This window comes from Giraffa tippelskirchi, chromosome 5 (assembly GCF_054371585.1).
Source record: "Giraffa tippelskirchi isolate mGirTip1 chromosome 5, T2T-mGirTip1v1.2.pri, whole genome shotgun sequence".
NCBI classification, from domain to species: Eukaryota; Metazoa; Chordata; class Mammalia; order Artiodactyla; family Giraffidae; genus Giraffa; species Giraffa tippelskirchi.
The window spans coordinates 62,548,141-63,124,856 of record NC_137279.1 but is presented as its reverse complement, the minus strand read 5'-3'; the positions used below and the strand labels follow the sequence as shown (position 1 = coordinate 63,124,856).

General features: G+C 36.3%; 1 protein-coding gene and 1 pseudogene across 4 annotated transcripts; one reads left to right on the top strand and one right to left on the bottom strand.

Moving 5' to 3' along the window:
• Positions 1 to 96,114: 96,114 nt before the first annotated feature.
• BRINP3 (BMP/retinoic acid inducible neural specific 3) lies at positions 96,115 to 541,294 on the top strand. 2 transcript variants are annotated; one of them, XM_081485193.1, is made up of 7 exons: positions 96,115 to 96,350; positions 308,736 to 308,926; positions 324,221 to 324,411; positions 375,528 to 375,633; positions 385,564 to 385,800; positions 445,837 to 446,059; positions 539,818 to 541,294. In XM_081485193.1, the coding sequence occupies exons 1-7, from the start codon at positions 96,115 to 96,117 to the stop codon at positions 540,932 to 540,934; spliced, it is 2,301 nt and encodes a 766-aa protein (XP_081341319.1). In that variant the 3' UTR covers positions 540,935 to 541,294. The 2 variants fall into 2 exon arrangements, with proteins under 2 accessions (XP_081341319.1, XP_081341320.1); XM_081485194.1 differs by lacking the exon at positions 308,736 to 308,926 and having other exon boundaries at positions 96,230 to 96,350.
• Positions 534,017 to 538,723, bottom strand: LOC145504427 (protein CFDP2 pseudogene; annotated as a pseudogene). Of its 2 annotated transcripts, none has more exons than XR_014052199.1 (2): positions 535,571 to 538,723; positions 534,017 to 535,269 (listed from the first exon to the last, which is right to left on the bottom strand). The product of XR_014052199.1 is annotated as a protein CFDP2 pseudogene, transcript variant X2 (transcript). The 2 variants fall into 2 exon arrangements; XR_014052198.1 differs by having other exon boundaries at positions 534,017 to 535,275; positions 535,580 to 538,723.
• Positions 541,295 to 576,716: the final 35,422 nt, after the last annotated feature.

The window sequence follows — 576,716 nt, the reverse complement described above, 5'->3', positions numbered from 1 at the left end:
ATTGAACATCCATTATCCCCCAAACAAGCCTTGGCTCTAATTCTTATACCTTTCAGCTGGGGCTGGGACTGTGTTGACTACACCTTGGGACTACCTGCAGGTTTTCACCACACTGACTAGCAAAGCCCCAATCTTCAGTGGACGGCACTGTACTCCTTGCGTGCATGCATGCTGTCGCTTCAGTCATGTCTGACTCTTTGCGACCCTAGGACTGTAACCTGCTAGGCTCTTCTGTCCATGGGATTCTCCAGGCAAGAATACTGGAGTGAGTTGCCATTTTCTCCTAGTGTCTTTTACATCTCCTGTCTTGACAGTCAGTTTCTTTACCACTAGCGCCATCTGGGAAGCCCCTGCCCTCTGTGATTCCTTGCTTATTTCTCAGTCTTCTATACTGAGGTGTTGCTATGTTTAGGTTCCTTACTTTTTGGAACCCTTCTTTGTCATGGTGCTACATAATCTCATGAGATACTATTTCAGATGGTAGCAAGGAGTGACTCTGACTTTGAATGATGCCTCTTGGGGTTGTGGAAAGTGGTGCCTTACCTGACACTAGAAATTTATGATTCTTGGTCTTCTTCTGTCACTTTCTTTAGTGTTTCATTTCTTTCCCAATTTTTCAATCCATTATTAGACATTGCCTATTGTTGTCCCTGCCAATTTCATCTTCATTTAATTGCCTTTCTCTCATTACTCATTTTGCTATGGTAGTGACAAATCATTGGTGTGTTTTAACTGTTAAGATAATTTCTTTGGAAATTATCTTTAAATAAGCCATTTCTTAGAGGGTAACTTAAAATGCTTTTGAAGTCTTAACGATATAATGAAGGCTTTGTATTGCCCAGTCACTCTTTCACCACCTCATGCGAAGAGTGGCTCTCATGTGACTCATGGAGAAGACCCTAATGCTGGGGAGGATTGGGGGCAGGAGGAGAAGGGGACGACAGAGGAGATGGCTGGATGGCATCACCGACTCGATGGACATGGGTTTGTGTAGACTCCAGGAGTCGATTATGGACAGCGAGGCCTGGCGTGCTGTGATTCACGGGGTCGCAAAGAGTCGAACATGACTGAGCAACTGAACTGAACTGAGTCACTCTTTCAGGAAGAAAAAGTGTATATTGTCCTAATTCTTAAAATCCTACTCTAACTCTTAAAATTATAAAACACAATTTTGCATTTAATTTATATTGAACCAAATTATTTTCACATTAATTAAAGCATTCACCTTTGCCTTTCAAATGAGTCATAAGTTCCTTGAGACCAGGGATATCTCATCCATTTTTTGTAATAATCTTTTACGACTACCTACCACCTCAGTTCCTAACACTGAACTAGATTGTTTAGCTCAAACTAAAATAAAATTGTCTTCAGTGAACACAAAAGTAGGTGACAGATTCATCATGTTTATCAAGTTACAATTTCATTGGCATTTTCTCTTTTCCCTCAAAGAAATTTTGGACTTTGGTATCAGTGTTGCTAATTTCAGAGACAAAGACGTGGTCTTCAAACATTCATTCTGTCTTTTGATGTGATGGGGTTTCACTAACTTTTTAATCAAAGAAATACTATGAATGAACTGGAACTTTCTAAGAGGCCAAGACTTTTAGTAGGTTATAGTTTCTCTGAAGCATGAAACCAATAAATAGTTACCTATCACTGCCATTTAATACCCCTGTCCCAGTTTATTTCTCACTAAGGAAAGATTCTGTTTTTCAAGATCCCCTCAGATAAATAGCATTTGGACAGTGAAGCTTTAGTGCTGCTGCTCACCCACGGATTTTCTCTACATGTAAAAGGTGAAAAGAAGTACACACTATGGTTACACTCCTTGATTACAATTAGATACAAACATAACAGCAATAAAAATTTTGCTTCTAATTCCTAATGGGCTTTAAAGTAAAGGTCATCCAAAAATTTATGTAGTATAACTCAGGATGTATTCAGACAGATAATATAAATTGTAAAGCCTAATTGTTAAGGAAAGATACTTACCTGAATTAGTCCTCTTTGAAGATCATTATCTATATGTAACCAACAATTGATGTTTCATAATACTTTGAGGTTCTCAGGACCCCAAACCCAGAACTCAGAACTATGTGAAAATGACAACAGAATTCCCTGAAAACCCTATAATGTGGAAAAATTGTTTCCCCATTTTTATTGTCAACAGTGAAATTCAGCATAACAAGGAGTACTACTATGATCAGCTATGTGAATAGCTATAAATGATGCAACGGACATTGTTAGTGCTTCACCCAGAACTTCTCAAACATTCTTACATTTGTGACACCTCTTCCTCTGCTTTGATGTGCTTTTTTTCCACTGGCTGTTATCTGAGCATCTTCAGAGGTCTTTCCTTGGACTCCAACATGCCTGGGAATTTCAGTTTTCCTGGGGCACCATTTCTTACATTTAAGAATTCCTCTACAAGATAAGGGGACTTGACTTAAAATCAGACACCTGTGTGACTATGGCTTCTTCCTCTTTCTTTCCCAGCTTTTCCCACACCTTTACCAGTTTTTTCCTAGGAACACTTCTTTGTAAATTACATGCACAGTCATCTCTTTGTCGAGTTTATTTTTGAGACCCTGCCAATGATATATAAACATTTATAACATATACACATAAACACCAATTCATCCTCACCTAACATCTATGGATCAACCAAAAGGCACTTCAAGGGCATAAACTCCATCTTTTCCTATAAACCTGACTTTGCCTATGCTTACAAGCTGAGTGTCTGCATCTCTCTTCAGGTATTTATTTACTTAATCATAGAGAATCTTAGATCTTGGCTTATCCACTTGTTCCAAGTATTGTATTTGAGTGCATTCGGTCTGTTGATTTCTGGCAAGGCTTTTTTTCTCTCACATCTCACCAAGCATTTTCTGTCTGCTTGTGTATTGCAAATGACTCAGTTCAGTAGCTCAGTCGTGTCCGACTCTTTGCGACCCCATGAATCACTGCAGGCCAGGCCTCCCTGTCCATCACCAACTCCAGGAGTTTACCCAAACCCATGTCCATCGAATCGGTGACACCATTCAACCATCTCATCCTCTGTCGTCCCCTTCTCCTCCTGCCCCCAATCCTTCCCAGCATCAGGGTCTTTTCCAATCAGTCAGCTCTTCGTATGAGGTAGTCAAAGTATTGGAGTTTCAGCTTCAACATCAGTCCTTCCAATGAACACCCAGGATTGATCTCCTTTAGGATGGACAGGTTTGATCTCCTTGCAGTCCAAGGGACTCTCAAGAGTCTTCTCCAACACCACAGTTCAAAAGCATCAATTCTTCGGCACTCAGCTTTCTTCACCATCCAAATCTCACATCCATACATGACCACTGGAAAAACCATAGCCTTGATTAGATGGACCTTCGTTGGCAAAGTAATGTCTCTGCTTTAATTATGCTATCTAGGTTGGTCATAACCGTCCTTCCAAGGAGCAAGTGTCTTTTAATTTCATGGCTGCAATCACCATCAGCAGTGATTTTGGGCCCCCCAAAAATAAAGTCTGACACTGCTTCCACTGTTTCTCCATCTATTTCCCATGAAGTGATGGGACCAAATGCATTGGTCTTAGTTTTCTGAATGTTGAGCTTTAAGCTAACTTTTTCACTCTCCTCTTTCACTTTCACCAAGAAGCTATTTAGTTCTTCTTCACTTTCTGCCATAAGGGTGGTGTCATCTGCATATCTGAGGTTATTGATATTTCTCCCAGCAATCTTGATTCCAGCTTGTGTTTCTTCCAGCCCAGCGTTTCTCATGATGTACTCTGCATAGAAGTTAAATAAGCAGGGTGACAATATACAGCCTTGACGTACTCCTTTTCCTATTTGGAACCAGTCTGTTGTTCCAAGTCCAGTTCTAACTGCTGCTTCCTGACCTGCATACAGGTTTCTCAAGAGACATGTCACATAGTCTGGTATTCCCATCTCTTTCAGAATTTTCCACAGTTTATTGTGATCCACACAGTCAAAGGCTTTGGCATAGTAAATAAAGCAGAAGTAGAAGTTTTTTGGAACTCTCTTGCTTTTTCAATAATCCAGCGGATGTTGGCAATTTGATCTCTGGTTCCCCTGCCTTTTCTAAAACCAGCTTGAACATCTGGAAGTTCACGGTTCACGTATTGCTGAAGCCTGGCTTGGGGAATTTTAAGCATTACTTTCCTAGCATGTGAGATGAGTGCAATTGTGCAGTAGTTTGAGCATTCTTTGGCTTTGCCTTTCTTTGGGATTGGAACAAAGACTGACCTCTTCCAGTCCTGTGGCCACTGCTGAGTTTTCCAAATTTGCTGGCATATCGAGTGCAGCACTTCCACAGCATCATCTTTGAGTGATTTGAAATAGCCCAACTGGAATTCCATCACCTCCACTAGCTTTGTTCGTAGTGTTGCTTTCTAAGGCCCACTTGACTTCACATTCCAGGATGTCTGGCTCTAGGTGAGTGATCACACCATTGTGATTATCTGGGTCATGAAGATCTTCAGATTGTAGACCAGCATTCATATTTTAGAAAACAAAATCCTAAACTAAAACATTTGGAAAAATTGGCAAAGGATTAAAATTTACAGAAAAATCATGTTGGGATACATGTGTGAAATAATCTCCAATTTATCAGTGTCAATGACATAAAACAACAAATGAAATATAAAGTTTGAAAAATAGCTATACTAATTAATTGGTCAATATTAATAAGAACATGGTTAAAGATAATAGGTCAACAAATATTATCTATCATTTTTTGTAAGTGGTAAGATGAAGGGTAAATCACAATAAGGAGTGTTTTTCAGTTCACTAAGTCCTGTGCAACCCTTTGAGACCCCATGGACTGCAACACACCAGGCTTCCCTGTCCGGCATCATGTTCATTGAGTCAGTGATGCCATCCAACCATCTCATCCTCTGCTGCCCACTTCTTTTGTCTTCAATCTTTCCCAGCATCAGGGTCTTTTCCAATCAGTCAACTCTTTGCATTAAGTGGCCAAGGTATTTAGCTTTTAGATGAGGTGATCAGAAAGAGCCTCTCCAAGTAAGAAGGAGGAAATGGGGTAGTGGCAATGACATCCTGCATTGTGGGGCTGTGTCCACTCATGGTAAACCACTAAGAAGAGTAGGAATAAACCCAAGGACTTTGCCATCTTTGATAAAAATGTTACTAGCTACTGAAAAGTTTCATTGTGTTTAATAGCACTTCTTCAGTAAAAGGTTAAATGGGTCTTGTTTTGCCAAGAAAGAGATGTGATTATTTGTTTTTTTGGAGGCCAAATACATCCTCATTATATAATTTAAGTTGCTAAAAATAATATAATAAGGCAAACAGTTACCTGAGAAGACTGTAAATATAAAACCTGAAGGCCTAGAGGTGGCAGCAAGCTTGGTAATTTCCAAGAAGACTAGTTTGACAGGAGCAGATCATGAAGCTGAGAAAGACGCGAGCACTGAGATCAGAGGAGACAGAGGCAGACATGGTCTTGGAGAACTCAGGAAGGAGTTTAGTATTTAGCCCTTGGAGGATTGGAGTTAAGTAATGGCAAAGAGATCAAACCAGTCCGTCCTAAAAGGTATCAACACTGAATATTCATTGGAAAGACTGGTGCTGAAGCTGAAGCTCCAATACTTTGGCCACTTGACGCCAAGAGCTGATTCACTGGACTAGACCCTGGTGGTAGGAAAGACTGAGGGCAAAAGGAGAAGAGAGCAGCAGAGGATGAGATGGTGAGATAGCATTACTGACTCATTGCAGATGAATGTGAGCAAACTCTGGGCAATAGTGGAGGACAGAGGACCCTGGCATACTACAATCATCACAGAGTTGGACATGACTTAGCAACTGAACAACAATGACAAGTGGCAAAGTCAGCTTAGCTTTACTGTTAAGTGAAAGAAGCAAGTGACAAAGAGCAAAGTATATTACTATTTCTTTATGAAAAATGTTCAAGAAAATAAATGGAATCTCTCCAAATGTGTATAATGTGAGCAAGGAGAAAGTTGTGGAAGATATAACCTTCCAGGCTGCTGGTCTTGCTGTCCCAGGTCTATGAGTGTGATAGGTTTGGGATGAAAAAAAACCTTTCATCTGTAGTTTACACAGTGTCATTGGTTACAGTGCAATTGCATTCTTTTTGTAATTTTAAAATTATCAGAAACAAAAGAGAGATATGAGTATGAAGAAAGTTTAAGTATTATCAACCATAATTATTTGAACAAGAAATACAGTAAATCACAGGATATTAAAAGAATAATTAATTCAGAATCTTGGCTGTAATTTGAAAGAATAATATAGTAAAATGGTTTATATAACTAAATGATAAACAATTAAATTTGTATGTAAAGTGCATGATATATTAATACAACCTTTCAAGAATCATATACTTAACCTCGAAAAATCAACTTAAATCATGTACGGAGCCTCAGATTTACCATTAGTTTAAATATCTTGAGTTTCTGAGACTGGTGGTACAAAACCAGAATTTTGTATCCTCTGACTTGGCATTTGCAAATAGTATTCTACAATCAGTAAAATGAAAATGATATTCATCTGTCTCATGGGATTGATGTACAGATTGATTAGATAATGTTTATAAAATGTTTTGAAGATTAAAAGTGCTAAGTATTATTATGCTTATTACTTCACCACTGACTCATCTGTGTTCCTAAAGACTTAATCTATTACTTGGCTAGCAATCAACATTTCACATCATCCAGCCACTGGAAATAGCTTCACTTCTTAGCAGACTGAGCTTAAAATAGTTTCCTTTGAAACTGTTTCATTAAATAACAGGCCCTTTTACCCAATCTAATACTTTCACCTTAGAATATTATTTACTCAGATTTCAAACACCTTAAATTATTTCTTCAGTGACTAGCTTATTTTGTCTAATAAATAGTAGTTTTGCATAAAGCCTATGGAAGCATAATCAGAAAATTTTAAAGAATTTTCAAGGAAACCTCTGAATTTTAAAGCTATAATTTAATAAAAGAATGCCTTTATCCACTATCTTATAATGGAACTATCACATATAAGTTCTTCAAATTTTAACTGAAATATTAATCCTGTCTTTATTCCCAAAGATAACTATGTTGCCAACAAATCTCCCTCATTTATTCCTAAATTCATTCAAATATATGTAATATCTTAACTCTATATCAGGCATTGTTAAGTTGGCTTTAGATAATATTTTAGGGTCTATATTAATTGACAAGAAAGTTCACAAGATTTGGAAAGAATATTATGAAACTGTAAAAACAATGATATATACAATATTCAGCACTCTCTCAGGTTGCACAAGAAAGTGGGGTCAAATTTTTAATGATTTTATATCATTTAAAAGTAAAATTGTATGAATGTCAAAAATAAATCCAGATTGAAGAAACTTGGGATTTTATCCTAAAATGAAAAAGATTTAATATAAGCCCACATTAGTTAAAATCCACAACATTTCTGCCATCCCTTTAACATACCATCTATTTTTAGTGCATCCATATCAATTTTAAATAATACATATAATTTACTCTATTATTTCCATTTGGTTTACACTTTGAAAATATTATTTAAGAAGAAAACATAGATACTTATGATCTTTTCAATATTACCATATTTTGATTAATGCAGACAGCTTTTTTATACATTTGATTTAAAACTATACTGAATTTGTGAGTACCGAGCAGCTTGTATATCTGTTAAGGAATATGTGCTCATTAGTAAATACCATTTCTCCTCTCAAGTTTGGTTGCACTATCAGATTTGTTTAGTAACGTTTATAAAACTACTTTTAATATGTTTGGAATACAACATACTTTACTTTGACAGAAATAAATATACAGTCAATAAATATAAATATATATTTAGACAGTAAATAAATATACAGTCTATTTTTTACAAAGACAGTATCTGTTAATAGAATCTCGATCTACAATGGCATATAAAGTAGAAAGCAAGAATTCACATCTATTTTTATGTAAATTGAAAGTTTTATGGATATTGATTGCTAAATTTCTTAAAGGAAAGCAAAAGTGAGTAGCATATAAGATTAGAAAATATTTGGATATCTGTGTTAGGATATGCAATACAAAGATGTGCAAACAAAACAAGACATGTTATTTAGGGTATTGTTGTAATAGGCTTTTATAGATTTTAATAAGTTCTCCAGTTATATTTTATGATTTTTTTCCTTTCAATGAGATTGCAGCATTAGAAACCCTTGTGAATATTGTCAGGATAGCAGAAAGTTCAGGGAATGGTGGTAGGCTATAAAGATTTCAATTAAGGATTCACTTCAAATACATACAGGATAAAAGACAGAGTTTGGAAAAACATCAACATTTAAGGGAAAAGAATAGTAGAGAAACTAATTAAAGAGAATGAGAAATAAAGGCCAGTAAGATGATGTTGAATTAGTTACCACAAAGATGCAAGAAAGAAAAGTAATTTGAGGAAGTGGGTAGTGGTTAACAGTGTCTAATGGTCCAGAAAAAGCCAGTCATATAATCTACAAATGGATTCTTAAATGAAACATAATTGGTGACTTTGCAGTAAACATTTACTTTTTTTTTTTTACACACAAAACAACAGATTTTATTGCAATTATTGGCAACACCATTTGATAATGATAATAATCACAATAGATACTCTTTAATGAGTACCTCTAAGAGGCCAGCCTCTGGCTATACAATCCTTTCAATAACCTGAAGAGGTAGGTAATGTCACCCTATTTCACAGGTAAGATAACTGAGGCTCATATGAACTTTCTGTTTCCCCTCTATTCCTGCTTGGTCAGCAGATCAAATAATATAAATTTAGATTCTTGTCCTTCTCCCCTTCATATTGATCAAATCTGACCAGTGCATTACCTTTATGCTTTTCTTCCTGGGGACAACCTTTCTGCAACACTGAAATAAACTGAGGCTCAAAGCTGTCAAACCAACACAGGAACTCAAAAGCATCTCAGGGAAAGAGTGATGGAGTCAGCTGAACTTGTTTTACCACACCAACTCCCTCCCACCGTAAAGATGCAGAAAGAACAAAATGGCTGTGCTTAAATATCTAACAAACTGGCAATGGAAATGATATTACACATTCTACTGAGTGCCAAATGGTAGAGCTATGACCTTAGGGTATATGTTACAGAAAGACAGTTCGACATATGAAATTGTTTTAGGCCTTCCCTTCTAATGATCAGTTAGTTCTCTATTACTGGTGCATAGTTTAAAACAGAGACTAAAATATATAAAGAGAAAACAACCAATCAACCACTCCAGTGGTATAAGATTTGAATATCTGCTAGTTGGTTCTATTAAACCACTTTTCAAGTACCTGCTGACACTGAAACTGTATAATCCTTTCTGCTGTACATTAGGGGAAGGAGGCGTCTAATGTGATATTACATGATACGCCAACAGGTACCTGGTTTCCTCTGTTAGTTTATTCAAATCCCTTCAAAAGTTATCCAAGATTTAAGAAATCGGAGTAGCTTGCCATGAGCAAGCCCGGGACCACCTGTAATTCACAGGTTCCCAAAATTTATCTCAGTGATGCTCAGTGATTCCATCTAGCCCCTTACTCACTTAGAGCAAGGGTCCCCAACACCCAAGCCACACTGGTACTAGTCTGTGGCTATTTGGAACCAGGCCACACAGCAGGAGGTGAGCAGCCAGCAAGGGAGCAAAGCTTCTATTTACAGCCACTCCCCATTGTTCTCCCATCACCTTCAGATAGGACCATGTAGTTGTAGGAAAACAAGCTCAAGATTCCCACTAATTCTGCATTATGGTGAGTTATATAACTGTTTCATTATATATCACTATGTAATAATAATAGAAATAAAGTGGACGATACATGTAATGCACTTCAATCATCCCAAAACCATCACTCCAACCTCTCAGTTCGTGAAAAAATTGTTTTCCACAAAATCAGTCACTGGTGCCAAAATGGTTGGGAACCACTGACTTAGAGCACATGATCAACTGTGTCAAAGGTCTTCATTCCCTGACTTTACCTCAATGCCTTCACTGGCGATGATGTTTTTACCAGAAGCTCTACAGAGAATACCACCCATGCTGTCCCCACTGATAATAAGTAATGATTATGAGCAACTACTGCTCTAAGTTTTAACTCATTTAATCCTTACTCCAACTCCATAAGTATTGTCAGTATCTCTATTTGAAGGGAGACTTAGAAAGGAGACAAGGTTTAGTGTGGTCAAGTGACATATACAATATAATGTCTCAAAGTTAGAGGAAAAGTTAGAGTCTGGTCCCACGGACAGCTCTCATAAGCACTACGCTATGTGTGTCACACTGAGCGCCTTCAACCTCCCCTCATACACCTAAAATCTCTGTCTTAATTGTCCCTCTCATTTCTTTCTGCTCTCTGTTCTCTCTTCCAGGGCTATCTCTCATTGTGTTCTTGACAACATGTCTCATTTCTGTGTTTTCTCTCTTCACCCATCATTGATTCTTTCCATCTTCAGTCTCAGCCCTCTCCGTGCCTTAACTTATTGCAATCTAGAATCTGTTTACCTCCTTCACTTTAAAAGTAGTGCTAAATCTACTCTTAATTCACCTGCTTTACTTAAGTTGTCTTCTTTCTTACTGTCTCAATCCCGTCAATGATGTTCACACAACTCCACTGGCAACTCTCTACTTTCTTCCATACCATTATGTTATTTGTCCCTGGTTCTGCTCCTATTTTTCTGATCAGTCCTTTCTCCTTCTCAGACTCTTTGTCTTTCTCTCAACATCTAAAAATAAACATTCCCCACGGCTCTGTCCTTGATTTTCTTTTCTCCTCTGTTTGCATTCTCTCCTTGACAGTCACCCACTAAAATAGTTTCAAATCTTTCCTCTATGCCATGAAATCTCTCTTATGAATGTTAGAATCATCCAGGGCTATTTCCTTATTGTGTCTTCTACTCAAATATGAGGTCTTTGAATAGGATCAGTTCAGTTCAGTTCAGTTGTTCAGTTGTGTCCAACTCTTTGCAATCCCGTGGACTGCAGCACACCAGGCTTCCCTGTCCATCACCAACTCCCGAAGCTTACTCAAACTCATGTCCATTGAGTCAGTGATGCCATCCAACCATCTCATCTTCTGTCATCCCCTTATCCTCCCACCTTCAATCTTTTCCAGCATCAGGGTCTTTTCCAATAAGTCAGTTCTTGACATCAAGTGGCCAAAGTGTTGGAGTTTCAGCTTCAACATCCGTCCTTCCAATGAATATTCAGGACTGATTTCCTTTAGGATTGACTGGCTGGATCTCCTTGCAGTCCAAGGGACTCTCAAGAGTCTTCTCCAACACCACAGTTCAAAAGCATCAATTCTTTGGCACTCAGCTTTCTTTATGGTCCAACTCTCACATCCATCGAATAGGGTAGGCACAGAGAAATAAGAAAGGACAGATTCTCTGACAGTAGATCTTGCTTAAAGTGAGATGATTCCTTGATCTCTTCCAAATCCATCCTCATTGGCTAGCAGCTTCTCCTCTCCAATGGGCCTCTCCATGAAGTCTCTGCAAATGATACCTTCAAGGTCACAGGACTTCTTTCACAGCAGTTCATGACTCCAAAGGTATATGTCCCGTTCTGAGTGTGGAAGCATGACTCTGCCTCACCAACGACCGCAAGACGGACAAGCAACTTCAGAGAAGCCAGGTGAGGTCAGGAGCCGGCGTCACCCGCATGGGAAGGAGATCTTCTCTGCCAAGCCCGCCTGTGCCACAGCCTGGAGCGAGTCCACAGCCCAACATTTACTTTTGAAGTGAGGAAAGAAAGGAAAAATAGTCTGCTTATAACAGAGGAATGGGAAGAAAATAAAATGGACAAGAGAGTGAATTAGAGGTGAAGAAGTGGAGGCAATGATAGACCACTTCTAAAAAGTATGTCAAAATAAAATAAAAATAAAAAGTATGTCAGTGAACAAGACAGTTAACGTAGTGTGGTCATGGCTGTGAAGGACTGACTATAATGGTTAATTCTGTATGTCAACCTGACTGGGCCCCCAGTGCCCAGATATCTTGTTAAGCATTATTTCTGGGTGTCTGTGAGAGGATGTTTGTAGAAGAAATTAGCAACTGAACTGGCCAACTGAGTAAAACAGATGGCCCTCCCCAAAGAGAATAGGCATCATCTAATCCACTGAAAGCCTGACTGGAACAAAAATGAATTCACTCTGCCTGACTCCATGGCTGAAAAATTGACCTTCTCCTGACACCAGCACTCCTGTCTCTCAGGCCTTTATACTCTGACTAAAATCTCTACCACCTGCTCTCTGCTCTCAGGACTTCAAATTATATCCCTGTTCTTCATGAGCTTTCAGCTTGCAGATGGTGGACCTTGGGATTTTGCCTCCATAATTGTGTGAGCCAATACTTTGATAGATACTAAAAGTATTATAAGGTATTGTTTCTGTTTTCTAGAGAACCCTGACAAATACAGATTTGGGTACTAACAGTAGTTCTAGAAGAACACAATTTTAAAATGAATTTTCCAAACTGATTCTCTAGATTTGGCCTTCTAACCTGATGTGAAGACACAAATGACTTTATTTAGAGCAATTAAGAGAACTCTGGTAGTCCATGACATTCATGGCATGATTTGGCAGTACCAGTATGCAATCATTTTTAAGAAGGAAATGCCAACTGGTTCCAGTATCCTTGCCTGGAAATTCTCATGGACAGAGGAGGCTGGAGGGCTATAGTCCATGGGGTCACAAAGAGTTGGATATGACTTAGTGACTAAACAGCAATAACATACAAATATCTGCATTTATTATTCCTAATCAACTACTTACAGGAAGCAAAAATTGGGTGAAAGTATGTATGATACTTTAAAACATTTTTTAAATCTAGAAAATATATTAAAAAGAAGTTTGACTGGTTGGCGCCAAATGTCACTGGACAAAGTAATGAGGGCAAAGGACAGCCTCAGGGAATATTAATAAAATTCTCAGCTCAAGTGCTGAATGCACTACCTGAAGACTTCTATGTAGCCCTGAAGTAGATACTTGTGTAGATGTAGACCTGAAATTGCTGAAAATCACACATAGCTCCACGCTGCAGAACTGTCATAATTTATTTCATAGGGATTTTGATTGTCTTCCTCTTCTACAAGATACCATACTAGTCCATTACATTGATAACATTATGCTGATTTGACTTACTGAGCAAGAAGTAGCAACTACTCTAGATCTGTTGGTGAGACATCTGTGTGAAGAAAGGTAGAGGAAGGGAGAATCCTCTCTCTGCTTGACTGATTGAGCTTGAACATTGATCTTTTGTGCTAAGAACTCTTCTGTGCTAATGCTCAGGCCATCAAAATACACCACTGACTTTCCTGGGTCTCCACCTTGCAGATGCCATGTTATAGGACTTCTCAGCCTCCAGAATCACATAATTACAGTAAGTCCCCTACATCTGAACAAATTCTGTTCCAAGAGCATGTTTGTAAGTCCAGTTTGTTTGTTAAATCCAAAGAAGTTACCCTAGGTACCCAACTAACACAACTGACTATATAATACTGTACTGTAATAGGTGTATAATACGTTTTACACAAATAATACATTTAAAAAACACAAAAAATAAATAAAACATTTTAATCTCACAGTACAGTACCTTGAAAAATATAGTAGTACCAGTACATCACAATTGCTTTAACACTTGCTTCTGGACATCCTGGACTTGAAATAAAGATACTCGGCCACTGTACTCTCTACAGTACTGTACAGTAAAGTGCACAAAAACATGACCACTTGTAGAGGATGCACACACGTGACGATGTACCCCAAACACATGAACCTACTTATGTGATTCGACATGTGAATGCACATTCACATCTTTGAAAGTTCACAACTTGAAGGTTGGTAAATAGGGGATATCCCGTATAGAGCAATGGCTCTATTTCTCTGATAAAACATTTCAGAATTGAGAGTGGTTCTAGAAAAGGAGAATTTTTAAGGATATTTTCCAAATAGGTTCTGGGTTTTCTGGAGTTGTTTCTTTAGCATGTTCCTTTTGGCTCTGTTTCTCTGTAGAACCCTGACTATTACGTGGAAAGTTGGTATGAGGTGAGACCAGTGCTTTGGCCAAGAGCCAGAGGAAAGACTTACGGGAAGAAGGTGAAGAAGCAAAGAAAGGAAATTATTTTTGGCCAAAACTTGAAGCCTAGTTGGCTGTTTGTGATTCGTTGTCCATAGTGGTTTGATTTCATAAACTTGAGGCATTTATAGGCTTAGATTTTCCTTTGCTTATGTAGGCTCTCATGGCATTAGTCGCCTCATTCTGATTGCTTTCTTGTTTATTTAATATAACAAGGGGCAGAGTAAGTTCTCCACCAACAACTCTGGGTCAAAGGCATATGAGAACTTCCCTGGTGGTTCAGTGTTAAAGAATCCACATACCAATGCAGGAGACACGGGTTGGATACCTGGTCCAGGAAGATCCTACATACTGCAACAATTGACCCTGTACTCTAGGGGGCAGGAGCTACAACTGCTGCTGCTGTTGCTGCTGCTAAGTCGCTTCAGTCGTGTCCGACTCTGTGCGACCCCATAGACGGCAGCCCACCAGGCTCTGCCGTCCCTGGGATTCTCCAGGCAAGAATACTGGAATGGGTTGCCATTTCCTTCTCCAGTGCATGAAAGCGAAAAGTGAAAGTGAAGTCGCTCAGTCGTGTCCGACTCTTAGCGACCCCATGGACTGTAGTCTACCAGGCTCCTCCGTCCATGGGATTTTCCAGGCAAGAGTACTGGAGTGGGGTGCCATTGCCTTCTAAGGGAGCTACAACTAGTGATCCCAAATGCCACAATTACTGAAACCCACACATTCTAGACCTGTGCCTTGCAACAAGAGAAGCCACAGCAATGAGAAGCTGCTGCTGCTGCTAAGTCCCTTCAGTCGTGTCCAACTGTGCGATCCCATAGACGGCAGCCCACCAGGCTCCTCTGTTCCTGGGATTCTTCAGGCAAGAACATTGGAGTGGGCTGCCATTTCCTTCTCCAATGAGAAGCTGGTGCACCGCAGTTATAGAAAAACCCATGCAGAAACGAAGACCCATTACAACAAAAAATAAATACATTTAAAATAACAGCATATGAGAGAACAGTCCACTCCACAGTGTCCAAAAGATAATGTGGCAAAGTTGGCAGAGAGAAAGCTGGTAGACCTGTGGCAATATTTGCAAGCTGAAACAGTGTCCACACAGCAAAAGATATAGTGTGAACTATCTTGCTGGCTTTAAAGGAAGCAAGACTGTGTTTTAGAACAGTATAGCAATGATGAGAAAATGCCCAAGGATCAGAGGAAAGTGATTACATCTCAAATGCTGTTAATATAGCATCAAGAAAATCAATAATGAATCTTCTCTATTCCCCTCCCCACAAATATTAGCAGTATTTTTATAAATGACTAGATGCTTAGCATGAAATTCAGAAGAGCAGAAAATATAAAATGGAACTATTACTAAATACAGTTGAGTAATAATATGATATGACTGTGAAATAACTGAAAATAACACAACTTCACTGAAAATGACTATGTTTTTGTGTCATTGTGCAGTAGAGAGAATCAGATGCAGAAGATATAAGGTGTATTCAATTAAGGAAAACTTAAAGTTATGATTTTTAAGGCTGCTGAGTTTCTCAATGCAAAACATTTATTTCACAGCTCCACCAAAATTCTTGTGGAAAGGAAGCATTCATAAAATTGATAAGGAATTAGAGGAAGGGTAAGTGCAAACCAGAAATGGTAAAACAGCCCTATTTCAGTACTTAAAGAAAGGAAATCAATCTGAAATTTAAACCTTGATCACAGACGATCTCAACTCATGAAGTTTTACTTTTTACCTTTTGTCATAGTAAATTCTAATAAACAAAAGAATCAGATTCAAAAAGGAACTGATAGAAACAAATGTATGGGTATCACAGGGGATGTGAGGGGTGTAGGAAGAATTGGGAGACTGGGGTTGACATGTATATACTATTGATGGGATTCCCAGGTGGCTCAGTTAGGTAAAGAATCAACCTGCCTATGCAGAAAAAATAAGAGATATAAGTTCAGTCCTTGGGTTGGGAAGATTCCCTGCAGGAGGAAATGGCAACCCATTCCAGTGTTCTTGCCTGGAAAACCCCATGGACAGAGGAACCTGGTGGGCTATAGTCTATAGGGTCGCAAAAGTCAGACACGACTGAATATGCATGCATCAATCCAACACTGTTGATACTATGTATAAAATATATAACTAAGGAGAACATACTGCGTAGCACAGCGAACTGTACTTAATACACTGTGGTGACCTGAATTGGAAGGAAGTCCAAAAGGGAGGGTTATATATGTATGTATACATGCTGATTCATTTGGCTGTACAGTGCAAACTAGCACAATATTGTAAAGCAACTATACTCCAATAATAGTCAATTTTAAAAAATGCCCTGATGAAGAACAGAGGTTGTGATTGAGCAACACCAAGGCAGTACGACACTTAGCAATTCAAAAAAGTGCAGCAACCCAAGAACTTGTATTTAGGTTCTTTATAATTATGTAAAACAAATTTATAATAAGGTGTAATCCTCCATTGATGATTCATCTACAGTAACAAAGAAGCAAATTACCTGAGCTCTTAATCGGTCCCTATGAAAGTTCACAATAATACATGAACAGCTTCTTTTAGCTTTTCTCTTTCCTCTGTGTTTACTACTTGAACACATGGAGTAAGGCTTCCTGTTTGACTGCAGCCAGTCATTTTTAGAAGCACTGAGTACCTCTCCCTGGGTTCCTTACTTCTCTGTATTTTGTTCTGCTCTATGTTATACAGTTCACAATTGTCATCACTTCTCATCTCCCTGTTGTTTAAAATATAATATGATGGCTGCATTTTACTCTAATAAAGACCTACTTATATTAATGTAAACTCACTTGTACTTTAAATTGCCTATGATCTCCTCTAGTTGTGTGCTATTATCAAACACATATTACTGTAAAATTTAAGTCCCTACCAGGCACACAATTACTGCTATGACATTTACAATAATTCATTTATTTACTCTCCAATTTCTTAAGTATCAAAATAGCCCTACGATTTATGAGTAAAGGAAATCAATTTGGGTTATTTTCCCTTATGTTTCCCAGAGGAATGAAAAACTAACCACTTAAAAATAGCATATATGGTAGCTTGTCATGTAGCACACAATTTGTGCAATTTTTTTTTAAACACTGATTCAAGCGATCATTATTTCCATAGATTTCAAATAGTAAGTGACCAAAATCTCCAGGTTATGTTTTTTGAATGGCCCTTAACCAGACAGTAATACAGATTATTGATAAAGAATGGGAAGTCAGAAAAGTCACTAAAATTTGACAGACCAGTTCATACTTTTAGAATTCATGTTTGAAACTCTAGTCTGAATCAGATCCCTGTATCTCTTTCCTGAAACATTCATCATTTTTCAGAGAACTGGGGAAGAGGGGGTTATTTTAATTTGTGCTTCTCTTTCTTTAAATTTTTTTAATAACACCAGGTATCACTACAGTTCTGTATTTAAATGACTTGAAGCAAGTATTGAGAAGCAAGGAACTTCTGGGCAAATTTCTAGAAAACCTCAACTAACACATTCAGCACCCTGGGATGTTTGTTCCTCTACATAGTGGCCTGAATCTGTTATACCCAAGAAATATAGATGTCAAAGTCTAAAAGCCAGTAACTGTGCTTTGACAGTGGAAACACAGACAATGGAAAAAAAAAAAAACATGGTGGGGGGAGGTGTATGGAGTATAATCTTGGAATTTTAACAACTTTCTCCCTCAGTCACATGTCAAAAAGCCAGCAGTTGTATGGTTAGAGACTAGTATTTTCACAACCAATCCAGTTACTGCTGCTGCAACCCGATTGAAAACAGTGGCTGTGGTGCAGGCTTAATAGCCATTACGATATGATAGTTACATTATGGATCTGAAAGATGTCATTTAAAATGTATTTGTTGAAGTTGAACTGCAAGCACTGCATTTTCTAACAAAATGTGTACATACGCTTTATTTACAAATATTTGTAGGTGGTATTTAGATTTAGGTCCTGAATTTTTCTTTTCTTTTTTTGGTAGGAGGAGTCCAAAACACCAACACCAGTGTAAGAACTATTATTCCTGCAGTGACAGGAAGCTACCTATTTTCTAGATATAAACTAAAATGTATGTCTTATCACAGTGCTATGAGGGAACCATCCCTGAAAATTATGGGAAAAGAGGAGGCAAAAGGAGTTTGGAATCCACAAACTGTTATTGTTGTTGTTGCTGTTCAGTCACTCAGGGTGTCTAATTTTTTGCAACCCCGTGGACTGCAGCAAGTCAGGCTTCCTTATCCTTCACCATCTCCCAGAGCTTGTTCAAATTCAAGTCCATTGAGTCAGTGATGTCATCCAACCATCTCATCCTCTGTCATCTCTTTCTCCTTCCTTCAATCGTTCCCAGCATCAGGGTCTTTTCTAATGACTCAACTCTTCTCATTAGGTGGCCAAAGTATTGGAGCTTCAGCTTCAGCATCAGTCCTTATAATGAATAATCAGGACTAATTTCCTCTAGGATTGAGTGGTTTGATCTCTTTGCAGTCCAAGGGGCTCTAGAGTCTTCTCCAACACCACAGTTCAAAAGCATAAATTCTTCAGAGTTCAGCCTTCTTTATGGTCCAACTCTCATATCTATGCACGACGACTGGAAAAACCATAGCCTTGAAGATGGACTTTTGTTGGCAAAGTAATACGTCTGCTTTTTAACACTCTGTCTGGGTTTGTCTGGGTTGAAGTGATGAGGCATCTGGTCCCATCACTTCATGGCAAACAGATGGGGAAACAGTGGAAGACTTTGTTTTGAGGGGCTCCAAAATCACTGCAGATAGTGACTGCAGCCATGAAATTAAAAGACACTTACTCCTTGGGAGAAAAGTTAAGACAAACCTAGACAGCATATTAAAAAGCAGACATTACTTTATCGACAAAGTCTGTCTAGCCAAGGCTATGGTTTTTCCAGTGGTCATGTATGGACGTGAGAGCTGGACTATAAAGGAAGCTGAGCGCCAAAGAATAGATGCTTTTGAACTGTGGTGTTGGAGAAGACTCTTGAGAGTCCCGTGAACTGCAAGGAGATCTAACCAGACCATTCTCAAGCAAATCAAGCCAGCCCAAATATTCATTGGAAGGACTGATGTTGAAGCTGAAACTCCAATACTTTGGTCATCTGATGTGAAAAACTGACTCATTGGAAAAGACCCTGATGTTGGGAAAGATCGAAGGCGGGATGAGAATGGGACAACAGAGGATGAGATAGTTGGATGGCATCACTGACTCAATGGACATGAGTTTGAGTAAACTCCAGAAGTTGGTGATGGACAGGGAGGCCTGGCATGCTGCAGTCCATTGGGTCGCAAAGAGTCAGACATGAATGAGTGACTGAACTGAGCTGAACTGAACTAGGTTTGTCACAGCTTTTCTTCTAAGGAGCAAGTGTCTTTTAATTTCATGGCGCAGTCACAATCTGCAGTAATTTTGGAGCCCAAGAAAATAAAGTCTGTCACGGTTTCCATTGTTTCCCTATCTATTTGCCATAAAGTGATGAAACTGGATGCCATGATCTTAGTTTTCTGAACGTTGAGCTTTAAGCCAACTTTTTCACTCTCCTCTTTCACTTTCATCAAGAGGCTCTTTAGTTCTTCTTCACTTTCTGCCATAAGGGTGGTGTCATCTACATAGCTGAGGTTATTGATATTTCTCCCGGCAATCTTGATTCCAGCTTGTGCTTCCTCCAGCCCAGCGTTTCTCATGATGTACTCTGCATAGAAGTTAAATAAGCAGGGTGACAATATACAGCCTTGACGTACTCCTTTTCCTATTTGGAACCAGTCTGTTGTTCCATGTCCAGTTCTAACTGCTGCTTCCTGACCTGCATACAGGTTTCTCAGGAGGCAGGTCAGGTGGTCTGGTATTCCCATCTCTTTCAGAAGTTTCCACAGTTTATGGTGATCCACACAGTCAAAGGCTTTGGCATAGTCACTAAAGCATGAGTAGATGATTTTTCTGGAACTCTCTTGCTTTTTTGATGATCCAGTCATGTCCAAATCTTTGAGGCCCCATGGACTGCAGCACGCCAGGCTTCCCTGTTCATCATCAACTCCCAGAGCTTGCTCAAACTCATGTCAATCGAGTTGCTGATGACCTCCAACCATCTCATCCTCTGTCGTCCCCTTCTCCTCTTACCTCAATCATCTTACATTTGGTCTTTCTTAATTTTAATTTTGTCATAATTTCAAATTCAGAGAATGGCAAGAATATTACTAAGAACATTCATGCATTCTTCACTCAGATTTATCCATTGTTAACATTTTGCAACATTTACTTTAATACTCATTATCACTCTTTCTATCAAACACACTCACACACACACACACCCTTGAACATTTTTGACCAAGTTTCACATGATCACACATTGTATTTCTAAGTGGGTTGAGTAAGACAAAATTGCTTATGTTATTCTTGGCTTTGCCCACTTGAGGCTTGAAACAAGAGTTTCCCATTAGTGAGTGTATCCACTCTTTTACAAAAATCTTAAATTCAGGAATCTCCCATGCCACACCTCATTTCATAAACACACAATATATTAATTACGTAAGTAAGCTACACATTGAATTATGTATAGGTACCTATTGGTATAATGTGGATAAAATTTTGAAATCATGAGTTTATACTGATATTCTTGATGGTAATCTAAGACCACAGAATCCTTTCTTGCCTTTCTAATTCCATATTTTTCACTCACTTTTATAGTGAGATCATGACCCCCAATAACATCAATACATTCACTCATTTGCTCAGTCCTACAGTACTGCCCAAATGGTGACAGAACTTCCATATCCAAAATACCATGGTAAACAAGCTATTAAATAGAAATGAAGATTGTTTACTGTTATATTTTTTTCTTTCCAGTGAGAATAGAGAATCAAAATATTGGGTTCAAATTTACTTAGATTAGTCATTCATTTTTTAAATATTTTTTAGTTGAAATAATTACAGATTCACAGGAAGTTGCATAAACAGTACACAGATTCTTCTATGCTCTTCTCTCCAAAGTGTTATCTACATATAGCCAGAAAAATCACTATTGGAGCAGCACTATGAACCAGACAACAGGCCTTAATCAGCTTTCATCAGCTTTTATGTGCATTCATTTTACACATTTCCTTTTCCTTTTTTTTCTTTCAACCACTCTGCACAGCATTTGGGATCTTATTTCCTTGACCAGAGATTGAACCCACATCCCCTGGTTTGAGAGTGTAGAGTCTTAACCACTGCACCACCAGAGAAGTCCCATGCACATTTACTTTGAAGACACTAGCAATCTGACATCTATCTATACATGCAATTAATTTCTCCAGAGGTCATACCTAACTTGCTGGGTAGGGACAAATGAAATAGATGGATACTTTTCGGTCTATATTAATTGATGTTTATGTGATATTTGATACTCTTAAATCCTCCTTTCGATCCTGCTTTTCTTTAGTTTCTGAGACATTGCTTCTCTTTTCCAGATTCTCTTTTTCAGTTTTTTCCTAAGCTTCTCTGCCTTAACCCCTTAAATATCAGGATCTCTTCAAACTTTTATTTATTTATCTACTTATTTATTTATTTTTTGCTCTACTGGCACAGAGTAGAAGCTCAATACATGATTACTGAATAAGTGAGTTGAAGAACATGTTTTAAAGAGACACTATTTTAGCATATTTACAGTTATAGTTTAAGTTTTTTAATAAATGTTTCAAACACCAGTAACTGACTATCCTAATATTAAAATATAATTCTCAAAATTAGAGATTATGGGATGAACAGACACTAGAAGAAATTTTTTCATGCAATACTTTCTCTAATTTTGAGCTTTCTTCATAGAAACGATTATACAGCCATCTGAAATGGTTTTGATTCCCTCAACATCACTGTATTAAGGTTTCTGTTATTCTGGTTTATTTAGCCATTGGCTTTTAAGCATCATTTATCTGAATTTTGTCTGATTTCATTTGTACTGTAATGGAAAAGAGAATGAATAACAAAGAAAAGCAAAGTGAAAAGCTAGGAGAGACCAGAAACCATCTTTGTGATTAGTTCAGAGTCAGGATCATTTTATAATCTTAAAACTAACAATTCTCTCTTGAAATATGTGGTAAACTGTATGATCATGAAAGTACTTAGAGCAGGTGCCATGTATACTCTTATCTACTTCACCTAACAATATCATTACATTTTAAGTATTAGAATGTTATTTATATAAAATTTTGGAGAGGGAAATGGCAATCCACTCTGGTGTTCTTGCCTGGAGAATCCCAGGGACAGGGGAGCCTGATGGGCTGCCGTCTATGGGGTCGCACAGAGTCGGACACTACTGAAGCAACTTAGCAGCAGCAGCAGTAGCTACTGATTTGAAATAAAGTGTTCATGCTGATTTGCTACAGTGATGAAATGAAGCCCCATGGTTCTTACAGAATATTGTATTTTAATAAAAAGAACTGATTTAGTAAAGTACATAGTTTGCTATACAAATATAAAAGAAAACAATTTCATATAGCCATTCAAGGGGAAATAAAATCTACATATCAAAATTAATGTATTTATTTCTTCTCCACAATAGAAAACAATGGAATAGAACTTGGAATACCACCTACACAACTCTGCACAAGTGAAGCAAAGGTACTAATTGTAAGTTCCTTTTCAGTTGTAGGGTTAAAAAAGTGAAAAATGAAAGTAGGTATATGAAACAATATAAGCAAACATTTATTTTGATTATTTTAAAAATGAAAGTATGTTAGAAAAAGACATAAGTAACTTAATATTAGAAGGCTTATTAGCTCAAAATGTCCAAATACAAAGAGCTTTGTAAAAGCGTACAAGAAAAATTTTGATAAAGCTTTACTGTGGAAATGGAGTTGTTGACAGGCACTCTGTTCTGAACATACATGTTTTTTCAATGTGAATTGGATTATATACATTGGATAAATAAGAGAATGATATCAGCAAATACATGCTCATTAATACACAATTTTTCCCAGCTAATGTTTTGAAGCAACCCTTCAAAATACTGAAAATCCCACAGAGGTACCTACCTTTGGTGTAAGAAGTAGATACTTGACAGGCTTTGAAACTGCTAAACTCTCCAAAGTATCTTGGGAGTGTTCATGTGTAGAGAGAAGCTTCAGAGCATATTGCCCTTTATTTTAAAATAATGGTTAATAAAAATGTCTTCTCCAAAAATTATTTATTAACTTTGATAAAATCATTCCCTCTGTAGGGAAAAAAGACATTTTCTGGAATTCTCAATTACCATGAAGCACAAATCTCATGTTTAAAGCTACAAAAGATTGTCATTCCAAGTGCAAATTCCAGTGGAGATTTAATTATGCTAAATAAATTTGTATTGGGACTGTTATTGCTTTTTTTAAGGCTCTTATCACCGGGCACTGAGTTTTGAGTTATTGGCACCAAATTTATTATTCCCACAGTCCTATTATTTTTAGTGAATGATTTGTACAAAGGTTTTCAGGAACCCATACATAGTACAAAATCATCTGTTTTATGATTGTCATATGTCTTAAACTGTAACAGGTGAAGATAGGAGTCAAAAAATATCTGCAGTGTCAAAACGTAAGTATTCCAAGAAACATGTTAAACAAAATTAAAAAGTTTAATAACAAGTAGATAATGGCATGGATTTCCTGAACTTAGACAAAAGTGAAAAGTTGTTCTTTCTTCAAGTTGTAATGTTCTAGCCTGTGAAATCATTTATAATTACTTCAATGGCAGTAACCCTGTTTTTTCCTTTCTAACCTCTGTGTATTTTTCTCTTATTCTACACACTAAGTACTCAATAAGTGCTTGAGGATATTCAATTAAGTTTCATGTTACTTATGAAAGAATATATTGTCTCTTTTGGAAAGTTATACTATAATCAGAATCATGTTTTTACTCAGTATTTAACCCAATTTTCCCATTCCTATGGCTCTGGTAACAACAACAACAACAACAACAAAAATTACCAGAGGAAAAAGTTGTGTATAAAATATATTAGTTGAAACACTATTTGAAAATATATTCAAATATGCAACCACTACAATAAAAATGTTAAAAATGTTTAGCAAGTTACTATATGTCAAAATAATAAAATACTTGTTTGTTAAAATGATTATTATAATATACCAAAATACTAAATATTTTCAGAAATAATATCAAGGGGGCAAAGCAGTACCCTGAGTGATATTATAATGATAAATAGTATTATTATGTACTTAGAAAAGATGCAAAGAAAATATGCCAAAATCAGAATGTCTTTATGTGTTAAAATTTTTAAATGATTTTAATTTATTTCACATTTCAATTTTTCTACACTGTACCTTGAATAACTTTAAAATAAAGTGCTAAAATAATTTTAAGTTGCAAAGTTGGTATTTTGCTAACTTTGACAAGAACTTATTAGTTTTTAAACTTTTTTTTAAAATTCAAAATAAAATGCTGTAATGAACTACATTTGGCTTTATGGTAGCTACTAGAAAAGTAAACAAACAATAGATCTAGATAGATGAGAGATAATTCTCCATAAATCATGCTTTCTTAGTTCTCTACAGATAATGTACTCTCTAAATTTTGAAAATTTGTGTTTACTACATAAAATTATAATTATCAATACAGATAATGTTCTCATGAGTTTTGCCTTTTTATGCATTTTAATGAATAGTTATTTTGTAAGGTATCATATGACTAAAGGCTTATTTTAATTATTGTAACAACATACCATGTAAAACAGTCTCAAATGATGCATTTTTAAGTTTATAAGAACTACAATTATTTCTTTTTTTAATTCATTTTTTAATTAATTTATTTATTTCATTGGAGGCTAATTACTTTACAATCTTGTAGTGGTTTTTGCCATACATTGACATGAATCAGCCATGAGTGTACATGTGTTCCCCATCCTGAACCCCCCTCCCACCCCCCTCCCCATCCCATCCCTCTGGGTCATCCCACTGCACCAGCCCTGAGCACTTGTCTCATGTATTGAACCTGGACTGGCGTTCTGTTTCACGTATGATAATATACATGTTTCAGTGCTATTCTCTCAGATCGTCCCACCCTCACCTTCTCCCACAGAGTCGGTAATGATAATCTTATATGTGAGACAGAAAAAGAGACACAGATGCATAGAACAATTATTTCTTCATATTGAACATTTTAGAAATTCCATTTTTGACCTCATTTCTATTACTCATTTTTTTGGTATAATTTAACCAATCTTTGTCATTTGTCCTCATTCATTGTATAGAGCATGTTGTTGTTCAGTCATTAAGTCATGTCCAACTCTCTATGACCCCATGGACAGCAGCATGCCAGGCTCCCCTGCCCTTCACTATCTCCTGGAATTTGCTCAAACTCATATCCATTGAGTTGATGATGCCATCCAACAATCTCATCCTCTTCTGCCCCCTTCTCCTTTTGTCTTCAATCTTTCCCAGCATCAAAGTCTTTTCCAATAGTCTGCTCTCCACATCAGGTGGCCAAATTATTGGAGATTCTTCAGCTTTAGCATCAGTCCTTCCAATGAATATTCAGGGTTGATTTTCTTTAGGATTGACTAGTTTGATCTCTCTGCAGCACTAGGGACTCTCAAGAATCCTCCAGCAGCACAATTTGAAAAGCATCCATTCTTCAGCGCTTAGTCTTCTCCATGGTCCAGTTCTCATATCTGTACATGACTACTGGAAAAAATATAGCTTTGACTACACAGACCTTTCTTTGCAAAGTGATGTCTCTGCCTTTTAATATGCTGTTTAGGTTTGTCATAGCTTTCCTTCCAAGGAGAAAGCATCTTTTAATTTCATGACTGCAGTGACAATCCACAGTGATTTAGGAGCCTAGGATAATAAAAACTGTCTCTGCTTTCACATTTTCCTCTTCTATTTGTTGTGAAGTGATGGGATGGAATGCCATGATCTTAGTTTTTTGAATGTTGAGTTTTAAGCCAGCTTTTTCACTCTCATCAAGAGGATTTTAAGTCCTCTTCATTTTCTACCATTAGGGTGGTGTCATCTACATATCTGAGATTGTTGATATTTCTCCCAGCAATCTTGATTCCAGCTTGTGATTCATCCAGCCCAGCATTTTTCATGATGTACACTGTATATAACTTAAACAAGCAGGGTAACAATATACAGCCTTGATGTACTCTTTTCCCAATTTTGAACCATTCCATTTTTCCATGTCTAGTTCTAACTGTTGCTTCTTGGCCCACATACAGATTTCTCAGTAGACATATAAGGTGGTCTGGTACTCCCAACTGTAAGAATTTTCCACAGTTTTTTGTGATCCAAACAGTCAAAGGCTTTAGTGTAGTTAAAAAAGCAGAAGTCGATGTTCTTCCGCAATTCTCTTGCTTTCTCTATGAACCAATGAATTTTGGCAATTTGATTTCTGGTTTCACTACCTTTTCTAAACTCAACTTCTATATCTGGAAGTCCTCAGTTCACATATTGCTGATGCCTAGCTGGAATGATTTTAGGTGTAACCTCACTAGTATGTGAAATAGCATAATTGCACGGTAGTTTGAATATTCGTTGACATTGTCCTACTTTGGGATTGGAATTAAAACTGAATTTTTCCAGTCCTGTGGCCATTGCTAAATTTTCCAGACTTGCTGACATACTGAGTGTAGCACTTTAACAGAATCATCATTTAGGATTTGTAATAGCTCAGGTGGAAATTCATTACCTGCACTAACTTTGCTTGTAGTAATGCTTTTTAAGGCCCACTTGACTTCACACTCCAGGATGTCTGGCTCTGGGTGAGTGCCAACACCATCATGGTTATCTGGGTCATTAAGATATTTTTGTATAGTTCTTCTGTGTATTCTGCTATCTCTTCTTAATCTCTTATGATTCTGTTAGGTCCTTACTATTTCTGTCTTTTATCATGACCATCTTTGCATGAAATGTTCCCTTGATATCTCCAATTTTCTTGCTGAGATTTCTAGTCTTTCCTATTCTACTGTTTTCCTCTATTTCTTTGCATTCTTCATTTAAGAAGGCCTTCTTGTCTCTCCTTGCTCTTCTCTGGAACTCTGTATTTACTTGGGTATGCATATGTGCATGCTAAGTCACTTCAGTTGTGTACGACTCTTGGCTACCCTATGGACTGAACACTGCCAGGCTCCTCTGTCCATGGGATTCTCCAGGCAAGAATACTGGAGTGGGTTGCCATGCCCTCCTTCAGATCTTCTTGACCCAGGGATTGAACCTGTCTCTTAAGTCTCCTGCATTGGTAGACACATTCTTTAACACTAGTGTCACATAGGAAGCCCTCAGTTGGGTATATCTTTCCCTTTCTCCTTTATCTTTTGCTTCTCTTCTTTTCTCAGCTATTTGTAAAGCCTCCTCATACAATCACTATGCCTTAGTGCATTTATTTTTTGGTGGTGGATGATTTTGGTCACCACCTCCTATACAATGTTACCAACCTCTGTCCATAGTTCTTCAGGCACTCTTTCTAACACATTGAATGTCTTGAATCTATTCATCACCTCCACTGTATAATCATAAGGGATTTGATTTAGGTCATATCTGAATGGCCTGGTGGTTTTCCCTACTTTCTTCAATTTAAGCCAGACTTGTGCAGTAAGAAGCTCATGATCTGAGTCACAGTCAGTTACAGGTCTTGATTTTGCTGACTGTATAGAGCTTCTCCATCTTTGGCTGCAAAAAATATAATCAGCCTGATTTTGGTATTGACCATCTGGTGATGTTGATGTGTAGAGTCTTTTCTTGTGTGGTCTTTTCAGAGTGTGTTTGCTATGACCAATGTGTTCTCTTGATAAAACTTTGTTAACCTTTGCACTGCTTCATTTTGTACTCTAAGACCAAACCTAGCATTAATCTAGGTAAGTCCTTTGACTTCCTACTTTTGCATTCGAATCTCCTATGATGCAAAAGACATCTTTTTTGGTGTTACTTCTAGAAGGATTTGGAAGTCTTCATAGAACTGGTCAACTTCAGCTTCTTGGGCGTCAGTAGGGGGACATTGCTTCAGTTCAATCACTCAGTCGTGTCCGACTCTTTGTGACCTCATTGACTGCAGCATGCCAGGCTTCCCTGTCCCATCATCAACTTCTGCAGCTTGATCATGTCCATCAACTCAATGATGGCATCCAACCATCTCATCCTCTGTCATCCCCTTCTCCTCCTGCTTTCAATCTTTCCCAGCATTGGGGTCTTTTCCAATGAGTGAGTTATTCGCATCAGGTGGCCAAAGTATTGGAGTTTCAGCTTCAGCATCAGTCCTTTCAGTGAATTTTCAGGACTGATTTCCTTTAGGATAGACATTTGATCTCCTTGCAGTCCAAGGGACTCTCAAGAGTCTTCTCCAACACCACAGTTAAAAAGCATCAGTTCTTCAGTGCTCAGCTTTCTTTATGGTCCACCTCTCACATCAATACATGACAACTGGAAAAACCATAGTTTTCACTAGATGGACCTTGGCAAAGTAATGTCTCTGCTTTTTAATATGCTGTCTAGGTTGGTCATAGCTTTTCTTCTAAGGAACAAGTGTCTTTTAATTTACAGACTTTGATAACTGTGTTGTTGAATGGTTTGCCCTGGAAACAAACTGAGATCATTCTGTTACTTTGAGATTGCACCCAAGTACTGCATTTCAGACTCTTTTGTTGACTATGAGGGTTACTCCATTTCTTCTAAGGGATTCTTGTTCACAGTAGTAGATATAATGGCCTTCTGAATGAAATTTCCCCTTTTGACATTCATTTTAGTTCACTGATTCCTAAGATATTAATGTTCACTCTTGCCATCTTCTGCTTCACCACATCCAATTTGCCTTGATTCATGGACCTAACATACCAGATTCCTATACAATACTGTTCTTTACAGCACTGGATATATTTTCACCAGCAGACACATTCACAACTGAACACCATTTCCACTTTGGTCCAGCTAGTCATCCTTTCTGCAGCTATTAACATTTTCCCTCCACTCCTCTCCAGTAGTATATTGGACACCATGGCTCTTAGCTTCATTAAGTTATGCAATCCCCTTCACCACAACAAGGCTGTGATCCTTGAAGGGGTGTATAGAGCATACAAATTTATAATTCTTATATAAAACTGGTAAACTAAATTATTTCTCTGTAAATTATCATTTTATTCCTTAAAATGTTTTTTATTGATTTAAATTCTAATTTGTTAGACATTAACATAGTTATGTGAGCCTTCCTTTGGCTCATATCCTGTATGGTATATATATATATTTTCATTTCAACCTTTTGAACCTTTTTGAAGTTGTATTTCAGCTGTCTCTTGCAAGCAGCTTATATTTAAGACTGCCTGCTTTAGATGATTTGAGTGTTTTCTACTTCCTAAAAAGTTATGATGGCTATCACTCTTCCACACTCTCCTTATTGGTCATCCTAGAAATATATACATACAAGAACATACATAGTTGACTTATGAAAAATCTTCTTTCTCAGTTTTCCCCTGGCTAATGAAAATATCTTAGAATGTGTTAACTACTCATTCCCCTCACAGTTTACATGCTCTTATTGTTTTTATTATACACACACACATTCAGAGTAAGACAACATATACATTGCTTCACACACTCATTTAGAGTCACCCACAAACTTCTATTTTCCATTGCTTTTCATTTCTATCTGCATCTTCATACTTCCATGTTGTTGTTTTCCTTATGCTTATAGAACACATCTGATGTCTCTACAGGTCAAACATTCATTTAATTTTTGTCTCAAGGATATTTTCATGTAAGCATATATTTGTTAGTTAGCACATATTCCTATGTTTTGAGTGACCATCTATTCTGTTTCAGGGATTTTACCAGATTGCTTCTCACTGTTCAGTCATGTCTGTCTATCTCTCTGTCTCTTTCTCTCTTTTTCCTTCACTCACTCTCTTTCTGTCTCCCCTTCTCTCCTATTTCTAGACTCCAGTTTTATTCCCCTCAAGAATTTGAAGGAAACAAGCTCTCTGAGTGGTTCCTCATTGTCCAGCATCCTATTCCAGAACTGGCAGCTGCTCTTCTAAAAAAAGGTGACCCCAAATGCTAGGCTGACCTCTCTTGTTTATTTTGCATTTTAGTGGATGTTATCCTTATTATTTTTACTGCTTGTTAGCTCTCAGATGTCTTCAAAAAAATGATTATTGCTTTATACACAGCTTTTCAAGTTTTTCTAAGAGGGAACATTGGCTTGACTATTGGTTTGACCAAGAAGTCTTCCCTTCTTGAATGAAATACTTTGCTACTTGTAATATAACATTGGTAAGATCCAGCTGTCTTGCTGAATATAGATGTTGCTGTTGTTCATTTGCTAAGTCATGTCTGACTCTTTGTGACCCCATGCATTGTAGCATGCCAGGCTTCTCTGTTCTCCACAGTCTCCTGGAGCTTGCTCAGATTCATGTCTATTGAGTCTGTGATGTTATGGAGCCCATTAATTTTTAGTGCTGTATTGTTTTCCAGTGTTTATTTTTCAAATTTCCTGGCAAAGGATTTTAAAGAGAGGTTTTTCTGTTATAAAGTGTGTTACTCTAAATATTTTCATAGATATCTACTGGTGTATATGGCCAGATTTGGAGAAGGCAATGGCAACCCACTCCAGTACTCTTGCCTGGAAAATCCCATGGATGGAGGAGCCTGGTAGGCTACAGTCCATGGGGTCGCTAAGAGTTGGAAACGACTGAGCGACTTCACTTTCACTTTTCACTTTCATGCACTGGAGAAGGAAATGGCAACCCACTCCAGTGTTCTCCCCTGGAGAATCCCAGGGACAGGAGAGCCTGTTGGGCTGCCATCTATGTGATCACACAGAGTCGGACACGACTGAAGCGACTTAGCAGCAGCAGCATGGGCAGATTGGTTTTTTTTACATTAAAAAAATTGGAGTATAATTGCTTTATAATGCTGTATTAGTTTCTTCTGTACAGAGAGGTGAATCAGCTATAAGGGTACATATATCCCCTCTCTTGGAAGAATTATTCTTGTATATAAAGCTTAGTCTGTGGGGGCAAGTCTGATTCTTTCCCATAGAAAGGGTTTGCTTCAGCTACTTATAGTAGCCAGATGGGCTCCCAACCAAGAGTCATGAAAGTTCTTGTGTAAGAGTTTCAGGCTGATTACCACATTAGTTTTCAAACTCTAAAATCTCATAGCAGTTTTCCATGTCCCGAGGACTATCAGCCCATTTGGATTCTTGCAGTTTCAGAATGCTTTCTTGTACTCTGACCCTCTGCTGCTCCAACTCCTCACCACAGGCTTCTTTTTCCATTTTTCAAGCCCAGACTTTCAAGTATTTAATTATCCTCCACCCACTTGCCTCTGCCACTGCTTCTAGCCACTAAAACTTTATCCTTTGATCATGAAGACCTGATTCTGACCCTCCAGGGTACAGATCATGTTTACTTGTTTGTTTGTAGGAAAGTTTTTGAGATATCTCCTACATTCATTCTGACCTGACAATTATGTGCAGTTCAGGTCTGGTTGTTGAAAGATTGGAAAATTTCTTAGACTTCAAAGAACTTTCCCAATTAATCACACAAAAGCTTTTCAAACATTCATCCTATATGTATCATCAGCACCTGGCACACTGCCGTGGCCAATGACTTTACTCCAGGAGACCTAGAGAACCCAAATACTGCTAGATCACAGCAGACCCACATTGGGTGCCAAAAACTGTTACCAGAAGTGGGGTCCTCCTGCTGCTCACTGCTCTAAAGCCAATAAAGAGCCAAGGTTGGTGGAAAGAGAAGTTTGCTTATTTTCAGAGGCTGTCAAAAGAGGAGTTGGGGGAGAACTCATGTTCAAAGGCCAGCTCCCCACCCCCTCAATCAGTGGGTAAGAGCTTCTTTGGCAGAGAGAGGGGGTGGGTACATGCAGAAACAGCACAGTCAGCTTTGACAGTCATCTTGAAATTGGTCATGTGGTGGTCTGATCAGCGTCATCTTGATTGTTTAAAGAACAGTTAATCTGCAGTTCCAGGATCAGTTTGTTCCCATTTCTCTGAGGCCAGTTCTTGGAATTGCGGCAGCTTATGTCATGGCTACAGGCTGGCCATCATGTAATTAACTTTTTCCACCTGGCGGAGGTTTCACTATCTGTAAGACAGCTCATAGGATATGGCTGAGAATATTATCTATAGCTCTTGAGGAAGAACTAAATTTCCCTGACTTTGCTTATTGACTAAACCATTATCATTTTGTCTTGTTTGATGGTTTTCCTTTGCTTCTGTATTTTCTCACTTCTCTGATTAAACTTATTCTTTGGTTACAGTTTTCCACAGACAGAAGTTAGGTTGAGGACATGGGGGAAGGACCATAGTGTCCTGCTCTGTTTTAGTTTCCCCTTTTCTTTCACACTCCTCACGCTTGAGAAAAGAACAAGTTCAGGAAAAGGGGGAGTAAAGTTTTGGAGAGAGAGATTATCAATTTGGCAGAGGAATGCAGTTGCAGTTTGCATTTCTGCTTCAATTTTCCCCAATTTTTTGAGAGAATGAGACAATGACCATTTGGATATTTTTTGCTGAGATGGGGTGTAGGCCTACCTAACTTCGGGAATGGACATAAAGTTGGGAAAAAAAATATCAAGTTCCAGACTTATAATCAGTATTTTGTATTATAAAGATATTACCTCTCTCTTTAATTGCTTTGTCATAGCACCTGAACAAACATTCAAACAAACATTAGCAGATTACAATGAGGATGACAATCAAAATCCATTTTTGTACTATTCTCTGAATGTATTTTTTCTTGTTGGTTAAAGCAGGTGTGCAGTATATGTTTAATAGGCTGTTGGTTAGCCTAAAGTCCAAATTAAATAATGTATAATCCAAAATGACTTCCCATACTTTAATATGTAAGCATTTTTAAAAATCATGTTCATTTTTTAATTGCAAATCTTTCCATAGATATCATTGATAGTCAGTATATTTTTCCAACACTGCCAGAGTGGTTCAGTTGCCTGATCTGGGTCCATTCATGTCTCTTCATAATAGGTCAATTTTTTTGTTTATATATTTGCCTTCCTATACATATTCTGGAAAACTAATCAGACATGACAAACAAGTACAGACAGGTTTATGTTGATGGGGAAATATTTTATAGGTACGTATTTTATCAGCTATACCCAATTGCTTCACAAACATTGTACATGTGCTTCAAGCAATAAACTTAAAGCCAGCAGTGATACACATCATAAGCAGTTATATACTCTGTGACAACTTCACTAGAAAATTATTTCCATCCTGAACATTGGGTCAAAAATATGGTTAGGAGCAAAACAATAACATTCTATTAGAATTCTCTGTTATCAAAAGCAGCTCAATATTCCAGGAGAACTTTGTTCTCATAACAGAAAAAAAAAAAAGATCAGTGTTGCATCAGTTTGCTGGTAATAAGAAAATTCATTTACCTAATTAAATTCAGTCTAAGCTTAATCATTCCTGACAAGAGACAAAATTCTTTTCTCAAAGTTCCTCTTTTACAAACCATCTATCCCACATTCTATATCAAGATTATTCAACCCCCATCCAGAAATAATCAAATGAAAAACAAAATTTTAATTTTTTCTCAATAAAAATATCTCCATTGTATATACTTCCTCTCACCAACAATACATATGCTATTTGCTTTGCATACTGAAGTGTTTCCCGTATCATTTTTATATATTGAAATTTCTAACCCTTAAAAACCTTAACAAAAACGAGAAACATGTAATTGAACTATTATACTAGCATTTTCTGATCGAAAAACTTATAATCTCCAAGAAAATACATTTTTCTTATAGCACAATTTCTCTTTAAGATGGTACAAGATGTGTGTTTTATACACCCAAACCCTCTTTTCTTCAGCTAAGGCTGAAGTCTCAGGAAAAGTGGACTGTGTTTGTATTTCAAGGATGAGATGAGTTAACTTCAAACTTTCTCCTAGGTATATTTTTAGTCTCTTGAGATCAGAATTTTGAAGAAAGTACTTTATCAAGCTAGCTTTCTCTAACTGCATAGACAAAAAGGTCCAGTTTTGGAGTTTCAAGAGTTTCATCTTAACCAATCTTCTCTGGAATCTAAAGAGCACTGTTAGCTACACAATGTTAAAAAAATTAAAAATCCTTTCTTTAATAATAGTTTCGTAGCTTAAATTTTTCTAATGAAATGAACCTGAGTTTCCCACTTTACAAAAGACAACAGGGATACCATTATACAAATGGAATACATATTCACATACCAGAAGACAGAATTGTCTCAATCCTTCAAGATGTGACTCATACAAAGTCCAAACAAATACGTTCCTAACACAAATGGTCCTCAATAGAAGACACACATCAGAACCAACTGGCAAAATGCCAAAATAAAACTTCATGCTCAAAAGAGAAATTTTCTCTGGAGCGGGGGCGGGGGGATAGGGAACTGCTGGACTTACCAGGTCTTATAGCTCATCGACTCATCCAGATGCATCTTTCTGTTTCACCAGGGAAAATTCTAAGTTGGCAGAAGTGCTGAGCAAAGAAGAAACAGGAAGGATCCTCAAAACAAATCGTTTCTGCATCTGCTAGGAGTATCCCGCCAAACCTCTCTCTCAGGGCCAGCTAGTCATCACAGAGCAGTAGGTTCATGGCCACCATCCCTGCGCAAATCCGGGACCAGCTGCTTTGCTCTGGAAATACCGGAAGTCAAATGTCATGAGAGCACAGCAACCCCCACATTGGGAGCCCCAAACTGTTCTCATAACCATCCTGGCACATTTGCTGCAGCCGGTGGCTTTACTGTGGAGAACCTAGAGGACCCAGACACTACTAGAACACAGCTGTCCCACTTTGGGTGCCAAAAGTCTGTTACCAGAATTGGGGTTTGTCTGCTCGCTGCTCTAAAGTCAATAAAAAGGCAAGGTTGGTGGAAAGGAAAGTTTGCTCTTTTTCAGAGGGTGGCAAAAGAGAGGTTGATGGGTGAACTCATTTCCAAAGGGTGACTCCCCACACTGACAATCAGGGAGTAAGAACTTTTATAGGCAGAGGGAGGGGGCTACATGCAGAAACAGCACCCTCAGCTCTGACAGTTATCTTGAAACTGGTAAAATTAACTGATCAGTGGTGGGCTGATCAGCATCATCTTGATTGTTTTAAGAGCAGTAAATCTTCACTTCCAAGGTCAGTTTGTTCCCTTTTCTCTGAGGCCAGTTCTTGGAATTGTGGCACCATATGTCATGGCTGCAATCTCGTCATCATGTAGTTAAAGTCTTTCATTTGGTGGGAGTTTCAGTATCTATAAGATAGCTCACAGGATATGGCTCAGAATATTATCTGTAGCCCTAAAGAAGAAACTAAGCTCCTTGACTTTGTTTAATGACCAAATTATTAATTTTTGTCCTGTTTGATTGTTTTCCTTTGCATCTATATTTTCTCACTTCTATGATTAAACTTATTCTTTGGCTAGTTTTTCTACAGAAAAAAAGGCAGGCTGAGGACACAGGGAGAGGGGCCATGGGGTCCTGCTCCACTCTACACACACACACACACACACACACACACACACACACACACACACACACACACATCTACTGTTCACTTTTCAACACTGAGCACATGGTTCCATATTTGGGACTAGGTCACAGCAATATGGAAGAACTATTTTTCAAACCTGATTCTTCTGATGTTTGTATTCTGTACTTTCTGCTTCATAAATGCTGTGCTTCCAAAATAATTTTCACATATTAAATTCTTCAAATCTACTTGGGATGTCAATAAACTCAATACCTTAGGATTGCTGATTGAATTGATAAGGGAACTTAGGAAATGAAAATGAAGAAATTTCATTATCACTCTATTTCATTCTTTAATATCTTTGCAACCTTGGTAAATCCAAATATCTCAAGGAGCTTAGCTGATTGATTAAAAAGTTATATGTATTGTACCATTTGAATCATTTAACAGATTTAATTTGTCTGTGCAAACTCTTAGAAATTAGATGATTAAATTGAGCTACTCATTGTGGTGTATATATCATATTACAGTTGAAAGGCCAACTTGGAAATTGGAGAGTATATGAATATATAATATTTATTAAAGAAGAAAAAATATATAATATCTGATAATTGACTTTTTCTTGTCCAGCATGCTTTGATTCTGAGTGCACTTTTTTTTTTGCCATCTTAAATATATCATATAAGCACTGTCTTGTTGTACATGAGACCAAAGCATTAACTTCATTAAATTGGTTAATATATGACACGTATGTATTCTAAAATCTTCACCAGTTGAGGGAAAAATCTAGTCTTTTTCTCTTATAATATAAAACCTATCCTGAAATAGAAACCACTATCTACTTCAGGAACAAAAAATCAGAATTCTGAACGTGGAATATTTATGAGGAAATTCATTATGATCAAATGACACATTCTTTCTTTATCTAATGCTCCCTGTTCATCTATTACTATTAAGTCCTGTATAGACAGTGAGTTCGAGGGACACAGCAATGACTGAGGAGCTCCCATGGTGCTTCAACCAGCCCTTGCCATTAATTATATACTCTAAGTGGCATATTATGAATCCTAGGAAGTGTCTTTGCTACACAAGCAAAAAAGGATGATTGGAAAGATAAGATGCAAGATGCGAAGTCACTGCTACCCCGTGAAGTCAAGTGATAAGAACATTGTGACTGACTGTATGCAAGGCCACTGTTAAATTGAGCAGAATCAAGACTGACAGAAAACACTGGAGTTGGCAATCAGTAAGACATATTTTGTTACATGCACTAGCATCAGAATATATTTTATGAAACATATAGCAAAACAATCATGCAAAAACTAAGAGACACTGTGGGAAGAAAAGAAAAATATTTTAAAAGTATTTTGTAGTTAAGTTTCCTATGGTTTTAATCAGACACATGGAAAATATATTAATGCCAATAACAGGAAAATCTTTTAGGATTGTAACCAAAATAAAAAGAACAATATCCTCAAAACATTCCATGAGGTACAGAAATACACTGGAATCCTCAACTCAGTTTTTGAATAATGAAATCACCAACAGATTTTGAATAATTATGATCTTTTAAAAGGTGAAAAAAAGGTGAATAAAAACAATAATGTCACAGTTCAGGTCAGTTCAGTTGCTCAGTTGTGTCCAACTCTTTGCGACCCCATGAACCGCAGCACGCCAGACCTCCCTGTCCATCACCAACTCCCGGAGTTTACCTAAACTCATGTCGATTGAGTCGGTGATGCCATCCAACCGTCTCATCCTCTGTCGTCTCCTCCTCCTGCCCTGAATCTTTCCCAGCATCAGGGTCTTTTCAAATGAGTCAACTCTTCACATCAGGTGGTCAAAGTATTGGAGTTTCAGCTTCAGCATCAGTCCTTCCAATGAATACCCAGGACTGATCTCCTTTAGGATAGACTGGTTGGATATCCTTGCAGTCCAAGGGACTCTCAAGAGTCTTCTCCAACACCACAGTTCAAAAGCATCAATTCTTCGGTGCTCAGCTTTCTTTACAGTCCAACTCTCTCACATCCATATCTAACTACTGGAAAAACCATAGCCTTGACTAGATGGACCTTTGTTGGCAAAGTAATGTCTCTGCTTTTTAATATGCTGTCTAGGTTGGTCATAACTTTCCTTCCAAGGAGTAAGTGTCTTTTAATTTCATGGCTGCAATCACCATGTGCAATGTCACAAGTATATCTTTAAAAATATTGTGCTTCAAAATAGGTATATTAAAATTTTCTAGATATAGAAACCTATAGTTTGTAATAACAGAAAAATATTTTAGATGCAGAAATTTCAACAGGAATTTGTTGCTCCAACAAGCATTTCACAAACATATAGATCAAGTCAATTTAATGTATCATTTTACATTTATGTGAAATTCAGAAATAATTTATATTAGAATCATTTAATGTCCTTAAGCCATATTAATGTGATTTCCACATTTTTCTGCCAAACAAATTTTGATTTTCTTTATAATTAAAATTGTTCTTAGCAATTTTTTGCATTACACGAATTTAAATTATCTTTCCACTCCCCAAGAAATAGCATGTCCAAGTCATTTATTCTTTAATATATTCATTTTTAATTAATATCACCTTCTGCTGCTTTTTCAACAGTGGGTAGATTTTGTTCCATTCTCTCAGGGATATCACATTCTAGCAAATGAGTGTGTTGAGTGTCAGTCACTCAGTTGTATCTGACTCTTTTCTATCCCCTGAACTGTAGCCCACCAGGCTCCTCTGTCCATGGAATTCTCCAGGCAAGAATACTGAAATAGGTAGCTTTTCCCTTCCCCAGGGAATCTTCCTGACCCAGGGATTGAACCCAGGCCTCCTGTATTGCAGGCAGATTCTTTACCATAAGAGGCATCAGTGAATGAGAGAGGGACATAAGCAATCAACTGGACACCATTAGAGATAGATTAAAGGTAAGAAGAAATACATGTCATTGGATAATCTAGCCTGGGACGGAAGTTTTAAAGAACGCAGAATTCAGCCAAGAGGACACAGATGAGACTTTCAGCAGAAAGAATACTGTGAGGTAAGGAATAGAAATTAGAAATAGGATATGAGGTTCAAGGGACCACAAGGAACTTCCTGTTAGTGGAATGCAAAGTACTGAAGAGTAAGTAGCCAAACCAGATGGTGTTACTCTGATACTGGGAATCAGAAATTAACATATTTTATGAACAGAGATGCAAAACCATCAATAGATTGTTAGCAATCTAAATCCAATAATGCATAAAATTGTTCATGAACCATCTATCAAGGCTTGTTTGTGAAATACAAAATTAAATACTTAAAAATCAATCAATGCAAATCACTGTATAGACAGAATAAATGAGAAAACTGTATGAACATATGATAAATGTAGTAAGACCTTTGAACAAATACAATTATCAATTGTGATATGATTTCCTAGTATTCTAGAAATAGAATAAAATAAAATTGTCTTCAACTTGATTTCTATCATTATGAAAAGCCTATATATAACATCAAATAATATTTCTTCTCAGACTGACAACAAGCCAAGGACAGCTGAACTCTACTTTCATGTAACTAAGTAGAGTTAGTTCTAACTACTACAGTATGACACACACACAAAATAACTAAAAGGTATACAAATAGCAAAGGAAGAAGTAAAACTATCTATAAAGAAATGACATGATTGTACATATAGAAAATGCTGAGAATTCTACAAAAACAATTTAAAATTAATAATTCAGTAAGATCACAGGATTCAAGGTCAAAGTACAAAAATCAGTTGTAAATCTATATACAAACAATGAAAAATGGGAAACTTAAAAAATTCAATGCGATTTTTAAGGTGGCCCAGTTCAGTTGCTCAGTCATGTCTGACACTTTGCAACCCCTTGGGTGCCAGCATAGACCCCATGGACTCCAGGCCTCTCTGTCCATCACCAACTCCCGGAGTCTACCCAAACCCATGTCCATCGAGTCGGCGATGCCATCCAACCATCTCATCCTCTGTCGTCCCCTTCTCCTCCTGCCCCCAATCCTTCCCAGCATTAGGGTCTTTTCTAATGAGTCAACCCTTCGCATGAGGTGGCCAAAGTATTGGAGTTTCAGCTTCAACATCAGACCTTCCAATGAACACCCAGGATTGATCTCTTTTAGGATGGATTGATTGGATCTCCTTGCAGTCCAAGGGACTCTCAAGAGTCTTCTCCAACACCACAGTTCAAAAGCATCAATTCTTCTGCTCCCAGCTTTCTTTGTAGTCCAACTCTCACACCCATACATGACCACTGGAAAAACTATAGGCTTGACTAGACAGACCTTTGTTGGCAAAGTAATGTCTCTGCTTTTTAATATGTTGTCTAGGTTGGTCATAACTTTCCTTCCAAGGAGTAAGTGTCTTTTAATTCCATGGCTGCAATCACCATCTGCAGTGATTTTGGAGCCCCCAAAATTAAAGTCTGACACTGTTTCCACTGTTTCCCCATCTATTTCCCATGAAGTGATGGGACCAGATGTCATGATCTTAGTTTTCTGAATGTTGAGTTTTAAGCCAACTTTTTTACTCTCCTCTTTCACTTTCATCAAGAGGCTCTTTAGTTCTTCTTCACTTTCTGCTGTAAGGGTGGTGTCATCTGCATATCTGAGGTTACTGATATTTCTTTTATAACAAACCATAAAATATTTTGAAATAAATTTGACATCAGATTAATGTAAAGCTAGAGAATTCAAGACAAGTTTGTACTGGTAAAAGGACAGACATGTAGAGGAAGGGACTAGAATAGGGTCCAGAAATAAAGCTACACATATATGGTCGACCTATTTTCAATAAATGTACCACCATCAATGGATCAGTAAATGTAATACTTTCAATAAACAATACTGAAAAATTAGACATTCATATAAAAAAAAAAACACTAGACTCTAACCGTGCACCATATACTACAAGAAGTTAAATATAAATGGATCCTAGACCAAAATAAAAGAGCTGAATGTATAAAACACCTGGAAATGACACATACATTCAAGGGATTAGATCTGATAGAGTCCCTGACGAACTATGGATGCAGGTTCATGACATTGTACAAGAGGCAGGGATCAAGCCCATCCCCAAGAAAAAGAAATGCAAAAAGGCAAAATGATTGTCTGAGGAGGCCTTACAAATAGCTGAGAAAAGAAGAGAAGCTAAAGGCAAAGAAGAAAAGGAAAGATATACCCATCTGAATGCAGAGTTCCAAAGAATAGCAAGGGGCAATAAGAAAGCCTTCCTCAGTGATCAATGCAAAGAAATAGAGGAAAACAATAGAATGGGAAAGACTAGAGATCTCTTCAAGAAAATTAGAGATACCAAGGAAACATTTCATGCAAAGATGGCCACAATGAAGGACAGAAATAGTATGGACCTAAGAGAAGCAGGAGATATTAAGAAGAGGTGGCAAGAATACACAGAAAAACTATATAAAAAAGATCTTCATGACCCAGATAACCATGGCGTTCTGTACATCCACCTAGAGCCAGACATCCTGGAATGCAAAGTCAAGTGGGCCTTAGGAAACATCACTACAAAGAAAGTTAGTGGAGGTGATGGAATTCCAGCTGAGCTATTTCAAATCCTAAAAGATGATTCTGTGAAAGTGTGGTACTCAATATGTCAGCAAATTTGGAAAACTCAGCAGTGGCCACAGGACTGGAAAAGGTCAGATTTCATTCCAATCCCAAAGAAAGGCATTGTCAAAGATTTTCAAATTACCGCACAATTGCACTCATCTCACACGCCTGCATACAGATTTCTCAAGAGACAGGTATGATGGTCTGGTATTCCCATATCTTTAAGAATTTTCCACAGTTTGTTGTGATCCACAGTCAAAGGCTTTGACATAGTCAATAAAGCAGAAATAGATGTTTTTTCTGGAACTCTTTTGCATTTTCAAAAGAGATCCAATGGATGTTGGCAATTTGATTTCTGGTTCCTCTGCTTTTCCTAAATCCAGCTTTAAAATCTGGAAGTTCATGTTTCATGTACTGCTGAAGCCTGGCTTGGAGAATTTTGAGCATTACTTTGCTAGTGTGTGTGGCTGCTGCTGCTAAGTCGCTTCAGTCGTGTCTGACTATGTGCGACCCCATAGATGGCAGCCCACCAGGCTCCTCCATCCCTGGGATTCTCCAGGCAAGAACACTGGAGTGGGTTGCCAATTCCTTCTCCAATGCATGAAAGTGAAAAGTGAAAGTGAAGTCACTACTGTGTGAGATGAGTGCAATTGTGCAGTAGTTTGAACATTCTTTGGTATTGCCTTTCTTTGGGATTGGAATGAAAACTGGCCTTTTCCAGTCCTGTGGCCACTGCTGAGTTTTCCAAATTTGCTGGCATATTGAGTGCAACACTTTCACATCATCATCTTTTAGGATTTGGAATAGCTCAGCTGGAATTCCATCACCTCCACTAGGTTTGTTCCACAAAGGGTCAGAAAAGTACAAAAAAGTGAGGAAGGGAGGAATCCATTCCTTTTTCTGTGTATCACTGTTTGACCAGGGACATTTCATCTCATCTTCTCTGGCCCTCAGACTAGAATTTACATCATTGACTTCTCTGGTTTTCAGGTCCTTGGACTCAGGCTGACATATACTACATGTGTTTCTGGGTCTCCAGCTTACGGAAGGCAGCTTGTCTGACATCTAAGCTTCTGTAATTGAAAGAACCAATTTCTTGTAATAAATTTCTCTCTCTCTCTCCATATATAATATTGATTCTGTTCCTCTGGAGAAATCTGACTAGTATAGAAAGTGTTCCTTCCTTTGCTATTTCTGAAAGAGTTGTGAAAGATAGGGATAAATTCTTGAGATATTGAGAATTCTCCAATGAAGCCACCTGGACCTGTAGTGGTGTTTTATTCGGGGGGAGTTTTTGAATTACTAATTTTATCTCTACACTTAATATAAGTCTATTCATTTTTTTTTCTTTTTGTATGTCAGGGTTGCTAATTTGTACCTTTCCAGCAATGTTTCATTTCATCGAGATTATTTAATGTATGTTAGCACACAGTTGCTCATGGTATTCCCTTATAAATATTTTTGTCTCTGTAAATTCAATTGTGTAATCTCCTTTTCCATTTGTGATTTTAATACTTTGTTCTTTTCTCTTGGTCAATATACCTTAAAGGTTTTCAATTTTGTCAGTATTTTTTAAAACCAAATAGAGTTTTATTGATTTTCTCTATTTATCTTATTTTTTTTTAAATTTTCTCTCTACTCCTTATTATTGATATTTTCTCTTTAATGCTTGATTCAATTCAGATTGTTCTTTTTATTGTTCAATTTTTCAAGATGTAAATTTATATTATCAATTTCAGATCTTTTTTCTCTCTTTTTTTTAAATAGGCATTTATAACCATTTATTACTTTCTAAGAGATTCTTTAACTGCATTCATCTCAGAGTATTGTCTAGCTTCCCTTGTTTCTTCTTTATTTGTTATTTAGGAATATGCTAATTTTCACATATTTGTGAATATCCTATATTTTATCCTGTAATTAAAAAAATTAATTACAGTAGATTGGATAACATTCTTTGTATGATTTTGTATTAGACATACATATGCATATGCATTGGGCTTTCCTGGTGGCTCAGAAGATAAAGAATCTGCCTGCAATGCAGGAGACCTGTGTTAGATCTGTGGGTCAGTATGAGCCCATGGAAAAGAGAATGACTACCTATTCCAGTATTATTGCCTGGAGAATATCATGGACAGAGGAGCCTGGTGGGCTACAGTCCATGAGGTTGCAAAGAGTCAGACACGACTGAGTGATTAATATACACCTACACATGTATATGTATTAGGCCACCAGACAATTTGGTGGTCTTTGCAATTATGTAACCAAAAAATTTCAACTTTGAATGTACATCTTTGGTAGAGATATAATTGTCATGTTATCCTGATAAACTGAGCATTTTCTCATTAAAAAAAAAAACAGATTTCTCTTTTTTCCTTCATTGACAGTTTCTTCTTATGGGATGTTTTGTCTGATATTGCTGTAACCATCCAGATCTGTTGGTTATTTATTTTGTGATAAACCATTGATAGTTCAGATTTTCTTTCCTTCCCTTTCTACTTCCAATATTGTGTCCTAGTAAATGGAGAAGTTTACTGTGGTAGCAGGGAATGCAATGTTAGATTTATGTAGTATTATGTGAATCCGTATGAGTCTTAATGACAATAATGCCCCTTGTCTGGCATTATACATGTTTTGTGGGCTTCTGTTGTGCATCTACAGAACTCAAGATACTTTCACTTTCAATTAACTCTTGAGATGGTCTCCTCTTTGCTGATGGACTCCCATCTCAAGTCACATTGTTATTTCCCCTTGAGGTCTGTCTGTGACACTCTTATTCAATTCTTCACCTTATAACTCAGTCCTTTAGTAGTTTTCTACAGGTGTGCTTTTCTCCATTACAGTGAACCATCTCATGTTCACTAACTGCCTTCTAGGCTACCCACTCTAGTATTCTTGAGTTTCTCTTGTGGCTCAGCTGGTAAAGAATCTGACTGCAATGCGGGAGACCTGGGTTCTATCCCTGGGTTGGGAAGATCCCCTGGAGAAGGGAAAGGCTACCCACCCCAATATTCTGTCCAGGAGAATTCCATGTACTATAGTCCATGGGGTCGCAAAGAGTTGGACACCACTGAGTGACTTTCACTTTCATAGCTTTGTAACCTGTCACTTGAAATAGAACACTGACACTTTGTGTCTTGGAAACCATGCCCAAACACCAATTTTCTTTTTCCTTTTTTTCTGTAAAAAATTTATTTATTTTAGTTGGGGGCTAATTACTTTACAATATTGTAGTGGTTTTTGCCATACATTGACATGAATCAGCCATGGGTTTACATGTGTTCCCCATCCTGAAACCCCCTCCCACCCACCTCCCCATCCCATCCTTCTGGGCCATCCCATTGTCCCAGTCCTGAGCATTTGTCTCATGCATCGAACCTGGAATGGTGTTCTGTTTCACATATGATAATATACAAGTTTCAATGCTATTCTCTCAGAATGTCCCACTCTCACCTTCTCCCTCAGAGTCCATAAGACTGTTCTATGCATCTGTGTCTCTTATTCTGTCTCACATATAAGGTTATCATTACCATCTTTCAAATTCCATATATATGCATTAGTATACTGTATTGGTGTTTTTCTTTCTGGCTTACTTCACTCTGTATAATGGGCTCCAGTTTCATCCATCTCAATAGAACTGATTCAAATGTACTCTTTTTAATGGCTGAGTAATATTCCATTGTGTATATGTACCACAGCTTCCTTATGCATTCGTCTGATGATGGACATCTAGGTTGCTTCCATGTCCTGGCTATTATAAACAGTGCTGTGATGAACATTGGGGTACATGTGTCTCTTTCAATTCTGGTTTCCTCGGTGTATATGCCCAGCAGTGGGATTGCTGGGTCATATGGCAGTTCTATTCCCAGTTTTTTAAGGAATCTCCACACTGTTCTCCATAGTGGCTGTACTAGTTTGCATTCCCACCAACAGTGTAAGAGGGTTCCCTTTTCTCCACATCCTCTCCAGCATTTATTTCTTGTAGACTTTTGTATAGCAGCCATTCTGACTGGCATGAAATGGTACCTCATTGTGGTTTTGATTTGCATTTCTCTAATAATGAGTGATGTTGAGCATCTTTTCATGTGTTTGTTAGCCATCTGTATGTCTTCTTTGGAGAAATGTCTGTTTAGTTCTTTGGCCCATGTTTTGATTGGGTCATTTATTTTTCTGGAATTGAGCTGCAGGAGTTGCTTGTATACTTTTGAGATTGTTTGTCTGTTGCTTCGTTTGCTATTATTTTCTCCCATTCTGAAGGCTGTCTTTTCACCTTGCTTATAGTTTCCTTTGTTGTGCAAAAGCATTTAATTTTAATTAGGTCCATTTGTTTATTTTTGCTTTTATTTCCAATATTCTGGGAGGTGGGTCATGGAGGATCCTGCTGTGATTTATGTCAGAGAGTGCCAAACACCAATTTTATTTTGATATTCTGCAATGTTAGGGGAAAAGAAGGTTATATGTAAAGAAAATGAGAATGAGGGGAGAAGGAAAGAAGGAAGTAAGGAAGGGGAGAAAGGAAAGAATTGGGGGTGGGAGTTAGGGAGGGACAGAAGGAGAAGGGGAGGGAGAAGAAAGAAAAATCAATTTGTTCTCAGCTTCTTCAGGTTCCCTCCTTAGGTACTTCGGCTCAGAATTAGAAAGTCTTAAATAACCATAGGTTCTCACTGCCTGTTTTATCTACTTGGATCATTTTCTTATTCCCAAGTTTGGGCTTTTTCCTCTTTTTCAACTGTTCAAAAACTTCAGTATGTCATATTCTCCTTCATCTCAGTCATTACCTATCATTCCTTCCTTAAGATTCTATAGAAATAGCTTTTGGAGCTAGTAATGAAGGGATGTTAATAATAAAACAAGTGAGGTTTCAGACATTATTGACATTTTAATAAATTAGATCACAAATTATCACTGCAGATTTTTAACTGTACTTTTAAAATAATTCATTTTTCATTAACTCTTGTCCAAAATGTCACTGACACACTGAAGTATTTAAGAAGATAGATAAGCAATATAAATTTGCACACCAAATAACTGGATATTAATAAAATTAATAAATAAATGATTATATATTTTAAACAATTTTTATATTTATTTTTGATGTCCAGGCAAATTGACAGTTATTGAGATGATGTTTATTCAGATTTTAATCATTACATATATGGTCTCTATCTTGTTTTCATTTATTTTTCTATTGTTCAACCTATTATGAAGCACGCTCTTAATTTTATATAAATAAAAAGTAATTTTTAATTTGGTAAAATATTTTATATAATGTCTTATATAGGATTATGTAATATCTAATCTATATATTCAGATAATATTTATATATGATATAGTGTTTCAGTTTATATAACAATTCCAGCTTTTTTTTATTATAAACTACATTATTCTTAATTACTAAATGATTTTGTTCACATATGGGAAGGATTTGACATTTTCATTTTTCTCAGAAAACTTTTTACTTAAAAAGTAGATTATATTCCATATGGAATTTGAAAGATGGTAACAATAACCCTATGTGCGAGACAGAATAGGAGACACAGATGCATGGGACAGTTTTATGGACTCTGAGGGAGAAGGTGAGGGTGGGACGTTCTGGGAGAATGGCATTGAAACATGTATATTATCATATGTGAAACAGAACACCATTCCATGTTCGATGCATGTGACAAGGGCTCAGGGCCGGGGCAATGGGATGATCCAGAGGGATGGGATGGGGAGGGAGGTGGCTGGGGGGTCCAGGAAGGGGAACACATGTAAACCCATGGCTGATTCATGTCAATGTATGGCAAAAACTATTACAATATTGTAAAGTAATTAGCCCCCAACTAAAATAAATAAATTTATTAAAAAAAAAAAAGTAGATTATAATTATTTGAAGACAATCTACTCAGAATCCGTACCAAAGAATGACTTTTATTTTGCAGTTTAAAATTGCAACTAGCTTCTAATTAAAATTTGAACAGTAATAACAGTAATAAGAATAGAAAATTTGAGTTCAAAATTTTAAACCACGATGGAAATCTGTAATATCGCTCCCAAATTTAATCAAGTAACATTTAAAATTTTAAGTTTTTACTGTATTTTCTACTTGTGATTTAGTATGACTACAGTATTATGCACCAAGAGGTTGAGGATTATGCAGGTAAATACTATTACTTTATTTATGATACTTGAAAGGAAAATGTAAATATTATTGAAAAAATATATAATATACAAATGTCTATAACTGGAGTAAGACCTTACTTTTTAAAGTTTAGAACTTAATAAAAATCAAGATCTTTATATATTTAAAAAGCTCACAGTCCACAGGGAAATATATATATTTCTCTATTGTTCTTTAGTCGCTAAGTTGTGTTCAAACCTTTTGCAACAGCATGGACTGTAGCCTGCCAGGTTCCTCTGTCCGTGGGATTCCCCAGCCAAGTGTACTGGAGTGGGTTGCCATATCCTTCTCCAGGGGATCTTCCCCATCCACGGCTTGAATTTGTGTCTCCTGCATTGGCAGGCTGTTTCTTTACCACTGAGCAACCAGGGAAGCTCACATATTTCATTAGACAAATGATAACGAAATCTTCACATTCCCAGGGCAGATGTGAAGACACACAATTGATATATCCAAAATGTCTAATTCCTAAGAAAACAAATAAAGTTAAAATCTCTTTGAAAAATAGGCTGGTGAGAAATTTAAACTGAATTCCAACTCAGATCTTTTATACAAGAATATATAATAAAAGGAAAGGAAATCTGGGAAAATACTAAGATGTGAAGAAGGAATTAAAGGACTGAAACAGAACTATTACTACATTAGCTCTATTAAAATTATAAATAGTATTGAAATTACTTAGATTCAGTTCAGTTCAGTCGCTCAGTCATGTCCGTCTCTTTGCGACCCCACAAACTGCAGCATGCCAGGCCTCCCTGTCCATCACCAACTCCCGGAGTCCATCCAAACCCATGTGCATTGAGTTGGTGATGCCATCCAACCGTCTCATCCTTTGTCATCCCCTTCTTCTCCTGCCCTCAATCTTCCCCAGCATCAGGGTCTTTTCAAATGAGTCAGCTTTTTGCATCAGTTGGCCAAAGTACTGGAGTTTCAGCTTCAACATCAGTCCTTCCAATGAACACCCAGGAATGATCTCCTTTAGGATGGACTGGTTGGATCTCCTTGCAGTCCAAGGGACTCTCAAGAGTCTTCTCCAACACCACAGTTCAAAACCATCAATTCTTCGGTGCTCAGCTTTCTTTGCAGTCCAACTCTCATATCCATTCATGACTACTGGAAAAACCATAACCTTGACTAGATGGACCTTTGTTGGCAAAGTAATGTCTCTGCTTTTTAATATGCTGTCTAGGTTGGTCATAACTTTCCTTCCAAGGAGTAAGCGTCTTTTAATTTCATGGCTGCAGTCACCATGTGCAGTGATTTTGGAGCCCTGAAAAATAAACTCTGTCACTGCTTCCACTGTTCCCCCATCTATTTGCCATGAAGTGATGGGACTGGATGCCATGATCTTAGTTTTCTGAATGTTGAGCTTTAAGCCAACTTTTTCACTCTCCTCTTTCACTTTCATCAAGAGTCTCTTTAGTTCTTATACTTGGATTACCACAATAATTAGAATTACTTCAAACTTTATCATTTTAATTATTTCAGTGAGAAGTTAATGTTTACTTGACCAAAACTGATCTCCAAAAAGCTGACCTCCAGAGAAAGACGTTGGCTTGGGCAGAGCCCTGGAGAAAGAAGTCACAGTCTAGTGTTCAGGCAATTGCTTCTGGTCCAGAGGAAGAGCTGGACTAAGGCTCCTGATTCTGCTAAGGAGAGGTTTGTGCTTTTCCATTTAAAATATCGGACCAGCAGGATAGGACTAGAGTTATGATTTTTCTCTATCGCATTGCTATTATGTCTTGACCCAGATCCCACAAAGAAGGGGCACTTTACTGCTCTTGCCACTTCAAGAATCTTGTGGAGGAAGGATGAGCATCCCTCACCTAGATTGTGACATCATGCTTTGCTATCTGGGTGTGCGCTAGGTGATCACAGACCCACACACCTGCTCCTGCTTATATCCCTGTGAGTTTTCCAATGAGCACTCTTTCCACAGGTCTGGTATTTAGCTCTTGACCATTGTTTTTCTTTTTGGGAAAGTCAGATCCACAGTAAAGAAAAGTTATATCCTGTCCTTTGGGGAAGTGTTCCCCAGGTGGCTCAGGGGTAAAGAAACCACCTGCCAATGCAACAGACAGGGGTTTTAGCCTTGGGTCAGGAAGATCCCCTGGAGAAGGAAATGGCGACCTACTCCATTATTCTTGCTTGAAAAATCCCATGGACAGAGGAACTTGGTGTCGCAAAGCTCCATGGGGTCGCAAAGTCCATGGAGTTGCAAAGAGTTGGTCATGATTTAGTGATTAAACAACAACAAAACAGCAATTCTTTAAGAAAACAAGAATTTTTTTCTTTTTGTTTGTCTAGGTCAATTTGGCAACTTATAACTGACACCAATGTTATATTGTTATTTTTTCTTTTCCATATATATATATATATATATATATAAATTGTATATATATAAGGGCATTTAATTCTTATAACAAAATATTTTATTAAAATAACAAAAGCTGCAAAGTTTACCTAATAGTATTATTCTTGACCATGGCAAACCAATCTTTGATATTCTAGTATCAATGTCTAAGGGCAGCTAACTCAACTGTAGGTTTACACTGAGTTGAAAAACTATCTCAGTTTCTTATACAATAATTACTGATTGCTATACGCAGCATGATCACATACCTACAGATGTTAAGCCTATAGTAAAGATATTATTTAATTAGAGATGTTCAAGGCCCACTGGACAATTGCACCTGACCTTAGATAATACAACATAGTAGAAATCAAGCAAGTTTAGATGAAAAGGAGTCTTATTCCCAACAGACAAATAGCAAATATAAAGGAAGCGTATGGAAACATGACAGGCAGAAGAGAATGAAATAAGGCAGTACCTTGATTAAAGAAGGTAAAGAGAATTTTTGTACAACTTGAAGCTGGAGAATTTGATTGGGGTCAGGTCAGGTGGCTTATAAGTCAAATTGGGGAACTGTGAATCCACCTGACAGTTGAAACCATTCTAAGGAGCAAATAATTATAATTAGGGGGATGACACGGTTTATATGACATTGAAAATATCTCTCGGACGAGGTTGTAGAGAATTCGGGTTAGATGCAGTTACGTGTTGCATTCAGTGGTCCAAATGACAGATAATAGCTTGGGCAAGGGTTATAATAATATAGCCAGTGAGGATTGATCAGAATAGGGTTATTTGTGGTGTTGTATGTACCTGCTGATAATTGAATATAGAGGAAGAGTAGGAAAGTAATTCAAGAAGGACTCACACAGTTGGATGGGTGATGGGACCACTCACTGAGATCAAGGATACTGGAAAAGGTATAGGATTTCAGGGGAAAAGATGATGAGACCAGTTTTGAGTTTATTAATTTGTAGTGTTTTGTGACATGCATGGTCAGTTTTATGCATCTATCAGGAGCACAGAAGAGTCATCTAAACTGGTGGCACACATGTTGCAGTTACTTGCAAAGTTTTCTATAAATAGGCATTAGAAGTAACTATGGATTATGTAAGCAGAAGTGTGGTTTTATTGGGAGGATTTTTATTAACTCACATTTTCTCAAATATGTCCACAGAAACAGGTGTAGAAAACAATCAAGAGCAAAGAATGCAAGGTGGCCAAATGAAAGCAAAAATCTCACCCCAGAGCCCATCTAGTGAGACTGTTTATACTTTCACCCCATTCACCTCCAACCCCTCTGTGCCACAGGAAATTGCATGCGTGTATGCTAAGTCTTTAATCATGTGACCCTATGACTGGAGCCCACCAGGCTCCTCTGTCCATGGGATTCTCCAGGCAAGGATACCAGAGAGGGTCATCATTTCCTCTTCCAGGGGATCTTCCTGACCCTGGGATTGAAAGCACATCCCCTGCATTGCAGGCAGATTCTTTATCTCTGAGCCACCAGGAAACCTGCCACAGGATATTAGATGCAGCTAAGGGTGTTGCCAGCACTGCTCCTGCTGTTAGAACCACAAAGAGGGGCCTGCAGCTGATCCAACTGCTACCAGGAAAATGAATCTTGACTGTGCGAGATGATTTGTCTTCCTAGTTGGAGATTTAAACTCTGCTAGGCATGAGCATCTGATTATACAGCTGACAACATATGCTTGAGCTGGAAAAGTGCATCTCTGTAGCTTCTCTGAGTCCAACCCCATCTCACGCTGTGAAGAATTCCTCACTTGTAGGAATGAGTTTCAGACAATGAGCAACCAACAGTATGACAAGTGTCTAGATCAATCCAGTCATTACATTAACCATGTAATAGATTTTAAGAAATCTCTTAGAGAGGGCTTATAGATTGAGAAAATGAAAAGAATTCTACTTAAAATCTTGGAACTACTTGAATCTATTTAATTATTATTTCCATATGGCAAAAAAAAAGTGTCTCAGAAATTTCAGTTGTGAGCCTTCCTAATTTTTACCCCTATGCATGCTTGTGGTGTTTGTTTAACTTGATATCCTGGGTCTACCTTGCCATGGTCATTTTCTTGCTGGAGTATAGTAAGAAATCATGAGAATTTCTGGAGCTCCAATGATTAGAACTCTGTCTTCTAGTGTGGGATTCATGGGTTCAATCCCTGGACTGGGAACTAAAATCCCACCTACTGTAGGGTGATATCAAAAACTAAAAAAAAATTTATGCATACCCACAGTTTCCCTCATGAGCACTCTTTTTGGAGAATACTCTGAGTGAAAGCATTATTGTATTTGGTAAGACAGAAATTAAGTGGTGAACTACTCTTGCTCTAGAACAAGGGTTAAAAAAAATATTGAGTAAATTAAAAGTAAATGCAAAATATTATTGGAGTGAATTGCATTTTTGGCATGGTCTAGCTGCTATGGATTAAATTGAGTCTCCTCAAATTCAGACATTGGAACCCTAACCTCTCAGCCCATGTGATGCATTGGACAGAGGCCTTTAAAATGTTATTAAGGCCAAATGAGGTCCTCAAGGCCATCTCCAATCCAATAAAATAGGTACCCATATAAGAAGAGGAAGAGGGGCACTCCTGGTGGCTCAGTGGTAAAGAATTCGCCTGCCAGTGCAGGGGACATGGATTCAATCCCTGGTCCAGGAAGATCTCACAGGCCGTAGAGCAACTAAGCTCATGTACCACAACAACTGAGTCTGTGCTCTAGAGCCCAGCATCCACAACTACTGAGCCCTCACACCACAACTACTGAAGCCTGAATGCCTAGAGCCTGTGCTCCACAACAAGAGAAGCCACTGTAATGAGACACCCCCATACCACAACTAGACAGTAGCCCCCCACTCTCTGCAACTAGAGAAAAGCCTGCAGAGTAGCAGACTTAGAGCATCCAAAAATAAATAAATAAAATATTTAAAAAAGGAAAAGGAGACACCAAAGCTTTCTCTCTCTACCATGTGAGAACACAGTCGTCTACAAGCCAAGGAGAGTGCTTACCAGAAACCGATCATGTGGACACCTTGATCTTTGACTTCAGACTCCAGAACTGCAAGAAATAAATTTCTATTGCTTAAATGATCCAGTCTATCGTATTTTCTTATGGCAGCCTGAGCATGCTAATACATTATCTGCCTTTTACTGGTTTTGTACTGTCCACAGTTTTAGGAATACACAAGAAGACTGAAGCATATTCCAACTCTGAGTGAATAAAGGAGAGCTACCAAGATCATTGGGCTTCCCAGGTGGCTCATTGGTAAAGAATCCTTCTGCCAATGCAGGAGACGTGGGTTTGATCCGTGGGTGGGGACATATGCTGGAGAAGGAAATGACAACTCTCTCCAGTATTCTTGCCTGAAAAATTCCGTGAACAGAGGAGCCTGGTGGGCTACAGTCTGTGGGGTCACAAAAGAGTAGGACATGACTTAATGACTGAGAGCGAGTGTACCAAGATCATAAGCTACCAAGTTTATCATTACTGTGGTGATGATACTTGAAGAATTACTTATGAGTGCATAGAATAAAAATGACCTGTATTAAACAAAGAAAAACATTTTACTTACAACATTGATAGATATGTATGTACAGTTTTTTTGACTTATACTGCAACAGTGAATTTTATACACTATTAGAAATAAATCAGCTATTTATGTTAGCCAGAATTTATTACTTAGAATATTTAGTAAGAACTTAGTTATATATTGCCAAGATCCACTGGATCATTGAAAAAGCAAGAGAGTTCCAGAAAAAAAATCTGTTTCTGCTTTATTAAATATGCCAAAGGCTTTGACTGTGTGGATCACAATAAACTGTGGAAAATTCTGAAAGAGATGGGAATACCAGACCACCTGACCTGTCCCGTGAGAAATCTATATGCAAGACAGGAAGCAACAGTTAGACCTGGACATGGAACAACAGACTGGTTCCAAATAGGAAAACGAGTATGTCAAGGCTGTATATTGTCACCCTGCTTATTTAACTTATATGCAGAGTACACCATGAGAAATGCTGCGCTGGATGAAGCACAAGCTGGAATGAAGATTGCTGGGAGAAATATCAATAACCTCAGATATACAGATGACACCACCCTTATGGCAGAAAGTGAAGAACTAAAGAGCCTCTTGATGAAAGTGAAAGAGGAAAGTGAAAAAGTTGGCTTAAAGCTCAACATTCAGAAAACTAAGATCATGGCATCCAGTTCCATCACTTCATGGCAAATAGATGGTAAAGTAATGGAAACAATTTAGTTCAGTTCAGCTGCTCAGTCATGTCCGACTATTTTGACCCCATGAATGGCAGCATGCCAGGCCTCCCTGTCCATCACCAACTCCCGGAGTTTCCCCAAACCCACGTCCATCGAGTTAGTGATGACATCCAACCATCTCATCCTATGTTGTCCCCTTCTCCTTCTGCCCTCTATCCTTCCCAGCATTAGGGTCTTTTCCAATGAGGCAACTCTTCGCATGAGGTGGCCAAAGTATTGGAGTTTCAGCTTCAACATCAGTCCTTCCAATGAACTCCCAGGACTGATCTCCTTTAGGATGGACTGGTTGGATCTCCTTGCAGTCCAAGGGACTCTCAAGAGTCTTCTCCAACACCACAGTTCAAAAACATCAGTTCCTCGGTGCTCAGCTTTCTTCACCATCCAACTCTCACATTCATACATGACCACTGGAAAAACCATAGCCTTGACTAGATGGATCTTTGTTGGCAAAGTAATGTCTCCACTTTTAAATATGCTATCTAGGTTTTAAACCAACTTTTTCACTCTCCTCTTTCACTTTCATCAAGAGGCTCTTGAGTTCTTCCTGACTTTCTGCCATAAGGGTGGTGTCATCTTCATATCTGAGGTTATTGATATTTCTCCAAGCAATCTTGATTCCAGCTTGTGCTTCATCCAGCCCAGCGTTTCTCATAATGTACTCTGCAAAAAAGTTAAATAAGCAGGGTGACAATATACAGCCTTGACGTACTCCTTTTCCTATTTGGAACAAGTGTGTTGTTCCATGTCCAGTTCTAACTGTTGCTTCCTGACCTGCATACAGGTTTCTCAAGAGGCAGGTCAGGTGATCTGGTATTCCCATCTCTTTCAGAATTTTCCACAGTTTATTGTGATCCACACAGTCAAAGGCTTTGGCATAGTCAATAAAGCAGAAATAGATGTTTTTCTGGAACTCTCTTGCTTTTTTGATGATCCAGCGGATGTTGGCAATTTGATCTCTGGTTCCTCTGCCTTTTCTAAAATCAGCTTGAACATCTGGAAGTTCATAGTTCACATATTGCGGAAACCTGGCTTGGAGAATTTTAAGCATTACTTTAGTAGCGTGTGAGATGAGTGCAATTGTACGGCAGTTTGAGAATTCTTTGGCATTCCCTTTTTTTGGGATTGGAATGAAAACTAACCTTTTCCAGTCCTGTGGCCACTGCTGGGTTTTCCAAATTTGCTGACATATTGAGTGCAGCACTTTCACGGCATCATCTTTCAGCATTTGAAATAGCTCAACTGGAATTCCATCACCTCCACTAGCTTTGTTCATAGTGGTGCTTCCTAAGGCCCACTTGACTTCACATTCCAGGATGTCTGGCTCTAGGTGAGTGATCATGCCATCATGATTGTCTGGGTTGTGAAGATCTTTTTTGTACAGTTCTTGAGTGTATTCTTGCCACCTCTTCTTAATATCTTCTGCTTCTCTTAGGTCCATACCATTTCCGTCCTTTATTGCGCCCACCTTTGCATAAAATGCTCCCTTGGTCTCTAATTTTCTGTAAGAGATCTCTAGTCTTTCCTATTCTATTGTTGTCCTCTATTTCTTTGCTTTGATGTCTGAGGAAGGCTTTCTTATCTCTCCTTGCTATTCTTTGGAACTCTGCATTCAAATGGGTATATCTTTCCTTTTCTCCTTTGCTTTTCACTTCCCTTCTATTCACAACTATTTGCAAGACCTCCCCAGACATCCATTTTGGTTTTTTTGCATTTCTTTTTCTTGAGGATGATATTGATTCCTGTCTCCTGTACAGGGTCACGAACCTCCGTCCATAATTCCTCAGGCACTCTGTCTGTCAGATCTAGCCCCTTAAATCTATTTCTCACTTCCACTCTATAATCATAAGGAATTTGATTTAGGTCATACCTGAATGGTCTAGTGGTTTTCTCTACTTTCTTCAAATTTAGTCTGAATTTGGCAATAAGGAGTTCATTATCTGAGCCACAGTCCACTCCCGGTCTTGTTTTTGCTGACTGTATAGACCTTCTCCATCTTTGGCTGCAAAGAATATAATCAATCTGATTTTGGTGTCGACCATCTGGTGATGTCCATGTGTAGAGTCTTCTCTTGTCATGTTGGAAGAGGGTGTTTGCTTTGACCAGTGCGTTCTCTTGGCAGGATTCTTTTAGCCTTTGCCTTGCTTCATTCTGTACTCCAAGGCCAGATTTGCCTGTTACTCCACGTGTTTCTTGACTTCCTACTTTTGCATTCCAGTCCCCTATAATGAAAAGGTCATCTTTTTGGGGTGTTAGTTCTAGAAGGTCTTTTAAGTCTTCATAGAACTGTTCAACTTCAGCTTCTTCAGCATTACTGGTCAGGGCATAGACTTGGATTACCGTGATACAGAATGGTTTGTCTTGGACATGAACAGAGATCATTCTGTCGTTTTGGAGATTGCATCCAAGTACTGCATTTTGGACTCTTTTGCTGACTATGATGACTACTCCATTTCTTCTGTGGGATTCCTGCCCACAGTAGTAGATATAATGGTCATCTGAGTTAAATTCACCCATTCCAGTCCATCTTAGTTCACTGATTTCTAGAATGTCGATGTTCACTCTTGTCATCTCCTGTTTGACCACTTCCAATTTTCCTTGATTCATGGACCTAACATTCCAATTTCTTATGCATTATTTCTCTTTACAGCATCGAAACTGGCTAATATCACCAGTCCCATCCACAACTGGGTGTTGTTTTTGTTTTGACTCCATCCCTTCATTTTTTCTGGAGTTGTTTCTCCACTGACCTCCAGTAGCATATTTGGCACCTACCAACCTGGGGAGTTCATCTTTCAGTGTCCTATCTTTTTGCCTTTTCATACTGTTCATGGGGTTCTCAAGGCAAGAATACTGAAGTGGTTTGCCATTCCCTTCTCTAGTGGACCACATTCTGTCAGACATTTCCACCATGACCCATCCATCTTGGGTGGCTACACATGGCATGGCTTAGTTTCATTGAGTTAGATAAGGCTGTGTTCCATGTAATCAGATTGGATAGTTGTCTGTGATTGTGGTTTCAGTCTGTCTGTCCTCTGATGCCCTCTCTCAGTGCCTACTGTCTTACTTGGTTTTCTCTTACCTTGGATGTGGGATATCTCTTCATGGCTGCTCCAGCAAAGCACAGCCGCTGCTCCTTACCTTGGACATGGGATAGCTCCTCTCGGCCGCTGCCCCTAATTTAACTTTAGGCAGTCACTATTTTGTTTTAATTCTTGTTATTGACTATGAAGTCCATTACATTTAACTGTAGAAGATAAATACAGATTTATTTTTATCCTTTGCCTTTTTTTTTTTCAGTAGCCCAAACATGTGACCTAGATCCCACAATTCAATATTTGACAGAATCTATATTGTGGAAAAAACAGAAGTGATGGCATCTGACTTTTGAGGGCAGAAATTATTCTGAGTCGAATATTCAGGATCTACTAGGGTATGTTGATAACCTCCTAGAAAATGTCATAGAGAAGACCACAGAGGAATATTTGCACCAAAATAGAAGTATGTCCTTGCATGTTGATGAATTCAAACTCATCACCTCATATTATTCTTGTGAAAGTTTTGCATAAATCCATTTTGTTCTAATGCAATGGGGTAGTATTTTAATATTTTAACTCAGAAGTTGTTTGTTCTTTCCTCCCTTAAGGGAAAAACAATATCAGTTAATGTCCTGAATGTATTTCTTTAGTCTCAGCTGGGTGTATGGTATGAAACCAAAGTGTTTTTTGTTTGTAAGAGCTAAACGTTAAAGAAACCAAATTTTTAACACTTCCCTTTAAGAGCCAGATCTCAGTGGATTCACAGAAGAATCGTTTTACTCTAGCAGAGAATTTTTAATCTAGAGAATTTTTACTTTAATGTGAAGAACATTAGAAGTAATGAGATTTTTCTCACTTATAGGAAATTGACAAAAGTCCTCTTGACCATAGGAAAAAAAGGAGAGGAAGCAAAGAGCAAGATGGAGTCTGGATGTGAATAGAGACAGTTAGAAATATCAGAGGAGAGACATTTCTGCTCACTTTTCTCCTGGAATTTTAGAAGAGAGCAACTTTCAATGGTCCTGTCCACAATACATGAAGGATTTCACTGTGGCATTCTGGAAAGAAAAGAGACCTGAAGTAGTTGTTGTTTGTTGTTTAGTCACAAAATTGTATCTGACTCTTTGTGACCCCATGGATTGCAGCATGCCAGGCTTCCCTGTCCTACACTGTCTCTTGGAGTTTGCTCAAACTCATGTCCATTGAATTGGTGATGCTATCTAACCAACTCATCCTCTGCTGTCCCCGTCTCATTTTGCCTTCAAACTTTCCCAGCATCAGCTTCTTTTCCAGTAAGTCAGCTCTTCACATCAGGTGGCCAAAGTATTGGAGCATTAGCTTCAACATTAGTCTTACCAATGTATATTCCATATTGATTTCCTTTGGGATTGACTGGTTTGATCTCTTTGCTGTTTGAGGGACTCTCAAGAGTCTTCTCCAGCACAATTTGAAAGCATTGATTCTTCAGCTCTCAGCCTTCTTTATGGTCCAACTCTCACATCCATACATGACTACTGGAAAAACTGTAGCTTTGGCTATAACAGACCTTTGTTGGCAAAATGATGTCTCTGCTTTATAATACATTGTCTAAATTTTTCATAGGTTTCTTTCCAAGGAGCAAACATCTTTTAATTTCATGGCTGCAGTTACAGTCCACAGTGATTTTGGAACCCAAAAAGAGAAAATATGTCACTGTTTTCACTTTTCCCCAATTGTTTGCCATGAAGTGATGGGACTGGATGTCATGATCTTTGTCTTTTGAATTTTGAGTTTTAAGTCAACTATTTCTCTCTCCTCTTTCACCCTCATCAAGAGATTTTTTTAGTTCCTCTTCTCTTTTTGCCATTGGAGTGCTTTCATCTGAATATCTCTGGTTGTTGATATTTCTCCTGAAATCTTGATTCCTGATTGTGGTTCATCCAGCCTGGGATTTAGCATGATGTACTCTGCATAGAAGTTAAATAAGCAGGGTGACAATTTACAGCCTTGATGTACTTGTTTCCCAATTTTAAACCAGTCTGTTGTTCCATGTCTGGTTCTAACTGTTGAATCTTGACCTGAATACAGGTTTCTCAAGGGACAGATAAAATGGTCTGGTATTTCACGTTATTTCTCATGAATTATGTATGCCATGGAGAATATCCAGCTTTTCCAAAGGGAGATCATACTTAACAGCTGCTTTGGAACCCAGTGAGGCCTGGAATTGGGATCAGACAAGTACAATATATGAATTCTTTTCAATATGATGGCCAAAGGAAGGAACATGTCTTGCAAATTCTGCAAAGAAGACAAGATGGCTGGAAGACTGTGCTAAGGGTACAGCCATAACACACTAGAGGATAAAGAAAGATTCAATGTTTTAGTGTCTTTGGATCCATGGTAATTATTTTAATATTTGTTCTAGATAAATAAGAACTTAATGCATATTTTTAGCCGAGAAGTTACATGATTAATTTTTATTTTAACAGAATTATAGTATTTGTCGTGTTAAGTATAGAAAGAAATGGTAATGGGGAAACAGAGTAAAGAAGATATTCTTGCAGTAAATCAGGTTAGAAATGGTTGGTGGTTTGGGCTAGAATGTTAGCAAGGAACGAGATCAGAAGTAGTTGATCGCTGGTTGTATTTTTAGGTAGGGTCAAGATGGTTTTTGATTCTTGAATAGGAGCTCTGTGAGAAAGAGAGAAGTCAAAGATCTCTCTCTCTCTTTTTCCTATCTGCAAAGATGGATTGTTGTTCATTGAGTTGGAGAAGAACTTAGGTAGAATCAGTTTGAGGAAATGTTAGAGTCCAGGAGGAGAATTTTGGACATGTTAAATTTAGGATGATAACTCTACTCCCAAGTGAAGTTGTTAAATAGGAATTTGTATAGACTCTGGAAAGTCTAAGGCAAAGGATCATTGTGAAAATATCAACCTGAGAGTGTTCAGTAGACAGATGATACTGGATGCCATGGAAATGAGTGAATTCTCCAAGAGACTGAGTGTAGACATAAATGTGAAAAAGTTCAAGGACTGTATCTTGGGGAATTTCGACTTTAAAAGTTCAAGAAGATGAGAATAAACTAAAAAAAAAAAACAGTGGCTGAAATGCAGCAACCAGAGATATTGAAGGAAGGTCAGTTATTGTTTTGTCTTGGAAGCTTTGACCATTGATTTTATTTTTTTTTATTATATTATATTTTATTTATTTATTTATTTATTTTCTTTTTTTTATTATTTCTTTTTTTTTTTTTTTAATTTTAGTTGGGAGCTAATTACTTTACAATATTGTAGTAGTTTTTGCCATACATTGACATGAATCAGCCATGGGTTTACATGTGTTCCCTTTCCTTGACCCCCCTCCCACCTCTCTCCCCATCCCATCCCTCTGGGTCATCCCATTGCCCCAGTCCTCAGCATTTGTCTCATGCATCAAACATGGAATGGTGTTCTGTTTCACATATGATAATATACATGTTTCAATGCTATTCTCCCAGAACGTCCCACCCTCACCTTCTCCCTCAGAGTCCATAAGACTGTTCTATGCATCTGTGTCTCTTATTCTGTCTCGCATATAGGGTTATCGTTACCATCTTTCAAATTCCATATATATGCATTAGTATACTGTATTGGTGTTTTTCTTTCTGGCTTACTTCACTCTGTATAATGGGCTCCAGTTTCATCCATCTCAATAGAACCAATTCAAATGTATTTTTTTAATTGATTTTAGATCAACATCCCATGTGCTCCATTGATTCATCCCTCCCTCCCCAACACCTCTACCAATAAAAATCAGCACTTATAAATCACTAATTATTTTACTGTCTCTGTAGTTTTACTTTGTCGAAAATGTCATATAGTTCAAGTCATACAGTTCATAGCCTTTTCAGATTGGCTTTTTTCACTAAGCAATATGAATTTAAGGTCCCTCTATGTCCTTTTATGGCTTGGTAGTGCACTTATTTTAATCACTGGATAATAGTGCACTGTGCAGATGTTCCACAGCTTATTTATCCATTTTCCTTTTGAAGGATGACTTGGTTGCTTCCAATTTGGGGCAATTAAAAATAAAACTGCAGGTATTTCTGTGGACATATTTTCTACCTTATTTGGGTAAATAGCAAGGAGTTCTGTTGATGAATCAGATAATAATATGTTTAGCTTTATAAAAACCTGCCAAACTTTCTTCCATAATAGTAATAAATAAGAATTCCTGTTGTTCCACATCATCTGACCATTTGCTATTATTAGTTTTTCTCTTTTTTTGGATTTTAGTCATTCTAGTAAGTGTGCAGTGTCATTTTATTGCTTTTTAAATTTGCAATGTCCTAGGGTTGAGCATCTTTTCTTTTACTTATTTGTCATGTGTAAATTTTTAATGAGGTCTCTGTTTAGATCTTTTCCCAAAACTTTTAATATTTTCTTACTATTGAGTTCTTTGTCTATTTTCAATACCAATCCTTTATCAGATATGTCTTTTGCAAATATTTTCTCTGAGTCCATACTATGTCTTTCCAATATTTTAATAGTGTGTTTTAAAGAGCAAAAGTTTTTAGTTTTAATGAAGTACAACTTATCATTTTTTTTTCTTTCATAAGTTGTGCTTTTGGTGCTGTAGATAAAGCATCATTTTTAAAGTCAAGGTCACCTAGATTTCTCCTATATTATTTCCTAGGATCCTTTGGTTTTACATTTTAGATTTAGGCCTGTGATCTATTTTGAGTTTACTTTTGTAAAGAGTCTAAATCTGTGTTTAGATTCACAGTTGAATGCCAAATTTGGGCACAGGAGTATTTTATGGGAACCTCAAAGACCATAGGCAAGCATTAGTAATTTATTAGTAAACATTTATTAAGCACAAACCATGTGCAGATCCCATTCTAGATGCTGACAAGGACTGGAATTCCTCCTGTTACCCAGTAGGGTATCACTCACAAAACTCCTTTGTCTAATTCCATCCTACAAAGTGAAAGTGAAAATGTTAGTCGTTCAGTCCTGTCCAACTCTTTGTGACCCCTTGGACTGTAGCCCACCAGGCTCTTCTGCCCATGGAATTCTCCAGTCAAGAATAATGGAGTGGGGTGCTATTTCCTTCTCCATGGGATCTTCTCTGATCCAGGGATTGAACTCGAGTCTCCTGCATTGCAGGCAGATTCTTTACCACAAGGAGGTTGAAATCTCTGCTCTGCAGAGATGAGGGATGGTGTGATGCTATAGCCACATATCAAAATGCTGTGGTTTGAAAATATCAATGCAGCAGATAGTTATCCATGGTCTTTTCTTCTTCCTAGACACAAAGTTTGACTTCACTTTACCATTTCCTTTGCAGTTAGACATGGTCATAAGAACTGTTTTGGTCAATGGGGTGTAAATATAAGTGACATGAGCCACTTCTAAGTCTGGCCCATGAAATCTCCTAAGTGATCTTTCATAATTCTCTTTCCCACATATTCCGAGTGAATAAAGAGTATCTAAGGACCTAGAAGGATACTGAGTTAGAGATGGAAGGCATCTGTGTTCCTGAGTTACTGTGTATCAGATCACCACACTCATCCTGCTGACTCAACTGAATGATGCATGAGCAAAAAATTCAAATTTAATTGAACAACAGAATACCGAAATTGTTAACTCCCAATTTAAATTTATAGTATAAAAAACATCCATCCTCCTGAAACTGTTGACTCAAACTCTAAGGAAACTCTTCCTCCCAACAAGTACAGGCAGTAGGTAACAAACTTCAGTAGGTAACAAACTTACATGCTTCCAGAAGCTATTAAATAATATAAATGAATGAAGCACATATTGCTGAAGGCATCTCATTCATGCCTAAGCTAAAGACACCAGCAATTATTCAGTTCTAGGTTTGTTATTTTCTTTTGTTGTTGCTGTTGTGATAATGTCAATATTTGTAAGATACTTGGGGTCCATGACTTTGGTCATTTTATTCCATACATTATTTTCAGAAGTGCTTGGCTTTTGGATGGCAATCAATATATATTTTTGTCTCTTGATAAAAGGATGATTGATTATGTGAATAGAGTATAGAATGGAGTAAAAAAAAGATCTTTTATATTTATCATTTCACTCCCCTTATCCTCCTCCTAGGACATAAAAGCTATAACTTACTTATTTTTATATTGTTATAATGTTTAGAAACTTGCTACTTGTATACAATACCACCAGTAAATGAGTGTTGAATAAATACTTGATAGATACTTGTTGAATTGACTTTTAGGCTTTGTCTCCTTCCATAGATGTGAAATGAATTCATTTTATATACATTTTGAAATTGCTTTTGTCTGTAAATTCGTATATTCTCCACAGAGACAAAACTCCATGATCAATGTGAGGGATTGTTTTTCATCCTCCTACAAGGTATGTATTTTTGTCAGAATAGGAAGTACAAGCATTAGAAAGATAAATACCAAGAGAATTGACAATAAAGTAGTTTAGTTTCTTTCTATGTTCATTAAAACGTGATAGGCCTTAGGAGTTCATGAGACAGTAAAATTAATGATGCATCCTAATTAAGTAAATGTTCAGTTTCTTTTCTTGATTGCAGTACTGCACAAAATAAAAGAAGACAAAATGATCAGATTGCTTCATATCAATCTTTTCATGAAAATAAAAATCCTCCCACTCCCTGTCAGTCATTCTCTTGTGATCTCATTTTAGATCTCAAATTTCTTCTAATATTTTGCTAATTTCCACTGGCTTCTGCACTTAATCTTCTTGTGCTTTTTCCTTTTATCATACATTTTTCAGATAATCTTCAATTACACCTATATCTGCATTTTAAAAAACAAATCAGAATGAATTGAGTAAAACTATACCAAGTAATAGATTCTAAATGAACAAAACTATGTAATGTTATAAGCTTTTAAATTGTTAGTTAGTTTATTCATGGAAACTAGTACTTTGTCTAGTCCTCAACATCCTGGTTTCTATCCATTCCTTACATAACCAAGTTGGAAGAATCAACTTGGCTCTTCAAATAATTCAGTACCTGGAGGAATGGAATGGCCACAAAGCAAGAATTTTCTGTGAAATCATAAAGGTCCTCTAAAGGAAACAACTTGCTGCTTATTTTTGAACTCTTTGCTGACTGACTCAGAATCTTATTGCTGCTGTTGTAAATTGTCACAAATACATAGGGTCTTCAGTTCAGTTCAGTTCAGTTGCTCAGTCGTGTCCGACTCTTTGCGACTCTATGAATTGCAGCACGCCAGGCCTCTCTGTCCATCACCAACTCCCGGAGTCTACCCAAACCCATGTCCATCGAGTCGGTGATGCCATCCAACCATCTCATCCTCTGTCGTCCCCTTCTCCTCCTGCCCTCAATCCTACCCAGCATTAGGGTCTTTTCCAATGAGTCAACTCTTCGCATGAGGTGGCCAAAGTATTGGAGTTTCAGCTTCAACATCAGTCCTTCCAATGAACACCCAGGATTGATCTCCTTTAGGATGGATTGATAGGATCACCTTGCAGTCCAAGGGACTCTCAAGAGTCTTCTCCAACACCACAGTTCAAAAGCATCAATTCCTCGGTGCTCAGCTTTCTTCACCGACCAACTCTCACATCCATACATGACCGCTGGAAACATCATAGCCTTGACTAGATGGACTTCTGTTGGCAAAGAAATGTCTCTGCTTTTAAATATGCTATCTAGGTTGGCCATAACCTTCCTTCCAAGGAGTAAGCATGTTTTAATTTCATGGCTGCAATCACCATCAGCAGTGATTTTGGAGCCCCAAAAAATAAAGTCTGACACTGTTTCCACTGTTTCCCCATCTATTTCCAATGAAGTGTTGGGACCAGATGCCATGATCTTAGTTTTCTACATAGTGTCTTAAAACAACACAAATTCATTCTAGGAGTTCTGAGGACAGAACTCTAAAATGGGTCAGCAAGACTTCATTTCCTCTGGAAGGTCTAGGGCAGAGTCTGTGTCTTCCCCTTTTCCAGCTTCTAGAGGGTACTTTGCCTGAATTCCTTAGCTATGGTAGCCCCCGTCACTCCATTTGCTTCTGGATCACATCTCTTTCTCTGGCTCCATCCTTCTGTCTTTCTCTTGTAAAGATGCTTGTGGTTGCATTAGGCAGACCCAGCTCATCTAGGCTTCTCTCTGCTTCTCAAGCTCCTTAACCTTTTGACATTGGCAGTTTCTTTTCACCATATTAGATAACCTAGTTACACATTCTAGAAATTAGAATATGGACATTCATGGGAGTGGCTATTATTATTATTTTTGCCATACTGAATAGCTACTGAAATCTAGATGCAAGGAAGGATTATAAGAAAGTTGTATATGATTACTTCCTTGATTGTTTTCAAAATTGTTATTTTTGTAAATTACTTCAAAAATTACACAAGTTTATATGAGTTAGTTGACATTGCATTAATCCATAGGATCACTATGTCAATGAAGATATTTTGATCACTACATTCACGAATAAATTTTGATAGTACAAAGAATTTAGTGATTGTCATTATTAATTATTTTGGTTGATTTCAAAATTTTAACAAAATGTTATATAAACTGATAGCTTTGTAATGCAGCTCATAATTTCAGAAACATTTCTTCCATAAGCATATTAAACTTGCAAAAGTTGACAAATGTAGTATCTACACTTACATAAATAATTTATTAAAAAATTAACACATATATTGATGCATTGTTATATTTATTTTCTCCAGCAAATTAGAAAATGCAATATGGTTAAAAAATAACTCAAGCATTTCTTTTATTAATTAATAATGATGCTTCAAATTTCATTTTCCTCATTTTCAAATAAAATGTTTTAATTCATAACATGGTGAGAGGATTAAATTAGTATGGTGGCTAGTAAGGTATCTATAAAAACATAAAGTGCCATGTGAAAGGCAAGAGTCATCATTGTCAATATGGTTTACTAGGCCTAATATATGTTGAATATTTGGAAAATATTTTGAAGAGTGCTGTCACTTGGTAACAATATTTCTAAGTGTTGGATAAAAATTAAATATAGTAAGCCTTTATATGAATGTTAAATAGGGAAAGTTTGGTGAGGTACTTAAATTCATCTACTAACTAAATACTTAGCTTCTTTTCTTTTTACAATGCTATACTAGTTAGCGGAGATACAAAGTAAGTGAGTTAAGAATAAATAATGGAAAAATACAATAACTGTTTCCTCTTCATGGAACTGATAGTAGGCAGTATGTGATTGAAATAGGTTAGGCTCTTAATTCTATTATGTGCATATGAAGATGTTATCAATCACACAAAAACACATACAATACAAACACTACTTAACAAGCCTTCCCAGAGTGCTTCTATATCCTGGTATTATATATATGTGATTGAAAAGTACAATGTAGATCAAATGAATCCATGAAGTCATAAAAATTGACTTAATTTTTTTTTTTTTTTTAAGGAGAAAAGGATAGCTTTACTACTTTGCCAGGCAAAGGGGGCCACAGTAGGCTAATGGCTCAAAACTGTGTGTCCCCCTGACTTTCACTTCTGGTTCTTCTCCTTACTTTGCCAAATTAATTAAGCTCTTTGAGACTGTTACACTATATATGGAATGTTTATAAGAAAATTACACAACTTGATATTGAGATGATTTATGTAAAGAGGTCTATAGAAGGCTTTCAAAAGAATTCTATGAACTTATGTTTTCCTTTCACAATTGCACATTTTTATTTATCAACACATAGGTTTTGAATTAGTGTGGATTTTTTCAGGATTTAAAACATAAAATAACTGATACACATTCTTCTTAACATGTGTTTCATCATTTGGAATATTCTAAGTTAGTGTAAAATTTTGACTTTATACTAGAGAGCACATCATAATGTTTAAATTTGGTTCTATTCCTGTCTTATTTAATCCAGAAATGATACCTCTTCTGAAGTAAAAATAACTCCCATGGATTTTCATGTTGATGTTTGTCATTACCAAAACTCACGGCTTATGTGTAATCCTCAAATATTGACATATATGAAAGAATGAAGAAGATTGATATGGCTTCAACCACTGCAGAAAACTGAACACCCTCTAAATGGCTAAAGTCTTGCAGCTTTTCTCCTAATAAGGATAGAACTTTTTAAATGGAACTTTTTTTTTTTAACATAATGTCTTCATCACAATGCACTGTCTTAACTTCTGCATTTATTTCATAGTGCCTGTGTGTGTGTGTGTGTGTCTGTGTGTGTGTGTGTGTGTGTGTGTGAGTTTTTTATTTCTGAGGTAAGTCAGGGTCTAATTTTGAGATCCTGGCTTTCTTCTTCATACAATCCCATTTTTTATATTGGCAGGAAATTTAAAATGTAGAAAATAGAAGTGACATGACAGAAAATAATGTTGCAGGTGACTGAAATTATCTACATTTTATGGTTGTATTGTGTAGTTGAACATAGTCTAGTGAACAACCCAATGCACATACAAACAGAACACTGAGACTCTTTTCTGAGGAAGTAAAATTACATCATGAAACATTCCCTAATCTTTGAGGACAAGGATGGAAGGGAAAGGGGAGGATAAAACACAGCAGAAAAAGAAAAAAAATCTACAATAAAGAGTGTTAGCAACAAAATAAACTTGGAGAAGGCTGCAATTTATTCATCTTTACACTACTTTCTCTCTCTTTCATTTATTATTTAGCCCAATTTCAAAAACACTACTTGTTTAGCAAGTAGTAATAGAATTTAATTGATTTAGAATAATACTAGCTAAGAAGTTAGGAAAGCTGCATTTAAAATTCCCTGGGTTAGTAGCTAGTGTATGATTACACTAATGGCTTAATTTCTCTGGTTCTCAATTTTTTCATCATAATGAAAGTGACTAAGCTATCTTTAATATTCCTTCAAGTTCCAATATACTTTTTCTGAGATGTGAATATACTGGTCAGTTTATTTAGCAGCATATTGACCTTGTTTCTGAAATTTGGCCTCTGCACAATGGTGCTAGAGTAAATCACACAGAGTTTTGGATGAAATAGAAATAACTTTATTTCTTTGCTAAGCACAGAGGGCCACAGAGGGCTAATGCCCTTGAGATCATGTGTCCTACCATGGAGGGGATGGTGAGGAGTCTTATTTAAGTGTTCAAGGAGCAGGGCACGATCAGCTTGTGTACATCCTACGGATTGGTTGATAGTGAGGTGATTGGGGGTCAATATCATCAGCCTTCGGGTTCCAACTGGTCTGAAGTTCTCCTGCCTATGGGCAGACAACAGTAACTACTTCCATGTGGTGGGGGTTTCAGTATCTGTAAAACAGCTCACAGGATACAGTTCAGAATATTATCTATAGCCTTTGAGGAGGAACTAAGGTCCCTGACTTTGTTTAATGGCTGAAGTATTAGTTTGTCGTGCTTGACCGTTTTCCTTTCTTTATGCATCTTCTCACTTCTCTGATGAAATTTATTTCTTGACTAAAGTCTTTCCACAGACAAAGGCAGGTGGAGGACATGCGTGTGGGTCTGTTCTGGGAAAGCCTCCTAGGGTCCTGCTCCATTACAATCTCATGAAAGAAGACGTGAAGATGCTTTCACACTTAGTTATTTAAGAAGTTTTAGACATTTTCAAAGAGAAAACTCTGACATCAAAATATGCATATAGCAAAGACTAAAATGAATAAATTTAAGCATTGTAATGAGGGTAACTCTCGCTCTCTCTCTCTCTCTCTCTCTCTCTATATATATATATATATATATAAATGTGAGTGGTACGTATGTATACAAGGAGCAGTTTGACTGTACTTATCTCATCATAACCCATTTTTGTTACACATTTATTTCAGGTTAAAATAATCTGAAGTATATTGACACTTTTCTTCACAAGCAAATTACTTCATAATTTTTTCTAATTAAACATGTCTTGAATGTTGCTTTGTGTTAGAAATTTTAGTGGATTAATAGGTAAGAAATATATTAGGTGACACCCATGTACTCAAAAAGATGGAGCCAGAATAATAGACAAAAACATTACCAGTAACAAAAATTGGCTAAAATACCAACTGCAGATGTGCGTTAAAATTACCCAGGAAAAGACAAGCTCAACATAAAAATAAAATGCATAACTTCTGAGTAAAGTCTAAGCTCAAAGTTTCTTGCACTTAGGTAAAAACCAGTTAGGAGACAGCTCTATTTGGGGGTTGATCAAATATAATGATATGATCTAATATAATGTTAAAATACTCACATTATTTATTGATCTCTAAGTGCTGTAAATTCTTTTAAAGAACCATGAGTCACACTATTTTTTCATCCTGTCCTATTTTTTTCTCTAAATATTTAAAAGAATATCAATCTCACATTTATGTCACGTATGTGCTAAAAATGTTAATATTGCTTTTCTAATTTAAGTTGGGTTCTCAATAAATAATTCTATTTCCTTGAGTAACAACTTAAATAGGTTTGAACATCATATTGCAATTTTTATAGAAAAAGTATATTCTCTCAAACCACAACAGCTAGGTTTGTGTTTGTAATAAATGTAATTCAGGATAGTCATCCTCCTTGGGTGGACCTCTGATCTCCCTTGCCACATGTGTCTAAAACACAGGAACATGCACAGAAATCATCCTTTTGGTAAAATGAGATCACTGAAGGAAACCTTCTGCTCTAGGACATCATTAGTAATGGAATACAGCCTGAGGAGAGAAAGAAAAAGAGTTATACAAATGTGTCCTTAGTGAAATTTTTTTTCCCTTGCCTATTTTGATAGTAATGACAGCTATGGATTTGCACATGTGCACACCCACTTGGTTCTTCTGGGATTTTACCCTAGCAATTTCTAGAAAATTGATGATCAGAAGTAAAGTCTATTTTTTACTCTCTCATCCATGGAGTTTTTAAGATCTTATTTCAGATGAGGTTAAGGGCAGGCTGTTTGTATCAGGACTACATTGTGTGACAGTTAAATAATCCATTATCATTAAAACTGGGCATAAGGAGTTTAGAGTGGAAAGAATGATAACAATGGAGGAAAGATGAATATGAATAGTTCACCAATAAATCATGTTCTTGAACTCAAAATTGCAACAATTTCTTTTAGAGCAGGTCTTCTTTGAGTATTCAGAAATACTGACCCCCAAAGTGGTCAGTTTGCACTAGCAAAACAGAGTTCATACAATTTGCAAGCTTTGTGATTCTGAGCACCTAGTGACACATGATGTCAACACAATCAACCCTTTGGCTCCTCCCACTCCTCCACCCACCCGTTCTCCACGCAGAAGTCTGTGCAGGCTGGGGGTGCTGTAAACTCAGGAAAGCCAGAGGGCTGGATGAATTTACAGGTATCACCAGGACATGCAAAAGCGTACTCTGGACCTTAAAAGTTTATATCCGGTGCAAGAATTGGAAGGAAGGTGCACACATTTGTAAAACGTTTCTATGACTTCATCCTTCCTGCCCCTCCCCCCCAAAAGGGGGAGGATTCACATTATTTCTGAAACTGAGAAAATATTATATTTTAGAACATGGACAAGGTATATGAAAAGCATAGACACAGACCTCACACTATTTTCTTTATTTTCAGAAAGGAAAATTTCAGTAAGAAATCAGGGAGATGTTTAACTACTCATTTAGCAAGCAAGCAGGCATCAGCTTTATCTGAGTTTGTATTTTGAATGCAGGAAATTTAGGACCTTAAAGCGTTCACACTGCCTTCTTCAAGCCCCTTTACTTCAAATTCACCCTTACAAGCTCCTACTCTCCTAGGAAGAAGGAAAAGAAAAATTCCACTGACCCGGCTCGTGATTTACATACAGAGAGCAAATAAATGAATGGAGTGGGGGATGGGGCAGTGAGAAGCAATGTGTTTCCTTTTCAACCGCAGAAAATAAGATTACTTACCAAGAACATTTTTATCCAAGGCAAATGTTTATTCCCTCTTTCATTTGGCGCCTCAGTCTCTGCAAGAAATCAATTTCCACTCTACCTTTCCCTCTTATTTCTAAAAAAAGAAAAAAAAAGAAAGAAAAGAGAGGCGAATAATGCTTAAGCTTCGGGGTCCGGAGGAAGATAGAGGGCAAAAGACTCCCACGGCGCTCTTTACCCAGACCCTAGCGCTGAGTGAACCCCTGGGGCACGGAGGGAACTCTCTAAGGAGGATGTGTGTGTGTTTGGGGGGGGGGGAATGGCACGGGGGTATTTCACTGGCAAAATCTAAATCATCTGCAAAGAGAATCACCAGCCCCTCAGTCACACAAGCAATTCCCTAGGGAAAGTAGGTTTCAAATAGAAAAGGGAAGTTCCTGCATGAGAGAGAGAGAGAGAGAAGCTGGGATTTGGGTTCGGGGTTTGGGTTTGGAGAAGCGATGGGGCGGTAGAGGAAAAGGGAAGAGGAGTCAAGCTTGTCTTACCCGATCGATCAGGCGATCGTTTGTGCGGTACCGGGCTATGAACATGGCCAGATAATGCATTCGGCAGCAAAGCCATTTCTGACTCACTCTCCCTTCGTTAACAGTGCGGGAAATCAGAGGGGGCGCGGGAGACTCGCAGCCTGCCACCTGCTCCCCCCAGGGACAGGGACGATCCTCAGAACCTCCAAAGCTCCAGCGGCTAAAGTGAGGCATTTGGAGCTGAGGTTCCCGATGGAAGTCCATTGCCTGGAGTCCCGGGGAAGCAGGATTCGCCGAGGAAGCAGGACCTGGGAGGGCTCCTGCCGCCGCCGCCGCCGCTTCCAGCCGCGGTTCCCCGGTCCCCTGCCTACGCCTCCCGGCCCTGCGCCCCCGAAAGCGCCCGGGAGACCCGGCCTCCTCCGCATCTTTAGCCCCCCAGGCCAATCCTCGAGGAGCCGACCATCCTAAAGTGAACACAGGGGTTTATCTGGGGGGCTCGGTGGAGTTGCGCTTCCTTACTACGCCTCCCTACGTTGCTGCGAGGGAAGGAAAGGGAGATCCTAGTGGAAGGCACTGATGGAATACTGTTAATCCTAATAATAATGTTCCCAGCGAGGGTAACTCTTAAAGAACTGAGAGAGGGAAGATCTGAGCAGGATTTCCGAAGCGGTGCCCTCTTGAATTCTCATTGGATCCTCCTCAGCCGACTAAATCACTCTTGCTGCTCTATCTATCAGGACGACTACAGCTTCGCTCACTAGTTCTCTCTTTATCTCGCTGTCTTCAACACATCTTTTTACTTCTCTTCGCAGATTTATCTGTAGTCCACCTTCTGGTCTCCGGGGTTACACAGCTTCTATTTTCCCCCACTGTCTGGGGCTGTACAGTCCGTAAATTTTCACTTTGCCTGCCTAAGGATCACCACAAATAAGCCTCCCCCCTCCCGCTTCTCACCAGCCCTCCCCCCCCCCAATAAAAGGCACCTCTTTCACATTTTGCCTCCTTTCCTTGGGGCTTCCTGGCTTTCCGTGTAACTGCTTTTTACTTGGTTACATGCCACCAGGAACTGCTGATTATTTCAAAGTTCCAACAGCCTGAAGCTCATCACTGTACCTTGCTTTGGAAGATCATGGAATATCTGTTGGAATCCTGGATGTATTTTTCTCACAGTCATCTTGCTTCCTGAAATTTCTTCTGGTAAGTTCTTCTCTTCAAATGTGGTTAGAAACTTATTGCTAGTGTTATTTTTAATAAGCCTGTGTGTTTAAAAAATGTCTCATGTCTGACATTTTTGTCACTTTCAGAACTCAAAGATCTATGTGACCCTGTTGATTAATTAGTATTTTCGTTGCAATTGTGCTACTATGATATAGTCCATGTAATGAATCACCACATCCCCTTTTACATTCTTTATTTCTTTCTGCCCTCATTTATGTTCAGGTTATAGGAAACATTAACCATCCCTCCCTCCACCCCTCCACCCCCCACCGCCCACCCCCCACAATGCTTCTTGGCACATATTCTTGTGCCATTTGAAAGATCAAATTTTATATGTTTATCTAAGAGTGAGCTTAAAACAGACCTGCTGACAATCGCAGCATCTGAGAAAGTTCACTAGTTCCTGATCTTTAGAAGGTTGTTCAGGTCACTATTTGCTCATTGTAAGCAATTACATGACTAGGGAGGACTTTCCTAAAGTGTATTTTTATGGGTTCAGCAGGATATCAAGCACTAAAATCCACTGTATGGAACAGTGTGAGTTTTGAGTGCACCATTTTTTTTTTTTAACAACATCCCAAATCACACATGAACACATTATTTTGGGTGTTGTATTTAAATTCGGGCATCACACTTGAGAGTACATTTTCGATTTTGTGAATTTAGCCGGTGAACAGCTAATTGGACACAGTGCTCATTTCAGAAGAAGAGAACTATCAGAAGAAAGCACCGATTATATTGGTTCTAATCACTGAAATTCAGGGACAGGCTTTATACGAAAAAATTAATTGCCTCACTCTTCACACTTGTTCAACCCCTAGACTCATTTTTAATAAGGATGTTAATGTCAGTGTTTTATTTTTTTTTCACTTTTATGAGCATTTTTATGGGCTTAACTGACAGTTACTATTACCACTTCCCTTTTAAGTATAGCTGTGTTGAGAAACATTTAAATCTCAGCTTTTACCTCACACATTGACAAGGACACAGTATTTATTTAATTCCAAACCTGAATGTATCATCAGTCATCTCTAATGCACAGAAATTTTTCTCTCCCTCTGTGAATCCTCCCCCCCCCCAACAAAAACAAGTTGCTGGTTTCTACATTTCTGATGGGTAGAGGTGAAAACCCATTGTTCAAGCCCTTTTTTCCACCTTCTTTCTTTTCTTTCTCCCTAAAAAAAAAAAAAAAATTCTCAGAAAGAACTGTTTCTGTCGTCATTGATGACTGACTCGACAACCTAAGTAATGTGTTGTTTTTTTTTTTTTAATTCAAGAGCCCTTTTAGCTTCCAGACAGAAAAGTACTCCAGCTGCGGCGACACGCCATCCCCCAGTCTCGGAATTCAAGGGCTTTTCCCCACTGTTTCCCAGTGAGAAAACTGGGCTGCCTGTGGTCCGCACCACTTGGGGCCCCTCACCCGTCACTAGTTTCTACATGGTCTCCTTCCCAGCCTGGTCGTCATGCCAGACAAGTACCATCAGCGTCCGAGACTTCAGCTGTAGAAACGAGGGCTTAGCATAATTCACCAATTCAAACATCCTCTTTGGAGGACTGCTGCTGTTGCGCAGGAGTGGAGGGAGGGAAGGAGAAAAAAAAAAATCCAACTTTCAGTGCAGTCAGATCTTTGCTTCTTAACCTAGTCTACTACAGTAAGGCACAGACATAAGGTATCTAGGTAAGTGCGTTTTCCTGTATCATAACCTGAAACTCAAGTTGGTGGAGGGGAGGTGTGCGTTTAGCAGGCTCGCACCGCCAAAGGCGCTTTCGCCGGGTGGGGTAGCAACAGGCGAGTCGCCTGGAGGTTTCTCCGCAGCTCGTGGCAACGCCTAAGCTACCTGGGCTCCGGGTGCGCGGAGGACAGGGGGCTGGGTGGACCAGGCTGCCCGGGCTGGGCGCCGGGAGTGGGATTGACTCTCCCGGGTGGGGACGGTACCCCGCGCCCCGCCCGCCCCGCAGGCGCAGCCTAGGCTCTCGACCCCTGCGGCGAACGTGCGCCCGGTGTGGGCATCGCAGCCCCGGAGCGGGGCGCGCGCCAGGGGTGCCTCCTTACTTCCCGCTCCATTTCCAGCCTTCCTCCCGCAGATTTTGAGCAAAACCGCTTTTCTGTGCGAGAGGCCAGATTTGGCATGAGAATTCCTCATCCGCTCCCATCTGGGTTTCTATTTATTTATTATTATTATTTTTGATGAGCTGTGACTAAGATTAAGACTTGACGGCTCTCCAGCATGCCTGCCTCAAAAGAAAAAAAAAAAAAAAAAAAAGGCACCGTCTGCATCCGTCCGCTTAGCTGGGTTTAGAAGAGCTAGCTGACTTCTCGGGCTCTGTGGGAAAGTGTGGCTGACCGTCACACCATCTCCCGCTTCACCAACTCGCTGGGATCTGGCGGGCGGTGGGGTGGAGGAAAGGAGTTGGATGTCAACTTGGAGCCAGAGGTTGGAATGAAAGTGCAAAGCAAACCGTAGGGATTGGGAGTCTTTCAGCTTCTATTACCCCCACTTGCGAGTTACGATTTTCTGTTTCTGTCCCCCTTTCCTGGAGGTGGGGCGCGAGTTGGGGAGGGTCCAGGCTGGGCGTGCTCCCCTCCGGCGTCCACCCGAGAGGGGGTGGTGCTTCCCGGCCGCTGGAGAAGCTGGTTCTGCAGCCGAACGGTGGCTGAGAGTTGAAGTCTCCGGTGGCTGTTTTCCTAGTCCCCAAGAGTTGAGCCCAGAGAGCCTTCTCCTTTGCACCAGGTCAGGAACGTGAGCAGCCCTTTAGGGCAGGGACCTCCCTCGGACGGGAATCCGACTAGGAAAAGCTGAGGAGGCTGTTACCTCCGAGCATAAGATACATGTTTCCAGCTGTGTGAGATGCCCACCCGAGGCTTGAAAAGGCGAAGAGGTGACAGGGGTTGCGAAATAACTCTACTATTGCTTACAAATAGTCTAGCCAGTCAAATATAAGCAAAGAAGAAAGCACCAGTATCTAAAACTGTCACAGCAGCTTCGAAGACAGATGATTCAGATTTGGGGGACTTTTTTTCTTTTGCGTGCCATTTAGATTTATCATCATGCAGTTAAGCAGGTAAGAACTGAATGTCTATATTTTATTGACAATGAGATAACCTGTGTTTGACCCTTCCCGTGACAATTTTTTCCCTCTGTTTGAAGCGATGGGTTATATGTATTTTCAAATGGGTCTGCTATGATGCATAACTTCGTAATATTTGCATTCATGAGCCGTTTAAATCCATTTAAATGTTTAACATGCATTTATTTGAGTGTTCAAGGTACATTTACTTAAATGTCTAACAATGTTACAGAAATCATAAACTGGGCCAAGGTGAGAGGAACAAACGGAGAGGGTAGACGTTAGAGGAAGGAATGTAGAATCCAAATGCAGGAAGTAAGGAAGTAGTTGCAGAAATGCCTTAAAATTGCTTCTTGTTAAGGTCACAGACCTGAATACATAAAGGACAGCTGGAGAACTATTCAGGGCATCTTCAAACAGCAATTTAATTCTGACTACTTGAGAGAAATTTTTTGGGGGTATTTTCATGTAATTTTCTTAATTAAAAAAATCTTTAGAGTAGAAATGGGTTGGGTTGTCAAATACGGTGAGAAAAGAGCTTGCCCTAAGGTAAGTTATATTTGACCCCAGTACAGAAATCTTTGGGCTTAGGAGACCAGTTGGAAACAGAAAAATACAATATAAATAATTTTTTCCATTATGAAAAATCTCCCATAAATAAGACTTTTAAAATTCCAAGTTTTGTAGATGTATAATGTTACCAGCCAATAGATTTTTTCCACTCTCAGATTTAAAAACACCCCCCCCCAAAAAACCCTCAATTAAAATGCTAAAACTCTATTTGAAAAAGTTCTGTTATTATTATTGATATTGTTTGTTATATTATGCTAATATGTTTAAGAAGTATGGAGTCCCCACAAAGTGAAGCAAAAAGAAATATTAATAAGGTACAATCCTAAAACTGTTCCATTTATTTCTAACAGTTTTTCTTCTCTAAGAAATTGTATTCTTTAAGATTTTTCTCTGGAAATATTTTAAGTACTTACATTTATTGATGTAGATCTCTGATCAATAGTTTTCTGCTTGTAAGGCTCACTGATAACATATTGAAGATATATGAAAGATAATTGCAACTTTGGGTCATAAAATTGCAAAGTTATAGTGCTTTTCTTAGTTTGATGCAAGAGGTAGTTTTTACTCTACTGGAAAAAGTAATTCATCAATGAATTCCACTTCCTTAGTTCTTTTGCATTTTAACCTCTAGAGTTCTATTGTAGTGAACATGACATTATTATATTATATTACATATGTATGCCCACTTTTGGGTGAGTGAAGAGGCATTTATTTTAAATTACATTGCTCTAATAGTGTTTTAAAATAAAATAAGCATGATACCATATGATTGATTTCACTTTTCATTTAATCAGATAATATGTCATTTCAGTTTCTTATGAGATATTTTCTCTTAATAAACTCAACATTGTAATGAAAATGTACATTTTTATAAAATATAATACATTTTGATTTTAATCATGCTGAATGACTGGTATATGATGAAGTAAATCAAACCTAAGTAGGATGAAACCACTGGGATTCTAAGTGTCTGTGTGCATCTGTGTGTATATCATATATATACATGCATATATGAAATTAGCCTTACTCCTAGGTTTGTGTGTTCTTTAGATAATATAGACTTTCTTTTCAAGATAGTGCCTTTGTGTTTTTCTCTCTACAAGTGCAAAGAGCTCAACTGATAGAACTTCAAAACTTTGATGCTTTCTAATCAACCTATGCTTCAGTTTCCTATGTTACTTGTTACTTTGATTTTTTTTTCATATTATCTACAAAATAAGTAATTACTGACCAGAGTAAGTGTCTAAAATTTAAATCATTTAGAAAATTGGGTATTAGTATCAGAAGCTCAAAGTTCAGACACAAAGAGAAATGTAAAGATTATCTGTGTCAACTTTTGAACAAACATCTTGTATTAAAAAATATCCCAAAGGTAGTTTGTATATTATGACTATGACTTATGACTAATGAAGTCTTCCAACATTTTTCTTTTTACCTCTAGTAGTGGGTCATTGTGAAAAGTAGAGAGAGATAGATTTGAGATTCCTTCCTCAATTTTATTTTTAGTTCCACCTCACTAATGGGATGGTAGTAAGATTTCTGTCTACTCTTTGTACTCCTTATCTCTCACATAATTGAAAACACCAGAGTGGTGTTGTAGAAAAAAAATGACCCTAAATAAAGATGCTTTAAAAAAATAAATGTTGTGGAGACCATATATATTTTGAAAAAGGTATCATTTACATTTGATTTTTTTGGTTTGTTTCCTGGATAAAACTCTCCATGAAAGAAGTAATGTTGAGTCAACTTTAAATATATATATATATATATATATATATAATTACCAAATATTCTTGGCTTGTTTTTATGGTGTCTAATGAGTTTACATAATGTTTCTTTTATTTTGATATCATATAGCTTAGAAAGAGAAAAGCTTATTCCTTAAGACATGTTAGTTCTTACTTACATTATATTTACCATGACTTTAATCCTGACTGTCCTGGGAGAAGAGTCACTTCTACAAAAATAGTTGTTTTCGACTGGCTTTTCACTGTCATTTAGTGAAAGTCTGATTTCTTAGCAGGTTTATATTATTAACTTGTTGATTTCTCCCAGTTTAATTGAAAGCAAGATCAAAATATTCTCATATAACAACTTTCATAATGAATAAACTTGAGAAAGTCAGACTGGCAATTTCTATCATTTATCAACTCATATTCAGCTTACCAGAATTAATTAGGTGACATCTAGCATTGTTGGTGTTTTAATTTAGCGATTACTTAGAAAATTTCATTTACACATTTAGTAGTGTAACTCTGACCAGAGTTACATATGCTGTTATTTAGTTTTATGATTTTAATGTTTACAATTCATGAGTTCTAAAGGAGAGGAAAAGAAAAAAAAAAAAGTGTGCTTAATATCATTGATTGCTAATGTATGGTCTTGATTCTTAAAAGAAAAGGTGTATTGTTTATTCCACTCTATAAAAGAGTAAAAGATGCTCTGAAGATGAAATTTAATCATGAACACTAATGGCCTTTTTACTGAAAATATATCTAGAAGTTCTGATCCACCTTTTTTTCCTTTGTTAGCAATATCAAATAGCCACTCTAAGTGTTTTATACTGGTCATCAAATATCCTCATCAATAACATTTTAAAGCTTTTATCGCTATCATTTCAAGGATATTTGATGGGTTATTAAGAATATTTATATCCAATTACTTATTTGCAGACCTATCCAGTTACAAAGTTTCCATAGATAACTATTTCATAAGCTATGAATTAGCTCTTCTATACTAATGTTTGAAATAAAGTATTCATGCAAACAGTTCTGGGATATTTCTCAATTTCATACTCAAAGTAGCAAATCGTGAATAACTAGTAGATGCTCTAATTGAAATAAACACAGTGATAACTTTCTAACCAGTTTCTTTTCCCCCAAAGGTTAAAAGATATAACTAATATACTTTTAGTGAGCTGAGTGGATTGCTGGTATTTTATCTTAACCTAAATAATTGTGTTAATTTTTAATTGTTTAATTTTAACCAAGAAAGCATAAGTTCAGCTGTGAAAATATGCCATGCAATCTAATAAAGTAAGAAATCTTACAGAGTCTTTTTCTTCCATATTCACTGTTATTTCTTATAATTTATAATTTCTCACATTTTTAATTTTTTAAGTTTAGAGTTACAAATGGCAGTTTTCCTCAATGTAACCTATATTAACTTATATTTTAGGAGCATTTTTATTACTGAACAAACCCTAATTTTCTCAGATGTGGATGACTTTAAAAGCACCCAAGGCATAACAAATTTGTTTTAATAGCTAATAAAGAAACTACCATGTTATAGTTTCAGCAAATTAAATCTATAAAATACACATTTATTGATTAAATTAATAAATATGTTAACATTACATTCAAAAGTATTGTAGTTCTCTCCTACTTAAGAATTATTGTCTCATAATGATGTGTTTCATTTAAATTCCATTACAGATTTATTGTGAAAGAATACTTATAGTTAGACTTTTTCTTCCTGATTTCTGTGAGCATCAGCCAACCTCATCAAGATTGAGCTGTTTTTTATTAACTTTTCTGGAGTCTTGCATTTTGTTAATTTTAAAAGCTATCTCTAGAATATTGCACCATTAAAAAACAATCTAGCCTTGGGAAGACCAGAAATGAGTAAACATGCATTTTAGCTTTTCAGTGTCAAATAGTGACCCACTACTTCATAGTCTCATTAAACACTCTCACAACTTAAATATATGATCTTTAAAACATTTCAAATGATGTTCTCAAAAAGAAGCCAGTTTGGGAAAGTGATTAAATCAAATCAAGGAGTAAATTTAATGGCATTCACTCAAGTATCAAAATACAAAATCGCATATTTATCCAAGTTGCTTATCATAAGTTCTTTGTAATTTGTAATATCTTTGATATGCATGCACCTTTAAGATACAAGTATTTGTAACTGCTTTTAGATATGCAATTTAATACTGTGTGTAGAAGCTCCTTCTGAGTTAGCCAAAGTAAATATAGAACAAAAGTCAACTCAATCACTGAGTTTCCAAAATAGATAATATATTTAACTGGCTTTCCTATCTTTGTGTGGCAATATTTCTAATGGTTTTAAAAAATCAGCCCTGTAAATGTATGTACAGAGATGGTGGAATAGTCTTTTTCAGAAGTGAACACCTCAAATAGTAATGAACAAAATCTATAATTATTCAGAAGATCATTAAAGATTGAATAAATCACACAATAGAGTTGTAAAAAATTGCTCCTTTAAGATAATTAACCCATACTTTTCTCAACATTTTCTTATATAACACCAAATATACAGACCAAGTCTAGCTTACTCAAAACATTTAAATTGAGTGGCTTTACTTGAATTTACAATGAGAATTCTGATTATTCACTCAGTCCTGTCACCAGAATATGAAGTTTCAATACATTATATACATTGATAAAAATATTTTCAAGATTATACTATCGAATAATGTAGAATAAGACTAGAGTTTCCAAAATTGAATAATCTAGAATAAAAATGAATTGCCAATGATAGTTTGACAACAGTGGCAGATTAGAAAGTATGTTTTCTGTTTTTATTGCTAATTTCACTCCAAATGAGGTTTTTAACCAACTTGTTAATTTGAGTTCAAAACCTGTCTTGAGTAAGCAATTTTTGATAGGATATGCATTTTTCTGATTTGTAAGTTATACTCTGTTCCACTTTTGAAATTTTCCCAATCACTCAAAAACAACACTTTTTTTTTTGAAATGTGAACAAGAGAAATGAATCCAGTCTTCCCTGTGAATTGAAACCTAAAATTCATAGCTAAGAAAAACAACTCTGAGCACTTTCTTAAGAAGCACAAAGTTATTCTTGAATCCTCTTTTTTGACTAAAGTACTTATTTTCAGCATCTTCTCACCTCTGAGTGGAACTTCTAGTCTTACATCGCTCCTCCCCAACATACACATTTTTGCAACACCTTGTCTGCTTATTTGAGAACTTGTAGATCAAGGACAGATTATTTTAAACGCATAGTTTTCTTTATATTTCAGCTAAAAGAGTAACACCAATTATGTTTGAATAATGACATAACTGTGGAGAAAAATAACTTGCAGGGTCCATGTTTCCTCTTAGAGTGAACTCTAACAGGTTTTCATGTGTCTCTTCCATCCATCCATGAAATGTGGACATTCAAACACATCTCTTATTTGACCAATTTAAAAGACAAAACAACAAATTACAATCTATGAAGGTAGGCCAGGAAGATATGAAAGATCACTCATGTCATTAGAACTTTTTCAACCTATCCTTGACAGTGTCTCTTTAAGGAAATCGCTTCTGATTTAGAGTTAAAATAGCAACTCCAACATAAACTGTGATTAACTATTAAATATATTTCTTTCTCATCAATAACATTGAATCAGTAAGGTAAACCAAAGTTTAGTCTAGAGTCACATGATTCTTTCATCACAAAAATGATAACAATTTGACTTACTTTACTGTCTTTTAGATATAGATTTTCAAAGATCTGAGCTGAAGATAACAATTTATTTGCTCAGCATTGAAACTGGACAGTTATTAACTATTTATTAATTTTTTTTTCCTATTACCAGATTTTGGTTTCAGATAAGTCCTGCAATATTGATTCCTGTGTTTATTATTTAGAAGATATTCCTGGCCAGTTCAGACAGTATGATTTTAAAAATTACTGGGACTTCCTTAGTGGTCCAGTGGTTAAGACTTTACCTTCCAGTGCAGTGGATGTGGGTTCCATCTCTGGTCAGGGAGCTAGTATCCCGCATGCCTGGTGGCCAAAAAAACAAAACATAAAAAAAGAGGCAATATTTCAACAAATTCAATAAAGACTAAAATTGCCTCTAGTATGTACATGATATGCTAGGTATTAGCTTGTATTCAACAGTTTCTCTGTATCAGATACAGTAATGCCCCATTTATTCTTTCTTATAAAATTCTTCAAAACCTGGCTGGCTCTTTTTATATAAAAACTCTTTTTAATAATATAGATTTCTTTTAAAAATAGATTTACTTTACTTTTCATTTTAAACTTAGTATCTTAAGTTCTTTATATCTCCCTGAAAGTGGAGACAGTTTGAGCTATTTTAGCAGTTAAAGTAATTTATTGCCAAGAGTGGTCCTTGAAAAAACCAAATGTTTTCACAATTCTGTGTTGGGCAATGACGGGGAAAGCAGGTGTTCATATTTAGAAAAAAGTTTAGTTACACAAGCTAGGATATATTGCTAACACCAGGCACTGTAAGGATAGTTACCATATGCAAACATTGACCATCCCAGCATCTCTGGCAAACTGGGTAAGCAAAAGTCCATTGCTGAAGACTCATTCTTTAATTAGAAATACCCAGAGTTCTGAACTGGCAAATGGACTGGCAACCCTCTTCAGTATTCTTGCCTGGGAAATCCCATGGACAGAGGAGCCTGGCAGGCTATAGTTCACAGAGTCACAAAAGTGCTGAACACAACTTAGTGACTAAACAACAGCAACACAAATGTTCTGACACTATTTATTAGATGATGGTTCAGAAGAAATTGGAGACGGCAGACAAAGATTTAATTGCTTGCTGCTAGATTGGTTTGTTTGCTGTAGATCACGTCTTTTTGTTAGTTTTGGTTTTTTTTAAAGAAATATTTATTGGATGTCTGATTAATTGAGTACACTAGGGTAAAGCTTGGGAATATAGCAATGAAAAGATTAAGGCTTTTTTTTTTAAAGTTTTATTTTTTTGCTATTTGAAGTATGCTTTGAATTAATCCACAAGGCAAATTTAATGCTTGATCACTTATTGTATTTTCACACATGTCCAATTTTGATATTGTAAATATAATTCTTTTTAAGAGAAAAAGATGGTTGTCAAATTCCTCAGTATACAGATAGGTCAGTAAAAAATGTATTCTCTATCTGGAGTATTAAAGGATAACTATTAAAGTGGTATGTAAGAACAAGGACAGTTCTGCAAATAAAGTCATAATGATTTAGTTGACATTTGATTCTCTGGTAATTCTTTTGTTTGTTTCAATGTTAGTTTTTTTTAAAGGAAACATTTTCAATGGCTTATGCCTTTTGATTTTTAGGACTTACAATGAATGGAAAATCATATTAACATTACAAAGATTCACTTTACAAATTTAATATTCTTATTTTCATCTTGTATTTATTGAGGGCTTTCCCTGTTTCTGGTTCTTTTTTTGGTGGTATAGATGCATCCCTGGTGGCTCAGATGATAAAGAATCCAGCTGAATATGGGAGACCTGGTTTGATCCCTGGGTTGGGAAGATCCCCTGGAGGACGGCATGGCAACCCACTCCAGTATTCTTGCCTGGAGAATCCCCATGGACAGAGGAGCCTGGTGGGCTACTGTCCATGGTGTCTCAAAGAGTCGGACACGGCTGAGCAACTAAGCACAGCACAGCACACAGCATAGATGCATTAGAGAATCAAATAACACAAATCGTTGCCTCACATTGTTTATACTGGAATTACTTGTTACATTATTACAGGCATTTCAGGAATTATTGCGCTATTATAGGAATTATTATCCTGTAAGTTGAATGATCCCTATAACTAGAATTAGAAGATAAGTTTAGGAGTTCACTGACAGTATTTATAACCACAGTCTCTTAGGTTGGTGCTGGTGGTTTTATTGCTAAGTCGTGTCCAACTCTTGGGACCCCATGGACTATAACCTGCCAGGCTCCTCTGTCCATGGAATTCTCCAGGCAAGAATACTGGAGTGTGTTGCCGTTTCCTTCCCCAAAGGATCTTCCCAACCCAGGAATCAAACCCGGGTCTCTTGCACTGCAGGAAGATTCTTTACCAACTGAGCAACAAGGGAAGCCCTCTCTTATGTTGGAAGTTCGAATATTTTCATTTCCTTACAAATGAATAAAAAGAAACTGAATATTATTATTTTGAAATTTAAAAAGATTTTTGTATGACTGAAATAATCAGGTTCTTTGAATAAACTTTTTAATAATTTTATTAAACTTTCTTTGGAACTTCCTTACATGTACTATTTTTGTGTGTGTGTGACTTCAGATTATACACTTCTATCTGTGTTTCTCAGTATAGAGACTTCTAATTCATTTCACCTTCTAGGCCTGGTTAACTTCAAAGCAAGTTTTAGTCTTATTAAAGAGCAAGAGATTTATTGTCCATTTGGTTACCAAACTCCAAGATTTCTGAACTTCATCCCAGTTATTATGTTTTAGTCTTAGGATATATCATTGAGCCTTTATCAGCAGTAGTACAGATACCTTAGCTAAGCAATAAGTTAGTATTATACTTTCAATTTTTACTCAGAATCACCATAAATATATATTTTTTATAAAGCATTTCTAAAGCTTTGCAAACCTGTAACTGAGGCCGTTGTCCATAAAGGCAGGAGCAAAAGGTTTATTATCTTTGCACGTGCATGAATTTGCACAGAGTATGTTTTTTTCAATTAACTTTTTTCATCAGATTCCCTATAAATTTGCATTTTTGTGGCAGAATTCTTTTACTGACAAGAAGCACTTTGTCCTCCTCACAAACCAGAATGCTTTTTATTATTGGAGCTTATCAGAAAAAGCAGAACCATGTTTCCAGGTATAGTAACCATATTAAATCCAGATGTCTGGTACCATTATTTCCACTCCATTCCTGTACATAGATTATTTTAATCTTTATTTTAGACTGTCTTCTGTTTCTCAGTTTTGGTAGTAAAAGATACTAATGATAATAAGGTTTCTGAAGCATCCTTCATATTTTACTTTAAAATAGATTTTTAACCTAAAAATATCTTCCATTTGAACTTTGTTCTTCAGTCTCTGACCACTTTCCTTTTGCATGAAAATTGAGTACAATCTGAATCTTACCAAGATTTTTTTTCTATGATCACTTATATCAAAACACAAAAATATTTTATATTTAAAGTGTAAAGATAAAGCAAGTGACTCTTGAACTTTGGGCTTTTAAGAATAATGTCTCCTATATTCTGGACAGAATTAGAGAATGGAACTCACTTTCTATTCATTTTTTCTAATCAGTTCTACCATTAGGTAGTAGCATTTAACTTCCTCTTTATTGGTAGGACAAGATTGTATTGACAGAATCAAGGAGGAGATTAGTTCCCTCTGCAATATAACCTCCTCAGAGGAATACTAACCCTCATTAAGATGGAAAACACTTAAAGCTGTAATTCAGAGGCACTGTATTGCTCCATCAGCTAAATAAAATAAAGACAAGTGCCCTCTAGAATACAGGTTTAGCAGAGTTAAATGATTAAGAAGATTCACTTCTAAGTCCAGTCTTAACAATGTGATTTAAAACAAGAAAACTCAAAATTTTTAGAATAAGAATAGTGAGAAAGTACAATAATAATGCATTATAGAATATTAATATAATGACAATCTCTTGCTAGTGTAAGCAGTACCTAATGAAGCAGCATATATATTTTCAATAAAATAAAAAGGAATTCAGTTTAGCACATGTTCCAAAACCTTACAATGTGCATGACAGGGTGTTAGACATGAGGGGCTCCACGGGTTCCTATGCCAGCAGATCCTTCATCATTTGGTCATAAACTAAGGTGTTTAAGAGTATAATATTAGTACATTGTAAAATTTTAGAAGACGAATGAATGAAAATCCATCCAGTATGCAGTTATTTTAATAATTTCCAACAAACATATTGAAAAGAATTTAAAGCAGTTATTAACCCACCAAAACAATTGTCTTTAAAATTCAAAAATAATTGCTAATTCAAATCAGTGCATGACATTATTTCTGTCGTCTCTGAGTGGAGAACCTCAGATTTTTGTGATGTCTGGAATTGAATGGCTTTTTTTTTTTCTTTTGCTTCAAGGATCAGTGTTACTTTTTATAAATTTGTTTAAGGGAAAAAATGCAAGAATTAGCAATTCATAAGGAAGAGAAAAACTTAATTTTTGGTTTAATTCCTATATAAACCCAGTAATAAATTGCATAGCTAAGAGTCAGAATGACTTTCTTTCCATTTCAACATATTACTTTTTACTTCAACAGATGCACTAAGATAAAGCAAAGACTTCTCTATACACCTGGTGAAGTATGGAAAAGAGAGTGGCAAAATCCTACCTATGTATATTGGATTCCTTAAAATCCTACCTACTCCACTGGGTTATTTAAAAACTCAATACCTTTAGGGATTTCCCTGGTGGTTCAGTGGCTAAGGCTGTGCTTTCAATGCAGAAACCCCAAGTTTGATCTGTAGTAAGGCAACTAGAAGATCTCACATGCTGCAGCTAAGACTTGGCATCAGTTCACTTCAGTTCAGTTCAGTTGCTCAGTCATATCCGACTCTTTGAGACCTCATGGACTGCAGCACGCCAGGATTCCCTGTCCGTCACCAACTCCTGGAGCTTGCTCAAACTCATGTCCATTGAGTCAGTGATGCAATCCAACCATCTTATTCTCTGTTGTCCCCTTCTCCTCCCGCCTTCAATCATTCCCAGCATCAAGGTCTTTTCTAATGAGTCAGTACTTCGCGTTAGGTGGCCAAAGTGTTGGAGTTTGAGCTTCAGCATCAGTCCTTCCAATGAATATTCAGGACTGATTTCCTTTAGGATGGACTGGTTGGATCTCCTTGAAGTCCAAGGGACTCTCAAGAGTCTTCTCCAACACCACAGTTCAAAAGCATCAGTTCTTCATTGCTCAACTTTATAGTCCAGCTCTCATATCCATACATGACCACTGGAAAAAACAAAGCTTTGTCTAGATGGACTTTTGTTGGCAAAGTAATGTCTCTGTTTTTTAATATGCTGTCTATGTTGGTCATAACTTTTCTTCCAAGGAGTAAGCATCTTTTAATTTCATGGCTGCAGTCACCATGTGCAGTGATTTTGGAGCCCCCAAAAATAAAGTCTGTCACTAAATAAATATTAAAAAAAAGCAATACCTTTAAATAAACAATGTCTAGATTAAGGAAGAACAATTTTAGGCCATTTGAAATCTAAAATTATAAATCATAACTAGAATTGAATTAAAGTCATAAATTAATGCATCATTATGAAAGAGATGATGTAAATCACTGAATAATGATACTCTCATTCTTTTATTAAATATGACTATTTACTACATATAGTTCATGAACATTCAAAGATGGTAATTTGTATGTTCATGCATATAAAAAGATGATGTGTCATATTATGCATGCATGTTTGAATATGTCAAATTTAATACTTGGGTTTAATTGATGTTCCTTTAAAGCTATATCTTTAAAATTATTTTTGTTATATTCAGGAATCTTCCTTGCCAAATGTAACTATAATATATAAATATATGCATATTTTTAGCTGTAGTCTTGAGTTTTCACACTATTGTTCTTTCAAATAATACTTCTTAGAAATGATCCTCATATTCTTGTCATTATCTGGTATGTTTGAGAACATAAGAAAACTGACCTTATATAAAAATTTATGACTGCATTTCAACAAAATATTAAAGTCATCTCATTCCACTGAAATGATATTATGTCTCCCATTTTGAGACACCAGTTCTGTTTTATGTATGTTGGATAGTGTTTTTTTTCTCTTTTTGTTATACTATAAAGCAATTTATAATCAGATTGAGTAATCAAGACTATTGGATTAATCTTTATCTCTGAAGATCAGATAGGTAAATTAAATCAATCTGACCATGATTATACTTTTAACTCAGTAAATAACACATACATACATACCTTAGTTTTCTGACTTTTGTTTTTTAGTTTATAGTACGTCTGAAAAGATATTAAACTGAGTAACATTTAGTTGATTAAGCTATAATCTTTATTGAAAACATTAAAGTATATGGAGCAGACATGCTTTGAAAAGCCGTCATATGAAAACCTATATTATGAAAATTCATAATATGTAGTTACTCAGGTCACTTGCTTATAATTGCCTGAGATAAAATGATCCCATTTTCATTTTATTTTCTATTTTTATTATTTATATTGTCCGTTTAAAGATTTTATTTTGTTCAAAAGCATTTCACTAAGTGGCAATGAAAATCCTAATAAATAACTTCCAATATGCAATTAGTTTTAATTTAGTTGTGGTGTGGTCTAACAGAGAGAGCATAGTTTTCGGTTTAAGTTCAAGAGAAGTGCTTGAACGCTTGCACTGCTGCATGTTCTTTCACCTTGGACTTCAGACATTTAAATAAGTGAATGGTGATAATAAAACATGCCACACTGTGCAACTAGGAGGCAAAAGAGGAAATGCATGGCATATCAAAAGAGCTTAATATATGTTTATTTTGTTGGGAAGAAATTAAATATATTTTCATGATCAGTGTTCTCCCCATCCCCCACCAAAGCAGGGAGCAACCCATTCCACTGTTGTATCTATATTATTATTCTTTAAATTCAGCAGTTACAATGTGGTGTGACACATTGCGCTCATTAGTGAGAAGAGGATTTGTGTTGGACTTTACCCATGAACTCTCATTCATTTGGTCTATCTTTTGAAACCTTGAATAAATGAAAAGTTTCCTAGCTTCCACTATTGTGTGTGTGATCATGAGAATACCTTATATTTCTACCTACAGCTAATAATTAATAATGGTGCTTTCAGATCCTTGTTTTTAACAATTTTTGAACATTGAGAATGCTTTGCTTTGGTACTGCTTGAACATGTCATTTATAATTATGATTTGGACACAGAAACTATGACCTCAGAACTCCATTTCTCTCTTCTTAACTATCAAAGCCAGTGCCATCCTGAGGCATAGGTCAGTTGCAAACTCCATAAAACATTCTTTTTTTTTCCACATTAAAGAAGTTTTCTTAACCTTGCCATCTGTATCACATTAATTACACCTCAATTTAGTACTTAATTAATCATCATTTATTCATTCATTCAAACAATACTTATTAAACAGTTTTATTTCAGACACTTTGCTAACTGCACTCAGTTGCCATTAAACTAGGAACAATTATTGTCCTCCTAAAATGAAGTCTAATTGGGGGCAGGGGAGATATGCAGGCAAATAGACATTACACAGATAAATATGCAGTGTAAATGTGCTATAATAGATGAAGTAATAGCTTCATAAACCATGACTGATTAACCTGGAAGGGTCACACAGAGGCCTTGTGGAGGAAGTCACAACCTAGTCTGAAGTTGAGAGATAGGGTTGGGTTTGGGCAAGTGAAGAGGTCTAGGTCGAAATCATGGTTCAGGTGAAATAAAGTGCATAAGCAAAGGTGCTGAGGATAGGGAGAAAGTGAGGAAAATTTGTGGAATAAAATTGCGACTGGAACAGAGTTGATGTTTGGTTGATAAAGGCAGTGGCATATACACGGAATGGGGTTTGAATGAAGTTAAACAAGGGAAGACACTTAAAAAATTATTTATTTGGCTGTGCTAGATATTTGTTGCTACAATGGGTTTCTCTAGTTGCAGTGAGTAGGGGCTACTCTCTAGTTGTGATTTGTGAGCCTCTCATTGTGGTGGCTTCTCGTTGCAGAGCATAGGTTCTAGGGCACACAAGCTTCAGTAGTTGGGGTGCATGGGCTTTGTTGTTCAGAGGCTTGTGGGTTCTTACGGAATCAGGGATCGAACCCTTGTCTCCTGCATTGGCAGGTGAATTCTTTACCATTGAGACACCGGGGAAACCAAGGAAGACAGTTTTAAAAATTTTCTTAGAGTTTGGATATTATCTAGAGGGCAACATCATGATTACAGGCGTGTGTGTGTGCTAAGTTGCTTCAGTCTTGTTCAAATCTTGGCAACCCTATGGTCTGTAGTCCTCCAGGCTCCTCTGTCCATGGGGATTCTCCAGAAACCTGGAGCGGGTTGCCATGCCCTCTTCCAAGGGATCTTTCCCACCCAGGGATCCAATCTGTATCTCCTGTTGCTTCTGCATTGCAGTCGGATTCTTTACCGCCTAATCACCGGGAAAGCCCTCATGATTACAGAGTGGGAGTAAAAGTGTTGCAAGCTCAAATTTATTTATTTATTTATTTTGGAGTAAAGTAGCTCTGCAGTTAAAAAGACAGATTGGAGAGAGTCACATCAGTGTTAGGATGACCATTTATGAAGCTATTGTAGTAATTCATAAAGATTCTCGGAGGTTAGTAAGACCTATGGTTTCCTCCCTCCTCCTTTAAACCCGTCTCAAGTATTCCCCTGCGTGAGTTTTATGAGACCTACTTGTGGGCTGGAGCGGCCCCTCCTTTCAGCTCCTCGGAAATTCTTCTGATTAGTTTTCAGCCCTTGTTTTCCTTTTGAGAGACAGGCTCAGGCTGGTGGTTATCACTGTGCTTGGCAGAGGCAGCTAGTTTTGGTTATCAACCTTCCCCTCACAACAGGAGGAAGAACTCTTAGAATTCTGGAACTGGAAGGTAAGGAAAAGTTGATCTGAGTGAATGGAAATATCATTTGTAAGATAATACACCAGAATAATAAGAATGTTGATTTTCAGTTGACAGAGATGACTATGGGCAGTGTGTCCTGCCTTACTTATCACTTTCCTCAGTTAATTCTAAATTTCTGAGGACAGAAGTCGTATTTTTCATGGCCACTAGGATTTACATCCATCTCAAAACATATCAGATTGTTTTGTATATTGTAAATGATGGATAAGAGTTACTCTTTTATCCTTATTCTCTATATTAAGTAGAAATATAAACAATGAATAAATGTGGAGAAACTATTAGAAATTTACAGTTATAATATGTTTTAACTTTTCCATCACTTATTTACTTATACAATGATATATTCAACAGTTATTTAGTGCTAGCATGTATTTCATTCAGAGCTAATGTTTATTTCAATATGTAATAAAATAATTACCATATATTATATAACATATGATAAGATAATAATGAGGCTTTGAATGTGGCACTAGTGGTAGAGAACCCATCTGCGAATGCAGAGACATAAGAGATGAGGGTTCAATCCCTGATCGGGAAGAACTTCTGGAGGAGGACATGGCAACCCACTCCAGTATTCTTGCCCAGAGGCTCCCATGGACAGAGGAGGCTGGCAGGCTACAGTCCATAGGGTCACAAAGAGTGAAACACGACTGAAGTGACTTGGCACGCACACACATAAGATAATAGTATGTTATATACTAATAGAATTTGGAACTATTTTATACAAATATGCTTATTTTATAATAAAATTATTCTTTTTATACCTGATAGATTTTTAAAATATTTGATATATAAATATAAATGTTTATAGTTGATAGGATAATATATTACATTTCATTATTTGGAAGAATGTGGCTTTTTAAATGAATGCTATCACCTTGGGAATTGGAGACTTTATTTAGGTGATTCAAATATTTATATTTACAAACTTTAATATTAGTGATTATGCATGTTAAGAAGCTACTTTATAGAGCAATGCAGTAGTTGCTCATACTGAGAAATTAAAAGAATGGGCCTATGACCTTGGCAAATTAGGCAATTTTCTTTAGATTTTTGTTCCATACAAAACAATCTATAAAGGATTGAGATAGAGAGAAAAAGAGAGAAATACGGACTAGAATATGTGGTAAAACATAAACAATTGGTTAATCTAGTTGAGGGATATATGTGTTTACTAGTTTCTTAGCTTTTTTGTGCATTTTACATTTTTCAAAATAAAAAAAGAAAGATCTTTGACACAATTATTTATGAAACTTCTTTGCATTCACAAGGTCCCAAGTGGGTTTTATTCCCTCAGAAAATACTTTAGACATTTAGTCAAAACCGGTCCAAATGCAGATGTAAAAGCAATCATATAGCATGAAATGTTAATTCTTTAATAAATAGGAATCATTAGCATTGGAATACCAACCAGATATTGGATAATGAATTAATATGATTTAAAGGATGACCTTCAATGATTTGACTAATGATTCTAAAGGGTAATAAGTCTGTATCAGTGATTCCTAATCTGCTTTTCATCTTTGTAGAAATTCACCTGTCATATGATAGAACATATTTTATTTTACACATTTCAGTATTCTATAAATTTAAAATATGCATACGATGTCAACATTTTAGGTAAAAGTAGTGCACTGCTACCCTGGAATAAGATTATGGAGAATTAGTGAGGAAGGCTACATATACTAGAATATATACATATGTCATATTTTGTGTATTTATTATGTATTACATGTATTAGTATATATTACTAAGTATGTAACATATTCTCAGTGTGTTTTTTTCTGAGTAGATTCTCAAGGCCATTAGGTATTTACAAGTAATAATAATGTTGTGTGAATTGATAATGTTCTCACTAAATTTTATTTTATGAGAAATAATTTGTTACAAGTAGACCATGTAGTAAATACATATTTTTAAATAGTATGATATTTCAATAGTCTTACTTTCTTTTATTTTACAAAAAGGGAATCTAGATCAATACTACTTTTTAGTATAAATTCATGTTTTTGTTTTTAATACATTTTTTATCCTAAATCCCTTTTATTATTCATAAAATATACCCTTACATGTTCCGTAAAGTATTGTGCATTGACATTGTTATTTCCTTAATTGTTCTCTTAGGCGCCTATACATGGGGGGGCAGAAAAGTTGGAAATGACTTAGTGACTAAACAACAAGAAAAAGAGAACGAAAATCTGCTTGGTTTTCCCTGGTGGCTCAGCTGGTAAAGAATACACCTGCAATACAGGAGGCCTGGATTCGATCCCTGGATTGGGAAGCTTCCCTGGAAAAGGGAACGGTTACCCACTCCAGTATTTTGGCCTGGAGAATTCCGTGGACTTTATAGTCCATGGGGTCACAAAGTGTCAGACACAACTGAGCGACTTTCACTCATAAGGTGTTTATTCAGGAATAGTAAACTTAAGATCATTTTGTACTATCCCTGCATTCCAGGGAATGGAATTGATAAATTATTTATAATTTTCACTTTCATAGTACCTCATGATTTCTTTTCCTAGTAGTACCTCTGAGTTTAGCTGTTTACTTGTGACTTCCAAATATCCCCAAAGGAATTCTACTCATTACTTTTACCATTGATAATATAGCTCACAAAGTTATACTATAATAAAGACAATTCAGTAATAATTTTAAAATTAGTACTCATGTACAAGGGTAATTCACATGTGCATTTACCTGCTTTTGTGAAAAATCAGGTTAATGATGTCCTTTTGTTCATGAATATGGAGCCTAATGGTCACTTGTTCTAAGGATTTTTGAAAGCCTAAAGATAATAATGAGTTAATGTGTTTTAACTCTACTTTTGTAACTCTTCAAAGTTATTCTTAAAGAAGACTTCAGTAGAACTGTTAGGTATCATATTTGGGTCATTGTTGTTGCTGTTGTTTAGTTGCTGAGTTGTGTCCGACTCTGTGACCTCATGGACTCTAGCAAGCCAGGCTTCTCTGTCCATGGGGATTTCCCGGGCAAGAATGCTGGTGTGGGTTCCCATTTCCTTCTCCAGGGGATCTTTCTGACCAGGGATTGAACCTGTGTTTCCTGCATTGGCAGGTGGACTCTGTACTGCTGAGCCACCAAAAACCTTATAATATAATGATTTCTATAGATTCTCCAAATTACTTAAATTTGGGCAGGATTCTTATTCCCATGTGCTAATAAACTGTTTTGGCAGAAAAACTCATTTCTAAAGAGAAGTGGGGAACATGTACACATATCAGAAGTTGAGGAAACACAAATAAATCTAGCACTAACATTTTTAGGCGATTTCCCTGTACACAATTTAAGAAAATCTTTCCATCTTCCTATGTATTAAAAGTAAGAATTATGAAGATCTTGACACATCTTCAACCTATTTGTAAAGAGAATATTAAAAGCAGTCGTTCTGGGTAATTATATACTAAAAAATTACAGAATTTTAGCATAGCACCTTAAGTGCCATCTGGGTCAATCATATCCTACTTTTATGTTAATAAACATGCTGTATCTTAACAAAATCATGTGCTTGACCTTAAAGAATTGGATTTAATTTGATGGTATATAATTATATGATTTTGTACCAGTATAAAATATGCTTTAAAACACTCCTAATGTCCTTGCTACATGCTAGGTGCTATTGTAGGTACTTTAGGTAAGAAAATACAACTTTTTGTAGCAATGTATGTGTTGTTTATTTGAATATATTTGACCAACAAAATAAAAATGTGTTTCACAAAGATAAGAAATATTTGTTAGTCATTGATGTGTTATACTTTATCATTATACATAATAATAATTCTTAGTTTATGATTAAAAGTGAAGTATATTGTTTTTAAGGTAAATGGTAAGCTTCCACATAAGAAAAACAATATTGAAAAAAAATCTATTTTCTTCATCAGAACTGGAAGTTATGACCTGACTCATTTGACAGTGATAACACTGTTTCTACAAATAATTAATGAGGATTCAGGGTCTTTTAACTCCTATTCCAAAATCTATTTATTATATGATATTGTCCTTTCTTATGATAATCATTTTTAAAACATCGTCATTTGTAAGGTGTCCCACACTGCTTACAGACAAGGTCATTATGACTAAATAATTTTAAATTTTAAATTTTAAATTTTAAACATTTTAAATTCACTACAAAAACAACTCATAATATTGGGGTGAATTAGATAGTGTATGGATATTGGACGTTATAATTGTATAGAGGGTGAAAGTGAATCTGATGACCTAGGTCAATCATATCATATAATTGTTTTGAGATATTTTTTGGTTGCAAAATTGCTGTATATCTTTCATATTGAAATAGTTGAGGATTAAATTATGAATTAAAGGTTTATAACTAAAAGCAAATTAAGCTTATCAATCAATTTAACCTAACACCAAGGAAATATGGCAACCATTATAGTTAAAATATTTTACTTAATACTGTGCATTTTGATTGTTCCCTAAAAGAGATTTTACTGACCAAAAATGCTCACAATAAAACTTTCTTGCTAGTCATAATTTATCTACTGCAGAGTTTTATGTGCTATAAATAATAATATTGAAAAGGTTTGGTGAGATGGAAAGTAAAATTGAATTCAGATATTTGTAGAATATTTTGCATAACATATAGATATTGTATCAGTTGTTTTGTGTAAAGTCATTACACTGTACCACACTGGGATGACACCTCTTGTTACTTTAGTTTTGAATGCCTATAAAGTTAGTGTATGTATTTTCATAGTTTATATATAATCTGCATCGTTTTGCATGTATATGAATTTTATTGATATACCTACTTATCTTTTGAATACGACACAGATGTACATTTAAATCTTTCAGAGTCCTAGAAATTATTTAATTATGATTCTGTTTAAATAATCAGGAAAGTTTTTCCCTATCAGAATAATAGAAAAATATCTGAATAAACATGCTTACCCCCACTCCTACCCACCCTCACACCCATCTATTTATCTAAATATGGAGATAGATAAATGGAAGATGCATAAACACACACACACAATTATCTATGTATTCTAAGACCCACAGTTCCATTCCGTCTTAGTTTATCTATATTATGGAAATAACTACCTGCATAATTTTAATTCCTTTAAAGCCTTTCTCTAAAAGAAGTAAAGGATAAAATACATGTAGTGTTAAAATTTATAACAGAATTTATTAAATAAACATATTCAGTGTTTCTTTTGATACTGTTTGGTGTTATAAAACATTTATGCTGAAAAAGTAATAATGAGTGAAAATTTCTGATGATCGTTGCTCAGAGTGGGCTTTAGTGATGCACTGTATGATGTTGCCCTGACAAGGCTCGTTGAAACTCAGTGACTTATTTTCCAACAAATGAAGAAACAGCCTAAGTATGAAAGAGCTCTGGAAAAAAAGAAATCATTTTTGTGTACTACTTGTGATTGACTTTTGCTATCATCTAATTTAAGACAATGGTATTAGACTTTTAAAAAAGGATTTTCCACCTAGCACCTTAACTGCTAGAAAAGAACCTCCCAGGGGCTAACTAATTGCCTGTGTATTTTGTCTAGGTGTTGAGGGAAAGCTAAGAGAATGAAGGCTCTAAGTCCCCAGTGGAAGCATGATATGGCGAAGCAGAGCTGGTGCTGAATTGTTCTCTCTGATGGCTCCATGGGAGTGGATAGCACTGAGTCTTCATTGCTGGGTTTTAGCGGTTGCTGCTGTTTCGGATCAGCATGCCACAAGCCCCTTCGACTGGCTCCTCTCTGATAAGGGACCCTTCCATCGTTCACAGGAATACACAGATTTTGTGGACAGAAGCCGGCAGGGATTTAGCACAAGATACAAGATATACAGGTATGAAGCAAAGGGAAAGCAATGGCAGAGATATCTTCCTTAAAGGTGGTGGATAAGTAAGTTGCTCTAAGGGCAAGTTTCAGATGGGAAAGGGTCTTATATGACGAGGTTATTATTTGCCATTCACCACGGTAAGGATTTCTGGTTATTGCAAAGTATTTCTTGTAGATGTAACTTCTTCCAGAAAAACTGGATAATGGTGACCACTTGTGTACCACTCCCAAATTCTAGACTGCTACCCTGCTGTAAATTTCAGTTAACTGTGAGGCTAGGTTTATCGCTTTAAATACTCAAAATTTTAAATCAGAATTTCTTGAATGGCATTTCCTTTCCACCTTGTACCATGCTTTGTTACCTTTTTTAGCTTAAATGGAAATGGTATCTTCTACGAATCACTGAGAAGTTGAGTCACCTCATCATTTTTTACCTTCAAGGTAATTGCACATTCAGAAGCTGGAGGAAATGGCCATGGGATAAAAAGGAAATGCACATAAATAGGATCTGGGAGCAAGGGCCAAGAAAAAGGAAGAGATTGAGATATATGGCCTTTAACTTTCACTGCTCTTCTAAGCTTGAATCTAAATAAGTTACACAAAAGGAGTCATACATTAAATCTGTCAGACTGCTTGCTTCCCACAAGTGCAATGAATCCATTAAGTAGAGGGGTATACAAGTGGTTGCCTGAATGGGTTAGATTGCATTGATCTATGCCATAAAGAACATTTTATGAAGGTTATCGGTTCGGTTTGCTTTTTCATGATAGAAGTTTACAATTCCCAGTGATTGGTTTAGCATGCATGCAAAGCAACATTTCGTTTTGTATTGGTGTCTGTATCTGTGTAGTTCCTGTTATATAAATATTTTATTTTATGTTATATGTGCACCAGAGGGCACTGTGCTTCTGGTCTGTATGTAGTCTTTCATATAGCATTCTGAGAAATGTATAAATCCAATTAGCCATGCATATTACAGAAGAGACTGAGGGTACTGAACATGTTCTGCAAAGCATCTCGCAATTCTCACTCTATGTGAGTGTGTGTGCCTTTATTCCAGGCAGCCAGAGCACTGTCACAAGCCTACAAAAAAGAATTATTCTACTTTAGTAAATGAAATGACAAATATTAAAGATTTCCTTTCTGAAATGCACCAGGAAGCAGTCAATATATTATGATTCCAGCTATAATCATTTTTACATGTTTTTGTGGGTTTAGTAGCTTTCTTTCACAAACTGAGTGAAGCTATTAAATTTCAGAGAGTGAGATTGTCTTCTATTTCAACATTCTGCAGAAAAAATTTTAACAGTCTCTCAAACAGACTTATGTCAGAACATGTCTCCACGATCTATTGCATCTCTGTTGGGAGGTCTGAGGTGTTGTCTTGTGTGTGATTGTTGAGCTTTGGATTATTGATTGATTGGCTATGAGTTGCAAACATGGCTTGACATGTGTACAGAGGTTCTTGGCTGAATGAAAGAGGCAATTTTTGGATCACCACAGTGAAAGGTAATGAAAAAACAATGCCTTGGGATTAGTTTGTAGGGTTCACGCATTCCCTGTTGTCTTCATGATTCTCTATTCATAAAGACCTTCAGTAACTCTCTACTCCTCACCCTTATGTTTTTACTGTCATGGTTTGAATAAACGTAAATGGGAATTGTTTATTTATAAACAATGGAATAAAATGTCCCTGTCCTTCTGCCTGGACCAAACTACAACTTATATAACCTTTGACACATTGGATGATGATGCTATGATCAGTGATGGTTGCTATAAAATGAATGGTATAGTGTACTCACGAGGATTCCATTTGCCTTGGCACTGTGAGATATTTCATCTGTCCAACGAGTATTTCCTCACATTTCAGAGAATGCTGTCTACTTATCTGTTTGATATAATAGATGGGTTATATGGACATGAGTTTTTCCTAGTGAAGTTGACCTTATATTTGAGAATTTTGAGAATCTAAATTCAAAGATTAGAATGGCTTTCTGGCTTTGTTTAGTTCTTACCTCTGTTTTTAATATTTGTCTTAATAGTTTTTAGAGATTTATGTTTCATAAATGATTAATTACAGAATTAGTGAATATCTAAGACATATAAGTAGAAAATTAGTATTTTTCACTACTAAGCACTAAATTTATCATTTTGAGAGACCACATCATTTTGAAAAGTGATCAAATTCTACAAGTGCTTATTACTGTCATAATCTTCTTTTTATAAGTTATTGCATTGACATAATATCTGAAATGCTTTAGTTATAAATGCACAACATATGAAGCCTGAATAATTAGGTCAAATTTCTTTCAGTTGTCAGTGTTCATTTTATCTTATTTTCCAGTAACATATTTTTCTTTTCACCTCAAATATAGAACAACAAGATCATAACAACTGAACATTGCTAGAATCGTAGTCAGGACCTAAAGTAAAAGGAACCACCATTTTTTTCTTGATAGTGTGCATTTGTGTCAACTATCAAGTCTTATTTTTAAATTGAAGTGTATCATATTTTTAGGTTTTATTCTGAAGCTACGTTAAAAATATGAAGTGATTACTTTATGAGCAGATCATTGAACTGAAAACCTAGAATGAGGTTGCTAACATTTAAACTGTTATTTGGTTAAATATTAAAGATTGAATTTTCCACTATATTTTTGCTAAAGATTGATAATGGAACTTAGGGTAAGCATTTTAAGTAAGTGTTCTCACTTTTAGAAAGTGGACTATGCCTGGAGAAATTTTGCCCATTTGAAGCACAGAATAGGAGTACACTTGGCCCCTTAATAAGTGGAAGCCTTGTGATGGCAGTTATTATGGTCTAGAAACACCCTCAGGCAGTAGGCCCACCAAAAAACATATAATTTCTTCCAGACCATAGAAATCCTCATCCTTTTAATAAATTACCGGGGCTATGAACAAGGGACACACTTTTTAGTATTTCTGACACCATTATCTTGAACTAGGGATATGAATTCTAAGATAAAATAGATGGTGATTTTTATCCCACAAAAAAGATATTTCACATGTGTAAATCTTCATATACGTTGCTAGAAAATAAGTCTCCCCCCCCCAACTTCTACCATTCTTTATTTAACCACATGTGTAAGAAAATCATGGGGGGAAGAAATGATGCTTTTCTTATAACTTTAAAGAATAATATTACTATGTGTCATTTTACTACAACTTAGCTTGCTTCCTCAGAGCAATATTTCAAAGCAAAATTTGAGTGAGAACAAGAGACAATAGGGATAAATATGATGACTTATTGGTCTTCTTGGTAATGTTCCCTGAGAAAAAATTATATTTAAAGAATGAGTTGGAAGGGATAAGATAGTCTAGAAAAAAGTAAGTGTATGGACACTTCATGACAGGGGTATAATGAAATAGTGTGTTGGGGAGGGGAGAGTTTTGAATAAATGGTTCTGCAGTTTGGGTAGCCATATGTGAAAAGCAGAGCTTCCCAGGTGGCTCGGTGGTAACAAATCCAACTGCAGTGCAGGAGATGCAAGAGACGCCAGTTCAGTTCCTGGGTTGGGAAGATCCCCTGGAGGAGGAAATGACAACCCACTCCAGTATTCTTGCCTGGAAAATCCTGTGGACAGAGGAGCTTGGTGAGCTATAGTCCACGGGGTCACAGAGTCTGACATGACCGAGTGGCTGAGAGCACAGACATGAGAAAAACAGAAATGAGATCTCTTTCCAGTACCATATTCACAAATCTACTTCATAGGGAATAAAAATCTAAATAAGAAAGGCAAAAATATTAAATTTCTAGGAGAAAAACAGGGGAAAACACTTTCAGTTATGTAAGTATTTCTTAGAATTCAAAGCATTAAACAACCAAAATCCTGATCAATTCAGATATATTAACATTAACAAGAGTGTAGCCACCAGCAGGATCCTGGATGAATCTCCCAAGCAGAATGTTAAGTTTGAGAAGCACAACACAGGAAACATTTGCACATAGTCTGATTCTACTACACGAAGTTCACAAAACAGGTAAAACTAAATTATATTTAGATATGCATACCTAAAGATGTTTGGTAAAACCTAAAAAAAAAAAAAAGCAAGGAAATGACTATAATGAAAGTCAAGATAGCAGTTATCTCAATGAGGATGGGAGAAGGATGGGATTTTTAAGGAAAAACATGAGTGATTTGTAAAATAATGACAATACTTACTTTTTTAAACTGCTTGGTTGTTACACTCATGTATAGACTCTAAACATTTTAGACAAGTATTCACATCGATTTTACATTTTATAATCATTTAATAAGTAAATACATATTGTGTCAGCTTTGAATTAAAAAACTGGAGTCCTCAGATTAAGTAGATTAATTTTTTTTCTCTGAGTTATTTGCAAATTCAATATTAAAGTTTATTAAGCCCTTTTGTATTCTATAGAAATGTTCAATTATACGAGTAATATATGCTCTGATACTAAATTATATTTTGGTACATATACATGCATTTCTGTACAAAAATCAAAGTTTTCCTTGTTGCTTATAAAGACCTTCCATTTTTTTTTAATATGTGATTTTTATTGTAGCTTTTTATTTATGATACTGTATCAATTACAAAAAACTACCATCCATTGATTTTAAATAGTATGTCTGTAAAGAGCAGACATGTTAAAAAAAATAATTAAAACCCATACTTTTGAAATTAAATTCATTAATCATTTTACCACAATTAAGTAAAAACAAAAGTTTCCAATTATCTAATTGGCCAAATCTTTGGGATTAAATCTTCTAATATATAAAAACAAATCCTTTCCACAACTTACGTCTTTCTATGTTCACATTTTTTAGTCAGGTTTGTTCAGTAAATATACCCTTGATTTATTTGCCAGAGAGCTAATAAAATTGTGTTAGATTGTTGTCACATCTCCTGGTGACTCAGATCTCCCCATCTCTACAACTTTGCATGTTTTCCCCACTATTGGCTTTGGGCTTGGCCTTCGCCTTCTTTTGTCAGTGTGGCATCAGCAAATATGATGCAAGTATAAAGGCAATGGCACCCCACTCCAGTACTCTTGCTTGGAAAATCCCATGGACGGTGGAGCCTGGTAGGCTACAGTCCATGGGGTCAATAAGAGTCGGACACGACTGAGCGACTTCACTTTCACTTTTCCCTTTCATGCACTGGAGAAGGAAATGGCAACCCACTCCAGTGTTCTTGCCTGGAGAATCCTAGGGACGGCGGAGCCTGGTGGGCTGCCGTCTATGGGGTCGCACAGAGTCGAACACGACTGAAGCGACTTAGCAGCAGCAGCAGAAGCTTATAAAAGTGCCTGTGCAATTGCCTTGCAATGAATCAGATCTGAAAAGAACCTTTGAAGAAGTTCAGTCTAGGCTGGTAGAGCAGAAGAAACCACATAGAGGAGAGGGGAGCCAGGCCAGATAATGTCCTTTGGACCTGACAGCCACCAGACAGAAACAATCACCACATGAGGCAGTGGGGCCATCCTAGGATATCCAGACCTAGGCGATCTGGTAGAAAACTGAAAACCATGTTAGTGATTAGGCATCCTGGAAGAACTACACAGCTGAGCCCAGCTCATAATGCTCATTCATTCACGGAATCATTAATAAGAAAATACCAAATCTTTCTCTAAGCCTCTAAGTTTTGGGAAGGTTTTCTATGTACCTCATATAATTGATATAAGTATTTTTTCATCAGGAATATAAATTGGCCAGGTATTTATTAGTGATATAAATAATATGGTAATCATGATATCATTTACAAAAGAACATTAAGAATGCATATGTTTTTTAAAGAAAAAAGATTCTGGCTTAAAATGTCTTCTAAATAGCAATTCTTTATAGCGTCACTTTAAATTTTCTATTTAAACTAGTATAAATTCATCAGTTCAGTCGCTCAGTCGTTTCCGACTCTTTGCCACCCCATGGACTGATGCTGAAGCTGAAACTCCAATCCTTTGGCCACCTGATGTGAAGAGCTGACTCACTGGAAAAGACCCTGATGTTGGAAAAGATTGAAGGCGGGAAGAGAAGGGGACAACAGAGGATGAGATGGTTGGATGCCATCACCAACTCAATGGATATGAGTTTGAGTAAACTCCAGGAGTTGGCGATGGACAGGGAGGCCTGGCATGCTGCGGTCCATGGGGTGGCAAAGAGTCGGAGACTCTTTGCAGTTGTCTTATCTCCTGAAGAACTCTGCCTTGTGATGTAACCAGAGTATAAATATTCAATTTCTCTCTTTTCCATGATATTTGGAGATGGTAGTTCCCAAGAATAGTGTGGTAGGTAGAGATTTTGGCAGATAAGCATGACCCAATATCCCCTGGAGAAGCAATTGGCTACCCACTCCAGTATTTTTGGACTTTCCTGGTGGCTCAGATGGTAAAGAATCCCTCTGCAATGCAAGAGATGTGGGTTCAATCCCTGGGTTGGGACAATCCCCTGTGAGGAGGGCATGGCAATCTTGCCTGGAGAATCCCCATGGACAGATGAGCCTGGTGAGCTACAGTCCATGTGGTGGCAAAGAATTGGACACAACTCTTTGCACAGCACAGCATGCAATATTTGGGACATACTTATACTAAAAATAATTTGTTTATTTACACTCTACTTTTACTAGTTGCTATGTTTTATTTGCAAAATCTGGCCAGTCTAGGGGGAAATAAGTGATTACTGACATTAATGATTATGTATCAGCGACAAAGATGCCCAGAAGTAAATTTGGAACAGGAAAGGGAAGAGCCCAGAATGCAGTGAAATCTATCTTTGTGGCATTTAAGTGGAGTGGTAAAATTTATATTTATTTAAATTCTAAAAATAGGAACTGGGAAAAATAAGTTTAAATATTATTGCAAACCTTAAGGGTAGATATAAAAATCAACATTACATCTTAAATTTCCTTGCTACATATAAAAACAAACATATAAAAATTTAAAGGTTAAATAAAAATGATAAACATAACTTAAAACAAGGTGGCTACAGAAAAATATAGTTAATGTAATGAATGTAAATATTTCAAGCTCCAAAAATAATTGGAGTAAAACATTTACTTAAATATGCTGCTTATAGCAAAGTTACCTAAAACAAAATTGCACCTAACAGAAAAGACCATAAAATGTAAAAAAGATGATCTAATATATTAAAATCCATATGATACTGTCTAGTGGATAATAGTGTTTTATGGAGCATGTATATCTTCCCTGATGGCTCAGTGGTAAAAAACCCGCTTACCAATTCAGGAGACATTGGTTCAATCCCTGGGTTGGGAAGATTCCCTGGAGAAGGAATTAGAAACCCTCACCAGTATTCTTGCCTGAAAATTTCCATGGAACAGAGGAGTCTGGTGGGCTACAATCCATGGGGTTGCAAAAGAATTGGATGCAACTTAGCTACTAAACAACAACAACAAATGGAGCATTCATATAGTATAGACTAAGAAAGGAGTAAAGATGGAACTAAATACTGTGATTTTATTAAGTGGTTATGCTTTCACATGTTATGTCATTTAATCATCCAAAGAACCCTCTTAAAATAATTCCCATTTACAGGTTAGCAAAATAAAAACTTAAACCCTTTTCCCTTTTGTTTACTCCTCTTATGCCTGAATATCTGTCCTTGTACCTATGATACTGCTCTAAAATCACCTGTTGTCTCCTCTGAGGTATGAGTGCCTTGGAGGCAGGACCTTTCTAGTTTCTATTTTATTTTTTAAATTTTATATACCTCATCTTATTTCTTTATTTCTATTTGCCTTTAAATTCATAGAATAAGAAGTTGCTCACTTTACATTTAGGCTGCTTGGTTTCAAAATCAAGCTCATCTCATTGAACATATACCCTCTTGAATGTAAGCAAGGAGACTTGAATTGATTCTCTGTCACTAACCAAACTGTTTAACCTCAGGTTTGTAAGTTAATTTCTCAGGCTTCAGTATCCTCTTTTGTAAAATTAAGGATGTTCTAGATTTCTAAAGATCCTTTGAGTTATAAACTTCAATGTTAGCAATCCCAAAAGCAAAATGGGAAAATATCAGAACAAATTGTTAAGCATGAAAACGAAAATCAGTTGTGGTTAATTCTCCTATCTGCAGGCTTTTGTCTTTTGCAAAAGTCACTTATAAATACTTTTTAAAAATAATATCTAAAAATCACTCAGATTACTCTGTGTTCATGGGTATCTAAACCTAAATTTTGTAATAACTTCCATTCTCCTCATTACTTCAATTCTTTTCTGTTTTGTGTATGTTATACTGTAGAGGCTATCGCGAGGAAGCTATTTTTCCTAGTTGGTTGATTTTCCATAAATCCTTCCATTAGTTCAGTTAGCACAGTACTGTTCAGTGATAAATTAAGGAGACTATTCTGGGTAGTGAGTTTATATATAGGTAACTTAAATTAATTAAATATATCTACTCAACAACTCTAATTACATCTCCAATTTTGAGATTAAACCATAAAATAAATCTAAATTTTGGTATTCAATTCTAATTCACAATTGAATCTGCACAATGAGTTCATACTTTGTATCCTTTAGTTGACACTGGGAGAATTTCTGTGAGGAAGAAAATAGAAATATTAATTCAAGGCTTTAGGAGTTATAATGGAATTTCAGAAAAGCTAGTTCTGAATCGAGATTGTATATAGCCTCATGATAAGTAAAATACATGCTTTGCAACAATTAATAGCATTTATAAATAATAATATTTAGCCTAAAGTACGTTCACGTTTATTTCTGTTGTATTGAAAAAAAAAAAATGAACAGAATTCCTAGTTCATACAATTACTTATAGAGGAGAAAATAACAATTATGATTTTTTGGCATTCAGACAAATACGTTATTTGATTATTTGTTTCTCTAGTTTCATCTTACCAAGCACTCTAACTCTTTACTACCCTTATCTCTGTGATCTTCTTATAAATTTAATTGCCAACATTATCAGTATTGTTTTCTCTTGTTATCATTGCTCTGTGGGTTTTGAATTGCTAACATGAATTTTTTTTCTTTTTTTATAAACTGGGAACTATTCCAAAAATGCAAAGTTTAAAACTCAAGCGAAAAAGCTGAGTAATAATAGTTTTTAAAGGGTTTCCTTGGTTTTTTTCTTGAAAGTGTGTGTGTGTGTGTATTTAAAAGGACTGTTATGAATAAAAAGTCATTAGCATTAGATTTCTCATTGTAAGTAAGAAAAGGTCCTAAAATGGCATTTATTATGTCTTCTTTGTTTTAATATAAAAGTAATGGCACTAGCGGTAAAGAATCTGCCTGCCAATGCAGGAGACCTAAGAGATGCAGGTTTGATCCGTGGGTCGAGAAGATCCACCTGGAGGAGGGCATGGCAATGCACTCCTGTATCCTTGCCTGGAGAGTCCCATGGATAGAGGAGCCTCATGGGCTAGTCCATAGGTCCGCAAAGAGTCAGCCATGACTGAAATGACCTAGCGTACATGGATGCAATTGCTTTTTAATTACAGTATTTTAAAAAATTTCCAACTTTTAAAATATTAGTTATAAAATTAAGATTAGATTACTATTGTTTTTATTTTAACAAGCATATAACATGAATAGCAGTAAAAGAATCCTCACCTTCATATTATAACTTCCAAAGTTAAAGCTGTAATTTATAGTGAATATTTATGATTTTTGGTAGAATACGTTTATTCAGTTTCTATTTTCAAACCATTCTTTTATAGAAGTAACAACTTTTAGTTATTTTTGAGATTATTTTTTCTATAAATTGCTTATTTTCTCTATTATTTTCAACTGGAATTATAATTCCATAATTAGACTTAGGATGTAAACATTATACACTGAAGTTCATTTGGCCTGGAGAAGAGTTTTATATCAATTAATTAGTAAATTTATCCTTGGAATTTGCCTCAGACTGAAGTGATGTATGAAATACATAGATGTCCAGCAAGTGTTGGTTGAAAAAGATTACTCAAAGAGTGACCATGCAGTGTTTATTTTCCTTTCATCTATCTCTCTAAATATTCCAGTAAACAAATGCCATGTAAATGTAAAAAGTGTACTATTTATTGTATCAACAAATTCAGGAAATACATTAATAAACCATTTTAGTTTAAGAGTAAAAGCCTGTAACCTTGATTATAGGTGTCGGAGACAGTCTCATTCTCTTTGGTTACTATCAGAGAATTACCAAAGCTTTTCGGGATGATTTACCCATGGTCAAGGCAGAGTTTGCACAATATGTGGAAGTAGTTCACTTATGTACAAGTCTGTACAAGTCTGTACCAGTATCTCTAAACTACAATATATATTTGCAGATATACGGTTATTTTTGTGTCTGTCTCTACTTTTTTTTTTAGTAGTCTTCTCTTTTCCAAATAAATGCAGGCTCTTTGTTCTCTTCCTTTTTGACACAATTGAAAAGAGGCATCGAGAATGGCCTTGCCTTTCATTTGCAAGTCCTTTTTCTAACAGACGTTTCCTTGGCTGCTCACTTAAACAGATATTAGCAGCTAGCTCACTAATTAAACTACCTCCCTGTCAGTCTGAAATTAGCAAAGGCTGGACTGGGCTGTGGGCTTGTGCGTGGCTGTCTTATCTTAAAGACACATACTACTATTGCTACAAAAGAGAATAGAATATTAGATTTAAATAAACACACCCATTTAAAGTTATAAAGCAATTCCTCACAAAACGCAATCTTTAAAAGATTATTCGTTGTAAAAAGGTGTTTTTTACAGCAATCATTAAATTCATTACACATAAGAATACTTTTTCATACTTATGAAAAGCAAAGGGATAACAACTTTCTTTGCATTTATCATTTCAGAAGATAGACTTTTTAAAACATTAAGTCAAAGATTCTAATGATTAAAAATGTCCTTGGCATTCATCTATTCAAATCAATGATATTTAATTCCTGCTGTGCAATCCCTATGTATAATACTACTGTCAAATGGTCATCAACCCTTTCTTTCAATGTTTCAGTGGATTGAGAACTCACTCTTTCCCAAGATAACAGAATCAGTGGATGAAACATGACACTTGGGAATGCCTTCCTAGTCAACAGTCACAATTTGTGAGCTTGCATCTTCTAACCATTGTACCAAATCTATCTCTTCATTGTTTATTCACATCATAGTACCCTGGTATCCTATTCATCTTCAGTTTTGTAGAAATCATACCTCTCTGTATATGGCAGTCTAACTCTTTCTTCTATTTGGAGAGCACTGCATGTGTGCCCATATCTCATTGAATGTAATATAAAAGCATTTTGGGCCTGTTTGACAAATTTATCAAGAAAATCTGTTCTTGATTATTATAATCCAATATCCTCCTTATTTCAAATCTGCACATTTGAAACGAATATCTTCTATATAAATGAAATTATTTAAAAAAAAAACCTTTAAAAAGCCTATGGATGTAAAAATATTTTTAAAAAATATAGCAGAATAAGAGTGAAAACAGATCTTTGAACCACATCGTGAGAAACCTTCCAGCTAGAAACATTTCAGTTCTTGCAGAGTTTAAAGCACTGTATCAGAAATTTCAAAATCCCAGCATTCTGAAATTGAGCCATTTTTCTCTTAGCACTTTAGGTTTCAAAACTTGTCCTGCCCTGGACAGACATGAGGCTCTAGTTTTTATTTTTGTATTTAATGGGAACATTCATATGTTGCATTTCAAGGGCACTGATGTGTTTGATTATGAGTTGATGACTTAGACTCCACCGAGGATATAACATAAGGCACACTGTATATATTAATACCTCATTTTCCCTCTAAAATCAGAAAAACCGAACTCGGATACATTTCACTGAAGGGCTTCAAATAAAGCCCTGTGACTCTGTATTAACCTTCAGGCTTTTCTCTAGTGTCCTCATAAAGGATATTATTTCTGACCGTGTTAAATGCAAACAAGGTACAGTTGGATCCCACAGGGTGTGCTTTATGGCTTCATGTGCTGGACAGGGAGGGAGTAAGGGCAGGTCTAGTGGAGGGGCTGGGCAAGGAGGGCCTGGGACGTGCTGAGTGTTAGGGGAGGCTCAGAGGATGGGGAATGGGGCCTGAGGTGCTGCTGCTGAGACCACTCTTCCCGGAGAGAGCCTGACTGTGGGATCTCAGAAGTTACACCAAGTGACGGGGAGATGAGAAACACTCACGTGCCCTGGGTGCCAGAGGCCCCTGGCCCCGAGCTCATGTGTAAGCAACCTGGGTCACAGCATCTATCTAGTAAACCCCAATCTCTCGCAGATATTTGACAGAATACAGACTTTGTTGATCTGTTAGATTAACTATGCAATTTATGGAGGAAATGAAATGAATTTTCTAATTCTTCATTTTCTTTCCTAACATTTTAAACATGTATAGACTACAATCTAGAACACTCTTTTTCCTTTTCAAATGTTGAAATAATGTTCGCAAATCCTAATTTTTAGGTGTGACCATGTAATCCTTATACTGTATTGAAAAGGTTTTAAATCATTTTTTTCATTTGACCTTTAGCTTAAAGAGTTAAACTACTTATTTTTGGCATTATATTAATTTAATCCTGCTCATAGAATAGAGAGGTGAATGGAACTAAGAGTAGGATAGAGAGAAGACAAAGAACTAAGAATTACAGAACTAAGGTTTATAGAACTTGGAACTGGAATTATAGAATCAAGGTTTCAGGCCTGTATCTATCATTTAGTTTTTGTATAAACGTATAAAATTGTATCACCTCTCGTTGTCTCTGAGTCCCTATTTATTAAATGAGAATGACAGGAAATTCTATAACTTTATTTCTAACCATGAGATTCCACTGAAGCATAGTCCTTGCTGGCCTCTTTTTGACAGAAAGTGTTAGTTGTTCAGTCATGTCTGATTCTTTTGATCCTGTGGACTGTAGCCCACCAGGTTCCTCTGTCCATGGAATTCTCCAGGCAAGAATACTCGAGTGGTTAGCCATTCCCCTCTCCAGGAGATCTTCCTGACCCAGGAATCATACCTGGGTCTCCTGCACTGCAGGCAGATTTTTTACCACCGAGCCGCCAAGAAAGCTTCCAAATTATTTATTCACTTGGCTGGACCAGATTTTAGTTGCAGTACATGGGATCTAGTTTTCTGACCAGGTGTTGAACCCAGGCCCACTGCATTAACAGCCTTGAGTCTTAGTCACTGGACCACCAAGGAAGTCCCATAGAGAAATTGTGTTTGTAAACGTGCCATAGAACTGACTGCATTGTTTTTATTTAGGGTCATTATTTGAATTTGTTTTGAACATAGTTTTGTAATTTAAAGACTTTTACTTAGTGAACATGGTATCTGAAAATAAAGATCTTAGATTTTTCTAGAATTTATAAAGTTCATGTGTAATTTTTCAAGATAAACAATCTTAGTTGCTTCTAAAAACAGAATGATATTGAAACAATGTAAGTACGTGAGGGCTTCCCTTGTGGCTCAGCTGGTAAAGAATCCACCTGCAGTGCAGGAGACCTGGGTTCAATCCCTGGGTTGGGAAGATCCTCTGGAGAAGGGAAAAGCTACTCACTCCAGTATTCTGGCCTGGAGAATTCCATGGACTGTATGGTCCATGGGGTCACAAAGAGTGGGACATGACTGAGTGACTTTCACTTAATGTAACTTTATATACATGAATTAAAATATTAAATCTGTTGGAAGGGAAAGAACTCTCCATTGTTGATACTGCCATGATAATTTAGTCATTATTTAGTTTTAGAAAGTCATGTGAATAGCTTTTTTTATTTTATAAAGAATCAATATAAAAATTCAGTGACTGCATTTTATATTATATTTTAGCTTTTAAAAATGATTTTTGGTATCTGCCTGAGGAGGTATAGTCTAGTATGCTTCTTAAATACATGTTGTGTTAACATATTTTAGATTAAAGCAGTTTTATTCAAAGTATTTTCCTGAAAAAAGTAAGACATTGTGAGTATTCCTTTCCTTTACTAATGGAAAAAAAAAAAAAGAAACTTCAAATTAGAATAAAAAAATTAGCCTGTCACACAGAAACTTAATATCAAGAGTCCTGTTTTTGCCCCCTTCTTATGGATTCAGATGCTTTATTAGAGGAAATTGGACTTATTGTTGATATGATATGAGGTTATTTCATGAGACTGAGATTCCCTACCTCTGTTTCTGGCATCATAACTATTAAAATTCGGCTCATACTTCAGCTTTTCCTTGGCACTCTTCACATTTTGAGATTTACTGTTCAGGCTTTACATTCAAATTATCTTCTTTCTGTTCCTGGCCTCAGTAATACTTCTAAATTAGATCATCATAGAGTTAAACATTTTTCTACCATTAATTCATTCAAAATACACACACACACATACACACACACTATTATGGAAAATAGTGAACTGGGACTTCTGTCTTAGAACAAACTATTTTTTTTTTAAATTGAGTTATTAATCAACATATATAATTGATTATATACATTTGATTGCATTCATTTCAGATGTACAACATAGTGATTTGATATTTGTACACATTGCAAAATGACCATTATAATAATTCTAGCCAATATTTATCACAATACATAGTCACAAAAATGTTTTTCTTGTGATGAGGACTCTCAAGATCCACCCTCTCAGCAAATATAAAATATAATATTATAAACTATAGTTACCATGCTGTGTGTTAGTCGTGATCTAGTTTTTGACATATTAGTCATGATCTGGTTTTTGACGTATGTCTTCTATTTGGTTAAATATAAAGGAGTTTTTTGCCATACTTTTGCTATTTTAAACTTAAAAATAAATTAAAACTGGAAACTCAAACCATATTAGGGTACTAGGATTATATAAAAACAGTTTATATTAATATAGCCAATTTCAGCTGAAATAGTCTTTATTCCATCTTTATTATACTATTCATATGAACATCATGCCTGCTTATGAGCAACACATGTTTCTCTTCTCAGAAGTGTGGAAGGTGAAGAGTACAGCAAATTACTTTCACCTTTACATCTGCTACTCTGAATCATTGCAGAGTCAAAAGAGAAGAAACATGTTCACTTTTAAGCCTCTCCCATTATGTGTCTTCACACACACACATACACACACACACACACACACACAGACATCCCTCTGAAGATGACATCATTAAGCAGACTAGATAGAAGGTATGATATCAAATCAGAAAAGACTTGGCCACATCCTAATTTGCAACAGGCAACCAGGGCAAAAATGAAAATAAGTAAATCTCATAATGGTGATGAAATTGTTCTCTGGAAGCTAAGATTGGTGGAAATTGTAAAGAAAAAGGAACTCCCCCAACAAGGCTGGCATTAACCGGTCCTTTACTCCTGCAGTCACTTAACTTGAATTGAGAGCTGGGAGTGCATTGCTTTTAGGCTGTCTTGGGGAAGAAACATCTACTCTAGGTGAATGCCCTGCTTCTGAATGGCAGGAGTAATGACCTACCTGCATCTGTGCTGGACCCAACATGTATCTCAGACAAAATTACAGTTCACTAATCATTGTGGGATTGGATTCATATATAACAGCATTTTCTAAATGTGAATGGGATCTTTATGAAAATTATTCCAGTGGCTTTGAATATAAAAATTCTCAGGGTATATGCCAAGTAGTGGGATTGGTGGATCATATGGCATATTTAGCCCTAGTTCGATGAATCTAGAGCCTGCTTAGAAAAGCAGAGGAACCAGAGATCAAATTGCCAACATCTGCTGGATCATAGAAAAAGCAAGAGATCCAGAAAACATCTACTTCTGCTTTATTGACTATGCCAAACCCTTGGACTGTGTGGATCAAAACAAACTGTGGAAATTTCTTCAAGAGATGGGAATACTAGACCACCTTATACCTCTCTCCTGAGAGATCTGTAAGCATGGCAAGAGGCAACAGTTTGAAATGGACATGGAACAACAGACTGGTTCCAAATTGGGCAAGGAGGACATCAAGGCTGTATATTGTCACCTTGCTTATTTAACTTATATGCAGAGTACATCATGAGAAATGCCAGGCTGGATGAAGCACAAGCTGGAATCAAGATTGCTGGGAGAAATATCAATAACCTCAGATATGCAGATGACACCACCCTTATGGCAGAAAGCAAAGAGGAAAGGAACTAAAGAGCCTCTTGATGAAAGTGAAAGAGGAGAGTGAAAAAGTTGGCTTAAAACTCAACATTCAAAAAACTAAGATCATGGCAACTGGTCCCATCACTTCATGGCAAAAAGATGAGAAACAATGGAAACAGTGATAGATTTTCTTTTCTTGGGCTCCAAAATCACTGCAGATGGCGACTGCAGTCATGAAATTAAAAGACACTCGCTCATTGGAAGAAAACCTATGACCAACCTAGACAGCATATTAAAAACCAGAGACATTACTTTGCCAACAAAATTCAGTCTAGTCAAAGCTATGATTTTTCCAGTAGTCATATGTGGATGTGAGAGTTGGACTATAGAGAAAACTGAGCACTGAAGAATTTATGCTTTTGAACTGTGGTGTTGGAGAAGATTCTTGAGAGTTCTTGGACTGTAAGGAGATCCAACCAGTCCATCCTAAAGGAAATCAATCCTGAAAATTCATTGAAAGGACTGATGCTGAAGCTGAAACTCCAATACTTTGGCCACCGGATGCTAAGAACTGACTCATTTGAAAAGACCCTGATGCTGGGAAAGATTGAAGGCAGGAGGAGAAGGGGACAACAGAGGATGAGATGGCTGGATGGCATCACTGACTCACTGGAGATGAGTTTGAACAAGGTCTGGGAGTTGGTGATGGACAGAGAACTCTGGCGTGCTACAGTCCATGGGGTCACAAAGAGTGGGACACAACTGATTGACTGAATTGAGTGAACTGAGAGCTTGTTATACAGAGTGAATTAAGTCAAAAAGAGAAACAATTATCGCATATCAACCATATTTATGGAATCTAGAAAAATGGTATAGATGAATATTTTGTAGGGAAGGAGTGGAGACGCAGATGTAGAGAATAGACTTGTGGGCACAGTGGAGGAGGGAGTGAGTAGGATGAATGGAAAAAGTACCATTAACGTATATACACTATCGTGTGTAGAATGAATAGTTGATGAGAAGTTGCTGTATAATGCAGGGAGCCCAGGCTGGTGTTCTGTGTTGACCTAGAGGAGCAGGGTGGGGGGTGGGGAGGAGGCTCAAGAGGGAAGGGATATATGCATAATTATGACTGATTCTTGTTTTTGTATGGTGGAAACCAACATAACATTGTAACAATTAAAAAAAAACAAACAAACATGAGGTTTCATAAGAGATTTCTCATAAAAAGTCCTGTAGGTAAAAACACCTGTAGGTGAAAAACCTAAACTCAGCATAGGTTACTAGTTTAACCTAACAGTAAAGTTCTACTGGTAAACTGTAAGTTTCCCCAAAGTAAGGAAATATGTCTTTTTGACAATGTAATTCTGAAAATATTGTCAATAAGTATTTCTGTGGCTTTGATTTTAGTACAGTTTATACACAGAGAGGAGTGATAAGACAATGCTAGAGAAGAAGAGAGAGAGAGAACCATTACTGGGTCATCTAGTATTTAAACAAATGAATAATGGCTTAAAAATTATACTTAGGGTTTTCTTCTATGTTGTTTTGTAATAAAATTACATTATTTTAGTTATTGTTGTAATTTTTGTAGCAGCAACTAAGGCTTGTGTTTAATATTATATAATGATCAAAAAATGATTCTAAAAGAACTCTTGGACAAAAAGATCTTAGGGACTATTAATTTGGAATCTCCTCATCTTACTTTTGATTTTACTGGAGTATCTTGAGGACTGAGCATATACTGTTGCAAAATACCTCTACATAAGTGAGACGTCGCCCCCCCTCCAGTATTCTTTTTAGCATTACTTCTGGTGTTCCACTATGTATCTTAACAGAAAAAAAAATTATAACAGAATCTTGTAGAACGTTATTTTTAAAAAATATTTACTCCTCTTGTTCCTAAGTTTATTAATATAAAATTAGCTGAATTAGTTATATTTTGAGTGTCAGACTTTATTTTTTTGGGCTCCAAAATCACTGCTGATGGTGATTGCAGCCATGAAATTAAAACATGCTTACTCCTTGGAAGGAAGGTTATGGCCAACCTAGATAGCATATTGAAAAGCAGAGACATTTCTTTGCCAACAGAAGTCCATCTAGTCAAGGCTATGATGTTTCCAGCGGTCATGTATGGATGTGAGAGTTGGTCGGTGAAGAAAGCTGAGCACCGAGGAATTGATGCTTTTGAACTGTGGTGTTGGAGAAGACTCTTGAGAGTCCCTTGGACTGCAAGGAGATCCAGTCAATCCATCCTAAAGGAGATCAGTACTGGTTGTTCATTGGAAGGACTGATGTTGAAGCTGAAACTCCAATACTTTGGCCACCTCATGGGAAGAGTTGACTCATTGGAAAAGACGCTAATGCTGGGAAGGATTGGGGGCAGGAGGAGAAGGGGATGACAGAGGATGAGATGGTTGGATGGCATCACTGACTCGATGGACATGGGTTTGAGTAAACTCCGGGAGTTGGTGATGGACAGGGAGGCCTGGTGTGCTGCAATTCATGGGGTCGCAAAGAGTCGGACACGACTGAGCGACTGAACTGAACTGAACTGATATAATTTTTAAATAGCTAAATTGTATACCAAAAAGCCATTAGACATTTTCAAATATAAGCATAAAATTACTTAAAAGCATAATAAAATTTTTGAATGTTCATTTCCCAAAGTATTAGCAAAATATCTGTTGATACAACAAAGCTGATTTTATTCCTACATCATAAATGAATGTTTTCCTTTGTAATAGAGATTTAATAGTATCTCAGAGTAGAGAAGTTAAAGTTGAAGTATTATTGAGATTTTCCAATTTTGGTTAATTTTTATATATGATGGGCATCTTGGCATTTTGCTGAAGAAAACAAAAGGGGTCATCTAAATTTTTAATAAAAATTTAATAGTAGGAAAAACACTGTAAAAATAAGCATCTACCTTAAACAACGCTGGTTATATACACAGAATGCTTTGAGCAGTTCTCAGGTGAAGATCTGTCTTCATTAAAAGGGTAGAATTTATAAGACATTTATTGTACTTGTGTAGTTATCTTACAGAGTTATCTGAGACTCTCAGCTTTCTGAGAGCAAATCCTGTTTCGCATAGTTCCAGCATTTACCAGTCTTGGACACACTATATGCTTAATAAGTACAATAATAATACAATAATAGCTTCCACCAGATGGCATTGTCTGTACTTCACACCATGTCATTTGATTGTTTGCAGCCACAGACAATTGAGCCCAACAAGTCTCGTAATTCTATTTGTTTTATATCACTTTCAATCAAACATATTTTCTATATTCATTATATTGCATGGGATGAATTATTCAGATGATCTTTTAGGAACAATTTGATTTAAGAACAAAAGCTTTTTAAATGAATTATTAAGCACTATTATTGGTATTTGTATCATGTATTTGCCATTTATAATTCAAAGATGTTAAGAGATGCAAATCTGAATCTCCTTGTGCTCTTCTTTTGGGAATGATCATTTATCCTGGATAAATTTATCTATTCTGTACTATTTATCTAAGAATGTCATGGAATTATAGCCTTCTAGGAAAGATTATTGGCCATATAAATTTTGAAATCTTTAGCTCTGGAATTGTCCACTCAAAAATTGGTGTAAGTCAAAACCAAAACAAAAGTTTCATGCTTCTTCTAATTGAATAGTACTTTAATTACTGCTTATCTACATCTAACTAAGGCAAATTAGTTCCCTCAAGCCATGCATGTGTTAAAAGGTTATTTTATAAAAAGGGTGTGACTTTCATAGATAAAGAAAATAAATGTGTGCAAAAATTTTATTTAACTCACTGATTAATGGGGAACTAGTACGAAGTTATACTGTTTCAAAGAAGAATTCAATCAGAGATACAGATGTGAATTTACAAATAGATGTGTAGCTAGTTTATTCCATGGAGGAGAGGATAATTAATTGTCTCTCTATCTTACAAAAGCTATTTGCATGTCTATGAGCAAGAGTCATTTGCATTACTGTCAGTTATCTAAAACTTGCAGAGCTGTAAATAGCTCAAAGGGGATGGAAACTTCAGAATCCTCATAGAATAAAATAACCCTGAAAGGTGTGTTTGGACTCTGCCACATTTTTCACTGAAGACACCCATTGTATTTAAAAGCCAGTGTATTTAAAAGTCACTTGCATTTTGTTCCTACACTCTCCCCATACTCACTTGGCAATGATAAAAATCTAAATGTGAGATTCTAGACTGCAAAGAAGGCTGCATGGTTAGATTTGGCCTAATTGTTTATATAGGTGCAGCATGGATGTTAATTCTCCAAAGACCTTGAATTTACTTGTGTTACTAGAAGTGTGCAATACCAACCAATCGTTAAGACCACAAGTTGAATTTCTGCCTGGAATTTTTAAATCATTTTGGATTGGACTTTTAAAAGCTTTTACTGTTTGTTATCCCAATAATAGAACACCAAGTCCATGAGAGTTTCTCTAACAGATTTCACCTGTCTTTCCCAGCCTGGCAAGAAAAAACGTTCCTCACCCCTGATAAACTTTGGAAACCAAGCAGCAGGCTAATTTTCTTGGAATAGCTTTGTGAGAATTGGTTCCATAAGTATAGCCACCATTTGTTTCTTAAATAAGAAACCTTATTATACTACACATATGACACTTCAATGAGACTTCTGTTATATAATTGATTTGCTGAACTATATACTGGTTAGAAAGAGGGCAGGTTTTTACTGACCTAAGCAAATAAATATATTGCTGTGAAAAGTTAGGAGACAGCTAGAAAGATTCTTAATTCTGAAAGTTCAGTGAGAATCAGATGTCATTTTTAAAAGTTTCAAAAGTATACTGTACTGCAAAAGTATAGATTATGATATTGGTATGGATTAGATTGTTCAGAAAATAGACTTTCTTCTGTATACAGAGGGTTGAGCATTAAATAAAAAACAAATTGTTGTTGTTCAGTCGCCAAGTCATGTCCGACTCTTTGCAACCCCATGAACTGTAGCATGCCAGGCTCCCCTGTCCTTCACTATCTCCTGGAGTTTGCTCAAATTCATGTCCACTGAGTCAGTGAATCTATCTAACCATCTCATCCTCTGTTGCTCCGATCTCCTTTTGTCTTCAATCTTTCCCAGCATCAGGGTCTTTTCCATTGAGTATTCAAGATTTACTTCCTTTAGGATTGGCTGGTTTGATCTCCTTGCAGCCCAAGGGACTCTCAAGAGTCTTCTGTTGTGCCTGACTCTTTGCAACCCATGAACTTTAGCCTGTTAGACTTCTCTGTCCATGGAATTCTCCAGGCAAGAATACTGGAGCGGGTAGCCATTTCCTACTCTACTCAACAAAAGAAGTGTTCTAAAAATTCTGACATAGTCCACTGATAAGATCTGAAATTTGTCTAAGTGATGTCTATTTAGAACCCTTTCCAAATGTTTAAAGTGTCAAATGTTTTTTCTAGGCTTGAGGTGTTATAAACCAAGGCTAGTAAAATTCACTTTCCAAGTTTTGTCCTTCCTTATGCTTGTTTATATTCTGGGATTTGACACTTTCCTTTAAGACAAGTCTCAGGGCTTCAGGAGGTCAAAGCTAATTACATTAATATAAATGCATTCATCTTTCTATATTTAATGAATCAATAGATATGTATTTTAAAGATTTTTCAGTTTCAGTGTATAGTATCTGAATCATTACACCCACAGGGACAAAAAGCTCTTTAGGCTACCCAATAAGTCCCACCAGCGGGCAGGAATGTCATGTCAAAAGAAATGATCAACACACACACACAGAGCCAACAACTCCTACTTTAGGACAAAACCAAGTTTTTCCTTGAAAAACAAAAGCACAGACAAAGTTATATTTCTCTGCCACTATTGCTCCTAGTGTGGTCTGCACTTCTCACATGAATTATAACTCTTAACCAAAGTAGCTTCTGTTTCATAGAAATCTGGAATGTGGATAATTGAGAATTTTTTTGTCATGCACAAACATTTGAACAGACTAGCAAAGCACATGACTGCACATAATTCTGCTTCTTAGAGTACACATATCCTGATACTTTTTAAAAAGTGGCTAGAATTAACATTTCCATTAACATGACCAAAACGTACAGCCTGATGTAGTAAACATAAATAAAGAGCACAAGTATATAACAAAGCAATTACAAGAATGATGTCTAGCTACTCACTAGAAAATTGGAGGACAGAAGACAATGGAATGTGGTAGATTGACAGACAGGATTAATGGTTTCAGACTGTGACCTTTGCGGTAGGAGAAAGAAACAGGAAGATTTGAGGGAAGACAGCTGCAGAGGGAGGTAGTAGCAATGATAATAATAAGAAGTAATAGTTGTAACGTGATATTTGAGCTGAGATCTGAAAAGTGAGCATGCGCCATACACAGGTTGCAAGGAAAAAGAATATCCCAGGCAGAGAGAATCGCAGTCAGTCATTAGAGAAAGGGCTTGAAGACTTTGGAAGATTAAGTATGTGCTGTTAGATGAGGTTAGAGAAAGACCCAGAAGTTCAATCTTGGGGGTTTTGAATGTCGGGAGTTGAGATCAGGTGATTTTCTACTTGCTAAGAGAAATTGTTGATAGTTTATTGATTGTTGATATTTTAACCAGAGGATAATGGTTGATCTGATTTCCTTTTTTTCCTTTTTATTTTTTTAGTTTACATTTTACAAAGAGCTTCATTTTTTGTCGGAGTATAGTTGCTTTACAATATTTTGTTTCTGTTGTACAGCAGTGAATCAGCTATATGTTTACATATATCTCCTCCCTCTTGGACCTCCCATCCTCTCCCTTCATCCCGCTCATCTAGGTCATCACAGAGTACTGACCTGAGCTCTCTGTGGTTTCCCACTGCTGCTGCTGCTGCTGCTGCTAAGTCGCTTCAGTCGTGTCTGACTCTGTGTGACCCCATAGATGGAAGCCCACCATGCTCCCCTGTCCCTGGGATTCTCCAGGCAAGAATACTGGAGTGGGTTGCCATTTCCTTCTCCAATGCATGAAAGAGAAAAGTGAAAGTGAAGTCGCTCAGTCATGTCTGACTCCTAGCGACCCCATGGACTGCAGCCTACCAGGCTCCTCTGTCCATGGGATTTTCCAGGCAAGAATAGTGGAGTGGGGTGCCATTGCCTTCTCAGGGTTTCCCACTAGCTATCTGTTTTATACATGGTAGTGTATATGTGTCAATTGGATTTACTTTCTAAGAGATTATTTGACACCATGAAGATAGTGGACTAGAGAGTCAATATTAGTCAAAACAAGGACAGCAGCTGTGAGATTTACAGTAATATAACAAAGAACAGATGAAGACATGGATCCAGGGTAGTGATAGAATACATGTAAATTTCTCCATTTCTTTAGTTACAATTTGGAACAATATTCTTAACTTCTCAACCCATTAGAAGTGATCCTGTTAATGAAACAGCATTTTCTAAAATGTTTGTTTGTCTATATCTCTTTCTTTTAATGAATTTCATGTATTTATTCATGTTTATAAATACACATGTCATAAATATACTAAAATATAAATAAACTAAGTATGTGTTTATAGGAAGAAATTAAAAGCAAACTATGTTTGAAATTAACACAAATCAGTCATCTTTTGCTCCTGTCCCAAATGTCAGGTATGACCATAATCTGTGAGTTGATAAGGTTCAACATCTGGAAGGTTAATGATAAACTAAGCCAGGTCTGTTCCTAATTCTCATGGCAAATGGAGGATTTTTCACAGATGAATTAAAGTAGACTTTGCTGAGAAGCAGGAAAATAGGTGCATGCCTCTATTAAGTCCTGTGGAGACAGAACCTTCAAGAATCATTTTAGGCCCACCTCTTAAAACAGACAGTAGAATTGCAAGTAAAAACAGATAGTTATGGTTACTAAAAGGGAAAGATGGTTGTCATGGGGGGGGGTGGATAAATTCAGAGGTTGGGAATAAGATATACAAACTGTTATATATAATATGTATAATCAACAAGGACCTACTATATATCACAGGGAACTATATTCAATACTCTCTAATGACCTATATGGACAAAGAATCTGGAAAAGAATAGATGCATGTATGTGCATAACTGAATCACTTTGAAACTAATGCAACATTATATATACCTGAAACATACAACAATAGAAATACCTAAAACTATATACACTACAATATAAATACCTGAAATTAATACAACCTTGTAACTCAACTATACAACCAACATACAACATACAACTATACACCAACATACAACGTGTTTCAATACAACATTGTAAATCAATTATATACCAACATAAAATAAAAAAAAAAATAAAAAGTGCTCCAAAGCTCCAAGCTCCTTCATTGTAAAATCATATTTTCAACTCTAACATTAATGACAGTTGTCGTTAAGCAAAGATGAGTTTGTTAAAGAATAGCAGAGGAATTGCAAACCACGGCACATCACATGCAAGTTCATGGAGATGGAAGGGAGGCTAGTTTTTATTAGGTCCTGAGAGGAAGTTGTTATGAACAAAAGTTCTTTGGAGGAGGAAGAATGCTCTGGGTTGTAGCAGTTTCACATTGGTTGTAAGTGTTGAGGGTTTGCTCTCTCTGAGCACTGAGAAGGTCTTTCTTTGATTGACTGGATAAGCTGAGACCAGGAGTACGTGCAGGAAAACTCTCTTTCCCAGCTTCCCAGCTCCATTTTAAACCAGATTTCCATTATCCATTTTCACGGTCCTAAAACTCTTATGGAGCCCTGGAAGATGGGAGTTTCTGATGGATAATTGGTCAAAGCATGACCAATTAAAATTATATTTTCCATCATTTTTGTGTGTGATATAGATTCTGAATATCATCAGTTTTGAATGACCCAGAAAAATGAGAAGTCTGTTTCGAATTCATAAATTGTCAGCAGCATGTTATGGTTCTTAAAGTATCTTATTTTGGAAATAGAAGAAATATATCTCTAAATGGCAGCTGAGCATTTCATTGTTTCCATTATGTAGAATTCTATGACTTTAATGTTTAAGATTTGTGATATCTGTACTTTTAACAGTGAAAGCTCTGTTTACAGGAACAGAATTTGACTTCTGTGTGAATGAGAGCAGTAATAAAGTGTGGATAGAAGGGTTTTGTTTCATAGAAAACTACTGGGATTTACATATTTGTGATTTGCAGTTTTGATTATTTCCAGTGCATCACTCTTTCCGTTTGTGTGTGTATTTGTGTATGGATGAGTGTGCTTTGTTACTGTATTCTCCTATTCCCTTCAATGTGTTCTTTTTAATGGCATTGTTTACTTCATATTTTATACTAAAAATGAATGCCCATTAGATCTCATGGGTTTATGCGCAAATTATTTTTTATTTTTGTTTTTTTTTCAATTCTTTCAGCAATGCAGATAAATGTTTGAATGACATTTCAGAAAAAAAAACCACATAAAATGTAGATTAATATTCATATAATTTGCATTAACTGACAGAAAAAGAAATATAATTATGCAGTAGAAAATTCTTGAAGGAAACAGTGGATTACTTGCAAAGTTTATGGGTGTGAGTGCATTCATTTTCCCATGAGCAGGTTTTTATTGAAGACAAAATACTAATCACTTTTAGCTTAATATTTTATTAAAATAGTTATTTTTAAGTAAGAAGTGATAAAATTTAAAAATTAAAGTTTCTATATGAAATATTATCTTTTTAAATTTGAATATAAATATTTGAGTGTGACCTATATAACATAAAACATTAAATTCATTTAAAGATCAATTAATCAAGCAATAGTGAAAGTCGCTCAGTGGTGTCCAACTCTTTGTGACCCCATGGACTATACAGTGCTTGGAGAATTCTCCAGGCCAGAATACTGGAGTGGGTAGCCTTTCCCTTCTCCAGGGGATCTTTCCAACCCAGGGATAGAACCCAGGTCTCTGCCATTGCAGGCAGATTCTTTACCAGCTGAGCCACAAGGGAAGCCCAAGAATATTGGAGTGGGTAGCCTACGCCTTCTCCAGCGAATCTTCACCGACTCAAGAATCGAACCAAGATCTCCTGCATTGCAGGTGGATTCTTTATCAACTGAGCTATCAGGGAACAATTAAGCAATAACTCTACTTATTTTATTATTCAGATAAAATATCCATTATAATTCCAGAAACATTTTATTTAAAAATAATAATGTTATGCAGATTCGGGAATACCATACTTTTAGACACGGCGATTCAAACTAACATTCTAGATAGATAGATAACACATAATATGTCATAAATTATCTCTTCTTTCTGAGACCTTTCAGTAACTAAGCATTATCCTGTTGACATATTACTCAGGCATAAATTTTCTGAGAAAAAAAAAAAAAAACTTGTAAGGCCATCATTTGAACAGGACAAACAGACTTGAGTAATTTACAGCACCATTAATTTGACATAAATTGTACAGGGGGGTTGAAGAGTTTCATTTTATGGATTGACTTCAACAGCAAGAACCACAGCAATTGAACTTCTTGCTTCATAAAGCTAAATTATGGCTTTTTGTCAATACTTCAGCATTCCACACCAAGAAGAAAATGTGGTATGCCACGACTGCTTTTGTATCTGATGACCTTTCAATGTTGCTGAGAATTGGAAATTATCCCTTATGATGGATGAAATTGCAAAGTTTAGATATGAGCGCATATAGTAAAACTGCATTTTAATTATACAACATAGCTATGAGGTTCTGACCTATTCCCTATACCTGCTAGTCCTTCTTTCCCCTCAAGTTGGAACCTTTTGATTTTTGTCCTCTGAAATAGGCATATTGAGCCCCTTGTATACATCTGAGCTCAGTGGAAAGAAATGTGGATGGAGGCTGTAACCCTGTATTGCAGGACTGAGCCTTCCCCCTGCTGTATTTTTCTATGGCAACTTGAACTCCATAGACTCAGTTCTGATAACGGGGATTCTGTCTTGTTTCTAAGAATGAGTAATAACCTTTACTGCTATAGTGGCAGTTAGCTTACTCCAGTGGTTTTAGTAACGGCATTGATATCTGCGCACTGACCTGCCCCCCTCATTTATAAATCCTACTGCTGGAAAAGTGGCAAACAAGGACCCTCTCTCTCATTTTTAAATCCTACCACTGGCAAAGTGGCAAATGATGACCAAAACTGACTTCAGGTATTTGAAAATATTTTCTTTCTGTGATTCACCTAACCTCTGTCTGATAAAAGCCAAATTTGAAGTAAACATCTGTATTTGATGATCAATTTTTACAAGGGAAAGCAGGAGATGTCAGGTTAAAGTGAAGTCAAGTTTTATTGGAAATGTCTTTAAACCTTCCAAACTACAGGAAAGTACCTGTAGACAGGAAAGATCTAGAATCATATGTTAACAGCTATGTTGCAGTTATGTTCATTAACTATATCCTTAAAGTTATGAAAATATACTACTAAATAGCCTTTTTAAAAACAGGTAGATATCATTAAAATTAATTTTTAGTTATTATTTAAATCTGTGCTGTACTTAGTCGCTCAGTCGTGTCTGACTCTTTGTGATCCCGTGGACTGCAGCCCACCAGGCTCCTCTGTCCTTGGGGATTCTGCAGGCAAGAATATCTGAATGGGTTGTCATTCCCTTTGGCAGAAGATCTTCTCAACCAAGGGATTGAACGCGGGTCTCCTGCACTGCAGGTGGATTCTTTGCCAACTGAGCCACCAGAGAAGCTAGCATATTTAGTACAAATTAAAACAGTGCAAATTGATTTGCAGTATAAAGTAAGTCCCCATCCCAGCTTTGAACCTCAGTACCCTGATTCTCAAGTTTGCCTCAGAGAAAACTATGGTTTCAGTTTATATAAGCCTACCATTTGTTTCAGTGGTTGCATGGTTTCCATTACATGTCAAAACACAACTTATTAAACCATTCCTCTGATGTTGGCATTCAAATTCTTTGTAGTCTATATTGATACATCTAGCAAAATATCTTTGTCCAATATATCTGTAAAATAAATGTTTATATATGGCATTGTTGGTGAAAAATTATATACCTTTAAAATTTTAAAATGGCTTTCAGTGACCTTATCCGTTAAATTGATACCTTGGTATTTAAATGCATTTGTCTTTCTTACGAGTGAGCTTACAAATCTTGTATTTTCTTTGGCTAAAAAACATAGTTTCATGACTTCTCACTCTTTTCACTACCTTTGAGCAACTTCCATGTTTAAAAAAGGGAAAGTGATGTTATGAAATGGAAGGTAATGTTTCAAAAAAAGGATAAACTCATAGATTAATATATAAGCTAAGAATGTAAAAATAAGTATTTTAATGAAAATGTCTAGAGAGAAAAATAGATTTGGTCTTTAATCTGCTCACTCTTGACACAATCTACTGTCTTTAATTCAAAAGTGATCATCTAATTACCAAATCCAGGGGCTTCTCCTCAATTTTGTGACATGGTGGGAGTAGCTAAATGGCATAGTAATTAAAAAGCATGGACTATATTTGAATTATGGTCTGGCCTCTTCAATATCTCATAACCTTGAACAAGTCACTTAAACTCTCTATCTGTATTATTATCTGTAAAATGAAGATAATGATGGTATTTACCATATATATTTTATGTGCTAATTCAACCGAATGATGTGTCAAGAAAGCACTTAGTCTAGAGGTTGACACTAAGTAAGCTATGTTTCTATCAATATGATTATTATTGGCATCTTGTCAGGGCATCATAGGGTACTCTTGACCACACCTCATGGTCCAAATTCATTTTGCCTTTGCGTTTATAGTTAAAGGTACTCGGCTTGGCTCTTTCTTCTCTAATGACTCTTACAACTTCTGTCCTGATCCTTTTTCATCTTTTTAATGGATATTTCTATTTTTGAAGGTTATCATATTAGATATAAGATGAATGTTTCCAAGTCACAGTTCTGACCATGCTGTCACTCTGATTACAATTAATTACCAGTAATTAAGAACTGATTTGGAAAGTATTTTTAGTCTTTTTTTTTTGGCCATGACACGGGGCTAGTGGGATCTTAGTTCCCTGACCAGGGATGGAATTCAGGCCTTTGGCAGCAAAAGTGTGGAGTTCTAATTACTGGACCAGCAGGGAATTCCTTGATTTCTGAAACTTTTCTATGAGCTATCCAAGAGTTAATGTCCAGGGATATGCTGTGCAGAAAGAACTCCAAAATAGAACTGAGATGTAGCTTTGAACTGTGGCAACAAAAATATGTATGAATATGTTACAGGCTAGTTTATTTCTCTAGAAAGCAATTTTTCCAAAGAAGCTGGAATAGATCAAGGTACATCAACTGGAACTCTCCAAATATGTTGTAGGAGTCAGTTTTTTACTATTCTATGGACATTTGATGGTAACTTGAAGAGATCTATATACCCATACTTATGTAAATTACTCATTGTAACTGTGTGCTTATGTTGACAACTATTAAAAAGCAAAGATATCACTTTGCCAAAAAGGTCCATATAGTCAAGGCCATGGTATTTCCAATAGTCATGTATGAATATGAGAACTAGACTGTAAAGAGGGCAAATCGCCAAAGAATTGATGCTTTCAAACTGTGGTGCTGGAGAAGAATCTTCAGAATCCCTTGGAAAGTTCAGTTCAGTTCAGTCACTCAGTCATGTCCGACTCTTTGCAACCCCATGGACTGCAGGGCACCAGGCCTCCCTGTCCATCACCAACTCCTGGAGTTTACTCAAACTCTTGTCCATTGAGTCGGTGATATCATCCAACCATCTCATCTTCTGTAGTCCCCTTCTCCTCCTGCCTTCAATCTTTCCCAGAATTAGGGTCTTTTCAAATGAGTCAATTCTTTGCATCAGGTGGCCAAATTATTGGAGTTTTAGCTTCAGCATCAGTCCTTCCAATTAATATTCAGGACTGATTTCCTTTAGGATGGACTGGTTGGATCTCCTTGCAGTCCAAGGGACTCTCAGTGTCTTCTCCAATACAACAGTTCCAAAGCTTCAATTCTTTGACACTCAGCCGTCTTTATAGTCCACATCTCACATCCATACATGACTACTGGAAAAATCATAGCTTTGACTAGACAGACTTTTGTTGACAAAAAAATGTCTCTACTTTTTAATAAATTGTTTAGGTTGATCATACCTTTTCTTCCAAGGAGGAAGCGTCTTTTAATTTCATGGCTGCAGTCACCATCTACAGTGATTTTGGAGCCCCCCAAAATAAGTCTGTCACTCTTTCCACTATTTCCCAATCTATTTACCATGAAGTAATGGGACCATATACCACGATCTTAGTTTTCTGAATGTTGAGTTTTAAGCCAGTTTTTTCACTCTCCTCTTTCACTTTCATCAAGAGGCTCTTTAGTTCTTTGCTTTCTGCCATAAGGGTGGTGTCATCTGCATATCTGAAGTTATTGAGATTTCTCCTGGCAATCTTGATTCCAGCTTGTGCTTCATCCAGTGCTGCATTGCTCATGATGTACTCTGCTTATAAGTTATATAAGTAGAGTTACAATAACAGCCTTGACGTACTCCTTTCACAATTTGGAACCAGTCTGTTGTTCCATGTCCAGTTCTAACTGTTGCTTCCTGACCTGCGTACAGATTTCTCAGAAGGCTGGTCAGGTGGTATGGTATTCTCATCTCTTCCAGAATTTTCCACAGTTTGTTGTGATTCACACAGTCAAAGGCTTTGGCATAGTCACCAAAGCAGAACTGGATGTTTTTCTGGAAATCTGTTGCTTTTTTGATGATCCAGCAGATGTTGGCAATTTGATCTCTGGTTTTTCTGCCTTTTCTAAATTCAACTTGAACATCTGGAAGTTCTCGGTTCACGTACTGTTGAAGCCAGGCTTGGAGAACTTTGAGCATTACTTTGCTAGTGTGTGAGATGAGTGCAACTGTGTGGTAGTTTGAGCATTCTTTGGTATTGTCTTTCTTTGGGATTGGAAAGAAAACTGTCCTTTTCCAGTCCTGTGGCCACTGCTGAGTTTTCCAAATTTACTGGCATGTTGAGTGCAGAATTTTCACAGCATCATCTTTTAGGATTTGAAATAATTCAACTGGAATTCCATCACCTCCACTAGCTTTTTTCCTAGTGATGTTTCCTAAGGCCCACTTGACTTCTCATTCCGGGATGTCTGACTCTAGGTGAGTGATCACACCATCAGGATTATTTGGGTCTTGAAGATCTTTTTTGTACAGTTCTTCTGTGTATTCTTGCCACCTCTTCTTAATATCTTCTGCTCCTGTTAGGTCAGGTCCATACTATTTGTTTCCTTTATTGTGCCCTTCTTTGCATGAATTGTTCCTTTGGTGTTTCCAATTTTTTTGAAGAAATTTCTAGTCTTTCGCATTCTGTTGTTTTCCTCTATTTCTTTGCATTGATCCCTGAGAAAGGCTTTCTTATCTCTCCTCACTATTCTTTGGAACTCTGCCTTCAAATAGATATATCTTTCCTTTTCTCCTTTACCTTTCACTTCTCTTCTTTTCATAGCTGTTTGTAAGGACTCCTCAGACAACCATGTTGCCTTTTTGCATTTCTTTTTCTTAGGGATGGTCTTGATCACTGCATCCTGTACAGTATCACTAACCTCTGTGCATAGTTCCCCAGGCACTCTGTCTCTAAGATCTAATCCCTTGAATCTGTTTGCCACTTCCACTGTATAAGGGTTTTGATTTAGGTCATACCTGAATGGTCTAGTGGTTTTCCCTGCTTTTTTGGACAGAAAGGAGATCAAACCAGTGAATCCTAAAGGCAATCAGCATTGAATACTCATTGGAAGGACTGATGCTAAAGTTTCAATAATTTGGCCACCTGATGTGAACAGCAGACTTTTTGGAAAAGACTCTGATGCTGAGAAAGATTGAAAGCAGAAGGAGAAGAGGGTGACAGAGGATGAGATGGTTGAATGGCATCATTGATTCAATGGACATGAAACGGGAAAATTCCAGGAAATGGTGAAGGACAGGAAGGCCTGGCATACTGCAGTCCATGGGGTCACAAAGGGTCAGACATGATGGTAACTGAACAACAATAATTTGATTGACAGCTGTTTTGATGTATTGATGATGAAAATAGTAACAGATTTGATAATATATAGAGAAAAGAAAATGATAGTAAGCAATGAAATAGGAGATATGATATTTTAAAGTTATGTGAAAATGGAATTTAGGATGCCTGTTATCAACAAATCTGGGCTTTTCTACTATTTCTCTCTCAGTGTGGTAGTGAAACACCTGCATTGTCTAATGGCTCCTTACTTGTTCCTTTTTCTACTGTTGTCCCTTTTCAGTGTACTCTTGAATTAGCATAGAAAGATTCTGTTAACATAGAAGGGAATTTAAGTCATTCATCGGCTACAGTGCCTCCAAAATTTTCCCATCTTACTCAAATTAGAATTTAAAACTGGTTCATTGATGTATGAGAATTAAGATGGTCACAAATCACTTTTCCTACTGTTCCCCACTTACTGAGCTCCAGTTCTCTTTGCCTTCTTGCTTTTCCTAGGACCGTGTCAGGTAAATTGCTTCAGGGTCTTTCCATATTCTGTTTCTTTCCTGGAATACTCTTTACCAGATGCTCACATAGCTCATTTTCCTACTTTTTCCTGTGAAGTTTTTTCACTGAAAACCTTTTCAAAGTCTTCCTTATTAGTTTACTTACATTTGGTACCATTTCAAACCTCTGTACCACTCTTCCATGGCTCATTTTTCTCAATAGCTTATTACCTGTCTGTCTTTCCCCTTGGTAATACAAGGTCCCATGTTTGAGTTAAAACTTTGTGAATGGTAGGTATTCTTTTCTAGTTTTTTACTGCTATAATATGTCAGAAACTTAGTATACTATGCCCCATGTGGTAGCCTTTTAATACTAAGTGAATGGGTATATGTAAAGTAGCTAAAGAAATGTTTAATCTACAGAAAGTAGTTAATATGTTTTTTCTTATTATTTTTAGGATAAGATTAAAAAGTTGACATTGAATAGACTTTGTGATCTTGAATCTATGGTCTGAGTCTTTATTTAGCAAGTATCCATTGGGAACCCACTGGAATGTTTTAAACTGCGCTTTCAAGAGTTTTATTTGGAAAAGATTGAGCTTTAGAATTGAGTGCATATACTTAGGGAGAATACAATGTATAGTATGGTAAAATATTAAGGTACACAGCTTTAAGGTAGTGGCAAAAGTAAAGAAAATATACCAGGGATGGTATCTTTCAGAGGAAGGATTGATATATTTGAGAGCAAGGAAAAGAAGTATACAACTTAGCCAAAGTTATTATGATGATAATGATGTAATTAAAAGCAATAGAGACTGAAAGGGAAAGTATATTTAATACTTTGGGTAATGAATTTAATATAAAAAGACATCAAGTAGACTGCTGGCTAATGTTTTAAAAAGAGATAAGCACTGGGGAGATTGTGGAGAAATCAGAACCCTTTGTATACTGTCAGTGGGAATGTAAAATGGTAGAGCAGCTATGTAAAACTGTATGGACATTTGTCAAAAAATCAAAAATAGAACTACCAACTGATCCAACAATCCCACTTCTGAGTATATATCCAAAAGAATCAGAATCACAATCTCTAAGAGTTATGTACATGCTCATGTTCATTGCAGCATTATTCTCAAAAGCCAAGCTAGAGAAAACCCAAAGTACCCGTTGACAAGTGGACAAATAAAAAAAAATATGCACAATGGATATGACTCAGCCTTAAAAAAAGAAGCAAATCCTACCACTTGTGACAACACAGAGGATGTTGTCATCCTTATGCTAAGTAAAAGAAGTCAGTTACTGAAGGAGAAATTGCAAGTGAATTCACTTACATGAGTCATCTAAAACAGTCAAATTCATGGAAGCAGAGAACACTATAGTGATTGTCAAGGGGTCAGAGTAGGGGAAATGAGATATTGTTATTCAGTGGGTGTCAAGTTTTGATTATGCAAGATGAACAAGTTCTAGAAATCTGCTGTACAACATAGGGCTTGTAGTTAACAATACAGTGATGTCATTTCAGAGTTTATTAAGAGGGGCTAATTTCATGGTAAGTGTTCTTACCACAAAACACAGAAGCAACGCATGTATATGGAATCTAGAGTGATGATGCAGATGAATCTATTTGCAAAGTAGAAATAGAGATGCAGGCAAAGAGAATGGACATGTGGACACAGGGCAGGAAGGGAAGGGTGGGACAAATCAAGAGTAGCATTGGCATATATACACTGCCATGTGTAAAATAGATTAACGGGAAGCTGCTGTATATCACAGGGAGCTCAGCTTGGTGCTTTATGATGACCTTGGGGGGTGAGAGGGAGGCTCAAGAAGGAGGGGATATATGTATACATAGAATTGATTCACTTTGTTGTATATCAGAAACTAACACAACATTGTAAAGCAATTATACTCCAATAATTAACAACAACAACATGCTGTACACCTTAAATAAAAACACAGAAACAAAATCACAAACCAAAGGACACAATAGGTTCTGGGAGGTGTTGGATACATCTGCTTATATTGACTGTGGAGATGATATCATGGGTATATGTTTAATGTTCAAACTCATCAAATTGTAAAGATTAAATATGTGCAGTTCTTTTTATAAATCATACTTCAATATAGCTCTTCTAAAAAATTAATGAACAGAAGACATATTTCAGACATGTGCAAGAAGCACTGCAGAGCCAAGAAGAGAAAGTGGGATAAAGTTAACTGAGACTTTTTTTTTTAGCAGGGGACAGCATGAGTATGTTTTTTGACTGTGAGGTATTAACAGTGGAGAGGATGTGATAGAATTAGAAGGCATCCTTTTCCTGAATGAAAAACCCCCAAATTCCCATTCATAATATTTTTTAGTATCAATAGACATATTGACTTTCTATTGCAGCTGTAACAAACTACCACAAATTCAGTGGCTTAAAACCACACGGTTGATTACCTTATAGTTCTGGAGTCAGACATCTAAGATGGGTTAGAATGTTACATTTTTGCTTAAGGCTCGAAGGGAAAAGCTTTCACTTACTGCTCCTTTTTATAATGATATGCAAATATTTTTTCACACTCATTAATTTGCAAATAATCATTAGCTTTAACAAAGTAATCTACCTGCTTTGTTAATGAAACTATTTTATAAATGCTATTTAAATTCGACTATTCATTATAATATATCATAGAGAGTGCTTCTTGTTGAAAGGAGGGCTGCAAATTAATTTTGCTTGTATGATTTATTTCTTCATATGTACAATAGGTTTTATTTTTAGTATTCTGTGTTAATACAAAATGGGGGCACACAAACAGAGTAATTTAAATAACTTGAAATTTAGAAGACTTTACTATTCTTATAAGCATTTCTAATTACTTGAATTTTTTTTTTCTCTCCATATAATGTCAAAAGACAAAAAGCACACTGCTAAACCAGTAGAGAACACATTAGTTTGGCTAATAGCATTTAAAAGCATGTCTAGTTGTTCACATCCATGGTTGAAAGGTAGAGATGTGTTTTCTAAGCTCATCTGAAAATGTATTCTGTGTAATAATTTCTTTGACTTTAAGAGTCTAACATTTTAAAGCTAGAAACAAAAGAGTAAGCAAACACATAGATCAAATGTAGAGACAAGGGAACACAATGTTAGGAAATTGACCATTTACATGATACTCTCTTAGGTTGCAAGCAGTATCGTGGATATTTTATATTTTCTTTTAATTTTCACACTAATCCCTGAAATAACTTTTTAGATCTCCCACCACAAAATAGGTATTAGAGAAAGTTAATAACCTGTTTATAACATAATACTCTAAATATTCATTCAAAACTCAACATTATGTGGCCCTTAGCACAATATTCTATGTTTTATTAGTAAATTAATTACTATATGGATAATTTTAAGCTAATGAAAACATTAAAGAAAGCAAAGTGATTTGACTGTCTGGAACTAGGCTAGGTATAAATATTTAAATTATAATAATTCTATAAAGTTACCACAGAGAGACAACCAAATTTAACTTTTGATGTGTTTTCATCTAGTGTTTTTACTGGGCATATATTGCACAATTGATATTATGTGTTTCTAAAAACTCTTACTTTTTAAAAATTTTATATTTTAAACACTTCTATTATTATTACATTTTTATAGATATGTGTTTCTAAAAACTCTTACTTTTTAAAAATTTTATATTTTAAACACTTCTATTATTATTACATTTTTATAGTAATTGTATCTAATAAATATATTCAATTTAATCAGGTCACATGCTCTCTCATAAAGTATAAGAAGGTAAAAATGATAGAAAGGGGCTTCCCTGGTAACTCAGTGAGTCAAGAATCTGCCTGCAATGCAGGAAACACAGGAGACACGGGTTCAATCCCTGGTTGGGGAAGACCTTCTACAGAAGGAAATGGTGACCCACTCCAGTATTCTTGCCTGGGAAATCTCATAGACAGAGGATCCTGGCGGGCTACAGTCCATAGGGTTGCAAAGACACAGACATGACTGAGAGAGAGAGAGATGAAAATGATAGAAACTATACTCTATGAAATAAAATTATACACAAATTATATATTAATGTTGCTATAGCAACACTTTTATTAATATAACTTTATGAGTTACATGGTGTTAAGTTGAGACTGAGAATGTTTTACTTCTTCCTTCAAAAATAATCCTGAAAATTATCCTCTGGATAATTTTCAATCTAAAGGATACTAATAAACATTTATAATCTTCAGATTATGTTTTAATAGTAATGGCATGTGTGCTTCATTTTTGAAACTTCATGCTGTACATATCAAAATATAACTGCACAGCTTTTTTGCAATAATGACATTGCATATGCCAATGCATTTAAATTTTTGCTGATTAAAAATAAAATGCTGGGCTTTTAATTATTTATTGGCTTATCATGAAAGTCAAATTTATTGGCTTCCTGTTGAAATGAATACTGTTAGAGAGGAAGATTTTATTGCAATAATTTTGTTTGAGCCATTTACCTTTCAGAAAGGCACAAATCAACATTGTTGGAGCTAATGGTTATTGATTTGGAAATAATTCTAACAAGTATGGTTCTTTGAATTCAAGTAAGGTTTTGCCAACTTAGCTGTTGTACAGCATTGCACATCTCCTGAACCTCTTTTAGTAATTTATTTGGTTTATAGTTCATATTTCCAGTACAAAGGTGAAATGTTAAAATGTTAATCTTTTGCATACTGTGCACTTATGCCTTATTAAGTATGTTGTTGCTGACTCATGATAGAGAAGTTGCTGTTATTTGTAAGTTAAAGATACAAACTTCTTTGATAAAAGTAATTTGGCCCTCACTTTCTTAGCTCTATCTAACACACTGTCATATTTCTCAGTTGTTTAAATAAATTGGTTATTGGAAACTGATTGAAGATGTAAAAGCCTTATTCAATTATTTTTAGGACCTGTTTTAGGCTTATTTTGAGATAATATCTATTTATTTGCTAACATCTATTAAATTTTTAAGTCATTGTTATTGCCTTGATACTGTTAAGTCATTGACGTTCACAAACTTTTCATGCCATTAAGAATTTCTTCCAAGTTTTTAATTATTATCTGTGTGTGAAAATTGTTCTACAGCACATCTAATTCATAGAACTCATATTCTTTTTCTGACCTTCAAGCTATCACCTTGCTGCTCCTTATTTCAAACTTTTTCTTTTCCATTCTAAGATATTTTTCTCAATATTTCCCTCCATGTCCTGATACAGTTATGTGAACTGTCAGTTCTGTTTGTGTTTCCTTTTCATCTGATTTTTATTTTATTATTGCAATTCTAGTCCCCTTGAAATCCTCCTTTCTCCCATCCATCTTCCCCTTAATCACACCTGTTTCTCTCTCTGGCTTCTTTTCTCCCAGGGGTGCTCTTTTAAAGAGTCCGTGTCATCTTGCATACTTCTTTGATATTACTGGCACAGTACTGAAATTTCCTTCTTATGTTAGAAAGAAACATCCTCTCTAAAGATGACTTTCTAAAGCTAACATCCTTGAAGCTTCTGGTTTTAGTTTTCCTTGATCTGTGGTATTTTATACAGCTCCTCTATCATTTTCGCATGGCTAATCTTTAAGTTCTAAAAATACTGGATGCTTACAGATATTTCTACCATACATGCTATTGCCACTCCTTTCTCATATGTACAGCAAGATGGTAGTCTATTTTTCAGATTTTCTAGAACAAATTTTCTATCAGTCATTACTTAGTGGTGCAGAGTTGGCATGTTACCATAAGCCATTAAATGGTTCCTTGACAATCTGAATTAAAAATATGTGTGACTCTCTAAAGTCCCTATAATAAAGTATTTTTACTGAGGTATAATTAACATATAACATTATATTAACTTCAGGTATACAAAAGCATGATTCACCAGGATAAGTCCAGTTAATACCCATTGCCATACATAATTGCAAATTTTTTTTCTTGTGTTGAAGACTTTTAAGATGTACTCTCTTTCAAATATATGATACAGGTGGCATTAGTGGTAAAGAAACTGCCTGTCAATTCAGGAGACTTAAGAGATGTGAGTTTGATTCCTGGGTCGGGAAGATCCACTGGAGGAGGAAATGGCAACCTACTCCATAATTCTTGCCTGGAGAATCCCATGGACAGAGGGGGGCTACAGCCCAGGGGGTGGCCAAGATTTGGGCACAACTGAAGTGACTTCGCATGTATGAACACATTCTAAATTATAGTCACCATGTTCTGCATTACATCCTCCTAACTTATTTATTTTATAATTGGAAATTTGTACCTTTTGACCTCCTTCTCTCATTTTGCTCCCATCATCCAGCCCTCTAGAAATTATCAGCCTATTTTCTGTATCTATGAGTTTGTCTTTGTTTGTCTTTTATATTCCACATATAAGTGAAATCACATATGACACTTGTCTTCCTCTGCCTTCAAAGGTATCCATGTTGTTTCAAATGACAAGATTTTATTCTTTTTATGGCTGAATAATATCCCATTGCATGTCTGTCTCATGTCTTCTTTATCCAGTCATCTATTGATGGATACTTAGAACAACAGGGAAAGGACTGTGTCTTAAATATGTGGGGTTGGGAAAATTAGATATTCATATACAAAAGAATGTCATACTGTACATAAAAATTAACTCAAATGGAGTAACGACTTGAATATAAGACCTCTAATAATACAATTCTGACAATATTGATCCACTACTCTCCCTGACTGTATTGTTCTTCATACAAAAACTCTGCCTCCCATTTTAAAATGCTCTTCTGCCAACATCAGGTTGTTTTCTAAGCTATGATATCTCTGAACGGATATAGAAAGACTAGGAAATGGCAGTACTTATGATTTTGAGTGACTAGAAAATAATAACCATCAATGTATTTTGTGCTAGCCTCAGTATTTTGGCTGTGTGACAGCACATTCCAGAATACAGTGAATATCTACAGCACAATTTAAGATCAAGTTTAAGACTCGAGTATGTTATATGTACGCTAGTTGTCTTTCATGGATAAAGGCAGGAGACACATATTGTAAAATCTGTAATAAACTGGATTTGTTTATCTGGATTTATAATCCAAACAATAGATTTCACTATACCTACTTAAAAAATGAAAATGCTGTATATGGAATGCTCACCAACTAAGAAGCTAAATATAACAATATTCAGGATGTAGATATATAAAAGGACAGGCTGTGAGCAACACCAAAACTAGGTTAATCCAAACTGACTCTGCATGGTTCAAAGTTGGATGACAGTAATATAAATTTATAAAATTATTTTTAGAGACAAATGAAAACTGCCATAACAATAATAATAATAAATAAAACCTTTATGTCTGGCACAAGTGGCAGGAGCTGTATATGCATATGCTTTGCTTCTTGGTTGGAAAAGTTGAGAGTAATACATGAAGTCAAAAGTTTGACAAATTCATTTATAAGTAGGAAGATATCAAAAGACAATATTTCATCCTTTTTTAATGATTTAATCTTTAAAATGTTTTAAGTTATATTGTATTGGATGCATAAATATAAAGTATAGATAAAACTTAAGTTAAAAGAATTGGCAATATTTTTCTTGTCAACTTAGCAAATATGTAAAGGTACAATAATTTTTTGCATGGTAGGAGTCACTGATCTATCTGATGCCAGTTCATAATATTTACGGTGGGAAAACTTTACACTATTATATAGATAGATTTAAATATTTATAATGTTTGGTCAATAGTCTTTGTCTGACTTTAGGCTAAATGAATAAACAGAGAACTCAAGTCAAGGCAGTGAATTTAGATGCCTTAGCAAAATGCTAGTCTTACTACAGAAATCTGGAATAATTTGTTGTTTTTGTTGATGATGATGAGTTGAAACAAACATTCCCATTGTAAAAGGGAATATTCAGCCTTCAGAAATGAAGAGGTCAATCCTCATACAAGAGTATGAAGCAACATTTAACCCGTTGTGACTAGATTTGGTGCTCTAAGGACACCCCATACACGGTCATGATGCCTCAGATCCTACCCTTCAGGGAGCTGGAACTGATCAAAGCATAAAGAGTTGCTCATCTGAAATACCAATATGATGGCCTAGTGGTGTAGAAAATCTTCTCTCCCTTCCAAAGAGAAGACAATAGAAATTTGCTGCCTACCTGAGCCACAGCTGAAAATTGGTCACTTTTCCAAAACCAGATTAAAAATCTCTAACGAATGTTTCAAAATGCGAAGTAATACATTGAAACAGTGTAATGCTCTAGTATTTTAAGTTTTCCTATAAAAGTTATTAGTTTTTACAAATGATGATGTATGTCAAAAAGATTTTTAATATCAAAAGCTATTTGTCAAAAATTGCAAACCTAAAATACAAGCTTAACTAAAAATACTCAAAAAGCTCTTTAGTTTTTGAATGAGTTTCAAGAATTTAAATTCATTCTTTCCCGCATCCCACTCCCCCAGCACTGGACTTCAGCTCTTATTTCTGAAGACTAGACTTAGAATATGTGATATTTATGGTGGGCTTTAAATCACTCATAAATTCTAGAAATCCTACAGCAGCTCTGATTTTCACTGTGTTTCTAGTCACCGATGATATCGGGGAATGTTTATAATGAATTTGCAGCATGTGTTCTGAATGTGTCATTTTTCATGTTGACTCCTCTACAGCAGGTGTCATTTTTCAGTGACAGTTACTTTTATGGTTTCTGAAGGCTTAACTAATTTAATAATATAGGATCTAATTTTCTGGTGCCTTTTCTGAGATTCATAGAGAATCTGAGCAATATGATCTTCCCAGCTAGAGATTATTTAATATATTCAAAATGTATCCATCTCTATACTGACAATCACTTGTTAACTTGATTCAGAGAAGAGCAAAAGCATACATTCACTTATATCACCCTGGTCACAGTTAAGGTTTGCACACATAGTTCTAAATGCTTCACACATTGTCTTAGTTAATTCACAGATTACACCATGGGTTAAGTACCACTGTGATTTTCACTGTGCAGATTAGAAGGCTCAGATGTAAAAATGTTAACTAACTCACCCCAGGCCACAGGAATTATCAGGGCTGGGACATAAATCCAGTCATCTGATAAGATGTCAGGGCTACCTTGGGAAATGTGGACAGGAAAATGGGTGCTAGATAGATAATTAGTTGAGTAGTCAGAAAGAGATAAAGGGCAAAATGATTTTTAAAACTGGGAAGAATAAGGAAATCATGTAGAAAACATTCATGAAAAAAACTCAAATGAGTAACAAAAGTAGGAACTGGGACTTTATGGAACTTAACATTGGAGACGTTACGTTAAACACTGCATTATCGTGACCATTTTTGACTCTTTCACAAACTGTACCTTGTGCATTTTTCAGATGAGGAAACTGAAGCTCAGTGAAATTAAACAATTTGTCTGAGGACTCTGAATGTATCAATACTACTGCCAGGATTAAACCTGCATACTGTGGGACTGACATATACACACTGCTATATATAAAATAGATAGCTAATAAGAACCCACTGTATAGCACAGGAAACTCTACTCAACATTCTGTAATGACCTATATGGGAATAGAATGTTAAAAAGAGTGGATATATGTGTGTATATATATATATATATATATACACATATACATATGTACATATTTATATATACATATATAAAACTGATTCACTTTTCTGTAGATAAGAAACTAACACAGCATTGTAAATCAACTATTTCAAATAAAAAGTAATTACAAATCCCTACATATTGTGTTAGCCACTATATGTGTATAAAAAGTTCTCAAAAATTATACATTTTTTAAAAAGATTGTAACAGCTATTGTTTGCAAGTCTGAGTAACATATCTTGTAGTTGATTCTTACTTTTTAAAAACTTCACTACTTTGGACTCAGTATTGGTGATTTTAATGGTAGTACTTTCTTTTCTTGAAACTAATTTAATTCTGTGTGTGTTTGAAGATTCATTTTAATTACCATTGTGTGGAATTTTGGATTAACTTGATACTTTATGCTCAGAAATGACATCTAAATGTTAGCTCAAGTTTTAGAAACAACTTTTTTAAATTATTAAATCTTTTGTCTTTTAAAGAATCAATATTTTTTCCTGAATGACTTTAGCATTTGCCTTGTAATGAAATTCTATATTTTATTATATTTAAGCAAGCTAGAAACATCTCTCATTTTGATTATTGGAAAACTGAATTTTTTCTATTATTGTAAATCTTGCAGTATTTAAGATGCTAAAGCTGACATTACTTAAAAAATGTTCTGCATATTTATATCAGTACCTTAGATTTTACTCTCTTTAACACTTTACATGGTTCAAAACTAAAAGTCAAAATATCATTGAATAAATAAGAAGCTAAATGTTTAGGTAGTTTGTTTCTCCGATTATGAAATCTAAAGTTATCTGAATTATTTTTGTCATAAAAGCCAAAACAAGGAGACAAATTAGGCATATATTCTGAAAATTTATGATCTCCAAATTCACACAAACCACATACACACACACAAACTTTTGTTCTGGGTCTTCATATGTTTATTAAATCATAAAGGCAAGGACATAAAAACTTACAAAATTTAGACAAATGCTATCATAAGCAATTTATATTTTTCATAAATGCAGTAATGTGCATATTCTGATTTAAATGAAGAACAAGTTGTTTTTGAGGTTATACAAGTGAAGACATAATAAAAATGTGTATATTTAAAAAAATGTCTTGGAACCGTTTTATTATTATTCAAAAGTTTTATGTGACTATTCTAAGAAATATTACCTTTAACAGTTTAGTATATAAAATGATAGCCAAATTGCACAGTAAGAAAATTATTGTTGAGACAATTTTTAAAAATAATACTCGTAGGATGCAGGGCTAAGATGGCGGAGGAGTAGGACGGGGAGACCACTCTCTCCCCCACAAATTTATCGAAAGAACATTTGAACGCTGAGCAAACTTCACAAAACAACTTCTGAACGCTGGCAGAGGACATCAGGCATCCAGAAAAACAGCCTATTATCTTTGAAAGGAGGTAGGACAAAATATAAAAGGTAAAAAGAGAGACAAAAGAGTTAGGGATGGAGACCTGTCCCGGGGAGGGAGTCGTAAAAGAGGAGAAGTTTCTAAACACCAGGAAACCCTCTCACCGGCGGGTTTGGGGGAAGATTTTGAATCTCGGAGGGCAACATAACTGGGAGAAAAAATAAATAAAACCCACAGATTACGTGTCTAAAGGCAGTTCCCAGCAAAGAACCCCAGATGCTGGCATCTGCCACCAGCAAGTGGGGGCTGAACGGAGAGGAGCGGGCGGCACTGCTTAGGGTAAGCACTGGGTCCCAATGCCCTGAGGGCAATCTGAGGGAGCTAACGTGAGATAGCAACCTGAACTGTGGGACAGCCAGAGAGAGAGAACTATCCCGCGAAAAGCCCAAATCTAAGGCACTGCCGGCCCGCTCACAGAACAAAGGACTGAGCAATACCAGAGAAGAGCTAGCCAGGTGCGGAACGCCCCATCCCCCGCCTGCCGCAGCAGGCAGGCGGGGCCACGCAGAGCCAGAAAGGGGCAAACTCGGCCCCAAAGAGGGTACCCCCTACCAAACTGCAAACAGGCTTCCAGTTTCTAAGCAAAGACTGCCTGAGTACCTGGAGGGTCGACAGCCGCCGGGAGGGTCACAGCCAGAGACCAGCTCCCCAGAACTGATACAAAGCACACCGGAGCCGGGCGCGCCCGTAAACCGAGGCGGGGATCAGGGAGGTGATAAGCCGCACCGCCCCAACAGGGGAGAGTGCGCTCACCAAACTCCTGGCTGCCTGAGCTGCTCCAACCGGGGATCGGCACAAACCGTGGGCCCAACCGAGTCTGTGCCTTTGTGGAGTACCTGGGAACCTGAACCTGAGTGGCTTAGACCTGGGAAGTGCACGCATCTCAGGACCCACTCCCCCACAGAGTAACTTGAAGCCTGAGCAGGGTAGACTGGGAAAGCTCACACGCCGTGAGCGGGGGCAAACCCAGTGCGGCCAAGACACTGCGAGCTCGCCACACACACGCCAGTGATATTGGTTTGCAGTGTTCCTCCCTCCCCACAGCATGACTGAACAAACGAACCCAAAGAGACCACTTCCGCCCCTTTGTGGCAGGGCGGAAATTAGACACTGAAGAGACCTGCAAACAGAAGCCAAATAAACGGAGGGAAGCGCTTTGGAAGTGACAGGCCAACAGATTAAAATCCCTGTGGTTAACACCGACTGCATTGAAAGGGGCCTATAGATCTTGAAAAGTATAAGCAGGAACAAGGATCTATCTGATACTGAACAGACCCCATACTGCTCACAACAGCTCCAGAGAAAGTCCTGGATATATTTTTAATATTATCATTTTTTTTTAATTAAAAAAATTTTTTTTGTTTTTTCTTTAAGTCCTCTATTACACCTTTGATTTTCATTTTTATAACCCACTATTACCTTGCAAAAAAAAAAAGAAACCCTATTTTTAAAACAAACTGCATACGTATATCTTATACTTTTTTGTGATTTTGTTTTCTTTTTTCTTTTTTTTATATTGTATTTTTTTAAGAGTCTAACCTCTACTCTAGATTTTTAATCTTTGTTTTACATATTTTATGTCAATTTTGCACATTTAAGAACCCAATCTTTAGTACCCATTTTTACTCGGGAGTGTGATTACTGGCTTGATTACTCTCTCCCCCTATTGACGCTCTTTCTTCTCCCCCAGGGAACCTCTATCTCCTACCCTCCTCCTCTTCTCAACCCAATTCTGTGAATCTCTGAGGGTGTTCTGGGCACCGGAGAACACTTCGGGAACAGAATACTGCCCAGATCTCTCTCTCCCCTCTTGATTGCTCCCTTTCTACTCATGCTCACCTCTATTACCTTCCTCCCCCCTTTCTATGTATCTCCGTGAACCTCTCAGAGGGTTCCAGACTGTGGAGGGCATAGAGGGAAGTGCTTACTGGCTAGACTGCTCTCTCCATGTTTGAGTCCCCCTCTTCTCCTCCTGGTCACCTCAACCCCCACCCCCTTCACCTCTCCATGTAACTCAGTGAACCTCTCTGAGCATCCCTCACTGTGGAGAATCTTTTCACCATTAACCTAAAAGTTTTATTATCGATGCTGTATGGATGGAGAAGTCTTGAGGCTACTGCAAGAATAAGACTGAAAGCCAGAGGAAACATTAATCAATAAGAGATCATCCAAAAGCCTCCGTATATACACTGAAACCAAGCTCCACCCAAGAGCCGATAAGTTCCAGAGCAAGACATACCACGCAAATTCTCCAGGAACGTAGGAACACAGCCCTGAACATCAATATACAGGCTTCCCAGAGGCACACCAAATCCACAGACATCTCAAAACTCAATACTGGACACTCTATTGCACTCTAGAGAGAAGAAATCCAGTTCCACCCACCAGAACACCGACACAAGCTCCCCCAACCAGGAAACCTTGACAAACCACCCGTCCAACCCCACCCACAGTGAGGAACCTCCACAATAAAGAGGAACTTCAAACTACCAGAATACAGAAAGGCCATGCCAAACACAGCAATCTAAACAAGATGAAAAAGCAGAGAAATACTCAGCAAGTAAAGGAAAATGATAAATGCCCACCAAACCAAACAAAAGAGGAGGAGCTAGGGAATCTATCTGACAAAGAATTTAGAATAATGATAATAAAAATGATCCAAAATCTTGAAAACAAAATGGAGTTACAGATGAATAGCCTGGAGACAAGGATTGAGAAGATGCAAGAAATGTTTATCAAGGACCTAGAAGAAATAAAAAGTAGTCAATATATAATGAATAATGAAATAAAGGAGATAAAAGACACTCTGGAGGGAACCAACAGTAGAATAACGGAGGCAGAAGATAGGATAAGTGAGGTAGAAGATAGAATGGTGGAAATAAATGAAGCAGAGAGGAAAAAAGAAAGAAGAATCAAAAGAAATGAGGAAAACCTCAGGGACCTCTGGGACAATATGAAACGCCCCAACATTCAAATCATAGGAGTCCCAGAAGAAGATAAAAGGAAAGGCCATGAAAAAATACTTGAGGAGATAATAGTTGAAAATTTCCCCATTTTAGGGGAAAGTGAAGGGATGGAAAAACATATTTCATGCAAACGGAGATCAAAAGAAAGCAGGAGTTGCAATACTCATTTCAGATAAAATAGACTTTAAAATAAAGGCTGTGAAAAGAGACAAAGAAGGACACTACATAATGATCAAAGGATCAATCCAAGAAGAAGATATAACAATTATAAATATACATGCACCCAACATAGGAGCACCACAATATGTAAGGCAAATACTAACAAGTATGAAAGGGGAAATTAACAATAACACAATAATGGTGGGAGACTTTAATACTCCACTCACACATATGGATAGATCAACTAAACAGAAAATTAACAAGGAAACACAAAGTTTAAATGATACAATACACAAGTTAGATTTAATTGATATTTACAGGACATTCCATCCCAAAACAATCAATTTCACCTTTTTCTCAAGTGCACGCGAAACTTTCTCCAGGATGGATCACATCCTGGGCCATAAATCTAGCCTTGGTAAATTCAAGAAAATTGAAATCATCCCAGTCATCTTCTCTGACCACAATGCAGTAAGATTAGACCTCAATTACAGGAAAAAAACTATTAAAAATTCCAACATATGGAGGCTAAACAACACGCTTCTGAATAACCAACAAAACACAGAAGAAATCAAAAAAGAAATCAAAATATGCACAGAAACGAGTGAAAATGAAAACACAAAACCCAAAACCTATGGGACACTGTAAAAGCAATACTAAGGGGAAGGTTCATAGCAATACAGGTGTACCTCAAGAAACAAGAAAAAAATCAAATAAATAACCTGACTCTACACCTAAAGTAACTAGAGAAGGAAGAAATGCAGAACCCTAGGGTTAGTAGAAGGAAAGAAATCTTAAAAATTAAGGCAGAAATAAATGCAAAAGAAACAAAAGAGACTATAGCAAAAATCAACAAAACTAAAAGTTGGTTTTTTGAGAAGATAAACAAAATTGACAAACCATTAGCCAGACTCATCAAGAAACAAAGGGAGAAGAATCAGATCAACAAAATTAGAAATGAAAATGGAGAGATCACAACAGACTCCACAGAAATACAAAGGATCATAAGAGACTACTACCAACAGCTATATGCCAATAAAATGGACAACTTGGAAGAAATGGACAAATTCTTAGAAAAGTATAACTTTCCAAAACTGAACCAGGAAGAAATAGAAGATCTTAACAGACCCATCACAAGCACGGAAATCGAAACTGTAATCAGAAATCTTCCAGCAAACAAAAGCCCAGGACCAGACGGCTTCACAGCGGAATTCTACCAAAAATTTAGAGAAGAGCTAACACCTATCCTACTCAAATTCTTCCATAAAGTTGCAGAAGATGGTAAACTTCCAAACTCATTCTATGAGGCCACCATCACCCTAATTCCAAAACCAAAGATGTCACAAGAAAAGAAAACTACAGGCCAATATCACTGATGAACATAGATGCAAAAAGCCTTAATAAAATTCTAGCAAACAGAATCCAACATCATATTAAAAAGATCATACATCATGACCAAGTGGGCTTTATCCCAGGAATGCAAGGTTTCTTTAACATCCGCAAATAAATCAATGTAATACACCACATTAACACATTGAAAGATAAAAACCATATGATTATTTCAATAGATGCAGAAAAAGCCTTTGACAAAATTCAACATCCATTTATGATAAAAACCCTCCAGAAAGCAGGAATAGAAGGAACATACCTCAACATAATAAAAGCTATATATGACAAACCCACAGCAAACATTATCCTCAATGGTGAAAAATTGAAAGCATTTCCCCTAAAGTCAGGAACAAGGCAAGGGTGCCCACTTTCACCACTACTATTCAACACAGTTTTGGAAGTTTTGGCCATAGCAACCAGAGCTGAAAAAGAAATAAAAGGAATACAGATAGGAAAAGAAGAAGTAAAACTCTCACTGTTTGCAGATGACATGATCCTCTACATAGAAAACCCTAAAGATTCTACCAGAAAATTACTAGAGCTAATCGATGAATATAGTAAAGTTGCAGGATATAAAATTAACACACAGAAATCCCTTGCATTCCTATACACCAATAATGAGAAAACAGAAAGAGAAATTAAGGAAACAATACCATTCACCATTGCAACAAAAAGAATAAAATACTTAGGAATATATCTACCTAATAAACAAAAGACTTATTTATAGAAAACTATAAAGCACTGATGAAAGAAATCAAAGAGGACACAAACAGATGGAGAAATATACTGTGTCCATTGATTGGAAGAATTAATATAGTGAAAATGAGTATACTACCCAAAGCAATCTATAGATTCAATGCAATCCCTATCAAGCTACCAACGGTATTTTTCACAGAACTAGAACAAATCATTTCACAATTTGTGTGGAATATAAGAAACCTCGAATAGCCAAAGCAATCTTGAGAAAGAAGAATGGAACAGGAGGAATCAACCTGCCTGACTTCAGGATCTACTACAAAGCCACAGTCATCAAGACAGTGTGGTACTGGTGCGAAGATAGAAATATAGATCAATGGAACAAAATAGAAAGCTCAGAGATAAATCCACGCACCTATGGACACCTTATCTTCGACAAAGGAGGCAAGAATACACAATGGAGAAAAGACAATCTCTTTAACAAGTGGTGCTGGGAAAACTGGTCAACCACTTGTAAAAGAATGAAACTAGAACACTTCCTAACACCACACACAAAAATAAACTCAAAATGGATTAAAGATCTAAATGTAAGACCAGAAACTATAAAACTCCTAGAGGAAAACATAGGCAAAACACTCTCCGACATAAATCACAGCAGGATCCTCCTTGACCCACCTCCCAGAATATTGGAAATAAAAGCAAAAATAAACAAATGGGACCTAATTAAAATTAAAAGCTTTTGCACAACAAAGGAAACTATAAGCAAGGTGAAAAGACAGCCTTCAGAATGGGAGAAAATAATAGCAAACGAAGCAACAGACAATTAATCTCAAAAATATACAAGCAACTCCTGCAGCTCAATTCCAGAAAAATAAACGACCCAATCAAAAAATTGGCCGAAGAAGTAAACAGACATTTCTCCAAAGAAGATATACAGATGGCTAACAAACACATGAAAAGATGCTCAACATCACTCATTATTAGAGAAATGCAAATCAAACCACAATGAGGTACCATTTCACGCCCGTCAGAATGGCTGCTATCCAAAAGTCTACAAGCAATAAATGCTGGAGAGGGTGTGGAGAAAAGGGAACCCTCTAGCACTGTTGGTGGGAATGCAAACTAGTACAGCCACTATGGAGAACAGTGTGGAGATTCCTTAAAAAACTGGGAATAGAACTGCCATATGACCCAGCAATCCCACTGCTGGGCATACACACCAAGGAAACCAGAATTGAAAGAGATGCGTGTACTCCAATGTTCATCGCAGCACTGTTTACAATAGCCAGGACATGGAAGCAACCTAGATGTCCATCAGCAGATGAATGGATAAGGAAGCTCTGATACATATACACAATGGAATATTACTCAGCCATTAAAAAGAATACATTTGAATCAGTTCTATTGAGATGGATGAAACTGGAGCCCATTATACAGAGTGAAGTAAGCCAGAAAGAAAAACACCAATACAGTATACTAATGCATATATATGGAATTTGAAAGATGGTAACAATAACCTTATATGCGAGACAGAATAAGAGACACAGATGCATAGAACAATCTTAGGGACTCTGAGGGAGAAGGTGAGGGTGGGACGTTCTGAGAGAATAGCATTGAAACATGTATATTATCATATGTGTAACAGAACACCATTCCAGGTTCGATGCATGAGACAAATGCTCAGTGCTGGGGCAATGGGATGACCCAGAGGGATGGGATGGGGAGAGAGGTGGGAGGGGGGGTTCAGGATGGGGAACACATGTAAGCCCATGGCTGATTCATGTCAATGTATGGCAAAAACTACTAAAATATAGTAAAATAATTAGCCCTCAACTAAAATTAATAAATTTATTAAAAAAATAATATTAATACTCGTGTTTAAAAAGTATTTTCATGACACTTACCATGAAAGTGATAGTTGCTCAGTCCTGTCCAACTCTTTGCGACCCCATGGACTATACAGTGCTTGGAGAATTCTCCAGGCCAGAATACTGGAGTGGGTAGCCTTTCCCTTCTCCAGGGGATCTTTCCAACCCAGCGACTAAACCCAGGTCTCCTGTATTGCAGGCGGATTCTTTACCGGCTGAGCCACAAGGAAAGCCCAAGAATACTGGAGTGGGTAGCCTATCCCTTCTCCAGTGGGTCTTCCAACCCAGGAAGCAAACCAGGGTCTTCTGCATTGCAGGTGGATTCATTACCAACTGAGCTATCAGGGGAGTCCCCAGTTGCCATGACTTTCCATTCTTTCTAATATTTTCCAGATCTAATATTTAAATAAATGTTATTTAAAGTGCCAGTATTCACATAACCACATCGCCATACTTTATTCTTAAGTTCTTAAATAAAAAACAATATATTAAGATAAATTTATAGACCACTATAAATAAGTATATATGTATATTGAAAGCCTCTTTATTTACCCTTATTATGTGGCTCGGTTGGTAAAGAATCCGCCTGCAATATGGCAGACCTGGGTTCAACCCTGGGTTGGGAACATCCCCTGGAGAAGGAAAGGCTACCCTCTCCAGTATTCTGGCCTAGAGATTTCCATGGACTGTATAGTCCATGGGGTCAAAAAGAGTCAGACATGACTGAGCAACTTTCACTTTTCACATGGAATCTATAGAGCTTCCCAGGTGGTGCTAGTGGTAAAGAACCCACCTGCCAATGCAGGAGACATAAGAGACTGGGTCGGGAAGACCCTCTAGAGGAGGAAATGGCAACCCACTCCAGTATTCTTGTCTGGAGAATCCCGTGGACAGAGGAGCCTGCCGGGCTATAGTCCACAGGATCACAAAGAGTCTGACATGATTGAGCACATATGAAATCTTTGCCACTTACTCCGGTCCCCCAGTTATGCTCTCGTAGTGCTATCTCCGCCCTCTGTAGAAATAACTGTAGTCTGTCTTTCATTGTTTGATGTTGGCCCCTTTCCTTAAGAAAACTTGCTCCATGTGGGCAAGGCATAGCTGTTTCTGTTCAGTTATGTAACCTCAATATACTGTCTGACACATAGTAGGAGCTCAAAAAGTATTTTCCAGAACATTGACTTAATGGGTAACTTTAAGAAACCTTAAGATAACCTCAAAAGTACCAACATTAAAGACAAGTCACATTTAATGACAATATAAAGAACATGATTAAATAGAAATGCTGAGTTTTTAGTAATCTTTGAAATGCTAATGATACAGTATTAAGAAAAAAACAACTACAGTAACATTGCCAGTGTTGTTGAATTGCAGCCATATATTCAAGGATTATTTTTATTTTTATTTTTATTTTTTTTAAGGATTATTTTTAAAACCTGAATAGAAAGATTCATGCACCAAAATGTTCAGTGGTTCAGTTTAATTGGTAGAGTAATGTGGGATTATTTTTCTGTTTATTATACTTTTGGAGTTTCCAACACTATTAGTATTAATATTACTCATCAGGTGAAAACAAGTGTAAATACTAAATTTTATTTTTCACTTACAATTAATTAGAATGTCACTTTTTTCTCAAAGTCCCAAGTTTATTCCGTATAAATAAGGAGTTTTATGATGGTACATATACATAGTAAAACAGTTAAAAATCCCTCTGATTACAAACATTTTATATTTTTGAATGCAATTATAGGTTTCTTTAGATTGTATTTGGGACAGTCTTATAAATTCTTTTATAATGTAGCATTTAATATTTCAATAGTAAACTAACCATTAATTCATACTTGTAGTTATTTGTCTGTATTAATTATGTTTTACTATAAGCTAGAAGAAAGTATGGGCTTCCCAGGTAGCTCAATGGTAAAGAATCCACCTGCAATGCCAGAGACTCTCAAGAGTCTTGTACAACACCACAGTTCAAAAGCACCAATTCTTCAACGCTTAGCTTTCTTTATGGTCCAACTCTCACATCCATACATGACTACTGAAAATACCATAGCTTTGACTAGATGGACTTTTGTTGAGAAAGTAATGTCTCTGCTTTTTAATACTCTGTCTAGGTTTGTCATAGCTTTTCTTCCATGTAGTAAGTGTCTTTTTTTTCATGACTGCAGTCACCACCTGCAGTGATTTTGGAGCCCAAGTAAGTAAAGAGTGTCATTTTTTCCATCGTTTTCCCATCTATTTGCCATGAAATAATGGGGCCAGATGCCATGATCTTAGTTTTTTGAATGTTGAGTTTTAAGCCAGCTTTTTCACTCTCCTCTTTCACTTTTATCAAGAGGATCTTTAGTTTCTCTTCACTTTCTGCCATAAGGGTGGTGTCGTCTGAGGTTACTGATATTTCTTCTGGAAACCTTGATTCCAACTTGTACTTCATCCAGCCTGGTATTTCACATGATGTACTCTGCATATAAGTTAGATAAGCAGGGTGCTAACATTCAGCCTTGATGTACATCTTTCTCTATTTTGGACCAATCTGTTTTTACATGTATGGTTCTAACTGTTGTTTCTTGACCTGCATACAAGGAGGCAGGTAAGGTGGTTGTATTCTTATATCTTTAAGAATATTCCCAAGTTTGTTGTGAACCACACAGTCAAAGGCTTTGGCATAGTCAATAAAGCAGAAGTAGATGTTTTTCTGAAACTTTCTTGCTTTTTCAATGATCCAGTGGATGTTGGCAATTTGATCTCTGGACCCTCTGCCTTTTCTAAATCCAGCCTAAATATCTGGAAGTTCTTGTTTCACCTACTGTTGTAGCCTAGCTTGGAGAATTTTTAGCATTAATTTACTAGTGTGTGAGATGAGTGCAATTGTGTGGTAGTTTGAACATTTTTGGCATTGCCTTTCGTTGGGATTGGAATGAAAACTGACCCTTTCCAGTCCTGTGGCTGCTGCTGAGTTTTCCAAATTTGCTGGCATATTGAATGCAGCACTTTCACAGCATCATCTTTCAGGATTTGAAATAGCTCACCTGGAATTCTATCACCTCCTTTAGCTTTGTTCGTAGTAATGCTTCCTAAGGCCCACTTGACTTCGCAGTCCAAGATGTCTGTCTGTAGGTGAGTGATCACATCATAGTGGTTATCTGGGTCATTAAGATCTTTTTTTGTAGAGTTCTTCTGTGATTCTTGCCACCTCTTCTTAATATCTTCTGCTTCTGTTAGGTCCATTCCATTTCTGTCTTTTATTGTGCCCATTTTTGCATGAAATATTTTCTTGAAGAGATCTCTAGTCTTCCCCATTCAGTTGTTTTCCTCTATTTCTTTGCATTGATAATTTAGGAAGACTTTCTTATCTCTCCTTGATATTCTTTGGAACTCTACATTCATATAGATATATCTTCCTTGATCAGGGGTCAAACCCAGGCCACCTGCATTGGGAATGCAGAATCTTAGGCGTGAGACCACCAGTGAGTAAATGAGTATGTTCATATTATTTTATGGTGACAGGTATTGTAGAGGAAAAACATGGCAGGTAAAGTGGATGTATGTATGTATGTATGCATGTGTGTGTTGGAGTCAGGTTTTGAAATTTAACTGGATGGTCAGAAAATAATCGATTAAGAAATCATATAGAAATTGAAGTTTTTTATCATACCTCCAATTTGTTCTTAGTGATACATTAGTTAACTTACTGAAAACTATATTCATTAATCTAGCCACAGATGAAAGTCTACCGAAAGTAAGTAATACTTGTATATACATTTATATATTGATGAATGTCAATTATTTCTCAATAAAAATGGAGAAAAAAAGTGGAGAGAATTTTGGGATATATATCAATTGCTTATTATTTTCAAGAAATATATATTTGTTTTCATCTCACAGTTTGAATGTACAAGTGTTTTGTGGGGTTGGGTGTTTTTAGAAAATGTGTGTTGTCCCCAATATGGCATTAAAATTCAGTGTATCATCAAAAGAAATAAATTCTTATCTCAATACCCTATATATTGTGCTTGTGTTACGTCTCCAAGCATCTTTCTGATGCGATTCATCTTTTAGGTCCTGCCAAGCTTGACCCTCAGATGTCTTATTCTCATTCTAAATATCAATGTTCTGCTCAGAAATTTCTTTGTGACCCACAATTTTATATGAATAGAAATGTCATGAAAACATTAAAATTCTAGTCATTTATCATAAGAATTTTGAAAATAAAATATAACCATTACTCAACAATATTTAAAACATTGTGAAAAACTTGTAGACTGTTGTGATAGTCACAATGCACAGAAACATCAAATGGGGCAGATCAGTCTTTAAGAATCCTAAAGAGACTGTAGAAAGCTTTCTGTGAGTATCAGTTGAGAGTATGAGAACTTTTGCAGAAAGTTCAAAGACTTTCTGCAAAATACAAAGACTACAGAATATGGGCATAGTGATTTTAGGCATCATGATATCTTAATGATTAGAACATGCCCTTTATGGTGTGGGGAGTATAAACAGAACAAAATGATATCTATTTATGTAATCACATATGCAACTAATTTCAAGAAATAGAGGTCAAATTTATACCATAGAGAATCAGTTAGTTTTTCATAAACATCACATATTATTATGGTCATATGATCGCCTCTAGTCTGACGTATATACATACACACATATATATGTATATATATATATGAGTGAATATGAATCCTCAGTCACTCAGTCATATATGATTCTTTGTGACCCCATTAGAATGTAGACTCTTCTGTCCATGGAATTTTCCAGACAAGAATACTAGAGTCAGTTGCCATTTCCTCCTCTAGGGGATCTTCCCTACCCAGGGGTTGAGCCTGTGTCCCTTGTGTCTCCTGCACTGGCAGGCAGATTATTTACCACTGTGCCCACTGGAAAGCCCGGTATATATACAGTCACGATATGTTTCTACGCAAGATTGAATCAAATCATGTATAGGTTCATTTTCAGTATCACCTAAAACATACATCTTCAACAGTACACCCATCTTAGATGGTTGAAAAAATCTGCTAAAAATCAGGGTTTCCCTAAAAGCCTCGTTTCCCTTCATACCACTTCAAATAGCAATAAGGAAAAAAAATCTTGTTCAAGTACCCTTTACTATAGACTGCTCAGCACTGTAATATTTCAATTGCATCCAGTCCACAAAATAAGACATGTTTGATGTAAAAATTCACAACTGTTGAGAGTGCATATGAAAGAAATCTAGTAATTAGCAGTTTATTGAATTGCAGTATAAATCTTTTTATTTTTAATTGCAGTTAGCCTTAGGTGAAAGGTTCATGCAGTTTTCAGTAGAATAGCTGGTACCAAGATGATATTTGTGTCATCCTTTTCATACTAAGTGATAATCATGCAACTATCCTATTTGCTAACGCCACAAGGGCAGGACACTATCCCCTTTTCACTCAAGAGGTTGCACCAAAAAGCTTGTTCTGACCTCTTTCTGGTAACTAAAATTGAAACCTTTAGATGGTGGAAGAACTAAAGTTCCTCTGCAAATACGTCTTTTGCTAAAAATCATTGTTCTAGCTTGACAGTCTATAAAATCTCAACTGTCTTTACTGGACCTTTGAATGAGACCGCTGCTGTTACCTGGGTGGCAGGACTTATGATGTTTCACTGTTAAAGAATAACAAGATTTTTGCTACCAAAATGATGGTTTGATGACCTTTTCTACAACTGGGGGGCAAAAGTGGATATTTTTCTAAACAGAAATTTGTCAAAACCTAACACTTCATTGAAATTGTGTGGGTAATTCATTTGTTGCTTCCCAGTGGCTCAGTGGTAAAGAATCCTCCTGCCAATTCAGGAGACACAGGTTGGATCCCTGGGTTGGGAAGATCCCCTAGAGAAGGAAATGACAGTCCACTCCAGTATTCTTGCCTGGGAAATCCCACGGACAGAGGAGACTGGTGGGCTATAGTCCATGGTGTCACAAAAGAGTTGGACATGACTTAGTGACTAAACACCAATAACAATTCATTTGTTAATTAGAAATAGTTTATCAATTTGCTTAATCTAGAATTACAAATAGATAACACCATTTGATTTTAGCCTGCTTTCATGTGGAAGGGCTTCCCTGTGTCTCAGATGATCATCTGCCTGCATTACAGGAGATGGGAGTTCAATCACTGGATTGAAAAGATCCCTTGGAAAAGGAAATGGCAACTCTCTCCAGCGTTCTTGCTTGGAGAATCTCATGGATAGAGGAGTCTGGCCAGCCACAGTCCATGGGGTTGCAAAGAGTCAGACATGACAGAGTGACTAACAATTCCACTTTCATGTAGAAGGTGAAAAGTCTGATCTAACTGCATGTGCTACTAAAGCTTTTCTTTTCTCTTTGAGAAGTCAGTTACTGTATCCTTCCAAGCTCTGACAATCTCTAACCTTTTTCACACATGTCTTACACACCTGTTCAGGATGTACAGTTAGGGCTGGTAACACAAAGACTATTGAGAGAGTGTGACATGTTGAGACAATTGAAAACATCATGGTGGCCAAATTATTGACAGAAGAGGTCAACTCCATGGACTGGAGAATTCTTAGAGCTCTCTTGTGTGTCCATCATTACTTCAAGACACTGACATGTGCCTCTTCTTGAAAAGCTTTAGTTGTTAAGACATTACCACCTGCAAAGCCATCTGTGTGCTTATTGAAGCTTATTTAAGATTCATATATAGATTCATTATAAAAATTTACTTTGGCCCCCAAATTTGGTTTGCTTGCAAACACATTATACAAACACAGCTGATATTTGTAAAACCTCTCAAGAGAAGCAGCTTATTTCAAAAGTCAGAATGCTTTCAAGTGACATTTGCATATTGACCTGGAAAATTTTTTTCTAAATAGGCATTTTTTTTTTCTTGTGGCTCACAATTGGCCTATATGTCAGTACTTTGCATTATCTTTCTGTTTTTTTGTGACCATTGTTCTCTTTTCTACTTTCTTTGGAATCTAAAATGTGTGTGTGTGTAAATGTATGTATACACATACTTTTTAAGATTTAAGGCTCATACAGAGAAAGCATGAAAATCTGTGTTTGTGTATATGTGTATGTATGCGTGTGTAGGGTTTGGCATCTTTGTTCACTTAGCAACAGCTATCAAAATTTCATAAAAGTTATTTCTACATACAGTTTTATTTCAAATATCCATTCATTATGATAAAATATTTTTGAAGCTAGGTTTGGATGAAATGGTCACAAATACTTGTATTACTAATCTTCAAACTCAATTATAAATATTGGTAAACACATTGTTATAAGTAAAACCAATGATTTAAACTTAAAATTCATATAAATGTTATATCTTGTCTCTTTGGAACAAAAATAATCAAAAGCAACCTACTAGGTTATTTGTGTCTATTAATTCAGTAAGAAATTGGTGAGTATGTAACAACTGAATTTTTATTTCTGAAAATTAGTTTTAGTTTTGAGATGAATTTTAACTTTTTAAATGTAATGCTGTCAAAATATGGTTTTATTCCTTTTTTCCTTTGATCATAAAAGAACTCAAGTAATTAGAATTTTCTAATTTTTGAAGTTTCACTAAAGGATGGATGTTGATTTTAAAATTTGCTTTTTTTCTTAGATAAGCTAAATAGCCCACAGCTTACAGATGGGTACTGCCATGGAAAATATAGAATAATTCTAATTTTTTCATGAGAATTCTTTAATACCAGAGTCTCAGATATTTTATAAAGAATGAAATGATTTGCATTTTCAAAAATTTAATATGATTTAATTTTCACAGAAAGTGAACTATCAGAGGTACCTTTTGAATAAGGATACATTATGCCTTGGCTTGAGATTGACAGCGATATAATGAGTATGTTAGAGGTACCATTTTCTCCTTGTCAAGCCATAGCCGAGTTGTGAAACTATAGGATGTACAAAAACACAAGGAGGCTGATCTCACCCTAGGTTTGAAGCCTCAAGTTAAAGTAGCACAAGTATTGAATGGAAGGTGGAAAGGCAGATGAGAACCTCACAAGGACTCACACTGGGTCTTGATCATTCTTGCCCCTGTCTGTTCAGTTAGCCTCAAGTACTATTCATCCCATACCTACCACAGTCCTTCTCAAAAGAATTCCAGACAAAGCACTTAGGTTAAAAAATTGGGTAACCAATAAATTGTTCACTTGCAAAGTCGTGCCCGAGTCTCTGTGACCCCGTGGACTGCAGCATGCTAGGCTCCTGTGTCCTTTACTATCTCCCTGATTTGCTCAAATTCATGTACACTGAATTGGTGATGCTATATAATCATCTTATCTTCTGCCAGTCCCTTCTCCTTTCGCCTTCCATCCTTCCCAGCATCAGAGTCTTTTCAAATGTATTGGATAAGTTCAGTTCTTTTTGTTGTTGTTATTACTTATTTTTTATTTTGTAGATTTTGGGTAAAAAAAACCAAAACTGAGCTATATTTAATTTTAGGATGAGTTATACCTAAGGCTTTATTTTTTAAAGTTTTAAAGGTGACTAGTTTCATTCTAAGGTATATATGAAAACATGCTGAACAATATTTTCAGGGAAATGCAATTCAAAACTGCAATGACTTATTAGGATGACTCATCAAAAAGGAAAAGATAACAAATGGTGAGGATGTGGAGAAATTGGAGGATTTGTATACTGTTGGTGAAAATGATGCAGCAGTTAGAGCAAAGTATGAAGAGTCCTCAGAAAAATTAAAAATATAACTGCCATTGGATCCAGCAATCCCAATTTAGTTGTATGTCCAAAGGAAATGAAGTCAGGATTTCAAGGATCCCATGGTCATTTCAACATTGTTTACAATAGCTGAGATATCAAAACAATTTACGTGTCCATCAACAGATGAATGGATAAAGAAAATGCAGTATTTATATACAGATGATGGAATATTATTCAATCTTAAAAAGCAAGAAGATCCTGTCATCTGGACAACATAGACAAAATTGGAAGATATGCTACATGAAAGGACAAATACTGAATTTCTAGGTTGTTTTGTTATGAAGAACAGAGCAGAATATTTAGGAAGTGTTCAGATAAATGTGCAAGGAAAAGGAAAATAAAAATTCACTTAAGAAAGAATGAATGTAAGATATGGGGAACAGAATTTATATAGGGCATAAAATGTGTAACTATACTAGGTGGCAAAAGCAGTGTGATGTTGAGTGATACTTTAATTTTAGAAAAGAATGAGAAAATAATTGTGTATAAGAACATGATAAAATATAATATTTTGTAATCAATTTTTTATCATCATCAACCAGATTTTGTTTAGATATTTTTTATAATAAATAGGTATAATATTTAAAAGAGGTGCTGTTTTACATGAAAAAAGATTGTTATTGATAAGAGTTGTCTACTGCAGCTCCCATTCAAGTCATGCTGTAAGAAATGTGCAGTATAATAAACAATATTATATACACTAATACCTAAAGTCCATAAGCAGTAAGTGTCAGGGGAAGGGGCTGAGTACTTAGAAAACTTTGATATATTTGTTAATATGATGTTTTAGGACTGTGCAGTGTATGTGTGCCTAGTCGCTCAGTGGTGTCTGACTCTCTTCGGCCCCATGGACTGTAGCCCGCCAGACTCCTCTGTCTGTGGAATTTTCCAGCAAGAATACTGGAGTGGGTTCCATTTCTGTCTCCAGGGTATTTTCCTGACCCAGGGATCAAACCCGCATCTCTTGAGTCTCCTGCATTGGCAGGCAGATTCATTACCAATAGCGCCATCTGGGAAGCCCCCAGATAATGTATAGGGAGGATTGAAAGTCCTTAGCCTAGGAACTAGACACCCAATGGAGGGAATGATTGCAATTCTGTCTTATTCCAAAGGTGTTGCACTTACTACTTAGTTCTCTAAATTCAGAGAAGAAACTTCTGTTTTTACACTATATATTTCATCCAGGTATCTTTTAATTGGGGGCTTCCTAGGTGGCTCAGTATGAAGATGAGCAGCGCAGAATGCCAATGAAGAAGACGTCAGTTTGACTCCTGAATGGGAAAGATATACTGGAGAAGGAAATGGCAACCCACTCCAGTATTCTTGCCTGGAGCATCCCACGGACAGAGGAGCCTGGTGGGCTACAGTCCACAGGGTTGCAAAAGAATCAGACGTAATTTAGCAACTAAACAACAATAGATCTTTCAGTGAGTAAGAACATAGTTGAATAACAGCCATCATCTTACTTTCTAAAAGGAGGAGTTTATTTTTGTAAGTTATTATAAAGAATGGTCCACCTAGAATTCTCAATATTTCTCCAACCTTACGTTATCTTCTTATTATCAAATATTCCATATTTTTATAGTCAACGAGTATATGGTGCCTTATCTCATATTAGAATAACTTTTGCATTTATAATGAGAACAATTTATCTTTTTCAATATTCTGTGTTTCTGTATTGCTTGCTACTCAAATCCTTCTTCTTTAACTTTAGGAAAAGGCCAATTATATAGCACTAAAAAGAAAACCAAAAGATTAAAATACAGACTACAGGAAGGACTGAATACATTTTTATAAAAAATAATAAAACTTAGGTAAATTTTTGACAGATAACTTCTAGAAACTACTATGACACAAATATTATATCAGTAATAAGTTGAATTAATAAATATTTGTATGTTGCTGAAAAGGGTTTTAAAGTAAATATCAGTAGACAATTAAGCATATTGTGTTGATCAGGTATACTTGAGCTAAAGAAGAGTTCTGCCAAAGTCCTTAATATATATTTATAATAAAACAAATGCACAGAATGTGGAATTCTATACTCAATCTTTTAAAGGAAAATGAAACTCAATGATGTAATTTCACTGTACAGCCACATCTCATAACAAATTATCTTTTTAAAAAGTCAATAAATATGTATATCTAATAATATAAACATTGAGGGCAAAAGGAGAAGAGAGTGGCAAAGGATGAGACGGTTAGATAGCATTACTGGCTCAATGGACATGAATTTGAACAAATCCAGGAAAACAGTAGAAGACAGAGGAGCCTGGCATGTTGCAGTCCATGGATTTGCAACGAGTCAGACATGACTTACCAACCAAACAACAGCAACAACCATGTTAGAAAAACCACCTTTCGAGTGAGTTTTGTTTACTTTAACTTGTGATTCCATTTTAATAGATTTTCACTCTATTTCAGAAAGTTGTTTCTGTTCACTTGAATTTAATGGCATTTTACACAATTCTGAATTGTCAATTTATTAGCTACAAGAAAAGATAGGGGTTATTGTGAGACTAATTTTAGTTTCTGAAATAAGCATATCAATAAACCTTCTATTTAATCTCCTACATGCCCTTCCCTCTGGCCTAGTTACAACTGTGAATCTAGAGAAAAAGATAATCCAGACTGGTTTTTCTTTGGAAGGAAACAGGTGTCTATACTCAGTAAGGTTCTTCATGTTCACAAATACAGGTCCTTAATGTGTGGCTAAACACCTCAGTTCTGGAGTAAGCCTGTTGACAGCTGTAAGATCTCAGTCAAAACTAATTTATACTCTCTAAGCTTTAGCTTCCTTATTGGTAATTGATGACATATAATAATAATTATTATAATAATGTTTGGATCATGTGGGATAATGAGCATAAGGTACATCACAGTGACTGGAGTATATGTTGGTGCTGAATTCATGTTTGCGTCCTTATAGCCTATCTCAAATTCACATTAGAGACATCCAACAGGCCATGGCTGTCAGGAACATCTATGGATACCTGCTCCACAACAAGAGTTTTCAAATATTATGCTCATGTGTCTACATTCTATTTCTGTTTTGAAACTTAGTTCAAATGAACTCCAGATCATTTCTTAAGCACACACAGTGAACCAGCAGAAGTTATGCAGGGAATAAATATTATAGGGGCAACGGTTATGCTTGGAATAAATCACAGAGTTCCTTCTTTTATGGTGCTCCTGGGCAAGGGGGAGCTAGGAGCATATAGGCAGGATTAGCAACCAGTGGATGTTTAGTAGATAACAGATTGAAAACTGAGCAACTTAAAAATAGGGAGAAAGTAATTTGTGAATGTTTATAGCAGAGATAAGATCTTGTATATAAAACTAATATATTTATATAAATATTTACATATTACAGATGTGGATGAAATATAAACAAACATACACACATATATACATACAGAGAGAATAAATCTTTGAAGAGGTTCATAGTTCTTGAAACCACCTAATAGCTTTGTGTACTGAACTGATAATTCTTTAATCAAGATTTTATTTTGTCTTCTACGAAAGTTAATTTAAAAGACAATCAAAGGGGAAAAAAATTAGGTTTAACTCTAGGAACATACTGAATGTGACTGAGACACACTAGAATAAAATATGTAATATAAACATAGAAATATACAAAAGAGAACATTGTTTGAAGATAATTTTGACATTGAATTATATTTAGATTCTTATTCATTTTATACTAATATTAATTTGTTGAGTAATCTTTTAATTAAAAAAGTAACAATTATATTTATATCAAAATGCTTACTAGTATGCCTATTTAATATTCATTTATGCTTTGTTTCCCTTGCTTTGTTTTCTGTTAATGATTCACAAGTGCTGAAGCAACTGAATATTCTGTGTCCCTCAGTTGTGTCTGACTCTTTGTGACTCCATGGACTATAGCCCATCAGGCTCCTCTGTTCATGGAATTTTCCAGACAAGAATACTGGAGTGAGTTGCTATTTCCTACTCCAGAGGTTCTTCCTGACCCAGGAATCAAACTCTTGTCTCTTGCGTCACTTGCATTGGCAGGTGGATTCTTTACCACTGTGCCACCTGGGAAGCCCATTAAATATTAATCATTTATTTATATAATCTACAAATTGAAGATTTGCAAGTCTTACTTTTAGGTGGAATAAACTGAATGCTTTTTGAACCAAGCACTTAAGATAGGAACTTAGTCTAGTTACAGTCTATAGTAGGCAAGGAAGGAGTAATAGACATAGTCAGTCTTTAGTCTTAAGGCAGAGCAATCTTAATCATTGATTTGTTCTTTCCAGAGTAATATGACTGGTAACAAGTATCACAGCAGTGACTCCTCCTGGATGGTGATTTGAATACTTCTCAGTAACATCTTTAATTGTTGGTTCTGTGGGTATGATAATTACTGCCTGCTGCCAAACCAATATCCATTCTCCCTTCTACCTTAGTAATTGTGCCCATCAATAAGACTACACAGTGCTGCCTCACTGCAAATTGGGATGGCCGATCATATATGAGTGGATATTAGTAGGTAAAGCTCCTAAGAGGTTTGGTTGGAAGTATCTTCTCCTTTGCCCCTTTCCATTCTCCTAAAATATTGGACCAACATCTACCTTATGACAACTGAATGCCCTTGAGAAGGAAGCAGTGCCCTAAAGTGAACGAATAAAGACAGAAGACATAGTGCCTCTGGTCACTTCCAGAGCTGCTATACCAGCCCTCACTAATCCTAACTTCAGATTAATTTTACATGAGAGGAGATAAACCTATCATACACTGAAGTCAGTGAACCCGGGTTTCTGATGTATGTATGTATGTGCTCAGTTGCTCTGTCATGTTCGACTTTTTAAGGTCCCATGGACAATAGCCCACCAGGCTCCTCTGCCCATGGAATTTTACAGGCAAGAATACTGGAGTGGGCTGCCATTTCCTCCTCCAGGGTATCCTCCCAACCCAAGGACCTACCTGTGTCCCTTGCATCTCCTTCATTGGCAGGAGGATTCTTTACCACTGATGTCACCTGGGAAGCCTCAGGGTCTATGATATTAGCAGCCAAATATAATTCCTAACTGACACAAAGAAAAACACAAAAATTCCTTGAACCTCAAACAATTTCTAATAAGATATATTAGAAAACTGCATCAGGTAATCATGCCACTTCTTAGGACTCAATACCATCAGGTACAGAAAACTTCAACTATGTCATTTTAGCCTACTTGGTTAGAAATGGGGATATTTTGCAGTAAATATACACATAAATGCATTTTGTTGAAAAATTATTATTTTTCTTTAAAAATTAAAATAACATTTTTTAACCAGAAAAATAATATATGGTTATTGTCAAAATTAAAACAAAAAATCACAAACTACCAATGATCTTAATATTCATGTGTAAGTCCTTTCAGTATATTTTCTAGGTATTTTTCATGTAATTTTGGATATGTATGATTCATGAACTGACAATCTTAATTAAAATATAGACATTTTCCTTATTGATGAATATAAGTAGAATATTAGCTTCCTATGGCTTCTGTAGCATGTTACCATAATCTTGATGTTTTAAAGCAATATAAATGTATTTTCTCATAGTACTGGATGCCATACCTCCAAAATTTAATATCACTGGGCTGAAAGTAATGGCAGAGTCATGCTGCTTCTGGAGACTTTGGCAGAATATGTTCCCAGCTGCATCCAGTATCTGGTGACTGTCAGCCTCCCTTGATTGTAGCCACATTACTCCCTCATCTGCCTTGGTCCTTGGTGGGCACATTGCCTTCTCTTCTTTCACCTGTGTCTCTTATAAGGACAACCTACTGGGATAATTCAGTGAAATCTGTTCATGTTAAGATTCTCAACTTAATTATATGCACAAAGGAATTTTTTTCTTATGAGGTAACATTTACAGGTTCCAGAGATTAGAGTCTGATGTCTTTGAAAAGTCTCATTATTGGCATCATCCTTTTAAATATTTACACAATACTGCATGTATGTACACACGATGCCTAATTTTATCAATTCCCAAGGATAAGTATTTTAGTAACTCAAAATCTTCAATTTTTTAGTTAATAGAAACAAAAACAACACAAAACACTCAAGCACATACTTCTCTTTTTTTTCTAAATCAAAGGATCTGAAAATTGCTTTATCAAAGGATTTGACCTTTGAAGTAACAAATTTATCAAAAAGCTCTTCAAAAAGTTATTACTACATATTCAACAATGGGTAGAGTTAAAATTCAATTTTAATTCTGCTGAAACAAAATATCCCATTAATGATTTTTTAATTGATGGTAAAGTTCAATGTAGTTCTTACTTTGTTTAAATAGTTTATATATTCTTTGCTCATTTCACTGTGGAGTTGTCCAAATTCCTCTAACTTAATTGCAGGAACACTTGTAACAGAAAGTGTAACCCTCTCTTCGTTAGGCATATCATAAGCATCTTTTCCAAGTTTGTTGTTTAACATTGTTAATTGTGTTGTTATTTACAGTAGATGATTTTCTCAACTTCTTTGCCACAAGGTTATATAAATGATCATCTATATTTCACATGACAGCTATTCTCTACAACATGTTTAGATATTTAATTACCAAGTAATGTGATAAAATCCTTCAGTTCTTTCCTAATTCTTGTGAAATTTTTCTTGTTCTTGGTTTGCTTTTTTGTCTTTGAAGCCTGTTGTTTCAGGTATCATACAGACATGAACCCTGTGAAAGCTGTTTCTGAGAATCTGTGTCAGATTTCCTGGACACAGAGGGGTAGGAGGGGAGTATGCGAGGCATGGGGTAGGGGAGGTGGTGACCTGGGGCTTTATGGTAGGTAAGAAAGGGTCTGAGGTGTAAACAAATTTGCAGCCATATACCTTCTCCCAGCTCCATTTCTCATGTAACTAGGATTCTATGAGCAAACTGATTTGCTTTCTCTGCATTTAACCCTTCAAGCATCCTCCTGCTTATCGCTTCCTCCTGCTTCTAAACTGATTTCCAAATTCCAAAATGTGTTTTAATATCTGGTCTGCTATTATTTTACTCTTTGTCTTTGATTTTCCACCTTGTAAATGCATGCCATTGAAAAGGTCTTAATGCCATTTTAGCAATATTTTAGTAGGAAGAAAAATAAGCACTTGTTCAAAAGGCCGTATTTGCAAGTCTCCATTTTTGTAATCACTCCTATCAGATTTTTGACCCAGACACTTCACTGAAATAACTCTTGTTAAAGTCATCAAACTTGTCTCTCACTATTGGCTTCTCTGATAGCTCAGTTAGTAAAGAATCCAACTGCAATGCAGGAGATCCCGGTTCAATTCCTGGGTCAGGAAGATCCATTGGAGAAGGGATAGGCTACCCACTCCAGTATTCTTGGGCTTCCCTTGTGGCTCAGCTGGTAAAGAATCTGCCTGCAATGTGGGAGATCTGGGTTTGATACCTGGGATGGGAAGATCCTCTGGAGAAGTGAAAGGCTACCCACTCCAGTATTCTGGCTTGGAGAATTCCATGGACCATAAAGAGTCCATAGGGTCACAAAGAGTTAAACACAACTGAGTAAATTCCATGGTCAAGCCTCTGTTCTCTCCTGACTTTACCCACAGCAGGATTACCCTCTGTTTTCAGACCTTCATTTTGAACTCTTACTTTACTTGTCTTTAGGGGGGTCATTTTCTGTTGGCTTCCCTCTTAAAACTCGCTGATCTTCTCTTTCCCTTTTTCTGATTCCATGTCATCCCCTTGACCTCTAAGCTTTCTAATGTGTTAGCCTCTGTTCTATTTCTTTTTCTCTTTTCTTTCTTTATATTCTCTATAGGTAATTTCACCTAATACCATTTGTGTGCTCTTATGTACTGATGACACCAAATTTGTAATCCAAACTCTAATCTTCCCATGAGTCCCCAATATTTTCTTTTATCTCTATATGTGCAATGGAGATCTTAAACTTAATGAGTTCAAAATAGAAGACTTACTTTTCTCCATAAAACAAGCAAGCAAGCAAAAAATATAATGAAGAAAAGAAAACCTGCTCAAAGAAACAAACCTGCTCCTTTGGTTTCCATTTCTTAGTGATGGCCAGTACCATGAATCCAAATATTTAAGCCAAAAAGCCTGGAAGCATACACTCCCTTGACCCACACATCTGATATGCTAGCAGATCTTAGGATATTAAGCTTTATACTGTATTCACTTTTTCTTCCTTTCTCAGCACTACTAACCTGGACCAGGGCATTCCCCATTTATGATATTTTCAGCTTATACTCTTCTAAACAGCTAGTGACATCTGAAAGGAAAAAAATAATAATAATGAAAGAAGGAAGGAAAGAAGGAACAAGTAAAGAAAAATGAAAAGAAATTGATTCTGACATTTTCCTTTGTAAAATATTCTACTGGTTTCCATTAATGGCTCTCCATGCCTTATGTGATTTTTGCTCTTGTCTACATCTCTGGATTAATTTTCTATCGTCTCCTCTCACTCATGACTCTTCATCCCCCAAAGGCTAGATTTATTTTTCCTTTGAATATGTCCCATTTATCCTTCCTTGGGTTTTCATAGAAACATTTCCCTTTGTGTTTCTCCAATTTGTCATGGGGTCTCCTCCTTCAGGTCATGCTGGCATGCATCAGGTGCTCAGGAAATGTAGGCTGTGAAAATAATAATCAGTGTAATTCTTAGTTTCTATTTTTCCACATGAGATGTTCAGGTCAACTTTTAAAGTTAAACAGAAATTACTTGAAACTTCTGCCAAAGAATGATCAGCTTGTAAGATAGAATGGCAGTTTAAACAGAGTAAAAAATAAATAATTTTGCTCTGTTTTTAATGTGTAAGATATGCAAAATATCTTTACAAGATTAAGAAAAAAGAAGCTAAGATAGGATATTAGACTGTAGTTTTGAATGTGATACAGATCTAGAAATTAAAAGGCTGAGTTTTTGCTTTTTTTCCTGAAGTATGCTATGGTCATCATAATGTTATTTAATATATAGGCATTTGTATTTCTCTTATAAGAGTAGGCTAAAGACAGAAAGGTGTTTTTCCTACCTGGTGCAGGGTTTTTCAAGCTCAGCACTATTGACCTTTTGGGCTAATTCTTTGTCCTAGTTGTTATCCTGTGCATTCTCAGGTGCTTAGAAGCATTGCAGGCTTCTACTCACTAGAGGCAGTAGCAATACCCACCCCCCACCCCACCCCAAGTTCTTACAACTAAAAATGTCTTTACACACTGCCACATCTCCCCTGGGGGTGAAATTGCCCCACTCTTCAGAAAGATTGCCTTAATTTAAACAATTTCTTCAGGCCTCCTCCAGCAAGGATATTTTGCCTTACTTACTCATGTGGCTGACCCTTGGAGGTTGATAGCTTAAAAAGACTGTTCAATGCTGTTGACAACCAAGTGTCTCCAGACACTGATAAATACCCCCAGGAGAAAAAAAACACCCTCACTGGAGAACCAATGATCTACTAACCGTGATAGTAAGTTTGAGTATATTGGTCTTCAGGTAAAATGAAAAGGTACTAGTAAATGAACTTCATTGACCCATGTGCTTGGAATTCATCAGTAATCAATCTTTTCTACTAACTAATATTTCAGATCTTTAAATCAAGACTTTTAGAGCTGAAAGGGGCCCTAAGCAGAGTGTAGTCCAATACTCATTTTATAGGTTAAAACATTGAAACAACAACAATAAAATGTGTGTACTTTGTTCGAGATCACATACAAAATCTCCTGTAAATAATCTATATCTAATCTAATTTAAAGAAGTGAATTGTATCTATTAAAATAACAAAAATGTAAAAAAAATAATTAAGCATCGAACAAACATTCTAAGGAGGAGGAATGGAAATATATCAAGAAGTAACATAGTTGTTTGATTAAATTTTTAATTTGGTTTAGAAATTCCTCTAAGTCAAAGCAGCAAATTCTCATCTAATAAAAGAACATTAGCTGTTTAAATGATACCAAATTTGTTATTTTTTAACCAATTTTAAGAGAAATTTGCTTCATGTATCATATTTTTATTATGCACATTTTTTCTCAGTAAAAACCATAGTCATAACATTAAAATATCTGTTTTGTTAAAAAGTAAATTAACAATGAAAATATATTCTTGTTTCCATGTGCAAAACCTTCTATAAATGAAAGAGTTTACATGCTTTAAATGAATATACTGCATGGAGCATATATCTCTTTTCTCCAGTATCACTTCTTTTTACCAGGATTTACTAAAGAATTTGGAGAAGGAAATGGCAGCCCACTCCAGTATTCTTGCCTGGAGAATTTCATGGATGGAGGAGCCTGTGGGCTGCAGTCCATGGGGTAGCAAAGAGTCAGACACGACTGAGCAACTAACACACATCGAAGAACCAAAGAATAGCAGTGCCCTCAATTTTAAACTGTCTGGAGAGAATTTGATGTGCCAATATCAGTTATTGACTATAGAAGGGTTAAATAGTTTAGATTCCAATTATACTGTTAGGGGGTTGGTAATCTATTGTGTTAGGTAGCAAACCAAAACTGTGTGGATATCCAATTGGAAGGACGCGCATCTTCTGTAGACATGGCTCTCACAGTTGCTGGCAAAATTCAAGCAATTTGTAGTTTTCCCCCTCAATAAATTGCTTTGCTGCTACTACAAAACTTGCTCTATAATGATCAAAGGGATTCTGATCAAGGAACGTCACTAATATCTCAGACTGATATATTTTCAGATCGCTTGTAATCTGGCATCTAATTTGATCAATGAAGAACTTCAGTGACGTCTGTGTGAAACCTTTGACTTTGTACTGATCTCTTCCTTCACTTTCAATGCTTTAATTAAAAGTGAATTAGGTACAAAAGATAACTAAATTGATTACTAACTGGCACTCTTCTGTAATTTTAATTTGAACTTTAGGAAGCATCTGCCAGAGTCAAGAGAACCCAAAGTTTTGTTTTTGTTTTTTTTTTTGAGGGAACTCCTTTTTTGTAATGATAAAACTGTTTTCAGCATACAGGATGCTTGCCTATTTTAAATTAACTGGATGTATATCACAGCAGGACATTATGCATCTGGGTTCACCTCAAAGCTGGAATAAGTTTGTGAAAAATAAGTGAAGGAAAAGCCAAACTAAAATGTATTCTATTTTATATCACTTGAGACTGAAATCTGATCTGTCAGGAAACTCATCCAGATAGTTCTGACTCTTGTAGTGATATGAACATACAAACTTAGCAGGAACAGTAGTATAATGTGATGTGTGTTAAACTTATAAAACATGGTCCATAGCATATTAAAGGATGGCGATGGATAGATGATTACTATGAAATCTTTGCCATATTCTTGTTGGTTTCTCAGTAAGATGAAAGAAAGTAGCCAGTGGAGCAGTTGTGTGTGAGGTCTGGTAACACAAAGAATTAGTGATGGAGTTGAATTTAATACCAATTATCCTATAACCATGTATACATTTTTACTTCTTCAATTATACATACTAACAATTTTATAATGCTTAAGAGTTTATAACTTACAAAATTCTGGTGAAATTGCATAGGGTTGGCCTGAAGAAATTGTTGGCTCTCTCAAAAGCAAACAGTAACTTGGAAGTCACATTTGAAATGTACAAATGAAAAAATAGGCAAAAGCAGGATGCCTCAACACCTCAAAAGTCATAAGGTATTGTTCAATGTTACTAGGCATCCTGAACCACCTAAGTAATGAGATGAAAAGGACACGTTGATCTGGCTGACTGGTCTTCAGTCTAATTACTTGAATATATTTGGAATAATTTTGTTACTTGTCTGCCCTAATATAGTTACTGCAGCATATCTGCATGGTAAAGGATGATTGCAAACGAAATCCTCAAATCCATCTTCAGAATTCAGAAAGATTAAATTGAAGAGTAAAGCGGTATTATTGCACATTTTTGCTTTATTTCAATATATGGCAATTCCTTTCCTTCGGTTTGAATTCACTTCTCTGATTGTGCCTTGCTTGCTAATGCGATACTGCACTAATTTATATGGTAAGCCTCCTAGCTGCAAACTCTGTGATCCCGCAGCATCATTAGAGCTCAAACCTGCCCATCATTATTCGTGCTAAAAAATGATGTGACATGTCGCTGATTCTTTGAAAATAATTCACATTACTCTAAACTAAGAAAATGAGGTATTATTAATCCAAAAATTCAGGAACTGCTGATGCAAGGCATGGATGTCCTTTTTAACCACTTCTATAAATTGAAGAACAATTTCTGCCTTTTTGGTTCATTTATTTACATATTTGGCTTTCTGCATTAAAAATATACTAATTTCTGTAAATGATTTTTGTAAGCCTTTTTGGGGCTTTATAGTTGTTATTTCACGGCATTCATTCAGTTCTACTCTTTAGATTAAAACCATTTTGAAAACTAGGGAACCATTTGTAAAACTTGATCTCAAATAGTAAAATCACTGCTGTGGAAGGACGCCAGAAAACCTAGAAAGAAACTTGACTTTGATAATATATAAATGGCACCATAAAAGCTACGTGTATTATTATGTAAGACACTTAATCTTTCTGAGCCTTAATTTGCTCGCCCATAAAATTGGCTTACTAATTTATCTTTCCTCACAATCTCTTAGGGCTTTTGAAGGGGTACATACTATGTGGCAAAGAGCCTTGAAAACTATAAAATGCTTTATAAATTTAAGGTAACATTGTTTACTTTTTTTTAAACTAAAGATATTGCTTTCCACATTGGCTAACCATATTCTGTCTTTGTTGCTATGCACATACAAGAACATTTTAGTACTTGCTATTCATCTCTAAGCAAAATAAGTAAATACAGTAATAAGTAGCAACATGCTTTATGGCATTGAGAGCATCTGTAACTTTATTAAGAAGAACACCCACATCTTTTTAGCATGGTTCCACTTTTACATCTAAAGGAATTCTTCTGAAAATAAAATATATCTTTTCTTTGAATTTTGGCCATGGGCTATAGTACTTATTTAGTGGATTCATTTTCCTTCCTTCATTCAGTAGTAACTTTCAAAATGTGTCAGGATGTTCTGTTGCATAATACTGCTATTAATTTTGGTTTGCAACAGACTGAAATTTTTTTCATTAAAATTTTTATTTGCGAATAACAAAGCCATAGAGAGACTATGCAGAATAAACAGTAATAGTATTTAAAGAGCATGAAATATGAGATGAGAATTAAGGGTTCAATTTTAATTTGTATAGTTTTTTTTTGTTTATTTTAATGATCAGATTTGGCCATTTGTAAAATTATCTGGAGTAATTATCTCTGTCTCTTAGGGCTGTTTTGAAGAATCAAATGGAATAAGGTAGGTTCATTGGCACATAGATTCCAAATGAATTCAGATCCATTTCAAGCATTCTCTTAAGAAGCTCTATTTAAAATATGCATTACTCTCTGGGCCAAGGAATTATTCACTTACTTTTCACTTTGGCATGGGTGTATTTATCATATTACCTATTGAGATGTAAACATTGATTCAAAATCAGTAAATAAAGCAATGGAAGGGTTACATTAAAGAGAATTAGATTAACTCCAAAATGTGGAAGAAGCTCACTACTTTTTAGTTTATTTAAAGAATCATCCTTTAGTTCTCAGTTTCCTTTAGAAAGTACATTCCTTAGTCATATTCTGATTTATTAACATGTTGATTTGTTATTCACAGAATCATCAAATCATTCATGTACTCAAGGTGATATTCAGTTTAAATCCCTACAAGTTTTGTTCTGTGTTAGGCAGTGAAGATAGAATGAAATCATTTGGCTCCTATGTTTGTATTTGATTTAGAGTAACATGATATTGGCATCTCTTCTCTCCATGCATAGTTTTGTCAGGCATTTTGATTAAATTCATTCTGTTTTCACCTTGTTAGAAAAATTGGAGCCAGACTTGGGATATGCAGCTTCTAAGGCTTTGCCTTTTGAGTTCAAGTGATTCACTCAGCAGAATTTAATGGATTAACAGAATATAAATCTAATAAAACTTTTCTATTTAGCCAAAGTATCACAGTTTGACACATTCCAAGTTAGATTATAGGCTGTTCATTCTTCATGCTCATATTTCCCTAGACCTATTCAACATTGAATAAGTTTATAGTAATTTAAATGTATCATTTGTTGGTTCATATAATCATGTTTTGAGAACATTATGAAAAATAGTTTGAACAGGCAAGAAATATAATTTTTAAAAAATTAAATGTAAGCGCACTTGAAAGAAGTCATGGCAGAAAAGTTCAACTTATCACTTTATGAATATAGTGCCTTTTTTGTTAGAGGTTTCAAATTTTATTATTTAACTTTTATTTATACTGAATGGTCAAGCTTGAGCATTAAGCACTAAATATGTTTGAATGGGTATAAAACTTGATTCTAATTTTCTTATAAGTTCAGCATTAGTATGTGAACTTAAGAGTTTCATTTGTTCTATGAATAGACTGGGTGATTTTAATGGCAAAACATTCTTCTCTGGAGACACTTTCAAAGATATTTTAACATAGAGTTTAAAAGGATTTTTTAAAAGTAAATTGGATTTCTAAAATTGATAGTTGCTGTTAAGTATAGAGATGATGTAACTAATTTTAATTTACAATAAGAAGGAGCTATTAAAGACCATTAACATCTGAATGTTCATGTGTCTAAAGTTCTTCCAGTTGATGAATATATGAATATATTAATCACATATATTTATATAATTTTAAATGGCCTATAATTTCACAAGTGAAACTATAATCAACTGTGTAATTTTTAAATATAGGAATATATTACTTTAATTTCTTTAAGTTAAACTCCCTTTTGAGGAAAAAAAATACCATAAAAATGAACTTTGTTATACATACAAATATGTATACCTACATGATATGACATCAGTTTTCATTTAAGAATGGTTCATGTGGATTTATTCTCAAAACTGTTATTCTCCTAAGGATGATGTGTACTAACTATTGATTTATATTTACATATTAGACTAATAAGAAATAAACCTGCCTCTTAGAAGTAGGCTATTGGTTCTCTTTTCCCTGTTCATGCCCCAGCACTTGTGACACCAAATATGTAGGTTTTATTTTTTCCCCCACCCACCAGTTCTCTAACTTTCCAGGCACCAGTTGTGGTTCTACAATGCAATTATGATACTAACTACCTGGAGTTTTTCAGACCCCGTAGGTTAAGGGCTCAGTCCCACAAGTCTGTCTCATTTTGGATGCCAGACACAGGTGGTGGATCCCCAAGTTATCCACACTGTGTCTACTTGGCTCAAAATCGGGGGTGGGGGGATTACTGCAGTTCTTTCCTCAGATTGGATACTTTGCTACAGTGGCTTTTCAGAACTCAGGGAAATAGTTTCTTATGTTTGTGTGTGTGTGCTAAGTTGTGTCCCCGACTCTTTGTGACCCTATGGTTTGTAGTCCACCGGGTTCCTCTGCCCATGGGATTTTCCAGGCAAGAATACTGGAGTGGGTTGCCATGCCCTCCTCCGGGGATCTTCCCAGCCCAGGGATCAAATCTGTGTCCCTTATGTCTTCTGCACTGGCAGGCAGGTTCTTTGCTACTAGTGCCACCTGGGAAGCTCTACTTATATTTACTAGGTTATTATAAAGGATGTGATTAAAGAATATACAGATAAATGTCCAGAACAGGGCAAGGTCTAGTAGAGTCCCAAACCTAGGAGTTTCTGTACTCATGGAGCCAGGGTTCCCCACCCTCTCCACATACAGGTATGTTCACAAACCCAGAAACTCTCTGAAGCTCCTAGTTTATTGATTTTTAAGGAAGTTTGAATAATTATTAACTTCCTTCTTGGAGGATGGGGATGGGGTTAAACTGTACAGGTTTCTAATCATGGCTTTATTTTTCTGACTCTTTGAATCCAGGAACACACACATTTACTTCCATAGGACCAAAGATACTCCTATTACTCAGGAAATTCCAAAGGATTTAGAAGCTCTGTGTCTGGATTGGGGTCAAAGACCAAATATTAGAATAAAAACAGCTCTTAGGCACCCTTTTCACTCAGGAGATTACAAGGATTTTAGAAGCTCTCTGTTAGGTAATTGCTGTTGCTGCTGTTTAGTGGCTAAGTCATGTCTGACTCTTTTGCAACTCCATGGACTGTAGCCTACTAGGCTCCTCTGTCCATGGGATTTCCCAGGCAAGAATACTAGAGTGGGTTGCCAATTTCTCCTCCAGGGAATCTTCCCCACCTAGGGATTGAAACTGCATTGGCAGGCAGATTCTTTACCACTGAGCCTCCTGGGAAACTCCATGTTGGGTAATATGGGCATGTGTATATATATACACACACACACACACACACACACATAGGTATATACATTTCTTCAAACCAGTCCATCCTAAAGGAAATCAATCCTGAATATTAACTGGAAGGACTGATGCTGAAGCTGAAGCTCCAATACTTTGGCCACCTGATGTGAAGAACTGACTCATTTGAATAGATCCTGATGCTGGGAAAGATTGAAGGCAGGAGGAGAAGGAGATGACAGAGGGTGAGAAGGTTAGATGGCATCACTGACTCAATGGACATGAGTTTGAGCAAGCTCTGGGAGTTGGTGATAGACAGGGAAGCCTGGCATGCTGCAGTCCATGGGGTCACAAATGTTGGATACGACTGAGAAACTGAACTGATTTGATGTATAGATACACACACACACACACACACACACACACATATATGTGTGTATATATATATATATATATATATATATACACATATATACATATATATATATAAGGCAGGCTACAGTCCTTAGGGTCACAAAGAGTTGGACATGACTGAAACAACTTAGCACACACACATGTTTGCATATGTATATATATATATGTACATATGCATTTCCAATATATGTATATTTAAAAGTAGATAAAATACATACACATTCATATATATATATATATATTTCTTTTGTTCAGTGGAGAAAGTGAATTTTTATGAATTAAAAATAGAGATGAATAACATAACTTCAAATTGCAATTTTAAAGAGATTTACATTAAATTTAATGCAAAATTTTAAAAGTTAAATTTTATTTTTAAATATAGCTGCTGCTGCTGCTGCAAAATCGCTTCACTTGTGTCCGTCTCTGGACGACCCCATAGACGGCAGCCCACCAGGCTCCCCCGTCCCTAGGATTTTCCAGGCAAGAACACTGGAGTGGGTTGCCATTTCCTTCTCCAATGCATGAAAAGTGAAAGTGAAGACGCTAAGTCGTGTCTGACTCTTTGCGACCCCATGGACTGTAGCCTACCAGGCTCCTCCATCCATGAGATTTTCCAGGCAAGAGTACTGGAGTGGGGTGCCATTGCCTTCTCCATTAAATATAGCATTATTTGGCAACTCTGTATGTATATGTGACACACTTGGTTTGATAGAGGGGATTGCTTTTTTTTATTACTTTGAGTACATTTGACTATAATTAATAGAAATTTTGACTTAAAGTAGCTCACATTAAAGCCTCTCAAACTTTGGTGTACCTGAGAATGTCATGGAGACCTGACTCGGCCACACAGATCTGCAATAAACACTCCAAGTTTCTGATTTATTTGATCTGGGCTGAAGCCTAGAATTTGCATCAGTATCCATCTCCCCAGTGATGCTGATCTTGCAAACCCATGCACCATGCTCACAAAAACTGGCTTAAACAAAAAGACAAGTAAAACTGTCCGAAGATTGGACCCACTCCAAGAGACTATTGAGCCCCAGGTTTTTTTCCTTGTGTTTCTCTTCTCCATGCTCCTCCAACACCTCCTGGATTTGTCCTCAGGCACCTTTCCCTCAAGGACATGATATGACTGAAGGCCTGAGGACTGAAAGCTTCCTGTTCATGTTCAGCAAAAAATAATGAAAGCTTTCTCTGAATTGTGAAACACAAGATCTTTTGTAAGACCTGATGTGACCATCATAGATCACACACCTCACTATGAGCAAATAACAATTGCAAAGGAATTGAATTATCTGCTTGGCTTAAGCCACTGATCTTGCCCCAGTAGTACTGGCAAGGAGATTTGTTGTTTCTCAATTGCCAAGTTGTGTTTGACTCTTTGTGACCCCATGGACTCTAGCACATCAGGCTCCTCTGTCTTCCACTGTCTTTTGGAATTTGCTCAAATTCACGTCCGTTTAGTTGGTGATGCTGTCTAACCATCTTATCCTCTGCTGCCCTCATCTTCTTTTGCCTTCAATCTTTCCCAGCATCAGGATCTTTTCCAATGAGTCGGCTCTTCGCATCAGTTGGCCAAAGTATTGAGCTTCAGCTTCTGCATCAGTCCTTCTAATGAATATTCAAGGTTGATTTCTTTTAGGATTGACTGGTTTGATTTCCTCCCTATGCAAGGAACTCTCAAGAGTCTCCTCCAGGCAAGGATGTTAGGATACTTTAACTGGTTTATACAAATCAGGATTAATTTATGAAGTTATGAAGAAGAGCTGCTTTTCTGAGTCATTTGGGCTACACCAGATAGGATGACAATTCACCAAGATCAATGTTCGGTTATGATAGTAGGAGAAAGTGAATGGTACTGGCAAACAATACTACCACTTTTGAATACTGGCTAAAGTTTATTTAAACACAAAGTGATCCATAAACAATGGAAGAAAAGAGATGTGACTTATCACATCTATATGATTAGTCAAAGAGCCCTTTCAGTAGATATAATGGGTTGTTGTTGTTGTTCAATTGCTAAATAGTGTCTGACTCTTTGCGACCCCGTGGGCTGCAGTACACCAGGCTTCCCTGTACTTCACTATCTCCCAGAATTTTCTCAAGCTCGTGTTCATGGAGTTGGTGATGCCATCCAACCATTCCATTCTCTGTCACCCCTTTCTCCACCTACCCTCAATCTTTCCCAGCATCAGGGTTTTTTTCAATGAGTTGGCCCTTCACATCATGTGACCAGAGTATTGGAGCTTCGGCTTCAGTGTCAGTCCTTCCGATGAATATTCAGGGTTGATATAGTGGGTATTTTTTAAATATCTAGAATTTTCATTGAATTAAATTCTTTTTCTTGAAAAAATATTGTAATATAGTTGCTTTACAATGTTGTGTTATTTTCTGCTGTAGAATAAAGTGAGTCAGTTATACACATACATACATATATCCATTCTTTTTTAGATTTCTTTTCCATTTAGATCACCACAGATCATTGAATGGAGCTCCCTGTGCTAAACAATAGGTTGTCATTAGTTATCTGTTTTATACACAGTAGTATGTATATGTCACTCTCAGTTTCACGGTTTGTCTGACTTCCCCCGCCCTTCCCTCCTTGGTAACCATAAGTTTTTTCTCTACATCTGTGACTCTATTTCTCCTTTGCCAGTAAATTTATCTATACCTTTTTTTTTCTAAGTTCCACATATAAGTGATATTATATATTCATTTGTCTCTTTCTGTATGACAGTCTCTAGGTCCATCCACATCATTTCAAGTAGCATTATTTTGTTTCATTATATGGCTGAGTAGTATTCCATTGTATACATGTACTACATCTTCTTTATCCATTCATCTGTTTTTGGACATTTAGTTTGCTTCCATATCCTGGCTATTGTAAATAGTGCTGCAATGAACATCAAGTGCATGCAGCCTTTTGTATTATTGTTTCCTCCAGAGATATGCCTAGGAGTGGAATCGTTCTGTCAGATATAGCTCTGTTTTTAGTTTTCTAAGGAATCTCCATACTGTTCTCCATAGTGACTGTACCAATTTACTTTCCCACCAACAGTGTAGGAAGGTTGCCTTCTCTCCATACCCTCTCTGGAATTTATTGTTTGTAGACTTTTTGATAATGGTCATTCTGACAGATGTGAAGTGTTACCTCCTTGTAGTTTTGATTTGCGTTTCTCTAATAATTAATGATGTTGAGTATCTTATCATGTACCTTTTGGCTGTCAAACTCCCTCTTTTGTTCACAGTTATTGTGTAATACACAGTACTCAGTAACATTTTTTTTAATTTACTACATTAACTAATTAGAATAATTGATTTTGCTTCTCAACCATTTTAGAAAATCTAAAATATTTTGAGCTTGTCCTATGCTCTTTCAAAATTAAATTATATGACTTATCTATATTCCTATTTTTAAGTTGAGATATAATGGACATAAAATATTTGCTTCTGGTGTACAGTGTAATTAATATTTGTATATATTGCAAAATGATCACTATAATAATTCTAGTTAATATCCATTGCCATGTATAGTTACAAATTATTTTTCTTATGATGAGAACTTTAAATGAGAACTACTCCTTTAATGATTTTCAAATATATATTATTATTAACTGTAGCCACCATGTTAAATATCACACCCTCTGAATTTATTTCTTTTATAACTGGAATTTTGTACTTTTGACTCCTTCACACATTTCACTTATCCTCTCCACCACCTGCCACTGGCAACCACCAATCTGTTCTCTGTGTCTGTCTTGTTTTTCTGTTTGCTTTTTGTTGTCAGATTCTGCATACAAGTGAAATTATACAGTATTTGTATTTCATGACTGACTTATTTCACTTAGCATAGTGCCCTCAAGGTCCATCTGTGTTGTTGCAAATGGTAGGATTTTTTTATCCATTCATCAATCATGGACACTTAGATTGTTTCCATGTCTTAGCTATTGTAAGTAGTTCTTCATGAACACGCAGGTGCATACATCTTTTTAAATTAGTATTTTCATTTTCTTCAGATAAATATACAGAAGTGGAATTGTGACATCACCTGGTAGTTCTTTTTTTAGTCATTTGAGAAACCTCATATTGTTTTTGATAGTGTTTGTACAAATTTATAGTTTTACCAACTGTGCACAAGGGTTTCCTTTTCTCCACATCTTCACTCATGGTTTCTTGTCTTTTTGATTAGTCATTTTAATTGGTGTGAGGTGATATATCTCATTGCAATTCTGATTCACATTTCCCTGATGACTAGTGACACTGAGCATCTTTTCATATACTCGTTGGCCCTCTGAGTGTTTTATCTGGAAAAGAAAAAGGTTTGTTGTGTTCTTCCACTCATTTTCTAATTGGATTTTCTGTTTGTTTGTTATTGGGGTGTATGAGTTCCTTATATATTTTGTATTATAGTCTCTTATCAGATATAAAATTTGCAAGCATTTTCTTTCATTCAATAAGTTTGATTTTCATTTTACTGATAATTTCCTTTGTTGTTTAGATGAAGTTTAATGTAGCCCCACTTGCTTATTTTCACTTTTGTTCCCTTAGCTTGTTGTGTCAAATCCAAAAACTTCTCTAAGACCAATGTCAAGGAACTTATTGCCTATGTTCTCTCCTAGGAGTTTTATGATTTCATACATTATACATGTATTACATTTATATCTTTAATCTCTTTAATTTTTATGTATGTGTAAGATAGTGATCCAGGTTCATTTTTTTGCCTGTGGCTGTCCAGTTTTCCCAACACTGTTTGTTGCAGACACCGTCTTTTCCCATTGTATATTCTTGGTTCACTTGTCTTAATTTTTCCTTCTTAATATATATATTTTATTGAAGTTTAATTTAGTGGACTTACAATATTTCAGTGCACAGCAAGATGATTCAGTTATAAATATACACGTGTTATTTTTGAAATTACTTTCCATTATAGGTTATTACAATATATTGACTATTGTTTCCCATGCTATACAGTAAAATTTTGTTACTTGTTGCATGTCTATTGTTTTTTAAAAACTAAAGATCTAACATTCTATTCATACTAGCTCATTGATGACCTTTTATCTAGTTTGTTTTACTCTTTCTATTTCATATTCAGTGCTCCCATTTCATTTAGTTTATGTTTTCCAGTTTCTCCATCTCTTCTTTTTTTGGGTATTCTTTCTCAAGTGTTTATCAAGCATAGTGTAAAAGCTTTTGTATACATACATATAAATGATATGTATAATATATATTTTTTAGAAAACTTACAAATTTTTGCCTAACTAAAACGTTTATGACACTTTGATGTCTTAAATTAATTGACTCTATGTGAATAGGTTTGTTTCTGAGCTCTCTATTCTGTTCCACTGACCTATGGGTCTGTTTTTATGCCAATATCATTCAGTTTTAATTAGTATAGCTGTGTAACATAGTTTGAAATAAGAGTGTGAGATGTCTCTAGCTTTGCTCTTTATTCTCAAGATTACTTTGGTTATTTGAGGTCTTTTGTGTCTCCACAAAATTTTAAGATTATTTATTCTATTTCTGTGAAGAATTCTGTTGGAATTTTGATATTTTGTTGAATCTGTAGACTTTTGGGTGCCATGGACATTTTACCAATATTAATTCTTCCAGTACATGAACATGGGATATCTTTCCACTTATTTGTGTTTTATTATGTCTCTTTCATCTGTATCTTATAGTTTTTAAGGTACCATCTTTTACCTTTTTGGTTAATTTTTTTCCCTAGATATTTTATTCTTTGTGATGCAATTGTAAAAGGGATTATTTTCTTATAGTCTGTTATTGATGTATTCTTTGTTATTTATCTTCTGATAGTTTGTTATTAATGTATAGAAATGCAATAGTTTTTTGTATATTGATGTGAATTCTAAGAGTTTTTGAAGATGAATAGTGATACTTTGAGGTTGTTCTGTGTTCTTTGAAAATTAGATTATATGACTAATTTACATGTATAATTAACCTACGTGAGTTATAATTATTAAGTTTTTGTGATAATCTTCAAGATCCTTTTCAAATCTGAAATTCTGGAAATCTCCAATGCCTAATAGATTTGAGATCTGTTATAAATTCAGAATGACAAAATATTCTTTCAATTCTCTCTTCTATGCTGTATTAGATGTTTTTTAGTCAAACCCTTCCATGGATTTGAGATGTCTTCACATAATAAGATGTCTTCACTATCTTACATGTCAACCTTCTGAGCATTTATATGTCAACAGTGCTGGAAAGTCAATAAATGCTTGTTATCTGAGTCAATGACTAGAGTGGGTGAAGGATGAAGAGACAAAGAATGATGTGGTACAAAGAACAAGAATTCCAAGTGGACAGACTTCTCTTTGATCATTAGGGAATTAGAATACAAGTATCAATGTTCTTTACTTGAAAAATATTGAGACTCAGTATGTTGATCTGTAAGACAGGGAACAACTGAAAATATATGACCTTAGACATGCTTTACATTGTTAAAAATGAATGATTCAGTTGTGGCTTTTGTTCTTTATTGCAGACAATCTAATACAGTGAATTTCAGATTAGATAGATTTTGTTGTTGTCCAGTCATTAAGTTGTGTCTGATTCTTTGTGACCCCATTGAATACAGCATGCCAGGCTTCCTTGTCCTTCACTCTCTCCTGTAGTTTGCTCAAACTCATGTTCACTGAGTTCTTTCCAGGGGCTCAGAAGGTAAAGAATTTGCCTGAAATGCAGGAGACCCATGTTTGATACCTGGATTGAGAAGATCCCCTGGAGAAGAGAATGACGATCCACTCCGGTATTCTTGCCTGGAAAATGCCATGGACAGAGGAGCCTGGTAGGCTACAGTCCACGGGATCACAAAGAGTGACACAACTAAATGACTAACACCTTCACTTTCATGTTCATTGAGTCGGTGATGCTATCTGACTATCTCATCCTTTCTCTATCAGGTCCTTCTCCTCCTGACCAAACTGGGGGGAAGTGGGATGGTGGGTTGTTGTCATTGTTGTGGTTTTTTTACAGTCAGAAAATCTTTATCTTATACAGAGGTAGAAGACCATCTCTATGCTAGTTTCAGTACATGATACTCAACATAGGGAAATACCATATAATATGTGCTGTGCTTTCTTTTTCCTGTTTCATTTGTGTGTGTATATATATATATATATCTCCAGAGATTGGTTATGAATAGCCGAGCACTACATACATATTTGAATTTTTTTTAATCTATAAAACCCCTGGGAAATCCTAAATGAAAACTATGTATTGTACTTTATAAGGATATTCTTCAATTTCATACTCAGGTAGTGTTACTTTTATTTTTAGCTTGAAGTCATTGTAACTTGATGAAGAGGCACATAGGAAAAGAAATTAGCTCCCCTGGGAAGATTTTCTATCTTTAATCAGAGATTTTAGTAACTGAAAGATAAAAAAAACAAAACTGTCAGGATTGTTTGAAACTACTTTCTATCTTTGTTTTCTAAGGGCATTCCTGGTGCGTTTAGTTTATTGTGTTTGGAGGAGTGAATATGTTTTCCATGTTAGTGTGTGTTGTTTTTTTTTAATAAATTTATTTATTTTAGTTGGGGGCTGATTACTTTACAATATTGTAGTGGTTTTTGTGTTTTTAATTAAAAAAATAAGTGAATCATCTTGAGTCACACATATCTGGTATGTCTTAAGATGTTTCCGAATTTAGTTTGTAGAAGAAGTGTTCTCTCTGTTAGGCTCAGAAGACACCAACAATGTAAATTAAGACAAATTCTTATCCACAAAGAATTCATAGTCACTGGCGAGAACAGACATTAAAAACAGACAATACTGCAGCTTTCCCAGTGATGGCATGGGACTACTATTAATGTTATAAGAGACATATATAAGGAGAAGTACTGGGCAGAGGTTGATCATGAAGCCTTCTTAGAAGAGTTTAGCTTTGAAGTAGGTAAATTTTTAGCTGAGTGAGAATGGGGGAGGCTTTCACAGCAGAGGAACACCAGAAAGGAGACAACATTCTGTTTATGAGATCATCTTAATTTCCTCATCTATTAAAACATAAATAACACCTAACTCATAACTGTTGTGAAATTAAACTGAAATATAAATGTAAGACACTATGCTTAACATGTGATAGGCACTTAAGAAATGTGTACTATTTTTCTTTTTATACTTAACTGTATTTCAGGAAATTAATGGACGAAATGTTCTTTTAACTAAAATTGTGCTGTTTAGGTAACTTCCTTATTAACATAAATTGGATTACTCTCTCTCCATATATATATATACATGAAAGAAAAGTGAAAATGTTAGTTGCTCAGTCGTGTCCAACTCTTTGCAACCCCATGGACTGTAGTCCACCAGGCTCTTCTGTCCATGGAATTTTACAAGTAAGAATACTGGAGTGAGTTGCCATTTCCTTCTCTTGTAAGATTCCTAGGGGATGTTCCTAGGAATCGAGCCCAGGTCTCCTGCATTGTTGGCAGATTGTTTACCATTTGAGCAACCAGGGAAGCCCTCATTTATATATGTGTATGTGTGTGTATGTGTTCCAAAAAGAGTTAAATCCTTAACTCAAGGAATTGATGAGCCATCCATCAAGTTAATTCTCTCACATAAAAATGTTTATATGATATACAAATCGGAGAAGGCAATGGCACCCCACTCCAGTACTCTTGCCTGGAAAATCCCATGGACGGAGGAGCCTGGTAGGCTACAGTCCATGGGGTCGCTAAAAGTCGGACACGACTGAGCGACTTCACTTTCACTTTTCCCTTTCATGCACTGGAGAAAGAAATGGCAACCCACTCCAGTATTCTTGCCTGGAGAATCCTAGGGACGGCAGAGCCTGGTGAGCTGCCGTCTATGGGGTCGCACAGAGTCGGACACGACTGAAGCGACTTAGCATTAGCATGATATACAAATGAGCTTATTTACAAAACAGAAATAGACCTGCAGACATAGAAAACAAACCTGTGGTTACCAAAGGGAAAAAAGATAAATTAGGAGTTTTAGATAAACAGATATAAACTACTATATATCATATAGATTAAAGAAAAAAACAAGGACCTACTGTACAGCACACGGAACTATACCCTATATTTTATAATGACCTATAAGGGAAAATAATCTGAAAAATAATATATATATATATATAACTTTTTTGTTTTATATATATGTAAAACAATATTATCTATTATCTATTATATATACATATATATAATATATATAGTGCTGGATTACTTTGCTGTACAACCAAAACTAACATAATTTTGTAAATCAACTATGAAGAAGTGAAATTGCTCAGTTGTGTCCGACTCTTTGCGACCCCATGGACTGTAGCTTACCAGGCTCTTCAGTCCATGGGATTTTCCAGGCAAGAGTACTGGAGTGGGTTGCTATTTCCTTCTCCAGGGGATCTTCCCCACCCAAGGATCACACCCGGGTCTCCCACATTGTAGGTAGACGCTTTTACCTTCTGAGTCACCAGGGAAGTCAACTATATATACAATTAAATTACAAAAAATTTATATGAGAATGAACTTCTCAGACTCCAGTTTGCCCAAAACTTGCTTGTGTGAGCTTCCCTGTTAGCTCAGTTGGTGAAGAATCCGCCTGCATTGCAGGAGGCCCTGGTTTGATTTCTGAGTCAGGAAGATCCGCTGGAGAAGGGATAGGCTACCCACTTCAGTATTCTTGGGATTCCCTTGTGGCTCGGTTGGTAAAGAATCCACCTGCAACATGGCAGACCTGGGTTGGGAAGATCTGATTCCCTGCAGAAGGAAAAGGCTATCCACTCTAGCATCCTGGCCTGGAGAATTCCCAGGGACTGTATAGTCCATGCGGTCAAAAGAGTTGAACACGACTGAGCGACTTTCACTTTCACTTTGCTTGTGTTTATGATAATGCAAACTCCTAGACTCGGAGAAGTCTGATGTTGCAGGCCTCATCCCCAATCTGGAAATGTGAATTCTTATTAAATACCTCAGGGAATTCTGATGCAGATGTTCAGTGGGCAATACTTTGAAAAATACTTGCACTAAATGGATTTTGTCTCATTTCAGCCCAATGTACTACATCCATCTGAAAAGTGAACCATCATATATTTAGCATAGAGTGTTTCATGAATGACATTCAATACAATAATAGGCTATAAACTAGACTTTCTTGATTCACTTGATCCAAACTTGAAGAATGTGCATTTATAATTTTTTCAGCATGATATTTAATATATAAGACATAGTCACCTGTAAGAAGAAAACTCCCTGTTAAATATAAATTGAGTTATATTTTCTGCTGTCCATCACTTTCTATCATCACTTCTATTAACTCAAATTTCCACGTAGGCTATACTAAAACTGTCTACATCCTGTTAGTCAGGTGTGGATATCAACGATGTTTAAGAACTAATAGTTTATCACCTTTATAAGGATACATATGAGCCTTCACCCTATTCATCTCTAAAGGAATTATACAGTCTCTTTGTACTCAAGGGCATGAATATTGTTAATGGTTAAGTGGAATGTTAATTATATGAAAATTCATCCTCTAAAACTGTATTGTGCATCACTGAGAAAAAAAACTTATGACTTTTAAATTGTTTTGAATTTATGTGATTTTTTAAAACTGCAGTTTGGTTGATTGGGATATTTCAAAATAACTCAATTTCTATTTTTGTAGCTTAAAAAATGCTTCCTTTAACATATGTTCAAGGTAAGTTTATTTAATGAAAATAAAATCCACACTGAACAGGATATTAATACAATAGTACAGTATCATTTCAGCAAAACATGACAGATTCGTATATTTATTTTCTTTTCCTAGACAAAGATTGTAAAAATTATCTCATAGATTAAATAATGATTCAAAAAAAGGTTTAATTATTCATATATTGTGCAAAGATTAAAATATTATTTACCTTTTCTTTTTCATGAGATAGTTTTCCTAGTATATTGTAGAGAATATTTTAATAATTAAATTCACTTAATTAAATTACTCCCAAAGATAATTAATTGTAGCTTTAATTCAATCTCTATATTTAAACTCCAAAAGGGAATTTGGTTTTGTCCCAAACTTTCTGACTCAGGGAATACCAAATTTAGGTTATAATTATATCAGAGAGTTTCACTGTATTCTCAGTGTAGAAAGAATTGGGATATGACATAAGGGAAGCAAAATGTCCAAGACTTATTTTTTCTAGCCTAGGATGTGAAGGTTATTAATAATTAAGTAGGAAGTGGGTAAAATAACTCAAATGCCTGAGTGTAAATGTATAGGGAGGTGGGGAGAGAAAGGGTTAACAATATCGATAATTATGGAAAGACCGAGAGCAGCAGCCATAGTGATACACTTCACTGGTAACTGGGGCAGCCTGAAAGCCTGTCCCAAGTCACTTGTACATGAACAATTTCAACATGACATGGGTGGCCTGGTGACAGTAGAATATGTTTAGGTGGGTGAAACTAGAGTGTATTTCTTAAATGCCCATGGCTTGCAAGTGGTATACAAAGGGCCATAAGTACCATACTTGTTACGGTAAGGGACTGCAGACAGATGGGAAGAGGATGGCAGAAGCTCAGAATCAAATGAAAAGGCCAAAGTGGACCTAAAGTGTTGAGTCTAGAGGTAGAAGGTAGGAATGAGTTTCTCCAGTGAGAAGTCATAAGATGAACTGAACTTTAGTTCACCATGACAAGCACAACAGCCTCTACATATTGGACCCATATTCAGCCTCCATCTCCCTGTGGTTACAATAGTCACACATTTCCTTTGTGTTGCAGAAGGTTTAGAAAAAGGAATGTCAAAGCTTTGTGCCTACAGAGTCAGGACATATACCACCAGGGACGTCCAAGAATGCTGGAGAGGGTATACTCTCCTTCTCTATGGGAACTTCCTGACCCAGGAATCGAACCGGGATCTCCTGCATTGAAGCCGATTCTTCACCAGCTGAGTAAAGCATACCTAAAGGGACATATTTAAATATTTAAAAGAACTGAATTCACATAATTTTAGTTTATATTTTCCTCCCTACTCATACCCCCTCCCCATATCCATCTTGGCAGATGGGGACAGTTAAGAACACATGCTCTATTAGAAAAGAATATAGACATTAACTAGCTTTTCTCTCTCTCTCCTCACACACACACACAATTGACCCTTGAACAAAAAGATTAGGGGCACTGAAATTCTCTGCACAATTGGAAATCTGTGTATAGCTTGTAGTGGGCCTTCCATACACTGGCTCCTCGTATCTGAGGTTCTGCATTCATAGCTTCAACCAACCCAGGATTGTGTAGTGCTGTATCATCTACTATTGAAGAAAATTCATGTATAAGTTGGACCCAGCCAGTTCAAGCTCATATTGTTCAAGGATTAAATGTATATGTGTAAGTATATATATACATACACATATGTGTGTGTATTCATTTAGCTATCCTGTGTTTGCCATTCTTCTGCAAGTATTCTTAAAGTTATAGTCTAGTATTCTTGAAATTATAACATAAAAAATGGAATGCAACTCATTGAGAAAGTCATTAGATTTAGTTGGAGAGTATCTATAGTTGATAATTGGTGAGATCACTATTTTTCAGTAAATAAATAGATACTTAGTCTTTGAAGGGGCTTACAAGGTGGCTCAGTGGTAAAGAACCTGTCTGCCAAAGCAGGAGACCCATGTTCAAACCCAGCTCAGGAAGATCCCCTGGAGGAAGAAATGATGATCCAGTCCAGTATTCTTGCATGGGAAACCTCATGGACATAGGAGCCTGGTGGGCTACAGTCCATGGAGTTGCAAAGAATTAGAAGTGACTTAGCAACTAAACAGCAGCAGCAGCAGCAGTCTTTGAAGACTAGTAAGAAGGAGGCATTCAAACCTAAACTTGCTTTTGATACAGGGAATAGGATAAGGAACTATGCCAGGAAGTACCTCTTCGGCCACTGTGGTTGAGGTCCACAATGTTTTGCTTTGTGCGGCATACATATGTCTTATATATCGTATAACTTCCTAATGAAAATATCACTAATTTGGTTTAAAAATGCTTAAAGCTGGTAATGGTTACTTGGTGGACACATTGCTTTCTTTATATGTAAGGCTGCCTGTAAGTTTCAATCCTAGCATTGCCCATGTACTAGCTTTGTGATGTTGAGCAGTTCATTTAATCATCTTCTGGATTCTTCGTCTATAAAATGGCAATGATATTACTTGCCTTCTAAGTTAGTCAACAGGATGACATAATGAATATTAAGAATGCTGCATCTTAACCAGGTACATTTGCAGTACTGCAAATGTCCTTATTTTTACCATTTCCCATGTATTGTAATAAAGAGAATCTGCAAATGTTTTAGAAATGATGGCATGTGAATTTGAGAAAATATTAGAAAAGAAAACAAATGATGTTCCTTTCGTTATTACCAACAACCTAAAGAGTCGATCAGTACTTCAGGGCTTCTAGAGTGGAATTCCTCACACTGAATAAGAACCTTTATGACAAATTGATTTGAACGGTCCAGGTAACATCTTGCTCTAGGGGCAAAGATTGAATTTGAATGAAAGTAGTTTTGTAAACAAATCTTGAGTTATCAATAACAGTAGTGAGTTGTTGTTGTTGTTTAGTCACTCAGTGGTGTCTGACTATTTGCGACCCCATAGTCTTCAGCACGCCAGACTTCCCTATCCATCACCAGCTCCCAGAGCTTGCTTGAACTCATGTCCATTGAGTTGATGATGCCGTCCAACCATCTCGTCCTCTGTCACCCCTTCTCCTCCTGCCTTCAATCTTTCCCAGCATTAGGGTCTTTTCAAATGAATCAGCATTAGGAGGCCAAAGTATTGGAGCTTCATCTTCAGCATCAGTCCTTCTGATGAATAGTCAGAGTTGATTTCCTTTAGGACTGACTGGTTTGATCTCCTTGCAGTCCAAGGGACTCTCAAGAGTCTTCTCCAACACCATGGTTCAAAAGCATCAATTCTTCGGCACTCAGCTTTCTTTATAGTCCATCCCTCATATCCATACATGACTACTGGAAAAACCATAGCTTTGGACCTTTGTTGGCAAAGTAATGTCTCTGCTTTCAAGGAACAAATGTCTTTTAATTTCATGGCTGAAATGAAATTTCAAATCTGCAGTGATTTTGGAGCTCAAAAAAATAAAGTCTGTCACTGTTTCCATCGTTTCCCCATCTGTTTGTCATGAAGTGATGGGACTGGATGCCATGATCTTAGTTTTTGGAATGTTGAGTTTTAAGCCAGCTTTTTCACTCTCCTCTTTCATCTTCATCAAGATGCTCTTTAGATCCTCTTCGCTTTCTGCCATAAGGATGGTATCATCTGCATATCTGAGGTTTTTGATATTTATCTTGACAATCTTGATTCCAGCTTGTGCTTTATCCAGCAATGGTTTGGTTACTTGTAATATACCAGGAAAACTGGATAAGCTGCTGAATAGTTTTAATAAAAAATTGAATTGTGTCAAAAACATAGTTAGAAAGTAAAAGTGAAAGTTGCTAAGTCGTGTCCGACTCTTTGCAACCTCATAGACTATACAAAGAGTCCATGGAATTCTTCAGGCCAGAATACTGGAGTGAGTAGCCTTTCCCTTCTCCGGGGGATCTTCCTAACCCAGGGATCAAACCCAGGTCTCCCTGATTGCAGGTGGATTCTTTACAAGCTGAGCCACAAAGGAAGCCCAAAACATAGCTAAATGAAAGATATTTTTCTTTAATTAAAATCATGGTTTCTCCTCTTACTAATGCTTAATAACTTTGTAATGCATTTGGAATTCTAAAAATTATACAGAGATAAGGTCACATCTCCTTTTACTCTATTCTCCATTATTGCTTAGTAAAACCATGTATTTAGAGGAGAAATTAAATATATAATTTTGGTCTATTTTTACATATAGTGGCATACAAAAGTTTTTGACAAAATGATAGGAAAAATAAATAAATGCTTGAGTACAAGTCCTTGATATACAAGATTACCACAAACATTGTAACATGCTTTGATTTTGCAAGAAGTTTTCCATTAAAGGAATTATGTATGAGAATTACTTAGTGGTTTTACTAATCTCCATTCTAAACACAACACATTCTAAACATGCTACAAAAGCCATCTCTTTGAAATGGTACAATTTTTTATACATTCAGGAGTCATTCCCTTTCCAGGAGACAAAAGATTTTTCAAGGATAGGCTGTATATTATCTTGTCCACTTAATCCTATGATTTAGGTGAATGTTCATAGGGTATATTTTATAAGTATGTTAACTTTTGTTTAAAAAAATATTTAAATAAACATAGTTTTCATGAAAACATTAAAAGGAGCATTAATATTGAACATAGAACACATTTGACAAAAGAAGTGTGAATAGAAAAATACAGTTTATTCTTACCTCTAATTAAATTGTGTTTTTTAAACTTTGGTGCTATATTTTAGTTTTAATGTCTAAGACTTATGATGTTTTAACTGCCTGATTTAAGAGAATAATAGAAGCCTTGAGATTCTTATTTAAAATATGTTGATTAAAGAAACCAGTACAGTTTGTAATGATATAATTTTAGGTATTTTACTTTTTTGGCCTATGCATATGAATATTCTCTATAGAAAGGAAAATTCATAATTAGAAAAAGAGTACAAGGAATCCATTGACGGCTGAAATCAGTGTTATTGGGAATAATGACAATTTAATTGTACTACTCTGTTTAATAATTCCATTTTTATTAAAAACGGAAATTACATTTTATTCTGAGAACTCATTAAATGCCCCATGATAATAAGACTAAATAATCATAAGTAAAGAATGAGGGAAATGTTACAGCAGTGAAAGACTTGAGATTTTAAAATCATGTGAGTGTTCTCTGATTTGTTTCTTTGAATTGAGCTTAAAACTAATTATGATGAGCAATTTACCTAGCATACTTCACTTACCTAATTGATAAGAAATTCAAAATACAACAGAATTGATGTTAAATATTTTGCATGGATTAAGATTGAGTTTAAAAGAATGAAAGACTTACTGATCAGTAATTTCTCAAGTAAAATAATAGTTTTAATGCAGGGAGAAATTTTAAAATAAAATACTTAAACTGTGTTTCATCAACTTCTTCCCTTTTCCTTTGGCTTAGCTTTAGGGCATGTGGATACATTAAAACATTTCTTAAAAATGAAATTTTGCAGTAAGTGCACAAAAGTAGCCATAACATCCATTTTAGCATAATCAAATGCAAATCTTAGCAACCATTTTCAGTGTAGTACACGCACTCAAGGTTTTTCAGCATGCTTTTAAAATTTAGTAATTCTGAGATGTGAGCTTTATATAAGAAAATTAATCTAAAATATATTTTGAACTCTTTTAAGTAAATGATTTTACTAGATAATTAGAAGGGAGTGTAGAAGAGTATGATTTTGTATGTCTAAAGTTTTCTAATGTAGGTTGCTATATTAAAAAAATATATATATGTATTTTAAGAATCTGCAGCTTTCCTTGTATTGTCCTTATTGCAGAAATGGATTCCATGTCTACTTTATATCATAAGTTTTCTTCAGGTATATGTTGAAAAATACATTGGTATGCCAACTTCCTGCTTATCAATATGTGCTACTATCTCTTTTCTGTCCCCCCTCCCACAGAGGGCTTTCTTTCCTATCAGAGGTGATCTCACCATAGTGTCTCTCTTAGAAGTGTACACAAAAGCCATTATCAATCAGGAAATTAATTTGGTGTAAGTAATACCTGATTGTTATCCTGAGCTAAGCGAATTCTGTAATCATCCTAGGCAAACTCATTGGTCCTTTGGCACACACAAAACTATATACATATATATATATGTATATATACACAATATATATTTATTGTATATATAGCATATATATATATACATATGTATATATATACACACAATTGCACGCATACATATGAAAACATATAAATATGTTTCACATATTTAAATGCATATATAATGTTTTCCAGAATCCCACAATTAATGTTCAAGTGCACATTACAAAAACGACAACATTGGAATCATGTATTAGATGTAAAATTCTCCTAATACTATTTTTAAACGGGTCTCATGTATTGAAAATGTTTTTGAGGTCCTTGACAAAACACTATTTATATGGATAGCTTTTAATTCAGACATGATTTATTCCCAACCTTGTGATTTCAGCTTGATCATAACTACGTAGAAAATACAGTAAATACGAATATAGAAAGAGTGAGTGAAGTGAGTGAAGTCGCTCAGTTGTGTCCGACTGTTGCAATCCCTTGGCCATAGCCCACCAGGCTCCTCTGTCCATGGAATTTTCCAGGCAAGAATACTGGAGGGGGTTCCCATTTCCTTCTCCAAAAGAAAATACAGTAAATATGTATATAGAAAGAAGCTCAACATAATTAAATCATTTCCTTACATGAATAACATTTCTAAGACTTTACCAGCAATAATTCACAAAATTTAGATTAAAGGAAGCCTGAAATTATTTTTTCCTGATCCCCAAGTTATTAATACTTTCCTTTTATTTTATTTTACTTGCATTGAAAGTAGAAATGTATTGTTTTATAGTGAACCCAGGTATTTAGAGTATGGTATTGGCATCAGGTATGGGTCTATTGGGATGAAGGTTTTAATTTTTCACTCTTACCCTTTCTGAAAAAACATAAAAAATGTGAAAATGGAAAGGAAATGTGAGCTGTATAGTTTAGGGGTATCTTAATTTTCCTTTCAGGAAATTTTTATATTGGGAAGGATCAAAAATGACATTTTCAGATAATCCTTGTAAATTTGTGCTATCCTCATCTACACTGGAGTGTCATGTATCATGGGTGAGAAATGCAGATTTCTTGGGAATTCCACTTCCACCACATTTGGACTGGATAACCTTTTAGTCAAGTTACATCACTTTTCTTATCCTTAGTTTTTTATCTATCAGTAAATCAGGAATAATAATATCTACTTTGCAGATTTGTTGCAAGAATTAAATGGCGTGAACTCTGCATATACCACTTAGTTTCTGGTTCATAGTAAAGGAACTGAAAATTTTAGATGATCTTATTGTATTTATCTATATTATTGCCATTATTAGAGCTGTACTAGTCCAGCTCAGCAAGATTTATTAAGAGTTTTATTACCATAATCTCATATTTATTCTATGAGAGTATGCAGATACAATATAATTTTAAAGCCATTTTAAAGAGGAGTATTAATAATTTGTACCAAAACATTTTTGAAGTTAATCTCCAGAAAGCCTTTCTAATTACAGAGTTTAGGGTGTTTGACCAATCTAATCCCTTGTTCCATTTTAAACTTCATAAAATATGCTGTGCTAACCAAGTAAAATTGCAATGCAGCAGAGATTAGGGTTATGCACACATTACCATTCCCTGTAAAGTATTGCAGAACTGAAGAGAATGGCTTCTGAAAACTAATTAGTATTGTCTGTCCTCCTCCAGGTATTGAGTGTAAAGTGATAAAGTTAACTGTCTTCAGTACTTAAAGAAGCGATGAAGACAGACATGTGTGATCTCTCTCATTGACCCTAATAATCTGACAAAATAGATTCAATCTAATTTACAGTGTGGTTACAACTCAATCATTTCCTACCTGAAGATCACCAGGGGAAGCCTTAATTCTTGGAGAAAAAGTGACTGAAAAGAACATTTCTGCATCTTATACTCCATAAAAAACCTCTCAGGTTTTAAAAGCTTCAATTGGATCTTTTCAAGTTTCTATTTAAAAAGATCTATTTTAAAATCTGTTGGTTTCTATGAATATATTTTTTGTTTTTTAATAGTTCATCAAAGACTAGATACCCATCATGATGACAAGTTGCTATTGTAGTACTGTTGGCATAATATAAATGCTCTTTATAATTCAAATGCTAATCATGCTGAGTTTTTATTCCCTGTTCAGTTGCTTAGTCATGTCTGACTCTTTGCGACCCAATGGATTGCAGCATGACAGGCCCCACTGTCCTTCAACATCGCCTGGAGCCTGCTCAAACTCATGTCAATTAGTCAGTGCTGCCATCCAGCCATCTCAGCCTCTGTTGTCCCCTTTTCTTGTGCCTTCAATCTTTACCAGCATCAAGGGCTTTTCCAATGAGTCAGTTCTTTGCATCAGGTAACAAAAGTATTGGAGCTTCAGCTTCAGTATCAGTCCTTTCAATTAATATTCAGGGTTGATCTCCTTTAGGATTCACTGGTTTCATCTCCTTGCAGTCCAAGGGACTCTCAAGAGTTTTCTCCAGCACCATAGTTCAAAAGCATCAGTTCTTTGATGCTCAGTCTTCTTTATAGTCCAACTCCCACATCCATACATGACTATAGAAAAAACCATAGCTTTGACTAGATGGACCTTTGCTGGCAAAATAATACCTCTGCTTTTTAATATGCTGTCAAGGTTTATCAAGGAGAAGGCAATGGCACCCCACTCCAGTACTCTTGCCTGGAAAATCCCACGGATGGAGGAGCCTGGTAGGCTACAGTCCATGGGGTCGCTAAGAGTCGGACACGACTGAGCGACTTCACTTTCACTTTTCCCTTTCACGCACTGGAGAAGGAAATGGCAACCCACTCCAGTATTCTTGCCTGGAGAATCCTAGGGATGGCGGAGCCTGGTGAGCTGCCATCTATGGGGTCACACAGAGTCGGACACTACTGAAGTGACTTAGCAGCAGCAGTAAGGTTTATCATAACTTTGTTTCCAAGGAGCAAGTGTCTTTTAACTTCATGGCTGCAGTCACCATCTGCAGTAATTTTGGAGCCCAAGAAAAGAAAGTCGTCACTGTTTCCATTGTTTCCCCATCTAACTGCCATGAAGTTATGAGACAGAATGCCATGGTCTTCAGTTTTTGAATGTTGAATTTTAAGCCAGCTTTTTCACTCTCCTCTTTTACCTTCATCAAGAGACTCCTTAGTTCCTCTTTGCTTTCTGCCATAAGGGTGGTGTCATCTGCATATCTGAGGTTATTGATATTTCTCCCCACAATCTTGATTCCAGCCTATGTTTCCTCCAGCCTGGCATTTCACATGATGTACTCTGAGTATAAGTTAAATAAGCAGGGAGACAATATACAACCTTGAATTACTCCTTTCCCAATTATGAACCGGTCTATTGTTCCATGTCCAATTCTAACTGTTGCTTCTTGACCTGCATACAGGTTTCTCAGGAGGCGGGTAAGATGGTCTGGTATTCTCAATATCTTGAAGAATTTTCCACAGTTTGTTGTGATCCACACAGTCTAAGACTATATATAATCAATGAAGTAGAAGTAGATGGTTTTCTAGAATTCTCTTGCTTTTTCTGTGATCCAACAGATGTTGGCAATTTGATCTCTGATTCCTCTGCTTTTTTCTAAATCCAGCTTGAACATCTGGAAGTTCTCAGTTCACATACTAGTTGAAGTCTAGCTTGGAGAATTTTGAACATTACTTTGCTAGCATGTGAAATGAGTGCAATTGTGAGGTAGTTTGAATAATCTTGCCACTGTCTTTCTTTGAGATTAGAATGAAAACTGAGCTTTTCCAGTCCTGTGGCTACTGCTGAGTTTTTCAAATTTGCTGGCATATTGAGTGCACTACTTTTGCAGCATTATCTTTTAGGATTTGAAATAGCTTAGCTGGAATTCCATCACCTCCACTGGCTTTGTTCGCTGTAATGCTTCTTAAGGCCCACTTGACTTTGCACTCCAAGATGTCTGTCTGTAGGTGAGTGATTACACCATGATGGTTATCTGGGTCATTAAGATCTTTTTGTATAATTCTGTGTATTCTTGCCACCTCTTCTTAATATCTTCTGCTTCTGCTAGGTCCATACTATCTCTGTCCTTTATTGTGCCCATCTTTGCATGAAATGTTCCTTTGGTGTCTCTAATTTTCTTGAAGAGTTCTTTGAGTATAGACTAGCAATTATATATCAACAAATGAAATTCAACGTATTTTTTTTTTCGGGTGTCTACTATGAAGCACTTCTGTGAGGTAGTATGAAGTTTTAGAGATGAATAATCCATGTCCTCTTCCTCCCAAAAGCTGGTTTGGGAAGTTTATTTCATCTGTACAGAAACATCTTTATAAGACTGCTGCTACAACTCCTACAAATTATCAATATGAACATCAAAATGCTCTCTTGACCCACGACTGCATATTTCTCCTCACTCAGGGACAATAAAACTCATTCATCAAAAGAAATATATATACATTTATTTCCAATTCTTCTCCTTCCATTTTTCTTAAGTGAAACCCAATTAAGATCAAAATAATAACACTTGATTAATAATAATAATAATAATGTCAAGATGCCCAAGAATTCTCATATTCCTAAAATCAATCATCAGCTGGCTCATTTCAGTTCCAATAACATCTATATTCATTTATTGAGGTCTTGTTAATTCTTCAAAGGAAATAATATGCTCGAAAGTGCCAAATGATATGACTTAAGCTTATGATTTTATTTTCCCAGAAAAGAGGAATGTACCTCTCTCAATTCATGAAAGAGTCCTTTATGTCAATATAATTATGCTAAATTAGGTCCTATGAAACTGCTTTTTATAAACAGTCATTTGCGCCTTTTGTTCACCAATTAGCTGAACCTTGGTCCCTAAACCAGTTATTTGCAAAGGCATGCAATGCTGTCAGTTCATCAAAATCTATTTTTGGAAATATGAAAATATTCTTTTTTTTTTTGGATTCATGAACCATAAAACATATAGTTAAATAGTTGATCAAAAGTAAGATTCCATTAGGAAGAAGAAGGGCTTCCCTGGTGGCTCAGACAATAAAAAACTCTGCCTGCAGTGTGAGTAATAGAAGAATAGAGGGAATGGATAGTATGGTGTGGTTACCACAGTTTTAGATGCATTTTCCCTTGTTGGTGAGGATTTTATCACATACAAGCTTATCAAATCTTGGTGAAGTGAAGTGAAAATGTTAGTTGCTCAGTCATGTTCAAGTCTATGTGACTCCATGGACTATAGCCCACCAGGCTCCTCTGTCTGTGAAATTCTCCAGGCAAGAATATTGAAGTGGATAGTCATTACCTACTCAGCAGATCTTCCTGACCCAGGGATCGAACCCAGGTCTCCTGCTTTGTAGGCAGATTCTTTACTATCTGAACCACCAGGGAAGCCTATTTATTATAGTACTTTACGTGCATTTTTATTATTAATTAGTTCATTTTTTCAACTTTATTTTATGATAAAATTTTACCAAGTACACAGTGTTCTTCTGAATAGGATATTATTCTGGCCTCAGTTTGCCTTATTTCTACTCCAGACATTAAACCAGTAATTTCTTTCTCATTCAAGCAATCATTAAGCACCGACTTCTTTTACCCAGTACCCTTAAAGCCAAATAAATAAGCTAGAACTTTCCCAGTGCCTCACTTCAGTAAAATTTTTCTTGCTGTCCCTTGCTAAATAATCTCATGGCATCCTGTGTATATTCATAACACAGTGTGCATGATGGTGATTATTCATCTTTGATGGCTTTTCCCACTGGTCACCAAGTATAGTGACTGTGACTTCTTACCACTCTATCATTACTACCCACTTGTATTAGTTTCCTAGGGCTCTTGTAATAAGTGATCACAAACTGGGTGGCATAAAGCAATAGAAGTTTATTAACTAACATTTCTGGAGCCTAAAATTCCAAAATCAAGGTGTCATGCTGTCTCTGAAAGATACAAAGAACACATAGCTGATCTTATAGATTCTGGTGGTTACTGGAAATCCTTGGTATTCCTTGACTTGTTAGATGAATTACTTCAGTTTCTGCCTTTGTCAGGGCTTCCCTGGTTGCTCAGAAGGTAAAGAATCTGCCTGCAATGAGGAGACTTAGGTTCGATCCCTGGGTCAGGAAGATCCCCTGGAGAAGGGCATGATAACCCACTCCAGTATTCTTGCCTAGAAAATCCCATGGACAGAGGAGCCTGGTGGGCTATAATCCATAGGGTCATAAAGAGTTGGACATGACTGAATGACTAACACACGCTGCCTTTGTCATCACATGGTATTTTCCTCATATGTCCTTGTCTCCAAATGTCTCTCTTGTTATAGGAATACCAGCCACTGGAATCATAATAATCCATTTGAACCTCATTTCCAAAACTCTTCCAAAATAAGATCGCATTCATGGGTACCAGAGGTTAAGACCTGGATATATATTCTTAGAGCGCATTATTCAATCCAGCACCCAATAGTGTCTGGAACATAGGAGGAGCTTAGAAAATGGTATTGACTACAGACTGAATGACTTTTTATTCCTATGGATACTGAAATACATTCCATATAACCAGAAATAATCTAATAAATGAATATAATGAGCTATATACTTTAATTTCAACTCACATAGAGAAGGGATTCCTTCATGATTTATGCTAAGATATGTCAATTCCATCTCTATTTGCACTTGTGTTATGAAGGAACATTTGTACCTGAGAATGGTTTATTTTTACTAGTCAACTCTTAATAATTATATATACTTAAATATGTGCATATAATTAATGTACACTCATATATGGGTAAACAGACTTTTTTAAAAAAGTACTACTCTGAACTTTGAGTTCAGAATTGACATAGTGAAGTAAAGGCCAAAGCAAGAACTCTAGTCTGCTGCCTTTTTCTAGGTGAGAGTTGGTGTGTTAGACCAAATTAATAGTCTTGAATTTGGTGAAAACTGGACAGTTTGTGCATACAGTACAAGATATTGATAAATTTGAAGGTAATACGAGAAAGAGAATTGCCAAAGATGGCTCTGGATGCTTTAAGTAAGAACAATGATGAAGTCATTTACTTAGAAAAGGAGGAATTTAGAATAATGTTTTTGGGGGTAAAAAAATCAAGATTTTAAATGTTCATTTATTGAATTTAAGATTTGTAAGATTTCTAAGTAGAGATATTCAGAAGATATTTAAGTATTACAGCATAAAGTCCAGCAAAGAAATCCAAGCTGAAAATACAAACTTGTAAGTCATCATTATAAAGATGGCATTTTAAGGCCATGATGCTAGAGAAGGTCATCAGAAAGGTTAATGTCAACAGAGCAAAAAAGAGGTCAAGACCCAGCCTTGTATCACATCAATGCTTAGGACCAGAGATGAGGATAAGCAAACAAACAAGACTGAGAAAAAACAGTCATTAAATGAAATAGAGAGTATGGTATCCTACAATGCAAGTTCATTCTAAGCATTCCTAATCTCTTCAAGAATTTTCATATAGTTTGCTAATATTTTTTGAGGACTTTTGCAACTATATTCAGTATGTTATCTTTGGGTTTTTGTGGTATATTTTTCTGGTCTTGATATCAACTCAATAGAAGTCTTGTAGAATTAATCTGGAAGTGGTCCCTCCTCTTCAAATTTTCAGAATAATTTAAGAGCAAGTATTAACTCTTCTTTATATGTTTGGTAGAATTCCACTGTCTGGTCCTGGACTTTTGCTTGCTGGGAGTATGTTATATAAAAATATTGAATCAATATGTTGTATACTTGAAACTAATATAATATTGTAAATCAACTATGCTTTAATTAAAAAAGAAAAAATAATTCTCATACATCTCAAATTACAGACCTGTCCTCATTTTTAACAAAGAATGATAGCCTCTCATTTTCATTGCCTTTCCGAAATTTTAGTGTCCAGAATTAAACAGAGTTCAAAATTCATTTTGACAGTGCAGAGTATAGTGAGGTTATAAATTCCCATGATAAGCACACTATAACTCTATTAATGCTGCCTAGGATTAAATTAGCTTCTGCTAGTTTGTCATATTATTTACTTTGGTTAACTGAAAATCCCCAGATATTTGGCAGATGAACTGTTTTCAAGCCAAGGTTCCTCCATTTGTTAATTTTTACTATTGATTTCTAGAAATTATATCCAGAAATTTGTATTTATCCTTATTAAATACCACCGTTTGGTTTTAGCCAATTGTGCCTTTTAAATGACTCCTGATTCTTGATTCGGTCATCAAATAAAACAGCTATCATTTAACTAGATGTTGTATACAAATAGGCTTCCCAGGTGGTGCAGTGGTAAAGACTCTGCCTATCAGTGCAGGAGACACAGATTCCATCCCTGGGTCAGGAAGATCCCCTTTAGTAGGAAATAGCACCCGACTCTAGTATTCTTGCCTGGAAAATTCCATGGACAGAGGACCCTTGCAGACTACAGTCTATGGGGGCCACAAAGAGTCAAGACATGACTGAGTGAGCATACAAACACACACACACACACACAAGTTTGGTGATGATGCATTATTTTCTTCTCCAATTCACTGATAACAATGATCAGAAGAGATGAGGTCTGTGGATGTTAGAAACCTTGATACAGAAATACACTAATTTTTCATGCCATTGTTAAGAAGTGATATTTCTTAATGATGGTATGGGTATTTGTAAAGCATTTTTAAAATCAAAATAGTAAGTCCCAATTTTATTCTTTCTTTAAGAAATAAGAATGTTTATGATGGCATGAATAAGAAAAATAAAGACCTAATGAAATCATTGCCTCCACGTAGCATAGTTCAGAAATATCTAGCCATTATTGACTGATATCAGCTGTATGCTTCTTACATAGATAGTCATTTAATCCTTAGTGAAACTCTAGACCAGGGGCTTCCTTGATGGCTCAGCAGGTAAAAAATCCACCTGAAATGCAGGAAACACAGGAAACTGTATTCAATCCCTGGAGGAGGACCTGGCAACCCAATTCAATATTCTTTCCTGGAAAATGCCATGGATAGAGGAGCTTGGCGGGCTACAGGCCTTGGGGTCACAAGATCCCCATATTACTGAAGTGATTAAATATGCACACATGAAAGTCTAGGCTAGGTACTATTAACATCTTCATGCTACAGAAAAGGACTGTGAGATTTAGGGAAGTCAGTATCATACCTCTTCAACTAGTCATCAACACTCAGAATGTGAAGTTGATGTACCACCCTGGTATCCAACTCCAAAGCTCCAGTGCTAATCCAGTAGGCCATCTTAACATCCATACAAATCAGTCTTTCTAAAGAGGTCAGTGTAAAATTAAAGCCATAAGGAATCTCTTCCCTGATACAATTACTGTAAAAATTTTCAACTGTATACTATCACATTTTGAATATATATCTTTATTTAGACATTAAAAATAATTCTTGCTCTAGAATTGATTTTAAAATATTTTTTTCATTACTGAAAAACATACCTTGAGCACATTTCCATGTCAGAGAGTATAGAACTATATCATTTGTTGTAACAGCTGCATAACTTATATTGATTTTGATGGTATTGACCATCTGTGATGTCCATGTGTAGAGTCTTCTCTTGTGTTTTTGGAAGAGGGTGTTTGTTATGACCAGTGCATTCTCTTGGCAAAACTATTAGCCTTTGCCCTGGTTCATTCTGTGCTCCAGGGCCAAATCTGCCTGTTACTCCAGGTGTTTCTTGACTTCCTACTTTTTCATTCCAGTCTCCTATAATGAAAAGCACATCTTTTTTGGGTGTTAGTTCTAGAAGGTCTTGTAGGTCTTCATAAAACTGTTCAACTTCAGCTTCTTCAGCATTACTGGTCAGGGCATAGACTTGGATTACTGTGATATTGAATGGTGCCTTGGAAACTAACGGAGATCATTCTGTCATTTTTGAGATTGCATCCAAGTACTGCTTGGGCTTCCCAAGTGGCTCAGATGGTAAAGTGTCTGCCTGCAATGTGGGAGACCAGGATTTGATTTCTGGGTTGGGAAGATCCCCTGGAGAAGAAAATGGCAACCCACTCCAGTACTCTTGCCTAGAAAATTCCATGGATGGACGCTCCTGGTAGGCTCCAGTCCATGGAGTTGCAAAGAGTTGGACACGACTAAGCGACCTCACATTTACTTTCCAAGTACTGCATTTCAGACTCTTTTGTTGACTATGGTGGCCACTCCATTTCTTCTAAGGGATTTTTGGTAGATATAATGGTCATCTGAGTTAAATATATAATGATTATCTGAGTTAAATTCACCCATTCCAGTTCATTTTAGTTCGCTGATTCTTAAAGACTCTACACATAGACATCACCAGATGGTCAATACCAAAATCAGATTGATTATATTCTTTGCACCCAAAAATGGAGAAGTTCTATACAGTAAGCAAAAACAAGACCGGGAGCTGACTGTGGCTCAGATCATGAACTGCATATTGCCAAATTCAGACTTAAATTGAAGAAAGTTGGGAAAACCACTAGACCATACAGTTATGATCTAAGTCAAACCCCTTATGATTGTACAATGGAAGTGAGAAATAGAATCAAGGGATTAGATCTGATAGACAGAGTGCCTGAAGAACTGTGGTTTGAGGTTCGTGACATTGTACAGGAGACAGGAATCAAGACCATCCCCAAGAAAAAGAAATGCAAAAAAGCAAACTAGTTGTCTGAAGAGGCCTTACAAACAGCTGTGAAAAGAAGTGAAAAGCAAAGGAGAAAAGGAAAGATATACTCATTTGAATGTAGAGTTCCAGAGAATAGCAAGAGGAGATAAGAAAGCCTTCCTCAGCAATCAGTGCAAAGAAATAGAGGAAGACAATAGAATGGGAAAGACTAGAAATCTCTTCAAGAAAATTAGAGATACCAAGGGAATATTTCATGCAAAGATGGGCTCAATAAAGGATAGAAATGATATGGACCTAACAGAAGCAGAAGATATTAAGAAGAGGTGGCAAGAATGCACAGAAGAACTATGTATAAAAGATCTTTATTACCCAGATAATCACAATGGTATGATCACTCACCTAGAGCCAGACATCCTGGAATGCAAAGTTAAGTGGGCCTTAGGAAGCATTACTACAAGCAAAGCTAGCGGAGGTGATGGAATTCCAGTTGAGCTATATCAAATCCTAAAATATGATGCTGTGAAAGTGCTGCACTCAATATGGCAGCAAATTTGGAAAACTCAGCAGTGGCCACAGGACTGGAAAAGGTTAGTTTTCATTCCATCCCGAAGAAAGGCAATGCGAAAGAATGTTCAAACTACTTCACAATTGCACTCATCTCACATGCTAGTAATGTAATACTCAAAATTCTCCAAGCCAGGCTTCAACAGTACATGAACTGAGAACTTGCAGAAGTTCAAGCTGGATTTAGAAAATGCAGAGGAACCAGAAGTCAAATTGTCAACATCTGTTGGATCATCGAAAAAGCAAGAGAGTTCCAGAAAAACACCTATTTCTGCCTTATTGACTATGCCAAAGCCTTTGACTGGATGGATCAAAACAAACTGTGGAAAATTCTTAAAAGAGATGGGAATACCAGGCCACCTGACCTTCCTCTTGAGAAATCAGTATTCAGGTCAGGAAGCAATGGCTAGAACCGGACATGGAATAACAGACTAGTTCCAAATAGGCAAAGGAGTGTTTCAAGGCTGTATATTGTCACCCTGCTTATTTAACTTATATGCACAGTATATCATGAGAAACCCTGGGCTGGATGAAGCACAAGCTGGAATCAAGATTGTCGGGAGAAATATCAATAACCTCAGATATGCAGATGACACCACCCTTAAGGCAGAAAGTGAAGAAGAACTAACGAGCCTCTTGATTAAAGTGAAAGAGGAGAGTGAAAAAGTTGGCTTAAAGCTCAACATTCAGAAAACTAAGATCATGGCATCTGGTCCCATCACTTCATGGCAAATAAATAGGGAAACAGTGTAAACAATGACAGTCTTTATTTTTGGGGCTCCAAAATCCCTGCAGATGGTGACTGCAGCCATGAAATTAAAAGATGTTTACTCACTGGAAGAAAAGTTATGACCAACCTAGACAGCAAGTTAAAAAGCAGAGACATTACTTTGCCAACAAAGGTCGATCTAGTCAAGGCTATGGTTTTTCCAGTGGTCATGTATGGTAGTGAGGGTTGCACTATAAAGAAAGCTGAGCACAGAAGAATTAATCCTTTTGTACTGTGGTGTTGGAGAGTCCCTTGGAGTCTCTTGAGGGTCCCTTGGACTGCAAAGAGATCCACCCAGTCTATCCTAAAGGAAATCAGTCCTGAATGTTCATTGGAATGACTCATGCTGAAGCTGAAATTCCAATATTTTGGCCACTTGATGTGAAGACCTGACTCATTGGAAAAGACCCTGATGATGGGAAAGATTGAGGGTAGGAGGAGAAGGGGATGACAGAGGATGAGATATTTGGATGGCATCACCGACTCAATGGACATGAGTTTGAGTAAACTCTGGGATTTAGTGATGGACAGGGAAGCCTGGTTTGCTGCAGTCCATGGGGTTGCAAAGAGTCAGAAACAACTGAGCAACAGAACTAAAGTGAACTTATACTGAAAGGATGAGTCATTATTTTGGCAATCTTTTATCACCTGTGTTTCTAATTTCTAAAAATTTTAAAGATGATAAAAAAAAGTCCGTTACAAAATTATAGCTATCATGATATAGTGGTTTGAAATCACATTGCTTAAATTTTAATTCAATGTGCTCCATGAATTACTTAGATTCTGTTAAACTTCGTGTTCTTATGATAAAAGAATATGGTAAAAAGTACCCATTTCATAGAGTTGATGTGTGGATAAATTAAGAGAGTACCAAAAGAAGCTTAGAGTAGTGCCTGAATGACTAAGAACTATTATTTTTACACTTAGGTATGTGCAAATTTTCTCATTATTTTTGTAGACTAAGTCCCTGAAGGTGAACTTTTGGGAATATGAAATATTTATGTTAAAATCAAAGAATATTTGGTATATATGTGAAATTTCTCTCCAGAAAAATTTTACTAGAATCCATTAAAACTTTACAATGGGGAAACACATTTAATAACATTGATATAGATCAGAGTTTTCAGTTTTCAATCCTTAAAATAAGAAATGACATTTAATGATTGATTTTCCTAGAACTGATTTGTAATTCATTTGTCCCTGCATTTCCTCTTGCAAAAATTAAGCTTTCTATTTCCTATTTCACGTAAAACTAAAAGCAGCAGTCTTCTATTTTTTAAGATCCAGTTTTCATGGCTACTTTTTTGTGACCCTCTTCTGATAGCATAAAAATAAAAATTCCAGATAAAGAAAGTAATGTTAAGCAATATGCAAGGAATTTGAGGTCAAGAGCATTTTATCAATAATGCGGAATGATATGATCTTTTCATACTAATGAAGTGACTACTTCAGAGCTGACTACATGTGTTTCAGGAGTCTCTGATCCCTGTACTTCCAAAAGCCAGTTAAATATGCTAATAATAATACTTTTCGACCCTCCCACCAAGAAAATTCTAAGACTGAGTATATAAGAACCAAGAGTTTAATTTATCAGAAAGTTATAAGCCGTCAAAGTGGTCCTGAATCACAGTATAGCAGTTTAAAGGGAAGAGCAGGTATAATGTACATAAGCTAATATTTCACTATTAACCTAAAGGAAATTTATGCCTTTGTAAATTTATGCTTAACTCAATCATCTTTGTTTTCCCACATATGGAAGAGTAGCTATATACAAATGTATTTCATTATCTGAGAATTATATGTTTATCAAAAATGACATATTCGTATTGATGTTCCTCAGTGATGTCAATGATTTATATTGTACTTCCTTTTCTGTCAGATAAACCTCCCTTTGAACATTGTTTAATTATCAGTACACAAATATTTTAAACATTTTCTGTGTGAAATGTATACTTTTACTCCAAACATCACAATCGTACTTTACCAGAAAAATGAACTTCTTTATCCTCATAGTAACAATGATTCTATGCTGAAATTCCAATTGTAATTGCAATACTTCCTGGAGCCTTGGAGTTACTAAGTAACAGAGGACCTCCATCTTAGGCTTTGTATTATTTTTATCTTATAAAATATATAAGAGCAGCAATGACAATACAGTTTTATTTTTAGGAAATGTAATTTTGTTTTGAAAATTAATATATAATGGAAATGCATTGAAGTGTAGTGACTAAGTTAAAACAAAGATTCTGGATATTGGTACCTGAGATTTGAGTCTTAGCCTCATTATTTACTATGTGTGTGATGTTACTTAATTGTTCTGTGCTTTAATTTCCTCATTTGCAAAATTGGGATAACTATAACTACTTCATGAGCTTATTGTAAGGACTGAATGAATCCATAAATGTAAAATAGTTATAATAACAACTCGCACCTAGTAATGAATTAATAACTCATAGTATTATTTTATTAATGTATACAATTTAGGAGAGTTTAGTGATTACCTATAAGAATCAATAATACTTAATATCTATTTATTAACAATTTAAGAAGAACCTCTTCACAAATATTAGATATCACATTATCCTTTGAACTCAGTGTTGTTATTTTCACTATACAGAAATCAAGGGAAATAAAGTTTGGAAATTGTGAGTAATTATTTCATGCTAAATAGATGTATAATGGAAAAGCTAGGGCATGTTCCCAGGGCTATATGATTTAAATTTATTTCAGTATTCATGCTTTGTTTTGCTCACTAACAAACAGTGATTTACTCTCTAATACTATAAAATATATACTAAAATTGTTAACAGATACAAATCTCACATAACTGATACAGAGTTCATTGTCCTCTAGAAATTTGTAGAGAGTCAGTGAAAACATTTAGAACTTACTAGCTCATCCTAAGAGGTTTATAGTTCAAAGGTAACTGCAATTTTATAAGGAATATATCATGTCAGAACTTATTCAAAATAATTTCTTCTTTCTGGGTATCCTCATAATTATCAATGCCATATTATTGCAATCCTAAGTTAAGGAATAATGTCTTCAATTGATCAGAAGTCAGGTTTTACTGTTATTTTTACACTTAACAAGAAACTGAGACTCTCCTGAATCTCATGGCCCACTAAAAATATAAAAACAAAACAAAACCACCAAGGGACTTACTTTGTGAAGGGCCTCATACAAAGCACCCAGTTAGATATTTTCCTGGTCAAAATGAGATGAATAGGGAAAAAAATAGGATCCATCCCAGGGATGGATGCGTGCCAATCTACTAATTTCAAGAGCCTCCTTTCATTTCCCTGTTCCACCTGCACCACTGAGAAGACACAAATCAATACTGTATCTATTCTGAGCTGTCAGTTTGCCAAACCCAAGTGATGAAAGCACTTGAGGAAATTCAGAATGAGGCTGGGTCCACATGACTACAGTGAATTGGAATGGCTGCAGTATTCGCTCTGCCTGGATTGGGGTGGGGTGACTCACTGATACAGCTTGAACCTCAAGATCCAGAATAAGGATCCAATGCATTTGGACTTCACAGCCTGGACAGACGTGCTGGAACTGTTCTGTGGCCAAGTCAGTGGCCGCTGATTTTGTCAAAGGAAATATATAGTACTAGGACATTTTTAATATGTGAAAGTCAGTGAAATTCATTAGAAGGGCTTTTGAACTGTTAAATAAAGGACAACTTTGAAGGGCATATTTTAAAAGGACAAAAAAATTGAATAAACATGTACTTGGCTTCAGCATTTGCCAAAAGTAGGCTGTTCTTTTCTCAGGAAGATTTACAAAAAAAAAAAAAAATGTTAGTGCCACACTCCCTGTTTTTTTAAGTGAATAAATCCTGGCTTAGGGCGATCTTTTGCAGAAATCTGTAGTTAGTTTTTTAAAAATATTACACTACTAAGCTGAAGTATGAGTTAGTTAGGACTCCTGAAGTGAGTACACATTTCACATTTTCTCAGTAGTTGAATATGCACTGGGAACCCAAAACAATGTTTTCATTGATGATGGTGTATTGGGAGGGAGAATGTAAATCCCAGTTTGTAGACAGGGAAAGATGTGACAGGATTCCTAAGTACAAAGTAATTAGGAAAATTTGGGAGGATTGAAAATTTTAGAAACAACAACTCAAGATTTTTTAGAAGTATGTACATCCATCTTTTTTTTTGTTTGTTTTAGTCTTTCTGATTTTAAATTCATGTCAATGAAAATGGTGAATGAAACTGGAAAGTTCATTGTAAGGCAAATTTTAGGCTACCTGAAGTGCGAAATATTTTAAAACAAAACAGTTCATATTGAAAGAGAAAACGTGTTGTCACACATAATCTCTGCAAGATGCAAATGGTCTTAGGCAATACCTGTATCTATGTTTTGTATGTGAACACATAAATTTCTGTCACTAGTGATTATCTCTTCCTTTGTATTTTCAAATTTGCACACCATAAGCTTTACCCAGAGGATTTAAACTTATTATAGAACTTTTTAACGTGAAAATTTCCACATAAAATCTGAAGAAGTTAATTTCCCCACATTATCTGTAAGAAAATGAAAAGAATATTGAAATTGTCTTGCAAATAAGTACAATCCATATGCCTAGGAACCTACAAGATATCAGTGTGTGTTGAATGAAATTGGGTTGGAAGTTGAATGAGAATTAGCTGATGGGTTTAATGAAAAATATGCTATTCACTGCCACTCATTTCCATTATTATTATTTGATATTTAATGGTTCTCTGATTGAAGGCTATGAGTATTTTCATATAATTGAGGCTAAAAGGGAAGGTTGTTAAAAAGAAAACTCAAGGTAATTGGTATACCTGACCAATTAAAATTTTAAAGATCCAATAAACTTAGAGCGTTTTTGTGGTTTTTTAGTTACTCAGTTGTGCCTGATTCTTTTGTGACCCCATGGACTATAGCTCACCACATTCCTCTGTCCATGGAATTCTCCAGGCAAGAACACTGGAGTGGGTTGTCATTTCCTTCTCCAGGGCATCTACCTGATCCAGGGATTGAACCTACATCTCCTGCACTGGCAGGTGGATTTTTTTTTACTGCTGAGTCACCAGGAAAGCAAAATTTTAAAGATCCAGTGAAGTTATAGATATTAATATATAAAAACAGAAATAAGACATAAATACATGTTTATGTTTTTTTCATCTTTATTTCCCTTTAAATTAGTTAATGATAGTCATGTCCTACAATAAAAATAATACAAGTGCTGTTCTTGAAGCTCAGGGCTGGCTTGGCCTGTAATTGAAATTAATGGTTTGTGGTCCTTAAAAGCTTGTACTGATCCAGGTGCTGAGAAGGTTGCGTGTGTCATCAGTGTGTTTTTGGTGAAGGAAAAGGTCAAGGAAACAGAGTACTGCCAAAAGGAAAAGCTAGGACCGACACATAAAGTTTTTTAAATAGTATATTTAAGTTAACAGATAATGGAAGAAATATAAAGCTTCTTTTATAATGGGAGCATGGCTGGGCAAGCCGCCTGACTTAGGCGGGACTTGAGACTTGAACCCCAGTCATGACTGTAAACCCTGAACAGATCATCAGATATGTTTGAAGTTCATACTTCTCATTGATTAAAAAAAATGGGGATAATTAGATTTACTATCCTAATTTCATAGATTTATGATATTATAATGAGAAATATTAAATATTTATTTTTATAAGAGAAGATGATAGAAATAAGTCTAGACTTTAATGCCATGCCTCTTTATTTACTAATTATGTAAACTTGAGCAAGTTATTGGTTTTTTTCCTGTGATGGAAGGTTTTGTTATCTGTAAAGTAGGTAAACCATAAGCAACAACTCCCTTTAGAGGTTGTCAGTATCATTGCGGTGGTCAATCTATAGACTCCAAAACTCATCATATCTCTAGATTTACTTGTATATTACTTGATAAATTTCCTTCTTAATTCACATTCAGAATTGATCTAATGCTTCTCATTTAAATGTTTTCTTGCCTTGAATCTCTGTCCTGGTACATCTTTTCTTTGAAACTGAAATATCTTTCTAAGAAATATTATCCAATCCCATCCATAGTGTTAAATACAAGTATTTACTAATATAGACACCAAATAGGTTTCTTCAGTTTAGATCTCTCTTCAGAAGGCTATCCTGATTCTAGTAACTGTCTACTTTTTTTGCATCTTCTTTTAGATATTAAATGTCTGGCTCAAAATTAATATGTTGAAAATAGAGCTCTTGATGTGCTTCCAACAATCCTACCTTGTCCCCTTTATTATCAGTCAGCGGCTTGCTGAGTTTTAAAACCTATGGATTATTCCCAATACCCTCCTTCCCTTCATTAGCCGTATGCAGTCCATTAACAAACCCTTTAGATCTCTAATACATCCATTTTGCTCCATCCCATACCTCAGCCCGAGTCTAGGATATCACATTATTTGACTGGACTATTGTTACAGGCATCCAGCAGGACTCAATAAATGAACCTCAGAGAAGCCAGAGCGACATCTCAGGATTGTAAATTAGATCACGTCAATTCTTGGAATAAAAATGTCTAGTGATATTTTTCTGTGTCTCTTGGAACCAATTCTAAATCCTTTCCCATAATCCACATTTTTTTTTTCTTTCCATCTCTTTGTTGCTGTTGTTGCTTAGTTGCTCAGGTGAGTCTGACTCTGTGCCCCATGGACTGTAGCCCTCCAGGCTCCTCTGTCCATGGAATTTTCCAGGCAAGAATACTGGAGTTGGTTGCCATTTCCTCCTCTAGGGGATCTTCCCAACTCAGGGATCTTGAAACCTTAGACAAAGAATTTTAATTTTATTTTTAAAATGATGATCATCTATTGGAGGGCATTAGGTGATAAATGATGATTTGAGAGTTTCTTTTAAATATGACTTAGAGTTTTATTGTTACCCTACCCTTTTTTCAGTTGTGGAGAAATAAATATGCATAATGAAATTTACCACTTTAACAATGTTTAAGTATAAAAATCAGTGGCATTAATTAAATTTACAATGCTGTACAACCTTCTCCACTACTACCTGGTTTGAAAACATTTACTCAATTCAAACAGAAACTCTGTACCCATTAAGCAATAATTCCCAATTCCATCTCCCTCCCAGGCTGTGGCAACTTCTAATACACTTCCATCTCTTTAAGTGTGCCTTTGTTAGATCTTTAATATATACACTTTCATATGAATCATACTGTATTTTTCTTTTTGTGTCAGACTTATTTCACTCAGCATACTGTTTTTAAGGTTTACCTATGTTGCAACTTGCAGCAAAACTTCATTGTTTTGTAAGGTTGAAAAATATGCATTACATGTATATACCACATTTTGTTTATATATTCATCTGTTGATAGATACTTGGGTTGTTTCCATCTTTTGTGAATAATGTTGTAATAAACATTGGTATACAATCATCTGTTTGAGTTCCTATTTCCAATGTTTTAGGTATGTAGGAGTTGAAATGCTGTATCATGTGGTTCAGTTCAGTTCAATTCCGTCGCTCAGTCATCTCCAACTCTTTGTGACCCCATGGACTGCTGCAGGCCAGTCCTCCCTGTCCATCACAAACTCCCGGAGTTTACTCAGACTCATGTCCATTGAGTCGGTGATGCCATCCAACCATCTCATCCTCTGTGGACTCCTTCTCCTCCTGACTTCAATCTTTCCCAGCATCAGGGTCTTTTCAAATGAGTCAGCTCTTCGCATCAGGTGGCCAAAGTTTTGGAGTTTCAGCTTCAACATCAGTCCTTCCAATGAACATTCAGGACTGATTTCCTTTAGGATGGACTGGTTTGATCTCCTTGCAGTCCAGTGACTCTTAAGAGTCTTCTCCAACAGCACATTTCAAAAGCATCGATTCTTCAGCGCTCAGCTTTCTTTATAGTCCAACTCTCACATGCATACATGACTACTGGAAAAACTATAGCCTTGACTACATGGACCTTTATTGGCAAAGTAATGTCTCTGCTTTTTAATATGCTGTCTAGATTGATCATAACTTTTCTTTCAAAGAGTAAGTGTCTTTTTATTCCACAGCTGCATTTACCATATGCAGTGATTTTGGAGCCCCCCAAAATAAAAGTCTGCCACTGTTTCTATTGTTTCCCCATCTATTTGCCATGAAGTGATGGGACCAGATGCCATGATCTATGTTTTCTGAATGTTGAGCTTTAAGCCAACTTTTTCACTCTCCTTTTTCACTTTCATCAGGAGGATCTTTAGTTCTTCACTTTCTGCCATAAGGGTGGTGTCATCTGCATATCTGAGGTTATTGATATTTCTCCCAGCGGATCATATGGTAAATCTATGTGTACAGTTTCGAGGAACTGCCAAGCTCTCTTCTGTAGCAGTTGCAATATTTTGCATTTCCACCAGCAATTTACAAGGGTTCATTTCTCTGCATCTTGGTAATCCTTCCTTCTTTCTTTACTCCCTTCCTTTATGCTTCCCGCCCACCTTTCTTTTTTTCTCACTTTCTCTCTCTTTTTTTTCATTATAACCATCCTGATATTAATTTGTCCTTTGGTTTACATTTCCCAATAGTCTGTTCATTGGCTATTTTGTAAATCCTCTTTGGAGAAATGTCTGTTCACATCCTTGGCCCATTTAAAAGTTAAGTTGTTTTTCATTTTACTGGTGAGTTGTAAACTTTAAAAATGTTTTTTAATATGAAACCCTTTTCAGACATATGATTTGCAAATATGTTTTCCTATCTGTTTGTTTGTTTTTTACTCCCTTGATAGCTTTCTTATATCCACACTTTTTTAGTTTTGACGAAGTCTAACGTATCTATTTTTGGTTGTTTTTGCTCTGCTTTTTGAGTCACATTTAAGAAACCATTGCCAAGGCCAGGATCATGCAGATTTGCCCCTGTGTTTTCTTCCAAGTGTTTTATAGTGTTAGGTCTACTCTTTTGATCTTTGATCCATTTTGAATTAATTTATAAATCTGGTGTGTATAAGATAGTTCCAGCATCTCTCTTTTGCATGAGGATATACAGTTTCCCAAGCATTGATACTGTTCTTTTCCACTGAGTCGTCTTGGCATCGGTATCAAAATTTAATGGAGTATAGTTGTGAGAGCTTTACCCTACGCGCTATATGTTATTCCATGGGTCTATACATCTGTTCCATGTACTATTTTAATTGTTGTGGCTTTGTGGTAAATTTTGAAATCAGGAAGTGTGAGACCTCCAACTCCGTTGTTCTTTTTTAAGATTGCTTTGGCTATTCAGCTCCCTTGAGATTTCATATGAATTTAAAATGGATTTTTACATTTCTTCAAATATGCTGTGAAATATTGATGGAGATACATTGAATCTCTAAACTGCTCTGGGTAGTATTCTCATCTTAACAATATTAAGTCTTCCATTTCATGGACCTGAGGTGTCTTTCTATTTATTAGATCTTCAATTTCTTTAAAAATGTTTTGCACTTTTCAGCGTACAAATCTTGTACCTCTTTGGCTAAATTTATTTCTAAGAAATTTTATTCCTTGTAATATTGTTGTAAATAGAATTGTTCTTTTAATATAGTTTTTGGCTTGCTCATTGCTAGTGTATAGATATGCAACTAATTTTTGTGCGTTAATTTTGAGTTCTGTACTTTACTGAGCTTGTTTACTAGCTTTATGGGTTTATGTGTGTATGTATGTATTCATTAGACTTTTATCTATGTAAGATTATTTTATCTGAAAATCAATAAAATACTTCTTATTTTCTAGTTTGAAAACCATTTATTTCCTTTTCAAGACCACATACTCTGGCTAGAAATTCCAATGCTGTGTTAAACAGAAATGGTGAAGATTGGCATCCTTGACTTGTACCTGTTCTTAGGGAAAAAAACTCTCAGTCTTTCACTGTTAAGAATTTTCTTATGTTAGTTAGATTTTTTAAATATTTACTTTTATTGCTGTCTGGAGAATGGACTGCAGGGAGTAGAACAGGTGTATTAGTTAGAAAGCAATTGTAACCTTTGTTGATATAATGGTTTGAAAGATGAAAAAAATGGGCACATTAGAGACATATTGGGATGTAGGTTGACAGGATTTCTACCATGAATGAGGTGCTAGTTTGGCATGAACTTTAGAGGTGAAATGCATCATCCATTGCTCGTTTGTGGCTAGTAAAAATTAAAGTTAGTTAAAATTATAAATTCCGTTCGCTTACATTAGTTTATTTTTAAAAATCAAAGCAATAGCATAATATTTAACACATTTGTCCAGGTTTACTAAGATATGATTGATAAATAACATTGTGTAAGTTTAATGTTTACAACATGATGATTTAGTGAAATGATTACCAAAATAAGGTTAGGCTTCGCTGGTGGCTCAGCAGTAAAGAATCTGCCTGCCAATGCAGGAGAACTGGTTTGATCCCTGGGTCAGGAAGATCGCCTGGGGAAGGAAATGGCAACCCACTCCAGCATCCTTGCCTGGGAAACCCATGGACAGAGGAGACTGTTGGACTACAGTCCATAGGGTCGCAAAGAGTTGGACATGACTGAGCGACTAAACAGTGACAACCAAAATAAGGTTAGTTAACACATCTGTCACTTTACATTGTTAGCTTGTGTGTGTGGTGAGAATATTTAAGATCTGTTCTCATAGCAGCTTTCAAGTATACAATACATTATCGTTAGCTGTGGTCACTATGCTTACATTACTTCCTCGGAATTTATTTACTGAACCCCTTGACCACCTTCACCCAATCTTCCCATGTGGCTAGTGGCTATCAGATCAGAAGGCAGAGATATAGAACAATTTGATAATTAGAGAAAATTCTATTGGATAGCACTACCCTAAATCCTGCCTGTGAATTGATCTCTGCCTTTTTCCACTTCTCATAGCTCAGAAAGAGAAAAATGAGTTGAAAAGAAAAACAAATATAAATATTAGCCTTTAAAGAGGTAAAATTGTTTTAATAATGCAACATATCAATTAACTGGTTCAAGACTGATGCATTTGTTTATGTAAGAAGTTCAGCAAAATACATTTGTTATAAATGCATATATATATGAGTATTTTTCAGGAGAATATATAATCAGCTGTTTAAGAAATTATGCTGTGATGTCAGACATTATTATTCCACATTAAAACAGATTAATGAATATTTGTAATCCTGTTTTTCATAGCTATTATGAAGATAATATTTTTGACTAGTGTTGTTGTGAGAATAAAAAAAAAACTTATAGCACAATTTCTAGCACATTTAAAAATGCTTACTGAAACACAAAATTCCAAATATCTACGAAAAGTATCTATGAAAACAAGTTATAAATAGATGGGCCGATAGATGATAACATGGTTTCATTACACAACTCTAATTTAGTTATGCCTGCTTCAAATTCTGAGTAAAGTTTACAGATTTAATATGAGATTTAATAATGTGCATTCCTTTAAGTATACTGAATATTATAGATTTGATGCTGCTTCTATGTATCATTTAATCAAAACAATGACTGAATTAAAAAGCCTCAGAACATCCAAAGATAAGCCATTGCTTAACTTGTTTGTTTTTCTCTCAGTGAGCTGCTTCTATATTAAAATAAAATGATATTCATAAATTATTACACATATTAAACACTGCAGAGATAGGATTTCAATCCTCTTGGTCTTCATTGATGCAATAAGGATATGATATTTTTACTACCTGGATTGTTATGAGATTAAAAAAAAATAGTGTGGTTATACTTCTTTGTGGCTTGGAAAATCGTGTCCCTGAATATTTAAAAATGTCCACAGTCAGTTACTGCTTCTTTGTTTAAATTGCTAAGATATTTTTCTCATCAAAAAAAAAAAGAAAATGTGCAAGATGAAACTTGTTTTTATTATGATGAAGAGTATATTTTATTTAAAATGAAGAGTGTCATAAGGAGAAATTAAAAATTCTCATTATTTTAAATATAAAAAAAAATCATTAACATTTTGTCTAGTCTGTATCTTTAAATTTGTATCTGTATCTGGCAATTTTTTTTTAGATATCAGTTATTTCAGATTGCCTTTTTGAAATTATTTTCTTATCATTGTGGAAATGAAATTTGAGTCTTTTCCAAGTGGATTTTCCATACGTTCATATGAACAAAGGTAATTACATTAGGAACAAAGAGCATTTTTAGGAATCCAGCTATATGATGTGGTGAACTTATTACTTAGCATATTTAACTACCTATTCATTTGTTTTACCCATTTTCTTTTGAACTGATTTTTTTCTTATTAATGTACAGAGCTTTTGACAAGTTAGGTATGTTAGACTTTTCATCTGTACTGCTGCTGCTGCTAAGTCGCTTCAGTCGTGTCTGACTCTGTGCGACCCCATGGACGGCAGCCCACCAGGCTCCACCGTCCCTGGGATTCTCCAGGCAAGAACACTGGAGTGGGTTGCCATTTCCTTCTCCAGTGCATGAAAATGAAAAGTGAAAGTGAAGTCGGTCAGTCGTGTCTGACTCTTCGCGACCCCATGGACTGCAGCCTACCAGGATCCTCTGTCCATGGGATTTTCCAGGCAAGAGTACTGGAGTGGGTTGTCATTGCCTTCTCCTTCATTTGTACTATGAATTCTAATATTTTCACAGTTTGTTATACTTTTTGTCTTTATGATGGAAGAGTCTGTGGACAGAGGAGCCTGGCAGGCTACAGTCCATGGGGTAACAAAAAGATGGACACAGCTGAGAGACTGAACACATAGTGATGTGGGGTATCTAGCTATACATTCTTATTTATATTAATATAAAGTAGAATTAAATGTTTCTTTTATAACTTCTAGATTTTGAAACAGCTAGAATAGCTTTTTCCAGTCTATGGTTATAGATTAATTAGTCATACCTTCTACACCATTGTTGGAGATAAATATAAAAATTATATGAATTTACATATGTGTATGTCTTTAACCAGTTTTGATTCATTTTAGTGTGTGATGAGGTATCAATACAACTCCATTATTTCACAAATAACTACTGAATTTATCACAATACCTTGGTTTAAAAGTCCAATCCTACCTGTTTTAACTGAAGTGCTACTTTCATGGTATAGTAAATTTCTATATGTATATGAGTTTATTATCTGAAACATCAGCTTATTTTGTTGGTCTGTTAATACAGAAATCAATAACTTAGATTTTAATTTTGTTTGTTTTCTGATAGTGCTAATCTCCCCATGTCACTCTTTTTGTCAACATTTTCCTGGACATTTATGCCTATTTATTTTTCCATATGCCCTGCACATGACCCCTTTATGAGGCTGAGTCTTCGTATGGTATATAATTCCATTTGTTTCATTCTACTTTTGTGATTGTTAAGAATGCTTAAAATTTTTTCTCAAGTAGATTTTTCCCATTTTTAATTGATTTTTTTCTGCATGCTTTTAATTTTCCTTTTGCTGCTAATATAAATAAGGTCTTCTTTTACCTTATATCTTCAATTGGTCATTACTTGTATACATGAAGGCTATTGATTTCTGTGTTTTAATTTCACGCCTCACTACCTGAATGAATTATTTATTGTGTGTAGAAGTTTTCCGGTTGAGTCTTGTGGAATTTCAGGTTTAAATCATATCATCTGCAAATATTAATATTAATATTTTAGTGTTCCCTCCTTTTCAGCTTCTAATTTTTCTGTTTTGACCAATTACATTGGTAAGAGCATCTAATGCTGTACTAGATAGTAAAGCTGATTATGGGATTCCCATGTGCTTAACTGAGCAGTGAAGCCTTCAGCATTATTAGCCCTGTATACCACTCTTACTTTTCACACATATGTGATACATATGCATATACACAGGGTGCATATATATTCACATGGGCTTCCCTGGTGGCTCAGATGGTAAAGAATCTGCCTGCAGTGCAGGAGACCTGGGTTTCATCCCTGGGTCAGGAAGATCCCCTGGCAACCCACTCCAGAAGGAAATGATAACCCACTTCAGTATTCTTGCCTGGAGAATCACATGGACAGAGGAACCTGACTGTCCATGGGGTCGCCAAGAGCAGGACACAACTAAGCAACTAACACTTACACTTTTTTTCATATATATACTCACATATGTATGTATTATATATACATATGTAATATATATTTGCACACTTGGTTCTCATTCTTCATGATAATCATGTTCTATAAAGTCACCACAGACTCATAGCAAGTACAGAAATACTGTGGCAATACTGTGAGTGTGGTTCGAGACCATTGCAATAAATCAAATACCACAATAATGCAAGTCATTTGACTTTTTTGGTTTCCTAGTGCATATAAAAGTTATGTTTACAGCGTGAATTGTGTATTAGCATTATGTTTAAGAAAACAACATACATACCTTAATTAAAAAGCCGGGGAGGGAGGTAAGGGGGGTTCAGAATGGGGAACACATGTAAACCTATGGCTGATTCATGTCAATGTATGGCAAAAACCACTACAATATTGTAAAGTAACTAGCCCCCAACTAAAATAAATAAATTTAAAAAAAAAAGTCCTTTTTTTGCTAAAAATGCTGACCATCATCTGAGCCTTCAGTGAGTTGTAGTCTTTTGGTGATTGGTAATATCAAAGTTCACTCTGTGTGTGTGTGTGTTTGTGTATACATATATATATAATATTGCATTTTAAATTCATTTGTCTGTCAGTGGACACGTGCTGTTTTCTTGCCGTGTCTTGTTTCTTTATATTTAAATACTTCCTTGTTTTTATTTCTTAGTCCAGTCTGACATATTCTTGCTTTGTAATCAGGATTTCAACAACTTAACATGTGATATTATTATTAAATATATATATTTAGCATCTGCCATCCTGTTATTTGTCTTCTATTTTTCCCGATCTTCTTGGTTCATTTTTCCTCTTTTTTTTTTTCTGTTTTCTTTTGCATTGAGTACATTTTATTACTCAACTTTTCATCTCTTTTGCTGGTTTATTCACTGTAATTGTTTGCTTTGTTATTATAGTAGTTAATTTAGTATTTGTAGTCTGTATGTCTAACTTATCACAGTCTATAATCATATTATGTTACACTGCTTTACATAAAATAAAAAAAATGAATCAATTTTATTTTAAATATATTTAAATAATAATAAAATATGTATTGGAGGTTTGCCTTGTGGCTCAGCTGGTGAAGAATCTGTGTGCAATGCAGGAGACCTGGGTTCAATCCCTGGGTTGGGAAGATCCCCTCGTAGCTCACTTGCTTAAGAATCGGCCTGCAATGCAGGAGACCTGGGTTTGATCCCTGGCGCGGAAAGATCCCTGGAGAAGGAAATGGCAACCTACTCTAGTATTCTTGCCTGGAGAATCCCATGGACAGAGGAGCCTGGCAGGCTACAGCCCACGGGGTCACAAGAATGGGACACGACGTAGTGACTAAACCACCACCACCAAATATGTATACATTTCCTCCCTTAAATAAAAATGAAAATGTTTGAACTATTTTGAGTTCCCAAAATGTGACAGAAATACAGAAATTGAACAAATGTAAAAATAGCACTGTTAGACTTGCTGGACTCAGGTTAACCAGAAATCTTCAATCAGTAAAACAACACAATATCTGCGAAGCACATCAAAGCAAAATGCAACTAAATGAGGTATGCTTTTAATGAACCACTGCTCCTAGGGTAGTATGTATGTATGTGTGAATTTTTGAGGGGTACAGATGTATCCCACATAATTTTAAACCCTAAAACAACTCGTTCTGCTATTTCCTTTCTTCTACAAAAGTGGAAATAAGATTCAGTGGATTTAAGTGACTTGCCTGAGACTGTCCCACTAATGGTGGTAGAGTTGGCACAGGGCTGGGCTCGTGGCCCACACTGCACTATCCTCTGCTGTCTCTATCCTATGATGGGCTCTGTAGTTGTCCTGGACCTCAGCAAATCTGGACAACTCAAAATTTTCTCTGCCCTGCTCATGTGTGTGTTCCACAATAACTGCAGCAAGTCCACAAGTATTGATTTTAGGATTACAAATAAATTTTCGCCAGTAGGTGGATCAACGGAGAAGGCAATGGCATCCCACTCCAGTACTCTTGCCTGGAAACTCCCATGGACAGAGGAGCCTGGTAGGCTGCATTCCATGGGGTCGCACAGAGTCGGACATGACCGAAGCAACTTAGCAGCAGCAGCAGCAGCAGCAGGTGGATCAAGGATACAGAAACAGCAAGTAATGAAGATCATTGGTAAATGCTTTTGTTAGTCATTAAGGGATTGTCCATCAATTTCATTTTTGTTCAGTGTTTCTGTTTTTATGAATAATTACTGTTGAGTCTGACAACCCCTTTTTCAGTGTCCAAGAAGGAGGTAATTTGAATTTTTTCTCAGATATATTAATATCATGGGTTATATTAATACACTTCCTAATAATGTGTATTGAATGGTTTACAATCACAGAAAACTGACCAAACTGATCACATGGATCACAGTCTTGTCTGACTCAGTGAAACTATGAATCACACCATGTAGGGCCACCCAAGATGGAAATATCATGGTGGAGAGTTCTGACAAAACGTGGTCCACTGGAGAACTTTTCACAATAAACTAGAAAATTCTTAAAGAGATGGAAATACCAGACCACCTTACCTGTCTCCTGAGAAATCTATAAGCAGGTTAAGAAGCAACAGAAGAACTGGACATGGAACAACAGACTGGTTCCAAGTTGGGAAAGGAGTATGTCAAGGCTGTATATCGTCACCCTGCTTATTTAACTACTATGCAGAGTACATCATGCAAAATGCTGGGGAGGGGCGGGGATGAAGCACAAACTTCAATCAAGATTGTGGGAAGGTATATCAATAACCTCAGATATGCAGATGACACCACCCTTATAGCAGAAAGTAAAGAGGAACTAAATAGCTTCTTGAAGAAAGTGAAAGAGGAGAGTGAAAAACCTGGCTTAAAACTCAACATTCAGAAAACTAAGATCATGACATCTAGTCCCATCACTTCATGGCAAACATGAAGATGAAGGATGGGGAAACAGTGATAACCTTTATTTTCTCTGGCTCCAAAATCACTGCAGATGGTGACTGCAGCCATGAATTAAAAGACACTTGCTCCTTGGAAGAAAAGTTATGACCAACGTAGACAGCATATTAAAAAGCAGAGACATTACTTTGTTAACAAAGGTCCATCTAGTTAAAGCTATGGTTTTTCCATTAGTCATGTATGGATGTGAGAGTTGGACCATAAAGAAAGCTGAGCTCCAAAGAACTGATGCTTCTCAACTGTGTTGCTGGAGAAGATTCTTGGGAGTCCTTTGGACTGCAAGGAGATCAAATCAATCAATCCTAAAGAAATCAGTCCTGTATATCATTGGAAGGACTGATGCTGAAGCTGAAACCCCAATACTTTGTCCACCTGATGTGAAGAACTGACTCATTGGAAAAGACCCTGCTGCTGGGAAAGAATGATAGCAGAAGGAGAAGGGGACAACTGAGGATGAGATTGTTAGCTGGCATCACCGACCCAACTGATGTGAGTTTGAGCAAGCTCCAGGAGTTGGTGATGGACAGGGAAGCCTGGCATGCTGCAGTCCATGGATTCTCAAAGAGTTGAACACAACTGAAAGATTGAACTGAACTGAACTGAATAATCTGTGTACCTCCCTGTCTCTTACTTGCAATATTCTTTAAATGAGATCCTCCGATTTATTTTCTAATATTTTGTTTAGATTTTTAATTATATCACATAGAGATTGATCTGTGAACTATCTGTGCAGTATTTGTTGTTTTATTCTATTGATTTATATTTGCTTCATCAAAAAACTGTTTGGATCAAATTAATGCTCTGGAGTAGTTTAAATGGCATGTAGAATTATCGGCTCTTTCCAACAGTCTGTTTTAGTGTAATTCATGTTTTAGAAACTGAAATTACCTCATAAACAATGAGTAAATAAGGAAGTTGTGACAGTATAATGCAGTCGTCACTTTGGTTCACGCATACTCTTTCTGTGCATCTGGGGCAACAACAGTAAATAACAACAGCTGAAGGATAAGTTCATTGACACACAAGCCCGCATTCACCCTTTGTTCCAGGGGTACTTTCTTGCTTGCTTTTCAGCTGGTATGGGATTTGATCCTGTGTCAGACAGAACCCTATCAGAATGATATGGGGTTATGGCTTGAGCATCACACAGCTTCCTTTTCTGTCTCTAAGCAGCCAGTTGATGTATATTATGTCAGGGCTTGAGCTCCCTGGGGGAAGACATGGAGGCTCACTGCAGGAGGCAGTTTGCCTTGGTGGAAATGGTCACTCCTTTGAACTCGGTCAGATGCTACAGAAACTGTGCAGGCAGAGCGCAGGACACCAGGCTTAGTGGCATCTGAGTCCCTGCAAGGTTTGGACTCCTGGGGTTTCCTCTCTTAGCCTCCCAGGATGAAAGTCGTTCACTTCTCCCCTCAGTGTGTCTGAAACCAAACACCTCTAGTCATAAGCCTGTTAGGACCAGCAGTGATCAGAGCACCAGCCATGTCTCCAATCTGTGGCAAGGTCATGGGAGTAGTGGGGGACAGTACAGAAGTCACTGCAGGTCCCTGAAGTGGAATACCAGGCGTGCGTGGTCTTTATTCCAAAGTTGTCTTGCCTGAGGCCACATGGCCCTCCAGAAGCATTCAGGAGCTGGGTCCTGATGCCTGATCCTCTGGGCTTGAGTGTTGCTGTCAAGGTCAATGTAGCTGTGAAAGTCAGCGGTTGATCCAGGTCTGTGCCAGGGTGCAGAGGCCTCACCACTTAGGCTTCTACCCTGCCTCTGGCAGGGCTGCCCTGCCCTTTACCCTCCAGCATCCGCTAACCTATTTTCCCCACAAGCCTTATTATTTCTAGACATAACATTGTGTTGTGAGGGCTTTCTAAAAATGCAAATGCTGGAATATTTGTATCTGATGGTAATACCATCTGAATCCAGTACTGTGTGTTTTTTCAGAGTAGTTTTTTTATTTTCTCTCTAAAATGTTTCTGCTATCTCTATAACTTGTTTAGAATTCTATTAGCCAGTAGGATTGGTTTTGGTAAAGTTCTAGAAAAGTTCATTTTTCTAAAAAAAAATATCAATTTTATGTACGATTTCAAATTTATTTGCATAGAGTTGTGTGAACAGAGGAGCCTGGAGGGCTACAGCCCATAGAGTCGCAAAGAATTGTACATGGACTGAAGCTACTTTGCACACATATGAACACACACACACATATATCTATGCTTATGATTATTTCTTTCCTGCTTTTTCCCTTTTTTGTTGATTATATTAACTGATGGTTTATCTAATTTAGTTATTTTCAAAGAATCATCATAGGAAAGCAATGTGTATGTGTATGAGGATATTAATTATTTTGACTTGTGAAAATGTTAAGGGTATGGGAATGGCTTGGAATCATTCTTGCAGCATCTTCCTTTTTCCCATCCTCCCTTCTTTTAAATTTCTCTATTCTCTTCACTAAGACAGTTAAGAGGATGTTGTGCATGTTGGCAGGGTGAGGAGTATGGCACGGGAAATGAATCAAGCCAAGAAACCTTTGGGAACAATATCTGGGATGAGTTTAAAATATTTCTAATTCAGATTATTCACAAAGATACAAATGTATGTCCACTCAGGTCCTTTTTTGTGATGATAAGTGACAATTATTAGTTCAAAGATTGTCATCAAATGTAACATTTAATAATTTGAAGCATTACATTGAAATTCAAACCTCAAAGTTTATAAATATTCTATTCAGTAATTTCATAGTTCATGTAAAGCTTGTCTTGGACTCAACATTTTTCAAGCAAACTAGTTATAGAAAGAATAAAAATGGCTTTTGGAACCATAGCACATACTTGGATGGACCTGGAAGATATTATGCTAAGTGAAATAGGTCATACAGAGGCTGACAAATATTGTATGATTTCATGTATATGTGGATTCATAAAATAAATTAAGAAACACAACAGACCAGAAAGAATCATAGATACAGAGAGCAAACAAGTGGCTCTGAGTGAAAAGAGTAGTGGGTTGATGAGAGAAATAGATGAGAGAGATGGAAAGGTAAAAACTTCCAGTTACAAAATAAATGTGTCACAGGTATGAAGTGCAGAGTGTGGGGAATATTGTCAGCTACTACATCATATCTTTGTATAGTGAGAAATATTAACTAAACTTATCTTAGTGATCATTTGAGACCTGGGACAAGTATCAACCAACAGAAAATTTCCACTTCTATCTCCTCCTTTCTCATCCTACAGCTTCTCCGTATGAGCTTTGTGTGTAGGTGTTGAAAGATATACTGTCTATGATCTTTCATGCCTCATTTGTTGGAAAGCCTCTATCCCTTTTTTTCTAGTTATTTTCCTTCTGTATTTCACAGTCAACTTAAATTTTTTCAAAGAAGTTTCCCTTCACCTTTTAAAATTTGACACTGAGCTTCCCTGGGGGCTCAGACAGTAAAGAATATGCCTGTAATGCAGGAGACCCAGGTTTGATCCCTGGAGAAGGGAACAGTTACCCACTCCAGTATTCCTGCCTGGAGAATTCCAAAGACAGAGGATCCTGGGGGCCTACAGTCCGTTGGGTCGCAAAGAGTCAGATATGAATGAGAGACTAACACTTTTCACTTTTTTTTCATATATTCTCTCTCTTTTTCTCTGATCTCTTTGTGGTTTTGATATTTTACTAAAAATATTGATTTAATTTTCTTTTAAAATTTTTATTGAAGTCTAGTTATTTTATAATGTTATGTTAGTTTCAAATATACAGCAAAGTGATTCAGTCATATATATATATGTGTGTGTGTGTGTGTGCATATACATATATATAAATATATATAGTCATTCTTTTTCAGATTCTTTAACTATCTAGATTACTACAGATTGAGTAGTGTTCCCTGTGCTATACAGTAGGTCCTTGTTAGTTATCTATTTTATATAGAATAGCATGTGTATATTAATCCCAAGCTCCTAATTTGTCCCTCCCTCCTCAAAATACTGACTTAATAATATTTGTTTAACACTCATCTTCCCTGAAGCTAACACAAAAGCAGGGATTCTGTCTAGTTAGTTAATCATTGCATCCTTAGCACCTTGCAAAGTGAAAACAGAGAAGGCAATTGAATTAATGTGTACAAGTGGATGTGTGAATGAATGGATGGATAGATGATCACAAAGCCTTTATCAGACAGTCACCAATACCTCATACTGAGCAGTCACCTCTGATTTCATGGAGGGGGAGGCAGCCTTGGCTTCTGTTGTGGGGCTAAGTTCATTCTCAGGAATCAGGCAGAAGTCCGGTTTGCTTGAGTTTTTAAATAAATTAATATCCACTGAATTGATAACTAGCACAATCAAAAATGGTTGGATTTTAAATTAGGATCTTTTAGTGATTTAATGTCTCATGGGACAGCTTTGATTTTGATGAAGTAAATAAGCCATTCTCCCATGTCACCTATGACTGTAATTGAGGTGAATATGCAGCTGGCCAAATGACTGTGGGCCAAATTTGATTCTTATCAATCCATGGATTCTTCAGCCAACTCTTTTAGAGCAATTCCATCTGCAGGAAAATTAATGGTGTAGACGATCTCTTTATCACTCAGTCATTTCTTCCTTTCACTCTCTTTTCAATTCATTTCTTTAGACTCAGGTACTGGTAGTAAAATCAGTTTTTAAGCTTTACTACAAAAGGTATTTTCAAAGGCAGTTTTGCAAGTATTATAATATATATTTAGTACATGTTAGAATTTACCATTACAACTGTCACAAAGCATCATAGTCATATTTTGATCCATATTTTTACAGAGGAAGGTTATTCTCTGTTCTCCTAGTTCTTAGTTTTTTGATTGTCACATTTCTGTCTCCTCCTTGGGCTCCACTATCTCTTTCTCATAGTCTGATCTGTACAGTGATATGAAGACTGATATAACTAACTTTATTTTCTAAAATTAAATGTTCAGAATGTTGATATGTGAGCATACAGTCAAGCATTACTTTGAAGCTAATACAAAGGCAGATTTCTGAATCAGACCAGTTCAGATGCTTGTTAGAGACATCTATAAAGAAAAAAGAGAGGATGCATCCTTGCAAACTTAAAAAAGAAAAAAAAGGTCTGATTATTAGACTCTTGATTGACAGCTGAGTGGGAGGGGGATTCATTTCCAAGAATTAATCTGAATACCATTGAAAGTTTATCTTGTAATTGATTGAACATTTTATCAGAAATGCTAATTTCTTCCAAGAAGGGAGTTGTGAATTATATTTCACACAAAAACATGCCACAGATGTTAGATATCATTTTCCCTTCACATTCTGTTCTATATAGACACCCAAACATTGTATTTCCAAAATTTAATTCTGTATTTCTTCCAATCTGCCATCTTCCATTGTATTCCCACATTAGACTGTGGCCCACCATTCACTTGGACATTCATGGTAGAGATTTGGGAGTCATTCCAGGCTGTTTTCTTCCTTCATTCTCCACATGCTAAAATCTCCGTGTCTGTCCTTTTACCTCTTAATCTCTTTTAATGCATTCACTTTACTCCATTCTCGCTGCTGCTGCTGTAGACAAACTCTCCTTTTCTATTTGCCAGAGGATCACTATAGTGTTGTATGACTAGCAGTAGTGCCCTCTTATTTACCCTCTGTACTACAGCTTTGCACAAGGAAATCTGACATGTGTCCCTGCTACAGTCACTCAGGGGGTCTTCACAATCCACATCACGAAGCCCAAGGTCCTCTATCTTGCCTCTTCTAGTTTCACAAATTAAGGTCTCTTTCATTGGAAAGATTGATGCTGCCTGACTGAAACTGAAGCTTCAAAAGTTTGGCCACCTGATGCAAAGAGCAGACTCATTAGAAAAGACTCTGATGCTGGGACAGATTGAAGGCAAAAGGAGAAGGGAATGGCAGAGGATGAGATGGTCAGATAGCATCACCAGTTCAATGGCCATGAATCTGAGCAAACACTGGTTGATGGTGGAAGACAGAGGATCCTGGCATGCTACAGTCCACGGGGTCACAAACAGTCAGTTATGCCTTAACAATTGAACAACAGAATAATATATTAGGTTTCATTGGGTTGGCCAAAACGTTCATTCAGGTTTTTCTATAAGATGTTATAGAAAAACCTGAATGGGCATTTTGGCCAACCCAATATTTCTGCCTAACTAGGTACCACAAAATTACTCATTCATGACAACTCCAACTTATCATTTCTGTGGGTCAGGATGCAGGACTTGGGAGCCTCTCTGATCAGTTTATTTTGAGATCAAAATCAAGGCATTGGGTGGGCTATGCATTCTCTTTCTGGAGTTCAGAGTCATGTTTCAAACTCACAGTGTTGCTGATAGTATTCAGATTTCTGTGGTTGTAGGATTGAAGTCTTTGTTCTTTGCTGGCTGTTGGCCCAGGGCTTCTCTCAGCAACTTCATGTCCTGCACAGTTCTCCACCATGTGCCTTGTCCACATGTCCTCTCACACCTCAATATCTCTTTCTGCATAAAAGCTCCAAATCCTGATAAGAGTTTCCCTGGTTAACTCCGGTATACTCAGATCCTTTCCCTTTTGCTGAACTCAGTGTTGACCAATTAATAACTTAATCAAAGCAGAGATATTCCATCATGTTCACAGTTCTTTCTGGAATCAAGAGAAAAAAGAGAAAATCTTATAGTTTTTCTCAGAATTCTGCTTTTCACAAGAACCAACTAGTTAAGATTTTCTGTAAACATTCATGTTTCAACTTATGCTATTTCTTCTAATGAGAAATCCATTCACAATTTTTGGCATGAATTATGGTTAATTCTTACACATTTTTTTTTTTTTTTTTGCTTAAGCATAATATCTTTCAGAAAATAAGATTTCCCTGAATTCCCAGGACTTGCTGGTTCTCCCTCTGATATACTGTTATATTATGCTACTAGCAAGAACTTTATTAAATGAAGTCTCTGTTTACTACTTTATATCCCAAGGGTAGAGTATTAGTCGCCTCATGCATTGGTAACAAAATACCACAAACTGAGTAGTTTAAGTTTATATTTTCACAGTTCAGAAAGATGGAATTCTGATATCTGGGTACCAGGATGGACAGTTTCTGATGAAATCTCTCTTCCTAGCTGGTAGGATCCCACTGTCTTGCTGTGTGCTCACATGACTACTTTGCTCTGGAAAGAAGAGGGAGGGAGCAAGCTCTCTGATGCCTCTTCCTACAAGGGCACAAATGCCATTATGAGGGCCTCACCCTCATGACTTCATCTAATCCTAATTGCTTTCACAAAGACCCTATCTTCAAGTCACATTGAGCTTAGGGTTTCAACACATAAATTTGGTGGACACAAATATTTAGTCCATAACAAGTAGGGATGGTGATTTCTTTCTCTTTTGTCATGTTGATACTTAGTAGCCTTTGACACATAGTATCCTCCCAGTATTATTTGTAACTGCACTAGCCTTGCAGGTCAAAACTCATCACACTTGATGTCTTTCCCTTCTAAGCTCTATGATCCAATCACTTACCACTTCTTATTGATCTAAATTAATGTTATTTTTTTTTTTGGTCATATTCACCTTTTCTTTAGTCTTTGTGCTCTAATATTGTTTTAAATTCCCTTTTAAGTTATTTAATTCACCAACTTTAGCCTTGATTATATCATTTCATTACCTAGTTTTTGAGTACAAATAAAGCTTATATTGCCTAACGTGTTCTAACTACAGAAGTCCAGAGAAATAGAGAGATACTGAGATAAGTATATTTATTGAATTGAAACATTATAGAGTAACATATGGGTTTCCCTTGTGGCTCAGCTGGTAAAGCATCTACCCGCAATACAGGAAACCTGGGTTCGCTTCCTGGGCTGGGAACATCCCCTGGAGAAGGGAAAGGCTACCTACTCCAGTATTCTGGCCTGGAGAAGTCCATGGACTATACAGTCCATGGGGTCACAAAGAGTCGGACACGACTGAGTGACTTTCACTTTAAAACATACAGATAGAAATAAATGTTCTATTATGCATCTGGTCATAGTAATTGCACATTTACAATGGAAAATAATGTATCCCTTGAGATTATAAGCTAGAAAATAATAATATTGTATAATAGTCATGATGGAATAAGTTAAAATTGATCTAAAGAAATGATATATTTTGTTGCATCATTTATTTTCCTATCTAATCCCCCCTGTGAAGTGAAGTCACTCAGTCGTGTCTGACTCTTTGCAACTCTATGGACTGTAGCCTACCATGCTCCTCCGTCCATGGGATTGTCCAGGCAAGAGTACTGGAGTGGGTTGCCATTTTCTTCTCCAGGGGATCTTCCCAACCCAGGGATCGAACCCAGGTCTCCTGCATTGTAGGCAGAGGCTTTACCACCTGAGCCACCAGGGAAATCCCCCCTACCCTCTCACATACACACTGTGATCTTTGAGGAGAGGGCCTATATTTTATTTTATCTTTATGTTATTGGAAACTAACAGATTGTTGAAAGATTGTAAACAGTGAAAAATGTTTTGGCTGAAACTCAGTGGGAAAAATATAATCATGAAAATATTTTTAGTAACACAAAGATACACATACTGCCAGTGTATAATCATAAATACTAAATAAATGAATTTTAAAGCAAGACTAAAACTATCAGTGGAATTATAAAAATAAATCTACATTTTGAAATGGAAGTAATTCAACTGTTTCCTGTACTACTTCTTAGTACAAGCACTTTTCTCCTTTCAGAATATTTTTCTACCTATGTGGTTGTGATATTTTTCCAGTTTTATGGAAAGGGCCAAAATGATTGCTTTTTAAGTTTTTTGACCCTTTCTCTTACTCATGATTTATATAGATTTTATAGACCATAAATATGTTATGATAGACTTCTATCACATCTGCAGGTGAGAAATCCTTTGAAAGCCTGTAACTCTAAAAGAAGTAGCTGGAGAAACAGTTCACTTAATAAGAACAAATTACTGCAGTCCTGAAATTGTTTATTTTTTAGTTGTGGATTTTATCACTTGTATATATATATGTTCTTTTTCCCAACTAAAGAGGCTACTTATTATTATTATTATTATTATTTTTGCTGTGGGCCCCATGGATTTATTTAAACCACTATCTTTTGACTCTAAGGTTAATCTCTTATTTAAATTATGTCACCAGGACCTGCAACAAGAACAGAAATAAAAAGTTATTATATGTGTATTTACTTATTTTTCCCAAGCTTAAATGTGTGTAAGTGTGCAATTATATATGTCTGTGTATATCTATATATTCTAGATAATAAGAATTTTTATAAGGTGAACAAACATGCATAGCATCTTGCTTTATTTTCAGATCGAAATAAAAACTACTATGCATAAACCGTCATTTATCAATTTAGCAAATATTTGTCAAATGCCATATAGATCATATTGTACCAGACAGTAAGTTTAAAGTGGTAAGCCAAAAAGACAGATACTCTGTTCTCCAAGGCTTAATCTTGTGTGTGTGTATGTGTGTGTGTGTGTGTGTGTGTGTTTGTGTGTGGTTTAGGTGTGGGGGAGAAAACTTATTCACCAAAAGATATTTTACTCACTTAAGCCTAATTAAAGGAAAAAAAAAAACATATTACAATATGCCATAAGAGAACTGCATAGGGTGAAGTGTGAAGTCTGAGGAAGTGTCAAACATGTCAAACATGGAACTTCTCTTGTCTTCTCCCTATATAGTTGGCTTATGCTGCTGTCCCAGCTTCACTGTATGCAATAATAATCATGAGGTATAGACAGGATATTAAAAAGCAGAGACTTCACTTTGCTGACAAAGGTCATATAGTCAGAGGTATGTTTTTCCAGTAGTCATGTATGAATGTGAAAGTTGGATCATAAAGAAGGCTGAGAACCAAAGAATTGACACTTTCAAATTGTGGTGCTGGAGAAAACTTGAGAGTCCCTTGCAATGCAAGGAGGTCAAACCAGTCCATCCTAAAGGAAATCAACCCTGAATATTCATTGGAAGGACTGATGCTGAAGCAGTAACTCCAATACTTTGACCACCTGATGCAAAGAACCAACTCATTGGAAAAGACCCTGATGCTGGGCAAGATTGCGGGCAGGAGTAGAAGGGGACAGAAGAGGATGAGATGGTTAGATAGCATCACTAACTCAATGGACATGAATTTGAGCAAACTCTGGGAGATAGTGGAGGACAGAGGGGCAGTGCTCCAGTCCATGGGTTTGCAAAGAATCAGACACAACTTAATGACTGAACAACAACAAAATTGCTAAGCTCACACAAATATATGTTGGGAGTTTTTATTGGTGCCCGTCATGTAGACATGATTGATTGCTTGCCCACATGGTTCTCAGTCTCCATGTGTACTGATACTGCATGACCAAAAGCTCCTACCCTAAATCACATAGTTATTCTTTTGATTTTTTTTAAAGTGACCTATCTTCACTCTGAATCACAATGTGAATATCTGGCTGACCCAAGGGAAGCAAAGATAACCTTCCAGGAACTAAGGGAACTAGACCTCTTTTGGGACAAGGTTAAATTCTTTACTAAACAAAGAGCTCTTCAAAGATATCCTTAAAGGATACAGATTCAGCATCACACTGAATACAGATTCAGCATCACAACTGTGGAAATTTGAAACTAAAAGGACCCCAGTTCTCTATTAAACATAGAGAGTTGAAGTGAAATGTTAGTGAAATGATTCTACAGTCAAATTCTTCTGGAAATTTGTTTAAAAAAATCTCATGTATTTAAAAATATAACCTTTTTAAACATAGTCATCTATCAGATAAAAATTTAGATCAAGCTGTTGACTGGGTGAGGTCAGTTTCAAAATGTCTTTAAAAAACCTGTGCAGGACCCTTTCTTTCTGCCACTAATTTATTGTTCCATAAAACTTACAGCAATCTTAATTATCAGTACTAACCATTTGAATATACAATATAAGTTTGATAAAGTAAATTATGATCCTTGGGCTAAAAAAAGGGGGGGAGGGAAGAGAAGGAAATGAGGGAGAGTCTCTGTAAATACTAGTAGAAGTGATGCTGACTTTTCCCACAGCCCTCTCCTTTCCTCTGGGAAAGCATTTATCACTCTCTCATTCTGTATGGTAATTGTTAACCTAGTGGGTTGACCTTCTCCTTCCAATGCCTTAAGGGCATCTTTCCTAGTGCAGTTCCTGGAGTGAACTGCATATTAATTAAATGAATGAATAAATGAATGAGTAATCACTTTCCATTCATTATTATTTGATGTGGTAGTCAGGATAATGGCTCAACCCCAATTCCTTAATCCCTTAAATCTGGGAATACATACATGTGTGCTCAGTTGCTAAGTCATATCAGATTCTTTGTGACCCGGTGGACTGTAGCCTGCCCGGTTCCTCTGTCCATGGCATTTTCCAGGCAAGAATGACGGAGTGGGTTGGCATTTCCTTTTCCTGGGGGTCTTCCTGACCCAGACATAGAACCTGCATCAAATGGCAAGGGGGATATTGCAGATGTGATCATTAAGGACCTTGTAATGAAGAGATTTTTCTGGATGATCTAAATGGAACCAATCTAATTACAAATATCTTTATGTGAAAGACAAGATGGTCAGATTCAGAGAACAAGATGTAACAACAGCATTAGAGGTAACAGAGGGACTGACATTTGAAGATGCCTACATTCATGGATTTGAGGACAGAAAAAGGGGCCATGAAAAGGGATGTGGTCAGTCTCTAGAAGCTGGAAAATGCAAGGTGTTTAAAATATTGCCCACAGTGAGCCCCCAGAAAGAACACAACCATGCCAAACCATTTTAAACTTTTGATCCCCAGAATATTAAGATAACACATTTGTGTTGTTTTAAGCCACTAGGTTTCTGGGAATTTGTTACAGAATTGTTATAGGAAACTAACAATCTTGGGATCTGCTGTTGTCCTTTCAAATACCTTCAGCCTGAATGAAAGAACTATTAGTTAAAATTTGATAAAACTTGAACTCTGTATCAGGCCACAAGCATGAAAAGACAATACTGGACAAATGATGTATGATATTACTTATATGTGGAATCTGAAACAAATAATACAAGTGAACTTGTGTACAAAACAGAAAAGACCCACAGACATAGAAACCAAACTTACAGTTACCAAAGGAAAAAGATGGTGGTGGGGATAAATTAAAAGTTTCGGATTAACATATATACACTACTACTATATAAAGTAAATAACCAACAGAGACCTACTTATTACACAGGGAACTATACTCAGTATTTTATCATAACCTATAAGGGAAAAGAATCTTAAAAAGAATAGATATATATCTATACATATCTCTATCTATCTATATCACTTTGCTCTACACTTGAAACTAACACATCATTGTAAATCAGCTATACTTCAATTTAAAAAATGATACTAGATTTTCTCTCTTTTATTAAAGCTAAATTGCAGAAGAGGATGTATACGTATTCAGCTTTCATTCATTTAAGAAATACTTATATACTGCCCTCCCAAGTTCCAGGAACTCTTCTTCTCAAATGTAAATTAACTCTGCTAAGCCTTAATTCTAAAGATAGAATTGAACAAAATAATCCTGGTGTGTGTCCCTCACGAAGGCATTTCAGTTAACATTTCAATGGTTCAGCAAAACAGTAGAAAAGGTTTTTGTTTATGGAAATGAAAGCTTTCTCAGCCTCCTCACTGTGACATTTTGGGCTGAATAATTCTGTGTCATGGGGCTGACTGTGCATTTTAGGATGATTAGCAGCATCTCTGTTCTCTACCCATGGAAGCCAGGGGCACCTCCTTCCAGTTGTAATAATCAAATATTAATGTTATTAAAGGTCCTCTATAGAAATAAGGCTGGATCAGTAGGTCAGCATCTGTATGTTAAATAAATCTGGATTTGGTTTGAAGGCAGTGAGGAGCCATTGAAGGAAGGAGTGACGTGGGTAGATTTGTGTTCTAGAAGGCACAACTAAGAGCAATAAGGTACAATCTTAGGTACATAGAAAATAATACTGTTTAGAAGACATTCAGGTTGAGAGATTTGACCGCATGAAGCTAAGGTAGTATCAATGGTGTTGGAGAAATGGGAACAAATTTGAGAGACAGTCATACAGGATGGAATAAAGAGATTATGGGAACAAATTAGACATGATGGGCACTGAGAAAAAGTTGAAGTTTCTGAATAGAATGATGAAGTGATTGGTGGCTTGTAATTCACTTTATTTCTAAAGAGAGGAAAATGAATTATATGCAGCCAAACACATGCATATAAGTCTATAAGCATCAAACAAGGAGAATAGAACATTTCTGATACCAAATTTCCTTTGCATTATTTTTGTAATATTCATGTTCAGTTATAGCTGTTTAAAATCAGAGTTTAATCTTGCATAAGTCTCCATGATCATTCTCCATACCAGAAATAGTCAAGTTTTAATCAAACCAAATTGTATCATTTAATGTGAAGTGATGCTGTTGTCACACTTCCAGCATCATCTCTCTTTCAAAAACTAGTTTTACTTAGTCTCTAATCAACTGGCATTAGTGATGAAGTTTTGGCTTACCATGTTATTATGGCCATATTTTACATCGTGCCAAGGAATACTAAAATATAGTCACCTTTTGCCTCTTCACTTTGTGAATTTTGTATTACTAATTAGAGGCAATTTTCATTCTTATATTTCTCTACTTTTCCCTAGCCTTATAAGCAATGAACCTTATTATAAAACGTCCAGCAATATGTAAAATGTTGAATAGATTATAAACAAAGCATGTCCTCTGATGAGAGCCTGCATATGTCATTTCAGTTAAAATGCTTAGTAAATGAAGGTTTGTTTTTTGTGTTTTGTTTTTTAGTTTGGTTGTTCATAGATGGCAAAGATAATGCATCCTTCTTGAGTAACAACCATCCACGTGTCTGCTCTAAGTCTTGGATGTCCCAGAAAATGTTCTATATGCAGAGTTCTAAATTTCCTGGTTTCAAATTGCAATAGAAAGAGAGAGAAAGAAAGATATTAGAATATCTGTAACAAGTGTAATTATCCTTGAGAGAATGCCATGATAATATTTATATCTTAGCATGAACATAATGAAGGACTAGATTTTGTTGCTGGACAGTACAGAAAGATTTTTGAAATAAATAAGATAAAAGGGTGGTGTGTTAAGTGGGACAAGGAGTATAAATTAGTTAAGAAGCTTTGAGAAATTGCATATAAACATATTTTGAGATTAAAAAAATGTCTGGACTATCTTTCCTTTTAATAGTAAGAGGGCAGATTTAGGGGATCTTTTTTTAAAAAGTAAAAGCATATATATATACACTTATAAGCTTGTATATATATATGTATTAATATATATTAATATTATATATAACCACTGAATTTAACTGTTTCCAGTATATGTAATACCCAGATCAATCACTGTTTTCTCAGGAAGTAAATTGTGGATAGTTTACAAGACAATCTTTTTTTGAGACACTATCCTTTTCATTGGGCTTCCCTGGTGGTTCAGCAGTAAAGAATCTGCTTGCCAATGCAGGAGACAGGGATTTGATCTCTGAGGCCAGAAGATCCCTTGGAGAAGAAAATGGCACTCCACTCCAAAATTCTTGCCTGGGAAATCCCACAGACAGAGGAGCCTGGCAGGCTTCAGTCGATAGGGTCACTAAGAGTCGGACATGACTGAACAACTGAAAAACAAATACCTCCTATTGCAGGATATTTAGCATCCATAAGCCTCTAGTATTCACTTTTTCTTCCACATTTGACACTCAGAAAACATGCTTCCACAAATTCTGAAGCTTCTCCTAGTAAACTAGAATCATCCAGAGAAAAGTTTATTGAATCCTGAGAATGGTGTTTAAATATATTTTTGAAGGTCTAAATCAAATTTTCTTTAGCCAAAATGATATATGAGCCATATTATGTCAATGCTTTGATTGTCTGAATTTTTTTGTTTTCTGAAGGGGACACCTTTGTTCTACATACATATTTATTTTCAATTTTTTCAGTTAGTCTGATAAATCATCCCTGAAATTTGGAGTGAGGTACAATGATTTTTATTATAGACCACATATTATTGATTGATTGCAAAGAAGTAAAGATCTATATTTAACATGTAAAAAGAAAGGAATTTTCCTATGAAAAATGTAAAATGTTCAAAAACTTTTATATCAAGATGATTCAGAGTAGAATCAAATTACTCTCTAGAGAACTTTCAATTGCATTAACATATGAAATATAATTTTGATTTTTTGCCAGATAATACACTTACACTGATATGTTCATCTGAGAAATGGTGAAAGTTAGAAGAGTGTAGTAAGTGCATATCTGAAAGAATATTTTTTCTAAGTTTTCATTCCAATCCCAAAGAAAGGCAATGCAAAAAAATGTTCAAACTACCACACAATTGTACTCATGTCAAATGCTAGCAAAGCAATGCTCAAAATTCTTCAAACTAGGCTTCAACGGTAGGTGAAATGAGAACTTCCAGATGTTCAGGCTGGATTTAGAAAAGGCAGAGAAACCACACATCAAATTGCCAACATCCGTTGAATCAGAGAAAAAGCAAGAGAGTTCCAGAAGAATATCTATTTCTGCTTTATTGAATACGCCAAAGCCTTTGACAGTGTGGATCACAAAAAACTGTGGAAATTTCTTAAAGAGATGGGAATACCAGATGACCTGACCTGCCTCCTGAGAAATCTGTATGCAGGTCAAGAAGCAACAGTTAGAATGGGACATGGGACAACATACTGGTTCCAAGCTGGGAAAGGAGTGCATCAAGGCTGTGTATTTTCACCCTGCTTATTTAACTTATATGCAGAGTACATCATGCAAAATGCCAGAACGGATGAAGCATAAGCTGGAATCAATATTGTCAGGAGTAATATCAATAACCTCAGATACACAGATGATACCACCCTTATAGCAGAATGCAAAGAAAAACTAAAGAGCCTCTTAATAAAGGTGAGAGATGTTTTTCTCCTCTTTCACCTTCATCGAGCCAGGCTTCAACAGTATGTGAACCGAGTGTGTGAAGCCTGGCTTGATGAAGGTGAAAGAGGAGAGTGAAAGAGCTGGCTTAAACTCAACATTCAAAAATTGAAGATCATGGCATCCAGTCCCGTCACTTCATGGCAAGGAGATGGGGGAACAATGGAAACAGTGAGAGACTTTATTTTCTTGGGCTCCAAAATCACTGCAGATGGTGACTGTAGTCATGAAATTAAAAGTTGCTTGCTCATTGAAGAAAATCGGTGACCAACCTAAACAGCATCTTAAAAAGCAGAGACATTACTTTGCCGACAAAGGTCTGTCTAGTCAAAACTATTGTTTTTCCAGTAGTCATGTATGGATGTGAGAGTTGGACTATAAAGAAAGCTGAGCACCAAAGAATTGATGCTTTTGAACTGTGGTGTTGGAGAAGACTCTTGAGATTCCCTTGGACTGCAAGGAGATCCAACCAGTCCATCCTAAAGGAAATCAGTCCTGAATATTCATTAGAAGGACTGACGCTGAAGCTGAAACTCCAATACTTTGGCCACCTGATGTGAAGAACTAACTCATTGGAAAAGACCCTGAAACTGGGAAAGATTGAAGGCAGGAGGAGAAGGGGATGACAGAGAATAAAGTTAGATAACATCACTAACTCAATGGACATGAGTTTGAACCAGCGCTGGGAATTGGTGATGGAGAGGGAAGCCTGTGGTGCTTCAGTCCTTGGGGTCATGAAAAATTGGACACAACTGAGAAACTGACCTGAACTGAATCCATAAGAAACTCCTGATTCATCTTCAAACTCCTCAAGCTACATGAATCTATGATAACCTACAATTAGCTAGAAATTAACAGAAAACATTTCTGTGACATTTTTTGAGAACAAACTTAGGTTAAAAAGCCTGAAATGATTATATTATTTTCAACAAGACACGGGGCATATTTTTTTTCAAATTGCACATTTTTACAGACAGTAGCATATCTTACAAGTGTTCGATATGTGTCAGAAAGATACTTTACATTATAAATTTACTTCTCTTCCAAATACCACTTTGTCAGTATTTCTTTCTTATGAATCTATGAATATTCATAAACACTTGATAATATCAATTTGTAAACTAAAGTATTATAGAAATGTTAAGTATTTATGAATCTTAAGCAAAATGTTAATAACTATCAGGATGATTTGTCATATATTTGCAATGTTTCCAGGGTAAATTGCTCTGCCTGGTGTGTCCAGTCTCTTGGACTAAAAATCTGAAATATGATGAGAAACAGAAATTTAAAACAATTTCTCTCTCACCTCTCTCTCTGTTTCTATCCCAAATAAGAAAAAGGTTTTATTCTTTATGTAGCATCAGTTGTCTGCTTTGGAGCTATAGTGCAAATCAAAATACCGCCCTCCCCCCGCCAAAAAAAAGCTGTGCTCATGTGTCCCACCCATTGCAACCTCATGGACTGCAGCACACCTGTCCATCCCTGTCCTTCACTGTCTCTAAGAGGTTCCTCAAACTCATGTCCATTGAGTTACCATCCAACCATCTCATCCTCTGTTACCCCCTTCTCCTCCTGCCATCAATCTCTCCCAGCATCAGGATCTTTTCCAGTGAATCATCTCTTCACATCAGGTGGCCAAAGTATTGGAACTTCACCTTCAGCATCAGGCCTTTCAATGAATATTCAGGATTGATTTCCTTTAGGATTGACTTGTTTTGATCTACTTGTTGTCCAAGGAACTCTCAAGAGCCTTCCCTAGCACCTAATTTGAAAGCATCAGCTCTTCAGAACCACACTGTTATGTATTCTAATGATAATGAACTTAGTAAGAAATAGAATTAGTCCATGGGCCTGTAGCCTCTGTATCTTCTTAATGACACCAATAGGAATTACATTCTCAACCAGGGAAGAAATAGATTGATATCTTTAAGTCTAACCCTTCCTCTCTCTCTAAGTCTCCTTCTATCCTGTGGGTTTCAAGTTCTTCACCTAAACACATTCTAGAAAATTGTCTTTTTTAATCCTAGTGTTTCCCCTTCCTCACGTCTGAGCTGACCCACACCCTAATCTTATCCTATCTGCAATCTGTGCTAATTATTCTACAACTAAGAAATTAAAAACTGATGAAATGAAGTGACTCATGAGATAAATAAGGGAAAATCCTATTTGGTTTACTTTTTAAAATTGGAGAAATTTAATCCAGCTCAAAATCTAGGCTAAGATTGCTATCATTTTGTGGAATGAGTTATCCTTCAACTACCAAGCCTATCTCTTAGTAGGTAGCTTAAAGTGTTAAGTTTATAATTAATCTTGGACTGGACTATCAGCATTTCACTTAGAAAATTGTACGTACATAAGCTCAGCTATTACATTTTATGGACCGAATCTGTAAATTCCTCATTATTTGTTTAATGTTCCTTACCATGTAACGAAGTGAAGTGAAGTGAAAGTCACTCAGTTGTGTCTGACTCTTTGCAACCCTCTGGACTATACAATGCATGGAATTCTCCAGGCCAGAATACTGGAGTGGGTAGCCTTTCCCTTCTCCAGGGGATATTCTCAACCCAGGGATTGAACCCAGCCTCCCGCATTGTGGACAGATTCTTACCAGCTGAGCCACAAGGGAACCCCTACCATGTAATAGTAATTAACAAAAAATAATAACATAATGTCATATTTCCTGAAAAACTAGGTATTATATATATTTTAAATAAGTGTTTATCTTCTGCTGGAGTCAGGGGTGAATGAATCCTGAGCCTAGACTGAAGCATATTTCATCCTAAGTAACTGTTAGATACTAATCATTAGTTAGTTCTAATCATTTCAGTTAAAAAGGAACTCCAAAGGGATATGTCTCCTATTTTTGACTAAACGTAAGTATGATTTAAAGGTAGAAGCTAAACATGGACCCAAACTCTGATAGTACACTTGTGTGTACAGGTTAAAATGGTGGACACTTTGGGAGATGAATGACTTCTTAGTGTATGAGCAGGGTCATTTCAGTCATAAAATATGGAGCAATAAGTGAAACACTGTTCACAGAGCATTAATCTGTGGGCAAACTCGGAAAGCAGTGTCCAGGACTCTTCATGCAATTATTCTGGAAGCGTCAGGAGAATTTTGGACACACAGTCATTGACACAGAGAGCCTGGAATTAAGGACTAGACAGGCTTTTGCTTATCTCATGTTAAAAATTCTGACCACAGAGCTTAATTTTTTGAAGATTCCTGGCTTTCCCTCTAGTTTTTCTAGTTCCTAGGAGGATGTTTTGAGATGGCTCAAATAGTATTTACTGCGTGAAGTCACATAGAGAGAGCACTCTTCTCAATTTACAGAGCTGGAATGCATGTGACCTAAACATTTATAAAGTCTTGAGTTCAAAAAGAACTAAGGCAGTAATGTCACAATTCAAAGTAAAAACCCTGAATTTTCTTCCATTTCCTAAATTCTGGGTCTAATAAGAGGCCATTTCCTTCCTCTGTGAGTTTAGTCTTTTCTGACTGGCTCCTTGTACTTTCTTTGCCTATTGTGATTTACAGTAAGTTTGCCTTCCGTATTTGAATTTTATTGAAAGTTATGTAAAAAGCAGACTGACAGCAGTAATATCCTGGATGTGCTCCTTAGGTTAAATTTCCAATTTGGTCTACTTCATTTTTTTATTAAATTATTACTGCTTCAACTCATCTTCCTTCTTGTGATTGCATTGCTAGCTTCTATAAAAAATCATCAATTCATGACCTCATTCTTTGCTTTGTTTGTGATCTAGCTACTTGTACATATAGTGTAAACAGTAAAGGAACATTTTTCCTCAGAAATGTAGTTCTGGAATTGTAACTGAGAAACTCTAAGCAAAAGAAAAGAAATGAAGCAAGCTCTATTTCAGGTATTTGGTGGCCACCTTATGATGGGTTGTAAGTAGAACCTTTTTATGATCCTAAGATCACTAGGGAGAAAGAAGAAAAATCATTCTGGCATTGTCAAGTAGAATGAGAAATTCACCCTTCTTTATACCAATTTCTGGAAATTGTTATTTTAGGGAAAAGTAAGCATTTGACAGTTATTTTTCAGCACATATATACTCAGTGCCTATTGTGTGTCAAAACATGGTAACTTGAAATGAAAGAGGTACAGGCATGATTCTTTCTTTCCTGAAATCCATGGACTAGTAGGAGATGCAGACATGAATATGTTTTATTCTTATCATTAATGGTAAATTATCAACCAGTCTTATCTGGAGACATTTTCAGTATTCTGTCTTCTAAAAACTATTTTGTTCACTTTGATTTGTTCCCTCATTAATGTTAGGGGTTGGTTTTAAGGTTAGACACACACATACATACATGCACACACATATGCATGCACACAAACACCTTAAAATTGTATAGCACAGGCTGAAATTGACTAAATGGAAAGTTCTGCTTCTTTTTGCTAATTGCATTTTAACGGAGATATTTGCTAATGCAGTAAAGAGGATGCTGCTTTAATGTTCTTCTATCTACAGCCTCCTGTGCTATTCAAAGCACTGAAATTAAACCTGGACTTCATTAGAAGTTTTTCAAGAAGTTGGAAGAATTTCTAGCCAATGTATGAATTAAGAAAACTTATAAAAATTGGAAAATTATGTTTTCTCTATTTTGGGAAAGCTGTTGTGCTATATATCATTTCATATTTTTTGAAAATATAGCATTTATTCCGGCCTCCTCAGAATTATGGTATAGATGCTTTCAATGTTGGCCTCCATTTCTGCTACATGCCATCTCTTCATCCTTGTTTGTATATTTTCCCTTCCCATGCTTGTGTGGCCTGGGAAAACTGATCATTTTAATATGTGTTGTATACCCATAATGGATATTCCATCTTTATTTTTAAATAAGTGAACAAATGAAAGTACTGAGTACATAAGGGAAAGAAAGTGAAAGTAAGTCATTCAGTCCTGTCCGACTCTTTGCAAGCCCTTAGATTGTAGCCTGCCAGGCTCCTCCTTTCATGGGATTTTCCAGGAAAGAATGCTGGAGTGGGTTGCCATTTCCTTCTCCAGGGTATCTTCCCGACCCAAGGATTGATCCTGGGTCTCCCACATTGTGGGCAGACGCTTTTGCTGTCTGAGCCACCACAGAGTACATATGAAGGGAAAGAACTATAGCATAATAACTAAAGATGGAATCAGGCAACCAGATTCAAGATCCTGAACAAGTTGCTTACTACCATAAAGCCTCAGTCTCCTCAGATATAAAATTCTGACTTTCATGATGGGCGTAAGAATTAAAAACTACAGTGTCCGTAAAGCTTTGACATATAGAAAGTCCACAAAGGATTATTATGTTGATAAATTTTACTGTCTTTCTGTGTGTGTGTGTGTGTGTGTGTGTGTGTGTGTGTGTTTTGTCTGTAGGGGAGATTGATGACTTGCATACAATAAGTGTTTTCCTGCCTTCCATGTGCTATTTTTATTCTTGATTAACTGTAAAAATCTTTCAATAAATCATATTTATTTATCTGTTTCTTAAAAATTTTATTGGAGTATAGTTTCTTTACAAAGAGGTTTCCAAGGTGGCTCTAGTGGTAAAGAATCTGCCTGCCAGTGCTGGAGATGCGAGTTCAATCCCTGGGTCAGGAGATCCCCCTGTGAAGGAAATGGCAACCCACTCCAGTATGCTTGCCTGGAGAATCTCATGGACCAGGAAGTCTGGTGGGCTGCAGTCCATGGGGGTCGCAAAAGAGTTAGACATGACTAGTGACAAAACCAATAACAAAGTCACTTAGGTCACTATCTAGCACTGTGTAGCGTTCCTTGTGTTATACCATAGGTTCTCATTATTTTCTATTTTATACATAGTATCAGTAGTATATATGTGTCAATCCCAATCACTTAAAAGCCCTCTGTGTGCTTGTTACTGAGAATACAACATTAAAAATATGAGATGGTTTCTATCCCAGGCTATGTACATTCTTCTGGGGAAGATTTTCAAGTTAATAATACTGTGTGATAAAATTTGGGGCTAACCAAGGAACAATAAAAACCTAGTCTTTGGCATTTCAGAGATTGCTGCTAGGGAGAGGAAACTCTAAACTGAGTTCTCAACAATGAAGATAAGTTCGTCAGGAAGAACAAAGGAAAAAAATTAATAGGGGCCTTCTAGGGAGAAGCAGCCTACAAAAATGTCCAGATTAAGAGAGATTGGCTAAGATTTTCAGTTTCAAACCTATCATTTATTTTAGATAGAAATTGGAAGGTGATTTGTATTCTTTGCTATTAAGTATAGGGACGTCTGTGACTTAAGATTTTAATCTATGATATTTGGGGATCATAAATGATAGTACAGAGATATCAAAGATGTAAAGAAATACCTTATTATGTAAAAGGAAAAAATGTTTCATGATTTCTTGCTTGTAACCAACATCTTCAGTTCAGTTCAGTTTAGTTCAGTTCACTCAGTCGTGTCCAACTGTTAGTGACCGCATGAGCTGCAGCACGCCAGGCCTCCTTGTCCAACACCAACTCCTGGAGCCCACCCAAACTCATGCCCATTGAGTCAGTGATGCCATCAAACCATCTTATCCCCTGTAGTCCCCTTTTCCTCCTGCCCTCAATCTTACCCAGCATTAGAGTCTTTTCAAATGAGTCAGCTCTTCACATCAGGTGGCCAAAGTATTGGAGTTTCAGCTTCAACAACAGTCCTTCCAATGAACACCCAGGACTGATCTCCTTTAGGATGGACTGGCTGGATCTCCTTGCAGTCTTTAAGGAACTCTCAAGAGTTTTCTCCAACACCAGAGTTAAAAACTATCAATTCTTCAGTGCTCAGCTTTCTTTATAGTCCAACTCTCACATCCATACATGACTACTGGAAAAACCATAGCCTTGACTAGACGGACTTTTGTTGGCAAAGTAATGTCTCTGCTTTTAAATATGCTGTCTAGATTGGTCATAACTTTCCTTCCAAGGAGTAAGCGTCTTTTAATTTCTTGGCTGTAATCAACATCCACAGTGATTTTGGAGCCCCCAAAAATAAAGTCAGTCACTGTTTCCACTGTTTCCCCATCTATTTCCCATGAAGTGATGGGACCAGATGCCATGATCTTAGTTTTCTGAACGTTGAGCTTTAAGCCAACTTTTTAACTCTCCTCTTTCACTTTCATCAAGTGGCTCTTTAGTTCTTCTTCACTTTCTGCCATAAGGGTGGTGTCATCTGCATATCTTAGGTTATTGATATTTCTCCCGGCAATCTTGAATCCAGCTTGTCCTTCCTCCAGCCCATTTTTTCTCATAATGTACATTGCATATAAGTTAAATAAGCAGGGTGACAATATACAGCCTTGACGTACTCCTTTTCCTATTTGGAACCAGTCTGTTGTTTCATGTCCAGTTCTGACTGTTGCTTCCTGACCTGCATACAGGGTTTTCAGAGGCAGGTCAGGTGGTCTGGTATTCCCATCTCTTTCAGAATTTTCCACAGTTTATTGTGATCCACACAGTCAAAGGCTTTGACATAGTCAATAAAGCAGAAATAGATATTTTTCTGGAACTCTCTTGCTTTTTTGATGATCCAGCAGATGTTGGCAATTTGATCTCTGGTTCTTCTGCCTTTTCTAAAACCACCTTGAACATCTGGAAGTTCACAGTTCACGTATTGCTGAAGCCTGGCTTGGAGAATTTTGAGCATTTCTTTACTAGCGTGTGAGATGAGTGCAATTGTGTGGTAGTTTGAGCATTCTTTGGCATTTCCTTTCGTTGGGATGGAATGAAAACTGACCTTTTCCAGTCCTGTGGCCATTGCTGAGTTTTCCAAATTTGCTGACATATTGAGTGTAGCACTTTCACAGCATCATCTTTTAGGATTTTAAATATCTCAACTGGAATTCCATCACCTCCTCTAGCTTTGTTTGTAGTGATGCTTCCTAAGGCCCTCTTGACTTGACATTCCAGGATGTCTGGCTCTATGTGAGTGATCACACCATCGTGATTAACTGGGTCGTGAAGATCTTTTTTGTACGTTCTTCTGTGTATTATTCCACCTCTTTTTAATGTCTTCTGCTTCTGTCAGGTCCGTACCATTTCTGTCCTTTATCGAGCCCATCTTTGCATGAAATGTTCCCTTGGTGTCTCTAATTTTCTTGAAGAGATCTCTAGTCTTTCCCATTCTATTGTTTTCCTCTATCTCTTTGCATTGACTGCTGAGAAAGGCTTTCTTATCACTCTGCTATTCTTTGGAACTCTGAATTCAAATGGGTATATCTTTCCTTTTCTCCTTTGCTTTTCGCTTCTCTTCTATGCACAGTTATTTGCAACATCTTAGAGCCCTGTAATCAATTAGATTAGCATTCTACAGTCATTGCTTTGAGGTTCCTCCTAGTATTTTTACAGTTGTTAATTTTACATATGGATAAATAGGAACATTTTTCTCATTATATATTTTGACAGTATACTCTTACCTCAGTTGAAATACTACTTCTGCAGTTTGTTTTTTCTTTTTTTTTCCTCCCTAGATAACCGCTAGAGTGGCCTATACAAAAACTGTTTTCTATTAATCATTTCAGTACAATTGATTGTTATTCTCACCAATGTGTGAATAACTGTTCTTGCTTTTGAAAGTATGTTAAAGCTGCTAGAAAGGCCACATTTTCATAACTATTTTATGGTTTTAATGTCTAATACTCTTCAATATTATCATTTTCTATTTTATCTATTCTTTCTTTTATGTAGGTCATGGTTATTGTTGTTTGTTGTTCAGTCGCTAAGTTGTGACTAACACTGTGATTCCCATGAACTGCAGCACACCATTACAATGTACATAAATACAGACATTCTCAAATAAATTGGATATTTCTTCTCTTATTGATGTTGATCATTTCTGGAATTGCATATGTTTCCACATTTAGGATTAATTTTAGAACTGGAAGATACTTGGAAATGATTTCCAATGAATGTTAGAGGAAAAAAAAGTGTTACTTCATTTAAATTAATAGATCATCCTTTCATTTTCTTGCTACTTTGAAGGGACGGATGAGAAATTGTTCCACATATTTTAAAGATTATTGTTTTTCTAAGGGTAAATGGATATTCTGTGCTTGAATTAGTAACTTGATTCATTCCATGACAGTTTTTCCAAGTTAGTTGCCTTCTTTTGTCTATAATCTTCTGAAATTGAAAAATTTGCATAATTTTTCATATTTTCCAATTGTAAATTAATACTTTCTGCTTTAATCCCTATGCAATATAAATGAAGAAAACTATATATAAATAACTCAGTTAATAATATTGAATCTCCACCTAAAAAGGAATTAAAAGACTGAAAATGAAGGAAGGAGGAAGAAATAATTTAAAATTTCCTAAGTACACCCTCCTGACTCCAATTCTTGATTTTACTTCCATTCTGGGCTATACACTATTGCTTTGTTTCATAGGTATACTGGCATTTTGAATTTTTTAAGTATAAGTAATCTGAACTTAGACTGCTTGAATCCCTTCTCCAGAGAGGATCTAAGTGTCTGTTTCTGGAATGATTGATGTACACAGCTGGTCAGTGAGTGATGGAGAGACAAGCAAGCTTACTGAGGGCGCTTACAGATCTGTGAGTCCAAATGTTTATAATTTTCAAAGTGAATATGACTTTGGATATTCATAAAAAGGAACAATGATCATGACTAAAATACTTTGTGGTTTAATAGACTTTATAAAATGATCTGAAACTCATACCATGATTTAGAGAGGCATTAATCATTTGTGACAATTTTTATGATCATGTGTGTAATGTATATTCAATACAATTATATTAAAGTCAATTATATAACTCATACAGTGTTCTCTGCTTCTACTTCAAATGAGTGTTCTTTATCACCCTGTCATAACAGTTTCTTCTGAATTTCTACTCCCATAAGGTCACTGATGGCATATAGGTTAAAATAATACTAAATTGTTCAAATATTTGAACTATATCCTATACCTAGTAATAATTTATCACAGTGCCTATTACCATCATTAATGAGCTAGGTTATTTATTATGCTAATCTTTTCAACTACTTCATAGCTAAGAGATTCATATATGATTGATCATCAGTGAACATTTGATTTTTATACACATTCTTTTTTTGTGGTTCAATTCTCATTAAATTTTTTAAGATGAATGGGAGAAGAAATTGAGATTACCAGAAAAAGTGTTGTCTGAGAATGTCATGATGATTGAATTTGTTTTTCTATGATTTTATTTTTTTTTAGAGAGGGTTTAGACTTACAACAAAATTGAGAGGGAGATACAGAGGTTTTCGATAAACTATCTGCCCCCATATATGTATACCCTTCCCATTATTAACATCACTCACCAGAATGGTCATTTGTTCCAAGGGTGAATCTACATTGATATATCATAATCTCCCAAAGTTCATAGTTTTCCATAGGAGTCACTATTGATATAATCAATTTTATGGGTTTGGATGAATATATAATGATATATATCCATCATTATAGTATCAAACAAAGTACTTTTACCCTCCTAAAATTTTCTGTGTTCTACCTGTTTTTGTCTCTTTCCACTCCCACTCCCACTACTAGTAAATTTGATCTTTGTATTGTCTCCATAGTTTTCCTTTTTCCAGAATGTCATATAGTTGGAATCATACGTTATGTAGTCTTTATAGTTTCGTTTCTTTCACTCAGTAATATGTGTTATGTTTCCCATGGCTTTTAACATGTTTCCGTGTTATGTTTCCCATGTTATGTCTTTTCATGGCTTGATAGCTCATTTATTTTTAGCACTTAATAGCATTCCATCATCTGGATGTACCACTGTTTATTTATCCATTCATCTACTAAAGGATATCTTGGTTGCCTCCAAGTCTTGAAAATTATGAACAAAACTGGTATAAATGTCTGTGTGCAGGTTTTTGTGAGCACGTATTTTGTCAACTCCTTTGGGGAAATAGCAAGGAGTGTGATTACTCAATTTTATTTTGAAAGACTATATTTTCCTGGGATCCAAAATCACTGCAGATAGTGATTTCAGCCATGAAATTAAAGCACACTTGCTCCTTGGAAGAAAAGCTATGACAAACCTAGATAGCATATTAAAAAGCAGAGACATTACTTTGCCAGCAAAGGTCCATCTTGTCAAGGCTATGGTTTTTCCAGTAGTCATGTATGGATATGATAGTTGGACTATAAAGAAAGAATTGATGCTTTTGAACTGTGGTGTTGGAGAAGACTCTTGAGAGTCCCCTGGACTGCAAGAAGATCCAATCAGTCCATCCTAAGGGAAATCAGTCCTGGGTGTTCATTGGAAGGACTGATGCTGAAGCTGAAACTCTAATACTTTGGCCACCTGATGTGAAGAACTGACTCATTAGAAAAGACTGTGATGCTAGGATAGATTGAAGGTGGGAGGAGAAGGGTATGACAGATGATGAGATGGTTGGATGGCGTCACCGACTCAGTGGACAAGAGAAGGCTCTGGGAGATGGTGATGGACAGGGAGGCCTGGCATGCTTCAGTCTATGGGGTCGCAGAGTCGGGCAGGACTGAGTGACTGAACAAAAACAATAACTTTTTTTTTTTAAATGAGTGAAAAAAACAAACAAACAAAAAACTACTGAAAATAAACCATGTACTGAAGATAGCAGTTGTCTTAGTCTGTTCAATCTGCTCCAAAGAAATACTACAGACTGAGTGGCTTATAAGCAAGAGATATTTATTTCTAACCATTCTGGAGGCTAGAAATCTGAGATCAGAGTGTCAGCCTGCTGCATGAGGGCCCTCTTCCAGGTTTTAGACTTCTCCTTGTCTCTGACATTGCAGAAGGGGAATCTTTTAAAAGGACATTGGTCTCATTCATGAGAGCTAAGACATCATGACCTAACCACCACCCAGTGTCATCACCCTGGACATTTGGTTTCAACATATAAATTTTGTGGGAGACACAAATATTCAGACCATAGCAGCCGTAGACAAGCAAATCTTTGCTATTTATATTTGTGCTCAAAGATTCTGAGATGGTCGTATTGGAGGTCAATTTGGCAATAGTAATTGATGTATTCCTTTTTTAATATCAAGCTTCCTGTATAATAGTCACATTTAATAACTTATATGTGGTCTCAGATGTTTGTGTGCCTTCTACGTTTACTCACTTTGCTAATCTCAGTTTTCTCAACTAAAATTGGAAATATTAAGGTGACAAGTTTATAGGAGAAATAAATTAATGCACATAAAACATTTGGCATAATGCCTAACAGAGAATTCTAAAATAAAATAGTCTCTAGTTATGTTTTCAAAAAGTGTTTCTCCTTATTCAATAATACCTGAAGGATCTTCACAGTTGAGATGGAAGTACCACATTTGACCTTGCTGAACACCATGTGCTTTACCCTGTATTTGGTAATCTCTTTTCCACTGCTGTTTATTATCAATGTATTTGTTTATGAGCATGAGGTCTATTCATAACATGGTATACCATGCTACAGTACTCTTTGTCCTCATGCTATGATTGAATTATTACACTAAAATCCTTAAGAAGATAATCCTATATGCAATATGGATTTATGAGCAAGTCTAGGTGAAAAACTTTTGTCTGTGGATGTTTATAACGAAAAATCTGCTCTCCAGTACTGTATCTGAGAATTATTCTTCCCTTTTCATTTTTGAGTGGAAATAATGGCATCAGTGACTCAATGGACATGAGTTTGAGCAAACTCCGGGAGATAATGAAGAACAGGGAATCCTGGAGTGTTGCAGTCCATGGGGTCCCAGAGTCAGATGCCACTGAACAACAGCAAAGAGATTTTTGCACCAATCAAATATGACAAATATTAGGAGGGATTCATTATCACTTCTACTAAATTTTTAGTTTGTGTGTAAGCTCTCTGAAGTCCAAGGGACTCTCAAGAATCTTCTCCAACACCACAGTTCAAAAAACATCAATTTTTTGGCACTCGGCTTTCCTTAAAGCCTATCCTTTTCCTATTTCTCACATCCATACATGACTACTGGAAAAATCATAGCTTTGACTAGATGGACCTTTGTTGGCAAAGTAATGTCTCTGCATTTTAATTTGCTGTCTAGGTTGGCCATAGCTTTTCTTCCAAGGAGCAAGTGTCTTTTAATTTCATGGCTGCAGTCACCATCTGCAGGGATTTTGGAGCCCCCAAAATTAAAGTCTGCCACTGTTTCCCCATCTATTTGCAATGAAGTGATGGGACCGGACGCTAGGATCTTAGTTTTCTGAATGTTGAGCTTTAAGCCAACTTTTTCACTCTCCTCTTTCACTTTCATCAAGAGGGTCTTTAGTTCTTCTTCACTTTCTGCCATAAGGGTAGTGTCATCTGCATATCTGAGGTTATTTATATTTCTCCCAGCAATCTTGATTCCAGTTTGTGTTTCCTCCGGCCCAGCAGTTCTCATAATGTACTCTGCATATAAGTTAAATAAGCAGGGGGGCAATATACAGCCTTGACGTACTCCTTTCCCTATTTGGAACCAGTCTATTGTTTAATGTCCAGTTCTAACTGTTGCTTCTTCACCTGCATACAGATTTCTCAAGAGGCAGGTCAGGTGTTCTGGTAGTCCCATCTCTTTAAGAATTTTCCAGAGTTTGCTGTGATCCACATAGTCAAAGGCTTTGGCATAGTGAGTAAAGTAGAAATAGATGTTTTTCTGGAACTCTCTTGCTTTTTCGATGATCCAGCAGATGTTAGCAAATTGATCTCTGGTTCCTCTGCCTTTTCTAAATCCAGCTTGAACATCTGCAAGTTCACAGTTAATGTACTGTTGTAGCCTGGCTTGGAGAATTTTGAGCGTTACTTTGCTAGCATGTGAGATGAGTGCAATTGTGCAGTAGTTTGAGCATTCTTTGACATTTCCTTTCTTTGGGATTGGAATGAAAACTGATCTTTTCCAGTCCTGTCACCACTGCTGAGTTTTCCAGATTTGTTGGCATATTGAGTGTAGCACTTTAACACCATCATCTTTCAGGATTTGAAATAGCTCAACTGGAATTCCATCACCTCCACTAGCTTTGTTTGTAGTGATGCTTCCTAAGGCTCACTTTGACTTCTCATTCTAGGATGTCTGCCTCTAGTTGAGTGATCACACCCTCGTGATTATCTGGATCATGAAGATCTTTTTTGTATAGTTCTGTGTATTCTCGCCACCTCTTCTTATTATCTTCAGCTTTTGTGAGATCTATACATTTTCTGTCCTTTATTGTGTCCATCTTTGCATGAAATGTTCCCTTGGTGTCTCTAATTTTCTTGAAGAAATCTCTAGTCTTTCCCATTCTATTGTTTTCCTCTATTTCTTTGCATTGATTGCTGAGGAAGGCTTTCTTATCTCTCCTTGCTATTCTTTGAAACTCTGCATTCAAATGGGTATATATTTCCTTTTCTCCTTTGCCTTTCACTTCTCTTATATTCACAGGTATTTGTAAGGCCTCCTCAGGCAACCAATTTGCCTTTTTGCACTTCTTTTGGGGGGGATGGTCTTGATCCCTGTCTCCTGTACAATGTCATGAACCTCCATCTATAGTACATCAGGCACTCTGTCTATCAGATCTAATCCCTTAAATCTATTTCTTACTTCCACTGTATAATCATAAGGGATTTGATTTAGTTCATACCTGAATGGTCTAGTGGTTTTCCCTACTTTCTTCAATTTAAGTCTGAATTTGGCAATAATGGGTTCATGGTCTGTGGCACAGTCAGCCCCCGGTCTTGTTTTTGCTGATTGTTTAGAACTTCTCCATATTTGGCTGCAAAGAATATAATCAATCTGATTTCAGTGTTCTGCTCACTTGGAACCTCAGGACAAAGTGTGTTCAGCCTTCTCTTAACTTTCGGACGTGAGCGCAGGATTAAGTATCTGGCACTGACAGGAGCATCTGCCATTGCATTTCGGGTTAGTGTTTTTGAAAGGGCTCAAAAGAATTGGTTATCTCATTACAAGGAGGGTTCCATTCTAATATTCATGTGTGAAAAAGGGAATAAGAACTTGAATGATGGTATCCGGTCTTAACGCTAAATCTCAACTTTCTGTTTTTGGAACATGACTGTCATGAATGCTTAGTCTTGATTGACCAATCTATTAAGACGTTTAGCCTAAGTTGTTCATACTTCAAAACTGTTAGGCTATTTCCTGTTAATTTCTAGGGATGAGTATTAAGTCCATGGAGAGGATCACCCAGTCAACATAAAGGCAGAGTAAAGATCTGTGTTTTGAGCGATGACAAAAAGCAGTGTCCTCAAAGACTTTATTCAGTGGCAGAATGCTCAAATACTTGATTTTAGAATGGAGAACCTTGGCTCTCAGGTGGACAGCACAGTTTCCCTAATACCCCATGTGGTTGGACAGATGTCTCCTGAGGAAGGTCCTCCAATTTGCCAATCCTTTCTTATATAAGCTTTTCAAGTCAGTAAGACCTCTCCCTCTCTGCTATCAGAATACACACAGCTTAACTCAGCAGAAAGTCGGTACTCCCATAATAGATTGAACTGAAAGCTTTTCTTATCTAAATATTTTATTTACCTTTGATTTCCTCATAGGATACAGAATTGATGTATAAAATAATACATTGAGTCACTTTTAAATGCGATTATAGAAATAGACATTTCTAATTTTCTCTCTTTTCTTCTTTTTTGGTTCTCAATAACAGCTAGTAAGTCCAGTCAGTCAAATTTCATTAGATTTTTGTTGTTAGACCCTTATCTAATAAGTTAGACCAATGGAAATGGAAGCCTAGTTTGAATGATATATTTTTGCACAGAAGAATAACTCAATGCTATCATAAATTATAGCTAAAATTTATGATATCATAAATTATAATTATCACAAATTATAAATCACACACACATAAAATATCCAGGTAGTATATGTTAAGTATGGCTCTAAAATGTACCTCAGTTCAAAAAACATAGTTATTTCTGAAGACAAGAAATGAGGAAATCAAAGTGCATCTATGGACTGATAAATATGGCCTCACTGAATTGGATTATTAGAAAAAGGATTTGATTGATTTTCACATTTTTTTCCAAATTTGGGGAGAAGATTAGTTGACAGGCAATTAGACAGGATCAATGTGAATATCAGTAATACTGGATGAACCGCTCTGAATGAAATCATTACACAAGGCACGTTTCCATCATTTCTGTTGTTGGGACTGAAAAAGAGGAGCTACTCCTCACAAATTTGCATTACTCCTTTTAAATTATCCATTTCTTTGCCTGACCTTCTGTTTCACTGTAGAGTAGATTTCCAAGCTACCTTCTTATTTTCTCATAGGTCACAAGCACAATGAATTGAGATGTGATTTTGGGACAAGTTGTACAAATATTGAAAGTTAGGTTTAAGAGTCCTCTGTGTTCTCAGGGGTTCTACCACACAGAAAGGGAAAATTTTGATTTTGTCTTTTTTTCAGTCTAGGATTACAGTCCTTCTCCAGAGACACTTTCCATTTTAATGACAGTGTCAGACTCACTGCAGTGCAGATGTGCTGCACAGAGTTCTCTGGGAAGCTTTGAGAGCAACAGAGACAAAGCAGATTAACCATTTCTGGGAAGTTTTTGAAAGGCCACTGTCCTAAGGCGCGTAGGCAAATTGATATGTTGCTGAGTATTCTCTCAAGATTATAGGCATGCTGCCTCATTTAAGCACTGAAAGCAAAAGAATCAGCTTCCTTTTTCTTTTTGCTCAAGATCAGCTATACTCAATGGGAAAAACTGACATGCCCGTGTTGGGTACATTCTTGCACAAATAATTTGCTTGCTTTCATCTGCTATCACACATTGAAAATATACATAAGGAATGTTCCCTTATTTACTTTTTTTTTTAATTGGAGGTATAGTTACTTTACAAAGTTGTGTTAATTTCTGCTGTCCAATAAAGGGAATAAGGTAAATATGTTCCCTTTTTATAGGCCAGAATATATTGCTAATTATTCTTTGTGCCTGTGTGCTCACTCAGTCATGTCAGACTCTTTGCAACTCCATGGACTGTAGCCTGCCAGGCTCCTCTGTCCATGGAATTTTCCAGGCAAGACTAGTGATGTGAGTTGCCATTTCCTCCTCCAGGGGATCTTCCCGACCCAGGGATCAAACCCTTGTCTCCTGTGTCTCCTGCATTGCGGGCAAATTCTTTATCCCTGAGCCACCTGGGAATCCCTAATTATCTGTTAGCCTTTGTGAAATGGCAGTTGCTCTACACAGTCCTCCTTCTTAGTTAAATCTCCTTACTAACCGTTTCTAAGTCTAAATTATATTACATTGCATTAAAAATTGAGTAACTGTCATTATTTCCACAGAGATCTTAAATAATATCTATAAGATAGTACAGGTAAGTAAGACACAGCTTATCAAGAAAAGATACTATTACTGCAAGTGTACTACAAACTGATAAATACAAACAAGTGTGTGTTTAAAATTTGCTCAGTTTATTTCAATTGCACATCTCATGTTATGATATACATCTTTTGTCTTTCTATATATTCTGGTCCTGAAAATATGTTAATAAAAATGCATGTGCCTAATATTACAACCAGTAGCAGTGCTAGTATCAGTGCATTATTCCTTCTTCTGGACCTTGAGAACTGAAAGAACAAGTCAGCCTTAACATTCCACATACTTCAGATTTGCTTTCTCAATCATATAGTCAGCAAACAGAAAATATACATTTCTCTCAATATCCAAGATGTAAAATCTGTAACTTTCTCTCATAAACATTTTGTTGTTGTTCTTGTTGTTGTTTTCATTTTTATTGGAGTATAGTTGATTTACAATGTTGTATTAGTTTCTACTGTACAGAAAAATGAATCAACTATACATACACATACATTCCCTCCTTTTTTGGATATCCATCCCATTTAGGTCACCATAGAGCATTGGTTAAGTTCCCTGTGCTATACAGTAGGTTCTTGTTAGTTATCTATTTTATGCATAGTATAAATAGTATATCTGTGTCAATCTCAACCTCCCAATTCATCTCAACACTCTTTCCCCCATGGTTTCCATATGTTTGTTCTCATTGTCTGGGTCTTTATTTCTGTTTTGCAAATAAGATCATCTATACCATTTTTATATATTCTATATATATGTTAGAATGTGATATTTATTTTCTCTTTCTAACTTACTTCCCTCTGTATGTCAGTTTCCACATCCATCTACATCTCTACAAATGACACAGTTTTGTTCCTTTTTATGGCTGAGTAATATTCCATTATATATGTGTACTCTATCTTTTTTACCCATTCCTCTGTTGATGAACTTTTAGATTGTTTCCATGCTCTAATCTTTTTTTATTAAAATTTTTATTGGATTATAGTTCATTTACAATATTGTGTTATTTTCTTGTGTATAACAAAGTGATTCAGTTCCTTTTTTCAGATTACATTGCATTATATGATATTACAAGGCATTCAATGTAATTCCTTGTGCTTTACAGTAAATCTTTTGCTTCTCTATTTTATATATAGTAGTTCATATATGTTAATCCCACACTGCTAATTTGTCCCTTGTTCCTTCCTTCATCCCTTTGGTAACCATAAATTTGTTTTCTATGTCTGTGAGGCCATTTCTGTTTTATATGTAAATTCATTATTTTTAGATTCCAGATAGAAATGATGTCATATACTATTTGTCTTTCTGTGTCTGATTTGCTTCACTAAGTATAATATTCTCTAGGTTCATGTTTTGGTGACCCTCTAGGAACATTTAACTTTTGAAAACTAAACAAAACATCACATTTTAGTGCTAGCTTTAGACATTCTCTTCTTTCCTTGTTTTTGACTCACATCACATACTGCAGCAAAATAAGAGAAGTTGTTCCTTAGTAGGAATATAGATATTCTACTATTATTTTGACTTCTTAGAGTTGTCTCAATTGCTCAAATCACTAATACTGCAAACTTAAATTTATATTAGTTGCCCCTAGACATAAGACCATGTTTCTCAGAGTTTGTTATCTTTGAATTCTTGGATGAAGGGCTTACTTATTAGATGGACAAAATTCAGAGGTTCCATTTAGAGTATTTAAGACAGAACTGAAGAAATGAAGTCAAATTTAGGCAGTTTTTTTTTATGAGGCAGAATCTATTTCCTGTGGAATTATGACCAGAAGTAGATACTATAATAATTAAAAACACATAATAAAAAAGGTTTGAACATGGCCTTTGATAGTGTCCTAGTCTGTGTCTGTATCCAGGATCAATAGAAGGTAGACAAGAGCTAGCATGTTGACAGGCATAGGAAATGGGAAGCTACTACTGAGTTTAGTTCAATTCCTTTCTTTAGGATAGAGTGGGCATGGATAACAGAGGGACTCTTAGCTTCTTTTGATTATCTAGAAATCTACCACACAGGCTTCCCTGGTGGCTCAGAGGTTAAAGCGTCTGCCTCCAATGTGGGAGACCCGGGTTCAATCCCTGGGTCAGGGAAGATCCCCTGGAGAAGGAAATGGCAAACCATTCCAGTATTCTTGCCTAGAGAATCCCACGGACGGAGAAGCCTGGTGGGCTACAGTCCACGGGGTTGCAAAGAGTCGGACACGACTGAGTGACTTCCCCTTCCCCCTTCAGAGAAGTCTTGACTACCACACAGGCATTGTTGTTGTTCTTCAGTCATTAAGTCGTGTCTGACTCTTTGCGACCCCATGGACTGCAGCTCACCAGGCTCCTCTGTCCTTCACCATCACCTGGAGTTGTGCTCAAATCCATTTCCATTGAGTCAGTGATGCCATCAAACCATCACATCCTCTGCTGCCCCCTTCTCCTTTTACCTTCAATCTTTTCCTGCATCAGGGTTGTTTTCAGTGAGTCAGCTCTTCAATAAGGTGGCCAAAGTAGCAGAGCTTCAACTTCAGCGTCAGTAGTTCCAAAGAATATTCAGGGTTGATTTCCTCTGGGATTGACAGATCTGACCTTCTTGCTGTCTAAGGGACTCTGAAGAGTCTTCTCCAACACCACAGTTCAAAAGCATCATTTCTTAGGCATTCAGCCTTCTCTGTGGTCCAACTCTCACATTCATACATAACTACTGGAAAAACCATAGCTTTGCCTGTATGGACTTTGGTCAGCAAAGTGATGCCTCTGCTTTTTAACATGCTGTCTAGAATTGTCATAGCTTCTCTTCCAAGGAGCAAGCATCTTTTAATTTCACCACATAGGCATGGAATCTTCACCATTAAGCAGATGCTCTGTAGAGACTGATTTCTTACTTAGATATTTCTCTTCTTCCAAGATATATGCTGTTATTATTAGCATAATTTAATATTATATGTAATTCCTGCTTTTTTGCTGACATTCTTGAAATTCTAAAGTTATTCCTTCAAATATTCATCATGTTTCTTTGCGGATATATTTCTAGGTAAAAATATTTACAGAATAAAACATTTACAAAAAAATAAAAGATTGAGGTGAAGTGTAACAGAATGGAGGAAGAAAGAAATGGAGGAAGGGAGGGAGGAAGGGAAAGGAGAATATTTTTCACCTTAGTATAATTTTATTTATTATTCACTTTGTGACTGTGCTATGGGAAAAGTACATTTTGTTAGAATTTATACTTATATTTTCAGGAAACTATCTTTTCTACAAACTAAGTTACAATTGTAAATAACATATTCAGTGATATTTATCTTAAGCTAACATTTTCATTAAATATGCATAGACCTTAATAAGATTTACATTTTCTTGAGTGGAGAACAGTCACTTTCATGCTAATGTCATAGCTTGAGCTTTGGGTTTTTCCTTGCGATATTTTAATTCCTTTGATGTCAATCTATGTGGCTTTCTTCAAGGACCCATGCAAGTATTCAACCCATAATATAGTTTATACTAAATGAGTAAACAAAGATAGAATAACTATTTTAAGTTTATTGCTTAAAGAAAGGAGATGTATAATTCTTGCTTGAAGCCCCTTCATAACATCGGGGCTATGTGATATATATGTGATATATATATATCACACAGCTGGATTCTAAAATGCCAAACTTCCCACAGTGATGGGCTTACTTTTTTGTTATATAGTCCTTGTTCTCCTGGGGATCACCATGTAGTTCTATAAATTACCAATACCACATCTGAGAGGAAAGGAAGAGTTCCATTCCCATTTTCCCTAGAGTTTGCCACTGAAATATCAAAGGAGAAAACCTTCAACTGTCACAGAACATGATACAGATAAGGTAGACAAGTTTAGGGACACTGGCTCTGTACTGATTTTTAAATCTTGCTCATAAGGAAGGTCCCCATTAATAATATTATGTTTTTTATCTCTTCAAATTATTTTCTGAGAATATCTTGAAGTTAATTTGAAAACATTTAATAATTTCAACTCAGATTTATAATAAATTGTAAACAAGTCACATATTCTTTGACATTTCCTAACATTTGGGGCTAATAAGATTTTATGCGAGCTTCAGAACACGAGAAGCACATTTATATCATGTGCTTTATATATATATACATATATATAAGTATTATATATTGTATATGTATTTATATTTTTATTATGCTAAATATCCATCTAACCTAAAATATCTTATTTAGCAATGTGTACTTCAAACCATACTATACATAAATATTTATGCATTAGTTAAAAGCTATCACGTTATATAATTTTCAATTAATCAAGTTTTAATATACAGTAAATTCCTCATAAGGTAAAGACATTAGCATATTATTTGTGCATCTCCAATAAACAAGAAAAATATACTCTGACTTCCTTCCCTCCCCCACCCCCAAAAAACCTATATATAAAATACTATAAAACTCACAAACTATGATGTAATTAGAAAATTTCACAATGGCATATCTTTTCTCTCAATATCTCTCAATTGTAATAGGGGGAACGAAAAGAAAAAAATATATTTTATGTAAAAAGACTATAGGTTTCAGTGGAGAAGAGTCCAACTCTTTAAAACAACTTGGCCAGCAGCCTTTGAAGCTAAGAAATTAAGTGAAACCCCAAAGAAAGAATCAAGTTACTTGTTAATAGCCACTCCACTCTATTTGTAGAGTGATCTTATACTAACTTGGAATTTGTATTATAGAATTTCACTTGTTAAATTAAAGACCTAGATATTCTTATGAGTTGCACGTGGCAGGGAGTGGGATAGGGGGAGGAAAGATGTCCCCTTATAATACTGTGCTTATTATAATACAGTGCATTTAAATTAAACTAAGGAGATATTCTGAAAGTGAGAAACTCATTGGGGTCATTATGGAGATCTGTTAAGTATTTGAAAGCTGCCAGGTAGAATCTGTAAGTCAATTAATTATGCATTCCTCAAAGGATAGAACTGGGATCAATGAGTTGAAGTTAGGAAGAAGTGGAATAGATTTCAGAAAGATCACACAGTATAGATTGGGCTCTGTTATGCAGAATTTATCTCCTCTTTCCAGGAAACATTTTATGTAGACTTGGCTGCCCAATTGCTCTGGATGTTGTTAAGGTGTTTCCTACATTAGAAAATACTCTTGAATTTAGAATTTTATATTCATTTTCAACACTATACGCATTTCATAAACAGAGGAGTAATAGTTTAAAACATTGCTTTAAATTGCAATGTTATAATTGGATCATTAGAAATGGATATTTGGTTCAATTTATTAAAATGTGCATATGCTAGCCATCCTATTGTTTTTGTATTTATTTTGATTCTGTCACTCTTTTGATAGCATAAAAATTTAAGATTTTATCACTTACTATACGTATGTCCACTGACCTTAGGGACATTAATGAATTTGATCACTGTACCTATATTGACAATGAATTTACCTTTGGAGAAAGGCTTCAGAAAACAATATGTTCTTGAAACATAGGTTCACCACTTAATTGCCTCTGCATTTAGGGATATGTTAGTTTTTTTTTTTTTTTTTACTTTGGTTTTCTCATGAAAATATTATAGAGGTAAAAGGTCTACCTTAGCTGTTGTAAGTATTAAATGAGATAAACTACGCAGATCACTTAGCGTGGCTTCAAGCTTATAAGAAACATCCAGAAATGTTGGTAATAATGCTTGATAACAGCTCTTGTTTGCTAATAATTGATATTATCAATAAATATACCTAAAAATGTTAAGGATAAGAACAGATTTGTTTTCACCTTTGTGTCCAAAACTTTTGCAGTTTTATTTGCAAAAAAGGTCTGATAAATTTTGTTTAACATGATGAATGTGTGGGTATATGGATGGATGAAAAGGAAAAATGGGACAAATCATTGGAGAACCCTTCACAATGAAACACAAAGAGTGTAATTGTTTTGATAAATCAAGAAATATATTCTCTTATTTTTTTTAGAAAAAATATTTATTAAAAAGGAATCAGCTGGTTTATTGTTTCCCCTTAGAGAAATCATAGTAGGCTAACTAAATCACTGGGAAGGCTTGCCTTGTCTTTGATGCACATAGAAATGTGATTTTATTTCCAGTCAATTGGGGATTGCAGAAAAGTAAATGTAAAAGATGTAAACAAGGCAAAACAAATAGAAGGGGTCTATTGTTTCCAGAAGGGTCCTGGTAGCTTTCTACCTACTGGAAGACATTACTGAATTCTGATAACTACAAATTCAAGCTTGACTATTCTTCCCACTGATGAGTACAGGCTGCTAAAGGAGAGCAGGCATATTTAAATCCACACTGCGAGCATACAAGTGGGAGGCAGTCAGAATGGATAGATGTAGTAGTCAACATGAAATAAGAATGGTTAGTAATTGGTTACCATACAGTATATCAGTTCAGTCAACTGTAAGTTCTTTGGCAACAATCTTCAAGTCCTCTTGATTATGGACCCTTTAGCTAGGGCAGTTTGCTCTTTGATTCTTATCTACCATACTTACTCCCACCTTAGTTCTTAGAAGAACTAAGAGCTAAAGAACAGATGGCATTGTGCAAATTAACATAGAGACACGCACCACACACACACACATACATGCACATCCGTGTAATTCTTCTTTGACATATATGCTTATTTTATCAATATATAATATATAAGCAACTTAGCAACTGAAGAACAACATAAAACTACCAAAATGTCTATGTAACAGAAGCAGCTTGGTAATGTTGCTAAACTTTGTGTATTAGTTATGGAGCAGCTCACTGCTGTTAACAAGTAGACTCAAGAATTCATATATAGGATTTACTTCTTGCTCATATGAAAGAGATGAGTAATCTACTATCTTCAACATGTGGTTTTCATGTTTGCACTGGGGGTTAACCTCATTTTATTTAGCTGAAAGAGGTAAAGAAGATACCAAAGTTTAGATGGTGGATTTTCACAAGCTTGACCTGAAAGGGAACACACATCATGTCTGCTTGTAATTGACAGCAGAAGTCAGTCACATGGTCACTTCTGGATGTCTGTGGGTATGCCCAGGAGTACCAGAACACTTTTTCTGTTGTGTGAGTGTTTAACAGGCTCCACTATACACTACATAATAATTAGTCTTCCTAAAATAACAATAAAGAGTCCTTAGGAAACTATTATTCTAACAAACTCACTTTAATTTATAAAATCTAGATATATTAGTTTTCATAGCTAAATTAAGATGCTTTCAAGTGGTTGCAATGTATAGGCAAAATTTTATAAAGTCCATTAAGTTTATATAATTCAATCAAGAACTCATTTTTCATTGAGATATAATCGACATATAACACTGTGTAAGTTTAAGGTCAATTATGTGTTGGTTTGATACATTTATATGTTGCCATATAACTAGAGTAGTGTTAGTTAACACCTTTATAATGTCATGTAGTTGTCATTTGTTTTGTGTTGAGGACAGTTAAGATTTTGTCTCAGAAATTTTGAAGTTTCTAATACAATATTGTTGACTATACTCACTACATTGCACATTAGATCTCCAGAACTTAATTTATCAACTGCCTATAAGTTTGCACTCTTAAATAGCATCTTCTTCATTCCCCTTCAACCCCCAGCCCGTGATAACCACCATTCTGTTCTCTGTGTTTATAGGTTAACTTTTTTAGATTCTGCATCTAAGTGATGCCATACAGTATGGGTCTTTCTAACATTTTACTTAACATAATGCTTTCAAGATTTGTTCATATTTTCACAAATGGCAGGATTTCCTTCTTTTTGTGGATGAATAATATTGCATTGTGTGTATATATATCACAACTTCTTTATCTATTCATCTGTTGACAGATACTTAGGTTGTTTCCTTGTCTTGCCTATTTTGAATGGTTAATGAACCATTCATGGTTCAGTGAACATGGGAGTGCAGATATCACTTTGAGATACTGATTTCAGTTCTTTCAGATTTTTAGCCAGGAGTCAGATTGCTGAATTGTTTGTATGGTAGTCCAATTTTAAATTTTTTGAGAAACCACCAAACCATTTTCCATAGTGGCTATACCAGTTTATATTCCCACTAACAGTATATAAGGGGGTCCCTTTTATCCCTATTCTCAACACCATTTGTGTCTCTTGTCTTTTTCATAAAGTCATCCTAACAAGGGTGAGGTGATATCTCATTGTGGTTTTGATTCAAATTTCCCCGATGATTAGTGATGTTGAAAAAGAGTTCATTGTTTTTAACGAGTTGACCTCAGAGAACTCAAACAAGGGTGAGTTTTTTATAAAATAGTTTAGAATATACATATATTTGAAATTTTGTGATAATAGGATCAATTTTAGTTTTATATTGAGATACAATAAAAGTACGTTGGGAAATAAAAGTACGTTGGGAAAGGGGCTGAACAAGTAACAAACACTACATCGAAGGGATTAACCTTTTTGGGTCTGTGGTTACATAGGCATATTAAAAACTGGTTTTTGAATAGATACATGTCTAATTATTTGAGTATTATCAGATCACAGGATAGCTTTTTTCAGTGGCCTTGTCTTTACATCAACATGTAAGGAGTGCTCCTTTCTTACATCCAGACTATTAGTTTACAATTCTGATTTAACATTTGCATGGACTTAATATCAAATCCTTCAGCACAAAGTTTGAATATCTACTTCCTATACATGCCCAACCTTTAGAAGTCCATGTCAGTTTCTTCTTAACCCTTTTGGGTACATTATTTCTCAGCGTTTGATGATTATGGTTTTATTATTCTGTGATCCCATTTATTGGCATAGTAGGCGATAATATTTCAGATCTGGAATTTGAAGAAGATAAATCTTTGTTTGCCAGACTTTTGCTTTAGTGGACTGTATTCCCTCCAAAGCCAACAAATATTTCATTTCAATATTATTTTTTAAGGAATTTGTGAGCAAATCAAGGATTTTGCTGTTTAAAGTGATAACTATCTCTTTGTTATTCAAAATGACTTTAAAATTTATTTTTATTCCCTTTTGTATTTGGTGTAAACTTTTCTCTGGGTACAAGTCTTCCACATGAACATGCTGGATGTTTATGACTTTCGTGTATTTGTCCTACTGATACTCCTTTTATTTAATTTGGAAACTTTTTTATTTTAAATTCATGCCCACTGAAAAAATCATAAATTTGTTAATGTTATAACTTTTGTTTTCATCCTCTAAAAGCAGTTTCTCATCAGATTTTTGTTTATTAAGCTCCCAATTTTTTTGAAGTCTAATTCCATCTGGCTAAACTAGTGATTGTAAAATACTACAGTTTTTAAAAAGCCATCAATATTGTTATTTTTAACGCTTCCTTGCATATCTTCTACTTCCAATTAGTTGGAGGTAATTTATTTCACTGAACTTATGACAAAAAATACCATCAAAATAATTGCTTTGTGGTTACAGAGTATTTTTAGTAGCTAATTACATAAACGCTGATATCTATTATTCAAACTATTACAAATGATATCTTAATAATATTTGATAATTAGTAACAGTAAATGTTATTGATGAAACAGTTTAAACAAGCTGTTTTCTTCCCAAAAATTAATCAAGAGGAACACATCAAACTTTGGTAAATGTTTCAATAGCAATATTTGTCATCATATTCTGGAAACAGAGTGAAGTACAGAGTGAATATAATTCAGTGATTTATCAAAGCTAAGATTCTCCCCTAAATAGCTCCTTGTTTCTTACTGATAACATTTAATACTTTGTTAGAGAAAATGTTCATATGCAATGGCTTGTGGTGAAATTATTGGCTCTGGAATATAGCTTCATTATGTATTGGAGACAGTGTGATCTCAATCTCCAAAAATTATAATGGAACATAATTTTTGAAATTTCTACATTAGTTTTGGCCCTATTCATGTTTAACCCCTCTTTTTAAGTCTTTCTCCTCTGCCTCCTAGTTTTAAGACATTACTCAAATTTTATAACTATAGATCATAGGGAATAATTTCTTTTCATTGCTGCTTACCCAACCAAGTTAGTAGCTTTCATTACAATAAAAAGCACAGCATGACTGTATCTAGCATTTTCTTCCACATGTTCCTCCCACTTTTTGCATTGTGAGCACACTGAAAACAATTTCAGCTGCTATTAACCTGTGAATGATCATGGAAACAGTCATTTGTATCTGTTTATGGTTTTTCTCAGCTTCCTATCTTTAATTTCAGAAGCATGCTCTTCCAGTGGTGTATTTGTCCTCCATTCAGGTGGTTTAGACCTTAAAGAATCTGCCTGCAGTGTAGGAGACCTGGGTTTGATCCCTGGGTCAGAAACATTCCCTGGAGAAGGAAATAGCAATCCACTCCAGTATTCTTGCCTGGGGAATTGCATCGACAGAGGAGCCTGGTGGGCTACAGTCCATGGTATCTCAGAATTGGACATGACTGAGCAACTAACACACAAACACAAGCATGCTATATTCATTTATTTATATAGAGTTCAGGTTGTAAAACTGTCGATATTTTTTTCCAAAAAAGCCCAAGAATTTATTACTCAGCACTTCTGTGTACTCAAGCTGTGAAACTGCAGGGGATTTTCTCTCACGATTTCTTACATGTAACTGAAGGCTTTCATTTGCAGTAATTATGCAGCTGTCTCGTGATTCTCCCATGCTTGTCATGTCTGTTGCTTTTTTGTGTAATCTCAGTGACATGAGTTATAATATTCAACCACAAAGAACAGTTAAATAACCAGTCACAATGCAGATTAGAAAAAAAAATTCTTGTGTAAACTTTCTATATCCTTTTAAACATTTCTCTGAAAAACATGCAATTTTGTTATCTGTTAAATATTAAAACATTTATTATTATTTTATTCACTCAGCTGAGCAAATATCATCAGATTAAAAATATTAAACTACTGCAACACACTGTATCCCTCTAACTAAGACTGCAGTAGTCACAAGTTTTTTTTCTCCTTGTGTAAATGTTACGGCTTTAGTGAGCATATCCACTGCTCCCATTTGATCACTAAACATGTCAATTACATTTTAAAATCAAGTCATCATTTTGATACTCAATATTCCTTTAGACTGTGAAAACAAAGGGACCTAAAGAGATGTTATTATCATATGGCAGTCTCTCTATGTATCTATTTACTTCTATAGGCAGCTTATCTAACTACCTAGAATTAATTAATATTTTAAATAAGAAACTATCAATACTTTGCATTAATACAATCCTAGTAAAGATCCTGGGTCCTTAAAGTATGATTTGGTCAAGTTACTTAGTCCTAATCTTTGTTATGTAAAAAGATGTGAATAACATCACCTACTCTTTAAAGGTGTTCAGCAGATTAAATGAGATGGTTAACGTGAAGTAATTTATCACTACTTGAAACAAAATGAACACTTAGGGCACGGTGATGGTGATGATGGTGATGATGATAATTTTACAACTAACAATCACATAATTGCAGATGTAAGAGGACTGTAACTTTATTTTTATCAGGAGATTTACATTTCAACACGAGTTTTCTTTTGTCGTGTGTGTGTGTGTGTGTGTGTGTGTGTATGTGTGTGTGTTCTTGTCCCCTAGCGCCACCTGGAGGGTGAGCCGAAATTTAAACTTGATCAATTCAAGGTTCCTTCTTCCTTTCTCTGAAATTGTTTGGAAAGATTGACTTAGCACTTGGTAATAGATGATTATTTCTGGTCTGTGAGATCATCATTTATTCCACCAGTGGAATAAATGGAAAATAAATGGTGGAAAAATGTCTTATCACCACCCTTTGTTGATAAAATTCACTCTATGTATTCCCCTTTTTCAACCTTTAAAAGCCATTCCTTTTTCCTCAGGCCTGTCTGCTTAGTCACATCTATGCTGTTATAGCATGAATGAGAAATATGCAAATCCCTACGGAGGTCTCTTAGGTGTATCCGCTTAAACGTTGGGTACAGACTAGTATTTTGTTCCCAGGCAGAGCACTTCTTTCACCTGCATTTTTTCTGGACTATATTTAGGGACAAAGGACCATTTTCTTCTCAGATGACCAACCTCTCAGGACTTTATTTCACACCTATCACCCCTAGAACTGGGTAAGGCACAGAGCAAATTTTCAAATTTTCAAATTTTCAGAAATTTGAAATAATTTTATATTTTGATTATATACAGTAGATGATAATTTCAAATTCTCCAGTTTCTAGATGTATTAATGTGAAATCTCTTGGTATATTTGCTTTGAAAGGTATCTGATTTATATGTATGTAATATGTATATACGGAGAAGGCGATGGCACCCCACTCCAGTACTCTTGCCTGGAAAATCGCATGGATGGAGGAGACTTGTAGGCTGCAGTCCATGGGGTCTCGAAGAATCGGACACGACTGAGTGACTTCATTGTCACTTTTCACTTTCATGCATTGGAGGAAGAAATGGAAACCCACTCTAGAGTTCTTGCCTGGAGAATCCCAAGGACGGGGGAGCCTGTGGTCTGCTGTCTATGGGGTCGCACAGAGTCGGACGCGACTGAAGCGACTTAGCAGCAGCAGCAGCAATATGTATATGTATGTATATATATGTATACACATATGCATATATGTATATATACATTAAAGTTTTTAAAAATATCATTTTACTAATTTCAGAAAAAAAATCCATCCAATCATTGTAAGTCTTATATTTTTCCTGCAGGTAACATGAAAAACAAGATAAATTTTGAAATCAAAATCTACTGAATGCTATGGCAAGCAACATTTTTTTCCAAATGGTGTGAATTTTTCATACCAGCATGGAAAAATCAACTGTTTAGATGTCAATAGTTCTATAAACTTTGGGTGAAAATAAGTGTCATGATTATTTTCAAATAAAATGCATTGAGGACATTTTTTTGATATAGTGTTTCCAAAGATAATCAAAAAACAATTCATAAAAATGATGATGACTAAATGATACGTTTAGTCAGTTAAAATATAAAACTAGTGGAACTGAAGAAATCTTATTTCTTAATCAAGAGATAGCATTCATTGCACAAACCACTGATTCTATCCTTTTGTAGGATTTTCAAATACAGGAGTCTAATTTTTATTTTAAAATATCAGATTGTTGAGATTTATAATGTTTTTTTCAACTATTTCTCCCTTGGAATTTTGTTTTATATATGATTTATAAATAGTTAATTTAAAAGTATTGAGAATATAAATGAAAGATATTTTTAAGCTTCACTTCAGTTCAGTTCAGTCGCTCAGTTGTGTCCGACTCTTTACGACCCCATGAACTGCAGCACGCCAGGCCTCCCTGTCCATCACTAACTCTCTAAGTCCACCCAAACTCACGTCCATCGAGTCGGTGATGCCATCCAGCCATCTCATCCTCTGTTATCCCCTTCTCCTCCTGCCCTCAATCTTTCCCAGCATCAGGGTCTTTTCCAATGAGTCAGCTCTTCGCATCAGGTGGCCAAAGTATTGGAGTTTCAGTTTCAACATCAGTCCTTCCAATGAACACCCAGGACTGATCTCCTTTATGATGGACTGGTTGGATCTCTTTGCAGTCCAAGGGACTCTCAAGAGTCTTCTTCAGTACTACAGTTCAAAAGCATCAATTCTTTGGCACTCAGCTTTCTTTATAGTTTAACTCTCACACCCATACATGACCACTGGAAGAACCATAGCCTAGACTAGATGGACCTTTGCTGGCAAAGTAATGTCTCTGCTTTTCAATATGCTATCTAGGTTGGTCATAACTTTCCTTCCAAGGAGTAAACGTCTTTTAATTTTATGGCTGCAGTCACCATCTGCAGGGATTTTGGAGCCCAGAAAACTAAAGCCAGCCACTGTTTCCCCATCTATCTGCCGTGAAGTGATGGGACCAGATGCCATGATCTTGGTTTTCTGAATGTTGAGCTTTAAGCTAACTTTTTCACTCTCCTCTTTCACTTTCATCAAGAGGGTCTTTAGTTCTTCTTCACTTTCTGCCATAAGGGTGGTGTCATTTGCATATCTGAGGTTATTGATATTTCTCCCGGCAATCTTGATTCCAGCTTGTGCTTCCTCTAGCCCAGCATTTTTCATGATGTACTCTTAACTCAAAGCATTGTTATTTTGTTCAAATTAAGGGTAATAAATATAAAGGTAATCACTTCCTTCCACCTCTGATATTTGTAATGGGTTGTTGAGTTTATGGTGGAGATTCAGTTTAGTTCACTTGCTCAGTCATGTCCAACTCTTTGCGAATCCGTGGACTGCAGCATGCCAGCCTTCCCTGTCCATCACCAACTCCCAGAGCTTGCTCAAACTCATGTCCATTGAGTCAGTGATGCCATCCAGCCATCTAATCCTCTGTTGTCCCCTTCTCCTCCTACCTTCAATCTTTTCCAGCATCAGGGTCTTTTCCAGTGAGTCAGTTCTTTGTATCAGATGGCCAAAGTATTGGAGTTTCAGCTTCAGCATCAGTCCTTCCAATGAACATTCAGGACTGATTTCCCTTAGGATTGACTGAGTTGATCTCCTTGCGGTCTAATGGTGGATATTCACTTTGATTCATTCTTTTGCATTTGTTGACATAACCTTATTCTTCAATACTTTGATGCAAAGGATGGTAGGGTCTTTTTTTTTTTTTTTTTTTTTAGGGTCATGTTTTTTAATGAAGAAGTCTACCCTTGGTCTCAATACATCTTGGAAAAACTAAGATAGTTCATTATTTTTCTAAACATTTCCTACTCCAGGGGAACTTCCCAAATCAGTGATTGAACCAGGTCTCCTGTATTGCAGGCAGATTCTTTACCTACTGAGCCACCAGGGAAACACTCATTCAATCAGATAAATTAGCTAAAACTCGTCACCTAGTTAAATGAGTGAAGGATATAAGGAAACATAAGACTGTCTGATGTAATCATTTTAGGGAAGAGGAACAAGTCAGAATGTGATCCAGCTTCATAATTTAAGGATCAGTTTGGGTGAACTATCTCTGAAGCAAAAGAGATAATAAATAAAAAAGATAAATAAAAAAGATAATCCTGATATACTCTTTATTCTTTTATACAAGAGAATAGAGATGGAAGGAAGAGATTATAATTAAAAATTTTTTCTCTACCCCCACATTTATCACTGGTCACAAGGAGAACCATAAGTCCAAGGGTTCATTGCCTTGAGAAGCATGTTGGAAGATTGGGTTTCATGGACAGTTGGTCACAGAATATAAACACTCATTTAAAAAATACTTTATGGGGTAAAAAAAAGACTTGAGATATTTTATACAGCCCCACTTCTCTAAGTAAATAAAAGGCAGATTGGATCAAGTCAAAACATTTTGAGTTAAGCTCTTTATAGAAATGAAACAAAGTATAGAATTAGCATTCTCATTATGTATACAAAAGTACTGATAATATTAGATAAAGGTAAATGAAATAAGAATGGAAATGAGAGCTCAGGTGAAAATGAAAAAAGATTCTTGGGAAGAGATGTAATGACAGGTATTACAATATTGATTTTATCATCCAAGAAGTCTAGTTTTAAGGTCCATCTTAAAGCAGTCAGTTTGAGCAAATCTTCCTTTGTCCAAAGTTTTTATCAATATAAAGAAAGAGGGAATGTGTATATTCTTTGTTTTCTTTCTTTGAATAGTATTTTCCTTCACTGTGACAAATACATATTGAGCTTTGAAATGCCAGTCTTTGTGCTCAGGACTGATTATGCTTACACATGAACTCTGCTTTCAGCCTAGGAGGGAGATCGACATGTAACAGATAAACTATTTTATAAAACAGCTAATATAAATAAAGATATCAATCAATCGTGGCCAGAAAGTAACCCAGCTGAATAATTCTGTCCACTGAAACTGGTAAAGGTTTTACTAAGAAGGAGAAGTTAAGGTCAAAATATTACAGGATGAATGTGATTGAAACAGGCAAAGGTAAGGAAGAGGGCTATCTGACAGGGGAAAAAATGGGGGGAGGCATGGATGTATGTATGAGGAAATAGGCACTATATTTGGAAAATGACAATAGTTCAATGTGATTTTTTTTTTCCAAAATGACTTTCTAAAGAACTGAGACACTAATATATGGCAGAGATAGCATGATTGAAAATGCAAGAGAAAGGTAGTCATTGATGGAACAAAGGGCTTGAAGCTGGGATGAGGAGTTAGAGCTCATACCCAGGGTACAAAATAAAAGGACATTACCACCTTCCCTGTGGCAGATGGGCAGAGGGGGTGGGCGGGAGCTTTGAAAGACAACTCAAGAAATAGAGATGAGGGATTTGAAGTGCTTTCTCCTTATTAGCCTCAATTTCTACTATAAAATTGGAGGCAAGGCAGTGGGTGGACAATGTGGGAGCACTGTTGAGGTTTGAGACAAGAGAGAAAAGCTTTGAATAGCTGCCCTTAGATATGTTTGAGGTTGTGATAGGGTAATGCCAGACATATCCATATTTAAGCCTAAAACTTAGCAGCAATTACTACGTGTCCTGTTTCTTCTAAAATAAAGGTCCTTAGATAGGCGGCTGTTGACAGCAATTGCTTTTTGAATGGCAAGATATTTCAGAGATATTTTTAGCATAATGAAAGATGAAAATCCATTACAAAAATTAACGATTTTTCTATATTGACCCTTTTATTTGCTTACATTGACTACAAAGAATGTTAAGTTGGTAAATTTAAAATGTATTTAGCACAAGCCCAGCAAGTCTTTTATATTCAGGGTGAATATAATCATTGATATGTTTTTGCCTAGAAATACAATGGTGTTCAGATTTTAGAAGTCTCATAGGTATCTGTAAGCTTTATAAGGCTGAGTTTCTCAAGATTTATCAAAATGATTGATCTTGGATAAGAGATTCACTAAAATAGTTTATATCCACTCTCTTTAAATCTTCTATACACAATCATACCTTATCTTCATTACTACTCTAAAATAATTATTCCCAGAATTGTCAATGTTTATTCTTGTTCAATCTCAAAGACTTTGTGTCATAGGATAAAACACCTGTAAGACATGTAAGCAAACTGGCTGGGTTCAGCTCTGTCTCTGCTACATACTAACTAGTGTAACCTTGGGCGAGTAACCTGAATTTTCAGTGTCTCCATTTCCTTATCTCTAAAAGTTAATAATTGAACCTGCCTAAGAGTTATAGGAAAGTCTCTTGAAGTTCAGTTAGCTACTGTGACAAACTCCCAAGTTTCAGTGACTAAACATTTTTTTCCATTCATAGAACATTTCAATGTTCATATACCTGGTCTGCAGAGGTAAGAGTGCTGAGACTTTTTTTTTTCTTTCAGAGCATTTATTTTTATCTGAAATTATCTTGTTTAGGGACTTTGTCTTTTTTTCTCACCTGTGCCCATATTGCTTAGAACTTTTCCTGAAACTTAAGTGTTCAACAAATGCTTAAAATATCTGTGTATGTGAATATCCTTGGAGATCAATCTACTATATGGTTGCTCTAGTGAGTTGTGTGCTCTTGTCCTTTGCTTTGTATTTGAGAGGATGACTCAAGCTGACATTTTGCTTGTTCTTTTTTCTACCCTGTTAATAGAAATCATTCAGGGGCCCCACATTACTGACAGCTCTATCATCTTCCACTCCATCCGTGTGAAGTTGTTGGTTGGAATGGATCATGGAGGACCTGTCATGAGATGTTTTCTTGCAGCAGGTTTAGAAATGGATCTCATCATTTCTGTCTGCCATCTTTTTACTAGAATTCAATCATATGGCTCCTTCTATCAACACAGAATATAGTATAGGAAACTGGAAATTGTGGTTTTAGCTTTGTGTTCAGGAAGAACTGAGAGTGGTGATCAACTAGCAATCTCCGTAAAATTCCACACTTCTGGATCACAAATATCTATTCAACCTTCTTCTTTTATATATAAAATATACTTATACCCACCCCAAGGAAGACAAATCAAAGTTTTATCAAGTTATTGCATGAATGTAGCAGAGTTCTTTCAGCTAATGAACTAGAGACTTATTCTATGGACTGGAGACTGGACAAACATAATACAATCTCATTCAGAAGAGGGAAGAATAGAAGACATCCAACAATCATTGACCAATAGGTAGTATGCAATTCTGGTGTTAGACATGCTGAAGATTCCCTACCCTAGAAATAGATAGATTAATTAAACTTAGGTTCCACTGTCTGTGAGAAAATTAGTTGTGTGTGTCCTCCTCTGGTCCTCAACTCTTCCATCTTTAAGATTCTTCCTTGTCCATTGCTTTTCATGGCTACCTCTGCAACAGGCATTAGGTAGAGTTTCATCTTTGGGGCCCCCACTGTTTTTGCAGTCTGCTTCTTATTCTAGGGTGGGCATATAAGGCTGTTTAAGGCTCAAGCAGTTAATTATTTTCAAGGTTTAAACAGGCAAATAATTTTTTCATTATTTTGTGTTTAATCAAGGTTTATGGTTTATGGATTCAAATACTTAATGAATCTCTTATTTTTTATTTATTCCTTCTGTGACTTTATTTTACTTATTATCTTGTATTTTGTCTATTAAAATAGACCCTAGCAAGTTTTCCATCCTATGACTTCTAGATGCTACATTCATTCTACATATATACATCACAGCCTAGTGTTTCATATAGAAGCTGCTCATTACAGCTGTCCCTCAGTACAGCTGTACTATACAGGCCCTAAGGGGCTGGTTCCAGGGCCCCCCTGTGGATGCCCAAATCTGTGTATATTCACGTCCCTTATATAAAATGGCACAGTATCTGCATCTAACCTATATATACCAATATACTTTAAGTTAGGCTCCCAGGTGGCTCAGTGGTAAAGAATCCACCTGCTAATGCAGGAGACACAGGAGATGCTGGTTGGATCCATGGGGTGGGAAGATCTCCTCGAGAAGGAAATAGCAGCCCACTCTAGTATTCTTGCCTAGGAAATACCATGGACAGAAAAGACTGGCAGGCTACAGTCCATAGGATTGCAAAGAGTTGAACACTCCTGAGCAACTGAGCATGCATGCACATACTTCAAATCATCTCTAGTACTTATAATACTTAATGTAAATGTTTGTAAATGGAACTAAATACAAAATAAATACTATGTAAATAGTTTCTGGGTGTACAGCAAATTCAAGGTTTGCTTTTAGGATCTTTCTAGAATTTTTTCCAGTATTTTTAATCTGTGGTTGGTTGAATCCATGAAAGCAAAATCCCTGGATACAGAGTGTCCCCATGATCTCTGTCCTCTGCTAGTGTCTCAGCTGTCAGTGTGTTACTTCTCTGTTGAAGCAACTTCCCTTTAATCTGACCCCTACCTGGCATTTTCCCCATACCTCTGGAACATCTGATTTCATAGTAAATAAGCATCCCACATAGTAAGCTTCTTTACCTCCTAGTGATATAATTGACACCTAGCACTGCACTGAAGCTATTTCCCCTGCAGCCAAATCAAGAAGGAGAATTTTATTTTCACACACCCTTCCTTACCTTAAATTCACTCCCTTGCACCACTACCATGTTATTACTTTCTAACTGTCCGTATCTCCTCTGCACTTTAATATAATCTTCTGCTGTTTAAAAGCTCCAGCTGTCAGACCTTTCCCCCCCTGCTCCCTCCTCACCATTATAAAATATTGACAAATAGGTCATTTCATGACATTACCTGAAGACTGTTATCAAAATGCTCTATACATTCCTCTTAAACTAAGTCTTGACTCTTCAGTTCAGTTCAGTAGCTCACTCATGTCCAACTCTTTGTGATCCCACGGACTGCAGCATGCCAGGCTTCCCTGTCTATCATCAACTCCCAGAACTTGCTCAAACTCATGTCCGTCGAGTCAGTGATGCCATCCAACCTTCTTATCCTCTGTCGTCCCCTTCTTCTCTGACCTTCAATCTTTCCCAGCATCAGGGTCTTTTCTAGTGAGTCAGTTCTTCGCATCAGATAGCCAAAGTATTGGAGTTTCATCTTCAGGATCAGACCTTCCACTGAATATTCAGGACTGATTTCCTTTAGGATGGAATGGTTGGGTCTCATTGTTGTCCAAGGGACTCTCAAGAGTCTTCTCCAACACCACAGTTCAAAAGCATCCATTCTTTGGTGCTCAGCTTTCTTTACAGTCCAACTTTCACATCCACACATGACTACTGGAAAAACCATAGCTTTGACTAGACAGACTTTTGTTGGCAAAGTAATGTCTCTGCTTTTTAACATGCTGTCTAAGTTGGTCATCACTTTTCTTTCAAAGAGGAAGCATCTTTTAATTTCATGGATGCAGTCACCATCTGCAGGGATTTTGGAGCCCCCCCAAAAATAGTCTCTCACTGCTTCCATTGTTTTCCCATCTATTTGCCATGAAGAGTTGGGACCAGATGTCATGATCTTAGTTTTCTGAATGTTGAGTTTTAAGCCAACTTTTCCCCTCTCCTCTTTCACTTTCAACATGAGGCTCTTTAGTTCTTCTTCGCTTTCTGCCATAAGGGTGTTGTCATCTTCATATTTGAGGTCATTGGTATCTCTCCCAGCAATCTTGATTCCAGCTTGTGCTTCATCCAGCCCAGCATTTCTCATGATGTATTCTGCATATAAGTTAAATAAGCAGGGTGACAATATACAGCCTTGAGGTACTCCTTTCCCAATTTGGAACCAGTCTGTTGTTCCATGTCCAGTTCTTCCTGTTGCTTCTTGACCTGCATACAGGTTTCTCAGGAGCAGGTCAGATGGTCTGGTATTCCCGTCTCTTTAAGAAGTTTTCACAGTTTGCTGTGATCCACATAGTCAAAGGCTTTGGCATAGTCAATAAAACAGAAGTAGATGTTTTTCTGGAACTCTCTTGCTACTTTGATGATCCAAAGGATGTTGGCAATTTTATCTCTGGTTCCTCAACTATTAATGTGGAGTTAATTTTTACATCCATTTGGGCCACACACTCACTTTGTTTGTCTTTTAGTTCCTCTACATTTTCATGGTTAGTGCCTTTCACCTTCGGTTTACTTGAACAACCATTTTCTTGGTCACAGTCCTGACTTTGTCATGACCTAGAGCTTTTTTATATTGGAAACACTAACTTTTGTTGCTTAGCCACAAAGTTGTGTCCAACTCTTTTGTGACCCCGTGGACTGTAGGCCACCAGGCTCCTCTGTGGGAGAGGATTTTCCAGGAGAGAATACTGAGTTGATTGCCACTTCCTTCTCCAGGGGATCTTCCCAAGCCAGGGATCGAAACTGTGTCTTCTGCTTGGCAGGTGGATTCTTTATCACTGTGCCACCAGGGAAGCCTAATACAAATTTTAGTCACCTGCTTATTTGTCAACAAATCAATCTTATATTAAGCTGCACACGCAGGCTCTTTTTTACTATAGACTATTTATTTTTCAGTTTCACACTTCTCCTGAAGAATGTTGGCTCCTCTTACACTCTTTTACCTCAAATATCACTTTTTCTAGGGCTTTCCTTTGAATCTTTCTGGCATCTTACCTTGAGTTCAGTTCTCTCTCTGGTTTTGGCATAGTGGTGCTCCTTCAAATTTTATTGTAATTATATGTGATTGTTTTAGTTCTAGAATATCTTTTGGACTGGAGGCAAGGGCCCTGTTTTTCATTTCCTTACTGTCTTTAGCACCTTTCTTCATGGTTAACTTACTGGTAATATGTGTCTTCAGTCTTGATTACCTTCTTTCACTTTCAACTCCTAAATCTTGTGTAACACTAGTGTTACTTTCTATAACACAAACTTTTTGCTACTTTTCTGCTTATAAATTGTAAATGATTCATCATGGAAATGCCACACTCCTTATTAGTACATTGAGGATCCCAGTATAGAAATCTGTATTAGTTTTGGTTGCTGTTGTAACAAATAATCACAAACTTGATAGCTTAACACAACACAAATTTATTTTCTTTTAGTTCTGGGGGCCAGGAATTCAACATGGGTTTTTTACTAAAAAGATGTCAGTAGTTCTAAACTTATTTTAAAAGCTCTGGGGGTAAATGAATTCCTTTGTCAACCCCCCTCCCCCCTGCCTTTATTTTAAAGAGGTCACCAGCATTCCTTAGCCTGTGGCCATGTCAAGCCAGCATCGTCATACCAAATCTTTCTTATGCTGCCGTTTCTCTGATTCTCTCCTCCGTTTTTTTTTTTTTTTTGATGTGGGCCAATTTTGAAAGTTTTTGTTTATTTATTATATTGTTTCTGTTTTCTGTTTTTGTTTTTTGGCTGAGAGGCACCTGGGATCTTAGGTCTCCAGCCAGGGATTGAACCCACATCCCGTCACTGGAAAGCAAAGTCTTAACCACAGGACTCCCATGGACATCCTTCTCTTCTTCATTTTCAGTGGTCCCCCTGATTACATTGTATCCACCTAGTTAATCCAAAATAATCCCTCTATTTTAAATTTATCTGACTAGCAATCTTCTTTCCCTTTTTCATATAACTTAAGATAATCACAGGTTCTTTGGAGTAGCATGTGGACATTTGGAGGTAGGGGCATTATTCTGCCTAACTCAGAATTTGTTTCTCTGGGAAACCTTCCCTTACTCCCCAATCTGGTTGGTTATTCCTTATCTGTGTTTCTAAATTTCTCTCTCTAAATTTTAAATATCACTTGTTATACTATAAGTCACAGAATAAATATTTTTGTTTCTACTACTGGGCTGTAAACTGCATGATGGCAGGTGTTGTGTCTGTATTAATCACTGTTGTAATACTCATACACACAGTAGTTCCTCTAAAAATAAACTAAATGGATAAATGAATATATTGTGCAGGAAGATTAGATTTGAATTTAGAGGACTGTGTTAAGTCTTGGCTCTACAGCACTAGTGGTAAAGAACACGCCTTTCAATGTAGGAAATGTAAGAGACATGGGTTCAATCCCTGGTTTGGGAAGATTCCCTGGAAGAGGACATGGCAACCCACTCCAGTATTCTTGACTGGAGAATCCCCATGGACTGAGGAGCCTGGTGGGCTATAGCCCATTGTTCACAAAGTGTCAGGCATGAGTGAAGCAACTTAGCGTGCACACTACCACCTATAAGCTAATGATATGGAAACGAGCTAATGTCTGAAGTCTCCATTTCTTTATCTACAAATTATACAAAATACTATGTGCTTATAAAGTTATAAAATTAATAGTATTAGTTAAAATGCATGAGCATGTTAATTGATAAGCATATTAATATATATATAATGTATTATTAAAACACAAATTGAATCTATTTACTTTCTTTCTTAAAGACCTAATCATAAGAATTAGTCTAGAAATAAATTTCAAATTTCTTTGCATTAATATTTTCTATTTTCTGGCCTAAATTTATGTTTTTAAGACTGTGTCAGATTATATCTCTTAGTCATATCTTTTTTTTTTCAGTCAATTTTCATTTTACTCTGTCCCTAAATCATATTTTATCATTCTCAATAAAATGGCATAATATTATATTTCATTGTAAAATGTATTTTCCAAGAATATGCACAGCAGCTGCCCACTCTATTCTCTAACTATAGCAACAACATTGATGATTGTAGTAACAGTTACATTATTTCAAATATTACATTAACTTTGTATCCATTAACTTTCTCAATATTAATGATACTTTTTTGAGCTTTATTCCCATTAAGCAAGTTAGAAAAACTTGTGAGACAAAATTTCCAGTGTCTATGCTGTTCCCTCCTTCCCAGAATAATATTTTCTCATTTTTCATTTACTGAAATTTTAATAATCCTTTAATATCTTCAAATGTAACCTACTTTCTTAAGATTTAATTTGCTTGGTTGCTACTAATTAGACCTTTCTCTGCATTTCCACCGGAGAAGGCACCCCACTCCAGTACTCTTGCCTGGAAAATCCCATGGACGGAGGAACCTGGTAGGCTGCAGTCCATGGGGTCGCTAGGAGTCGGACACGACTGAGCGACTTCACTTTCACTTTTCACTTTCATGCATTAGAGAAGGAAATGACAAGCCACTCCAGTGTTCTTGCCTGGAGAATCCCAGGGACGGGGGAGCCTGGTGGGCTGCCGTCCATGGGGTCGCACGGAGTCAGACATGACTGAAACCACTTAGCAGCAGCAGCAGCTCCATTTCCACAGCATGTTATTTGCATGTGTATTTCTCAGATATTTTATTCTCCATTAAAAAGCATGCTTTTGATGTAGTTTGACCTCTGATGGAGATCAAGGTTTTAAACTATTCTTTTTACATATCAAAATGTCTAGCCCAGTGACTTGTATATAACATCACCCATTATAGGTTGAAAATAGATCTTTTAGGGGGAAAAAAAAAATCACAAAGCCGGTAAGTGGACTAGAGGGCTCTTAACACTTCTTCCAGCTATATTTGATTTTTATATATTTATTAAAATTTCATCTGATAGAAGAAAGGTCAGCTCAGAGATTCAAGTACCTAGCCGCTGTTTTTCTGAATTTGATAATATGACTTGAAAAGTGTTTTAATATTTAGTTCACAAAGTGCCTATATAATAGAGGTGTAAAACTCAAACAATTAGAGGCCATCAAGGTCAGATGAATCTGGACTAGAATCACACTTTTGTTACTGTGCATCTGTGCAATTGATTTATTTCCTTAAACCTCCGCTTTCTAATTTGTCATTTAGAGAGAGTCCAAGTGGCTAACTCAAAGGTTATTATGAGAGTTAAATAAGAAACAACTTGGAAAACACTTATCTGGAACACATTTTTACTGATTTTATTCTATGAATAAAGTTGCACGTGTAAAAGTGGATATACTTATATCATATGTGATTACTGTTCACACATATATGACATAGTTTGTAGAGGGTTCCTTTGTAGTTATCTCTGCTTAAATAGCCTTCCCTACTGAACAAAATGTGTCAAGTTCCCATTATTGTTTTGGTGCATCTTATTTTACCACTTTCATCACTTTCAATTTGCCCTCCTCATCTCTCCTTACCCTGACTTCTGCCTTTTTTCATTCTCCTGCTTCATCTGTTATCTGTTTTTTCTACTTTCATTTTACTATTGGCTTGACGTAAATGCATCAGAATAAGACCTGATTAAATTTTGTTGTACTGATTTACTAAGCAGATTACAAACTCCTCTTGAGATAGTTAAAAAAAAAACAAACAAAACCTGGAAGTACTAATTCCCTTTACTTAATTAACTGGACAGCCAATTTTTCCCATTGTATTTAATGACAGTGAAATAATCACAACCAATTATACTCTTAATTCGCTTCTATTTTCAGTGTGTTGTAAATCATTTGTAATCTGCAGTCCCCATCTTAACATGATGATATGTGTTAAAAGTTATTTGTAAATTAAAATCATTATGCAATGTAAAGTTTGTAATTGATAGTATTAGTTTCTGCAAGAATACATTGGTGAATTTGAAATGAATGTTTGAAACTCAAATTGAACAGAATGACACCGTTGTTCAAGCAATAAGCCACAAATTCCCAGAATGGGTTATTATATCCACAAGTTGGCAAAGATTTCCAATTAAATGTTAGAGACCATGAAGGAAATAACCCTTCACGTATGATGTGACATTTCTACAAAATATCACTCATATCCTTAGCTATCTCTTATTATCTGATGATACAAAATGAGATTTAATTTAAGATTTGCAGTCAGTATTTTAGTACTTTCATTTAAGAAATTTTATCTTGCTCTGCTTTCTAAACACTTATACCTCTCACATTTGAAATCTCTCAGTAACTTTAGGAAGAATCTTTTTAGTAGAAAACCTGAGAATATAGAAAATACTCCTTAAGGTCTATTTCTTTCCTGTTTAGAGACACAGAGACAACTTAATTATAACTGGTTTTATAACTCTTGGCAAAAGCTTCTTTATTTATTTCAACACTCTAGGGTGTGAGGGTAGATAAATTTGGGAGATCACTAGTGAGATGCATACATTTTATGTCAAATACCTCTGGGGAGCATATAAATGTATTGTCAGAAATTCTCTATTTTGACTTGTCTCCTGGCTTTTACACCCTTCCAAGGTTTATTTACCTCTTTGGAATGCATATATATTCCTTTTTATAATATCTCTAACTTCTGGTTCATTTTCAACTACGTAGGAACTCTTTGGACTATTATTACCTTCAACTTTACAATAACACAATTTATAAATGACCATCATTTTCTATTAAATCTTGGCACCACTTCAAATGTGTTTAGTTACTTAAACATAAAAATGCTTTCATTATTAAGTGTTTTCATCTACAAGGTGACCTGGGAAATAGTTACTGTGACTGAGGTTTTCTGGACAGTCTTTATTTTAAATATTCTATCCAATTAAAAGACCATATGCCTTGAATTTATATTCAGAAAATGTGATCCAATCCCTTCAGGCATGTGAGTGTTCATTCCACTGGCACTATCCTTATAAGTTTTGATGTTTCAGTCTTTATAAATGCTTTTTGATCTGTGGGAATACACTTTACATTTGTTTTATCACTCTACTCTCTTTAGTTTCAAATTCTTCGTCTCTCATCTATTCTGTCACCAGTTGTTTTTTGTAATTTCATTTTACCTAAAAAAGATCAAATAAACTTTTTATACAAGGAAAGCTTTTTTGTTTCTTTATTAAAAAATAAAACTATGATGATTTAAGCTTTTTCAAAGAATAAAGCAATCTTTATTCTATAGATACTCAAGATAACAGGAAAATGAATAGTGGCATTTGGTTAATACTTTTTCTAGATTCTGTGATTAACTCATTAACATTCCTCTGTGAATTCTCAAAACAACTTATCATTATTAGCTTCATTTTATTCCTATTCTTTCTGGTTTCAAACCTCAAACTCTTAATGGTCATACTCTGTTGCCAACCTCTGTGTTTGTGTGTGTGAATGTGTGTGGGTGAATGTGTGTGTGTGTGTGTTTTCTTCCCAAAGTTTATTATTTACATCCTTATGGTCTGCCTTTCAGTCTCCTGGGATTAATCTTTGCTCTGCCAGTGTTCAGTGTACTTTTCATTATCTATGTCTGTGTATATAGTCTTTCCTTTAACCTTGAATGCTTTACTCACATTTCTCATATATGAACAATCTTGTCAGTTTTCAAGGCAAAGTTTAAACATTGTGTCTTCTATGAAACCTTCCCCAACAATCAATATTAAAATAAATGGCTTACCTTTTCAAACCACAAAAATGTATGATACTAAATACTATCATGTGAGCTTGGAGCTTACTGTTTGAATTCACTGGCACTCTTTCTAGAAGCCTAGCTCCTAGAGCAAGATGAAAACACATGATGACAGAAGATGCTTGGGTTTGGAAATGAAAGATATAAGGGTTTTAGGTCAGGCTCTGGCATGAAGATCTGATTTACCCAGGTACTTAAAAAGATGAGAAGGAAATGGAGACACCTTAGTTCCTTTCTGAAACTATTGAATCCTGCCTGTGGTTAAGGAAATTATTAATACTTACATTAGCAGGTATTCGTTCAATGTTTATTGACTTGAATTATGCCCTTTGTGTTGAAAATTAAATAGCCATTTTGTAGTGTATCATGGGCTAATCAATTAATTTATTCTCACCTTGTATATTTTGAATGACCTGGAGAGGGATGAGTAATGTTGATTATGATTGAGGATGAATGATAAGAAGTCTTGGATTAGAAGGTGGTAGTTTCAGGTATTTTCAAAGAGGGCTGTTCTATGCTTATACAGTTAATGAGGTAGAGAATTTGGGGAAGGGAAGAATGCTGAGGAAATAGTAACAAAGGGAAAGAGATATGAAGATTCATTATGAAAAACTCATGATGCTGATTTAAATGCTGTTATGGATGATGGTCTTAGTTTTTAGAAGAGTTCTTTTAGTAAATAATTAAATATCAGAAACTGTGCTAGGCATTTGACATATCTTACCATATTTCTTCCAAAATTTTTTTGTTTGATAAAACATGTCAGAATAGTACTGAAATCATTTTAAGCATGTATAAAAGCATATTACCATTGAAAACATAGAAATATACTTTTATGTTATCTTAGTGGACTAGCACTTGAATTACTATTTGAATTACAAATTAATGATCTCAGAAAGCCTGTATACTTCTATAAACATGAATCGGTTCAGTTCAATTCACTCAGTCGTGTCTGACTCTTTGCGACCCCATGGACTGCAGCATGCCAGGCCTCCCTGTCCATCACCAACTCCTGGAGTTTACCCAAACTCATGTCCATTGAGTCGGTGATGCCATCCAACCATCTCATCCTCTGTCATCCCCTTCTCCTCCCACCTTCAATCTTTCCCAGCATCGGGGTCTTTACAAATGAGTCAGTTCTTGGCATCAGTATATAAATGTGAATATAAGCTGTCAAAGTTTTTCTTGATAAACTAAAAGTCAAGAGATAATAAAAAAATTTTCATGCAATCAACTATAAATTCTTTGGGTTTAATACATCATCCTCTTCATTATCAACCCCTCCTTACTTTGATTTCTTAGCCTTGTTTTCTATTACAGGGCTTTTTTCTTTGTGTTATTTTAAATAATATTCATTTAGAATAGCTGCTGCTGCTAAGTCGCTTCAGTCTTGTCCAACTCTGTGCGACCCCATAGACTGCAGCCCACTAGGCTCCCCCGTCCCTGGGATTCTCCAGGCAAGAGTACTGGAGTAGCAGTTTCCTAAAAAACGATACAAGCAAACAAAAAATGTGTGTCCCAATATACTAAAAATCCCAAGTAACAAATAAGAGAGTGTATAAAAACAAGTAGGGATTGGGTGGTAACCTTTTGGCTATTACTGCTGTGAACATGAGTGTACAGATATTTCTTTGAGATCAGGCTTTCAAATTTTTTTTGGAGAGTGTATACCTAGAAGTAAAATTGCTGCATCACATCGTAATTCTATTTTTAGTTTTTAAAGATACTACTGTATTACTTTCCACAGTGGCTGCTGGCTGCACATTCCCACTAACAGTGCACAAAGGTCAAAGGTCTGTATTTTTCACATCCTCGCTGATGTCAGTATTTATTTCCCTCCTTCTTTTCTGACTTCCTTCACTCCTCTCACTTTTTTCTTTCTTTCTCTCTCTCTTCCTCCCCCTTCCTTCCTTCCTTTCTTTCATTCATAGTAGCCACCTTAATAAACACCTTCATTGTGTTTATTTTTAAATTTTATTTTTAATTTGAAGATATTGCTTTATCATATTGCATTGGCTTCTACCATACAACAAATGAGTCACCTACAAGGACACATATGACCCCTCCCTCCTGAACCCCTTCCCCACCCCATCCCATCCCACCCTTCTGGAATGTCACAGACCACAGCACTGAGTCAGGCTCCCAGAGCCCATTATACAGAGTGAAGTAACTCATTGTAATTTTGATTTATATTTCCCTAATGATTAGTGATATCAAGTATCTCTTTATATGTTCCTTGCCTATTGTGTATCTTCTTAGGAGAAATGTCTGTTCAACTCCCTTGCCCATTTGATACCTGGGTTATTTGCTTTTTTTGAGATAAAAGAGTTCTTTACATATGTTGGATATTAACTCTTCACAAGATACATGATTTGAAAATATTATCTCCCATTCTACAGTTGTCTATTCACTTAGTCGATTGTATCCTGTTATGAAGTTTTTTTTTTATGTAGTCCAATTTATCTATTAAACTATCATGTATCATCCATCTATCTACCTATCACTGCCTGTGTCAAAGACAACTTTTGTCTTTATTGGTTCTCCCTGTTGTATTTTTCTGTTATTACTCTGTTCTCTATTTTGTCTCCTTTTTTCTTTATTACTTTGATTTATTATCTGTATTTTCTATTACAAGTGTATATCTAACTACTTGTCAATATTTTGGGGATTTCTAATGTAAGCATTTGAGTTTATAAATGTCATGCTTAGAACTACTTTAACTGTGTCCGGTAGATGTTGGCATATAGCGTTGTTCAGCTTTGAGTACTTTCTTATTTCTATGTTTTTGCTTGTTCTGATTTTTGCTTCTAGAGAACTCTAATTTTACTCTCAGTTCAGCAATTTTAAAAGATTTAGTTTAATCTAGAGTGTTTAATGATTTTCATGATCAAGACAATCTACCATTCCGTTGTAAATGGAAACTTTGTTCCTTGTTTTTAATTGCCTTTCTGTTACTATTTCAAAGCACAGATGTGAGGCAGAAGGAAAAATGAAGTTATTTCTATTTCTAAATACAGAAGTTATTTTTGGGCAGAGATTAGCCATGCTTAGCATTATTGATGACTAAAATCTACCCTTGAACATATTTTAATTATAAGGAGAAAATTAGACTTTGGATTTCAGGAGTAAGTAAATACCATCATACTATGATAATAACTAGTCTAAATTAATATATGATATGTTTATTTATGTGCTCACATCTTAGGTGCCTGTGTTATTTGAATATACAGATGTATATTTGAGTATACAGAGGGACATGGGAGCATACTGTACTCACATTGGGACAGTCCAGACCTCTCTGAAATTTGACTAATAATATTATTCTTGTTTTTAGAGATGATTTAAATATGTGGTTAATACAAGTTTCAGTTCACCACAATGCATTAAATTTATAAAAAAATGAAAAATGTTTTTATACCAATTATGTTCTAATTTTTTAATCTATGTTCTTTATTATTCCTTGACCTTGGCAATGACATTTAATCAAGCCTAGTTAAGATTTGATTTCCAACTCTGTAAAGTGATAAGACAAGACATAAAGTATTTTGCACTAGACATAGAACACTAGACAAGACATAGAGTATTTTGCACTTTGAGGTACTCAATACTGTACAATTTTCAACAAACTAGTGAATATATCAAAAGAGAAGCAGACTCAGAGATATAAGAACAAACTAGAGGTCACCAGGGACAGAGGGGCAATATAGGTGTGGGGAGCCTAGGGAACATAAACTACTGGATGTAAGATAGGCTTAAGGACCTATTGTACAACTCAGGGGCTATAGCTAAAATTTTGTAACTGTAAATGGAAAGTACCATTTAAAATTATATAAAAATTTAAAAAATAAATGACATAATGATAATGTAAGAACAGTACCAATAAAAAATACAAATACCCCCTTCTAGTCTAAGTGTCACCACAATAACCTTCTGTTCATTTGCCTTGAAATTATGTCACCCTCCTGCTCAGATAGTATTAACAGCATTCATGAGTCACAGAACTTCTGTTGGGCAGTCCTGACTTGAACACTATTTTAGACAGGTCAAGTACTTTATTTTTTGGGGCTTCAAAATCGCTGCAGATGGTGACTGCAGACATGAAATTAAAAGATGCTTGCTCCTTGGAAGAAAAGTTATGACCAATATAGACAGCATATTAAAAAGCAGAGACATTACTTTGCCCACAAAGGTCCATCTAGTCAAGGCTATGGTTTTTCCAGTAGTCTTGTATGGATGTGATAGTTGGACTATAAAAAAAGCTGAGTGCTGAAGAATTGTTGCTTTTGAACTGTGGTATTGGAGAAGACTCTTGAGAGTCCCTTTGACTGCAAGGAGATTGAACCAGTCCATCCTAATGGAAATCAGTCCTGAATATTCATTGGAAGGACTGATGCTGAAGCTGAAACTCCAAGTTTGGCCACCTGATGCGAAGAGCTGACTCATTTGAAAAGACTCTGATGCTGGGAAAGATTGAAGGCAGGAGGAGAAGAGGATGACAGAGGATGAGATGGTTGGATGGCATCACCAACTCAAATGGGCATGAGTTTGTGTAAACTCCAGGAGTTGGTGATGGACAGGGATGCCTGGGTCCATGGGGTCGCAAAGAGTCGAACACGACTGAGTGACTGAACTGAACTGAACTAAAGTATTTTAACTTTACTGTGCCTTATTTTTATGATCTACAAATAATAAAAATAATTATTTATGCCTTATAGGATAATTGTGAGTCTTCAGTGAGAAAATAGATACAAAGTTTTCTATATTTTTGATTGCCATTATCAGTTTTCACAGAGTATTAGTTGAATATTGCCAAAACAAACAAACAACAGAAAATGCAGACAAACAAATAGCATTTTGTTCTTAAAGTATATACATAAGATGTGATGGCATAAACTAATTTTCAGTATTTAAGTCCTTGTAAAATAATATGAATCACATACTAGCTATCTAGAGATACATTTAATCTTGAGAAGTTTAAGCATGCAAATTTTCTTCTACAGAATTATTTAAATTTAAAGCAGGAAATCAGAAACATGAAAAAAGGACACTAAGTGTGATTTTATAGCCGAGAAAATTACGAATCTGAGTGATATAATATGATTTACTCAAGGTCATAACACACTGTAGAACAAAAATGTATGACTATAAAATTCTCCCCTGCGCAAGTTTCCACTTCTTAAAGTTTTTTTCATTTTGTTCAATAGAAAATGTTTCTTTTCTGTACACAACTACTTGTTAACTTTTATACAAATGGTTATTTTTGTTACTAACCTGTGGAAAAAATTTAATTACTTGTGATTTTCTTTTGATTGTTCATTTTTTCTGTTATATATACAGTTGCTTTTAAATACATTTTAGGGTAAAGAAGACACTTGTGTTTAAATCAGTGATTAGGAGAACTGAGTCATCTTCCACTGATGGACCAAATTAATGGCGATTTTCCAATTTGCCAGATTTTCACATATATCACATGAATAACTGAATGAGAATAAGCCAAATTCAGCAGAGTTAATTTTAGTTGGGTGAATTCAATACCATCTGGACTTCTGGCTTTACTAACTTTTAATTGACCTAATTCTTTCAGAAGAGCCCTAATACCTAATTTATAAAATAGTTATTTAAGCTCAATCCAGAATAAGGAAGGTCAATTGTTCAAATACTTAGTTTTAGTTTTACTCTAAATTTTATAAATGAAATAAGTGTCTGATTTGTGACATTAAAAATTCATTCCTTTTCATTGTCAATTTAATAACTATGTAATAATTTAGCCTGATATCTTAACATTTAGCTTAAATTTTCTTACCACCTCCCTTTTCAGCTTTATTTACTATTAATTTTGTATTACTCAGTTGCTGTCTCTGATTAGACTATATCAGTTTCCCCAAAACTTGATCACTTTCAACATCACAGGAACCTTGACCATCTGCATTATTTCTTTCCTATGAAACATTTTCAGTAATTATCATCAGAAGAGTCATCATATAATTTGACTTAGATTTCACTGGACCTCAAAATATTAATGCTTCTACAATATTTCATTTTAATTATTCTCTTGGGATTTTCTTGGCGTGATCTTCCTGTTAAATTTAACAAAAACTTAATTTCCATCTGCTGCTAATGCTTAAACTTCATAAATTAAAATATGTTATCTAATTATTGAAGTTATCATTATGTCCTTCACCAGCATTAATACATAGTAAATCTTTGGAATACCCCTACCCCATATGATGGTTATGAAACATTTCCTTTAATGTTAAAATTAAATTTATATTTCTCTGAAGCTGATTCATTGAAGCAAACACTATTAAACCCTACACAGTCAAAAAATATTTATTGGTCATCATTAATTTTACTTTCTAATAAGTACTTTAAATAATATTCAGTAGAAAGAAGCTGAATATTTTCTGCATTCTAAAAATATATTTGCATTATATTTGCATATGTGCAGCATTTATTATTAAAAGTATTCTTGTTTGGAGGAACTCTGTGGTCCTGAGATTCTTGCTTTTTTTTTCACATTTACGGCCTCAGTAGTCAACAAGAGTAATTCTATTTCTTGGATGCATAGGGGATATTTAAAATGTGAGAAGATAGTAGCTAAATCACATATTATATGTTATTGCAGGTTCGGCAATTTTTTGTTGTTGTTGTTCTTGCTCCTATAACTAGTTTTAGATTGTTTTTGCTATTTATTTAATTATTTTTATTTACAATGTGAGTTATTTTTTTTTTCCTTATAGACTGTGTTTGCTAATCTCAACAACTTCCCATCATTAAAAAAAAAAAACAAAACCAAACTTCAGTCTATCATATTTGTCATCGAAAACACTTTCAACATAGGAATCGACGGAAATGTAAATATGTTAACCATTACTATACATACATAGAGAAATGTGATTTTATATCAGTATTATACATAATTAGATTATACATTTTGTTAGAAAATGTTTGGTTATGTGCTCCCATTTTATTTATTTTTATTTTTTGTTGAAGTGCAGTTGATTTGCAATGTTAATTTCTGGTGTACAACAAAGTTATATAACTGAATTACTTTGTTGTACACCAGAAATTAACACTGTAAATTATATGTATATTATATAATATTATATATTGTATGATATTATATATAACATATTGTATAATTATGGATTGCATCAATTAAATATATATATTCTTTTTCATATCCTTTTCTATCATGATTTATTATAAAACATTGAAGATAGTTCCTGGTGCTATACAATAGTACCTTGATGTTTATCTGTTCTGTTCATAGTAGTTTGTATCTGCTAATCCCAGTCCTTTTTGCCAAATTGATCCTTTCCCCTTTTGCTTCCACCTTAGGTGACTATGAGTTTGTTTTCCATGTGTGTAAGTCTAAGTCTGTTTCTGTTCCACAAATAAGTTCATTTGTGGCATATTTTAGATTTCACATATAAATGATATAGTTTGGTATTTGTCTTTCTGATACATTTCATTAGTATGATAATCTCTAGGTCCATACATGTTGTTGCAGATGGCATTATTTCATTCTTTTCTTTGTGACTGATTAGTTTTCTGTTGTATATATGTTCCACATCTTTATCCACTAATCTCTCAATGGACTTTTAGGTTGCTTCCAAGTCTTGACTATTGTAAATAGTGCTGCTGTGAAAATTGGGTGCAAGTATCTTTTCAAATTGGAGTTTTTTCCAGATATATGCTCTCGAGTGGGATTGCTAGATTGTATGGGAACTTGAGGTTTTAATATTTTTATGAACTGCTATACTGCTTTCCACATTGATGCACCAAAATAGATTCCCACCGACAGTGTAGGAGGGCTCCCTTTTCTCCATACCCTCTCTAGCAATTTTATTTGTAGACTTTTCAGTGATGGCCATTCTAACTGGTGTGAGATGGTACTTCACTGTAGTTTTGATTTGCATTTATCTAATAATTAGCAATGTTAAGTATCTTTTCACGTGCCTGTTGGTCACCTGCATGTCTTCTTTGGAGAAATGATGTTTAGGTTTTCTACCCATGTTTTGATTGGGTTGTTTGTTTTTCTGTTATTGAGTTGTATAAGCTGTTTGCATATTTTAGAAAAAAGGCCCTTGTTGGGTGCATCATTTGCAAATACTTCCTCCCAGTCTGTTGCTGTCTTTTTGTTTTGTTTATTGTTTCCTTTGCAATGCAAAAGCTGAGAAGTTTGATTAGGTCCCATTGTTGTTGTTGTTTAGTCACTGAGTCCTGTCTGACTCTTTTTTGACCCCGTGGACTGTAGTCCAACAGGCTACTCCATTCCTGGGATTCTCCAGGCAAGCACACTGGAGCAGGTTCCTTCTTCAGGGCATCTCCCCAAACGAGGGATCAAATCCATGTCTCCTGCATTGGCAGACAGACTCTTTACCACTGAATCACCTAGATCACTACTACAAAAAAGAATAATTAAAAAAAAAAAAAGATTACCACAAAAACTCTACCTTTAAATGAGCACATAACTCTCCCTCAAGTTACTCATTATACACTTCTACTAAACTAAATTGCTTATATGATTACAAAGGGATAGTTTTTCCACTGGACATTTTTTTTCCTAATTTACCACTTTTACATATTCCAAAAACTCTAAAAGTTTAAAAAAAATATTGTATACACTTTTGTCTTTTCTTTTCAGAGATCTTCAGAAATGTGCATAAACTTGGTAGAAAGAATTTTCCTTTTCTTAAGTGGATTTTTAAAAATTGGGGTATAGTTGCTTGACAATGTTGTGTTAGTTTCTGTGTACAATGATGTACACAGAAATGTATACATACACAGAAATGTACACAGAATGTATCAGCCATACATAAACATATATTCCCCTCTATTGGACCTCCCTGCTCATTCCAACCCTATCCCATCCATCTAGGTCATCACAGAGCACTGAGCTAAATTCCCTGTGCTATACAGCAGGTTTCCATTAACTATTGGCTTCACATAAGGTAGTGCATATGTATCAATCCCAGTCTCCCAATTCATCCCATCTCCCCTATCCCATAACATCCAGGCATCTATTCATTACTGCAGCATCTCTATTCCTGCCCTGCAAATAAGCTTTGTCTCTACAATTTTTCTAGATTCTATTTGGAGCTCATCATTTTTAACAGACATCTGTATTAAACGTTTAGTAACTCTTTCTTAGCATTTACTAAGATTGCTAGTCTCTTAGCAGTATTTTGTATTTAATAATGCAATTATATTTAATACCTATTAAAAAACAAATGAAAAGTAATTTTGAAATATTTGCATTGTTATAGCAATCCTGCTTTAAGGAGTATGTCTATATATAGTTTTCTTGATTTTTCCCAATAAGCACAACTAAAAAAATATATTAGATATAAAACAAAATTAAGGAGACTTTGAAAGTTGTAGGGAAGAAGGTGAACTGGCTAGGGACATTGGAATCCAAGCACTGACAGTTGATGAGTTCCTAGATTTGCTTTTTGCCTCATATATCCCAGACTTGGAGTAAAAAAGTCAGTTAACCAGAAATGCCAAAAAAAAGATTTTGGCATTTCGTCTATAGACCAAAAACAAAACAAAACAAACTAACAAACAAAACTCAGTAAGAGACTGCTCTAAAGGGTCGTTTGGACTGCAAGGTTAAACCAGTCAATTGTAAAGGAAATCAACCCTGAATATGCATTGGAAGGACTGCTGCTGAAGCTGAAGCTGAAGCTCCAATACTTTGGCCACCTGATGCAAAGAGATGAGTCTTTGGAAAAGACCCTGATGCTGGGAAAGACTGAAGGCAGAAGGAGAAGGGGGTGGCAGAGGATGAGATGGTTAGAGAGCATCACTGACTCAATGGACATGAATTTGAGCAAACTCCGGGAGATGGTGGAAGACAGAGGGGCATGGTGTGCTGCAGTCCATGGGGTCAAGAAAAGTCAGACATGACTTAGTAACTGAACAACAACAACTGTAGTTATTCAACCACCAAAGAAGTTGACAAGTATGATAAAAAAAAAAATTAAATGATAATGTCTCTACCCTAGCCAAATACTTAGAGACAAACAGTTTCTCCTCTCTGTTTCTGTGCCAACAAATACCAAATGGCTCCCTTGCCAAGCTGCAATAAGCAACCACCACCCCACCCGCCGCCCGCCCAGAGCAAGATGTGCCAGGGAAATCCAGGTGAGTGGAAGACTCAACTTTTCATCCCTGCTGGGTGGTAGCAAGACCCTTTTCTCACAATGTCAGTGCAGTCTACATGTGGAGCACACACATTAACCCCCACCAAGGATTAATTGGAATTGTCTTCCTCTCTCCACTGGTATGGTGCCAGCAGTAGTGTCAAAGATATGAAGACTTTTTACACAACTCAACAGAAATCAATCAACCCCCCCCAACTGTAGTACCAGTAGAAGCCAGGTGGGGTACAGTAGAGCTACTAGTAGTACTAGTAGTATTAGTACCTTTATGACTAATACTACTGCTTCTCAAAGCTGGCCTTGGTGTAGCAGAAGCCTAGTTCAGAACTGAAACTCTGACCCCACATATCCTCTAGGAGCCACTCATACCCTGGGGTGTCAAAGAGGCTGAATAGGGAAACTGAATGTCTATGTGCATAGGACACAATGTAACAGTGCTCCCCCCTTTCACTATAAGTGGTATCAGGGGAATCCAACTATAAGAGAAGATTTAAATGAGACCCAGTGTCTTGTAACACAATATATAAGATACCTAGGTTTTTAGTAAAAATGGATTGTCATACCAAAAACTAGAAAAATTTCAAATGGAATAAAAAAATATGAACAGATGAAATCTCCGAGTTGTCAGAAACATTAGAACTATTTGAGAACTGTTTGAAAATACCCATAATAAAATTGTGTGATTGCACAATTTAAACAGCAGAAGAAGGAAAAAAAAACATCAAAAAACAACAAAAGTTGCAGCTCTTATTTCAACTTTTTTTTTCACCAATACAATATTGTAAAGTAAATAAATAAATAAATAAAAATTAAAAAGCTGCAGCAGTATTTATTCAAAACACAATGGTGAGGAAATCTGATCATTTTCATTTCTCCCCAGAGAGGGTACAACTTGAAGAGTAATAGAGTGGAAATCTCTTAAACTCTAAGTTAAACTCATTAAACTTAGTGAGTTCAGTTCAGCCACTCAGTCATGTTCAACTCTTTGCGACCCCATGTACTGCAGCACACCAGGCTTCCCTGTCCATCACCAACACTGGGAGCTTGCTTAAACTCAGGTCCATCAAATCGGTGGTTTAGACTTACAGAGTAATTACTTAACAAAGTAATGCTCAAAATCCTTCAAGCTAGGCTTCAACAGTATGTGAACTGAGAGCTCCCAAATGTTTAAGCTGAATTTAGAAAAGGCAGAGGGACAAGAGATCATATAGCCAACATCTACTGGATCACAGGAAAGCAAGAGAATTCCAGAAAAAACATCTACTTCTGCTTCATTGACTGTGCTAAAACCTTTGATTATAGATCATAATAAACTGGAACATTCTTAAACAGATAGGAATATCAGACCACCTTACCTGCAGGCAGGTCAAGAAGCAATAGTTAGAACTGGACATGGAACAACAGACTGGTTCCAAATTGAGAAAGAAGTACATCAAGGCTGTATATTGTCACCTTATTATTTAACTTACATGTAGAGTACATCATGTGAAATGTCGGGCTGCATGAAGCACAAGCTGGAATCAAGATTGCTGGGAGAAATTTCAGTAACCTCAGATATGCAGATGACACCACCCTTAGACAGAAAGTGAAGAGGAATTAAAGAGTCTCTTGCTGAAGATGAAAGAGGACAGTGAAAAAGTTGGCTTAAAACTCAACATTCAAAAAACGAAGATCATGGCATCTGGTCCCATCACTTCATGGCAAATAGATGGGAAAACAATGGTAACAATGACTGACTTTATTTTCCTGGGCTCCAAAATCACCGTGGATGGTGACTGCAGCCATGAAGTTAAAAGGTGCTTGCTCCTTGGAAGAAAAACTATGATAAACCTAGGACAGTGTATTAAAAAGCAGAGACATTATTTTGCCTACAAAGGTCCATCTAGTCAAAGCTACGGTTTTCCAGTAGTCATGTACAGATGTTAGAGCTGGACAATAAAAAAGGCTGGTGCTGGATAAGACTCTTGGGAGTACCTTGGACTGCAAGGAGATCAAACCAGTCAATCCTAAAGGAAATCAACCCTGAATATTCATTGGAAGGACTGATGCTGACGGTGAAGCTCTGATACTTTGGCCCCCTGATGTGAAGAGCTGACTTGTTGGAAAAGACCCCGATTCTGGAAAAGAATGAAGCCGGAAGGAGAAGGGGATGACAGAGGACAAGATCGTTGGATGGCATCACTGACTCAATGGATGTGAGTCTCGAGCAAACTCTGGGAAATAGTGAACGACAGAGGCCTTCAATGTTTATAGAGAGCCTGGCCTGCTGCAGTCCATGGGGTGGCAAAGGGTCAGACAGGACTGAGCGACTGAAAAGGACAACAAAATTCATTAAAATCACTTCCTTCTCCTTACCAGGCCATTGCTTTGTGATGGATTAGTTTTGGTGCCCTCTGGTGGCAGTGTGAAAAACTACAATATGAGGCCAGCCTTCAGTCTGGATATTGGAGGTTTGTGGCCTAAGAAGGGTAGGGGTATGGAGGTGGGGTAGGAGTATGGGGGGTGGCAAGATATAGGGGGGTGGTGGGGGGTGGGGAAGCTCAGAATTGTTTGTGCAATTTGGACTTTTGCTAATGATGTTGTCTCTTAAAAGATGGCCCACTTACTCTTGAAGAAGATTATGTAAAAATAAGAAAAAATATTTTAAAATAATGGAAAAATACAAAAATTGATTTCAGAAACTCAGTAGAAGATTTTAACATTTTTCTATCAGAAATGGGCAGATCAAGCCGGCAGAAAAATCACACAAGAAAATACAGAAAACTGAATAGGCCTATATCTATTAAATAAATGGAAACAATCCTTAATAACCTTTGAAGGCTGAAAGCACAAAGTCCAGATGGATTCATTGGTGAATTATACTAAACATTTGAGGAAGAAATCATATCAGTTCTCCACAATACCTATCTTTCTGCGAACAGAAGCACAGAAGCAGAAGAAATGCTTCCTAGTTTATTCTAAGATGCCAATATTACTCTAATACCAAAACCAGACACATAATATAAGTAAAGATAATTAGAGAACAATACTTCTCACAAGCATAGATGCAAAAATCTTCAACTAAAAATATTAACAAATTAAATCCATCCAAGTATAAGAAAGATTTATACACCACAATAAGTGGAACCAACACCTATTCATGATAAAAACTCTCAGTAAATTAGGAATATTTGGGAACTCCTCAACTTGATAAAGAATATCTACATAAAAGCTACAGCTAACATCACGTTTAATGGGGAGAAATGAAGTTTTCTCCCTTGGGCAAGGATGTCCTTTATCACCACTCTTTTTCAACATTGTGTGGGAAATCCTTGTTAATTCAATAAGACAAGAAAAGGAAATAACAGTTATACAAATTAGGAAGGAAGATATAAAACTGCCTTTGCTCTCAAATAACATGAAAATCTATGTTACAACTTCTGAAAGAATCAACAAAAAAACACTTCTGAAATTCATATGATTACAGTGAGATTTCAGGATACAAGTCCATTTCTTTCCAGTATATCAGCGATGAACAAGTGGAATTTGTGTTTAACGACTTGATACAAAAAATAAATACCTATGTATAAATACAACAGAATATGTAAATGATCTATATAAGTAAAACTGACAACCTCTGAAGAACAAAATCAAAGAAGTAAATAAAATAGAGATATTCCATGTTCATGGAGAGAAATACACAATATTCTCAAGATGTCAGTTCTTTCCAACATGGTATGTAAATTCAATGGCATATCAATTAAAATCCTGAGAAGTCATCTTGTGGATATTAACAAACTGATTTTAAAATTTTTATGGGGAGGATAAAACTCAGACGAGCTAACATGATAATTAAGAATAAATTTGGAGGACTAACATTAACAACTTTAAGATTTATTGCAAAGAAGTAGTTTCAAGGTAGTGTGGTATTGTCAAAAGAATATATAAAGAGATCAATGGAACAGAATAGATGGCCTAAAAAAAAGACCCACATAAATATGTTCAAAGGCAATAATGTGAGGTAAAGGTAGTCTTTGCAACAGATAGTGCTAGAATAACTAGATATCCACTTGCAAAAAAATAAAGAGGAATATAGACAGAGACTTCATCCTTTTCACAAAAGCTAGTTTAAAATGGATCTCAGACTTAAATGTAAAGGCAAAATTATAAAACTTCTAAAAGATATCATAGGAGAAAACTTAGCTGTTCTTGGGTTTGGCAATGACTTTTAGATACTACAGCAAAAGCATGATTCATTAAAGCAATAATGACAAGGTGAACTTTATTAAAATTAAAAACCTATGCCATGCAAAAGACAATGTCAAAAGAATAAGACAAGTCTCATACTGGAGAAAATTACAAAAGACCCATCTGATAAAGGACTCTGATCTGAAATATGCAAGTGTTGTGTTAATCGCTCAGTCAGGTCCGACTCTTTGCGACCCCACAAACTGTAGCCCTATAGGCTTCTGTGTCTATGGGATTCTCCAAGCAAGAATACTGGAGTACCAGTCCCTTCTTCAGAGAACCTTCCCGACCTAGGAATCGAACCCTGGTCTCCTGCAGTGAAGGCAGATTCTTTACCGTTTGAGCTACAGGAAGTCCTTAAAATAAGCAGAGAACTCTTAAAATTCAACAATAAAACTGAACAGAGTTCCTTGTGCTATACACTAGGTCCTTGTTGGTTACCCATTTTAAAAATAGCAGTGTGTACATATCACATGTAATATTAAAGGAAAATTTGGTAACACTTAAAGAAACCAACAATAAGAAAACAATCTAATCAATAAATTAGTAAACATCTATCTTGCCAAAGAAGACATACAGATGGTAAATAAGCATGTGAAAAGATGCTCCACATCACCTGTCATCAGGGAAATGCAAATTAAAACAGCAATGAGATGCTCCTACATAGCTATTAGAATAGCCAAAATCCAGAGTAATGGCAACATTAAATGCTAGCAAGGAGGTAAAACAACAGGCGCTCTCATATATTGCTTGTGGGAATGAAAAATGGTTCAGACATTTTGAAAGTCAGTTTGGCAGTTTCTTTAGAAAACTAAACCAGCCGTGTGTGTGTGTGTGTGTGTGTGCGTGTGTGTGCGTGCGTGCTCAGTCACTCAGTCATATCCTACTCTTTGCAACTCCGTAGACTATAGCCACCAGACTCCTCTCGCCATGAAATTTCCTAGGCAAGAATACTGGAGCGAGTTGCCATTTCCTCCTCCAGGGGATCTTCCTGACTCAGGGATCTCTTATGTCTCCTGCATTGACAGGCAGGTTATTTACCACTAGCACCAGTGGGAAGCCCCTAGGAAGCCATATGGTTTAGCAATTGTACCAGGTATTTATCCAAAGGATTTGAAAAGCAGTGCCCACAGCAAAACCTATACAAATATTTATACAATATATACAAATATTTATAGCAAGTTTCTTCATAACTGCCAAAACTTGGAGGTAACTAAGATGCCCTTTGGTAGGTATGGATATCCAGACAATGGAATACTTTTCAGTGCTAAAAGTAAATGAGCTATCAAACCATGAAAAAATATGGAGCAAATTTATGGGCATATAATTAAGGGGAAGAAGTCAATCTATAAAGTCTGCATCCTATAATTTTCAAAGATATGGAATTCTGGAAAAGACAAAACTATGGAGACAGTAAAAAGATCTATGTTGCCAGGGGTTGTTGTGGACAGAAATGAATATGCAAATCTGTGAGTATTTTCAAGAAAGTGAAAATACTATTGTGGCGAATACATGTCATTATACATTTTTCCAACACATAGAATGCACCCAAAGTGAACCTTACATGAACTATGGACTTTGGGTGACTTTGAGTGATTATAATGTATCAATGTAGGTTAATAAATTGCAACAGATGTACCACTCTGGTAAGTGATGTTGATAATGGGGGAGGCAATTTGTGTGTGGGGTTAGGGAATATATAGGAAATCTCTGTACCTTTCCACAATTTTGCTGTGAACTTAAAACTGTCCTAAAATATGATACATTCTTAAGCAAAATCTCAATGGATTGGGTAACAGTAAATGATAGGGAAAGGGAAAAAATTGTTAACTTAAAGACAAAAGACATTGTGTAATCTGAATAGCTATATATATATATATATATATATATATATATATATATATATATATCACCTCCTCCAAACAAAAATAAATAAATTCAGCCAACACAAACTATAATAAAACACAGTGAACAGAGCCTCAGAGCTCAGAGATCCTTGGAGCTTTAACAAATTATCTAATATTTATGTCACTGAAATCCCAGATGGTGGATGGCAAGGCTGAAAAAGAACTCAAAGAAATAACACCTTTTCAAGTTTGTCAAAAGACATAATCCCCCTGATTCAAGTAGCTGAACAAATCCTAAATAGGGAACTGTGGAGAGATACACACTAAGCCACATCATATCAAACTTTTGAAGGCAAAAGAGAGAAAAAAAAAAATCTCGAAATCAACAAGAGAATAACACCATCCTGGGGAAATTTAATTTAAATGCAGGAAATTTCACATCAGAAAAAAATGGAAGCAGAATATTTTTTTTCAAATGTTGGAAGAAAAGAAGTATCGATCCAGGATTTAATATCTACTCGAAACCTATGCAATTGTTAGGAATAAAAGAAAAATAAAAACATTATCAGATTGAGGGAAATGGAAAGATTTTTATCACCATAAAATGTACTTTAGAAGAGAGTTCTCTAAACAGGAATGAGATAATAAGTGAAGGAACTTTGAAACATTAAGAAGGGGGAAAAAAAAGAGTTAAAATGGGTAAGCCCAAAGCATTTTCCTTCCCATTTTTTTTTTGTTGGAATATAATTGCTTTATAATGTTGTGTTAGTTTCTGTTGTACAACATCACGCATCAGCCATATGTATAAATATATCCCCTCCCTCTTGAGCCTCCCTCTCCTCCGCCCCCCCTCCCCGGCCATTCCACCCCTTAGGTCAACACAGAACTCTGAGCTTGCCTCCCTGTGCTATACAGTAGCTTCTCACTAGCTAGCTATTTTACACATGGAAGTGTATATATGTCAATGTTACTCTCTCAATTCATCCTCCCCTCTCCTTCCCCTCTTGTCTACAGGTCTGTTCTTTATGTATGTGTCTCTATTCCTGCCCTGCAAATAAATTCATCGGTACCATCTTTCTAGATTCCATATATATGCGTTCAGTTCAGTTCAGTCACTCAGTCATGTCCCACTTTTGCAACCCTATGGTCTTTGTGATGCCATGGATATATGCATTAAAATATGATACTTGTTTTACTCTTTCTGACTTACTTTACTCTGTATGACAGACTCTAAGTTCATCCACATCACTTCAACTGACTCAACCTCATTCTTTTTTTATGGCTGATTAATGTACCACTGTATATATGTACCACATCTTCTTTATCCATTCATCTGTTAATGGACATCTAGGCTGCTCACACGTCCTGGGTAGTATAGTTAGTGCTGCAGTGAACACTGAGGTGCCTATGTCTTTTTGAGTTGTGATTTTCTCAAGGTATATGCTGAGTAGTAGGATTGTTGGGTCATATGGTAGTTCTGAGCTTCCCTGATAGCTCAGTGGTAAAGAATCCGCTTGCCAGTTCAGCAGACATGGGTCCGATACCTGGTTTAGGAAGAGCCCCTGGAGAAGGAAATGGCAACCCACTTCAGTATTCTTGCCTGGGAAGTCCCAGGGACAGAGGAGCTTGGGGGGGCTACAGTCCATGGAGTTGCAAAGAGTTGGACATGACTTAGCAACTGAGTACATGTGCATGGTAGTTCTGTGTTTAGCTTTTTCAGGAACTGCCATATTGTTCTCCACAGTGGCTGTATCAATTTACATTCCCACCAACAGTGTAGGAGGGTTGCCTTTTCTCTACACCCTCCCCAGCATTTATTGTTCGTAGATTTTTATTTTTATGATGGCCATTCTGACCAGTTTGAGGTGATATCTCATTGTAGTTTTGATTTGCATTTCTCTAATAATTAGTGATCTTGTGCATCTTTACACGTGTCTTTCGGTCATCTGTATGCTTTCTTTGGAGGGATACCTATTTAGATCTTCCACCTATTTTTTGATTGGATTGTTTGCTTTTTTGATATTGAGCGCCATAAGCTGTTTGTATATTTTGGAGATAAATCCTTTGTCTTTTGTTTCATCTGCAAATATTTTCTTCCATTCTGAGGGTTGTCTTTTAATTTTGTTTATGGTTTCCCTTGCTGTGCAAAAGTTTTTAAGTTTAATTAGGTCCTGGTTGTTTATTTTTCTGTTTATTTTCATTATTTTAAGAAGTGGGGTATGTCAAAGAGCATTTTTCCTGTTTTCCTTTACAAGGCTTCTAGTGTTTGGCATTTCTCTTGATCCTCTATTGTTGAGATGAAATTTAAGAATATTGTTTTTTTTGTTTTCTCTTTTTAAGATCATGTAAATCTTTTTCTTTGTTTCCTTTTTTTCTCTATAATATTCTCATTTTTATCCCACCCACACTCATCTATCATTCTCCTTCATTCTGGGAAATTTTCATTAGGTACTCCCTAGATTATATTACACCTTTTTATTTTCTTTGCTCACATAGAGTGACTCTCCATGATAGGCTTTTAGATTCACTGGTATTTTAGACCTACTGATTCCCTTCCTTTTGAAGTCAATAATGAAGTAATAATGTGTGTTCAAGATGTTTTCAGTGGTTGTTATAGTTCCCCAAATACTTTCACTGGTATATCCTTCATCCTGGCCTTTCATTTTTTTTAAAGTCTTTTGTTTTGTTTCTAGCAGTTTTCCCCCTGAATCCTACTCAGTTGTTCTTCCTCTAGGTGTGTTAGCACTTTAATTGAATGCAGCTTGTTCATTTACTTTGCCTATTAATTAAGTGCACACCTGGTTGGTTCTTTCTGATGTGAATACCTTTCTTTCCAAATATTTTCCACATTTGGATAGGTTTTCTCAAATGTAATTGTCCTGTACTACTCAGTAGTCCAACATTCTGTTTTTTAAAGCAAACTTTCAGGTGGTGGTGGTGGTTTAGTTGCTAAGTTGTGTCCGACTCTTTGCGAGCTCATGGACTGTAGCCCTCCAGGCTCCTCCAAAATTTTGAGGAAGAGACATCATTTATTTTTCTTAAGTATCAGTAGATTATATTTATGGACTTATTTTTTCTACATGCATACTTTTCAGTGCAAGCAGTTCCGATAAAGTGATGAGACATAGTATCCCCGTTGTAGAATAAGTTTATTTCTTATGATGGGGTATCTCCGTTTGTGTTCAGTGATGTTAACCTTTCATCATGGTATCTAAGTTTCCCTGTGGATTTACAGGAGTTTATCCTACTCTGGAAACCTTCTTATGCATTAGGTACATATTGATAGACTTCAGCTTATTGGTTGTTTGATGTAACAGATTTTTTCCATATCTTCCCAATTTCATCCTTGAATTCCTTCATCATTGCTGGGTGAGCCCATCAAAGGATCTCTTTTCTTTCTCCTTATCTATGTTTCTCACTCTGAGGCTTTTACTCTCTGTACCCTGAGGCTGGATTTTGGGCTTTACTATATGATTTATGAAAGCAATTGAGCATAAACCTCTTTAATCATTCAGTCCCTACAACTCTACCATCCTCTTCTGAGAAATGTGAATTAGTCTCAAGGGTTTTTTAAGTTCCTTCTACCAAATAGATATTTACATTTTTTTTGTTTCTTGGATCAATGTTTAGTCAGGACAAAATATGATTAATCTATAGTTAGCATTTTGCTTCTATTACAATAATTTATATTAATATTTCTTATTTCCTCCCCATTTGATTGATAATCTTCTCCCAATTTCCTTCCTTCCCACCTCTCTCTCTCTACATATATATATTTTTCTATCTCTCCTCCTCTCTTTCACCATATAATCCCTTTTATGATCCCCATACACATAAATACAAACATACACTCAAACACAAAAACATTATTATTATTAAAATCCATCTTTCAAACAAAGTAGCTATTAATCTATAAAGAATTTAAGGTCAATACTTTTGGTGTCAAGTTCCCTGGATTCAAACTATTATTAGGTATACATCCCTAGAAAAATAATTCACACAAAAAATCCTCTCATTTATCAAAGGAAGATAAGAAAAGCATACATATCTCACAGTACAAGAGTTTAAACCTCATGGCTTAGTCACTTTAAACACAAGTCTAATTAAGTATCATTTCTTATTCCATCTTGAGGTAAATGTTATTTAACAATAAAAATTTCAAGTATATCATTAATATGAAAATTTTACTTCTTACTGATCAACCTTTAAATTTATTGCCTTTTAATGAGTAAAAGCAACTTATACTTTATTACTAGTCAAAATGTGTTTTATATATTTATCTATCCCCTAGCAAGATGGAAATTGATCTTGTACAATCAGTGTCTTTTCCTTACCTTTAAGCTGACAGCAGATTGAAAATCCTGTTATAACTGATACCAGGACTCCTATTGCACTCATGGACAGTGGTAGCATCTTTCTCAACATTCAGATATGTGTTTTGACTTTTAGTAGGAGTACATCTTTACCTAGTCCTTAGTGATGCTCAATTTAAAGTACATAGTTAACTGCTAACCTCCCACCATCATTTGAACACTCAAAGAGTTCAACTGAGAAATGCATTCTTCCAGTGAGCTTGGTTTTCTATAAACTTGAGCCAGGTTATGTGCTCATAAGTCAGAAACTTATCTTTTTTCTTACTTTAGGTGTTTATTTCATCTTAGCTCACATGATAACGTTCACTCCTTTGTTGATTCAGTATGTATTTATTGAGCAATTAGGATGGATCATGGATATGAGGCTTAAGAATACATAATTATAGAAACAAGGTATAATCCACATCTATGTGGAGCTTATTGTATAATGGAAGAGGCGGATGTGAACTGAATAACCATAAAGATAAATATATTTAGTACTATGAAGGAAAAGAATACTTTGCTATTAATAAAAATACACAGAGCAAGAGGACTTGAATTAACAGAAGACAGGGTTGGAAGAGCAGATAAGACAGCAGTCTTCTCATGTGTTATTGATGTTTTTGAAGGGTGTACATAGTGGGTGATATTACAATTATTTCTCTTTTTTTCTAAAATTTTTATTTTACATTGGAGTATAGTTGATTAACATTGTTGTGTTCATTTCAGGTGTATAGCAAAATGATTCAGTTATTCATACACATATAGCTAGTCTTTTTCATGTTCTTTTACCATTTAGGTTATTACAGAATATTGAGCAGAGAACCCTGCATATACAGGGTACTCTGTATAGTGTTATTTGGTTATCTATTTTAAATATAACAAATTTATTTTATATGAATCCAAAGCATAGAAGACAGGAGAACTGAGTGTCTGTTAGATAATGTTTCAGTTTGTAATCTTTAGATGATGATGATAATATCCAGGGAAGGGTAACATTATAGTTTATATTTCACAAGCTTTTTGTATGTAAAGCAGCATTCTGACAACTCAAGTCTGATTCAAGCTGAAAGGTTATAATTTGGGGAAATGAGTAATTTTTACCTTGTAAAATTAAGATTACACATTTTCTGAAAATTTATTTTGTCATAAAACACCATATCCAGCCTCACATGTGGATGTGAAAGACATAAAGTTAATAGCAAATTGAAATAAATTATATGTATGTTAAAACCTGTGACCTACTACAACACACTTATATTTTCCTTTACTATGTGGGAAAAATCACAACATTTAAAAAAGTTTTCCTTAAGGCATTTTAACGTTATAGGAAAAACATTCTATTAAATTGAGTTACTACTTAAAAATAATTTTTATTATGGAAAATTTTCATGAAAAGATTAGCAATTTGTATTCACTGTCTCTAAATATTTAGTTACTAAAAAAAAAGTCCCTGATCTTGCATTTTTGAAGACAATTTGTAGGTTATTTGAAATGAAGAAGTATATGTAGTTTTAACCTATTGCAAGTTCAGGTATTTGATTTGTTACTCACCTTGTCATAATTCATGGCCTATAATTGTTTGATCCAATGTTTAAGGTAGAGTTTGTACCATCTTGAACAAATCTCAATGAAATTCTTAAATGTTTAAATAAATTATCAAACCACAAATTGATTTTTCATTAGCAGGTAACTATTCTTTTCACATGTATTCTTTCTAAGGAGCATTTATTAATCTGTGTTTGGACCAAGAAAAATAATCTGCAGATTCTTTGAGTGTAGGCAGAGGATGAGATGGTTGGATGGGATCACCAACTCAGTGGGCATGAGTTTGGGTAGACTCCAGGAGTTGGTGATGGGCAGGGAGGCCTGGAGTGCTGCAGTCCATGGGGTCGCAAAGAGTCTGACACAACTGAGCGATTAAACTGAACTGAACTGAGAACACCATTCCAGGTTCGATGCATGAGACAAATGCTCAGGGCTGGGGCAATGGGATGACCCAGAGGGATGGGGTGGGGAGGGAGGTGGGAGGGGGGTTCAGGATGGGGAACACATGTAAACCCATGGCTGATTCATGTCCATGTATGGCAAAAACCACTACAATATTGTAAAATAATTAGCCCCCAACTAAAATAAATAAATTTATTAAAAAAAAAACTGAACTGAACTGAGTGTAGTCTTATTTTAAAACTCTTTTATTAATTTTACTTATTGCATACATGTTCAGTTGCTTCAGTCATGTCTGCCAGACCTCTCTGTTCATAGAATTTCCCAGGAAAGAATACTAGAGTGGATTGCCATTTCCTCTTCTGGGGTATCTTCCCAACCCAAGGTTTGAAGCCACTTCTCCTGTGGCTCTTGAGTTGGCAGGAGGATTCTTTACCACTGAGCCACCTGGCAAGCCCTAAGTTTTTCTCATTAACTTTACTAAAGCACATTACTTTCATATTTATGTTTTTGTTCTTTAGTTGCTAAGTCATGTCCTACTCTTTTAGGACCCCATGGACTGTAGCCCAGCAGGCTCCACTGTCCATGGGATTTCCCAAACAAGAATACTGGAATGGGTTGCCAGTTCCTTCTTCAGGTGATCTTCTTGACCCAGGGATCGAACCCACCCCTCCTGCATTGCCAGGCATATTCTTTACCACTGAGCCACCAGGGGCTGGCTAGGACAAAAATCTGTGCCTTCACAAGGGTGCACACGACAAAATTTACTAAGCAGTAAACTCTGCTCCTTGCACCATCTAAGTTAATTGTTACAAATTTTACTTCTGTAAAAACTCTACAGAGGCAGTATTATCAAACATAGACTTATAAATTAAATGACTTTACATCACTGAGGTTGAGAACTTGCCAAAATGTACATACCTTTGAAAATTGTGAACTAAATTGGTGAACTTTCAATTTGAAACTTTAGCTGACTCCTAAATCTATTATCCTTTGAAAGACTAATATTAGTTCCTAAAATATTTAAATTTATGTAAGAAATGTAAATCTTGACTCATTATTCAAAATAAATAATTAATTTTGTAATTATAAATTTCAAAGAAAGACATTTGTATTTGTTTGTTGCTTATTTTCACAGAAAATCAAGTAGACATTTTATTTTAGCTCAGTTGTGTTTGTCTCTTATCTACACTGATCAATAATTATGAAATCTGTGTAATTACATGAATGTGATTGAGGAATAATTGTGATGAGATGTAACAGATGTTAAACTGTATTTCCAAAATTTAGAAAGAAAGCTTTTGCTTGTTAAATCATTCCTTCTCTCAACTTAGAAAGTCATTCACTGGCATCATGTATGTTTATTTTTTACATCAAAACTTTTGCTAACATCTCATCAAAAGAGTGGTTTAATTTAAAAATGAATAAATCCATATATATATATACATATATATATATATGTATACACACACACACACACACACACACACACACACACACACATTTGGGCTTCCCTGTTAGCTCAGCTAGTAAAGAATTCACCTGTAAAGCAGGAGACCCCGGTTCAATTCCTGGGTTGGAAATATCCCCTGGAGAAGGGATAGACTACTCACTTCAGTATTCTTGGGCTTCCCTGGTGGCTCAGATGGTAAAGAATCTGCCTACAATGTGGGAGACCTGGGTTGGGAAGATACCCTGGAGGAGGACATGGCAACCCACTCCAGTATTCTTGCCTGGAGAATCCTCGTGGACAGAGAAGCCTGATGGGTTACAGTCCATGGGATCACAGAGTTGGACATGACTAAGCACACAGCTGTATATATATCTACATCAGTATATAAGCATGTAGTCCCATTATAGTCCTATGAAATGAATTACTTTTGGGGACACCTGTGGTATTTCCCTTAAATTTTGATTCAAATCTCTATTAAACTACTGAAAATAACTGAAAACTGTGGCTTCCCTGGTGGCTCAGATGGTAAAGTGTCTGCCTGCATTGTGGGAGACCCGGGTTCTATCCCTGGGTTGGGAAGATCCCCTGAAGGAAAGGGCAACCCACTTCAGTCCCCTTGCATGGAAAATCCCATGGACAGAGAAATAGGGTAGGCTACAGTCCATGGGATCGCAAAGAGTCGGACACAACTGAGTGACTTCACTTTCTTTTCACTTTCAAGATAAAATTAAATCATTTTCAGTATTTCATAGCCCTAAAAATGTAACCTATTTTAAGAATTAGAAATATACATCAGCAGCCACAAACCAGGCCATTCTTTAAAATTTCTCAGTAACCCCATCCAAGTCTTATATACTCAATAATATAGTCAAGAGCCTACAGCTATGAATACAATGAATTCTTACTGTTTTACTGGGATGGGTAATGCTCTGTTGCAGTCATGATAATTGGTCTTCATTCTACTCTGAGGGCTTCCCAGGTGGTGCTAGTGGTAAAGAATCTGCCTGCCAATGCAGAAGATTTAAATGACATGGTTCAAGCCTTGGATCAGGAAGATCCCCTGGAGGAGGGAATGGCAACCCACTCCAGTATTCTTGCCTAAAGAATCCCATCTACAGAGGAGCCTAGTGGACTACAGTCCATGGGGTCACAAAGAGTCAGACACAACTGAAGCAACTTAGCACAGCACAAACATTCTACTCTGCATTTGGCAGCTTATTCAAAATACAGTAGTCATTAATGATGTTTCTCAAAAATCCTGCATGTAAACATTTCACATAAGTCGTATTTGTGATTATGCCTTTCTTCCAGCATTTTTTAAATAGATTCATTCTTCTAAATTCCTAGCTTCATGTTAAAATATCTCCCAAGCTTTAAAAACCCTGCTACTGTTAAAAAAAAAAAAAAGAGAAAGTATCAGTGTATTAAGGGGCAGGAGGGTGAAAGAGAATGGATTCTCTATCCTGCCAACTGCTCAACATTCAGTTGCTTTTAGAAAACTGGCCTCAGAGCTACTGTTATTCAGGCCATTAGCAACATTTCCCTTGTTCTGGCCAAATGAAAAACAGCATCATTTGTGAGATATGGAAACTCCTCTGAAAGAACTTTAAAAAAGCCAGTTTTATATATAACAATTACACATAATAGAATTATGAGAGACCAGTATTGATTATTAGTGGCCTTTCTTAAGATCAGTATGATTTTACAGATGCAATTAGAAGGTTATTGCTGCTAAAGATTGGCAAGTTAATTTATAATTCTTAGGCTAGATTTGTCCACACATTAGTGCTTGGGTAATATATTTTGTTTTAATATTCTGTTGTGTCTGCAAGTTTTAATGAATATTGACAGAATTAAAATTTCAAGCCAACAAATGTAGTATCATGAAAAGTAATGTAATAATAGGTTTTAGGACTTCACAAAGCAACTTTATTTAGTGTAAATTAGCAGCTAAAGATAAACCTTTTCAGCAAATGTATAAACTCATTTCATCAATATTTTTATTTTGCCCTTCCTTTGGTAGAGAGTACAAAATATCTAATATCAACCGTCGTGGATTCTGTATTTTTCAGGAACCAAATATACATGTGTAATTTTAAAGAAAGCATGGTAGTTAACTGCAAGTCAAGTGTAAGTGCAAGTCCAGTGTACTGAGTACATTTACGTATTCACACAGAATGTAAATACAAATAAGAAATGTCAATGGCAATGTGGCAATGATGTAACCACTGTTTAAATGGAATTTGTTGATGTCATTCAGGTTTTCCAATCTTTTTTATGAGATGGGTAGGGATAAAATTATAATAACTATGGTTGTAGAAAAGTAAACATTACAGGGACACACATAATAAATAATAATTGCAAATCAGAATTTTTAGCAGCAAACATGCAACTCTAATCAACTAATGGAGGCCTCTTAGAGCCAAATAAAACAATTTCAAAGTAATGTTCTGGCTGAACTGATTATAATCCATTTGTGTGTTCTACAAAATAGTGGTGCTTATAAAGAAAGGGGCCTAGTTACACTAAACAATGATGATTGTGCTGATGTCACTTAAAGACTTCCAAGAGTTATAATGAGATGACATTTATGTTCTATGGAGGCTCCAGGTAGAATACAGTGTTTAGTTAGATAAAACAATGTTCTTATTTAATATAAACATAATGCATCTGGATAGAATCCTGAGCTGCCTTTAGGTAAAATGCTCTTACTATGATAATCTTATCAGACAGCATGTTTTCAATTCAGCACTCTATTGCTTTGTTTTTTCAAAATTTAATGAATGCATGGTCTAGTTCCAATTGAAGTGAATCTATTCTTCAGGAAGGAAAAGAGAAAAAAAAACTGTGCCATAAATTTCTAATTCATGTACAACTATTAGTTCCTTCTTGTCTTCTCAAGTTACCCCAAATTTAAAATACTTGATTTCAGCCATGATATTGCTAGAAAGCAAGCAAACAAACGACCAGCTCTGTAATCTTGGTAGCTTACATGACAAGCTCTCTTTTCACTTCATACTCATGTTCGTCCTAAGAAGGTGCAGGACCAATAGTTGAAGGATAGGGATTCAAATCATCTTTCTTGATCAGGGTTCCAAGCTGATTGTCCAGGCTAACCTACATGCTCACACTTTTTTGATCACAGTAAGCTACATGGCCACATTTACTTTGAAAAACACCAATAAATGCGATCATACTTGTGCTCAGGTGAAAGAGACACATTATTTGAATTCATATGTGTCTACTGCTCACAGTATGGTACTTAACGTCCAGAGATTATTTCCTTTACATGAAGTGCTCTTATCACCACTTCTGAGGATTATTTCAATATGTTCTAAGTAGGTTTTAACCAAAAAATTTATACAGATTATAGCAGTGATCATATATCATTACAACACAAACAAAATGTGAGTAGCAATGAGAGATCTCAGATCTCACACCAATATTTGTGTTTTCTATGCAAATAATAGAAAGTATAATATTTCATTTTTATATGAAAAATACAAAAAAAACTAGGAGAAGAATTTAAATAAAGCTTTGAAAATTAAAACAATTTACTGCAGTTACTAACAATTCTGTTTTTTTTTTTAATTCATTTATTTATTCATTTAGTTAGTTAGTTGACTGGTTAATTAGATTAGTTTTAGTATTTGGTGACACTCTCAAAGGGTTTGTCCTTTACTCTTGGTGTTGTATGACAGAAAGAATAAATTAACCAGGTGGTATGGCAAAGTGTTTTGTCCCACTGAAATGTCAGAAGGTGAATTGAGGCCATAAACATAATCGGTGTTAACAGATTGAGGTAATAAAAAGCACCCGATAGTTGAAGAAAGCTGCCTGGAAGATTGTCCATAGTCTTTGGCTCTTAATAGCCATGTGAGGTGTGCATATATAAGGGAAGACAAAACATATTCAAATTGAGTTAAGTTAGTAGAATTTATATCAAGCAATTGGGCTGAGGGGTTATGTTCATTAAGTTATTGTCCCACTTGTATTTTTGCACACTGTGAAGGCTTTGCAATTTATTCATTCATGTTATACTTCACTTAGTATAATTTTGGAACCCTTGAGGTCAGAGGTTTTCTTCTATTCATTTACATCACTAGCAAGATTTCTGGTAGCTATGACAATAAGTAGCAAACCATTAGGAAATTTTCTTGTTAAATTAATGTCATAAGCTGAGTTCAGAAAATGACTTAAATTTAAGAAGAATAAACTAAAGAAATTTGCAAATATTTCAAGTCAGAATAGATCATGGATTGGTACTGATCATGGGTTGGTGGTATACATTGACTAATCGTCAAAAAAATAATGGAGGCTGGGATTGCACTCTTCCACTCTGTTATTTACCTACAGTCACCTAGCAAGACACAGCAATTTAGAAAGAGTTTGTACAAGTTGTAAAAAAATCACCATCAAAAAATTGTCTCGGTTATTTAAAGTCCAATTACTTCACTTAGCAATTTGTATCTTAACTATGAGTATTTGTCAATGCATATGAGTTTATAAATCTGTTCATTTAAACCATTGAAAAAGATATACCACAACTTTAGGTTCAAGCTATGTTACTCTCCCTTGATAAAATTATAAATTTTTTTCAGCAAATAAAAAAGTAACTGTTGGGGAGTAAAGCTTTGAAATTAATAAGCAACTATTATTTAGATCATGGTTTAATAAATAATTTTTAGAAGCACTGTATTATTGTATACCTTATGTCACAAAACACTAAAACCTTAATATTTTATTTTAAATGCTCTCCTTCACAATTTTGAATATATATTTCCATTTGTATATTCTACATGTATATCAAACACACACATGCACAAATAAATTCAGGTAAATCTCTTATAAGATGAAAAGAAATAGGAAATTACTGTTATCAATCAGGTTTGGGAAGATAATAACAACAGTCTTACTCTCTTCTGAGGAAACATGAAGTAATAAATCCAGTAATAAACTCGAAATTTACTGAACAAAGGTTTTAAAATTTACTCAAAGTAAATTTTACTCAAAGCAACACACCAAATGATCTAATCAGTAGTTTTCTTCAAAATATGATCCCAGGAATACTGCTAGTTGAAAATGCAAACTCTTGACCCCATCTGAGGCCTAGTGAATCAGAAACTCCGGGATGGAGTCTCCAGGTGATTCTAATAGGTCCTGATATTTGAGAACCGTTGCTATGATCATACTATTTAAGGTTGTTGGGATCTGCTGATTTACAGAGGTGCTAGCAGGTGTGTCTCAATGAAGGCAACATTTTCAGGCTGGTCTTACCTAGATTCCTTAGTGAATCTTTTCTTGTAATTAGTTACAAAAGGCTGGATGAATTGTTTGGCTGCCAAATGTGTGTCACAGGAACAAATGATTCATGGTTAGAGACTCTATCAGGGACATGGTTCTTGGTCCTGGAAGTATTTACTGTTCTTCATTATTCTGGGTGAATCTTTTCTGTGCTTCCCCAAAACTAGTCTCTTGTATTTTTCCTTTAAAGATTGCCTAAGTATCAAATAGCAGCTCTCTGGAGTTGCCCTCTCTGGTCACTTATGATAAAATAGAGCCATCTTGCCTATAGGCCATCACAATAGGCTACCTGTGGTAGCTTTCAGCACTTGTCACAATCTGAATGTGTCTACAATTTAACATCTTTATTTGTTCTTAAAACTGTCTCTAGAATGTGAACTCCATTTAGAGTCTGGTTCACAGATGTATCTTTATCATGTACTTTTTTGTAGGGCATTACAGGTATTTTTTGTAAGCAAAAATGTAAATAAATATGGCATATATTTATACAGTGTTTAATCAATGTTTTATTTGCCAAGTAGTAACAGGGTCAAATTACACAAGTAGGTGAGTTTAATTCTAGTAGCAGGGAGTCTCTGTGGAAGCTACTTGAGATTTATCAGATCATTCCTGAAGGGGGAAAAAAATCTGTATAATTGATAACAGGCAATCTAGTTCAGCATAGTCATTTTCTAAAATATTATTAGGTTGGCTTTAACTCAATATAAATGTATACATTTTTTATATAAATCTTCTATATTCATATTTGCTATTTCTCTGATTTATCCAAATCTAGCTTAAAAGTCATTTTGCATCTTGAGTAATTGCTGGTTAAGTTGAATCGGGGTTTCAAAATATACTGTAAACAATTTTTAAAAGAACTAGTTCCTTTTTTGATCATATTTTTAAAAATTCTTCTACAGCTCCTTAATATTCTTGAAGTTTTACAAGTTTCCAATCTAAACTGAATAGAAAAAGAATCATTAATGATAAAAACGAATTTAATCTTTTTTCAACTTCCATTGGAAAATAATAAAATATTGCTTTAGTTTCCCTTTTAAAAATAACTCTACATTAATATTCTATACATAAGGAAATTGTTTTTATAAGTACAGAATTCCTTAGGAAAAACATCAGTAGAAGCTGTTTACTTTAAGTGGTTTATTTTTCCTCTACATGACTTGGTTTCAGAATAGTCACTCTCAGCTACATAAATTATAAATATTGCTTCTCCTACCCATAGCACATGCAGTATTGTTACAAGCAAAAATCATTGTAATGTAGTGACTCCAGCAAAACTACCAAGTGAACTTTTCAAATGAAAACATTCAGATAGATTATGTATTTATGAATAAAAATAAATTTGCTTTTCAGGGAGTTTGGCCGCTGGAAAGTAAATAACCTTGCAGTTGAGAGAAGAAATTTCCTTGGCTCCCCTCTGCCTCTTGCCCCTGAATTCTTCCGCAACATAAGACTTTTGGGACGTCGACCTACCCTTCAGCAAATCACAGAAAATCTTATCAAGAAATATGGGACACATTTCTTGCTCTCTGCTACTCTGGGAGGTATGACTCTTTGAAATATTTGTGCCTGTGTGTGCTTGTGCATAAAACTGTATATGTCAAGGAAAAGTGTTGGTTCATCCAAATTGCTGCAGTTTGAATAATCTTAGATTTCATTCATTAACTTAATCAACACATTTATTGAATTACTGCTAAATATCTTGCATGGTGTTCACAAGGGTGAGGTAGAGGATTGTCACTTAGTTTCTGCCTGAAAGTAATTTACAATCTAATAACATAGACTAAATATAGGCATAGCTATGATACTCTATAATGGAAAGTGATGTGCCAAATTTTGTTTAAATTTGAATAATAAGCAATCTAGTCACAGATGGGACTCTGTTTACAGAGAGCAGGAAAGGTCCTGAAGTAAAAAATAAGATTCCAAAATTACATTTTTAGAGCTATTTTAACATTTCTGATTGTGGTTGATATATGATATGGAGAGTATCATATGATATATGATATGAAGAGAGTATTTATTTCATTGAAATAAGTATCAATGAAGATGCATAACATGAAAGTAGAGATTAATAATGTTACTTCTTCCTCCATGTGATTAAATATCATTACATGTGTTTTATCATGGATATATATAATTCAATATTTTGAATACATGTAAATGATTTGGGGGGAGATAATGTATAATAGGAAGAAAATGACACTTTTCTAAAATTTAAAAGTATACCAGAATTCCATATATTTAATGTTTTATAGGACTTTAAATAATGTCCAAATATTCCATTTAAAATGGATGTTACTCTTTCCTTAAAGAGGACCATTGGACAAAATTGGGTAGGAATCACCATGGAAACAGTGATTCCCTGCCCGCTTGTTAATTTCTCAGGTAGCGTATGGAAGACAGACAGACTGATTCACACTAACAGTGAGGTGGTGTGAAAGACCACCTGCTCTTTATTTTTCCTGTCTTAGAGCATGTATATTTTTCCCCTCTTCCTGCCAGTCCAGACTGTCACCAAGTCACATCAGGTTATTCCTCCAAAATATATCCTGTATCAAATTCTTTTCTGACTCCCACCCCAGTGTCCCTAGACAAGTGACCACAATGTTTCTTCTAGAATACTCCTAAGGTTCGTCCTTTGCACACATCTTCTTAAAACAAATTGTTTTAACTCAGCCTACAACTAGCCACTTGATATGAAATCCAAATGCCTTTCTGTGGTTTCTTACGGCACCATGTGAATGATCTGCCATTGGCTTTCATCTGAAACCTCATCTGACCACTCTCCTGATTGTGCTTGATTTTTCAGCCACAAGGAAACTTCACATTTTTCTGCTCAAATGTTACTCTCAGAGGGGAGTAACTTAACTCTACTGATGTTTCCAACAGCAGTAGTGCCTATAGACCACCAAGAGTCTCTACTATTTCATGATCTCATTTTACATTCTTCATAGTATTTATTATTATGTGAAAACATTATTTATGTGTTTCCTGGTTTATCATCTGTCATTCCTGCATATTTTCGTAAAGACAGGAATCTTGCCTGTATTTGTTACCAATTTACCCCCCGCAGTTATTGTGGATGGAAAATATCAATGTCTAAACAAAGCATGTTGCAGCCATCAAGCCAGCAGCCGCTGCAGCCACCCCAGCTGTTCCCCCTGGTGGGATTCATAACAGAGAAAGGCGGGTACTGGCCCTAGATGGTTAAAGTGCCTATCAGAGGAATGATTTCAATGAGCACAGACTCTTGCATCTTCCCATACATAGAAAAGTGCTAAATCCATTAACCTGAATTTCTTTTTTTCAATTTTTTAAAACTTTTCTTTAATTTAATAGTAATTTTTTGATGTTCCACTATCAGGTGTTTGTTGCAAAATTCCTATGTATCCTGACTCCTCCCTTCTCTTTTCAGAGCAGTCCCTCAGAGTGACCTCAGAGACTATCTTCTGGGCCTAGGTCCTTAATTTTGTCCACCAAATAAAACTTAATTTTCAACTTCTGAATTGTGCAGTTTTTTCAATCAACATTATAGTAGTACTGGGCACACAATAAGTTCTCTTTAAATATTTGTTAAATTTTTAAATGAATAAGTGAAACTACACTTTGTTAGGAAGCTGAGACTGCCCAGTCCACTAGATAAATGTCAAAATGATGAAATATATGATAGAGGATAATTGAGGTCTAAATCAGGAAGAAAACTAAATGAAAGAAGCAAATCCATGGAGCCAGAATGGGTCAGTTAAACCAGTAGATTCAGAACTGGTGAGAATCAGGTAAGAGGGAGAGCAGGTGAACCAGGCATGGGGAGGGTGAAAAAGGAGAGATCCCTGGACACATGAAAGAAGCAAGTCTGCCATGGAACCCTGAGGAATTAAATGTAGAAGAGAGAGGTAGTCCAGGCAGGCAGAAAAGTTAAGCTGTAATGCACATTCTCTCTCTATTACCTTCCTCCATAAATAAATAATACTAAAATAATGAGATAAAGAGATCAGACAAGCCTAGTGTTGAATCCTGACTCCTTTTTTATTTTAAACCAATTATGAGATGTTAAAAACAAGTAACTGCACTGCTTTTTAGTTTTCTTTAGTCTTTTTTTTTAAGGAAAAATGGGGGAGAGTAACACCTGTGTGGCAGGGTCATGGGAAGATTAGTGTAAGTGCCATAAACAAGCAATGCATTTATGTAATTGCTGCTAACAGCAGTGTAGATGGCAAAACGATGACCAAAAAATATCCCCATAATTGTGAAAACTGATTCTTTGAAAGTTATGTCTATTTGGCTTTGTAATGACAATGGTTATTAATACAATAAAATCTGAAGTGAAGGTCAAAGTTAAATGATTTCTATAACACCTCCTTTTAAATAGTTCAGTGTTCTTGCAACATATACCATACTAGGTTTCATTACATCAACAATACAGAGTTCCCAGAAGAATTTCAGAACATAAAATATTTTCTTCAAATAAGAAAGGAAGGAAGTGACAAGGCAGGAGACAGAAGAGATCACAAGTAGAGATGATTCTCAGGGATATTTTTGTTCCTTAGCAACAAAACTATGGTGACTTTTTGATTTATTTCATTGTTTTGGCATTATGGGTATCGCATTGTTACCTTAAGATAGTTTTTGCTTTATATGTTTTTGGCTTGTTTTTATAAACATGGTTGATGAAAACCTTTGTGGTAAATTACTTTTTAAGGTTGATTACTTGATAATGACAATCTACTTTCTCAAAATTGATTTGCTTCAATTACTTAAGTTTTATTCAAGCATTGTCTTCCATGGTGGGTTGGGGGAAAGAATAGAATCATCACCCTCATTTGCCTTCTAATCTGTGACTATTCTTTGGATTTAGTATTCCTGGTATTTTCTGTTGAAATTATTTTTTCATCTTTAAATGTTACTTATATTTTCCTTCAGAAATCTCTCTGTTGGATGATGTTAATAATTTAGCTAAAATGCATGAAATTAGTTTAGTAGCTTAAGGATATAAACTATTACCAATTAAAATGTATATTAGGTTGATTTCAGCCATTTTTAAAATTATTGCTTTTGTAATGACACTCTTTTTTGTTGCTATAAAGTGAAAAGTGAAAGTGAAGTCGTTCAGTCGTGTCCGACTCTTAGCGACCCCATGGACTGTAGCCTACCAGGCTCCTCCGTCCATGGGATTTTCCAGGCAAGAGTACTGGAGTAGGGTGCCATTGCCTTCTCCCTTTGTTGCTATAAGTGTATTTTAACTTCATATGTTTTACCTGACTGAACATGAAATTGTATTACTCCATTTCTTAAAAATTGAGACTGGTGGTATTTAACTTGAGTAAATTCTCTTTCTCTCTCATTAAATGACCAAGACTGAAGAACAACTCTAATATTAACATCGAGGATGTCAGGTATACAAGCAAGATATTTTAAATAAAAAGCTAGGTTTTACAATTTTATCTTTATGGTTTAATTGAAATATAGTTGATTTGCAATGTTGTGTTAATTTCTTCTTTACAGTAAAATGATTCAGTTATACATACATATATATATATATATACATTCTTTTTAATGTTTTTCATTATGGTTTATCATAGAATATTAAATACAGTTCTCTATGCTATAGAGTAGGACCCTGTTGTTTATCCAGTCTATATATACTACTTTGCATCTGAAAACTCATTACTTTATAAGTAGATGCTTTCTAAGTAACTAGATCTTCAGCTAAATTTAAACATTTTTCAAAACAAGTTGAGTGTAAAATATTCTCTACCAGCATTAATGTGATGAAAAGGAAATAAATGAAAAATGTCTTTTTTCCCCAAGAGTTATTTAGTACATCATATTATTGACTTAGACATAAAACTTGGGATAGGATATTTGAAGCTTTTAATGGGATATTTTATGATAGAAAAGTCAGTGATTAAATTATCTTCCTATAGGGGAAAATAAATTATAAAAGCCTTCTTCAATATATATCATTTTCTATGTTTGTTTCATCTTATAGCTTCCAAAGTATTTTTCAGTATAGTTATTTAGCTTGCTTCTATTTGGGATAATGATATCTAAACTCCATCACAGTTTAAAAATCTAAAATAAGCTACTAAATTTAAAGAATCAATCTTGGAAAAGATTGCACTCCTGGGATATATTGATTTCTAGCTATGGAATATATTTCAGGACTGTTTTTATAATATATTTCATTATAATACAATCTATGACAAACACTGAAATAAGGTGCATCTGTGTACTGAATACAGAAATACCGAAAAGGGAAAAAAAAATGAGTGAATGGAAGCAAAAAGACCTTAACTTTGTTGGGCTTACTGAGCAGACAGAGGGTGTTCACTAATAAAAGGTCAGGATTCTCAATCAATAGAAAAGGACAAAGAATTAAGGGAGATGGTGAAAATCAAAAATTAATTAAAAATTGATTTAAAATATTATATCAAAATATTTATAGTAATTTTAAATATGACCCAAGCCTCACCTACAGAATTGCAAAGACTTGCCCAAGAAGTCATAGGTAAAGCTCTGAGCCATCCATAGTCACTGGAGAATGTGAACACCTCCTGGCGAAATGGCTCTTTAAAACTTAAGGAGGTGAGAAGCCCACCACAGAAGGTGTTCTGTGCTCTGGAAAGCATATCCTAAAGAGGAAGATGAGGAAAAGGTGGGGTTACTGATTCCCAGGTCCCTTCCCAACACCCACCTGTCTGTCAACCCACACCTCTATGGGCAGGGTCTGGAATGTGGACTCAGTGAGGACAGTTTAGGCAAAATAACTTCCCTCCTAAGTGCTCTTTTTCTCAGAGATGTTTTTCTTATTGGACCAAAATTCATCCTAGAAGCAAATAGATTATATATTGAGATCTGTTCACTTACAACTTTAAAGATTTTATTTTTTATTCTCAGCAACATAAAAACAGTTCTATTTTGATTTTGAATGCACAGAGTTTTGAAAGCCATCATTAATTTCTTAGCAGAAAGAGTTAACATTTTTTTTTTCTTGCAAGTTTGCTTTTGAAATTTTTTTTCTGAAAGTACTTCTTATGAGAATATATCAGGGATTACCATATGACCCAACTTAAAGCAACTGTGTCAGATATTTAATTTTATTAGCTATAGAAAACATTTTCTTCATTGTTAGAGTGAAAAAAATGCATGACTGAAGTGCACAGTAACATTAACTTACTAAGGTAATTATGTAAAATAAATACTACCTCAGTGACTATATAGTATATAATTAGCTATACCTGCAAGGTAGTTTATTTAGCTCAAAAATTTTTTGATATATTTTTTTATGTGTGTGTATATTTGTCAAAGAAAAAACAGAGGTCAGTAAGCTGGGATATGATAGACTATTAGTTTGATTTTTTTTTCCTATTTTCTTGCATCCCTATAAGTATGGAAATCCAAATATCCTCATTTAATTACAGAAATGCTCAATTCTCACTTTTCTGTATGTAAATTACATTTTGTAGAAAACATTTAAAGAAAGTTTTTAATTCTATATCATGCACCATCTTCTTTCAAAATAGATTAACAACTGTCTTTCTCATTTTCACTCTCTCTTCTTAGGAGGCATAAATTCCTTTTATTTTAGTTTATCTGTGATGTAATTTAAATAAGTTAATCTGCCAATGTATGTATTAATACATATAATTTATTATTTAACCAAATAGGAATTATTACTTGAAAATACATGGAACTATTTCTATGTATTTTCAAGTAATTAGAAATGCACAGTCAGTTGCATTTCTAGTTAGAATGCATATTCTGTTCAAGAAAAAGTATTGAAAGAAAGAAAAGAACAATTTTCCGAAGCTTTATATTCCAAGGAATTATTAAAACAATGACACTTCCATATTTGTATTTAAGACTGAATATTTACTTAGATGCATACTACTTAAGATTATTTATATCAGTTCATCTCTCTGTCATCTCTCTGTGTCTCTGTCTCTCTCTTATTCTTTCATTTCTATCCCTGTTTCTCACATTTCTCTGGTAAAGTGAATGAAAACTTTGAAATTAAAGTAATATTGTTAATTCACATGTAATGGTTATAACACAGTTGCCTACTAAAATGATTTGGGCCCATTTATAAAAATAATAATAAAGATAACAAAGAAGAAAATGAAATTAAATTTGCTATGTCAGTTGATCTTAATAATGGCATTCCTGGCAACTAAGTCAAAAGATAAATGCTGAGTTTTAGAACTTCATAAATACAATTATATTTATTCTTGTTTTTCTGTATAGCCCTTTAATAGGACAGATAAATCACTTGTCCATTTATTTGACAAATATGTACTGAGTTACCTATAAAAGCACAAAGATTCAGGACCTTCCTTAAAGGAACACATAGGTCACTGATAAAGGCAGACATTTAAACTGGTAATAAATTTTACTGTGGTTTAGAGCCTCATTACATGAGGCTGGTCCATGATCCAAGAGCATCAGCATCACCTTGGAACTTGTTAGAAATGGAGAATCTCAGATTCCATCCCAGATTAATGAATCAGAATCTACATGCTAACAAGATCTCCAGGTGATTTATATGCACATTAAGTTTGAACAGCACTATTTAGAGTATCTATATAAATTTCAAGTGCACTTAACTGCTCTAGAAATCTCACTTCTGAGAATCAATCTTACCAAAATAATAGCAAGAGTCTGCAACTATACATAACAGAAATGTCCATTATAGCATTGTTTGTAAACTGCTCCAGGTAACTTAATTGTATTTCACTCAGGGTATATTCTGTTCCATCTCTCCTTGGAACTATATGTTTCCAGTTACTTTTTTATTCATGTCGTTATTGTATAGAGACTATTGTTTCTGGGCAATTTTGTCTAGAAATTTTTCTGACAACTTGTGGGGGATAACTGTTGATAAGCATAAGGTCAGTTGCTTTCTTTGAGTGTTTTGCAAAACATATTATGTTTCTTTGTCAAATCTGTATAAGGCTAGCTATTTTCTTCGCAAAATATCTTGCTCATGCCAACTGGTATTAAGCCAACATGTCTATTTTTTACTGTCTTTATATATTTGACTTTGTTCCTTATCAGAAGCCTGTTTTTTCTAGATTTTCCCCCTTCTGTTTGTATCTACAACCCTGACTTTTTTCTGTAACACTACGTTAGTGGAAAGATACATGTCTTCAGGGGATATACCTTTTAACACAAAAAGCTAGGAAACAATGATCATTAGCAGTGAGAGTAAACACTAAAAAGTGAAGTAAAATTTAAAAAGACAGAGATACTTAAAATATAGTAAAATTAGAGAATTTTTTAAGGAATGAAAGACACGAGGAATAATATGATCTGTTATTACCAAAAATAGGATAACAATTTTGAACAAAAATGATACATCAAAAGAAAACCTACAATTACATTTAAACTGTATTTGCACTGGTTATTCCTGTTATTATGCTCTTATAGCAGTTTTTGATAAATGAAACTCACACAAAAGCAAAATAGACATTCACAGTAAGATTTTCAAGGATAAGAAAGTTGAATGACTGGGAAGATATTTGCCATAAATGCACTTGTTTTTTTCCACCTGGGTGGAATGATATATATTGGAGTCAGTATACTAGTCCATGGGTAGTAACAGTGTTAAAATAAAATAAAATCCAGCCAACATCCAAGAGTTACCTTCATTGCAGTTAAAAAAGAAATAACTTCAAAACTCAGTGCACTGCAACTACACAACACAATACTGGTTTTGTCTCCCCAGTATTATGTCTCCAGTATATATGGATCCCATACTCTTAAGTGTCTGCTCATTCTGGGAATCAAGTTGAGAGAGGCTCTCATTGGAGCATGCTATCTTACTGGCAGAAGGCAAAGGCATAAAAAGAAAAAAAATGAGCATAATAACTTTCTGATGTGTTTCAAAGTGAAAGTGAAAGTGAAGTCGCTCAGTTGTGTCTGACTCTTTGCAACCCCATGGACTGTAGCAAGGATGTCAAAACTTGTACTAAATCATGACACATTTGGCTCTTGTGAATTCTGCTGACCTCATCATTTTCTATTTTCGATACCAAGTTAAAGGTCATCACTCACTGTTCTTTACAATGGACCATTAATACATGCATGGGCTTCCTTGGAGGCTCAGTGGTGAAGAATACCCTTGCCAATGAAGTAGAGGCAGGTTGGATTCCTGAGTCAGGAAGATCCCTTGGATAAGGAAATGGCAACCCACTCCAATATTCTTGCTTGGAGAACCCCATGGACAGAGGAACCTGATGGGCTACAGTCCATCGGGTCACAAGGAGTTGGACATAGCAACTGAACAACAACAATACATGTGTGCATGTTTGCATCCATGACACAATTAAAATTGCAAATAATAAGCTACTGCATTTTATTGATTTATCTGTAGGATTCTTTTACTCACTCTCTTTTCCATTGCTTTTTGTTGTGAAATTTTGAAAGCATTACCTCCATCCCTAAAATCTATATATGTGAGAATGCAAGTTGAGAAGATCCAAGTGAAAACGTAATAGAATGAAAGTTCTTTCATTTCTGTTTCTCCTGGACCCAAAATCAACTCTTGAAAACCAGGACAGAAAAATACATAATGTGAGGTCCACAATATGTGGAATATACCTAATCTTACCCTATGAACTAACCCTAGGATAACATTACAGTCATGAATTTTTCTGTGGTTTTACAGTCTTCTGTTTTGCATTCTCTATGAAAGCAATCTTCAGTATGTGCTTTTAATGTCCATAAACCTCCACAGCATTTTAGTTGTAAAAGGCACAGCTGCATGATTTCTATGTGAAATAATCACATCTTTTTATATCTACAATCATTAATCCTTTTCACTTTCTAACGGACTCAGAATGTTGAATCACTTGAAAATCACATTTAGTTTTTACAAAATGGGTGGTGTCCTTTGGCACTCATGTCATGCTTATGAGCTACAGCTGGCTTTAAAAATGTGAATGAAAATTACTTTTGAACACAAAATTGTAGTTGATTGAATAATATCTCAGTTTTCAAATATGAATATTTTTACATAGAATTGTGATGAAATTATGTATCAGTTCAGTTCAGTTCAGTCACTCAGTCATGTCTGACTCTTTGCGATCCCATGGACTACAGCATGCCAGGCCTCCCTGTCCACCATCTCTCGGAGTTTACTAAAACTCATGTCCATTGAATCAGTGATGCCATCCAACCATGTCATCCTCTGCCATCCCCTTCTCCTCCCACCTTCAATCTTTCCCAGCATCAGGGTCTTTTCAAATGAGTCAGTTCTGTGCATCAGGTGGCCAAAGTATTGGAGCTTCAACTTCAATATCAGTCCTTCAGTGAACATTCAGGACTGATTTCCTTTAGGATGGACTGGTTGGATCTCCTTGCAGTCCAAGGGAATCTCAAGAGTCTTCTCCAACAACACTGTTCAAAACCATCAGGTTTCTTTATAATCCAACTCTCATATCCACACATGACTACTGGAAAAATCATAGCCTTGACTAGATGGACCTTTGTTGGCGAAATAATGTCTCTGCTTTTTAATATGCTAAGTTGGTTATAACTTTTCTTCTAAGGAGTAAGCATCTTTTAATTTCATGGCTGCAGTCACCATCTACAGTGATTTTGGAGCCCCCCAAAGTAAAGTCTGCCACTGTTTCCACTGTTTCCCCATCTATTTGCCATGAAGTGATGGGACTGGATGTCATGATCTTAGTTTTCTGAATGATGAGCTTTAAGGCAACTTTTTCACTCTCCTCTTTCACTTTCATCAAGAGGCTCTTTAGTTCTTCTTCACTTTCTGCCATAAGGGTGGTGTCATCTGCATATCTGAGGTTATTGATATTTCTCAAAGCAATCTTGATTCCAGCTTGTGCTTCCTCCAGCCCAGAGTTTCTCATAATGTACTCTGCTTGTAAGTTAAATAAGCAGGGTGACAATGTACAGCCTTGAATTACTCCTTTTCCTATTTGGAACCAGTCTGTTGTTCCATGTCCAGTTCTAACTGTTGCTTCCTGACCTACACACAGATTTCTCCAGAGGCAGGTCAGGTGGTCTGGTATTCCCATCTCTTTCAGAATTTCCCACAGTTTATTGTGGTCCACACAGTCAAAGGTTTTGACGTAGTCAATAAAGCAGAAATACATATTTTTTTGTAACTCTTTTGCTTTTTGGATGATCCAGAGGATGTTGGCAATTTGATCTCTGGTTCCTCTGCCTTTGCTAAAACCATCTTGAACAGCTGGAAGTTCACGGTTCTAATATTGCTGAAGCCTGGCTTGGAGAATTTTGAGCATCCCTTTGCTAGCATGTGAGATCAGTGCAATTGTGCAGTAGTTTGAACATTCTTTGGCATTGCCTTTCATAGAGATTGGAATGAAAACTGACCTTTTCCAGTCCTGTCGCCACTGCTGAGTTTTCCAGATTTGCTGGCATATTGAGTGCAGCACTTTCACAAGCATCATCTTTGACGATTTGAAATAGTTCAACTGGAATTCCATCACCTCCACTAGCTTTGTTTGTAGTGATGCTTTCTAAGGCCCACTTGACTTCACATTCCAGGATGTCTGGCTCTAGGTGAGTGATCACACCATTGTGATTATCTGGGTCATGAAGATCTTTTTTGTACAGTTCTTCTGTGTATTCTTGCCACCTCTTCTTAATATCTTTTCCTTTTGTTAGGTCCATGACCACTTCTGTCCTTAATTGAGCCCATTTGTGCTTGGTTGTATAATATAATATTTTCCTCAGTTTTTCTTAGGATATTTGTTATTTTCCTTTCATTTATGGTATTACAAAAGAATTATATAATAGAATATCTATCCATAGGAAATTCAAAAAATATTTCTATCAGTTTTTAATTTTACTATATTGTAATCAGTAAGTGTGTTAAAGAAACAAGTATCTGGACATTTGATAAAGAACAGTAAGGCAGACTTTATGCATGGGGCCTCTTACAATAAAGTTGTATAGCAGGGGAGATTGTGCTTATTTATGAGCAGAGCCAGGAAAATGGTGCCTTTAGTCTATGAGCAGAGTAGAAGGGTTGGTAGACAGATTACAGAGAAGGCAGAGTAATTCTTTTTAAAGAGACCCAACAGGAATCTTGCTGAAGCCAGACCAGGGTTATCAAATGTCACCATGGAGATGGTATGGGATGAGGAATTTGGTCAGCTATTAAAGATGATCAGATGTTCAGGGTAGGGGATTCTTGCGAAAGTGACTTGACAGATTTCTTCCTAAAATTGGATTCGCACTTGCCCATAGAAAGAGTCTAGTCAAAACAAGCTCATAGGAGCTTACCTAGAGTCATCAAGGAGAAAAACTTTCTCAACTGGTTTCTTTTTTCAAACTTTCGGAATTTGCTAAGGATTTTTTAATGGACTATATGGCCAATATATTCTATGTACTCTTGAGAAGAAATTTTCTTTTCCTCTTTATTATTATAAGCTTTCATGTTTCACTAGATGATCTATCTTATTAAGTAGGTTGTATAGATCTCTATCATTACATTTTTACCCCCACTGAATATATCTAGGTCTAGGAAACATGTTCTGGAGTTTCATAACCTTGTCAGCATATGTATATTTTAACCTAAATATTCTGCGTTCTGCTTTATGAAAAGTGTTGCAGTTAAAGCAGATTTGCAAGTTTTAGTCTTTAGCACTGTTCAGTCTATTTCATTTTCTGATGTAATAATTTTGGCCTGAAGAGATGATTAATTTTTCTTTCTTTTTTATTTATTTTTATCAAGATATCTTTATCATTTGGTTTTTAACTGTATTTAAGAAGAGACACCGTTTGCTGTCTTAGTCTGTTCAGGCTGCTGTAGCAAAATACCAATGACTGGGTAATATGTAAACAGCCAGAAACGTCTTACTCAAAGTTCTGGAAGCTAGAAGTCAGAGATCAAAATGCCAAGATGATTGAATGAGGTCTCTCTTCCAGTCACAGATTTTTCCTTGTATCTTCTCATTGCAGGAGGGACAAAGAATCTCTTGGGAGACTCCTTTACAAAGGCGTGACTTCCATTCCTGAGGGTTCTGCTGTCATAACCCAGGCATGTCCCACAGACCCCACCTCTTACTACCATGGTCTTAGAAGGACAGAATTTCAGCATATGAATTTTGTGAGACACAAACATTCAGATCATAGCACTTGCATGTGCCGTTGAGCTGCATTATGACTTCTTAGATTATAAGAAGATAATGGCACTGGTCTTTCTGTCTCCATGTACAAGATGTTTGCTTAGGTACATGTGTGAGTTGGTCTCAGATTCAGTGAGACCAAATTTCCAAACCAGTTCATCCTTCCCTTTGGGGGTAAATGGTTGCTGTTTTGTTTTTTTTTTTTTTTCCTTATAGTATTTGACATAAATATTTCCTTTTTGCTTTCAGATGTTCCCATCTGAAGGCTGGTTACCATGCAAATGACTTAATGCTGTTGATAATTTGATCCACTGGTTCATGTTTTTGACATTTTTTTTTCTTCTTCAGTAATTCTAGTCTGCTTTATTTCCAGGATGTGTGAGTGTGTGTGTGTGTGTGCACACTCAGTTGTGTCTCACTCTTTGTGACCCTCTGGAATGTAGCCCACCAGGTTCCTCTGTCCATGGAATTTTCCAGGCAAGAATGTAGGAATGAGTTGTCATTTCCTTCTCCAGGGGATCTTCCAGACCCAAGGATCAACCCACGTCTCTAGCATCTCCTGCTATGGCATGCCGAGGTCCAAATACAAACTGAGAATGCAACTTTCTGAGATAACATTGTTGACACCTTATTTCTGATACCAATTCACCTGATCTCTTGCAGAGAAATAGAAACTGTCACTTAGAATTAGATGGTCACTAGGCTGTGTCATTTTAAAATTGGCATTATTTTTAATTTGGAAAAGACAAGTAAGCTCTTCTGCTAGAAATCTTATTTAGTCTTTTAGGAAACTGGCTTGCCAATTTGTCAATGGGCATAATGCCACCTGAACAGATGGGTTTCTGAAAGAATGAGAACAAGCTTCAAGTCTGACAATTATATGCTAGATGATCCAAGAATCTGGAAGTCTGGGGATGGCAAGTTCTTAATGTTAAACTTAAATGACATTGACACTTTTTTATCAACATTCAAACGTTGAAAACTGCAGCTTAACTGTAATTTGCTTAACTTTAAATTTCACCTTAGATGGTCCATTGTCAAGTACCTAAAACTCCCATGGAGGTTAGTGATTTCTACAGAGCTATTAACACATAATATTATAATATTTAATGTCATATATTTGTTGCTGTTTAGTCATTCAGTCATGTCCAACTTTTTGTGACCCCATAGACTACAGCAGGCAAGAACCCTCTGAGCTTCAGTTCAGTTCAGTTCAGTCACTCAGTTGTCTCCTACGACCCCATGAACTGCAGCATGCCAGGCGTCCCTGTCCATCACCAACTCCTGGAGTTTACTCAAACTCATGTCCTTGGAGTCCGTGATGCCATTCAACCATCTCATCCTCTGTTGCCCCCTTCTCCTCCTGCCTTCAATCTTTCCAAGAATCAGGATCTTTTCAAATGAGTCAGCTCTTCACATCAGGTGGCCAAGGTATTGGAGTTTCAGCTTCAGCATCAGTCCTTCCAATGAACACCCAGGACTGATTTCCTTTAGGATTGACTGGTTGGAACTCCTTGCTGTCCAAGGGACTCTCAAGAGTCTTCTCCAACACCACAGTTCAAAAGCATCAATTCTTCTGTGCTCAGGTTTCTTTATAGTCCAGCTCTCGCATCCACACATGACAACTGAAAAAAACCACAGCTTTGACTAGATGGACCTTTGTTGGCAAAATAATGTCTCTGCTTTTTAACATGCTGTCTAGGTTGGTCATAACTTTTCTTCCAAGAAGCAAGTGTCTTTTAATTTCATAGCTGCAGTCACCATCTACAGTGAGTTTGCAGTCCAAAAAAATAAAGTCTCTCGCTGTTTCCATGGTTTCCTCATTTATTTGCCATGAATTGATGGGACGAGATGCCATGATCTTAGTTTTCTGAATGTTGAGGTTTAAGCCAACTTTTTCACTCTCCTCTTTCACTTTTATCAAGAGGCTCTTTAGTTTTTCACTTTCTGCCATAAGGATGGTTTCATCTAAATACCTGAGGTTATTGATATTTCTCCCGGAAATCTTGATTCCAGCTTGTGCTTCATCCACCCTAGCATTTCTCATGATAACCTCTGAGCTTAATACACATATTTATATAATTATATAGGCATCTATATGTTTTCTTTGCATTTTAAAGATACATTTGAAAACAGCTAATGTTTTGAAGTGGGCTTCCCAGTTGGCTCAGTGATAAAGAGTCTGCTTGCCAATCAGGAAATGCAGGTTTGATCCTTGGGTCTGGAAGATCCCCTGGAGAAGGAAATGGCCACCCTTTTCAGAATTCTTGCCTGAGAAATCCAAGAGTTGGATATGACTTAGCAACTAAACAACAACGTTTTGTAATATGCTTGGTCAAGTTACCGTTTGCCATAATGATCTGTAGTAACTATTGTTTGTTTTACATATTTTCTTATCTTAATTTGCTTTGGGGCCACATTAGTGTTAGATAAGCTAAACTGTATGAAAAAATCAATAAAATCTAGAGGAAAATTTCCACAAAAGCTTGCTTCTCAATGCTTACTAAATATGTATTCACAATCATCAGCATCCCTGTACTTTTCTAGGTATGTGTGAAGTATTTGTGAACAAAATTATAAAAAAACTCCCTGTCCATTTGTTATTTGTCACTCTTTTGTTTCCTAATGGTTATAATCTAGGCTTCCTCACTTGCAGGTAATTTAAACATTGATTTTAAGTGGTATATGGAATAATGTAAAATATTATTCATGCAGGAGAGGAGTCACTCACAATTTTTGTGGACAAGCGGAAGCTGAGCAAACGATCTGAAGGAAGTGACCCCAGCACCAATAGCTCCTCGGTTACTCTGGAGACTCTACATCAACTGGCTGCTTCCTATTTCATTGACAGGGACAGCACCCTTCGGAGACTTCACCACATTCAAATCGCATCCACTGCCATAAAGGTATGAATATGTTTATCCTACGATTATATCATATCATGAGTCTTCCCTGGTGGTTTAGTAGTAAAGAATCTGCCTGCAGTGCAGGAGATTGGGTTTCGATCCCTGGGTTGGGAATATCCCCTGGAGAAGGGAATGGCAGCCAACTCCAGTATTCTTGCCCTGAGAATTCCATGGACAGAGGAGCCTGGTGTTCTATAGTCCATGGGGTTTGCAAAAATTGGATATGACTTAGTGACTAAACCATCATATCATACCATTGTTTTTTCTGACTCTAAGATCCGTTTCTATGTATGTTCATGGCTCACTGATTTAAACCATGGTGTCTTGAAAAATAATGTATTATTTCCTTTTGTTTTGAGTTTTGCAGTACATTTAAGATGAAATTATATATATATTTTCATGTAATTTTTTAAACTGGACAATTGGATAAAGGTTTTTCATGTCAGAGCATTAATTGAAATGCACATGAATTGAGTTTATCCTTGACTACTTAGACTCACTCACAAAGCTTACCTGGATGAAACTTTGTTTTAATAATACTGATTTTTTTTGTAAAACTTCATAATTTGATTGTGTGCATTTAAAAACATTATCCTGAGTAGTGGATAATTGGGCTCAAAGTGAGTCCATTTCACAAAAATCATTAAGAAGTCTATTCAAGGAGTATTTCCCCTCTTGTTTTTTAAGACACTAGTTGGAGAAGGCAATGGCAACCCACTCCAGTACTCTTGCCTGGACAATCCCATGAACAGGAGGAGCCTGGTGGGCTGCAGTCCATGGGTCACTGAGAGTTGGACGTGACTGAGAGACTTCACTTTCACTTTTGACTTTCATACATTGGAGAGGGAAATGGCAACCCACTCCAGTGTTCTTGCCTGGAGAATTCCAGGGATGGCAGAGCCTGGTGGGCTGCCGTCTATGGGGTCGTACAGAGTCGGACACAACTGAAGCAACTTAGCAGCAGTTAAGAAGTACAAGTAGTTGTTTCTAAGTTTCTAGAAGTCAAGATATACCATAATCTGGAACTAGTGGACAAACTCCATGTGTTTGCTAAAATCCTTAGCCTTTGACTCAACTGAAGTTGACTTTATGAAAGCTAAGAGAATGGGAAAACAGGATACCCTTAATTTTCAGAAGAAGGAGAAAGAGAGAAAGACAGAGAGAGAGAGGCAGTAGTTTCCAGAACAAGAGATGTTTTGACATATTTCTCTGGCAGTTTGGATAAGCATGTTATTGTGTTTGGGTTTGGCCAGGGCCATTGTAAAATTAACAGACCAAAGAGTTGGCACAATGTAGTGGTGTGATTCTGGACAAAGTTAGTACGAACAAAATAAAACATAAAGAGCATTTCTTAGTGTTTTAAATGTAACATGTCATAACTAATGTAAAAAGCAGTCATGAAATATATCATTTTATTGCTTTGTGAGATTAAAATTAATATTTATATTTTTTCAGTTACTTGAAAAATTAGTATGTTGATATGTTGAGAATGCTAGACAAATTAGCCCAAGGTACATCTTTTGTCCAAGATTGTCCTAGAGAGAATAAAAGGTTACATGAAAATATCTTTAGCTTAAAAGTTGCACAAATAATAACTGCCCATTTCCAATATTGCTTGTAGATGAGGTTAAGAAAAAGACTTCTGTAGAGATAAATTGTACAATTATAGTCTACCTCTGACCATAGGACTTAGGTTATATTGAGTAATCAAGTGTATAAATAATATTTATGCCATATAGATACAAATGTGGCCAGCATGAATGCAGATGTTATAATTAATTTAAAAATATTGTAAGGTAGAGTAGTGTTGTAGGTATTTAGCTTGAGGTTACTGAAAAGAAATAGGATTTTCCAGAAATCAATTTCAGTGACATAAACAGTAACTTAAAGTATATTTTCTAATGGAAGACATCATTGTTGTAAGTGTGTTTATTATCTGGCTATTGATTTTTCACTCAGCACACCAAGTAGAATTATACAATAGAGTTTTTGTATCCATAGTAAGTATTCATTCACAGTTCATATCAAAACTTAATGGATATTTGTACATAACACTTTTCTCCCAAAATAGAAATCTGTATCACAAAAGGCACATGTTTTAATGGCTAGGCTATTGTATGCAGGCAGTGTTCTTAGACACTGATGCTACAGCTGATATTGATAAGGCTTCATGGATGGTAGAAATGAGCCAACCTCAAAATAGAACTGACTTTTATAAATGAGTAATCTCAGAGTAGCTCCAGGAAACACAGAGGAGTAACCTGGAGTGTGGGAGAGTGAACAGTTTTGCCTTGAAAGGACTCCAGAAAGTACTCTTTATCCAGTAGTCTTGGAAGGGAGTTTTAATACACATAATGGAAATAGTTTCTAAAATAATTATATTTTTTATTTTTGGCTGTTCTGGGTCTTGGTTGCTGTCTGGGCTTTTCTCTAGTTGCAGTGAGCAGGGGCTACTCCCTAGTTTCGGTTCGAGGGCTTCTGATTGCGGTGGCTTCTCATTGCAGAGCTTGGGCTCTAGGGAATGCAGGCTTCGGTAGTTTCAGCCCCCGGGCTTTAGAGCACAGGCTTAGTAGTTGTGGTGCATTGGCTTAGTTGCTCTGTAGCATGTGGATCTTACAGACCAGGGATCAAACCCATGTCTCCTGCATTGGCAGGCAGATTGTTTATCACTGAGTAACTAAGTAAGTCTCCATAATGTAAATATTTTAAAGTGTGTCCAGCAGGGCTGCAAACAGGAAAAAAAAGTGAAACTTTAGATCAGGGAGAGGAAACAGAAAACAATATAGGAATGATACAGAGATGGATGGATTGTAAAGAAAAGTTCACGTATCTTATGCGTAACTAAGAGAAAAAAGGGAATGAGGTATGTGTAGTGGGAGCAACATGGTTCAGAAAATAATCTGAAAGTACCCAAGGCCTGCAAGGGTGAGGTAGCAGGGCTGGGGAAAGAGGGGCAGGCTATTAGACTTTTCAGGATTAAATTTAAACAAGGATGGAGTTCCCACCTGAGGCAGTAAAGTAACTAGTGATAATCTGACCCAGGGTCTGCTGCAGTCTGGGCTACTGCGAAAGCTCTGGGAAAGATTCTTGAGCAGGTCTACTGCTGCTGCTGCTGCTAAGTCGCTTCAGTCATGTCCGACTCTGTGCGACCCCATAGATGGCAGCCCACCAGGCACTCCCGTCCCTGGAATTCTCCAGGCAAGAACACTGGAGTGGACTGCCATTTCCTTCTCCAATGCATGAAAGTGAAAAGTGAAAGTGAAGTCACTTAGTCGTGTCTGACTCTTAGCGACCCCATGGACTGCAGCCTACCAGGCTCCTCCGTCTACTACTGGAGTGGGTTGCCATTGTCTTCTCCAGAGCAGGTCTACAGAGTCCTTGAATTTCATGCACACTTTTATTATGCTGTGTAATTTCCTGGGGAGAGTATCTTTTATTTTCCTTAGTTATCAAATGTATAGAAAAAAGATAAAAGATGTCCCTCCTCAACTATAAGATTATAATTGCTTAGATATAATTGAACAGGGTGAAAGGAACTGAATGGCTAGGGTGGTGGGTGTGTAAGCCAAATCCAAGGTTATTCAACTTCTGAAATCCTTTTACTTGAATAAGCAACTGAATGCAAAGTGCTTTTGTAGTATATTTGAAATCAAAAGCTTAACACTTCTACCAACTCTCTAAAGGTACAATGTGTTGCTTTTATATTTTAAAAATTCACACTAGGGATACCAAGATCTACAATTTCTTTGATTAGATAAAAAACCTTGGGTTTTAAGTGTCATGTAGTGGGCATGTAATTTCTTGAACAAATGTTGTATGCAGATATCTCATGATTCATAGAATCTAGGAGACAGAGTATTGTTAAAAAAATAAAGTCAAATAAGATCATTATCAGATAACAGCAAAAATATTGTTAAATCTGCATTATCATGCCTGTTTTTTCATGCTAATTCTTTAAAAAACACAGGAGTTGGACAAACAGAGTTAACTATGAGCCAGTTTCTAGAAAGGGAAATTGAACAAATGGTTGCTTTTATCTCTTACAATCATGAATGTAAATGTAGACTGAAGTTCATTAACACATCTATAAACACAAAAGGAATGGCTCAAATGCCCATATAGTTTAATTAACTGCTATACTATTCTAATAATGACATTTATGTCAAAATTTATTTCTCAACATAATTATTAGTGCAAAAAATGTCAAGTATAATGTCTGGGATTCTCCATTATTTTCAGAACATTCAGTTAAATTGACTCAAGTTATCTAAAAAAATCACACTAACATATTCTATAGGTTTATTTTGAAATAGTTGAATGAACTTTAATATATGATTGACAAAGATGAGAAAAATCAAAATATATATATATTGAGGAAAATTTAATCTATTGCCTGATATGCTATATGCATTTTCCAAAATTTCCTTAATACTCTGTTTTAAAAATAAGACTGCAGTAAATAAAATTAAAATTTTGAATCTGTTAAAAATCTAAAAGTTATAATTATTTTTCTAAAAGAAAAAATATAATAATATATTCCTAGCATTTTTTTAACATAGAAAATTTATTGGAAATATATTTAAAATTATGGTGTTTAGAATTTTTTCCAACAAATTTAGTAAAAAGCACAAATAATATGATAAAATCAACTTACAGGTCAATATTCCAGCTAAAAAATCCATCTTCAAATGATGTTTTGGTGCTGCATAGTTTACTAAGGGTGTTGAAGGTGATATTGAGAAGTACCATGACTTTAGAGTTTCATTTATATTTCTGAAATTATAAAGATACATTAATATAAACTTCAAGAGCTATTCATAAAGTTAGGATATACATTCAGTTCAGTTTAGTCGCTCAGTCGTGTCCAACTCTTTGCGACCCCATGAATCTCAGCATGCCAGGCCTCCCTGTCCATCACCAACTCCCAGAGTCTACCCAAACCCATGTCCATCGAGTCGGTGATGCCATTCAGCCATCTCATCCTCTGTCGTCCCCTTCTCCTCCTCCCCCCAGTCCTTCCCAGCATTAGGGTCTTTTCCAATGAGTCAACTCTTCACAAGAGGTGGCCAAAGTATTGGAGTTTCAGCTTCAACATCAGTCCTTCCAATGAACACCCAGGACTGATCTCCTTTAGGATGGACTGGTTGGATCTTCTTAAAGTCCAAGGGACTCTCAAGAGTCTTCTCCAACACCACAGTTCAAAAGCATCAGTTCTTCGGTGCTCAGCTCTCTTCACTGTCCAACTCTCACATCCATACAGGACCGCTGGAAAAACCATAGCCTTGACTAGACGGAACTTTGTTGGCAGAGTAATGTCTCTGCTTTTCAATATGCTATCTAGGTTGCTCATAACCTTCCTTCCAAGGAGTAAGCGTCTTTTAATTTCATGGCTACAATCACCATCAGCAGTGATTTTGGAGCCCAAAAAAATAAAGTCTGACACCGTTTCCACTGTTTCCCCATCTATTTCCCATGATGTGATGGGACCAGATGCCGTGATCTTAGTTTTCTGAGTGTTGAGCTTTAAGCCAACTTTTTCACTCTCCTCTTTCACTTTCATCAAGAGGCTCTTTAGTTCTTCTTTGCTTTCTGCCATAAGGGTGCTGTCATCTGCGTATCTGAGGTTATTGATATTTCTCCCGGCAATCTTGTGTTTCTTCCAACCCAGCGTTTCTCATAATGTACTCTGCATATAAATTAAATAAGCAGGGTGAAAATATATAGCCTTGACGTACTCCTTTTCCTATTTGGAACCAGTCTGTTGTTTCATGTCCTGTTCTAACTGTTGCTTCCTGAGCTGCATACAGGTTTGTCAAGAGACAAGTCAGATGGTCTGGTATTCCCATCTCTTCCAGAATTTTCCACAGTTTATTCTGATCCACACAGTCTAAGGCTTTGGCATAGTCAATAAAGCAGAAATAGATGTTTTTCTGGAACTCTCTTGCTTTTTCGATGATCTACCGATATTGGCAATTTGATCTCTGGTTCCTCTGCCTTTTCTAAAACCAGCTTGAACATCTGGAAGTTCATGGTTCATGTATTGTTGAAGCCTGGCTTGGAGAATTTTGAGCATTACTTTACTATCGTGTAAGATGAGTGCAATTGTGAGGTAGTTTAAGCATTCTTTGGCATTGCCTTTCTTTGGTATTGGAATGAAAACTGATCTTTTCCACTCCTGTGGCCACTGCTGAGTTTTCTAGATTTGCTGGCACATTGAGTGCCACACTTTCACAGGATCATCTTTCAGAATTTGAAATAGCTCAACTGGAATTCCATCACCTCCACTAGCTTTGTTCGTAGTGATGCTTTCTAAGGCCCACTTGACTTCACATTCCAGGATGTCTGGCTCTAGGTGAGTGATCACACCATCGTTATTATCTGGGTCATGAAGATTTTTTTGTACAGTTCTGTGTGTATTCTTGCCACCTCTTCTTAATATCTTCTGCTTCTGTTAGGTCCATACCATTTCTGTCCTTTTTCAAGCCCATCTTTGTATGAAATGTTCCCTTGGTATCTCTAATTTTCTTGAAGAGATCTCTAGTCTTTCCCATTCTGTTGTTTTCTTCTATTTCTTTTCATTGTTCGCTGAGGAAGGCTTTCTTATCTCTCCTTGCTCTTCTGTGGGACTCTGCATTCAGATGGGAATATCTTTCCTTTTCTCCTTTGCTTTTTGCTTCTCTTCTTTTCACAGCTATTTGTAAGGCCTCCTCAGACAGCCGTTTTGCTTTTTTGCATTTCTTTTCCATGGGGATCGTCTTGATCCCTGTCTCCTGTACAATGTCATGCCTCTCTGTCCATAGTTCATCAGGCACTCTGTCTATCATATCTATCCTTTTGAATCAATTTGTCACTTCCAGTGTATAATCATAAAGGATTTGAATTAGGTCATACCTGAATGGTGTAGTGGTTTTCCCTACTTTCTTCAATATAAGTCTGAGTTTGGCAAAAAGATGTTCATGATCTGAGCCACAGTCCACTTCCGCTCTTGTTTTTGCTGACTGTATAGAGCTTCTCCATCTTTGACTGCAAAGAATATAATCAATCTGATTTCAGTGGTGGCCATCTGGTGATGTCCATGTGTAGAGTCTCCTCTTGTGTTGTTGGAATTGGATGTTTGCTATGTCCAGTGAGTTCTCTTGGCAAAACTCTATTAGCCTTTACCCTGCTTCATTCTGTACTCCAAGGCTAAATTTGCCTGTTATTCCAGCTGTTTCCTGACTTCCTACTTTTGCATTCCAGTCCCCTATAATGAAAAGAACATCTTTTTTGGGTGTTACTTCCAAAAAGTCTTGTAGGTCTTCATAGAACCGTTCAAGTTCAGCTTCTTCAGCGTTACTGGTCGGAGCATAGACTTGGATTACCATGATATTGAATGGTTTGCCTTGGAAACGCACAGAGATCATTCTGTCATTTTTGAGATTGCATCGAAGTACTGCATTTTGGACTCTTTTGTTGACCATGATGGCTACTCCATTTCTTCTAAGGGATTCCTGCCCACAGTAGTAGATATAGTGGTCATCTGAGTTAAATTCACCCATTCTAGTCCATTTTAGTTCGCTGATTCCTAGAATGTCGACGTTCACTCTTGCCATCTCCTGTTTGATCACTTCCAATTTGCCTTGATTCATGGACTTAACATTCCAGATTCCTATGCAATATTGCTCTTTACAGCATCGGACTTGCTTCCATTCCCAGTCATATCCACAGCTGGGTATTGTTTTTGCTGTGGCTCCATCCCATCATTCTTTCTGGAGTTATTTCTCCACTGATCTCCAGTAGCATATTGGGCACCTACCGACCTGGGCAGTTCATCTTTCATTGTCCTATCTTTTTGCCTTTTCATACTATTCATGGGGTTCTCAAGGCAAGAATACTGAAGTGGTTTGCCATGCCCTTCTCCAGTGGACCACATTTTGTCAGACCTCGCCACCATGACCTGTCCATCTTGGCTGACCCCACATGGCAAGGCTTAGTTTCATTGAGATAGACAAGGCTGTGGTCCATGTGATCAGATTGGCTGGTTTTCTGTCATTATAATTTCAGTGTTTTCTGCCTTCTGATGCCTCTTGCAACACCTACCGTCTTACTTGGGTTTCTCTTACCTTGGATGTGGGGTATATCTTCACGGCTGCTCCAGCGAAGTGCAGCCGTTGTTCCTTACCTTAGACAAGGGGTATCTACTCACAGCAGCCCCTCCTGACCTTGAATGTGGAGTAGCTGGTCTCTGCCCTCCTGTGCCTACACAGCAGCCGAACCTTGGACATGGGGTAACTCCTCTTGGCCACCGCCCCCGACCTCCAGCCCAGGGTAGCTCCTCTCGGCCGCTGACCCTGGCCTCTGCTGGAGGGTAGCTCTTTTCAGCCACACTTCTGCATGGTCCATTGCAGCCGCCACACTTCTGTGCGGTCTGTCGCAGCCGCCGGACATTAGACTATACAATGGAGCAAAGACAATCTCTTTGACAAGTGGTGATGGGAAAGTTGGACCACAACACATGTATCACATGTATCAGTAAACTAAAATAAACTCCGGGAGTTGGTGATGGACAGGGAGGCCTGGCATGCTGCAGTCCATGGGGTCGCAAAGAGTTGTACACGACTGAGCGACCAAACTGAACTGACTGCAAATAAACTCAAAATGACTTACAGACTTAAATATAAGACGGGACATCATAAAACTCCTGGAAGAGAATATAGGTAACACATTCTCTGACATAAATCATATCAATGTTTTCTTAGGTCAATCTCCTAAGGCAATAGGAAAACAACAACAACAACAACAACAAAAATGGGACCTGATCAATTACATAAGCTTTTGCACAGCAAAGGAAACCATAAACAAAAGGAAAAGACAACCAATGCACTGGGAGAAAACATATGCAAATTATGTGGCCAATGAAGGCTAAATTTCCGAAATACCCAAGTAGGTCATACAATTCAACAACACAAAACAACAACCCAATCAAAATATGAGCAGAAGACCTAAACAGACTTATTTTCTCCAAAGAAGACATACAGATGATCAACAAGCATATAATAAGATACTCAACATTGCTAATTATCAAGAGATGTAAATCAAACCTACCATGAAATATTACCTCACATTAGTCAGAATAGCCATCACTAAAATGTCTATAAATAGTAAAGGCTGGAGTTCAGTTGAGACACTCAGTCATGCAGGACTCTGTGATTCTAATATAAGTGTTCTTTATAATTCAAATGTTAATCATGCTAAGTTGTTGTTCCTTGTTCAGTTGCTCAGTCATGTCCAACTCTTTGCAACACCATGGACTGCAGAATGCGAGGCTTCCCTGTCCATCACCAACTCCCAAAGCTTGCTCAAACTTATGTCCATTGAGTTGGTGATGCCATCCAACCATCTCATCCTCTGTCGTCCCTTTCTCTTCCCGCCTTCAGTCTTTCCCAGCATCGGGGTCTTTTCTAATGACCTAGCTCTTTCTATCAGGTAGCTAAAGTATTGGACTTTCAGCTTCAGTATCAATCCTTCCAATGAATATTCAGGGCTATCTCCTTTAGGATTGACTGGTTGAATCTCCTTGCAGTCCAAGGGACTCTCAAGAGTCTTCTCCAACACCACAATTCAAAAGCATAAATTCTTTGGTGCTCAGCCCTCTTTATTGTCCAACTCTCACATCCATGCATGACTACTGGAAAAACCGTAGCTTTGACTAGATGAACTTTCTTCAACAAAGTAGTGTCTCTTCTTTTTAATATGCTGTCTAGGTTGGAGAGGGTATGGAGAAAAGGGAATCCTCTTACAATGTTAGTGAAAATATAAATTGGTATAGTCCCTATGGTAACAATATAGAAGTTCCTTGAAAAACTAAAAATAGAGTTACCATATGATCCAGCAATCCTATTTCTGGGCATTTATCTGGAGAAACTTTAATTTGAAAAGATACAGGTACCCCAATAGTTCATTTCAGGCTATTTACAATAGCCAAGACATGTTCAGTTCAGTTAAGTTCAGTTGCTCAGTCCTGTCCTGCTCTTTGTGACCCCATGCACTGTAGCACGCTGGGCTTCCCTGTCCTTCACTATCTCTCAGAGTTTGCTCAAACTCACGTCCATTGAGTCGGTGATGCCATCCAAACATTTCATCCTCTATTGTCCCCTTCTCCTCCTGCCTTCAATCTTTCCCAGCATCAGGGTCTTTTCTAAGGAGTCAGTTCTTCACATCAGGTGGCCAAAGTATTGGAGCTTAAGCTTTAGCATCAGTCCTTCCAATGAATATTCAGGGTTAATTTCTTTTAGGATTGACTGGTTTAATCTCCTTGCTGTCCAAGGACTCTCAAGAGTCTTCCACAGCACCACAGTTCAAAGGCATCAATTTTTCCAAACTCAGCCTTAAATAAATTTAAGCTTTGTTGCTTAGATTAAATATTAATTTTATAAATTAGGAAAGAAAAGTAACACTTCAATGTTTAGCATATTTTAGCGTCTGTTTCATTCTGCCCTTCTCTTTTCAGCTCTGTCCTATTTTAAGTATTGTTTCCTGTGTCAGAGACTATATTCTTTGAGGTCATTATATTTTATTTGTTTTCTGCTCTCTCATATCTCAATTGTCTTAACTAGCTGCACTCAAAATGCAACTTGTGTTTATCTTTCTTGTGACAAATTATATATATATAATATATATATATTCTATGTTATAACTGAGTGCTGACCAAATTATTATCTCTTCCACATACAAAGAATATATGAAGTGAAAACGCCTAAAGAAATTGTTTATTTTATTTTTTTTATTTTTGGTTATTTGACTCAAATAACCAAATTGAGTTTATTGAGATCAAGACTATAATGTGTGACATTAAAAAAAAAAAAAAACACTAGATAAGATAAATGCCTATTTAATAAAATTTTAAATCTTTACATAGAACTGCTTCTATCCAAGATAAATTAATAAGAACTGGATTTATCTCCTACCTGACGATCAAAAGCAGTGAGAAAAGACAAAAGTAATAGTTTGTAAGGCATTGAACAACAGGCAATGAAGGTTAATAACTATGAGAAATGGTCACTACTGTGGTGAGAGGTATGGCTGCCTGCAGCTTACTGTCTTGAAAGAGTTTACAGCATGTAATTCAGGGAGAGAAGATCCAGATAGAAAGCAAAAAAATTTTCAAACTGAGGATAGAGCTCAGAGTTTAGAGAGACCCAAGTTTTAATAGTTGTTGGTTTTTGTTGTTCAATCGCTAAGCAGTGTCCAACTATATGCCTCCTCAAATGGTCTGCAGCATGCCATGTCCTCCACAGGCTCTTCTGTCCTCTAACTATCTCCTGGAGGAGAAAGCTACATAGAGAGAAAACCCAAGGGACTGTAGGGGTTTGCCTTCAAATGCTTAGCAGAGTGTTGTTGATTGCAAACCTATGAGGAAATTACCTGACATCAGGGAAGAAAATTACATTATAGGATTGGAGAAGAGTATTTGACATTCACTCAGGATCCAGATGGCTCAATTGGTAACAAATCCACCTGCAATGCAGGAGACCCTTGTTCAATTCCTGGGTCAGAGAGATTCCCTGGAGAAGGGATAGGCTACCCACTCCAGTATTCTTGGGCTTCCCTTGTGGCTCAGCTGGTAAAGAATCTGCCTGTAATGTGGGAGACTTGGGTTCGAATCCTGGGTTTGGAAGATCCCCTGGAGGAGGTTATGGCAACCCATTCCAGTATTCTGGCCTGGAGAAGTCCACGGACTGTATAGTCCATGGAATCACAAAGAATTGTACAGGACTGAGCCACTTTCACTTTCACTTTTCGGGATCCAGAAATGTGTTCCCATAAGCCAGAAGGGAAATGCTAACAATTCATGGAGAACTGCATGAAATGCTTAGAAATGGCATGCCTCAGTGGTGGGGAATAAATAACTCAGTTGACTAAATTGAATTCTTCTCTAGACTCACCTCAAAAATTAATAAAAAATAAGACCAAAATGAATCAGATTCTTTCTGAGAATTGCATCCCGGAACAAAGCTCAAGAATGCTTATAGGAATACAGAAAAAAAGTCTAACATCCAGCACAGTAAGATTCACAATGATAAATACTAGTAATGTTTACCAGGCAATGAACAGGCCAAAAAACAACAACAAAAAAAGTGTAATGAAGAGAACATTCAGTCAACTCAAACTGACTCAGAATGAGCACAAACATTAAACTTGTCAGACCAGAACACTTAAATGGGTATTATAACTGTATTCCATATTTTCTAAAGTACAGACATGAAGATAGAAAAAAGAACCAAATTGAGCTTATTAAGGTTAATACTATAATGTGTGATGTAAAAAATACACTGGATAAAATTAAATGCCTATTACATGGCACAGGAAAAGACTGGCAAAATCTAGACATAGATATATAAACAATTTGAATGAAAAACAGAGAGAACAAAATGCAAAAAAAAAACAAACAATTAATAGTGAGCTGTGGGACTTGGTGCAGCCATAAATACATGTAATTAGACTCCCCAGAGGAGACTGGGAGTGGAAGGAATTATTAGATACCTATTGCTATATAGTAATATTACCATTACTTTAGAAAGTTAGAAGAAACACATTATACTGTCTTTTTTTTTTTTTGAAAGATCAACAGTCTAGGCAAGGCTTAGCTAATTCTCAAAGCAAGGTGTCCACAGAATTGCATTTTCACCTGAAAGTCAACTTGGGAAGGGTCTTTTTCCAAAGCTCCATGATTGTTAATATCAATAATGTCCTTGTCAGTGTGAAGGTCCCTTCTTATTGGCTGTTGGTGAGAGGTGATTCTCAACTATTTGCCAAGTAATCTCCTCCATATGGCAGTTCACAACTTGTTTATTTGTTTCTTCACATTTGGCAAGGAAGAGAGTCATAATATAACATCGCAATCTTATATAATGGACTTGTGGATATGTAATCACATAATAACATGCATTACATAACTTTACCATATTCTATGTTTAGAAACAAGTCATGTGAAAAGTGAAACAGAAGTCACTCAGTCATGTCTGACTTTGTGACCCCATGGACTGTAGCCCACCAGGCTCCTCTGTCCGTGGGATTCCCCAGGCAAGAGTACTGGAGTGGGTTGCCATTTCCTTCTCCAGGGGATCTTCTTGACCCAGAGATCTAACCTGGGTCTTCTGCATTGTAGCCAGATGCTTTACCGTCTGAGCCACCAGGGAAGCAACAAGTCACAGGTCCTATCTAAACTCAGTGGAAGAATATTACAGAAGATTGTCCATACCATAAGGAAAGGGTTGGGAGTGGACCTTAGAATCTGTTGCCAGAGACTAAACAAAAAATATTTGAAGAGTTAATGACCAATTACCAAATAAACTAGGACATTTAAAACCCACAGATCTTAGCAACTCAAAAGATGCCAAACATGAAAAGGTCAAGAAAATTACACCTAGTTAGGCATTTCATTTGGGCTCCAGAATCACTGCAGATGTTAACTGCAGCCATGAAATTAAAAGACGCTTACTCCTTGGAAGGAAAGTTATGACCAACCTAGACAGCATACTAAAGAGCAGAGAAATTACTTTGCCAACAAAGGTCTGTCTAGTCAAGGCTATGGTTTTTCCAGTAGTCATATATGGATGTGAGAGTTGGACTATAAAGAAAGCTGAGCACTGAAGAATTGATGCTTTTAAACTGTGGTGTTGGAGAAGACTCTTGAGAGTCCCTTGGACTGCAAGGAGATCCAACCAGTGCATCCTAAAAGAGATCAGTCCTGGGTGTTCATTGGAAGGACTGATATTGAAGCTAAAACTCCAATACTTTGGCCACCTCTTGTGAAGAGTTGACTCATTGGAAAAGACCGTAATGCTGGGAAGGATTGAGGGCAGGAGGAGAAGGGGATAACAGAGGATGAGATGGCTGGATGGCATTACCAACTCAACGGACATGAGTTTGGGTAACTTCTGGGAGTTGGTGATGTATAGGGAGGCCTGGCATGCTGTGGTTCATGGGGTCGCAAAGAGTCAGACATGACTGAGTGACTGAAATGAACTGAACTGAGATATTTCATAATCAGCTTCCCTGGTGGCTCAGATGGTAAGGAATCTGCCTGAAGTATGGGAGACCTGAGTTCGATCCCTGGCTTGGGAAGATCCCCTGGAAGAAGGAATGGCTACCCATTCCAGTATTCTGGCCTGGAGAATTCCATGGACAGAAGAGCCTGGCAGGGTACAGTTCATGGGGTTGCAAAGAGTTGGACATAACTGAGTGACTTTCACTTTCACTTTTCATTTCATAATCAAATTGCTCAAATTTGTGACCCCATGGACTGTGGTCCCCCAGGCTCCTCTGTCCATGGGATTCTCCATGAAAGAATACTGAAGTGGATTGCCATTTCCTTCTTCAGTGGATCTTCCTGACCCAGGGCTCAAACCTGGATCTCCTGCATTGCAGGCAGATTCTTTACCATCTGAGCCATAGGGAAATCCACAAACTTGTCAAAACCACTATTAAAAAAAATATCTTACTTTCCATTAGTTATCAGAGGATTCCCAACAAGAAGAAAAGGCAATTTTACTAAGATATAAGGCTGACTAAGTCTGTAAATATTTAGACATAAATTCATGAGGTACAGGGGTCAGGGGGAAAGAAAGTCACACTGGGTGCAGAAGAATAGAGCTAAGGGTGACAGCAGACTTCTTGAAAACAATGCAAGTAAGAAAACAGTGGGGATGAGAACTTTAAAATACTAAAAAGTTCTGTCAATGTAAAGCTTATTTTCTAATAAAAATGTTTGAAAAATGGAAAATAGATTTGCAAATGTATAAAATCTGCAAGAATCTCAGTGACAAACCTGAATGAAAGAAATGATGTAAGAAACTTTTCAAGCAAGAAGGTAGCTAATGTCAGTCATTAAATACATAAATGTGTACATACATAAGTGAATGAAGAAAGGTGAAAAGTTAAAATGGTGCTAACATTGGTACTTATCTCTTTTATTATTATTGTTATGTCTCTTTAAAAGAGAAGCAATTCTTTAAACAATACCACATCAATGTATTATGAGGTTTATAGCATATATAGAAATAAGCAGTAGGCCCACAGTAGCATAAAGATTAGAAGAAGTGTACTGGATGTAGTTGACCATTGAACAACATGGGTTTGAACTACAAGTAGCTACTTACATAGCTTTCTTTCAATAGTAACTACTGCAGTACTACATGACCTATAGTTAGTTGAATCCACGGGTACAGAATTAACTGTATAGAGGAACTATAGAGACAGATGGCCAATTATGAGTTATACTCTTAGTTCTTTTCAATAGTAACTACTGCAGTACTACATGACCTATAGTTAGTTGAATCCACGGGTACAGAATTAACTGTATAGAGGAACTATAGAGATAGATGGCCAATTATGAGTTATACTCTTATTTTCTACCATATGGAAGTTGGTACCCCTAACCTCCTCGTGTTCAAGGGTCAAGTGTATAAAATTTAAAGTTCTTATATTGTCAGTGAAATTATATTATATAATTTAAAGGTAGTTTGATAAGTGTGTATACTATGAACCTTAAAACAACCACTAAAATAACAAAACAAAAAGTTATAGTTAACAGGACAGAAAGGTAATATAATAGAATTATCATAAAATTAATTCAAAGGAAGTTTAAGAAAAAGGGGAGAAAGAACAGAATGGGAAATAGAGAATAAATATTAAGTAAATAGATTTAAATCTAATAATATCAAGAGTGTAAACATTCTATTAAGATACACATCAGTGTCGCATTGAAAGTTTTTTAAGAAAGCAAAATTTGACTATATATTGCCTACAGGAGAATCTTTGAAACTTGAAAGTAAGTTAAAAGCAAACGGATGAGAGTAGATATGCGATTTTAAAACTGGAGTGGCTATTTTAATATAAGTAAAGTATGTTTCAGAGAAGAATTTTACCAGTCGTTCAGTCACTCAGTCGTATCCAACTCCTTGTGACCATAGACTACAGTACACCAGGCTTCCCTGTCCTTCAGCATCTCCCAGAGTTTACTCAAACTCATGTCCATTGAGTCAGTGATGCCACCCAACTGTCTCGTCCTCTGTTGTCCCCTTCTTCTCCTGCCTTCAATCTTTCCCAGCATCAGGGTCTTTTTCAAAAATCAGCTCTTCATATCAGGTGGCCAAAGTATTGGAGTTTCAGCTTCAGCATCAGTCCTTCCAATGAACACTCAGGGTTGATTTCCTTTAGGATTGACTGGTTTGATCTTCTTGCAATATAAGGGACTCTCAAGAGTCTTCTCCAATACCACAGTTTGAGAGCATCAGTTCTTCAGGGCTCAGCCTTCTTTATGGTCGAACTCTCACATTTGTACATGACTGCTGGAAATTTCATAGGGAAATGCTACCCACTTCAGTATTTTGGCCTGGAGAATTCCATGGACTCTATAGTCTTGGGCTTCCCTGGTGGCTCAGACAGTAAAGCATCTGCCTGCAATGCAGGAGACCTGGGTTCGATCCCTCGGTCAGGAAGATACCCTGGCGAAGGAAATGGCAACTCACTCCAGTATTCTTGCCTGGAAAATCCCATGGAAGGAGAAGACTGGTGAGCTGCAGTCCATGGGATTGCAAAGAGCTGGACACATCGAGCAACTTCACTATAGTCCATGGGGTCGCAAAGAGTCGGACATGATTGAGTGACTTTCACTTTTACTTTCAAGTTCAAGGCATACAATGAGAAAAAGAGCTAGGAAAGATGCCCGCTGAAGCCTTTCAGACTTTCACTAAGTACCAGGCACTGACCTTCCAAGTGTGTATGGAGAAGGCAGCAAGGGGGATGGTGAACTTCCAGTGTGCAGAAAGTCAGGACAAGACTGTAAAGCAAAGAATTCTGCAGGATCCCAAGAGATCAGCAGCCAAGCCTTCAAGCTGAAAGAGATTCCCCTTGATTTAGAAGTTGGCAGCTGGATTGTGAAGAGTGTGTTAGTTTCCTGAATCTCACTCTTGGCCAGATCCTAAGGCCTTCTGAAAGGAAAGTGCAGATGCTGTCTTCCAACTGTTTAAGCCAAAAGTCACTAACTCAAGTCAAATTTTGCAGAAAGCTCTGGTCAACCTCAATTCCAGATTAGACTATTCAGTCACACTTAATAGAAACCTAATACAGGAAGAAGTATGCTTATTTTCAGAGGAAATATTATTTACATGAAGTCTTCTTTTTGCTGTTTTTTTCTTTTTTTTTTATACACGATGTTTGACAATAGCAATAATATATGAAAAAGCAAGAGAATGTGAACATAAAGGGCATGCCAGGCAGAAATCGAGGAAAGCAGACTAAGAAATGAATAATTATTCTAATGTCAAACATTTCCCATTGTATGCCTTGAACTTGGTGAAAGCCAAAAATGCATCAGAGGGTTTCTCCCAAAGCCTTGTACTTGAGGAAAGCACACTTGCTTCCCTCAGCTCTGCTGTTTTGCACCTAACTTCTCATGTGCTAAATTCATGTGGTCAGTGAAAGCTACTGGCACCAATTGACTGGGAGGGTGTATACTCACTTTGGAACTTCCAGTATTTTAATCCATCATACTGGCACTAACAAAGATACTAAACATTCAGTTGTAGTTTCCCTTTAGTTTATCAATGGCAGATTTATCCTCTTCCCTCTCTCCCAGAGATTAGAGCAGCCTAGTGTTCTTTTCTTTCAGAAAAAAGCTAATTATTTTCTGGATTTAAATATATTTACAGCATCCACTGTACTCTTATAGTTAAAAAGAAAACTGAGTTTGTCTGGCTTTCATTGTTAGGGTGAGAATGATGGTTTCTTATGATTTTCTCCATCCTAACTAGAGTTGGAAGTCCTTACTTTTAGCCTCTGCTATTTCATTTCTATTTCTCTGTATCCCTTGATAACTATATAAATTTGCTCAAAACACTATATTGGATCATATAACTTTTTCTCATATGAGGTCACAGAAACTTCCTGGAAATTATTAACACATTCTAGATTTTTTTTTTTATACTCTATAACATTTCTAGCATTATTCCTTTTGAAGTGCATGAGCTCTAACATCATACTCCTTCCCGTCCTCCACCCTTAAAGACTTTAGAACCAATTGAAATGTACTCATTGAAATCATCAAGACTGAATTTAAAGTATAAGCTCTATTTCTTGGCATTTTGGAAAACTACAGAGACAACATGCTTCTGAACAGTTCACTCCCAATTAAATACCTAGCACTCTCCCTCGGGGCAAAGCCACTCCTGTAACCTTAACTTATCTAAACAGGAATATAGCTCCTCTGATGGATCTGTCCAAGTGGTATTTCAGAAGGAGCAAAGTAGAGAATGCGTAATCCCATCCTTCAATATCACTAATCAGATATTCTTTTATCTTTGATGGAAGCTATTGAATGTGGGAGGGAGTTGGGTTAAGAGAGGGCATGAGAGGTATCCTAGTAAAATTCCTGCCAGTGAAACATTAGACAAAATAAAATGCACTTTCTCTTCTAGTAATATCCAGGGCATCTTTCGTAGTTTGAATATAACCAATTTCTCAGGATGTTTAAAGTAACACTGTATTTATTGGGACCACTGTTCTTTTTTTTCTTGGTTCATCGTTAAGTCACATCTGACTCTTTTGGGACCCCATCAGGAAGTCTGTTTTATTGCCTGGGATATTACCTCCTCCATGAAAAACAATTAAATGACACTCTTTAAAACATCGGAGAAGGCAATGGCACCCCACTCCAGTACTCTTGCCTGGAAAATCCCATGGGTGGAAAAGCCTGGTAGGCTGCAGACCCATGGGGTCGCTAGGAGTCAGACATGACTGAGCGACTTCACTTTCACTTTTCCCTTGCATGCACTGGAGAAGGAAATGGCAACCCACTCCAGTATTCTTGCCTGGAGAATCCTAGGGACGGGGGAGCCTGGTGGGCTGCCGTCTATGAGGTCGCACAGAGTCGGACACGACTGAAGCGACTTAGCAGCAGCAGCTTTAAAACATAATACATGTTGATCACAATCACCCTGCCTTTATCCAGGAAAACAAAGCTGTTTTGATTCTTGTTTTATTTCAAGGTAGTTGTTGATATTAGATCACTAAATTTATGCAAGTATTTGTTATTTAACTTTATTTAGAGATAGGAGGCACAAGTCAATAGTGTTGTTTCAGGGATCATATCTATCTTTCAGAACTCTAAGTTGGATTGTTAGAAACAATTATCTGGAACAAAGGCTCTCAATAGCAATACTTTAAATCAATAAATCTTGAACTCCATTTCTTCCCACATATAAATTAAACTTGCAGTTCCCAGAGGAATATAAAAGAGCAAATGTCAAGTGATATCCCCATAAAAGGGTCCTTCTGTTTCATTAAACCCATGATGACTGCCTACCAGGATTGCTTGAATTAATTACTCTGGCAGGTGTCAGCAGAAAAACTAAAGATAGGTCTGAAAAACCACCTAGACAATGCAAATATTTGAGCTCTCTGCATGTGTGTGTTTGTATGTATTTATACATATATATAATATTATATTATATAAAATCAGACTCTTTCAAAATCCTTACTCTATTATGACCACACCTCAAAATTTGATACCGTTCAAATTTCCAGTAGTATAAAAATAAGAGGATTTAAGTCATAGATTAGGAAAAGAAATAGATTTTCAGAAAATTGCTAGATAATTTTAGAAATAATCTCCTGCAAGGTGCTGTTTTCTAAATCCATTGATGCTTATACAATTTCCTATGAAACAGTTTTGGTAAAAGCCAGTTAAAAAGCAGATATGCCTGGTTTGTGGGTCCACCACATAGGAAAGAACTTTGATAGCATTCATCACCTTCATAGCTGTAGTTCTTAGATCCCACACAGAGAGTTGTTCTGTTCAGGGGGAGTCTATGGAAAGCCAAAAGAATCACTGCTATCTTGTCTAGGAAAACTGTTCTCTTCACAGTTATTATCTTCACAGAAATAGTCAAATATTTATATAATAATTAAAACAATTGCAATCACCAAGACATTCAACCAAAGATTAGGAATAAAAACCTACATTTCTATCCAGATAGTAGGGTAAAATATAGAATCTTTTTTTAACAACATCAGTATAGCAATCTTTAGGAAAGAAGGGAAAAAAAAAGGAAAGATAAAGAAAGAAAAAAAAAGAAAAACAAACATTTATTGATGTGTTTACACAATGTTGTTGTTAAGTCATGTCTAGCTCTTCTGTGACCCCTTGGACTGTAGCCCACCCAGCTTCACTGTCCATGGGATTTCCCAGGCAAGGATACTGGAGCAGGTTGCCATATCCTTCTCCAGGGAATTTTCTTGACCCAGGGATCAAACTCACATCTCCTGAATTGGCAGTTGATTCTTTACTCTTGAGCCAACAGGGAAGACCTTATACAATGTATCCATTGTGAATACAGAGAATGCCTTTTTTAGGCAGTTAGGAATAAATGGAAATTATGTTACATGTTGATTGAAATTTCAATTCTACTTATAATATGGAGAAAATCAGAAAACAGGTAGGACGTTTTCCAATTAGAACATAATTTTAATATAACAAACTTGTTTTGTTGTAGTTTTATATGAGTAAATAGCAAGTATAGAGGTTAAATAATAATGAAATTAAAATGGGAGAGTGGAGTCAGCAAGGATTGTATATGTGTGGAGCAATATAATGAGCCGTCAGAACCTTTTTTGATTTTGGATAACCCCCAATTTAAAACTAAAATGCATGTAATTACAGATTTCCTAAGAAGCATATTGGCCTTGGAAAACATGCACTAAACCTGATCAAGTAATATTTTCATTAATCAGGTTTTTCTTCATAACAAACCAACATTTTTATTAGTGAATTCATAGCATTACACAATGTATTTTATTGCTCATATTTTTCTTTCTTATTGGAATTTCTTCCCATGTTATCTTAAATTGATTCATTTTATTCATGTCTCAAAGATCTCCCTATTTAGTATCTTTTATTTATTCATTAAAAAATATATAAATTCATTCATTAAGCCACTCACTCACATACTTTTATTTAAATACTTAACAACATGAATTCTAGAATCAGAATGCCTGCATGTAAATCCCAGCTTCACTGATTGCTAGTCATGACACCTAGATAAATTAATGCACTCAACTTCTCCTTGACTTAGGTTCATTGTCTCTAGATTGAGGATTATATAGATATGTAGTGAGGGTCAAAGGGGTTAATATTTGAAGTGAAGTGAAGTTGCTCAGTCGTGTCTGCCTCTTTGCGATCCTCTGGACTACAGCCTACCAGGCTCCTCGGTCCATGGGATTTTCCAGGCAAGAGTACTGGAGTGGGTTTCCATTTCCTTCTCCAGTGTATCTTCCTGACCCAGGGATCAAACCCGGGTCTCCCCGCATTATAGGCGGATGCTTTACCATCTGAGCCACCAGGGAAATCAATATTTGAAAGGCTCTCACAACAATGTCTAGCATGTAAAAGCGCAATGAAGTGTTAGCTGTAATTATTTAACGCGTAGTTATTGAGCTCATGCTATATTCCAAAAGGTAGTTTATTTATCTTCTGCTCTCTCCACCCTGAGCTCAGTACAAGATAGGAGCTCAATAAATGCTAATTGAAATTAAATGAACCTAACTCAGCATGAGCAGAATTGATGATGTTGTAGCAATCAGAAACTGCAGCAACCCGAGTTTCAGATTGCTAAAATTAGGTAAGTGACTGTAACTACTGCGTGGATGCTGAAATAGCTTTGAGAAGTTTCATAGGAATCCCCAATACGCCTCTATATTTATTTCAGCATCCTCAAACTCAAAATCCTTTTTTAGAATTGCCTTGTTTTTAAATAAGAGTATAGAAGTGCTTATTTCTTATATAATAAATTCTGTATATTCCACTTTCCGTTTTGCAAAGCATCAAACCCATATCACAGCTAAACGAGGACATCCCATCACTATAACTAACATATCAAGCTCTTTGGCAGAATCTCCTCACCTTTGAAATGCTGGCAACACCATAGAACACATGCAGTACTGTACTTGGTGACTGACACTTAACAAATATTTGTTGAGTGCATTCTGTTGAATTTGTGAAAGACCAGATGCCAGTAACAAAAGTGCTTATAACGGAAAAGTCAGCTTCCTAAACTAAGTGCAGATTGACTATCTGTTGAATCTTATTCACAGTATAGTCGACTACTCTTATATAGAGAGTAGTGAGTGAATTTCATTCATTGAGTGAATAGGAATTTGATTTTTTTCAAAATTATCTTTTTATTTTAGTCATTAGTGTATGAATACAAAAAAAAAATTGGTTTGGTTTTCTTATATTTGGTAAGAGCTTTGGAAAATAAAGTAAGAAACTCTTAGTTGGGATGGGAATAAATATGCATGGTTTATGAGTTGTCTGGGTCCTTAAAATTTGTTTGTCCTATTTTTAATCAAGAATTTATTTTTAGAGAAGTTTTAGGTGTGCAATAAAATTAAGGGGAACAGATGCTTCTCCTATACTCCCTGCCTCTACTCATGTGTAGCCTCTTCCATAATCAACATCTTCCATCAGATGGTATATTTGTTGAAATGATGCACCTGTATTGACACATCATAGTGACCTGAAGTCTACAGTTTACATTATGGTTCATTCTTGTTGTAGTGTGTTCTATGGGTTTGGATACATGTATAATGGCATGTATCTATTATTATGATCATACACATATTTCTATTGCCCTAAAAATCTGTGTGCTCCACCAATTCACCCTTCCCTCCTCCCCAACTGGAAACCACTGATCTTTTTACTGTCTCCATATTTTTTAAAAAGATAACCATTAAATATCATATTAAGTTAAAAGACATAAAAATAATTTTATTTTACCTCTCCCATATTGTTCTGAATTTGGCTCATCTATGTAAGAACAGATGGTAACATCCATTGTTAGACATTACTTGTTTTACTCAATTTCTTCTATTACATTCCTGGGGATAGAGTTAGATAATTAAGAGAGAAATATCCTATTATTTACTTTCTCTACATTTCTGTACACACTCCCTGTTTCAATATGGCGTATTACGACAGAAAGAGCCAAGGGAACAGAGCAGTGAAGAGTGCTGATTCTGGAGCCACAGTGCCCTAGGCTGGAATCCCAATTCCACTGTCTCCTGACTGTGTGATCTAGCTTAAATAAACTCTTTTCTCTCTCAGTTTAACCATCTGTAAAAGGGAGGCAGTAATAGCACTAAGATTATCTGGCTGTCATGAAGATTAGAAGAGTTAATATATTTAATGTACTTATAACAGTGCCTTACATGTGTGAAGCATGCTATAGGGGAATAAATGACCTGTAAGACAGTTATTGGGCTTCCCTGGTGGCTCAGCAGCAAAGAATCTGCCTGCCAGTGCAGGAGATGCATCTTTGATCCTTGGTCTGGGAAGATATCCTGGAGAAGGAAATGCAACCCACTCCAATATTTTCGCTTAGAGAATTCCATGAACAGAAGAGCCTGGTGGGCTACAGTCCATGGGGTCACAGGAGTAGGATAGGACTTAGTGACTAAGCCACCACCATGCCCATTACTGTCAATTTAACTCATTATAAGGAAGAATTACTAATAAATAATTACGTATTTGATATACATTTTATTAATAGAAGTATTGTCATATAGGACATTTTATTAATAGAAATATTTGCATATAGGAAATTATGTCAGAGAAGATCATCTGTTTTATGTCTATTTTATCAACCATCAACACTATGTCAACAATTCCTAACTATATACTGCCATTCCCATGTCCAAACCCAAGTTCTTCTAATTTTTCCAATAATCTATAATGTTTTCCTCTGTTTATCATATTTTTATCAAATTCTAAATTTAAATATGAATTTTTTGAATGTTATTCTCCCTGTTAGTCACTTGTATTAATTCAAGCAATGAGTTCTGAACATCTTTTTGGTTTCCATCCATTTGTGATAGGAATCGAGCTGAGGCACTTCCCATTGTAAAGCTTTCCAGCTACTCTCCCTGACTTTGTCTTACTACCTTTCTAATGTAGCCTGCAGAGTATCTCAAGATAAATCCTCCACATTGGTTTCTTGAACCAACCTACAAAGTTGTTCAACACTTAAAGGACTTATTTCCTATTACATCTACGGCTCCATGCTGCTAAGTCATTTCAGCCGTGTCCGACTCTGTGCGACCCCATAGACGGCAGCCCATCAGGCTCCGCCATCCCTGGGATTCTCCAGGCAAGAATACTGGAGTGGGTTGCCATTTCCTTCTCCAGTGCATGAAAGGGAAAAGTGAAAGTAAAGTCGCTCAGTCGTGTCCGACTCTTAGCGACCCCATAGACTGTAGCCTACCAGGCTCCTCCGTCCATGGGATTTTCCAGGCAAGAGTACTGGAGTGGGGTGCCATTGCCTTCACCGTATGGCTCCATAGGGAGTTGTTATTGTTCAGTCTCTCAGTCGTGTCCTACTCTTTGTGACCCCATGGACTGCAGCACGAAAGTCTTCCCTGTCCTTCACCATCTCCTGGAGTCTGCTCAAACACATGTCCATTGAATCAGTGATGCCATAGGGAGTAGTCTCTCGAATTGAATGATGCAATGCCTTTGACCTTTTCCTATTCAGCCATTTCATCAGACTTGAGTAGCTATACAAAGGACAAGCTGAGCAAGTTGGTGGAAATTAGAAAGGAAATGAACAGAGATTCAAAGCCATCTTAGTGAGCTAGAGTGCAAATGATTATCAAATTATGGCATGTCATTGATATAAATGTAAAGTGAAAGAAAGATATTGCATTTTTCTGCTTTAATATTCTAAACATATATCATTTTTTTTTCACCTTTAAAGTTTAACATTTTTGTCCAGGGAATTGAAAAAGACTAAGCCAGTTTTAAAAAGGGATTTGTGATGTGACATATAATACCAAATTTATTTTATGCCATTTGATAATGGATATTTTCCCCATTGCACTGCGTAAGAGGAGCTCAAAGTTTAAGTGATCAAATCTCACTCGAGAATGTGCTGGGCAAAGAATTTATATTTCAGATCACTGCATTTCCCTCCAGCCAGATTGTAAAAGGTTGAGGTTAAATTACTTTTACATTTTAAAGTGCACTTTAAAGTGCATTAACTTCCTAACATTTTTGCCCTGAAATGCTACACTAATTTGATATTTGTCCTATATCTTTCTTTCTATCTAATCTAGACAGAAATCTGAGTTGACCTTAATTATATTTTCCTTACTTTTAAACTACCATCCTCTGTTAGCAATCTTCAGACACATACACGGAAATTTTTGCCATCTTAAAAATGACTAGATATTTTCTTTTAAATTTAAAGGTTTCTTTGAGAAATATAATAATTCTGTCAACTTTAAAATATAGAGCATTAGTCATTTGTGACTTATGTAAGTAGAAAAGGTTGGAGCCTATTTTAGTTAGTGCATGAAAAATGTACTCTCACCTTCACATAACTCAAAAATGGCTAAAGCAATTTAGTTCAAACTCTCAGACAAGTTCACCTTTGGTCCATGAAAAAGTTTGAAAAATCTCATTGAAAATGATATCATGCTCAGAGAAAATTATGACCTAAAAAGGAGATAAATGTTTTATATAATTTCTTTTATTTTTAATATATACAATTATCTCTTCAGTTTAATTTGAGTCATCTAATAGTTAAATTTTTATTTTAATAAGATTAGTTAAAACAATTTCTCTTGGTTGAATTAATAGATTTGGGAAATAAAACAAAACATATGCATAATATGTGATCCTGTCATGGCTAGATATAATATCTAGTACCCTATATAAGTGTAAAGTATCCATAAGTTTACAAATTACCTAATTAATTTGCTTCTTTGGTGAATGTTCATTTAGTATCTGTGATGTGGTCAGCACTACTAGGTATTAGGTCTAAATAAATGAAAATAACATGATTGTTAGCCTTGGCAGATTTAGTCTGGGGAGGCAGATATCTGGACTGAGAAAGGCAATACAGCAAAAGTAAATTTACTGCAAGGACATTCATTGATTCTTGTCTAAGAGAATTGATAAGAATGCCCCAAAATATCTGATCCCGGTCTTGAAGGATAAATAGTAGGGTGGTATCACAGAATGGAGAATCCAGACAGAAGACAAAGGCTTTAAATATAAAAGGGTATGCCATGCTAAAGAATTATGGGGAATTTCAATGTGTCTGAAGAAATCTGTGACTGATTTGTGAAGAGCGGTGTTTACCAAGGTGGGATAATGACATAGATTGAGTTATTTTTGTCCCAGTTCCTTACCCATGCCTTTAGCTTTACCTCATTATTTGCACATGCCTTTTAGCAAAAGGCACATGCCCTTTGCCAAATGAGTTTATAATTTCTCTGATGACATCTGGGAAACATTTTTTTCTGTCTCTTAAGCGTTGGCCTCCAGGAGTTGGTGATGGATAGGGAGGCCTGACGTGCTGCGGTTCATGGGTCACAAAGAGTCGGACATGACTGAGTGACTGAACTGAACTGAACTGAACTTGGTCATGTGATTTTGGTCAATGAAATGTTAGTGGACATGACATGTAGGCTCAAAATGTATATTTTTGTGGTTAAATTTCTGTTCTTGTGTTTCCATCATCATGTGAAAGATTTTCTCTGTGAAAATCAGTGTCTGTTTAGTCTGGGTCCTAGAATGAACACTTGTAGAGTGAGCTTGAGCTCTCCTTTTAGCTCAGCTGGTAAAGAATCCACCTACAATGCAAGAGACCCCAGTTGGATTCCTGGGTGGGGAAGATCTGCTGGAAAAGGGGTAGTCTACCCACTCCAGTATTCTTGGGCTTCCCTGGTGGCTCAGCTGGTAAAGAATCTGCCTGCAATGCGGGAGACCTGGGTTTGATCCCTGGGTTGGGAAGATCCCCTGGAGAAGGAAACAGCTACCCACTCCAGTATTCTGGCCTGGAGAAGTCCATGGACTGTATAGTCCATGGAGTCGCAAAGAGTCGGACAAGACTGAGCAACTTTCACTTTCAGAGAGGGCTTGAGCTCATTGTTAACCTAACCAAGCCATTGGAGCAGACACACAAACCACTGAGAATAAATGAAAGTAAAGCAGCTTTTAACACCAACAAATTGAGTGTAGAAATATTTGCAGGTAGTTACCAAAATATTTGAAGAAAGCAAGAAGCCAGTTGGGAGGCAATTGGGGGTCTATAGCAATGTTTTGACATGTCAATAATTTTGTTGTTGTTATATGAGAAATTTATTAACATTATAACCCAGAAACATAATGGAGAGCTTATTAGATCAGAAAAGTCTAATGGCATATAAATAAATTAGGATGTTATTACAGTAAATAAAGGAAAAGCAGATAAAAGTCTTAACTCATACAGTAGCGATAGAGAAACATGTGGGTTTGGGAAAATATAATTTACATTATTGCATACTAACCAATGTTAGGCCCAGAGGAAAAAGCTGGAGAAGATAAACCCTTGAGAGATTTGATGGATATGGTGTTTCCATGTTTCCATTAATTTGACTGGACAGAGTTAATATTTGTTTTATAGAAACAGAGATAATAAATTTAATCTGTAACACAAAATTTTTGAGGTATTAGTGAAAAACCAAATAAAAACACCTAGAAGATGGTTGCAATGATGAGTCCTGAAGTGCAAGAAAGAATCAAACAAGGAGCAAAAATGTGAAAATCACCAATAGGTAGATAATGAATGAAGAGACGAAAGTGAACAAGATCACTGAGAGTTTATCGGTTTGACAGATAAGAGGGGCATTCTGGAAACATGGCAGGCTAAAGAGAGGATTGACTTTCTTCTATCCCCAGCTCCTATTGCCAACCATCCAAACGTCTTGAGACAGATATGTTTAGGTGCCCAGAGGAAAACAAGCCCTGGACAGTATAATCATGAGAATTATTTGAAGCATTTTCTTCCCTCTGAGATTACTGCAAACCCAAGAAGCAGCTTCTGAAAGTCTTAATTTTGAGAATTAGAATCTTATTGTTACCAAGGAGAATTTAGCACTCAAATGATATCTGGCACCATATGAGTTTAGCTTTATTTCCTTGACTCTTAGGAGCTGAAGAATGGTTGAAAAAATGGTCAAGTTTTCTTACCTAAGGCGTGGAAAGCTCCTCAGGGTAAAGAAACTAAATCTTAACAGCAGACTAGAGATTGTGAATAGGCTACTGTTGTTCGACTTGAGGTGACAGCTACATGGCACAGTCTTCACTTCTCAGAATTACAGACAATGAATATTCTAATATTATAGCAGTTGAACAAGTCCCAGTGAGTAAAGAGAAAAAAAATATCAATCTAGATAAGCAGAGCCAGATCAGAAAAATAAACCATAGTGGGCAATCACTTGTAAGCCTCTGACAAAATAGAGATGATAGAGAAAATTCTTGCAAACTTAGAAAATACAACCCAAAATACTTTGTGATTGAGATTAAATGTATCTATTAATGGAAAATGGCTACAAATAAAGAATTAACAAAAGGCATGTTTCAAGTCTAAAAAAATAGAAATTTAAAGAAAACTACCAAGAACTGAAATTAGGATAAAATATGGATAATATAGCCAAGAGATATAACATTTTGAAAGTATACACATTTCACAAAAATAAAAAACAATATAAAAAACAGAGGAATAAAGTTTATAATTTACAGAAGTAAAGCAACTTCAACTCATTGTATATAACTCAAATAATATAACTATGAAAACAGGTTTTACTTATAATGATAAAAGAAAGGTTTAATGAATATTCAAAAACTGAGCAAACTTATCATTCATTCACTCAATCTGGAGGTAATATTTTTAAAAAAGATTCTAACGAAATAATAAGTGTTAAGACCAGAGACTGCAGGATAGGAAAGATGAAAATTTTAAGTAGTTAAAAGTCATGGATCTCAAAATATATCAATGTATATCTGTATTGAAAGCCAAAGATACTTATCAATACCCTTTGAACTGAGAAGGAACTTTGAGAATAAAAAATGAAGCGGGCAGCTTTATAATGTGTAATAGCAGGTAACATACATACAGGTAGGATTGGGCAAACGGTGATCCAGAGTATGCTCAGCTGCACTCCATGCTGTTGAAAGGAATACAGAAGGGTTGAAAGGGGCCAAATTGAAAAACAGCATTTGACTACCAAGGGAGAAACATGTCTGTAGCTACAAGAACAGAGTTTTTTTCTAACCCCTGAAGGTCTCATGACCTTAAAATCTGCCTCAGCAAAAAAAGAACTCTGCCAATTTTTATAACAGACAAGCAAGGGTAAAAATTGATTGGAAACTTATGCGGCTTGGGTGCATTTCTTGTGAGTTAGGTTAAAGCTCAGTCATGTAGAAAGAGAAGGAGGTAGAACAGCAGGCCTAAGACAGAGCTGAAAAATGGAGTCAGTGTGGTTCAGTCACATAAAATGTGTATGTGCATGTGTAGTAAAAGAAGTCAATCTAAATGTAAACTGATACAGTCTTATTAGAAAATACAAAATTTATAAATCAGGATTTTTTTAAACATAAATCACATCAATTCAGTTTGGTTCAGTCACCCAGTCAAGTCCAACTCTTTGCGACCCCATGGACTTGCAGCACACCAGGCTTCTATGTCCTTCACTATTTCCTTGAGTTTGCTCAAACTCATATCCACTGAGTCGGTGATGCATTCAACCATCTCATACTCTGTCATCCCCTTCTGCTGCCTTCAATCTTTTCTAGCAGTAGAGTCTTTTCTAAGGAGTCATCTCTTTGCATCAGGTGGCCAAAGTATTGGAGCTTCAGCATCAGTCCTTCTAATGAATATTCAGGACTGACTTCCATTAGGATTGACTGGTTTGATCTCCTTGCTGTCCAAGGGACTCTCAAGAGTCTTCTCCAACACCACAGTTCAAAAGCATCAATTATTCGATGCTCAGCTTTCCTTGTAGTCCAACTCTCACATCCGTACATGACTACCAGAAAAACCATAGCTTTGACTAGACATTTGTTGGCAAAGTAATGTCTCTGCTTTTTAATATGCTGTTTAGGTTGGTCATAGTTTTTCTCCCAAGGAGCAAGTGTCTTTTAATTCCATGGCTGCAGTCACCATCTGGAGTGATTTTGGAGCCCCCCAAAATAAAGTCTTTTACTGTTTCCATTGTTTCTCCATCTATTTCCCATGAAGTGATGGGACCGGATGCCATGATCTTAATTTTTTAATGTTGAGTTTTAAGCCAGCTTTTCATTCTCATCTTTCAGTTTCAAGAGGCTCTTTAGTTCTTCTTCACTTTCTGCCATAAGTGTGGTATCATCAGCATATCTGAGGTTATTGATATTTCTCCTGGCAATCTTGATTCCAGCTTGTGCTTCATCTAGTCTGGCATTTTGCCTGATGTACTCTGTATATAAGTTAAATAATCAAGGTGACAATATACAACCTTAATGAACTCCTTTCTCAATTTTGAGCCAGTTTGTTCAATGACTGAATCTAGCTGTTGCTTCTTGACCTGCATACACATTTCTCAGGAGGTAGGTAAGGTGGTCTGGTATTCCCATCTCTTGAAGAATTTTCCACAGTTTGTTGTGATACACACAGTCAAAGGCTTTAGTATAGTCAATGAAGTAGAAGTAGAAGTTCTTCTGGAATTCTCTTGCTTTTTCTATAATTCAGTGGATGTTGGCAATTTGATCTCTGATTCCTGTGCCTTTTCTAAATCTGGCTTTAACATCTGGAATTTCTCCGTTCAAGTACCTTTGAATCCTAGCATGGAAAATTTTGAGCATTGCTTTGCTAGCATGTGAGATGAGTGCAATTGTGTAGTAGTTTGAAAATTCTTCAGCATTGCCTTTCTTTGGGAATTGGAAGGAAAACTGACCTTTTCCAGGCCTGTGGCCACTGCTGAGTTTTCCAGATCTGCTGGCATACTGAGTGCAACACTTTCACAGTATCATCGTCTAGGATTTGAAATAGCTCAGCTGGAATTCCATCACCTCCACTAGCTTTGATCCTAGTAATGCTTCCTAAGGCCCACTTGACTTCACATTCTAGGATGTCTGGCTCTGGGTGAGTGATCACATCATTGTGGTTATCTGGGTCATGAAGATCTTTTTTGTATAGTTCTTCTGTGTAATCTTGCCACCTCTTCCTAATATCTTCTGCTTCTTTTAGGTCCATATCGTTTCTGTCCTTTAGTGTGCCCATCTTTACATGAAATGTTTCCTTGGTATCTTTAATTTTCTTGTAGAGACCTCTAGTCTTTCCCATTCTATTGTTTTCCTCTATTTCTTTGCATTCTTCACCTAGGAAGGCTTTCTTATCTCTCCTTGCTGTTCTTTGGAAATCTGCATTTGGATGGATATATTGTTCTTTCTCCTTTGCCTTTCACTTCTCTTCTTTTCTCAGCTGTTTTTAAAGCCTCCACAGACAACCATTTGCCTTTTTGCATTTCCTTTTCTTGGGGATGGTTTTGATCACTGTCTCCTTTACAATGATATGAACCTCTGTCCATAGTTCATAATGCAAAATAAATTATGTTAGTATAGAACTATAAAAACTTAAGGGAAAAGTTCACAGAAGTCTTGTGTTTGACTGGAAAGTGAAAAAAATTAGTATTCCCTAGGTATTTTCAGTCAAGGAAAAGTGTAGAACAAATTGTCAGAAAATGAAAATATTCAAAAGATTTCATCTTGAATTGTAGGGAACACATTGTGGAACAGTGTTTTGTGGAATATGATGTTCATATTACAGCAGAAAATGATTTCAATTATTAGTATTGTACCATAATTGTACAGGTATTTCTATATAGCTCATCTTTTTATTTTTTGATGACTTTAAGTTAAAATATGTAATTTTCTTTGAAATTATGTCAGTTAGTTTGATCTACATTTTCAGATGTTGCACAAATATATATATATATATGTACATATGTATAAATACAGGTATAGATCTCTCTTGAGATCTCTTTCCCTTTCTATCTATCTATCTATGGGATATTTTTCTCAGAAAGTCTTATATATTTAGTAATCACATATGTCAAGGGCAATTCTTATGTGCAGGTCACCTATGACCTCCATCAGCAAGGACAAATACACAGTTTCTGTTATCTAGGAAATTTATCACCTCGTTAACAGAAACTTGAGAGGTACACTTTGGAGTCTTTAGCTCTTTTTTCGATAACAAAAACCTGTATTTGCATAGAAATTAGGCATTATATAAATTATATAAATGTTACATATAAACATTTATTTTTCCCAAGATAATTCAGGTAAAGTACTTTTCTTTATCTATGGAGAAGCCACTGTGGAATCTCTGCAGTTTCTTACTTGTAGCTGCACAACTAACAGGTGAAAAACCTGGGAATAGAAATTAATTTATCTGTAGTTTTTTTTTTTCCCCTTTCCAGTAACCTAATTGCTTCATCCTCTATATTTGAAAATCTAGCATAACAGAAGGATTAAGCATACAATTGATATTTGCCATTTGAAGTGTATCTCTTTTAAAAATGTGGATGTCATTTTTCAGTAGCCTAAAGAGTATTATGTCAGAAAACTTAAAGGCAAGTAGAGAAGACTCCTGACCAGTCAGTCAAATGAGATTTCACAATTTTCATTCCTAAATCCCATATCTTTCAATATGGGAGCATCTGCCAAATTTCCCATAGAAACTGTTCAGGAACAAATATACCCAACTTACTTGTCTGACTCCCTCACTGATAACAGATGAGTAATAGGCTTTCAGGAGACAAAGAGAGCTGCTAGTGGGAGACACAATAGCTGTATCAATAAGTTAAATTTATTGTAAATTTGGAGGAGCAGGCAATCCAGCTAAACAGCTAAAATAATACCTCCACATAATGCAGCTGAAGTAACAGCTCAGATGTTTTCATCAGGCCCCGTATAGTCCCTGGGCAAATACTCATGCACTCGGTATGTTGGCAAGAAAAGACTACTTGTTTTTCAACTGAGACAAGGAAAGATGACATTATATTTTATTTTAAAAGGCAGATTAAATGATTTTCTGATTTTGAAATTCTTCCATAGAGAATAATTCAAACATAAGCTTTGATACAAAAAAAAAATTCCTTGAGCCAAGCTTGAGTGGCTTACAATAAATCACTTTTTAAAAACTCTTTTCCTAACAATATTAAATGAATAAGATACAAATCAACAGGTGTTTTCTTTGTAATTGTTCATAGATTACAAAATTGAAGTTGTATAGCCATGGAAGAATAATCTTCTTTAGGATTTTACTTGATAAACATGGTGGATTTTAGTGTTTAGTGTGGCTGAAAATTACCCACTTGTGTCTAAACAGCATCTCCACAGATTCAGAGTTAGCACCCCTGGGGACTTAAAAGCACAGGGGATACCAGCACATATGACTCCTGGGGTGCACACAAAGGTGTGTTGCCAGCAAAGCTGCATGAAGTCCCAGAGGTGGCCTGGCGGTCGAGAAGTCACTTGGGCAGCCTGGTTCAGGAGGAAATAAATAGTCAGGAAGAAATAATATAGCAGAGATAGGATTTCAGGAAAAGTAATAGAAGAGGAAAATAAAATTTGGAATGGGAGTACACTTTGGATTTTTCTTATTGCACTCCTAAATTTATTTTGGGACATAGACCAACATATACTGTAACAATGAAACTTTTTGTCCTTGTCACTTTTGTTTATGCTTCCATTAATTTTTCATGATAAGGAATTATCTTAATTATAATCTTCAGTTTTTCAACTAAAAAAAAAAAAGTAGGAGAAGAGCAACACTGAAGAGTGTTGTTCTGTCGCTCAGTCGTGTCTGACACTGTGACCCCATGGACTGCAGCACACCAGGCTTCCCTGTCCATCGCCAACTCCCAGAGCTTGCTCAAATTCATGTCCATTGAGTCGGTGATGACATCCAACCATCTCATCCTCTGTCGTCCCCTTCTCCTACTGCCTTCAGTCTTTCCCAGCATCACGGTCTTTTCAAATGAGTCAGATCTTTGCATCAGGTGGCCAAAGTTTTGGAGTTTCAGCTTCAGCATCAGTCCTTCCAATGGATATTCAGGGTAGATTTCATTTAGGATTGACTGGTTTGATCTCCTTGCAGTCCAAGGGACTCTCAAGAGTCTTCTCCTGCACCACAGCACTGAAGAGTATGATTACAATATTCCTGACATAATTGACCAGTTTATTGCTTTTTTCTTGGTCTTACAATTTTAATAATGCATATGTAATTGATGTGAACTATGATTCCACTTTCTCTTACAGACTTATTAAATTCATTTGAAGTCAACTTAGTGTTAACTGTTAGTGATAATCAGTTGCTAAATAATTCGAATTTGTTGTAACTTTTTTGTGTATGAGCAAACCAATTTATTTTTTTGAGAAAAAAAAGGGAAGGAAGAAAGAAATGACAGCAAAACCATTTCTGTAATGGCCAGTTGAAACAAGAAATCCACTTCTGTCTCTCTAATTACTCCCGAGACTGTTGAGTTTTAACGTGCACTTATCAGTTCTCTGGGCGCTTGTTTAATTGCGTAGCAAATGGAAGAATATGACAGTCTCAGTATGAAAGTTTAGCCACTCTGTGCACAGACATTAGTTGTCCTATTATAATAAGATAACTGAAGTCAGAAACTTTTGATATGCTTAAGGAATTCAGAAATATTCAATCCTGCTGAAACTTCAAAAGACTGTGATAAAAAATTTTCCATTTCTAATCAGAAGCAATAAGGAATGTTTTAATAAGTAGTTCAGAACAGTCATATTAAACGTGGAATTTCAGAGGAGTCAGGCAAAAATTTTAGTGCAAGTATTTTTTTCTGAAATAAAATAGTGGGAGCTGCGGGAAATGTTACGATCTACTCTACTGACTCCATAATTGAAGGAGAAATTTAAAAATAATAATAATGAAATAGTTTTATTAAATTTATATTACAGAATAAGCCTATTTTGTCCAGGTGCCCTACGTTAGTATCCTAGTACGGCAGGGCATTTGCGGTTGGCATTTTGACTGTGACAGATTGTCCCGGGGTGTGCTTCACGTACCCTACCAGCCACAGTGGCCTGGCAGCACCTTTGATTCAGCTGCCATCATCCTTAATATGGTGATGAGTGCTTTTCCTTCAACACTTGACACTTGCATCTGCACATTTTCAGCTAAAGTGTCAAAAGGAAGCAAAATAGATAATTCAGTTGGTACATGTTTATATCATTTGGAGCATCAGCTCACAGTTCACTGCTTGACTGAGACTTCAGGTGAGGACCAATTGGGCAGATTGGGTAGATTTAAAAATATACTGATCAAATAAATTATATAACAGGAATTAATGAAATGAGTGGCGCTCCTTGGTGTTATCCTTTGCTCACTAGTCCCGGCAGGAAATTTTTGTTTGTGAACTTAATGGCATTTGCTCAGTTGTAGGTTAGAGTCTATAACATCTTTGGTATATTCAGTCTAACTGCTTCTTTGCTTACTACAACAAAGAAGAGATAAAACACATCAAGATAGAGTGGCTTGGAGTGATTGGATGAAGAAGTACAGAAATTATTTAAGAAATAAATAAGAAAGACCGGAGGGAACATACCACATGTGTGTGTGTGTTCTTTTGCAATTAGAGATTACTGTCTCCAAGGGAGTGGCTAAATGGACTGGACTTTTAATCCCATTTTTTCAATGATGCTGTTATACTCAGTTTTGCTTTTCTTATAACTGTTACTTTATATTTTCACTTATGTAGGCTAGCTGACATCATTGTCAAAAATGATTACAAAAAACACTATTAGTTTTATGTGATTTACACCAACTCCAAAAAAAATAGTACTTGAATTCTGAAATTGCCATTGCATTTTAAAATCTGTGATAATTTTAAGTAGCTATAGTAACTAAAAGCCAATGAGATTGCAAGTCATAGAATAAACAATAAAGAAAATAAAATCATTCTTAATATTTTAACTCTTCTGTATCATTTCTTTAAAAAATGTAATGAATGCTGTTTTAGATTGCATCTATTTTTTCATGTGAAGCAACAGAAAAGAACCTCTGGCTCATGAGTTCCCTAAAATGTAATTTCTCAGGTCTGGGGGACATGGCATTCAAGCTTACAGTAACAGCAACACGTGCAGTGGTGGCCTAATAACTCTTGCCAGAATGCAGACGGCAGGCCACAGTTCTGAGCTGGGTTGCAGTCTGTGTCCATTGCTTGTAACTGCCCTGTGGCAGTGAGGTTTTATGCTTTCACATTAATATTGAATATATCAGAGAACTCTTAGCTAACTATAGTACAATAAAAATATCCCTTTAAATTTCATACAATAAGGTACAAGTTTACCATTTATGTAAGGTAGTCAGTTATAGCTATCAAAATGTAACATTTAAAAAAATGTCAGTTTTATGAATATATATACATGTAGTTAGAAATCTAATGAAAGCTTTTTTTTTTTTTGCTATAGAGTTTTCTTGAAATTGCTGTGATTTTAAGCTTTGTGTTATTTTAAAATATATCAAAATAGCATCTGTAGGAATGAGCTTATAGATTTGGCCTGCCCAAGACCCATCAAGTGCCAGACATTTAAACTCCATGGTAACCATGGTTTAAGCATAAGGGCGTCCTGATGTTGCTTGGACTTGTTCCAAATAAATCGTGTCCAGTTCACTATATTCCATATCACACTAAATAGAAACTTTAGGAACCTGAGAAAACTCTTTTCTAGCTTCCTGTGCAATTTTGTATTTTGATGTGTGCTCAAGGGGCAAGCATAGTCTTTCTCAACAGGTTTCCATGTGGGTGTTTGTGGGTCATGTACATGTCTATTATTTTGAAAGAGAATAATTTTTAGGGTATGAAAAATAGGTGAATCATTGTAGCCATGCCTAGACTCATAATAGCAAGTAAAAACGGGAACCGCACTGAAGCAGATACTCTCCAAGAATATATACTCTATTTTGTCCCTAAATTAAATGTGTGCCATGTCTTTTGTATTAAATATTTCTGTTTGTGCTCAGTTGTGTCTGACTTTTTGCAACCCCATGGACTATAGCCCACCAGGCTCCTCTGTCCATTGATATTTCCAGGCAAGAATACTGGAGTGGGCTATCATTCTCTACTCTGGGTATCTTCCCAACCCTGGGATTGAACCCATGTCTCTTGGGCCTCCTGCATTATCAGGTGGATTCTTGATACTTAATACTTTATTTCACATACGTTTTCTCCATTGTTTCTCATTCTTTGTTCAATTGCTAAGTCGTGTCCGACTCTTTGTGACCCCAAGGACTGCAGCACACCAGGCTTCCTTCACCCTCTCTCGCAGTGTTCTCAAACCCATGTCCATTGAGTCGGTGATGCCATCCAGCCATCTCATCTTCTGTTCCCCACTTCTTCTGCCTTCAATCTTTTCTAGCATCAGGATCTTTTCTGATGAGTCAGTTCTTTGCATCAGGTGGCCAAACTATTAGAGTTTCAGCTCCAGTATCAGTCCTTCCAATGAATATTCAGGATTGATTTCCTTTAGGATTGACTGATTTGATCTTCTTGCTGTCCAAGAGACCTTCAAGCGTCTTCTCCAGCACCACAGTTCAAAAGCCATCAATTCTTCGGCACTCAGATTTCTTTATTCTCTGCCTCTCACATCCGTACATGACTACCGGAAAAACTATAGCTTTGACTATATGGACCTTAGTGGGCAAAGTGATGGAGGAGAGCATGGTGACCCACTCCAGTATTCTTGCCTGGAGAATCCCATGGACAGAGGAGCCTGGAAGGATACAGGCCACAGGGTCCCAAAGAGTCTGACATGACTGAAGCGACTTAGCACACATGCACAGAAAGTAATCAACACTTTGTATTTTACTTTTAGAAGCCTGGGATAGAGTAATTTAAGAATATAGGGAGGGTTATATTTTAAGGCATTAATGAATTAATACTTATAATAATGCTAACTCACTTGGCTTTCCATCAAAATTATATTAACCAGTACATTAATAGCAATATTTATTATTCATGAGAATGACCCAAGATATTACATTATTCTAATTGACTTGTACTTCAATCCAGATCAATTAAATTGTGCTTTGTTATAACTTTATTACTAGAGTGAGAGAAAGAAAGTCAGAGAGAGAGAATGAATTAGATTGATCAAGGCAAGGAAAGTTTCAGAAACAAGTCTAGAATATTGGAAAGCCAACAGGATATTTGAAATGGTTGCAAGATTTTTAAGTCAAAAGGGTCAAAACCAGTCCAGCTCATTTCTTCTGTCATAGGGAGTTAGTGAAACTTCCCTAGGTTCTAGATACCTCATTTGTGTAATAACATACTGAGTCTACATGATTTCTAGGACTCCTGATAGCTCTAAAATTTATATATGCTGGCTCTACTCCATTTCTTCAAGAGGTTTTCAAAAATGTCAGAGCATTTTTAAATAAAGATTTCTAAATAAGTAAAATATCCACAGATTTGGTTCACAATTATTGAATTTCTACCATGTGCCCAGCAGTGTTTAATTACGAGTAAGGATTTTATAGTAAAATAAGTAAAAAAGACAACATAAGCAGATGATTGTAATTATATAATTACCATATTGAAACATAAAGAATATTTCGTGTTAAGAAAAGGAGTAAGATATTAAAATATCTTGAGGGTTTTAATCTCCTAATTCTTGGTATATTTACTCTCCCAATAATGTTCTACTCTTGGGAAATAGTGCTTTTAATTTTGTTTAAAAATTCATTGCTTTTAAAAGTCTTTCCAACTAGACTCATGGGGTCTTTTCCTGATACCATTGTCATCATTAGAGCTTCTCTTTTGAGTACTAGTTATGGAAACTCAGTAAACACTTGTCTTTTTAATATCAAACAATGTGATATTTGTGAAAAGTTTCTGAACTTTTTAACCAAAGTAAACCTAAAAATTAATTACCATTAGGAAAAATTGAATATTTAAATAACTTGCTTATATGATCATATTTTTTCTTGTGCTTCCCTGGTGGCTCAGCTGGTAAAGAATCCACCTGCAATGTGGGAGACCTGGGTTCAGTCCCTGGATTGGAAAGATCCCCTGGAGAAGGGAACAGCTACCCACTCCACTCCAGTATTCTGCCCTGGAGAAGTCCATGACTGTATTGTCCATGTAGTCTCAGAGTCTGACACGACTGAGCAATTTTCACGTTCACTATAGATGAGATTATTAGGAAAAGGCTAATTTCTTTTTAGTATTTTTTTTGGAATTATGAATACCTACAAAATAAAAATAAGAATTATTGATCTTCAAGTTAGTTCCTAGTGTATGGCTGATTTATCATGTATGAATCTGTAATTATAGAAGAGTCATAATTGTAGCGGAGAAGGCAATGGCACCCCACTCCAGTACTCTTGCCTAGAAAATCCCGTGGACGGAGGAGCCTGGTAGGCTACAGTCCATGGGGTCGCTAAGAGTCGGACACGACCGAGCGACTTCACTTTCACTTTTCCCTTTCATGCACTGGAGAAGGAAATGGCAACCCACTCCAGTATTCTTGCCTGGAGAATCCCAGGGACGGCGGAGCCTAGTGGGCGGCCGTCTATGGGGTCGCACAGCGTCGGACACGACTGAAGTGACTCAGCAGCAGCAGCATAATTGTAGCCTTGAAAGAAGATAAAATAAATATGATATTTTAAGATAATTAAATAGGGATGTGTTTTGATTAAGTTAAGCTATTATATTAATCATCTAAAAATAACTCATTTTTCATAATCATTCAGTGTCAGATTTTAGTAGTTTCTTTTTGCAAAATCACATTATAATAATAATAAATTTGAAAGGTACATTTGAAAAGTAAATTTGCAAAGATACAAGCTAGTATTGTAGTATTAGATCGATGACAGATAAATAGATAGTTATCACCCACTCTGTTATTCTTACCTGGAGAATCCCATGGACAGAGAAGCCTGGCAGGCTAAGGTCCATAGGGCTGCAAAGAGTCAGACACAACTGAAGTGACTGAGCACTCATAGATGTAGACATAGATGACATGGTCCCTTCCCTGATGTAATTCATGAGGGCAATAATATTAGCCAACACTTACTGGTAAATATGTTACTAATATAAAGCATATATACAGAAAGTACACAGTCATGTTCAAATTGTGTTGAGATAGAATAAAACATTACCAGAATCTAAGAAGTCCCACTTATGCCTTCTTCTGTGACTTCTGTTCACAAAGTCTAACCAACATTCTGACTTGTAACATCATAGATTATTTTTGTCTTATATTGAGCTTCTTCAAAGTGGAAATATATATATGTGACTTGTTTTACCTGACATTATATTTGTGAGATTCATTCTAGTTATTCTTTGTTATTGACTTTATTCTTATTGTGGTACAGTACTTGAATCCTCAATTTACTTATGCATCAAATTATTAATTAACATTTGATTATTTTTCTGTTAGAGATTATTAAGAACGGTGTTTCTGTGAACATATTTGCATGTTTCTTTTGGTTACAGACATTTTCATATATATGTTTATATATTTGGCTGTATGTCTGGTTCTTAAGATGTGCCAACATCTGTTTATGTAGATAGTTACAAAGAATTTTCTAAAGTGGAAGTGGTTGTACCAATTTATACTCCTGGCTGCAGTGTATGAGAATTCCACTTCTTTTGCATTATTATCAATACTTGGTATTTTCTATCTTTATACTACTTTGAGCCATTTGAGAATGGATAATGCTCATTGTTCTTTTAAATTCCCTGATAAGGAAACTGTAGAGTTTCATGTTTATCAGATGTTAGCATCATCTATTTTGTCAAGTGTTTGTTTTTTTTTTTTAAGTATTGCTATCACCATCTTGGGCTTCCCTGGTGGCTCAGATGGTAAAGGATCCATCTGCAATGTGGGAGATCCAGATTCAATCCTTGGTTTGGAAAGATCCCCTGGAGAAGGGAATGGCAACCACTCCAGTATTCTGGCCCTGAGAATTCCATGGACAGAAGAGCCTGGAGAGCTACAGTCCATGGAGTCACAAAGATTTGGATACAATGGAGTGACTAACACTTTCACTTTCACTTTCATTGCCATCTTGCTATTGATTTGTAGATTTCTGCCTGTCAGACCTGTTCATTTGTAATAGAAAGGTGTTGAAATCTCAAACTAAGCTATTGTAGTCATCCATTTCTTTTCACAGTTCTGTAAATTTTTGCCTCACCTAGCTCAATGCACTGTTGTTATACACATAGATATTAAGTATCATTATATCTTCTTGGAGAGATGACCATTTTATCATTGTGTGATGCCCTTCCTTATCCCTTGTAGCTCTAGTAGCTTCAAAGTCTGTTCTGTCTGAAATTAAGGTAGTTATATAAGTATCCTGTTACTTTTTTTGATTAAAGTATATTTTCTACATTTATTTATTTTTAATGTACTTTTAATTTGAAGTGGCCTCCTTGTGCACAGTATATAGTTGGGCCTTGTTTTCTGCTCCATCTGACAATCTCTGTCTTTTAATTGATGTGTTGATGTTCAAAACTGATTATTGATATAGTTATTTCATTTAAGTGAAATATGTGAAGAATGATAGAATAATACAAGAGATGGGAGGTCAAATTAAGCTTTTTTATTATTATAAGGTACTCATATTATCCATGAAGTGGTATAGTATATCTGAAAGTAGACTTGAATTAGTTGTAATTTCTAATTGCATGCTCCAGGGTGATGACTAGAAAATGTAAAAAAACCAAAAAAACAAAAAAAGAAGGAATTATAACCCATATGCTAAGAAAGGAGAGAAAATGGAACAATGTAAAATGCTTTGTTAAAACCACAAAAGGCAGACAAAGAATAGAAGACAAAAGTAGAAACAAATAATAAGGTCAACATCAGAAAACAATAATGAATATGGTAGATAGTAACCTAACTTTATCTATCTATCTATAAGCATACACACATCATATATATATACATAATATGTATATTTTGGTATTATTATTTTGAACAAACTATTATAAGTTCAGTCAAGTAAGAATAACAAAAACAAAAATTTTCATTTTGTTTTCATTTATTCCTTCTTTGATGTTCTTCTTTATGTAGATCTGAGTTTCTGAGCTATAATATTTTAAACATTTTCCTTTATAAGGAACTTCTTATAACATTTCTTGCAAGACCAGTCTACTGACAACAAATTTTCTCAATTTTTGTCTGTGAATGTATATTTCTCCTCCATTTTTGAAGGATAATTTTGTAGGGCATAGAATTCTAGGTTGATAGGTTTTTTGCTCAACAATATAAATATTTCAGTGTCTTGTTTTGTTTCTGAGAAGCCAGATGTAATTCTTATGTTAGTTCCTCTGTAGGTAACATATTTTATTCCTCTGGCTTCTTTCAGGATTTATTCTTTAATTTTGATTTTTTGTAATTTTTAAATGATATGCTTAGTTTAGTTTTTAGGGTTTTTTTTTTTTTTTTTTTTTTTCTATTTGGTGTTTTCTGAGCTTCCTGGATCTTTGGTTTGATTTTAGGCATTAATTTGAGGGAAATTCTAGGTCATTCTTGTTTGTTTTGTTTTTTTCTGTTCCTTGTTCTCTTTTCCTTCTGGAATTCTCATTATGTTTATGTCACACATTTTGTGTTTGTTCCTCAATCATTGGATACTCTATTCCTTAAAAAAAAAAAAAAACTTAGTCTTTGTTGTCTTTACTTTTGATCTTTGAGGTTGCTATTGATAAATCCTTTAGCTCAGAGATTCTTTCCTCAGATCTGTTGACTAATGAACCCATCAGAGGCATTCTTCTTTCCCATTTTAGTGTTTCTTTTTTTTTATCTCTAGCATTTTTTTTCCATTCTTTCTTGGATTTTCTCCTCTCTACTTAACTTGTGTATCATTTTTATATACTAATTTATCCATTAAAGCCCTTAGTGTATTAATTATAGTAATTTTAAATTATTGATCTGATAATTCCAGCATCCTTGTCATGTCTTGTTCTGGTGTTTGCTCTGTCTCATCAGATTGTGTTTTGTGCCTTTTGGTATTCCTTGTAATTTTTCTTGGTAGCTGAATGTGATGTGATGGATAAAAGGAACTTCTAGAAACAGGTCTTGAGTAATGTGATGATGAGGTGTGGAAAAGGGGAAGCATTCTATGGTCCCATCGTCTGGTCATTTTTCATAGAGTTTATGCCTTTGGACTTTAAAATTCATAAAAGTGTCTCAGATTTTTACTCCCTCACACCTGGAATGGGACAAGATGGCTAGAATGGGCTGCTGCTGCTGCTAAGTCACTTCAGTCGTGTCCGACTCTGTGCGACCCCATAGACAGCAGCCCACCAGGCTCCGCCGTCCCTGGGATTCTCCAGGCAAGAATACTGGAGTGGGTTGCGGTTTCCTTCTCCAGTGCATGAAAGGGAAAAGTGAAAGTGAAGTCACTCAGTCGTGTCCGACTCTTAGCGACCCCATGGACTGTAGCCTACCAGGCTTCTCTGTCCATGGGATTTTCCAGGCTAGAATCAGGTATTTCCCTTCCCCTATGTCACCCAGGCTGAGATAATCCTATAGAAAGATAACCTCTGATTATCTAGTTTTCTCTGAGGACAGAGAAGAACAGAGTGTTCTAGAGCATTTCAAAATTGTTCCTTTTCCATTCCACTGTGGAAAGCAAGAGGATATTATTCTTAAATATTTACTGTAGGAACCTGGTTGAGTTCCTTGAGGTAAATCTCAAAATATGGTGGAAAGTCTTCTTATGACTGGATCTCTCTGTTATTTTTCATTCCCAAACTGTCCATATATACTTGTGTTTGTGTGTGTGTATGTGTGTGTGTGTGTGTGTGTGTGTGTGTGTGTGTGTTAGTCACTAAGTTGTACCTGACTGTTTTTGTGGTCCCATGGACTGTAGCACATCAGGTTCCTCTATCCATGGGATTCTCCAGGCAAGAATACTGAAGTTGGTAGCCATTCTCTTCTCCAGGATATCTTCCCAACCCAGGGATCAAATCTGGGTCTTCCACACTGAAGGCAGACTCTTTACTGTCTGAGCTGCCACCAAGGAAGCCCTTCCATGCATTTGCTGTCAACAATTTGTCAGTGGAAGTTCAGGTGTTCTTACCTTAGCACTGATTCCTATGTTTCAACATGAGTTTCTGCTTTGTACCGTGACTCCCTGTATTCCCTGTCTGTCTTTCCAATCTTGGAGCAGCAGTTTGTTTCCTTCTTATGGATGTAAGAAGACTTGTGGATTTTTCCATCTGTTTTACTTGTTATGAGGAGGGAATGGCGACTTCCAAGCTCCTTATATGCAGAACTGGAAACTAGAAATCATGTGGATTTCTTCATATATTCTGCATATTGAGTCATTTGTTGGAATACAATTATGTTAACTGATATTTTTGATAAAGAGATAGCAAAATGAATAACTTTTGATATAAAAATCTATACAAAAATGCATATAATATATATGAAAAAATATTAGTTTTTATCTTGGATGAGAAAACTTGTTAAGACATAAAAATGCAATATGAGACAAATATGGTTGATGCCCTCTACTTTAGTCTTATTCTCAACAAAATTTTTCTTCTATTTTTTTTTTGATTTTTATTTTTGAAGTTTATTTTTAATTAGAGAATAATTGCTTTGCAATGTTGTGTTGGTTTCTGCTGTACAACATGAATCAGCCATAAGTATAAAAATGCCCCCTCCCATCCCTCTAGGTTGTCACAGAATACCATGTTGAGCTTCCTGTGCTATACAGTAGCTTCCCACTAGCTATCTATTTTGCATATGGTAATGCGTATGTTTCAACGCTACTCTCTCAATTTGTCCCACTCTCTGTTTCCCCTGTGGTGTCCACAAGTCTGTTCTCTATTCTGTATCTGTATTCTGGCCATGCAAATAGGCTTATCAGTGCCATTTTAAACTGTGTGAGGTGATTAAGATTAGAAGGATTATTTCTGGAAGAAGGGGCATTTTAGATGCATTATACAGTAGAGCCTTTCTGAGGGAAATGTGGAAAAATGTGGTCCACCTTAAAAACTGTAGCAGTATCTGGTAATGTAGTTCATCTGGATATAGATACCAGTAATCAATTTCATTAGTCCTCCCACCCCAACCTCAATGCAGATGGTTTCTTTTGCTATAATACAGGTTAACAAGATCTTCTCTTAAATGTTAGCATTTCTTTTGTATTATATGGCTAAGATGTAGGATTGTGGAGAAGACAATTGAATGCAGAAGGAAGATATTAGGTTTTCTCTTTGGGCATAATTCTTCGTAAATGAGCCACATTATACTTATCTATTGTTCCATATACATAATGAATGGAGATATGAAATTATTCAAAAACTTTCAATATACTCTAATATAACTTTGGAACCAATTGAATATAATATTTTTAAAGAAAAATGGCTGTAAACAATGCATGAAAAATTGATGCTATGAAGTGGCCCTGAATAGGAATTACTCCTAATCACAACCATTTTCAAGTCTGGTAAAAAGTTGAAAGCAAATATGTAACCAGGGAAAGCAATTGTTTCTCTTGGTTTTTCAATGTATTTCACTGCTTGAATTTCCAACATGAACATGTATTAATTTTGTCATTAAAAATGACAGGTTGGTACAAACAAGAATCCTGCTATTCCATGTTCTTATCATATGATCAATAAATAGTCTAGAGATGACAAGTCATTGTAATAGAAAATAGACAGATTCCTGTCTTTTTTTTTTTAGTTTAAGAAGTAAAAATACTTCCCCCTCTTAAGTTTAGATAAAATTTCCAGAAACATTACAAACTTTAAAAAATGTGCAATTACAGATTTGCAATAAGAGATATACTATTCATACAGTTATACATTTTATTGAGATGCTGATAAATAGTAATTAGTCCAGTCAAAGTGATGAACTAACTTTTTTTTTCCCATTTGAAGAAAGCCTAGAGTAATAGCAGTTTCACGGAGCTATTTATGGTATATGTGTATGTATAATTTTACAAAGTGCATATGCATTTTCTATCACTTTTTTCCATTCAATGTAGATAAGGTGTTTTTCATACAAGCATACTTTTCTGAGACACATTGGTTGTCTTCTATACTTGAGTTAAGGTAACTTTTTCCATTTTCAGTGTAGTTGCTATTGTTCTATCCTGTTCTATGCAATCAGACTGCCTATTTTTTTCTATACCATTGTCTTAGGTTTAAGTCTTGTGGATTATTCTTACTATATTGTGCTTGATTTTCACATTGATGTGATTTGTAAAATTTGTTCATAGCCTTATTTAAGGGTGTGGTTGATCTCCTGGAGAAGGGAATGGCTACCCAGTCCAGAATTCTTGCCTGGAGAATTCCATGGCCAGAGGAGCCTTATGGGCAACATACCGTGGGGTCTCAACGAGTCAGGCATGACTAAAACTTGATTTAGGATTATCTAAAATGTAAGCACTCTTTTTCTATTTCAAAGAAAAATGTTAATATGCAGCACTGATTTCAGAAAAAAAATATTACAATTTTACAGTCTTAGAAGTGGGCTGTGAATGATTCCAAAAAGTTTACCACAGGTTTATTATTGTGTCTCTGCCTTTCAATAGGAAACACTTACACACACTTTACACTTACTGTGCAATCATTACTGTCCTCCAGGCCCATGATAAGCACATAGCATTGGTTATCTCATTTTTCTTCACAAACTCTTCAGATGGTAAGAAAATTTTAACTATTTCACTGGACAGAAACTTGAAACTTAGATCTAGTAAGTGGTGGAGTTCTAATGATGACCAGAAATATTTTAAAGATATAAAGTGGTAATTTTATTTTTAAAACAACAGACTCTCTAATAATACTGATTTCCTTTAGGAATGTGATGTGTTTTTTGTTTGATTACTCTGTTTTTGTTGTTGTTGTTGTTGCACGATTTTTTTTTTCATTGTTTTAACTTTTTTCTAATCTTTTTTTTCTGCTTGAGATTCAAGCAAATCTTACTGAATTAATTTTATAAATCCAATGCATTTTTGTGGCATGATTCTGATAGTACCTTTAGAATATGTAAGACCCAGAAAATGATCAAAAATAATAAAGCCTGCTTATTTCCGAATGAATTATTGATGCCTTTTTAACTTAAATAAAGTTGAAAATATATTATTATTTATATAATTCCAAGTCATCCCTTTTAATAAGAAGGTTATTTATTTTCTTTTATTCTCTATAAAATTCTCTGATTTTGAAAATAATAGATGGTGGTTTAATGAAACAAATAGAAACAATATATGAAAAGCTGAAATGAAAACACGGTATTCACATATTTTTCATTTGATACTTTTAATATCCTCTCTGAATTTTAACAACATATTTAAAAACAGTTTACACCAGTTGTCAATTAGAGAAGAGCATATTTATTACAGTGTGAAGACAAATTTCTGCTAAATATCAGTACATTTTGAAAAGTTTTGATTTTGCATTCCACAGCTGGCCAAGTCATAGTTTCCGTTCTTGTACACACCACACCCCTCTTCAGCCTCCCAGCCACCAAATTTTCCTCATGATATTCAGATAAAACCACAAATCAATATAACACCTCAGAAAGGATATCATTTTTGTGTCCTAAAATCTATGTTCCTTTGTTTCAGCATCCTCTCACCAAGAGATAATTGATTACAAGAAAAAAAATATTTTTTACTCTGCATGTCATTCCTATAAAACACTGAAGGCTAACAGTACTGGGTTATTGTTAGTCTTCATCATTTTTATGTTTAGCTATTGAATAGCTCTTCCTTTGTTGCATTACATATGGAGACTGCTAAGTCAGATGCTCATCTGCCAGCTGATAAACAAGAGTTGAAATCATTTGTGGCACAACTACATAATTCATTTTTGGTAGAGTTAGCATATCCTTACAAATGTTTATACATTGTTAGCTTTTATTACTTTCCTTTCATTTTTATTCCTTTCATTATATCAAAAATATAAAATAAGTATGGACATGTTTGTTAGTATTGACATGTAGGATTCTTAAAATATAATACAATTGGAAAAATAAATTTGCATCATTGAATATGCTAGAGCTTTTGAACTTTATATTAAATCAAACAATGATTAGTGAAGTCAGTTATGAATGGTAAAATATAAAATAAAATTATAAATAGGAATATGCAATATTGTTATTACTATATACTCTAGAGCTGAGGGAATAAAATGATCAATAGATACAGAGGTAGTGCCTGGGAAATCCCATTGACAGAGGAGCCTGGGAGGCTACCATCCATGGGGTCACAAAGAGTTGGACATGGCTGAGCAACTGAACACACACACACACAGATATTGAAATATTCTGAAAATTTATGAGACTGTTATTTAAATCCCCTGTATTTATTCTCAAGAACATAATAATTGAATTTAAGGAATTGCCTGTAATGAGATAAAATAATCCTGTTTATCCTCTTTTAACAGTTAACTCTCTGGGAGATTGAATACCAATTTCTAAGATCTCGTATGTCAATGAGAATATTTATTTAGAAAGCTTCCTTAAAATGGCAGTATTAGTGTTTGTTTATATTAACATAGAATGTTTTTGTGTGTTGGGGGGAAATAGTTAAACTACCTGATAGAACAAGATGAAGATTTATATTATCTCAAATTTTAAATGGTCTTCCCAAGTCCCACATTGGTAAAGAATTAGCCTGCCAAAACAGGAAATGGGTTTGATCCCTTGGTCGGGAAGATCCCCTGGAGAAGGAAATGGTAACCTACTCCAGTATTCTTTCCTGGAAAATCCCAGAGACAGAAAATTCTCCTGTTATTCTTTGTTATGAATCATTTATATTTAATATTAGTTATACACACGCATACATATGTACTTGGTTGTACGTGACACATCAACATCAGAAATTATTTTCCTGAACAAAATAAAGGATATTCAATGTCACCACCAGAGAGCAGCAGTAAAAGAGACCACAAGTTTATATGGTATTAGAGAAAGAGTAAACCACATCCCCAATGGTTGCTGTGTGCTCCATAGCCCATCCGGCTTATTCTAAAGGACTTGTTTAGAAAATGTGATAGAATTGTCATGATACAATTATGCATTCTCTCCATGCACCTGAGCTGACGTGTCCATCGCCACCCTGTCTTTGATTATCACCTATGCGTTTTTGACTCCCAAAATAGTAACTCTATGTTTGACCTAGCTTCTAAGAAATATGCCATGTTGTCACTTCTTCTATTGGATGTTTCCAACTAAGAGTGTTGCTCAAGTCAGAGTCAAAATGATCAAAATCAGGCTTCCTTACATGCTCTTCACAGTGGAGAGCTTCTTTGCCCTCTATTTTAATGTTGTCACTTATTCTAGAAACTTCATTCTCAATGTTTCATAATCTTATGGAGAAGGAAATGGCAACCTCTCCAGTATTCTTACCTGGATAATCCCATGGACAGAGGAGCCTAGTAGGCTACGGTCTATGGGGTCGCAAAGAGTCAGACAAGACTGAGCGACTTCATTTTCACTTTCACATTCATTCTAGAAACTTCATTCTCAGTGTTTCATAATCTTGTTAGTTCTAGTTTTTCAAATACCATCTTCTTCAGATAAATCATATTGCCACTGTTTCACTCAGGCTTTCATTATCTTAATAATGGCATTAATGTCTTCCTTGGTTTAGTTTTCCCCTCACACTGTCCTCTTGTCTTTGTCTTAATATTAATTAATTAATTAATTGTGGGTTTACACAAGAGCATAATATGTTCTGCAAATACTTCAGTAAACAAATAAGCAATACCCCCTGTGCTTGGTGGAGCTTGCATTCTAATGAGAGGTGTTGACAATAATCATGATAAATGAGTAAATTATACAGCATGTTATAAGCTGAAAACTACTGTGGAAAAGATAGAACAAGGTAAGGAGCAGAGGAAATAATAGTTGGAAGAAGGAAATGTGGGAAGGTATGTTCATTTAACTTTGATTAGTCCAAGTGATCCGGAGAGAGATACATTTGAGCAGAAATGAAGAAAGTGAAGGAGTGAGCTTAGAAATATTTTGAGGAAGAACATTTCAAATACAGGAATAGCAAGTCAAAAATCATGAGACAGGAGAATAGCTAGCATATTTTGGGAACAGCAAAGAAGCCATTGTGCTTGGGATGGAGTAAATGACGGAAAGAGGGAGAGAGATGAGTTAGAGAGATAGCAGGGAGCTTGAAAATAGAGCATCTTTTTAGTCATACCAAAGAGCTCTGGTTTTTACTCTGAATGAGGTGAGAAGCCATTGTGTGGCTGTGAACTGTGAAATGAAATGAGATCAACAATGTTTTGGAAAACTTTCTGGTTGTTGAGAGCATCTTTTTAAAACCCCAAAATGATTATAATACTCCTCTGCTTTAAAATATGTTTTTTTTTAATATCCTCAGGATAAATTTCCAGCCTGATATAATCACTTAAACATCTCATCTGATACTATTCATCCCACAGTACCCATGGGGGAAAAATATCACTCTATAATATGTGATTCCATAATTAAGTGCTAAGGCTGGACTCTGCATACCATAACTTTATAGAAATGGTGAAGTAATACAAGTGGGAATCATTAGGGACTACTTTGTGTAGGTGTTTGAACACAAGGTCAATCTTGAGGATAAAAAAAAAAAAATCAATTTATCTAAAAGGAGAAATGTGGGATAAGGTGAAGGATGTTGTATAAGCAAAGGCAGAGAATTAACAAAGTCCAACTGGATGGCAAGATTGCCCACCTGCTGGGAGAAGTGGGGCAGATGGAGGCCAAGCAGAAGAGTTTAAATATTGATACCAGCATAATAGAGTAGGAAATTGTAGATTTTTAAGTAGAAAAATGAAATAATAAAATCAGTCTTTAGACAGTAGCCTGGAAGATGGCTTTGATTTATTGATGAGAGATGAACAAATAAGAAGAAGGTCTCATGTGAGGCAAAACTTGCTGTCTACCTAAAGGAGCATGCTCTGTCATATCTTGGTAAATTTGGTCTTGGTAAATTCAGTAACCTTTTATGAGTGATGTTGACTAAAGAGGGCTTCCATTATTTTCTCTGATGATTGATGCGTGGCCAAAGGGAAGGAAATGGAATTGAAGATAAAGGCATCATTTGTCTTCTTTCTGCTTAGGTGTACTGTTGATGTGTATCAGGTCCTAGACCTTTTAGTGATGTTTACTGTCCGATGTATGTGTGTGTGACAACTATTAATAGATTGAATGGAAAGAACATGGTAAGATCTGGTACATATAATAAAGCTGATGTTTTGTTCTTCAGGTAACAGAAACACGGACGGGTCCTCTTGGCTGCAGTAACTATGACAACCTAGATTCTGTCAGTTCTGTTCTGGTTCAGAGTCCTGAGAATAAGATTCAGTTGCAAGGTATGTAGGTGAAATTTCATTAATTCTCTACGAGCCTGAATGACAGTTACCCAGTTGTGATTTCTTTCTTCTTATTTTTTTTTTTTAATAAGCTGTGTGTTCAGTACTAGGCTTTTAAAATTCTTATAAAGGCTCCTAATCTTTAACTGATATAAACATTCTAGACCAGATGAAGAGAATGTCAAAATTCATTTTACTTTTTAAATTAAATAATGATAACAACTGAAAATGTATTGTGATAATATTTTTGCTCCACACAGTAATCATTGTGTCAATAAGTAGCAGTTTTCCTTAGCTTTCCTTGAGCTTTAACTTTTCCTCATGAAAGTGAAAGTGGAAGTTGCTCAGTTGTGTTGGACTCTTTGCAACCCCAAGGACTGTACAGTCCATGGAATTCTCCAGGCCAGAATACTGGAGTGGGTAACCTTTCCCTTTTCCAGGGGATCTTCCCAACCCAGGGATCGAACCCAGGTCTCCTGCCTTGCAGGCGGATTCTTTACCAGCTGAGCCACAAGGGAAGCCCTTTTTCCTCATAGATTCTGATAAAAATTGTAACCATATTTATGCATACTGGAATGTGAAAATTTGACATTTTAAGCATAACTTAATATGATAGTTAAGGCTGCCTTTCTCTTCTGACAAATAGATATATATTTAAGAGTATATTAACAAAATATTTATACTTGCATTATTTCTTTTATAAAGATAGATTCTGTGATAATGGTAATAATTTATCGTCTTCTTTCTATTACTACACTTTGTGAAATAATTCAATAGAGGACTTTTTAAAACCATAATTTTAACAGATATATTTTATCCCCTAAATGTTTAAGCTTGTATATATCACTCATTCATACAGACAGGGAAAGGTTATGTATCCACATTTTTAAACATGTACTAGCTGAATAAGTTCAAAAATGCCTTTTTGATGACACATAATCTAAATTAAATTCACTGATCAAAGGGGTAATTTTGAGTGGTTCTTCTCTAGTCTACCTTCTTAAATTGCTTAAGTTAGAGCTATATTTGCATTATTCAGTTTTACATAACAATGTTTAAATGTTTTAGAAATTTATGAAATTTTTCCTCAATTTTTCCATCTAAAACTATAAAGGCATCAGGTTATTTAAATTTACCTTAAGTAATAAATAGATTTCATTCAATTTAAATTGTACAAAGTCACACAGAAAGTGCTTAAAATTTTAAACTCTAAGTGTGATCCAAGTTATTATTGTCAATTTTAGCTTTAAAGTTATTGAAATATTTTCTCTAATTTAAATAAAAGTACAATCTCTCACTATTAACTATAATTCTCTACTATTCACCCTTTTTTAAAATGTATTGACTTTCCATCAGAGTATTAATTTTACTAGAGAAAAACAAAGAATTTTTATATCAGATATGTTTGTTTCAATTGATTCAATTTTATTTATTAACACTATTGATTTTTATCTTTGTGAATTAATACTATTGATTTTTACTCTTTGTGAATCACTGTGTTCAGTATTAAGAATATAATATTTTAAACACAAAACTTCTGTCTCCTATCAGCTTTGGAAAAAAAATCAACGCAAGGAATAAATGAAGCAACATGTGCCTTTTGTGTAACTATTTTTTATTTACGTAAGGCAGAAATCTGCATCTCTTCCACCTTTTACTGTTTGCTAGGACTATATTTTCAGTTGTTTGTTACAACTATATTTGTACCACAATGCACAAAATCCCTTGCAAAGATAATACTGTGAAAATCAATATCAAGACCCTCAATATCCCACGTATTCTTTCTTTCTTAAATTTCATGTGTACTTACAAGTATCATGTTGATTCACCTATTCAGTCTCACCTTTAATATATATTAAATATATATATAATATATAATAAAAAATAGTAGCCTTTCTCCACTAAAAAGAAAGAAAAGGAATGCAAAACATTCACCAATTCCAGAATGTTACCATGATACATCTCTTTGAAAAGTATTTATAAAACCCTGGGTCACTATATGTGGCAATTGCAAAAACTGGTGTTTCAGAAGAATCTTTTATTAAAGTACTACTATGGATCTTTGTGTCTTTCATAGTTAGCTGGTTTTATGGATAGATGTGCATAGGTATGGATGATGTGTGTGTATGTGTGTGAGAGAGAGAGAGAGAGAGAGCGAGAGAGAGAGCTTGTGTTTTACTTGCAAGCATGAGGTGAAGCACTGGAATCAGTGTTTGGTCCATTTGGAGATAGTGAGTTCAGCTCTATTATTGACCTTATTCTTCTGAAGCTCTGGTCTTATAGAAGAAAAAGAATTGTTCCTGAAGTAGAATTTTATCAGAGCAAAGAAAGCATCAATAAGAATTACTGAGGTACAGCATTAGGCAAAAAATTCAAAATGAATTCCATGACTTAACTATCTATATTAGAATTGACATTCATAAATGAGATGTCAGAGAAATGCATTACACATTAACACATTGATTTTGACTGAAAATAAATGAAATCAAATGTTTCCTGGCAGCAAATAAGCTGGATTTATCTGCTTGTCTGTCTGGCTTTGCCAATCAGGTTACAGAGCAGATACTTTATTTTATTTTAATTGAAAGATCCATATCTACGACTCCAAATTATTGATGAAAATACATTTAATACATGTGAAAAATGTAATTCATAGGAAGTATTAGCAAATACATACTGAAATGAATGATATTCCCATTTTTCAACCCACTTAAGAATTTAACATATCAAACAAGGTACATTTGCATGAAAGGGTAACAGAAGTAATTCAAAGTTATTAAATTTTGGTAGTGGCTTTTTGGTAAAATTCCCAGAAAGTGAGTGATCCATGTGATTAGGTAACATACTTTTCTACATCAGCTGGTTCCTAATGTTTTATTTCAGCAAAATTGGCACAAGACTGTGTTATCAAATAGATAATAAAAGATGGAGCACTAAGCAATTATTTTTTGCTTATAATGAAAGTTTAATTATATTGCTAAAAAAACTATCCTGTTTCCTATTTTTTATCTATTGATATGTTGGAACACATTTTCTTAGACTTGATGGTGGTTTAGTCACTAAGTCATGTCCAACTCTTGCAACCCCATGATATAGCTCGCCAGTCTTCTCTGTCCATGGTATTCTCCAGGCAAGAATACTGGAGTGGGTTGCCATTTCCTTTTCCAGGGTTCTTAGAGCTTAGATATATAAAAATTAAAAGAACGCAAATAATTTATTTTGAAATAATTCATATTAATTTATATTTCTCGAAAAAACCCACACTAATTAACAAAGCTCTATCAATTCATTAAATCATGAGTTTTCAAGGAACAGATAACATTTGTCTTTAAAAGTTATTTATCAATACTTGTAATACATATAACTATTTAATTGTATATCATCAGTAATTATAATAATTCAAATCATAGTGATTTTTAAAATTATTTTCATTGTTAGAAAACTATATTTTATGTAATTCATTCTACAAAATTTTGTATTATTTATAATTTTCAAAAAACATGTATACATTTTCAATCATTGATTTTTATAGCAGAGACATGACTGTGATTAAATAAAGATGTTTAGTAATAAAATGTAATATATTAGTACAAAAATTTGTAGGACAGTGAAAAGAAATGGTGACTTCAAGGAGAGAACACACACACACAAACAACACATACATGCACACATACAGTTTGCTCATTTGTTCTTTTTAAAGGAGAATATTGATGCCGGATTACTGGGATTAGATTCCATCAGTACATACAGATATGTAATGTAATATTTTTATTTTAAGATATTTATAATACAAGAGATTACCTACTTTTGATCTATTGAATGTATGATAAAAATTTTAGATGCCAACTTCATCACATTCAAGGGAGTCCTTAGTTTTTCATACTCTTCATATGCCTTTAGGTAGTACATGAGCTATTTTTTGTTTAGTCACTCAGTTGTGTCTGACTCTTTGCAACTGCATGGACTGCAGCATGCTGGGATTCCCTGTCCTTCACCATCTGCCAGAGCTTGCTCAAACTCATGCCCATTGAGACATGAGCTATACAGCACTGAAGATCTCTGGTCAGCTGATCATTTTCACAGTTGTCGGTCTTGCTAGACTTCATCTTTGTGTGATGCAAATTAGAGCTTTATTCATCTCTCAAGAATTTATTGCATTTCTTAAATTTTTATTCGCCAAATATTGCCTCTTTCTTTCTCTAATCTCATCATGAAGTTTCAGTTAACTGTGTTTTTAGATCTTTTAGTCATGATGTATGTGTCTTTTCTCTTGGAAGAAAAGTTATGACCGACCTAGACAGCATATTAAAAAGTGGAGACAATACTTTGCCAACAAAGATCCGTCTAGTCAAAGCTATGGTTTTTCCGGTAGTCATGTGTGGATATGAGTTGGACTATAAAGAAAGCTGAGCACTGAAGTATTAATGCTTTTGAACTGTGGTGTAGAAGACTCTTGAGAGTCCCTTGGACTGCAAGGAGATCCAACCAGCCCATCCTAAAAGAAATCAGTCCTGAATATTCATTGGAAGGACTGATGCTGAAGCAGAAACTCCAATATTTTGGCTACCTGAAATGAAGAACTGACTCCTTGGAAAAGACCTTGATGCTGGGAAAGATAGAAGGCAGGAGGAGAATGGGATGGCAGAGGATGAAATGGTTGAATGGCATCACCAACTCAATGGACATGAGTTTGAGTGGACTCTGGGAGTTGATGGACAGGGAGACCTGGCGTACTGCAATCCACGGGGTGGCAAAGAGTTGGACACAACTGAGTGACTGAACTATGTCTTTTCTACTGTTTTCTGTTCTTTATATCCATTTGCCATTTTATTATTCTGTGTTCAATATTTTTTTTATGACATATACCAGTTTGCTGTTTATCTCCTCAGCTGTGACTAGTCTGCTATTAAATCTATTATTTGGTAACTCCTATGTGTGTGTGTGTGTGTGTGTGTGTGTGTGTGTGTGTTTGTATGTATATATGTATGTATATTTTATTTGCAGAATTTCCATTTGGTTATAATTTTTAGTTTCCAGTTTTTTGTCAAAATTGTCTTCTGTGTTTTTTTTAATTCTCTATTAGGTGACTGAAATTAATTTATAGTTCATTTTTGATAAACTATATCTTTCTTATTTATATGCTCATTATTTTTATTAAATTTTGATGCTGTGCTTTACAAAACTAATTTAAAATTCTTGATGTTTTCTTTCTCCAGAGAAGGTTTACTTTTATTTCCAGTAGCATTCCAATCCGTTTTAATAGACTTGTTTGAAAGTATGCTTTAGACCTTTGAAATCTAATTTTTGTTTGTTTAATTATTGCTTGGGTAAATAGCCCTTATCTATTCCAACAAATCTGGAGGAATTTACTATCTTTATCATGACTGCCTCTAAACTTCAATTTTTGATTTGCTAACTGGACAAAAGTCTAAGACAAAAGCTGTGTGGTTCACACCTCAGGGATCCTTTTCTTGTCATGGTAGTTCTAGACATCCTCACTTTTATTGGACTTTGGATCCTTTTGAACGGATTTTTAAAAGTTTAATTATGGTTTATTTACAATGTCATGTTAGTTTCAAGTGTAGAGCAAAGTGATTTTGTGTCGTACATATATACATACATATATATGTATGTATATATGTATAAGAATCTCTCTGTACAAACTTTTTAGATTATTTTGCATTATAAGATATTGACTATAGTTCCCTGCACTATGTAGTATAGACAGATTACTTTAATATGCCTTCTATATTTTCTAGTTGTTCCTAGTGAAAAGTTTGGTTGAAAAAAACTGGTCCCCCAATACTGGACATGGTTATATTTTACTCAGTGGGTTTTCAGTTTGTAACATTTGTCCTGCCTCACATGCTCACTTTCACAATATCCCCTAGGCTCAGAACTCTGCTTCCTTACCTTTGTCTCATAATCAAGGAGATTTTCTCTAATAATGGTTTCATCAGTATTTTTACTTTGTTGTTTCTGTACATTAACAAAATGTCTATAGGACAGCCCTCAATCCCTCTGAGTTGCCTGTCTGTTAAGGCAGTCCAAGTTTTCTCTCTAGGTATTAATTATTGTTTACGTTAATGATCTAGTTGTAAAGTTAAAATGTTTTGAGTGGTCTGACTATAAACTTCTTTTCCAAAAAAATTGTTGTTTTTAGTATGACTTTATAGAATATCAGTTTCCTTTCTTTAGACTAATAGATAGATGTAAAACAGAGATAACATACAACAGAAATCCTTGCATGTCTAAAGCTAAACTTATTGTTTTCTGCCAGCAATTTTTCCTTCTCAAATTACTTTTCTAGCCTTTTCTGTTTCTGCAAAGGCACTATCATTTTTACAGATTGATAATTATACTGTAACTACTTGGTTTATGACATTTTAAGTGTTACATAAATTCTCTGATTTTCTTTTCATTTTTGAATTTTTTGTATTGAGATAATCAGTGGGTTCCATATATCTAGTCCAAAGTTCTGAGTCTCATTAACATAGACTCTAACTTAGCCTGTTTTTAACACTGAATATCAGTATTTTCAGATATTAGATATTTCTGAAGTATACAGTCATTTGATGACCTACAGGACTAGACATTTAAGAATATATCTAGCTTTACCATTTTACTCCTCCAAGTCATTTGACATATTTCACCTGCCTTACATCATATAAATTACTGTCTAGTAGATCCCATTCCTCTTCTCCTGTCTCCTAAAAAAATTGCCTTTTTATCACTTTTTCCTTAGTTTAGATATTTTTAGTGTTCTGTCTAAACTAATTTTTTTTCTTTATATCTTCTGCATCTAAATTAAAGTACCACTCAGAGTACTTTCATGGTTAAGCATCATTTAAATACAAGTGAACTAATTCCCTGTACTTATCCTGAAATAAGAGCCCCAATAACATTACCCTGGATTTATTTTTCTAAGCAACTCACTCATTGCATTCTCATAGTGCAAATGAATTAAAACAATATTACTAATTGCTATTTAAAAAAATATGTTCCATAGTTCATTTGTGTGTGATATTGCTAACGTATTATCCCATGCACCCTCCAAATCTCTTAAAGTTGAAAAGTATCCATGTATCAAATAATGTTCCAGTCTACCTTTTTAAGGAAAGGTTTTATTTATCTTATGAACCTAATGTGGTTGCTTTACCAATGGGGCTTTCCTTGTAGCTCAGTTGGTAAAGAATCTGCCTGCAGTGCAGGAGACCTGGGTTCGATCTCTGGGTTGAGAAGATCCCCTGGAGAAGGAAATGGCAACCCACTCCAGTATTCTTGCCTGGAAAATCTCATGGACAGAGGAACCTGGTGGGCTGAAGTCTATGGGGTCACAGAGTCAGGCACAACTGAGCAACTGGCACTTACTTACTTACTTAGTGAAATATATGTAGCCAGACTCTAGTACTTTTTAAGTACAATTGTATAATATCATTGTATACTTCTAATATTATATATTATATAGCCTCTTCTACTAAATATATTGCAAGTGCCTTTAGGGCAAGAATTGGTCATCTTCATATTGTACTTTCCCTAGAAAGTCTCTTCCAAATGGAAAGCATTCAATAATTATTTGAGGTGAAATAAAAATGAATAATAAAATAATAAGTATGTGTTGAGTACTTTTCCTGGCCAATCTATGGTAGAATTAGTCTGAAAGAATGCTGCTGCTGCTAAGTCGCTTCAGTCGTGTCCGACTCTGTGCGATCCCATAGACGGCAGCCCACCAGGCTCCGCCATCCCTAGGATTCTCCAGGCAAGAATACTGTAGTGGGTTGCCATTTCCTTCCCCAGTGCATGAAAGGGAAAAGTGAAAGTGAAGTCGCTCAGTCGTGTCCAACTCCTAGCGACCCCATGGACTGTAGCCTACCAGGCTCCTCCATCCATGGGATTTTCCAGGCAAGAGTACTGGAGTGGGGTGCCATTGCCTTCTCTGCTGAAAGAATGAGATAAGTGCAATTGTCAAGATCTTTACAAGATAGACTTTTCCCCCTAAATGTTATTCATGATTTTAGTTAAATTAGCCTTGTAGATAATGAGCGTATCAAAAAAAAATTTTTTGTTGTTATTGTTAGAAAGGAAGCATGTAAAAGTGGTAAAAATCAAATTTTGTGGTAAATAGCTGTGAGGTATTGAACAAATTTTCCTTTATTTTTATGTCTATTTTTACCTACTGATTATACTGAATATTTACCCTTTTGATTACATTTTTGTAGCAAATGCTTATATGTAAAACTAGTAGAGATTTCTAAATATTTTTGATAGCCTTATTTTTATTCTTGATATATTCTTAAGAATTAACAACTTTACTTAATTTGCATGTGGAAAAGTAATAAACAGTATCACTATGACTGACGAGGAATAAGCAGTGAAACAACTCAGTCTATCTGATGACTTCCCTGTAGTCAGTTGAAGTGATCATTTGAAAAACATACTCAGATAAAGTTATGTGTTTTAATGACATGAGAGACAGCAACATTTCATAACACTTTTGCCAATGCTGCAAATAACATCTAGGTAGAGATGAGCTGGTAGTTTGAAGGTAAAATAAAAATATTGAAAGTATTTGAAAATAAGTGGAAAAGAAATGCATACATCTCATTTCAAAATATATAAAGGCAGGTTCTATCTACATTACATAAAAATAATCAAATATTCTGATCAATAAATTCAAATAGCCAATCAAATCAATTTCAAAAACAAAATCAGATATTCTGATATATTAAATACCTTATGATTTCACAGATTCTTTTTTTTTAAATAAATTTATTTATTTTAGTTGGGGGCTAATTACTTTACAATATTGTAGTGGTTTTTGCCATACATGGACATGAATCAGCCATGGGTTTACATGTGTTCCCCATCCTCAACCCCCATCCCATCCCTCTGGGTCATCCCATTGCCCCAGCCCTGAGCATTTGTCTCATGCATTGAACCTGGAATGGTGTTCTGTTTCACATATGATAATATACATGTTTCAACACTATTCTCCCAGAACGTCCCACCTTCACCTTCTCCCTCAGAGTCCATAAGACTGTTCTATGCATCTGTGTCTCTTATTCTGTCTCGCATATAGGGTTATCGTTACCATCTTTCAAATTCCATATATATGCATTCAGTTCAGTTCAGTTCAGTCGCTCAGTCGTGTCCGACTCTCTGCTACCCCATGAATTGCAGCACGCCAGGCCTCTCTGTCCATCACCAACTCCCAGAGTCCACCCAAACCCATGTCCATCGAGTCGGTTATGCCATCCAACCATTTAGTATACTGTATTGGTGTTTTTCTTTCTGGCTTACTTCACTCTGTATAATGGGCTCCAGTTTCATCCATCTCAATAGAATTGATTCAAATGTATTCTTTCCAATGGCTGAGTAATATTCCATTGTGTATATGTACCACAGTTTCCTTATCCATTCATCTGCTGATGGACATCTAGGTTGCTTCCATGTCCTGGCTATTGTAGACAGTGCTGCAATGAACATTGGGGTACACGCGTCTCTTTCAATTCTGGTTTCCTCAGTGTGTATGCCCAGCAGTGGGATTGCTGGGTCATATGGCAGTTCTATTCCCAGTTTTTTAAGGACTCTCCACACTGTTCGCCATAGTGGCTGTACTAGTTTGCATTCCCACCAACAGTGTAAGAGGGTTCCCTTTTCTCCACACTCTCTCCAGCATTTATTGCTTGTAGACTTTTGGATAGCAGATTTCACAGATTCTTGAACAGTGTTTGGAGTTAGCATATGTCAAAAAAATGATAAACATTTGCAATTTTGCAGAATTCAATAATTTTTCTAATGATCATATTAAAATATGCATAAATCCATAACTTTATATGCTACATTTTTGACATTTTCTGAATATCATAATTATGTATTATACTTTGGCCTTTATCAAAATGAATTTCCTTTTTTGGTTTTCTCTTTAAGGGCTACAAGTCCTACTTCCAGACTACCTTCAGGAGCGTTTTGTACAAGCAGCTTTGAGCTATATTGCTTGCAACTCAGAGGGAGAGTTTATCTGCAAGGACAATGACTGCTGGTGTCATTGCGGCCCCAAGTTCCCAGAATGCAATTGCCCTTCCATGGACATTCAAGCCATGGAAGAGAATCTTCTTCGCATAACTGAAACCTGGAAAGCCTACAACATTGACTTTGAGGAATCAGGTAAGACATATATTTTTATCTAACACTTCTAAACTTCACCAAAAAAAAATGTTATATTGAACAGACAATTTTACCCTTTTGGAAGAAACTATTACATACTTGGAAGGCATTTACTCGATTCATTCTTATTATTCTTTGACTGTGGATATTGCTTTTATTGTTGGTTATTCAGTATTTTGCTGAAACCCTCTGTGGTACTTTTTGTATTGCTATGTACTATGGTACTAGAACCTAGCCCTCTCTTGAGCTGACATATTAGTCATTTAATAAAGAAAGTCCTTGCCTTTTTCAATATAAGAATTTAAACTGTTGAGAATTATGTAATTGTGCTTTATTTGGTGGATTTTCTGAGCTCTTCAAGAGCTCTGAAGAGACAGAACTTTCAGGTTGCTCTGAGGGATGGCCCCACGAGGTAAGGTAGGAGTCAGAATGAGAGGAGTTTTTGGAACAAAGACCAGGTAGTTGGAACATCAAAAGATACTGTTGATTAAGGAAAACCAGACATCTCAAGTTAAGGAATTTACTGCTTTTCTGTGTACTGTTGTTGTTTAGTATCTAAGTTGTGTCTGACTCTTTTGTGACCCCATAGACCCTGGACTATGACTCACCAGGTTCCTCTGTCCATAGCATTTTTCAGGCAAGAATACTGGAGTGCATTGCCATTTTCTTCTCTATTTCAATGTAAGAAAAGATGAAAAGTCAAGACTGATGGAAATCTTTCCTGTGTTATGCACTTCAGCTTTCTGGGGCCAGTATCCTATGCTTTTCCTGAGTCACCTTAGGGTGCAACCTGGCAGGGTTGCTGCAGTGTCTGATAGGTTAATGGTTTGCATCCTGTTTCCATCTTGCATTCCCTCAGGGCTCACCTTGGGGCAGCTGTGGTGGGTCAAAGTCCAGACAGCCTGTGTTTACTGACCTGGCAGGCAGCATTCTTAGTCCAATACCTCTGATTCCCTTCTGGACTGTTCTCATGGGCCCTGAGTTCCACCTGTGAGGCAATATCCAGAGAAGGATTTTTCTATACTTTCTTCACATTAAAGGGAATCTCATGAATGTGCACTTTTACTCTACTACTTATGTTTAAACCAAATTTAGATCAGCTTTGATCTAACAATGTCTGTCGAGTTTGATTTTGCTATTTCTGAATTTTTATGAGAGCATACTTGTGTTTCCCATATTGTTACTTATAGAATAGACTATGTTACATGTAATGGCCTTCATTTCATAAAGCAATGAACTTTAATAAAAAGTTGAGTACCTCAACATGAAGTGAAAAATGATGATAACAGCATATATGATATATTATTGAGAATAGAATAATAAAAATCCTCAGAAAGTGATAAGTATAATTATGTAGTATTTAGTCAAAAGTGTTGGATATGACTAACTTTCAAACTGGCAAAGAGGTTTTAATTGCCAAGAGGTCAGATTTATATTCTTGGAAGTTATAATTTTGCCAGTGATTCATTTAACTGAACTCACTTAAAACAATGACAATGAAATTTAATATACTTTTACAATAAAAACCCTTAATTTAGGCATAGAAGGAACATATCTCAACATAGTAAAGGCCGGATATGACAAGCCCACAGCTAATATCAGACAAGAAAAACACCATAGATGATTTCAACAAGCTCTCACCATTTTGCATAGTAGAACCACAAAATTATAAAATAAAATTGAAGGTAATAGACCTAGGAAGAGTTAATAGATACATATTTTCTTAATATATATATATATTAATCGAAATAGTGTATAATAAAATTATCCTCCTCAATTTTAGTAATATTTCTCTTTGTATAAAAAGGGAAATTTGTCTAGAATTAAACAGTTTCGTGACATTTTTGGAATGAATTTCTAAACTCAAATTTTTCTTTTAAGTTTTTCTATAGAACACTCATAAGGAATATATTAGAAACTTAATCTTATATTCAAGTAGAACCATCTGATGTTTAAAAATAATGATGAAATGCAACACTTTTAGATAAGCTATAATATAAAGTAGTCTTCTTAGGGTTAAATTTAAAGCAAAAAAAAACCTTCTATTTACATATTACAGTATATAGCATGTTAGATCAGAGAATCTTAGGAGCCCCAAGTCTGTAGAACTCACACAGGAATGCTATCCATATTATTTTGCTTTGAGAGTATACTTTAGAAAATCACCAAGTAAAAACTGGGGGTTTTGTTTCACGGGAAATGTTGTAGATTGAAGTAGGCCAATACTTCTGTTGATGGTAACTAAAAGTTGAATAGCTTTTAAAAGTATACATTTAAATATATAATAGATCATAAAAGTCAGAACTGCATGGATTAAATTCCTGGCACAAGATATATGTTTAGGATTCATAACTTGTTTTTTTTTTTAATTTCTTTCTACTTTGCTTCCTTTCTGTCTTTCTTTCCTTCTTTCTTTCTTTTTTTATTCATTAATTTATTTACCTATGTAAACAGAGGTTGAGAACTCATCATTTCACCAAGCAGAGTGACTGATGGCGAAAGAGAAACCAGCAAAGGTTCTAATGGTTGTGGAGAGTAGAACGACAACATTTTAGACTCAATAGGCCTAATTAGCCCCCAACTAAAATAAATAAATTTATTAAAAAAAATAATAATAAATAAATAAATAAAAAGAAGAAGTTTAATTTACCACAAGATATTTGCTGAATTTCGGATGGTGCTGGATGCTAAAGAAGTATTCAAAAATCTTTGGAAGCAGATGAAATTTACCACAGACTTTCAAGTGCTTGAGGGATAAAAGCTCTCTAGAGGGAGGAGATTGAAAATAGAACAGGAAAGGATGGGATCTCCAGAGAGAATGAGGAAGTACCACTGTGTTTCTAGAACTGCTTTTCCTTAAAGCACATTTGTCAGTTCAGGGCAAAGTACGAAACTGAAAATTTAGGACTAGCCCCTGGAAAATGCTGGTATTCCAGGACAGAGAAATCAGATGAAAATTTTGCAGTCACAATTGATCGAACTAAGAAAATTAGAGGCTGAAGGAGTTTTAAATTTATGTTTAGTGCCCTCTTGAAGACGTTTTCCTTAACCCGTGGCAGATGACTAAAGAGATAAATTAAAAACCTCTACATGATAGAATTGAATCTTCTTCAGTGTTACAGGCCTGAAGTAGCATATGCTCACTAGGTCCCTAACAGAAAGCTCTGAAGCATCATGCCTTAAGAACAGGGGAGAGTCAGAGCTAGACTTAGTTTTATGTAAGCATAACCCAGCACAGATACAGCTCAAATCTTGATCCTAAAGAAGTTATTGTTAAAAGATCAACTCCCTATGATGTTTCTTAAATATAAAGAGGGTGACCTCTTGAGGAGAAAAGACATTTTCTAAAACCTCTTCAGTTCTTTTAATTTAGGATGAACATAAATCTCTAATTATCAGCATGTGAGTAGACCTTATATCTAATATCAAATGGAAAAGAAACCATGCCTCCCATGTCATTCAGTGGTAAACAATCTGCCTGCTAATGCAGGGGATGTGGGTTCGATCCCTGGGTAGGAAGATTCCCTGCAGGAGGAAATGGCAACCTGTTCTGGTATTCTTGCCTGAAAAAACTCCATGGGCGGAGGAGTCTGCTGGAGTCACAAAGAGTCGAACATGATTAAGAGGCTGAGCACATATGAACCTGCAAAAGATGTAAGATGATTCAGATATAGAAATTAGTAAGAACAATTTTCACATAGTTATCAAGAAAATGTTCAAAAAATGAAAGGAAAGGAAGGCTAAAATTAAAAAAAACAAACAAACAACTAAATAGCAATGTGGTATTTTTCCCATGTGACATTCTGAATTATCCTCAATTATTTTTGGATTAATAAGAAGCAATAATTTAGCCTGTAGCTATGTCATATGATGATAGAAGTAATACATAAGTTTAAGAAAAAAAATAACAGGCTTGGTTTATATAGAACATAAATCTTTCATAAATTTTTGACATGGTTTCTTTACTCTTTAGAAAAATGGTGTTAGCACTTGGTGCATAGGAAATCTAGGTGTACAGTATGCTGTCAACATAGAGAGTTATCAAGATCATGTCCTATTACATTTAAGAATACTCATTTGATGAACCAAGAATGGCAGCTGGAGGCCACCCTGATAATGAACTTGTCTAGATGTTACTTGCAGAGAATACTGTCCATTTTTTTTTCCAAGTTTTCAAAACATTTTATTAAAAGGCACCATTTTAAACCTCAGAGAAATTCACCATTTCTTTTTTTTTTTTTAATAAGTTTATTTATTTTAGTTGGGGGCTAATTACTTTACAATATTGTAATAGTTTTTGCCATACATTAACATGAATCAGCCATGGGTCTACATGTGTTCCCCTTCCTGGACCCCCCACCCACCTCCCTCCCCATCCCATCCCTCTGGGCCATCCCATTGCCCCGGCCCTGAGCCCTTGTCTCATGCATCGAACATGGAATGGTGTTCTGTTTCATATAATTCATCTGAAAATGGATGAACTTACTACTGCTGTTATGGCAAAATGTAGTATTAAAGTTGGGTTAACTTGATTTACAAACTTAAAAAAATAATGTATTTCTTTCTTGTTGTTTTTATGTAAACTATTCTTAACTTTCTCAGAAGTAGCTTCTCCCTCAGATGATATTTAATTATCAATTCATAGGAAAGGCTATTTTCCAGAGAAAATAAGTATATCTAAATAAAACATATGCCATTTAACTATCAATCCATTTTGCATATTATAACTTTAATAAAATCCTACTGTTTCCTTTCAGTATTCTTTTTCTTTCTTTGACATAAAACACCCCGATTTTTCTTCCAGGATCCCCCATTCCCATTCTTAGTAATGCACAGTTTATGGGACTGAACTCATAATGACATCCAGAACTGCTCTCTGATGAATGCAAATGAATCACAAGAATCCATTCTCCCAGCTACAAAAATCAGTTCAAGACATATGAAAAATTGGGTCAGTGAAACACAGAAATATATTTCCTAGGAGTATCTCAGAGACATGGAAGATTCTCTGTTTCCACAACAGCTATAGGGAATGCTGTTCATTTTCCTTCTCAGATAGGGAAGAATAACATGGCCAGAAGAACATTAGAGAACCATTTTGCCACCACAGGAGTTGCTTGAGCCATGTGAGATGGAAAACATTGAGAATCAAAGTGATTTTAAATCTTAAACTTCAGATGATCTTTAGCTGGCAGTCATTTTTTTTTTTTTTTTTTTTTTTTGGCATTTCAACTCATGTATAAGTTTTATCTACTGGAGCTCAGTCAATTCCATGGACCTAAAACTAACCCTAAGTCTAACTTACTAGAGTTCAGTCATGTCCATGGACCAGTTGTTACCAGGTCCAATCTCATACTGCTCACTACATGGCAAGCCAGTAAGTAGAGAGATGAGTTGTTGTGGCAAGAAATAGTGACTTTATTCAGAAAGCCAGCAGACCAAGAAGATGGTGGAGTGGTGTCCCAAATAACCATCCTACCCTATTTCGAATTCAGGCTTCTTTTATACTAAAAGAGGAAGGGATATAGTTGGTTTTTGCAAACTTCTTGCTTTCAAAATCCTTTGTTCTTGGTGCTGTCTACATAGATCATGTTATGATGTTCCTGTAAATCTCTAACAAGACAAATATTATTCTCTGTTTTGTAAATTTTAATCTCTATATGAATGGAAAAGTGTTATACCTTTGAAGGTCAGAGCCTTGAAAATGGCTCTTGTATATTTTAGACTATAGGCAACATTCTTGCATCTGTGCATGCTAAGTCACTTCAGTTGTATCTCTGCGACCCTTTGGACTGTGGCTAACTAGGCTTCTCTGTCCACTGGATTCTCCAAACAAGTATACCAGGGTGGGTTGTCATGCTCTCCTCCAGGGGATCTTCCCAATCCAGGGATTGGACCCACTTCTCATGTATCCTGTATTGGCAGGAGAGTTCTTTACCACTAGAGTCACCTGAAAAGTCCTGACGGTATTCTTAACTTGCAGAAAATGCAATAGAATACAAAGACTAAAGTGAAAGAATCAGATCCAGTCTGGAGTCAGATTTGTTCTTTCCAATTACACGTTAGTCACACCCAGATCTGTTTTCTAAATTTGCTATTTCTCTCTTTTTTTTTCATTCTATTTCTCTTCCTACCTCTCTCATCTGAATTATGTGACTGTGTTAAACTCCTTTATCAGTGCCTTGTCCAGTGAAAATGTTTACTGGCTCTTACATCTAGTCAAGGCTATGGTTTTTCCAGTGGTCATGTATGGATGTGAGAGTTGGACTATAAATAAAGCTGAGTGCTGAAGAATTGATGCTTTTGAACTGTGGTGTTGGAGAAGACTCTTGAGAGTCCCTTGGACTGCAAGGAGATCCAACCAGTCCATCCTAAAGGAGATCAGTCCTGGGTGTTCATTGTAAGGACTGATGTTGAAGCTGAAGCTCCAATACTTTGGCCACGTGATGAGAAGAGCTGACTTATCGGAAAAGATCCTGATGCTGGGAAAGATTGAGGGCAGGAGGAGAAGGGGACAATAGAGGATGAGATGGCTGGGTGGCATCGCCTACTCGATGGACATGGGTTTGGGTGGACTCAAGGAGTTGGTGATGGACAGGGAGGCCTGGCATCCTGCGGTTCATGGGGTCGCAAAGAGTCGGACACAACTGAGCGACTGAACTCAACTGAACTGAACATCTTTTGCCTTAGGGACTTACTCCCTAAGACAAATTAATCTATTCTGTGCTCTACCCCATTGTAACTAATATATTATTTTAATATTAGGAATTGAGAAGCATTTGTCTCTTTCAACTCTGATTAGTTGTTTATTTATTCCTTTTTGTTTCTGCTTTCAGGCTCACTAATTCTCTTTTAAATTTGAGGTGGTGTATCAGACCCAAAATCTAGGTAATTAGCTATAGAAATGCAGAATCGAAAATTCTCTTTGGAGTATGACACTACAATTTTTTTTTCATACCACTTGTCCATGGTGAGCTGGCTTGGAGTCCTCTGTATGCTGCTCCCTCCAGGACTTGGGCTAACAATGAAGTGTCCATCTGGAGCAATGTGTCACTGTGACAGAGGGTCATAATTTGCCATACCTTGCCAGAAACAGTCATTAGCATCAGAACTAACATTCACTATTCTGGTTTCTTCCCTGGCACTGTGCATTTATTGGGTGCAATGATCTTCATCACCCAGATCACAGATAACAGTTATACCAGACGTTTCTCCACTGCTTAATGTAATGGTCAACATTCTAGCCTCTGATAGTGTGTCTTTGACACAGCCACGATCCACTAAGTCAGTGTCACAAATGCACACTTTCGCTTTCTTCAGCATGGACTGAGCACTCCATTTTGGCTTCCATTTCCATGTAAGTCAAGATCAGCTTGTTAACACATCAATGGTAATAAACATCCCTAAAATCTCAGGTATAAAAAGTTCATTTCTCACTCATACTACATGTCCACACAGGTTAGCTGGAGTCTTTGTACTGCATTGTCCTGACTCCTGGATACAAGCTGAAGGAAGTGTCACCATTTGGAGTGGCTTGGCTATAGAGGCCATGGAAAAAGTGCTGTAAATCGCCCCTGGCTCTTACATGAATTGCTGGGAGTTAATATGAGCGACTGGAAAGCAACTCCTATTACCTGTGATCAGTTTATGGCCATGGCTAATGTAAAAGGAAACAGAGAAGTGCCATTTTACCATATGCCTAGAAGAGGACCCAGAATGTTTGTGAATAGACATGTCAGACACAGTTGGCTTTTCAGACACAAGCAACTAAAAACATCATATTCTAACCATACAATTTTAGATAGAAATATAGGTTTTTCTCTTGATATCTGAAGTTCTACAGTCATATATTAGCAGGAAAAGGCAATATGTGTATTTGTTAATTTAATTTTGACACTTTCAACCCACTGTCCCCATAATTGTGTCCCAACTAAATAGCAGAACATCTGATAAACAAGCTTTAGCAGTAACAAGCTTTTTGATCACTTAAACTCTTAAAACTTCAGCTATTTCATTTGTCATTCAATTACTTTATTTAATTAGAGGTACTAGATCTAACATTTTTATTCTAAATTAACTACCGTATATAATATTGCCTTCTTGTGAGTAAAGCTTTTTGGAAGTCGTATGCTTATACTTATAACACAATTGTTTTCTGTGTGAAGTCACTTCAGTCCTGCCTGATTCTTTGTGATCCTAGGGACTGTAGCCTGCCAGGATCATCTCTCCATGGGATTCTCCAGGCAAGAATACCAGAATGGATTGCCATTCCCTTCTCAGTGGCTTCCCAGGTGACACTGGGGGAAAAGAACCTCCCTGTCAATGCAGAAGATGGTAAGAACCACCGGTTCAATCCCTGGATCAAGAAGATTCCCTGGAGAAGGGAATGGCAACCCACTGCAGTATTCTAGCATTTGGTAATTGAAATATAAGAGTAAGGGAAAGAAAATATTTCTTTTATGATATCAAATCTCAGTTGTGAGTTATCTAATATATATATAGGCTTGAATTTATTGTGATAATCTGTTCATTGGCTATACTGCAATTCACAGATACTCTAAGCACCCACCAAAAACTGTGTGCACCTTCAAGGGTGACATAGCAAAACTGATTTGGTTTTCATTGCTGTTTGTTCTGATTAGTCACTGTTTCTGCTCTAATTGATCAATGCCTGGCTGTGTTATGTTTAATATATTATGAATACTATTTTTGCCATAGCCAAATTTTATTTTGTACTTCAATTAATTTTTTAAATCATCTGAAATAAGATGGTTGTAGAATGCCAAGCATGTGTTTTATGCAAAGATTCCTGATTTAGATCCCAAAAGACTTTCTGCCAAGTTCCTTCTACCTGTTCCAGTTTGTCTGATGTATTTCCAGACCTGGATCAGTGCCGTCATCCCAATTATCTAAAAAAGTTTAGTGTTTCTTGAGGGCAAAGAACACCATTTTTTTAAATCAGTGACAGAAACAAGGAAAGTGTGCCATATTTGATAGACATTATATATATTGCAATGTATAGTGATTGATTGATGAATGCGATAACAAAATATATTTTGTCAAGTCATTGCCCAGGTTTTGGTTCAATCTACCTCATTTACTACCTCTTGAAATGTCACCATAACTATAGCACAATTCATCTTTTTGGAGGCATATTGTAAAAAAAAACTTCTAAGAAACAAAAATACCCTGCCTCTATATTGTATTGTATTGTTTTTACCAATGTATTTTGAGAGTTTTTGTTTGTTTGTTTGTTTATTTGTTTTTGGGGGGTGTCTTATTTTCTATCACTGAAATCTGAATAATAGCATGAAGAACTCCTTTCAATAACATGATAGATTATATAGATACATCAGAACACAAAAATACGATGCTTTTCCCATCAGTTTAAAAGTATTTATTGTGAAGAATTATCTCTCAATATATGTGTGTGTTTGTTTTAAAGCTATCATAGTCCATGTTTATCAGAACCCATAAACTGGTAACCTATCCAGTTTAGTCGGAAACAAATCATTCAAGGCTTTGATTCAGCATCATAAAAATGAAATAATGGTGACTTTATTAAGTGCCTTATTGTTTGTTTTCTCATAGATACAGAATAGGGTGAAGAGAGGTTAATAAATAATACTGAGTATTCAGAGAAACTTTACTTGCTACTGTTTAGTTTGTTTTATAAGAATCTATGTTTAGACTTTTCTAATGATTTCTGGGTCATTTTGGTAAAAGTACTCATTCATTTCAACTAAATTCTAGGAAGATATCAATACTTAGTGCATTCATATCTTCCGTTAGTTACCTCATAATGGTCACATAACTTTTGTTAAAATCTACTAATGTAGCATACTCAGTACTCTATAAGTTAAATATTCCATTGTTGTATAAATTTAATTTAATTTTTAGACAGTATCCCCTCTGACAAACTACCAAGTAGTTCTACCCATTCATTTTCATAACATCCTATTTATTATTAAATTTCATTATTTTGCTAAAGAAAATGAGTGAACTGTTTATATAGGTGCAGAGTTAAACTTGTCGTCTTTTACACGAACTGGTTCATCAGTTATTTCACTGATAAACAAAGACAACAATATATGAATTTTAACCTGGACTTTTGGATTCACGCAGATAATCTAATTATAGTGCATTAGACATGAACTCAAAGTCAAGGTATATCTCATGTAAATTTTACTTATTCATAAAATATTTAAAGTTAGATATTTAAAATATATAAAAACATTTCCAGATTGTCTAATGACATTGATTTATAAGATAAAGTTGTCAGTCATGATTTTCAGCAAGCATAGATGGTTCTCATCTTTATGGGCCTTTGAGAATTGACTTCGCAGCACCCCTGGATGTGGCCATTCGGCTTGTTTAGATAAAGGAAATGTGAGAGGAAACAAAGCTTGTCATTCTCTAGAGGAAGCCTTTGATAACCAGGCATAATGTGTCAGGTTTGCTTCTTCAGTCGAAGTAGTTGATGACGATTCAAGTGATAAAGACTCTGGCAGCTCCTGTCACTGAAATAGAACAGTAGGCAGCACAGCCCCACCGGCTCTGAGGTGGATGTGTCATATGAGCAAGAAATAAATCTTTGAAATAAATAAATATGTTGAAACCTAGCAATATCTTGGTGATGTTTTTTATGCTGGGAAAATCCCCTCTGCTCACTTATATGTGGAGAGTCTCTACTTTCTTTTTCACTGAAGATGAAAGAAATGTAGAGACTGGTACCATGGTCTATTTAATTAAAATGGAGCATTACGAGACATTAAGTTTGACCACTTTCTCCAAGAAATCATGGTGAATATTTGCTATATTTTCCAAGTTCATTATTTTATGGGTTTCACGGAAAGTATATGGACCACTTTGATATAGTTTAGACCTTATTCGCTTTATTGTTTAAAATAATTCTACAGATTACTAATATAATTGAATTTTTGTTTTTATATCACAGATAGGAAAGCCAGGTCTAACACATGCTATGTTACTTTTCCAACATATCTACTTTGTGGTAAATCAAGAATTCAAGTACAGGGAATTTCCTGGGAGTCCAGTGGTTAGGACTTTGCTCTTGCACTGCAGGGGTCGCAGGTTAATCCCTGGTCAGGTAAATAAAATCTCAAAAGTCATGCCAAAAAAAAAAAGAATTCAAGCTCAGACAGAAATACATGATTCTTATTTTGTATGTCAAACTGTTTCATGAACAAGTGCTCTTGTTACATAAGGAAACTCCTCACCTGTATGTCATAGCTTATTTTAACTTGAAAGTGAAGTGAAAGTGTAATTGCTCAGTTGTGTCCGACTCTTTGTGATGCTATGGACTGTAGCCCACCAGGCTTCTCCGTTCATGGAATTTTCCAGGCAAGAATACTGGTGTGGGTTACCATTTTCTTCTCCAAGTTATCTTCCTGACCCAGAAGTTGAACTCCAATCTCCCACATTGCAGGCAGACTCTTTACTGTCTGAGCCAACAGGGAATCCCTGTTTTAACTTAGTGGCTTGCTATAAGTGTGACTTGCAGTAAAATGAATACATTTGTAGACAATGCATGGACACATTAAGTGGCATTGGCAATGTGTGTTATGTATATTTGCATGAAATATATTGATAACTAATTTTGTATGTCTTAGTTTCTTCTAAATGCTGACAGTGAATTATATATATTATCATTTGCTTATTTCATTATGGAATAATGGGAAACTCTACAGCCAAAACAGATAATAATTCTATTTAGAGGGAATCAAACTCCATACTGGATACTTTCGCTCACTGTTAATATTTGCTAGCTATATTTCAACAAGATCCTAATTTTAAATGTGATAATCTAGGCAGTCATACTAACAATAGTATTTCTGTATCTCTGACTTTTTATAAAAATTACTTTTCATTACTATGATGATAATTCAAGATTCTGTGTACATTGATAACTGCACATTTTGTAGAGCATAGCCAGATAGCTCATAAGACTTATCAAATCTGTTTGCAAAAGGTATATTTTCTTCGATTTAACCAATATCCTTTCAACCTACTCCACTCTTTGATAGTGACACCTATAGCATGCATGTAGCATCTTCCATGCAGCTAAATGGCCTGTCACTGGGAGTCTCATTTAATTTTTGTTATCTTGCTAGTATGATCTTAACAGCTAGCTGTGAAGAAAAAATCACCCTTCTATTGGCCAAAGTCACCACATCATTTAAAGAGTTGACAAAGTGTTAGTGGAAAGATCTTGAAGTTAATTGGCAGGAAAACAAATGTGTGATGTTATGTTAGATTGTTAGGTAACTGTGTTGTGTGAATTCTGAACAATTATCATCCCAGGAAGGTTGACCAAATGTGTCACACTGACTGTGAAAGATAATGCAGATAGAATAACAAGATAAATGTCCGTAAACACCACTGAGGTGTAGAGACATGCCTCAGCCTTTTAAAACCGATGGGTCTTTTAGTGGTCAGTTTGTCAAACCTTCTCCCTGATGAAGAATCTTCCAGATTCCTCTGTCCATGGAATTCTCCAGGCAATAATATTAGAGTGGGTAGCCATTCCCTTCTCCAGGGGACCTTCTCAACACAAGGATTGAACCTGGGCCTCGTGCATTGCAGGCAGATTCTTTACCATCTGAGCCACCAGGGAAGCCCTTAAACTTAGTGTTGATTATTTAACTTAAACTTCCAGTGATAAGGAATTCAGTGTATCATGAAACTGAAGAGTATGAGTTTGAATGGCTCTAATTATAAGATGACTCATTTATTTTAAAATTCTACTTATTTCTCATGTTTCTGTAAAAGTAGCATGCTGTTGCTGTGTGCTAAAACATATGTCACTTTAACTGTGCTTTGTAACCCTCTCTGTGCTGGTAAAAATGTCCACTTCCTCTTCCACAGGGAAGACTTCAGGTATTTGCAAACTATTCCATCTCTCTTATGTATTTGTACTAGCAAATTTAACATTCCCACTCTCTTAGATTATCCTTTACTTTTGAACCATTAACTATTCTTATAATCCTTTAGGGGCAATTGTGGTTTGTCAATGGAATTCAGAATAAATAGAGCACAGTTTGGTAATTGTTGTTTTATTAATGTAAAATAAAAGAAAATAATTACCTCCTTTTTTACAGACATAATGCAGACTGAGAATCCATTAATCTTTTGGCAACTATGTCATACTGTTCATAAACATTGAATTGTGAGCAAGATTTTCTAAGTATGTTTTGAATAACTTGCTGGCAAATTATATCCTCTCTCCTTCCCCCCACTCCCCCCACATTTTTGAAATAAATGCTACATTTAATTTTGTTTGGATATTTCTACAATTGTTGCATTGAGCTCTTTTTGGATTCTGATTACATCACAGTCTTTCATGAATTCTTACTAACCATGGACTTCCCAGATGGCTAAATGGCCTGCCAATGCAGGAGACATAAAAGATGCAGGTTGAATCCCTGGGTCAGGAAGATGCCTGGAGGAGAGCATGGCAGTCCACTCCAGTATTCTTGCCTGGAGAATCCCATTGACAGAGAAGCCTGGTGGGCTACAGTCCATAGGGTTGCAAAGAGTTGGACATGACTGAAGCAATTTAACATGCACACACACATTAGCAGTCTTTGTTTGTTTGCTTTTTAACAGGGCAAGTAGCAGAACCTTATCATAAACCATAGTAGAGTTTTCCTGGAATTTGTGAAGAGTCCCTTATTGATTTTAATAATTTTCATAGCCTTTTACACCTGAAATAACATCGTATGATTTCTGTGTTTCCCATTCAGTAAAGCAGTGAGCCCTAATTTAGGCCTAATTCAAAAACTGCTCACTTGCAAGATTATTGTAGGCTATGGATAGTCTTGTTCTAGGCAATGGGTAAGTTTACCCACCTAAGTATGTTAGGATATCTTTTTAGCTTAATGCTTTCCCCTCTCCTCTTGTTCTGTATTAGACAATTATCTAATCCGAGTTTGTCTTAAAGTTTTCATATATGAAAATACCGTGTTAGCATTTACTCTTCCTTTAAGTCCTTAAGGCTTATGTAACTCATAATAGAAGTACGTGGTGTCACTAGAAGATTACTTTTGGTTTAGAATCTGCTTTAAAATGCAGGAAACCTGCATTCAATTCTGGGTCAGGAAGATTCCCTGGAGAAGGAAATGGCAACCCACTCCAGTATTCTTGCCTGGAGAATCCCATGGATAGAGGAGCCTGGGGGGCTTCAGTCATGGGGTTGCAACGAGTCTGACATGACTGAGTGACTAACACTTTCTGGGTTTGGAAGCAAAAGGTCATGAAGTTGAATGTATAGAAATTGAAGGGAAAGGATATATCTTTTTCTTGGCTGCAGGCCTGCTGCTAAATGTATTTGGAATTGTAATAAGCTTGCACCTGACTTTTTAAAACGGTTTTCCCTCAGTTCATATGTAACCATACCCCTACTTTGACCCTATCATTTTTTCTCCCCATCTAGTGACACGGGGAGACAGCTAGCCTGCTTCTGCAAATACACAATGCCCAGAATAATCTTTTACCAACTCTAGTTGTTTATATCAGCCAGGATGGACAAGGTAACAAATGACCTCAGAAGCTTAGAGCTCTACAACCACATACATTGATTTAGCCTTTGCCCTGCACGTGTACTGAGAGTCAGCTGCCCTCTGTCCCTTGCTCATCAGAGACCTAGGCCGACAGAACAGTCTTTCACTTGAACATGGGAACATTCCCTGTAGTCATTTCAGGCAGAGAAACGATGGATGAACAGATTTTGGCTTCTAAAGCTTCTGCTCAGAAACTTGTATCCTCTAGATTTACAGTTTACTGGCCAAAGGAAGTTATATGACCAATCCTGAATTTAAATAGGGTAGGAATGTAATATTCATCCATAGGGAAGGACATCACAAAAATGTTACCAACAAAAGGTGAATATTCATTAAGTCTATCACACTTCTATGAAAACTGGATCCACCGGCTTCAGCTATGTCAGTGTTCGAAAAGGAAAGCAAGTAGCTTGAAATAATACATGCTTAATATCCAAGAACTGATAGTTATTTTCATTCTTAAGGTAGGTTACTTGTTATTCTAAATATAGTCTCTTTGAGTTTTGAGATTGTATATTGTATTCATAGTGTATAAATTAGTACAAGGAAAAACCCAAGCCATGAGATAGATAGTATTTTGGGTTATTTAGCAGACAGACTCTGAAATATCCTCATAGCATCACAACCTTTCAAAGTTAGATCAGTATATTAGAAATAAATTATATCAATTTGGTTTGGTTCAGTTCAGTAGCTCAGTTGTGTCCGACTCTTTGCTAGCCCATAAACTGCAGCACGCCAGGCCTCCCTGTCCATCACCAGCTCCTGGAGTTTACTCAAACTCATGTCCTTTGAGTCAGTGATGCCATCCAACCATCTCATCCTCTGTCATCCCCTTCTCCTCCCACCTTAAATCTTTCCCAGCATCAGGGTCTTTTCCAGTGAGTCAGCTCTTCATATCAGGTGGCCAAAATACTGGAGTTTCAGCTTCAGCATCAGACTTTCCAATGATTATTCAGGACTGATTTCCTTTAGAATGAACTGGTTGGATCTCCTTGTAGTCCAAGGGACTGTCAAGAGTTTTCCTCTAAAACCACAGTTCAAAAGCATCAATTCTTCAGTGCTCAGCTTTCTTTATACTCCAACTCTTATATCCATACATGACTATTGGAAAAACCATAGCTTTGACTAGATGGACCTTTGTTGGCAAAATAATGTCTCTGCTTTTTAATATGCTGTCTAGCTTGGTCATAACTTTTCTTTCAAGGAGTAAGCATCTTTTAATTTTACGGGTGCAGTCACCATCTGCAGTGATTTTGGAGCCCCAGAAAAGAAAGTCTCTCACTGTTTCCACTGTTTCACCATCTATTTGCCATGAAGTGATGGGACTGGATGCCATGATCTTAGTTTTCTGAATGTTGAGTTTAAAGCCAACTTTTTCACTCTCCTCTTTCACTTTCATCAAGAGGCTTTTTAGTTCTTCACTTTCTGCCATAAGGGTGGTGTCATATGCACATCTGAGGTTATTGATATTTCTCCCGGTAATCATGATTCCAGCTTGTGCTTCATCCAGTTCAGCATTTCTCATGATGTAGTCTGCATATAAGTTAAATAATCAGGGTGCAATATACAGCCTTGACATACTCCTTCCCCGATTTGGAACCAGTCTGTTGTTCCATGTCCAGTTCTAACTGTTGCTTCCTGACCTGCATACGGATTTCTCAAGAAGCAGGTCAGGTGGTCTGGTATTCCCATTTCTTGAAGAATTTTTTCACAATTTGTTGTGATCCACACAGTCAAAGGTTTTGGCATAGTCAGTAAAGCAGAAGTAGATGTTTTTTCTGGAACTCTCTTGCTTTTTCAATGATCCGGTAGATGTTGGCAATTTGATCTCTGTTTCCTCTGCCTTTTCTAAATCTAGCTTGAACATCTCGAAGTTCGTGGTTCACGTACTGTTGTAGCCCAGCTTGGAGAATTTTGAGCATTACTTTGCTAACCTGTGAGATGAGTACAATTGTGTAGTAGTCTGAGCATTCTTTGTCATTTCCTTCCATTGGGATTGGAATGAAAATTGACCTTTTCCAGTCCTGTGGCCACTGCTGAGTTTTCCAAATTTGCTGGCATATTGAGTGCAGCACTTTGACAGCATCATCTTTTAGGAGTTGAAAACAGCTCAAGTGGAATTCCATCACTTCCACTAGCTTTGTTCACAGTGATGCTTCCTAAAGCCCAACTGACTTCTCATTCAAGGATGTCTGGCTATAGGTGACTAATGACACCATCGTGATTATCTGGGTCATGAAGATCTTTTTTGTATAGTTCTTCTGTGTATTGTTGCCACCTCTTCTTAATATCTTCTGCTTCTGTTAGGTCCATACAATTTCTGTCCTTTATTGTGCTCATCTTTGCATGAAATTTTCCCTTGGTATCTCTAATTTTCTTGAAGAGATCTCTAATCTTTCCCATTCTATTGATTTCCTCTATTTCTTTGAATTGATCACTGAGGAAGGTCTCACTGAGGAAGGTCTTCTTATCTCTCCTTCCTGTTCTTTGGAACTCTGCATTCAAATGGGTATACCTTTCTTTTTCTCCTTTGTCTTTCACTTCTCTTCATTTCATAGCTATTTGTAAGGCCTCCTCAGACACCTATTTTTCGTTTTTGTATTTCTTTTTCTTCGGGATGGTCTTGGTCACTGCCTCCTGTACAGTGTCACAAACTTCCACCCATAGTTCTTCAGGTACTCTGTTTATCATATCTATCCCCTTGAATCTGTTTGTCACTTCCAGTGTATAATCATAAGGGATTTGATTTAGGTCATACCTGAATGGTCTAGTGGATTTCCCTACTTTCTTCAATTTAAGTCTGAATTTGACTATAAGGAGTTCATGGTCTGAGCCATTGTCAGCCCCTGGCCTTGTTTCTGCTGACTGTTTAGAGCTTCTCCATCTTTGGCTGCAAATAATATATCAATCTGATTTTGGTATTGACCATCTGATGATGTTCATGTGTAAAGTATTCTCTTGTGTTGTTGGAAGAGGGTGTTTGGTATGACCAGTGGGTTCTCTTGGCAAAAATCTGTTAGCCTTTGCCCTGCTTCATTCTGTACTCCAAGGCCAAATTTGTCTGTTACTCCAGGTATTTCTTGACTTCCTACTTTTGCATTCCAGTCCCCTATAATGAAAAGGACATCTGTTTTGTGTGTTAGTTCTAGAAGGTTTTTTAGGTCTTCATAGAACCATTCAACTTCAGCTTCTTCAGCATTACTGGTCGGGGCATAGACTTGGATTACTGTGATATTGAATGGTTTGCCTTGGAAACGAACAGAGATCATTCTGTCATTTTTGAGACTGCATCCCAAGCACTGCATTTCAGACTCTTCTGTTGACTATGATGGCTACTCAATTTCTTCTAAGGGATTCTTGCCCACAGTAGTAGATATAATGGTCATCTGAGTTAAGTTCACCCATTCCAGTCCATTTTAGTTTGCTGATTCCTAAAATGTTGATGTTTATTCTTGCCATCTCCTATTTGACCACTTCCAATTTGCCTTGATTCAAGGACCTAATATTCCAGGTTCCTATGCAATATTGCTCTTTACAGCATGGAGTTTACTTCCATCACCAGTTACATTCACAACTGGATTTTGTTTTTTGCTTTGGCTCCATCTCTTCATTCTTTCTGGAGTTATTTCTTCACTGATCTCCAGTAGCATATTGGGCACCTACCGCCCTGGGGAGTTCATCTTTCAGTGTCCTTCCTATATTTTTTCCTTTTCATACTGTTTATGGGGTTCTCAAAGCAAGAATCCTGAAGTGGTTTGCCATCCCCTTTTCCAGTGGACCATGCATTGTCAGAACTCTTCACTATGACCCATCCATCTTGGGTGGCCCTACACAGTATGACTCATAGTTTCACTGAGTTAGACAAGGCTGTGGTCCATGCGATCAGATTGGCTAGTTTTCTGTGATTGTGGTTTTCAGTCTGTCTGCCCTCTGATGGAGAAGGATCGGAGGCTTATCCTCCTGATGTTAGAGGAAAGTTCCTGATGTTAGAGACTGACTGAGGGGGAAACTTGGTCTTGTTCTGATGAGCGGGGCCATGCTCAGTAATCTTTAATCCAACTTTCTGTTGAAGGGCAGGCTACGTTCCCTTGCTGTTATTTGACCTGAGGCCAACTATGGTGGAGGTAATGAAGTCCCATGCATGCACTACTACACTCAGTTCCCCCAACCCTGCAGCAGGCCACCGCCAACCCATGCCTACGCCGGAGACTCCTGGACACTCACAGGCAAGTCTGGGTCACTCCCTTGTGTGTCTCTCAGTTATATCAATATATTATAAATCAAATAGTATATCCTACCCATCCAATATTTGAATTCCACTTATATAAAACTCTGAACATTGATGGAATGCCCTCAAGCCCAAGTGTATATTTCACATGCCAATTTTTGATATATTATGCCACTTCTGATTGGGTATTCTTATATCTGTGAAAAATATTCACCAGTGTTTCAGTTTGAAGTGTATACTTCAAATTGTGCAGTAAGCAAAGCCACAGATAAAATGCAAACATGTCCTTATTCTCCATGCTTGATGATTTTTTTTCTTTCCTGATGTCTTACTTTCTGCTAAAATGCATACTTATGTTTTGAAGTTCTGAGATGAAATACAAGGTATTTACTATCAAGAAAGTCTCTTAGGAGCAACTACATCTGTTCAACAGTCTTTAAAACAATGCTTGAACTTCTCAGCATTTTTCAATTCCAACCTAGCTTTGATGATAACATTCTAGGATGTGAAAATCCTTCCCAGCGGGATGGAGAGCAGCTGAGGAATCCAGTTAGTTGAAACTATAAGAAATAGATTTTTTTAAAAAAGAGAAATGCATTTGTAACACATGTCTTTTAAAAATGTTCTTTGTTCTCTTTTCATTCTAACTCCACCCATATTCCTTTAGAGAATAAAATGCAGATTTAAAAAGAAAATCATTCTTGAATAAATATATATTCCCTTTAATGAATTGTATTGCATTTAAAAGCACTCTATCTTTGTATAGCATGGGAGTTATAACTTCATCTTACATCTACAATAAAGCCTAGGCATGTCTAATAATAATCTTAGTGAGAGAAAATCATACATAAATTTGAGTAATGGAATTTTACAGAGATGATCCTAGTAAAAAATTGAAGTAGAATGAATGCAAATCAACACAATGACACATTTCTTGAGAATCATTAAGCCCATAGGAAGATGACCTGTAAAAATTGCAGCCACCACATTTACCATTACAATACCTAAGTATAGCTGGTCTCTTAATGCATTTTGTAAGTGGTGGTGTTTGCTGGGTAAATTGCCCTCACAATTAATCACCCTTTTCTTCCATTATCCACTGACTAATTGATCAAAATGGATAGGTATTTAGGTGTAGGAACTATGTCAGTGTCTCAGCATTCATAGCTAATTTGCTAAGACCCAGATATAAAAGTAAATGTTTCCTGAAAGTCTAAATGCCTAGGGAGGTGATTTGACACTTGTCCCCTACTCCTGCACTGTGCCCTCTCTAGGGAGAGACTAAAAAATGAGCCCTGTGATGCCTGAGGTCATTTTCCACCTATTCTATTTCAGTCCAGTTCTAACTCATCCCAAGTCAGCATCTGTCTCATGATGGAGAGGTAGTATTTGGAACCAGGTGAAAAGCACTGAGCCACTAGGGCATGATCACACACAGTAATTGTTTATTGAGGAATAGGTATTTAATAGGCAGAAGAGATATAAAATGATGATGACTGTATCCTTACAGAACACAAAATCTGTCTGAGAAGAGAGATTTTAATAGTTGATGCCAATATACATAGGATACAGGTAGGCCTGGGGGTGGTATTGTTGCAAATAAGAAAAATAAAGTGTGATATACTGATGAGAAGCAGTGAGAAAGAGCTTCTGGGGAAGTGAACACTTTAGCCAAATCTAGAAGGATAAGTACAACTTTGCCAGGGATCTGCCAGTCATGGTCAGGGACTGCCAAGATACCAGACAGAGGGGGAAAGGGTAGAAATGATACTGGCATTTTAATTTGTCACAAGATGAAAGTTTATTTTTTAAATACACACACACACACACACATATATATATATTTATTTATTGAGATATAGTTGACTCACAATGTTTCAGGTGCACAGCAAGGTGATTTGGTTATACAAATACACATATTATTTTTGAAATTATTTTCCATCATAGGTTATTATAAGATATTGACTATAGTTCACTTTGTTATGCAGTAAACCTTTGTTGCATACCTATTTTTAATTAGAAATCTAGCATTCTACTCTTACTAAGTCAAACAAGTGGAATCAAAATGTCATAATTTTAGTTACGCAAAAATTCATGTTTTAAAAAGGTATATTGTACATATTTATATATGAACACAAAAGCTTTCCTACTACACTTTGCAAAGGCTTGAGAAAGAACATCAAAAAAAAAAAAGAGAGGGAGAAATTTGAGAACATAAACTAAATTAAATGGGAGCACTGAATATGAAATAGAAAAAGTGAAACAAACTCGATAAAAGTAAAAGATCGTCATATAGTCCAGTTGTTTTTAACATGACTGCTCATTAGAAACATATCTGGAGCTCTGGAGAAAAAAAGCAATACCCTAAGCATTTGTATTTTTCAAAATATTTCAAGATAATTCTGATATGCATATGGCTTTTAAAAAGTGATTACCAGTGTTTATAATAGGTCTTAGTTTTGGTGATATAGAATTCTATTATTTTTCTGTTGGCCAGTCATGAAGCAATGGTATTAAGTGAGTAATAGTTACATAGTCACAATAGTAAAAGATGTTTATCAGTTTTCACAATCAATAGCCAGACAAAAAATAAGAGATAATTATACTTGCAAACCACATTAGGAACATGATTAACTTAACAATATAATTACATGCAATTTGAGCACGTCAAGCAGAGTGATATGGTAAGTGAAAGTGCATACATGCAGGTTGTCATCCACCCAGCCAGTACGTCTTTTGGTTGGTACATTTAACCCATTTACATTTAAGGCAATGATATGTATGATCCAATTAACATTTTCTTAATTTCATGGGGTTTATTTTCTGTAGGTCTTTTCCTTTTCTTGTGTTTCCTCGCTAGAGAAATTCATTAAGCATTTGTTGTAAAGCTGGTTTGGTGGTCCTGAATTCTCTTAACTTTTACTTGTCTGGAAAGCTTTGGATTTCTCCATCAAATCTGAAGGAGAGTCTTGCTAGGTAAAGAATCTGCCTGCAATGCGGGAGACCTGGGTTTGATTCCTGGGTTGGGAAGATGTCCTGGGAAAGCAAAAAGCCACCCACTCCAGTATTCTGGCTTGCATTCCATGGACTGTATAGTCCATTTCTTGAATCTTCTCAATCTTCGCCTCCATTCTTTTCCTGAGATCCTGGATCATCTTCACTATCATTATTCTGGATTATTTTTCTGGAAGAATGCTTCATTTAGTTGTTTTTCTAGGGTTTTATCTTGTCTCTTAGTGACATAACTTTCAGCTATTTCATCATGATTACCTTTCTATAATATGATTTTTGTACAGCCACTGTGAGGCTGTGCTGCTTCTTGCTCCTTCTGTCTGCCCTGTGATGGCTGAGGCTAAGAGGCTTGTGTAAGCTTCCTGATGGGACGACTGGTGATGGGAAAAACTGGGTCTTGCTCTGGTGGGTAGGACCTTGCTCAGTTAAGTTCAGTTCAGTTGCTCAGTGGTGTCTGACTCTTTGCGACCCCATATATTGAAGCACACCAGTCTTCCCTGTCCATCACCAACTCCCGGAGCTTACTCAAACTCATGTCCATCATGTTGGTGATGCTATCCAACCATCTCATCCTCTGTCGTCCCCTTCTCCTCCCACCTTTAATCTTTACCAGCACCAGAGTCTTTTTAAGTGAGTCTGTTCTTTGTACCAGGTGGCCAAAATATTGGAGCTTCAGCTTCATCATTAGTCCTCCCAATGAATATTCAGGACTGATTTCCTTTAGGATGGACCGATTGGATCTCCTTGCAGTCCAAGGGACTCTCAAGAGTCTTCTCCAACACCACAGTTCAAAAGCATCAATTCTTCGGCACTCAGCTTTCTTTATAGTCCAACTCTCACATAGATACACGACTACTGGAAAAACCATAGCTGTGACTAGATGGACTTTGTTGGCAATGTAATCTCTCTGCTTTTTAATATATTGTCCAGGTTGGTCATAGCTTTTCTTCCAAGGAGCAAGTGTCTTTTAATTTCATGGCTGTAGTCACCATCTGCAGTGATTTTGGAGCCCAAGAAAATAAAGTTGGTCACTGTTTCCACTGTTTCAGCATCTATTTGTCATGAAGTGTTGGGACCAGATGCCATGATCTTAGTTTTCTGAATGTTGAGCTTTAAGCCAACTTTTTCACTCTCCTCTTTCACTTTCATCAAGAGGCTCTTTAGTTCTTCTTCGCTTTCTGCCATAAGGGTGGTGTCATCTGCATAGCTGAGATTACTGATATTTCTCCTAGCAGTCTTCATTCCAGCTTGTGCTTCATCCAGTCTGGCATTTCTCATGATGTACACTACAAATAAGTTAAATAAGCAGGGTGACAATATACAGCCTTGACGTACTCCTTTTCTTGTTTGGAACCAGTCTGTTGTTCCACGTCTAGTTCTAACTGTTGCTTCTTGACCTGTATACAGATTTCTCAGGAAGCAGGTCAGGTGGTCTAGTGTTCCCATCTCTTGAAGAATTTTCTGCAGTTTATTGTGATCTACACAGTCAAAGACTTTGGCATAGTCAATAAAGCAGAAATAGATGTTTTTCTGGAACTCTCTTGCTTTTTTGATGATTCAGCAGATGTTGGCAATTTGATCTCTGGTTCCTCTGCCTTTTCTAAATCCAGCTTGAACATCTGGAAGTTCATGGTTCACGTACTGCTGAATCCAGCTTGGAGAATTTTGAGCATTACTTTGCTAGCATGTGAGATGAATGCAACTGTGCACTAGTTTGAACATTCTTTGGCATTGCCTTTCTTTGGGATTGGAATGAAAACGCCTTTTCCAGTCCTGTAGACACTGCTGAGCTTTCCAAATTTGCTGTTGTATTGAGTGCAGCACTTTCACACCATCATCTTTTAGGATTTTAAATAGCTCAACTGGAATTCCATCACCTCCTCTAGCTTTGTTTGTAATGATGCCTTTTAAGGCCCACTTGACTTCACATTCTAGGATGTCTGGCTCTAGGTGAATGATAACACCATTGTGGCTAGGCCTTGCTCAGTAAAGTTTTAATCCAATTATCTGCTGGTTGGTGGGGTTACACTCTCTCCCTGGTAGTTTTTTCACCTGACGCAATCCAGCCCTGGGGTCTACAGGCTCTATGATAGGGTTAATGGCCAACTCCTAGAGGATTTATGCCATGGGGGACTTTTCAGTGCCCCTGTCCCTGCAGTGAGCCCCTGCTCACCCATGCGTCCACAGTAGACCCTCTAGCACTAGCAGGTAGTTTTGATTCAGTCTCCTGTGGGGGTCACTTCTCCTCTCTTCTGGGTCTTGGTGTATGCAATATTTTGTTGTGCCCTCCAAGACTTAAATCTGTTTCCGCCAGTCCTCTGAGAGTCTTATAATCAAATCCCACTAGCCCTTAAGGCCAGATTCCCTAGGGATTCCCAGTCCCTTTGTCAGATCTCCAGTGTGAGAAGCCTGGTGTGTGGTTCAGAATCTTCACAACAGTGGGAGAGCTTCTTTGATATTATTTTTCTCCAGTGCATGGGTCACCCACCCGGTGAATATAGGATTTGATTTAATCCTGATTGTGCCCCTCCTACCATCCTCCTGCAGCTTCTTCTTTGTCTTTGGATATGGGGTATCTTTCTTCGGTGGGTTCCAGCATCCTCCTGTCAATGATTGCTCAACATCTAGTTGCAATTTTGGTGCTCTCGCACAAGGTGATGAACACATGTCCTCCCACTCCACCTTCTTGAACCAGAACTGAATGTTTATTTTTAATGTTAATAATACAGCATTTTGACTTAAATGAAGTCACTTTAAAATAGGAGTGGGGGAGAAATATGGCTAGATTTTCATTTTTAGCAAAATGAACCTAGGGCAGGGATCTACCACTTTATTATCTCGTCTTTTCTTTGTTATGGCTTTCATCTTGGACAGTTTTCCCCCAGTTGGTGATAAAGATGACTACCAACACACACACGTACACGCCAATGACATCAGAATTTTATCCTACCAGATTAGCCTAAGAGAGAAAGAATAATGTTTTTTCCCAGTGTAACAGAAAAAAGTAATGGATTGATGGATGGATGGATGGATGGGAACTTTATAGTTGTGACTTGTGCCATGTGCATGATTCTGTACGAGTCACTACAGTCAAAGGGGATAAAGCTGGACTGAAATGTACTGGTTTACCAGGCCTGGAGCTTTTGTTGCTTAGTGTTAGCCTTTGCAGTGAATAAGGTAACATTTCTGGATTCTTCTTAATTTCATCATACCCCCAGGGATAATGGAAGAGAGATCAAAATGGATGCATAACAGTGGCAACAATATACCTGTTTGCTATCATACAATTTATAATTCTGTTAATTATAATAATGAGTCAGTTCTAGGCCTAACCCTGCTTGTGTTTGTTTGAGAGAGAAATTGCACAGTTAAGAGTGCCCTTGACATTTTCCTAGTGGATAATTAGACTCCATTCATAGGATGGTTTCTTTCGATGGGTTAAGCATTGCCCTAGGAAGACTGATGGCTTAAATTTAGTTATTAGCTTCTGAAATACAAAGTAAAAGTGTTTTCTAAAAATTTTCCTAAATGTTACAAATCTCCAGAATATAAATAAACAAAAACTGAACTATTGTTTAATGTAACCGACCACTGTAGGTACAGGAAGCAGTAATAGCTGAAGTACCTAAGTCCCTAATGATGGTCATCCATAGCTTTCTTTCAATAGTTCAATATCAATACATAGATATGTGCTTCTATGTTGAATTTTTGACTCAGGAAACTCTTGTTATAAATGTTGACTATGGAAAACAAATGACAAGTTCCCTGGTGGCTCAGTGGTAAAGAATCCACCTGCCAATGTAGGACACTTGGGTTCAATCCTTGGGTTGGGAAGATCCCTGGAGAAGGAAATGGCAACCCACTCCAATATTTTTGCTTGGGATATTCTCTGGAAGGAGGAACCTGGCAGGTTACAGTCCATGGTGATGGCAGAGAGTCAGATATGACTTAGCAATGAAACAACAATAAACCAAACAAGATGAAATACAGATACATGTTTAAACATTTTGGGAGGAAAGATGTATGTGCAATAATTCCCAGACTCTATCAAAGCTCATGTAAATCACCCAGAAAGTTTTTAAATCTCACAGTAGCTGAATAGCTATGTGGTGTTGGACAAGTAATTTGACTTTTTGATGTATAACATGTAAGAAGGCTAGCTTTATATGCCTCACATGGAGCCATACCTGACTAATGATGGCAGGCTGATTGCAGAGAATGGAGCACTATCGGTAGGTGAGTAGAAATGTAGCGGTCTTCAAGGCACAGAATCTACTATTCAAGAAAGCATGACTGAAACTCTGAAGCCAGGGTCAGAATAATATATTAATGATTGATGGTGATGTCTTCCTTATAGGGTTAGAAACTGTAACACTTATAAATCTTGGTTAGAGGATGGTACTCAAGAATTGCCAGAAGAGATCTGAAAGCATCCATAGGATCTAGAGCAGAAAACTCACTTTTAACTCTTCCTGGCCACTGTCCACAATAGTTATTCAGTCTAAAACACTGAGAACATTTGCCAAATACATAGGTATTAGTGATGTGTAGCTGAACATGAGCTTAAGAATAACTTAGTGGAAAGAAAGTAGAGAAAAACCGAGTACATTTTTTTCAAGATCTTCCATTATGAAAAGAGGAAGAATTTTGGAGTAGAGGATTGAGGAGAATACAGAGACTGGTAAACATTTGTTTAGAAAAGTCATGAAACCAATCTTCACAACAAAAAGGTTGAAACAATGAGGAGGGAAATGTTAGTCAACCAAAAGAAAGGAGATTATGAATCATGTTATAAGACTTGTAGTCATGCATAAACACAGGTATAGGCATATATGCTTCTGTGAAACAGGAGAAAAGGAATTATTCATACATATAAAACATAGGAAAAAAATTTAAGTAAAAGGAAAGAAGTCTATTTTCAGAAAGAGAAAGAAAGATTAGAGTAATTAACAAAAGATATGTAAAACCTTTACCATAAAATGTAAGCATCAAGTAGGATTATAAAACTGTGAGGCTAGTATTTTATTTTCTTAACAGATGGGGTGATTTTAGATTTGTTCATATAAAATAAAAAAAAATAGTTGAAGGATTAGAAAGAATGTTTATAAAGTATAAAGTACTATGCAAAAGTTAGTTTCATTTATTTATTGTTGATTGTTATAAACATCGATATTAGTTTTCCATGTTCACTTACCAACATGCACGTGTAAGTGAACATCATTTTAACCTCAACAGAATTTACACTGAAGACCTAAACATATTTAATTGTGATTGCACATATAATATACATAAGTATGCTGTGTGCTTAGTCGTTCAGTCATGTCCAACTCTTTTCTGACGCCATGGACTGTAGTCTGCCAGGCTCCTTTGTCCATGGGGATTCTCCAGGCCATAATACTGGAATGGGTTGCCATGCCTTCCTCCAGGGATCTTTTCAACCCAGGGATCAAACCCAGGTCTCCCACACTGCAGGCAGATTCTTTACCATCTGGGCCACCAGGGAAGCCATATAATAAACAAACAGTGCTCTTATGTAATGCATACCATGCCTCTTTCTGTATTGATTTTAGAGGACTGATCTTTAAATGATTAAAATTTATGCTTTGTTTGGAAATTGCATGCTGAAAACAACTAGGAAAGGAAACAGAAATAGTTTGTATGCGTAAAGTTCCAAGTAACCTTGTAAACATAGTTCAACACATTGTTTTTACCCAAAGAAGGGACTGGAGAGTGATTTTGAATTATTTATGCTAACCATCTGTTCCTTGCATATCATATCTTCCAGAACAGACAAATCTCACGGCCTTCAGACTTTAGCTACTACTACCTCTAGATGAGCAGCTGTTTTCTTATCAAAAATACATACTGAAGCTGTTTATCCTAAATTGGTGAATTTCATTAGTATCTCCAGGGTTCTGGCTGAATTTATCTATTTAAACAGCATCCTCCTTAAAAACAGGTGCTTAAGTGGCTTATCCCAGTTCTATCATTCTAACAATAGTACTTAGAAAAAAAGAGAAAAACACTACATTTTCTACTAAAAATAATATGATTGCTTTCATTTACTACTGTTTTTTCTTATGAAAACAGTGCACAATTGTCAACATATGGTAATGTTATGGTGTTACTTTAATCAAAGAGTGGGCTCCATCCAAAATGTTTTGAATGGAATTAACATTTTTACAATAGTCTAATTATTGCAATTTTTAAAAGATACACTTAAAAATGATTTCTGATAAATTCTAGTAGTGTTCTAGGGCTCTTATAGCAAATTACCATACTTGATGGCTTAAAAGTATAGAAATTGGGACTGCCCTGGTGGTCCAGTGGTTGAGATTGGCCTTCCAATGCAGGAAAGGGGGTGTTCCACCCCTGGTTGGGGAGCCATGCCTTGCAGCCAAAACGACAAAAGATAAAACAGAAGCAATATTGTAACAATAAAGACTTTAAAAATAATCTGCATTAAAAAAAAAGAAAAAAGAAAAACTGTAGAAATTAATTCTGTCACAGTTCTGGAAGCCACAGTGCCAAAGTCAAGGTGTCAGTAGGACCACACTCCCTCTGGGTGCTCTGGGGGAGGATACCTCCTTGCTTCTCCTAGCTTCGGATTGACTATGCTACTCCAGTCTCTGTACTGCGGTCTCGTTCTTTCTTCTCCTGCTCTCCTTTGTGTGTTTAATCTCCTTCTGCCTCTCCATCAAAATAACGCTTAAGATGGCATTGAGAACACACACCAATAATCCAGGTTAACCAGCTCATATTTTTTTATTGTTGTTGTTTGTTTGTTTGAACAGTATCGTCTTTCTCCCTTTTAGGAAAAGAAGTCATTTATTTATTTAGTTTTTTCTTTGTTTTTTACTGCACTGGATCTTTGTCACAACCCATGGGAGACTCTTCACTGCATTGTGCGGGCTTTCTCTTACAGCTAAACTCAGGTTTCTCTACTTGCAATTCACAAGCTCTAGAGCCTGTGGGCTAAGTACTTGTGGCACATGGGCTCTAGAGCTCTTGTTATCAAAGAAACAAATGGCAACAGGCAAGTTAGAAAGGCAAGGGTGATTTCATCCAAAACTATCACAATAGTAGAGAAAACGGACCTCAATTCTGCTTTGACAAAATGTGGGAGAATTTTTAAATACTGGCCTGAGCTGGTGGAAAAGAAGTGGAGGACAAGTCAGGGGAGAGGTTTAGTCAATGTCAATAGGCCATCTGTGTTTGCTAATTGGTTGTAGGTAGGCTTCTACCCTCCCACAGAGAGTGAGAGAGAGGGACTCTATCTTTCTTAATGGTTATATTTCAAAGGGTCCTTGAGAAAGACATCCCTGAGCTGTAAAACTGTCCAGAGGCTGCGATAAGATTTACATCTCAAAGGGTCAGAGACAGAATTTACACTTGCAGTTTTTCTAAAGTAAATGTTCTAAGCAACATGAGGTCAGGGCTGCCTTAGTCCATGTGGGTTGCTATAACAAATGTATCACAAACTGGGTGGCTTGTGAACAAAAGAAATTTATTTCTCACAGTTCTGGAAGGCTAAGAAGTCCCAGATTAAGGTACCAACAGATTTGGTGTTTGGTGAGAGCCTGCTTGCTCATTTTTCCAACTACCAAAATAATCATCAAATATGATCACCAGAATACTAAATAAGTTTGCTAACTCTTAGAGTTCTTAAAAATTCTTGCTAACAGATACTTGAATGTGTAAAAGTGCTGTGTAAACTTTCATAACACTTGGAACCAGCTTCCTTATATCTTATGAGACTAAATTGCAGAAATTTCTGCTTGGGTCTCAACATATTACCTCTTGTGTCTTTTCAAATATCCTTTTACTCTTTTTTCAAGATACTGTTTTACATTCCCAAATTTATTTTATGTTATAACTCCTTCTCTTTTCCTCCATATTGCTACTTTTCTTCAAAGGAAGCCCATTAAGTCATCTCAGGTAATTATAAACCAGCCCACTCAGGGTTTCCAAGAAGAATACAGAGATTCACAAATTAAAAACAATTTAAACATAGAGCATGTTAATAATGAGAGCTTTGGGGTTATCATGGACTCATTCATCTTTACTTTCTGTACAAATATTATAAAATTGACTTCAGAGTAAAACAGATATTTTTTGAGGGGTACGAAATTTGCTTTATAGTCACCAAATAAAAAAAAATTAAAAATTAAAGTAAAATATGAAGCAACAATCTTCATAATTATCAGAGCAGAATATTGAAAATCTTGGCTTTCAATTGTTACAATCATCTTGCTCCCATTATTCCTCACATGAGCCAAAACTGAGCCTCTTTTACTCAGACTAGTTTCTGGAAATTCACTTGATTTGTCTTTACTTCATTTTTAAGAATTTTATTGTGTAGAAAATCCACTACTGATTCCACTTCTCCTTTTCCTTATATGTAGGTATATGTTTCTAAGGGTCTTACATAACCTCCTAAGAAGTTAATATTTCTCCTTATTGAAAACCTTTTCTTCCTTTCGGAAGATTATGCTAATACTAATTGGAATCTTCTAGAGCAGACTAACACCCCTTCCTAACAAAGGAAACCTCCCTGCAGACTATTGTCAAATGGAACTATTATCTAGTTGGTAGATGCTGATGCAAAGAACACATACCAAGTGGAATAACCAAGTGGAATAACTGCTCACCTTTCAATTAAATCTTATTTAAGGAACACCACTTGAATGTTTCTCACCTAAGTAATAGCATTTTAATGTTCTTTCATGAGTCAGTACACTAATCGACACTATATAGATTTATTTTAAAGAGTGAGACTGATCTGTTCTAAAACTATTATTTGAAGTCAACCCTGAAGCTTAGCAGCATAAGGTTTATTTCCATTTAAATTTTGCTTTAAAATATCTTTTAATACGCTGAAGCCTTTTTATACAGAAAGAAAAAGGCTTTTTTTTTGTTTTCTGTGAAATTTTGACTAGTTGGTCAAGTAATAAGAGCATTCAAGGATCACATTTCTGAAGCTCAGTTTTAGTACAGATTTGTGACAATTGGTTGTAATTTAGTGAAAACTAAGTCAGTTTGAGTAACAAAAGCTTTTTTTTTTAAATCTTGAAATTTGACAAATCTTGACTGGACCATTTTATTTAACCAAGCATTACATATACTTATATCTCTAAATTGGTTGGGTTTTCCTTTCCGCCCTTAAGTAGTGTATTTAGCATGAATGTAAAGAAGCAGTGGTTCCCAAAACTTTTCTTCATTTACAACTCATGCTTGCTTGCTTAGTTGCTCAGTCTTGTCCGACTCTTTGCAACACTTTGAATTGTAGCACACCAAGCTCCTCTGTCCATGGGATTTTTCAGGCAAGAATACTATAGTGGGTTGCCATTTCCTTCTCTAGGGGATCTTCCTGACTCAGGGATCAAACTTGCATCTCCCGCATTGCAGGTGGATTCTTTACCTGCTGAGTCATCGGGGAAGCTCATTTATAACTCATGGGGGTCACCAAAACTGTGGATGCCTACATTCCATCCTTAGATATATTGCTGTATTTGTTATGGTATGGAACTTGGATTGGGCTTTTAAAAGACCCAGGTGATGCTACTGTATACCAAAGCTTGAGAAGAGAACCACTGTTGTAGGGAAATAAGGTTTCCTTGTTGGAATTAAATGATTAATGATTGATAAGTTCTCACTGTTTAGTCAGGGAGGTTGCATCCTAGAAATCAGCATGCTTATTTATACGTGCATGTAAATACCTTTAATTTCCCACCCAGTAGATCTTAAAAGTATCCCCACTGTCACTTTGCTTACAGATCACTAGTTCATAACACCTAACATTTTCCTATTTGCATTTAAAAAATGCTTTACACTAAAGATAATATTTGAAAAATCCCATCCTATTTCTTTTTATTGAAAAGAATAGTTTTGTGGAGAGAAAAATATATGTGAATATAATTAGATGATGACCAAGTTCATTCATTTACGGGGTTTCCTGGTGACACAGACAGTAAAGAATCTGACTGCAATGTGGGAGACCTGAGTTTGATCCTTGGGTTGGGAAGATCCTCCGGAGGAGGGCATGGCGACCCTCTCCAGTATTATGGCCTGGACAATCCCACAGAGGAGCCTGGGCTACAGTCTATGGGGTCACAAAGAGTCAGACATGACTGAATGACTAAGAGCAGTACAGCACACCACAGGTTCATTTATAATGCAGGAATCACAGCATATTGAAGGGGAAGCTGATTGTGTAGACTGATTTTTGGTTTTTTTAGGGAAAAAAAAAGCCCTTGGTTATTTCATATTCCCTAATTCTCTTTATAAGTCACTTTCTTTCAGATTAAAATGATATTCTGCATTTTGAAAGACAAGTATTTTTGTATACTCTCCAGTAGAAGAAATAGGTAATCATTTGTGGTGGGGGAGGGGCAGATTCTTTTGTCCTTCTATCAAGACTTCACCCAGGAGTTTGAAAGCTTGTGTTTGAAGAATACTGGGACCTGAGTCTTAACACCATATGTGCTTTTTACCAAATGTGAATTGTTGAGCACACAATTGAACACTGATAGATTATTCATAAAATGAAAAACTTCACCTGTTGACGATACAAAGCTGTGATCAGACCCTAAACTCATCTACACCTTTAAAAATACAGAATCCTATTTCCCTAGACACATTGAAAACTAAATTAGGGGAATTTTGTATTCTTTAAAACATCTCTTTTCTGTTATCATACAAATTCCCCAAGGACCATTTCTGAATTTAGAGAAATTATACTGGTCATTCATTGGAAGTATTGATGCTGAAGCTGAAACTTCAACATTTTGGACACCTGATGTGAAGAATCAACTCACTGCAAAAGACCTGTTGCTGGCAAAGGTTGAAGGTAAAAGGAGAAGAAGGCAACAGAGGATGAGAAGGTTGGATGGCATCATTGACTCAGTGGACTTGAGTTTGAGCAAACTCCAGGAAATAGTGAAGGACAGGGAAGCCTGACATGCTACAGTTCTTGGGATCACAAAGATTTGGACATGGCCTAGGGGCTGAAGAACAACAGTACTGCTCATATAATGTGAAATTCTCCCCAAACATATTTTATTAAGCAAACCAATTGTAATTATGTATTTTATTAGAATGTGAGGCACTAAAGATTAAAATATGAAATAAAATTGTGTCCTTGAAAGATACTCAGGATAGTACTTATAAAGATAACAGTAAATGAATGCTATGCTGTGCTAGTACCAAAAAGAGTCATTTATGGTTACTGACCTTTTGGATCACAGCTCCAAAGATTTCATCATTTACTATAGTGGAAGATGTGGCTTTCTTTATTGTAGTTTATACACACAATTTTTTGGCCTGAGTCTGTGAAAAGAGTAGGTGTTTCACACATGTATTTGAAATAATTTTACTTTTAAATATGATTTTAAAGGGTATTTCTTTCATTTATAGACGAGATATTTCTGTTATACTCATTGTTGTTGTTCAGTAACTAAGTTGTGTCCAAATCTTTGCAACTTCATGAACTGCAGCGTGTCAGGCTTCCCTGTCCTTCACTATCTCCTGGAGTTTACTCAAACTCATATTCATTGAGTCGGTGATGCCATCCAACCATCTCATCCTCTGTCGTCCCCTTCTCCTCTTGCCCTCAGTCTTTCCCAGCATCAGGTTCCTTTTCAATGAGTCAGCTTTTCGCATCAGGTGGCCAAAGTATTGAAGCATCAGCTTCAACATCAGCCCTTCTTCTTTCAATGTGAAAGTGAAAGTCACTCAGTCATGTCCAACTCTTTGCAACCTCATGGACTATCCAGTCCATGGAATTCTTCAGGCCAGAATATTGGAGTGGGTAGCCTTTCCTTTCTCCAAAGGATCTTCCCAACCCAGGGATCAAACCTCAGTCTTCTGCATCACAGGTGGATTCTTTACCAGAGGAGGCATAAAGGAAGCCCAAGAATACTGGAGTGGGTAGCCTATCACTTCTTAGCTGACCTTCCTGACCCAGGAATCAAAACTAGTGTTTCCTGCACTGCAGAAAGATTCTTTACCAACTGAGCTATCAAGAAAGTCCCTCCTTCCTCTTTGGGTAACCCTAATTAACTCCACTAGTTGCATGTTTTTTTATAGCTATATTTTAGGGTCCTAATCTTTGGATTTGAGTGTTATAATCTAATAGATGGCATAATGTAAGTTCAAGATAGCAAGAAAAATGAAAGACAGTGGTGTGTACACTATTTCTATTCATTTTGCACTTTCATATCTCTTTAATGATAACCCCCTAAAATCAAGTAGATAGATTGCTGCACCAGCTTAGTCAGCTTTCTACCAATCTGAAATTTACAAATAAGGTAACATCTCAGAGATTCAAGTTTTTTGCTTTTTTTTTTTTTCAGTAAATTTGGCTTTGAGAAAATTAATGAAGAAAAATATACAAGGGCTTGCTGCTGCTGCTGCTGCTGCTGCTGCTAAGTCGCATCAGTCGTGTCCGACTCTGTGCGACCCCATAGATGGCAGCCCACCAGGCTCCCCCGTCCCTGGGATTCTCCAGGCAAGAACACTGGAGTGGGTTGCCATTTCCTTCTCCAATACATGAAAGTGAAAAGTGAAAGTGAAGTCACTCAGTCGTGTCTGGCTTCTAGCGACCCCATGGACTGCAGCCTACTAGGCTCCTCCGTCCATGGGATTTTCCAGGCAAGAATACTGGAGTGGGGTACCATTGCCTTCTCCAATACAAAGGCTTGGCCGTACTTTTTTCTCTAATTCCTATTAAAACTTGGAGTTCATCTAAAACTCCAGATGTCATTATATGAAACAAACATGAGCTTGTAAAAGATGTGTAAAAGGTGGCAGACAGGCTGGGGATCAAAGGCCATGAGGAACAATACTGTCTTAAATCCTATATTTTTATTATTTTCGTTGTTTAATATTTTCCTTTTCTTTTTCTGTGACTTTATATGTCAAATAACTAGATGACCAGCTCTCCAGAAACATGAATACATCAATGTATGAGTGTGCTCAATCCCTCAGTTGTAGCCAACTTTTTCTGACCACATGGGCTATAGAATTCCAGGCTCCTCTGTCCATGAAATTTTCCAGGCAAGAATACTGAAGGGGATTTTCATTTCCTTCTCCAGGGGATCTTCCCAACGGAGGGATCAAACCTGCCTTTCCTGCGCCTTCTGAACTGGCACGCATGCATGCTAAGTCAGTTCACTCATGTCAGATTCTTTATGATTCCATGGACTGTAGCCTGCCAGGCTTCCCTGTCCATGGGACAATCTGTCCAATCTGAATTGGCAGGCAGACTTTTTACCCATTGTACCACCTGGGAAGCTCAGAATACATCAATGGGTGGGGACAAAAGAAACCCCAAGAAAACTGCTCTCTTTCGCAGAGAAAGGGTAACCGGAAAGAGAAAACTTTTAGACAATAAACACCATTCCTGCTCCTGCCAAATGCCTCAGAAAAACCTGCAGCCCTAACCTACCTCTGCCAACAAATGCCAAGTTGGGAACCTAGACTTATTTAGCAACTGCCACCCCTACCCCCCCACCCCCACCATGAGCTGATGTCATAAAAGACCAAGTAGAGAGCCTGGACTTTCAGTCCTGCTGAGTGATAGTGATTACGCTCACCTCCATGGTGTCAGAGGATACCTAGGGAAGAGTCAGAACTTTACCACCAAGGGAGCAAGAAGCCCAAGGCCCTGCAATGTCAGGGGAGGTTAATTGTAGAGCAGTGATGAGTCCCAAGTTCCCTCATATTAGGGCTTTATCAGGAGAGGTGTCATTGGAAACCTGAGATCCACCCCCCTTCTAGCAGTAAGAGGAAGCCCTTCTTTCCAGGGGCTTCAATGTATTACAAGATTGAAACTTGGACTTTCACCTTGACCTGGCATTAATAAAGTGATGCCCTTCTTTGCTTGAGCAGTGTAAGAAGTGACCTTCTAAAACACATTTAAATAAGATCCAGTGGTTCCTAACATAATACTCAGAAGACTCATGTTTCAATTGAAACTACTTATCATAGGAAATACCAGAAAATCTCAAGTTGAATGAAAAGATCATTAATAAATACCAACAGCAAAATGATACAGATTTATCTGAGAAGGATTTTAAAGGGGCCATAACAAAATGCTTCAGTGAACGGTTAGGAACTTGATTGAAACAAACGTAAATATACAGTCTCAGAGTGAAGTTAAGCCAACTACTAAGGTAGAGTTGATATATTTCTTCTAAGACTGTCTTAACTTTTGACACCAATTGCAAGTCTGCAAGTTTCCCCAAACTACCCTCACTTTTGGTATGTAAGGACTCACAGATGTCACTGAAAGTTACTATACTCATGGTTATACTGATGGTTACACATTATCACAAGAAAAGGACACATTTATCCAGGAAATAGGCACATAGGACAGAGTCCATGGAATTACTAGACTTGGATCTTCTTTTGCCCTCTCCCTGCAGAATCAGGGCATGTTATTTCCTTGCATTAGTTTGTGACAACATATATGGTTATCACCAGTCATGGAAACTCATCTGAGCCTCTGCGTTTACTTTTTATTGGGGGCTCTATCACATAGGCACAATTGATTAATTGATTGCCTATGTAGTTAATCTCAGTCTCTTGGTCAACTGATACTGTGTGTCCCAAAGTCCCCACAGTACATTATATTGTTGATTTTTCTAGTGTGTCAGGCCCCTCTCTAAATAACACTGTAGACTATTTAACAGGACCCATGGCCCCCAGGCAAAAAGACACTCCTAACAGACATGACACAGATTACCTCCCAAGAGCTGAGAGCAAAGACTAGACCTCTTTTTGGGCAAAGATAAATTTTTATTGTTGTTACATACTCTGCAAAGAAATAAAAGTTATTAAGATAAGACCAAATGGGAATTTTATAAATGAAAGTTATAATAACTGCAACAAAACATAGATAGGTTCAATAACTGAATATAGAAGAAAGAAAAGAGTCATTGGATTGCAAGATAGAGCACTATGAATTACTGAATCTAAAAACAAGATAGACAAAATAGAGTAAAAAAGTTACATTAAAAAAAAAAATCAGAACTCTAGGGAACTGTAGTGCTCTAACAAAAGATTAACCTTTCATGTCATTGGAGACCTGCAAGGAAAGAGAGAAGGAGAGGATGAACATTATTCAAAGATGTTGTAGCTGAAAATTTCCCTAATTTGCCAAAGATATAAAGTTATAAGATCAAGAAGTCAAAAAAAAAGCCCCAAACAGAATGGACACAAAAAAGTCCACACCAAGGACTTCAGAGTAAAAATTCTGAAAGCTAAAGGCAAATATAATATCACTAGGGGATAAATAACACCTTCCTTAAGGGAGTACAGCTTGAATGACTTCTACCGAAAACTACGGAAACAGAGAAAGTGACACAACTTTCTTCCAGTGTTGATGGAAAAGAAATGCTAAACAGGAAAAAATACATTTCAAGCACGAAGGAATTTCAAGATATTCTCAGATGAAGGAAAATTAAGATAATTTATCATCAACATAGCAATCCAAAATGATTGCTAGTGAAATTTCTCTAAACAGAAAGAAAAATATAAAATAACTAATCAAAAATCTAAGAGAAAGAAAGAACAGAAACAATTAAAAATATAAGTAAACTTCTACACTTGAGTTTTCTAAGTTACGTTTGATAGCTTAAAAATTTTATAGTACTGTCTGATGGGATTTCCCATGTATGTAGAGAAAATACATGAGAATTATACTGTAAAAGAGGAGTCAGTTCAGTTAAGTCACTCAGTTGTGTCTGACACTTTGTGACCCCATGGACTGCAGTGTGCCAGGCTTCCCTGTCCATCACCAATTCCCGGAGCTTGCTCAAAATCGTGTCCATCTAGTCAGTGATGACAAAGAAGAGGAAAAGAACATAAAGAGGATGTGAAGGCGATGGCACCCTGCTCCAGTACTCTTGCCTGGAAAATCCCATGGACGGAGGAGCCTGGTAGGCTGCAGTCCATGGGGTCGCTAGAAGTCGGACATGACTGAGCAACTTCACTTTCACTTTTCACTCTCATACATTGGAGAAGGAAATGGCAACCCACTCCGGTGTTCTTGCCTGGAGAATCCCAGGGACGGGGGAGCCTGGTGAGCTGCCGTCTATGGGGTCACACAGAGTCGGACACGACTGAAGCGACTTAGCAGCAGCAGCAGCAGCAGCAATGTTTCTACATTCCCTTTATTGGCCAAATCTCCACACTAGTACACTGTAGTAAGTTACGTAATACCTAATGCAACTATTTTAAATAGACCTATGCATAGAGATACTTTCAAATACTACAGAAAAATCAAAATAAAATTCTAAGCAATGTCTATGCAATGCACAGAAAGGCAGTAAAAAGAAAAAGTAAAAACAGGGCACAAAAAAGAAAATAAAAATAAAGTGGTATGGTCAGGCCTTCATATATCACCAATAATTTCATGAAATAGAAATAGTTCTCTTTACTTGTATTAGACAAACACTGTAAATAACTATAAGTCCATCATTGGTTGGTTGTTTAAACCAACGGCAGCACATTCACATCATTGTGTTCTACTCACCATTAACAGGGAATGAGGGATCCATATTGGTCCACATGACCACTTGGCTAAATCTTGAGGGCATTATGCTGAATGAAAAACAGAAGACAGTTTCAGTAAATCACATAGTGTCTAATTCCATTTGCATAGCATTTTCAAAATGACATATTCGAGAAAAAAAATGGTTAGTGTCTGCCAGGGGTTAGGGATGGTCAGAGGAAGAGAAACTGGTTGACTATAAGGGTGCAGAAGGAGGGATGTCTTTGCAGTAAGAGAATAATTCTGTACCTCACTTGTAGCAGTGATTAATATATCTAGTCTTCTTAGAAAATAGCACAGAACTTCATACACACACATTATTCCAATGTCATTGTTCTGGTTTTGGCACCGTGCTGTATTGATATATAATGTAATCTGTGTGTGTGTGTGTGTGTGCTCAGTCATTCAGTGGCGTCTGCCTTTTTGCAACCCCATGGACTGTATAGCCTACCAGGCTCCTCTGTCCATGGAATTTTCCAGGCAAGAATACAGAAGTGGGTTGCCATTTCCTACTCCAGGAAATCTTCTCAACCCAGTAATGTCAAATTTGAGTCTCTTGCGTCTCCTGCACTGCAGATGTTTGTGTTTTTTTTTTAACCACCATGCCACCTGGAAAGCCCAAAATGTAATCATTAGGAGACACTAAATAACAAGGTATACAGGAGTCTCTCTGTACAAATATATAGCTTCATATGAATTTTTATTATTTTAACATTGAAAGTTGGGGGTTCCCTAGTGGTCTAGTAGTAAGGACTCTGTGCTTCCTCTGTTGGGGGCCCAGGTTTGATGCCTGGTTGGGGAACTAAGATCCTGCAAGCCACACAGTTTGGTCAAAAAATTTTAAAGAAAGAATAAAAATAAATAAGTAAAACAGTTAAAGAAAGAATATTTAGTATTTAATAGCAATGTGTAAAAGTTTTCATCTTTTTACACATTTATAATTACACATTTATAATTTATATTTAAATTATATTGATAATACCTTCTAAGATCATTGAAAAATCAATTGGGGTTATACTCTTTTTTGAGTAGCAGATTCTAAATGATTTGTTAAGTAAATTTATGCGCTAACTCATAAACCTCACAAATCCTCTCAGGTGGCTTATTACGACTTATGAGAATATATAACTCTGCTGGATTTCTTACCTGTCCTGCAGCAATTCTTAGACTCCTAAAGACATGTCCATATACCATAAGGGTTAGATCTAATTTCCTAATGCAGAAGATAATTACTCTGATTTCAAAGATAATAAAACTTATTTTATCCCAAGAGGGCCAAGTAGTCACAGCTCACTCTAATTTCCTCACTTAAGCCTCAAAGGGCCAGGAAGATGGCAGGGACTATCTCCTTGGGTCTGTACTGTTCAAGGAGAGAGAAAGATCCAGAATTTGAACACATTCTAGGCTGGGAGAAAATAATATAAAATTTGAATACAGGAGGCTAGTTGGTTCCTTAAGATATTTCATACACATACAAAAGAGTTGAAGTTCAGGTTAAAGCTCATATATTTCCCAAGGAGACCTTTAGATTAGGGAAGGGGACCGCTGTCTCCTTTCTCTTTCTAAGTGGAAAGAGCCATTTATCTTGGTGCCTGATCTATGAAAGTATTGGATTACTTGTGGGGAAAAAACATTGAGTTACCTTTAATCATGTCACCCCAGAAGTAAGGACCGAGACGAAGAGAAGCAGACTAGTGTTATGTATTATAAAATATATCATAAAAGAATGAGAATACCTAGTGTTTAAGATAAAAATAACAATACATATTACAAATCTAGCATTACTCCATTTTATAGAACAGATATGTGACAGAGAAGGTAAATAACCTTCCACAAGGTCATAGGGTTTCTGGAGGACAATATGGGAACTAAAGCCTAGATGGCCTGGCTTTAGAATCTATTCACTGAGCTCCCATCCTATAACAGAGAAGGCAGAAATTTAATTTAACGAGATTACAAGCTAATATTAGATAAGGTATCCTGAGTCTTTTTCAAGCAGATCTGTTTTTCTACAAGGATGATTCACTTTATATGCAAAGTAAATCTTATCTTGCTTTCTCTTTAGGGAATTTGTAATTAGATGGATGAAAATTCAGGATTCTTTTTAATAATTTAAAAGGAAATAGAGTGTTAACGCTTACCACTTTTTGTCAGGGATAGGACGTGGGTTGAAGAATGTAGACACAAAGACATGCCAAAATCTGGGTTGCCATAACTATTCAGAGACCTGGGAATATCACATTTAAGATTACAAACAGTCTCTGGGAGTTCTCAATATAATTATGTTTTCCTTATTATTTTGCATGGGTGTTAATTGCCTACTAGTAATTAACTTCCCATGTGACTGTCAAGGAATGTAATCAATAGTAAGAGCCCAGGGACCAGACTGTCATGGCTTCTGTAACCAATATCCTCTTCTCACCCCTGGCAAGGTGTTTCTGTTATAATAAAAGGAACAGGTGCAAATGTACAAGGTTACTTCAGCAAGCCACCAGCTAAATCAGTGCATCTCATAGTTCTGAAATTAAAATATAGCCAAAAAGAACTTTTAAATATAATTGCCTCATTTTCAAACTTAAATACATTATGAGCCTCCTGCTAGTGCTGCACCTGGCAAATCTACTTATTAAAGTGGTGAAGAGAAGAGTTTGCTGAGACAGTTTAAATATTATGCTGACATTGTAATGAAAGAAAGGAACAAGGTAGGCATGATCTAATTCTACCGATGTCTGCTCCATTTAATAGATACTGTTATTCCCATAAAGCCAGTAACCAAATTTTATTCATAGAAATATTTCACGTAATATTGTGTACAAAGTAAAACCTTCTGAATTTAAATATATGACCTCCTGTATAGTTCTAAAATCTCTCCTGACTTTTTTATTACTCTGATATTTTTTTATCATTTAACTCACCCAACGTGCTTAATATTCCTTTTAGAGCAAGTCTGTTTTCTTTCATCTCTGTAGTGGTTGCAATGCATTTATAGATACTTATGTAACTAGTGGGTAAGGGCTGTGAGAAAGATGAAATTCTGTCTGTGTCAAAGTCGTAGCAAAACAATCATTGGTGTTCTGAGATGTGATTAATCCTCATCAGTAAGTAAGGAAGATACAGAACCAGAGTTAAAATTTTTGGCATCAATATTTTTGCCTAGTTTCTTAGATATTTTCTCTACTCTTCCTTAGATGCCATAGATTATACTCAAGTATTGGATTTTTGATTGACAAAAATGAGTAGTTACAATGTGGGATAATACAGTTAGCTTATACAAAAGGCAATTACAATGAATAAATATCTTTACAATCCAAATGGTTTTAACACTAGGAATAATCACAGCATACAATCCATTCCAGTATTCCAGTATTCTTGCCTGGAGAATCCTCATGGATTCTATAACCCTGGTGGGCTATAGTCCATGGGGTTGCAAAGAGTCGAACACAACTGAGTGATTAAGCACAGGACACACACAGATAATCCCATCAAGCATACACACACACATACAACATACAATCACAATAATATACACATAAGAAAGAAAAATAAACATGTACAGAATGTAGAAAAGGTCACAAATCTAAATATATTAAAAAAAAATGGGGAAACATAATGTGTGTCAAAATACTATGTGCAAACAGTCAGACGTGATACTCCATTATGCTACATGATGCAGAAATTTCAGGTCCATAGTATTGATTTGACCAAAGAGTTAGTTTGGGTTTCTCCATAAGCTATTACAGAAAAATCTGAACAAACTTTTTGGCCAACCCAATACCATATGCAAAAACTCTAGTGAATATGTGCTCCAAAATTTATAATATTTTCACCTTTTAGAATGATTATATGATACAAACACTACATGTTACATAGCACTCCAACTTGTGTGCAACCATGTAATAACTCATGTTGCTTCAGAAAAGATTTATTTCCAAGAGAACACAGGTAAGATTGGGCTTGTTCGTCAATTAAAAATGCTTGCTTGTTTTTTAGGCTTCTTGGATTTTAGTATTGCAAACACAGGCTCATGGAATTTGTTGGCAAAACATTAGTTTCTGATTTTGCAATTATTAGTAAATAATATTTTTCATTAGCATTATGCACGGAAGATATGGATTTGTTTCCAAAAAATAGACTCACGTTGAGGCTGAAAATAATGATCAAGACACATAGATTATGTTACCTCTGGATTTGTTGTTACTGTATAACCTAGTCTCTCCTCGCTACCACAGTAGTTTTGTGTTAACTGTGAGATATTTCCATGAGAAACAAAGAGAAACAATGGGGATATTGGTCTACTGGTCAGTCTACAGGTAGCAAGAAAAGATGTCCACCCATATTATGCTTTGGTAATGCTGTCGTTTGCAGTTACTTGAAGGAAAGCCCCTTGTCTTGGGCAATTATAGCTCTAGTGAAAGAGGTTAAAAAGCAGAGCCTTCATAGTATGTGTTGATAGGTAATAGCTGTGTTTGACCATGTAATAAAGAAGCAAATGAATTCTCTTTGGGACATGAAAGAGACAAGCTCTCTTTGAGACATGAAAGGAAAAAAGTCCAACCATTTCAGGCCTCCAGACTTAAAATAACTAACTGCTTCTTGACTCTAAGCCCTAAAAAAGTTAAGAAAGAAAAAAATCTAAGGGGTGCATGTTCAGTAAAAGATCAGAATAAGGATATGGTCTTCCTTTAGAATCTTCACTGCTTCCAGGTCTTCCTTAAATCTAAGACATAGAGAAAGGCAAAAATGTAAAGAAATATAGCAGATCTAAGAACTATCTCTGAAAAACAACTGTGGAAACAGTTACTGGTAAAGGGAAATCATGAAAGGAAGAACCTCCCAGACAGTAACACTAGCCCTAATCAAGAAGCAATTTTCACTCCTAGAGTACAGAGACCTTACAGTGTCTGCTATGGTGAGTTCTAGGATGGCTAATCATAGTAACCTCTATGTGTCTCCTGTTCACATCTCTTTAAAAAAATTATTTTTAATTGGAAGGTATTGCTTTACAATATTGTGCCAGTTTCTGTCATTCATCAGCATGAATCAGCCATAGGTATGCTTATGTCCCCTTCATCTTGAACCTCCTCCCACCTCCCACTCCATCCCACTCCTCTAGATTATCACAGGTTACCAGGTTTGAGCTCCCTGTGTCATGCAGCAGATTCCACTGGCTATCTATTTTACATATGGCAATGTATATGTTTTAATGCTACTCTCTTCATATCCTTTACAAATAGTAGTGTTAGGTATAGGAGGCAAACAACTCATCTTTTTAACTTGTTGTCATGTAGACACATGGTTCAGTTCAGTTCAGTAGCTCAGTCGTGTCCGACTCTTTGTGACCCCATGGACTGCAGCACACCAGGCCTCCCTGTCCATCACCAACTCCTGGAGTTTACCCAAACTCATGTCCATTGAGTCAGTGATGCCATCCAACCATCTCAGCTGCTGTCGTCCCCTTCTCCTCCTGTCCTCAATCTTTCCCAGCATCAGGGTCTTTTCCAATGAGTCAGCTCTTCGCATCAGGTGGCCAAAGTATTGGAGCTTCAGCTTCAACATCAGTCATTCCAATGAATACCCAGCACTGATCTCCTTTAGGATGGACTGGTTGGATCTCCTTGCAGATACAAGGGACTCTCCAAGAGTCTTTTCCAACACCACAGTTCAAAAGCATCAATTCTTCAGCACTCAGCTTTCTTTATAGTCCAACTCTCACATCCATACATGACCACTGGAAAAACCACAGCCTTGACTAGATGGACCTTTGTTGACAAAGTGATGTCTCTTTACATGGTAGCCATATTTTATCTGAACTTGACTTACAAACTAGTACACACCTCTCAGATAACCTGGTCTTTGCACTTGATACAGTGACAGAATATTTGGGTTATCTTTCCTGGGGGAGATGTGAGAAGAAGAGAGACAAAGGAGATCTGATGAGGAGGAGGGCAGATTGCAGAGTGGAATACTCATCAGATATCCTATTTGCTCCCTTAATTCTTTTCTAGTCTTACTGCAGCCACATAGTGCTGAGTGAAAAATTTTGACAAATAAAAAGTAAGTGCAAGTGAAAGGTGTCATTTCCGGGCTATGACATTAAAAAAAAAAAAAAAGAAAGAAACACAAATCCACACATCTCTTTCTTGCCCCTTACCGTGGAAACCACGAAGGCTTTATGTTCCATGGTGTGCAGTTGATGCCAGAGCCAGAGCCTCCGTGAGCTTCGGACCCAGTAGAGTCCTCCACTGCTCTACCGGGCACGTGAGATAAGCAAGAAATACACTGTTGTTGTTTTAAGCATCTAGGATATGGGGGATGGTTTGTTACAGCAGCAAAATTGCGCCTTTCCTGACCATCACAAGACAGGTGAGAGATGATGACTAGATAGATAGATATTACTAGATAGATGATAGCTGGATACTGATGATAAATACAGAAATAAATCTCTGTTTATATGTTTAGTGTCCTATAAAGATGCAATTTTATAATAATCTTTTTAAAAATAATTTTATTTATTTTTGACTGTGCTGGATCTTCATTGCTGTGTGGGCTTTCTCTCATTGAGACAAGCAGGAGCTACTCTCGAGTTGTGGTGCACAGGCTGCTTATTGTGGTAACTTCTCTTGTTGCAGAGCACAGGCTTTAGTGTGTGAGGGCTTCAGTAGTTGTGGTTCCCGGGCTCTAGAGCACAGCCTCAGTAGTTGTGGTGAACAAGCTTAGCTGCTCTGCGGCACATGGGATCTTCCCGGATCAGGGATCAAACACGTGTCTCCTGCATCGGCAGGTGGATTCTTTACCACTGAGCCACCAGAGAACCCTATAGTCATCTTTTTTTTTTAAGATTTTAATATCCAATAGGAAAAAGAAAATTGTAATTTGCCGGCAATATATAAATAATTATTCTTAAACCTTTCTTGAACAGTTACACTGACTGCATTTGTTTGTGCAGAGAAACAGCAACATTTCTGGCTAAGGTCTAATGTTTCCATGGTTTCCACTACAAAGAATCATTCCTTGAAACTGGGAGTCTAGGATTTTTTAAGTAACGTGTATGAACAACTAAAGTCCAATGCAACAGAAAAATAAGTGTGCTTTCATTATAGTCCTTTGTGTTTTGCCACAGCCTATGAAAGACCGCAAGATATCTTTAAGTCATATTTCTTTGGTAAATCACTATCATAATGCTTGCGTAATAGTGAAGCATCACTTTATCGAACATTAGTTTGGGAGCTTGAGATATTTGTTCTATTGTTGATCAATCCCTCTGATAACAATTTCACTAGCTTTGCAATTTGCTTTTGCAATTTAGTGTTGCCAGTGGTGTTAGACCTGTTATTATTTTTATTGCTTAGACAACTATTGAAACTATTGTTATGAGAAAGAAGTAATATTGCCGTGATTTTATTATTAGCCCACTTTTCTTGTACACAATGCTAGGCCTCTACAAAAGTATCAGGCTTTCAGGCCATATGGTATCATTTATATCTTTTATGACTGGCTCTCAGAGTCCTCCACTAAGAATAGTAATGGTGGTTTTCAGCACCCTGGTCATAGGAACAGAGCACTGCAGCACACTAAATAAATATGATGCTTCAACTTTGAAATTTGGCAGCACTTTCAGGAAAAAAAATCAAATGATACTGTTTCTGCTTTGTTTCTCTGCTCCATGAAGTTCCAAGATAATCTGTGATGAAAAAGGACAAGACTATTGAACCCATACAGCAGCTGTTAACTTAAAACTAATGTATGATTTTTATCTTTGATTTTTATCTTTGATTATTATGTTTAAATGATTTGAAAATGAAACATTGCATGTTAAATTTTTTGAAAGTAATTGTCATAGATTCCCTTTCCTTCAAATAAGAAATGTACTGTCTTCCATTGAAAAACACATAAAAGGTGATACTGCCTCTTGAAAGTGAAAGTATTAGTTGCTCAGGGATGCCCTACTCTTTGTGACCCCATAGACTATAGCCCACCAGGCTCCTCTGTCCATGGACTTCTCCAGGAAAAAATACTGGAGTAGGCAGCCATTCTCTTCTCCAAGAGCTCTTCCCTACCTAGGGATTGAACTCACATCTCCCATGTTGCAGGCAGATTCTTTACCATCTGAGGCACCAGGGGAGCTCTGATTTTGTCTCTTACTATGAAATTTATCCTATTTATTATTATTTTTATTGTGGTATTAATGTTTGATATTAGCTATAAACCATATAGCTATCTTATATATTAACTACCTGACATATATATTAGCTACCTAATACATAAACTCTGAATATTGCAGTTTATATTATATTATTCTATAGAAGAGAGGTTTTCAATGCCTCCTCGGGAGAAACCTGGTGTCCTTGAAATACTTTTAGAATGTCCATGAATGCATGCTCCTTGTTATAATATTTTGAGATGTCATTGCTTTTCTTTTCCATTTTCATTCTTTCTTAAGTGTATATTGAAGGTATCTAAAAGTGACATGGCATGTGATATGGCAGTAAATCTATGTGCAGAATCAGATACAAGAATCAAGTGTTTCAGCTTGAGCCAGACACTACAGAGGTTTGCAAAAATGTAACAATGCCAATCTCTCCCAAGTTATCTTTTGTTTTAGAAAATATAGTTTTTATTATTTAAATATCTTGTTTATATGTCAAGGGTAAATTATTTCACATGTAATAATAGATAGATGTTTAATTTAACATGGTAGATACCTATAAAATAAACCACAAAAACAAAAGCTCTTTGGAGTCTTCAGTCATTACCAAGAATGTAAGGAGTTCTCAGGGGCCTTCCCTGCTGTCTCAGTGGTAAAGAATCCACTTGCCAATTCAGGAGACACAGATTCAATCCCTAGCTCAGGAAGATCCCCTGGAAATGGAAATGGCAACCTACTCCAGTGTTCTCGCCTAGGAAACCCCACAGACAGAGGAGCCTGGCAGGCTACACTCCATGGTGTCGCAAAAGAGTAGGATAGGACTTAGTGACTTAACAACAACAAGGGGCTCTCAAGATAAAATGTCACGGGATTATTGCTTTAAAGTCTTGCATTGCCCTCTTCCTTTCCCGTACTCAGTTACAACAACCTGGCAGATGGCACAAGTGAGGAAGTGTTGCCAGGACTGCTTCAAGGCCTTGTGGAGATGGAGACCAAATCTTCTCCCTTGCCACTGGCTTTTCTCCCATGGTTCCTATATGGCTGCTCCAGCATCCAGTCTGTAGTTTATGAAACAGGATGCAGGAAAAGCTGGGAGAAAAAAAGAGAGAAGCACCTAAATCTGAAAAGCAAACCTTTACTACACAGAAGTACTCCATCCCCAACATACAGACACAGATTGTAGCTTTTGTCACTTTGGCCAGGACATAGTCACATATCCACCAGAGGCTGCGAGCAGTTTAGTATTGGACCCATCATGGTTGACAGCAAAATCAATGTTCTGGAAGAGGACAATGGATGTAGTAGAAAATCAGCCAGAGCTGCTTCACCTGTTTCCTTCCTCTGAACTGAAGCAAATAAAGCAACAAAAGCTTATGGGAATAAAGGGGCTTGGCATGGGAAATAATGTTTACAGCAGGGAGAAACTTGGAAAGTGAAGGCAATGACAGGGGTAGACAGAGAATTAGAGAAACATCCATAATCCACTTAATCTTGAAGCCCTGGAATGGATGGAGAAGCCAGAGCCAGTAGACAGGTCCAGGAGACAATAAGCATCTGGCCACCATCAAGTGGGAGCCTGGGAGGGATTTGGAAGGTGCTGCTTGTGGGCAAGCTGCTATTTCTGTGGAAACTGGTCTCTCTGTAGAACCCACCATGTACTGAATTTTGGAAAGAACTGTGTGTGACCGTCTCATGTTCAACATCATCAACTCCTGAGAATAATGGCTTCTGTTGAATGTACACCTTCTACATCTCAAGTTTATTTCACTGATCAACTTTAAGCCTACAACTAACCAAGTAAAGGGATTTGTGGAAAGAGTTCTCAGCCTTTGGACTGGGCTGATGGTCCAAAGTTCATAACAAACAACTGAGCATGACTGCCAGCTGTGTGTAAAGTGTCAATGCCATAGTCTGAAGGTTTTCATTTGGAATAAATAGACAAAGCATGGGCAATTGGAAACATCACATGTTGTCTTTTTGCAAAAAGACATATTCCTGACAAATTTGAGTAGCAATATGAAAAACATATTCAACGAACACAACACAGTGTATTTGGTTGATTGAATTCAGAGAAAAAAGTGTTCAACAGTTAAGAAATCCAAGGAATCTTTTTCAACCATGCTATGATAAAAAGAGAATATGACATCTCTTAAAGCTAATATGTGACTATTTGAAGATAGAATTAAAGGTATGTATACACATATCTGGGCTTCGCTGATGGCTCTGCAGTAAAGAACCCTCCTGCCATTGCAGGAGACTTAGGTTAGACCTCTGGGTTGGGAAGATCCCCTAGAGGCAGAAATGGCAACCCGCTCCAGTATTCTTGCTTGGGAAATCCTAAGGACAGAGGAGCCGGGTGGTCTATAGTGCATGGGGTCGCAAAGAGTCAGACATGACTTAACGACTGAACAACAACAAGACATTTATGTGTTACCAAAATACTGACTCTGTCTTATTGAACATTTTATCATATTTTCTTCTAGTAGCTAATTTCTGTTGTATACAAGACATCTGTGAAAAAGGAAGTAAAAAGAAAAGAGATTTCTATTCAATATCATGGAGCCAAGTAACTGCCTGGTTTCCCATTGTGCTTAACTGCCTGTAGACTTGTGCTGTGGCTGGTAGAGAGGTCATCATTTTTAATATTTTAAAATTGAAGTACAGTTGATTTACAATGCTGTGTTCATTTACAGTGCTGTGTTAGTTTCATATATACAGCACAGTGATTCAGATAGATAGATAGATATAGATATAAGGAAGTCTTCTTTCTCTTGCTGTACTTCTCCTGTGCTTTCTGTGAAGGATCTATGGTGTTCTTTTTGGAGAAGATTCACTATTTAAAAGATGTGTCTACTCTTTGTTAAAGGCTGGTTTTCCAAAGTTCTACATTAATTTATTAAGATTCCATCAAGTGAGAAAGGACTAAGATAATTTTTCCATAGTGCATTGAGAGTCCTAACTACACTTGGAACTATATCTGAAATAAACTATATCAGAATAACTTAAGATAAAAAACTTTATGCTTGTACTTAATTTTATTATAAATTTGTCAATCTGAACATCAAAAATGGTGATTTTAGTTACATAGATTTAAGAGTTTCCTGTTTGGATATCATTTTATCACTATTATAAAATAGTGAATTAATACTATTTTAATATTTATTATTAACATATATTCTCATGTACATTTATGGCATTTAAGATGATCACATAGGATAAAAGACATATTTTGTGTGGAATTTCTTAGTTTAAGTACTAATTTCATTTTTCTGTGACCACTAAGGTTCTTTGGTTTCCATTTTTCATTTTCGAAGAGAAAACTGCTACAAAAATTGACAATTGGTGTACGAGGGGCTGGGAGAGGATGATGTCAGGCATTTTTTTTATCTTTCAAGAGAAAGGCTATATCCTTTGAGTATTACTTCATATTTACAGTGTATGAAGTAAATTCTCTTCTCACTAGAATCACCCTGGCTCTGGATTCTCTGTCTGACATTGGGGACAAGATTTCAAATTGATTTGATCTCACAGCAGACATTGCTTCTGTGTCCACAAGTTTTTCTCCAGGTGCTACTTACAAGGTTTCCCTCCTAGTGAAATTTATTCAGCATCTCTAAGTCATAGGTATGGTTTTAACACAGTGGCTGTAGCAGCAATAACTATGTAGAATTATGAGAACTAAGTGCCTAGAAGAGTGCTTGATACTTAAAAGATACCATTCATAAATTTTCCTTCTGCAGTATGAGTATGTACTTTCAGTTTTGTTTATAACCAGTGATCATATGTCATTTCAGGATATTTTGATTTTTTATTGTTACTCTGAAATTCACATGCACTGTAACAGTACCACCTGGACCCCATTTGCCACTTTCTCATCCATAAACTAAGACATTTATCTATGTTTTTATCTCATAATGTTGCCTTCAACCTGAATATTAAAGCTTAGAACTATACTACACATCTTATTTCAGCTTTATTTTCCCATGTGAATTATTTGCAGCTTCATATTTCATATGACCAAACTCGACTTTTCCAAATGAATTATTTTCTATATGTTCATATTTAGCTTCAACCTTTCTTTCTTAATCTTATCAATCAGTTTTGCCATTTAAGAAACGTGTTATTAATTCATACTGTGTGTAATGTGCTGTCTTAGGCTTTTGTAAAGGGAAAATATAAAGAAAAATAAAACTTTGTCCTGCCCCTCAGAGAAATATAAAATGATCTTTCTTTTTATATTTATTTCAGTTCATTATTTTTCTTATTTTTTTCTCATAATTGACTCTGTGTAATGATCCCTTAATTCAAAATTGTTTCACATCACATCTCAATAAAACCTGCTCATCCTATTGCAGGGTTATTGTGAGATTGGATGCAGCAATATTTGTGAAAAATCTACTAAAGAAAAGCAGTCTTTAAACAGAAGGAATAATTTTGTTTTTCTATCAACTCTCAAAAAAGTTTATGCTTATTAAGATAGGAGCCGCACTTTTTTCAGACGTCTTTTGTTCTGGGCTCTGATTAATAACCGTGTCACTTTAAACAGTTGACTGAATCTTGCTAAGTCACTTGTCCTCCTCAGTGAAATGCCGAGTATAATACTACCCGTCTCCTAGGGTTGCTGGATGAATTAAACGAAATAATTCACTTTAACTGCTCAGCCCAGCACACATAGAAACATGAAATAAATTATAAAAAGAAAAATAATAGCTAGCATTTATTTATCACTAATTATGTAAAAGGTATTTTATTTTCATTACTATCCAATTTAATTTACTAAACCTATGAAGAAATTACTACTACAGATACAAAAATGATTATTAATGTAATTTTAGCACTTAACTAGCACAGCGATTGTCACACATTAGACACTCAAAAAATATTTGTTAAACTCTTGTTGAACTCCAGATTCTAATTATATTTGAGGGCCCCATTAACTGTATCAGTCAGCATTCTTGCAAGAACAGAATCTGACTGCAGCAGAAGAGGAATTTATGTGCAGACAGCAGATTGGGTAGCTCACATAGTCAGTAGGAGAACTGGAGAGCCTGGGTCTGAGGCTGTGCCAGGAACGGTAACAAAATCACAAAATAAGTGCCATCTTTTGAGTGTATAAGGAGAAGACACATCTGCAACAGGCACCTCTGACATCCCAAGAGAGATCATTGCAGTCATCGTTATCAGTGATGCTACGAGATAGTTCATTTGCTGCTTCTTCAAAGATCATTACATTTTTGTTATTAAAGGGAGCTGGAGGAGAGCAGTTGCTTGTTGTCCACTTTGGAGAAGTTATCCAAATGTGCTCAGGACCACTGGACTCTCAGAAATTTCACTCACACATCAGAGGCTTGAGTTTTTATAAAATGCATTTGCAGATCTTGCACATAGCTAAGGTATGGGCCAGCAGACAGGATACTGTCTTTTTAGTATGATGTCATTAACAAAATATGTCCCATGACAAGATGCAATGATCTGCATTCCTTTGAAGTCACTTGGCAGATAGGGGCTGAGAAATGATTTGACCCTTGAATATGATGAAGGTGCTTCACTCTCATAGCTGACATAGGAAAGAAAACTGCTTCCCGGCTTCCCTTTTTATAACGATAGATAAAAGAGTTTGTACCGTAGAAGAAACTTTCTCCCTAGTGCTAGGAGTCCTGTCACCAGTAAGCTACCGTATCTGGAATGGCAGCTTTAATTAGAGTTACTCTGTGATTGAGCTAGCGCCAACATGTGGGTTAATTAGAGATGGAATGCGATTTTCAAAATGTTCAGTATTGAACCGATCTCCAAGTCCTGCAATCATGTCAAGCATTAAAAAAAAAAAAAAGCAGTACCACTTGAATTTAGTCTTTTCGTAGGAGAAGGAAGCTTCCTTTTATCCATCTTACCTTTATAGGTTTTACCTGATAGGTTAGAGAGACAGAGCTTTTCTATCCTAATTCTTTAGTCAGAGACCAGAAAATAAACATGGTCTGGGTTAGGATCCCATTGGACCTGATTTGAGGAGGTTTCATAGAAAACCCAATTTACTGTTTAATTTCTATAAGGCCCCTCTTTGTTTCATGAGATATTGTGGCATTAGGAGCCCAAGGGTTAATTCATAATGCAAAGGAAACGTGTGGTCTATTAAGTAGGGTATAAGAGTTCTGAGTCTTTGAAATCATTCACGACCATGGATAGCATTCTCCTCTCATGAAAACTGAAGTCAGGCCTCTTTTGCAGATTTTTTTCTTTCAATTATACAAATTAAATAGGACCTCAAAGCACTGGTTCCACATTTAAATCCCAAGGGACCATGACCTGATTAGTGAACTCTAAAATTCCTCCAGGTAGACTTTTTTGAATAGCACCCTGGACTTATCATCTATGACAATACCTATGTCCACTGTGCCTCTGAGGTGTAATCTCTGTTTCTAGGCCTCAGTCACAGAGGGTTAATTGTATCCTAATTGAAGCCAGAGCCCACCATCTGATTTCACACAGATTTTCCCACTAACGGATGTCCCCATCCTACAGAATATAATGTTCATCAGATATGCATGCATTCCTTTTATCAAAGCACTTAATGTTCTTTTTCCAGTAGAAAATCAGGAAATTCTTGATAACAACTGGACAGTTAGAATATTTTCAATAAACTCCCTTGGGACATGATAGATGATGGAAGTGGGACGTGATGAAGTTTGCTTCCTAATGACGATCATTCCTTTGATTAAAACCATTTCAATGACTTGAAGCAAGACACTCTAGTCCATCAGGCAGGAGAGAAGATGCTGTTTCTTGGGGACAAAGAAAGTGAGCATTAGTGTTCTGGATTACTCTGAATTCACCTGTCCTCCCCCAATCTACCTTCCAGATCCCAGGTTCCCACCCCTTCGAATGTTCTTTCTAACTTTAACCGATCTGGCAGGAATTTAAATTCAGTCTTGGGATCAAAATTTGTTTTGAAGCTCTACAGCTGCAAGAGATAAAAGATCTCTTTTAGTCCTTGAAAGTCTCCAGCATTCTGTGCTTTGAGAAAAAAAAATGTAGGATTTTGAGCTCTTTAAGCAAGCCATCTCTATTTGTAGTAACCAAGTCAATCTCAGTCTTTGAAATTTTTATGTTCCTCATTCAGTTCTATATAGGCACATAGTCCCAAATGTGCCTTCAACAAGCTCTTCATTCTAGATGAACACAGGTGGTACTTCTATTGTCAAACTTCCACCCTGAATACTGCATTTATTTAAAAACTCTTTTTTTTCCCAACAAATCCAAAAAGAGTCTCCTATTATCCATGGAGACTCTTCCAAACCACTTATGATACCAGTACCTCTAGTAGCCCAGAATTATTTTTTTTTTGAATGAAAGTAAGAAAATCAGTCTCTAGATAACCCAATCTGATAAAGAATCAATTAAAGGGTATTGGTTAGCAGATAGAATCTTCAAGAAAGCTAGAGAATCATACTTGCACTACCTGGTTGAGACAAATTAAAAAAAATCTTGCATAAGACTTATTTAGTGAGATCACCACTGCTGAATGCATTGAACCCTAGATCTCTATAGGGCTGTACCTTGTAGGCCTTTAAGGCCTACACTTGCCCACCTTCAAGACTGAAGAAAGAACCTGGAGTCAGTTACAGAAACATTAATGGTTTAATGAATGGGTAGAGCTTACACATCTGAAGCAAGACCCTGGAGAAATACCTCACCATGTGTGGTGGACAGTGGGGTGGTACAGGGTGGCCTTCTTTGCTCCCATGGGCAGGGGTTGGCTACCAGTTATAGGGAATTGATGTCAAGTTGGCTTATCGGTTGCCAAGGAAACCAGCAGAGGGGCATGCCCCTTACTGCCCTTTTGATAAGCATAGTTGAAGTTCTGATCTAAAACTAGAATAGTCACTAGCTGAAGCCTGGGGCAAATACATAGGAAGGTCAATCATATGAGCACAGTGTAGGTGAAGCAGGTGGTGGTCAAGCAGAGGACAGACAGAGAACAGGAGGACAACCATCTTGAGTGGCTGAACATCCAATAGCAGCAAATGCTACCATTACTGTTGCAATCGCTGTCTCCTTAGAGAATTGCTCTAGGCATCCTCTGTTATCGCTTCAACAGCATAAGATCCAAATTCTGCTTGTGTTCACTTGATTCCTGTATCTTAGATGATGCATCCTATATCTTAGATCCAAGCTCTGCTTGTGTTCACTTGATTTCTATATCTTAGATGATGCAGCTATATCTTGTAGCTGCAAGGGTGCAGGGAATGTGAGGACCTGGGTCTTGACTGTTGTATAGTTATAGTTCTTTATAGTTATAGAGATAAACTATAACTATAGAGATAACTATAGTTATAATTGTAGAGGTAAGCTCTGGGTAAATTTTCAAAAATTTGAAGGGGGTTCATAAACAGGGCAATCTGATGAAGGACAGATTAATTGTCTTGCTGTATTAAAATATTTTAACAAAAAAATATGATGTATCTTTCAGAGAAAAAGAAAACGGTCAGGAAAAGAACAACATTTCTAGGCCAGCTACTAAGGAATTAGGTTCTATTTCTGATTTATGCCTGTGTGAACCCCTCACTTTGTGGCCTCACAAGCTATTGAACAGGCTTGCCATTTAATTTATGCAGCATTCTAGTATTTTGTCAATTTCACTATAAACTCTATACCTATGGTTTATAGAAAGATTTGAATAGACTTACATTGATATGTGGCCACTCAAAGTCCTATCAGTGATTTACTGTAGAAGGTGAGAAAATGTTAAACTGGTACAAATGATTCAAATAGTCCCTTGGAAATGTTTGGAGAAAAATAAAACTTTCTAAAAGTTAAAAAGCAAGCAGTTCTAATCAGGATTATGGGGTGAGTCAAAGTTTGCCTATTCATTGTGCTCCCTCAAGGGTCAGATTTCCATCTCAGTCATTAGTAACTTTCTGCCATTCAGGACACTACCTAAATTTTCTGTCTCAACTTTGTTCCCCATCAGCCCTTCTTCCTACTCACATTCTCATTTATTTCTCAATTTCATGCCTTGCCTCTTTAAATCTTGCATATCTGTAGTGTCAAGGATTGCAATTAAATTATTTCCTAGGCAGATGTTTCTCTTTGAAAATCAGAGGAAGACAGATGAATCCATACTATCTTCTAGCAAACTGTGATTCTCAAGAAACAACTTTATTAGAAGTGGCTCTGAGTGAGCAATAACTTTGAAGTTCAGTGGTAGAGTTTGATGCTTATTTTTCAACTTTGGAGATAGTACTTAGCATAGGTAAAAACCTACTGTAGACTAAACAAACTAATAAATAAAAACCCAGTCTCAGAAACAGACTAGATTTGACATGTGTTCATTTATAGATAAGGTACTGCATTCAATATAAGGAATTAATAGTTGTTTTATTAACTTACTGGTCACAGAAATATTTGTGTTAATAGAATATATTATTAACATGTATTATTCAAAAACTTCTTTGTTTACAAACATAAACAGGAGAGACATGTATGAAGAACTAGACCAGTAGTATCTCAAAATGAGAAGTTATTTTTCTCATGAGAAATGAACAGATAAGTTCTGGTTAAAAACAAATGTTTTCATGGATTCTTCATGTATATCTGATACACATCTTTTTTGCTTATTACATCCTTTCATTTAAAGATGTTCTGTGTCCGTGTTCTTTATTTTGCTGTACATTGTACAATATTTTGTTATTAAAGTAAGACTATTCCTATGCTTTCATAATACTTAAAATTATTATACATACTGCATTGTCATTTCTACTGAAAAGGTACTTTGTACCAATATGGTAATTGATACAGAAAACAAAAAACAGAATGTGAGCCAGTAGGCTTTTACTTTTATATTAACAAGTCATTAAATGATAGCATTTTATATAAATGTCTGAAATATAAGATATATACATATTGAACTGACAACTTAATAATATTTTTTGACTATGATTTTTACTGGCTAACAATATTTATTTAAATTTTAGTAAAATAACACATTCATATGAAATAATAAAAATCACAAATAAAAGCACAAATTTCCTTCTAGAATCCTGCCCACCCATAGTCCTACTTTCTATTGGAAATAGCTTCTGTTTTGGATATGTTGGTGGTTTTACAATGCAAGAAATCATCTCTAAATAATAATAATAATAAAAAATCTGATTGCTTTTCTACACTTTTGAGGAAGTAAATTATGTGTTCCCAAAGCTCTAGAAAATTTAGAGTGCTTTAGAACACTTTTGAAAATATATTCCAAAGCTGTTCTTAGCAGAGATTCTGAATATGTGAAAATGTATAATCAATACACTGGCCAATGTTTTGCATGCTCATAAATGAAGACAGAAGCACAAATCAGGATCTACATATTATGACTGGTCCTTTTACATCCAAAAATGTTCTGTTCTCCACTCTTACCTATTTAATTCAACTGTGAAGCATGAGAATAAAGTCCATACATATATAAATACATATGATCAATATGTAAATGCAGTAGCAAAAATAAAAGTTTTTTGCTGACACTAGAGTTACAAAACTAAAAGTCATCTGCATTCAACATACATAACTGTGCCAATAAAATTTACATGAAGGATTATTGAGGGGACAGAGTTAATATTTAAAGCACTGCAATTGAGTTCCTGCCAAAGCAAGAACTCACGTTAACAGAGAGACAGTGAATTCATTTCAAAGTTAACTAACTAGATATCAAGTGTGGACTCGAGTTTGTTTTAGAGGAGAGGGTAAAAACAACAGCAACAAACTTTGTTCAGCTATTTTATAAAAAAATTCATTTTTATTGGAAGGGCAGTAGTAATCTTGAGAGTCAACATGGTGCCTAGCTAGTCTTCTATAATTTATTGGAAAGACGTCACCTATTTTAATTCTCTTTGCCTCCACAGAATTAATTAATATCATGTATCTGCTTTTGTATTATTTTTTACTTCATGTGAATTAGTTTTGTGAAGAAGACTGACTTTCATGCAGGATGTTTATTATCACTGATATTGCTGTTGTTTTGTTTCTCATAGTCCTCAAAACTATGCTGAGCAAAAGTACTCATTTGATACATATCTTGCAAACGGGGGTTTCCAAATTAATCTCTCTCTAATAACCCAGATACTGAATGCATTTCTCCTAGGATATTTTTATATGACATTAATTCTTTTTCTTTTACAAATTTATTTCCCCAGAGAAGTATGGTTAGTCATTGTTTGTACTTTCCTCATAGCTCAGTTGGTAAGAATCTTCCTGCAATGCAGGAGACCTGGGTTCTATTCCTGGGTTGGGAAGATCCCCTGAAGAAGAAAATGACAACCCATTCCAGTATTCATGCCTGGAGAATCCCATGGACAGAGGAGCCTGGTGCACTACAGTCCATGGAGTCGCAAGAGTCTAACATGACTTAGCAACTAAACCACCATAGTCGTTGTTTAGTTGCCATTTTAAAAGCAAGAGCACTTTATCTTCTACATGGGTTTGGACATTATTACAGGGTTAACTGTTATCTGATGTCCACTAATCACTGTATTTTCTCTTTGTAATTATGTAAATCTGTAGGTTTATATAATAATTCTAATGTATCATTCAAATTTCATTTTCATATTATATAAACATAAATTTTACTAACTGAAAAAATATCCAGAGGAATATTTCTGGACATTCTATTGACTTCTAAGTAGAATGAATTTCAGATAAGATGCTATTTTAGCATTTTAAAATATTACATGTCATTTATTATTTAAAAAAATAAGATGAAATGTTTATTCATATTCTCACCCAGAGATTGAAATAGCTGTATGTTTTGTGCACAACAGGTGTCCAATAAATGTTTTGGGGACTGTCAATGGTGACTCTTAATGACTTCAAAATGAAGTAATTATTCAAATATCATGTTAAAACTCTTTCTTAAAAATTACATAGTGCCAGTTTTCAGCTGGCATATACTGTTACATCCACTTTGGTAAAATAAATAAATTAATCGGTTCTTTAACTTGAATAAAATGTACTGATTTAGAAACTTTCATAATACTGCTATAACAAACAATGAAAATAATTAAAATATACAAACCCATGAAACAATAAAAGCTTATCAGAAATGTTCAAGAAAAAGATGACAATGAAATGAAATGAATGATTAGTTTGCAAAGTAGTGGCATCTGCTCTGTGAATAATCCAGGGAATGCTTTCCAATTTCCATGCCCCAACTCTTTTATTCAAAGGAGAGAATTTGTCAAAGGAGACATATGGGACCAAACAAAATGTAGAGGACTGTGAAATTGGAATTTTAAAATGCATCTTTTATTTATACTCTGCTTACTTAAAAAAATGATTTGAAGCATATCAAATGGATATACCCTCAAAACTCTTTCCTGATGAATTTTACCATAAAAAGTCCTGGTTTTCCTTTTGTTTCCTGTTCTTCTGGATACATTTAACATCCAAAACATGCCAGAACTCTGTATTTATTTGCTCTAGAAAAAATATCAACCCAATATTCATGAATATAATTTTCTGTTAATTATCTAAAAGTTGCCTTTTCCATCACTGATGAAATAGTTTGGATTTGATTATTGACATAGCCCTGGTTTGTCAAATATATAAAAATTAATTGCCTTAAATATATATATATTTTAATGTAGTTTGCAATTTATCTTTTCCCACGTGAATGGCATATTTTTTAAATATTAGTGATAACTTGGACGTTTTGAAACACTGCGATAGAGACAGTCTCTACCAAGGAATCAGTCTGAACACACCTTGTCCAAATTCAAGTAAACACTAACACCTGTAACTGGTTATTTGAAAATAACTATTTTTGAATTGGATATTTACAACTAACTAAATCACTATTTAAAACAATTTATTTGCCACTTCATAAAAATTTAAAGTAAAATGATATTTTTATAATCAAAAATTTTCTATCTCATCTACAAACAAGGAAATCAAGGCACAAAGACCCTGAGGTTTAATGCATGCTGTGTAAATTTTTTTGTGGGTAGAATAGTGATTAAAGTATGGTATGTATCACTTGCCAAATAATATATCTTCAACCACTGCAAACATTTAGTAATGATAATCCATGTATTTTCCTATACTGATTTAAGGATAATTTCTGAAAATATTTATTTAATAAACAATACTTGAAACAGATGATTAAATCTATTGCCAGAAATAAAAGCTAGATTAATGACTATTAACTTTGGGGAAAAAAAATATAACACCATCAAATTCACTTATCATCAAAAGGAGAATATGGAAAAATTAAGTTAAACTTAAACTTCTACCCCAAATATTTGCTTTAGAACGATTATTTTAATTATCTTTTTCTATGAATGTTCTTGTTCTATCTTATGAGGAGCAAAAGAGAAAATAATCCTAAATCATAAAAAATTACCTTCTTGCTATTAATTTGCTACACAGAGAATAATAGATTGCCTTTGTTTCAGCATTAACATACTAAATATACTTTGGAGAAAAGGAAAAATGATTATTTTATTATTAAAGTGTTGAATTTTGGCATTTTTTCCAGATGAATTCAAGTTCTTTATGAAAAGGCTACCCATGAATTATTTCCTCAACACATCTACCATAATGCATTTGTGGACAATGGATTCTAATTTTCAGCGCCGCTATGAACAACTGGAGAACAGTATGAAGCAACTTTTCCTAAAGGCGCAGAAAATTGTACACAAGCTCTTTAGCCTTAGCAAGAGGTGTCATAAACAACCCCTCATCAGCCTGCCAAGACAAAGGTAAGACAAGTGCAGCAATGTAGACAACTGAGGACAACTCTACTGATTTTCTGAATGTAGGTGTGGTAATATACATAATACAGTGTTATTCATATTTTTAGAGATGATTTGAAAACATGTTGTCTTAAGTCTCAAGATGATTAATTGCAGTTATTTTCCAAAGTAACGCTATAATGGGAACATATAGACTAACTTTTTATTTAATTTTTTTATCATTAGTATCAAGATATTATTTTAACTTGTTGTACAGGATAATCAACTGATAATTGTGTGACAGTGAACACAGAAACACAAAAACCTAGTTACATTGTAAGCATAGGAAGTAAGCAGGAATAAAACATGAAATTTCTCAAGATGTAACTTTTAAATAAAAGCATCTAAATTTTATTTATTTGACATGTTCATAAAACCATAAATCTCATTCTACATGAATGTATGAAAACTGCTGTGAAAGTTTCAAACAATTTATATGAATGATGACAGACTCTTCGAATATTTGTGTTTGAACTGACTTGGGAAAGCCCAGGTTTTAGATTTGGTAGTTTAATATGGATTGATCAGTCAGGGCAGTAAAAGGTTGCATTTACTTAGTACGAGCAGGTTGAAAATGAATAAAAGGAGAAACTAAGGAAAAATTTAGGGAAAAAAATCATTAAAAAATGTATTTGTATCAGTATCACCATTATAAAATACTTGAACTTTGATTCGATGATTAAATTATTAAGAAATCTATAATTACACATTTCTTTTACTGAAAAAAAATAAAGTTTATACATTTTAAAATTCAATTTCAAAATAAACCATTGGCATTCTTTATAATCATTGGATTTTAGCATATTCAACATATATGCAATCTAAGTTGAGAACATTTTCATTGGACCCATTTTCAGCCCCATACTCCCATGCCCCATACTCCCCATATTCCCATATTCCCATGCCCATCCCTCGGCTATTTGTCTCTCCAGATTTGTCTAATCTACTAATTGTCTTCATAGATTTGATTATTCTGGACATTTTGTACAACATGTGGTCTTTTGTGACTGACTTCTTTCATGTAGTATAGTGCTTTCTGGTTCATCCATGTTGTGGCATGTATCAGTAGTATATCACATTTTATTTTACCTATCAATTAATCATTTGATGAACTTGGGGTTGTTGCCACTTTTTGTCAAGTATGAATGATGGGACTGTGAACATTCACGTGTGCTTTATTTTTTTAATCTGGACAGATGTTTCAATTTTCTTGGATATGTTGTTGTTGTTGTTCAGTCACTAAGTCATGTCCAATTATTTGCAACCCCATGGACTGTAGCATGCCACTCGTCTGTCCTTCGCTATCTCCCAGAGTTTGCTCAAATTCATGTCCATTGAGTCGGTGATGTTATCTAACCATCTCATCCTCTGCCACCCCCTTCTCCTTTTGCCTTCAATCTTTCCCAGCATCTTTCTGAGGGTCTTTTCCAACGAGTCAGCTGTTTGTATCAGGTAGCCAAAATTTGGAGCTTCAGCTTCAGCATCGGTCCTTCCAAAAGGTTTGTTGGTGTTGCTTTCCTTTAGGATTGACAGAATTGACTATTCAGAAGATAATCCTATATTTAAAATTTTGTGGATCTGGGAAACTGTTTTCCAAAATGGCCCTCAGTTCAGTTCAGTTCAGTCGCTCAGTCGTGTCTGACTCTTTGCGACCCCATGAATTGCAGCATGCCAGGCCTCTCTGTCCATCACCAACTCCCAGAGTCTACCCAAACTCATGTCCATCGAGTTGGTGATGCCATCCAACCATCTCGTCCTCTGTCGTCCCCTTCTCCTCCCGCCCCCAATCCTACCCAGCATTAGGGTCTTTTCCAATGAGTCAACCCTTCGCATGAGGTGGCCAAAGTATTGAAGTTTCAGCTTCAACATCAGACCTTCCAATGAACACCCAGGAATGATCTCCTTTAGGATGGATTGATTGGATCTCCTTGCAGTCCAAGGGACTCTCAAGAGTGTTCTCCAACACCACAGTTCAAAAGCATCAATTCTTCGGCGCTCAGCTTTCTTCACTGTCCAACTCTCACATCCATACATGACCACAGAAAAACCATAGCCTTGACTAGACGTACTTTTGGCAAAGTAATGTCTCTGCTTTTAAATATGCTATCTAGGTTGGCCATAACTTTCCTTCCAAGGAGTAAGTGTCTTTTAATTTCATGGCTGCAGCCACCATCAGCAGTGATTCTGGAGCCCCCAAAAATAAAATCTGACACTGTTTCCCCATCTATTTCCCATGAAGTGATGGGACCAGATGCTATGATCTTAGTTTTCTGAACGTTGAGCTTTAAGCCAACTTTTTCACTCTCCTCTTTCACCTTCATCAAGAGGCACTTTAGTTCTTCTTCACTTTCTGCCATAAGGGTGGTGTCATCCGCATATCTGAGGTTATTGATATTTCTCCTGGCAATCTTGATTCCAACTTGGGTTTCTTCCAGCCCAGCGTTTCTCATGATGTACTCTGCATAGAAGTTAAACAAGCAGGGTGACAATATACAGCTTTGATGTACTCCTTTTCCTATTTGGAACCAGTCTGTTGTTCCATGTCCAGTTCTAACTGTTGCTTCCTGACCTGCATACAGGTTTCTCAAGAGACAGGTCAGATGGTCTGGGATTCCCATCTCTTTCAGAATTTTCCACAGTTTATTGTGATCCACACAGTCAAAGGCTTTGGCATAGTCAGTAAAGCAGAAATAGATGTTTTTCTGGACCTCTCTTGCTTTTTTGATGATCCAGCGGATATTGGCAATTTGATCTCCAGTTCCTCTGCCTTTTCTAAAACCAGCTTGAACATCTGGAAGTTCACGGTTCACGTATTGCTGAAGCCTGGCTTGGAGAATTTTGAGCATTACTTTACTAGCATGTGAGATGAGTGCAATTGTGCAGTAGTTTGAGCATTCTTTGGCATTGCCTTTCTTTGGGATTGGAACGAAAACTGACCTTTTCCAGTCCTGTGGCCACTGCTGAGTTTTCCAGATTTGCCGGCGTATTGAGTGCAGCACTTTCACAGCATCACCTTTGAGGATTTGAAATAGCTCAACTGGAATTCCATCACCTCCACTAGCTTTGTTCATAGTGATGCTTTCTAAGGCCCACTTGACTTCACATTCCAGGATGTCTGGCTCTAGGTGAGTGATCACACCATCATGATTATCTGGGTCATGAAGATCTTTTTTGTACAGTTCTTCTGTGTATTCTTGCCACCTCTTCTTAATATCTTCTGCTTCTGTTAAGTCCATACCATTTCTGTATGGCCCTACTGTTTTGTATTTCCACCTACTATGAGTGACAGCTCCAATTACTCCATATCATCACCAACACTTGTTATTTTCTGACATTTGATTATAGTCATCCTAGCAGTTGTGAAGTGATATCTTTTTGTGGTTTTAACTTACATTTCCCCATCATGACTACTGATGCTAAACATCTTTGCATGTGCTTATAGTCCATTTTGGAGAAGGCAATGGCAACCCACTCCAGTACTCTTGCCTGGAAAATCCCATGGACAGAGGAGCCTGGTGGGCTGAGGTCTATGGGGTCGCACAGAGTCGGACATGACTGAAGCGACTTAGCAGCAGCAGCAGCAGCAGCAGCAGCATAGTCTATTTTGTACCTTCTATGGGGAAATATCTATGTGAATTTCTTCCCTCTTTTAGTTTTTTTTTTTTTTTTTTTTGCATTATTGAGTTGTATGAGTAATTTATATATTTGGATGCCCATTCCTTTAGAAACTGTTTGATATAAAAATATCTCCTTCCAGTATCTGGGATATCTTTTCATTTTTTTGTCCATCTCTTCTCCTGATCTGTCCTTCTCCTATCTGTCTGTCTGGTCAGTTTGTTGATTTTCTTTCTTTTCAAACACTAACTTTTAGTTTCCTTTATATTCTCCATTATTTTTCTGTTTTTATTTGATTTTCTACTGTGATTGCTATTATTTCTTTCTTTTTCTATTTGCTTTATGTGAATGCTGTAATTTCCTTTTTCTAGCTTCATAGAGAGAAAACGTGGGTTATTGACTTCATAGCTTTCACTTTTTTAATATAAGCATTCACTGCTGTAAATTACTCTCTAAGTGGTACTATTAAGATTTGTTCTTTTATACTTCCTGTAAGTTTTCTTATTTATTTCATGCATAAGATATTTTTTTATATATCTGTCTGCAAACTTCAAGTAAAGATTCCCTAACAGAGAATTACAGCTTGAAAAAGACACTTATTTAATTGGAATGAGCGTTATGCTCCCTGTGCGAGCTAGAGTTTGTAAACCACTGAAATAGATGATCTTATCCTCAAACATAAGAGGAAATATGAGAGAATGAGATGGAAGCAATTGATGAGTTTGCTTATAAACTAGGTGACTTTAACTGTTCTTTTAATCAAGCACAACTGGAGATTATATATATATATATATATATATATATACACACACACACACATATATATATATATATACATATGAAGGTCAGGGGAGATTTGAGAGTTAAGATGGCAAACATCAGTGCACATGAAATCATAAGATCTGAATGTAACATCATAGGAAATATGTTTAAGGGATAAGTGAAATGTATCTAAAAAGGAAACAAATAGTGGAGTAAAATATATCAAAAGAGACACATTAATTTCTAGTAAAAATAAATAAAAATTAAACATTCATAAGTGTCATTAGAGTACAATATTTCTAAGAAAAATATGCAAGAATTCAAGCTAGGTGTGTGCAGAATAAATAAATAGGCAGTATAATAGAAAGATGCATTACTTGAAACAAATTCAAAAAGCAATAGAACTAAATATTTGTTGTCCAAAATAAATCAAAGATAGTTCAGGCTTTTTCTTGACTTGCTTTTTTTCAATTTAGCTTAATTACTGTGTTTTCTATTGTCATCCCGCACAATTAAAAAAAATACAGACTACTTGCTAGATTTTTACTGAATTTGGGTTTTTTTTTTCTTCATCACCATATTTCTTTTACCAGAAATATGAGATTTTGCTTTGCTTTTATTTTTCCCATCTTAATAGCTTTTCATGTAACAAAATTACATTATGGAAACAAACAAACAAAATATATATATGTGTATACTAGAGCTTGTTAGCAGAATTCAGTGGAAAAGAGATTGGAAATTTGTGGGGTATATTTTCAGAAATTTTTGCAAGAGAAAGTGAATAAGTAATATCAATGATTCATTTCTAGCAGGTATTTTTGTTTTTTGCCATTCCTTTATGGAATTTTTTTCAGTTTTCCTCTTGAACTTGTCCAACTCTCAGAACTAGATTTCAATATCTGATATTCTAAAATCTGGAAAAATAAGCATAAACAAAGAAAAATGAGATCTTCAAAATATATCTCACTAACATTTCTTAATTCTTCCTATATAATGGTGGGGCAGTTGAAGTTTTTTTTTTTTTTTTTCTCCATAATATAGCGTGTGATTCTTTCTGGAAAAGTGTGGCCCTCTATCCAGGTGGCAGCTCTGCATTGTTACTACTATCCCTCTCATAAATTCCCATGACATCAAAATGCTTTTTCTCACTGAAGTGAATTCCAAAGCCTGTAATCATGTGGTTTCTTTGAGGTAGTCAACTTTTGTTGCTATTCAAACATTTTTGAGATAAGTAAAAATGCTATATTCATTTCATTAAAGAACAGTAGTTGCAGCAATTATTGAAAAGTATTCATGTAATATTCCTAGAAAGCACCTCAGCTACACTATTTTGTGTTGTCATGTCTTATTCACAGAGTAGCCAAGGGTCCATAGAAATATTACATTTAAAAGTCTCTTGATAAAGGCTTAATAACCACCTCTCTAGGGATAGAAAACCTAATTTATTCACATTTACTGATTTTTGTGGTAGAAATATTTCCACCATGGTCAATTTCAAGCTACCAATGTACTGTCATGACTCATGGAGTTGAGTGGATGTGCAGTTGGATATCCTGAGTCAGTGCATGCAAACTGCAACTAACCTCTAAAATTTTATTAAAATATTTTTGCAAAGTTATCTCTTCATTAATATTGGAAAGTGATATAGGATGAAATCAATTCTCTAACATCACACAGAAGGATGACTTGAGGTCTGTGTCATTCTTTGTCTGAGAGTTGTGTCATGTACCTCCTATATATTCTCTGTGACGGCAGTTAGAAATTGGCATGTAGGTCAAATCTATCCCTCACCAATTTTTGTATCAGCCTGTTAAAAAAAAAATCAAAAGGAGAATAGTATTTTTGATGGATGAGGATCATATGAATTTATATTAAAATATACATCAATAAAAAAGTCATGCCCATATGTGGCCACTTTCATACCCTATTGGCAGTTATTGACCACTGCATGATCCTGAAACCCTACAGTATTTGCTACCTGGCTCCTACAGAAAAATTTTGCCGACATGGGCTCTAACATAATATTAGTATGTATTCTCTGTCTTTAAAGCTGCTATCAAGTGTTTTAAAAGTATTTAACTTGTATATCATTGAAAAGTTTATAAATATAGTACATGTTAGGATAAGGAAAGAAAGTTATTACTTTAGTATCTGTCATATGAAAAACATATAGAAAAAGACTGAATCTTGAATCCAGGTATTTGTGAGTTGATACTGAATATTTTACTAATAATAACTCATATACGATCATATTAATATATGTGCATATGCTACATATTATATATTATGCCCATGCATTAAATGCAAATATATACATTATATATAGATTTATACATTATATATATACCTTAATATATAATATATACTTATATACATATGCATTTTAACTAACATAACTTCCATAGCAATAATCTAAAATCTTACATATCAAACTGATCTTAACTGAAGTGCCATTTCAAACTGATCTCCAAATGCAGATTTGTATAATTTCGTGGAGTCAGCCAACTTTCCCATTTTTCTCCTCCTTCACCTTATGATCTCCAATTCTAGTCCAATTCAAAATGACATGATTATGAACTAAGAGGAAGAACAAACCACACGAACACTTGAGGAAAATGAAGCTGAAAAACTGAGCAGTATCTGTGGGTAGGGGAGGATAAAGGGAATCTGGTAATGCTGAAATGAACTGTGGAAATTTTAACGTATTTGGGAAGACCTACCCTGCCCAGCGGAATGCTGAAAAGGTGAGATACAGGCAGAATTTCAAGAAATCTAAATGCTTAGTTTTCTGCTGGAGTTTCTAGAGACAGCTCTCACATTCCCAGACAAGTGCTCAATACATATTTGATGAGTGTTCTGTGATATTTTTGTTAATACTTTAGTTCAACCTCTGAACGCACACAGCAGTGAATTATTACTTTATATAAAATGTTTCCCACTCTACATAAATTGGATTGCCTGTTACAGTATGCCTATCATGTTCTGTTTTGTTTCTCCATTAAGCAGGTGAATGCCCTCCCCTATTGTTTCAAATGGAGCTGAGACAGTGTTTTTGTCTATTCAGGCTGCTATAAACAAAAAATACCACAAACTGGATGATTCACAAACAACGGTTTGTAGTTTTGGAGACTGAAGTCCAGGATCTAGGTGCTGTCATGGTGGGGTTCTAGTGGAGAGCACTCATCTCATTCACATGGGCTCCATCCTCATGACCTAAGCACCTCTCAAAGGTGCAACTTCCCTATAGCATCATCTTCAGGGATTAGGATGCCAACATGTAAATTTGGGTAAGACATAGCATTTATATTGTATCAGACTGGTTTTTTCTCCATTAGTAACACTATGAGATATGAGGGTGAGAAGACTAGCTAGCCGTTTCTTTTGTGCAAGAATACTGTCCATGGTGTATGACAATGAAGTTCGCACGTGAACCCAATAAGACATAGAGAATTCAGGTGTCCTTTAAACCCTTGTGTTCCTTTGACTCTCTAGTGTACTTCTCTTTCTGAGGTTTTGTTATTCAACTTTCCTTCTCAAACTCAAAATATGACGCTTTGTGTCCCCTATGCATCACCAAGCAGTTCAGTTCGTTCAGTTCAGTCGCTCATTCCTGTCCGACTCTTTGCAGTCTCATGAACTGCAGCACACCAGGCCTCCCTGTCCACCACCAACTCCCAGAGCCTACACAAACTCATGTCCATTCAGTCGGTGATGCCATCCAACCATCTCATCCTCTGTCATCCCCTTCTCCTCCTGCCCTCAGTCTTTCCCAGCATCAGGGTCTTTTCAAATGAGTCAGCTGTTCGCATCAGGTGGCCAAAGTATTGGAGTTTCAGCTTCAACATCAGTCCTTCCAATGAACAACCAGGAGTAATCTCCTTTAGGATGGACTGGTTGGATCTCCTTGCAGTCTCCAACACCATAGTTCAAAAGCATCAATTCTTCAGCACTCAGCTTTCTTCACATTCCAACTCTCACATCCATACATGACTATTGGAAAAATCATAGCCTTGACTAGACGAACCTTTGTCGGCAAAGTAATGTCTCTGCTTTTTAATATGCTGTCTAGGTTGGTCATAACTTTCTTTCCAAAGAGTAAGCGTCTTTTAATTTCATGGCTGCAATCACCATCTGCAGTGATTTTGGAGCCCCAAAAAATAGTCTGTCACTGTTTCCACTGTCTCCCATCTATTTGCCATGAAGCGATGGGACGGGATGCCATGATCTTAGTTTTCTGAATGTTGAGCTTTAAGCCAACATTTTCACTCTCCTCTTTTACTTTTATCAAGAGGCTCTTTAGTTCTTCTTCACTTTCTGCCATAGGGCTGGTGTTATCTGCATATCTGAGGTTATTGATATTTCTCCCGGCAATCTTGACTCCAGCTTGTGCTTCTTCCAACCCAGCATTTCTCATGATGTACTCTGCATATAAGTTAAATATGCAGGGTGACAATATACAGCCTTGACGTACTCCTTTTCCTATTTGGAACCAGTCTGTTGTTCCATGTCCAGTTCTAACTTGTTGCTACCACTCTATAATTCATGCAAGGAAAATAGATATTTAACACTTTCATGGGGAGAAATCTTTGTAAATGTTATTTCCCAACATCTGGCATACAGTAATGATGTATAAAAATCCTTTTCAATTATATTTTCCCCTTAGTTCTTTTTCATCCCTTTTTAGCCTATTTTCTTTTCTGAACCTCCTTTGCTGAATATCCAAGCATTTTCTCTCTTTGCTGACCCCCATTCTCTTCAACATTTTTTAAAATTTGGTTGTTTTAGTGCTCTTAGAGAAGGCAATGGCACCCCACTCCAGTACTCTTGCCTGGAAAATCCCATGGACGGAGGAGCCTGGTAGGCTACAGTCCACGGGGTCGCGAAGAGTCGGACACGACTGAGCGACTTCACTTTCACTTTTCCCTTTCATGCACTGGAGAAGGAAATGGCAACCCGCTCCAGTATTCTTGCCTGGAGAATCCTAGGGACGGCAGAGCCTGGTGGGCTGCCGTCTATGGGGTCGCACAGAGTCGGACACGACTGAAGTGACTTAGCAGCTTAGCAGTGCTCTTGGAATCCCAAGTTACAATTTCTCATTGATATTTTACTGCAAAATAGTGCCTCTTCACCTTAGATAAGTTTGCTTTTTTTTAATGCTGTTTTATTTTTATTTTATTTTCATGCATTTTATTTTTATTTTAATGCATTTTTAATGCATCTATGAGATACTACATCTGACTGTACTTCCAATAATTTTGTCTTATAATATTAGTTCGTTGGAGTTGGTTTTCTTCACTTCTTACATCTAATGTATATAATCAATATCAATCTAGAATATATAGAAATTGAATAAAATCGGTATCCATTTTCAATATATCCTGGAAACACTAACAATGAAGTATTAACAAGTGATTGGCCTGTGGTAATAAATATCATCAACATGGCATAAAACTCTTCAGATAAAGGAGGCCTCTCAATGTCTATTGCAGTAAATACGTTTGTTTTTTCTTTGTTTTGATAGTTAACTTCATCAAATTTTGTGTATTACTAGAGCATATAGATAATCATCCAAGGCATCATTATTACACAATATTGAAAAAGGCATTTGGGAGATTATTGGCCTGGGAAAGAGGACAAGGAAAAAGCACCAGTTGCTGCCAAGTCTTCAGTTCAGTTCAGCCGCTCAGTTGTGTCCAGTCTTTGCGACCCCATGGATTTCAGCATGCCAGGCTTCCCTGTCCATCACCAACTCCCAGAGCTTACACAAATTCATGTCCATCAAGTCGCCAATGCCATCCAACCATCTTATCCTCTGTTGTCCCCTTCTCCTCCTGCCTTCAATCTTTCCCAGATTGAGGGGCTTTTCCAGTGAGTCAGTTCTTCGCATCAGATGGCCAAGTATTGGAGCTTCAGCTCAGCATCAGTCCTTCCAATGAATATTCAGGACTGAATTCCTTTAGGATGGACTGGTTAGATCTCCTTGCAGTCCAAGGGACTCTCAAGAGTCTTCTCCAACACACTTCTCCAACAGTTCAAAAGCATCAGTTCTTCGGCACTCAGCTTTCTTTATAGTCCACCTCTCACATCCATGCATGACTACTGGATAAACCATAGCTTTGACTATACTGACTTTTGTTGGCAAAGTAACGTCTGCCTTTTAATATGTTGTCTAGGCTGGTCATAGCTTTTCTTCTAAGGAGCAAGTGTCAAGTGTCTTTTAATTTCATGGCTGCAGCCACCATCTGCAGTGATTTTGGAGCCCAAGAAAATCAAATCTGTCACTGCTTCCATTGTTTCCCCATATATTTGCCATGAAGTGTGGGACTGCATGCCATGATCTTAATTTTTTTAATGTTGAGTTTTAAGCCAGCTTTTTCACACTCCTCTTTCACTTTCATCAAGAGGCTGCTTAGTTCTTCTTTGCTTTCTGCCATACAGGTCAGTCATCTGTATCTCTGAGGTTATCAGTATTTCTCTTGGCAATCTTGATTCTGGCTTGTGCTTCATCCAGTTTGGCATTTTTCATGATATACTCTGTATAAAAGCTAAAAAAGCAGGGTGACAATATACAGCCTTGAAGTACTCTTAATGGTACTAGCCAAGTCTCAACTTCATAGCAACTAATAAAGAACCATAAATACCTATCATTAAAAGCAACGATGTAAAGTTGGCCGTTAAGTACTGGAAAAAATCACATTTTGTTTGACTCATGAAGAAAATGAAGATCTGTGAAGAATAGTAATTTCCTAATTTATAAACAATAGAAATACAGAAATGAAAAGAATTTTAAGCCATTATCAGGATATCTTAAATTAGTTTCTGAGTATTCAAAAAAAGTGATCAGGGTTTATAGTTCATATCTTCTATTAATAAATATATAATCAACAATCAAATAATAATTTTTGTTTCTTTAAAAGCAGATATAAATTGGATGTATCATATGTGGTATTACATTATTTATTCCTAGAAAAAATAGATTAAACATGCTTTAAATAGGCTACTGCCAACTTGGGCAAGAATAATTATAGAGGTATAGATATTATTCCCTTACCAAAAAAGAAAACAAAAGTTTGGGGTGGGGGTATGTTTCAACTGGTCCATTTTAATGGCCTTAAACATCATTCTCGATGAGTCACTCTGCACAGTAAGTTAAGTGTAGTTGTTTTCTGTTATTTTAGTGGCAAATCTTCTTGGTGAAATTTTCTGATGACTTTGACTGGAAATTACCACCTGTTTGATCTCAAGACTTTTTCAAATGCATAACAATTATTGAGAAATCCGAAAAGCCTTTGTGCTATAGAAGCTGTAAATCTACATATATATGTATATATAAATGGAAATCTATATTTACCACAGTAAAATTAAAACAGATTTTAAAATATGCATTTATTAATACAATTTAGAGAACATTAAGCAAGCTTATTACAAATTATTAATAACATATATAACATTTAAACTTTAATGATTTTTGCACATTTCCTTAATATTTGGCTTAAGAGAAGATAATTGAATCCCCGCTGCTGTTTCTGCATACAATCTGTTGCAAACTGTAGTTTTATAGCTTCATGCAGATTTATTAGAGAAATGAGAATTGCAGTGCCTTTTTGAATAATTGTGGATATTAGTGTTAGCTACTACACCAAAATTCAACATGTGGTGGGAGAACAGGAAGCTCTTGTTCAAAAGACCTGAACTCCCCAATGGCTTTCAAGGAACGGGTTTTAAACACAGTGTGATAGAGGGGGCTTCAGGGTGCGTGATCAGCTCGTCCACATTTCTCTAACTGGTTGGCATCAAGGTGAAGTTTCACGGGTCAGCAGTTTTCAGCTGATGAGGGGTCTGCTTCCTGTAAAAAACAACTTAGGAATGTGTGTCAAACCTTTATCTATATTTTTCAGGGAACTAAGAGTACTGTGATACTGCTATATGAAGGACTTATAGCCTAAATTTTTCCCAGTTTCCCAGCAGCTATTATTTGTTTTCACATCTTCATATTCCTAATTATTAATTCTTGAGTCAGCCTTCAGAGACTCAAGGGAGGCATGGAAGAGTAAAGCAAAAACCTTTTACTTCAAAGCATAAGGATTTGAATATGATTTCTTGAGGACCTAATAGACCTAGAAGACAAATTGTGGGATTGTCACAGAGGTTCACATTTATCAGCTGAAACTGAAATTTCTGGGAGAAATATCAACAACTGCAGACATGCAGATGGCACTACTCCAAGGGCAGAAAGCAAAGAGGAATTAAAGAGCCTCTGGATGATGGAGAAAAAGAAGAGAGAGTGAAAAAGCTAGCTTAAAACTCAACATTCAAAAAACAAAGATCATGGCATCCAGTCCCATAACTCCATGGCAAATAGATGGGGAAAAATTGGAAACCATGACAGATTTTATTTTCTTGGGCTCCAAAATCACTGTGGAGGTAGCTTCAACCATCAAATAGAAAGATGCTTGCTCCTTAGAAAGCAAGTTTGCTCCATAAGAAGAAAAGCTATGGCAAACCTAGACCACATATTAAAAAGCAGAGATGTCACTTTGCCATCAAAGGTCCATATAGTCCAGGTTATTGGTTTTCCAGTAGACATGTATGGATGTGAGAATTGGACCATAAAGAAGGCTGAATATGATGTGTTTGAATTGTGGTGCTCGAGAAGACTCTTAAGAGTCCTTTGGACAGAAAGGAGATCAAACCAGTCAATCCTTAAGGAAATTAACCCCAAATGTTCATTGGAAGGACTGATGCTGAAGCTGAAGCTCCAGTATCTTGGCCACCTGCTATGAAGAGCAGACTTATTGGAAAAGACCCTGATGCTGGGAAAGATTGAAGGCAGGAGAGAAAGGGGTGGCAGAGGATGAGATGGTTGGATGGCATCACCAACTCAGTGGACGTTTGAACAAACTCCAGGAAATAGAGAAGGACAGGGAAGCCTGGTGTGCTGCAGTCCATGGGGTCTCAAATAGTCGGACATGACTTAGAGGCTGAACAACAGAGAGGTTGCATCCCTTCTTCCTTTACTTCTCTTTCTTTCCTAATGCAACCCTTTGTTTTGGCAAAGCACATACTGTACCACCCCCTCAGACTCCCTTGAACATTGGATGGATAACAAATGGATGTAAGAGGAAGAAATGCATGAAGCTACCAAATTGGATCCTTAAAGAAAAAAGAATATATATTTCATCTTCTCCCTAACTAAAATTCAGATGTGATGGCTAGAACTAAAAACTATGACATGAAAAAACATACTAATATTAGTGATATCTAATCTCTTTGAAGTTAGCTTTGCAGTCCTTGATTGTTTATGTTTTTACTCTTATTTGAGAGAAAATGAAACTGAAGTTTATCGAAGCCAGTCTCATTTGGCTTATGTTACTGCATCCAAACTTGTATCCCAACTATTAACAGGACCTTACTGTATGGCCTCCAGAATCCTTTAATACTGTAGAATTTGTGATTTAATTAAGAATGGCTTTTATATATTAATATAAGGGAGTTTGCTGAGAGCAATTTTATATGAAACTGTGTGGAAAAGCCAGGATATTAATATTCTTTGCATTTCTATATTAAAAAGTATTTTTTAAATTATTTTTTGTGTTTCAACCATGCCATGATGACTCACAGGCATTTGGTAGGTAATAGTGAATCTGTAAATTTATAGAGTTTCATATTTTGACATCTTCAATGTGTTATTGAGAAAAGTGAAAAATGGAGGAATTATAAAGTACCCAGTACATGAAAGACACTTAAATACATATTCATTAATATTTACTTATAAATAAAAATATCATTTTATGAACATGCCAATACTAATATAGTAGTGAATTTTATGCAAAATTTGTTTCATAGTCAAAATAAAATTTGTCATAAGGAATAATGGCATAAATGTTGTAAGAAACACATTGTTTCTTGTATAGGATAGCTCATACTTGACTGGATTCTGATTGGAGGAAGCCAGAAAGATGAATTTTCAAGGAAGGGATAAAAAAGAAAAAAAAAATGGTTGTGACCCTCCCTCCTGGATACAAGCCACTTTCAAACAAATTTCAAAGTAGGCAAATTTATTTTTTCTCTCATGCTCTTTCCTTCACTTAAATTTTGGGGTAGCCTGTTTTAGTTATCCCAGCTCTAAAATGTCCTTATCTTTATCTATAAAGTTTCTACTTTGACCTTCAGTACAGCACTGATTTCATGATCTTTCAGTTTACTAGATCTTGATAGATGTGAAATGAAAGCAAGTCTTTTAAGGCAAATTCATACTTACTTATAAAATATCAATTACATGCTAGTCATGTGTGCGTCTGCTTAGTCACTCAGTTGTGTCCAACTCTTTGCAATCCTATGGATTGTAGACTGCCAAACTACCCTGTCCATGGAATTCTCCAGGCAAGAATATTGGAGTGGGTAGCCATTCTCTTCTCCAAGGGATCTTCCTGACCCAGGGATCAAATCCAGGTCTCCTGCATTGCTGGCAAATTCTTTACCATTTGAGCCACCAGGGAAGCCACGCATATGCTAGTCATAGAAGTATTTAATTTTAGACAGTAAAAAATAATATTAAAACTTAATAAAAATCTGTGGGATGATTGTGTTGTGCTTGCCCTTCTTACAATTATTTTTTTCTCATGGGTAAAAGATCATGTGGAACAATCAGAGAACTTGTCACCATGAAATTTTGCCTAGAGAATGTTGTCTACAACTCACAATCTGTACAGAAAAGTCATCCAAATTTAAAACATAGAGGCTCTCTTTTAAGATATTTGCTTCTGATAATATTAACAGAATCAAAAGGTTCTGCTCTTTTTGAAAATTCTGTAGGCTAGTGTGTATTTGTTTGTTTGGATGTGTGTGAGAACAGTATACTTCCAGATGTTCAAGCTGGTTTTAGAAAAGGCAGAGGAACCAGAGATCAAATTGACAACATCCGCTGGATCATCAAAAAAGCAAGACAGTTCCAGAAAAACATCAATTTCTGCTTTATTGACTATGCCAAAGCCTTTGACTGTGTGGATCACAATAAACTGTGGAAAATTTTTCAAGAGATGGGAATACCAGACCACCTCACCTGCCTCTTGAGAAACCTGTATACAGGTCAGGAAGCAACAGTTAGAAGTGGACATGGAACAACAGACTGGTTCCAAATAGGAAAAGGAGTACCTCAAGGCTGTATATTGTCACCCTACTTATTTAACTTATATGCAGAGTACATCATGTGAGACGCTGGGCTGGAGGAAGCACAAGCTGGAATCAAGATTGCTGGGAGAAATATCAATAACCTCAGATATGCAGATGACACCATCCTTCTGGCAGAAAGTGAAGAAGAACTAAAGAACTTCTTGATGACAGTGAAAGAGGAGAGTGAATAGGTTGGCTTAAAGTTCAACATTCAGAAAATGAAGATCATGGCATCCGGTCCCATCACTTCATGGCAAATAGATGGGGAAACAGTGGAAACAGTGGCTGACTTTATTTTTCTGGGCTCCAAAATCACTGCAGATGGTGATTGCATCCATGAAATTAAAAGACACTTACTCCTTGGAAGGAAAGTTATGACCAAAATAGATAGCATATTAAAAAGCAGAGATGTTACTTTGCCAACAAAGGTCCATCTAGTTAAGCCTATGGTTTTTCCAGTGGTCATTTATGGATGTGAGAGCTGGACTATAAAGAAAGCTGGGTGCAGAAGAATTGATGCTTTTGAACTGTGGAGTTGGAGAAGACTCTTGAGAGTCCCTTGGACTGCAAAGAGACCAACCAGTCTATCCTAAAGGAGATCAGTCCTGGGTGTTCATTGGAAGGACTGATGTTGCAGCTGAAACTCCAGTACTTTGACCACCTGATGCGAAGAGCTGACTCATTTGAAAAGACCCTGATGCTGGGAAAGATTGAGGGCAGGAGAAGAAGGGGACGACAGAGGATGAGATGGTGGAATGGCATCACCGACTTGATGGACATGCATTTGGGTAGACTCAGGGAGTTGGTGATGGACATGGAAGCCTGGCATTCTGCGGTTCATGGGGTCACAAAGAGTCAGACACGACTGAGTGACTGAACTGAACTGAATTGAGAACAGTGGTCATAAGTTTATTATATGTTTTAAGTGAAAACCTTATAGCATTGTCTTATCCGTCTTTTAAAATGCCTTTTTCTCTGAGCAGAGGAAAAGGAAGCCAAGAGCCAAGAGGAATAGTCTTGAGCATAACACATATTCCAAATAAGAGAGATTTGTTCCTTTGTTTTCATGTGGTTAACTGTCCTGATGTCATTTCAATACCTCCTACTCCATCTTCATGGCATTTAAACAGTCTTCCAAGAAAGATTACATGTCACCCCCAAGTTCCCTTACCCCTGGAACTCAATGGGGTTGCTGGCCTAAACAGTCAGATTTGAGAATATCAACAACATAGACAGCTCCAGAGAACTATCTGAACGTTTAAGAAACTTTCTGGAAATAAAAGTTCTATTCATAGCATCTTGGAAGCAAACTCCACAATGTGCAAGATTAAATTGCTTTTCTCCAGCACTATTTGAAGTGAGAACCACTTTGATTTTTTGTTTTTTTTTTCACCACTGAATTTTTTTTTAATAGGCTTTATATTTTAGAGCAGTATTAGGTTTACAGCAAAACTGAATGGAAAATAGAGAGTTTCACATGCCCCTGACTCCTACACAGGTATAGCCTCCCCCACTATCAACATCCCCAACCAGAGTAGTACTTTGTACCAATGAACCTACCCTGACACATTGTTATCACCCAAAATGCATAGATACATTGGGCTGAATAGATTTTATTTCTGTATTCTTTCAATATGTAAATATATTTGCAATATAAACAGCATCAAGTTATAAGGATAAAATTATTGCTGTAAAAAGTGTTATGCTTTATAAAAGTATATTCAACCTCTAAAAGTTATTATCTATCATTATTTCATATACATCTGTATATATTTATTTATTTAATAAATTTATTTCTTTTAGTTGGGGGCTAATTACTTTATAATATTGTAGTGGTTTTTGCCGTACATTGACATGAATCAGCCATGGGTTTACATGTGTTCCCACCCTCAACCCCTCTCTCACCTCCCTCCCCATCCCATCCCTCTGGGTCATCCCATTGCCCCAGCCCTGAGCATTTGTCTCATGCATCGAAACTGGAATGGTATTCTGTTTCACATATGATAATATACATGTTTCAACGCTATTCTCTCAGAACGTCCCACCCTCACCTTCTCCCTCAGAGTCCATAAGACTGTTCTATGCATCTGTGTCTCTTATTCTGTCTTGCATATAGAGTTGTCGTTACCATCTTTCAAATTCCATATATATGCATTAGTATCCTCTTGCCTGGAAAATCCCATGGACGGAGGAGCCTGGTAGGCTACAGTCCATGGGGTCGCTAAGAGTCGGACATGACTGAGCGACTTCACTTTCACTTTTCCCTTTCATGCACTGGAGAAAGAAATGGCAACCCACTCCATTATTCTTGCCTGGAGAATCCTAGGGATGGCGGAGCCTGGTGAGCTGCCGTCTATGGGGTCGCACAGAGTCGGACATGACTGAAGCGACTTAGCATAGCATACTGTATTGGTGTTTTTCTTTCTGGCTTACTTCACTCCGTATAATGGGCTCCAATTTCATCCATCTCAATAGAACTGATTCAAATGTATTCTTTATAATGGCTGAGTAATATTCCATTGTGTATATGTACCACAGCTTCCTTATCCATTAATCTGTTGATGGACATCTAGGTTGCTTCCATGTCCTGGCTATTATAAACAGTGCTGCGATGAACATTGGGGTACATGTGTCTCTTACAGTTCTGGTTTCCTCAGTGTGTATGCCCAGCAGTGGGATTGCTGGGTCATATGACAGTTCTATTCCCAGTTTTTTAAGGAATCTCCACACTGTTCTCCATAGTGGCTGTACTAGTTTGCATTCCCACCAACAGTGTAAGAGGGTTCCCTTTTCTCCACACCATCTCCAGCATTTATTGCTTGTCAACTTTTGGATAGCAGCCATTCTGATGGGTGAGAAATGGTACCTCATTGTGGTTTTGATTTGCATTTCTCTAATAATGAGTGATGTTGAGCATCTTTTCATGTGTTTGTTAGCCATCTGTATGTCTTCTTTGGAGAAATGTCTGTTTAGTTCTTTGGCCCATTTTTTGATTGGGTCGTTTATTTTTCTGGAATTCAGCTGCAGGAGTTGCTTGTATATTTTTGAGATTAATTGTTTGTCTGTTGCTTCGTTTGCTATTATTTTCTCCCATTCTGAAGGCTGTCTTTTCACCTTGCTTATAGTTTCCTTTGTTGTGCAAAAGCTTTTAATTTTAATTAGGTCCCATTTGTTTATTTTTGCTTTTATTTCCAATATTCTGGGAGGTGGGTCATGGAGGATCCTGCTGTGATTTATGTCGGAGAGTGTTTTGCCTATGTTTTCCTCTAGGAGTTTTATAGTTTCTGGTCTTAGGTTTAGATCTTTAATCCATTTTGAGTTTATTTTTGTGTATGGTGTTAGAAGTGTTCTAGTTTCATTCTTTTACAAGTGGTTGACCAGTTTTCCCAGCACCACTTGTTAAAGAGATTGTCTTTTCTCCATTGTATATTCTTGCCTCCTTTGTCGAAGATAAGGTGTCCATAGGTGTGTGGGTTTATCTCTGGGCTTTCTATTTTGTTCCATTGATCTATATTTCTATCTTTGTGCCAGTACCATACTGTCTTGATGACTGTGGCTTTGTAATAGAGCCTGAAGTCACACAGGTTGATTCCTCCAGTTCCATTCTTCTTTCTCAAGATTGCTTTGGCTATTCGAGGTTTTTTGTATTTCCATACAAATTGTAACATTGTTTGTTCTAGTTCTGTGAAAAATACCGTTGGTAGCTTGATAGGAATTGCTTTGAACCTATAGAGAACCACTTTATTTAAACAATCAGAACCAGTTCTTTATTTGACATTGCCCGCAGCCTCTTGCCACAAAGGGTACTTGGAAGTTATGCTTTCAGAAGCCTTCATTATTCTCCTCACTAAGCAGTTGATAATCCTTCATTACATTTCACTAAAAAGTTGCATTTTGTGCGATATTAATGTTTATTTTCTAAAATAAATACATAACACATACTTTTTTAAAACAGCCATAGTCAAGAAAGTTTGGAGTTTGAATTACTGTAAACTTTGCTTGAAAGTCTACTTTGTATATATGCATGCCAAATGTTTTACAATATCTTACAATTAGAAAAAAGATAGATTTGTTTAAACAAGGATTTTACAGAGCAAACATTTTACATCCTAAAATGCCCATTACTTTCTCAAAGTAAACACTTGGAAAACAATATAGTACAATTTTTAATTCAATATTGCAGCTTCTAGAATTGTTTTCAGTTAAAACACAATCACTTCAATCACCATAAAATATTTGACAATTCCCTTGAGCTGAAATGATTTTAGAAAATCTTTATTTTCTCAACTTCTTAGATGATTTCTGAGTGCTAGGTACCAATTCTTGACAAATAATTGCTTTAATTGCTTTCTCAGAAAGACTTGGAGACTACACTACCTCATCTCTGTGAAGGAATTACTTGATATGGTACTTCAAGTTTAATGCTAATTTGTTTACCAAAACACATTTTTCTCACATTTCTTTTTTATATACTTGAACTCTATGATTTTTACCTCAGTATTTTGCATGAGATAAAGGGTTACATTAAGTGCACATTTTCTGTGATGATTAATTGGTACATGAAATTATATCTCAGAGAAAACATGTTGTGGAACACAGGAAATAAATTGGTTATTTGTTGACATCATGTTAACTATCAGTTATAAGCCATGTATTGACCACAAAGTGAGGATCTATATAGATTTCAAGATACTAGTGTTTCCCCAAATCTTATAGTTTTATTGACAATAAAATTCTTAGAAGAGATGCATATTTAATTTTTACATATATTTAACACAAGGTTGAAAATCAGCCTCATTTCTACTTAAATCATTTCTCACAATTTTACTTACTTTATGTGAGAAATGGATGTATGTTTACTTGCCAAAATAAATAGAAATCTGAACATCATCCACTACTGGAATGCTGTGATAGTTTTATTATCTCAAATAAGAAGCCCATCTTTTAAATCAGAATTATGATGTTATCCATGAAACTTTCCTGCTGATTATTCCCCCATTAAAATGTAGAGAGGTTAATATCTTAATGTAGGCATGATATGACTAACTTAGAATAGAATGCAATTTTCAAATGTCTTAGTATGTAAAATAATAATAATAATAGTATATGCATAAGAGAGGAATAATACTCGAAGTTTACCCATATTATATGAAAAGATTTTTATATGAATAATATTGAAGGCTTCAATGTGTGTAGATGAAATAATGTGTCAAAACCATCACTTGTCATTGCATCAATAAATTAATATTTGTCTCAAAGTCTTTCCCATTAATTTGGTAATACATTGTAAAAGCAGTTTGCCACCCTTAAACTTAGTGTATTTTATAATCTTCTTGCTGAGGACCCCTCTGCCCACCAAAAGAAAGCCTTCATCACCTCCTTTCATCACTGAAGGAGAAAGAGGTGGTAACAGAGGATGAGATGGTTGGATGGCATCACCGATTCAATGGGCATGAATTTGGGCAAATACTGGAGATAGCGAAGGACAGGGAAGCCTGGCATGCTGCAGTTCATGGGGTCTCAAAGAGTTGGACATGACTCAGCAACTGAACAACAGTGACCAAACCCCAGAGTTCCTTTCCTTCAGCATTAAAGTACGATACTCTTTTCTAAAAACAAATGGCTTTATGAATCAAGAAAACTTAACATGACAAAGATATACACCAGGTTAAATTTCTTACACTGGAAAAGAAAACAAAGGACAAATAAAAAACTTTAAAGCATTTCATTTAAGGCAGCTGCTACAAGTTATAAAGTGAGTGAATAAATTTCAAAAATCAATGTCAGTTAAAATCGAAATGCCTTCTCTCACAATCCAGATGTACTTCAGACAGCAACAAATAGAACACAAAAGGACATAGATGTGACAAAGGACACAGGAGAAAATGAAGGTCATCTTGTTGTGCTTGTTCTATTAAACCCAACAGGAAGACTTCATGTAGGTGTCTAAAAGGAAGCAGAAAAGATCAAGTCTGAGGTAGTATCTTTTATTGAGCTGAAGTAAAATTAGTTCATACAGGCTATAAACAAATCTAAAAGCAAAATAGTAAGAATATAAAGAAAGCTTACCAATTTTAATGTGTTCAGTCGCTCAGTTGTATCTGACTCTTTGTTGCGACCCCATGGACTGTAGCCTGCCAGTCTCATCTGTTCATAGAATTTTCCAGGCAAGAATAATAGAGTGGGTTGCCATTTCCTACTCCAAGGGATCATCTCAATCCAGGGATCTAACCCATGTTTCTTACATCTCCTACATTGGTAGATGGATTCTTTACTAATCATGGATAATTTGCTAATCATCAAGCAACTGACTTGTTAATGAGAACTGTCATAATTAGCTAACGAGCATTGAGCACAAATTCTGAGTCAAACTTTAAGTGCTTTACCTAGTTTTGCTAATTTAATACAATGTTACAAGTTAATGTTATTACCCTAAAATTAAGAAAGTTGAAATTTAGATTATCTAAATAATTTACCCACTCGTAGCTCAGATATTAAAGAATCCACCTGCAATGCAGGAGATCTGGGTTCGATCCCTGGGTTAGGAAGATCCCCTGGAGAAGGGAATGGCAACCCACCCTAGTATTCTTGCCTGGATAATCCCTTGGACAGAGGAGCCTAGCTGGCTAAGGCCCATGGAGAATCAAAGAGTCAGACACTATTGAGCGACTAAATACACACAACACTCAACTAGTATCAATGACTTTATTCAGTTAGTGATGGTAGATTTTGGGTTCAAAGTCAGGCAATTTGGCTATAGAATTTGGGTTCTTAATCCCTACACCATGGTGCTTCCCAAATACCATGTTTGCTAAAATAAGGCTCCCAGCTCCTGTTCATCCTTATTGCTAAGGAGTGTGAGAGGATATTGAGTCCATGCAAAGGCATTAAGTTATGAAATGGAATCCTCAGAAAATAAGAAAGGTTTTGGAGGATTAAAAATATGATCATTAAGTTTAATACTAAAAGAAAGGCAGTAAACTGTTAGATGAAACTGAATAGGTTTATTAGAAGAAAATCTTAAGAAACTAACTCATAATAGCAAATAACTAATGAGCAGACATAATTTATGGGGGAAAAAAGAAAGGTGCTGGAAGAACATGGAGGATGCATTTTATGTCCATAAGGAGAAAACTGATAGCTGTTTGAGAAGTCAGAGAGAGAGAGAGAACTTTCCTTGTAAGACCTGAAATTGAATTTAACAATGACAGAACACCAAGCAAAATTTATAAAGAAGGATGGTGCTATGTAGTGATTTCTGAGGTAATGTCAGTCATTTTTAGCTAATCCATTTCAGTTCTTCATAGTTCAGCAAGGAATTTCAAGATTTGACACATTTTAAGAGCCAACCTATCTCATGCACTTCCCTGGTAACTCAGACGGCAAAAGCGTCTGCCTATAATGCAGGAGACCCGGGTTTGATCCCTGGAACAGTAAGATTCCCTGGAGAAGGGAACGGCAACCCACTCCAGTATTCTTGCCTGGAAAATCTCATGGACAGAGGATCTTGGTAGGCTAGAGTCCATGGGGTCACAAAGAGTTGGACACGACTGAGTGACTTCACTTTCACTTTCATCAAATGCACAGACACAAAAGAAGAGACAAAAGTGTGTACTTGGTCATCTTCACCTCACATGCTGTCTCCAAGGATGACAACTGTGGTATCTGTCTATCACAGATCAAGGCATCTTCATCTCTGGATGAAGTACCTAAGGGCAGACAGAACTAGTGGCTTTTTTTTGGATCACAGCTTAGTTTCTTGAATTCCTATTAATTTCTTCCCAGAGGATAAAAGCACCTTGTCAGGATCCCATATATTAGTAGTTCATCCATATAAAGACATAGACAGCAAGCCAATCTGTAACCACAAGAAGGGAGCCTACTCTTAGCTTGTCTTTTATTCCAAGACCATGACAGCAAAAGAGTTTTCACTTTTCTTCCCTAAAAATGTAACCAAGAGAGAGTAGGACAAATAGAGAAAGTAGGAAAAACATATATACACTATCTGATCTGTAGGCACTCTGTGATGACCCAGAAGGATAGGACGGGAGAGGGGAGAGAGGCTCAAGAGGGAAAGGATATATAGATATAATTATGTATAATTATGGCTGATTCACATTGTTGTTATATGGCAGAAACCAACCCAACACTGTAATGAAATTATCCTCCAATTAAAAAACTAAAAAAAGAAAATGTAGTCAAGTGTGCATGAAAAAATTTCAATGTGCAGCACCAGAATACTTAACTATGGAACATCATTAGGTCATGTTTTATGAGGAATAAGAGTGACACAGGAATTTTAGACTTTGTCGGGTGATCTTCTATATAAGAAGAAAACAGAAAGATGTTGCATTACACAGTGACTCATTGCTAAGGATTTTTTCTCAGCCTCAGATATTATAATCTCCAAGTATTTCTCCCAAAAACATTATTTATTAAATCAACATATTGAAAGAAAAATTAGTATAAGAATATTTATAAATTTTTTTTTCTCTGAAGATTAAAAATTTATCCTTGTTAGATTTAAGAACAAGCAAAGAATGCCAACATCCACTGGATCATCGAAAAAGCAAGAGAGTTCCAGAAAAACATCTATTTCTGCTTGATTGACTATGCCAAAGCCTTTGACTGTGTGGATCACAATAAACTGTGAAAAACTCTTCAAGAGATGGGAATACCAGACCACCTGACCTGCCTCTTGAGAAACCTGTATACAGGTCAGAAAGCAACAGTTAGAAGTGGACATGGAACAACAGACTGGTTCCAAATAGGAAAAGGAGTACTTCAAGGCTGTATATTGTCACCCTGCTTATTTAACTTATATGCAGAGTACATTATGAGAAATGGTGGGTTGAAAGAAGCACAAGCTGGAATCAAGATTGCTGGGAGAAATATCAGTAACCTCAGATATGCAGATGACACCACCCTTCTGGCAGAAAGTGAAGAAGAACTAAAGATCCTCTTGATGAAAGTGAGAGAGGAGAATGAAAAAGTTGGCTTAAAGCTCAACATTCAGAAAACTAAGATCATGGCATCTGGTCCCATCACTTCATGATAAATAGATGGGGAAACAGTGGCTGACTATTTTTCTGGGCTCCAAAATCACTGCAGATGGTGATTGCAGCCATGAAATTAAAAGATATTTGCTCCTTGGTAGAAAAGCTATGACCAACCTAGACAGCATATAAAAAGCAGAGACATTACTTTGCCAACAAAGATCCATCTAGTCAAAGCTGTTTTTTTTTCCAGTAGCCATGTGTGGATGTGACAGTTGGACTATAAAGAAAGCTGAGTGCCAAAGAATTGATGTTTGTGAACTGTAGTGTTGGAGAAGACTCTTAAGCGTTCCTTGGCCTGCAAGGAGATACAACCAGTCCATCCTAAAGGAAATCAGTCCTGAATATTCACTGGAAGGACTGATGCTGAAGCTGAAACTCCACAGCTTTGGCCACCTGATGTGAAGAGCTGACTCAATGGAAAAGACCTGATGCTGGGAAAGATTGAATCCAGGAGAAGAAGGGGATGATAGAGGATTCTCATTGGATGTTATCACCAACTCGATGGACATGAATTTGAGCAAGCTCCGGGAGTTGGTGATGGACAGGGAAGCCTGGCGTGCTGCAGTCCATGGGGTCACAGAGTCAGATACGACTGAGTGACTGAACTGACTGACTGGTGGAATTAGCAAAAATAGAGATATTAATATTTAAAAGAAGGTATGGCTATTAGTTTTAGGTTGCATGATTATTTATCTGGAAACCTCCCAAGAATAAACTAGAGCAGAAAACAAAACCCAAACCATCTTAAAAAAAAATTTGTTAGTATAAGTTAAGTAAATAAATAACCAATAGTATTAGTAGCCACCTACTAAATGTGCAAAACCAGTAGCAAAATATAATAGCAGACTACATTCACAAGAATGTCAAATTATATAACTAAGGAAATAAACTAAAACAAAACTGTTTAAGGGAAATTATGAGTAAATGAAGAGCTTAGTCGTGTTTCTGAATGGAGAAAAATCTTATTTCTCCCTCAAATTAATGTTATGCAATATAAATCATATTAATCAAAATTTATCTGGAAAAAACAAGTAAGGGAAGGTGGAAAATTATCTTTTAAATGAGGGGAGGATAATGATAGTAGACAAGCATCATTAGATATTAATATCTATTGTAAAGAAATAGAAGTGCTTTAGAAGTGTCCTGACTACACTGCTGGATAGCCTTGAGTAATATATCTCTTTTTGTCTCATTTTTCCTAACTGTAATATGTGAACAATGAGAGTACTTACCTTGTAGAAGTATCATGACATAAACTGGCTTATTTATGTAAGTCTCAGCATTTATTAAACACTCAAAGGTTATCACTTTCATAATGGTACTAATTTTGATGCTGCTGCTACACTAATTAAATAGCAAAGAGAATACTGTAAAGTCTAGTAATATACTTAAGTATATGTCACAATTTCATATATGGTAATAGCAATACAGAGGATGTGTCCAGAACAGAGCATACAAACACTTCTATTGTAAGGTTAGGTTAATATCTTTAACTTAAAAAAAGTTTAGAGTGAGAAACTTATTAGGCCACTTCTAAATCATCTAATAGAGTTAAATATTTTAAGTGAAATTTCTCAAGTGTAAGGTTTTAAATGAAATTCTTACCTGACTGGAAAGAACTCTTTTAAATGGCTTAAATATTGAAGAAGGAAAACTTAAAAATTAATGTTACTTAGATCTTATAACCACTTATTTGTTTATTCAGCAAATATTTAATGCCATTTATGGGCACAAAAGGTACATCAGCTTACAAAATATATTTATTTACTTATTTATTTCCAGGAAACTTGAAGTGTAATATAATGTATGATTGATTTGCATTGCAGGAATATCTTTTAAAAGAGGAGGGTAGCAGTCAGCACCCAGATGTGTACAAATTAGAAGCCATACTCTCAGATAGTGGATGTACAACATACAGTAAAATCCCTTCCAGAGAAGACTGGGCAATTGGTGCTTTGCCCTGCATGCTCTGCACCGAGCCCTGGGGACATAGCTCCTGTGCGTGCTTCCACACTCAGGAACAGCTGCTTCTTTGTTTGCTACAGTCCTGTGGAACTCATAAGCAAGTCCTGTTGCTTTTCAGAGCTAGGTGACCTGGGAGCCCATCTCTCAGCTGGCAGCTGAAAGACCAGACCAGTTTCCCTTTTTTTAGAAGTGGGGGTGCTTCACATTTCTGCCATCTGGCTTTCTTTGCTTTATTACCTGTCAGGGATTAATTAAATTGAACTGAGTGGATGTAATGTCTAGAGGGATAGCAATCCCAGGGTGCTAGGTGTAGTCTAACTTGGAGCTGTGGAGAAGGCAATGGCACCCCACTCCAGTACTCTTTTGCCTGGGAAGTCCCATGGACAGAGGAGCCTGGCAGGCTTCAGTCCATGGGGTCGCTAAGAGTCAGACACAACTGAGCGACTTCACTTTCACTTTTCCCTTTCATGCACTGGAGAAGGAAATGGCAACCCACTCCAGTATTCTTGCCTGGAGAATCCCAGGGACGCCGGAGCCTGGTGGGCTGCCGTCTGTGGGATCGCACAGAGTCGGACACGACTGAAGCGACTTAGCACCAGCAGCAACATGGAGCTGAGATTCTTGCTGTTCTTCAACAACCAACCATCTTTATACAGATGACCAGACAAACCTATAGGCTCACAGTCTTCCATCTTCTTGTAGCTGTATGTTGATGTGTACTTCTGTGAGATTTAAAAATATTTTCAGTTTTTATTACCTTTATTTTAAACAAGGGGATGAATTTTATGTTCTCTTTTCCTCTCTATTTTTTGCTCAGAAGCCATAGATCTCTCAAGCCAAAATACTAAATCTCCAAAAGGAAAAATAAAATTCCAAACTTTGAGGAAATTTTTTGATAATAGTCATTAAGGCTTATTTCCAGCCTTTCCTTTTATCTTAGATCCCTTTAATATACCATGGCTAATCTGATGTTTTCTTATAAAATTATTCCTGAGATCAAAAGTGAGCATCTTAATAGTTAAATTGTCTCAAGAAAACTTCAACTCAATATATTAAACTTTCCATTTTTAAGTTTCATTTTCCTAAGTACAAAAATATTTTTGACATGTTGTTTACACTGTTAAAACTAAAAACCAAAATCCACTCAAATTTGTATTCAAGGTCATTGAAGTTTTTCAGATGGTATCTTCCATGAAAGCAAAAAATAGGAATATGGATTCTATCATTTCTTTCCCAAAGCCAACTATATAAAGTTAAAATATTTCTGAGGGATGGGATAGAGAGGGAGGTGGGAGGGGGGCTCAGGATGAGGAACACATGTACACTCATGGCTGATTCATGTCAATGTATGGCAAAACCACTACAATATTGTAAAGTAATTAGCCTCCAATTAAAATAAATAAATTAAAAATAAATAATGTTAAAATATTTCTTAGCTCTGTTCTTAGCTCCAACCATGTTTAAAGTCTTAATTTTCTGGTTTCTGACTTGAATGTTACCAAATATTTTCTTGCCCCCACAACAAACTATGTTCAGTATCATTTCAGATTCAAATTGATTACTCATACATCATGTTCTGTGAAATGTATGCTCAAATATTTTTATCAAGCATTTTTTTTTCATTATTGAATTGTAACAGTTTTTTGTATTTGTGATTTAAGTATTTTTTCAGGTATAGGAATCACAAATATAGTCACCCAGCATCTGTCTTGCTATTTCATTTTCTTAATGGTGTCCTTAGAAGAGTGGATTTTTAACTTTTGCTGAAATTTAATTTATCAATCATTTTCTTCTGTAGTTAGCAATTTTGAGTTGTAAGAAATCTTTGTCAAACAAAAGGAGGAAAAAACGTTCTCCAAAGTTTTCTTCTGGGAAAAGTCTTTTCATATTTTATATTTGATCTTCCCTTTTTGTACGTGCTCTTTATATTTATTTCTCACATTTTTAAGCTTATAGACGTACATTTTGTCATGACTGATATTCAATTCAATCCTCCCATTAACTCTTTGAAATATACAAGTCAGGATTTACTATTCTGTCTTACAGACAGGGAAAATGAAGATTAAAATATCAAATAATGTTCAGAAGATTATGCAGTTAGAAAATGGTGGCAATAATTCTAGAATAGCCTTGCACATGCTAAGTCACTTCAGTCGCGTCTGACTCTTCTCGACTCTGTGGACTGCAGCCCACCAGGCTCCTCTGTCCATGGAGATTCTCCAGGCAAGGATGTGAGAGTGGGTTGCCACTTCCTTCTCCAAGAATAGCCTTAGTCTAGTGCAATTTTCTCCATAATTCAAATAATCTCCAAATTTTAGTCTCAATAAAAAGTGTGTGCATTTAAATTCTAGGCATAAAATCATCTTTTTTTTTTTTTTACTGGAAAATCACCAAGAGGTCTAGCAATTTAGTATAGGTAAAGAAATGGGCTTTTTTTTTAATGTAAGAAACATCAACTCTATAAAATATAGCAATATCTTAATAGCAAATTTGCACTGGAGACACAAACCAATTGACACTTGATATTTTCATTAGTAAAATAAATTAGGTACAGTATGGAAGAGTTGATGCATTTAAAATTAGGAGACCTGGGAAGAGCTAGCCTCATTTAAAGCGACATGGCATTAAAATGCTAAAGCGAAGGAATCCTTTCAAGAATATTTATAAGAGAGCCAGTGTATCATTCTGCACCTGTTGTTAAGAAGAGGTACAACTGCTCAAGTTCCAGACTGAATTGGCTGCAAAGATTTTGAAGAATAGCCTCTCTGTTTCTAAGTTTTTCACCTCTTGTGAATAGAGATGTGTCTTTTGCAAGGGGGGAGTGGAGGACTATAGGGGCATTCTCAGCAGGAGGCACCTGTGAATCTTGGCAAACTCAAGGGTTTTAAGCTGCTGGTATGAATAGCTTTCCAGTATGTGGGGAAAGAGGCAAGCAGGACCTTCTGATGAATGAATCTATGGAATGTTAATTTTGTGATCACTGAATTATGTGCCTAACTCAACGCTGAAGTGTTGTTTTGAAATACAGTTCACATCATCTCACCAAGTTTGAAAACATACCGTATGGCTTTAATTTCAGCATTTCAATCTGTAAATGTTTTGTTCTGATGTTGAGAAGACATCAAAAATTAAATTATGTCTGGCTCTAAAATTTCTGGTTTTAGTAAATAAAACATTTTTTTAAAATCTAAAATTAACTTTTCTATGTATGATAAAGTCAATAGTTAATAATAAGATTATATGCTTAAACATATTCCTGTTTCAGGCACATTTTTATAGAATGTGGATAAGTAAATAGACATCCTGGATAAATTACTTTTTCATAGCAGATGACCCCATGGTCACCAATAAACATATAATATTGATGATAGTATCTTATAGAGGAGTAGATTTTGTAACTTTTAATCTATAGAAGAGTCTTTATTTTAGACTAATATAATATGTGTGTTTTAAAGTACAAACCAATATGGTTTTGAACAGCTGTGAAAATGCGTGTGGGGGTTACATCAATACAAACAACATTTGAGAGAAATAAAATTGAAGTGGAGAAATGCTTATGACCATGTAGAACAAACTGCAAAAACTCAAGTTAGCCCAGCTTGGATGTTCTTTTCTTAATGTCTTTATTTGTTCTTATTTACTTGATAAATTTCTTCATATCTGTCAAGACTTACTTGAAATATGACCTCCTTTCCTGAAAGCTTTTCTTAACCAACTTTCTCTCCAACAAGTTAAAAATTGCCTTTCTATGCTCTCCATTCCTCAGTTAAGACTTATGACATTTTCATTATATTTATTTGCTTCTGTGTCTGTCTTTCCAATTGATAGTGAGCCCTTCAGAGACAAGGATTGAGTTTTACTTATTGTGTAGCCCTTCTATTTCACATAAGGAACTCTGAATACACAGTTACAATAAATATAAGGTTGGGTACAAAAAAGAGATAACTAACATCATATATTCATTGCCTGGAGAAAACGTTAACCATGTGGACTTAGTTCCTATGCTATAGGGTTGCAGACTGGGCTTAGCTAAATTCTAGATCTTACTTAGCACCTAGTATTTTCTCTCACTTTTTTTTTTTTTTTTGTAGTGACTTGAAAATGTTTTCTATTTTCCTCAAGCCACCTCCTCATCTTTCCTCTTTCCTGTAAGAAGATTTGTTATGATTTGGTTGATGTTTAAATTATAAATAAAATGGGACACAGCATGACTTTGATAGTCACATCCTAAGATATGAAATAAAGGGGTATCAATCACTTTTTTCTATGATGTAGTCTTTTGTCATTGACCCAACTCTTTTATGCAATGCAGGAGTTTAATCCAAGCATGTTAAGGGATCTTTTTCCTAAATCTAACAGTCAACTCTGGTCTGTGTTTTCATTGCATTCAGTTATCAGATCATCTCTTTAGGGTTATTTTTTTTTTTTTTCCCTCCTCTTTCACCCTTGAACTGACTCTAAACCTAACAGGGGTTTACTAAGTCACACTGGGATATGAATGTCCTCTTTGTGGAACTCCAGCTTTGTCTATCCCTCTTGCTCTCTTAGAAGTGTATATGATTTAGCCTTAGGCTGTGGTTGACAAATAAATGCATTCCCCTCTGCATCTTTTTCACCTTTATGTTCAGGTCATTCAGGTGTTTTGACCTTCCTCTGACCCTTTTAACCCAAGGAAATAATTGGGTGTTCTGCTAGTCTTTCTGGGGATCATCTTTCTCTGTGTTTACACTCTCTCTGGAAGACTACACGCAGCCGAGTTCTGCAAGCATGCACCTGGACTACTGGCTCCCTTTGCTCTGAGGCGTACAGGTCCCCCACCAATGCCACCTCTGCTCTACCTCGACACAGGAGACAGAGCATGAAAAGGGACCAACGTATGACCTCTGGGTTTCCTTCCAATTTCCTTCCCTGAGATGGGTGACCAAATCATTTTCTGATTCACACATATAACCCTCTACTTCTTGCTCAACATTTGAAATGAAAATTCAATAATTTGATGCTTGGGCTCTTAATTTATGCTGTAACTTCTTCTTTGCCTCATTCATGTGGTTAGCTGTTCATTGGGAGAAAGTATAAAATTAATTAGGAAAGAGTATTACCTACTCATCTAGGTATCATGACGGCTTAGAAAAGCTCAATTGTATCGAGTATTTACTATATCTCAGTCATTTACAAACATTTGAGTATAAAATATATTTATTTGGAGCCAGTTTAAATGATTTTTAAATATTTAATAAAAGCCTGATTTAGAGTATGTGCTCAATAATCGATGACCGCAGTTATCCCATGGTTCTTCTAGTCTTTCACGGTTTTTCTAGTCTTAAATTTGCTTCTTACTAGTGTCCTGAACAAGCATTTTAAAACTTATTTATGTGTAAAAATTGAGATAGGAATAATCATCCTCCTCAAATTACAGGAGTCATGTAGATTATATGAAAAATGTGTATGTATATAAAAATGAATGAGATGATGAATAGAGCAAAATTAGAAAATATGCTGAAATTGTAACCTCATGTTAATTAAAATTTCAATGATAACAATAATGCATTATTCCAGAGAGTTAAATATTTTGATGAATGAGGTTATTCACAGAGGGAGGGCAGACAAAAGCATTAGAAGTGTATCCTAATAATATGTTAAAGACTGTAGCTAGTGTCTTGCCAATGCAAATGGAAAAGAAGGAGTCCATCTGACATGAACTGAGTTGACAAGCTATGGTGGCTGGATATATGTTCAAAAGAGATGATTTTTGTTAAGCAATGGTTGTTGGACCTTTGAGCACACTGTTAATTAAGTCAACTTTTTCAGAACTTTTCAGTCAGATAAATAGAACTGATTTTTTTAAAAATTTAAACAAAAGCTAAAGGGAATGAAAACTATAAAAGTAATATAACATTCTGGATATTTCAGATAATAATATTATTTTAATAAAATTGCACTACAGTAGGATTTCGATCTCAGAATTTTTTTTTTTTTTTACTGTTAAAAAGACAGAAACCTAAGGCATGTGCCCTCTTAATGTAATTGAATGAACAGAAGATTCTACACAGGCACACATGCACATTTGTGCTTGTCTGTCTTATTTGTCTTATTATTTGCAGACTTAATTTTTTGTACATTTATGGTAATTTTGTTCAGCAAGAAGCTAGCTATTATAGCAATGTAGGTATTATTTTATACATTTATGTATTGGTGTAGAGATAATAGAATTAGAAAAATATATATTTTGACAAAATAGACTGAAATGGCATATATTTCATTTTATCTTACCTGTTTTACTCATATTGTAAATATTCTAAAATATTCAAATGAAATGAAGAATGTAAACTAAGGCAGAAGCAATTGGTCATTTATTTATAATTTATAACCTATTCCCTTCTAGGACATCATTTGAGATGAATGTATTGATGCTCTTGTTTATCCAGGGGCCATAATCTGAAATCAAAGTGTAAAGATGCAAATATCTCTGGTCATTACATTAAATGCAAACATGTTTGTAGCTGGCATGGCAACTGCTACCTCCATGGGATATGAAGCATACAGATGTATGATTTCTGGCTATTCCTACAATATTACGTTGATTTCCAAAAGTGGTTTTGTTGTCCATATACATATACACCACAATAAAGTATAAGCATTTCGTTAAAAATAACAATACATTTCCAAAAACTTTGAAAGAAAGTGTCATCTATATTTCACTAAAAGAAAAGATCTCCAAATTCTACCAACAAGTGAAAAAAAAAAAAAAATTAGAGCATCTTTGAAACCAGAAACATTCCCAGAAACATTTCCATAAAAGAACTTTATGGAGAGGCTTAAGCAAAATATATATCATCAAAGTCATCTTGTTTAAATATTCTATAATGGCAACATTACTGATTCTCAATTTTAATTGAGAATTTTCATAGGAGTTCTATGGATTAATTCCCAGATGCATTTCTAATAACAAATGCTATATTGCCTTATGATGATTAATTCAAGAAAGGCCATCTCAGTTTCTTAGAAAGATTTAAACAAGGCCGAAATTTTATCAAACTAGGCCTTGGCAACTACTTTTGATGCTAATTAAAATATATTCATTTACAACTCTAGATGTCAAATATTCCCTGAATTCCAAATGGATTAAAGCAGGTGATCCATGTCACTAAACTTATAGTAAAGAGGATGTGGAACATACTCCACACTCCATATTTTTCATAGCTTCCTTCAGAGAATTGTCATCCTGCCCTATAGACTCATGCTCCAACTCTCCAGGACCAGTTATTCTAAAGGCTGTCAATTTATCACTCCTCATTTATTTAATTTGTGAATATTATGCAAATTAAATACCCCCAAAAAATGCATAGGCTAAGATATATGTTTTTGTTGTTGTTGTTATTGTTGTTCAGTTGCCCAGCTGTGTCTGACTCTTAGGACCCCATGGACTACTGCACTCCAGGTCTCTGCCCCTCACCACCTCCTGAAGTTTGCCCAAATTCCTGTCCATTGCATCGGTGATGCCATCCAGCCATCTCATCCTCTGATGCCCTCTTCGTCTGCCCTCAATCTTTCCCAGCATCAGGGACTTTTCTGATGAGTCAGCTGTTTGCATCAGATGACCAAAATACTGGAGTTTCAACGTCAGTATCAGTCCTTCATCAAGTATTCAGGGTTGATTTCCTTAAGATTGACTGATTTGATCTCCTTGCTGTCCAAGGTACTCTTCGTCTTCTCCAGCACCAGAGTTTGAAGGCATCACTTCTTTGGCACTTGCCTATTACTCCAGGTATCTCTTGACTTTTGCATTCCAAACCCCAGTGATTAATAGAACATCATTTTTGGTATCAGTTTTAGGAGGTCTTCTAGGTCTTCATAGAACTGATCAATTTCAGCTTCTTTGGCATTGGTGGTAGGCATTGAATTGCTGTGATGTTGAATGACTTGCCTTGGAAACAACCGAGATCATTCTGTCATTTTTGAGGTTATACCCAAAACTGCATTTTGTACTTTCTTGTTGATTATAAGGGTACTCCATTTCTTCTATGGAATTCTTGCCCAAGTAGTAGATATAATGGTCATCTGAATTAAATTTGTCCATTCCCATCTATCTTAGTTCACTGATTCCTAAGATGTTGGTATTTATTCTTACCAACTGCTTGACCACATCCAACTTACCTTGATTCATGGACCTAACATTTCATGTTCCTCTGCAATACTGCTCTTTGCAGCATCAGATTTTACTTTCATCACCAGACACATCCACAATGGAGCATCATTTCTACTTTGGCCTAGCTGCTTCATTCTAGGGTTATTAGTAGTTCTCCACTTTTCCCAGTAGCATATTGGACACCTTCAGACCTGGGGGACTCATCTTTCGGTGTCATACATTTTTGTCCTTTTGTACTATTCATGAGGTTCTCACAGCAAGTATAATGGGGTGGTTTGATATTCCCTCCTCCAGTGATCATGTTTTCTCAAACTCTCCCTTATGACCTGTCCATCTTGGGTGGCCCTAAACAGCATGACTCATAGCTTCATCGAGTTATACAAGCCCCTTCACCATGACAAGGCAGCGATCTGTGAAGGGGAAGGTATATGTTATAATTGTATAAATCAGATCATGTAATTCCATTTCCACCCATTTGCTCTGGGATAAAATTGAAGTCTCCCACCTGGCCAGCTTGCTTTGTATAACTTCTGCTTGTGTCTTTAACCTCCTGCTGACCACACTGTCCCAACCCTGACCACACTGTTCCACCCCCACACCTGCCCCGCCTTCTTCAAACACTCAAGTCCAGCACTGAGTCTTTGCCCATAGTCCCTTATCCACGTTCATGCCCTGCCCTACCACCACAGCACAGTCTACCTGTACTTTTTACACTTTGCACAAAGGTCATGTTATACTGATTCATGTGATTATTTGATTAACATCTTTCTTTCTTTCTTGTTAGATAATAGTGTCTAAATTGTCAGAACAATTTATTATTTGACTCAATATTTGTCCTCAATGTTTCTCATGCTTCCTAGAACATAGAAAAGGAGCATTATCCCAGCTTCATCTAGGAAAATAGATCTTTCAGGAAAGGGAAAATAATCAATTTAGATTTTAGGTATTGTTTCTGAGAGACACAGTATTGATGGATTTCTCTGTTTCGAGCACTGTGCAAAGTTCTCTGTATGCCTTCAGCTTGAGCAATCCTCATGGGGAATGTACTGTAACTATCCCCATTGACCACTGAGCAAATAGAGTCAGAGAGGTAATTGTCTTATATTATATCCAAGATCTAATAAGAGACAGAGTTGATGAGAACCCAGGATTTTTAATATTCAAGTTTATGATCTCAAATCCTATTGTAACTTTGAGATGGGGTGGGGGATGTCTAACTATTATCAATTTACTGAGAACTCTATTCAGGTTAACAGAGGGAACCTTTAAGTTATTTTCATTTTTTCTCTCTAGAGTTAATTCTCAATTATGTTCATGCTTTAGAGTCTGATTTAAGATAAGTGACTCAATCCACAATAGATGAATTTAAACCAATAGTATTTATATAAGACATATTCCCACTCTGTACCAGTGTCCCTATCCACTTAGTTGCTCAAATAAATATCATAGGAATCATCTTTTCTTTCGCTCTCTCCTTCATGCTACATATGCCATCAAGCAACAAGTCTTGTTAGCATTCTATAATCCAAACATCTATAATCCATTTACCTAGATCTTTCTAAACCTACTCCTCCCATCATTGCCTAAGTGACCATCACATCTTCCTGGATGATAGTAACAGCTGTGTTATCATAACCAGTCTGCCTCGTCCCACTTCTGCCTTCATCTTTCTTTAAATTCACTCTCCACACAGCAGTCAGAATTTTCTTTGTAAAATTTTCTTTCTACACAGCTTTTCTTTGTAAAACATTTTTTTTTTCCTTCTTGCTCTTTATGTCACCCTAAGGCTGTAATCCAAACCTGCCTCCTAAAACTAACGTAATCCTACTTGATCTGCCTCTGTTTTGTCACTCTCAGCTAACTCATTACGTGGCAGCCGCACTGATCTTTGTTATCTCTTTCATGCCAACCCAATGCATCTGCACTCTGCCTGGAATACACATCCTTTGCTCAGCTTTGCAAAGAGAGTGAATTCCAAACATTCAGCTCTTAGTTCAAATATCACCTCCACAGAGAGGCTTTCACAAGGCTCTCTTCTCACAGTAGTCAGTGTACCTTATACTCTAACACTCACGCTGTTAATCTTTTTTGTAGAACTTATGCTTATTTAATATTTCCTGCTTATTTATTGTTTCACTTATATTTTGAGAACAAAATTTTCAAGGAGAACATGTCTTTTTTGCACTATTGTATTCTTAAGCCCCAAATATAAGAAACAGTGTTGGTGGTTTTTGTTTTATCTGTTTATTTTTTTTTAATGGAACTTAGGTACAGAGATTTGAGTACATCATATACACAGCTCATAGTTATCATTTTCTTTCTATGCTAGGACTTTGTCTCATTTATGTTTACAAATATTACGTTTATTTCTTCTTTATCTCCACTTTTATTCTATGCTCATTCTATTGGGCTTGATCTATGCCTTTAAATGTGAAGGCAGGAGGAGAAGGGGATGACAGAGGATGAGATGGTTGGATAACATCATCAATTCAATGGACATGAGTTTGAGTAAACTCCGGGAGTTGGTGATGGACAGGGAGGCCTGGCTTGCTGCAGTCCATGGGGTTGAAAAGAGTCGGACACGACTGAGTGACCAAACTAAACTGAGCTGATGTCATTGTAAAATATGTAGAGATATATTTGAGTATGCATATTTAATTTGCATTAGCTATATTATGCATTTTGTTTCTTACTTTCTTCATAAAGTGTGTTTGCAAGATCCATGCATTTTCCTGTACCTGTATTTTGTGATTGTTGTATGTATCTTATAGTAGGCATCCACCATGCTTTCCATACATCCTGAGTGATTTGCACCCAAAAAAATTCTAACCCCCACCAACATATACTTTGTCACAGTGAACATGCAGCTTCATGTTCTGCCTCTGATTTGTGGAGAATTCATCTGTGATATGCACTCAGGAGTGGGATTGCAGAGCTATCGGTAATTTTTACAATAAGACACAATAGTTTTTAAAGTAAATTATTTAATTATTGCTTATTATTAGTTACTTAATTATTTTAGCATTGTGTAGTAAATTATCTAGGACTTCTCTGGTGGTTCAGATCATAAACAATCTGCCTGCAATGCAGGAGACCCAGGTTCCATCCCTGGGTTGGGAAGATCCCCTGCAGAAGGAAATTGCTATCCACTCCAGTATTCTTGCCTGCAAAATTTCATGGGCAGAGGAGCCTGGTGGGCTACCATCCATGGGGTCCCAAAGAGTTGGACATGACTGAGTGATTAAAACACACATACACACACACAGAGTAAGCTATCTTATATTTTTGTCATGTGAATAAATATAACCGCTCACATGGACATCACCAGATGGTCAATACCCAAGTCAGATTGATTATATTCTTTGTAGACAAAGATGGAGAAGCTCTATAAAGTCAGCAAAAACAAGACAGGGAGATGACTGTGGCTCAGATCCTGAACTCCTTATTGCAAAATTCAGACTTAAATTGAAGAAAGTAGGGAAAACCATTAGACCATTCGAGTATGACCTAAATCAACTCCCTTACAATAATAGAGTAGAGGTGACAAACACATTCAAGGGATTAGATCTGATAGACAGAGTGCCTGAAGAACTATGGACAGAGGTTCATGACATTGTATAGGAGGCAGTGATCAAGCCCATCCCCAAGAAAAAGAAATGCAAAAAGGCGAAATGGTTGTCTGAAGAGGCCTTACAAATAGCTGAGGAAAGAAGAGAAGCTAAAGGCAAAGAAGAAAAGGAAAGATATACCCATTTGAATGCAGAGTTCCAAAGAATAGCCAGGAGAGATGAGAAAGCCTTCCTCAGTGATCAATGCCAAGAAGTAGAGGTAAACAATATAATGGGAAACACTAGAGATCTCCTCAAGAAAATTAAAGATACCAATGGAACATTTCATGCAAAGATGGGAACAATAAAGGAAAGAAATGGTATGGACCTAACAGAAGCAGAAGATATGAAGAAGAGATGGCAAGAATACACAGAAGAACTATACAAAAAATATCTTTATGACCCAGATAACCACGATGGTGTGATCACTCATCTAGAGCCAGACATCCTGGAATGTGAAGTCAAGTGGGCATTAGGAAGATTTACTATTAACAAAGCTAGTGGAGGTGATGGAATTCTAGCTGAACTATTTCAAATCCTAAAAGATGATGCTGTGAAAATGCTGCACTCAATATGCCAGCAAATCTGGAAAACTCAGCAGTGGCCACCGTACTGGAAAAGGTCAGTTTTTATTCCAATCCCAAAGAAAGGCAATGCCAAAGAATGTTCAAACTACTGCACAATTGCACTCATCTCACATGCTAGCAAAGTAATGCACAAATTTCTCCAAGCCAAGCATCAACAGTACATGAACCATGAACTTCAATATGTTCAAGCTGGATTTAGAAAAGGCAGAGGAACCAGAGATCAAATTTCCAACATCTGTTGGATCATTGAAAAAGCAAGAGAGTTCCAGAAAAAACATCTACTTCTGCTTTGTTGACGATGCCAAGGCCTTTGAATGTGTGGATCACAACAAAATGTGGAAAATTCTTTCAGATGGGAATACCAGACACCCTGACCTACCTCCTGAGAAATATGTATGCAGGTCAAGAAGCAACACTTAGAACAGGACATGGGACCACAGACTGGTTCCAAATCAGGAAAAGAGGAGGTCACAGCTATATATTGTCACCTTGCTTATTTAACTTATATGCAAAATACATCATGCGGAATCCCGAGCTAGCTGAAGCACAAACTGGGATCAAGATTGCTGGGAGAAATATCAATAACTTCAGATATGCAGATGACACCACCCCTATCGCAGAAAGTAAAGAAGAACTAAAGAGCCTCTTGATGAAAGTGAAAGAGGAGAGTAAAAATGTTGGCTTAAATCTCAACATTCAGAAAACTAAGATCATGGCATTTGATCCCATCACTACATGGCAAATAGATGGGAAACAGTGGAAACAGTGTCAGACTTTATTTTTTTGGGCTTCAAAATCACTGCAGATGGTGATTGCAGCCATGAAATTAAAAGACGCTTGCTCCTTGGAAGAAAACTTATGACTAACCTAGCTAGACAGCATGTTAAAAAGCAGAAACAATTGCTTTGCCAACAAAGGTCCATCTAGTCAAACATATGGTTTTTCCAGTAGTCATGTATGGATGTGAGAGTTGGACTATCAAGAAAGCTGAGTGCCAAAGAATTGATGTTTTTGAACTGTAATGTGGGAGAAGACTCTTGAGAGTTCCTTGGACTGCAAGCAAATCCAACCAGTCAATCCTAAAGGAAATCAGTCCTTAATATTCACTGGAAGGACTAATGGTGAAGCTGAAGCTCCAATACTTTGGCCGCATGATGCGAAGCACTGACTCCTTGGAAAATACCCTGATGCTGGGAAAGATTGAAGGCAGAAGGAGAAGGATACAACAGAGGATGAGATGGTTGGATGGCATCAGCAACTCAATGGACATGAGTTTGAGCAAGCTTCAGGAGTTGGTGAAGGACAAGGAAGCCGGGCGTGCTGCAGTCCATGGGATTGCAAAGAGTCGGACATGACTGAGCAACTGAACTGAACTGAACGACATCAATAAGTTATAACAAGTTCTTAGCAATAAATTTATAGTCTTAATGTAAACTGTAAAGTATTAATTATCTATGATTGCATAACAAATCACCTAAAATAGCAGCTTAAACAATAAATGCTTATACTATACTTTGTGTGGGTCATGATTTTGGGAGTATCTTCTTTGGATGTTTTTTCTTAGTTTCTCATGAAATTGAATGGTATGCTGCAATCATCTGAAGGCCTGACTGGGGCTGGAGGAGTTACTTTCAAGATGGCTCACAGGCATGTCTATTGGAAAGAGTTCTTAGTTCCTTGATAGAGCTGTCAAAGATCTCATTGAGTATCCTTCTGTTATGTTAGCTTGTTTTCTCCAGAGTTAGTCATCCAAGAGCAAGTAGGAAACACAAAGCTTTTTATGACTTACTCTCAGAGGATAAAATCACTTTCTTCATTGTTTATGTGTTATATGCAAATCTAGCTCACACTCAAGAAGAGATTTAAGCTCCACTTCTTCAAAAAAGTAGTGTCAAAGAACTTGCAGACATACTTCAAAGACACCACAAAACCCATAGATCATAATGGAGCCCTATATCTTGTAAACTCTGAATAAATATGTTTTATTATGTTCTGGTTTTGATTCTGTAAATAACATTAAATATTTACTCTGTGCTAAACATTTTGCTGAGAAATGGGAGAAGTAAGATGAATAGTCAGGGCTGTGCTACAATTGGATACAAAAATATATGATACTTTTATCAAATTATAAATGCATAACAGCCATTTAACTCTGTACACACACTTCAATATTTTAAAAGGAATAACATTAGGTTTCATTACATCATGTTCCTTGCTAACAGCTTTTCAACACTTTGAGAGAAAAAAATCTTGTAAAAGTTTTAATAAATCACCCAATAATTACAAATTTAACATTATCAAGGAAGGAATGCCTCTATTCTCTTACAAAGACCATTAAAAAGAACCAAAAAACTAAGAAAACTGACTGTTTCACATTCTTACTATCATTATTTAGCTCTTATTCTAGCTTTATTTGAGAAGTATAACATGAAAATATCATTCTTTGTGTTATTCATTACAGTATATGGAGTTTCACTGTAAATCCTCTGTGACTTTTGGGAGAAAATGCTAAAGGAATGAGAAAGACTGCTAACTAGGCAACTGAAACGAACTTTTGTTTGCTAACATTAACTACACTTTAAAAATCTTCATTATGTCAGTAGCATTCTTATTCTTCACATGAGACAGACTGCTCCAAACACAGATTGGCTTATTGTCCTAACTGCTCAGAAGCTGCACCTGTTCTTTTTTAATGGTATTTAAAAGAACATAATACTGCATGAATTACAAGTATTCCCAGAACTGGTAAATAATATACCACTACAAACTAAAATTATAGTTCAATGCTTATTTGCATGTAGATGACCAAAAATATGTCTTTCCATACACTCTTCACCTAGGAGACAAAAAAAAAAAATTACTATCTTGCAATTCAAAAAGATACTTATGTTTTTAATTATTGGCTGAGCTGGATAAATTTTAAAATTTGTTTATATAGAGGAAAAGTTCAGTAAAGAATACAAGAATGAAGGAGTAGCTTTTTTTGTTATTAACCTTCTCATACTTCTTTCCCTTTTCATGATCCTTACCTAGTAGACAGTAATAGAGTGGTTTTGTGTAAAGGAGAGTACCAAACAAAATCGAATCCAATTTATTTTTGTTTTGACAGAAACTGAAATAGGTACAAATGAAAGCTTAGTAAAAATCATATTTGATTGTCCTGTATAAACATGGTAGACTTACCCCACAAATCAGAACTTTTAAGTGTTTTTTCTTATGAAGTAGTAATCTCAGAGAAGGCAATGGCACCCCACTCCAGTACTCTTGCCTGGAAAATCCCATGGACGGAGGAGCCTGGTAGGCTGCAGTCCATGGGGTCGCAGTAGTAATCAGATGCATTCAAAAGATTTTAAAAGTATTTTGTGCTTTTGTCCTTTTCATTGTATAACTAGCATTGGCATAAGAACTTTTTTTTTTAACATGGTGTAAGTCAAGCCTTGTTGAATAGATTCAGCAAGGATTTACCAAACACTGGCTGTATGTAAATGCTTTATTCATTATCCCTCTGTCCCACATGTATCTGAAAATTGGTATGCTTACTTTAGTCTTTGTCCTGATTATCTGCTACTTTGGGCATAGGTAAAGCCATTTCAATATTCATTTGTTTAACTAGTAAGCCATGGAAGATATAAAATGAAAGTTCATACTAAGAACCTATCTTATTAACAAATAGCATGAGCTGTTGAGTGTGGCCTTGTATCCTGTTTTGGCAGATTACAGGCAGAATTCTCCTTTAAGAAATTTAATTCTGGGAAATTCCCCAGTGGTCCAGTGGTAAGGACTCAGTGTTTCCACTGCTAGGGCCCAGGTTCCACTGATCCCTAGTTGGTGAACCAAGGTCCCACCACAAGCTGGGTGGCAGCCCCACCACCCCATAAAAAGAAATTTAATTCTGGACCTAGCTGGAATTTAAGTTCTATGAAATCAGTAAACAGTGACAACCTTTATCCATTAACCAAGTCCTATTCATTTGATATAGACACATTGATTTATTAGTTAGAGCATCAAAAAACAGTCTGTGGCAGATAGATATGAATTGTCAGTTATGAGCCATATACTAGTCCCTTGATAACTATTTGCAAAATAAATAAAATTAAGTTATTAAATTACAAAATAATATGATTAAAGCCATTTAAAATCTAGGAAAGCAGGTAACTACTTTCTAGGGACTTACCATGTGATTAATTTTTACATATATCATCTAAACTAAGCCACTATGATGATTATTTTTATGTCTCATCTTGGCTATGCTGTAGTACCTAGTTATTCAATCAAACAATTTTGGGAAAAACCTAAAAAAGATTGTATAGTTTTGGGAGACTTTGTGTGTTCAGAGTTTTATAGAAAGAAAAGAAGACAGGATGAAAACCAAATGTGTGTTTGTAGAACATTTGATTATAAAACTTAGATTAAATGATTGACTACATCCATTTTAATTGAGTATTCTCTACTTAGGTTGGTAAATGTGAAATGAATTAATGTTATCCAGTATCAAAAACAAAATTTGGAGTAGCTATTCAAATACATAGTTACCCCTTCAGTGGAGAAAAGAACAATAATTTCATGTAAAAAAGATTAAAAAATGAATCAATTTCAATCAGAGTTTATTTGAAAAGATTAATCACTGAAAGTTTCTGATTTATGCATATTTGCAGTTTTATTCCATATTGTGTACAATGGTGAGATTCAGTGAATTTGTGGTTTATACTTTTAAGAGTTAGTTCAGTTCAGTTCAGTCGCTCAGTCGTGTCCGACTCTTTGCGACCCCATGAATTGCAGCATTCCAGGCCTCCCTGTCCATCACCAACTCCCGGAGTTTACCCAAACTCATGTCCATCAAGTCGGTGATGCCATCCAGCCATCTCATCCTCTGTCGTCCCCTTCTCCTCCTGCCCCTAATTCTTCCCAGCATCAGGGTCTTTTCCAATGAGTCAACTCTGCATGAGGTGGCCAAAGTATTGGAGTTTCAGCTTCTGCATCAGTCCTTCCAATGAACACCCAGGACTGATCTCCTTTAGGATGGACTGGTTGGATCTCCTTGCAGTCCCAGGGACTCTCAAGAATCTTCTCCAACACCACAGTTCAAAAGCATCAATTCTTCGGTGCTCAGCTTTCTTTATGGTCCAACTCTCACATCCATACATGACTCCTGGAAAAACCATAGCCTTGACTAGATGGACCTTTGTTGGGAAAGGAATGTCTCTGCTTTTTAATATGCTATCTAGGTTGGTCATAACCTTCCTTCCAAGGAGTAAGTGTCTTTTAATTTCATGGCTGCAATCACCATCTGCAGTGATTTTGGAGCCCCAAAAAATAAAGTCTGACACTATTTCCACTGTTTCCACATCTATTTCCCATGAAGTGATGCCATGATCTTAGTTTTCTAAATGTTGAGCTTTAAGCCAACTTTTTCACTCTCCTCTTTCACTTTCATCAAGAGGCTTTTTAGTTTCTCTTCACTTTCTGCCATAAGGGTGGTGTCATCTGAATATCTGAGGTTATTGATATTTCTCCTGGCATTCTTGATTCCAGCTTGTGCTTCTTCCAGCCCAGTGTTTCTCATGATGTACTCTGCATATAAGTTAAATAAGCAGGGTGACAATATACAGCCTTGACGTACAGGTTCCATTTCTGATTAAGTTCAATACTTTGTTTTCATATGAGCCACCTCACCCCCTTAATGAGCACCTTAGTCGTTATTTGTTCATTGTTTGTTTCCTTCACTGTCCTTTAAATCCAATGAAACTAGAAAATGTGTCTGTGTTCACCTTTACTGAATCCCAGCACTACTTCTATGTAATGTGCATCTAGAAGAATGTAAGAGGGAAGACAGATAACAACCAGCAAATAAATACATAAGACAATTTTGGAAAAAGTTAAAATCTATGGAGAAAATAAACAGATGGATTGATATGATTGGAGGAGAGGGTCATTTGACATAGGAGAGTCTCTGAATAAGTAAGATTTCAGCAAAGGTATAAAAGATGAGAAAGAGTTTAGATAAAATAGAGTTTTGGATAAATCTGGGCAATGGAAAGAAAAAATGCAAAGACACTGAACATTGGCTGTAAGCTGGGAGTTAAAAGATCTATCGTGAGGTATCCTGCCTTCAGTGGAGAGTTCAGTTCAGTCGCTCAGTCGTGTCTGACTCTTTGCGACCCCATGTGGAGAGTAAAGATAAGTAAATAAATTATTGTAATACTAAGAGTAGTACAGTATAGAATTATTATTAGTATAATTAGTATTAGTATTATTAATTAGTATTAGTAGAGAACAGATGTTAAGTCTTATGGTAGAAGTGGGTTTCCCAGGTGGTGCTAAGGGTAAATAATCCACCTGCCAATTCAGGAGACTTAAGAGATGCAGGTTCAATCCTTGGGTCGAGAAGATCTCCTGGAGGAGCACATGGCAACCCTCTCCAGTATTCTTGCCTGGAGAATCTAATGGACAGAGGAGCCTGGTGGGCTATAGTCCATAGAGTCGCCAAGAGTCAGACATGACTGAAGTGACTTAACACGCACATGGTAGAAGTTTATTAACAGGATATTCCTCTGGAGTATCCAGATGAGCACAGAGGAGAGGCAGTCAAGCAGACTATGTTAGAAGGAGGAATGTGGAATTGACTTCCTTTTATTATAGCAGCTACTCCTCTAAATTCAAGGTGAACTTACAGAAAGTGCAGAAAAATAGTTTAAAAAATTATTCCTTTTTTGTAAATCAATATTTCTGTGCAATTAATTATTAAATGGATAATTATATTTTCAAATTCTTCTTAGGATGAAAGAATTGCTGTCAGCAAGAAATCAGGCAAAGGCTTGTTTTTTCTTTTTAATCTAACTGTCTAATATTCTGCACATAAAATGTTCTATTAATGTAAACATATCGATTTCCCAGCCAAATTAATCCTGTTCATATGAGGTCAGTTGTAGGATAAGCTGCTATGGAAAAGAAGACTCGAATGATAGTTTACATGGGCTAGAAGTGTCTTTCTGTCTTATGGAAGTAACTGTGTAAGATTTTTAGGGCTGATATGTTGGCTTCACAATATTAGAGACCTAGGTTCCTGCTAGCTGTTGTGTCACCATCTTCCACACGGAGATCTGATCTTAGACCACAAGATGGCTGTTTCAGCTGTCACCATAGTGACTCCATCCCAGCAGCCCAGAGGGAGAAACGGAAAATAGATCACACATTTTTCCTTTGAAATCATGACCCAAAAGTTAACATACCATCCCAGTTACAACCCAGAGACCAGAACTTATTTTTAGACCACTTTCGCTGCAAGAAAGGTTAGGAAAGGTGGCCTTTGGCTGTGTAATGATGTGCTCAGTGAAAAAGTTGATTACTATGCAAAGAAAAGAAAGAAAGAATAAATATGAAGAAACAAATTGTAGTCTCTGCCATACCATCGCATTGTGATCTTAATTTTCAGGTGTTAGATTCATTTGTGGAAATGTAGCAAATTTATTAAGATGTAATCAAATAAACTGTGCAGAAAATCAATTACATATTCAGAATAGCTGTCTCATTTTCACTGCTTACACCTTTATCATTATCAACAAAGCTTTCATGTTAATAATTGTTAAGATGAAACGTGCAACATATTCTTTAAGAAGAACAAATGTATAAGTTTTTTAGAAAGAAGACAGAAACATATGCATATCTGTATATCTTTCTATAACACATTTTATAATACATATATATATATCTACATATCTTTCCATAACATTTTATAATATATATGTTCACTTTTACTTTTTTAGAACATGCTTGATTGTGGAGCTCTTTATTCTATTTTATTTTTAATGCTTTTGAACAGCGTGACCTTTATTCAGTTGAAAGGACCTTAGTTAGGAGTTTGAATACTTATGTTCGAGGTCTTGTTCTGCTACTAATTATCTGTGCAACCTTGGGAAATTATCCTTACCAATCTAGTTTCAATTTCCTCATCTGCCAAATGAAGGTGTTGGACAAGGTGATCTCCAAGGTCCAATTCTGCTGTAATTTCCATGATTCTCTGACTCACAGTACACTGTGAGTGCTGATCTAATTAATTTTCTTAGTCACCTTCATGACATTCACCAGAATATATTTTCTCATGATGTTCAAGAGGTTGATTCGTACATCTGTAAAGATTTCAGTTAAACATAAACACTAATTTTGGCTTTCCTGAAAGGCACAGGGTTGAATTTATGGTAATGTACACTAATTGCATGGTGCAACTCTTTTGTCCCTTCTTTGTTCTTGCATCAGTTTTGCATATCTCTGTCTCCTCTGATAAGCTATGAAATGGGGTCAAGTTAATTTTTATACCCACTGTGTTACATTCAATGCTTCATTTTCAAAGCCATTTCTTAAATACAAAGCATAAACAAATGAGCCTTTTAAAATGTTTTACACTGTTTAAAAGGGAATGATTTCTTTAAATCCCACCATGTATTCATTTTATGTATCACGTTGTTATTTTCACTGTACATAATTATCTCCTACTTCTATAGATTGTACATTTTGCTGGGCTCCAAGAAGAAAAACATAATATATTGCAATCAGTCCTCAAGCTGAGCATCATTTATGGGTTCATTTAGGGCACAGGCTGTATATAAGTACAGAGATCTTTTAAATGACTTCAGAATCACCAAGGGATGAGGAGAGCTAAAGACAATTTGAAGAGTCTCTGCTAGGTTTGTCCATTAATATAAGAATAGAACTTAAGCCGAGTTTGATGCAGCTATCTGAACAAAGGAAATGATTTAAACAAATGTGTGGAAGTTAGCCTATTTAGCTAATAATTTGATGGAAGTGCTTAGAGATGGATAGTAATATACATACTGCAGGCATTGCATGTGGACAGATGCAAGAGCCTGCAATGTTGTATTGGGAGCTTTGCAGCGAAGATTCAATTGTTTTTCTCTCCACCTGAGGTGGCATGTATGTTAATTTAGAAAGCAATTAAATTTTTTGATAATCTAATTAATAGATTGTGTGGCACTATGGATAAGGCTAAGAGACACTGAAAATGATGACAAAATTTAGTAAATAACTGGATAGGAAAGAAGTGTCAAGAAATGTGTAGGATTCTGATATTTTACCCTACTTATGGGCTAATCTTTTCACCCTACTTGTGGGCTAATCTGTGAGCCTGTTACCTTTCATGGATGTTGACAAAAGACGCTCCTGAGTCAGGAACAAAGGACCTTATTACTCATCACACAGCAAAGCAGTGAACATACCAGCATATTTTTTGTAAGATCCCCTTGCCTCCAGTTCACACAGGGATGAACTGATGGGTCCAAATAGATGCTTTATATATGGTGGGATTTCATCATAGCTGAGAAACCCAGCACCAAGAGCCCAACAGCTTTTGAGCAAAAAACATTCTGGTGGCTCAGTGGTAAAGAATGAGCCTGCAAAGCAGGAGACTGGGGTTTGATCCCTGGGTTGGGAAGATCCCCTGGAAAAGAAAATGGCAACCCACTCCAGTATTCTTGCCTGGGAGATCCATGGAGAGGAGCCTGGCAGGCTACAGTCCACGGGGTCACCAAGAGACAGATGTGACTGAATGACTAAACAACAATAACAACAATCAGTAAACAAGCTAGTCCCCCTCCCCCAGGGAGTGCATAGTCACACAGTAGTCACCATCAGGCTGAGGTTGCCTTGACCTACTTACCTGTCTGTGTGACAAGCTACAGAAACTGTCCAGTATCAGGACAAATAAGGCTTGCCATCTGGCATACTCGGCAAGTATGTGCAGGGATGCTCAGGGCTCACGGTGACTCTGCTCCAACAATAAGAAAATTCAAAATTGACTCCCAGATTTTCTGCACTAGACTCTCAACCTCTGAAGAGCATGCACTCAGATTTACTCAAACTTCAAAATCTTGGCTGGCATAGACGAAGCCTTATTTACCTATATCTATACCTGTATCTCTATTAGTTCCCTAGAGCTACTCTAAAAAACGACCACAAACTGGGTGGCTAAAAACAAAAGCAAAAAGCAGGCATTTATTTTTATAACATTTAAGAGGCTAGAAATCCAAAATGAAGGTATTGACAAAGCCATGCTCCCTCTGAAAGCTCTGGGAAGAATATTTTCTTGCCCCTCACTAGCTTTGGGTGGTTGTCAACGCTTTGGCTTATAGTCACATCCCTTCAGTCTCTGCCTCCATGATCACATGACTTTCTCCTCTCTGAGTCTGTGTCTCTCTGCCACCTCCTCTTCTTGTAAGGACACCAGGATTTAGAAGGAGAGCCTAGCCTTAACTAGCACGAACTCATTAACACTTAAATTATTACATCTTCAAAGAACTCATTTCCAAATAAGGTTACATCGTGAGGTTTTTGAGTGCACATGAATTTGGAGAGGTGGATGTTATATAGCCCAGTGTAAACTCCAAATCTGTATCTGGTCAGGGAATATATGAATGAATCAGTATGTGAATTAACAAATAAATACATGAATAAATTCAAGAAATGTAATGCCTTGACTATATGAATAAACAATGGATCCAAAGGCAGAAAAATAATATTAAAAAATGGAAGAATTCAAAATTCAACATACTGTGTTTAAGTTGATAATGGGAATTCAGGTGAAAAAAACCCAGAGGCAGTTGAGTAAAGTTGGTGTTGACACTCCATGGTTTGTTTTGCTGTATAGCATATTATTCTCCACAATAATATGGCTCTGGTGTCTCCCTCCACTTATTCATATATTCATCCTGCAATGCTCGGCTCACATAATATCTCCTTTTTGTTTTTCCCTGTCCACATGGTTTGTATTTTTACAACTTCTACCACGCTTACTAGCATAACCCATAATTTGCTTTTTGTTTACATTATGTATTTATTACATATGTTTACACATTTCTAGAATAATAGGCATATGGAATTCGCAAAGAAAATCTGTTTATTTTTTAATCCTCTCTTTTCCATTTTCCTCACACAATATTATCTAAAATGATGCTAGACACATAATTAGAACTTAGGTACTTACTGGCTAAACTTTCACATTTATGCTTATGTAAGTTTTCCATAAGTAAACTAATTCAGATTTTGTTTGCATTTTAACATATTTAAAATCAGGGTAGTTCGGTAATAGAAATTTTAGCATTGGTTGATAGAAATATTATTTCCTTTTGTAAATAAATGCATACAAAGACACGTTTCAATGGTATTATTTGTGAAAATTGGTTTCAAGCAGCATTGGATATTTACCCAGCTCTGCTTTTTAATACTTGATATTCTCTTTGCTTTTAGGTTCCTTAATATGGGCTTTATCCTTTTAATTCTACAACTTTCATTGTTCTGTGCTTGTGGCTCACAGTGCTATATTTTGCTTTTGTTCTGTTTTCGTTTTTATTCTCTGATAATAATATACCATTTTCATTCTCTTCATATTCCCAAGTAATGAAACACATTTTATCATATTCTTGGAGATTATACTAGTCACAGTCTGCCTTTTAAAAAACAAATGACAGTTCTCGACCACGGCATTGTGTGTCCTCAGATTCAGGCGGAGGTTGTCTTTCAAGGCAGCTCATTTTTTAGATTTGCAAATTTGCCTGATGTACTCATAATTCTGTGATTTTATTTCATGGCAGTTTCATCTTCTTTGACAACATGTTGTGTTAGACTAAACGGCCTCTTGTTTTCATTTTCCTTGGTTTAATTTCAATTCCTTATGTAAGTCATAGTTAAATTTAATTTTTTTGTTTGTTTGTTTTGGTTTGTTTCTTTGTTCTTATTGTTTTTTGGTCTACAGACCTAGAAATCCATTATCTGTGGGCACTGTGGATACATAATTCAAATGTCATTTTTAAAGGCATTTTCTTTTGTGTACAACTAGTTTTAGGGAAATTCTGCACTCAATAAAAACTATGTTTGTAAAATTTTATTTATATACTTGCCATTATATGGAAACATTGATTATAATAACAATATTTATGTATCCTAACTGATAAACACACCAAGCATTTTCTTTTTTTTAATATGTTGTATTTTCTATACATATATGTCATATAACAAACTATTTTCTATTCCCGTTTCATTCAGTGGTAAAATTATATTATCAAATACTTCATAGTGTATTGATTGCAATGCAGTAAGGTTACCCCAATTTGAATGCAGAGTTCCAAAGAATAGCAAGGAGGGATAAAAAAGCCTTCCTCAGTGATCAATGCAAAGAAATAGAGGAAAACAACAGATTGGGAAAGACTAGAGATTTCTTCAAGAAAATTAGAGATACCAAGGGAACATTTCATGCAAAGATGGGCTCAATAAAGGAGAAAAATCGTATGGACCTAACAGAAGCAGAAGATATTAAGAAGAGGTGGCAAGAATACACAGAAGAACTGTGCAAAAAAGATCTTCACGACCCAGATAATCGCGAGGGTGTGATCACTCACCTAGAGCCAGACATCCTGGAATGTGAAGTCAAGTGGGCCTTAGAAAGCATCACTACGAACAAAGCTAGTGGAGGTGATGGAATTCCAGTTGAGCTATTTCAAATCCTGAAAGATGATGCTGTGCAAATGCTGCACTCAATATGCCAGCAAATTTGGAAAACTCAGCAGTGGCCACAAGACTGGAAAAGGTCAGTTTTCATTCCAATCCAAAAGAAAGGCAATGCCAAACTACCTCACAATTGCACTCATCTCACATGCTAGTAAAGTAATGCTCAAAATTCTCCGAGCCAGACTTCAGCAATATGTGAACCATGAACTTCCAGATGTTCAAGCTGGCTTTAGAAAAGGCAGAGGAACCAGAGATCAAATTGCCAACATCCACTGGATCATCAAAAAAGCAAGAGAGTTCCAGGAAAACATTGATTTCTGCCTTATTGACTATGCCAAAGCCTTTGACTGTGTGGATCACAATAAACTGTGGGCAATTCTGAAAGAGATGGGAATACCAGACCACCTCACCTGCCTCTTGAGAAACCTGTATGCAGGTCAGGAAGCAACAGTTAGAACTGAACATGGAACAATAGACTGGTTCCAAATAGGAAAAGGAGTATGTCAAGGCTGTATATTGTCACCCTGTTAATTTAACCTATATGCAGAGTACATCATGAGAAACGCTGGGCTGGAAGAAGCACAGCTGGAATCAAGATTTCCGGGAGAAATACCAGTAACCTCAGACATGCAGATGACACCACCCTTATGGCAGAAAGTGAAGAGGAACTAAACAGCCTCTTGATGAAAGTGAAAGAAGAGAGTGAAAAAGTTGGCTTAAAGCTCAACGTTTAGAAAACTAAGATCATGGCATCTGGTCCCATCACTTCATGGGAAATAGTTGGGGAAACAGTGGAAACAGTGTCAGACTTTATTTTTTGGGACTCCAAAATCACTGCAGATGGTGATTGCAGCCATGAAATTAAAAGACGCTTACTCCTTGGAAAGAAAGTTATGACCAACCTAGATAGCATATTAAAAAGCAGAGACGTTACTTTGCCAACAAAAGTCTGTCTAGCCAAGGCTATGGTTTTTCCAGTAGTCGTGTATGGATGTGAGAGTTGGATGGTGAAGAAAGCAGAGCGCTGAAGAATTGATGCTTTTGAACTGTGGTGTTGGAGAAGACTCTTGAGAGTCCATTGGACTGCAAGGAGATCCAACCAGTCCATCCTAGAGGAGATCAGTCCTGGGTGTTCATTGGAAGGACTGACGATGAAGTTGAAACTCCAATACTTTGGCCACCTCATGTGAAGAGTTGACTCATTGGAAAAGACCCTGATGCTGGGAAGAATTGGGGGCAGGAAGAGAAGGAGACGACAGAGGATGAGATGGCTGGATGGCATCATCGACTCGATGGACATGAGTTTGGGTAAACTCCGGGTGTTGGTGATGGACAGGGAGGCCTGGCATGCTGCGATTCATGGTGTCACAAAGAGTCGGACATGACTGAGCGACTGAACTGAACTGAGGGTTTCCCCAAAGGAAAGATAATGCTGAAGGTAGATGTTGAAGAGCTGGACTTTTCAGAATTCTGTATTGTTAGAATTCAGAACCACTAGCTTCTTATCATTAGCCTTCGGATTTTTAAATATGCCTTTCGCAAGGAACAAAGAAAGCAGTTAACTATCTTTTCCTAAAAGATAAAATAAAGCAAAAATATCTCCGATCTAGCAATTTGAAGGAAAATGAGAAATAAGTGCAGCAATGAGATATTTACTTGCTAGATTTGACAAGATAGAGAAGGAAGACATTTCCCTCTATACTTCTAGGTTCTTCTGTCTGGTGTTAGAATTAGATTGACATGAGGCAGGTTAATAGCAGAAAGTCAATTAAAAGTTTAATAACATGTATACCCAGGAGAGACCCAGAAATACTGACTCCCCAGAATGACTAAGGCCCTCACTTTAAACACTATCTTCAGCTAAAGACAAGAAGTTGTTAGGAATAGTAGTTTGTGACCTCAAAGGGAAGGGAGGCAGTAGACCTGAGGATGAAAAAGCGAATCGTTGATAAATTAATGTTTGCTGGGTCATAAAGACACAATGGGTCAGAGTCAACTCTGATGTAGGCCCTGCCTGAGTTTCCCCCACCAGATCTAGTCCATATTTTTTTGCAGATATCTCTGGTCATTGCTTTCTTCTGGGAACAGACCCACTGTGTCAATTTTAGGGAGCTATGTTGAAAAGCCAACATTTCTTTTTGTATCTTTGGGGTCTTGATTGCTTTCAGCTCAAAATAATCCTCATGCCAAAGAGAAGCTTTGGGGTACCAAATTGTATGGAGTCACACATGGACTTATTGCAAAGTGAAGAGGCAAAGAGCAGTGCCCTCTGAGGATCAGTAGACCCTGAGTATGATGACACTGGTCCTGCCCACACTGGGGCCCCCACTTGAGTGGTCCATAGGCCACATGATGGTTCTCTACCTTGAATGCTACTAATTCCAGATGCTGGGGTCTCCATCTAGAAATGTTTATTACACAAAAAGAGGCATGTAAGGCAATAACCAATCAATAAACTACAGTCAAATCTCACCATTACTGCTTTACCTGTCCCTCAAGTAATTTTGTCCAGTGTGTGTGTGTATGCCCAATCAATCATGTCCAACTCTTTCCAATCCTGTGGACTGTAGCCCACCAAGCTCCTCTGTCCGTGGAATTCCCAGGCAAGAATACTGGAGTTGCTAGCATTTGCCCCTCCAGGGGATCTTCTCGACCCAGAGATTGAACCCTCATTGCTACTTTCCCTGTTCCTCATATAATATTTTGCCCAGTAACATGCCTTAATAAAACACAAGCTGATTATCTGAAATATAAACATCTGTATTCAGTGTAAGTGAACTTTTTGGATAACAAATGGTTGAAAACTAGAAAGAGAAAATTTAAAAGTGTTAAATCTAATGTAACATCTGAACATCTATAAACCATCAAAAGTACTGACATGTCGGGCTTCCCTGGTGGCTCAGTGGTAAAGAATTCACCTGCCAATACAGGAACCACAGGTTGGATCCCTACTCCAGGAACATCCCACATGCCAGGAAGCAACTAAGCCCATGAGCCACAAATATTGCGCCTGCTCTCTAGAGTCTTGGATTTGCGACTACTGAAGCCCGCGTGCCCTAGAGCCAGTGCTCCCTGACAAGAGAAGCCACTGCAATGAGAAGCCTGCGCACGGCAACCAGAGAGGAGCTGCTCACCACAACTAGAGAAAAGTCCATGCGGCAGTGAAGATCCAGCCAAAAATAAATAAATAAAATTATTTCAAAAAAGAAGTACTGACATGTAAAAGATGTAAGCATTTATCCTAATTCTCATAATGGTAGCCCAAAAATGAATCTAACTGAATTTTATGTTTTCTGTTTAGCTACAAACAAGAAAATTGGAGAGACATGAATAGCAATTATCCTTTTTTTCCCTCCTTTTATCAAATATGATGTGAACAGATTCTAAAAGTCCATATTTTAACTGTTATATTTAATTTAGAAATCCCGGTAAGCAAACCAGAAGGAACATGAAATGAGCTGTTGGAATAATCTTTGAATTGACACATATACCAAAAATTAAAAAAAAAAAAAAAAATCTCAGCTCAATAAGTGTTTCTTGAATGATCAAATGAGTAAATAATTTAGGTTTTCTCTACCTACTAAAAAATTCCCTCTTCATCCCTTCTGCCTTTATGTAGACTTACTTACTGTTCTCATGTATGCATAGGTCTTTCAGAATTGATTGATGTCTTGATTTAATTACCTGAAAAAAATGTCATTACCTTTTTTACTGTGCCTTTATAAAGAAGCTGGTTTTATGGAAACCTAGGATTGAGTAATACATGAATATCATACTGCCTGTTTCAATCCCAGCTCAGCCATTTCAGTTTTCATGTTCAAAATTGCTTCACTCCTTACTGTAATTCACTTTCTTTAACTGCCAGATGGAGAAGATGTTAGTATCTACTTCAGGCCCACTTTGAGTCTTAAAAGAGTTAATAAAAGAAGGTGTTGAGAAAAGTACCTGGAACACAGAAGGCAGTCAGTATTAACCACTATGGCCAAATTAAGTCCTCACAAAACACGTATCTATCACAAAATTAAAATAGAAACACCAGTTCATAATAATAATCAATAACTTTGTTTAGGCATAAAGTAATTATTTTAAGGCTAAAATTAAAGGAAAATTTAACACTACTTTGTAGTTAAGCTGGGACTAGAACCAAGTATTTTCTACTGTAATAAGTAGTCTTAGTACCATATTTTCATAATTATCTCATTTGCAGTACAGGCTTTTTTTTTGTCTGGATGCAAGGTTATAATAAAAAATGTACAAGCAGCAGAAAAGCCCATTTTGGATGGGGATTTCTCCTATAATTGTAGTTATCAATCTACTTTTCAGGTTGTGCTAGGGAGTAGAAAGATCTTTGTGCAATCCTTCATTTGTTGCTTACTCATTATCTGTGCAACCTTTGGAAAGTTACTCAGCCTCTCTGTGTCTGGTTAATCATCTCTATAAGCAAATAGTATATCAATAACATTTATGTTAGAGTAGTGAGAATTATATGAATGTGTTAGGTAAAGTGCCTAAATGTTACATTTCTTTATCTTCTTGCTTAGGGTCCACTTGAAGGCCCCTTTGCAGGGCTGTATCTATTGTAAATCCATTTCTCATTTTGTCATTGCTGTTTTTCCTTTGTTTTTTAATGCCAAACAATGTATTTGGTAAGCAGAGTCTTTAAGGATTATCCAACTGAGACTTTCCAATGCTTTGTGAAAAACATTAGGCTAATGAGTTTATTCAGCAGCTTTAAGGGTAATAAATGCCAATTCTGTAACCCACACAATCCCTCAATGGAGTTTTTAAAAATTAGATTTTGCTTTTTTAAAAATAGGAAAAAAACCTAGATATGCTGTAAATACATTTCTTAACCTAGTTTAGACAGTAACAGGACTTGGTTTGAAAGCTGAGTTGTTTATACTGTGTGTGTTTGTGTATGAGTGTGTGTTGTGTATGTGTGTGCATTTATGCTTAGAGGGTAGAAAGTTAATTTAAATATAAAAATAGTAAATCTTCAACATCTCTTACATTCTTTTCTACCCTCTACCTCAAAACACAATGCACTTGGATTTAATCATTTTTTAAATGCCAACTTTTGTTTACAAATAATTAATTAGGGATAAGGGAGCATGTTAAATAGCACCAGGAGGAATTCACCACTCAGATACATACAATGGGATATTTTTCAAAATATTCCCATTTTATTTCCAAAAAGCCAATGGCATGGGGATAAACAAAGGAGAAAAGATGAAAAAGATTTAAGGGACATACCTACCAAATACATTATGAAAGTTAATATCCTTCTAAGATTTTAATTTTTGAGGTGCATATTGAATCACACACAGAATATCTGACTGAAATAACATGAGGTCCAAGATTTGCTTTAAAACCTTCCAGACAACCCAAACCCCACTGAAAGGGGGGGAGGGAGTAGATAAAACATGTTAAACAAAACATTGGTAGTTTTTGAGGCTGGTTGATGAATACTTGAAACCTCAGGGAAAACCTTTACTGTTTGTGTGCATTTGAAAACTGTATGCTAAAGCAGTTGTTAAAAATAATAGATATTGAATGTAGGTGCCTTAATATAGTTCCTATGTCTTTTAGGGTTTTAAACAAGTGTTTGTAGAGTACAAAATTAATAAATACACCCTAAACTGCATATTTTCTTATGTGCATATTGTATTTATACTGACACCAGATTTTTGCAGCAATTTGTTAAGACAAAATGTTTAAAGATTGATACTACAGTTATAAAACCTTTAACAAGATATCTCTCCTTAGATTAATTTATACTGAACAACAATGAGACAGTTAGTTCTAACATGTAGCAACTAAATTACAAGAGGATTTAGGTCTTTTAGTTTCCTGTTCTGCAAAGGCATTAGGTTGAGGTTAGGTATATCTTGTATGGCGTAGTAGCTTAAATACCAAATAGTGTCAATTGCTAACTTTTCATCAACTGTAACTTGATTTAAAGATCTGTAATCTTTGCAAGTTGGGGAATAAGTGTGAAGATTATGGTGTCCATATACATCATGTGAAATGCAAGGGTGGATGACTCACAAGCTGCAATCAAGATTGTTGGCAGAAATATCAACAACCTCAAATATACAGATGATATCACTCTAATGACAGAGAAGGAAAAGGAACTGAAGAGCCTCTAGATGAAGGTGAAAGAGGAGAGTGAAAAAGCTGGCTTGAAACTCAACATTCAAAAAACTAAGCGCATGGCATCCAGTCCCTTCACTTCATGGCAAATAGAAGGGGAAAAAGTGGAAGCAGTGGCAGATTTTATTTTCTTGGGCTCCAAAATAACTATGGCCGTTAACTAAAGCCATGAAATGAAAAGATGTTTCCTCATTAGAAGGAAAGCTATGACAAACTCAAATAGCATATTAAAAAGCAGAGACATCAACTTGCTGCAGAGGTCCATATAGTCAAAGCTATGTTTTTTCCAGGAGTCATGTATAGATGTGAGAATTGGACCATAAAGAAGGCTGAGCAACAAAGAATTGATGTTTTTTAAATACGGTATTGGAGAAGACTCTTGAAAGTCCCTTGAACTGCAAGGAGATCAAACCAGTCAATCCTAAAAGAAATCAATCTTAAATATTCATTGGAAGGACTGATGCTGAAGCTAAAGAGCCAATATTTTGGTCACCTGATGTGAAGAGCCAACTCATTGGAAAAGACCCTGATTCTGGGAAAGACTGAAGGCAAAAGAAGAATGGGGTGGCAGAGGATGAGGTGATTTGACAGCATTACTGACTCAATGGACATTAGTTTGAGCAAACTCCGGGAGATGGTGGAGGACAGAGGATTCAGGCAGGTTGCAGTCCATGGGGTGGCAGAGAGTTGGACACAACTTAGCAACTGAACAATAACAATACCCAAATTACTGCTTTTACAGTCATATAGAAAAACAAGAATCTGTAAAGAAAGATCAAGGAACACAAAACACTCAAATTCAATGAGAAATAAGAGAACATGAGAGAATCAAAAGTATTTCATATGGAAATAACCAAATGTTTTTATAGCTTCAACCCATCCCTCCAAGTTTTCTTCATATAACTACTCTATGAATAGATACACACATTTACCTCACTCACTGTCTTAATCAGAAAAATCTATTAAGAATGGTCATGGAAATGTGTTCATTTGAAATTGTTTAGTAGCTTTAGAATGCTAACATCAACAACTGATATTGCAAGAACACTTGAGGACACTTAACTCAGGGTGGGTATCCAGTTATATGGTAGTCATGCTGTTCTGAATTTAATTTGTCAGACAAATAACAGAAAGGACAGCAGGTGTTTTTATCTAACCCCATTGGTTATGATTAGAGATATTACAAACCTATGAAAATGAATGTTGACATGCCACTTTGCAAGCTAATTTTCTTGTGTGGGGAACATGCCATAGCATATCTGAATGGAGTGTATTCCCACTTGCCAGACTAACACATTACTTCTCAGAGTCTTTGGTTCTAAAAGCAGATGTTGTCTGCTTCAATCAATTTTCTGCTATTAATGGTAGCTTTTAACTGTATTTGTGAAAGGCAGATACATTCAATTAGTATTTGTCAGGAGCAACATGACACTTAATCTGAGAATGAATTTAAGGCTGCCAGGATCTATTGTAACATAGCATTATATAGATCAAAATTATCAGTAAAAACAAGACTGTATGGTACACAGCTTTAGAGAGCAATTTCATTTTTCCTCTGATTTTACACTATATAGACAATGAACATAAAAACAATGTTTACACATATAAACAATGAACAATGATTACCCTTTTTGTTATGGAATGAAAAGAAAAAGAATAGAGTGAATGAATTATAAAGGACCACAAAATGAATTAGATGGACCGCAAAACTCCATAGTGACCTTTCTTTCTCATAATGTTGCTTTCGTTCTCAGAGGATTCCTCAGAGAAACATATATAATATATTTACTTGAAATTTCATTTTCTTATTAAAATATAAAAAAAAACATTAGAAAGCTGTGTAGAGCATGTTCAGAAAATCAATTGCATCCCCCATATTTTATATGTAGTTGTAATTAGAGCCATTAAAATAGTCTTACATTAAATGGTAAATCTAAGAAATTATCTGTAATGTTTATTTTTCCACAGTTATCACTATGTCCAACCAGGGATTTGCTCTTAGTCTCAGAGAAGGTCCACGTCTCTGTCCAAAAAAAATTTAGCATGAGGGATGTTGTTCAGTTATGTCTGGTTCTTTGTGACCCCATGGACTGCAGCATGCCAGGGTTCCCTGTCCTTCACTATCTCGCTTCACTATCCTTCACTGTCCTTCACTATCTTCACTATCTTGAGTAGTTTGCTTAAACTCATGTCCATTGAGTCAGTGATGCCATCCAACTATCTCATCTTCTGTCATCCCCTTCTCCTCCTACCTTCAGTCTTTCCTAGCATCAGGGTCTTTTCCAATGAGTCAGTACTTCACATCAGGTGGCCAAAGTACTGGAGTTTCAGCTTCACCACCAGTCCTTCCAATGAATATTCAGGGTTGATTGCCTTTAGGATTGACTGATTGGATCTCCTTGCAGTCCAAGGGACTCTCAAGAGTCTTCTCCAACACCACAGTTCAAAAACATTAGTTCTTTGGCACTTAGCCTTTTTTATTGCCCAGCTCTCACACCCATACATGACTCTTGGAAAAACCATAGCTTTGACTAGATGGACCTTTGTAAGCCAAGTAATGTTTCTTCTTTTTAATGTGCTGTCTAGGTTTGTCATAGCTTTTCATCCAAGGAGCAAGTTTCCTTTCATTTCATGGCTTCAGTCACCATCCACAGTGATTTTGGAGCCCAAGAAAATGAGGGATGAGGATGCCTAAGTTATTATTGCTTCATTTGTTTAGCTTTGATTTCTAATGCTAATATCATGTAAAAGCACAGATGTTTCTTTCCCATACTCTTTGTCTCTTTAAGAAACTGAAAAATAATGAACTCCAATACTGATGATAGAGCAAGAGATTTTTCAGTATTGGATGGGAGTGACATCCATTTACTTTTCAAGGGAAAGGCAGCTGGATCTATGCAGAACATGTTAAGAGAAGCTGGGATCTAGAAATATTTGTCAATTTTTAAGGAAGAAATATATTCAAGGGTTGGCCCTTCCCTTTGCTCTTCACCTTTGCTTTATTCTAAAAATTTTCCTTTCCCATTTGGTGCCAATGGTCAAGAATCCATCTGCCAATGCAGGAGATGAGATGCAAGAGACATAGATTTGACCCAGGGTCAGGAAGATCCCCAGGAGAAGGAAATGGCAACCGGCTCTAGTATTCTCGCCTGGAAAATCTCATGAACAGAGGAGCATGATGGGCTACAGTGCAAAGTGTCACAAAGAGTTGGACACAACTGAGTGAACACACACACAAATTTGCTGTAACTAAAAATTTTTATTTCAGATATCCCAGTGCTTGATAAAAAGAAGATGGAATGGAGTGGCGCTTTGATGGTTGAAACACAAAGCCTAGGATTGGTAGCTAAAGGGAGAAGTGATGCATAATAATTTTCAAGTTAATATGTTTCTACTTTGCTGAGAAATGCACTATAGCTAAGAGAACATTCTTTCAATTGAACAGACTGTACTTACTTGCATCTACTAAATATGCCTCTCCCTTTAAAAATTGTCTAAATGAATTCATTCATCCTTCAACATAATTTATTGAATTCATACCATGAGCCAGATTGTGTTTCTGGAAATACCACCATAAATGAGTAAGAGAAAAATTCCAACCTTTACCGAAGTTAACATTCTAGTGAAGAGAGACATTTAAAACAAAATGAAACGTTAGAGTTATAAGAAAAACAAGACAGAGGACGGTGCTAGGGATGACTGGAGTGATGAGAAATTTAATTAAGTATCTTTGAAAACACTCACCAAAGAAAATAATGAATTTACAGATCTGAAGGATATGAAAGAGGAAGTCATATAGACATGTGATCAACACATCTAGTACTGGAAATAGGAACCAGCAAATGTAAAGACCTAGAGGCTGGAGCAAATGTGTATGGAGTGAGAAAGTGAGAAAGAGGTCCTGGGGAGGGCAGAGAACAGTGTAGCGGGGGTCGGGGGTTGATTATGCAGGGTCTTAAAGGACTCACTAAGGATTTCCACCTTTACTCTAAAAGAGATGATTGGAAGATTTTGATCTGAGAAACAATACAACCCTACTTAATTGCTAATGGAATCAGGATGAGTTCAAAAGAGACCAGTAGAAATATAAATACATACATACACAATGTGGCAAACATTTCTAAAATATATGTAGAGAATAGAAGGTGGTTGCCGTCTTCTGGATAGTACTACTCAGCTCTTATTTACAAAGTTTTTATAGGTATTACAGCCTTTTTTATAGGTACTAATTTGGCGGGGCAGGGAGGTATTATATAAGTATTGTTAGTGAAAAAAAGAATAGAATTATTGAGTCTTTAGGTAGAAAGTTGAATGTTCACGCTGGTGAAATGCTTAAAAATAGCATTCCATGTGCACGCGTGCTCAGTCGTGTCTGACTCTTTGGGACCTCAGGGACTGTAGCCCACCAGGATCCTCTGTCCATGGGATTTTTCCAGGCAAGGATACTGGAACAGATTGCCATTTCCTTCTTCAAGTGATCTTCCCAACACAGCGATAAAACCTAGGTCTAGTGAGCCTCCTGCATTGGCACTGAGTTCTTTACCAGCTAAGCCACCGGGGAAGTTAAAAATAGTCTAATATGGAATAAATAATGAATAAAAAATCTCCTGAATAGCACAGGAAATTCTATTCAATACTCTGTAATGACCTATATGGGAAGAGAATCTAAAAAAATAATAGATATATGTACATGTCTGTATAAATTACTCATGTTGCTGTACAGCAGAAAACAAAAAAACATTGTAAATCAAATATAACCCAAAAAAAATTTAATTGAAAAAATAAACTAATAAATAAGTAAAATGTTGTTTCCAGGGTAAAAAAAAGAAAAATAAAAAAGTCTAGTACAACCTAGCTTGTGTGTAAAAGCAAAAAAAAAAAAAAAATCATAGAAAGGCTAATGATATTCCATACTCGCATAGCTTTTATGTCCCCAAACCTGGGTTTGGACAAATCTTATCTCAGATTTTAAATCTGGCCATTGTTGTTGTATCATATTATCAATGTAATGAGGAAATGCACACTATAATATATGTACACTATTTAAAAATGAGAAAATTGTTCCACTTGATTCAATTGATTCTTACCCAACTTTATTTTTCTAGAATTCCAGATGTCTGAACATGATTTATTGAATACAAACTTACTAAATGTGTATCCTTAAAAGTGAAATAATTGGTTGACTTAATTAGCACAATTCTGTGAGGGAGATTTGGTTTATTTTCTTTGTTTTCCACATACATTTTAAATGGGCTGACTTTCTGGCAAAGGAATTGATTGGTTGATTTGGCAATTTATGTTCACGGGCACAGCCTCTGTCACCTCTACCTATATCCTCTCAAGATAAAAATAAGATAATCTAAAGCATTTTGTGAAAGATGTTTTCAGAAGAAGAAGAAGTGGGGGAAATAAAAAGATTAGGAGGAATGGCAAAAGTATCAATACAATGATTTGACAGAGTTGTTTTTAACACTTTTATGAAGAAAATATAGTCTGTTATTTTCATTTAACATGAAAAACTATGCTTTGAATATTGAAATGAAAGTTGTAGGTTTGATTTAATCCTAGGTTCTTCCCTGGGAAATGTAATGCTTCAGCACAATTCTCACCAAGACAATTTAAGGCATTGATATATGGTGACATGTTTCTTTCAATTTAGAGAAATAGGAAGAGTTTGTACTTCAGATCTTTTACAGAAGTGATATATGTGGGAATAAACTGAAGTGAGAAATAAAACACTTCTTATAAGATCTCAAATACCTGTTTGGAAGACACTAAAAAGATACTTTAGCCTCACTGGAAGAGGAAAGGCATACATTGGCTTAAAAAATTCAGTATGTGTTTATTGGCTTACTGGCTTTGTTTCCACATCTAAAACTGTGAATGGATTTTCTAAAGTTTTCAGTGCAACTCTCCCCCCTCTACATTATGAAGTATATAGATACAATACTGTACTTGGATTCTGTGGTGACATATTCAAGGAATTCACAATATACAAATACATAGAAATAGTCAATGATGTCAGCATAACTAAGTTAATGATATATTATTATTTGAAATTTGAATAAATCCTCATGAATGAAGAAACAGTATAAATTCTCAACATTAACTTGACTGTTTAGAGACAAATGCAGTTAGCTATAGGGTTATAGCTAACTGAGGCTAAAAACACAATTTTTTTAAAAGCATTTATTTTAAACAAGAATTATAAAGCTTTCAGGTCTATCCAATAATGCTTGAAGACACCACATTCTTTCCCAAGTTGTTAATACTTCTGTTGATTGTTCTGTTGTTGATTGTTGTGTTAAGTGTTTTCACTCTTTGTTCAGGAACATAAAATCATCTGTCCATGGAGTTAATAGATTCTGTTTCAGTATAACAATCTTTAAACATTTTAATTCCACAAGAGTTCCAAGAATTTGGCCTTCTTGGCTTTCTTTTTAGAGTAGCTGAAAACAAGTTACTTTTCGCGATAATTGCTCAAAAACCTTTTCACAGTTAGTATGCAGATTACAGTTGCTCCATCTAAGGTCTCTATCCCTCAATACCCAACACAGCAGGTTTCTTGATGTCTCAGAAGCAAGATCAAGAGACTACTTATTTTCAAAGTTCTAATGCTTCTCAGAAACTTCATCTGGCTGCTAGTAATCAATATTCTACTACAACTAACAGAAAACTTGATTAATTGAAGCCTAAAAACATAAGGATCTTTCTTTTTCAAGGAAGAGGAATTCCGTGGAAAGTATTGGCAATGCTTTTGCAATTTGATGATTTCAGAATCAGTTATCTCTGTATTTTTGTTTTGTTTTTGCTTTTGTTCCCCCCCCACCCTTGAAATCACAAGATGGTGAATGTAGCTTCAGACACCACAACTAGTTTCAGTGTGTTTCCAACTGCAAGTCCCTGTGCCCTAAGCACAATGAGACCAAGCAAACTGAAAGTCAGGGTTTGCATCAGAGAAGGGTTTATTTTAGGGCCATGGAAGGAGATGGGTAGCTTATGGCCCCCCAAACCCTCCAAAGGGTTTTAGCAATGTACTTTCAAAGGCAAGGTGGGGGATGGTGGTTAGTTGTTGCAAACTTCTTGGTATTAGAATCCTTTGTTCTTGCTGCTGTCCCTGTAGGTCAGTCATGATGTTCCTATAAATCTCCAATGAAACAAGCTTCTGAAACTTCTTATCACTATATGAATGGACTCAAAGGTCAGAGCCCTGAGAATAGGCTACCCTGTATATTTCAGGCTATAGGCAACATTCTTTTACAAAAGGTGCAGAGCCAGCATGACTAAGCACAGACAACAGAGAACAAAGTAAAAGGAACAGATCTAATATGGAGTCAGATTTGTTCTTCCCCATTACATAAGCAGCAAGAAGAGGTGCAGCAAGTCATGGCCTTTGACTTCTTTCAAGAGAAAAAAGCTATCTCAGACTCTCCGACATTAGAAATGTGCCACATAGCCACCTCTAACTTCAAGGGACCCTGGGAAAATAGTTTTATTTGGGCACCTGTCATTGAACAAAGCCAAGGTCCAGTTAGTAGCAAGAAGCAATCTTTGGATATTGAATGCCAACATGAGTCACATTCTCATCTCACTTTGTATTAGTTAATCTAGAAACAGGATAGCAGTTCACATTTTTTCCAAAGGTAATCTGGGCTGTCAAAACACTTCAGACAGCTGTCATATTAGAAGGCAAGCTGAAATTTTAATTTTCCAGAAAGCTGTCCTTTTTCAACATTTATTGTCTTTATATATATTTTTTCAGTTCAGTTCAGTTCAGTCACTCAGTCGTGTCTGACTCTTTGCGACCCATGAACCGCAGCATGCCAGGCCTCCCTGTCCATCACCAACTCCCGGAGTTTACCCAAACCCATGTCCATCAAGTCAGTGATGCCATCCAACCATCTCATCCTCTGTCGTCCCCTTCTCCTCCCGCCCCCAATCCTACCCAGCATTAGGGTCTTTTCCAATGAGTCAGCTCTTCGCATGAGGCGGCCAAAGTATTGGAGTTTCAACTTCAACATCAGTCCTTCCAATGAACACCCAGGACTGATCTCCCTTAGGATGGATTGATTGGATCTCCTTGCAGTCCAAGGGACTCTCAAGAGTCTTCTCCAACACCACAGTTCAAAAGTATCAATTCTGCGGCACTCAGCTTTCTTCACCGTCCAACTCTCACATCCATACATGACCACTGGAAAAACCATAGCCTTGACTAGACGGACTTTTGTTGGCAAAGTAATGTCTCTGCTTTTAAATATGCTATCTAGGTTGGCCATAACCTTCCTTCCAAGGAGTAAGCGTCTTTTAATTTCATGGTTGCAATCACCATCAGCAGTGATTTTGGAGCCCCCCAAAATAAAGTCTGCCACTGTTTCCCATCTATTTCCCATGAAGTGATGGGACCAGATGCCACACAGATCATAGAGAGGAGTGGCAAAGAGCATGGGCTTTGGCCCATTTTATACTCTGTATTGTTACTTAAGGGACACCCTGTGTATCTTAGTTCATCACATAGAAATGTGGATGATGATAATACTCACCTCACAAAGTTGTTACAAGGACTATATTAATATATGCAAAATATTTAAACAGTCCAGGACACATTGTAGGTACTCTTTATGTATTTGTGATTATTACATAATGTGCACCTGAGGACTGGAGAGAATATGATTTTGACTTCCAGTACCTACATCCTGATGAATCTGATAAACCATGTCTGGAATGGCCTTTGTTAATCCTTGGCTTGCAAATTACACATGATTTTATTAGGTCAAACCATTTTTATTAGAATAGGTACTTACTATATGTATTATACGTAAACACATGAAATACATTAATCATATAATATTTTCGCATCATGGTCTCAGCAGTTTTTGGAATATAGTGTGTCATTTGCCTCTTATCCCCCAAGGAATTATTTTATTAGCAAAAGATGATAAATGACAAAGGCAATAAATGATTAGAAAAACAAAGTTAATTTCAAATAAATTTTTAACCAAAATTTAATAATACTTCATTTTCAAATGATTTGAAACTGGATTTACTGTCCAAAATTAAATTAAGGCTAAACTGGCAACACTAAGGAATGAACTTAGGGATGTTTCCCCTGCCAACAGAACAGATTAAGTTCTTCAAGTGACACACGTTTCTATCTCTCTTCCAATTGATAAGAGGTTCCCATTTGTATTGTGGTTTTCCCTGAAAATAAGAGAACAGTTCGTTTCAAATACTCATTTGATTTATGTCAGTGGTGACATCATCCAGAGTGACTCATTTTTTTACCCCAATCAGATACATTATGGTTAATGGAACATCTTGTACACTGAAAAAAATATATTCTACATTGCATGTCTGCCTGAGAATTCAAGTATAAAAGAGCTTACTCTACTCTTTGTTTTCTGAATAGATGTGGAACAGTCCTTTAAGCTAATCTATCATTTTCTGTAGACTCATCTAGAAAGTAACGGGGCCAAAGAAGACTTCCCATCCTGGATTGCTTCCATTTTCTAAACAGTCATTGCACACATTCTGCTTTCATTTTCCATAGACTTAAATGTAATATTAAATTGGTAAAGATAAAAAAATAAATTAGGAGATAATACGTATCATAGTATGGGATGCTATAACATAAATACAATAGATGGAGTGGTTCAAATCACACATATTTATTTCTCACATAAGGAGGAAGAAGATGGAAGACTGAGATCAAGGCACTGGAAGACTCAGTGTCTGGTAAGAAATCTCTTTCTGGCTCATAGATGTCCATCTCCTCACTATGCTGTTACATAGCAGAAGGAGTGTGAGATAACTCTCTAGTTCCTTATATAAGGGTGCTAATCCCATTCATGAGAGCTTCACCCTTACTATCTAATTAGTTTCAAGGCCTTAACTCTGAGTACTTTCACATTGGGGATTAAGGTTTTAGCAAATAAATTTTGAGTGAATACAAACATTCCATCCATTGCAATACCTATATTCTTTTTCATTCTGATGAACAATACTATGTGAAATAAGGTCAAAGGTTATTGCTTGTATTTTTATGCTAAACAAGCCAATTTTTAGAGATGTAAATTGCCATTCCTTAAATCTTTGTATAAACTTTGCAACATTTAACATAGACACAAACCACAGTACTTGTTTATTTCCATAAAGCATGACATTTGTTAAGATCAGGAGCACCCATTCATTTTTAGTGATGTTGTGGTTTAACCATTAACCAAATTTATAATTCAGAGCACAGAGCCTTGCACCCAGCACAAGTAGTGTTCATATAGAGCCATTGTATTAAAGGTGTAATATCACATCGGTCTTGTCTGTGCAATAAATGTTAATGATTAAATCAGCACTCTTGAGTGCTCCTGTGTACTATCACACTCATAATTCACATTAAGTTCAGTAAGACCTTTGCAGTTTTAGCAGGTTAGCATTGTTGTTGTTGTTGTTCAGGTGCTAAGTTGTGTCCAACTCTTTGCAACCCCATGGACTGCAGCACACCAGGCTTCCCTGTCCTTCACCAACTCCCGGAGCTTACTCAAACTTGTCCATCGAGTTGGTGATGCCATCTAACCATCTCATCCTCTGTCATCCCTTTGTCCTCCTGCCTTCAATCTTTCCCAGCATCAGGGTCTTTTCCAATGAGTCAGTTCTTTGCACTAGGTGGCCAGATTTTTGGAGCTTTAGCTTCAACATCAGTTCTTCCAATGAATATTCAGGACTGATTTCCTTTAGGGTTGACGGGTTTGATCTCCTTGCAGTCCTAGGGACTCTTAAGAGTCTTCTCCATCACTACAGTTCAAAAACATCAGTTCTTCGGTGCTCAGCTTTATTTATAGTCCAATTCTCACAGCCATACATGATTACTGGAAAAACCATAGCTTTGACTAGATGGACCTTTGTTGGCAAAGTAATGTCTCTGCTTTTTAATATGCTGTCTAGGTTGGTCATAGCTTTAACTCTGAGGAACTACTCCAAAGAGGCAAGGTGAGTGCTGTATATATGATTTTGGCTATGGAATACATACACTCAAGCATATATCTCAATAAAAGCATCAGACATATCAATTAATTTCTATGTATAAGAAGATGCCAAAATCTGAATTTGTTACTTTTTTGTCCTGAAATGTTCCTAACTATCTAAGGGGCCTGTTTTTCTGAAGCACAGACCACCTTATTCTGCTTTTGTCCTGGATTCTGTTCAGGGTGTACTGTCAGTCAGTGACAACAGTGGCTAATGACTTGATCCTTGTCAAACTAGATGATGGACAACAATCCTCTTCTTTTGGTTGTCAATTCAACCAAGCTTTGGGAATCATTTCATGACCAATTTGTTCCACAGTGATGGGAAAGCTTATTCCTAGGTCAGGGAAAGTTTTCATTGATAGGCCACCGGATGCGCTGTTACTAGACTAAGTCCTGTTATAGGTAGCCATAAAATTCTCTTTCCCACCAACCTATTAAGCACTAGGAAATGATTCTCCCAATTGTAGAGTTACACTGTTGTGATCATACTAATCTTATATAAAATTGTATATTTCATCAATTATTTCCAGTTGCTTAGTTGTCATTATTTTTGTCAGAGGCTTGGTTATATACTGGGTAATAGAAGAAACGACAATCTTATAGAAGAGGCAGAATTTAAGTAATATAACTGGTAGCATTAATAAAGTCATAAGCAAGAATTAAAGCCAAGAACTTTCTTAAGGTGCAGGTCAATATATCCCCAGTCATCTGCCAAGCCTATTCCATACCAATTGCTTTAAAGGTAATGATATATTGGCATTATTTATAAGGTACTCAGCCCAATTTCCTAGCCTCATTATGCTGATTATTCTTGTTCTTGTTCAGTTGCTAAGTTATGTCCAACTCTTTGCAACCTCATGGACTGAAGCACACCAGGCTCCTCTGCCCTCCTCTGCAAACTCCTTCTCAGAGTTTGCTCAAATTCATGTTCATTGAGTCAGTGATGTTATCTAACTATCTCATCTTCTGCTGCCCCCTTCTCCTTTTGCCTTCAATCTTTCCTTGCAACAGGGTCTTTTCCAAGACTTATGACTATTTTTAGTACAATTTAATTGTTCTCAATATAAGGGGAACCTTAAACTGAAATGACTGAAGCATGCTGTTACCCATATAAACATATCCTATAACTGAGGAAGGGTCCCTCTTAATAAATGGGGAGTTATGGGTTTTGACTAGAATTTAGCCATTTGCTCTGATTGAGCTTGAGGTACTTTTAAACAAAATTCATCTTATGGTTATAATCAGAGCAATTATGAATATTGGCCAATTAAGGGAACCCACTTAGTAATATTAATAATATAACAGAAGTATATTTCTTCTTTCTAGAGTAAATTTCCTAAGAGTTGTCTAATAAGTTGTCCATGAAAGAAGAAATTCACCAAGGTAACCAGAAGTACTAAACATAGGTAATTGACCATAAACTCAAGAATTTCATTGACTTTTAAATGCTGCATAAGATTATATATATGATAGAGAAACATTTGATTTATATGCAAAAGTCCAAGACATCAAGAAAACGCTATAAATAACCATATGCTAACCAGGTTTAGCATCTTGCGATGGTTGTCTACTTCTTTTTTTTTCATTTTTAAGGCAGATAATTGGTTTACAAGTTGTCTACTTCTGATGCCATCTTCTTGTCCTGCTGTGATTTCTCCTGTGTTCGTGCATTGTTTTTAAGTGAGTTTGAGGTTAGCAGTCCTCTCTGTAGGCCAGGCTGATGCAAGAGCCTTTTTTAAGTGGGAAATATGAATACAAGAATCAGTTCCCTTCAGCTTTGCTGTGCATGAGCTAGTTAAGAGTACCTGATGAGGTTCCTTTCAGCTAGGTTGGAGAGCATCCTTTAAATGATGTCTTTTCCAGTATGTGTTGCAAATCATGGCGCATCTGATCTTTGTCCAAAGATAGATCACTCTGATAAGCTTCAGAAACAAGCTTAGATGATCCGTTTAATAATTCAATTAAACTTTACAGTAATACAGCATCTTGGTAGTAACAAGAAGCCATCTTGGTAGTGGTCTTATGCAGTAAATATAAAACACCAAATACAGTTAATAATGCCAGAACTTAATATCCACCGAAACCTACTTTTCCTTTCTAAAATTACCCTCACTTCTACAAAATATAGCCAGATGTTCTACCAAAATATAGATTAAATTGTTTGTAAAATGAGTCTTATTTCAATAAATTTGGCCTGATGATTTATGTAAGTAGTGGATCGCATAGGTTTTTTAAATTGCTTTTACTGGAACACTTCAGAATCTCAGGTTGAACTTTTAAAAGGCTACTCAAAGATGGAAAAGCCATGCCAAGGACTTGCCGTTGGATTCTGCCTGCAATTTCTACAAATTTGGATGGATTCCTCTCTTCTTGAAGGTCTGCAAAATACGTTGAGGTCCCTGCACCTGCCAGGAAGTGGATTTCCTTAGTCAGCTGATGAGGCTGCCTGGAACCCTGTGAGCAAAGTGCCAGGGGTGTTTTTCCAAGGGGCTTTATGGCTCCACAAAGTCCACCTTATTTCTTTAAAGCTGTCTGGTCATATCTGATTCTATGCACATTCTCAAATGTGACATTATAGTCAACCGAGAACCAATGTTTTCAAATTCTAAAGGGATCAGGTACAGAGAAAAGATAAATGTTTCAATTCTGTTTACAAAGGTATAATTTATCAAGCTGTTGTAAGCCATAATTAGTTTAAAGGGAAAGGTTTCCTTACATCTGGAAAAAATTTTAAAGCCAGTAATATCATTATTCAAACAGATATAACTAATTGTTGATCTTTATTTTCTGTTAGCAGTTTTATGAAACAGATTTTTAATTAGAATTCTATGATCTATTAATATTACCAGTTCATCAGTAAGATGTGAAAGATATCAGAAACTTATAATTGTCAAAAAGTGGTTTCTATAAATCTTCTAGAATATGAAGCAGTTTCACAAAAGCATCAGATAAAACAGTAACTATCTGTAAGTGACAAGACAACATGAAATGGCTAAATATCTGATTACAATACAGTTGTAAAAGGAATTTGGTTATTTCTATGACATTTAATATCTTAATAACTAGAATTATGACTCATAATACCAAGACATATCCAAATTTTAGAAATTTCTAATAATTTATAAATATTTATATTAATAACATTTATCCATACACTATAACCTAAGAAGGCTTATTCCCACTCATTTGACAATGCTTTCTATGTGATTTAGCATAACAAATAAGCATACATAGTTTAATATCTCTCTTTGAGGGATTTGATTTCAGGGGTACTTTGATGTGTCCCAGAGTTAGCTAGAGGTCAAAGAAACTTAATTTAGGATTTGACTTGGAAAGTTAAATATATCAAAAATTTAAAACACTTGGTCAAGTAAGATTATAGATCTCTATAAAACAATGCTTAGTTATTCACTTAAGCAAAATGACAATACAAGATTTCAAAGGCAAATACAGAAAGTTAAAGCATATTGCTTAAACAGTGAAGAAACATTACAATATGTTATCAAACACAGATAAGTATCCCCCAATATCTTGTCATCTTAACAGAGAAAAAACCAAATCCTAGTTTTGTATCAACTTACTTTTAATATTAAAATGTATTTACTCAAATTTATTCTTAATTAATCTGTCCTGACCATACATTGTTTTTCCCATTATTTGTTTTCCACAAACTTTTATAACTTCCTTTTTTATTCAGATTCTGTCCTTTTCTCTTTGTCTCATTTGAGCCTCTCTTTAGAGCAAAATTAGGCCTTCCCTGATGACTCAGACAGTAAAGAATCCACCGGCAACATGGGACACCTGGGGTTCATCCCTGGGTCAGGAAGATCCCCTGGAGAAGAGAATGGCAACCCACTCCAGTATTGTTGCCTGCAAAATTCCATGGACAGAGAAGCCTTGTGGGCTGTAGTCCATGGAGTCACAAAGAGTCAGACATGACTGAGAGACTAACACTTTTACTTCAGAGCAAAATTACTTACTTTTCCCTTAACTATAGGCATTCATATTCCTTATACATTCTTTTTCCTTTGTATATAAAGATGATTTTCTTTTTAATTTTATTGGCTTTAATTAAATGTTTTAATTAGAATTATTAACTTTTAAAACCTTAATTTCTAGTGAAAACTAACAAGTAAGCAATTATAAACTGTCTTTTACATCAGAATTCTGTAGAATAACAAACATAAATATTATTCATACTTTCCAAAACATGCTTTCTTATAGAAAATGTCTCAGTGTGGCACCAAACATATTTATTAATAGTCCTAAATAACTTTAATTTCTTTGTAAGAGCGTATGCTCAGTAATTAATGTTTCAGTAATTTTATTTGGGAATGATCTAGATATATTCAATAATTTCCATAATTTAACTTAATTTAACAAATCTCTAAAGTTTCAAGTTACTAAAATTTCAAATAAACTGTTTTTAAGTATATGTACCATAAAACATAATTATTCTTAAATAGTTCACCCAAAAGCTCTCACTCCATTTATGTCAATTTAATTCACTTTCCCTTAAAAATTATGTTCAGATTACTCATGAAATCTTCATAAGACATTGGACCATGCCAGCCATCACGCCCCATTTTTCTTGATAACAAATTTTCTGACAGAGATAATGTGAACTTATTTGAGTTTTAGTAAACTTGGTTACAATAAAAGTGCTACACTTAATGTTGATAACCCTAAGATGTGTCTATGTTAGTTAAACCAACAAATTTTAATTTAATACTGAATATTTTCTAGATCACATAAAACTGAAATTCATTTGGGTTAGTTTCTGTTTCTGAGTTTATAGAAGCACTTATTTTCCTTTAAGTCAATTAAATAGAGTTCACTAATAATTTATATTCGCAATACCATCAAAGGTAGAAACATATATTTATAGTGTTGAAACACAGATATACATATATCCAGATATACATATAGATTTCATAATTTTCATTTCTAAAACTAAGTTATAAATCAGGTATTACAATATAAAACTCACTAGTTTATAAATAACAATTAGAATAAGTTGTTTCCTTGCTTAAGTTTAAAAGTCCTCTTCCTTTTTTTTTTTTTAACTTAATCTCAGGAATTGGAGAGAGTCTAGATACAGTTCCCAGATCTGTACAACATTTACATCTCAAAGGCATAGTGAGAGAAAATTCAAGCTCCTCCTAGAAGGACTTCTGTTCCCTTAGGGTCAGAATTTTGAAAAGATGATTTATCAAGCTGGCGTGTTTTTTTTTTTTTTTTTTTAGCTGCATATACAAAAGTCAGTTTGGGAATGTGAAAAGAGACCTATCTTGGCCATTTCTGTGCAAGATTTTCTTAGTTCCCAATAAAGTGAGCACTTATGTGCTTCATACAAAATGTGCACCAACCTGGTTGGAGGTTGGCTATCTGACTTCCCCCTGTCTTCTGTTTAGGAGGCTTTATCTGGTGGCTCATTGGTAAAGAATCAACCAGTCCATGCAGGAGCCACAGAAGATGTGGGTTTGACCCCTGAGTGGGGAAGAGCCCCTGGAGAAGGAAATGGTAACCCACTCCAATGTTCTTGCCTGGGAAATCCCATTGACAGAGGAGCCTAGCAGGCTACAGTCCATGGGGTCACAGAGTCAGACACAACTTAGCAACTAAACAACAAGAGGAACAACAATCCCCCATTTTAAAGTTGGTTTGTCAAGATAATATTACTATCAAAAGCTGTGTGGTGGGCTGTTGTGCCATTTGTGAGCTTACCTCCTGTAGGTGTTACCCTCAAGTTGTTTCAGCAATCTTATGTGTCTCAGTTTCTGACTTCTCTCACTGGCAGTCTAAAACCAGCCTGGGTGCTCAGAATACTGGATGGGTAACCCTATGTGTGCACCCCTAGACAAGTGAGTCTTTTAGTTTGAGTGGCTTTCCTTATGAGACTGCCACATGGTATGAGGATTTGCTTCCACGCATTCCCATTAATTTCTCAGTTGCTTGAGAAAGCTGTATCAGCTGGTAGGATCTGTGGCACTTATCTTTGGAGCTGAAAGCTCTCATTTGGTGTCTTCAATTTACTCTGACCATCCCTTTTAAACAGCCAGTTCCAGCAAGGGCATCAGATAGCTCCTACCTAATGACACAGTCCAAACCACCTAGGCGTCTTTCAACTGAGCAAAATCTTGTCAATGTCTTTCAACTGGAGAATTCAGATACCTCTTCTTGAACATAAGTTCAAGGAAACCCTAGTCCTCATATCAAGGAGTTTAACAACAACTGAATAAGTCTCAGGATTTCAGCCAAGATGGGAGATCCAAGTACACATGAGAGACTCACCCAGTTCATCTGGACACATCAAGGAGATGGATGGGCACATGGAACCTTTGGTACCAAAGACCTAGATCTTTGTAGAGTTCAGATGAAGGAAAGAAGTCCGCTCTGAATCCTTCATGACTGTCAAAACTGTTGACTGAAAAACACAAATACATGTAACATAAGAGATGAGTTGAGTTTTATTCAGGGCCTTCCTGAGGACTCTAACTCAGGTGATCGCCTCTCAGATAGCTCTTGAGAAAATGCCCCAAAGAGTTGAGAGTGGACAGATATACATGATTTTGCCTAGGAAATACATGTAGTCAAGCATGTAGCTCAATAAAAATTTACTGCTGGTTATGAAGATTACATATCTCCGTTAATGATTTTAGTGATTTTCTATGAATGAGAAGATACAAGAATCTGGGCTCATATTTTTTTTTTCTTTTTTTGAGATAGCTGTGATTATCTAAGGGACCTGTTTTTCCAAAGCACAGAATGCCTTATCCTGTTTTTTGTCCTGAATAATTAGAGAATTAGGTTTTATTTTAATAGGTAAAATTGTAATTTGAATAAACCTATCTTTAATGGAGAAATATCTGTCAGTCTCTTTGCTTCAGGTCAACATTTATCAGTCAATAGCAATTATGTAGGTTGTCACAGGACCTATTTCTATCAATAGCTTTGTCTTTTTGCAATGAATGGCATCTACTTGTTTGTTCACAGTTCTTGTAACTACGTATTTTTATTGGGTTTTGTACGTGATATTATATATTGACTCTGAAGTATGTTATTTTATTAGAATAGTGATGATTTTTAATTTGACAGGCTGTTTTATTATTTGTTGACCACATTGTCTTTACAAATTATTATTTTTTTTATTACAGTGAGTCTTTTTAGTTCAACAGTTAGTTTAAGAATAATCTTTGGTCTTGTGACATTCTTTATTGTGAAGGCATGGCTTTTCTGGTATTTGAATGTGTTTACCAAGCCATTCTATCTTGGATATATCCAAACTGCAAACACTGTCTCCTCTGTGGTAAACAAAGAATACAGTCTTTACATTTGCTTTCTGGTTGATTCCTCAAAATATGTCTCACAATTGCCTCAATTGATATCTTCTCTGGCAACTCTCCATTTTCATTCTGTACACATTAAGCCTTTAAGAGTATTGTTTCTGATCGAGTTCCATCCTTCCCACTTTGTCCAGATTAGGGAGTTCCCTAAGGCAAAACTTATCTCTCCATTGATGGTGTCTCCTTCTTTAAAGACAAAAACTCATTTTGCTTTTGCTTTTGCTTTTGCTTTTGGACATTGTGTAACTCCTTTAACTAGTAGTTCTTTCTATTTAGTTCAAACTTTATAAATTATTATTGGGAGCATTCATTGAAGACAAGCGATTCTAGTGTTAGTCACTTAGTCATATCTGATTCTTTGCAACCCCATGGACTGTAGCCTGCCATGCTCTTCTGTCCATGGAATTCTCCAGGCAAGAATACTGGAGTGGATTGCCATTCCCTTCTCCAGTGGATCTTCCTGATCCAGGGATGGAATCCAGGTCTTCTGCATTGCCATGCAGATTTTTTTATCATAACTAAAAACAAAGAAAAAAGAAAACTTGAAGCAGTTTTTATTGGAGTTGCATAAATATAGAAATACATTTGGGAAGAACTGGTATCTTTCCTAGTGAGTCTTTCTATTTGTGAATATTGTGAATATAACTGCATTGATTACATATGCTTTAATATCTTTTGAATATTTGTATATTTTTATGTTTTGTTATATATAATCTTTGTTATTTATAACAAAATTTTTTTACATATAACAAGAACCACAAGTTAAGTACAATGTGAATAGTTATTCTTCTTGGAATTTTTTGGAGCTTCATCTATCTCAAGATTTGTGAATTTCATGGACTTTGGAGAATTCTCACTTACTGTCATTTTATATGGAATCTCCCCTATTTTCTTCCTCTGGAACTCTGATTAGGTATTTGTCAGTTTCTCTTAACATTATCCTCTTGATCTATTTTATATTTTCTATCTCTTATCTTCTCTGTGGTGCATATTCTCAGTATCATTATCTCAATTATATTTAATTCACCAATTTTCTGCTCAGATTTGCTAATCTGATGTTTTACCTCTTACTGTTTAAATTTAAATCATCATCATCATCATCATATTTCCTTTCTTTTTTCAGATTTGCTTTGGTAACCACTTGTGTCTCTCTCATATTTTACTTTACGTAGAAATTATTTAAGTATATTCCTGGTAATTGACTTCGATATAAAATAATTTCAATTTCTGTAATAAATGCTGATAAGATTCTGATTTTTGCACATTTTCAACCTTGGTAACCCTGGTTCCTCTTTGTTTTTTTGGTTGTTTTTTTCCTATTGTGAGTTCATGGTCAAAAATAATTTCATCTGTATTGATTCTTCAAGTCCTTTACAAAATGTAAAAGATATGTACTGATGTAGAAAATATGTATATTTAATGTCACCACTATAAAACAATTTGGGGTCACTTTAAAATAAATTACTATTTTTATTGGTGGTTTTGAATTTTTAGATTACATGTTTTCTAAAACAATACTTTGAATTTGTAGATTATGTATTAATATTTTCTCTTCCACTAACAGTGGGGTTGGTTACTATAGGCACTCATCTTGCTCTCTTTTCTAGAATGCTTATTTGTTTGCTTAATAGCTTGTTTTATTTTTAAGCTGACTCTTTTTTAAATTCATAGTCTCAGTCTTCCCAGTGTCATAGAGGTCTCCAATTCAACTTCTTGCCTTTCAAGTCACTGGACTTTGTTTCTTATACCTGACATAGCCATTGAAACCTCTAGATCAGGTATACCCATATCTTCCTTCACATTTGTTCTTTTACTTCAATTTCAGCCTCTGAAATTTACCCCATCTTTTTTTCCAGATCATAAATGCATCTAAGACATTTTTGTCAGAATTATTTGGCATTTTCTGCTGAAGAGTTTTTTAAAGTATTTCCTTTGACATTTTCCCACAGACATAAATCCATAATTCAATTTTGATTTAGCAATTTTGCTTAAAGGGTTTGCATGGGAAGAGATTTTGCTTATCTCTACAAATTCCAATGAAACAGCATTCATTTTCTTCTTTCTGAGAAGCTTATATTCCAGCTACCAAAACTAACATGTAAAAATACAGATATTATAAAAAACAATACACTTTGGTTGAAACAACAAGAACATATTTAACAATAATATATGGTTGAACATTGCTTAATTACAAATATAGTAATATAGATTAAATTATATAATTAAGAATTATATAATAAGAATGTAACAGATATATAAGAATATAATATATATAATTATATATAAGAATCAAGAATTAAGTTGTTGTAAGGAGGCTTATTAAGAAGAGCTGTTTACGTTAAAAAAAATGATTAAATTTGCATCTTGAACTGGCTAAGTAGAGGGAAAAGGACAATTCTGTAATGAAATTCTGTAATGAAAAAATTCATTGTGGTTGAAATTGAGCATGACATATTTAGGGAGGGGAACAAAGAGAGCCTAAATGGAGAATATATTTTATAGAGTACTGAAGCCTAAGTGGGTATTGTATGATTGTAAAGGGCTTTAAAAGTTAGGAAAATACACATTATATATGAAGGTTATTAGGTGTTATGCAATAAGAGATACATTCATTTTAGGAAGATTAGCTTGGAAGCACGCAAATGTAATAAAAGGACAAAAAGAACAGGTACAGGGCCTCCAGAAGCTAGATCTTATTTTAATTGAGACAGAAAGGGAAGAGTTGATATCCATCAGTATAGATAACAAGGATGGTTGTGTTAGGAGAGAATAAAATAAGGCCAGAGACATTCAGTTTGGAGAGATGCTTATCACACAAATGCAAGCATGTCAAAAACAGTTCATATGATAATTACATTCTGGTTATATGAATAGATGGACATTCGATTTGGACAAATTATGTTTTCTTTATTTAATTGAAAATATGATTTAGATATGAATAGTTGCACCAATAGAAACATTAAAATTTGATTAAATTATTTAAATAATACAATTTCCTTTTGTTTTCAAGTTTTCAGTATCCAACAGAAACATTTATTTATTTTTTTTAATTGATGAGAAATTGGTTATGAATTATTAAATTAAGATAATTTTGAAAATGTTTATCACACACTGGACATCAAGAAAATCATATGAAATGTTAAAGATAAATAAATGACTACAAGCAAGAACATTCACAATTTAGCCCTGAATATGATTTTTTTTTTTAGCTTCTTCTCTTTCTTTGTTCTTAATTTACCCATTCATGTGATATTTATATTTAGTTTGAAATATTAGGGTCAGAGATGAACAGATCTATGAAGGATAAAATAAAATGGCCTCTTCATGAATATTTTACTTTTAGAAATTTCTATTTATATTATTTAGATTTTCAAATTTGGATTATTCATAACCATATTTCAAGACTAATAAAGGTTCAGAAGGTTTTAATGGGAAAACTTAAGCATAAACACTGTAAACTGATTTAGGCATGTTATGGTAACAAAATGGTGAAGTAAACAAATATATCTTCTCCCTCACAGCATGTATAATGTAATGAAGGATACAGATGATTGGGTAATAATGACTTGGTATAATGAATATTATGCTGGATGAAAACAAGGGTGTTCTAAAAGCACATAGGAGAGACCATTGCATTTGTGTCAATATTCCTCAATTATACTACTTAATAGACTGAACTTGCACATAATAAATACTTTCCAAGTTTTATTAACTTATCATGTAAGTGATTCAATTGGCAAAATAGTTCAGTTTTTAATTTGGAGGAAATTAAATGTGGACTCTATTTTTTAAATAATATATTCCCTTAATGTACAGTAAAGTAATTGTGTTGTATTTCTGACATTTTACATCCTGAATGTTGCCTTTTTCTTTTCATATTTTATGTCATGAGATGGAAAACATATCTATCGGTTTTTCTTTAACTATACTATTAAATGCAGAACAAATGTGGACAAAATGTTTCAGTTGCAGATTTTTCTGTGTGTACTATTCAATTAAATGAATTACAGTTTAGTTGGACTGAAGCTTTCTGGTTTGATGTAGTCCAACTTAGTACTTTTTGCTCTTGCTGTTTGTACTTTTGGTGTTCAGTTCAGTTCAGTTCAGTTCAGTCATGTGAGTCTCTTTGCGACCCCATGGACTGCAGCACGCCAGGCCTCCCTGTCCATTACCAGCTCTCAAACTCATGTCCATTGAGTCAGTGATGCCATCCAGCCATCTCATCCTCTGTCGTCCCCTTCTGCCCTCAGTCTTTCCCAGCATCAAGGTCTTTTCAAATGAGTCAGCTCTTCGTATCAGGTGGCCGAAGTATTGGAGTTTCAGCTTCAACATCAGAGCTTCCAATGCATATTCAGGACCGATTTCCTTCAGAATGGACTGGTTGGGTCTCCTTGCAGTCCAAGGGACTCTCAAGGGTCTTCTCCAACACCACAGTTCAAAAGCATCACTTCTTCGGCGCTCAGCTTTTTTTATAGTCCAACTCTCACGTTCATACATGACCACCGGAAAAACCATAGCCTTGACTATACAGACCTTTGTTGGCAAAGTAATGTCTCTTAAAAAAATGTACTGTCTAGGATGGTCATAGCTTTTCTTCCAAGGAGTAAGTGTCTTTTAATTTCAAGGCTGCAATCACCATCTGCAGTGATTTTGGAGCCCCTCAAAATAAAGTCTGCCACTGTTTCCACTGTTTCCCCATCTATTTGCCATGAAGTGATGGGACCAGATGCCATGATCTTTGTTTTCTACATGTTGAGCTTTAAGCCAACTTTTTCACTCTCCTCTTTCACTTTCATCAAGAGGCTCTTTAGTTCTTCCTCACTCTCTGCCATCCCATTCCCGCCAGAGACGCTCAGAAGGCTCAAACAAACCTTGTGCGCACCAGGACCCAGGGACCCCACAGAGACTGAGACAGAACTGTGTTTGGGGATCTCCTGAGGAGGTACGGGTCAGCAGTGGTCTGCTGCAGGGACAGGGGCTCAGGGTGTGGCTATGGCATAAGTCCCCTTGGAGGAGGTCGCCATTAACCCCACTATAGAGCTGCCAGCACTTACATAGGACTTTTGATGTTATATTCCGATATTGTCAGGAGTAACAATGACTGGGATGTACTTTGAGTTCTGTCACTTACTAGCTAGTTGACCTTCTACAAGTTCTAATTATTTGAGCTTTTTACAATGCATATCTTTAAACACAGATTGGGATAACAATGGTCTGTACTTGAAGGTGCAGATGAGAATTGAGAGAGTTAATGAAATGCCTGTAAATGGACTTTGCACATGACAAAACCTTGGCTAATATTGTCTTTAAAATGTCACCTACATCTTCAACTGCTTCACTCACTTTTTCATTGTCCTCCTACAAGCTGAAAGTTTTAGTAGATACTTGAATTCAAGTTCATAAAAATAAAACATGTGTGTATGTATGCATCTATAGGTTTATAGATGTGTATCTATATACACATGGGATATATATATGTGTATATATATATATACACACACATACATATATGTGCTAATTCACTTCAATTGTGTCTGACTCTCTGTGACCCCATGGACTGCAGCCCACCAGGCTTTTCTGTCTGTGGGATTCTCCATGCAAGAATACTGGAGTGGGTTACCATGCCCTCCTCCAGGGGATCTTCTTCATCCAGGGATTGAACTCGGGTCTCCTGAAGCTCCTGCATTTCAGGCAGATTCTTTACCACTGTGCCACCAGGGAAACCCATATATATGGATACATGTACATAAATGATGCTTCTTTGGGAGACTCATAGCCCAGGGACCTTTGACAATGATATTCTGTTTCTCAGGCTGTGATATTATTTCCAAGAGTGAGACTATTGTATGATGAGTGTATCAACATGAGCCCCAGGTCATGTTGTCAAGGCTGAGATGGACAGAGCAGCAGAGCTGGAGGAGAGTGAGTGACAGCATATTATTTGGCATCATTTGTCTGTGACTGTGCTAATAATCCGTTTATGACTGTTTAAATGGCTGTGGGCACTTAATCCCACATTCCTATTCAGTTTAAAGTATTAGGGTTGAACAAGAACAAATCTACGAAGGCTGAAATGAATAATGAATGAAACAAATAATATTTAACTTCAAAAATAGACTGAAGTTGTGTTGTTTAGATTTTAAAACTCAGATCCACACTGCACAGATTTGGAAAGCCAAAAAAGATTAGAAGGTTGGAAAAAGGGACCTTTGAAATAAGATTATTAGGGCTCAGAGAGGATTTAACTGTGAGAGAAGGTAATTGTTTTTGTATCAACATATGTTCTAATACCTCAGTGCAAACTGTCATGCATCAGAATATATGTCCCAAATTTGAAAAATATTGTTTGTTCAGATTTTTGAGTTTCCAAATTAATACAGAGGCCATCATAATCATGTTATCAATAACTAGGTCTATCTGATAAAAGTGAAATAAAGAGTAAGATTATGCATGTAATCCACAAATTGTTGAAGGTAAAGTGAAAATTTCCACTTTCTAGAGGAAAATAGGATTTGTAATAAAGAAACTGCATATGATACTATTTCTTTAAAAGGTAACAGTAGTTATAATAGTCATCGTAAGAATAAACACTCACATTTATTTATCATCTGTTCTGTGCACAGGCACTCTTTTAATGGATTTCCTTGCTATTTCCCTTTAATTCTTACAACAGTGTATATTTTATTCCCATTTTCCATATGAGTCAAGGAAAACAAGGTTCACTGATAGTTTAGCTCCCAAAAGATGATTGAAGTCAATAGAGTGGGCTGTAACTCAAATACCTAATTTTATATAATAATTTAAAGTTATATTTTATCTTTGATGTTTTATCTTTATCTTTGATGCTTTCCAGCATGACAATAAATAGATATTTTTCCTTAACTCATTTTTCCTTACTATTAGACACACATTAAAAACATTAGATTTGTTTCAAGTCCTTTTTCATTGTAACACCTAATACATATATATAATTGTGAAAGTTGTTGAAACTATGACTCTATGAATTTTTCAAATTGTATAATGGGTTTAAGTTTTACATCTACTGTTGCAGGATTAAACATAACAAAGTGACTGGCCCATGATATGAGGGAAATTCAGTAAATAATTTATTAATGTAACTGTAGCAGAGTAGAATTCTAAAAGTAGGCTTTAGGGTTTTGGTTTATTTCCCTGGTAGCTCAGCTGGTAAGGAATCTGCCTGAATTGTAGGTAACCCCAGTTTGATTCCTGGGTTGGGAAGATACACTGGAGAAAGGATAGGCTACCTTTACTTTTGGGCTTCTCTGGTGGCTCAGCTGGTAAAGAATGCACCTGCAATGCAGCAGACCTGGGTTCGATCCCTGGGTTGAGAAGATCCCTTGGAAAAGGGAATTGCTACCCATTCCAGTATAACTGCCTGGAGAATTCCATGGACTGTATAGTCCATGGGGTAGCAAAGAGTTGGATACCACCGAGTAACTTTCACTTTTTTTTTCTGTGTATGCCAATAATGTCTATTTTAGGGTTTGCAAATTTAGCATACATTGTGGCCACAAGGCCCCAAATGTATGTTAATTCAAAGCTGTCTGCTGCTATACAGACATTTTAACTTCTCTCTATCTTCTTCTGGACTTGTTCTGAAAAGTTCATGGCTAACTGGTGTTTGTGTGTGTAAGTGCTCAGTCACTCAGTCGTATCTGACACTGTGTGACCCCGTGGACTGTAGACTGTCAGGCTTCTCTGTCCATGGAATTCTCTAGGCAAGAATCCTGGAGCAGATTGCCACTTCCTTCTCCAGAGGATCTTCCTGACCCAGGGATCAAACCTGTGTCTCTTGCATCTCCTGCATTAGCAGACAGATTCTTTGCCACTAGCACCACCTGGCTAAAGAGCCCCTAATAGTTATCGTGGTTGTTACTTTTCATACAGAACCTTACACAGTGTCTGTGTACATAACAGTTCTCTGAGACTGCATGTTTTATTTTAATTAAAATGAAATACTACTGGTATACTACAAAGAGAATGTGACATGAAAGTCATTCAGTCGTGTCCAACTCTTTGCGCTCCATGGACTATACAGTCCATGGAATTCTCCAGGCCAGAATACTGGAGTGGGTAGCTGTTCCTTTCTCCAGGGGATTTTCCCAACACAGGGATCAAACCCAGGTTTCCCTGCATTACAGGCAGATTCTTTACCAGCTGAGCACCAGGGAAGCCCATAAAGAGAGATAGTTGCTAAATATGTGCATGGGGCTTCCTTGGTGGCTCAGAGGGTAAAGCGTCTGCCTGCAATTCAGGAGACCCAGGTTCAATCCCTGGGTTGAGAAGATCCCCTGGAGAAGGAAATGTCAACCCACTCCAGTACTCTTGCCTGGAAAATCCCATGGACAGAGAAGCCTGGTAGGCTACAGTCTATGGGGTCGCAGAGAGTCGGACATGACTGAGCGACTTCATTGACTCTTGCCTAAATCCGTTTGCCAATCTTTACTGCACATAGAATAAATTTAAAACAGAAACAAAATTCTGCCTGATCTGGCCACTACTTAGTTCACAGTCTAATACTGCATTGATATGCTCTCTGCTCCAGCTATACTGGCTTTCATTTCACTCCTGAAAATAAGACCCTTCCTACCAAGTCCTCTGTACATACAACTCTTTTAGTGCAATGCTCTTTGCTTTGACCACACTGGCTTTGTCTGTGGGACTGGATATTTTTAAAAGAGCTTCCTGGGCCCTGCTTCTAGGGATTCACATAATATGTCTGGGGTGGGGTCCAGGAATCTATTTTACCAATCTCACTTAACACTGCTGATGGAAAGAGAATGCAAAAGGTTGTGAATTAGTTTTATTTGGAGCAAAATGTGGACTAATAGTCTGGGAGGTAGCATTTCGATAACTCTGAGAGCTGCTCTGAAGAGGTAGGAGGGGAGGTCAGTGTTATATATAATTTTGGATAAGGAAGTCTGTGCAGTCAAGCATACATTTTGGCCAAGGCTTGCTGTTTGTAATGAAGAACAGATGTCATCCTTAATAATTTTAGTGCTTTTCTACATACGAGGAGATGTAAGAGTTGGACTCATAAAATCATCTTTTGAAAATATCTGACTATCTGAAGGTCTGTTCTGCCAGTTTTTCCCAGAGCACAGATGCCTCATTCCTGAACCTGACCCTGAACTTGACCCTGAACTCCTTTAAAGGGGGGTGTTAAAGGTCAGTGGCTGCAGTGACTAGTGACTTAGTCCTTGTAGAGGCAGATGGCAAGTGCCAGTGTTTAGTTGGCAACATTCAAAACTACAAGGCCAAGACTATATCTTCTTTGATATTCTTTATAACAACAATATTTTGGATACTAGCATTTCATTCATATTGTTGCATTGTTGGCAGCTACCTCGTGTGGATCTCTGTAATGATGGGGTTTGTTACATTTCATCCTGACAATAGAGCAACTGGCAAACTAAGGGTGAGCTACCGAGATTCAGAAAGCTGTACACATCCCCCAGCATCATGCAGAATCAAAATCTGAACCAGTGTTTCTTTGAATTCTAAAATCTTCACTCAAAGAGACTAAAGTGACTTGTCCCCAGTCACCATATAAAGTCTGCCCTAGAAATCCAGTGTTCATACTTCTGGTCTAGTGTTCTTTTGACACTCACATAATGTATGTTCTGTGGAGAAGAACAGATTTTAAATACACAGAGAAGGATTTCCCTGGTGGCCCAGTGGTTACGACTTTACCTTCTAATGCTAGGGGTGTGGGGTTCAATCCCTTGTTGGGGAGCTAAGATTCCCCTATGTCCCATGGCCAAAAAACCAAAAAATAAATAAAACAGAAACAATATTGTCACAAATTCAATAAAGGCTTTAAAAAGGATCTACATAAAAAAAAAAAGTCTTTAATGAAGAAAGAAAGAAAGAATATTGTGGGTGAACAGAGACAACTGAACCAAACTTATGTCTAATTTCAACTTAGTTTGCTACCTGATTTCTCAAATATAAACATGCTATAGGCTTTTAGCTAATTACATATTTTTCCAAAAGTTTAACTTAACTCTGGAAGGTATTTTCTTTTTGTAACACTATCACATAAAAGTTTTTGTTTTTGTTTTTTTAGAAATTAGTTTTAAATGCATTTACTTCCTGATAGATAAGGACTTTTTAAACCCCTTGAATCGCTTCATATCATTGTCATTATCAATTCATTGACTTTAATACTGTCTTCCTTTCAGTTTTTCTTCTATACGTCTATAATTTGTATAGTTCCTTCCCTTTAATTTATTTTCTCTCCCTCCCTTTACTCCTTCTCTCCCTTTTCTTTCTTATTTCCTTTGCTTAGTAAATATTTATTAAAGTGCTATTAAGTAGTTATCAGAAACAATGCCACATGTTTAATAAAAAGCAATAAAGGACTTACTTGCCTGCCAGGAGTTCATCTTTCAAATTGCATCCTCTAAACCTAACCCTAGTAGCACCTAAATAGCTTATGTGAATAAAAGTTATGTATGAGAATAAAAATGTGGCATTACTTTGTTTTAATACTTAAGTATAAAAGAGACTTAAGAAGTAGTGGAGAAATCTTCTCATGGAGAAGACTCATGAGAGTTCCTTGGAGAGCAAGGAGCTCAGACTAGTCAATTCTAAAAGGAAATCAACCCTGAATATTCACTGGAAAGACTAATGCTGAAGCTGAAGCTCCAATACTTTGACCACCTGATGAGAAGAGCCAACTCACTGGAAAAGACCCTGATGCTAGGAAAGATTGAAGGCAAAAGGAAAAGGGCGTGACAGAGGATGAGATGTTAGATAGTATCACAGACTCAATGGACATAAGTTTGACTAAACTCTGGGAGACAGTGAAAGACAGAGAAACCTGGCATGCTACGGTCCATAGTCACAGAGTCGGACATGACTTAGCAACTGAACAACAACATAAAAGAAAGGTAGTTTTAAAAAAATACTTCAGTTCTGTTCAGTCACTGTTATGTCTGACTCTTTGTGACCTCATGGACTGCAGCATGCCAGGCTTCTTTAATGTTGAATGTATTTCTCTTCAAAATTTAAATTTAAATTTTAAAAATATAGTTAAAGTTTACTTTGTCAGAAAAAACAAAAAAGAACTACATGATCTTTTGGATAAAATGAAAACCTATGTACAAACGTGAAATTTGCTCCATTTCCTATTTTTGACCACTGCCTTCACTAAGATTTTACAAGTAGTAATGAATAATTCTTGAATTTTGTTCCTTTAAAAATCTATTCCCTACCTGTGAAGTAATTAAAAAAGTAAAAAGGTAGGTAATAGGGAATAAAGGACAAGAAACAGCAAGAAAGGAAACACATGTAAGCTCTTCTGTCCTAGAGAACAGGAGCTTTGACAGCATACCGAGTTATCAGTATTCATACATGACAAGCTGAAACCCACGAACCTTCAGTAATGCATTCCTTCAATAATGCATCTGCGGGGGATGTGAAAAGAATTGGAAAAGGCTGAAAAAGTCACTGCTTTTCTAAAGTGTCCAAATGAGTCTTTCTATGATACCCTAGTTTTGTGAGCTCTATCTTTAGACGTGGGTCTATTTATTTCATATTTTTTTGGTTTGTCCTTATGATTTGGAAACACAATGAGAGCTTATGGTAAGAGATGGATTGGCTCAGGGAGTTTATGCTTTGATTCTAGGGAAGAAACTATAATGTTCAATCCAGATAGGGTATATATTTTATATGCTTTATATTTGATAGATATAAATAGGGCTACAGACAGAAAGAGAAAAAACAGAAATAAGGAAGAAAGAAAGAAGGATAGAACGGAAGGGAGGGAAAAGAGAGAAAGAGAGAAAGAAAGGAGGTAACAGGGAGAGAGATTAATTCATTGAGTGAATTGATGAAATAAATATATCAGTAACTGCAGATAACAAGTCAGTAATAATTTCTGGATTCTGAGATTGAATACAGAAATCGTGAAGCAAGTTTTTTCCTCAATCAGAAAAATAAAGCTTTTTGCACATTTTTATTTTATTTTATTTTTTTGCACAGCAAGAAAACAAGGAACCAGAGGAGAAGAGAAGAGATGCTCATATAGATACATAGCTCACCAAGTGCCAATCATTGCTTTTTACAACCCCTGGGCATCCTCCTGGGAGAGTTTTCTAAGAACTTATTTTTAAAGTATCTTGGGAAAGTTAGAAATGATTTTAATAGGTGTAGTTTCCCAGTCAGTGTTTTTCAGTACAAGAGATAATTAAGAGGAAAATATTTTGTGTTCTGGTTTAGCTTAATTAGGTTTTACCTTCTATTCTAGGTCTATAGAAAACAGTTGCCTTTAGGGACTCTGGAAAAGAAAGGTTTTTAAAATATACATTTACTGAGATTTTTATATAGATTTAATTGTGCATATGTCAAGAACATGTTGTGTAACTCCACCTCCTGCATCTTGGGAGTTAGGTCTTCACAATGGTGTGAACTATGAAGTTTAGTGCTTTAACTTTCACTGAAAAATATGCTTATTAAGAAAATGTTCCTTTAATTTGTCTGTGAATTTTATCTAATATTCATTAAGTATTAGAGAATTGTTATCTCCCAGCATTCTGCTAGGCCTAAGATCTAAAGCTGCAACCAAAGCATATATGATTATGGCAAGTTGAATATTATACTTAATGGGATAAATGGAGTATAAACAAGTAAGTACACAATGTAACATTTTAAGTGGAAAAAGGCACTATGAAGAAAAATAAGTAAATATTATGAGTAGGAATAAAGGAATTATTCAATTTATTTGGAAAAAACAAGGAAGAGCTGCCTTAAAAAAAAAATGTTTTATCACAATAGGAGAATGAGCAAGGAACAAAAATGAATATATAACTCAAATATTGTTCTGAATGTGATAATAAATTGTTCTGATAGATTATTTACACATTCATATCTGTATTTTATTGCATATACAAATTCTTTAAATGGTAGCAATGTTAATATCTAAAAGATTGGGTACAAATATATACAATTTGCAGAAAATCTCATATGTACTGAATAATAAACACTAGAAAGGCATAAAAATACCAAAAATATACAATTCTTGGTATCTACTGTGACATGTGCTCTGTACAATAATCTAAACACATGCAGCCAGTCTGAGGCAAACTATTTCTCACAAGAACTTAATATGGAAGATATTACTAACTTGAGCGCTAAGTCACTTGAGTCGTATTGACTCTTTGATACCCTATGAACTGTAGCCCTCCAGGCTCCTCTGTCCGTGGGATTCTCCAGGCAAGAATACTGGAGTGGGTTGTCATTTCCTCCTCCAGGGGATCTTCTCGACCCAGAGATCAAATTCCCATCTCTTGTCTCCTGCATTGGTAGGTGGGTTCTTTACCAGTAGCACTACCTGGGAAGCCCTGTACTAACTTAGGTCATTCAACATTTCCATTATTTTGCAGCTAGTATGAGAAAGTAGCAAGATAAAAACAAAGAATTGTGATTACATTCTTCTTCAGTCGCTCAGTAGTGTCCGACTCTTTGCGACCCCATGAATTGCAGCACGCCAGGCCTCTCTGTCCATCACCAACTCCAGGAGTCTACCCAAACCCATGTCCATCGAGTCGGTGATGCCATTCAGCCATCTCATGCTCTGTTGTCCCCTTCTCCTCCCGCCCCCAATCCTACCCAGCATTAGGGTCTTTTCCAATGAGTCAACCCTTCGCATGAGGTGCCCAAAGTATTGGAGTCTCAGCTTCAACATCAGACCTTCCAATGAACACCCAGGATTGATCTCTTTTAGGATGGATTGATTGGATCTCCTTGCAGTCCAAGGGACTCTCAAGAGTTTTCTTCAACACCACAGTTCAAAAGCATCAATTCTTCGGCGCTCAGCTTTCTTCACCGTCCAACTCTCACATCCATACATGACCACTGGAAAAACCATAGCCTTGATTAGACGTACTTTTGTTGGCAAAGTAATGTCTCTGCTTTTAAATATGCTATCTAGGTTGGCCATAACCTTCCTTCCAAGGAGTAAGCGTCTTTTAATTTCATGGCTGCAGTCACCATCAGCAGTGATTTTGGAGCCCAAAAAAATAAAGTCTGACACTGTTTCCACTGTTTCCACATCTATTTGCCATGAAGTGAAGGGACCAGATGCCATGATCTTAGTTTTCTGAACGTTGAGCTTTAAGCCAACTTTTTCACTCTCCTCTTTCACCTTCATCAAGAGGCTCTTTAGTTCTTCTTCACTTTCTGCATAAGGGTGGTGTCATCTGCATATCTGAGGTTATTGATATTTCTCCTGGCAATCTTGATTCCAGCTTGTGTTTCTTCCAGCCCAGCGTTTCTCATGATGTACTCTGCATAGAAGTTAAATAAGCAGGGTGACAATATACAGCCTTGACGTACTCATTTTCGTATTTGGAAGCAGTCTGTTGTTCCATGTCCAGTTCTAACTGTTGCTTCCTTGCCTGCATACAGGTTTCTCAAGAGACAGGTCAGATGGTCTGGTATTCCCATCTCTTTCAAAATTTTCCACAGTTTATTGTGATCCACACAGTCAAAGGCTTTGGCATAGTCAATAAAGCAGAAATAGATGTTTTTTTGGAACTCTCTTGCTTTTTCAATGATCCAGCGGATATTGGCAATTTGATCTCTGGTTCCTCTGCCTTTTCTAAAACCAGCTTGAACATCTGGAAGTTCACGGTTCACATATTGCTGAAGCTTGGCTTGGACAATTTTGAGCATTACTTTACTAGCGTGTGAGATGAGTGCAATTGTGCACTAGTTTGAGCATTCTTTGGCATTGCCTTCCTTTGGGATTGGAACGAAGACTGACCTCTTCCAGTCCTGTGGCCACTGCTGAGTTTTCCAGATTTGCTGGCATATCGAGTGCAGCACTTTCACAGCATCACCTTTGAGGATTTGAAATAGCTCAACTGGAATTCCATCACCTCCACTAGCTTTGTTCGTAGTGATGCTTTCTAAGGCCCACTTGACTTCAGATTCCAGGAGGTCTGGCTCTAGGAGAGTGATCGCACCATCGTGATTATCTGGGTCGTGAAGATCTTTTTTGTACAGTTCTTCTGTGTATTCTTGCCACCTCTTCTTAATATCTTCTGCTTCTGTTAGGTCCATACCATTTCTGTCCTTTATTGAGCCCATCTTTTCATGAAATGTTGCTTTGGTATCGCTAATTTTCTTGAAGAGATCTCTAGTCTTTCCCAATCTGTTGTTTTCCTCTATTTCTTTGCACTGATCGCTGAGGAAGGCTTTCTTATCTCTCCTTGCTATTCTCTGGAACTCTGCATTCAGATGGGAATATCTTTCCTTTCCTCCTTTGCTTTTCGCTTCTCTTCTCTTCCAAGCTATCTGTAAGGCCTCCTCAGACAGCCATTTTGCTTTTTTGCATTCCTTTTCCATGGGGATTTTCTTGATCCCTGTCTCTTGTACAATGTCACGAACCTCTGTCCATAGCTCATCAGGCACTCTGTCTATCAGGTCTAGACCCTTAAATCTATTTGTCACTTCCATGGTATACTCATAAGGGATTTGATCTAGGTCATACCTGAATGGTCTAGTGGTTTCCCCTACTTTCTTCAATTTAAGTCTGAATTTGGCAATAAGCAGTTCATGATCTGAGCCACAGTCTGCTCCCAGTCTTGTTTTTGCTGACTGTATAGAGCTTCTCCATCTTTGGCTGCAAAGAATATAATCAACCTGATTTCGGTGTTGACCATCTGGTGATGTCCATGTGTAAAGTCTTCTCTTGTGTTGTTGGAATAGGGTGTTTGCTATTACCAGTGCGTTCTCGTGGCAAAACTCTATTAGCCTTTGCCCTGCTTCATTCTGTACTCCTAGGCCAAACTTGCCTGTTACGCCAGGTGTTTCTTGACTTCCTACTTTTGCATTCCAGTCCCCTATAATGAAAAGGACATCTTTTTTGGGTGTTAGTTCTAAAAGGTCTTGTAGGTCTTCATAGAATCGTTCAACTTCAGCTTCTTCGGCGTTACTGGTTGGGGCATAGACTTGGATTACCGTGATATTGAATGGTTTGCCTTGGAAATGAACAGAGATCATTCTATCGTTTTTGAGATTGCATCCAAGTACTGCATTTCGGACTCTTTTGTTGACCATGATGGCTACTCCATTTCTTCTAAGGGATTCTTGCCCACAGTAGTAGATATAATGGTCATCTGAGTTAAATTCACCCATTCCCGTCCATCTTAGTTCGCTGATTCCTAGAATGTCGACGTTCACTCTTGCCATCTCCTGTTTGACCACTTCCAATTTGCCTTGATTCATGGACCTAACTTTCCAGGTTCCTATGCAATATTGCTCTTTACAGCATCGGACTTTGTGTCTGTCACCAGTCACATCCACAGTTGGGTATCGTTTTTGCTTTGGCTCCATCCCATCATTCTTTCTGGAGTTATTTCTCCACTGATCTCCATTAGTATATTGGGCACCTACTGACCTGGGGAGTTCATCTTTCAGTGTCCTATCTTTTTGCCTTTTCATACTGTTCATGTGGTTCTCAAGGCAAGAATACTGAAGTGGTTTGCCATGCCCTTCTCCAGTGGACCACAATCTGTCAGACCTCTCCACCATGACCCATCCATCTTGGGTGGCCCCACAAGGCATGGCTTAGTTTCATTGAGATAGACAAGGCTGTGGTCTGTGTGATCAGATTAGCTAGTTTTCCCTGTCGGCCACCACCCCCGGCCCCAGGGCCCCGGCCTGGCCTAGGCCCTGTAGGCCGCCGCCTCCAGCCCTGGCCCCTGGCCTGGCCTAGCCCCTGCCGGCCGCCGCCCCCAGCCACCCTAGCCCCGGCCCGGCCCAGCCCCTGTCGGCCGCCGCCCCCGCCCCCCCGGCCTGGCCTAGGCCCTGTCGGTCACCGCCCCCGGCCCCCTGCCCCCTGCCCGGCATAGCCACATGCTTTTTCTTAATTATTTTACTGAGATTTTAAACACACTAAAAAAATTTGAATAATCTGGGAAAAGAGGAAAAGTGAGATCTTAAATTTGCATGAAGATTAGCCTGATTTCTAAATATAAATTTTAAAATGTTAATTATTCAAATCAAATCCATTCAACTAACACACTTAACCCTTATTAAAAGAACTCGTAGTTGGTTTTAATGAGATATTTTCAACAATTTTCTTGAGCAGCCTGGAAGGAAAAAAATCAAACACGTTTTAATAATATTTTCCCTCTCAGTGGGTACTTATTCTTTCAATGTTGATGAAACCCTAGGATTTAAATTCATTGATTGAACATTTAGAGTAGTTTTAGTTTCATTTTTTTACTTTCTATTTAGGATTCCTGCAGCATAGTGCTCTATGAAGCTAACAGTGAATGAACGAACAATCGTCATTTATGCACTCTAATTCTACTGCTGATATTTAATGATAAAACATTTTATTTCCTTTTGTTGGATATCGTTTCAAAACTATAACAAACCCAATTCTATTCACGATAAGCTTCCAAGGACACTAATGAGATGCCATGCAATCTCTTCAGGAGATATTTCATGCAGTTTTCCAGGTCAAATCAAATGTATCTATCTTTAATCTTATTCAATGATGAACGAAATGTATGTATATGTATAATTTAAATATATAAATATTATATAAGTATATTTACATTTTTTCAAAGGTGAACTACACGGATTTTTTTTTTTTAAATCTCAGTTAAACAACTGACTGGAAAGGTCCTAAGAAAGTAATAGTGACGCTTTCAGACATAAGGTAACTTGACTGCAGGATACACACACACACAAACGAATGCTTTTGTATTTATATGGTTTCCTTTTGTTTTCTATTTCTAGAACTTCAACTTACTGGCTCACTCGCATCCAGTCTTTTCTCTACTGCAATGAGAACGGCCTCCTGGGCAGTTTTTCAGAAGAGACGCACTCCTGCACGTGTCCCAACGACCAGGTGGTCTGCACGGCCTTCCTGCCCTGCACAGTGGGCGACGCGGCCGCCTGCCTCACCTGCGCCCCAGACAACCGCACCCGCTGCGGAACCTGCAACACGGGCTACATGCTGAGCCAGGGCTTCTGCAAACCCGAGGTCGCCGAGTCCACTGACCACTACATCGGCTTCGAGACCGACCTGCAAGACCTCGAGATGAAGTACCTGTTGCAGAAAACCGACAGGCGGCTGGAGGTGCACGCCATTTTCATCAGCAACGACATGCGCCTCAACAGCTGGTTCGACCCCTCCTGGCGCAAGAGGATGCTCCTCACCTTAAAGAGCAACAAGTACAAGTCGAGCCTGGTCCACATGATCCTGGGTCTCTCTTTACAGATCTGTTTGACGAAAAACAGCACCCTGGAGCCCGTGTTGGCCGTCTACATCAATCCCTTCGGAGGCAGCCACTCTGAGAGCTGGTTTATGCCTGTGAATGAAAACAGCTTCCCCGACTGGGAGCGGACTAAGCTGGACCTCCCCCTGCAGTGTTACAACTGGTCGCTGACTCTGGGGAACAAGTGGAAGACATTTTTTGAGACCGTACACATCTACCTGAGGAGTCGCATCAAGTCAAACGGCCCCAACGGCAACGAGAGCATCTACTACGAACCTCTGGAGTTTATTGACCCATCCCGGAACCTGGGTTATATGAAAATCAATAACATTCAAGTATTTGGCTACAGCATGCACTTTGACCCGGAAGCCATCCGGGACCTGATTCTGCAGCTGGACTACCCCTATACTCAGGGATCCCAGGACTCAGCACTTTTGCAGCTTCTAGAGATAAGAGACCGTGTAAATAAACTCTCCCCACCCGGTCAGCGTCGTCTAGATCTCTTCTCTTGCTTGCTTCGTCATAGACTCAAGCTGTCTACTAGTGAGGTGGTGAGAATCCAATCTGCTCTGCAGGCGTTTAATGCCAAATTGCCAAACACAGTGGATTATGACACGACCAAATTATGTAGTTAACCATACATGTCAAGCACAACCCAAAATCTTGAAGGAGTTTTTACAGTGCTTTTGTGGAACAGTTTATGTTTGGAAGAGTACCTTTAAATTGTCTTTTCAATATCTGTCTTATATCCGTCAATAACATTGGATGGCAATTTACACACATGAACTTGCTGACAATGAATATATTATACTGCAGTTTTGGTTTCTGAATGAAATAAATACTGACACCAGTCTAGAAGACATTCTACTTTTTACAATAAATTTCATTTGTAATTTTATATGTTCCGTGGCAATGCTTTTGTGCATTACATCCTCTAGAGGGAACATAAAAAGATACCAATAAAATTTTGTAGCTGAACAGTTATTAAAAAGAAATGCTGTGGGATTCCTTTTTTCCATGAAACGAGTTCTATTTTGATATAGCTTGTTAGAACCTGGGGAAAATTCCCCAAGATTTTTTAATTGAAACATTTGAAGGTTCCTTTCAAAAGCCTTTAGGGAAAACCCAACTAGGTAGAATGCTTAGCATTTGGTTGTATTTTTATGGTTAACATCATAATGGCGATGCTTTATTACCTATACTTATAAACCAGACACCATCATTATTAAACAGACAAACTTATTTCCCAACTAAATATCCAAACATTCTGGAAAACACACAGAAAGTCAGGGTGCTTATAAGCACATCATGGAGAAAGTAAAGCCTTCATTTCCTCAGCAACTTGCTTTGTCATTCTCTTTCTACATTCTAATAACCAGCAATCAGCATACTCTACACACTCATTTTCATTTCAAGTACTAAAAGCCTAGTTATTCCAGTACTTTAGCAATGTCAATAAGATAACATTTCTAGAAATCATAAATTGTAATATTCTGGTGTAAAATAAATGGTCAAATAACTAATTCAAGTGTAAATATACATTTTTTCCTCTCAGAAAAACTAGTATTACTAAAATGCATTTTGAAGTGCAAATTCTTTCAATACAAACTATTTTGAGTCCAAATTTTTGCTTGAAATTCCATATTACCCATGATATAATATTAGATATATTAGGCTTCCCAGGTGGCACTAATGGTAAAGAACCTGCCTGCCAATGCAGGAGACATAAGAGATGCAGATTCAATCCCTGAGTCAGGAAGATCCCTTGGAGAAGGCCATGACGACTCACTCCAGTATTCTTGCCTGGAGAATCCCATGGACAGAGAAGCCTAGCAGGCTACAGTCCACGGGGTCTCAGAGTCAGACATGACTGAAGGGACTTATCACATACAATATTAGATATATAATTAATGCTTTTTATCTAATGAATGTAAGTTGTGTTTTTGTTCAGATATGTGAATGTGTTTGTAAAGTATGGTGATGCTCTTATCACTCTGCTCTTGTTTAAATATTTCATAAACATTTCTTATAATGTAAACCAATGCACTGTCCAGCCCAGGTTTCCTGTTGAGGTCATGAAGTTATTTCTCAGAGCACAAAGAAGGGAACCTATGACATGATTGAACATAGTAAGAATGATGATGAAAACATCACTTCCACATTCTGGATTCTTAAACTGTTTGTTTAGATTCCAAAGCATTTTAAGAAAAGGTAGCTCAGACATTGCATGCCAATTCAGTCACCATAAGTGTGGCAGAGCTCTTCTAACCCCTGCCTGGATAACTGATTTTCTTTCTTTAATCATCTGAGTTTTTTTCCCCTTACTTTTGCTATTATCAGTAAATCAACTGAAAAGACACATAATTATTTAGCACCATTTTTCTGATATCATAACAGATATACTTTTCATTTAATTCTGACAACACTAGGCTGTACATTATCATTCCCATTTTCTTGGTGGAAGAAAAGCAAATAGAGGCTCAGAGTGGTTTGTCAAATTCCTCAAGATCACAGACCAACAAGTTAAAAAACCAGCCTTCCAACACAACTTTTCTGGAATGAATTGTCTTCTTTTCAGTGTGCCACTGAGCTTTAAATGAACCATCCTATTTCTGTATTTAATCTCATTACATGCACAGGTTTATAGTGAAACAAGAATCATTTATAACATTGAGGTCTAAATCATTATAAAACACATACCTTCACAGTACACCGGCGTAATTAAATAAACCGGAATGTATCATCCAAAATTGATCACCCACAAAATGACCAAGCTTATCGAATATAGATACACCATATATTTAAAAAGACATTTGCTATAAAAGTCAGAACTGCAACTAAGACTTTTTCCAGAAGCGTTTTAGAGGCCCAGATGTCCAAAGCCACTGATCTCAGAAACCACCTGAGCAATGTGTGTGGTCACCAGTGGACTCAGAACAGCAACCATTCTTGGAACTTAAGGAAAATGTCAGCAATCCTACTTTCATTGCTCAGCTCACTCTGTGCTAACAGGCTTATGAGAGAGAAGCTCCTATGGCTAAAGGTAAGGTTATACCTGGCTAGGGTGGCTAAGGGTTTATCCTGAGACTTGGCATGTGTTGCCACAGAAGGCTACTGAAAGATGATTGATCATTTTCATTCTGCCTTGGTAACAGCTTCAGTGAATATTCAGTATTTCTGACTCCATTTTTCCCTTGAAAGTGGAAAAGTAATATGAATGTCTTTCTCTGACTGTTGGGTCCAACATGAATAATATGAATACAATGTAAGTAAACCTACCAAACAGATTCTAAAGCACTATACAGATTTAAAGGATAAGTAATCAACACCTTTTAATATTTTTGTTTCTCATATGCTACCAGTAAAGTCAAACAAGCAATAGACAATATAATCTACTTAATTCAACATTTGTTTGCCAACATGGGAAAAATGCTTTATGATTTTGAAAATTTTTAATAAAAATAACTTTATTCAAAATCTTACTTACACCAAAAAGTTGAAAAATCATATTTGAAAAGACAGGGTATTTGATTTATTTTTTGATATTTCTAATGTAAGCTTCTAAACTTGGGGTTAATTGACCTTAAAAAATTCAGTGAAATTTGAAATTCTGAAAATTCAAAAATATATTGAGAATACATCTTGTTTCCAGAAACATCTCGTATTGCTCCAGATTTTTTGATAACTATCATAGATTTGACTTACTTTCCTTTTCCTGTCCCAGGTTGACTTTTTGCAAGCTAATCAGTATTGAAATGATCACTGTAAGCTCAAAAAAATTTCTGAAATAGCTGATGGGCTTCCCTGATTTGAATAATGTCAGAAAATTGATTTTCCTTTTGCCTTCTTTTTTTTTTTTAATGACTCATCAGGATGTAGAAATATTTTGGAAGGAACCAGCTCCATGTATTGCCCTCTAATTAGGTATGTCCCCTTTTTGTAAATATGCCTCCTTCTTTCTTTATGGAGGTTATTTAAGAACTCCAGTTTGAATAGATCTAGAAAATAAATAATTTTAGCAACGAAAGAGCAAAATAAAACCATGTATATTTGTTATGTGGGAATTATAGAATATAGGAATTCACCTGGATGAAAAGTTGAAAGTTTCAGAAATCCAGTAGAAAATATAACTTTTAAATAATAAACTTGGCTTAAGATTTTAAGAAGCTACATATATGTCTTCCAAATCAATGGACAATTGAAAAGAACATACCAAATCAACCTTAGAGAAACTGAAAACAACCTCATTCTGATTTGTTTCCTAGAGCATTTAACTGGCATAATGAGTCTTTAGCAAAAATGCATCTTCCCTATGCATCACCTGGCCATAAATAAGGTGCTTATAATTTGAAACTTCAGAGTTACAGATGTTAAGCTTGTGATATTCTTTGGCAATAATAGTACAATCATCTGATGTATTTTTTTTTAATTTTTATTTATTTATTTGGCTGTCTCAGGTCTTGCAGAATCTTTCACCATGGCTCATGGGTTCTTTAGTTGTGGCCTGCGGAGTTCAGTAGTTGCAGCCCACAGGCTTGGTTGCCCCACAGCATGTGGCATCTAGTTCCTTAACCATACTTTGCATTGCAAAGCATATTCTTAACCCTGAACCACAAAGGAAGCCCCTCATCTGAATTTTTAAAACCTGAGAGCTTACTGAACTACTTTTCTATAGCTATCAACCTTCTACTTTCCTCTTCTCCGTCTCTGTCATCACAGTTGTATTTCTACCTCCAGGCTCTCCTAGAGATAGATATATATATTATAATTCAATCACTGTATAATGCTCTAATATTTTGAAAATTTCCTTAGCTGAAAATTTTTAAAAACATCTCCATTTTTTATATGAAAGCAACATTAACTATTTTAATGAACTATGAATGACTAATAAATTAGAATATCCATGTCAAATTATTTGATATTGAGAACATGCAGCCAAGTTTGGTAAATTAGTACATATAAATGAAATTCAATCCAAAGCAAAAATTCCACACTTGAAATTAACTCATGTACTGGCAATCAGAAGATTAAATGATTATTTAATGACTGAAGTACTATTTCATTCTATGATTATACAGTATAACTGTCAAATAAAATCATACTACATAATACTTGATTACTTAAATGTCTATGCTGTATGTACAATAAAGCACTGTTCAGAGAGCATAGTGAATTCAAGGATTTTATGGTAACCTGGTGAACTGATCCCAGGCTTCTAACTTTGCCTCTCCCTTCACTAAAATGGCATCAAGGGTCCTGAAAGTATCTTCAAAGTGCACGAATAAATAAATAGGAAAAAATGAGCCCATAAAAAAAAATTGTAGCAAAAATACAGGCTATGACACTCAAAATGCTAGTAGTCATACATTTCAAAATTAACTATATGTGTGCATGTGCTTAGTCATTTCAGTCATGTCTGAATCTATGTGACCTCATGGACTGTAGCCTGCCAGGCTCCTATGTCCATGGGATGCTCGAGGCAGGAAAATTTGAGTGGGTTGCCATGCCCTCCTCCAGGGGATCTTCCCCACCCAGGATCAAACTCCCATCTCCTGTGGCATCTGCATTGAAGATGGATTCTTTACAGCTGAGCCACCACCAGGGAAGCCTAATAAAATTAGTTATTTAGTACAGAAAACTGAAATCAGCTTAATCATTTTACATAGAAGTAACTTGTGATTTTGAAATGTATATTTTTGCTCTTTTATAATAAGTTGGGAAATTTATTCACAATTTATCCATCCCAAATCATTAAAATGAGAGAAAAAATAAAGATTTCTCTGTACTCTACACTTATGTAGGTTATGAGCTTTTCTGGTAGCTCAGTTGGTAAAAAAAAGAATCCATCTCCAATTCAGGAGACCGCAGTTCAATTCCTGGGTTAGTAAGTTCCCTGGAGAAGGGATAGATAACCACTACAGCATTCCTGGACTTCCCTGGTGGCTCAGATGGTAAAGAATCCACCTGCACTGCAGGAGACATGAGTTCGTTCCCTAGATTGGGAAGATGCCCTGCAGAAAGGCATGGCAACCCACTCCAGTATCCTTGCCTGGAGCATCCCCATGGACAAAGGAGCCTGGCAGGATACAGTCCGTGGGGTCGCAAAGAATCATACACGCCTGATCAGCTAACCACAGCACAGCACCATGTAGATTAAATTAAAAAAGTGAAGGTGTTAATTACTTGGCTTCCCTGGTAGCTCAACTGGTAAAGAACCTGCCTGCAAGACAGGAGACCCCGGTTTGATTTCTGGTTTGAGAAGATTCCCTGGAGAAAGGATAGGCTACCCACTCCAATATTCGTGGACTTCCCTGATGGGTTAGCTGGTAAAGAATCCACCCGCAACATGGGAGACCTGGGTTCGATCCCTGGGTTAGGAAGAATACCGGAGAAGGAAATGGCTACCCACTCCAGTATTCACAGTTCAGTTCAGTCATTCAGTCATGTCCAACTTTTTATGGCCCTGTGGACTGCAGCACACCGGGCTTCCCTGTCCAACAACAACTTCCGGACCTTGCTCAAACTCATGTCCACTGAGTCAGTGATGCCATCGAATCACCTCATCGTCTGTCATCCCCCTTTTTTCCTGCCTTCAATCTTTCCCAGCATCAGGGTCTTTTCTAATGAGTCAGTTCCCTTTCATCAGGTGACCAAAGTATTGGAGCTTCAACTTCAGCATCAGTCCTTCCAATGAATATTCAGGACTGATTTCTTTCACGATTGACTGGTTTGATCTCTTTGCTGTCCAAGGGACTCTCAAAAGTCTTCTCCAACACCACAGTTCAAAAATATCAATTCTTCAGCACTCAGCTTTCTTTATAGTCTTAACTCTCATGTCCATACATGACTCCTGGAAAAACCATAGCTTTGACTAGATGGACCTTTGTTGGCAAAATGATGTCTCTGGTTTTTAATATGCTATCTAGGTTTGTCATAGCTTTTCTTCCAAGGAGGAAGTATCTTTTAATTTCATGGCTGCAGTCACCATCTGCAGTGATTTTGGAGCCCAAGAAAATAAAGTCTCTCACTGATTTCATTGTTTCCCCTTATATTTGCCATGGAGATATGGGACTGGATGCCGTGATCTTCAGTTTTTGAATGTAGAGCCTTCTTTCTTGTTTGTTTGTTTTTTGAGAAACAAGTATTTTATTTTATGCTTTGAAGTTAGTGTTTAAAATAAATACCTGTCAATCAGCTAAGACCACTGCTAGGCTTTTCACTCTCCTCTTTCACTTTCATCAAGAGGCTCTTTAGTTCCTCTTGGCTTTCTGCCATAAAGGTGGTGTCATCTGCATATCTGAAGTTATTGATATTTCTCCTGGCAATCTTGATTCTGTCTTGTGCTTCATCCAGCCTGGCATTTTCCATGATGTACTCTACATATAAGTTAAATAAGCAAGGTGTCAATATACAACCTTGTCATACTCCTTTCTCAATTTTGAACCGGTCCATTGTTCCATGTCTTGTTCTGTTGCTTCTTGATCTGCATACAGATTTCTCAGGAGGCAAGTAATGTGGTCTGGTAGTCCCATCTCTTTAAGATTTTTCCACATTTTGTTGTGATCCACACAGTCAAAGGCTTTGGTGTAGTCAATGAAGCAGAAGTAGATGTTTTTCTGGAACTCTCTTGTTTTTTCGGTGTTCCAGCAGATGTTGACAATTTGATCTCTGGTTCCTCTGCCTTTTCTAAATCCAACTTGAATAGCTGGAATTTCTCAGTTCACATACTGTTGAAGCTTAGCTTGGACAATGCCATGAACCTCTGTCCATAGTTTCTCAGGCACTCTATCAGATCTAATCCCTTGAATCTATTTGTCACCTCCCCTGTGTAATCATAAGGGATTTGGTTTAGGTCATATCTGAATGGTCTAGTGGTTTTCCCCACTTTCTTCAACTTAAGTCTGAATTTTGTGATAAGGAGTTCATGATCTGAGCCACAGTCAGCTCCTGGTCTTGTTTTTGCTGACTGTATAGAGTTTCTCCTCTTCGACTGCAACAAATATAATCAATTTGATTTTGATATTGACCATCTGGTGATGTCCATGTGTAGTGTCATCTCTTGTGTTGTTGAAAGAGGGTGTTTGCTATGTCCAGTGTGTTCTCTTGGCAAAACTCTGTTAGCCTTTGCCCTGCTTCATTCTGTACTCCAAGGACAAATTTTCCTGTTACTCCAGGTATCTCTTGACTTCCTACTTTTGCATTCCAGTCGCCTATGATGAAAAGGACATTTTTTTGGTCTTAGAATTAATTCTAGAACGTCTTTTATGTCATCATAGAATCGTTCAACTTCAGCTTCTTCACCATTAGTCGTTGGGGCATAGACTTGGATTACTGTGATATTGAATGATTTACCTTGGAAATGAACAGAGATCGTTCTGTCATTTTTGAGACTGCATCCAAGTACTGCATTTCATACTGTTGTTGATTATGAGGGCTACTGCATTTCTTCTAAGGGATTCTTGCCCACAGTTGTAGATATAATGGTCATCTGAATTAAGTTCATCCATTCCGGTCCATTTTAATGTTCACTCTTGCCATCTCCTGTCTGACCACTTTCAGTTTACACTGACTCATGGACCTAACATTCCAGGTTCCTATGCAATATTGTTCTTTACATCGGACACTACTTCCATCACCAGTCACATCCACAGCTGGATATTGTTTTTGCTTTGGGTCTGTCTCTTCATTCTTTTTAGGGCTATTTCTCCACTCTTCTCCAGTAGCATATTAGAGCTTAATCAGATAAATACAAGAAAGAAAATTATTGCAAGGAAAAACACAAACTAGTCCTACAGTTTGAGGAATGCATTTATGCTTTCAGAAGATTAGATCAATAGTGAAAAGATGTAATGTGTGTGTGTGTGTGTGTGTGTGTGACCCCCGTGGACTATATCCCACCAGACTCTGCAGTCTGTGGGGTTTCCCAGGCAAGAATACAGGGGTGGATTGCCATTTCCTACTCCAGAGACCCTTCCTCACGCAGGGATCCAATCTGAGTTTCTTGAATCTTCTAAACTGGCAGTAGCATATAGTGTTCTGGCATGGAGAATTCCATGGACTGTATAGTCCATGGGGTCTCAAAGACTCAGACGCGACTGAACGACTTCACTTTCCCTAGTGGCTTAGTCATGTTTGACTCTTTGCTTCCCTGTGGTTGTAGCCTATCAGGCTCCTCCGTCCGAGAAATTTTCCAGGCAAGAATACTGAAGTGGGTTGTCATTCCCTATTCCCTTCTGCAAGGGTTCTTCCCGATCCTTTACCACCTGAGCCACCAGGGAAGCCCATGTAGGTTATATGCTTAGTATTTAAAAGAGCCGGGTAAATTAACATAAAAAAGCTATTACAAAACAACAAAAAAACCCATAAATGTTGTAAATGCTTCTAAATAAAGCGCCAATTATGAGTTTGAAATGGGAATTAAAAAAAAATCTTCAATTCTTATAGCAAAAAAATGCTATTAAAATCTAATTTCTAATATAATTGGATATTTCTCTCAGTGTAAATTGAAAAAGTACTTAATGATGAGACTATAATATAAAGGACAGGAGCTAATCATATAGATATAAGAAATAAAATTATTGCAAGGAAAAATACAAAACTAAACCTACTGTTTGGGAAATGCACATATGCTTTCAGGAGATTAAATCAATATTGTAAAAGATGTAATGTGTGTGTGTGTGTGTGTGTGTGTGTGTGTGTGTGTTCACGCGCACACGTGCTCAGTCCTGTCTGATTTTTTGTGACCCCAATGCACTATCCCCCACCAGACTCTTCTGTGTCTATGGGATTTTCCAGGCAAGAATGCTGGGGTAGATTGCCATTTTGTACTCCAGGGCCTCTTGCTCACCCAGGGTTCCAATCTGAGTCTCTTGCATCTTCTACATTGGCAAGTGGATTCTTTATCACTATGCGTAAACTCTATCTCAACGTCATTTTTAAGTTAACTTATAATTAAACAATATATTGATGGAATCTTTTATTATAAACATGACAAAAGTATCAAAATGGGTTCGGAAAAACAAATGATTATAAACAAACAATGAAATTTGCAAATAAAGCTAGTTAATGGGAACTTCTAACAACAATAATATTAAAATAAGTAGTAGAAAAATAAAATATTCAGAAGCATAGTGAGGTAGTTGTGAAAATGACATTTATGATAAAATTCTCATTTTAAATAATTAAAGGGATGATGGTTCATACAAGTTAGATCATTTGATTTTCTATTTAGAAAAGGAGATTCAATAATTGAGTTTATATCTTCAAGCAAAATCAAAGAAGAAACTAAATTCTAGTTGCTTAGGGAGTTAACACTAGCAATGAAAAATAATACAGTGACTGGCTAGGGAGATCTCAAGTGTTAAAAGATTATTCCCCAGGATAGAGCAGTCCAATAAAAAGATAATTTGAGCCATATGTGCAAGCGTATCTGTAATTTAAATTTTTTCTGTAGTTATATTTTTAAAAAGTAGAAGAAAAAGAGAGTAACGTTTAACATTTTAGTTAAGCCAGTATAGCTAAAACATTATAATTTCAAAAGTAATTAGTAAGAAACAGTATTAATAAGAGGGTATTTTATATTGCTTTCTGGGACCAAGTTTTGGAAATCTGGTTAATATTTTACATTTACACCCGTCTCAATTTGGACCAGTCACATTTCTAGAGCTTAAAAGTCTCACGTTGCCACTGTTTTAACAGTGCAGCCCCAGGGTGTGCCCCTCTCCCACTTCTTGTTTTCCTGAGTAGCTTCACTTCCAAAGTGACATTTTCTAGATGAGAGACTATCCTGCCATCTTGATTTAACTCCGTTATCTGCACTTTCAAAGGTTTTCTTTATATATTTTCAAGGTCCCTCCTGATGTTCTTCCACTGTGGGCAAACAAAACTAATCAAAATTCTAACTGTTCCCTCCTTCATCATCATCTGCTCCACACTTCATCCATTATCCCAAGGTTGACAACAGCCTCTACTTTTCAATTTTTGCTTAATTTGGGAGCTCAGACAATATCTCTTGCTTCCTCACTTGCTAGCTCTGCTTAAAAGGATGGTTAAATAGTTGTTAATTTAATTTGTCAGTTTTAAGTGTTTGGGAGTTTTGTTTTTTTTTTTTCTTTTAAATTGCTGTGTGTGCTGTATTGATGGAAGCCTACCATTCATTTTCCTCTATACCTTTACAAACTTGTATCTAGACACCAGAGTCAACTCTTCAACTATAAAACGTTTACCTTGAAAGTGTTGTACATATCTCTGCAGACTAGGGATCTAACTAACCCTTTATCTGTCATATGATTCCTTTCTTAAGCGAGGCCTTGCCTATTTCTTTCTCTATCTCTTCAGAAGCATTTGTTTCACATGGAACTATAATGTACCTATATAACTGTGTATTCAGTGCAAAAACGGCACGCTTTTTCATGCCTACAGACTTTTTCTTCTCCATTCAGCCTGTGACATTCTTTCATCCTTCGCCCTGGATTGCCTTCTAAAAAAATTATAACTGTAATTCTCACTCATGGGTCAGATGAAAAATTGTCTCATATTTGAATTTATTCTTCATCTTACCGTTAGCAAAAAAGGACCATTACCTTTTACACCCTAATTACAAAAAGGTAAAAATGGTAAAAGAAAAAAAAAGTTTTGATATTTTAGTGAACTTAATTTTTTATATATCTATCAGATTGTAGATCCCTAGAAAGCAGAAACCATATACATTCATATTCTTAAGTTTTAACCTGTAATATGTGCTGTTAAGAGACATGCCTAAGATCAAAATTTCTGGTACACAGTGCATTCTATAATTGATTGGTTCAGTGAGTGAATAATGTGAAAGGTGGTTCTAAATTTAAAGATTCTTTCTAGAAGTTCCTATCTGTGATTATTTTAACCCTGTGCAGCCTTTCTTTGTTGTTGCTAGTATTTCCTGAGGGAGGAATAACTTATAATGCTGTGTGTGTATGTGTGTGTGTCTGTGTGTGTGCGCCACACACATGCACACGCTCACATGTGCTCAGTCATGTCTGACTTTTGTGACCACGTGGACTGTAGCCCACCAGGCTCCTCTGTCCATGGAATTTTCCAGGCAAGAATACCGGAGTGGGTTGCCATTTCCTCCTCCAGGGGATCTTCCCAACCCAGGAATCTAATTCTCTTAAGTCTCTGTGAGTCTCCTGCATTAGCAGGAAAATACTTGACCACTGTGCCACCTGAGAAGCCCTATAATACTGTTTAGTTTTCTACTATTGGTGTGTTGGTAAATTTTAAAGCTGTGTGCTAACTGCAATAAATTATATCAATTGAGAAAATATATATATAATTGACATATGATATTAGGTTAGTTTCAGATGTACTGTATAGTGATTTGACATTTACATACATTCTGAAATGATTACTTCCATAAGCCCCCATACAATGTTACTACAATATAATTGACCATATTTCTTATGCTACATATTTCATCCCCAATGTCTTATTTATTTTATAACTAGAAGTTTGTACTTCTTAAACCCGTTTACCTATTTTACCTATCCTACCACCCTCTCTTCTGGTAACTATGATTTTTTTTCTCTGTATCTATGAGTCTTTTAATTTTATTTTGTTTGTTGGTTGGTTTCTAGATTCCACATATAAGTGAGATCATGTGGCATTTGTCTTTCTCCATCTGACCTATTTCACTTAACATAATATCATCTAGAATTTAGATCCAACTATATTGTCACAAAAGACAAGATATTCTTATGGAAAATATATGTTTATATATCTCACATCTTCTTTTCTTTATTCTTTCATCTATCCATGAACCCTTAGGTTGCTTCCATACCTTGGCTATTGTAAATAATGCTGCAATAAATATTTTGGTGCATACATTTCTTCAAATTAATGTTTTTGTTGTCTTTGGGTAAATACTCAGATGTGGAAATGCTAGATTTTATGGTTCTGTTTTTAACTTTTTAAAGAACCTCTGTACTGTTTTCCATAGTGGCTGAAACAATTTATAATCCCACCAACAGTGCATGAGACTTTCCTTTTCTGCACATCCTCACCAAAACTTGTTATTTGTTTGTGTTTTTGATTGTAACCATTCTGGCAGGTGTGACGTAGTATCTCATTGTGGATTTGATTTGCATCTCCTGATTATTAGTGATGCTGAGCATTTTTACATGTGCCTGTTGACCTTCTATATATCTTCTTTGAAAAAAATGTCTATTCAGGTCCTGTGCCCATTTTTTAAAAATGGAGTTGTTTGCTTTCTAATTTTGAGTTATATATATATATATATATATATATATACAAACACATATATATAATATATGATATTAAACCCTTTTAGAATATAGTTGACCCTTGAATGATGCAAGGTTTAGGGTCAATGATCCACTGTGTGGTAAAATATCTGTGTATAACTTAACAGTTGACCCTCTGCATTTCTGGTTCCACATTCTCTGATTCAACCAATGCCAGATTGTGTAGTACTATAGTGAAAAGTTAGTGAAAAAGCCCACATGTAAGTAGACCCACACAGTTTAAATGCTTGTTTCTCAAGGGTCAACTGTATATCGTTTGCAGATATCTTCTCTCATTCAGTAGGTCGTTGCTACTTTCCTTCCCTCTACAGAAGGTTTTTAGTTTAATGTAGTCCCATTTTTTCCCCTTCGCAGAAGGGACATATCCAAAAAAAAAAAAAAAAATTGCTAAGACTGATGTCAAAGAACATATTGGCTATGTTTTCCTCAAGAAGTTTCATGGTTTCAGGTCTTACATTAAATCTTTTGTTCATTTTGAGTTTATTTTTGTATGATGTGAAAAGGTAGTCCAGTGATTCTTTTAGTAGTTGTCTAGTTTCCTCAACTCCATCTATTGAAGTGAAGTGAAGCGGCTCAGTCATGTTTGACTCTTTGCGACCCCATGGACTGTAGCCTACCAGGCTCTTCGGTCCATGGGATTTTCCAGGGAAGAGTACTGGAGTGAGTTGCCATTTCCTTCTCCAGGGGACCTTCTCGAACCCAGGGATCGAACACAGATCTCCAGCATTGTAGGCAGATGCTTTACCATCTGAGTTACCAGGGAAACCCTCTTTTCCCAATTGGACTGCATATTCTTGCCTTCTTTGTCATAGATAAATAGATCATGTAAGTGTGAATTCACTTCTGGGCTCTCTATTCTGTTCCATTGATCTATGTGTCTGATTCTGTGGGAGTATCATGCTTTTTTGATTACTTTAGCTTGTAATATCATTTAAAATCAGGGAGTGTGGTACCTCCAGCTTGTTTTTCTTTTTCAAGATTGCTTTGATTTCCATATTCCTTCTATTAGAGTAAACTTGAAATCATCATAGCTAAAAGTCAACACTATATGAGTGATAACCATTTTTCTTCTAAATTTAAATATCATCATTCAGTCCTTTTAATAGTATTCATTGGTCATTTTATTGGCAACACATGACTGTTTCCACTGCTATAGCTCACCTAAGACACACTGTATTTTAATATTTAATTTAAATTGATGACTTAAATATCCGTTTCAAATATTAATTTATATGCCCTTCTTTTATTTTTTTTATGAAAACTTATAGTCATGTTAAAACCTATACATGAATATTCATAGCAGTTTTATTTCTTTTTTTTTTTAATTAATTAATTATTTATTTATTTTTTTTAGTTGGGGGCTAATTACTTTACAATATTGTAATAGTTTTTGCCATACATTGACATGAATCAGCCATGGGTTTACATGAGTTCCCCTTCCTGGACCCCCCACCCACCTCCCTCCCCATCCCATCCCTCTGGGTCATCCCATTGCCCCGGCCCTGAGCCCTTGTCTCATGCATCGAACATGGAATGGTGTTCTGTTTCACATATGATAATATACATGTTTCAATGCTATTCTCCCAGAACGTCCCACCCTCACCTTCTCCCTCAGAGTCCATAAAATTGTTCTATGCATCTGTGTCTCTTATTCTGTCTCGCATAAAGGGTTATCGTTACCATCTTTCAAATTCCATAAAATATACAAGCAACTTCTGCAGCTGAATTCCAGAAAAATAAATGACCCAATCAAAAAATGGGCCAAAGAACTAAACAGACATTTCTCCAAAGAAGAAATACAGATGGCTAACAAACACATGAAAAGATGCTCAACATCACTCATTATTAGAGAAATGCAAATCAAAACCACAATGAGGTATCATTTCACACCAGTCAGAATGGCTGCTATCCAAAAGTCTACAAGCAATAAATGCTGGAGAGGGTGTGGAGAAAAGGGAACCCTCTTACACTGTTGGTGGGAATGCAAACTAGTACAGCCACTATGGAGAACAGTGTGGAGATTCCTTAAAAAACTGGGAATAGAACTGCCATATGACCCAGCAATCCCACTGCTGAGCATATACACAGAGGAAACCAGAATTGAAAGAGACGCGTGTACCTCAATGTTCATCGCAGCACTGTTTACAATAGCCAGGACATGGAAGCAACCTAGATGTCCATCAGCAGACGAATGGATAAGGAAGCTGTGGTACATATACACAATGGAATATTACTCAGCCATTAAAAAAAATACATTTGAATCGGTTCTACTGAGATGGATGAAACTGGAGCCCATTATACAGAGTGAAGTAAGCCAGAAAGAAAAACAACAATACAGTATACTATGCCCTTCTTTTAAAAAGCCCCTATACTCACCAACACAAAAGGTAAAAAAGATGGGAAATGAGTAACTCTCTCAAGAAATTTACTCCCTTGAGTTTTACACAACAGAGCTAATATATTCAAACTCTTAAATAAAATATTTTTTGTGGAAAGCCACAATAACTGGAATAGTTGGGTTATTATAAACTATTAGTTTATGAATCTTTTAAAGTAAATGGTGGCTATATACTATTTCCTGTAATAGAAAACCCTCCTCCACTTTGAGGATACTAAGGTAAAAGACAGGCCAGCAGCAACAATATTTTAAGAAACACAACATTAATGAATTTTTTAAAATAAAATTTAGCCATGCCAAATAATTTTCTCAATTTTCAGACTCTGTAATATTTATACGATGATTATATAGAATTTGATAAATATAAAGGCATATCTTTCTTTAAAAGAAAATTTTAAGCATTAAAGTTAATGAAAAATATTATATTAAATCATTTAAATACATATTATGGTTATAAAATACATGATATAAGTTAACATACTTAAAAGGAGCTTTACTGATTAGTTATAAGGAAGGATTGAGTGTGTTAAATATCTCAATTATACTTACAAAAAATGTTATGATATTGATTTGAAGAAATCTACACTCTAGTGTGTTAGATTGTCTTGTTTCATTTGATCAGAAAATTCTAATAAGTAATACAATAATTTATTAAGTATATATTTTATAATATTTTAAATTCATTTTTATGTTCCTCATCTCTTCTAAACAACTTTACCAGGTAGTCTATTATCTCCTACACTAAGATAACAGTTTAATCCATGCCTCTTCATAATAGAAATGTTTTCATCAATTCGCACTACATATAAGTATTATTATTTTTTGAAACAGCAAAAATCTAAACCTGATGTGCCAATCACAAAGACATTCAGTTTCACCAGGAAATTAAAACATATGAGGCAAAGTAATAGCAGGAAGTAGATTGTAGAGTAATGCCCCATGAGAGGAATTCAAATATCGTTTTGTTACTTTTGTTGCTATTATTTAATATTAAACTTAAAAAAAAAGAGAGATATAGGGGAAAAAACACACAACAAATTTCTACTATCCAGTTTACTACATTACCATCTATGATACTTTTCCTAGAAAGATTCTGTTACAGATTTTAATAGCATGAATTTAGTTTAAAATGATAAAATACTTGTTTTTAACTTAAAAATTCTAACATGAATTCTAAATTCATCCTAACATGATTAATCTAACACTTATTCAAATTTTAATTGTATAAGTTAAAATTAATTTAGGTTAACATAGAGCATCAAAGCCATGATGATCATTAACTTTCCAAATTATTGCTTACTATTTATCTTTTCTTGCATTTGTCATTCCATTGTTATCAATATTACACAATCTCTTATTGATTATCAAATAAGTATTTGTTAATATGAGAATGAGATGATTGAATAGCATCACCAAGCCAAACAAATATGATTATAATTAAATTTTATATGTCAAATTCATAACAAAATGATATGAAATTAAATAATAATGTGTTAAATATACAAAATAAGCCATTATAATTTGACTTTCAGGTTCAGTGTCAACATATAAAGAGCTTGGAAGTCATTAATGAATCTAACTTAAAATCAGTGACTTTCATTGAATCTATTAGAGAACTGAATTTGCAGAACAAACCGCAACCCCCAAATCTGAAGAAATAGATAAATCTAGAGAAGAAAAGCCAAGATATGCATACCTGGAACAGAAGTTGCTGGGGTCATAAACTGATGGAAAATTATAATGGTAATTTGGATTAATTGCTGGAAGCTGAGTATGGCCCAGCACAGCGCTGAGAATATCCTAGGGACGTTTTTAGCTCCCTTCACTTCCACTTTTGTGAATTTTACCTTTAGAAACACCAACAGGCTCTCATGGTGGAAATCAAAAAGAATAACCACATAGGTCTGACAGAGGATGGGGAAGAGGTCATTGTGAAATATTCCCAGAACTTTCTCTGTAACAAAGCATTACTGTCCAGGTGAAAAGCCTTTGTCGTTGTTGTTCAGTCGTTAAATTGTGTCCGATTCTTTGCGATCCCAGAGACTGCATCGCTCCTTTACCAGAGTTATTTCACTCAGTGTAAGGGCATTTTGTTTATTCTAACTCCCACTAGAATAACACACAGCAACTTCTTGTCTTGTGGAAGGGGTGGCAAGACAGCTATACCATTAAAGAAAGACACTTGTTCACAACCAGAGCCAGAGAGCCACTACAAGACGAGTATTTAATAACAAGATTATAGAATACATTCCTTATTTCTCCCATACTTTACCATCACACCAACAGGGCTCCAATATTACTACAGTGTAATAATACAATAGTGGATTGCAGTTGAAACTGTTGAAATTGCAGCTGAAACTGCAAGTCGCAGACTTTTTCTGAGAAGAAGTACTAAGGAACAAAGTGAAAGGGGAGACAGAAACAAGGAAGGTAGAGGAATTTGAAGCTTCTAGCACCTATAACTCCAGCAAGCATTAAACTCAGCTCAACTGGCAGATTTCCATTGCCAGTTCTCACTAAGGAATATTCACCTCAGTGTCTATTACCCAATATAATATGTCTGTGTGCATGCTGAGTCGCTTTAGTCATGACCAACTTTTTGCACCCTGTGGACTGTAGTCCACCAAGCTCCTCTGTCCATGAGAAAGAATACCAGGCAAGAATACCAGGGTGTGTTGCCATGCCCTCCTCCAGGGTATCTTCCTGACCCAGGGATCAAAGCAGCATCTCTTATGTCTCCTGCACTGGCAGGCGGGTTCTTTACCACCAGCGCCACCTGGGAAGTCCTATTATATGTCTATGTTAGCAAAAAATTACAAGGCGTGCCAAAGAGAGGGAAAAAAAAAAGAGACACTATATTAGAATTTTCTAAGAATTTAAAATAAGGATGATTAATATGTTAAATCCTCTAATGGAAAAAAAATACACAACACCAAGAACATATTAATAATATAAGCAGAGAAAAATAAATTTAATAAAGTACCAAAGGGAAATGGCTGGGAGAAAAAAAAAACAACCAGCAGAAAGGAGAAATGTCATTGATAAGTTCATTAGTAGATTGTATCCAGTTGAAAAGGAAATCAAGGAATCCATGTGCTTAAACTTAGTTCATGAGAAATTTCCCAAACTGAAAATCAAAGAAAAAAGAATGAGAACAACAACACAACAGAAGATCCAAGAACCATTGATATGGGCTTAACTGTGTACCCCCAAAATTCATGTTGACATCCTAACCACCAATATCTCAGAATGTGGCTGTGTTGGAGATAAGGACTCTAAAGAAGTAATGAAATTAAAATGAGAGTCGTTAGGATGGGGCCTGATAAAATATGACTGATGCCCTTATAAGACAGAAAGATTAGGACACAGATACACAGAGTGAAGACTGGCAAAAAACACCACCTACTAGCCAAGAAGAGACTCTTCAGAAGAAACCAATACTGCAGTCACCGTGATTTTGGACTTCAAGCCTCCAGAATTATGAGAAAATAAATTTTTATTCTTTAAGCCACTTAGTTTGTTGTACTTTATTATGGTAGCCCTATCAACTTATTGGGCTTCCCAGGTGGCACAGTGGCAAAGAATGCACCCGCCAATGCAGGAGAAGCAAGAGACACAAGTTCGATCCCTGGATGGGGAAGATCCCCTGGAGGAGGAAATGGCAACCCACTCTAGTATTTTTGCCTGGAAAATCCCATGGATAAAGGAGCCTAGCAGACTATTGTCTAAGTTAAGTAAGTGTTAGTCACCCAGTCGTGCCCGACTCTTTGCGACCCCATGGTCTGCAGCCCACCAGGCTCTTTTGTCCATGAGATTTTTCCAGGCAAGGATACTGGAGTGGGTTGCCATTTCCTTCTCCAAGGGATCTTCCCGAGCCAGGGATTGAACCCGGATCTCCTGCACTTCAGGCAGATTCTTTACCAAATGAGCTACAAGGGAAGCCCAAACTACTATTGTCTATAAGGTTGCAAAGAGTCGGACACGACTGAGTGACTGAGCACATCAAACTAATCTAACCATGAAACAATTTCAAATGCTTCAACACAGAGATAATCAGAATAACAAGAAGTAAGAACATAAGCTTATCTGAAATATCCATGGTAAAGAACTCACCAAAATCCAAGATGAACGCCAAGCCACAGATCCAAGAAGCTTGTGCTGTGCTTAGTAGTTCAGTCATGTCCGACTCTTTGCGACCCCATGGGCTGTAGCCATCAGGCTCCTCTGTCCATGAGATTCCCCAGGCGAGAATATTGGAGTCAGTTGCCATACCCTTTTCCATCCAAGAAGCTTAGAAAGCAACAAATAGAATAAACATAAAAACATTTTACAACTAGATATATCAGTCAAGTTGTTGTAATTAACATATAGAATTTTCCATCCTATGCAGTTGAACACATATTACTGGGATTAGACTAGGGCTATGTGTTTTTGGAAAAGGACTACAGTGTCAGATTTATAATTAAAGCTAAATAGGTCTACTCAATTCAGTTCAGTCGCTCAGTCATGTCCAACTCTTTGCGGCCCCATGGACTGCATCACACCAGGCCTCACTATCTGTCACCAACTTCCAGAGTTTACTCAAACTCATGTCCATTGAGTCGGTGATGCCAACCAACCATCTCATCCTCTGTGGTCCCTTTCTCCTCCCACCTTCAATCTTTCCCAGCGTCAGGGTCTTTTCCAATGTGTCAGTTCTTCACATCAGGTGGTCAAAGTATTGGAGTTTCAGCTTCAGCATCAATCCTTCCAATGAATATTCATGACTGATTTCCTTTAGGATGGACTGGTTGGATCTCCTTGCCGTCCAAGGGACTCTCTAACAGGGACTACTCTCTAATAAGTCTACTAGATCTATGTTATTTATTTAAGTGGTCTTAAACTAACTTTACGGAGAAGGCAATGGCACCCCGTTCCATTACTCTTGCCTGGAAAATCCCATGGACGGAGGAGCCTGGTAGGCTGCAGTCCATGGGGTCGCTAAGAGTCGGACACGACTGAGCGACTTCACTTTCACTTTTCCCTTTCATGCACTGGAGAAGGAAATGGCAACCCACTCCAGTGTTCTTGCCTGGAGAATCCCAGGGACAGCAGAGCCTGATGGGCTGCCGTCTATGGGGTCGCACAGAGTCGGACACGACTGAAGCGACTTAGCAGCAAACTAACTTTAACATGATTTAGCATATGTTTATTGTATCCCACTTTATAAAGCATGTTTCTCTGATAATTTCACTTAGTGAATCATTAATTTCATTAATTAATGTTGGTGTCAGCTATGTCAAACTGTTGATACATATAAAATTTGCATACTGTTTCCACTTCAGCTGATGCATTACTCTCATTATCATCAATATCAGAAAGTATACTGATTACATAGTTTATTGTAGGCAGTTGGAAACAATCTGGGTAATGAGAGATGATAGAAGGCATTGTCATTCTTTCTGAAGACAATGACATTTAAATTGTGTGAAAGGAAATATACATTCTTGTGTGCTGGTTTGTGTGCTGAGTCACTTCAGTCATATCCAAATCTGAGATCCTATAGACTGTAGCCCACCAGGCTCCTCTGTCCATGGCATTCTCCAGGCAAGAATACTGGAGTGGGTTGCCATGCCCTCCTTCAGGGGATCTTCCCAAACCAGGGATAGAACCCAAGTCTCTTATGTCTACCTGCTTTGGCAGGTGAGTTCCTTACCACTAGTGCCACCAATGTACATTCTTATCTACTCACAAAGATGGACAGAGGAATGGATATATAAATGATAGATAGACTACTATATAAAAAGTACATGAGACGGAGGAAAATTTTAATGTAGTAGCTTAATTTTTAACAGGAAGTCTTCCTCTTTTAACAGAAACCCATGTAAGCAATACATATTAAAATGGTCCTTGTACTCTGGGTGAAACCAGGTTGAAGTATCATGTGAAAAGCTAAGCCTTGGTCATTCAACAACACAGTTGATCTCTTTTGAGGCCCTTGATCGATTTTCATGGACCCTTAAGAATACAAACATATAATATTAAAAAACACTATTTTAAAAATAAATTTTAGCCAGGAGCTCTAATTGTTTGGTGTGTGTGTGCATGTACGCATGCATGTGCTAAGCATTTTTTTTCAGGGAGGAAGCACTTAACTCCCCTCCCCTGGGAACTGTGTTTCTCCCATATAAAGTTAAGTCTGCTTGTGTTTTAAGCTCTTTTTCAACTTGAAAATTTTTGTGACTTCATATGCAAATGATTCAAATAATATAGCTCTATTTGGGTAAAAATGGTTGGAAAATATTGTTGGTGACGATGGCTGCTGGCTGAGCCTTGAAATATGGATAGGACCTTGATAAATTAAGAGGTTTGAGAGGACTTTCCAGATAATTTAGGAATGCAAGTATATGTGCTGGCAACAAGAAATATATAGGTGTTTATCAATGCTTGAAAGCTTAATTTTCACCTTTGATTGAAGCACTTTCAATTTGAAAGGGTAAACAATTTTTTAAAACATTGCTGAACACAATGATATACTCAGTTTTTCAGATCGATTTAAAAATTAGTGCCACTTTTCACTGGCAAGAGTTCATATTCACAATTAGATATATTTGGCCTGTGTCATGACAAAGCCACAATTGAGTTGCCAATACAGCAGCTGTTAAAATCATAATGTCTGTTATCCCATGATGACTGAAGAATGAGACGGAATAGAAAGAAAATCCAATTCAGTAGATTAGCTCACTTTCTACAATAGATTAAATTCCTGAAAATTTATGTTAGTCATGTTGAATACAGAGATTACAGAAAAGTATACCTAAAATTTAGAGATAATGCTGTCTTTCAAAAAGGTGAATCACTAAAATCAACACATAAGAGTTTTACCTGCCTATTCATAAATGTTAATTCTTTTTAAGAAAGCCTTCAAAATAGATCAATGAAAAAGAAACCTATAACCTTCTCAGTCACATTGCCAATTACACTGGAAGAATATCTCAACAAAAGTAAAGTTGCCTACATGGATTCTAAAGAAAGGGGATCCAAGATTCCTAATTCAACTCTAGTTCTCCAGTACCATCCTGAGGCATGCATGCCCTGATCAAGCTATACCCTCTTTTAAATATTTGTTTTCTCTGTTAACACTTTTGAAACTCCTAATAGCATTAATACAGAAGTATTATTTTATTTTCTTTTAGTTTCCAAGACTAGCAGTTTGTTATTACTATTGACTGAATGTCCATGTTTCACCAAATTCATTTGTTGAAACCCAGTTCACAAAGTGATATTAGGAAGTATGGCCCTTGGGAGGTGATTGGTCTTGAGAAGTGAACCCTCAAGAATGGGACTCCTACCCTTTTAATAAAGAAGCTCCCCAGGGTTCCCTCACCCCTTCTACTGGGTGACAACATGGGGAGAAGACAGTCTTCTGTCCACTGCTATACAGACTCTCATAAGACCGAATCTGCCTGTATTTTGGATTTCACAGCCTCCAGATTGGTGAGAAATAAATGTTTCTTATTTAAGCTGTGCAGTCTGCGATATTTTTGTTGTAACAGAACAGACTAAGGCTTTCATAAAATTGGTAAAACTCCTTAAAATCACTGGTGTCTTAAAAATCGTAAATTTAGCTGTGTACCGAGTGGTCATTGAGTACTTTGGTCTCTTTTGTTTATTAATAGACATTTTAAAAGAACTAAATACAGAGCATAATTCTAAGTTTTATACTTACATAAACCCACTTCATCACAGAGAGACTTAGTGAAGTCTATTTTTGTCACTAGTTTACAGATTGAACAAACCAAGGCTCAGAAAGGTGAAATAATTTGCCCAAGTTCTCACAAGTGGCAACAGTATTTTACAAATGGGATTTAGACAGAAGAATTTTAGTTCCAGACCCATAAGGACTATACTTTTAAGGACTATACGCTTAAGGACTCTTAAGTACTATACTTTTGATCACTTTTAAAAATTGCAAGATGTTATATCATATGAACAACTTTTTAGCATCTTAAGATTCATTGTCTCTATTAACTGCAAGATAACCTTGGAGACTATAAGTGGCTCATGCCTTTAGGTTCATAACAATAATTTTAGCAACTTTTAAAACTATATTAATAATTATCTATTCACTTCAATTACTTCATTTATTGTGCTTATGTTTTTTAAAAATGATAATTGAGTGTTTATGCATGATAGTATGAAAACCCTGCAAATTAATTTTGCTTTAGCTATATGCAAATGACTGCATACTTAATATTATAATCAAATTAATTTTTCAGATACTAACCATATCCCGTGGGTCCTTAATTCTTAGTTTCTTTCTTTCCTAGGTCTTTTTGACTCAGTCAGTATCATTTATTTCATGGCTTTTATTTGTTTATTTGCATTCAAAGCACAACTCAGATTCCTATGAAGTTAGTCACCGTTTTATTTTCCTGTTGCCTCTGTAACAAATTACCACAAATTGGGTAGCTTGAAACAATTTAAATTTATTTTCTCACATTTCTGGAGGCCAGAAGTAGGAAGTCAGTATCACTGGGCTAAAATCAAGGTGCCAGTAGGGCTGTCCTCCCTGCCAAGGTTCATGGTGAGAATCCATTCCTTGTCTCTTTGAGCTTCCAGTGGCTGCATTTTAGCTCCTGGGAACAGCTCTCCTTTCTCTGCCTCTGACTTCACATTGTCTTCTCCCCTGTGCTCTGCTGAAGTCAGGTCTTCTTCTGAACCCACCCTGAGAAGAAGGCTCATAATTCTATTTAGGGTTTCCCAAGTGGCTCAGTGGTAAAGAATCTGCCTGCCAAGTCAGGGACACAAGAGACGTGGGTTTTATCACTGGGTCAGGAAGATCCCCTGAAGAAGGAAATAGCAACCCACTCCAGTATTCTTGCCTGGAAAATTCCATGGACAGAGGAGCCTGGTGGGCTGCAGTCCATGAGGTCTCAAACAGTCAGACAACGAAAGACTGAGGAAGCATACGAGCACTTCAAGGCTAGGATAATCTCATCATCTCAAAAAGCTTAATGTAATCACATCTTTGAAATCCCATTTTCAAAGTAGGGTAACATTTAAAGAAATTAGGACTTGACATTTTTGTAAGCTATTATTTAACCTACTATAATAATGAAGGGGAGTTGCTAGAAAATGAATCCATGTTTTTATTGCAAGTTGAAAAGAGGATTTATGAACATAGGCCTGGTGTCTAAGTATCTCTTGAATGTGTTCGGTCACTCAGTTGTCTCCAACTTTCTTTCAATCCCATGGACCATAGCCCACCAGGCTCCTCTAGCCATGAAGTTTTCCAGTCATGAATGCTTGAGGAAGTTGCCATTTCCTTCTCCACTTTACCCAAAATTAAAGTTCAAATAAGATCAGGATTTTATGGTTTCTAGGCTGACTTCTAAATGTCTAGAGAGATAAAAAACATGTGTAAATATTAATGTCTTTTATTTTTAAGCATTAGTTCTGAATTATCAAGTTATTCATTTATTATTTTTTTTATTTTGGTAAAATATATATATTGTATCTACTCTCAACTATTTTAAGTGTACAGTACAAAAGTGTTAAGTATATTCACATTGTACAAGGGATATCTGGAAATTTTCACCTAGCAAAGCTAAAACTCTTTTCTTATTAAACATTAATTCCACCTACCCCAAGAGCCTATTCTATTTCTATGATTTGACTACATTAGATTCTTCATATGAGTGGAATTATGCAGTATCTGTCTTTTTGTAACTGACTTATATCACTAAACATAATGTCTATGGCTACCTTATAAAAAATAGTATATACCATCAACAGGATAGGCAGTCTGGTAGTAAAAGCAAAATTGGCAAAAAGGATAAAGAATTCAGCATTAAGCATACTGAAGTTAAACTTTGAGGAAACTTTCAAGTGGAATTATCCAAGGAGTATCTTGATGTATAGATTTATAGCTCATCCTGAGTAGGAAATACATTAGATATGAGACATGTTTGAATAGTATAGAGCCCAAGGCATGGACAAAATATTACAGAACAAGGATGAATCATCAGAAATGTATCATGGATGGAACGCTGAACAAATAAATATAAAAAAGAGACAGACAGAGAGAACAAAGAAGTGGTGACAAATAACTTGAAAAAACAGAAAAGCTAGGTTTCTTCCTACAAACTGATAGATAAAAGGAGACAATATTCAATTGAGTCAAGGCCACGGGTAGCAGCTAGGACAAAAATTGCTATTCTTTTTTTAAAATTTATTTTTAATTGGGGGATAATTGCTTTACAATACTGTGTTGGTTTCTGCCATACATCAACATGAGTCAGCCATAGGCAGACATATGTCCCCTCCCTCTTGAACCTCCTTCCCACTGTATCCCACCCCTCTAGGTTGTCACAGAGCACTGGTTTGAGCTCCCTGCGTCATACAGCAAATTCCCACTGGCTATTTATCTACTTTACATATGGTAACATATACATTATTATGCTGCTCTCTCAATTCATCTCACCCTCTCCTCCCTCCACTGTGTCCACTAGTTTGTTCTCTATGTCATTCTTAACAATCATAGCTATAGGAAGTCTATGAAATAATCTGATGGGTTTCTTCATTATCTAAGGAGAGGCTGTATGATGAGAAAATAAAGGTAAAAAAGCACAGCATCTTTTTTAAAAGCTTGATTATGTTATCTGGGCTAGGGGGTCACTGCACATTGGCCTCCTAATATCTTTACATATATCAAAGATATAAAGCATTCATATGCTTTGAAATACATTCCTGAGAAATGCTTAACAAGGGCAGCACATGGAATAAAACATCTATGAATATCTGCACATTTTCCAATGTAAGTTAACTTCTATTACCACTCTATACCAATGTTAATGCCTTTTCTGGTCTTTAGCTTTCTTGGGACAGCTTCACTCCTTCTCAGTCTTTAGGAAAATCATAGAAAGTAAAGTATAAAGAAGAAAGTTTAGCTCTAAAAGCTCCTTAGGAAGGAGTTTAAAATGGATCCCCTGTATATCAGTAGAAGAGGGATCATGGTAAAATTGCTATTTTAAAGTTGTGCCTTAGACTGGAAGGCTCATAGTCGCATGCATATAATGAGATAAGGAACTAGTGGAATGAATGAGGGTCCATGAAGGAGAAAAAGGAAATCAAAAGATGTGTGGTGCTGAGATGGTAAACATTAACATTGCTGGTTTAACTACATATAGAAACAAGATTTTGAGATGAAAAATAGTAAAATTAGGAGTTTCAAGGAAACCACTACAGTATAAGTGAACACATATGGGTATGTCATGAGTGATCCTGAGGAAGATGGAGGTGTTGATCAAGAATCAGTGCTATTAAAAGACAAGCTTGGTTTCAATAAGTTGGGAGATTGGGATTGACAAATATATACTACTCTATGTAAAACAGATAACTAACAAAAATCTACTGTATAGCACAGGGACTCTACTCAACATTCTATAATGACTTATATGGGAGAATGATCTAAAAAAAGAAAAAACTGTATATATGTATATGTATAACTGATTCATTTTGTTGTACACCCGAAACTAACACAACATTTCTAATCAGATATACTACAATAAAAATTAATTTTAAAAAATGCAGGTCTAGATTTGGGAGAATCATCTTAATGGTATTAAAGGGTACTTTAGGTTATTTTTGACTTGGTTATTAAGATAAATTTCTTCAAGCCATTCTTTCTTATTGATATGAACAAACATTGTGAGAGAGAATATCCATCCACCCCCCAACCGCCAAGGAAAAAAAAAGATTTTAAAAAGGGCTTGAACCATATTTCTCCCTAGTCAAATTTTTATGTGATACATATCAATAATCTGGTATAATATCAGAATGTGCAAGAATTTCTAAATTAATAAAACTTTCATGAGAGTATATTTTCAAAAGAACTGAGCAAAAAAGTCTGAATTTGTTTTTGCAGAGACATCGTGTATATACTTATATATATGTGTATGTGTAAGCAACATGTGGCGTGTGTCTTTGCAAACTCTCGTGAAAACTTGAGCTTCTCAACTAAGATTGTATGTCATATTTAAATGGGATGTGAATGGAAATATAGAAAGATTTTTATTTTACTTGCTTAGGAAGCTCACTGTTTCTAAAGTCCTATTAAATTGACTGTAAAAGTGAAACAGAAAGGACCTTGCTCACTTTTATTTTATAAATATTGCTTGTTAGTTCTTTAGCTAAGCAAAATGTTATACCATCAGTGGATGGACATCTATTGAATCAATTTTTAAATAAACTCACAAGAACAAAACATATTTATATCTCTCAGTTCAGTTCAGTTACTCAGTCATGTCCGACTCTTTGCTACTCCGTATACTGCAGCATGCCAGGCCTCCCTGTCCATCACCAACTCCCAGAGCTTACTCAAACTAATGTCCATTGAGTCGGTGATGCCATCCCACCATCTCATCCTCTGTCATCCCCTTCTCCTCCTGCCTTCAATCTTTTCCAGCATCAGGGTCTTCTCCAATGAGTCAGTTCTTCCCACTATGTCTCCAAAGTATTGGAGTTTCAGCTTCAGCATCAGTCCTTCCAATGAATATTCAGGACTGATTTCCTTTAGGATGGACTGGTTGGATCTCCTTGCAGTCCATGGGACTCTCAAGAGTCTTCTCCAACACCACAGTTCAAAAGCATCAATCCTTCAGTTCTCAGCTTTCTTTATAGTTCAATTCTCACATCCATACATGACTACTGGAAAAACCATAGCTTTGACTAGACGGATATTTATTGATGAAGTAATGTCTCTGTTTTTTAATGTGTTATCTAGTTTGGTCATAACTTTTCTTCCAAGGAGCAAGCGTCTTTTAATTTCATGACTGCAATCTGCAGTGATTTTGGAGACCTCGCAAAAAAGTCTGTCACTGTTTCCACTGTTTCCCCATCTATTTCCCATGAAGTGAAGGGACCAGATGCCATGATCTTCGTTTTCTGAATGCTGAGCGAAATTTTTCACTCTCCTCTTTCACTTTCATCAAGAGGTTCTTTAGTTCTTTGCTTTCTGCCATAAGGTGGTGTCATCTGCTTATTTAAGGTTATTGATATTTCTACCAACAATCTTGATTCCAGCTTGTGCTTCTTCCAGTCCAGCATTTCTCATGGTGTACTCTGTATATAAGTTAAGTAAGCAGGGTGACAATATATAGCCTTGACATACTCCTTCCTGATTTGGAACCAGTCTGTTTTTCCATGTCCAGTTCTAACTGTTGCTTCTTGACCTGCATACAGATTTCTCAGGAGGCAGGTGAGGTGGTCTGGTATTCCCATCTCTTGAAGAATTTTCCACAGTCTGTTGTGATCCACACAGTCAAAAGCTTTGGCATAGTCAATAAAGCAGTCATATTTATATTTCTATATACAGTAATATATATGCAGCTGCTCAGTCCTGGAGCAGCAGCCGCGCAGTTCTGGAGCAACTTTGCAGAGATACCCCATGTCTAGGGGCAAAGGAGAAGCCCCAGCAAAATGGTAGGAGGGGTGAAATTATGTTTGGAGTCAAACCCCATACCCACCACCGACGCCCAGAGGGCTCAAACCTACCCTGTATGCACTAGGACCCAGACACCGCACAGAGACTGAGACAGATCTGTGTTTGAGTGTCTCCTGAGGAGGTATGGGTCAGCAGTGGTCTGCTGCAGGGGAAGGGGCTCTGGGTGCAGCAGACCTGGGTATGGCATAAGCCCTCTCGGAGGAGGTCACTGTTAACCCACCATAGAGCTGCCAGAACTTACACAGGACAGGGAAATAGACTCTTGGAAGGCACAAACGGAACCTTGTGTGCACCAGTCCCCAGGAGAAAGGAGCAGTGACCCCACAAGAGACTGACTTGGACTTGCCCAGGAGTGTCCAGGAATCTCTTGAGGAGGCGTGGGTCAGCAGTGGCCTGCTGCACGGTTGGGGGCACTGAGTGTAGCAGTGAATGCATGGGACCTTTAGAAGGAGGTCGCCATTATATTCGTTACCTCCACCATAGTTTGGCCTCAGGTCAAATAACAGGGAGGGAACACAGCCTTGCCCTTCAACAGAAAATTTGCAACTCTAACTACAGATATAAGGTAATTTCTCTGGTCTATCTTTTTTTTTTATCATTTTGTAATAGTCAGTGGTGGTGGTGGTGGTTTAGTCCTTAAGTCATATCCGATTCTTGCAACCCCATGGACTGCAGCCTGCCAGACTCCTCTGTCCATGGGATTCTCCAGGGAAGAATACTGGAGTGGGTTGCTATTTCCTTCTCCAGGGGATTTTCCCGACCCAAGGATCGAACCCAGGTCTTCTGCATTGCAGGCAAATTCTTTACCAACTGAACTACAAGGGAGACCCATGAAAGCCAATATTTTGTATGAAAGCTTGAAATACAGTTTGAGGAAACTATTTTTTGACCCTATTGAGTTAAAAAGTATTTAAAGGCTCACAGTGTAGAGAGTGGCATTTTATTTGCAGATTTTTAGCAGCTATTGAATGTTCAAACTTGCTAGAAGGCAAGCTAAATAAGTCACTTTTTTTCAAGCTAATGAATCTCTGATGGTTCATAGTCTGTTGTATTGACATCTGAATCACTATTGGCTACATAGAAGCTAACACCTGGGGCTGCATTTCAATGACCAGGAAACTTCAAAGGAAATTCTAATAGGAGTAAGAGGAAAGCAGAGTTAGGGTAAATTAAGTGGCAATTGATACTGGTTGAAATAATGAAACAAGCAGAAATAATGAACAAGTAGAACTAAATTCCAAATTGTGGATAGACAATTTGGTGTCTTTATTTAGTTATTTCGATTTGGAGTTTTTAAATAAATTTCAAAATATTATGCAATTTATAGAGGATGTAGATTGTAACCAACACTCTTGTTCCATAAGTTCATGCTGTTAAACATAACACTTTTTGTGGTGCTACTGGTAAAGAATCCGCCTGCCAATGCAGGAGATGCAAGAGACGCTGATTTGATCCCTGGGTAGGGAAGACTCCCTGGAGTAGGAAACAACAACCCGCTTCAGTATTCTTGCCTGGAAAATTCCATGGACAGAGGAGCCTGGTGGGCTACAATCCATAGGGTTGAAGGAGACGAACACGACTAAGTGATTGAGCATAGGCACACACACAAAGACTTGAAAGATTATTTTAGTTCTCAGGTTTATTTGTGTTCACCCTCATATATAACTTAATAAGACCATAAGGAATATTTTTGAAATATTAAAGTCATCTTTAATTCCTGGTGATCATATGCCCCTATTGCATCTGTTAGGATCATTTCAGGTATTAGTAACAGAGAACTAAACACTGCTTTAAACAGTTAAATCAGTATTTTGGCTCACTTAAAAATTATACCACTAGCGTGGACTTAAGGACCATATTATTTTCCCCTCCAGATTTATTGATGCGTATTTGGCAATAAGAAATTATATATAGAAGAGAAGTGAAAAGCAAAGGAGAAAGGGAAAGATATTCCCATCTGAATGCAGAGTTCCAAAGAATAGCAAGGAGCGATAAGAAAGCCTTCCTCAGCGATCAATGCAAAGAAAGAGAGGAAAACAACAGAATGGGAAAGCCTAGAGATCTCTTCAAGAAAATTAGAGATACCAAGGGAACATTTCAGGCAAAGATGGGCTCGATAAAGGGCAGAAATGGTATGGACCTAACAGAAGCAGAAGATATTAAGAAGAGGTGGCAAGAATACACAGAAGAACTGTACAAAAAAGATCTTCATGACCCAGATAATCACGATGGTGTGATCACTCACCTAGAGCCAGACATCCTGGAATGTGAAGTCCAGTGGGCCTTAGAAAGCATCACTACAAAGCTAGTGGCGGTGATGGAATTCCAGTTGAGCTATTTCAAATCCTGAAAGATGATGCTGTGAAAGTGCTGCACTCGATGTGCCAGCAAATCTGGAAAACTCAGCAGTGGCCACAGGACTGGAAAAGGTCAATTTTCATTCCAATCCCAAAGAAAGGCAATGCCAAAGAATGCTCAAACTAGTGCACAATTGCACTCATCTCACACGCTAGTAAAGTAATGCTCAAAATTCTCCAAGCCAAGCTTCAGCAATATGTGAACCATGAACTTCCAGATATTCAAGCTGGTTTTAGAAAAGGCAGAGGAACCGGAGATCAAATTGCCAATATCTGCTGGATCATCGAAAAAGCAAAAGAGTTCCAGAAAAACATCTATATCTTCTTTATTGACTATGCCAAAGCCTTTGACTGTGTGGATCACAATAAACTGTGGAAAATTCTGAAAGAGATGGGAATACCACATCATCTGACCTGTCTCTTGAGAAACCTGTATGCAGGTCAGGAAGCAACAGTTAGAACTGGACATGGAACAACAGATTGGCTCCAAATAGGAAAAGGAGTACGTCAAGGCTGTATATTGTCACCCTGCTTGTTTAATTTCTATGCAGAGTACATCATGAGAAACGCTGGGCTGGAAGAAATACAAGCTGGAATCAAGATTGCCGGAAGAAATATCAATAACCTCAGATATGCAGATGACACCACCCTTATGGCAGAAAGTGAAGAACTAAAGAGCCTCTTGATGAAAGTGAAAGAGGAGAGTGAAAAAGTTGGCTTAAAGCTCAACGTTCAGAAAACTAAGATCATGGCATCTGGTCCCATCATTTCATGGGAAATAGATGGGGAAACAGTGGAAACAGTGGCAGACTTTATTTTTGGGGGCTCCAAAATCACTGCAGATGGTGATTGCAGCCATGAAACTAAAAGACACTTACTCCTTGGAAGGAAGGTTATGACCAACCTAGATAGCATATTTAAAAGCAGAGACATTACTTTGCCAACAAAGGTCCTTCTAATCAAGGCTATGGTTTTTCCAGTGTTCATATATGGATGTGAGAGCTGGACGGTGAAGAAAGCTGAGTGCCAAAGAATTGATGCTTTTGAACTGTGGTGTTGGAGAAGACTCTTGAGAGTCCCTTGGACTGCAAGGAGATCCAAGAAGTCCATCCTAAAGGAGATCAGTCCTGGGTGTTCATTGAAAGGACTGATGTTGAAGCTGAAACTCCAATACTTTGGCCACCTGATACGAAGAGTTGACTCATTGGAAAAGACCCTAATGCTGGGAAGGATTGGGGGCAGGAGGAGAAGGGGACGACAGAGGATGAGATGGTTGGATGGCATCACCGACTCGATGTACTTGGATTTGGGTAAACTCCGGGAGTTGGTGATGAACAGGGAGGCCTGGCATGCTGCGATTCATGAGGTCACAAAGAGTCGAACACGACTGAGCGACTGAACTGACTAACTCTCATGTATAAAATGAAGATTGATATACAAATACATTGTGAAAAAATTACCACAATCAAGATAAGTAACATATCCATCACCTCACATAGTATATATATTTTTTCATAGTAAGAACACTTAATATCTGTTTTCTTTGCAAATTTAAAGCATGTAATATTATATTTTAAACAATAATCACCATATAGTACATTAATTCTCCAGAATTCATTCATTCTGCATAACTGGTACTTTTGACCAATATCTCTTATTTTACCCCACCTCTAAACCTGTAGTAACAACCCCTCATTTCTGCTTTTATGAATTTGACATTTTTAGATTTCATATATAAGTGGGATCATGCAGTATTTATCTTTCTGTTTCAGACATTTTACTTAGTATAATGTCTTTCAGATTCATCCATGTGTCACAAACAGTAATACCACTTTTTGTAAGGCTGGATAATATTATACTGGATATGTACATCATATTTTCTTTATCCATTTGCCCATAAATAGACATTTTGGTTGTTTTCATTTTTTGGATATTGTGAATAATACTACAGTGAACATGAGTGTGCATATATTTCTTAAAGATATTGATTTCATTTCTTGTGTGTGGATAGCCAGAAGTAAGATTTTTGGGTGATATGATAGTTATATTTTTAGTTTTTGAGAAACCTCCGTATCACTTTCCATAATGGCTACACCAATTTATAGTCTCAGCAACAGTGTACTAATGCTCCCTTTTGCCAACACTTGTTAACTTTTCTTGATAATAACCATGTCAATAGCTGTAAAGTAATATCTCATTGTGATTTTCATTTGCGTTTCTATGATTGAAAGATGCTGAGCACACATCCATATACTCATTGATCATATGCATTCCTTCTTTTAAGAAATGTCTATTTAAATCTCTTGTGCATCTGTAAAATTTGATAATTTGTTTTTCTTTTTTTTTTTTTTGGCTTTTGAGTTATTTGAGCTTCTTATGTGTTTTGGATTTTAAGCCCTTATCAGATAGGTGGGTTGCAAATACATTTCCCCATTCCATAGATGTGTCTTCACTATGTTGCTTGTTTCCTTTGTTGTGTGGAAGTTTTCAGTATGATGTTGCCTTACTATTCCTTGTTTCTTTTTTCTTTTATTACTTATGCTTTTGGTGTCAGACCAAAAAAAAAAAAAAAATCCCTGCTAAGATGAATATCAAGGAGCATTCCCCCTCTCTTCTCTTGTAGTAGGCTGACAGTTGCAGATTTGATGCTTAAGTATTTCATCCATTTTGAGCTGATTTAGATTGTTTACTTGAGATATTTCTTTTTTCTCAATGTAAGCTTTTATCATTATAAACGCCCTTATTAGAATTGCTTTTGCAGCATCTCATAAGTTTTGGAATGGTGTATTTCCATTTTCATTTGTCTCAAGGTATTTTTTTATTTTCCTTTTGACTTCTTTGCCTCTGACTATTCAGCACTGTCTTGTTTAATATTCGTGAATTTTCCATTTTTTCTCCTATTATTGATTTCTTGTTCTTTACCATTGTGATTATAAAAGATCTCTGATATTATTTCTGTCTTCTTAAATTTATTACAGCTTGTTTTGTAGTCTAATGTCTGATCTATCCTGAGAATGTTCTGTGAGCACTTGAAAAGAATGTTTATTCTACTGCTGTTGGATGTAACCTTATGTATATGTCTTTTAGTTCCACTTGATCAAAGGCTTATTCAAGTCTGATGTTTTCTTATTGATTTTTCTGTTGGGATGATTCAATGTTGAGAGTGGGATATTGAAGTTTTCATCATTATTGTACTGCTTGCTGTCTATTTTTTTTCCTTCAGTTCTATTAGAATTTGCTTTATATATTTATGTACTTCAATGTTGGGTGAATATATTTTTACAGCCATTATATCTCCTTGATTAATTGACCTTTTTCTCATTATCAAGTGACCTTCTTTTGTCCCAGGTGATAGTTTTGCATTTACAGTCATCTATTTTGTGTGATATAAATACAGCCTCTCATGCTTTCTTTTGGTTACTGTTTGTATAGAATGTCATTTTTGACTACTTTACTTTCCACTTCGTGGTTTCTTAAGTGAAACTGAGTTTCTTGTAAGCAGCATACTTTAGATCTTATTTATAATTTTTTTTAGCCACTCTTTCTATATATATATGGCATGTTAATTAACAAATTACTTAATTTGAAATTCTAATTTCAGTCTTTCTCTAAATAAGCAATAAGAACACCAATAAACATTGGCTACATTACATTTTACTTATTATACTAATGCTTTAATGCCTTTAAATATTTGTCATCTTAGGTAGTACGGATCATCTAAAAGTCTTATTAAAATCCTTGTCATAGTGGAGACAGAAAATACGATTAATCCTAGCAAACCAGGCGAATTGCGTTGACTAATTGAGGACACTGAAACTTACAGACTGAAATTCCATTGCTCTGCAATTCATATGTTTAAAGTTTAATATCTTTAAACTCTGATATTACTTTGTTCAAAGATAAGATCTTTATAAAAGTAATTAAGGTTGTTTGTGCACGCTTAGTTATGTCTGACTCTTTGCGACCCTATACAGTCTCCTCTGCCCATGAGATTCTCCAGCTAAGAATACTGGAGTGGGTTGTCATTTTCTCATCCAGGGAATCTTCCCGACCTAGGGAGCGAACTCAGCTCTCCTGTGTCTTCTGCATTGGCAGGTGGTTTCTTTACCACTGATCAGTTCAGTCACTCAGTCTTGTCCGACTATTTGCAACCCCATGGACTGAAGCACGCCAGGCCTCCCTGTCTATCACCAACTCCTGGAGTTTACTCAACTCATGTCCATTGAATCAATGACTCCATCCAACCATTTCAACCTCTTTCATCACCTTTTCCTCCCGTCTTCCATCTTTCCGAGCATCAGGGTCTTTTCAAATGAGTCAGTTCTTCACATCAGGTGGCCAAAGTATTGGAGTTTCAGTTTCAACATCAGTCCTTCCAGTGAATATTCAGGGCTGCTTTCCTTTAGGACGGACTGGTTGGACCTCCTTGTAGTCCAAGGGACTCTCAAGAATCTTCTCCAACACCACAGCTCAAAGGAATCAATTTTTTCGCGCTCAGCTTTCTTTATAGTCCAACTATCACATCCATACATGACTACTGGAAAAACCATAGCTTTAACTAGACAGACATTTGTTGGCAAAGTAATGTCTCTGCTTTTTAATATGCTGTCTAGGTTGGTCGTAACTTTTCATCCAAGGATTAAGCATCTTTTAATTTCATGGCTGCCGTCACCATCTGCAGTGATTTTGGAGCAAAAAAAAATAAAGCCTGCCACTGTTTCCACTGTTTCCCCATTTATTTCCCATGAAGTGATGGGACCAGATGCCATGATCTTTGTTTTCTGACTGCTGAGCTTTAAGCTAACTTTTTCACTCTCCTCTTTCACTTTCATCAAGAGGCTCTTTAGTCCTTCTTCACTTTCTGCCATAAGGTGGTGT

Coding starts and splice junctions, on each gene's coding strand:
- BRINP3 (XM_081485193.1), top strand. CDS start 96,115: ATGATATGGCGAAGCAGAGCTGGTGCTGAATTGTTCTCTCTGATGGCT. Junction 96,351..308,735: donor ACAAGATACAAGATATACAG/GTATGAAGCAAA, acceptor TTTGCTTTTCAG/GGAGTTTGGCCGCTGGAAAG. Junction 375,634..385,563: donor GAATAAGATTCAGTTGCAAG/GTATGTAGGTGA, acceptor TTTCTCTTTAAG/GGCTACAAGTCCTACTTCCA.